This window comes from Pleurodeles waltl, chromosome 2_1 (assembly GCF_031143425.1).
Source record: "Pleurodeles waltl isolate 20211129_DDA chromosome 2_1, aPleWal1.hap1.20221129, whole genome shotgun sequence".
In the NCBI taxonomy this organism is placed as follows: domain Eukaryota; kingdom Metazoa; phylum Chordata; class Amphibia; order Caudata; family Salamandridae; genus Pleurodeles; species Pleurodeles waltl.
The window spans coordinates 668353296-668840882 of NC_090438.1; the positions used below are offsets into that span (position 1 = coordinate 668353296).

The 487587-nt window shown below is 44.7% G+C and overlaps 3 protein-coding genes and 1 long non-coding RNA gene across 4 annotated transcripts; 3 read left to right on the top strand and 1 right to left on the bottom strand.

Annotated features, from left to right (window-relative positions):
• The first annotated feature begins 25000 nt into the window (after positions 1-25000).
• On the top strand, positions 25001-39712 carry LOC138267417 (thread biopolymer filament subunit gamma-like). Its single transcript, XM_069216343.1, has 9 exons — positions 25001-25782; positions 30229-30289; positions 30600-30695; positions 31563-31739; positions 33856-33981; positions 34865-35085; positions 36534-36580; positions 38309-38347; positions 39486-39712. Exons 1-9 carry the CDS (start codon positions 25067-25069, stop codon positions 39503-39505), a joined length of 1503 nt encoding a protein of 500 aa, XP_069072444.1. The 5' UTR covers positions 25001-25066; the 3' UTR covers positions 39506-39712.
• A 125308-nt stretch (positions 39713-165020) lies between these two features.
• Positions 165021-205316, top strand: LOC138267423 (thread biopolymer filament subunit gamma-like). Its single transcript, XM_069216357.1, has 10 exons — positions 165021-165921; positions 174334-174394; positions 176628-176723; positions 177637-177813; positions 183292-183417; positions 190268-190488; positions 192109-192155; positions 193097-193129; positions 201177-201212; positions 205076-205316. Exons 1-10 carry the CDS (start codon positions 165101-165103, stop codon positions 205093-205095), a joined length of 1638 nt encoding a protein of 545 aa, XP_069072458.1. The 5' UTR covers positions 165021-165100; the 3' UTR covers positions 205096-205316.
• On the bottom strand, positions 201218-476293 carry LOC138267432 (uncharacterized). The gene is made up of 4 exons (XR_011199801.1): positions 476116-476293; positions 347805-347851; positions 325441-325493; positions 201218-201817 (listed from the first exon to the last, which is right to left on the bottom strand). It is a non-coding gene; the product is annotated as an uncharacterized lncRNA (long non-coding RNA).
• CCR9 (C-C motif chemokine receptor 9) lies at positions 428548-454424 on the top strand. Its single transcript, XM_069218840.1, has 3 exons — positions 428548-428579; positions 446901-446980; positions 453403-454424. The coding sequence occupies exons 1-3, from the start codon at positions 428548-428550 to the stop codon at positions 454422-454424; spliced, it is 1134 nt and encodes a 377-aa protein (XP_069074941.1).
• Positions 476294-487587: the final 11294 nt, after the last annotated feature.

Consider the following 487587-nt stretch of genomic DNA (forward strand, 5'->3'; position numbering starts at 1 on the left):
AGCTCATGGTGGGTACAGGCTGGGGAGGAGCCTTGTGCCATTCTGGGGTGTAGAGCCGAGATGGGACCCAGTGTGAAGGTCCAGACTGATCCTGGGAAGAGTGGTGTCAGACTAGGTAGGAGTCTGGAGCTCCTGTAAACTGAACAGCTCCTGCAGTCCTCCATGAGAGGCTAGCAAACCCATGGCTTTCACCTGGGAGCCTGGTCGTCGCAGGCCAGGGCTCAAGGCACCAGACAGAAACACCTTTCCTACCCAGGCCTACATGGCATCAGACCGGGGAGAAGGTTGCTGCCCCCTGTAGGCTGAACAGCTTCCGTAATCCCCATGAGAGGCAGGCAAAGCCATGGTTTTCACCTGGGAAGCCCGTCCCTACATCCCAGAGCTTTTGACACTGGGCAGTGTTATGTTCCCTTCCCAGACCAGGGTGGCTTTGGACTGGGACGGAGTCTGGGGCTCCTATGGGCTGAACAGCTCCCGTATTTCCTGTGAAATGGTATGTCATAAGTGACAGGACTTAGGGCCTGATTTAGAGTGTTGGAGAGGAGTTACTCAGTCATAATAGATCCTGTCCCCCAAAATCTAAATCCCATAGGATGTACTCGGATTTAGATTTCGGTGGACAGGATATCCGCCACTGCTGTGACGGAGTAAACCTTTCACCAAGCTCTCAATCAGGCCCATATTTTGAATATGTCCCCTCCAAAAGTGATCCCCGTTATGTGTGAATATGCTTTAATAATTATACCCAATGGCTCCACTCCTATAGTAAATATCAGGGATGGGAGAGACAGTCCATGCCCAATCTGCCGAAACAGGGGACAGCTTTCCAACCTGCTCATATTAAGATCTAAACCTAGGGCTCAATCCTTATAGCCAGAATCCGCCCCAATATCTTGGGCCTCAACCCCACCTCTTGGAGAATGACCTTGAGACAGATTTAACTCACATAGTTAAATGCTTTCTAAGAATCTAGATCTATCAATAGCTTTCACATATTGCCCCTTCTTGCCTTCACCCATATGCCATGTTATCCCTTCCATTACCCCTCCTCTGTCTTCACCTAATAAAGCTTATAAGGTCTGATCCCTGAGGAAGCTTACTAGGTCTGACTCTATCCATAAGGGCATCAGCCTGTTGGCTGATCTTCTTGAAGACTTTAGTACCTGAATTCAAGAGAGAGATGGACCTGAATGATGAATATTCTTTCGTTTCCTTATCTTGCTTTGTGATTAAAGCAATATGGGCTTTTTGCATGAATTGGGCCCTACCGTTTCCCCTTCACAAATATGTTGAAGAGATCTACCATGTGCACCTATATGCTGAATGATCAAGTTGTAAAAGCTCACCATGAACCCTTTTGAGTCCGACATCTTTTTTTTCAGGGACCCATGATCTTGAGTGCCTTAGAGCTGGGAGCCTCCGGTGCTTCTGTAAGATCAGAATAAATGCTTTGACTTCCTCTGGATCCTTTTGTCCACGTTAATAGGTTTAATGAAAAAAAGTATTTAAAGCTGTTTTGTTTTTTATACTCTCTAAGAGCTTATCCCCTATTGGATTCCTGAGTCAACCAGTATGCACTTCATCTCTGTGTATTTGTAGATGCCTGGCCAGCATGTTTCCTATTTTGTTCCAACTTGCATATACCACTTGACAGTGAGAAATTTGGGAAGAGTGTAATTTATTTAAATTCTCTAAGGTTTTTATCTCTCCCATCAATTTGCTGTGTTAGTCAGTTACCCCTTGCATGCCTGAAACAATTGCTATTGCCAGTTCCCTTATTGTTGTATTGAACATGTCCTAGCATACCTATGCAGAGGAATCCCCTTCTTTGTTTATTTAGAGATAGTCAATGTCTTTAGCTAGTTCTGCCTTGTTAGTAGTGTCCCTATGCAGACTCATGTTTAGTCCCCACGTCCCAACCTGTGTTATCTTTTCTTTGAGTTATCCATGTTGTATCTATATGAATATGGTCATAGAGAGAGAAGTTTGTAACGTTAGCCTTTTCCAGAATATGGGTTGATGCCTATGTCATGAAGATCTAGCCTATTTAAGAGTATAATGTATGCTCATGCGAGTAAAAGGTATAGTTCCTCTCCTCAGGGTGAATGGCGCTGGTGTGTCCTCCATTTTCCCCTCAGGTTTTTGGATGTGGCCCCTGTAACTGTGTTACCTAGGCCTACTGGATCCAATTCAGGGTCCCACACCATGGTCATGCCCCCTCCCCAGGATCACCGCATATCTGCTTGTGATCCTCCAGTAATACTTTCAGAAATGTATCCTGACCTTATTTGAGGAATGTATATGATGAGTTGAATACTCAGGAGCCTTCATTTTGGATCCCTCTTTACTTTGTCCCCGCCACCAAATCATGTTTGCACAGAATTGCTACACCAGCTACCTTCCTGGGAGCAGATTCCCAGAACTGTAGTGAGTATGTTGTGTGTCTCATGCAGAACTGATCTCTATGCCTCAGGTGGGCTTCATGGTGGAAGATGATATGTGAATCTTGAGCCCCATTTCAGGAAACCCATGCCCTTTGTTAAGGGAATTATGTCTTGTCACATTAAAGATATGAGTTAGAATTAGAATGTTTATGTTGCCCTCTTTAAAACTTGCATCAGTACCTTTCGTTAGTAAGTGAGCCTTGCCCCAGACTTGGGGGGAAGAGACAAGGAGAGTGGAAGGAGAAGGGGAAATATGGCTGATATGAGTTGTGCATGGAAGAACAGTCCCCACTACAAAGACTGTCACTGCAGAAGACTGAACTGATCTATTGGTCTCAATCTAGTTGGTTGCTATGTCTGTATAAGATATGATCCTCTTTGCGTTGATCAGCCGTGACCTTGCTCATGGTGAGTCACAGCATATGCAGATAGTTAGGACACATGGGTTCTCTGAATTCTCCCACCAAGAATTTCAGACATGGTCTCCACATATTGTTGAATTCTGGTAGTCGGTACTCCAGTGAAGCAGTACGTTTCTCCATTACAAAGTTTGTGCAGCCAGTCAGCATGTTTTGGTGTCTCATCTTTACCCCATTTAGACATTATGACTTGTTTAGCCACATATACGGCAGGTGCCATGGCCCTTCCCCTGTCGGATCATAGCAGAAACATCAGTGAATTTGGAAGTCCCAGTAAGATATAGCAGAGGAGGCAGGGAATCTATTTATCAAAGATGCCATTGATGTCCTTCATCACTTCTTCATAATAACTTTTAAGTTTGGGACTTTGTCAGAGAAGATGAGTCAGTGTGCATGGGCTTCCACAGTTATGTCAATATCCTTCAGAGGTGCCTGACTTCCATTTCGCCATCCTGGCAGGTGTCAAATGTCAGTAGTGAGTTATTTTAAGCATTTCCTCTCTCCTGGATGCACTGAAGGAAGAGAAATAGGTCCTGTAGAGTATGTTGACCATTCTTTAGGGGCAAAGGGGTGCCACTTTTCTACCTCCCATCTCCTTTGGGCCAGGAACTTGCTGAAGTCAGATTTGAGGCTGAGTAACCCAGACTTAATGTAGCTGTATCTCCATTGCTCCTGGGAGGGAACACCTTAGCTGGATTGCACTTGGTTAAAGTCCATGCGGTCATTTCGGTCATAGAGTTCACAGATTCTTTTGCAATTGTCCTCTTGCCAGAAGAGGTATTTTGAGCCTGTCACTGCAGGCAGAACATTGGGATTGCCAGTGAGTGGTGTGAATGGAGAAGGGTGCGAGGACAGGCCTTTAGAGGCAGTGATTCTGTTGCAAGCTTCTACTGTTGCATGTACCCCGATTGAGATATAGACATCTGGGGACCGGTATTTTCAAGTGAGCCAAGGGATTTTCCAGATGTGAAACCGTGCTATGGTCCCTTTAATAAAGCACCAGTGCTTTTCAGTAAGGGGCCTGTCTCATTCTAACATATATTGCAGTTGGGGTCCGAGATGGTAGTTGGTGAGGTGAGGTATGCCCAGGCCCTCCTCTGCCACTGAGAGGTGAGCCCTCATCCAAGCCATGTATGGTTTCTGGGCCCTCCTAGACGAATGCCTTGATCATCTGTTGCAGTTTGCCTACAGGGTGGGGCCTCAGTGCGAGAGTCTACATGACATATAGGACTTTGGGAAGGAGTGTCATTTTCAATGCTGCTGTCCTGCCAAAAAAGGCCTCTGGACTTTAAAGTCGGTAAATCTGACTGGGCTGTGGTGACCAAGTCTCCACAGTTGATCTTCACCGTTTTCTCTGGTGAGGGGCACATTTCTAGCTCTTAGTATTGCACCCAGTGGCCCACCCACAGCAAGGGAAAGAGGCGCTCCACATGGGCCTTATCTTTTTGTGGTGCAGTGAGGTTTAAAATTTCTGAACATTGACTTTAAAGCAAGAAATTCTGCAGAATGCTTCCAAGTCTTTCAAGAGAGCTGGTATGGAGTAATTGGGCTGGGAGAGGGTTACTATGATGTTTTCTGTGTAAAGGGCCAATTCATGCTCCTGGTGACCTAAGGTGATTCCAGAGATGGGGTTGTCCCTGTGACAGGGCACGAGGAATGGGGGCGGACCTCCCATACCCCGGGGGCACTGCTCAGGCAGCCACAGGGGAGTTACAGCCCGTACCTCAGGACGGCATCCAAATGCCGTGGGAAGAAACTGAAATACCTGGGAGACGCCGGTAAGAGATAGAAAATGACAGGGAGGAGGACGCACGACGACGAGGAGGAGGACGAAGGAACCCAGAGCATGGACGGCGAAACCAAGGAGAAGAAGCCAGAAAACGGGTGATGCACAACACCGAGGAGGAAACTACCTCGAGACGACCGAGAGGGAGAGCGACATATGCAGAACCTGGCCATGTTCCAAGAGGAGTGAGGCCCATCCAGGTATGTGAACCAAACCGGGGAAGGGTATGTAATTAGTAGCGGGGAGGGAAAAGAAGATCACAGAAGCGGGGAGGACTGTTTTGGCACCACAGAGACATGTACCTTACAGAGCTGTCGTACGTGAGTTAACGCACGAGGCCGGAGGGACAGAGCTAGTCTGTCTTCTATGTTTAGACGCCTCATGACGCCACGACCAATCTGTAACGAGGACGGTCGTGACGTCAGGGGGCGGCGCGGCGGAAAGGCAGAGGCGCGAAGAAAGCGCGGTGTTGCGGCCGGCCGGCTGCTCGTGGGCCTTATTTCTTGTGGCAAGAATAAAAGATATTAACATGAAATCTGCCTCCTTCGCATCCTTCATACTTGCCACTACAAATGGCGACGAGGGTCACAGCTTCTACCAAGGCCCACGAGTGTAGCCCACCTTACCTGGTGTTTCGGGAGGCCAGTGGAAAGCGCTGATATCTCTTCACTGGGACTACGTGCAACCCCTAAGGCGCTGATGCTGCGGTCTCCACACGATTGACTTTGACGACTCCTACCGTTCTGCGCAGCCCAGTAGCCTCCCGCTTTCCGGCCATGTCGCAGACAGGTCATATCTGCGTACCTCCTCTCTTCCTGGACTCTCCCGGTAAGCCATGCATGAAGTGGAAAGGATGGCTGCGCGCATTTGAGAACTATATTATCTCAATTGATGGTCAGGGGTATAGCCCTGAACGGAAAAAGTCTTTGCTATTCGGACTGTTGGGGAAGGCTGGACAAGAGGTTTTCGATAGCCTGCCGGTATATGTGAATCCCCATGGAGCCACAGCTCCGCTGAATGAGTACCAGGAGGCTGTGCGGCGGCTTGAGCTGCAGTATGCAGAGGAGTGCAACATCATGGTGGGGCGCCATAAATTCGCACTGCGGAAACAAGAGGAAGGAGAGACTATCGAGGAATATATTGCATGTCTACGTGTCCTAGCTCAAGATTGTGAATTTGCAGTGATGACTGATACGTACATTAGAGACCAGGTGGTGTTCTACTGCCATTCAAAGAAAGTGCAGGAACGTTTGCTTTCATGCAGGAATCCTTCGCTGAAGGACGTAATTGCCATTGCAAAGGCAGTGGAACGCTCCATGGTATCTTCCAAGGAACTGGCGAACACTAGTCAGGCTTCAAATGTGTTCTATGTACAGGACAGCCGTAAACATGTGCCCGGAAATTCAGAAAGGGCAGCGAGTGATAGAGGGGGAGGCAGGAGGCAGCTCGTCTGTTATAGATGTGGGTCAAAAGATCACTTAGCGGATAGCAGGGCCTGCCCTGCCGTGCACAAAAGCTGTTCTAAATGCAGGAAGTTGGGCCACTTTGCGGCAGTATGCAAAGCAAAAAAATATAATACGGGCATGAAAGTGAGCTCGGTAAGCGAGAATGATACTGATGCGGATGCGGACATGGTGTTGTCCATTGATGGTGAGGACGGTAGAGTGAAGGGTCCCATTGGCTCCGTCATGATTGGTGTGATAAAATTGCCATTTACGGCTGATTCTGGTTCCCCCCTTACCCTGATCTCTGATAGGACATTTGATTCGAAGTGGCAAGATGTACGACTGCACGAGACGGATGTGAGTCCAAAGGCCTTCGGGGAACACGACATAGTGATGAAAGGTTACTTCTGGGACTCCCTCACCTTTCGAGGGCGCACTGTGAGAACAAAGATATATGTGGCTGAAAATGGGAGGAGCCTTGTAGGATGGAAGGACCTGGCGAAGCTAGGTGTGATGCTAGTCCCTGGGGCGGAAGATCCCATAGTTCTGAGAGATAACTGGGTCAATTATGTGCAGCCTGATGATTTACATGATGGATTAGCTGAGGTCCTCGAAATGTTTGACTCCGTTTTTGAAAACAAGGTAGGGTGCGTAAGAGGATTTGTGCATGCTATACGGCTAAAAAAGGGTGCCCTACCCATAAAACACAAAGTCAGAACAATTCCTCTTTCAGTAAGGGGGGAGCTTAAGGCTGTTCTTGATAAGCTGAAAAGGGAAGGAGTAATAGAGGAAGCAGGTGCATCAGAATGGGTGTCCGCAATCGTGGTGTCCAAGAAGAAGAGGACAGGGGACATTCGGTTGTGTGTAGACCTGCGATCACTGAACAGAAATATCCTGGTGAACTGCCATCCACTGCCCAACATTCAGGAGATATTGTCGGCCACAGCAGGATCGAAGTTTTTCACCCTGATAGACCTGAAGTCTGCATACCACCAAGTATGTCTCACGGAGGAATCCAAGGAACTTACCACCTTTATTACCCCGTTTGGAGCATACAGGTACATCCGTCTTCCATTCGGCCTTGCATCGGCCTCGGGCGTCTTTCAAAAGCTAATGGACCTCCTCTTCTGCGATATGAAGGGGGTTGAAGCATTTCAGGACGACATTCTGATACACACGGAAGACGAGAAGGGGCACTTAGAACTGCTGCGCAGAGTGTGGGAGGTGCTACAAAAAAGGGGGATGACAGTCTCCAAAGACAAGTGCAAATTCATGAAAAACAAGATAGAATACTTAGGGCACGTGCTTACCCCAAATGGCATCGCGCCGAAAGATGATTTAGTGAGGGCCATACGAGATGCCCCTTGCCCAGGAGACAAAGACACCTTGCGATCGTTCCTGGGACTCAGCGAATACTATTCCAAGTTCATGCAAGGATACGCAACCACTGTGGAGCCTCTAAGGAAACTGCTACGGAAGAACGAAAAGTATACGTGGACACAAGAACAAAGCGCTGCCTTCGAATCCGTCAAGCAGGCAATCGCCGCGGCCCCAGTATTACGACCGTACAACAAGGACCTCCGGAATGTAATCACGGTTGACGCCAGTGCCAAGGGAATCGGTGCAGTATTTTGCCAATTCCAAGGGAAGAAGGAGAACACTGTTGCATTCATATCGCGGTCATTGAGCGAAGCAGAGAAGCACTACAGCACCATCGAGCGGGAGACGCTCGCGTGCGTCTGGGCCGTGGAGAAACTGAGAAAATATTTGTGGGGCAGGGAGTTCGAATTAGTCACCGACCACAAACCCTTGATATACATGATGGACGGTGAAGGACGTGGCAATGGCAAAGCCAGCTCTAGGCTCCTACGTCTACTGTCTAAGTTGCAAGAATATCACTTCACCGTCAGACACATCAAAGGGGGCCTCAACTGCAGGGCGGATTGCCTATCTCGCATACCGATCCCGGACGAGGAGAATGATTCCCTGGACGACACGGAGTGCGTTGTGGCAATGGTTGACGCAACAGCCATGTGCGAGGGATCCATATCAGAGGAAGAATGGTTGACGGCTCAGGAGAAGGACGGGACTATGCGGAGGGTGATGGACCACATGAAGGCTCATTGGCCCCCTATCCGGAACTTGCACGGGGCACTCAGAAGTTTCCAACAGATTAGTCCCGAACTCACCATCGAAGGCGGCTTTGTGAAGAGACACGAGCTGTTTGTACCTCCGGAAAGCTTAAGAGACAAGCTAATCAGGATTGCCCATAAAGGCCACCCGGGCAATACCGCTACAAAGAATCTCCTCAAGCAGTACTACTGGTGGCCAGGGATGTGCAGCGATGTCAGCAGATTCATTGATCGGTGTGGACCGTGCTTAAGGGCCGATAAGCACTGGAAGACGACAAAAGGAGAGTTGCAGCTGGTGGACATACCTGCCGGCCCGTGGAACAAGATTGCCATTGATTTTGCGGGCCCATTTACAAGGCTACCTGACGAGTGTAGACATCTCATCGTCCTTACGGATTACTTCTCCAAATGGATTCACTACAAGTTCGTCAGGGAAGTTACCACTGAACGAGTGATCAAGGCATTGACGAAAATTTTCGCGATTGAGGGACAGCCGAAGATCATGGTGTCGGACAACGGCACCCAGTTAGTGTCCAGGCGGATGACGGATTTTCTGTCCAGGTTGGGGATTAAGCAAGAGAAAACCCCGCTGTACAGCCCGAAGAGCAATGGGCAGGTTGAGGGTATGAATAGATTCCTCAAAGAGGGCGTGCAACAGGCGATCGCTTCCAACATGAATGTGAAAGCGTTTCTGGCGGACAAGGTGAACACTTTCCACAACACGCCCAGTGAGGTTACTGGACACACTCCGTTTTATTTGATGAGAGGGAGAAGATGCATGAGTGAGCTTACCCCCAAATTAAATAAGTGGTATGACATGAACCGGGAAATTGAGGCAGAATCTGATGAGAGATTGAGAGTCAAAGCAAGAATAGTGGCCAAACAGGAAAACAATAAGAGGTACGCTGACATGGTGAATAGAGCCAAAACTAAAAATATAGCGCAAGGGGATTGGGTATTGGTGAAGAAACCCAACAGGGTGATGAAGGGGGAGTCTGTGTTTCAAACCCCGGTGCGTGTGCAAGGAGTGACAAGAGGGGCAGTCTGCCTGGAAGGAGCGGGGTGGCGGAGCAAGGACGACATAGTTAGGCTCAAGGCTGGGCAAGAGAAAATCATCATGAAAGATGTCCGTGTGCATGGGGCCGAAGGCACGGATGATGTTGATGAGTGGCAAACTCACGAAGCCAGGGATGTAGTCATTGATGAGGAGGAATGTGTGAATACGCCTTCCAGGCCAGGAATAAGTGGACAGGCGAGTGCGGAGCGATGCGAGAAGGCATGGCGTGGCTTGACGGCTGCCTCAGGACAGAATGGCTGCAGGCCCGAATCTGTGGAGAGCGACAGTCACAATGTAATGGGGTCAAGCCTAGAGGATGCGTGCGCCGTCAAGGCGAATTCACTTCAGTATGTTACTCCGAGCAGGCCAATTAGGCGTATCCGAGCACCCAAGAGGTTCGAAGATTTTGTTATGAGGTGAAGTTCCTTAAGTTTCTTGTTCTGTTGAAAAGGGAGATGTCGTACGTGAGTTAACGCACGAGGCCGGAGGGACAGAGCTAGTCTGTCTTCTATGTTTAGACGCCTCATGACGCCACGACCAATCTGCAACGAGGACGGTCGTGACGTCAGGGGGCGGCGCGGCGGAAAGGCAGAGGCGCGAAGAAAGCGCGGTGTTGCGGCCGGCCGGCTGCTCGTGGGCCTTATTTCTTGTGGCAAGAATAAAAGATATTAACATGAAATCTGCCTCCTTCGTATCCTTCATACTTGCCACTACAAGAGCACTAAACAATAAAGGAAAATGAAAACCCAAGATGACGGGAAACGGGTGGTGCACTGTTTGAAAAGAAATTTTGATAATAGAAAAGGAGAAAAAACAAAAAGGGAACACTGATTATACAGAGCAACAGTACTAACAGAAAAGGAAGTAAAGGAAGTAAAACTAGGAATTAACCAAGGCACTAATCACTAAAGAAAAGGGGCACAGAGAAGGACACAGGAAATCATAAGAAAAAGAAATAGTCTGAAAGAGAAGAAATAGAAACAAGATTTCCCCTATACTTACGTATTAAATAGGGCTTCTCTCCCTCTCCTGGTGTGGATGACCTTGTAGTGCCCTGGAATTCCTCAACCTGAAACAAAAGGAGAAGATATATGAAGAACTTATAAGAAGGAAAAGAAGGAAACATCCTAAAGACGTACAGTCAGAGTAGAGAAGAATTTAAAGAGAAATTAATTAAAGAAGAAAATAAAAAGTCTTAAACAAGTGTTCTGTCTACTAACTTGCAGAACCATTTTACTTACCTGTCACAGTCCCCCAGTAACCTTTCTGCCATTGTCTACATGTAGAGAAGAAGAAGAATGGCCACAGAGGGCATCCCAGTCGTGTACCCCTGGCTATCTCAAAATCCTGCTATATGATGTCATTGACTGACACTCAAGCATTGTATAGGGTATAGTTGTACCAAAACCATGTTCTAAATCATGTGACTAGCCTAATCTTGTCCAGTGTTTTTTGGCAAAACAACAAGTGAATTCGGTCAAATGCTTTTTCTTTGTCGATCAACATTAGGAGTGTCAGAGACACCTTGGGCCATATTTATACTTTTTGACGCAAAACTGCGCTAACGCAGTTATGCGTCCAAAAAATTAGCGCCGGCTAACGCCATTCTGAAGCGCCATGCGGGCGCCGTATTTATTCAATGACGTTAGCCGGCATTAGCCGCCGGCGCTGCCTGGTGTGCGTGAAAAAAAACGACGTACACCAGGCAGCGCCGGCGTAGGGGGAAAATGGAGTATGGGCGTCCAAAAATGGTGCAAGTCAGGCTGAGGCAAAAAAATCGCCTCAACCCGATTTGCACCATTTTTTTACGACGCCCAACCCCCATTGAAATGACTCCTGTCTTAGCAAAGACAGGAGTCATGCCCCCTTGCCCAATGGCCATGCCCAGGGGACTTATGTCCCCTGGGCATGGTCATTGGGCATAGTGGCATGTAGGGGGGCACAAATCAGGCCCCCCTATGCCACAAACATTTTTTAAAAAAAATACTTACCTGAACTTACCTTAATTTCCCTGGGGTGGGTCCCTCCATCCTTGGGTGTCCTCCTGGGGTGGGCAAGGGTGGCAGGGGGTGTCCCTGGGGGCAGAGGAGGGCACCTCTGGGCTCATTCTGAGCCCACAGGTCCCTTAACGCCTGCCCTGACCCAGGCGTTAAAATCCGGCGCTAATGCAGGTTTTTTAGACCCGCCCACTCCCGGGCGTCATTTTTGCCCGGGAGTATAAATACGACGCATATGCATCGGAGTCATTTTTTAAGACGGGAACGCCTACCTTACATATCATTAACGCAAGGAAGGTGTTCACGCAAAAAAATGACGCTAACTCCATGAACTTTGGCGCTAGACGTGTCTAACGCCAAAGTATAAATATGGAGTTAGTTTTGCGTCGAATTTGCGTCTAAAAAAACGACGCAAATTTGGCGCAAACGGAGTATAAATATGCCCCCTTGTCTTTTAGATGTAACAGTTGTTTTGTATTTTTACTACAGTTTTCTCTGGTACAAACCCTGTCTGATCTGGGTCTTTGAGGCCTTGCATGTATGGGTTAAGACTGTTAGCTAGTACGCTGGGACAAGCTTAGCGTCTAAATTTAGAAAGGATATTGGTCGATAGGAGGAGCACAAAGTGGGGTCTTTTTCTGGTTTAGGGATCACTGTATTCATAGCTTCAACAAAGTGTGCCTGTATCCTCCAATGGGTTATAAACATGAGTGAAAATGAGGGCCTGCTGTGGGCTAAATAGGGTGAACCCATCAAGTCCAGGAACCTTGCTGGGTTGGACTTTACTCAGCTATCCACTTCAAGAGTGTTTGTTACTTGTGCAAGTAATCACATGGTAAAGGCCACAGAGAGGTAGACATTCATCTCCCTCAGGTCCATCTCTTCTGCCACATACAGGTTTGCATAGAAGTGTTTGTGTGATACCCATTCCAGTGTGGGTTCTGTGGCCATCCGCTGTCATAATCTCTATAATTCTACTTTTATTGATTTGGCCTTTGGTTTACATGCATGTAGTTTTGCATCTTTGGTGCCCCCTGCTTAGTACCTTTGTTTAGTGTGATGAGTGTGTACTCTGCTCTGCCAAAGTCTAGGGCTTTGAGCTCATTCTTGGTGAATGTCAATTGCCTCTGCACTTTGAGGGTGCCACAGCATTTGTGGGCCTCTTCTAATGCTCAAACTTCTTCCCCTCCAATTCCAATTGTTTCGCTGTTCTAACTTTGTTGAGTCATGCAGAGATAGATAGTATGATCCTCCTGACCACTACCTTGCATTTACCATAAAAGGGAAGTGGATGTGCCAGGTGCATCTTGCTGTCTTGTACATAATGCGGAACCATCTTTGAAGATGGTATCATATGTTCGAAGTTTATTGTTGAGTTTCCACAACCCACTTGGTGTGGGTAACTCAGAGGTTCAGAGGGAGATCAAAATGTGGATGTGGTGTGACAGCACTGATATGCCTATTTCAATCTGACTAGTAGCAGCTGGAATTCCAGAAGATATCAGGAAGGAGCCCAGCCTGGCATTTACCTGATGTGAGGCACAGAAGAATGTATACACCCTAGAGGTGGGATAGTGAGAACACCAGATATCGGTCAGGCCTATGTCATTCAGCCATCTCAGTCCCTCGGTCAGGAATGCCTTGGTTTGCCCTGTTCTTTGAGCTGGCCGGTCCAGTATTGAGTTTGGGACAAGTTTAAAGTCCCCCCACCCATTAAGATTTCTTTATCTGCAGGGGAGATCACTAAGCTGAGGAGATCACTAGGATGAAGGCTTTGGTGCTGAAGTTTTCTTGGTGTTCATTAGATGTGTGGCTAGAGTGAAGGTGTATGTGTTTGGGGATATCTATAGTGAAAGAAGTCTCCCCTGTATCTCCACTTGAGTCTGGAGAACATGCCCTTAAAAATTGCTAGCTGTTAAAATAGCCACTCCTGCCTTTTTGCTTGGTCCTGAGGAAAAGTATTGCTTATCGAGCCAATAATACTGCATCCTTCCCCAATCCTTCTTAAAGACGTTTCTCTTGAAAGAGAAAGATATTGCTGTTGAGCCTTACAGCATAGACAGTGTTGCTAATCATTTTGTGAGGATGTTTAGGCCTCTGTATTTTAACCATAGGATTGGGACTGAGAAGATGCAACAACTATCTGTGGCATTAAAGTGTGAGTAGACTCCAGGTATGATAAGCTAACAATATACTTTGTGGCGAGTTGTATGCCAGGAGGATGAACATTGAATGGGGTTAAATAATGAACTGGGGACAGAACATTCAACTCAACTACCCCCTCCATGGGATACCAATTACAAGGGGGTCATGTCAACAGACATAATGGTGAGGTGATTTCTATGCAGGGTATGGGCTCTCTTCAACACCTGACTCAGTTGTATAAAGTAGCATGTCACCAGTCTTGGCATGTTGTAGGGCTAACTTCTCTGAGGAAGGAGCAGTGGGGTGCTGGCAGAGGGAGAGACTCCCTTTTAGGAGGACCACAGAACCCTGCACATGTAAGATCTGGCAGTGTTCCTTTCATTGTGTGGGGTCTTGGTTTTGAAGTTGAATGAGCAGCGCTGAATGCTCCAAGCAACTTTCATCCAAGTGTTTGAAGGCATTTTTCTTGGTGGGTTGCCATGTCCATGTGCCATATTTCTTAAGTAAAACTGATTTGTGGGTGTGAACAGTTGAACAAGTGTTCTCATGGGGATCTCTGAAACCCACCATGCTCTGGGCATCTTCCATAATGCATATTGTGAATATTTATTTGTCTCTTTGTCCCACACAAATGTCAGGTGGAAGTGGTGGCCTCATTTATATTTAGCTCCTTTCTCCTGTAGGAAGGTGGTGGCTGCCTTAAGGGGGCATCTGTTAAGGCAGCAGATCGGCAACAGATCTTGGTATGGCCACACCTTTGTGCCTTTAAGTAGGATCGTGCCCTTGTTCCTTGCTGCGGTCTTTTCTGTCAACAATAGTGAATATTGGTCAGTATGTCTTTCTCTGTGCCCAGATGGCTGGAGGTCTTCCTCACTCTATGCATGCAGTAGAATAATGTTTGTGTCAGCCAAGTGTAGGAGTAATTGCTTGAAGACGTGAGTGACATGGTGTAGGAAAGTAGTCTCTTTCTTTTTTTTTTAACCAATTTTTTATTATTTTCATTAAGTTTGAGTACACACACAGTTGAGTTCCGACAGCGTCAATAATACAGTTACGGAGCATAGGACACAATCCATTGCTGGACAACCAGTGTTCAGTGTTACATTACAATAAAACATCGTGGTAGGCCCACCATTCCCACCCAGATTTTATCATGTTTTTCCAGCCACCCTTGAGCTGCATAGATTGTTTTATCTTGATGCGCACATCCATAAACCCCGACCTCCATCCCACCAACGAAGAAGCTCCGGGAAGCCTCCACCTGCGAGCAATATATCTCTTGTTGCATGCAACTCCTAAAAATATACGGTCAGCACAGAGGCCCCCAAATTCCTCCAATAGCCCCAGTAATGCAACCTTGGGGCTTAAATCTATAGGACACCCCCAGGATCTCTGCTGTTTCCTTGCCAACCCTCTCCCAAAAGGGTCGTATTTGGGGACAACTCCAAGTCTCATGGAGGAAGTCTCCCCCCAGGGGACCTCATCTAGCACAGGTGGACCCCGCTCCGCCGGACATCTTCGACATTATTGCAGTGGTCAAGTAAGATGCATGGAGGTAGTTAAATTGCACCATTCTCAGCCTAGCTGAGATGGGTAGTTTCCTGGGGGGCCAAAAGTGCCTCCCGCTAGTAGTCTTCATACCGCTCCCCCACCCCGTGCGCCCACTTCTGTCGCAGGTGGTCAAACCCATTTGGGGCATTCGTAAGTAGAGATTTATGAACTTGGGACACTGCTTTCCTCCCCAGGCTCCCAGTTAACATTTTCGCCTCAAGCAGCCTGTAGTCAGGGAGCTGGGTATTTACTGAAATGTGGGCACCTAAGGCATGGCGCAGCTGCATGGATTCGGAAGAACTGTGTCTGGTGTAGACCATACTGTTCTCTTATGTCCTGGAATGACATAAGGTTACCCCCGTGTACATGTCTCCTAAGTAAGTAAGCCCTATTAAGCCCTTTAATGCAGTGAGTTGGTGCAGCCAGTCTCCATGCCACAGTGGGGTCTTTCGAGTAAAACGCTGATCCCATTTTATGAGTTTTAGGGCTGCCCTCCAGCAGCCCACTGCTACCCAGGTGCACGATGCAGTCTGGCCAGGAATCCTGCCACCATAATTCATATCCAGTAGGCCTCCAAAGCCCATGTCTTGGATCTCAAGTCGATACACCGGGTCATCCCAACCTCCCGGAAACCAATTGTTTATGGGCACCACCTGGGCGGCTAAATAGTAGAAATATAATTCTGGGACTCCCATATCCTCGTTGTGCCACCCTCCGTTCCAAATGAAGTTGGTAAATTTTGATATGAGAGTTCGGAACCATGTCCTTGGTATTCGGTAAGGGTAATTCGTGAGGGCATACAGGTATCGGGGGTGTCACATCATTTTGAGGAGGACAGTGCGCCCAAAAAGGTTTAAGGGGAGGTCCTTCCAATGCTGCAGGTCCCTGTCCAGATGTGCTGACAAGTCCCTAAAATTTAGTACCCACGCTAAGTCAGGCAAAAGAGAAACATAGACTCCCAAATATTTAAACATGTTTCTCTGCACTTGGAATTGGGGACACCACTCTCGACCCTCCCCATCCCCCTTGACATCTACCAGTGTAGAATTTTGGGCATTGACCCAGAGCCCAGACACCTCCCCATACCGCTCCAGTAGTTCTACGCATCTGGGCCCCAACGTGGGCTGATCGCTAAGAAGCACAAAGACGTCATCCGCATACAGTGCCACTTTGTCCTCCACTCAATCTTCCCATCTTCAGCCCCACATCAGAGGATCGCTCCGCAGCAAGCATGCTAGGGGCTCAATTAGTAGCGCAAAGAGCAGCGGGGATAAGGGACAACCCTGGCATGGTCCCCGTTAAATTGGAAATGTCTGGGAGAAAACCCCATTTACCCAAACCTGGGCCATGGGGTGTTGATACAGGAGACGGATCATCCCTCAGCCCAATACGTGCCAGGATTACCTCCATGTATTATCATGAGATTGTGTCGAATGCCTTACAAAAATCTATGAGGAGAAGGGCCAGGGGACCACTGGAGCAGGAGCCATGAGATAAAGCCACCGGACTCGCCGGATACAATGACGCCTGCTCCTGCCAGTCATAAAGCCACATTGATCCAGATGAATGAGGTGGGTCAGCGCACGCGTAATACGTAGAGTCAGTACTTTGGCATATATTTTTACATATCAGCATTAATGAGGGAGATTGGCCGATATGACGCACAATGGTATGGAGCCTGCCCCTCCTTGGGCAGGACCATGATGGTGGCGCAGTCCAGTTCAGTGGGAAAAGCCCCCTTCGACAGAGCCTCACCATAAAAATTCAGGAGATGAGGTACCAACAATGAACGTCATCTTTTTAGCACTCTATTGGGTACCCGTCCGACCCAGCAGTTCTACCTCCACTAAGCTCCAAAATGGCGGCAGCAACATTCTCTTCTTTCAATGGCTGGTCTAAGTCATGGGCAAGAGTAGATAGGATAGTTGGTATCTGAAGGTCCCAAGCCATGGAACCCTCCTCCACCAGGCACGGGAGGGAGTCTTTAGCATACAAGGCCTGGTAGTAGGCCGCGAAGGCCTGGGCAATCACTACCAACACCACCTCTGTATCTCGTATGGCAGGGACTACTCTAGCTGCTGGTCCACGCGTTGCCAACCAATAGAGCAGTTTGCCTGACTTATCGCCCATCTCTTACACTCTCCTAGTCGACACCTGCCAACATTGTTTGGCCTCCTCAAGAGATATTTGGCGTAGTTCTGACCGCTCCAGGACCACTGGTGCATCCGAGTGAGTAGCTCAACCCTCCAGCTCCAATATCTTAGCCTCGAGTTGTTCACATTGGGCCCTCGGCATTGCTCCTGCCCACGAATATAGCTTTTGATAGCTTTTGATAGCACCCCTCATTGTTGGCTTGCAGGCTGCTCACACCGTCGCCTCCGAGGCCACCAAGCCCACATTGCATTGAAAGAAAGCCTCAATTTGCCCCTCTACAAAACTGGCACACTCTGGGGACTTCAGATGCCAAGCATTGAGCCTCCAGATTGGTCAATGTGTCTGATACACAACACCCCAATCCGCAATCAGTGGGGTGTGATCGGATATGCCCCTAGGAAGGATTCAAACAGACCTCCGACTCATTGTGTCTGTTGCCGGAACCCACACAAGGTCAATTTGGGTCTCGGTGTGATGGGCAGCCTACCGATGGGTGTAGGCATGCTCACGTGGGTGCTACACACGCATACATCGCAAAGCCCCCACAAGTCCACCCAGCTCTTAAGGCTCGTCGAGTGGATACGTCGGGTGGAGCTGGGCTCCGTTGAAACATCACAAAGCAGATCTGGCACTGCGTTAAAGTCACCCCCTACCAGTGTGAAGCCGGCCGGAAGTAACACCAACATGCTTCCAATCGCTGCACAGGTAGCCTGCAACAGATGTGGGGGAATGTAACAGGATACCAAACTATACTGCTTGGCCTCCATCTGACCGTTTACTCATATATATGTTCCCAATGGGTCCCCTTGAACCTTAGTAACGGTAAAAGGTAATGACTTATGAAGCAGCAGAGCCACTCCCCAGGACCCTCGCATAAACCCCGAATGGTAGACCCTTTCATATCCAAAGCGCCCCAAAAAGGAGCAGCGAGTTCCCAGTAGGTGCGTCTCCTGCAGTAGGACAACCTCTGGGGCATGTCTCTTGATGTATCTAAGTACCTCTGTCTGTTCAATGTGGTCTAGGAGCCCAATAACATTGTGTGCAAGAGTATCAGTATCTGGCCCACAGGGCATCCCAACAGGCAAAGGACGGCATGCGGAGCGGTGGACTGTGCAACCAGATGCTAGCACTCCATCACCCAGTCTGTGGCTGTGTTGGAGGGCATAATTGTGTGGATCAGCTGTGGTGCACAAAACCTGCACGTAATATTAACTACTGCACTAACAAAAACAATGCCCCTCCCCTCAACTCCTCCTCACCCCACACTTCTACTCAAGAAGCATCTGTCGCCCCCTCAAACATCCTAACCTAAAGGAACTTGTGGAGGTGTTAGGCAATCTACATCTGGATACCCCCCCGCTCATGTACGGATAATCCACCTGACAGCTTAATGACAGTAGTACTAAACATGTAATGAGAGGCAGCACCCCACATTTACAGCCCCACTCTCAAACATAAATGCAAGCATGTTCCCCAGCCCCTCATGTTGGGGAGGACCCTATACCACTGCACGTCTAGCCAAACATACTACAGTACTTGTTACAGTGGTATCACATTTCCATAGTTCGAGGCTGCATCCCAACTCCAGTCAAAGAGGACACCCATGAGTTGAAGATGGCCGGAATGTCCGACAGAGAAGAGTCACGGATTTCCACTTGCAGCGGATCTAGTCACGGGGCTGGCCTCAACGAGGCATCTCTTCCGCCACCATGCCGGGGGCAACTCGGTTTGGACCTCGGCAGGCGCTTGCGAGCCTCCATGCTAGGCCTTAGCGGCCGCGCACCACCACCTTTCGTGAGATCCGGTACCAAACCACTCCTGGGATGCACCTCCCTCTGCTCCGTCACCCACTCCCATGCCTGCTGCGGCATTTCAAAGATCAAGGAAGAAGCACTATAGATCACCTTCAACTTAGCTGGAAAGAGGAGCATATAGTATATGTTCAGTGCCTGTAGTTTCTGATTAACTACCTCATATGATCACCTGCGTTGTTGCACAGCACAAGTATAGTCTGGAAAAATCAGAATTTTGGAATTAGAATAGAATATTTTTTAATTAGAATAGCGTTTCTCCCCTTGGGAGTGAGCCTCCCACAGAATAGTATCATGGTCTCTCTAGTTGAGGAGTCGGACCACCACTGGCCAGGCTGCCTGGTGAGCGCCTGATGTGCCCTTTCGACCACAAAAGCAACTCAAGAGCTTGCCCTCGGGTACCCATGATCGAAAACAGGTCTCCGTAGGCTCTTCCATTCTGCCTCCTGTTATTTCCTCCGGCAGCCCCACCAGGCAAAAATTGTTTCTCCACAACCGAGTCTCAGCGTCCTTGGCCCTCTCCTCCAGGTCAGCCACCTTTAAGGTGAGTTGAGAAACCTGTGTCTGAAGCGCGGTCACTTCATCCTCTACTGTAGAAATTCTAATCTCAGTCTCAGTCACCCTTTCAGCCATATGCCGCAAATACTGACGCACCAGGGAGAAGCATTGCATGTCTGGTGGGGGAGGGGTCCAATACCCCTCCTCCGCCACACCCGATGTCTGGCCGGTGCTGGAGTCCTTGGGTGCTGTGTACTGATCTATTTTTGTTTGTGCCGCCTTAGTCTGGGGGAGTTTGTCCCGACCCATTTCTGGGATCCTCTGCTCAACCATTCCCCCTCTCAAAAAGAACTGTCTCTCTTCGGAGCAGGGCCAGGGACTCGGGAGGCCGAGGGCTGCGCCATCACTCAGTTCAGCAGCCCTCCCACACCAGTCCACAGCATATCCCCCTTGGATCAGGGGGCCCCAAAGTAGACTTGTCTCATCTTAGAAATTGATGAGTGCAGGACCATGGCAGGAGAAACTTCCGTGGACACACGGGCAGTGCGCCAAATATCCCCAGTTGGATTGGCTTGAGGCCCAGTCCGGCTCCATCCCAAGCTCCATGATGGCACCCTACAATAGGAGCCTGGCCTCACCTCACCACCGGTCTGAAATGCTACCTCCCCCTTCATTCACCTGTCGATGGGGCCCTCATCCCTCAAGTCCTCCTCTGGGCCCCAGACCTCCTCATCAAGTGAGTCACCGCCCCAGTTGCCACCGGGTCACGGCCCACCTCGGGGCCTCATCAGTGCTTGTCCTCCTGGCACTCCAGCTCCGTCCGCTGGCCATCCTTGTGCGTCGGTCCGACCTGTCCTCAAGGCTGCGATATCCAAGCAGCCAAACCAAGGCCCACCAGGCTGGCGCTGGACTTGTCTCCACCCATGTGCTCTTGCAGTGTCTCTGACTAGCCACTAACCTCGGCAGGCCCCACCCCGTCACCCTGGGTTGCCCCCACCCGTTAATCCAGGTGGGGACGATCCGCTGTCAGGCAGGATCATTTGACACTGAGGAGGAGCAGGAGCTCCGTCAGATTGCGACCGCCATGATGGCTCGCTTGGCCACGCCCTCCCAAGTAGCCTCTTTCTAGCTTGGTTACCCCCATTTTTGGACTGTTGTCAGTGTGTTTGACTGTGTCTACTGGGATCCTGCTAATCCGGACCCCAGTAGTTATGCTCTCTCCCTTAAATTTTGGTTGTTGCATACTGGAAACCCCGTATTTCACCCACAGTTGGCATTCTGGTGCCCCCTTATAAGTCCCTAGTATATGGTGCCTAGGTACCCAGGGCATTAGGGTTCCAGGGGATCCCTATGGGCTGCATCATATCTTTCTGCCACCTATAGGGAGCCCATGCAAAGGGTTCTGCAGGACTGCTATTGTAGTCTGCGTGAAATGGTGCATGCACCTTTCCACTGCCATTTACACTGCACCCGGTCACTTATAAGTCACCCCTATAGCAGGCCCTCCAGCCGTGATGACAGGGTGCAAAGTACCTGTTCTTCCACAGGTCTTCAGGTCCAGAAATCCACTGTTGGTGTCTTGCAGTCTCTTCTGGTTCTTGCATAATCTTCTTTCTTGTGTTTCTTTGTGTTCTGGGAAAGTTACTGGGTTTCCCTCCTGCTTTCCTGGGCTATGGGGTGGGTTTTAGGACTTACCTTTTGTGTTTTCTAGTACTCCCAGCACCCCTTTACACACTACACTTGCCTAGGTGAGAAACCGACATTTGCATTCTACTTTCTTAGTATATGGTTTGTGTTGCCCAAGGCCCATTTCTATCTATTGTAATTTTCACTAATTGCACTGTTGTCTACTTGTTTTTATGCACATTTCTGCATACTAGTGTATAAAATTTGTGCAGTACTTGCCTCCTAAGGGAATATAGACTCTATGTTATTTTTGCCATTTGTGTCACCAAAATAAAGTGCCTTTATTTTTGTAACACTGAGTATTTTCTTTCATGTGTGTGAGTACTGGGTGACTACATTGGTGTTGCATGAGCTTTGTATGACTCCTGGATAAGTCTTGGCTGCTCGGCTACAGATACCTTTAGAGAGCCTGGCTTCTAGACACTGCCTACATTTCACTAATAAGGGATAACTGGACCTGGTATAAGGTGTAAGTACCTTAGGTACCCACTACAAACCATGCCAGCCTCCTACACATAGCCCCCTATGTCACCTTTCTCCTTATTATGAGGGGCCCCTTTTTTTCTGAGCAATGTGATCTGTTTTCTAGGTCTTCAAGGTGAGTTTGAGCCGGGAGAACATGCCCTTAAAAGTTGATACCTGTTAGGAGTTCATGTCTGTAGTTGTGAAGTTGTTCTTCTTTAGTATTGCTGCTACTCTCCAGTTTGGCTATTCATTGGCCAATCTTTGCTATGTCTCTCTCAATGTCTTCAATATTTGAAGCCAAGTCATCTCTTACTGTAGCTAAGTCCTCCATTAATTTGATGAACAGAGCAGAAAGGATCTGATGATTGGCACATCTGTCACCACCTGTTCCCTGCTGAGTGTTGGGATGTCTTGCGTTGGCTGGTCCACAAGAGCTGTGTCCCGCAAAAGTTCGGGATTTTTGGAGGTTGCTTTAGCTAACATTTCTTAATGTGTGGGTCCTTTCCTAGATCTGTGTGCCATCATCTTGTAAATATACACTGCGTTATTCTTCACAGTATCTATTTACTATGTGACAGACAAGGGAGGGCAGGCATTGTTCCTGTGTGCAACTGGGATTCAGCAGGTCACTGGGTGGAAGGGCTGCTACATTGGTCAAGGTTTTCTACAGCCCTCTTGGTTGATCAGTGTCTCTTGTGTGGGACATCTGCTGGGCCAGTCGTAGACATCCTTCGAATAGCTACAGCCTGGGCCCAGAGTTAGGGGTTGTTGGTGGGGTGCCACTCCCTGTATGCAATGTTCTATGCAGGGTCAGGTGTTGCTGTGACCCCTAATGTCCTCCACTTGGTGCTGTAGTCTCAGTGTTCTCTCTTCAAGGTGAGTGTAGGCCTGGATTGCTCCAGGTTTCCGAGGAAAGTGGCAGAGTCCCCTCGTATACCACCTGTTGCCCAGTGGTGTGCTTACTGCTGCTCGATTTATCACCATGCCCGCTGGGCCTAAGAGGTGTCTGCTGCGGGTGCGCTGATGATTTTTAATGGGCCCTTAATCTGACTTCGGGTCCCAAGATCCAGGCTTTGGGCCAAGTAGTGTCATTGTCTGCATACTCCCCCAGGCTCACCCGCTGATATCTACCATCTTGTGGGCCTTGGTTCTCCACGCCACTCTGGTGCACATTATATTAGGCAGCGATTTTGTGGCCTATGGAGGGACTGAGCTTACGCTCCACGGGTGATGTGGCCCCTTGCAGTACTCATGAGTTGTCGCCAGACCACTCCCCACACGGTATCCATAGCAACTGCCATCTTAGGGCCAGATGTAGCAAATTGGCAATTTGCGACTTGCAAATTGCGAGTTCCTGCGACTCGCAATTTGCAAGTCGCAAATTGCTATGCAGTACGGTGTCTCAGACACCGACTGCGACTCGCTATGGGGTCGCAATGACCCACCTCATGAATATTCATGAGGTGGGTCGCAAATTGCGGCCCCATAGCGAGTATAGGCACTCGCTAACATGGAGGCCTGCTAACGTCAGCAGACCTCCATGTTCGTGACCTGCTTTTAAATAAAGCAGTTTTTTTTTTTAAGTGTAGCCCGTTTTCCTTACAGGAAAACGAGCTGCACTTAAAAAAAAAACGAAACCTTTTGTTTCGGTATTTTTTCAGGGCAGGGAGTGGTCCCTTGGATCACTCCCTGCCCTGAAAAAATATTTTTGGGTCCAGTCACAAACTGGAAGGGGTCCCATGGGGACCCCTTCCAATTTGCGAGTGGGTTACCATCCACTTGAAGTGGATGGTAACTGCGATGCCATTTGCGACCGCGTACGCGGTCGCAAATGGTATTGCATCCCACTGCGACTCGCAAATAGGAAGGGAACACCACTTCCTATTTGCGAGTCGGAAATGCATATTGCGAGTCGGTAACTACTCGCAATATGCATTTCTGCATGGCAAACCCACGTTTGCGACTCGCAAACGGCGATTTTCGCCGTTTGCGAGTCGCAAATGGTTTGCTACATCTGGCCCTTAGAGTCGTCCCCGTGATCCGCACATCAGGTCCGACTGCTTTCTGCTGAGTAAGGTGCCCCTGAAGGCGAGTGAGCATTCTCCCTTTTCTAGGGACGTCCTCCAGCTCAGGGAGATCTCGTGCAGTGAGTCCGAGACTGGTTGCTATCGGACAGCAGAGCAGTACAGACGAACTCCTGCTCAGCTGTCATCTTGGTCACATTCCCGAATCTGTGGTTAACCCGAGGACCAATATACAATCATAAAATAAAAACACAAAAAGGATTTGCCTCAAATAACTACTTAAAGGTTACTTGTTATCACAGTACATCAGAATCGCATGCTGCCCTCTGGACACACAAGCCACTGTAAAAGAACTAATACATGCACTACATGTTCACAAAATGCATTACTAGGCTTTAATTATTTTCAATGTTATTTAGCCAACTTTAAATGCATATTTATGTATTTATAAATAATATGTACAAAAGTCATTCAGATCTTTTAATCCAAGGATTTGGAATTCCCTACCACCTGAGGTGCGATCACACCCATCAGCCCACTTTTTCAGAAAAGAAGTGAAATAGATGTTAAGATCCTAATGAATAGATTACTCTCATAATGAATAGATTAATCTCATAATTTCTAGGTGAGCGTGTCTCCTGAGTGCTATGAGCACCACAATGACAATATTATCCATACATCCTTCCCAGGAGAGTACCACTCAATCTCTGCACCCCAGGTACATAGGTTAGTACTTCCTCTGAAGTCTCAGAAAACCACCCTGAAGATTCTATCCGGTGGCCTATTACATGCAACATCTTACTTGAGTTTGTTTCTTTTGATGCATGTTTTTGTGTATCTGGTTTGTGTATCATACTTATGTACAGCGCTCTGATATCCTTGGCTCATGTTGGTGATGTATAAAACAGTCTAAATGAATACTTGAAAATGCTCAGCAGGCTTCTTCTAAAGTCAGAAATATTTCCTAAATCAAAAATACTTTCATATACATTCAACCTTAACACAGCGAAAGTTTGCGAAGTGTTGTTTGATTTACTAAACTAAACAATACATTTTGATACAAGGGCTCTGTGGTCAATTTTCAGCTTCAGGGAAGGCCCGTGTTTAAACCTGCACTTTTATGGTTTTTGCAAATATTACTTCAAATATTCATACTTTTATTCATTCGCCAGTCACTGAGGAGGAATTCTGACAGTCCATCATTTTTGATACGCTCAATATGTCTTGAAGAATGGACTGCTTAAGGGTAGACGCTTGTCAGGGATGATGGATTGGAAAAAAACAGATTCTTGTTCTTCAGTGTGAAGGTTTGACCTCGGAGAGGAAGGCGTGTCTCTCTCGAGAAAAGTATAAATTACTAGAGAGCTAGGGTTTTGGTGCCTTCAGTCCTGACTGTCTACAGCCACCCCATTCTTGCCTCGCAAAGTTAGCATTTAGTTTGCAGCCGCGGCCATGTCACTCTCCAGCCAGAGCTTTGCAGCTAGCTCCCAGAAGTCCTTCTCCTATGGAGCTGGGGGTGGAGCTGCTGGTGGCTATGGAGGCGGAGCTGGGCTTAGCCTTGCCTCTAGTATGTCAGGCCTATCATTAGGAGGAGGAGGAGGTGCAGGGTATTCTCTGGGGGCTGCAGGTGGGTTTGGAGGTGGTGGGTTTGGAGGTGGCCTTGGAGGTGGTTTTGGTGCAGGGGCTGGGTTTGGTGCAGGGGCTGGGTTTGGCGGAGGCGCTGGATTTGGTGGAGGCGCCGGGTTTGGAGGAGGGGCAGGATTTGGAGCAGGGGCGAGCCCTGCGTTTGCAATGGGACGTGCCCTGATGTCAACTGGCCTGAGCCAGGGCTCAGCTCAGGGTTTTGGGGGGAGCTTTGCACCACGTGTGCTCAGTTTGCCATCAAGTGCATCTCTAAAGCAGACCCTGTCGGGGCTGAATGACCGTTTCCACAGCTATGTGGAGAAGGTGAAGCAACTGCAAATAGAGAACAGGACCTTACAGGCTCAACTAGACAGCTTGACAGGGGGAGCCCCGGTCTCTGCCGGAGGTGACCCCTCATCCCCCGTCAACTACGAAGCCCAGTTAACCGATTTGAGAACCAACGTGGAGAACATCACCTTAGAGAACATCAGGCATGAAATTGAGCTGGATAACATCAGGGGAGCTGCGGAAGAACTCAAGGCTAAGTATGAAACTTTAACTATATTAATCTAAAGTATAATTCCTCACGCATTGTTGATCAAAGTGAAGGTGAATAGAAATCACGTTTTATTTATATTTCAAGCTATAGTTGATGTATTCTTGTATACACACACATATGCAGATGTACTTGCGCACACATATATTACAATTCCATGCATGTGTGGAATAGCAAGCAATGCCAGAGTCAAAGAAAAAGGACAAAATCCATTGGACAACATCCTCGTGGTGATCTACTGGCAATCTCAAAGCAAAATACCACCCCTAAGTTGAATGTTCAATAAGAGGATCAAGGCAGTGGTAGAGGGTGTAGGGACGCATGTTCTCACTGAGTTGCCTCCCACATTTTTACCTCAATTACTTCAAGGAAAACTGAAAGCAAGGGTGTGTGTGGTGTGTTGTTGCTAATGTGGCATGTTACCTTGTTTTTTACTTCTCAGTATCTTGTGCAGCATCTTTTTTAATTAATCACATCATGAGATTTGCTATTCCCAAAGGGTCATATTAGAGAAAAACGCACGACAATGTCAGCTTGTGATCGTTGAGGGTTTTTGAGAGTTGTCTGACTGTGGTTGACTCATATTTTTTGTTTAAATATACTGGAGTGAAAAAAACAGACTCTTCTCAGTGAAAACGTGCATATTCAGAGTTTGGGTATATAGGGTGTTGAGGGCGAAATCTCTCTATACAGATAGACAGCGGACTGGCTAGTGTGTATTTAACTGTAAGGTTTCCCTTTCCTGCATAATTCAGGGTGTGCTAAGGTTTTGGACAGCGAAAAGTTGGACTACTTTAACACATTAATTTAACGGATATAGGGCCAGATGTACAAAACAATTTTGCCCATTCTGTGTCTATGGGAAAATGTGCTCGTACATATGGCCCATAGTTCGGCACAGTTAAGACTATCGTTTTATGTGTTGTGATCTGCACCCGTTGTAAACATAAAGCCTATCGAAAAATTCGTTTCTTCCACTTAATTCGTTTAATTTTTTAAGTGACTGACAGTAAGCAGAGTTTTGCAGTGGAAAGTTTCTTTATGGTCCTTTAAGTTTCTTTCTGTTTTTATGGATACTTTGTGAGCTATGCGCGTGTTCCTCTGAATGTACATTTGGTGGGGAATGTATATACCTTTTTGATCTGAATTTATTAGAACGAGTGTGCATTCCTTTGAACTCAGTTCCGTGCAGTGCTCGAAGTGTATAGGTACTGACTGCCAGATACTAAGGCCCATATTTATACTTTTTGGCACAAACCTGCGCTAACGCCGGTTTGCGCCAAAAAGTATGGCGTCGGCTAGCGCCATTCCTAGACGCCGGCCGGGCACCATATTTATGGAATGGTGCTGGCCGGCGCTAAGGCCCTGTTGGGCCGGGGGAGCCTAGGGGGAACCAGGGCGTGTGCGCCAAATTATGGCGCCACACTGTTTAGAGGCTAAAAAATTGCCTCTAGGCAGTGTAGCGCCATTTTCTGGTGCACAAGCCCCATGGACATGGCTCCTGTCTTAGTAAAGACAGAAGCCATGTCCACCAGCCCAATGGACATTGGGGCCAGCGAAGTGCAGGGGGCCCCAAGTCAGGGCCCACGAGCAGCGTTGGACAAAAAAAAAATACTCACCCGGACTTACCTTCGGATGGGTCCCCCATCTGTAGGTGACCTTCTTGTGTGGGTAGGGGTGTGTGGGGGTTTCCCTGGGGACAGGGAAGGGCACCTGTGGGCAATTTCCATGGTCTCCCACCATGGAAATCTGCCTACAGGTCCCCTAACGCCTGCCCATACCCAGGCATTAAATAATAGCGCTAAGCAGGCTTAGCGCCATTATTTAAGGCCCTCCACCTTCCGTGCGTAATTTTTGCATGGGAGGATAAATAAGGAGCTAGGGCCTTTGAGGCATTCTTTGCCCAGGAACGCCTACCTCGCATCTCATGGACGCAAGGTAGTTTTCCGCAGGGAAAAATGACGTTAACTCCAATATTTTGGTGCTAGACATGTTTAGCGCCAAAATATAAATATGGAGTAAAGTTTGCACCAGATTTGCATAAAAAAATGACGCAAATCCAACACAAACAGAGTATAAGTATGCCCCTAAATACCTGTTCTTTAAATTGAGAGAGCGAGAAGGTGATCTTCTCAGTTCTCCTGTGCAGTACTTTTAATGGGGTAGTGCCAACCAGCACTTCCCAACAGTAAAAAGGTACTCTGGGACAGTGAGCGCGGGTACCTATAGCACTGGTGCCATGCAGTCTGGACAGGCAGCAGGGTATGGTTCATGTGTTCTTTGTCACACAAATGCACATGCCATTATATCATGTCATAGCAGCTGAACATGCATGCGTTCCTCGTGACTCTGTTGGCTCTGTGAACTCGTGCTGTCCACATTCGTAGTGAAGATGGGTGTTTGATTTAGGCACATCCGAATAATAGATACACGTAAATCTAGGGTAAACCGACTTTGGCCAGATCATTTCTCCCCGAATTTTAAACGGGCCCCTGACTTCGCGGTGTGTGTCAAACTTGGTGACATTTTATGTTAACAGTTTCGAGCTATTTACCACTTACCATTCAGTGGCAAATTCTACGTTTAAAAAATGCTAAAAACTGACTTCAGAAAATACGAAATCCCTGGCAACGTCCACCACACTTCCCTTTAGTAAGTACTCGTGATTTCTGAGAGTGAGAAAGAGAGAGAGGGAATGGCATCCGGGGCAGACGGATACACAGCGAGAGAGAGAATGGAAGAGTGGAGGCAGCATGTGGGAGGAGAGAGACCAATCGAGAGAGAGATGACTAGAGTAGGGAAGAGAGAGATAGATGAGAGAGATAGGTGGTAAGAAGGAGAAGAAAGAGAGAGAGAAAGGGCTCAAGAGAGAGGAGGAGAGAGCGAGCGAAAGAGATGGGAGTATCAATCAGCCATTGTAAATCACAGCGATGCGCTCCCTGGCCTGCTCCACATTACAAATTAGTAAAACTAAAATATTCTGAACTATGTCTTGCTTTTCAGATGATATGATATAAAACGTCATCAGATCGTTTACCTGTAATGGCCAGGCCCAGTCGTAAATTTGCCAGAAGGTTTACATTCAAATCTACCAACATGTAGACTGCAACATTTACTGTAGTTCAGCATTTCACAAATTCAGAGCGTGTCAGGCCCTAACATCGTGGCTCGTCCAATGAAATTAACGTTTTAAAATGGACAACCAATAAGAAATCCACAAGCACGTGTGCAAAGTTCCAGCCAAGATTACTGTTTTGCTGAGACTCACTTGCGTTTGCCAGAGAGAGAAAGGAAGCCCTAGTTTATGGAGACGTCTGCAAAATGAGGGAGGCTCGGCACCTACAAGTGGAGCTAGTACCGAATGGCACCCACACGACTAATTGGACACCAGTGTCATGGCATGGATGATCAGTGCAGTAAGGTCTTGTTTATGCAACAAAATATAGTCCAGGTAGTAGATACCTTTAAAAAAGTATGTGGTAACTTATCATTTAGGGTCTTGAGTGCCGAATCAAGCGACAAGGGTGTGAATCTGGGCTCTTAATAACTTTTTTGATGATCCTGCTAGATTGAGAATGTCCACAGAGGATCTTCTTCAGGGTTATTGTTTTTGAGTCTCTTTTTTACATTCATGCTCCAGCCATGGGCCCCATTCTTTAGGTGAAGCGTGTTAGTATATCACTCTGCTGTGTGAGAAATAGAACTACGCCTTCTTCTAAACTCCCCTCAAACAGATTATAGTCCTACACCTTCCTTGGTTTTGTGATTTCATGTCGGCCACCTGGGGTAAGACCGTCAACACAGTCACAGTATCTCAGCATGTCTACTCGCAACACATGAGTTTAGATAGTGTGAGAACACAGCATCCATCTTTTAACAGCCCATGCTCCAGTGTTTGAGTACATACCTTTCTAATTTGGATATGTCGCACTAGTGTCCCACACTGTTCTGTATGATGAATCCTACTGTGGGAAGGTCCTCTCCCCCAACCTGAGACCACCACATTATACATCCCTTTTTCTCCAATAGGTCCTCTGTTCCCTGCTGCTCATGTCCTTATATAAAGGTTACTGTCAGCACGCCTGCAGTTCACCCAAGTCAATGTTGAGTGTGTTGTTTGAGTTGTTTGAGTGATTTCTCCATAGTTAAGACTTTTCTAAAACACAGATATAGTAGTAGTCCACTAGTTAAGAAATCCACATAAAATGGCCATAGTTTTCTACTCTTCTGCTCAGCACTGATATTTTGAGGTGGGAAGTAATACTCGAGTGTCCATGAAACCTACTGTGTTCGGTTATCACTCACTCTGTCAGTCTAAATAATATAAATTATCCTAAACTTTGGAACCTTGTTGGGTCTTGAATGCTGGCTTCTCTTGTATTTTTCTCTCTCTTTCTCCCTCTGTGAAACATACTCAAATGCGTTTTTTCTCCAGGTATGACTTTGAATTGGGGGTGAAGTTTCAGCTGGAGACTGACATTTCAGCCATGAAAAGGGTAAGCCTATTTCGTTTACCTCTGAGATCCTGCAAAGCATTAGGTTGGGGACAGCAGGGACCCTCTACTTCCTTGCTATTCTTGTTGACTGAAGAGCTGAGGGTACCTCCCCCTCTCCTATTGTGTTATGAGATGGACTTCCCATGTGTCTGGATGCTCTGGAAATACCAAAAGCTGGATCTGTTTCTGAGTTAACTTGCTTCTCCAGGTGACTGTAGGTTAGAGGTCAATGAGGGAACTAGCTATTATAGGGAAGACCTAATTAAATTCTCTGAAATGGTCAATATCAACACATCTGTTCATGTTGCAGGATATCGAAATTGCATCCGAAATTCGCACTGACCTGGAGCAGAGATACACCACAGCCCTTGACGAGTTAGACTACGTGAAGAAGACACAGGAAGAGGTAATTGAGACCCACACACATTGTGCTTGGTGGAATGAGGAAATGCTAACATGTGACCTGGATTTAGAGAAAACAGTCACCTATTATACTTGCCTGAGTGGGGATTAGTTTCAATTACAGGCAAACGTGTTTGTCACTTTAAAGTGCTACAAATTGATAGATTTTGAATAATTTGTTGGCAGACATTTAGGAAATCAATAGAATGATATCTAGAGCAATTATTAAGAAGAGAGACAGATTTATTGATAGACCGTTCTTTGATAGAGCTAAATAGGACACTGACCAACCTTATAAAAATACAGTGTAAACATGTCTGGATGGATGGACGGACAGACAGACGGACTGACCGACTAGAATAGACTTGAATAGACACCTTCACATCTCAATTGTTACATAGTAGAGAGAATTACCGAAAACTGAACCACAGATAGGTTTATGGTTATTAAGCATGCATAGGTTGAATCTAGATTTATTTTAATGTTGAAAGCACTTGACAACTGTTGGTCTCAGTATGTCATTTATTTATCGTGAAATGTTTTTTGACATTGCTTTCCCGTATAACGTGCACTTTTTTGATGGAATCGTTACTGAGAATAGATAGGAAGATCAGGCTCGCCACTATTACGATGGCTACAAGGATTGGCTTTCACACCAACAAATATTGTGACAAGGGTGGCCGGAAACCTAGTGTGCCTTTGAGGGTCTGAGAAAATATTTTGTTGCAATTTGAAAAATTACTGCAAGATTTCGTCTACGAAAGTTCTATAACATGCTATGTTTTCCTGTGAGAAATACAGGACATGGGTGAATGTCCTTGGTATTTTTCATTCTCAATGTAACCATTCCCCAATGGGTTTCTTCTCTTAGGAGGTCAGCAGCCTTCAGACGCAACTTGGTACCACAGTTGGTAAATCCGTTTCTCTCATCGAAGTTGATGCTGTCAGGTCCTTCGACATCATGAAAGCCTTAAAAGAAATGAGAGGCACATACGAAAAGTCTGTTCAGCAACACAAAGAAGATGCACAAAGATTCTTTGAAGCAAAGGTAAGCCGATGGAACATCTACATATTGTCCACCCTCTTTTACCATGAAGCGTCAGGCATAGCAGTGCAGCAACTCATTTAAAGTACTGAAGAAGGTGATGCCAAGAGTATGCAGGAGTTGAGGAGATCATTGGATGAAGGATCTGTTTCTCCAAAATGTTTGACTACATACGTTTGTGCCAGTTGGTTCTAGTTTTTTAATTATATTACTGGTGATGAAATCTGTTCTGACAGATTTTTATAAATGGCACAGTTTGTGCAGGTACTAAGCATAAAAGGGAAGAGGCATTCCTATGTTGCGCTGATAAGCGTAAGTAAATCGGGGAGATGCACATAGGGTATCTTTAAACTAGATGCATAAGAGCGTGACTTAAATATATGCAGAGAAAGTCAAAATACCAAGTGACTAGAATTATAATTGGAGAATGCGGAAGGGATCAACAAAGGACTACAAGTGAACAAACATAAACGCATGATTATACCAAAATGATAATAAGAAAATGCAGAAGTGGGCAAGGGTTAGAAAAACTGTTATCATGAGTACAGCTGTTTAATAATGCCCCTGTCCACCCACAGGACCCATGTGGTGGACCACTACAGTGACCTGTGTGAGTATCTGGGTAATAAGTAGGTAGACCTAACCACACCAAGGTGTGTATTTAGTGCTGTACAGAGGCTCTTCCTCAGGCAGGCCTCATACTCACCAGAACACCATCAGACTGCCACCATTGCTGCAGACGTGCTAGCCCTTAATTACAGGCGAAGCAGGGTTGTAGTCACTTACCTGGCAGAGACTCTGAGTACCTAGGGAATACCCATGATTCACCTTTGTATGCATGCCACTACTACAAAAAGCAAGGTGGTCATTATTAGTGAATAACATTTTACATGGCGTCTACAGAATGTATATTGGTTTCTTTGATCAATTATAGTTCTATATTTTCAGTGCATTGAGATATATTTTTGTTGCTAGGCATGCATAATAAAAGGCTATAATAATGAGATAATATGATCAATGAAGGTACTTTACAGTTGACCTCCTTCACATACTACGCAACACAGACCAGCTTTTTCTTGCCTCAGAATCCCACCAGCTATACCTTATAGTTTAGACTTACATTATTATAAATTCAAAATCCCTGATTCTAAGTAGAACCCAAGTGAAAAATGTCCCATGGATAGAACATTTTCAAATGTCCCCATTTTTGGAGAAGACCTGCTCTGGTCTGCACATGTTTCACTGCCTTAATTTCCCCTAAAAGAAATAAATATCCATCCACCTCTACTCCTTGCCACCTTCTTGAACAAACGCTTGAACAAATACAGAACTTCATGTGTAGTAGTGGTGAGAGAGGCGTTGCTTGCATGTTCATGATTGTATAGAAACCACGGGTGCATTGAGCATCCGAGCCATGGAAAATGTTGTTGATGTTTCTTTTCACAAGTGTAGCAATTGAAACGTTTTATGACATGGGAAAACGTTCCCAGTCACCAAACAACTTTGGTGCCTTTTCACAAAGCCGTCTTGGATCACATAAAACTTACTTCTGCACCGCTTTTTACGTACTTCTAAATAACTTTTTGAATTTGGCCCAAAACATTGAAAATGTGAATATAATTGGAATATTCCTGTACTATTCGTGCAAATAGAAGGAACCAAGCCCTCCTTGCGCTTTTGCCAATAGGTAGATGGACATTTTGGTGACGATTCACAGACGCATGTAAGAGTACATAAAAGAGAACAACAGGAGTAAGTGTTTATGTACTCCAAAATGTCTTTGCGAACTGACCCCAAATCTACAATATTTAACAAGGCCTCCTCAATATTTTCTTTCTTCTCAGATTCTCTGAATTTGTGAACATTTTCAATTTATTTATATCTTCGTATGATTATCCTGGTTTATGTATTTTACTGAGGCTGACAGCACAAGGGCGAGTTAATACAGCCAAAGTGAAATGCTCCTGGGTAAGGGAAGTGTGGCAACCCCTGCAGGGACACCCAAGACAGCAACCTATTGTTACCCTGCCCTAGAATAAATCCGGCTGCCTTGCTCAGATGTCACCATTGTCCTGTGAGAGGAAAATCAGACCACACCATTCAATTCTCTACTTTTCAGATGGCAGACATTCAAAGCGAGTCTTCGAAAAACACAGAGGTAATATCCGAGGTGAAAGGTGAAATATCAGCAACAAAGAAAGAACTCCAGTCTCTAACCATGGAGCTACAGACACTCCTGTCGGTGGTAAGTAGGCCAGACTCTGTAGGCCATCTGCAATGCCTTGGACTTGTGTGTTGTGGTTTGGAGCCATACCAACTCAGTACTTCCTTGTGGATGTGTCTGGCTGAAAGGTGAATTAATTACTGACCCTGGCAAAAATGGAAAGATTGTATTATTTAGAATGAATTTTGAAACCATTTTTTTCGGGATACCCACAGGAGAAAAAAAATCATAGCATCTAAGTTTTCATACTGTTCAAATATGGGTCATTTTTATAGTGAGTTGCTATCTTGAAAGTCAAGCATGGCTTTCACCTTTATGGGCCTAATAGACCAACGGTGGATACCCTAGTTATACACTATGCTATTTGACTATCTGTGCTCGGAGGACTTCTGTTGTTAAAGTTTGCTTCGGCCTCCAGCATCCTCTTTCCTATTTCTTCAACCATTACTTTCTTTCTTTATTCCAACATCTTGAATTGCACTTTTTATTCTCTTTCCATTTCCATCTCCTTATTCCCATTACTATTGTTTTCTTTTGTATTTTGTATTTGTATTTATAAAGTGCATTCTGGCCAAGGCATTGAAGCGCTTAGAAGGGGAAGTGAGGTGCCGAAGAGCAAAGGAGAATTCAAAGGAGATTAACGCAGAAAGAGCCAGGTTTTAACTAGCCTCCTAAAGGCCAGAATGTTTTGTTCCTCCCTAAAAAACAAAGGGAGTGAATTCCAGCATTTGGCTGCAGCCACCGTAAATGCTTTATCACCCCATTTAGCTTTGTAGGTGCGGGGGACCTGAATGCGGAATGCTCCTTTTCTTCCTATTTTTTCCTTCTTTTATTATTTTCCCTAGATGTTTTCTTGTTTTGATATCTCTTATGTTCTTTGTATGCACCACTTTCTATTTCACAGAATTACGCATTAGAAAACAGACTGGGAGAGGCATCAGCTAGTGTCAGCATAGGGATGGCGGAGACCCACGCCCAGATTGCTAGCTATGAAGCCGCCATCGAATCTGGCAAAGTGGAACTTCACAAAGTCATCATGAATTACCAAGAGCTGCTTGACATCAAACAAGCCTTGGATGTGGAGATCGCCACATACAGAAAGCTTTTAGAAGGAGAAGACTTGAAGTAAGTAGCCAGCCTAACCATTTTCTTATCTACCCATTATACAATGATCTCCCCAAATGTGTTAATTGTTCAAAATGTAAACACCAAGATAGTGTCTGCCTGTAAAGTGTGTGATGGTCCTGTTGTGTACTCTAAATGGGCATTGGCTCTAGATAGTCCCTTTGTCCTTCAGAAACAAAAAGGTCACAGGACGTCTAGAAACCATCTACAACTCAAACCTTTGGTTATAAAGAGTTTTGGTCCATCAACGATGAATATGCTGTTGGTTGTTATCTGGCCTCAGCCATTCAGTCCTCATTTGAGGATATTGACCATGTGTACAGAGCCACCACCTGAACTGTCTCTTGGCGTATTAATAATAGGTGTCCCTGTCTCTCACCTAAAAGGTGCTCATACTCGTATCCTTCCGGTATAGTAGAAGAGTTGGATTGCCCCTGCTGGGATTTTTAACATTATGAAGAAGTCTTTCCAACTCTGTGGGTTCAACTTTCTTTAAGTCAACCTTGGTTAAAAAGGGAGGTAAGCTGTCTGTGCGTAACACATACTATGTGGGGCTTGGGTCATGAAAATACAGGATTTCCTCAATATTATTTTCTGAAGAAAATGGAAGGAAGCCATATCCCTTTTCTTAACTGGGGAGTTGTGGTAACAGTTACTTGTCTGTAATTTTTTTGACCTCACCCTCCCGATAAGAGGCCATTAAGTAGATACGTAAAATCCAACCACAAGTATTGAAAAAATAAGGCCCATATTTATACTTTTTTAAGCGCCGCATTTGTGCCACTTTTTGACGCAAAATCAGCGCAAACGTACAAAATACAATTGGATTTTGTAAGTTTGCGCCGATTTTGTGTCAAAAAATGGCGTAAATGCGGTGCTAAAATGTATAGATATGGGCCTAATTTTGTAGGTAAATCAAAAGTGATGCATTTTGGCTGAAATACAGACCTTTTTGACTTAGATGTGGATTTTTTCATGGCAGACACATTTGTCTGAAAATAAGTCCTAAACTTTTTCTTTTTGTTCAGCCCTCCACGCACGAGTTCACCCCTGCCCTCCCTCTCACCCCATTGCACAACCTACTCTGTACCGATTCAACCTGACCTGTCGTGGTTGAGGTACCGTTCATTTTTTTAAATACGTTTGGCCTCCCTTTCTTGCATGAAGTATCAAATAATATATTCATTTATAGTTCTGTGACACCAAGTTTCTTATTATGAAGTCAAGTCTTCTTGTATGGCTGAGACCTGTTCCGAAGTGTTTTGCTAATCAATTAGGATCTTAAGCTTGCTCTGCGTAGACTAACAGCAAACCATGCAGAAAAGTCATCGGGAGAACACATATACATACTGTATTTGTGTCACGTGTGTCAAAATTGAAATGTCATGTGTACATGGTCACTATGATATGGCAAAGAAACTCAGTATGTATTGCATCCTCTTTTGCAGATTCCCCGAACTAGAGGCACTTTCAGGCGGCTGTTACACATACACCTGTAAGTTAAGAACGATGTTGTTTAAAAGTCTGTATGTAAAATATGACAGCACCTAATAAATCATAGAATAAATCAGCCTGCTCGAGGCAAGAATGTTGTTATCAATTACCAGTGCTTAATTTGTAAAAGAATGAGTGCCTGTGCCCGAAGCTCCACTTAAAAGCCTGCTACCGGTGCTATTAAATCTTGACACGCTGAATACCAGAGCTGCTTAGTCTTGAATCCACCTCATGCCTCTTTAATCCACCACCAGACACTTCCTGCCCCTTTATCTCCTCTTGCAGGTTCTTGCTTTCTCGCTTTGTTACGCTTTTTTCCATCTGTCTCTTCCTCCACCTTTCCCTTGTGTGTGTTTTTCCCACTCTTGCTGTCGGTAAATGTCTGATGAGGAAAAATAAGTTCCGGTCCCAAAAACTGAGCACTAGTGGACCCAAACTGGCAACCACCAGCTCAAATTAAGCACACCAATTACTAGTTAATTAAGAGCACAGGAGACCACGCTTAACAAATGCAAACCCGTATTGGTGGAAAGTGGAACGAACTAGAATATTCCTACTGTAAAAGGTCTGCAGACAGCACTACCTGTATTCCGCTAAAGTTACCCCCATGTTTCCACGGATGAGGACAGTTTATAAAATAGAAGACAGACTAAGTAAAACACATTATTACAAAAGGTCCAAAATATCATGTGCGTCATTGGGAAATCCAGGACTGGTTAAAACATTATCAGTTAAGAATAGCATTTTCATTTTTTATAGTATTCTCCTGAAACTTATTGGTCAGTTGGATGTAACGTAGTACATAACAGACCAACACAATAAATGTTAAATATTGCCCAAATCAATACATATTTGAAGTATATGAATAAAGGTGTGAAGTTGGTCCTCACTGGGAATATTTAGATTTCATATTTAAATCATTACATTTTCGACAAAGACCTTCAAGTATTTATGTAGAGGCGTTTGCTTTACCATTATTAAACATTTAGGTTACAAAGAAGTTTAAGTAGCATCTTTTATATAATTCAGCATTCCACTTCGAAAGAGTAAGGGCAATTGAGGCAAGTGGGCAGATGGTGGATTGCTCCGGTTTGTTGGTGAGATACCTCTGGCTAGAGTTCATTGATTGATGTGCGCTGTTGTTTTCAATGAGTAAGGGGCATGATTTAAAGTTTGGTGGATGGCCACTCCATCACAAGGTTGACGATATCCCATCCTCCTTATTACAAGTGCTGTACACCCTAATGCACATATAATAAGGCGGACAGAATGTCTGTCACGTTTGTGACAAGTATCTGTACGCCAAACTCTAAATCAGGCCCTTAACTGGACGTTTTTGACTGTATTCCTGAGTAAATTGGATGTTTCCTGCTTAATTAACCGACTATAAATTGTGGATGCTTCAGATTATATTTTTTGAGAAGTAAACTACATATACCTATAGGACTGCTATGTTATTGGGAGAAAGTAAAATTTTCATATAATAGATAAAACCTTCTAGAAGAAAGCGACCTGATTTCTGCATGGGAGGGAGACCTTGATTTCTGAATCGACAAACCAAAGAAGACATTTCCCTGAAACTGTTCAGAACATCAGAACCTTGCCAACTATAAGTTTGGTTCTTTTTCAATGTAATTTCAGTGCCTAAAATGTTCACCCTTAGCATTTGACTGTAACATACAGTAATGTATCTAACCTCAATTTACCTCTTACACGGTTTCTATTTCAGCTGAACGAGGATTTGAGAAGAAAAGCGACAGTAGTTCAGGTGAGGATGCAAATGTCTCAGTCCTTTTTAATGTTCCAACGGAAGGACTTTAAAAAGGGTTGACACCAAAAATAGTAAATAGACAGACTTGTATAATCTAAAATCCTACTGTGGTCTGACAAATTTGCAGCAGTTAACCTACTGTTCAGTGGAATACCTACAATTTTACATCATTTATAATTCATTTTTTATATATTGCTTGAAGATAGAGTTAGTTTAAGTGATGTTACATGATAGCAAATGGAAACGCTTAACAAATTAGTTGTCACATTAAACTCCAGGCACTACTTGCATTCCGTTGTAGTTGCTGATTTGTTGAGTAATACTTGCCACTTCAGAGCCTAAGTAGCAAGGAGTGTCATATGGAAAGATTTCTAAGGATCAGAAAGATCTATCAGATAAATTCTTGGGTGTAATGATGACATATCCTTGATATTTCCATCATGATGAGCAAATCACGTGATCTGAGGGCCAAAATCTTAGATCCTGTTTCATAGAATCAGAACGCTCATTTATGCATACCTCAGTACCATAAAAAATCCCCCATCACAGATGTCAGCAGTATTAGGTTTACAGGTAGAGCTGCTAAAGGGGGTCCTACGAGGGGGTGTTTTTTCAAAATGCACTGAGCACCCCTAAATGTGTGTATTTGCCAACATTAACAAACACTTTGCAGCTATCACTGAAAAGAGCAGAAAGAGACGGGATATTTTCCCAGAGGAGAACACAGTAAAACAAAAATACACGTGCAAATGCACAATTGCAAGATTTACCTGCATGTGAGCATTTCCCAGCCATACACATGGTGAAGGGAATATGCAAGGGCATTTTATTCAACTTGCATAGTTTTTCATGCATTCTTCAGGGGATTATTTTTCCCATTTCCTGTATAATTATGCAAAACCATAGGTGGCCGTCTACAAGCAGTGTTTGCAGATAGGGTGCGTTGTGTCAAACAAAAACGTGTAATTGCGTCAGACACACAGGGTTATGGGTGTGGATATCAAACAGCAAGGGTAAGTGCCGTTGGAGTTTAAGATTGAAGTTTACACACTTGAAAGCTCTATCTTCGCCTTTTTAGAAATTCATATTGGTGACATCGCACTATACCTCACTAAAATACATATTTCTTGTTTAGCTTCTATAGATGAGAAGTAAAAGAGCACCGCCGCCATCTTGTGCTGGAGCATGCCTACGTCACGCCATGACTGACTGTCGAGTTTTCAAGAAGCTGCCTGCCATCTTATTCTCCTTTTATTTACTGTTCCCACATGAGCTTTTCTACTGAAAGTGTGATAAATATTTGCCTGCCTTTTGAAGGACCTCTCTCTTCCTGCAGCAATAAAAGACTACTGTGCATTTGTACCAGGCGTTCCATGTTTTGGTCTCTTTGAAGTTCAATCTTGTCCTGTATCTTAAAAGAAAAGTAGATGTTTATAATAACGTTTTCTACACACCTTGCCTATCGTACCAGCCCAGCCAGTACTTCAGATTCAACCCCAGACAAGTTCCTGTGATCCAGTTTCTCCAGCCTCCTGTCAGGTCTCTGTCAATAAGGCCTGAAAAGGCTTTCTGTAGAAGTGGAAAAACTCCAGAAACCACCACAATTCCCCAATAAAGTTGTAATCCTCTTTATTTTTATTTTAAACATTTTAATTGAATTATATGTCAGTACAATAGCAAACGAAAATGCAGTCCACTTGCAAAGAAGAATATATCACACGTGAGATTGGTCATGAAAAACAAGTGTACTCGTGATAAAAAAAATCACCAGCGAAACAGATTGCAGGGTGGTTAAGGGACGTGGTACGCAAGGTTGTAAAAAGGACAAAACATGATCGTAGACATCCCTAGATGGACTAGAGTATGACCCCCATGTTGACGTGTTATCTGAAAACAAGCCCACAAAAGAAGTGCACATATCCAACAACAAGTGCAATAAACCCAGCAAGGAAAATTGAAAGACAAAAGGAGCCAACGAAAGAGCGGAAGGAGTAGAGGCAAAGAGAGAAGGAGAAGAAGAGGGGGATATGTTGTATAAAGTTAGCAGGACTGTCAGAGCCATATGACTAGCCTGTGCCAGTGCCCACAGACACCCACTATGTAATCTGTAGATGTGCTGTATACCATTTTTGTTATAATATCACATAAGGTGGTTTGCTTTATCAAAAGAGTCCCAGAAGCGTCTAGAGCTGGAGGTAGTGTGAAGTCTTGTGTACATTATATTATCTGCACTTGTAAAAGAACAAAGCACTTTCCACCACTTTTTGAAGGGCACCACGGAAGTTGATTTCTGCTCCATTAGGCCGACCTCGGAGCCCACCATTAGTAGTAAGTCCAGCAGCAATGCGTTCTGCTCAGTAAGGTCTAGTATGGGTGAATGTGCTGCTAGTCCCAAGGCAACTGCCAAGAAGTCACTCGAATGGTTTCCCAAAGATATTGTGAATCAGGGATTGAATTCTTCCCCATAACGTTTGTGCATTTTACAGGAAATTAGCATGTGGTCCAGGGTACCGATGCCATCCTTGCATCTCCAAGAAACGTCCGATTTGGACAGCTCTAACCCATGTAGCCTGGCAGGTGTCCAGTAGGTTTTATTTGTAGACCATAACTAGTGTCTGCTAAGGTAGGGGTAATATTTGCTGTGAAAGGGAAAAAACATTATTTTCTCCATATTGCATCTGAGAAGGGCGTAATATGTGGAGCTTGGGTGCAAGTGGCCCATTTCTTTTCCAGGTCTCTCAACACAGATTTTGGTTGTCTCAAGTAATTTGTACATGTGACACAGTGACCAATCTTATGAAAGCATAGCAAGCAGCCCAGGAAGTTCAGGTGAGGGGGCTAGGCTAGCTTCCCAACTATGCTCTTTAATTTCACAAAATTGTAGAATTCAATTTTCGGTAGGCCGGATTTCTTGTGCAGCCTAAACAAAGGGATAGGGTGAAGTCGCGTCCCCAGGTCTCCTATGGTATTTATGCTCTTACTTACCCATAGTTCCCAATACGTTGTTTTCCCCTCTATCTTCATCTTGTGATTATGCCTTAGAGAGGCCTGTACTGAACCAGATATTCTCCTACATAGCAGCTTGTCTATCCATAATAAATCAGTTATAGTGTCCAACATTAGGGACTTTGAGTACTGCTACATTATGGATAGATAGAGCAGAAGTAAGGGGTAACGGGTGTACTAGTCAAGCCTCAATCTGCAGCCATGGCTTGGTGCCATCTTGGTGCATCTTCCTGCATCCTGCACCACCAGGTGACTTGTGATTCCAAGAAGGCCTCCTGGTATCTTGGGCAGTCAGGGAGCACAAGGTCCCCTTTCATCTTGTTTAATTTCAGAGTATTCAAGGAGATTTTGACCCTCTTACCTTCCCACAGAAATTCAGAGATTTGTTCGTCCATGTTTTAAAAAAATGAGGAAGTGTGTGCAATAGGTAACATACTAGAAAGAAAGTTGACCAATGAGGCTCTCAGCATTTTGACCGTCTCAGACTGCCACCACTAAATAACATGTTTGGGGTACAATGCATTCAGTAGAATTTTTATTTTGGACACTTTCTGGTTTTCATTAATGGTAAGTGAACTTTTCACATTTTACCAAAACAGATACTCAAGTGTTTAAGGGAGTCTGATTGCAGTTTCAAGCCAGAGTCACCAAACACTGACATAGAGAAGAGGGCATTTAGTGGGAAGACCTCGGTCCTGTCCCCACTGAGACAGTAACCTAAGACCAATGAGTATCTCTCTATCATGTGCATAATATGGGGGATGGACAGATCGGGTTCCTCAGTAAATAACAGGACATCACCGGCAGCAATCAGCTGCCAACCGGAGCTGAAATGGAAGATACCCTTAATGTTATGATTATGTCTGAATGTCGAGAGCTTCGGTTCAAAAACCAACAGAAAGAGTAGCAGCAAAACATGGCAATCCAGTTGCATGCTCTGAGATAGTGGAACGTACTGGGAGAGGTGACCATTAACCCTAACCTTTGCAATAGAGTTTGAGTAGAAAGCCATAGCCATGCAAATAAAATTCTCCCCTAAATCATACTTACATAGTGTTGCGTGGAGAAAGGACCATGAAACCTTACCATAGGCCTTTTCCGCATTGAGCACAAATGTGGTTGTCAGGGATTTAATGAGCTTCGTTTTTTCGAGTGCAGGGCCTCTCTACCCTTTAGAAATACAGACTGTGAGGGAGAAATACATTTTAGTATGACTGTCTCCAGTTTGCGTGTGATAATTTTAGCATGTATCTTGCAATCAAGGTGGATTACCAATATGGGTCTGTAATTTGTAATATCCAGATGATCCTTTACCTCCTTTAGGATGACCACTATTGTGGCCTCAGTTGCTGTGCCTGAGATAGACTCAGATTCCGCATATTGAAGGAAGTCAGTCCTCAGGGAGTCTGCAACCATACCCATGAATGGGCAACCGTCCGGACCCAGTGCTTTCCTGCTCTAAGGCTGCAGATAGCATTCAAGATCTCTCACTCTTAAATGGCTGCATTAAGACTGAGTTGATCTTCCTGGTTCACATGCAGGGGAACACATAAGTCTAAATATTTATTACATATGTTCATGAGGTCTGCTCTGTTGGAGTTATATAGGTTGGAGTAGAATGTTTTAAACTCATCTAAAATGCTCTGGGTAGAAGAGTCCACATTCACAAATGTATTCCTTATTGCAGGTATAAAAGATTTGTTCTTAGTATATTTCAAATAATAAGCCAGTGTTTTTCCAACTCTGTTTCTACTGCACACTTTCCAAACTACAGAGATTTCGATTTACTTCTGTGCCCTTTAGTGAATATTTTGTTGATTTCGTATGCAGTTTTGTCAGAGCTGCCGAGTCTTTGTATGTCTGAGTTTACTATCTAACATTTGTATATCTACTTCTAGACTTGTTAATTGTTGGATAAATTTTTATTTTTGACTGATATTAGATTTATCAAAGCCCTCTAATGGTAGCCTTGAATGCATCCCATCTAATGGTAGCAGAGGTGTCCTCAACATTATTTTGTTTCAAGAAATGGCCGGTCACTAAAGCAATTCCTTCTCTGTTATCATCATCGTCATGGAGATCACCATTAATGCGCCATTGTCTGGGGGAGGACAGGGGTCACTGGAGTCTAGGCCTAAAGATATGCAGGCATGGTCTGAGATTAATATTGTTTCCAATTTGGGAATTAAGGACATAGAACGCAATTGTGTACTAACCATAATCATGGAGAAAGAGTGGTGTGGTAGGGAGTAAAAGCGTAGTTGCAATCAGATTGTAATTTTCGCAGCATGTTCTCATTTATTCATGCGATCTATTACCCAGGAATTTGAGTGTCAATATCCTGTCTAGGGACCCATCCATTCATAGGTTAAAATCCCACCTGGGTATCACTTCTAAGTTATCGGGCAGTTCTAATATTTGCTTGTCAAGCTCTTTCCAGAATTCTACTGAGTAGACGTTTGGGGCATAACTATTTTAAATAAAGAATTCCCAGTTTTTTTCCTAGCTCTGGTGATAATCCATCTACCCTGATGGTCGTATGAGTGAGACAGCACCATAATTTCAGATGTTTTAGAAATTATGGTAAAGGCCTCATTTTTCTTCTATATTGCTGGGGAGAGCCCAATTTCCACCTCCCACGGGCAATAGAATTTAGCATCCCTAATGGAGTCAAGGTGTGTTTCTTGATGATTTCCCCTTTGAACTTATGACAGTAATTTGCCATCGTTTTCGTTTGGCAGGGTAGTTCAGGCCTTTGGTGTTTAGTGAAATACTTTTAATGGCGGGAGACATCATGGGTCTGTACAGAATCCTCTTTATTTTTACCAAAAGCTGACATTGAGGAATACCTCTGCCCCCATAATTAGACAGCAAAGATATTTCAAGTCAAACCTTAGATCTCCCATTTCCTAGAAGTGATTGTATCGGCAGCGTCTACTCCAAAGAAACCCAACACAATTCAATGGAGACTATGGCTCAGGGGGTTTAGAAGCATGTCACTGCCAGTCCTGGAACATTAAATTCACATTTTTCGTTCTTTAAAATAAAACCATTGCTTTCCAAATGTGCTAATTACAGGCTTTAGTAGAAATAAAACCTTTTTATAGTGTTCACTTGTGCAACCCCTCCAAAAAATCTGTAAATTACATACGTGACATGTATAAAACAGATGTCTCTGCCTTTCAGCGATCTTAAGAAGTAAAAATAGTTACAAAGGTATGCCATTTTGCAAGCAATTGTTTTGCATCAAAAGTGACCCCGAAGCAACATACAATGGAGTGACGTCTATGTGGATGCCAAAATGTTAGTCTCAGTTCGTTACTGTGTGTTAGCCGCCAGGTATGCATTGGATACCCAGATGTGGTTTATCTTTGTCAGACAAGCTATCAGTGAGCTGACTATGAAACCATTGACGAGCATCTCGCAGTTGAAGTAACATTTCAATTATGAAATGAGCTAAAAAGGCTGTTTCTTTGATTGAAAAGGGTTGAAACTCCTCCCATTTAAGAAGATCTATGGCTCCACAGGATCACTCTTTAGGGGACATGCAGCGAGAGGATGGTAGCTTATGGTTGGCAGGCCAGGTAGGCGTGAATGGTGAGGTACAAGTCTCTGAACCACATACATATTAGATCATACAGCCCTGACAATGTGTGACCACGGTTCATGTCAACACATTGTACCTGCGAAGTATAGGTTCCTACGGATCCTGCCCTCTTGAGGCCATATACTGTGCCTTATTCACTCTCCAACTCCAGACTCTTTCTTCCTAGAGGGCTGGATTTTGGGCTGCTGTACAACTACTTGGTTTGAGAGGAACACCTCCCAATCAGCTAGGTGCAGGCAAATCCCCATGTCAGGTAGGGCTGTCATCTTGTGGCCATGAGTCTATATCAGAGCCATTTTCTGCCAACCATGGACGAGGTCTCACATCACTAAAAAAAGGATGTTTTTTGATTGGCCTAGAGTCCAGGTACAAAAATTCACTCTTCGCACACAGGCCTTAAAGTGTCATATATTTGACGCTGTCACCTGTCTTCAGACATGCTATCCTAACACATGTATAAAACCATTAACACTTTTTCCTGGGATGAAAACCTCATTGGCCCTACTTTCCTTAGGATACTGTATCCATTTTACCTAGGATGGCATTTTGAGTCTCCTCTTCGCCCTGGAACTTTCCCCCCTGTTTCCGTAATACATGTCTTTCTCTCCCTAAAGACATCATTAACAGCAGTGACAGAGGCACCTTGTCACAAATTGACATCCTTATCAAACATAAACCAAACATTTCATTTAGCATCACTGTATTCAGTCACGCAGAGTCACCGAGTTACAATACAAGAAGCTTCCTGCGCTGTTAGTACATGTTCACTGCTTTGGTGCAAGCAAACTAGGCCCTGTGAGGGCAGACTACGGAGTATCTAATTTCTAGTCTGTGCTACAGTTCTTTTGATTCCCAGTAAGCAGTCCAGCGCGGGTGGTTGCATGTTTTAAAGAGGAAGAGAAAGACAGGAAAACAGTGAGTGATAAAGGGAGAAAGCAAGGATAGAAAATCTTCCAAGCGTGAAATAATTAGGACGTGTAAGTTGGCGGAAGAAAGAGGCATAAGGTGGGATCAAATCTTGGTGGCTTTGGTGTTTGGAACCTTTGGCATTCAGCAGTCCTAATAAAAACTTTGGGCCCATGCACTTATATTTTAGAAGCAAAAAAAGAAACCCAAAGAGGCCGAATAGTACTTTGGTTTGATCTTACCTTAAGATGCAAAGTAGCGCTTGAACAGAACAAAAAAGTTATGCTGAGTTGTTCTTCCTTCTCTAATTACAATAAGACCTCATGTTTCATACCTCTGGCTCTAGCTGAAGTGTTCGCCTAACCATATATAAGTCAATGTATACATTTGTTAATTAACTTTTTTGAAGTTATTGACCTCTAGAAGACGTGCCTGAGCGTGGAGCTCTTCCCTCTCATATGCCATTAACTTTTACTGGAGCTTGCACAAAGTGAGCTGCTGTACCAGCTTTTCCCTCTCTAAGGGAATCCTTAGTCCCTACTAGGTGATGATCTGCCTTGCCCACTTCACTAGTGCCTCACCGCGCTTATTATTAGTGCTCAAGGAAGGTAGATGTGTGCAAGTGGCCTTGATACCTATGCTACATAGGATTAAATGGCAAACCCTGGCAGCCTCTCATTACGAGGGTGGTTCTAGCAAAGCATGAGAGCGCTAACAGAGGTCGGTCACTGTCAACAGGTTTTCTGAATAAGACATTTTACTGAGGACCGAGTGCTATACTTTACTGGATAGCGACAAGATGTTTACATTTCTGTAATGGAGGGAGGGTTTGTTCATGGTTTACCAACACTATTTATTAGGACCACTCTGCATGTGTAGTGAGAGATGTAAGAGGCCATTCTGGGAGAACTATCCTGGTATTTTTATTAGGTACTACCCCATTCCAAATACTATTATCCTTAGACCTACCACCACCACAGACACCTATCAGAATGTCATTTACTATTCTGTGCTTCATCTGCAGCTCTATAGGAACAAGTACAGAAGAACTGTATCTGTGTCTAGTTTGTCAGCAATACCAAACAGAAAATGTATCAAAATGTTTATTTGATATTATTATTAGTATTATTTAATGTGTGCACTAGTATTTGTGAAACAGTTTATACCACTTGCTACACTCACACCATCTTCAAAACCAGCTTATTACAAGTCCTAATGTTGAGCACTCTCATCTATCTGACTGACAAGCTTACCAACTCCTATGGCTCCCTTCAAACTGCAGCTAGCCACCATGAGACTTGAAACAAAGTGCAAAAATGAAAAAAGGCAACAGGCCTTCTCCATATATGACCCAGGATTTGGAACAACATTTCCTTCTCCGTAAGACCCTCCTAAACCCTGCTCCAATTTAGGAAAGAGTTGAAGACATTGCTTTTAAAGCGTATCACATCAAGGTACAGTAAGGGTCCACTTCCATTCTCAGAACCCAACTACTCCCTCAATCACTTGCTAACTGCAACTTTATGTTTGACCATGAGCAGCGCTCTGTAGCTTTTTGGCTAGGTTCACAGGAATTTCACTCACCTCACCTCCTATAGACCCATGGCCATACTGGGAGCTGATTATAAGATACTTGGTAAGATCCTTGTGGAACGAGATCTACATGTGCCACCCGTATTAGTCCATGTCGACCAGAACGGATTCTTCCTGGGCCGCAACACGTCCAATAACATCTTTCACATCATGGCTCATATGTAATTGAGCTATCCGCAGGCGGCATGCTTCATATTGGACCTTGAGGCAGCCTTTGATTCCTTGTACTGGGATTACCTTTTGACATTCTGTGAGCAGCTACTAGCTTACACAAAACTTTAATACACAAACCCAACTTCCCAGGTGTGCGTGGGCCACCTGATCTCACCCCCTTTCCCAATCGGTCGTGGGACGTGTCAGGGCTGCCCCTCTCCCCAATACTATTTCCATCATCATGGAGCCACTGGCCCCATGACTTCGCTCAGAGGCTCGACAATGGGGTATCCCCCTCAACACGACCACCCTCGCTGTATCACTCTATACAGACAACATGCAATTATACCTTTGCGATGCATCAGTAGATGTGACTTTAATTTGAGCAACCTTCCGGGATGTTGAGGACGTGGCCGGTCTCCTAGTGATTTGAGTGAAATCATGCATCTTCCCATTCTGCTGCGATGCATTGCCATGGGACATCTACCTAGGTGGAATGCCATTAATGTGGACGATGCTGGTGGTCCGCTAACTGGGGATCAGGTTGTAACACTCTCAGCGAGTTCTGTTTGAAGATAACCTACAGCGGGCTTTCACTGCCCTCAAGTCCCAAATATGATTCTGGCAGTGGCTACCACTTGCCTTAACGGGGCAAAATGATTGTCCTTCCTCGGCTATTGTATTACTTTATCAATGTCCTGTATTCCCCCACTGATGGTTCTTCTGAGACTTAGACCAGGTGCTGAGGGAAGAGATAGTGGGAGTCGATGAGTAGCCCTCAACAAGCTTTAACTCACAGTGGGTCAGGGACGCCTAGGAGCACAATCCTTTGAACTAACACCTCGTGGCACAGCTCTAGTGGTTGTCCTGGTGGGTGGTAGGCGCAAATCTGTACAAGACGAGCGTGGGGGAAGGTCTGCTTCCCCAACCCATAACACACCAATTTCTCCACCCTTCCATCATGATGCCCCTCCATGTGTGGGTTGCTGGGAACTTCCTGGTCTGGATCACCCAATTGACAAAACAGGTACTTCCCTACTCTGCCGCAATCCCCCTCCAGCATTTTTCGGGACCCTTGGGGCACTTCAGAGCAGAACAGCTGACGTTGTGGCACGATCACTCCCTGGGCACGGCGCGAAGTCTCTTTCATGATGCCCAGCTTCTTACATTCGACCAACTACGCCACAATCACATTTCCCAGGGCCAGTTCCTTCTGTATAGACACCTACTGGTAGCACTCCAGTCACAATGGGGTTTGACAGATTACAAAACACCTACCCATATGGTGATATACACACATGATACATTATAGGGGGGAGGGCGTCATCTCATATATGGCTAAACCTGGTAGGTACCCCCACACCTAATAGACACCCTTCCAAAACCCCTCTCCCCGCTCTTTGGACTGAATTGCACCGACAGATGAAACGCTCAGGTAACTGCTCCCTTACCCAACCCCCAGCCCCTTTGTGCCCTCCAGTCCACATATTTAACTCAGCATCAATCCACCACTTTCTCTTGTGCTTCCCCCGTTACCTCCTTCACCCCAAATTTCTCCCTAGTTTCCTCTTCTCACCCATAGGTTCCACTTATCTCCCTCTACCAGATCCATTCCGCCTTAGCTTGGCCTCCAAGCCAACTAAGTTTGGCTGCTATCCAAAATAAGCACACACAGCAACTCGCTCTATTACATATAGCTCAAGTCCAGCCATTGTGTCCTCATTTTGTTTATGTTAATCGCCTTCCCTACTATGTTTGTCAGTTTATAATCTCATTATCTTGTAACGGCGTTGTAATGCTCTATATATACTTTAACACTGCTGAAACAAGACTGTCAGTCGTTGTTTGCTCCTCCTTTAATTACGTTGTACCCACAAGTGTTGTAAAACATAAAACCTCAATATATGTATTTTTTTAAATACATATAACCAGCTCTAAGCATGTGACCATACGTGTGAGGGATAACTGCCAGAAACAATTCTGATAGATCACAGATCCAAATGCTACACAATATACAAATGGAAAGATGACAAGAAGACAAGGAATGCATAAAAAATGTATTGATTCATATGGAACTTAATCACTCAACACAGAGGAATACAGTGAAGAAACCCACTGAAAATCGGAAAAGTGCTCTGACTAGATAAAATGCTTGGAAACATAGAAGAACACCAAACGTATCTTGAAAGTAGAACTGTACTCAAGTAAGTCACTTGGCTTGGTGTGGTACAAATCCATGTAGTAATTTTTGAGAAAGTACCATTAGAAAGATTTCTAGGGTGGGCTTGAAATTCTTGAGAGAAGTTAGAGATATCTTCACAGTTGATTTTTTTTTTTTATTTGCCTATTACTTAAGCACACTTTGATGAATTTGCACAGAATATGGCAGAATGTTAGAAAAGTTTAGCTTGCTTTTGGTATTTTTAACCCTTTCGCTGCTATGCTCCCCAATCCTGCGTGCTAAACCTTTTTTGGGCTATTTGGGGTAGTTCGCACTTAGGGGTCCATAACTTTTTGTCCACATAAGCTATCCATGCCAAAATTGTGTTCTTTTTTCTAGCACTCTGATGATTTTAAGGGTACCCAAGGTTTGTGGATTCTCCTGGAGGGGCCTAAGAAACTAGACAAAATATTTCTAAATTATAGTTTTTGGGGGGAAAAATATGAAAAAAGTGCTCTGGATAAAAGTGTCTGTTTTTGTTTCATAAACATGGCATCAATGAATGATGTGCTAAAGTTACCATCTTCCCAGCTTTCAGGAACATTTTGAATCCCAAAAAATATTTTTTTACCACAGATTTGGCATTTTTCAAAGAGGTAGCCCATTTTTCCACTTTTTAGTGCTTTCAACCTACATCCAGTTTGTGGTGCAAACCAGTGTGAAATCCAAGGGTGATCGAGGATAGCTATGTATTCTGAAATGTAGACAAAGGGGGTCATTCTGACCTCGGCGGTAAAAGGCGCTTACCGCCGGCCAGAAGACCGCCATAACACCGCCGCGGCCGCGGTAAACCGCCACGGTCATTCTGACCTGCAACTGTCAAACCGCCAAAAACCTGACATCCACAAAAGTCCGCCACACCAAAGGTCAGCGAAAAAATGGCGATGACCAAACCTCCACCGTCACGCCAACAGAAATACGCCCATACCATTCCGACCCACAAATCCCTGCAGTGGTCTTTCAAACGCGGTATTCCATTGGCGGTACACACCGCCGCGGGCAAAATACACACACACATAGAAAACACAGCCACATTGGTCAGTGTGAAATACACACACCTGATACACCTACTAACACCACTCCCACACACCCAACACAATATAAAACACACACCCAAATCCCCCACATGCCCCTACGACCCGGAATCATTGACGAAGGCTAGAGGCAGAGCACAGAATAGACAATCCCACAACACAGAGGCACACAACACCATCACCCACACAGAATCCACGCACCAAACACCACACACCACCACACGCACCACACTCATCACCACAAACGCCACCCCACACCTCAACCACACCACCCCATGGCACCCCAAAGACACCCCAGGTTCAGTGACGCCGAACTCAGGGTCATGGTGGAGGAAATAGTCTGTGTAGAGCCCCAGCTCTTCGGGGCACAGGTGCAGCACACCACAATTGCCAGGAAGATGGAGCTATGGCAAAGGATAGTGGACAGGGTTAACGCGGTGGGACAGCATCCACGCAATCGGGAGGACATCAGGAAGAGATGGAACGACCTACGGAGGAAGGTGCGTTCCATGGTATCAAGGCACAACATTGCGGTGCAGAAGACTGGCGGCGGACCCCCACCTACTCCCCCAGAATTTACCGCGTGGGAGGAGGAAGTCTTGCACATCCTGCATCCTGAGGGCCTCGCAGGAGTAGGCGGAGGAATGGACTCTGGTAAGGCAAATCTTCACTACTGCTTCCCACCCCCACCCCACCTGCATGCCAAATCATACCCCCACCCTCACCCCCTCCCCCATCACACCAACCCTTAGCAAAAGGCTCACCATCACAACCCACCCATCCCAACACCAAGCCCTGCATGCGACCACAAAGCATGGACACCCATCACCAAAGCATGGCCACTGCACACACACATCACCCCCACAAGCCACCCTCACAAAAGCCCCCACAAGGAAATGCCTGCACTTGGGTACACGGACACCCACCCATCACACGAAATGCCACACACAGAAGCAATAACCATACCTTTATACCCCTGCAGGACCCGAACGCCACCTCACCGCCACGGAGGGTCCCGAGATGTCCATCCCACCCCCAGAAGAGGCCCCCAGCGATGACAGCAGCTCTGTCTCCCTGGAGCCAGATGACCAGCCCGGCCCATCGGGGACCTCTGGACAGTCGGTTCCCCACAGACAGCCACAGGCTACACCAGACCCAACCCCTCTGGGAACACCAGCACAGCTCCCACCCAGCGGGCCCATGCCTCTGTCTCCAGGACACGTCAATCAGCGGTGTGTCCACCACTACAGGGCACCCAGGTTGACCCACCACCCCAACAACAACAGGGACCTGGGGGCAGTGGTAGTGGGCACACCGTCCAGGGGACAGAGGCCCAGGAACACAGGGGAACTGGGAGGGCTGCTGTGCGACAGGGGGGGACAGGCCCGGGGAACCCACTCTCCAAGAGGCCCTCTCCACCATCATGGGAGCATACCACCGCTCCCAGGAGACGATGGCGACGGTACTGGCCCGGTTCCAGGAGATCCAGGAACTGCAGGAGGAACGGTACATGGGGTTCAGGGAGGAACTGAGGAACATCGGTTCCGCAATGGGGACCATCGTCCTGGCCCTTACCCAGATCGTCACCACATTGCGGGACCATGTGGCACCCCAAAGGGCCCCTGTCACTAGCCCAGGCCAGGAACAGCCTACCACCTCTGCCGGCGCTAGTGGACAGGAGGCCCCCACACAACGACGGGCCACCAGAACCCCACCTCCTGCAGAAGAAGAACCACCCCGCAAGCGGAACCTGAGATCTCACAAGAAGACAGAGTAGGATTGCAAGACCCCCGCCAGCCTAAGATACCCCCTGATGTCATCCCACTGCCCCACATTGTCACCCTGTCCAAATTTGAACTGCCCCTGCTCCATCCTTCCCCAGGCATATGGACAATGCACCTGTGCGACTGAGAACTGGACTCTGCCATGGACATTACTCCACCCCCACCCATCACCGTTTCCCAATCATGTACCTATATGTAGCACTTAAAATAAATCACTTATTCCACCAAAAAAACCAGGAGTCTGCTTGTATTTTCAACAAATGTATTACACATAACGGTGCAATAATGTCCAGTTACTTTGTGATGACAACATACCAATCTCAATAAGCTTTAGTCCATGGGCAAACAAAGCTGATGTCAGGCAGTGGGTCATACAGCTCTGAAAAGGGAAGGGAAAGTCACAAATCAGTTACCAGGAACTGGGGGGAAACACAGACAGTGGAGACGCATGAGGCCTTCAGTAAATGTAAAATGGGGTGGCTGATTCTTACCTGGGTGCTACTGAAAGTATTGTCGTATGACTGTCTCCCTGTTGTCCGTGTTGTCCCCGTCGTCTTCCTCCTCTTCACTCTCCACAGGCTCCACAGCTGCTACAACACCACCATCTGGACCATCCTCCTGCAGAAAAGGCACCTGGCGTCGCAATGCAAGATTGTGAAGCATCCAGCAGGCCACGATGATCTGGCACACCTTCTTTTTTGAGTACATGAGGGATCCCCCTGTCATATGCAGGCACCTAAACCTGGCCTTCAGGACCCCGAAGGTCCTTTCTATGATCCTCCTAGTTCGCCCATGGGCCTCATTGTACCGTTCCTCTGCCCTGGTCCGGGGATTCCTCACTGGGGTCAGTAGCCACGACAGGTTGGGGTAACCAGAGTCACCTATTAGCCACATACGGTGTCTCTGTAGCTGTTCCATCACATAAGGTATGCTGCTATTTCGCATGACATACGCGTCATGCACTGACCCAGGGAACTTGGCATTTACATGGGAGATGTACTGGTCAGCCAAACAGACCACCTGGACATTCATCGAATGATAACTTTTTCTGTTTCGGTACACCTGCTCACTTCCACTGGGGGGAACCAAAGCCACATGGGTCCCATCAATGGCACCAATGATGTTGGGGATATGTCCAAGGGCATAGAAATCACCCTTCACTGTAGCCAATTCGCCCACCTCAGGGAATATAATGTAGCTCCGCATGTATTTCATCAGGGCAGACAACACTCTGGACAAAACCTTAGAAAACATAGGCTGAGACATCCCAGATGATATGGCCACTGTTGTCTGAAAAGACCCACTTGCCAAAAAATGGAGTACTGACAGAACCTGCACCAGAGGGGGAATCCCTGTGGGTTGGCGGATGGGGGACATCAGGTCTGGCTCCAGCTGGGCACATAGTTCATGTATGGTTGCTCTGTCAAGCCGGTATGTAAATATGATATGTCGTTCTTCCATTGTCGACAGGTCCACCAGCGGCCGGTACACGGGAGGATTCATCCTTCTCCTTGCAAGTCCCAGCGGACGGTGCCTAGGAAGGACAACATGGAGCACAGAGTCAAGCAACCCACAGGTTCGTTCACACAGCTTGCACAGTACACAAATTGCTATGCATTGAATGGCTTGTATGAGTGGCAATGCAAGGCCTAGGCCTGTGTGACGCAGTAGAAATCATGCCATGTGGGCCCTTGAAATGGCGGCTGCCTGACCTGTGAAGTGTGACAGTGGGATGTGAGGTCACTGCGCTGGCGTGGCACACCGTGGCGGTAGGCGGGCGAAGACCGCGGCGCAAAGCAGCATTGGTTAACATTGAACCCTATGGCTCTCAGGAGCCAATGACGATGTGCGCCGGCGGTTGCGGTATGCACCGCCGCGGGCGTGACCGCCATTTTCTATCTGCTTAATCACTCGAGACCTGATCATCCACAGGAGAGGACCTATACTACAAGTGCTGCTGTGACCTCTGTCTGGGAGATACAATGGCTGCTGCAACTGGGGAAAGGGCCCCTGCCTTCACTTCTGAAGAATTGGAGAAACTTGTTGATGGGGTCCTCCCCCAGTATGCGCTACTCTACGGTCCTCCAGACAAACAGGTTAGTACACAGGGTGCACGTTGAATGGGCTATGCCTGTGTTGAGTGGGGTGTATGTAAGATGGTGGGGAGGGGAGCGAATGAGGAGTGCAACGCACGAAAGATGAGAGCATGTGCCACATGGCAAGGTTGGGGAGGGGGGGGGCCACTCACATTGACCAGGCAGAAAACTGATGCGCTTTCTTTTACCACCCTGTACATGTCACATAGGTCAGCGCCCATCAGAAGATCGACATTTGGCGTGCCATCGCCCAGGACGTCCGGGCCCAGGGGGTCCACAACAGACGGGGCACCCACTGCCGAAAGAGGTGGGAGGACATCCGCTGCGGGACCAGAAAGACCGCCGAGTCTCTGCTGGGGATGGCCTCCCAACGTAGGAGGGGTGCCAGCCGCCAATTGACCACCCTGATGTCCTGGATCCTGGCGGTGGCCTACCCCGATTTGGATGGGCGCGTGAGGACATCACAGCAGACACAAGGGGGTGAGTATCAGCACATTCTGCTATCTTTGCGCGCAGGGAAGGTGTCTGGGTGGGGGAGGAGGGCTGTGGTTATCTCCAGGCCAGGGCGCATTCTGTAGGCTAGGCCCCTCCGTTAGACACGGCCCTGTGCCCCCGCCCCCCACCTCTGTAGGATGCCAAGTACAGCTATCCATGGTCCGGCCTCACCCATGTGTGCATTTGTTGTCCATAGACCCGTAGGACTAGTCTTAATAACTGAGTGGTGTACCCCCATTGTGCGGCCTAGTTCAGGGGGCTTCTGTGTCTGTCCTCTCCGACAACGGTGTTGCCAATGCATGCACTCAACCTGTCTTCATTTCTCCCCCCCCCCCCATTTTCTTTGTCTTCCTGTTCATGTGTGCATTAGCATCATCTGGCGGAGGAGAAGTGGCATTGGAGCACGAGGGAGCTGCATCTCACATGGCCCCGGAGGGCCATACGACAGACTCCGAGTACACCAGTGAGACGGAGGGCGAGTGGAGCTCCACAACGGGGACCCGTGGAGACGTCAGCGACACCGACACGTCCTCGGAAGGGAGCTCCCTAGCGGTGGCGGCAACATCCGTGCCCACCGCCACAATAGGTACAGCCGCCACCCGGCGCACCAGCCCCGCCCTCCCAGCAGCCCCTCAGCCGTCACTCCGTGCCCGCTCGCCCAGGAAGGCGGGCATCTCCTTCGCCCCAGGCACCTCAGGCCCTGCCCCAGTTACCCCTGCTGCCCTCAGTGAGGAGGTCATTGACCTCCTCAGGACACTCATTGTTGGGCAGTCTACCCTCTTGAATGCCATCCAGGGTGTAGAAAGGGAGGTGCATCGGAGCAATGCATACCTGGAGGGCATTCATTCGGGTCAGGCTGCCCATCAGCGATCGTTCAACGCTCTGGCCTCAGCACTGACGGCAGCCATTGTCCCTGTCTCCAGCCTCCCTCTTCTGACTCCCTCCACCCAGTCCCAGTCTCCTGTTCCTCTGCCTATCCCATCCACACCATCAGACCAGCCTGCACACACCTCTACACCCAAGGGCAGCTCATCCAGACATAAGCACCACAGATCCCACAAGCATTCACACAAGCAACACCCAGACGCAGACATGCCAACAGTCCCTACCACCTCTGTGTCCCCCACCTCCTCATCTCCCCCCTCCCTCCCTGTTACGTCTCCACTCACACCTGCATGCACACCACCATCAGCCAGTACTTCCATCACCAGCATACCCTCCATTACAGTCCGCACACGTGCAGTCACCACCCCCACTGCCATTTACACATCCCCTGTGTCCTCTCCCAGTGTGTTTGTCACCCCCTCTTCCAAAGCACACAAACGCAGGCAGCCACCCACCCAACAGCCATCCACCTCACGACAGCCTCCGTCACAAGCACCTGCACCCAAAGACAGCACACTTGACTCTCCTACAACCACATCCTCTTCCTCCACTCCCAAACCCACTACACCTACCCGTCCCTGTCCTCCCCAAGTCCTTTTCCTTTCCAACCTTGAACTCGTTCCAATCACTGACCCACCCCCTCCATCTGGTAAGACCAAAAAAAGCACCTCAGCCACCACCAGCCCTGCATCTACTGTGACCAGGGCTATTGGAGTCCACCAGATCCTAGAGCAGGAACATTGGCCAGCAGCAAGGGGACAGCCAGCCCCCCCCGGGAAGAGGACAAGGAAGAAAAAGGCCCGGCGCGACAAGCCTGAGACGGCTGCCACCAAGGACAGTAGACTTGCCCCGTCACCTGCCACATCATCCAAGGGAGGCAAGGGCCACAGAGCTCCAGCGAAGGAGGGCAAGGGCAGCAGGGCGGAGAAGTCAGGCAGCAGGCGAGCTGCCCAGGAGGTACCCACCAGCCCCATCCCGGGTGTGACGGACGACACCCACGGGCCCAGGACTCCATCACAGGAGGGCGCCGCGACCGCAAGTTCGGATGGGGAATGAGCGTGAAGTCTTGCCCAGGTCTGGCTCCCTAGACACACAGGACAAGCACCGCTGAATAGGTCCTCGCCGGGAGGAGCACCGCTGAACGGGCCCTGCCGGGCCAAGAACCGCTGAACAGGGTCCCACCGGGAGGAGCACCGCTGAACAGGCCCCGCCGGGCCAAGAACCGCTGAACGGGCCCCGCCGGGCCAAGAACCGCTGAACGGGCCCCGCTGGGCCAAGAACCGCTGAACAGGGCCCTGCCGGGAGGAGCACCGCTGGACAGGCCCCGCCGGGCCAAGAACCGCTGAACAGAACCCCACCGGGAGGAGCACCGCTGAACGGGCCCCGCCGTCTCAAGCACCGCTCCGCTGGGCCCTTCATCTCAAGCACCGCTCCGCTGGGCCCTTCATCTCAAGCACCGCTCCGCTGGGCCCTTCCTGTCAAGCACCGCTCCGCTGGGCCCCGCCGTCTCAAGCACCGCTCCGCTGGGCCCTTCCTGTCAAGCACCGCTCCGCTGGGCCCCGCCGTCTCAAGCACCGCTCCGCTGGGCCCTTCATCTCAAGCACCGCTCCGCTCTGCCCTTCATCTCAAGCACCGCTCCGCTGGGCCCTTCATCTCAAGCACGCTCCGCTGGGCCCTTCATCTAAAGCACCGCTCCGCTGGGCCCTTCATCTCAAGTACCGCTCCGTTGGGCCCTTCCTGTCAAGCACCGCTCCGCTGGGCCCCGCCGTCTCAAGCACCGCTCCGCTGGGCCCTTCATCTCAAGCACTGCTCCGCTGGGCCCCGCCGTCTCAAGCACCGCTCCGCTGGGCCCTTCCTGTCAAGCACCGCTCCGCTAGGCCCTTCATCTCAAGCACCGCTCCGCTGGGCCCCGCCGTCTCAAGAACCACTCCGCTGGGCCCTTCATCTCAAGCACCGCTCCGCTGGGCCCTTCCTGTCAAGCACCGCTCTGCTGGGCCCCGCCGTCTCAAGCACCGTTCCGCTGGGCCCTTCATCTCAAGCACCGCTCCGCTGGGCCCTTCCTGTCAAGCACCGCTCCGCTGGGCCCCGCCGTCTCAAGCACCGCTCCGCTGGGCCCTTCATCTCAAGCACCGCTCCGCTGGGCCCTTCATCTCAAGCACCGCTCCGCTGGGCCCCGCCGTCTCAAGCACCGCTCCGCTGGGCCCTTCCTGTCAAGCACCGCTCCGCTGGGCCCTTCATCTCAAGCACCGCTCCGCTGGGCCCTTATTCTCAAGCACCGCTCCGCTGGGCCCTTCCTGTCAAGCACCGCTCTGCTGGGCCCCGCCGTCTCAAGCACCGCTCCGCTGGGCCCTTCATCTCAAGCACCGCTCCGCTGGGCCCTTCCTGTCAAGCACCGCTCCGCTGGGCCCCGCCGTCTCAAGCACCGCTCCGCTGGGCCCTTCATCTCAAGCACCGCTCCGCTGGGCCCTTTCTGTCAAGCACTGCTCCTCTGGGCCCTTCATCTCAAGCACTGCTCCGCTGGGCCCTTCCTGTCAAGCACCGCTGGCCCATTGACAGTGCCGGTTCAGTGTCGAGCAGGGCTTCAGGGAGCACTCGGGCACCATGCCTCCTCCAATCACAGTGGAGTCGGTAATCCATCTGATGGACTGTGGCTTTGCACCCCCCAGGATGGGACAGTGGGCATGGAGGCCCCTCGTGGATCTGGCGTCGTGGACTCATGTGGCTGAGGTGCCCCCCCTTCCCTTCCCCCTGAGGTGCCTGTAGTTTTATCATCTGATGCCCCTGCAGTGTTCTCTCCAATGGTATCTGGTCTCCTGTGTGGGCTTTGCCCATGTGTTCAAGCACCGCTCCGCTGGGCCCTTTATCTCAAGCACCGCTCCGCTCGGCCCTTCATCTCAAGCACCGCTCCGCTGGGCCCTTCATCTCAAGCACCGCTCCGCTGGGCCCTTCATCTCAAGCACCGCTCTGCTGGGCCCTTCCTGTCAAGCACCGCTCCGCTGGGCCCCGCCGTCTCAAGCACCGCTCCGCTGGGCCCTTCCTGTCAAGCACCGCTCCGCTGGGCCCCGCCGTCTCAAGCACCGCTCCGCTGGGCCCTTCATCTCAAGCACCGCTCCGCTCTGCCCTTCATCTCAAGCACCGCTCCGCTGGGCCCTTCATCTCAAGCACCGCTCCGCTGGGCCCTTCATCTCAAGCACCGCTCCGCTGGGCCCTTCCTGTCAAGCACCACTCTGCTGGGCCCCGCCGTATCAAGCACCGCTCCGCTGGGCCCTTCATCTCAAGCACTGCTCCGCTGGGCCCTTCCTGTCAAGCACCGCTCTGCTGGGCCCCGCCGTCTCAAGCACCGCTCCGCTGGGCCCTTCATCTCAAGCACTGCTCCGCTGGGCCCTTCATCTCAAGCACCGCTCCGCTGGGCCCCGCCGTCTCAAGCACCGCTCCGCTGGGCCCTTCCTGTCAAGCACCGCTCCGCTGGGCCCTTCATCTCAAGCACCGCTCCGCTGGGCCCCGCCGTCTCAAGCACCGCTCCGCTGGGCCCTTCATCTCAAGCACCGCTCCGCTGGGCCCTAACTGTCAAGCACCGCTCCGCTGGGCCCTTCATCTCAAGTACCGCTCAGGCTGGGCCCTTCCTGTCAAGCACCGCTCCGCTGGGCCCTTCATCTCAAGCACCGCTCCGCTGGGCCCTTCCTGTCAAGCACCGCTCCGCTGGGCCCCGCCGTCTCAAGCACCGCTCCGCTGGGCCCTTCATCTCAAGCACCGCTCCGCTGGGCCCTTCTTGTCAAGCACCGCTCCGCTGGGCCCTTCATCTCAAGCACCGCTCCGCTGGGCCCTTCATCTCAAGCACCGCTGGCCCATTGACAGTGCCGGTTCAGTGTCGAGCAGGGCTTCAGGGAGCACTCGGGGCACCATGCCTCCTCCAATCACAGTGGAGTCGGTAATCCATCTGATGGACTGTGGCTTTGCACCCCCCAGGATGGGACAGTGGGCATGGAGGCCCCTCGTGGATCTGGCGTCGTGGACTCATGTAGCTGAGGTGCCCCCCCCTTCGCTTCCCCCTGAGGTGCCTGTAGTTTTATCATCTGATGCCCCTGCAGTGTTCTCTCCAATGGTATCTGGTCTCCTGTGTGGGCTTTGCCCATGTGTTCAAGCACTGCTCCGCTGGGCCCTTCATCTCAAGCACCGCTCCGCTCGGCCCTTCATCTCATGCACCGCTCTGCTGGGCCCTTCATCTCAAGCACCGCTCCGCTGGGCCCTTCATCTCAAGCACCGCTCCGCTGGGCCCTTCCTGTCAAGCACCGCTCCGCTGGGCCCCGCCGTCTCAAGCACCGCTTCGCTGGGCCCTTCATCTCAAGCACCGCTCCGCTGGGCCCCGCCGTCTCAAGCACCGCTCCACTGGGCCCTTCCTGTCAAGCACCGCTCCGCTGGGCCCTTCATCTCAAGCACCGCTCCGCTGGGCCCCGCCGTCTCAAGCACCGCTCCGCTGGGCCCTTCATCTCAAGCACCGCTCCGCTGGGCCCTTCCTGTCAAGCACCACTCCGCTGGGCCCCGCCGTCTCAAGCACCGCTCCGCTGGGCCCTTCATCTCAAGCACCACTCCGCTGGGCCCTTCCTGTCAAGCACCGCTCCGCTGGGCCCCGCCGTCTCAAGCACCGCTCCGCTGGGCCCTTCATCTCAAGCACTGCTCCGCTGGGCCCTTCATCTCAAGCACCGCTCCGCTGGGCCCCGCCGTCTCAAGCACCGCTCCGCTGGGCCCTTCCTGTCAAGCACCGCTCCGCTGGGCCCTTCATCTCAAGCACCACTCCGCTGGGCCCCGCCGTCTCAAGCACCGCTCCGCTGGGCCCTTCATCTCAAGCACCGCTCCGCTGGGCCCTTCCTGTCAAGCACCGCTCCGCTGGGCCCTTCATCTCAAGCACCGCTCCGCTGGGCCCTTCCTGTCAAGCACCGCTCCGCTGGGCCCTTCATCTCAAGCACCGCTCCGCTGGGCCCCGCCGTCTCAAGCACCGCTCCGCTGGGCCCTTCCTGTCAAGCACCGCTGGCCCATTGACAGTGCCGGTTCAGTGTCGAGCAGGGCTTCAGGGAGCACTCGGGGCACCATGCCTCCTCCAATCACAGTGGAGTCGGTAATCCATCTGATGGACTGTGGCTTTGCACCCCCCAGGATGGGACAGTGGGCATGGAGGCCCCTCGTGGATCTGGCGTCGTGGACTCACGTGGCTGAGGTGCCCCCCCTTCGCTTCTCCCTGAGGTGCCTGTAGTTTTATCATCTGATGCCCCTGCAGTGTTCTCTCCAATGGTATCTGGTCTCCTGTGTGGGCTTTGCCCATGTGTTTGTGCACATTGGCCCACGGACTATGGAACTTTGACGGAATGTGCAGGACTTTTTGCCTATGGATATCTTGTTGACTATCTTCATTCCTTATTTTTGTATCTTTTATATGGCAGATTTGCCATTCCTTCTATGGAGCTATTTATACATATATTTTTTCTAACATTTAAATTGTGTCTTTGCATTATTCCGGGGGGTTTGTGTGGTGTCACTCTGACTTGTTGCTCGGCAATGGGGTGTAGGTATTTGTGGTGGGGGGGTGGGTGTATGGCGCATGTGTGTCCCCGTAATCTTTTCTCCTCCCCCTCCCCTGTGTCGTAGGTGCAGTACTCACCGTTGTCGTCTGCGCCGGCGTTCGTACTCCTGGTAGATGAGCAGGTAGACAAGAGCTGGTAGGATGTGTAATTCGGGCTCCATGCTGTCCTCCTTCCTCGTGGAGTGTGTATAGGTGAGCGTTTTCCCGTTCGTAGTCTGTTTCCGCCGTGTTTTTATCGGCGGGGCTCCTGCCCCGGAAAAGGTGGCGGATTGGTGAGTTGTGATAGGGTGGGCGGTACATTGTCTGCCGCCTGCCTGTTGGCGGTGACCGCTGCGCTGTTTGTCGGTCCCGCCGTGGCGGTCGGAGTGTTAATGTGGCGGCCTGTGTTGGCGGTTCCCGCCAGAGTTAGAATACCATTTTTTTGACCGCCGGCCTGTTTGCGGGTTGGCCGCCGCTTTATCACCGACCGCCAGGGTCAGAATGACCCCCAAAATTCCAAATTCATCAATGGGCCATATCTGTCAATCTGTCACAACGACCGATTTACAAAGCAATGTCCGATTATGTCATCTGGGCCTTTTTGGTTGTGGAGATATGTAGGGTTTGTAGTTTCTTGGAGAACCCAAGGCACCCAGAGCCAAAAACTGAGTTGCACCGTACAATGGTTTTTCATTGTGTACTAAGTATAGACCAATTAATGTGGTGAAATATGTAAAATAAACAGTAGGTATTAAGGTAACCTATGTATTTCTGAAATGGACACAAGATATGGAGTTTAGGAGCAGTGGTTATTTGTACATCTCTGAATTTTTGGTTATCCGTACAAGCGTATGATTTAGAGGGTATTTTTCAAAACGTCTTCTTTCTTACACTCTGGCTTGCATTTGGAAGGCACAAATGCAGGTAAATGCAATTGGTAATGGTAAATATCCTACTATTCTATGCTCCTATATGCTTCTGATAAAAATGGTACCTCACTTGTGCCTACAGACCGTGACAGGAAACAGCCCAAAATGCAACATTGGTACATGACATTTTTCCACCCAAAACTGACCCTTTTTTTGCAAAGTGGGTAGCTGTGGATTTTGGGCCATAGCTCAGCCGGCAACTCGGGAAACCTAGGAAACCTGTAGATTTTTTAAAACTAGACATCAGTGGGAATCCAGGATGGGGTGACTTGCATTGCTCTCACCACGTAGTTTTACCCAGAACCCCTTGCAAACATCACACTTTGACTGAAAAAACTAATTTTCCTCACATTTCTGTGATGGAAAGCTCTGGAATCTGAGGGGAGCAACAAACTTCCTTCCACCCAGCATTCTCCTAATTTTTCTGATCAAAATGATACCTCACTTGTGTGGGTAGGCCTAGTACCAGTGACAGGAAACGGCTAGAAACGCAACATGCATAGATCGAATTTTTCCACTCAATACTGACCCCCTTTTTTTTTTTTTAGCAAAGTAGGGATTTACTTACAATTGTAAATATTTTAATAAATGTTCAAGTAATACATAATTGAACAAATATTTGAAATTAATGTACCCATCTAAAGTACAGTTATGGTTACAACACACATGGAATATTATGTTTAAAAAATCATGATTTCACTAGAAAGAAATCACAGGTTAAGTAAAGTTATGATTACATTACATAATATTTTTGAAGTTACATTTTGAAAAACTTCTGGAATTCACTGAAAAAATAGTTAAAGTGAAGTTATGGTTAGAACACACACACTTTTTTGTTTGTGCCATTCTCTGCCCTGATCACCTGCATGGATTGGTTCTGTCTGAGGTGCTTACTGCCTCCCTTTTAGTTGCTTCATTGGTTGCCTCAGTTGTGGGGATGGCTGGCAATGGCAGACAAGCTCTGGTGGGGACTATACTACACAAGCTTCAAAATGGACCCTGACACCTCAGCCCCATCTGCCTCCCCCGCAAACATTTGAGTCATCAACAGCAGGCAAGAAATAGCCTACATAGCCAGCACAGTCAACATTGGGGGTGCAGTCTTGCTATTCTTGCGCTATCATTTGCACTACGACCAGCAAGGGAGAAACCCTAATTGAGTATACTACAAAATAAACAAAGGTCAAGGCAAGCAAGACTTTATCTTCAAACTCTGCAGGCTCCACAAATCCTATGAATGTCTTCTCCTCCGATACAAAAGACTGATGTAATCTGGAAAAAACATTTAGTTTACCTACTGCACCAGCAAATTGCACTTTGATGGTCTCTCTGAGTGAGGCACCAGTTGAAGTAAGGGATGGCAGTGTCTCTCCACAGCCACAACAGAACAGGCAGTCTGCCCCCAAGCCCAATAAGGCTGCACATGTAAACAAGTTAACCATACAAAATCAGCACACTGCTAATGATAAAGACTATGACATGATTGATTGTAATGTTGGCTGCACAAGCAAGGTAACCATTGACAACACATTAGCGCTCCTTTGAGAAGAAGCACCGCAGACATCCCATGCTTTTTTGCAAACAGACCTGAGTTCCATGTCACACGATAATGGTAATCCTACTTATTCCTTCTTGCTCTGTGGGGGTAACTGGCTATGGGTTTCCTAATCTCTCTGAAGTTCTGTCACAGCCACAACTGAGGGCAAACATAATCTACACATGTTATCAACACTTGAGAGCACAGAATCCAGCTATTGGCACATAGGAGTCAATTTATCTTTCTAAGAAGTCTCAGATTTGAGCTCTGAGGCAGATTTAGGCCTATATTTATACTTTTTAGCACCGCATTTGCGTCGTTTTCCGACGCAAAATCAGCGCAAACTTACAAATACAATTGTATTTTGTACGTTTGCGCCGATTTTGCATCAGAAAACAACGCAAATGCGGCGTTAAAAAAGTATAAATATGGGCCTTAGAGTCAGAGATGCATAAAGCTGCTATGTCACACCTTAGAGATTTCATTAAATCATGGAGCGACGTGATGGAGAATCTAATGCCTGAAACTGAGGAAAATAATCAACATGGGAAAAAAAGCTCATGGGACCATAGATCAAACATCTTACAACAGTTATGCTGTGGGACATACGGCTCATTATCTCACTCCCACTCCTAAGCTATCTATAACTTGGCATCCCGTAACTAACTTTATCAAAGGCTAAAAGCCCTCATGGTACCATGTGGTCTCAAGATCATAATACCAGCAACAATCCAGAGAACCATCGTTAATGGCAATTTTTGAGTTAATGTGTGCTCACAGAGAGGAGCATAAAAAGGATGCTGCTGGCATATTAGTACTGAACTGAAAAACTCAAGCAGCTGTGCGCAAAATCTCAAAATAAGTGTCTTCATCTGGAGAGCGATTATATAAAATGGCGGAACCAACAGACAAACTTGAAGAGACTTCCTCTGTCATAAGGAAGCAAATGGATGATCAACAGAAACAGCCACAGGTCCTGTTTAATAATGTGGAAATAACTCAATAATTTCCATGTCCTCAGGTTGACGGAAGGGGCAAAAGGGTGACAATACCATGGGGCTTATAGTAAAAGACTTTGAGAGAGCTTTTCCTTATCTTCAAGAATGGGACATGGATTGTCAAGGCCAGCGAGCACATCACTTCCCCTTTCATAGGTCCAAAGTTGAGAGCAAGAATGTACATCCTAGCGCTTTCTTGTGCATATCGGGAACTTTATTCTGCACCAATTACTATACCAAGCTACACAATCAATAAGACCTGTTGGGGATGGCATACATGCATTTTTCATCAGATCTGTCTTCTGACATCATACCATTAAATGCCACTGGCAATTCAAACAAATGAATCCTAAATTCCAAAATTTAGGAGCACATACTTATCTTCAGGAGCTGACAAGCCTTAAAATGACATATACATGTCAAACATATATGTGCACTTCAGCTGAGTTGGCAGAGAAATTGCTGGAACAATTGCACAGGAATCGCTTATCTGTTAGTGATTAATTATTCAGAAAGTATTTTATTATCAGCTTTAGTACCTTTATTTTTACAGCTGGGTAATTTAATAGAGAATAATCATCAAATACATTTCTCATGGAATTAAATATAACAGATATTTAGCAGTATTCCTAAAAAAGAATAAAGATCCGCTGAGCTGTGGGTTACAGTTGTCTATCTCATTAATCAATATATATAAAAAAAAACGTAGCCAATCAAATTTCCACATAGACAGTTAAGTGGGTTGATCACATGCAACTGGCTACATACAAGAGACATCACGTTACATACAAATATGGCAGTTCAACGTTTTGTAATTGCATCAGTCAGGGCATATCTGCCTAGATGATCCAGTTTTGATGCAGAAAAGGCATTTGACAAGTTCCCTTCGCAGTTCTAAGCTATTGTATTCAAGAGAAGAATACAAGTTTTATATAAAGATTTCACTCCAAAGGTTCCATGAGCTCCCTGTCTGAAAAACTCTCAATTATGAAGGCGTGCCGGCAGATTTTGCCTATCTTTTCTCAACTGCTTATACTCTATTTAGAACCCTACATAAAAACGCTATACCTTCATTCACCTCAGTGGTACCAAACGCAAAATTGGAGCACATACAAATGATGTTGCAATCTTCACCTCCTGATCCCATTACAGAAATGGCCACAATATAACATAAGGGAAAGAGATTTGGAACATTATCTGGGTATTCACTTAACACTAACAAGAGCCACATTTTATATAATAATACATGATCTATTGATGATAGCCGATATATAACACCAGCCACATATTTGGGGATTCAAATATGTATTAATATTACAAAAGTATTCATAAACAATTTTGGAAAACATTAGATGTACGGATGCAGAGCCTAATAGAATTACTTTTGGGATCCAAGGGTGCTGCAATGTCAATAAAATGCTTATTCTCTCAAAATCTTTATGTCGTGTTCATGTAGTCCTTTTCTTTCTCAAAAACAAGCATATGGTCTCAATTTTTCTGGCAGTTCAAGAAACCCACCGAAGCAATCACTCAAGTACAACAACTTTTATTCAAGGGTAGCTGGGCTCTCACATGTATAAAACTCTTCTACCTGCCATGTTTTTCAAAATTATATTTCCAGGTTACTGGATTAGCGTCAATCATATGGTGACTCAGGGATCTGTATAGTGATCTATCTCCAGCTCCAGAATGTTTGGAACCTGGGGATTTAAAAAAATCAAGATACAAAACATCTATATATTATCAGATCTTTACAGCTATTTCAACCAAATTACAGCTCCCAAAACTCAATCCTTACAAATCTGTATGATATAATTATAACGGTGTGGGGAGTGGTATAGTATAGTTAAAAAACATAATGCACAATTTGTCACAAGTTAGATCATATTGCAAAAAAACATATTATACAATTTGTCAGAAATTGTATATTATGCTTTTGGCAATATGATCTAATGGAATTTGTGTCAAAAGATTTTCTTTCACCAAACAAGAAGAATAAATGTTAATTCAGGCTACGAGGTATTTATTACCTTGTTGGTTGTGTTAAATACTATTCCACTCCCCACACCTTTATAATTATGTTAATAATTTTTCCGACCGGAGGGGAAACTGGTCTAGTGGGTGGAATACGCAGGGCCAGTTGTTCAGTGATCCCCAAATTTAACCAGTAATATCTTTATGGTATACTGCATCTTTCCCAAGTTTTTCCCATGATGCCCTTGTCCAAGCCTAGGCTCACTTAAAATTACAAACCTTAGGACAGTTATATGAAGGACAAATACTTTATTCTTTTGGCACATTAGATACAATATATTCTATTCAGTACAATATTTTTAAGCATCTACAAATGAGAGGGACTACTTCGAAGGCTAATCCATATTTAGTCTAGAATCAATTCCATATATCAAATGTCTAGCCTCCTCTAAATATAAGGCAATTATTTGAAGAAACTATTGTCTGTGCAAAGAGAAACAGCCTCATGATATACAACAATTGACTAACCAATGGTCTCTAACACTTGCTGATTGAGTTGATAACATATCTATGGAACAGACTATCAGTCGAAGCCATTAATTCTTAAATATTTCTCGACTTAAAGTCCATCACCATAAATTTATGCAAGATATATCTTATACCCTAAAAAGGTTGTTCTTGTGGCATTCTGGTCTGATTCCACATATTTCTGTTGTTTGTTTGAAGAGGCTGTCACCTTACACATCACTGTTCAATATTATTTAATTGAAGGATAGTGACCTTTGGGTATTAAAGTTTGTCATACTCCTAAAAAAGTATTTATCTTCTCTAACCTAGTTCCATACAGGCTTGCCAGAATAGTTTTGTAGCTATAATATTTGCTGGATTTCAAATTGAAAAATTATGGCTTCAAAAAACTCACCAACTAGGCGAGAATGGTGGGATCAATTTAACGACCTATGTGGTATAGCACTCTTAGTAATAAAACATGACGGGGCCCAGCCGCATCTGAAAACCACCTGGGAACCACTAATCTCTTTTTAAGATATATTTTACTGATGAATATCCTTTTGCCGAATTTATTGATGTACTATGAATATAATTGATTAATGACCTACTTCTCATAATATTTAGTAACACCATGTTAATTCTATATTGTATGCATTTCTGGCCTTTTGTCTTTTTCAGCTTCAAAAAAGTGAAGTTATAGTTTATTATACATAAAGATTATTATAATCATTATTAAAAATTCCAACAAATTCATAGAAAACCTCATAGTTAAAGTGAAGTTATGGTTGCAAAACAAAGCCTAAAATACACTGAAATTCACCACTTGTCGTTAGATAAACTAACTACAACTTGCACTCCCATCATACACTCTCTATGCCCTCTAGTATGACATCTTTTATGATATACTATAATGACATTAAATGTTGGTTTACAGGTTAGACGTAACACTAACATTGATGTGCATTAACATGGAAAAATGAAATACATCAAAAGGTGCGTGAATGTCATTTAAATGCAAAGTGGACACTCAAAAAGCATTAATCTTTACCTTGAAGGATAAAACTGCTGAATACAAACAGGCATTGGCAAAACCAGTCATTCCGGCCTTTCACATGGCTACAGTAACCGCAAGTAATTACTAGATGGCCTTTCCGAGGCAGAAACAACTGTATGAAGTCTTTAACAAGACTGCAGCCCTTTGAAACTTTATTAGATGTACCACTCAAGTCAACAGCAACTGCTTAATAAGTTTGCCACAACGTTGCAATAACACATTGTTACTCATGTTGATGCAACTGCTTAAAATGTCCTTTACAAAGTTGAGATTGTGTGGCTTCAACATAAAGATGTACATATCAATTTTTGCTATGCTAATAAAGCTTTGATATTCTTTCTTGGAAGTGCAGTTCTGCAAGTCGTTACTAGATGTTCCTCACAAGTCATATGCAAAGGCATTTATATTATTTTGTGAAGGTGTAGTTACACAATTCCTTTTGGGTGTCCCTCACAAGTCAAGTGCAAAAGTACTGAACCTCTTACATGAAGCTGCAGTTCCACTAGCCATAACTAGGTATCCCTATAGGGTCAGATGCAAAGACATTCAAATTCATACACAAAGCTGTCGTTTCACTAGTCTTTACTAGGTGTCGTTCACAAGTAAAATTAAAAAACATTGATAGTCTTTCATTAAGGTGCAATTCCACAAGTCTTTACTAGGTGTCCCCCACTAGTGAAATGCAAAAGCATTGAAATTCTTTAATTGAGCAACAGTTCCACATGTCTTTACTAGATGTCCCTCTAAAAGTCAAATGCAAAAGCTTTGAATTTCTTACTTGAAACGGCTGTTCTGGTTCAAGTCAAATGCAAATGCATTGATATTCTTTTGTGAAGGTGCAGCTCCACTAGTCATTACTAAGTGTCCCTCCAAATTGAAATGGAAATCCATTGTAATCCTTTCATGAAGCAGTTACACAAGTCCTTAATATGTGTCCCCCCCTTGTCAAATGCAAAAGCATTAAAATATTTTCATAAAGTTGCAGTTCCACTTGTTGTTAATAAAGGTCCAGCTCAAGTCAAACACAACTGCTTTAAATGACTTCTTCCAAGTTGATGGGGTGCGCCTTTGGCATATAAATTTGCATGCAGACCTTTGCTATTTTAAACAGTTGTGCTTGTTTTCCATAAGAATAATCATTTGCCCAAGCTGGTGCATAAAAATGAGTCCAAATTACAGATTTTAATAAATGTTATGATTTTTTTAAATGCTTGTGATCGCACTCTAGTATTTATAGGAATTTATATTCACTAGTAAGTATAACACAATTACTTAGCGTATTTTAGTTGTTTATGTGTGTGTGACAGGAAGGGGCAAGTGGTGTCTGTGCAGCATGTTAAGCTTCCTCTAGGGGTCAGTGGTGTAGGAGAAAGTGGTGTGATTTGATTTGAGATGTTTTCTGCATACTGACAGAGCTTGTGCAACACCCCAGTTGTGTAGACACTTCTCCACAAGCAGTTATTAGAGGTCTCTCTCAAGTCAGGTACAAGTGGATGAAATGTCAATCACAATGATGTGAGGGTGGGGCATCAACCCAAAAGTCTGCATAAACACTCTGGCTACCCTAATGACGTGCTAATTTTCAGTAGGATAAATAAATACACCAAAGCTGGTTCATAGTGAGGAATGAACATTGTAACTTACAATAAATGTCTTAAGAGTTATGAAAATAGTAGATATAACCCTATTCCACATATGTACTATAAGCCATTGGGAAGTGCAATTGTCTAATAATTACTATTTTTTGGGAACTATTTTTTAGGTGTTTATGTACATGTGCAAGAGCAAAATGCAGTCACTCAAAGTGAAAACATCCAATGACTGACATGGGCTGTTCTGTTGATCTATAACGTTTGCTGGGGTAAGAGGGAGTATAATTTGAGTGACAAGTCAATATACCAATGGTGAAAGAGTGTTGATTGGGAGCCCCTATATATGTATCTATGTTTTGTGTGATTATTTGTAAAACATGAGGCTGCAAAACAACTAAAGCTGTCTTTAGGCAGATCTAAAAACAGAGGTTGTAAGTTTGCCTATTATTTAAAAGGAAGTTTCCACTAATATCTGGGTGTGAAGTGGGTAATCCTATTAGAAGCAAGTCACTGCATTCAGGAATATTGAAAGCGTGTGTGTTCATTGGAAGTTTAAATGTGGTGAAGTTTGTTCCTACCAGTAAGCTTGTGAGAACATCATTGTAAAGGGTTCGATGATTCAACAAATTATAAACTGCTGGCATTTGTGCTGCCTATGTGAGTAACCAAATATGGCGTGGGTATGCTAGATGTGCCTTTCGTGCTTGTCTGCCGCAGGACTCAAGATTCACCTCTTAGGTAAGGCTCATCAAGGCTCAACCCTTTCAGGATGCCTCGCCTCTCATTCAGCAGGAAAGCTTCTGTTTATAAGACAGGTCCTCCTCTGTAACACAAAGACATGCTAAAAATTATGAAATTGAATGCTGCCACAGCAATGGCCAGTGTTTTTCAATCATACAAGCTTTTCTATCTATCATGGCATTGCTGTTCATCAGTGGCCCCATGTCTACAACTGCCACCTTGAGCCAGACCAGTGGATTACGAGGCTTGGAGTTTCACTTAAGTCATCAGAATCACAAGATCTGCACTGTTCAGTATACAGAGTGTTGTTAGCTAGAAAGAAATGCACAGTGAAAGTGTCACACATGGCAAAACATGTGAGCCATGTGTTTTGTTTTTTATAGAGCTCACGGCTACTCGACCGAGTGTCCCGGCGCTAAAGTCAAGCCCATGGTCAGAAACAGAGAGATCATAGAATGCCTGCTTAAACATCCAGGTTTTTGAGCTCCGTTTGAAGGCGCCTTCATCTTTAATGGAATGTTAATGGAGGGGAGAAGCATTCCAACTCAAAGGGGCTAAAACAGAGAAGTTTTGGGCAAAGCAGACAAAAGTGCATCTGAGGAGTGCAGAACTCTAGAGGGGGCAAGGTGGCTTAATCTATTGACCATATAACTGGGTATCATTTTATAGAAAGCTCTATGATTTAGCACCAGGCCCTTAAAATGGAATCTTTGATGGATTAGCAACCAGTGCAAATCCCTGAGATGTACTTTAATATGATCATGTTTTTGAAGATTTAATAGTAGACAGGTTGTAGCATTCTGTACCAGCTGAAGTCTCTTGAGTTGATACAGAGGAAGACTGTAAAACAATGCACTTGCATTGTCCAGTCTTGAGATTATAGCTGCATAAATGACCATTTTTCAGCACTGTGCCAATTTTTTTAAAATTATTATTTACAGACCCCAACAAACTCCTGCCATGCTTCCCACCTGGGATCTAAAGGAGAGTTAATTATCAAACTTTACACCCAAATTACAGACCACCATAACTGGGGAAGTAGAAGGGGGATAGAGCTGGGCCAAAAATTGCCAATCCAGGTGGGAGAAAGAGAGACAAAGACTACAACTTCGGTCTTGCTTGTGCTACATTGGATTACTCTGGTCCTTCCACTGAAATACTGAAGAGACAGGCCACAAAATGTCCCAAGACATTTGAAGAGTTTCTATCCCAAGTTGGAAGTATTTTGTGTGTTTGTTGGCCACCTAAACCCCGAATGACTCCACTAATGCTTCCAAAGGGGTCATGTAGATGTCAAGTAATGTAGGGCTCAAAGCAGAACCAAACAGGACTTCAAATCTAAGAGTTTTTAGGTCCCAGACAAAGGATGGCATCCAGACTGACTGGTTTCTACTAGATAGTAATGATTTGAACCATGCCAGAGCGAGCCCTACAATCCCGATGTTACTCAGTCGCTGAAACAGGATAGGATGGGAGACAGTATCAAGTGCAGTTGACTGACCTAGGAGTAAATGGGCTTCTCCTGGTCCACTTTTAGACTGATGATATTGCCAACTTCAACCAGTGCTGTTTCTAAGCTGGACCCAGGGTGAAAGCCCAGCTGAGATGCATGTTGTTTGGTGTCCAAATAACTGGACAGCTGGATGTGAATCCATTTCTCCAAACATTTTGGAGAATGCTGGCAGAAGGGAGATAGGTCTATAATTGGCCTAGATGGACTTGTCAGCTGTGGGCTTTTTCAGAAGAGCTAGATGCCTAGCTTGGCACAGTTGCCTGAAGTAGTCATGAAAATATGGACTTAAGTTCACAGCTATTTCCTGCATGCATGCTGTAGTCTGGTTCATTATAGACAAATCATCATGCTCCTCCATGAGCAGGGAGACTCATGTGTGTCCAAACTCACCTACAAACTGAAAAGAGTGCAAAAACAATGGCACACACTATAATATGGACACATTCAGCACAGCCTCTCAGGACCCAAACCCTCATAGTCAAACCCGTGTCATTTGGTATGTTATTGATTTTACTGGAGGTTGGCACTATGGTTGAAATGGAACATAAGGCAAAGAGAGTTGAAGGGAAGGAAGGAACCATATGAGGAAGGGGCGCACAGCCACTGTGACTTAAAGGGGCACAAGAAGACACCAGTGTGGGATACTGGAGATGGGGGCCATGTGTGGATGAAGAGAAAGTTGATCATTGAAGGGTAAGTGTCTGGGACAGTGTTTTATCTATCCATTGGGATAAGGGCAGAGGTGGACGGCAGAGTGTTCTTTGTGAGCCACTCACCTGAATTTGCCAATCCCAGTAAGGACTAGCATGACCACGATGAAGAGTACATTGCCCTCTTGCAAGTCCTCAAGGGATAGGTGGTTTTGGGAGGAGGAAAAGAGAAAACACCAGCTTCTGCTTCATGGACTGCAGAATCAGACTGCTGGACCCTGGACTCCGTGTCGTGTTGGGCGTCAGGACTTCTGATTTCTCAAAGTACTGGGTTCTTGGTTTGCAGGATTCAGGGGTTTCTATAAGGATGAAGAAGTCCCTTCCTCTTTTTACAATATTTTTAGCATCTCTGAAGCAATTTCCAAACTCAAAAACAATCAACTTGACTAAAGGGCTTCATTGTATACTGGCGTAATCTCTTGCCAATAATAGTTTTGATAAACTTGCTCTATTTCCAATCATCTAATTCTCTGGGGAGCACTCGTTACAGGAAATACGTCTTTCCCTAATGACTGTTTAGAGGTATCTTGAATTCCCGCTCAAATTATAAATCACGCTCGTTCTTATGGTCATAAACTAATTTAAAGGCAGAGCTCTGTTTTGTTCCATTTAAGCGATTAATCTTTCTTTACCTTGAAATTATATTACTTGCTTGAAAATTTCAGAAGAACCCAAACTGGGTTTTTTCACTTTTCTTATTTCTTGGACTCTGGAAGGAGCCCACTGGAGGGTGAAGATCGCCGGAACTCGAATCAAGACTGTCTGGAGGATGAAAAATGCTGGAATGCTGCTGGAAGCTGGTTGGAGAATGAGGAACACTGAAAGTAAACTGGAACTGGTCTTGCACTGGAACTCCACTGGAGTCAGGCTGGAGGACAAGGACAATGGCTTGACTTTAAACAGGTGAGCAGAGCAAAAGGTATGAAGCAAAGCAAGACCTCAGACTCATAAACATCCTTAAATAATCAAATGTGCACATGTGCCTTTTAGCAGTTGATTGCTTGTTAAGGAAATGAGCAATTATCCTCCTGACACATGTTCAATACAGATCACATTGTGAAGAACACATGTTTTGGCAGTTACAGCTGGCACAAGTTTAGCAGGTGGGATACAATGTGCATAATCAACAAGCATTGGTTATAATAAATGAGACATTTAACAAGCATTGGTTATTGCAAACTTGATATTTAAGGATGTAATGAATATTCCCAAATAAGTCTGAATGTTGCAAGCAACAGCATCTTACTGTAATTGAGCTCTTGGATGTGTTAGTGTACCCAGAACACATGGCTGAGGTGGATGACTAAAGATGCCATTTTGGTGAATTGTGGTAGAAATCATTGGCTGGTGAGTGTGGTTAGGAAGAGGCTAGTAGTGGGGGCAGGGAGAGAGTGAGACTGAGCAGTGTGAGGACAAAGGATTGTGAGGCTGTGGGTGGAATAAAAGTTTTGTATAATGGGTGGTGTGGTAACTAGTGGTTGGCAGTGAGGATAAAATGGGATGTGCAACAGAGGGAGAAATTTGAAGGAAAGTTGAGGGGGTCATATGAAGATGGGCAGCTTGAGTAGAAGTAGGAATTAGGTATATAGGAAGATATATCATTGTGGTATCACAGAGGGCAGGGGCATGAAGATTACAAGTAAATAATTGAACCATTACCTCCTCACCTTTGTCTTCCTCACTCAGGTCATAAAATGATGATGATTTACCAAGCTTAATAAAAGTGTGCTGACAATTAATGCTACACAAAACAATTAATAAGATAATCCACAATTAGGTCATCACAGACTTCAATACAAAGGACCCAAACTTACCTTCAGACAAATCAAGTTTATACATTAATGCCTTACAACCATCAGATGTGTAGTTGAAGTTGCTGATAGACATTGCCTGGTTAGAAGCACCACCCAGCTCAGCCCAAGAAGTTGAAACCACTCTAATCAAGTGACCTTGAATGAGAGAAGGCACCATTTTGCCAAAGGATTTGAGCAATGGCCTGGCTGACCCAACTACATATGGTCAGTGATGTTGCTTTTACCCCTTTTGGCTGAACATAGGAAATAAAAAAAAGCTGAAATTCCTTAGTGAGTTCTAGGTAAATTGTTAAAGCCCTCTTAGTATCTATGAATGATGGAACTTCAGATTCCAAGTCTTCAAACACAGGAAGGACAATTCCTTGTGTCAAACGAAAATGAGAAGAGAACCATAGGGGCACGTTTTGGGTCAAACTTCAAAATGACTTCAAAAAATTTCAAATAGGGAGAGGAAGCTTCCAAAGCCCCTGACTAACCTACTCTCTTGGCTAATGTGATTGCTTCTAAAAAAGCAGTTTTGGTAGAAAGCCATGCCATTTCTACTTGTTCTTAAGGAATACAAGGATATTGTTAAAGACTTCTTGGAACAAGAGAAAGGCCCCAAGAAGGCACCGAGTGTAAATTACTTGCCTCAATGGGGGTACCTAGACTCCAGTAATGATTAAATGGTGGTCCACATAAGTCAAGAGGTTGAGAACACTGCACTACCTGATTCAAACCCCTCCTCCTTGTGCCACCTTGGTAATAGAAGTGTCAATTTGTGGCCTGAATTTTGGTTCACACAAAGACACTCTATTCCTTCAAGTGAGGTCCAAAAGCCTGCAGTACCCTCCACACCACTGACAACTCCTTCTCAGGAAGAAAGGGGTTATGGAGAAATGAGGGGCACTGTTGGGGATTGGTAGTGAGGTAACCCGTGGAGAAGGAGCTCATTGGTGGGCGCCAAAAAGACTGTTGCACCAGGCGCCACCAGCGCTAAAGCCATTCCTAGTTACTCTAATAGGATGAGTGTCAACTTGTATAGCCACAACCCTCCAACTCCATGTGCCCCAGAGTGGCTTCCATACCCACATATTGGCATCTGTGGTCAACTGGAATGGAGTTGGATACTTCAATGGGGCCCTTTCTGACAAAGTGTTCTCTACCGACCACCAATCCAACTTCAGCGATATGTCAAGAGACACAAGGATCATGAGTTCGTAATCCCTTGTGGCTGGGGATCACCAGGCTAGAATATGATTCAACACAGGAATCAAATGAGATTGAGCCCAACAGACATCTGCATTCATAGCTGTTAATAGTCCCTGAACTCTCAGCCAGACCTGTGCTGTAGCATAAGGAAGGGTCAGGCACTGGGATATGCTGTTTTGAATTGCTACAGTTCTACCTTGAGGTAGGAATACACAACCCAAGAAAGTGTTGATCTGAGGTCCAATAAATGACTCCTCCCTAGAAGGCGGACAGCTTGATCTCTGGTAATTGATTATGAAGCCCAGTACGTGCAAGACTCTGGTGATCAATTTGACATTCTCTTGAACCTTAAAAAGAGAGGGAACAGAAAGCAATCAATCATCAAGGTAATAGAATATTGTAACCCCACATAATTAAAGCTGTGCATCAACAGAAGATAGTACCTTGGTGAAGACCATCTGGAATGTGGCCAATTCAAAAGGCACAGCTTGAAACTAATAATGTTGGTTCTTCACAGCAAATCAAAGAGACTGCTGACTAGACGTGATTTGGGACATGAAAGTATGTGTCCTGAATATCTAGAGCATGGGTACTCGCAAACATTTTCCCAGGGGCCAAAAAGTTTGGTCTTTGATGTACCCAGGGGCCGCATTGATGCCAGGGCAGTGGCAGTTGGTTATGGTGCCTGGGGGCATTGGTGCCAAGGTAGGTGTAGGAGAAGCAATATATATATTGCTTCTCCTACACCTACCTTGGCACCAATGCCCCCAGGCACCCTATATATATATATGTATAAACACTGGGAAACCAGAAAACCTGGAATTAATCCCGGCTTCTCCACTTTTCCAAATTGTGTGATTCTAGGCAATTGCTTAACTTCACTTTCCCTCCTTTTTCTGCATTATCACATATAAGACCTCGAAATATATGATTTCATGGTATGTGCTGCACAAAACCTACTTCTATGTTTGATTTAATAAACTATAATGTTGTTCATATATGATAGAAACCCAGGCCACCCATAAAGTGCACATAACAAGTGACATCCCTCTTTAATTTTACTATTGGTGGTGTTCTCAGGGTAAGGGGAAGAATTAATGATTCCAAATTTATGCTTGAAAACTATCACTTTTACATGAGTACATCTCAATGTACTGATATAACAAATTGTACTAGGGTGAAAAGGTTCTGTATGTTAACTAAATACATTTTAAAATTTTGAAGTGACTGACATAGTTTTACACTTATGCTGCAAGATGTCTTTAAAAATGAAGGCGTTTCTAAAGTTAAGTGCAGGAGCCCCCAGTCACTTCCTTTCTTTAACACCAATTAAGTTGAAATAAATAATTGTGTGTCTATTTAATATTTTTATTGTTAGTGCTGAGTCGAACAAACAGCTGCCCAGTGCTCCTGTTGCCCAGGGGGCCGCATGTTAAGATCAGAGGGGCCGCATGAGGCCCGCGGGCCGTACTTTGAGTATCCTAGATCTAGAGTGACTAAAGATTGTTCTCTGCCAGTAAAGGGTTGGTGGCTTATATAAAAATTATCCTGAATGTCTCTACAGAATCATATTTAGTCAGGCTTTTCAAAGTCAAGACAGGTCCTAGTACCAAAGTACAGGGTTGTCTAAAATCCTTTTCCCCTCCGATCCAATGGAACTGGCATGACAACCTTCTTTTCTACTAGGATTTGGATCCTCTAGCCGCATTGCCTGAGCTTTTGAGCATTCTCTTGGCCACACAGTAGTTTTGAAACAATGTTGAGGAGGCTCTCGGATGAATGGGGTTTGATATCTGATTTTCAGTATCTTGAGCACCCATTGGTCTGTGACAGAAACTTTCCAGTGATGTTAAAAGAGTCTTACCCTTTCCCCAAAATCCAGATAGTTATTTATGGGACTTGTTTTGGCTATTAGAGGTGCTAGGTTGGATTGTATTTGCAAATGTGGCCCTTCGACCACCGGCCTGACCACAAAAGAGCAAAGGACATTTATTATGGAAATACTGAGAAGGACACTGGAACATAAACTACTTCTTTCCAGACCTCAACTTGTACAGTCTCAGATCTTCTTTTCCTCTACTGCTTTAACTCAAGGTTACATGTAGAAACCATACAAGCCAGGATCGTGTTAACCTTGAGTGTTTGTGGAAAGTTCCATCAAAGCCTTTGATTAAATATCATTGGTTTGGAAATCAAGGAATAGAAGGTTTATCTGAGTTCTTCCTCACTTTAAATGAAATGTCCTTAATTACTTCTTGGAAAGGCAGGTACTCTGCATCATCACTGGTACACTAGGAGTAAAATCCCTCTTCGTGTAGGGTATTTTCTTCAAACCTCAATTTTTCTCCGATGTGGGTCAAGAGATCTCATCACTGGGCAAACATATTTGCCTTTTTGATCCTCCTCAGGATCATCATCCTCTTTAGAGTGCTTTGCTTTGGGATCAGCAAGTGCAGAGTCAACAGAAGTCTTTATAAGGGAAGGAAGATCTATGTGAGAGATCTGTAGCACCTCCTCCTCATCATCATTCTGCATCTCACTGTTATGTTGCTCAGGTAAGATGACGCATCCAAGAACACACAGACAAAGTCATTGTGTGGAAAGGCTACTTTTATGAAACAGTTGCCCAATTTTTAATACATAACCTTGGCGCTACACAGTACTTCCTAAACGTCAAAACTTGTCCCCACTATACATATTAATAACCACCCACCCTCTTCTCCCTCCCCCTCCCCTAAGTAACCCTTAACCAAACCAAAAACGGAATCACAACTCTCCTCACCCAAACTCCCTGCATCCAGCTATCGTGCATATACCAGCATTGCCTTTTTATTGCATTCAGAACCCCCACCTATGCTCGACTGGGTCCCAACATGACCAACATTTCTTGCAGTAACTTTAAACTGTTTAACCAACCACCACCAGAAAAACCTTCAGAGTTTTTCTGTGCCCACTGCGCCCTGTCCCTTAGGGTAAGTACTTCACATCCAAAGTGGCAGGTGTAATAGTCCTGCCAAAACATTTCTCACCTGCATCAAATACAACTCCCCCAAAAACCAACAGGCACACCCTCTCAACCCTAAAAAAAGTCAACAGTTTCACATTTTATGTCTGCATGCTCCAGAAAAACAATTCATTCAGACTTGCAAAATGTTTTGAGCTCCCTGTTCCCCTTCCGTCCTGCCCTATCAATGGCACCTGGTTTGACCTTCCCTCTCCATAGTCTTCTCTGTAAAAACTCTGTCCATACTATGGTGGTACAAGCCCATAAACTCTTGATCTCTAGAAAATCAGCCTTGATACTCTTCAGGAGTGCTAATACCTTCAGCTGTACCAAATGTAGGAGTAACAAATCTGGGCAGGGCCACTCCTTCATCACCAAGTTTAACTTGGGCAGCAACTCAAACCACTTGGATGACTGCCTTGTCAAACCACTTCAGCTGCACAGCTATATCCTGAAATCCAAGCTGCTTTCCACCTCTCCTAGTTTCTGCTCTCTGGTCCACCCTTTTGATGAAGGAATGCCCACATATACCCACCTCAAGTAGTGCTGGTAGAAATCTGACCTTCAACTACCCACATGACCTAGGAATCCTAAACCGGTACCACCCTGCCTGCCAGTCTCACATCCTCCCATCTGATCCCAATCTTGGCTTTTGAATCAACCACCTTGATGACCCTAAAAGCCCCACAAAACAACCACACCATTATCACTGAAAACCACACCTTGTGGGCATCCATGAATATCACCCGTTTCAAAATGAAGAGCATCATTAGCCACCTCACTCTGTCACCATTGCCCTGATTCCTTGCTCATCCCTCCAAAATCCACCTACCTATTGCCTCTGCTGATGGTTAAACCCCAATAGCAGCTTCCCTCAGAAGACTACTCTTGCCAACTTACTTGCTATGGTGACTGCCAACAAACCCTTCACAATCAAAGACATGATAAATTGTAGCATCTCATTTCTTCTGGACACTCCTGTCTCAACGCTGCTCCATCTCACCGCCCCAAATAAAAACAAAATCCTTATATGCTAGCCTGCACTCTCCGTGGTTAGACTCAGAGAGGGAACAGAGGATAAGCTGTATCACCTGATCTTGACCACTGACAACAAGTGAACCTGTATCCCCGTCTTCCTTTCCTCAGCCCAGTGTGCAAGCCCACGGAACCTCCTCCACTGGAAACAAGAAACAGCATCAGCAGTTTCACTGTGCAACCTTGCAATGTGTCAGGCTTTAAAAGTCACATTTGCTCGCAGGTATTCCAGCACAAAATTTGCAGCAACTGCCAGACTTTAGGATCTCTTGCTGATTGCTTATAGACAATGCTCACCACAGTCAAAATGTCTACATTGAACAGAATGATTTTGTTTGCAAAATGGCACCCCCAGAGACAAACTGCCACCACATATGGAAAAACTCCAGGAAGACTATGCTCTTCTCCCATTCTTTCAACCCTCTGGCAACTCCTCTGCACACCACCGGTCCTGCCAAAAGATTCCAAAACTGTGCTCCTTGGCTGAGAGCAGCTTCAATGACACTGCTTCCCACACCAGGGATGGTTATCTCATTTAAATCACTCAAAAACACCCTCAAAACTCACAAATCCTCCTTCACTTCTGCCTTTAGGAACACCCTGTGGTGCTGAAGTGATGCCTCTGCCAACGCCATGCCCAAACGTCACAAAACTTCCTGCCACCTGCCCCCTGCAACTCCTGGTAGGCAAAATTAAGATGGCCTAGGAGTAACAGAATGACTTTCACCTGAACCTTAGACTTCACCAACACCCTACGCACAAGTTCAAACACTTCTGCTTTTTGTCCTCAGGAAGTCTAATCTCCATGCTTGTGGAGTCCAGCTCAGTGCTTAGGAAAGTAAACGCCTCCACTGATACCACAGTCTTCACTTTTGCCAAAGGGGCCCCAACATCCTGCATCAACTCTTGAAACATCAACAACCTGTCCTGACATTCCTGGGACACTGGGGAACCAACTAGAAAAAAATCTTCCCCTTAGTGTGTTATGACCTCTTTCCCCACAGCATGAGTAAACAACTTCTGCAAAAAGGAACTAAAACTTCAAACAATTAGCAAGGAATTGAAAAACCCATATGCAATGACTTGTCCACAAAAAAGACCTGCAAACTGCATGCCCAACAACTCTTAGTCAGGAGGGTGACCATGAAACAAGAGAAAAGCAGATTTAACATCACATTTTGCTATCAAGGTACCAGGGCATTACTTATTAACCAAATTCATGGCTGTTTCCACAGTGGCATAGTGTACATGCCTCTGGGAAGAATTAATGGACTGACAGGCCCTCCCACCAAGACAAGTGTTGGATCAAGCGGAACTCACCTGGCTCCTTCCTTGGGACCACCCGGATCAGGTATACCCTAAGATTGTCTAATGGCCAGCCCTCAAATGGCCCCTCTATTCGCCCTTCTCATACCTCCTTTAAAAGTTTGCTCGAGACCAATTACAATGTCTATAATACTGAAAAGCTCTCCCTATGGTTAGCATCAATGTGCCCAGGACACACCTCATGAGGAGCTGCCCACCAATTGCTTCCATGCAACGTATCCTTCAAATCTCCCCTTCTTCAACTATCTTCATCCTCAACATTGTTCAACATCAGATCCTCCTCACATTCAGCAACTACCCGTCCCCCACACCAGGCACTTCACCATTACCCACACCATCATCTCCAAATTGTGCATCATTCATTTCTTGATAGGAATCCTGTTCAAGCAATGAGGATCCAGATCTCCATCCTTGCTGCTACGGTACTTGGTCCAATGCAGTTCCAGAGCCACCCACAAAGACCCAAGCTCTGTGTTAGACCTGGCATCTCTTGGTGTGTCTCCCCTGTCTTTTTGCCTTCTGACCTCCTGTTTTTATGGAGTATTGGACTCTGTTTTTGCTGGTTTATTGCCTCTGTGCACTTTACCACTACTAATCAGTGCTAAAGTGCAAGTGCTCCCTATATAAATTCTACTCTTGATTGGTTCATCCATGATTGACTTATTTGGTTTACTGGTAAGTCCCTAGTAAAGTGCACTAGAGGTGCCCAGGGCCTGTAAATCAAATGCTTCTAGTGGGCCTGCAGCACTGATTGTGCCACCCACATGAGTAGCCTTGTAGCCATGGCTCAGAACTGCAACTTCAGTGTCTGTGCGTGCAGTTTTAAACTGCCAGTTTGACTTGGCAAGTGTATCCACTTGCCAAGTCTAAACCTTCTCTTTTTATACACGTAAGGCAGGTCCTAGGTAGTACCATGGGCAGGGTGCAATATATGTTAAAGGTGAGACATGTACTGATGTGTTTTACATGTCCTAAGAGTGAAATAATGCCAAATTCAGTTTTCACTGTGCAAGGCCTATCTCTCTGGTAGGTTAACATGGGGGCTGCCTTTAAATATTATTAAAGTACAGATTCCCTTTGAGAGCAGATAGAAATTTCTCTGAACTCTCAAATTAAAAATACATTGTTTAGTGAAGTTGGTTTTTAGATTGTTAGTTTGAAATGCCACTTTTAGAAAGTGGGCATTCTCTTGCTTAAACAATTCTGTGACTCTGCCTGTTTGTGGATTCCCCATCTGGGTCAGTTTGACAGTTGGGCTATTGTGAATTCCCTCTAGACATTGATACAAAGGGAGATGGGGTGTAGCCTGCATATCCTGATGAGCCATCTGAGCTAAAGTGGAGGGAGAAGTGGTCACTCACACCTGAAAGGGCTGTGCCTGCCCTCAGACAATACAGTCTTTAACCCCCTGGTGTGTGTCTGGGGCCTCGCCTGGACAAGGAAGAATCTTGCAAACAACTCAGACTTTCCTTTGAAGTTTGCCAACTTCAATGGCAGAAAAGGGTATACGTATTGGACCCAAAACCCCAGACTTTTAGAATCTTTCTGGAATCAAGAGGAATCTCTGCCAAGGAGAAGAGCTGAAGAGCTGGAGGAGGAGTAATGTCCCTTTGCTGTGTTGCTTTGCTGGATTGGCCTGCAGTTGCTGGTTCTGCCTAAAAAGAGAGAAAAGGGTTAAACTTTGCTATGTATCCTGCTTCAGAAAGTTCTCCAAGGGCTTGGAGTAGAGCTTGCCTCCTGTTGGAAGTCTCAGGGACATCAAAGACTTTAGTTTCATCTTCCAACAGCACTGAAAACTGTGTTTTGTGCTGTTCAAGGAGAAAAACCACTGTGACGCCATCACGATGCTGCTGGCCTGCACTGTGACCTGCCGACACTGCATGGAGCTGCACTGCCCCATTTCGCACTGCGACCCTGGTCTCACTGATACTGTCATCGGATGACTTCACTGATCCTCTGCTTGCACTGCGACCTGTGGGCTCCGCACTGCGGCATCGCCTTGCTCACACCGCTGCCTGGGCATCCCCGACGCCGCTGCTCCTGCTGACACCGGCGCTGCTGCCTGCACCGTGGCTGATGAACACTGCTCATGAGGCACACAAAGCAACCTGCCATCCCACACCGCAGCCCCAGCCCACTGATGCCAACACCATCGACTCCAGTGTCGTCAACAGATGTCCCTGTCTGCACTGTGACCCGTTGATGCTGCACGGAGCCTGTACCGCACTGCCGACTTGGGCCTACTGATTTTTTTTTTCATAAATCTGTTTATTGACATTGTTAAACTTTACATTGTTTCATATTTTGGCATTGGCTTCAGGTTAGTATATTCTGATGTGTGTTGCTTACATCATTAAGAAATATTTAGTACATTGGCGACACATTAATGCAGTGTATTTTACAGCGTATCTTTGTAGTTGTTTAAGTGTTTATCACAACCACTGTGTTGCTTTTGGTTTTCACCCTGTATGGCCTTTATTTTCTAGTGTGTTGTGCTCTTGTTGTTCTGTTCTGTGGGTGCAGCTTAAATGGTCATTAGTATGCCTAGCGTCTGTTAGGTCGGCACAAAGTTTGGTGGCACTCATTAGTATAACATTGTTTCATTCACAAATGTTCAGTTATGGCGCTTTTGTTAAGAAAACAGACACTATGAATTTTATGTAGGTTAACATTTGAATAAAAAAACTAAAGAAAAGAACAACAATAACATTTGCCGGGGTCAGACAGTTATGCAGTCATTTCGGACGTGACTGTTTCCATGTCGGGGTGGGAGTCGATTACAACAGATCGGTTTACCAGTAGAGGGGCTGAGTCAGTTGTCGGGTCCAGTGTGTGTAGTTTTCCCGCCCCATGGTGCCATTGTGTGTCTAATCAGTTTCCGCATTCAGTCCCCTTATTTGGGGCATTTTCTCGGCCACTGACACACGTCCGTGTTGGTCCAGTCCCACCTCTACTGGGTGTGCTTCTATGTTACTCAGCTGCAGTAAGAGCTCTTCCCAGCAGGTAGAGATCGGGAATTGTCCCAGCCCTAGGATTTTCTCTCGTCTCAGTGCTGAGCCCTCTGCTCTCGCCCACACCTCGAGCGAGCGCTAGTCTTTTTGCCACAATGATTCCTAGGTCTGTAAAGCACAACTCTGCTCTGCGTTGTTTGCTTCTGGGGAACAGTCCTAGGATACATACCTCCCATGTGAAGGGTATCTGTTGTGTTATGCAGTTAGATAAGTTGTCAATCACTACCCTCCAGTAGGTAACCAAGCCAGGACATGACCACACCATGTGCAACAGGTCCGCCCCAAACTCGCGGCATCGGGGACAGGCCGCGTCTCACCGGTTAAAGTATCTATTCATGTGGGCAGGTGTGAGATGGGCTCTGTGCACTATATAGTATTGGATTAGGCAGAATCGGGAGTTACGTGGTATGTTAAGGTGGCCTGAGAGAGCAGACCTCCATCATGCTGTCGAGGTCGAGATCGAGTCGCCCATGTCTAACTCCCATGCCGCGCTCAGTGCATCGTTTTCAGGGGCGACCTGGTTTCTGAAGGCGTCCGCCAGCGGGCTAACTTGATGTTGGCCACGGCCCACCACCTGTAGGTACTGGACCAGCAAGTGGGTAGGCAGAGCTGTTGTCATGTCTCCCCACCTGGACCCCAGTGTCTTCACCAGGGAGAAGTATAAAATAAATTAGCCAGGTGGAAGACTCTGGGGCCCCTTGGGGTGCCCGATAGCGCTAGGGCGGGTGCAAAAGGGATCATCGATCTTGTGAGGTAGGGCGATCTGAGGAAACATTTATGGGCTATTCTGAGGTACAGCTGCCGTGGGGTTTGTGTGCGTGTGAGCGGGTGGAATAAATGCTGTATCTGCTGGAGCGCCCATGGGTCTTCCTCCGATGCTGTGTCTGCAAGTTGTATGCCGGCCAACCAGCTGGATATCCACTGAAGCTGGGCTGCCAGATAATAGTGTTCCATGTTGGGGACCGCTAGTCTGCCCTTATCAGGCGGAAAGTACAGCTTCTTTAGGGCAACTCTGCAGTGGCCGCCATTCCAAATAAACTCCCTCAGTTCCATCTCCAGTGCCCTGAAGAATCTGGGAGGAACGTAGTATGGGAGATTGGATAAGAAATATAGGAGCCGTGGGAGAACCACCATTTTTAGGAGTGCTATCCTGCCTGCCACAGATAGTGGCAGCATCTTCCAAAACGCCATTTGGGACCTGACTGAGGACACCGCTTTTACAAGGTTACCCTCGAATGTATCCTCCTCGCTGTGGTAGACTCAGATGCCCAGAAATCTGAATGTGTTTGGTTGCCATGGGACAGGACTCCCGGCTAGGCTAAGTCCCGGATCCGAGAGGTCTGGGTCAAATGGAAAGAGGCATGACTTAGACGAGATAACCTTGAGGCCGGATATCGTTGCAAAGTGTTGCAGGAGCGAACCGGCCACTGGTGGGATCTGCGTAATATCTCTGAAATATAGAAAGAGGTCATCGGCATACAGTGACACTATGTGTAAGTCTTCTCCTAGAGGGATTCCCCAGTAAATTCCCTCCCTGCACAGGGCAGCTGCCAGGGGCTCCATAGCAAGCGAAAATAATAGTGGCGAGAGAGGGCAGCCCTGTCTCGTGCCTCTGCACACCTGGATTGGTTCCGATATTTCTGGTGCTAGGCTCACCCGGATCAGTGGCCTGGTGTATAATAGTTTCACTAGACCAGTAAAGATGGCCCCATGCTGAATTGTTGCAGCACCTTGAACAGGTAGGGCCATTCCAGGGAGTCAACGGCTTTTTCTAGATCAAGGACAAGGCAGCCCGCCCGCTGCCAATCACGCCTCGCATATTGCATAAACCGGAATAGTCTTCTGATATTGTGGGAGGTGTCTCTGGCTGGTACAAACCCGTTTTGGTCTGGGTGCATTAGATCTGGCACGCTTGGCGTAAGGCGCGTTGCCAATACCTTGGCTAATATTTTATAATCAGTGTTTAGCATTGCCAGGGGCCTATATGAGCCCATGTCCACTGGGTCCCTCCAAAGTTTGGGAAGGGAGACCAGTAGCGCCTCTCTCTGTGTGGCCGATAAGTGGCCCTCCTGTTCAGCCGTCTCGTATACCTGAATTAGCTTGGGTGCCAGCTGTATTGCAAAGGCTTTATAAAAGTCAACTGGTAGCCCGTCTGGGCCCGGCGTTTTGCCGGATGTAAGTTCCCGGATGCTAGATTTGATCTCCTCGAAGTCGAGAGGTGCTTCGAGCGTCTCAATCTGGTCGTCCTCTAAGTGTGGGAGCTTCACTCCAGCAAGAAATTCAGCGCTGGAGTCACACCCGGGGATTGGCCTTAAGGCGTAGAGTGCCTCATAGTGTCTCGTAAATTCAGCCTGTATCTCTGCAGGTGTATATACCAGTCCCCCTGTCTGTGAGCGAATTTCCATTATCGGCTTCCTCTCGCAATCCCGACGTATCAGCCAGGCCAAGAGTTTGCCTGCTTTATCCGCTGATGCATGAGTTCTCGCTGAGTGTGCTGTGTAATTTAGACATCTCAGACGCTCTAGTAGTGACAGGTGTTCTGCGCGTATTGCAGGCAGTCTCGACCTTTCAGTTTGGTTATTTGCGATTTCTTCTTCTGGCCACAGCAGGGCCCGCTCTACCCGGGTCCGGTCGCGTTCAACAGAGGGGCGCATGCTACACTGAGCCCCCAGGCAGTGTCCCCAGATGAAAACTTTTAATGTATCCCATTCTATCAATCCTGAGGTAGCCGTGCCCTCGTTTTGCTCAAAGAATTCTGGGATTACAGCACTGAGTGACGCTCTAAAAGTAGCATCTTCTAGTAGTTCCGGCCTCAGTCTCCACATGGGGACAGCCGAGCGCGGTGGTCCCCAGCATAAGTGCGCTATCAGTGGGTCATGATCCGAGTGTGTGCGCCCCAGGTATTCCGAGTTCACCACCACCGGGGCAAAGCCTGCAGTACAAAGTATATGGTCTAGGCGCACGTGTAGGGAGTGCGGGGCAGAGTAGAAGGAGTATACTCTGTCCTCTCTATGTCGCTGCTGCCACACATCCACCAAGTGCCATTGTTGGGTCCAGTCTACCAGCGATGCAGCTACCACGGGTGATGTGGGCAACGGGGAAAAGGAGCGGTCCAGTTTCACGTCGAGTACGCTGTTGAAATCTCCCCCCAGTAGCCACGGAAGGGCGCTCCAGCCCGACAGATGGTGTGATAAATTATGTAGGAAAGTAGTCTGGTCTGTGTTTGGGGCATATATAGAACCCAATACAACCATGTGACCTGCCAGCCTTCCCCTGACAAGCACAAATCTACCCTGTGGGTCTACAACCTGCTCCTCTGCCGCAAAGGGAGTGCCTGCTCTGATCCAAATCAGCGCGCCTCTGGCGTATGCTGAGTGACCTGTCGCGTATAATTGCCCTCTCCAGCGTTGGCGCAGTTGGGGAATCTCAGAACTTATTAGGTGCGTCTCCTGTAAAAATGCTAATTGGATTGAATGCCTTTTAAGGTAGGAGTAAATAGCTTATCACCTCTTGGTGGTATGAATGCCTCTTACATTCCAGGTAATTGCTGTGTATGTGGCCATATCGTGGGTGTTGGGTCTTTTTCAATTCCACCCAACCAGTCTCTCCATGTAGCCTCACCCGTCAGTCTTCCGTTCCCAACTATTATTCAGAGGGTTAGTGGGTGTCCGCTGGCAAGAACAAATCGTAACTAATGCCATCAGAGCAGTTAGACAACGGGTCACCGCCAAAACACTACAACAAAAACAACAACGTGCGATCGCACAGCTATACATTGTGTGCCTCCACTGGTAGGAGCGTGGGAGTAGGTCAAACATATATGGGGGTAGTTTAGTCTTAAACCAATTTGTTCGGCTGTGTTGGATAACTGAGTGGATAGAGGGGAGTATGGGGGGGTCTCTTTGTATTTAATCACCAAGAAGCACAGTGCGCGGGGTCAGGCGCCACACCTGTCAGTGTGCACATGACTCCGAGGAGTCCGACGCGCATGTTTCACAGCCAGCCCTATTATTTGCTCGTCTCTTGGGGCACATCCGCGTAAATGTCTCTAGTTGGGTATTTCCTGCGGTATATAGTTCCTTTACATTGTTCAGGGTTCCTTTAGAAGAGTTCATCTGCGGTGGCCGGCGTCACAGGGGGCCCCTCGGTAAGGCCCAGCTCCGATAAACGATCCGGTGTGAGAGGATGGTCGCTGGTCAACTGTGAGAATTCTGTGTCCGAGCCTGGGGGGGGATGCACCCATCGCTGCTGCAGTGTGGATCGCTTCCCTTCTCTCTTGAATTAGCTGTTCCAGGTCTGGGGCGCATTTTGTTGCTTCTGCGTGAGTTGTGGCTCTTCTCCGGTCTCTTTTATTTAGACTGAGCTTGGCTCGGCCCAGCTCGTTCCGGCGGACAGTAGACAGTCCCGACGACTCAAGCCACTACCAAGCAGCCTCAGGTGTGGGGAAGAAGTGCGTTTTGTTTTCCACCACAACTCGTAGCTTGGCAGGGAACAGCGAAGAATAAGTTAGGCCAAGTGATTGTAGCTTGCGTTTCAGAGGGAGGTAGGAGGCTCGGTCTCTTTGCACCGCTAAGGTATAGTCTGGGAATAGCAAGATCTGCAAAACATCTATCCTGGGCAGTGGCGCAGCCCTTACCGTTTGTAATATAGTATCTCTGTCTACGTAGTGGAGGAGGCGGAATTCAAGGGCACGCTCCACGGAGAAGAAGGGGGTAAGTACTCCATCCGGTACCAGCCCCCGCAGCCAACTCTCCGAGTAGGCCGTCGGGTCTTGGCCTTCTGTGCCTTCCGTCAGGTTCATTACGTGGATTTTGTTTCTTCTGGAGCGGCCCTCCTCGTCTTCCGCTCGGCGTTCCAGCTCCGCCACCCTGGCCTGTATGTCTTCCATTCCTGTTTTTAGCTGGGCGGTCGCAGGTGTTAGGTCCTTTACTGTGGCTTCGATCTCATTGGTTTTGTCCGTTAGTTTGCGGTGGTCTGCCTGTGTAGCAGGATATGGTCACTCGCCACCTTGTCTATCTTAGCTTCTAGCGACGTGAAGGCACGTTCCAGTGAGAACTAGCAGCTCGCATCTGCCATGTTTGGTGGCTTGGCCACGCCCCCCCGCCGACTTGGGCCTACTGATGACAGTGCTTCAGCATCGACGACCCCGCTGCCTGGACAGTGACGGCTCATTTCCCACTTCACACCTCAGACCTGGTCCCACCGATGCCGCTAGATGCCGTCACCGAGCTGCTGCCTGCACTGTGACTTGTGGGCACCGCATGTCACATCATCCTGCTTCGAACCACAGCCCTGATGCCATCCATGCCAGAGCTCCTGACTTCATCAGCCCGGAGTGCGATCCGCAACATGTGTGACTTCAAGGGTCCGATGAGCCCTCCACCGACTCCAGAACCGACACTGCAACGTCAGTGATGCTGCTTTCCGGAGCTCACTGCAAGGATCACGACGTCCTACAAATCCAAAGGTACTATTTGCAGGTCTTACCGACACCGTAGCTGGCCTTTGCCCCCACTGCCAGCCTGAACTGTTGGTTTTGTTGATCATGACGACGTAATAGCCCCAGGTGGAGATATCGACTTCAAGGAAATTCTTGCAAAATTCATATATTCATTACTGTATGTTGGATATTTTTTGTTTTGGTCTTGTTTTACACAGAGAAATATTGGCTATTTTTCTAAAACTGGTGTGGTGTCCTTTTATAGTGTTTTCACTGTATTATTGTGTGTTATGTGCAAATGCTTTACACATTCCTTCTGAGATAAGCCTGAGTGCTCGTGCCAAGCGACCAAGGAGATGAGCAGGGGTTATCTGAGCGGGTATCTCCCTTATCCTGAATGGAGTGAGGGTCCCTACTTGGACAGGGTGCAAACGGACTGCCAACTAGAGACCCTATTTCTAACACTCTGTCTTCAGGCCGGGGCCAACGGGTAGCATTAGACCCTCCTGACTGTCCTGATGCTGCCATCAATGGACCCCATGACTCACCCACCTGGCTGGTGCTAAACTATTCCTGACTTACCTGCCTTACCTCAATATGGAACGTCTCAGGCAGCAATACCCACTTCCAGCCCTCCCCCCACAGTCCTCCTCACACCCACCCCAACTGGCTGGAAACACTACTTGATCCACTGATCTCCCCTGCCTGATCCCTGGCACTAGGCTCAGCTCCCCCACCTGCCATCAGATGGTAAAATTCCCCCCTACCAGGGAATGCTCCAAAGCTCCATCCCTGCCCCGGTACAAGAAAATCCCTATCATTCTCAGCGAGCACTTGCACTCGTGGCTGGCCCTGCTGATTAATGTGCTCCCCTGCCCCTCCTTGCTCATTAGTGTGAGCTGCCTCCACAGCCTAGACAAGTCCAAAGGCAGGCCCTGATCCTCATTGGCTCTACCCCCCACATTGCAAGCCCCCCACCCTCTGCCCGAGAGGCATCACCGCTCTCTCTGGGCTGCCGTCTGGCACTGTGGTTCTTCCAGGTATGCTCTCCGGCACCCCCACCTCAGACAGTACACACTGCCTTTCATGTGGCACACCTGATCTCAGTCTCGCTCTGCCACTAATGTGCTGGACGTGCTCACTCCCCACCTCTGGCCCCACTGACTGGATCTCTTCACTGCTCTCCTTCGAGAGTGCCCCTGTGCCTCTCACTGCCCCGCTAGCCGCAACCACGCTTATTAGCACATCCCCCCCCAGGTGGGCTGCCGGACTTGGACAGCCTTTTGTTCTCTACGATGGTAGCGCTGCAAGGCATATCGGCCCGGGAAGGCCGACCAGCCACACTTAGCCCTACCACACGTCCTGTTAGCCCTTCCACCAATGCCAAACACTTCTGGTTAGATTTTGGGGGGAGGGGAGCAGGCTAAAACCACCGCTGCTACTCCCCCAACTCCTCTGAGGCCTAACAGTAGGGTTACCCACACCTGTTGCGTGACCCACAGCTGCAACAGAAGATCAGCCCTGCCCGTCTGTCCCAGTTTGAGCAGGGTCTCCACTACCCACTTATTTAAAGCAGCTACCATGCCTGGACTGCACTCCTAACTACACAAACGAGGAAAAATGTGAACAAGAGAAAACTGTCCCAGCCCAGCCAGTGTGCCAGGTAGATATAAGATATAGATATAGATAGAGATAGAGATAGATAGATACAATTGATACCTATACTCACATGTGCGTAAACATTATCCCCAAACAATCCCACATATATGCCCACTGGCATTCATCTTCTTCCCCTGCTCTCGGACCCGACTACCTTGCCAAAGATACCAGGGAGCTACCACATTCTGCCCCCCCCAAAAAAAACAGCATTTTCATGAGCCTTATTGCCCTCCATATTGAAAACAGGGAAGCGGTGCACAAAGGTATAGTCCTTCTACTTTTATAGTTACTCAGCCACTAACTCCCACAATTCATGAGAGCTCACTGCCAAGCATCAGTGCCACCTCCTGATGGGATGTTGGGGTGTTAGGGTTTTTGGGTGGGTAGTACAGTCCCGAGATAGGTAGAGACAAGATTGGTTAGAAAAAGCTAGAGGTTGGGGTTAGAGTGCAGCAAAGGAAGGTATTGAGCTATTGAGGGTAATTAGATGTTGCATGTTGGCACAAGCAGGGAACATTTTTTTAGAAGCAGCAGGGAAAGTATTAAAGAAAGCCTCTCGGTTATGGAGCCTTTGGGTTGAGTGCCCAAAGTAGGAGGGTAGTGGAGGCACTGTTGACATTGACGGCGAAGGGCCAGTCTGACCTTTCACTGCAAGGGATGTTGGCCAGGCCTGGGAACCGCAGCGGCCGAGGCTGCAACGCATGCCGGTGGGCAGAGTGGTGTCAGCCATAATAGCCTGCTCACCGCCCAAGGGCAAACTGAAGTGTAATCAGGAGGCCCAGGTAAGCGTTGGACAAGCTGAGAGTGCAGACCGCCCCAGCGGGTCGGCCCTCTGTGGCAAAGAGGTTCAGTGGGCGGTGTCCACTGTTCAAAAGTGCACAAGAATGAAGGCAGGCTGTGGAGGCTCTGCAGCGCTTTCAGAGCCACCTGGGAAAATGTCAGTGTTTCTGCGACAGACTTACCAGGCTCCTTGTTGAGGTCTTCTGGTGCCATGGGAGAGGTGGCAGGGAGTGGCGGCAGGCTTTTGGATAAGCTTGGGCACAGCATGGTGGCATCACTCGATGCCTGCATGGCTCTGGAAGGCTGATAATAAGACAGTGTATGGAGGGTCCTAGTGGGGCCTGGCCAGATGGGACAGGTAGAAGACATCGACGAACTCTTGGACAGAGTGCATGTGCAGCAGGGAGAGCTTAGTACAACTCAACAACCCTGCTCTTAAGTCAGAGCACGTGCCTACAGGGCTAGCTTTGGGACGGCGAGGGACCAAAATGTTGGTTTTGGGGGAAGGCTTATAGTGGCCTCCCCACATCAGACAGAGCTCTGCGATGGACTATTAAGAAAGTAACATGGTGATGGTGGTATTGGCAATGGTGAATTACAGAGCAAGAATGCAGATGTTCATAAGAATGTGGATGTTGGCATGGATGAGGAGGAAGAGTTGGAAGAGGGTGAGCTGAGGGAGGCTGCTGAAGACACAGCATGGTGATTTGCGCCCAATGATCCGTGTCATGCATGCCTGGTGAGATGATGATGGTGCACCAATTATTGTTTTGCTGGCCATGACAAAGAAAACAAGTACAAAAGAATCTGCATTTCAAACCGAGAGGGGAACGACTGTGGGCCAAGGTAAGACAGGCATGTTGGGTCCAAAGGAAGGAAGCAGGGATCAGGTTGGTGAAAGGGAAATATGTATAAAATCAAGAGACAGGTGAAGAAGCCAGGAACACGACGATCGGGAACGAGACCAAAGGGGCAGGGTCACAGGCTGGGCAAGGAAGAAAGGGACAAAAAAAAAAGTAAAGAGGTCAGACATAAGGCCCTTCCATAAATGGGCATCACAAAACCATTAGGGGCCAATCTTACCTTTGCCACAAAGGAGGGAATTTGGAAAGGTGAGCACATCGGAATGTTCTAATTGCTGCATAAAGAAGTGAGTTTGAAAGAAGGGTCTAAAGAGGAGGAATATGAGTTGTCCAAGCGCCCCATAGTGCGACTTAACATTAAGAATTGGACGGCTGCCTTTTTAATATATGCAGGTGTATATAGTGAGAAATTTCCAGTATGATGTGTGGCCTTGCAAGGCATGGATTATCTTTGGTGGTTGGGCATGGGTCAGGTATGACGAAAAATTTAGAGCAAGGGTAGTGGACAATGCAGATGGTGTTTGATAACAAGCTGTTTATGTAAACAGTGATGCCAGCGAGACCAGTCTCGAAGACATACACAGCAAGTAGTTAGCGTGGGATTGACAAGCCCTTCCATGACCATCCCACCACAGGAGAGTGGGGTCAAGCAGAAGAGGACAGGCAAACGCATTAGGGACATACAGGGCATTTAACAAGGGAACATGCAACAGGGATTGTTGCTGTTTCTGACACAAATGTTCTCAATAAAGAGCGAGATATCCCATTCTGCAATGTGGCTCTCAGAAAGGGAACTGTCAAGAGGGTGCCCAAGGGGGCCAGTGACAGAACAACAGTGAAGATCAGTGGCAGAATAACAATGCGCCCACACAACATGGGAAATTACTTGTATGCCAGTTAAACTCAATCGTTTGAAGTATTGGATGCATTACTGTGCATTACTGTGTAATAACGGATAAAGGACACCTGTTACAAGATTTCAAGACTTGTTGCAAGACATAGGAGTTCCCTTAGCCCAAGAAAAAACATGTGGACTGGTTGGTGGTTTTGACCTTCCTGGGAGTGGAACTGGATTTGGTGACAATGGAAGTGAGGTTGCCTGAGGATAAGAGAGTGACATTGTTGAGACTGTTGAATGAGATGCTGGCAAAAGACAAAGCAAAAGTAAAGGACATTCAGGTGTTTCTGGAGCACCTCAATTTTGCTTGCAGAGCAGTCAAGGCAGGGTGAAGATTTAGTTGCAGATTGAGTTTGACCTTGTCTGGGCCTTTGCTTCCACATCATAGAGTCAGGCGGAAGGCAGGAGTGAAGGAAGATTTGAGGGTCTGGCAAATCATTTTGCAGAACTTCAAGGGAATATCAATGGAAGGCCTAAGTGAAGAAGTAGAGTGGTCTCTGGAAATGTTTTCTGATGCAGCTGGCGGGACAGGTTTTGGAATTGTTTGGCAAGGACATTGCTGAGTGGAGGAAATGCCTGTCCAGTGAAGGAACGGAGGTTGCAGCATTGTATTTCTGGAATTCTTTCCATTGGCTGTTGCAGTCTGTGTTTGGGGCCATGACTTTTTCAACAAGAAAGTGTCTTTTCAGGTGGATAATTTGTCAGTGGTCAGTAGACAGTCAGCAAGGGATCTGCAGGTTCTAAAGCTTTTAAGATCTTTTGTGTTGGAATGTTTGCAGCTGAATATAGCCTTTAGGGAATGCCACATTGCAGGAGTAGACAATAGCATTGTCAATGCCCTTTCTCATTCGCAGTGGCAGAGAATCCATGGGCTTGCATCTAGGGCCGATGCAGAGAAGACACCGATGTGAGGGTACCTCTGGACTGTTGGAGAGAAAGGCTTATGCAGCTGCTCAAGGGTTTCTTGTCTGATACTACATGGCGTGCATACAATCAGGCCTGGAATTAGTTCAGAGAGACAGAAGCTCGGAGGAGGAAACTGGAGGAAGGAGAGCATTTACATAGAGTGGATGTGGTGGAATTCATTATAATTATGATTGAAAAAAGGTTTGTTGTTTGTGACGATTGCGGGTAAGCTGGCAGGTTTGGACTTTTTTGGGAAACTGTATTGGGGTTATGAATCATCAGCAGATGAGTTTGGGAGGAGATTATTAGAAAGTTGGGCCAAAGAGCAGGGTCTGCATAAATGCGTGAGAAATCCGGTGACACTACAGTTGAAACAATTGACTGGAGTGTTGCCGCAAATCTGTCATGGTGTGAAAGAGAGTACTTTGTTTTTGGTGGTGATGGTGTGGCTGTTTTTGGGGTGTTTCATGTCGGTGAAGTGATTGGGACCAACAAGAATGGTGTCATTCAAGGGAAGGATGTTCTTATGTTGCAGAATGAGGCATAGGTGTGGATGCCATGGTGAAAGACAGATCAGAAAGGCAGAGGGATGTGTGTGATGCTTAAGAGATACCTTAACAAGGCAGTATGTCTGGTGCGGTGGTGGCAAAACTACACGGATAGGGCATCTCCAGTGGGTTCACTTTTTCATCATGCATCTGGGGAGGGAGTGTCACAGTCTCAGGTTTTAGGGATGCTGTAGAAGGTATAGACACCCCTTTTTGTGGTTTGGAATGGCAGCTGAAGCAGAGATATGGGGTTGGCAAGGACAGGAGATTCAAAAGATGGGAAGGTGGAAATTATAGTATTACAAATGTTAAATGAGAGCAGGCTTTGTTTGGTAAAGATTTTTTTTAATGTGCATTCTCTGTTTGTTATCGGTTGCTTGGCAGGGCCGCCGCCTGAGTATATTGAGGCCTGGATTTGCAGGCATTCCTTTGTGAAGTAGGCAGAAAGTCAAGCTGATTCTGCGAAGCACGGCAGACAACTGGGTTTCAATGATTTGATATTTGAGTTGAAATGGTTTGGGAAAGGTGAGATCCACTGGAAAGAATTGTTGCCCAGGTTGGATGAGTTACAAATAAACTTTCATTGTCGTGATGTAGAGGTATTGCATTTGCGTGAGAATGATTTGGTACAGATGAAGGGCTTAGCCCTTATGCAATGTGTCAAGCAGGACTTGAGTGACATTAGGAGGATATGGTCAGTCATGACATTGGTCTGGACAGTGTTTTTACCAATGAGAATGTACGAGGATGGTTGTTATAGGACCAGACTGCGTGGGTTTTCCTTATATTAAAAGGTTTGATTTATTTGGTTGAATAGAAATCAGTCTTATATGAAACGTTTTTATGGCTGATAGATCGTTGCGTCTTCTCCCTCTTGATGACAGCTTGCGTCTTCTTCCTCTTTCTCTTTTCTCTCTCTCAGGACCTCGCGGGAAGTGTGTGGGGAAAAAGAATATAGTACGGGTAAGTGTGGGATAGAGGTTTTTCTGGTTTTCTTCCCTCTCTTTCTTTCCCTAAGTATCTTTCTCTTGTCTTTTTCCTTTTATTTCTTTCCCTTATTCTTCTCTGGTTCTCTTGTTCTGTTCCTGTCCTTGTTGTTCTTTCTTCCTTTCTTATTGTTTTCTTCTTTTCCCTTTTCTCTGTTCTCTGACTTCATATATATCAGTATATCTTGCCTTGCTGTCTTTTCTCTTCCTCGCTCTCCCGTCTGTCTTCCTTTCGTCTCAGTGTGCCCGTTTCATGCCCACCCTTTTGTTTTTCCTTCCTCCCAGTGTTTCCCGTGTCGTTCCCTTTTGTTGCCCCTTTCCTCCCTCCTTTCCGCACCTCCTGCCTCCTGCCCGGTTTCCCTTGTCCCTCACCCTGTACCTGGAGAGGCCACGCTTCTCCTGAAGCGTGGCGACTTTTCCGTTCGGCTTCCCGGGGTCAGCGGTCGTCTTCCAGGGTTTCTGCCGGTCCCGATCCCGGCAGCGTTTCGTTCCTCCACGAGGCAGCATCTTCGTTGGTTGTCTCGGCGTCTTCTCTCTCCACAAGCTCCGGTGTCTCCCAGCTCCTATTCCCGGTGTCGCACTCCTGAAGGGAAGGAAGCTGTCTTTTAAAACCCATCAACTCCCACGGTTGAGAGAGGCAGCCAATGTCAGCGCTGTAATCCTGGACTAGCTCCGGTGCAACAAAGCAGAGTCAGCACAAGTCGGGGAAGTGTGTGGGTCGGAGTGTAAAGACCCATCACAAACACTCCCCCAAGAGAGCGTCTGCCGATGGCTCTCAGGCATGGGATGACGAGAGAGAAAATCGGCATTGACCAGGGTCCGACCAGGGGAGTGAAGCACCTGGAAAGAGAAAGGTTGCAGAGAAAGGAACCATCGCAGGACTCTAGGGTTGGTATCTTTATGATGAGCGAGCCAGGTGAGAGGAGCATGATCGGTCACGAGAGTAAAGGAGAAGCCACTGAGATAATATCGGAGGGACTCAATGGCCCACTTAATAGCCAGACACTCTTTCTCAATAGTCGGATAGTGCAGTTCTCGGGGAAGTAGCTTTCTACTGATGTAGAGGACGGGACGGATAGAACCATCAGGCTGTGGTTGTGACAATACAGCCCCTAACCCCACTCCGGAAGCGTCAGTCTGTAAACAGAAGGGTTTATTGAAGTCAGGACAACATAAAACGGGGTCCGTAGAAAGGGCATGTTTGAGTTGGAGAAAGCTACGCATACAGGCCCCTGACAAAGCAGAAAAGGTTTTTGGGGATGTATTTTTCAGGAGGTTAGTAAGGGGTTCAGCAATGGTAGAAAACCCGGGTATAAATCGTCGGTAGTACCCGACGAGGCCTAAAAAGGCACGAACGTCTTTTTTCGATGAGGGAACCGGTATATGTTGTATAGCCTCCACTTTCTCAATTTGGGGATGGACATGCCCCTGTCCTAAGATGTATCCCAGATATCGTATAGTCATGCACCCCAGTTTGCATTTCTCTGGATTGGCGGTCAGGTGGGCTTCTCGTAATGCCTGTAAGACTGCGGCTAGGTGTTGGAGGTGGTCAGACCATGTTTCACTAAATATGACAATGTCATCTAAGTATGCAGATGCATACTGGAAATGGGGCCGTAAGGCCACATCCATTAATCTCTGAAAGGTGGCGGGAGCTCCATGTAACCCAAAGGGTAGTACGGTAAATTGATATAACCCGGAAGGTGCTGCAAAGGCGGTTTTCTCTCGGTCTGTTTTGGCCAAAGGAATCTGCCAATACCCCTTGGTTAGATCTAGGGTGGACATAAATTTGGCATGACCTATCCTCTCTAATAATTCGTCTATCTGTGGCATAGGATATGCATCAAAATAAGTGAGCTCGTTGACTCTTCGGTAGTCTACACAAACCCTGGTAGTCCCATCTGGCTTGGGTTCCAATACCACCGGAGAGCACCAGGGACTATTGGAAGGTTCAATAATACCTGTTCGTAACATGTTTTGCACTTCTTGTTCCATAACTGCTTTCTTAGCCTCGGGGATTCTGTATGGCCTTTGTCTTGCAATTGCCTCACTTTTTGTGCGGATGTTATGTTCAGTTAAAGTAGTGTGGCCAGGTTGTTGGGAAAAAACATCGGTATAGGATTGAACCATCTGAGCGAGGGTTTTTTTATACTGGTTTAATAGGTTGGCGTTGATCTGGGGTGAGTCTACCTCTGGGTTCCGTGAGGGACCAAAAGAGGGAAATGGAATGTCGTCCCTATGATCGGTTGTGATATACAGGAGTTTCTGTGTATCTTCTGTCTACTGCCATTTTCTTAACAGATTGATGTGATAAATCTGACCTCGATGGGGTCTGTGTTGAAGGGCTAATCTATATGTTGTGGGGTTGATCCGTTCAAGTACTTCATAGGGTCCTTGCCATCGGGCCTGCAATTTATTTTCGCTGCTGAGGAGGAGGACCAGTGCCTTGTCCCCAACCTCAAGAGTACGAAGTATACTTCTAGAATCATGGTATTTCTTTTGTCTTTCCTGAGCTTCTCGTAGGTTATCATGTGCCCTATCCCAAACTGACTGTAAATTCTCTTTAAATTCTTTCGTGTATGTCAGAAGTTCCTTAGTTTCCTCCTCTGTCTCTTCCCATTGTTCTACTAACATGTCCAGGAGACTACGAGGGGTTCGTCCAAACAATAGCTCATAGGGACTATGTCCAAGGGAGGATTGTGAGTGAGTACGAATTGCGTATAGCACAAGGGGCAACTTTTTCTCCCAATCCTTTCCATCCTCCGCAACACTTTTCCTAAGCAACGACTTAATAGTTCGATTATAACGTTCCACCAGACCATCGGTTTCGGGGTGGTATACGGAGGTTCTAATTTGCTTTATTCCCAATACTTTACATACCTCACCCATAAGTCGGGACATAAATGGGGTACCTTGATCAGTCAGGATCTCTTTAGGGAACCCGACCCGTGAAAAGAACTCAATCATAGCCTGAGCAACTACCTTGGTGTGCATACTCGGGAGGGGTATCGCCTCAGGGTATCGAGTGGCATAGTCAACTAGTACTAGGATATATTGCCTACCCCGAGTGGAAGGAATGAGGGGACTGTGGCAGGTCGAACAGTATGAAGACCACTGAAGCGTTATTTTGTTAGTGGTAAGTGGTTTATTTTTAGTTATATGGGAAGTAGGATATGTTAACAAAACTACAAGTGTTATTGTCTTTCTCAGTCGTTCTGTTCTTCTTCCGTATCTTTTCCCAGGTTCCTGTTTTTATGTTCGTGCTTCTTGTTTTACAGGTGACCCATCTTGCTTGCTCGCTCGTCGGAATCCATGGTGATGCCGGAAACAGAAGGGAAAACGCTAAGGTAAGTATTGGGTTATAATTGGGGCTCTCCCCTCTCTCTTATCTCTGGACTGGGAAGCGGTAAACACAAAGGGAGGGGGTTGGTGCCGGTGAGGAGTTTTTAGGGAATAGTGTGACCACATCTATTCTTAGTGCAGGAATAAGTGACACTGGTGTGATAATTATAGTGCCCTTCCTTCTACCTCCCTGTCCAACCCTCCTCTATAACCCCTCCCCAGTCCCCTTTCCTCCAATTTCCCTTCTTTTTGTCCAAAAGGACCGTACCTTGTTTAGCCACGACCCTCCAGGGTCGTGGCTGGCTTTGTAGTGGTCCTCCTGCTGGTCCCCTTCTCCCAGGCTCTGGTGTTCTTCTTCTCTCTCTCCCTCCTCCTGGTCCTCGTCTGCTTCTCTCCTCCTGTTCCTTCGTTCCTCCTCACTCTCCTCCTGTCTCGCGGTCTCCGTGTTCCTGTCGCTCTCCTTCTCTCCCAGCGCGTTTCCCTTTTGTTGTCCTCCAGCCCGGGAAACTGACTTTGTTTCCCGGGCAACGCCGTCCCGCCTGCCTCGTTCGCGCCGCGTCTCCCCGGCAACGGGAAGACGCGGAAATGACGTATCGGCCTCGTCCGATACGTCATCCGACTCGCTTGTAGCCGGGATCGCCCGACTACACACCTCTCCCCATGAAAGGTCCTGCTCGAGGACCGTAGCAGAGTCAGGGAAGCGAGATAAATAGTCAGCTGGGGCCTGTTGGTGGCCTGGGATGTGACGGACCTGAAATGAAAATGGTTGCAGTTCAAGGAACCATCGTAAAATCCGAGCATTGGTATCCTTATGGGCAGACAACCACGTGAGGGGAGCATGATCCGTAAAGAGGATAAAAGGTCGGCCTAGAAGGTAATATTGTAATGTATCCACGGCCCATTTTATGGCCAGACATTCTTTTTCAATGGTCGGATAGTGTTGTTCCCGGGGAAACAGTTTCCTACTGACGTATACTACCGGGTGATCCCTACCTTCCCCGTCAGGTTGGGCCAAAACTCCCCCTAAACCCACATCCGAGGCATCAGTATAGAGATGAAAAGGTTTCGAAAAATCCGGGCACCGGAGTATTGGGTCTTTGGTCAGGTAGGACTTTAGTTGTTCAAAGCTGTTTTCCTGTTGATCCGAAAAGGGTGCTAGTCTATTAGGATGGGATTTAGACAGAAGGTCCGTGAGAGGGGCGGCCAATGTAGAATAATCTGGTATGAATCTTCTATAGTAGCCTACCAACCCTAGGAAGGAGCGTAACTCTTTCTTTGTTGTCGGTTTAGGTGCATTGAGAATGGCCTCTACTTTTTTTGTTTGAGGTTTTAGGCTCCCTTGACTAATTTTGTAGCCCAAGTAGGATATGTCGGGTGTTCCTATGACGCACTTTTTAGGATTGGCAGTTAATCCAGCGGTGATAAGAGTGTGGAAAACCTGGTGTAAATGTTTTAGATGATCGTTCCAGGTTTCACTAAAAATCACTACATCGTCTAGGTAGGCTGCTGCAAAAGACTGAAAGGGGTTTAAGAGTTTATCCATTAACCGTTGGAATGTAGCTGGTGCTCCATGGAGACCAAATGGTAGCACCGTGAACTGATAAAGACCTGACGGAGTGGCAAACGCTGTTTTCTCTTTATCCTCTGTGGCTAAGGGAATCTGCCAATACCCTTTCGTCAAATCTAAAGTAGACATATATTTGGCTTTTCCTAGCTTCTCTAATACGTCATCAACTCTGGGTATAGGATATGTGTCAAACATGGAGTTTTCGTTAAGCTTCCTGAAATCAATACAGAATCTAATAGTACCATCGGGTTTTGGCACCAAAACAACCGGGGAGCACCAGGGACTATTTGATGGTTCAATCACACCTTGTTCTAACATTTTCTGTATTTCAGCCTCCATAATCTGTTTCCTCGCCTCCGGAATACGATACGGCCGTAACCTCACAATTTTCCCTGGGGTAGTTCTTATTTTATGGGTTATCAAGGTGGTTTTACCCGGTAATGCTGAAAAAAAATTCCGGAAGTGTTCTAGTAAGCTGTATACCTGTTCCTTCTCTGATCTGGTTAAGGTCTCATTTACTGCGGGTAGACCTTCCCCAGTGCTGTGTTCGGTTGGACAGAACTCAATACTTAACTTGTTATTCGGATATAGGAATCCTGCCAACACTCTGGCAGTGTTCGAGTTGTCTGGTTCTTCCCATTTTTAAGGAGATTTATGTGATAAATCTGTGATTTCTGGGGAGTGTTCGATAGTTCAACCAGGTAGGTAACCGGAGACACTGCTCTTATTATCTTATAGGGACCCTGCCATTTGGCGATTAGTTTTTGTTCTGAGGATGGACGCATTATTAAAACCTGATCTCCTGGTTGTAAAACCCTTAACTTACTCCCTCGATCATAATATTGTTTTTTAATGTTTTGAGCTTGTTCCATATTCTCTTTGACCGCATCCCATAGACCTTGTAACTGAGACCTTAAATTGTGGGCATATTCTAGAAGGGGCCTTCCCCCTTCTTCTGCCTCTTCCTCCCATGTTTCAATGGCCATGTCAAGAAGAGATCTCGGCTGTCTTCCGAACACAAGCTCAAATGGGCTGTGGCCTGTAGAGGACTGTTCATGTGTTCGAATAGCGTATAATACTAAGGGTAATTTTTTGATCCCAGTCTCTCCCTGACTCTTCCATCAATTTTTTCAGTAAGGTTTTTATTGTTCGGTTATATCGTTCCACTAGTCCATCTGTCTGGGGATGATATACCGACGTACGGATTTGGGAAATACCTAAGGTCTTACATATTTGCTTCATGAAGGTAGACATAAAAGGAGTTCCCTGGCCGGTGAGTATTTCATGCGGGAACCCAACTCGAGAAAAAATGTTTATCATTGCTTGGGCCACTGTTTTGGTTGTCATACTTTTTAAGGGAACGGCCTCAGGGTATTGTGTGGCATAGTCAACCATGACTAGGATATACGTGTGACCCTTTGTGGATGGTACTACAGGCCCAATCAGATCCATTCCTATCTTACTGAATGGGATGTCTATGATGGGTAGGGGCATCAGAGGTGCTTTCTTAGGTCTACCGGGTTCAGTGAGTTGGCACCTGGGACATTGGGAACAATATTTACGTATGTGGGCAAACACTCCTGGCCAATAGAACCGTCTAAGGAGATATTCTTCTGTTTTTTCCCTCCCATAATGACCCCCACCGGGTTGACAATGTGCCATCGTTAGGACCTGATTTCTATAATGATCGGGTACCACCAATTGTTGTTTATGTTCCCCGGTACCAGTAGTGGTTATCCGGTATAAGAGATTTTTCTTAATGAGGAAGTAGGGACCCACCTCTTCGGTTTCTTCTTCTCTAGCCGACTTCCAGGCGTGGGCGAGAGAGGGATCTTCTCTTTGTTGATGGGGAAAGCTGACAGGGACTTCATGGGTTTCTGCAATAATGCCTGTGCTCGGTCCTGATCTCTCTTTTCCCAAGTAATTCAATTTTTCTACTCGTTTCTCTCTGCGTGATAACTTCCTACGGATTGTGGGGCTTTCTATACTGCTATCAGAAAAAGGAGCGTCTCTCCACCAATCCTGTATTAGTTTGGGTTGTCGAACATAATCCAGTATTTCTTGGAAATGTTCATAATCAGTTCCGATGATACACTCCTCAATCAGATCGGTCATTATACCCATCGGTAGGACATCCCGGTGTTTTCCCCATTCTACTGTGATGTCATATAAAGGGTATTGCTCTTTGTCTCCGTGTATGCAACATATATTCACCCATTGCTCTGTTCCTTTATCTACTATGGTTACTAAGTCTTTTCTCACCACCGACTGGCTACACCCTGAATCAATAAGGGCCCATACTGTTTTCCCGTTGACTTTCAGAGTCTGTTTAAACTTCTGATTACCTCTTCCGGTACACAATACCCGTCGCCTAGTAACTCCGATTTCCATTGGCTCACTACTATCCTGTTTTCTGGGGCACATTCGGGCAATGTGGCCCCATTCCCCACAGCTGTAACATTGTGGTCCGGCTATCGGTGGAGGATCCGGCAATCGGTGAGGAACTGGTTCCTCCGAAAGGTTTCTTGGCATGATTTTAGGATTGGAAGGCCCTGGCTTTAGGCTGGGTCGGGTTGATATACTTCTTACATCGGTGGAGCGATGATAAGCACATGCTAGGTCAATTGCCATGTCAGTAGTCACCTTTGGATGTTGACGGATCCAGTGCCTTGTGGTGGTAGGCAGGGACTCTAAATATTGTTCAAGGACAATTGTTTGGATCACGTCCTCTGTACTATTTCCGGAAGAGCCCAACCATTTTAAGGCCAAATCCTTTACCCTATAATAAAAGGTTCGGGGATCTTCATTCGGTCCCCATTTGATTTTCCTAAATTTAACCCTATAGTATTCCGTGTCATGTCCCACACGTTCTAAGATACTAGTCTTTATCTCTTGGTATGGCGTGGTTCCACCCGGGTTTGCTGCTTGATAAGCTGCTTGTAATATCCCGGTAAGTAAGGGGGCGACATACTAACCCCATCTATCCTCAGGCCATTGAGCGGATGACGCCACTCTCTCAAAATTAGTAAAAAAGGCTTCGGGGTCTTCTCCATCTTGATATTTCTGTAACACGGAACTGGGAACATTGGGGTGAACTTTACTACTAGCAATAGTCTCAGTCAATTTTTTCATGGCCGTCTCATGGACCAGTTGATTATTCGCAAGGGTGGTCGCCTGACTTTTCAAAGCCGACTGTAATGCTTCCCTGTCCTCTTTAGCTTCTCGCTGGTGTGCTTCCCACACCAGCTGTAGATGGCGTTGGCCCTCGGCCAATTGCTTTATCATATCCTCCAACGAGGGTTTGTCACTCATTGTTATACTGTTCGATTACTGCAAGGAGGCCGCACAGGTCGTGGTCCCACTTCTGACACCACTGTGGCAGGTCGAACAGTATGAAGACCACTGAAGCGTTATTTTGTTAGTGGTAAGTGGTTTATTTTTAGTTATATGGGAAGTAGGATATGTTAACAAAACTACAAGTGTTATTGTCTTTCTCAGTCGTTCTGTTCTTCTTCCGTATCTTTTCCCAGGTTCCTGTTTTTATGTTCGTGCTTCTTGTTTTACAGGTGACCCATCTTGCTTGCTCGCTCGTCGGAATCCATGGTGATGCCGGAAACAGAAGGGAAAATGCTAAGGTAAGTATTGGGTTATAATTGGGGCTCTCCCCTCTCTCTTATCTCTGGACTGGGAAGCGGTAAACACAAAGGGAGGGGGTTGGTGCCGGTGAGGAGTTTTAAGGGAATAGTGTGACCACATCTATTCTTAGTGCAGGAATAAGTGACACTGGTGTGATAATTATAGTGCCCTTCCTTCTACCTACCTGTCCAACCCTCCTCTATAACCCCTCCCCAGTCCCCTTTCCTCCAATTTCCCTTCTTTTTGTCCAAAAGGACCGTACCTTGTTAAGCCACGACCCTCCAGGGTCGTGGCTGGCTTTGTAGTGGTCCTCCTGCTGGTCCCCTTCTCCCAGGCTCTGGTGTTCTTCTTCTCTCTCTCCCTCCTCCTGGTCCTCGTCTGCTTCTCTCCTCCTGTTCCTTCGTTCCTCCTCGCTCTCCTCCTGTCTCGCGGTCTCCGTGTTCCTGTCGCTCTCCTTCTCTCCCAGCGCGTCTCCCTTTTGTTGTCCTCCAGCCCGGGAAACTGACTTCGTTTCCCGGGCAACGCCGTCCCGCCTGCCTCGTTCGCGCCGCGTCTCCCCGTCAACGGGAAGACGCGGAAATGACGTATCGGCCTCGTCCGATACGTCATCCGACTCGCCTGTAGCCGGGATCGCCCGGCTACAGGGACCAACAATGTCCATTCCCACCCGAGAAAATGGGGTTTCTATAATAGGGAGGGGTTGTAACGGGGCTGGGGGTTGGGAGACTGGATTATACAGTTGGCATTTTTGACAACTTTGACAGAACTTGCGTATTTCCCCATATATACCGGGCCAGTAAAACCGTTTAAGGATCGCCTCCTCAGTCTTATCCCGTCCGAGATGTCCTTCTCCTGCTCCCCCATGTGCTACCTGCAGTACTTGTATTCAATGGCTGTGCGGAACTACCAATTGTGTGAGTTGTCACCTGCCTGGGGTTTCCTATACAACAGATCATTATGAATGAGAAATGAGGGTCCTGCTCCTGTACTCTCGTCACTAAGTGCTTTTTCCCACGCATTTTTCAGCGTAGGATCCTCTCTCTGACTTTGTCTAAAGTCACTCGCTACGGTATATACCTTTCGCGTGACTTCTGCTTCTTCTTTGTTCCCACAGTTCTCTTCCCAGTGTAAATGTCTCTGATTTCTTTTTTGTCTTCTACTCAGGTGAGTTTTGAGGGGACGAGTGTCGGCCATCTCCGGATCTTGCGGTATTTCGTCCCACCATTTCCTCATGGTGTGTTCCTCCCCAGCTTTGTTCAATAATTGTGTAAAGGCCGTGTAATCAGTCCCAATGATAATGTCTTCTTCGAGATGTGAAAACACCCCAACCCTGAGGGGTTCTTCCTCACCCCTCCACTGAAATGTAATCATAGCGACGGGGTAATATGATTGGTCTCCATGGCGCAGGCGATTAACACATGGGCCTGGGACACGGTTTGTTTTGGGCTCACCAGATCTTGTCTTATCACACTCTGACTGCAGCCCGAATCCACCAGAGCCACTCTCTCCTGCCCGTTCAAAAGGATAGGTAAAGTATATGTGGGTTTGGCCTCCCCAGCCCACAATACCCTTCCTTTAGTAACTCCGATTTCCATTGGTTCCTCTACATCCTTCTTTTGTGGACAGAACCGTGCAATATGACCCCATTCCGAACAATGATAACATTGCGGTCCATTTGTGGGATATGAGGCCGGATTTGGATGGGGTGTGCGGCTACGTTCTGGTTCGTGAGAAACCGGAGGGCGAGGCGGTAGTCCCTTCCCCGGTCCTGAGCGCATAGCAGCTGGTATGGGGTTCCTGCTGGTAGTGGCTTTAAATTCGGGACTCCTGTGACAAGCACATGCCAATTCAATGGCTGTTTCATTGTTTAGCCCGAGATGTTGGCGAACCCAGTTTCTTGTGGAAGAGGGCAGGGCATCCAGGAATTGTTCCAGTACTACGACATCGAACATCTCTTCCCTGGTTCTCTCTGTGGGTCGTAGCCATCGCCCTGCAGCGCGTTGAACCCGATAATACAAGGTACGAGGGTTCTCCGGTACCAGCCATTTCATGTGTCTGAACTTATGTCGGTAACTTTCACTATCTAGGCCCACTCTTTCCAGTATAGTCTTTTTTATGTCTTTATGCAGTAAGTCACCTGTAGGGTTTATTGCCTGATAAGTCGCCTGTAATTGTCCTGTTAATAGGGGAGCAATATATTGACCCCATTTATCTTCGGGCCAATTGGCGGAGCTAGCTACCCTCTCAAAATTCAGGAAGATATTTTTGGAGTACATTGCTGGGCATGTTAGGGTGTACCTTCGTGTGTGCGATGGTTTCTGTTAACTTACTTATGGCAGTTTCGTGGACAAGTTGATTGTTAGCCATAATTGTGGCCTGACTCTTAAGCGCGGTTTGCAGTGCATCTCTCTCCTCCTTGGCCTCTTTCATTTATTGCTCCCACATCAACTGAAGATGCTGTTGCCCCTCTGCAAGTTGTGCGAAAACATCAGCCATAGTTGGTTTGTCCTCCATATCCCACCGCTGCCACCACTTTGTACGAAGATGGTTGTTATAGAGACCAGACTGCGCGGGTTTTCCTTATATTAAAAGGTTTGATTTATTTGGTTGAATATAAATCAGTCTTATATGAAAAGTTTTTATGGCTGATAGATTGTTGCGTCTTCTCCCTCTTGATGACAGCTCGCGTCTTCTTCCTCTTTCTCTTTTCTCTCTCTCAAGACCTCGCGGGAAGCGTGTGGGGAAAAAAAATATAGTACGGGTAAGTGTGGGATAGAGGTTTTTCTGGTTTTCTTCCCTCTCTTTCTTTCCCTAAGTATCTTTCTCTTGTATTTTTCCTTTTATTTCTTTCCCCTATTCTTCTCTGGTTCTCTTGTTCTGTTCCTGTCCTTGTTGTTCTTTCTTCCTTTCTTATTGTTTTCTTCTTTTTCCTTTTCTCTGTTCTCTGACTTCATATATATCAGTATATCTCTCCTTGCTGTCTTTTCTCTTCCTCGCTCTCCCGTTTGTCTTCCTTTCGTCTCAGTGTGCCCGTTTCGTGCCCACCCTTCTTTTGTTTTTCCTTCCTCCCAGTGTTTCCTGTGTCGTTCCCTTTTGTTGCCCCTTTCCTCCCTCCTTTCCGCACCTCCCGCCTCCCGCCCGGTTTCCCTTGTCCCTCACCCCGTACCTGGAGAGGCCACACTTCTCCTGAAGCGTGGCGGCTTTTACGTTCGGCTTCCCGGGGTCAGCTGTTGTCTTCCAGGGTTTCTGCCGGTCCCGATCCCGGCAGCGTTTCGTTCCTCCGCGAGGCAGCGTCTTCGTTGGTTGTCTCGGCGTCTTCTCTCTCCACAAGCTCCGGTGTCTCCCAGCTCCTATTCCCGGTGTCGCACTCCTGAAGGGAAGGAAGCTGTCTTTTAAAACCCCTCAACTCCCGCGGTTGTGAGAGGCAGCCAATGTCAGCGCTGTGATCCTGGACTAGCTCCGGTGCAACAAAGGCAGAGTCAGCACAAGTCGGGGAAGTGTGTGGGTCGGAGTGTAAAGACCCATCACAGAGAAGTTGAAGGGGCGTCAGGAAGCCTGGGCAATTGACAGAGCCCAAAAAAATTTACCTACAACAAAAAGAGGTTCAACAGAGAAAAGGGTGTGTTTGTGTTGAAACACAGTGGTATTAGGTTTGAAGAAAGTCCATTTTTTAGAGATGTCGGGTGGATTTGTCTGGGCTGAGCATGGATCTGTATTTGTTACAGATGTCCAATTTGTTGAGGGATCCAGCTTAAGGTGTTGGGGGGCAGAAAAACTCTTGAGGGCTTTTTCTGGTGGCGGGTAATTTCAACTGTTAGGAAGTTATTTACTGAAAGTTGGGCATGTTTACACATTTCAGAGATACAGTGGAGGGGAGGGACAATTTGAAAGGTTACAGGAAGTTAAGCTTTTGGATGACATTGAACAGTTTGATCAGTGAATTTTGTTGTGAGCAGAGATTGGAGAGGTATGACTGGCAAGGGAATTTGGAGAGGTTTTACATTGCATCAGAAAGGCCTGGTTTGTATAGACTGTATGGCTAGATGCCAAGGTTTGTATAATTTAAAGTTGCATCTGCCTCATTAAAGCAGCCTTTCCTAGACTAATTCTGTCTCTTGGGTTTTAATAAGTGCCGTCTCACTTGATGTCCAATCCGCACGTAATCGTGCGGGCCAGAAACACCACTGTGCAGTTTCCAAATGGCCAAACCCTTATGCCGGAGAGATACTCCTCATCCCAACCCTGCACATGGACGGGGAGTGAATCAGCGACCAACAGCTGTAGATTATAGCTCCAAACATGGAATCGCATGAAAAAATAGAGGAAGTGATAGATGGGAGGAGTATTTACATTAATAATAGAGAAAGTTATACTTTAAGTACCTTGGGCCTGATTACAACTTTGGAGGACGGTGTTAATCCGTCCCAAATGTGACGGATATACTACCTACCGTATTACGAGTTCCATAGGATGTAATGGACTTGTAATACGGTAGGTGGTATATCCGTCACATTTGGGACGGATTAACACCATCCTCCAAAGTTGCAATCAGGCCCCTTGGGTCTTAGACCATGGTGAAAAGTCCTGTAGGAGGCAGGATCGCCTCAATAAGTTATGACTTGAATGAGTAGGACATAGATGAAGGGGTAATGCCCTCTGCCAGAAGGGAAGAACAGCATTCTAATTGTTACCATTTGAATACAGCAGAACAACTAATATGTTGGTTATCGTGCCCCATATTGAGTGAAAAAGCAACAATTATCTTAGGTAACTAGAGAACGTCCACTATTTCAGGGTACTACAACCCCTGTATAAGGCATATACAATGAAAGATTAATGCTAAACAAATTATTGGTGTAATTTTCAAGATGGAGGAACTAACATGTGAGGTGCTATGGTACCATTTTTAATTCCCTGTGGAGCGGCAAACTCTTTTTCTGGTGTCAGCATCCCAGGATCGTTTACATATTTGTTCCTTTGTGTGGTTTGCTGATGGGGCATTTCTCTGTAAGGTTGGGTAACTAGTGTTGTCTTCTTTTTCACATGTAAATGCCCAAGCACCATTCTGGTGTTTACAAATGAAGCTTTCAAGGCACAGATAGTATGATTAATTTGACAATCAATACAGCATGACGATAGTCCTCCTTCAACAGTCTGAGAGCCACAGCAAAGTTCTTGTCTGTTTCTAAGTTGGTTTGTGACACATTCACCATTCATGCACAGTCCAGTATGGCTGTCCGGAGTACAAGTTCTGTGCAGCAACTGCAGGTTGATCATGTAAGAGGTGTTAGACTGAAAGAAAAAACATAAAAAGTTTTTTTGTTTTTTAAAGTGAGCATGTGGGGCGCAACAACATGAGGTAGGGAGTGGGAAAACAAACGAGGAAGCACACAGAGGGTGTTGGTGGGGGGAGGCAAGGGGAAGAAGCACTTGAGTGAGTGCAACAAGGCGGAAGGCGGCCCTCATCCATCAAACATCATCCCTACTTCTCATCCTTCATCCCTGCTCCTCATCCTTCATCCCTGCTTCTCATCCCTACTATTCATCCATCATCCCTACTTCTCATCCAGCATCCCAATTCCTCTTCCATCATCCCTACTTCTCTTCCACCTATCCTACTTCTCATCCCTGCTCTTCATCCCTACTTCTCATCCATCATCCCTATTTCTCTTCAATCATCCCTGTTTCTCATCATTACTTCTCACCCATCATCTTTACTCCTCATCCATCATCCCTACTTCTCATCTGTAGGAAGTTGGCTTTGTATATCTCAAAGTGAGGGATAGTGTGCACAGAGTCCAAGGGTTCCCCTTAGAGGTTGATAGCGGCAACATTAGATAATACTAATGCTCTATTTTGTGGTTGTGTGGTCGAGCAGTAGGCTTATCAGAAGGTAGTGTTAAGCATTTGTTGTACACACACAGGCAATAAATGAGAACACACACTCAAAGACTTAACTCTGGGTCAATAGGTTTTTATATAGAAAAATATAATTTTCTTAATTTATTTTAGAACCACAAGATTCAGAATTTAGGTAAGTACATAAATTGTAAGGTACTTCACACAGGTAAGTATGGAACCTTGAATTAAAACAGTAATGTACACAGTTTTGGCAAAAATGGCAATAAGATATTTTAAAAGTGGACACTGCAAACATCAACAATTCCTGGGGAAGGTAAGTATTGGTTAGTTTCTCAAGTAAGTAAAGCACTTACAAGTTCAGTCTCCTGGGCATAGGTAGTCCACCGCTGGGGGTTCAAGTTGACCCCAAACACCCAACACCACATCTCAGGGCCGGTCAGGTGCAGAGGTCAAAGTAGGGCCCAAATAACATAGGCGCCTATAGAGAACAAGGGTGCTCTGGTTTCAGTCTACTAAGTGCCTGCGTCCTCGGGAAGCAGACCAGGGTGGGTTTTGTAGAGCACTGTGGAGGTCCCAAACAAGCACACAAAATACACCCTCAGCGGCACAGGGGTGACCGGGTGCAGTGTGTGAACAAGGCGTCAGGTTTTGTATTGAAGTCAATCGAGGGACCCGGGTCACTGTGGCGATGCAGGCAGGGCACAGGGGTCTTCTTGGGCCAGCCGCCAAGTGGACTAGGATAAGGGCCGCCTGCTGGTCACTCCTGCACTGGTGGTTGGTTCCTCTCGGTCCTGGGAGCTGCGGGTGCAGTGCCTCCTCCAGGCATTGGGTTCCTTTGTTACCGGGCAGTCACGGTTAGGGGAGCCTCTGGATCCTCTCTGTAGGAGTCGCTGTAGGGGTGCAGGGAGGTCAACTCAGGGTGTCCACATCGGTGGAGTCGCCTGGTGGTCCTCTCTGCGGTGTTGGTTCTTCTGGACATGAGCCGGGGGCATCGGTGCATAGTCTGAAGACGCACGCTTCCGGAGTGAGGCTGGAGACTTCTTTAGTGATGGTTTCTTTGTTGTAGTTTTAGACAGAGCCACTGTCCTCTGGAGTTTCTTGGTCCTTTAGATGCAGGCCAGTCCTCTGATTCCTCAGAGGTCACTGGTCCCGCTGAATGCATCGCTGTGTAGGTTCTCTGAGTGTGGAGACAGGCCGGTAGGGCTGGGGCCAACTCAGTTGTCGTCTCCGTCATCTCTGCAGGGCTTTCAGTTCAGCAGTCCTTCTTTTTTCAGGTTGCTCGAATCTGGTTTCCTGGGTTCAGGGTCGCCCCTAAATACTCAATTTAGGGGTGTGTTTAGGTCTTGGGGGAGTAGCCAATAGCTACTGTCCTTGAGGGTGGCTACACCCTCTTTGTGCCTCCTCCCTGTGGGGAGGGGGGCACATCCCTAATCCTATTGGGGGGAATCCTCCAAAACAAGATGGAGGATTTCCTAAGGCAGGGGTCACCTCAGCTCAGGACACCTTAGGGGCTGTGCCGACTGGTGGGTGACTCCTCCTTGTTTTTCTCATTATCTCCTCTGGACTTGCCGCCAGAAGTGGAGGATGTGCCCGGCGGGGCGGGCGTCTCCACTAGCAGGAGTGCCCTGGGGCATTGTAACACGAAGCCTGAGCCTTTGAGGCTCAATGCTAGGTGTTACAGTTCCTGCAGGGGTGAGGTGTGAAGCACCTTCACCAGTGCAAGGTTCTGGCCCCAGAGAGCACTAAGGCTCTCACCCCAGAGGGTCAGAAAGGTGTCTCAGTGGCAGGCTGGCACAGACCAGTCAGTACTGCACTGAAGGATTGGGTAAAATACAGGGGGCATTTCTAAGATGCCCTCTGTGTGCATTTTGTAATAAATCCAGCACTGGCATCAGTGTGGGTTTATTATTCTGAGAAGTTTGATACCAAACTTCCCAGTGTTCAGTGTAGCCATCATGGCACTGTGGAGTTTGTTTTGACAAACTCCCAGACCATATACTTAATATGGCCACACTGTACTTACAATGTCTAAGAATAGACCCTCACCTGTGGTATAGTGCACCCTGCCTTAGAGCTTTAAGTCCTGCTAGAGGGGTGACTTATCTGTGGCACAGGCAGTATTTTGTGTGCATGGCATCCTGAGGGGAATGCCATGTCGACTTTGCCTTTTTCTCCCCAGTAACACACACAGTCTGCAATGGCAGTGTGCATATTTTAGGTGAGGGGTCCCTTAGGGTGGCACAACACATGCTGCAGCCCTTAGGGACCTGCCCTGGTCACAGGGCCCTTGGTACCACTGGTACCTTTTACAAGTGACTTATCTGTGTGCCAGGGATGTGCCAATTGTGGAAACAATGGTACATTTTTAGTGAAAGAACACTGGGGCTTCGGCCTGGTTAGCAGGGTTCCAGCACAGTTCTTAGTCAAGTCAGCATCAATATCAGGCAAAAAGTGGGGCTAACTGCAACTGGGAGCCATTTTCCTACATCATCCATCATACATCATCCCTACATCTCAACCAACATCCTTTCTTCTCTTCCATTATCCCTACTTCTCATCAATACATCTCTTCCATCATCCGTACTTCTCTTCCATCAATCCTAATTCTCATCTCTCATACCTGCTCTTCATCCCTACTTCGCTTCCATCATCCCTACTACTCTTCCATCATTCCTACTTCTCGTCCTTCATCCCTGCTCCTCATCCATACTTTTCATCTATCTCCCATCATTCCTACTTCTCATACCTTATCCATCATCCCCACTCCTCTTCCACCATCCCTACTCCTCATTCCTCATTACTCAGCCATACCAACACATTTTCAGTTTTGTCAAACACACATTCACACTGATTGGTTGGTAACAACCAATCAGAGTTGTGAGAGAGGTCTGCATTCTATTTCACTGAAAAACAGCCTTCTCGTTGAATGTGCTGGGTGAAGACAGAGGAGAGGAAGTGCAACTGTGTGTTTGTTTCCAGTGAATTCAAGGCTGTACAAAATTTCATTTTATTTAGCTATGTGGTTTTCTGTTTACACAGGCCTCTGCAGATAGCTCTGCTGGTTTGGGAAATACAAGGAGCCGACAGCTTGGGCCACTAAATCAGCTCTTGGAGAAAGGGTATGCATTTCATTTACAGTTCAACCTAAAACCAGTGTAAACAGAAAAACAGTTAAAGAAAATAAAATGAAAAGTGGCTACCACTTCATAGCACTTTAGTTTTTTTTCAATTTGAAAACTGTATGGTTTATACAGAATAGTGTATATGCTTGCATGACTTGTTTCAGAAGCCATGCTCTACTGTGACAAATTGTTGCCCCTGGTTTCACTGGATTACTGCAGTCAGTAGCTTTCTTGCCACTGCCTAGTTGATGAGTTTACGCCTCCTAAGAATTTCCACTTTGCTCCATCAGAATAACAGACCATGTTTTCAGACGGGGGCTTTTGTTACAGATCATTTTCATCATGTGCCTACAGGAGCCAGCCCAGTCTGGTCAAAGGAAGTAAAAACCCTACTTACCTGTTTCTGCAGTGGGTTGGTTAATTTGGTTATTTCATCCTCAAACAATGACCCAGGTGACAAGTGTTGTTTCTACACATATTTCTCCTGACCAGGTTAATACTTTCCCTTTGTTACAGTAACAAGGTGCACTCACTCAGTTTGTCGCATACCACCTTGCTGAGCAGCACCGAAAGAGGCAGCAAGACGATGCCTCCCAGTTTTTTATGGATTAGAAGGGATGTGATTGGTGGAAAGGAGATGTCACATTAATAATGTTCTTGGGATTTGTGTTCTTTTGTTTGACGTCTCATTGGCGCTGTTTATGTCAGTAAAGAAAAAGAAGTAAAATATGAGCCTTCGGCCCTGACATAAAATCAGGGGTCACTGGTTGGATTTACATGACTGTAGTATGAGAGGCACAACAGCAGCTGGGAAGACCAGCAGTCTGTAGGCTTCGATGGCTGAGAGTTGCCACATGAATCTTGCTATTGAGAGAGACCTGTCATCTCAGGATCCTCTAATAATATAGCCAGTTAAGGTGCACAGGATGTGTATCCCCGGCTGCACCATCATAGCAGCAACAGTGGGGAGCCAGATTTATCATACTTTGACGCAGTGCAACGCAGCAAGACAACTTGCCACACTGCTTCAAATTGAGAGGGCAGGAATGCACCATATTTACTATAATATGGCTTGTTCCGCCTCTCTCCTTGTGCAGGGCACTATGTGCTGCCTAGCATCAACACAGCCACCCTTGTGCCATGGTGCAAGGGTGCCTACATCACAGGCTGGATTGTTTTTGTGCAGGAAGGGAAGCTTTCTACACAAAAATAATACTTATAGGCTTTTTCCTTTTTCTAAGTGTGCTGCAGAATTCTGCATGCTTAGAAAAACGAAACAACGAGGAGAAATAAAGGCATTTCTCCTCGTTGTGCCTCCCCTGGGGAGCCATAGCATTTTGACACATTCCCAGGTTTACTGTTCTTTGAAAATCTGGGAATGCATCAAAGTCCATGGGTGGATGCATTGGAACAACCACATTCCACCCATGGAATGCCTTACCAGGGCAGAGTAACATAAGGCAGTGACTTGTGCTGCCTTGTGTTACTCCAGAGTTACTAAGGAATGCAGGGTGGTTGAAGGTTGCCTTGTGTTGCTTGGTAAATCTGCCGAAGGTATTGTGATGCCCTTGTAACACCATGCGTGACGCAAAGGCAATGCAATACAATGATAAATTTGTCCCCTAGTGTCTTCCTGTCTGGTTGTTTGTTGGTATGGAGAAAGCAGGGGCCCTCTGAGTTATTGTTTAGGTTTGGGTCAGCAGGGTGACTGTAATCCATCAAGACAACCTCCAAGGATATGCACCTTATGCTGCCCACTAGGGGGAGAACACCATTCTTGAGACCACTCTTATAGTGTGGACAGACTCCCCAGATCCTGAATCTTCCTGGAAAATACCTGATGAAATCAGAGGATCAGCTGATTCCACAACCCACTGTGAACAGACAGCTTGTCCATTCCATGATCGTTTCTAAGCCTTAGGTGTCTATTGAGGGGAGGTCAGGGTGGGGTGCCTAGCTGGCCAAGGGGGCCTCCACAAAGCCAGGATCTCAGCACTGAAATAGATGGACTCTGGGTCCATAGAATGGACTGTGACAGTTACCACATTACGTCTTTCTCTCAAGTTGGATTAGCAGGCCCCAGTTTCTTTTGCAGCTGTTAATGTAGAGAAATCCTAGCTATATTTTAGACTGAATAGTGGATTTCACACACTAGGTCGATGAACCGAACCAAATTTGTTTTGAAAGGATGTCATTCAGAATACATCATAAACATCACAAATAACATATGGAGATTAGTTCAACCTCCATTACCACACTAGTTTATTAAGAAGTTATTAATTTATTTCCCTATATTAACAATGCTAAAGTCACAAAAATAATTCTCAAACACAAATGATACATATAGGGAAACAACAAAGGCTGATTCAAACGCCAGATATATCCGAGTTTAATCAACGCAAAAAGAAAAATTATCTCAATGGTTGTAACACAAAACCATAGCAATAGAATCTCAGCAGGAGAAATTGAATACATCTGAATAATGTTAAGACGAGTAAAATATCAAGGACAAATAATGAGCATGTGAGTACGCCTTCCTCACTAGCCACTAATTAGTATTGGCATGTTGGGCTTCATGTAAAAAGTTTAGTAACACAAAAATTACTAATTAGGAAACATCTAGCTAGAGTGCTATCACAAATATGCAGCTGTAAGTAAGCAATTGCAGCTGGTACCTGAAAAACAAAGGACAAATAACAATTCACATTTATACATCCACAAAATACTACAGTAATCAGCTACAACATCAAGTTCGCCAGTGGGAGAGGAACATCAGACACCAATCATCAGGATAGGAACAGAATAAGGACAGGGGTAATGGTTTAGAATTTTGGGCTATAAGATACACTAAACCATTTAAGTATTAAGGCCCATATTTATACTTTTTTGACGCAAAACTGCGCTAACGCAGTTTTGCGCCAAAAAAATTAGCGCCGGCTAACGCCATTCTGAAGCACCATGCGGGCGCCGTATTTATTGAATGGCGTTAGCCGGCGTTAGCCGACCGGCGCTGCCAGGTGTGCGTGAAAAAAAAACGACGTACACCAGGCAGCGCCGGCGTAGGGAAAAATGGCGTTTGGGCGTCCCAAAATGGGGCAAGTCAGGCTGAGGCAAAAAAATCGTCTTAACCCGATTTGCGCCATTTTTTTGGGGCGCCCAGACGCCATTAACATGACTCCTGTCTTAGCAAAGACAGGAGTCATGCCCCCTTGCCCAATGGCCATGCCCAGGTGACTTATGTCCCCTGGGCATGGTCATTGAGCATAGTGGCATGTAGGGGGGCACAAATCAGGCCCCCCTATGCCACAAAAAAAAATTAAAAAAATACTTACCACAACTTACCTTTTCTTCCCTGGGATGGGTCCCTCCATCCTTGGGTGTCCTCCTGGGGTGGGCAAGGGTGGCAGGGGGTGTCCCTGGGGGCAGGGGAGGGCACCTCTGGGCTCATTCTGAGCCCACAGGTCCCTTAACACCTGCCCTGACCCAGGCGTTAAAAAGAGGCGCAAATGCGGGGTTTTTTGCCCCGCCCACTCCCGGGCGTCATTTTTGCCCGGGAGTATAAATACCACGCACATGCCTGGGAGTCATTTTTTAAGACGGGAACGCCTACCTTGCATCTCATTAACGCAAGGAAGGTGTTCACGCCAAAAAATGACGCTAACTCCATGAACTTTGGCGCTAGACGCGTCTAACGCCAAAGTATAAATATGGAGTTAGTTTTGCGTCGAATTTGCATCGAAAAAAACGACGCAAATTCGGCGCAAACGGAGTATAAATATGCCCCTAAGTACTTCATAAAGCAATAGAATCTCTAGTTCTCAGGATACACGAGAATCCCAAAGAAGAATTACTTGAAGAATGACCCCGAACAATGGTGACTGAACATTAAATTAAACTTGTTAAATTAAAATGATTGGATAAAGCATGAGGTGAGAAAGTTATGACCAATCAGAACATTAACTGATATCAAAATTATACAATTAGTTTACTCCAAGCTCTTCTATTTGCTGTTATTCCATTGACAAAATCTAAACTAATTCATTTTATGTTCTAGACTGCCTCTTCTTCCACCTCATCAGTGGACCCTTTGTTTTCACTCCACTGAAAATATGAAGTCACAGGAAGAACAATGACAAAATATGTTACTTCATCATCTCTTTAACCTCGAAGAATGACATAAAAATTTGAAACATATCTTTAAACAATGAAGTCAGTCAAGCTACGGAACACGCTAAAAACATTTTATACAGCTTGCATTACACAATGACCTTGCATCTTCTACTTCAGTCACTAAATGCACATTTATTTCGACTTTTTGTTTTAGTTAAGAAACACACTCTCTTGTAAAGACAGAATAATTTCATCAGCTTAAGTTATCATGAACAAAACATAGGCTTTACATAAGGTAGTGGCCATTCAGTTAGTCACCTTTTTATAAACATAATATTATTATCTAATTAATTCACACATTAATTTGTAAGTATAATTACGTAAAGACTTAGGCCCTCATTACAACCCTGGCGGTTGGTGTCAAAGTAGCAGAAATACCACCAACAGGCCGGCGGTAATTTCTGCCAAGCTATGACCACAGCGGTGTTATCTCCGATAGACAGCCAATGTACCACACCGACCGCCAGGGCGGAAACAACATGGTGGGGGGAGGCTCATGCCCATCCCCTGCAACCTCGGGCGGCTACTCACTAGAGGTGGTGGTGGTGATGCTGCTGGTGGGGGGAGGCTCCTGCCCAGTCCCTGCAACCTGGGAGGCCTGCTCATTGGGGGTGGTAGTGGTTGTACAGCTTGTGGGGGGAGGCTCCTGCCCATCCCCTGCAACCTCGGATGGCTGCAGAACCATGGTTGTTGGTGGGGGCTCCATCACAGTTCCTGCCCTAGGACCTTTGCTCTTCCTGCCTGCAGGCTCCTTTCCCTTCTTGGCAGCAGCTTGGGCAGGCTCCTTTCCCTTCTTGCCAGTAGCTTGGGCAGGCCCCTTTCCCTTCTTGGCAGCAGCTTGGGCAGGCCCCTTTCCCTTCCTGGCAGCAGCTTGGGCAGGCTCCTTTCCCTTCTTGGCAGCAGCTTAGGCAGGCTCCTTTCCCTTCTTGGCAGCAGCTTGGGCAGTCTCCTTCACCCTCAGGACATGTGCCCTGGATCCTTTTCCATCATGAGTGGGTGTGGTGACAACTGGGCCCGTGTCTGGGTGGCTGAGGTGCTTTGGCTGGTTCTTCCCACCCTGGTCAGACATGCAGGACGGTTGGTGGTAGGAAAGAGGTCAATGGTGGATAGGAACAGTTTTTTAGGGACATTGGGGTGGGAAGAGGGAGAAGGTTTGGGAGTGAAGGAAGAGGGAGCAGTTGGAGGTGTCTGTCTGCTGATTTGGGGTGCAGATGCAGGGGCTTGATGCTGTTGTGAGCTGGATGGCTGTTGGGTGTCTGAGTGCTTGCATTTGTGTACCTTAGGAGGTGGGGGACAGACACAGTGGGAAAGGACACAGGGGACGTGTGCATGGCTGTTGTGGAGGTGTTCTGCTTGGTGTGGTGGTGATGCTGGTAGTGGATGATGATGTAGTGCATGCAGGTGTGAGTGTGAACGTAACTGGGAGGCAGGTAGAGGAGGAGGAGGAGGGGGAGACAGTGGGAATAGTGGATGTTGGTATGTCTGCATCTGGATGGTGTTTGTGTGAGTGCCTGTTGGATGAAGGGTTTTGATTGTGTTTGCCTGTACCACTCCTGTGTGTTGTATTGTGTGCATGCTCATCTGCCTGTGTGCTTGGAATGGGTTGGGGTTGAGGAGAATGGGACTGGGAAGTGGAAGTTGGAGGGGTGGGGTAGAAACAGGGACAATGGCTGCCGTCATAGAGGAGGCCAGAGCCTGGATCAATTTGTGTTGGGCCGCCAATCCAGTGTGAATGCCCTCCAGGAATGCATTGGTCTGTTGCATCTGGGCTGCCAGTCCCTGGATGGCATTCACAATGGTTGACTGCCCTATAGAGATGGATCTCAGGAGGTCAATAGTCTGCTCACTCAGGGCAGCAGGGCAACTTGTTGACTTGACAGTGCCACATTCACAGAGCTGTGTGCCTAATTGGAGCCTGACCTGATATCTGCTATCCGTCACCCCACTGGGATCCCCCCTTTGTGCAAGTTCTATCAGTGCTCCATTTCCTGGCAACTGGTTCATTCCAAGTGACAGTGGGCTTGGCAGCAGGCATGTCACAGCCAATGTTTTCCAACATGCTGACCACTCTTGTCTGCCCTGATTAAACACATGTGCAGCTACATTGTTTTCCCCCAGGTTGAAGATTTGGCCACAGTGAAGGCTGAGTTCTATGCAATGGGACATGTCCCAACATAATTGGTGTGATTGATGGAACACATATTGGATTTGTCCCCCCCATCAAAATGAACAGGTGTTCAGAAATCGTAAGAGTTTTCACTCTATTAAAATATACAGATGGTGTGCTTGGCGGACCAGTACATGTCCCACGTCAATACTAAGTATCCTGGGTCGGTGCATGATTCCTTTGTCCTGAGGAATAGCAGCATCCCAAATGGGATGGCCCAACTTCAGAGGCACAGGGTGTGGCTAATAGATGAGCCCCAGGCCCCCTCAGTATATGTTGGTGTATGGGTATGGTGTGGGCCATATAGGATAGTGTGTGGCTAAATGTTGTCCCTCAATATTGCAGGTGACTCTGGTTACCGACACCTCTCATGGCTGCTGACCCTTGTGAGGAATGAAAGGACAAGGGCAGAAGAACTTTATAATGTGGCACATGGGTGAACCAGTAGGATAATAGAATGGACCTTTGGAGCCTGAAGGCAAGGCTCAGGTGCCTCCATATAACAGGTGGATGCCTATGCTACTCACCCAAGAAGATCTGCCAGATAATAGTGCATGCTGCATGTTGCACAACCTTGCCCTGAGTCACCATGTGCCTTTTCTGTGGGAGGAGGAGGCTGGAGATGCCCGTGTGCCAGCAGTGGACCCTGTGGACAGTGAGGATGAGGAGGCAGAGGATGAAAATGAGGACAACAGAACATCAATCATCAGACAGTACTTCCAATGACACATAGGTAAGACAGTGTTACTTCACATTTCAATTAATTTTTTTGAAATTTCTGTGGCACTGGCATGCTGTTATTACCCACTTCTGTGCCCACTTACTGTACTCTTTGGCAATTCATTTTACAGATGTTGGTGACCTCACTAATGCTCCTGGTGTGATCACTGCAGCCAGCTACAGGTCATACACCTATGCTCATCTTCTGTACAGTTGAATTGCAATGTCTGTACCTGTTGAAATGAATACATACTTTAAAGATTTGACATGCTCCAAAATTCTTTTTTTTTCCAAGGGTGTATATTGGAGTGCTAAAATATGGAGGGGTAAGTGCAATGGGATGGGGTGATGATGGAGGAAAGTCCAGTCTATTGTTCACATCTATTTGTAGCACAGGTGCATTGTCCAAGGGGACATAGGAAAGGGAGCAATGACAGTTCAAGGTTGACAGGGTGACAGAGTGGGACACAAGGGTGACAATCAGGAGAGTCTCATTTCCTGGCGGGGGTCTTGGTAAGTGTCTCTGGCTTCCGTCTGGATCACAGGGAACATTTGCGGGGTGGTTCACCTTATGCAGGGGGAGGAGTGCTTGTGGCCTGTTGGTCCTGTGGCGGGGCCTCCTGGCCACTCGCTGCAGAGGAGGTGGAGGGCTGGTCAATTGACTGGCTAGTGGTAGGGGCCCGCTGCTGTGCTGTTGCTTCCCTCATGATATTGGCCATGTCTGCCAGCACCCCTGCTATGGAGATCAAGGTGGTGTTAGTGGCCTGCAAGTCCTCCCTGATCCCCTGATACTGTCCCTGCTGCAGCCGCCTGTTCTCCTGCACGTTGTCAAGGATCTGGCCTATCGTGTCCTGGGAATGTTGGTAGGCTCCCAGGATCTCAGAGAGTGCCTCCTGGAGAGTCTGTTCCCTGGTCCTGTCCTCCCCCTGGCGCACAACGGTCCTCCCAGTGTCCCTGTTGGCCTGTGTCTCTGTCCCCTGAATGGTGTGCCCACTGCCACCGACCCCAGGTCCCTGATTGTCTTGGGTTTGAGCTGTGGCCTGGGGTCCCTGTATAGGTGGGCACAGTGCTGATTGACGTGTCCTGGGGACAGAGGTGTGGGTACAATGGGTGGGTGCTGTGGTGTTGGATACTGATGGAGGAGGCTCTGTGGTGGACTGTGAGTGGGCCTGGGTGACCGGCTATCCAGTAGTCCCTGACAGGCCAGGTTGTTTGTCCAGATCCAGAAGTCCAGAGTTACTCTCATCACTGGGGGCATCTTCTGTTGGGGGACTTGTTTGTCGTGGCACCTCCTCTCTGCTGAGATTGGCTGGGGCACCTGTGCGGATGCAAGTGATGTATTATGCTTCATGTCTGTGACATATTGTACAACCCTGACTTCCCTTCTATGGTTGCTGTTGCCCTGCCACCTTTTGCTTGTGTAAGGTGATGTATTTCTTGATTGTTAGTTCCCTATGCTGTGCATGCTTTGGTAATGGGTGTCCATGCAGGGCCAAGAGGTCTGTCCATGCATTGGTATGGCATGCAGGGCTTGGCATTGTGGTTAGTCATATGTGTAGGTGCAGTGTATGGGATGGAGTGGAGTGATGGGAGTGAGGGTGAGGGCGAGGGTGTGAGATGACATGCAGGTATGGGGGGTGATAAGTGTTAAATGTTGACTTACCAGTGTCCAGTCCTCCGGCTACTCCGGTGAGTCCCTCAGGATGCAGACTTGCCAAGACTTGCTCCTCCCATGCTGTGAGCTGTGGGGGATGAGATGGGGATCCACCGCCAGTCCTCTGTGTGGCAAGCTGATGCCTTGCTGCTATGGAACGAACCTTCCCCAGGAGGTCGTTCCATCTCTTCCTGATGATGTCCATTGTTCTTGGGTGCTGTCCCATGGCATTCACCCTGTCCACAGTTCTCTGCAATAGCTCCATCTTCCTGCTGTACCTGTGCTCCAAACAGCTGTGGCTCTACCCTGACAATTTCCTCCACCATGACTCTTAACTCCTCATCAGTGAAACGGGGGTGCCTTGGTGGGGACATCGGTGTTGTGTGGTGTGTGTTGGTGAGAGTGTGTTGAGTAATGTGGTGGGGTATGTGATGTGGGGTGCATGAGGGATATATGGGTGTAAGTGGTGTGTGTGTCTAGTTGTCTCTGTGCTGTTCGTGTCAATCTCCTGGCAGTAATTGTTGTTTATAAAGGGTTTGTTGGTACTGTGGTGGGGTGTTTTATAGTGCTACGGGTGTGTGTATGAATGTCAGGTGTGTGTTTTTCATACTGGCCAATGTAGTGTTGTTTTGTATGTGGTTTTCCATTCTGAGTGTGGCGGTATGTACTGCCAATGGTTTATCGCCATTGAATGTCCGCCGCGGTGAATCGTGGGTCATAATGTGGTGGGTGTTGTTTTGTTGGCGTAACGGTATGGGTGTCGGGACCGCCACTTTATCACTGAACTTTGGGCTGGCGAATTTGTGTATGTGACTGTATTCTATCAGATTGGTGTGTGTGTGTCAAAATATGGCAAATGGATATTTGCCACCGTGGCGGTATGTTTGCGGTCGTCAGCACGGCGGTAAGCGGGATTTACAGCCAATGTCATAATGAGGGTCAACATTTCAAAAATCTTCAACTTTCAACTTCCACAACTTCAATCTTCAATCCCTCCTACTTTTTTTTTTTAAGTTCATTCACACTATCAGGTTTCTCCTTGTCAAAACTTAGCAAATATTTGTAAAAACTAGCAGTTTGTCAAGTCAGGTTATCAAAGTCTATTTAGGTACGACCTTATCAAAGTCTTTTCATTTACTTTCTCAGAAACTCAGCATCATTTTTCCCTTTTCTCTTCACGTGCCAAAATATAAACTCGGAATGTCTCTATCAAAACAAAAATTCAAAAACTCTTCTTGCCATTCATTTGTAGTAACATATGCCCATTCCGGAAGAGAGTATTTCCAATTTGCAGTTCTTTTTCTTTTCACTCTTTACTACTATCTTCTTCTTTGCTGAGATCTTATCCTTCATTTAAATCATTTTCTTCTTGTATTGCTGGAACCACATTTATCTTCCCTGTTTCTGAGCTCTTCTCTGGCCAATTGTCACCTTTCAAAGGCCTTCTTGTTAAAACTCTTTTCAAAATCGAACTCAAACTCTTCTCCTTCGATGTTCCCGCAACTGGTTCAGGAGGAGTCAAACCCACTTGGCTTGGATCTGTCTCAACTCCCTTTCCATTGGGGTCAGTCACTTGTTCAGTCTAGTTTGTCAGACCACCTGCTTCTGAGGACACCATCCTCTGAGCAGTGTTCTCTCGACCGGTACTCTTTCTTGTTTTCCTTGGATCGGTTCTTTTACCACTCCATTCATGGATAATTCACCCTCCTCTTCCAGGATATTCTCCGTTTCATTTAACACAGGAGTAGGTAAATCAATTGGAATGCCTCCAGGTACAACTTTCAGTTCCTCTCTTTCTCTTTCTTGTCCTGGAATACGCTTATCTGCAGGTAATCTCAACAGATCTTCTTCATGCTCTGTTGGATTGTTAACCTTCCAAGTGTGCACCCAGTTCGGAAGACCTGCACACTTCACAGCTGTTGTTATTAATATCACCTGGTAGGGTATTTTCCACCTTGGCTCCAAGCACGACTTCCTCACATGCGTACGAATGATGACCCACTCACCAGCTTTCAGGTTGTGTCCTTGACCTGGATATTGTTGAAGTGTGGTTGCTTCCACCTTATGAGAAAAAGATTGAACCACATCTGCTAGGCCTTTGCAATAGTCTAAGAGCATTTGCAGGTACTGCTGGTAGTCTCATGGCTCTACCCATGAGGATCTCATGGAGTGACAATTCTGTTTTCTTGTCAGTAGTACTTCTCATTGACATTAGAAATAATGGTTCAAAAGCATCTGGCCATTTCAAGTTTGTGGATCCACACATCTTTGCCAGTCTGGACTTTAGAGTTCCATTCATCTGTGCCACGAGTCCTGAAGCTTCTGGGCGGTAACTACAATGGAGTTTCTGCTCAATTTTATCACTTCATTGTTGAAGTGTCTTCCTCTATGTGATTCCAAAGAGACCGGGAAACCGAAACGTGGAATTAACTCTCTAAGCAGTAATTTAGCTACTGTGAGACCATCATTTCTCCTTGTAGGGTAAGCCTCAGTCCAGTGACTGAAAATGCACACAATCACCAACACATAAATCAAATCAGGACATGCAGGCATTTCAATGAAATCCATTTGCATTCTGCTGAATAGTCCTCCTGCCATGCCAGTGCGTCCCATATTAACAACTGTCCCTTTACCAACATTTATCTGTTGGCTGACAATGCATCTATGGCAAACTGGTTCGGCAACCTGTCTACATTTCAGATTAAACAAGTGTTGCTTAAAACTCCGAACCATTGCATCTCTCCCTGTGTGTGCTTGACCATGGTAGTATCTAGCCATTTGAGTCAGTAGACTGTTTGGCAAAACTACCTTCCCCCTTGCTGTCACCCAGACATCATCTTCCCTCTGGACACAATTAAGTTTGATCCAATCCCTGCGTTCTTCTTTAGAAACATTGTCTTGTAGAGATTTCAGCTCTTCCAAAGTTTCTATAATTTGCATAGCAAAATTCCTATACACTTCATCATTTTCAGGTAACAATTCCCAATGTCTTTTGAAAGATATGCCATTCACGGGGCAAAATTTTGCAACATGATCTGCATTTGCATTTCCCAATGACATGTAATCTTATGACCTCTGATGTGCACTGCATTTCACCACAGCAATTTTCTCTGGCTTCTGAACTGCTTGTAACAACTCATTAATTTTCTCACCATTCCTCACTGGTAAACCCGAAAAAGTTAGGAAACCTCTCTGTGATCATATCTGGCCAAAGTCATGCAGAATGCCAAATCCATATTGACTATCTGTATAGATGGTCACTTTCATCTGACTCAAAATTTGGCATGCTCTAGTAAGAGTCACCAATTCTGCTACTTGTGCAGAACACACTCCCCGAAGCCATGATGCTTCCAGTATGCCAGTAATAATATATACTGCATATCCTGCTCTCGAAGTACCCACATAATCTCCTTAGCAGGAACAATCAACAAAGATAATTTGATCATTGTCTTCCAGGCAGGTGTCTCTAATGTCTGCTCTGGGTTTTGTGCATAACTCTGTAATCTCCAAACAATCATGGTCAGTATCATCCAGTTTATCTGAACCAACATTTTCAACCGGAAGTAAAGTTGCTCGGTTAAGCACTGTACATCTCTTGATCGTCACATTAGGTGTCCCTAAGATTGCAGTCTCATATCTGGCCAGTCTAGCACTGGTCAGATACTGTGGGGGTCATTACAACCCTGGAGGTCGGTGTTAAACCGGCGGTAAGACCGCCAACAGGCTGGCGGTCTTATTTTGTGGAATCATGACCATGGCGGCTACCGCCATGGTCATCCACCGGTTCTCCGTTCCGCCCATCAGGGTGGAGACGACCGCTGGGCTGGAGACCTGGGTCTCCAGTCCGGCGGCCGTCACAATACCGCTGCCGGTATTTTGACCCGGCTTACCGCCGTGGATTTCCAGCGGTAGGAACCGCCATGAAATCCATGGCGGTAAGCACTATCAGTGCCAGGTAATTCCTTCCCTGGCACTGATAGGGGTCTCCCCCACCCCCACCCCGACTCCCTCCCCTACACACCCCACCACCCCTGCCACACCCCAAAGGTGGCAAGGCCCCCCTCCCCACCCCGACCCCGACATTACCTTAAACATACACACCTGAAACGCACACAGGCACCACCAACACACATACACGCGCACACACCGACATACATGCCAACAACCACACACACAGTCAGACACATACACCCACATCCAAACATACACGCACACATCCATACAGACATACCCACAGACATACACGCACTCATTCCCAAAACACGCAACACCCCGCAAGCATACACGCACTCACACCCCCCCCACATACACAGACGCACACCCCCATGCACCCACACAACACACAGCACCCCGCCCCACCCCCCTCCCCTAACGGACAATCGACTTACCTGTTCCGTCGATCTGCCGGGAGGGGACGGGAGCCATGGGGCAGCTCCGCCGACACCACTCCGCCAACAGAACACCACTGCGCAGAATCACAGGACGTGATTAGCTGGGCGGTGTTCTGTTGGTGTGGTGGTGGAGGTGGAGCAACCTCCACTTCCCTGCCGCCCGCAAGTATGGCTGTTGGCGGCTCTCCGTCGGAAAAACGACGGAGGGCAGCCAACGGTCATAATACACCGAGCGGCAAACCGCCACTACTGCCGGTCTTCCGCACGGCAGTCCCTCAGCAGTCTTGTTAAAAGACCGCCGAGGTTGTAATGACCCCCTGTGTCTTTGAACAGGTCAACAGAATTTCTATTGAATGGGACACCATCAGAGTAAGAGGGTTTCCCAGTGCAATATTCTCACTTTGAGCAATACTCTGCTCTACTACTGCAATGGTCCACAAGCATCCTGGTAAAGCTGCTGTGACCGGATCCAAAGTAGCTGAAGAATATGCTACTGGGTGATTGACACCACCATGTGTATGAGTCAGGACAGAGAAAGAACATGCATCACGTTCAAGACAAAACAACAGAAAACGTTTAGTATAATCAGGTATACCTAAAGCTCGAGCTTGACACAAACTCTCTTTCAGTTCAGTGAATGCTCTCATACACTTTGCATCCATTATTATACGATCAGAAACATCTTTATGAGTCAATCTCGGTAAGGGCCTAGAAATAACTGATAAATTTGGAATCTACTGGCGACAATAACCAACCATTCCCAGAAACATCCTTACATCTTTTTGTGTACTTGGTACTTTCATCTGCAAGATTGTCGCAACTCTCTCTCTCTAAATTCTCCTAGTTCCTTTCTCAATCAGATGACCCAAATATTTCACCTCTTTCTGACAATACTACAATTTAGTAGGGGACAGTTTATGACCATTGTCTCCCAGGAACTTCAACAATGCAATCATATCATATTTACATCCTTCTTTTTTCTTCAATGCAGTTAGTAAATAACCTTTGTATTGCACCCATGTCGATTGGTAAGGCATCACCAATGACTCTAGATTTTTTTTCAAGATCTGGTTGAAAATAGATGGTGACTCTGAAAACCACTGTGGAATTCTACACCAATAGTAGACTTTGCCCAAAAATGTAAAACAAAAGAGATATCTACTGTCCTCATGAAGAGGCACAGAGAAAAATGCTTGACACAGGTCTAACACAGTAACCCACTCAGCATCACATGGAATATGAAACATAATCACAGCTGGATTTTTCACAATTGGTCACTTGATCAATGTCATTTATTTTCCTCAGATCCTGTACAAGATGAATATTCCCACATGTTTATTTCAAGCCCATTATTGGCGAATTACACAGGCTACTCAACACCTCTCTCAAGATTCCTTTGTCTGCAAACTCTTCTACCACAGGTCTTACACCTTTGATTGCCTCAATTGTCATTGGATATTGTGGAGTCTGAGGGAACACCACATTCGGCTTTGCTGCATCTCTTACTAGTTCTACTCCTTTGATCAACCCAATATCCTTTCGTGAAAGATCCCAAACCCTAGACTTAACAGTCTTTTGAAAATCAACTGGAAGATCTTTTATTTCAAAAACTGGAAAGAAATTAATCAAATGTGCTTCTTTAAGCTCTGGCTCATCAAAACTAATCAAAGGAAATTCCCCAAAAACAGACTCATTGTTGACAGTAAGTGTTGAGTCTTCATCATCACTGTTTGTCTGAATCTAAATTCCCTTATCTGTACAAGTAATTCAACATCTTGTTTTACACAACAGATGTCTGCCCAGGAGTGACACAGGACTTGAGTTAAAAACCACAAACTTATGTAAACCCTTACAATTATCAATTTTAACAATAACTGGTTCTGTCATAGGATTTGTCAAATGTTTGTTTGCAACTCCCACAATCTGAACTGTCCTCCCTGACAGAGTTAAATCTGGAACTTCTACAGATCTCACTGTTGAGCGTGTAGCTCCAGTAGCAACCAGAAAAGAAACTTCGTGACCATGCATTTTTCCCTTAACATAAGGACCTTTCTGATCCACTTCTAATGATGTAGCCATCACATACTCCTCCTCATCTGAACTATCAGTCAGCCATACATCATTAATTTCATTCTCACTATGTAAAGGAAATTGATTTACTGTTTTGTCACTCTGATTCGATTTCTGATTTGTGACCACCTGAGAAAGCATTACCTGTTGCTGATCCATAGGACTCAGCAGCACCTGTAATTGTCTAGGTATTTGAATTTGTTGTGCAGGCACCATCTGCACTTGTGACTGTAACTGCTGTACCTGGGGCATTTGTTCTTGTTGTATCTGCGGTTGTACATTTTGCACTTTCTGCATTGGCAATGAATTTGACCTTTCATTCTTGGCCCTCTCATGCTCTGATAAGCATTGATGCCATTTGTCTGTTGAACAACACCCACTTGATTCAACATTCCAATTGCCCGCAAACATGGTAAGGTAACATTCTTTTTCCCTGTGCTCCCCTTGCATCATCACAGAACTCAAATCCACACTTCGATTAACAATTGGAAGTGCCATTCCACCACGTCCTCTACCTCTGCTTTGATTCTGAAACATACCATTTCACTGTGGCCGCTGCTGAAAATTCCCTTTCATCCCTATCAGTGCAGCTTTAATCTGCATCACCAACGCTTTCTCCTTCAACTTTCTCTGTTTCAATTCGATCTCATCACTACAGTATTTTGCATACTCTAACACCTCATCAATTAGTTTTGCTTGCAAACAAATCAAATGACTCTTAATCATCTGGCCAGTCTCTGGTCTCAATCCTTCAACAACCTTGAACACAATAGGAATCATGTATTTCGGCTAAATTGTTTCTGCACCACTGTAATGTTTAAATTCTTTTAACAATCTTTCAAAGTACGCATGGATCGACTCTTTCCCTTCCTGAGCTGTTCTATGTATGCATTGCCAATCAATGTTCTTCAGCAAAATTCTCGTCTTCAGGAACTCAATGACTTTATAGTAATATTTCATTATTTCAGGAGATGGTGCACCTGTTTTCTGATCACGTTGCAGTTCACTTTCAGGTCAATCTACACTCCTTTTACACTCAGTCCCAAATCTGCTGGAACAACAATCTCAAACAGAGTATTCAAGTCTTCCCACAGACATTTTGCAAGTTTCACAAACCTGTCTGTCTGCTGATACCATTCCACTGGTTTCTCTCTCAACCTGGGGTAATCATTTGGAAAACTCAAAATATCACTACTGCTCCAAGGTACATGTACAAAATTCCCTTCTGGAGTTTCTCTCATCGGCAACATCTTCACTGGTTCTCTTCTCTGTGTTATAGCTATGAGAGGAGTATCTAGATCTTTCTTCAGCCTTTCTCTTTTCTTGACCCATCTGCCTTCCCATTTTTACAATGCTCTCCAAATTTTTCTCTCTCAAGTAATTCCCTAAGTTGTGTTTTGATCCCTGGAGACCTCATGTGTTCAAACTCTTCTGTGTCAAAATTTAATCTATGCCTTCTCTTCAGGTTCTTCATTTTTGTAAGATCTATTTCATATTTGTCTGCTAAATCCTGTACTTACTGATGTACTTCCGCTGCTCCCTCTGTAATTAACTTACACAAATATCTCAACTGGGCTTCAGTATATGATTCAAGTCTATTTTCTCCCATTGTCCCTCCAAGAAGCTCACCCGCTTCCATTGATTATATTGTTTTGTTTATAACTTCATCTCCCTTATTTTGATCCTCTAGAACTTTTGAAACACTCAACTCTTCTAACCATTTTGTTATTTCCTGTGCAGTCAGACCCTTCAATTAAACCTTATCAGGCTGAACACTCTGTAATTGCTGCTGCATTGGACTCACACATTGGGGAGTCAATCATCTCCTCTCCTGGCCACTGCATGATCCAATTATTTCAGAATTTCTAACAGGAGAAAGATCTATTAAATGCCTTGACTTGTTTAGGGTCTGCCCCACAGATGACATTAACCTGATATTTCCATGCTGACTTTGAACTCCTTGGTTCACTACACCCCTGTTGCCCTGGAAATACAATGGCATAGGTGGGCCAAATTTAATTGGTACTAAAATTGCATCTACATTTGGAGGCTGCATTATTCCCATATTCTGTACTTGTGGTAACAATATATCGAAGTAGGCTCTTTCTGAATCGATCTTGTGGATCCTGACTCGAAGATAACACTAAATTAGTAGTCGTCTTCACAATCGGAACACCTGGATAAATCTCAAGAATATTTATCTCTGGTATTTGCATATTGTGTGTCGACTGATTAAAGCTACTCTGCATCAGTATTTGCCCAAAAGGACTATCCTGTCCTGAGCTCTGTTAATTCTGTCCTAGTGAACTCTGATTCATGTTAGGATTAACCTCTACAGAACTATCAGTTGTGTGGTGATCACCCTGAACTGAACTCTGTGACAGTACAGCTGGTATCGGTGCAGTAGGACTTATACCACGACTACCAGAACCTTCTTGAGCCACATATGGTGGTGGACGATTTCTCAAAATCTGTGTAATAAACTCATCATCGACCGATTCATCATCATTAAACAAAACCCTTTTAGTCCCTTTTGATGTCTGCTCTTCGACTGCTGAAGAACTCTTTTTAGTTTTCTTTGAAACCTTATTCATCCCATTTTCAGTGTCCTCTGTCATTACTGGAGATAATCAAACACCTTGTAGTGTATTGAGTCTCCATTGTCTCTGCTCATTGTCCCATCAAGCATCTGCCAGTGACTTTTCTGCCCTTCTTATTCTCCTCTCAAATTTTAAAGACTGTTGCTGTCTAGCTACTAGCTCCCAGATCGTTAAAGCCTCGAACTGAGCAGGTTTCAGTGGAGGTCTTGGACCACACATCTTGTGTCTCAAATTCTCCAAAATCCTGAAATTAAACGTACCATTTTCAGGAAAAGCTAAACAACCTTTCTTTTTCGTAATCCTATTCCAGTGTTTCAACCAAAGACATGCTCCGGTACCTTTCTCCTCAATTACGACATACGCCAGAGTAGCTTCTGACAGAAATTTCTCCTTCCCTTGCCGGAATATACTCATCTCCTCTAAGAGCACTTTTAAAAGCTTTGAGAAACCTCATTTTCTACAAAATCAATAAAACAAAACAAAAATCAGGAAGTGAATACAATCCCACAATCCTCTTTGACACCCTTCTTGTCCAATCGCATTACATGGTTGTCCACCAATCAGTGCGCGACCCATCTTGCTAACTAACCTATCCAGCATAGCACAAAACTGACGTCACACTCACACACAGCGGCTGACAAAGTCTTGCGGCTTGTCCTCCTAGAATTGAAACACTCAAACTAAAATGCAAAAATTGATCGCAATCACTTCTTTAAACCATAAGAAAACAAATTTGCCTATTTACTATAGGTAGGGTAACACAATCGCTTCAGGAACCTTCTAAATTTCACTGTCAGCTTTCGCTTTTGCAGCTATTATTTTTCACAGTTCACCAGATTCGCAAGCAAAATTCGACCTGCAAATTTCACCCTCAACTGATCAATGGAGACAGTCCTGGTGCACATAGAACTCGCCAAATTTCAGCCGAAAATTTTAAACACTCAACTTAACTCGCAAACTCAAATTACCAACCACATTCGATTGGTCTACTAAATAGACAAATTACAACATAAACCAAGTGTCTCACTACACTTTTCAATATACTCCGGAGTCTTAGACCATTTTACCAACAACCACGTGGACAATTTTTCCGAGCACCAAGTGGCACACACATGTGAAGTTTGCCAACTTCCCTACTCACATACTTCAGAGAACGCCAACTCTCTTTTTAACACTATTTTCTCTTCTGGTGTATGCCAAATCCCCTAAAACCCACAAACATCTCAATCAACTGCAAATTAGCTGAAGCTATGCAAGCACCTATTCTACTCATTCAACCTAACAACAGAACACTAAGAACACTCCCTACCAACCCAGGAAACCTCCAAGGACCGGGGAAAGTCACTTTAGGCATATAGCAACTCATTTTTATCAAATTTGAACAACATCTTTAAAGATGAGTAAACAAAACACACTAATTAATTTGCCCAAAATATGATGCAAGCAATGACTTCATCCTAAAAATACATAACCAAACTCAGCTACCAAAACTGTTAATGCTGAGAAATCCTAGCTATATTTTAGACTGAATAGTGGATTTCACACACTAGGTTGTTGAACCGAACCAAATTTATTTTGAGAGGATGTAATTCAGAATACATCATAAACATCACAAATAACATGCGTAGATTAGTTCATTAACCTCAATAACCACACCAGTTTATTAAGAAGTTAATAATTTATGTCCCTATATTAACAATGCTAAAGTCACAAAAATAATTTTCAAACACAAATGATACATATAGAGAAACAACAAAGGCCAGATATATCTGAGTTTAATCAACTCAAAAAGACAAATTATCTCAATGGTTATAACACAAAACCATAGCAATAGAATCTGAGCAAGAGAAATTGAATACATGTGAATAATGTTAAGATAAAGAAAATATCAAAGACAAATCATGAGCACGTGAGTACGCCTCCCTCACTAACCACTAATTAGCATTGACATGTTGGGCTTCAGGTAAAAAGTTTAGTCAAACAAATTTAGAAAACATCTAGCTAGGGTCCTATCAAAAATATGCAGCAGTAAATAAGCAATTACAGGTGGTACCTGAAAAACAAAAGACAAATAACAATTCACATTTATACATTGCCACAATACTACAGTAATCATCAACAACGTCTACTTTGTCAGTGGAACAACAACATCAGACACCAATCATCAGGATAGGAACAGAATAAGGACAGGGGTAATGGTTTAGAATTTTGGACTATAAGATACAATAAACTGTTTAAGTATTAAGTACTTCATAAAGCAATAGAATCTGTAGGTCTCTGGATACATGAGAATCCCAAAGAAGAATCACTCGAAGAATAACCCCAGACAATGGTGACTGAACATTAAATTAAACTTAAATTAAAATGATTGGATAAAGCATGAGGTGAGAAAGTTATGACCAATCAAAACATTAACTGATATCACAATTATACAATCAGCTTATTCCAAGCTCTTCTATTTGCTGTTATTCCATTGACGAAATCTAAACTAACACATTTTATGTTCTAGACTTCCTCTTCTTCCGCCTCATCTATGGACCCTTTGTTTCCTCTCCACCGAAAATACGAAGTCACAGGAAGAACGATTACAAAATATGTTACTTCATCATTTCTTTACCCTCAAAGAAAGACGTACAAGTTAGAAACATATCATTAAATAATGAAGGTCAGTCAAGTGATGGAACACCTTAGAAGCATTTTAGACAGCTTGCATTACAGAATGACCTTGCATCTGCTTCTACTTCAGTCCAGCAGAGGCTAATAAACATAGTTTTATTTCTACTTTTTGTTTTAGTTAAGAAACACATTCTCTTGTAAAGATAGAATAATTTCATCAGCTTAAGTTTGCATGAACAAAATGTAGGCCTTACATAATATGAAAGCCATTCAGTTAGTCACATTTTCGTAAACATAATATTATTAGCTAATTAATTCACACATTAATCTGTAAGTATAATTACGTAAAGACTCAATATTTTATCAGTAAAATCCCTGCTTCCACACAGCCAAAAGTGTTGGGAAACCCAGTGATCCATAAAGCTCTGTAGGGCAGACCCCAGTTCTGCCAGCCTGCCCAAAATCGGAAGCACAGAGATAACACTGTCCAAACATGCAGGTGGGCAATCACTGAAAAGCTCAGCAGTACTGATAGGAGATAACCTTAACACCAGCAGTCATCGGCATGTCCGGGCACACCAGTGGACAAAAGTGCTGACTTAGAATGACAGATTACAGTAAATAGCTCATCCATAAAGTTTTTTAATGAAATAACGCATAATTCAAATAATTTAGCTGGAGAACAGTTTGGACACGTATGTATTTACATTTTATGTGGCGGCTGATGTTTCCTAGCTCGCAGACTCAGACGTGCCCAAACACACAACCAGTCTGATGGTTTTACCGTTGATCAAGTTAAAGCGCATTTGTTAATTCGTAATGCAAGCTACAATAATTTGCATTAGCTAGCCGATGTGCTGCAAAAATGTACAACGAAATGTATAAAGAACACCATTGCTGGGTTAACAGATATTTTTCACTTACAGTAAAAAAGCCACGTAGCATTTAATAATAACTTCGTAGAATTTCCTAATGCCGCATATACGTCCCATTACCGAAGAAACTTAAAGCTGGAATGTTCAGAACAGTTCTCTTTCATAAAATATGTCTTGGACAGTTATTTAGAAAGCATATATCTGTTTTTGCTATGTATAGATTTCACACTGGAAGCTTTGAAGGTTCAGGCGTTTTAGACAATAGCTGTATTGACAGGTGAAATGCAATTGACTCTACCCGGTGCCCTGAAACTGATCCTCGTGTGATTGTTTTAAGTTTGGCAAACATACTTTTGGCACTCTTTTTCAGTATACACTGTGCATATTGGTGTTGATTTGAATTGTGTACCCTTCGAGTAAGCATGTAATTGCTACTGGAGTGTACATTTCTTATAATGGTGTTAATAGGGCTCCAGTCTCTACAAATTGAGGCCATTATTCAACCTAAATTGACTGCATTCTAAGGTCATTAATTTATGGTGCTGAACTGTAATCTATGGCTGCTAGTACTGTACACTGGATCCCAGGATCTCTGACCCTCACAGCATCATGGGAGTACCAACCCACCACCAGGCACTGCATCATAGTGTCTCTCTCCAGGTGCATGAATTTCAAAGAACATTAATTGACCAAATAATGCACTTTATCTTAAGGACATATATTAAACACACTGCCTCCCATCAGTGGGACATGCGCCCACCTTGCTGCACTGGATCCTATGCCCTCTGATTCATCACAGTGCATTACAACACTGTCGAACCAAAAAGGTCACAAGCAAGGTCATTATGACAGTCAATTCACTGCGGAATACTTGTTTGGTATGGCAGCATTTAACTACATCTAGGATTCACCCATCCAGTCCTTTTTTGGGGTTCCATCACGGGCCACGGAATCAAAAGAAAAAAAAAACACTGGCTCTTCAAGCTAGCCCATCTGGACATAAACATGTGATGTGGTATAGCCCTAAAACTTCAAATATAATTAATTCATTGGACTGCATGTGTTTCTGCATGATGCTATTGAATAGTTTTCACTAAAATGATATTGAATTTCTAGAAGGAAATGTCTTAAAAGTTACATGTGAATGTGGAAAACGTAACATGTAGTTCCCCATTATATTTACTGAAATGTATTAACAATGTTATTTCATTTTAAGTCTACTGTAGCATAACAACTGACAAACCTTATTAATGATGAATTTATCATTTTAAATGTTATATGTGCTCTACTTAGCATAACTGAATGAGCCATTTTAATTCACTTTAGTTAGCTTATGTGAGACCTGCAAGGCCCTATTTCACAAAAAGTGTGAAAATGTTTAGTCATTCTTATTAACATGTCATTACTTCAAGATCTCGTTCCCATAGAATGTTAGCTTGGAAAGAGATGTCCTATTATTTTAGGTAAAGGGAGTCTAAGAAAGAAACCTTGAACCCAGTACATTGAGGAACTATGGACATGGATTATATACAAATGTTTCAAATTGTACAGGAGAGGAAGATGGATGCCTTTTCCATGCTGGTAGTAGGAATCTTCCTAATGTTTCAAATGACTGTTGTATGATGGACTATAATTGGACAGCTAAAACGTCCGATTGGTGTGATGTGATGGATTGACAAATCATTGTGCATTTTGGACTTTAATTTACCATTCCTAACCGGATTATAGGCACATGACACAACCACAAAAACCAACACAAATACACACTAAGCTATACAAACACACACACAACTATACACATCACAACAGCATCCGCCACACAACAATGCTCACCGGAATGTGTTAGAGAGCAACACAACATACTCAACAACATTGATCTCACATGCAATGACGCACATACAGATACAACCACATCACCCACTCCACTCTCTCCACTTCAACCTGCCAATCCATACAAAGACAGACACACACATATACGTACTGACTCACATACACAACAGATAGCACTAACCTACCCGTATAGGTCCCCTTGCAATGCGCACACATGGACACCGACATCCAGTGTGAGTGTACTGTTATTGTGGAGCCAGCATTCATTTGGCAACAAACGATGACACCACTATTGTGCATGTGTGATATGCGTGTTGTGCCAGTTTGTCCCCAGCCATGTGTGACACCATCGTAATTTTTTTTTAAAATGACTGTGACATGCATATGCCTGCAGTGGTCCTGACCACCCGTGTACTGTACACTCAACATACCCTAGCAATGCAGCATCCCTACCTTCAACTCCAGCGAAGGGGGGGTTGTGTTTTCTCCGTGGTCCGTGGCAGCAGTGATGGCGGGTGTTGTCCAGTCGTGTTCAGTCGAAGACAAGGGTGGAATGGGGAAAAAATTTGATTTTCCCCCAGTTTCCCCCCCAATCCGCCACCTCAGACATTAAGGTTGGACCACCACTTTTTTCTTGGTGGGAAGGCACGTCCAACTCTGTATGGTGGGAGCGTGGCTGGGGTCTGGCCAGCATCCACTTTTTCCCTCCCGCCATCGACGTGGGCGGTGTTTCTTGGCAGATATGGTGGTTTGAATGCAGGCTTTCATCTATGGGACCTCCAACATTTGGTACCATCACGGCTGCAGACAGGTTGTTCCTCACGGCGGTGGACAGGTTTTCAGTCGAATAGTCGATGGCAGGACCATTACCGCCAAGATCTAAATCAGACACTTAGATTTTTCTTTTGACCCATAAGAAATCTCTTGTCTAAGTGTCTGACCCGCTGACGCTTTTCTTTTTTTACTCACTTTTTGCCCACTTTGGTTAGCTTTATCCTGCCCCAGGTGTCGTTTTTCCAAATTCTCTGTCCTTTATATTGTTTTTGCTTTTTGTCCCCATGTCTTTTAGCCCAGCACTGGGGGAAATTGGACTTTCTACCTTTAAGGGATCCCCACTTGTTTAGTAAAATAATTGGATAATTGAGATTTACTGCAAATACTTAGAAGAACTGGTCAACATTTAGTATCAAAACATCAGGTTCTGGTATTAATTTTTTGTATCGCCTTAACAGAACTCTTAGGGGGTCATTCCAATTGGCCGCTCCGTGGTCAAAAGACCGCGGAGGCCATTCAGACTTTCCCGCTGGGCCGGCGGGCGCCCGCCAAGGGAGCGCCCGCCAGACCAGCAGGAAAGGCCCTGCAACACAGAAGCCGTCTCCGAATGGAGCCGGCGGTGTTGCAGGGGTGCGACGGGTGCAGTTGCACCAGTGAAAATCATGCTGGGGCCCTGTTAGGGGGCCCCTGCACTGCCCATGCCAGCCATTGGCATGCCAGCCAGTGGCATGGGCAGTGCAGGGGCCCCCAGGGGCCCCACGACACCCGTTCCCGCCATCCTGTCTCTGGCGGTGAAAACCGCCAGAAACAGGCTGGCGGGAAGGGGGTCGGAATCCCCATGGCGGCGCTGCTTGCAGCGCCGCCATGGAGGATTCTCCCAGCCGGGGCTAATCCGGCGGGAAACCGCCGGACCCGACTGGGCGACCGCGGCTTTATAGCCGCGGTCGGAATTCCACATGAAGCACCGCCAGCCTGTTGGCGGTGCTTCCGTGGACAGCCACCCTGGCGGTCTATGACCACCAGGGTTGGAATGAGGCCCTTAGTCTGTTGGATGTTAGTTGATTGTTGGTTGGTCTCTAGGCTTGGAAATCCAATGGCAGTCTTGTACCTTTATAGCTTTGTCTTGACAATTGTCTATATTAACTTGAGTCTAAGCTTGTAATAAACCACTTTAATTTTATTCCTAACTTGGGTTTTCCTTGTGTGGCCACATTGGTGATACTGTAAATTTAAATGGCTGATTTTGATTCTAATGTTGATCTTGACTGTACCCCTTCTGTAGGGGAAAAGACCCATTTACCTCTTTTAGGGCACACCTCAGATGCTCCACCGACTGTAGTACAATACTGTTGAAAATGTCAGTCCAGAACTGAAGCCATCTATTGAGAAAGTGTGAATAATTCTAATCATATAATTTGGATTTGATCTCTGAACAACTGTGCTGTATTGATGAGCAGATGTGAACTGTAGGGTATTGGATTCATATATCACTCTAAAACCTATTTTAAATTAAATATTAAATAAGTATTGTTAGACCAGTTCACCTTAGGGTGGTCTTCCTCAACACCTTTTGCCTCCCTTCTCCATTTTTGCTGATCTCGTTGTTGCTGGGCCTAGGACTCTGTACACTTTACCACTGCTAACCAGTGCTACAATGTTAGTGCTCCCTCCTTAAAACTAGTGCTTAATTTGTAAAAAAGCAAATGTCAGGACTTTTGTCCAGAAGCCACTGCAGCTTACACCACCCATTGCCCCTGTCAGCGCTGCCAAAGACAGTACCAACTCAGCTACTATCCATCACACTCCTACAAGTGTGACAATTCACACTATCTCAGGCCCCCAAAGCTATAAGAATTGTTACACCAGCAAGTATTAGTCATTTAAAAAATATATTAGGGCATATTTAAGGAAAGTGGCTCTGCATCTAGTGCAGCGCCACTTTCCTTGCGCCCCTTAGCACCCCCTACCACCACCACTATCAAATATACGGTGCACCATGGCGCAAATTGGGGGGCGAGAGTGTCATTTTTCATGATGCTATTGATGTACTCTGCAGGAGTAGCACCAAAATACTGATGCTACTCCTGCAGAGTACATAGGGGCCCATTATAAATAACGGAAGCCCCCTTTTTACGCCTGTTCTGAGCAGGCATCAAAAGTGCCGTAAAAAAATGACTCAAGGAAATCTGTTTGACTTCCTTGCACCACCTAACTGGGAAACACCTCCTTTTCATACATTATGCCTGGCACAGGCATAATGTAGAGCAAAGGATTACAAAGTGGCACAATGCATGCACTGCGCTACTTTGTAAATATGGCACAAGGAATTTGGCCTCGTTCATCCACATTAGCGTCAAAAACTATGACGCTAATGTTGAGCAAAGTGGCGCAAGGGGCTTATAAATATGCCCCATTGAATTACTAAACAAATACTGTGTGCTCATTTCTGAATTACACAAACAGCAACACCATGTGGCAGACTTTCATTAGTGCTTGTGCTGGAGCACCGGAAACCACAGTACCTGCTCAAAACATGGTAACATTGGTTTATCCCCAAATTGGCATATTTAATTTACTTATAAGTCCCTAGTAAAATGGTACCGGAAAGTGCCCGCAGCCTGTAAATAAAATATGCTACTTGTGCGCCTGCAACACTTATTGTGCCACCCACTTAAGTAGCCCTTTAAACATATCTCAGGTCTGCCATGGCAGCCTGTGTGTGCAGTTGTAAAATACGATGTGTTTCAGGTAAAACAAATCCCAGACCCAAATCGTACTTTTTAATATCTATATGTCACCCCTACGGTGGGCCCTAAACCGCCTCAGGGCAGGATGCAATTTATTTAAAAGGTAGGACATGTAGTTTTCAATTGTACATGAGCTGGTAGTGAAAAACTCCTAAATTTGTTTTGCACTACTGCAAGGCCTACCTCTCCCATAGGATAACATCGGAGTTACCTTACTACGTTTAATAAACTGTAATTTCCAAATGGGAGCAGGTGACCAATACATGTTGGCTGTCTTTAGAATAGTAATGAAAAATCCTCTTTTATGGTAAAGTTGGATTTTCAATTATGACTTTGCAAATGCCACCTTTCAAAAGCTGGCATTTTCCTACCGTAGCCATTTAGTGCTTGTAGCCTACCTTTGGGTCACATGACTGGTTGTAGCTGACAGTTGAGCTTTGTGTAGTCCTCCTAGACAGCTACACAAAATAGAGAGCCTAGGTGGGCCTTAGGAGTGCTCAACGTAAACCACATCAAACTTCACTTCAAGAGGTCCGAAGTTACCATGCTCCTGGTGACAGCCAAAGGGTTGGAATAGGAGAGTGAGCTTTTCCCTGACCTCCTGTCTGCTCAAGAGCACAATGGGTCAGTAGAGGGTGTCAACCTCTCCCCTACTCTGATCCCAGAACAGTAGAATGGCTTTTGCCAGTTGCTGGAGCAGATTTCCTCTGTGCTTTGCCTCACTCCAGGGCTTACACATTTGTAAACCAGTAACATAGACAGTGGAGACAGTCCACCTGTTAAAAATAACATTTACAGCCTGTCAGACAAGGTGAGGGCCAGTAACAAGGAGGAGGTCTAGAAGCTGCTGATGTTAGGGCTGATTGAGCCCTCCAACAGTCCATGGTCCAGTTCTATGGTGCTGCTACCCAAGGCTGCTGTACCGGGCATCACCACAGAAGTTAGTTCAGTGGGGACTACAGGGGACTGAATTACATCACGAAGACTGATGTACACCCTGTCCCTGGGCTGAAGAGATCATCGACTGGCTGGGCGCTACCAAGTTCCTCAGTACCTTTGATCTTACATCAATGCCCTGCAGATTACTCTGACTGAGGGGGCAAAAGAGAGGTCTGCATTATCAACGTAAAGGGCCCATTTCCAGTTTAGGGTGATACCCTGTGGCTTAAATAATACCCCTGCCAACTTTCAGAGGTTAATCACCAGGGTCCAAGCTGGAAAGGAGGCATTCTGTGCGACCTATTTAGATGGCATACCTACCTTTAGTTCCAGCTGGGAGGTGCACCAGTACCACTTCCAGGAGGTGCTTCAGGCCCTGCAGCAGCCTGACTATCAAGGCCAGTAGGTGCCAGATTGGGCAGAGTTCTGTGATGTATCTGGGCCACATGGTGAGCGGAGGCGAGGTGTAGCCCCTTCAGACCAAGATTGAGACTATCCTAGCCTGGCAATCCCGTAAAATACAAGTTGAGGTGAGGGCCTTCCTAAGCCTCACAGGATAATATAGTAGGTGTGTTAAGGGATATGGGACCATTATTGCCCCTTTAATAGAACTGGCTTTAAAGAAGCAGCCCAGAAAGTTGATCTGGTTCTTGCCTGCCAAAAAGCCTTTGCTGTCCTTAAAGAAGCCATGTGTATATCACTGGTACTCAAGGCTCCTGCCTTCTCTAAGCAATTTGTTGTGCAGACCGATGCATCACAGCATGGCATAGGGACTATCTAAGCACAGTTAAACGAGGAAGGCCTAGACCAACTAGCAGCCTTATAGCAGGAGGTTACATCCTCATGAACAAAGGTGGAGTGTGATTGAAAGGGAGGCCTTTGCTGTGGTCTGGGCACTGAAGAAGCTAAGACAATACCTTTTTAGGACTCACTTTCAGGTTCAGCCAGAATACAGGCACCTCAGACGGCTCATGCGAATGAGGGCTGAAAATCCTAAACTGTTGTGGTAGTCCATCTCCCTACAGGGAATGAACTTTATGGCATAACACTGTCCTGGGTATTGAGAACTCCTAAGGGGTTGTTTAGTTCTCCCTGCTTTCAGCTGGGGAGGGCACATGTTAGACCCGTCAGCCCTAGGGTGGTCTTTCCCCACACCTTTTGCCTTCCTTCTCCATTTTCGCTGATCTCATTTTTGCTGACCTTACGACTCTGCACATTTTACCACTGCTTGCCAGTTGTAAAGTGCATGTGCTCCCTCCTTAAATGTGGTAACACTGGCTTATTCCCAATTGGCATATTTAGTTTGCTTATAAGTCTCTAGTAAAGTGTTACCACATGTACCCAGGGCCTGTATATTAAGTGCTACTAGTGGGATGCAGCGCTTATTGTGCCACCCACTTAAGTAGCTCTTTAGACATGTCTCAGGCCTGCCATTGCAGCCTGTGTGTGCATTTTGAAACTGCCATGTCTACCAGACATAATGAACCTTTTGCCAGACCCAAATCTTCCTTTTTAAACCTCTACATCACCCCTTGGGTAGGCCCTAACCAGCCCACAGGGCAGGATGTAATGTATTTAAAATGTATTACATGTAATTTTGAGTTTTACATGTCTGTAAACAACTCTTACATTTGTTTTTCACTACATCAAGGCCTACATCTTCCATAGAATACGATTGGAGTTACCTTATTACATTTAATAAGCTGTAATTTCCAAATGGGAGCAGGTGGCTAGTTCATGTTTGGTTTCTTTGGAATAGTAAAGAAAAATGCTTTCTTTTGGTAAAGGTGAATTTTAAATTACAGTTTTGAAAAATGCCACTTTTAGAAAGTTGGAATTTTCCTGCCTTAGCCATTTAGTGCCTGGAGCCTACCTCTTGTTACATGGCTAGGTGAAGCTGACAGCTGAGCTTTGTGTATTCCTCCTAGACAGCCACACACAATAGAGAGCTTAGGTATAGCTGAATGGGGCATCACTGGCAGAATGGAAGGGCAGAGCTGGGCACAGCCCTACTTACACTTGAATCAGCTGTGTCCTCCTATACACAAAGGGCTGCATACCCCTTGTAGTTAGTCTGGAACCAGTACAGGGAAGGCAAAGATGCCTGGGGACTTCAAAGGGAAACTTCTAGGAGCTTCTCCCACTTCAAAAGCAGAAATGGGTATAAATATTGGACCTCAGACACTAGTTGTTCAGTAAACTTCAAGACCTGTGGAAACGCTGTCAGGAAGAAAGACTGCTGTGCTGCTGAAAGGACTGACAATTTACTGGACTGCTGCCCTGCTGGATTACTGCCTTGCTGGACTGCTGCCTGGCTCTGCTGAATTGCTGCCTGCTGCCCTCTTGCCTTGGTGAGAAGGACTGGGCCTGCAACTCTTGAGCCTAGAACCCCAAAGTGACTCCAAGGGCTAGTTGGCTGGCCTCCTGACTAGAGCCTGAGAGACAGAAGGCTCCAGCACCCTTGAAGCCAGCACATGGACTCTGCGAACTCTGAGTCCTACCTCACCAAGTGGTACCACGTCCAGACTTGGACCCTTGGAAGTGGGCCTGAAAGCTCTCTGCCAGCCCATCTGTGAATCCAGCAGAACTGATGAATTTCCTCTGCTCCGCGGCCCAACCTGTAGAAGAACCAATGCATCACCTCTGCTGCAAGAGTTCTCCTGACACAAAAACTCTGCATCAACCTTGCAGCTCGCATCAGAATCTGCCTGTGTGGTGTTTTCCTGATGCAGACCCTCGCATCTCAAATCTCTCTATAACGCAGGTTCTTGCATTGCCGTCTTGCAGTTCTTTGGAATCAATGTATCGCCTTGAATGTATGACGCATCCTCGACACCAGACTTTGCATTGCAAGCCCTCATCCACAAGATCCTTGACAATGATAAATGACCTCGCATTGCCGTTCCATAGCGCTTCTGAGTCGACGCCACACCTCAGCTGTGTGAAGCATACTCGTAGCAGGAACTCACAATGCTTCACAAACAGGACTTAAGGTATTCTCATTCAGCAAGCCAGACTGGATCCTTGTGGCTGACCAGCGCTTTATTGCAGTCAGCCTAAACTTGCGATTTTGTCCTGATCTGGCAGGACCAGAAATCCACAAATGGTTCTTTGTGCTTTTTGCTATTTTTACTGAAATCGTAAAACCTGCAGATCTTTGGTTGTACTGACTGGATTTTTGTCATTTTATGTATTACAAATTACTCTAATCTGTTGTGAGTTCCTTTTGAGGTGTATTTTCACTGTGTTACTATTTGAAGTATTGAACAAATACTTTACATTTTGCCTCTGAATTAAGCCTGACTGCTCTACACAAAGTTACTCAAAAGTTGAGCACAGGTTTATTTAGGGTTTACCTATGACTTCACCTTGACAAGGATTGTGGTTCCTGCTTGAGTAGGGTTTTACCCCTCTCAGCCAGTAACCTAATTTTCTACAAGTATCCAATGATTTAACATTTTAATTCTCTTAATCGTTTAAAATGACAACTATTCTATGCTACTTCATTCTGAATTTAACCTTACCTGACATGCATTTGTTAGAGCTTTTACCAAATGTGCAATTTAGAGTGATTAATGATTTTTGAATACTAGTGATTTTTACAATGAATATAGTTGTAACCAATGAATTGATAATGTTATACTTTAAGCAATTTTTTGAAGGTTTAGAAATGTGTTTATCTACGTAGTTTATTTATGGCACATTTCTGTGAGAGACCATTTTATTAAAATGGATGCTGTTTGTTGTTCTGTTCATCTTGCTATTGCTCAGTACCCCTCCCAATCAACATCCCCCTGCATGTCTTCCCTCCTCACAGTTTTTGTGGACCACAGAACACTGTGGCACAATTGGTTATTTTCCCTTATAGAACATGTATTGTGAATTAATCTTTCTTCATGTTCCCAATGTAACTTTCTGAAGGACCCCTTCTGCTGGAAGATCCGATTCAGACTTACTGGCACACTAATAATATGTATGATTATTTGTTTGATTATACATCTCCAGACTGTGCTGTTACTGTGGAAGCTAATGGAAGATTTCCTCCACCGTAGAAAATAGGTTAGCGTTATAGTAATTTTTGCGCCGATCATCATTCTGATTTGTCTAATACGTTTTACCAGTAGTTATGCCATGCTGAATTTGCAGTTTTTGCTTATCACCTGTGTATATAATGTGCATAAATGCCCTTGGTTTTGAGGGTGAGAGAATTTTCATTTTCTTCACAGGACAGTGTCTATTTAGCCAGAGCCTTTCCTTTTTATCAAGGGACGCTGTTCAGTCCACTTATGATATTTGTTGTTTATTGGGATTTAGAATAATCCTGATTTCAGAAATTGTGCTCTGAATCTTAGTCTTTGTTGCATGTATTTTCCATTTTCTCTGTAATACCTATTTTGAGATTATATATTAAAACCCTTTAGTTCTTCATCGATCTAGAACTCAGTTATTGAGTGGTCCCAGTCACTATTTCTATTACTCTGGTAAGTTGATTTTGTGGGCCTGATGTTTAGGAGCATGGGGACTCTTATCAGTAGATCAAGGGTTCCAGAACTGAACTGCTGAAGGAAAATCTTGGCACTATGAAAATATTGGGGGGGGGCAGTAAAATATTGGGGTTCTGCTCCCACACATTCACAGTTCATTTTCATTCATACTCTTTTTTTATCTTTATATTGCACTAAGTTAGCCAAACCTCTGCTCATAACACATTCCTAGTAATTGTTCCTTGGTTTAAATGGAACCATATTCAGTGGTAAATCTTGGTTACTTGACACCTAAACAGTATATGCACAATGTCTACTCTGAAATTCAAGTTTCAGCTTCTTATAATAGTCACACTCTGTTCATCATGTCTTATTCTTTTTATGTGTTTTGCTGGCTATTTCAAAGTGGCTACCTCTGTGAGTTTTAGAATCATTATTTTATCTTCAATTTAATTAGAAATGCATAGAACAATATAAAATATGTGATAAACATAGTTTTTGAGTTACCTCGTCTATCTTTATATTAAAAAGTTTTCAAATAAAATCTATTTTTATCATTATTATCTCTTTGCAATGTATTTTCCTTTCACATATCAGAGACTAATAAACTAATTTCAACAATATACTCTTGTTAAATATCAATTTTTTAAAGTAATAGTCAATTTATGTATATTAACTTCCTTTGTATTGGAGCTTTCTCTTTAACTTCAGTTTGCTTAGATTTTACTCTTCATAATATTTACAGACCAATTGTTCTCATAACAGAAAATATGTTTGTAAACATATTTTTGGATGGATAATTGAAAACTCCAACAAATTTGGTTTTATAGAAAAAATATCTAGGTAATCTTGTTTTTCTTGTGAAACATTCATTTCTTTCAATTCTTTCACTTTCAATATGACTTTTGTCACTTTCCTGTTTGAAAGTCTAAAAAGGTGAGTTCCAAAATGGCTCTTTTTTATAATAACGAACATTTATAACAGAATTTAGGGCGTAAAAATGGTGCAAAGGAATCTATGAGATTCTTTTGCACCATTTCTATCAGCATGCTAAGTGCAGGCATTAAAATGAGGCTCCCACTGATTACAATGGGCCTCTGGGTGCTTTGCAGGATTAGCATCATTATTTTTTACGCCAATCCTGCAAAGTTCCAGATTAGCGTAAAAAAATTATATCCCTAGTCACCCTAACTACTGCCATGGTGTGCCGTATTTTAAATACGACGCTGCCATGGTGGCATGCGGGAGGGCGCAAAAAAAGTGGTGCTGCACTAGGTGCAGTGCCACTTTTCATAAATCTGCCCCTAAGAGGGCTTCAGTTTCTCTCTGTTCTGACTTTCCGGGAGCTCCATGCCCAAGCCATGAGGGCCATGTCCAGTACCTGCAAAGTTGCAGAAGGTGTGATTTGTTAAAAAGTGTAAACTTTGGCCATTGGAGTTATTCTTCATGCCCATGGAGCTGCTGCCACCTTTTCCCGAAAAGCTCTGCTTCCTTGCCTTTAGTGTACTCTTGCCTGCATTGATGTGCCTTTTCATTCAATAGCTAACACTGCTTCTGATGTTGTGCCTGTGCAGACCTGAACTGCTCATTCTTCCAATGAGCAGAAATTTCCTCCTATAGTTTACAGCATAAATACGAGGCAAACTTACAATAGAGTAGCAAGGCTACATCATCGCAAGAAAGGGACTCTTTGCACTCCAAGTTGGAAATAAAAGAGTTCTAATTGGGGTGCAGCAGGCTCCTTAGACCCCTGATTAAGGCACCACCTCACCTACTGCACTAATGGTAGCTACAGTTCTCCAAATTCATGACATCTGTCCCTTTCTCCTCCCTAACTTCATCCCCAACGCATCTTTGCCCTCTGTTCATCCTCATCTTTCTATCCTTTCCTCTGTCCCTCTTCCTAGTGATCCTTATCCTTACTTTCTTTTACCTCGCTCCTCTTAAGCCCTCCTCTCTCTTCTCCGCCTTTCGTATCCTCCAGTTCTTCCATATCATCTCTCTTCTCTCGCCCAACGTCCTTAATCTACGAGTTCTATTTCTTTCCTTCCATTCTCTATCTTGAATTTGCTTATTTCACTGTCTTCCACTTCCTTCCACCTGCTCGTTCCCTACCTTTCTCATTTCTTGAACCATTATCTTCTTCCCGATCACCTTTTGCACGGCCTTTTCACCTTCTCCCTGTCTGTTACCTTTTTTGTCTCCTTTCTACCCTTCACCCTTTCCTTTTATTCCCTTCCTCTCTAATCTCAGTTTCCCCCGTCCTCTCTCCCAAGCCCTTCCACATCTCCCCCATACAAGAGTAAACAGAGAGGCTCTATGTGTATATCATTCAGAACCTGTGACTTCTAATCTTACTTCAACTGGTAGGTGGCACACTAGCCTCCATCACCTCGGTACCCTGGTGCCACTTCACTGGCAGCAACACTGATAGCTACATTACTGCAAACTAAAAGTGTATCATTCTGGCAATGGACATCCCCAGCCCTGCTTCCTGTTCTGTTCTTTGTTTTCGTCTGTCCGGGAATACATATGGTTTGCCACCATCTGAGCTTCTAGGATGTTCATTGCACTTATGGGTAGGTTCAAGCCTTCCCAAGCTCCTCTCTGAACAGGGAAAGAATGACCCAGTCAGATTGGCTGGTCCTTTGAATTTGTATGGTTTCACCAGACTCTGTTTGGCAGCGGCTATCTGCACAACGTTCCAGTTTGGCAATGTAAGCTGGCTCTTTCTTATAGCTCACTGAATATTGTTTGTGCTAAGTACCTAGGTGGAGGCTGTTGCTGAAGATGCATGCCAGAGTATGAGACTGGCACACTGCCCACATCCTTCTAGGACCAAGCATAAGGCCCAGATTATGCTTGGCTTGCTACCCCTGTTGCTGCTTCTGCCATGTCTGGAAACCTTCAGCCAGGGGTGGCTCCTTCGCTATGGCAAAGAAACGTCGACCCACTTGCTGAGCCAGAAGCAGAAAAATAAAATGATAGTTTTCTATAATTTTATTTTTCTGCTTCTGGCACAGCAATGCAGGGAGGGACACGGCTGGGCCACGGGAGGTGTGAGGTGGAGGAGGGGAGAGTGCACCTAAGTGTGCATGTGTGTTTGGCCGGCTGTCTGAGGCCAGCCAAACACACATGCACACTTAGGTTTATCCAGCTCAGCTGTATACACAGATGGGCTGGAGAAACAGCAGAGACCCCAGGCCTGTGTTCGAGTGACAGTGACTGCTGCTCAGACCAAACCTGACACTGCTTACATGCTAAGTTTAGCATGTAAGCAGTGCCAGGATTGCTGGGACATCACATCAGTGAAAGAGGATGGATTAACAAGGCTGTGTCATCCCTGAATGTAAGTTTAATTTCTTTTATTTTAATTTTTTATCTTATCCCCTTGTGTCTTCCCGCCCCTTGTGATTTGCGGCAACCGCCGCCGCTTCAGCCAGCTTAAAAGCCCTGCTGAAGTGATGAAGAGCTTGAGCCTCCTCTAGTTCTCCAAAGGAGTCAAAGACCGGCTGCTAAAGAATCTATCTCGATGACTTCAGACATTCACAAGGATTTGGTAAGCCCACGAACCCTGCCTCAGGAATAGAGGTAAGCTGACTGAGGCACTGACTGCTACAAATGTAGGTGGAAGGATGGTGATTCTGTATGCAATCACAACTCCCTCTGCTCAGATGCATTTTCATTATCTCTTTGACCTGCTTTGTGACCAGTGGCACATCTTTGCCGACTGCCTACTGAAGGCTGTGCACAGAGAGGAAAATTATGCCTACATCACTCTCTTAGGTAGCATGTTGCTGGATGGTGTGGTCAGCGCCTGTAGGACTTTGGGAATTTTTGAATCGATGTGATTACAAAATGCCACTGACTATAAATACTTTTGTTTGTAATGTGCAATTTTGCACACTGTTGGGTCTTCTTAATTATTGCTGTTTTTCTTTTGTAGTAGTGGAGAGAGGGGATGGAATGTTCTTGAGACTAGTGATTTAGTAAGGATGTTGGGGGAAGATGGGAGCCCTACTTGTCGCTGGAGTCTCTGTCTTCATGGTCGTCCTGTAGATACAGATCTTAACAAGAAGCTACTTACTTGAGCACAGTCAACTTATTTTTACACACCAAGGTTAGTGAGCAGAAACTTTGAAGAGGCACACCTTGACTACCTTTCATATCACAGTCACTGCAATGTCAATGTTTCAAGAAAACGCCAGTAGCTGTGTAAGGTGATTTGTTACAAAAAAAATACTTCTCAGTAATTCCAATCTGTGTAGAAACTCGTTTCGGGACACATTCAGTGACACAAACCGTTTAGTGTAAAAGGCCATTTATTTAGGACAGGATTGTAACATTATACATAGCCTTAAACTTTCAACAAAACCCAACTTAGGAACCCCACCTTTTTACATTTCCTTGCTCATACTTTTTACTCATTCCAGCACTTTTCACTTCCAGTCCCCCACACATTCCCCTTTTTCCTTTCATGCCCTACCGGCTTCGTGCATCTCCTGCACTCTGATCTTTCACCTGCTTCTTTTTCCCCTGGAAGGGTGACCAGGCCTGCACCTGACTCTCCACCCTACCCCATCTACTGCCAACAGCACAGACCCTATTGACGTTTTGCTGCCCCACTACAAACACTACTGCAACATGACATCCTTACACCCTTTTCTTGAGCCACATCTTCTCACCCCACAAATCACCAACCAGCAGCCTAGGATCCGTAAGGTAATAAGCATTTCCCAATTCAGACAGGTGCAAACCATCCGCCATGAAAAGCGCTTCATCCTGCTCTGTGATGTCCTCATGCTTTAAAACCTTGATATCATGAGCCCAACAGAAAACCCTCATAGCCTGATTAAGCTTCCTTTAAGCCCGTTCCATGGCACCCTGTTTGATAGTCCCTCTCCATGTTCGTCGAGGCACAAACTCAGTCCAAACCAAGCATGTGCTATGTAACTTCTGCTTGAGCAGCTCCAAGTCTCGCTGCACATGTTGCAGTGGTGTGAGCCCTGACAGTTTCACAAGATCATTTCTCCCCAGATGAATTAATAACAGGTCAGGACAACCCCAATTCGGCAAACTAGAAGTTATGAAGGGAAGTGAATTACCCCACCTCATGCCACTTTTACCCCACCAAAAAACTTAATGCTGGTTACCAGGCAGTCCCATTGCCCATCTGTAAATCTGCTTCTCTGCAAATTTTGCCGCCCAGTGGATAAATGAATGCCCGACCAGCCAAGTGACCATTTTGCCCTCTGTGGACCGGACACACAACCTGCAAAGAAAACAAACTGTAATATTGGCCTTACAAACTTTCCCAGACCACAAACCCCAAACATTTTTCCTGTGCTGCAGCTAGCATCCTCAAAATGGTAGTACCACCCTCAAGGCCTAATGTAACGCTCACAGCATCTAGATTTCCATCTCCCAATTCTCCTGGTCTTTTCCCATTCCAAACCCAAATGTGCTGCAGCTGTAGCTGCCCCAATTCAGACTGAATGCGTGCCAAAATCAAGAGCTTGGCGAACCGCCAGCCGCAATGACATCCTTAACACTTGCAAAAGCTGGAAAGCCATAAGCACCAGACTCGTGCGTAAAAACCCCCGCCCTCCAAAGACCCGCGCACACTCCGAAAACTCATCCATTCTGAAACCTGACATTGCTACTGTGAACGAGACAGGGAATCTGCAATCTCGTTGTATACCCCAGGTATGTGTGCAGCTTTGAAAACAACATTCTAGGACAAGTATCTAAGCATGAAATGCCACAATAAACGCAGCACCCCGAGATCTTTTGCTTTCTGCCTGTTCACTAGTTCTACAACTGTCATGTTGCCAACATGAAAATCCACAGTCCTGTTCTCAAGCTCATGTCCCCATACAACCAATGCCACCAGAAGTGGAAAAAAATCCAGAAAAGCAATGATCCTGCCTTGCTGTAACCATTGTCTTGGCCATGTCTCTGCACACCATTTCCTGTCCCAAAAAAGACTAAAACCTGGGCTCCTGCTGCATCAGAGAATATCTGCACCTAACATACTGTGTCTTCTTCACAGAAGAACATGGACACACCATTGAACTGTGTCAAAAAGGTTTCCCATACCCTGATGTACTCTCTCAAACATACTGACACACGTATCCTGTGGTGTGGAAGAACAACCCTGGACATAGCTAGCCCTATCCGCCTACAAAAAGTTCTGCCCCCCCGAACCACCCTGCAAGCGAAATTGAGGTAACCCAACAGCTTCTGCGCTGTTCGGAGGTCAATCCTGTGCAATAACCATATGCACCCCAAAAACTCCAACATCTCTGCCACTTTAGCAGCTGGTAGTCTTGCGATTAAGGTGTCTGCATCCAGTTCGATGCTCAAAAAAGTCAGTACACAATGCGGTCCTTCAGTTTTTTAGGGTGCCAAAATTACCCCCACCTGTTGAGACAATCTCTGAAAGGAAACAAGGGCCCTCCCACAAGCCCCAAATCCTGCTGGTCCTACAAAAAGGAAATCATCTAAATAATGAGTCACTGCACAATGCCCACTTATTTTGACAAAAATCCACTGTAAGAAGGTACTGAATGCTTCGAAAAGCACACAAGACATGGCACATCCCATCGGGAGAACTCAGTCAACATAGATTGCCCCACCAAATTCAAAATCCTCCAGGTGTATCGGCAGCAGTATGAAAGCTGATTGGATGTCGCATTTTGACAACTCCGCTCCCTTGCCACACCCCAGAACCAGTTGATGACATCGTCCACCGATGCGTACCCCACCTTAGTGTCTTCTGGTGCAATAAAATTGTTCACCGACGCACCCTTCGGCCATGACAAATGATGTATCAGGCGAAACTCACCTGGCACCTTTTTTGGGCCCATGCTCAACGGGGAGATCATAAGGTCCTGACTTAGCCACTCGTAAAAGGGGCCCACAATTCTTCCCAAGGACACTTCTTTAGCTAAGTTATCCCTCACCACATGTGGCATATCTCTCGCAGACTGCAAATTGTCTGCCCATCTCCTCATTCTCAGGCCCTTGTAACTTACACGAAAACCTCTAAAACCCCACTCTAACTTGCAAGCCATGGCCCTATCTGTGTACTTGTACAGCCAGGGTAGAAGAGCCTCCAGCCTAATTGGCGTAGGAGCCCTTTGGTGCAGGAGTGCCTTGCATGCCTTTTCCCTTGGATGCTCTCCATTGCTCGGCTAGGCTAGAGAGTGAGAAACATTGAGTGACCGGGTGACAACCTCCCCATTTCGAGCAGTCATGTTTGCAGGGCTTCCTGGAACAAAAACCTTTATTGAAGTTCCAGCAGGCTCCTGTCGTGGGTACTGGGGCCCGTTGACCCACACCTGCCCCTTCCTGGGTGGGACGGGCCTGAAACAGCTTGTATACCACTGGCAAGCCACTTTGCGGTGTGTGTAGACGCTGTGGACTGTGACAACGCCATCCACTGCATCCACAATTCAGGATCTACATCCCCCCATGGCTTCTCAGGATTGACACTCACTCTTGCCCTAAACTCCTCATCGTAGCACAACCAAGCGAAGCCCGCAAAATGCATCTGGGCCTTCCGTATAATGTCCATGTATTTGAATAACACTATGGCCCTATCTGGGAACTGTTCACAATATATACTCACAAATATCAAAAACGCCAAGGTCCAATTATCCATAGTTATTGGTATCCGCGGCCTGCGAGCCAGCTCCCACTCTTCCTCCTTAGAACCCTCCTCGACATACTCATGTTTCCATATCTGTGCCTTCATTTTGTCCACTACATGGGAGCCCAGTGGCTTTGCCAAACCCAAATAAGGAAGCCTCTTCTTGTGTCCCCCCTCTTCCTTGTCCTTAGACCCTGTAGCCTCCCCGGTTGCCTTATCCCCATACTCGCTCACAACTGCCGCACCTGCGCCCTTAGCCTCTGCACGGTCACCTTCTTGCATGACCCAGTCCGCAGGTGTGTCATGACACGAAAAATCTCCTACTTCAATAAACTTATGTGTGCTAGCCCCACCGGGGCCTGAACAGTTCCTCCACACATACCACCATTCGCCCTTACCTTTGCCTCGTGTCGCCAAAGGCCACGATCCCTTCTTTGCCCCATGACCACGTGCCAGCCTGTGCAGCACCTCTTGTGGTTCACCACCGACCTTGCGTTCCTGAAAGATAGAAGCAGCCTTTTTCTACCACTCACCTCTGCCTCACGAATCACCCCATCCTCCCACTCATCCATCTCTCCATCATAATCAAGCTCTACTACATCCTCCTCATTCATCTCCCACTTGCTGTCATCACCACCAGTCATCAGCACATTGTTCAACGAATCCTCTGCATGACCCCATGGCGCACACCATCTCTGCGATGACCCCGATTCTGCGTCGTAGAGAAGGCAGCCGAGGACCCCTCTAGTGCTTCCGACCAATGTGCAGAGGCCGTGTTGCGCCCCGTTGGCATCACCTTCTTTCTGCCAGTCTCAACCACTGGCATTGACTCTCTGTGCCCTTCTTGGCCGTGTGCGCCACTCATGCTCATCGCGCCGCCAGACCCCCCGGCCGCACAAGCCTCTTGACCCCCTCCCCACCTCCACCTGTGGCACCCATACGCAGCTGCCCCACCCAGGTGTCTGGACCGGAGGTCCCATCCGGTCCACTATCTCTGATGTCCTCTTCAGTTGCCTGCCCCTTGCCCATGCCCCATCCCTGTCCCTGCACAACTGGGGCCACCTCTCTTCTGTCTCTGCCACTGTACGCCTCTGCTCCTGTATTCTGGCCTCTAAATCCCATGCATCTCCCATATCTGGCTTGCTCTGCCTGGGCCTACTCACCTCTGTGCCCTCTGGCCCTGCGCCAGGCACTCCCTCAGCCTGCCCTGCTTGCCCACTCCCTGCCTTAGGGGGCACAGTCCTTCCCACCCCTTCCTGTCCCCTGGTCTTGGCTGTCCCATCCCATGTCCTGCTGGCACTCTTGCCTTGTTTCTTAGAATGGGGCTCCCCTGCCTTACCCATATAGTGCCCACTTTTGGGCAACAAAAGGTCCAGGGGCATAAGGCTAGCACTAGGCACTGCTTCCTCCTGGGCCCCATTGTCCATCTCATCAAGGGTCAGTAGCTGTAGTTTGCCCTTCAAGGCCTTGCACACCCTCTCCCATGTGGGCCTCTCCCCCTTCACTCTCGACTGTCTCCCCCCATCCTGCCCTATCTCTAATTAAATCTGGGGCCCCAGGGGGGTGGAGGCGCTGCACGCCCACCTTCTGCTGTCTTCTTCTTTTTTGGGTGCTCTGAGGATGCACAAGCGCATCGGGCGCGTCATGCTGACCCAGGCCTGGTCCAAAATACCAGGCCTGAGCAAGTCGGCTCGGCCGGCTTCGCCTAGGACGTGAAACGCAACCCTAACTGCCTCTGCGTCTTGGCTAGTTGCCATGGCACCGAAGGCAAACTGAAACAAAGCCTCGCACTTGCCTGAAAGAAATCCCCCCAAAAAAACAGGGACCGGCCAACTTCCTGACCACGCGATGAGCAGCGCAGAAGAGGCCGGTCCCTCCTCTCACAGCCCTTGTAAACCCCCACCCCAGTCCCGCCCCCACTTACTTACCTCCAATCCTGCTGTCTTCTGTCACTTCCCTTCCCAAAAGTAACTGCGGAGAGACTAGACCGTGTCTCTCTCTCCGCGGGCCCCTCCATTGCGCTCGATTCAACATGACTTCTGCGAATTTACCACATGTCCAAGAATTTTCCGTATGCAGAATTTGAGAACCGAAAACGGACCTGTGCTGCCAATCCTGAGCATCCCCAAAGTTTAGAGCTTTCAGCTAGCATATGGAAAATGCGCCAAATAGCCAGATCTTGGTAAACAGACAAAGACGTGTTATGCCAGAGATAGAAAATCCACAATGCCTATGCTATTGAAGTCTGTGCCAAAAACGAGAGAGGGACACTGTGCCATGTACACTTAGAAAGACACAATACAATTTATATAAATGTATTTATTGCTTTCTGGGACTTTTGGTCTGGGGGAAGCTGACCCAGAGGTGACAGCAAAGTTTTAGGCAGATCTCCGTAGATTTGAACAGAGGAGAGAACTGATGTGGGGAAAATTGTAAAGAAACATATTAAGTTCCAGACTACAAAACTAAATATTTCAAGGTATAGGAACTGGGCAAGGGAAGGGAATATTAAAGTTAAGAATGAAGATTAAAATTGGGCAATGAACGGAGCCTATCACCTCACAATGCTGCCAGGGACTGAAAACTGCTCCTCAGAATGATCCTACTGGGAAGCAAACTGAACCACGACTCCTGAACAATGAAGTCTTGGACAACGAAAGCGGAGCAACACTTTCGTTAACCACGACTTCCTTGTTCGGTGCCTTAACCACGCATGTGCTGAACCACGCACATGCGTGGTTAAGGCACAGAAGAAGGGAGTCGGCTGAGGAGGAGGACGTGATCAGTTAAGTGGGGCTGGGACTGGGGCTGTTTTAGGTGAGGGGTGGGAGGTCGGATATTTTTAGTTTTAGGGGGTTGGGGGTCAGGGAGGTTTAGGTTTAGGTTTAGGGGTGGGGAGGGGGGTCGGGCATTTTTAGTGTTCGGGGTGGGGGGTCGGGTATTTTTAGTTTTAGGGGCGGGTGGGGGCTTGGGGTATTTTTAGTTTTTGGAGGTGGGGGGTCATGGTGGTTTAGGGGCATGGAGAGAGGAGGTCGGGACATTTTTAGTTTTAGGGGCAGGGGTGGATGGGTCAGGGTATTTTTTGTTTTAGGGGCAGGGGTGGGAGGTTGGGGCTATTTTTACTTTTTGGGGGTAGGGGTTGGGGTAGTTTAGGTTTTAGGGGGTGGGGGTTGTATTTGTTTTAGGTTTTAGGGGTGGGGGTGGGGGGGATGTGGTAATTTTAGGGGCGGGGTGGGGGTTTGGGGTGGTTTTAGGGTCAGGAGTGGGGGGTCGGGTGGTTTTAGGTTTTGGGGTGGGTGGGGGTTGGGGTGGTTTTAGGTGTTAGGGATGGGATGTAGGGGTGGGGTAGTTTAGGTTTTAGGGACGGGGTGGGGGTGGTTTTAGGTTTTGGGGCGGGTGGGGGTTGGGGTAGTTTATGTTTTAGGTGTGGGGTGGGGGTTGGGGTGGTTTTAGGGGTGGGGTGGGGTGGGGAGTTACGGTAATTTAGGGGCGGGGTGGGGGTCGCAGTAATTTTACTGGCAAGTGGGGGGTTGGGGTAGTTTTAGGGGCAGGGGTGGGGGATCAGGGGGATCAGTGTGTCGCATGCAGGAACCATGCATGCCGTTCACTAATGCCTTTACCAGGAATGCCTTTACAATGGAAAATCGTTGTTAAGGCATTCGTGGTAAAGGCATTAGTGGTATCAACGCGGTTGTTGTTCTGACATACATCCAACCCTACCTGCCTTCACCTGGAAGTAATCCCTCAAGCATGTCATTTTAGGGTATTTGCGGTTTTGTATTTGGAACTGTTCCATGAAGAAGAATTGAAGAATTATGACTGCTGCCAAAAAGAACGGAGTCCTTACAATCCTCATCGGACATAGGGGCATATTTATCATGGTTTTGCACCGCCCTTGTGCCAAGCAAGACAGCGTAACAGCTACACAAGAACTGAGTGAGACTTATAAAGCCACGCAAGTCCACCCTGCATACCCCTCAGTGACTTGATAAATCTGGAGTAACTCAAGGCAGTTCAACTCTCTTATCTCGTGGAATATTGCAGGATCATTTTCTATGTTCTCCAACCTGAATTGATCTGATTTTGTTTCTACTTAAGATATAATTTTCTGCCAAGAAACCTGGGCCCTGACTCAATGCCATCTGTTATAATTTAGTGTCTCAGCTTTACCGTCTTGATCCGGCAAGGCCAAAGGTGGCCTGGTAACGATGGTAGCAGTGAAACATACAAACCTGATTGGAAAGGAATTTGCTTGTCTGGTGAACCTGAGGGCAAAGAATAGGCACGAGGTTTTAATTTTGTGGGCAGGGACTTTCATTTATGGATGTGCACCGCTGCTGACCCTAGAATCTTTGGCGTAGAGGGAGAAGGCTTGCAAAACCTTAAGCACCTCATTTATGGCGAGGCCCTGAAGAGGCATATGATCTCATATGATTTGGCTTTTGCCTATGGCTATGGCTATGGGGTACTAGGAACTGTTATGTACCCACTTACAAGGATTTAGGATCCTGTAGCAATGTCGATTTCATATTGCTTTCTCTGGACCTTGTTACATTGATGAATGACTTCAAAGTAAGAGGTAGTTGCATCAGTAATCACAATCCCTTTGCTTTATCATTGACATTTTGCTTTGCTTCAGGAACCGCCCAGTCAGGGCACATGGCTGTCAAGTAGTCTATTAAAAAAGCATTAGAATTAGGTGGAAAACTGTACAAAGGGAGATGGATTGAGTGACTTAGGTGCTGCTGTTGATTTAAGTGAATCCATTGCTGTTAAATATATTATCTCAGCCATAGAGCAATGCCCAACGGGCCAAGCTCTGAGTCCAGATGGAAGCAGTATGGGCCCTTTTGGTCACCAACATTAACAAAACAGCAATCAAAGGCCCTCCTTCTAAGAAAGAGGTTGTAATGGTGCCCAACTTTAAGAAGGGGAGCCCGGATTCACCAGCCCTTCACCGCCAGATGTTGCGATCGGACAGCGCTGTTAAAATCCTAGGGAGAGTAATACTGCAAACATTTGAGAAATCGGCCTCCAAGAACAAAATTCTGTCTGAAGTCCAGTTTGGATTTCACCTTTGGTTGGGTACTGTTGAGCACAGCTTAAACTCACACTTGATTGTTTGGAAATATGTCAAGGCTAGGAGAGGGGCCATCCATTTGGCCTTTATGGACCTCTCCTGTGCCTTTGATATGGTCCGGCATTCCATGTTGTGGAACATCATGGAGGGGGTGGGTTTCCGAAAAGCCCTGATTGACCTACTGCACCACTTATATTGGCACACCTCGGCAAAAGTGCGGTTCAGGACAAAGTGAGAACTCACCCCAAATATTAATTCTGCTTTCGGGGTGAGCAAAGGTTGTGTCATTGCCTCATTATTTCTTGTTTACATTAATAAATTGTCCAATATTTTTTAACCAAGACAGTAAGGGGTTTGCCTCAAGTGGATAAGCATCCAACAACAGTGTTGCTATAAGCGGTTGATGTGGTGTTTATTGCAGAACAGCTAATGGCCTTCAAAAGCTTTTGGATGCCTCTAGCTCTTTTATGTCCGATATGGGGCTGCAGCTAAATACATCTAAAATAACACCCTTCCGTGTGGGCCCAAAAATACCAAAACAAAGACTATTATTTAGTGAAGGGACGGAAGTGGCAAAAGTCCAACACTTTACTTATCTCCGTATTCCTTTTGATGCTGTCTTAAAATTAGAAACATCTGTCTAATTTAAGGGTTCTCCAGTATCAAAAACCAGTGAATCTTTCACTTCTCTTCCAGATTAGAACATAGCCCCATAAAAGAGTGACTAGAAATTTTTAAAAGCCAGTGACTAACGATAGGCACTTAAGTACTTTGGTCTAGGGGTATCCTGGGGTCGCTCAGCTACAAAGAATAGGAACACATTTTTGTGATGCTTATTATCGACCATAACTTGTCTGTGCCACTCTGAGGATGGTCTCATTTTCATAGAAGACTTAATTAATTGAGCTGAGTCCCCTGGTATTATGGCTGATGGAGTAAACCAGAGACTGTACTAACCAGAGCAATCATTTCTGATTTCTTGATTTTGGACAATGTGGTTGCAATCCCCCGGTTAGCATACATCTAGAGGACAGAAATAACTTTAGGGGCTAAGGAGCTACTTTCAATCTATTAGGAACTGCACAAGCGATTTCGTAAAAAACCTATACCTTTCTTTTAGCCATGAAGCTCATATAAATGAGTCACAGAACCTGCAGACGTAGCATGTGCAAAGTATCTTAATTGTCTACAGCAGTGGTTCTCAACCTGAGATCCAGGGACCCCTGGGGATCCGTGAAGCGTTCTCAGGGGGTCTGCGACTGCTTAGAAAATGAAAGAATGTTAACAGATTATTAAAGTATATATAAAGGCACTAAATGTGCAATTGAAAATGTTAAAACATACTGTAAAGGTCAAGAAATTTGAAATTGGAAGCTAAAAATGTAATACGTATCCTCAGATTGATTTGTGGGAGCAGCATATTTGTTAGCAACTTCAATAAAATGTGTTAGCATTTGTGTATGTGTTTGACGAATGCTTGTTTGTGTATTTTTGTGTATTTTTTTGCTTTTCTAATCATTGACAATATTTAGGTCAGGGTCCCCGGTTTCCAGTATTGACTCAGTGGGGGTCCTCAGATTCCAATAATGATTCAGTGGGGGTCCCCGGGTTCCAGTAATGATAAAGTGGGGGTCCACAGAAGTCAAAAGGTTGGGAACCACTGGCCTACAGCATTGGTTCCCAACCTTTTGACTTCTGTGGACCCCTACTATATCATTACCGGAATCCGGGGACCCCACTGAGTCATTACTAGAACTCCCGCCTAAAAATTGTTATGATTTGAACCACAAAACAATACACAAAAAGTACAGAAACAGGCATTCACCAATCATATACACAAATGATAACACAGTTTATTTAATCTGCAAACAAATACAAATAAAAACATTATAAATTAAACGTTAATAGGAAGGATGGAGCTTTTCTAAATTCAATTGAAAATTTGCAATTGTACATTTAGCCTCTTTATCTATATACACTTTATTAATCGGTTAATATTATTTAATTTTCTAAGAAGTTGCGCCCCCCATGAGGAGACTTTGTGGACCGTCAGGTGTCCCAGACCACAGGTTGGGAACCACTGGCCTACGGTATCTATGCTTTACCTGATTGATATTAGTAATACTTACCATAGATACCTCCTTACCTGTTTTAGATTCAACATTGTACATTAGTATGTTGCATTTCCAACTCAGGGATCATGGTTCCAACTCAGTGTCCATTTTATAATGTCTCCATACAAAGTACTGTTCATTTTATTTTGTTTTGTTCTCTTTTTATTTCACATAGGATACATTTCTCAGTTCTTATCCTACATGAGACAGGTCATAGAAATTATGAAACAATCTGCACCCATCTACAGCAGTTAGACAGTACTAGAACTTGCCATATGGTTTTAAATTAAATAAGATGTGCCTTAAAATTAAGGAAGAAGAATGGAACAAGTGACTGCTGGTAATATGTCCGGTGTTAACACCTAGGTCCGCATTTTGAGTTTGGCGGGCAGCGGAGTCCACCCGCCAAACTCTTTAGTATGGAAAACCTCCACTCCGGTTTTCCATCTGCTGGCCCTATTACGAGTTTCCCGCTGGGCCAGCAGGAAACAGGCCACAACATTGACACCAGCTTGTAATCGAGCCGGCGGCAAATACAGGGAGTGCAGAATTATTAGGCAAATGAGTATTTTGACCACATCATCCTCTTTATGCATGTTGTCTTACTCCAAGCTGTATAGGCTCGAAAGCCTACTACCAATTAAGCATATTAGGTGATGTGCATCTCTGTAATGAGAAGGGGTGTGGTCTAATGACATCAACACCCTATATCAGGTGTGCATAATTATTAGGAAACTTCCTTTCCTTTGGCAAAATGGGTCAAAAGAAGGACTTGACAGGCTCAGAAAAGTCAAAAATAGTGAGATATCTTGCAGAGGGATGCAGCACTCTTAAAATTGCAAAGCTTCTGAAGCGTGATCATCGAACAATCAAGCGTTTCATTCAAAATAGTCAACAGGGTCGCAAGAAGCGTGTGGAAAAACCAAGGCGCAAAATAACTGCCCATGAACTGAGAAAAGTCAAGCGTGCAGCTGCCACGATGCCACTTGCCACCAGTTTGGCCATATTTCAGAGCTGCAACATCACTGGAGTGCCCAAAAGCACAAGGTGTGCAATACTCAGAGACATGGCCAAGGTAAGAAAGGCTGAAAGACAACCACCACTGAACAAGACACACAAGCTGAAACGTCAAGACTGGGCCAAGAAATATCTCAAGACTGATTTTCTAAGGTTTTATGCACTGATGAAATGAGAGTGAGTCTTGATGGGCCAGATGGATGGGCCCGTGGCTGGATTGGTAAAGGGCAGAGAGCTCCAGTCCGACTCAGACGCCAGCAAGGTGGAGGTGGAGTACTGGTTTGGGCTGGTATCATCAAAGATGAGCTTGTGGGGCCTTTTCGGGTTGAGGATGGAGTCAAGCTCAACTCCCAGTCCTACTGCCAGTTCCTGGTAGACACCTTCTTCAAGCAGTGGTACAGGAAGAAGTCTGCATCCTTCAAGAAAAACATGATTTTCATGCAGGACAATGCTCCATCACACGCGTCCAAGTACTCCACAGCGTGGCTGGCAAGAAAGGGTATAAAAGAAGGAAATCTAATGACATGGCCTCCTTGTTCACCTGATCTGAACCCCATTGAGAACCTGTGGTCCATCATCAAATGTGAGATTTACAAGGAGGGAAAACAGTACACCTCTCTGAACAGTGTCTGGGAGGCTGTGGTTGCTGCTGCACGCAATGTTGATGGTGAACAGATCAAAACACTGACAGAATCCATGGATGGCAGGCTTTTGAGTGTCCTTGCAAAGAAAGGTGGCTATATTGGTCACTGATTTGTTTTTGTTTTGTTTTTGAATGTCATAAATGTATATTTGTGAATGTTGAGATGTTATATTGGTTTCACTGGTAATAATAAATAATTGAAATGGGTATATATTTGTTTTTTGTTAAGTTGCCTAATAATTATGCACAGTAATAGTCACCTGCACACCACACACAGATATCCCCCTAACATAGCTAAAACTAAAAACAAACTAAAAACTACTTCCAAAAATATTCAGCTTTGATATTAATGAGTTTTTTGGGTTCATTGAGAACATGGTTGTTGTTCAATAATAAAATTAATCCTCAAAAAGACAACTTGCCTAATAATTCTGCACTCCCTGTAGTTGTGGTGTATCGGGTGAGACAGCACCTGTCACGCTTTTCACTACCTGTAATTCAGTAAAAAGCGAGACTGGGCTGTCCATGAGGGCCCCTGCACTGCCCATGCCTGGCACCCCGTCTCCACCATCTTAGCCGGTGGAGAGGGGACTTGTAATCCCCAGGGCTCTGGCAGATTAAGACCACTGGCACGTCCGCCAGCAGCAACCTGACAGTGCCGCCGGTCGGACCGTGGCGGCTCTGCCACAGTCAAAATGTGGAAGCCAGACCGCTGCTTTGGCGGCGGTCTAACCACCACCACGAGTCTGGCGGTCCCAGGACTGCCAGGCTCATAATACGGGCCCTAATGTACTGTGGCCTCTATATCCTTGTAAGGTCCTTACTTAACCGTAATAGCGTTTCTCCTTTTAACAAATTTCTGCCTAGTTTACATTATTTTTCCTCAATGCATATGGAAACATTGCACATTGTGTTTAATCTTTGTATGGGGTTACGCCAGGTGGAAATTCTATACTATTATCTTATAATGCTGGTAAAGGAGAATCAGGAAGTACCCGCTGACATTTTATATTGTTCTATGGAAACATAATTATTTTAACTGCTGTGTTGTGTTTTAAAACATTTTATTTATTAAGGTATTTTAAGACTGCAGTGAACTTTTTAAAATTCCAATTAATGTATCTATTATATTATTAAGAAATCTTGTATGACAATGTGCGCAAGTTTGTGGCTATCATTTATCAAATAAAGATGATTTGGCTGACTGAGTGACTGCCGCCATGTTGGATATGGCTGAATGCCACGTCATTTCTACCCCTGAACTGTTGTGCTGCCCACCTTGTCACTCTTCAGTCCCGCTGTAGAACACCCCTCCTTCCAAAATGAGGTGCATCATGCCCAGGACTCAGCTGCTCCTCCGCCAGGCTAGACTAGTGGGAAGGCGAAATCTGAGGTAACTGAGGCCCATATTTATACTTTTTTAGCGCCGCATTTGCGTAGTTTTTTAACGACGCAAATGCGGCGCTAAAAAAGTATAAATATGGGCCTGAATGTGTGAACTCTGACACTGCAGGTTAGCTCTCAATATGAGTAGGAAAACTGAGAATAGGGAGGAAAAACCATGACCTAGGAAAACACGCACAGAAAAGACCCTACCCTTTCCTTTGAGGTCTCTTATCAGTCTGACTGACACGCCTTGGACCTGATAAAGCCACACCGGGTGTTATTTGGAAAGGCCACAAAATAGACTTGCAGTAGTCGAGACTGTCGTATACTATCAAACGAGGCACCAAGTTACAGTAACTTCGGACAGATGCCCCTAGAAAACAGCAATATATTCTTCCAAATACACCTCATACTTTGTGTGCCTGAAGTCCCATTCCTCTGACATTCACTGACCCTTGAATTGAAATCATTTCACAAAAAGAAAGAACGTAGGTTCCATTTAAGTTGTTCGTGTGATTTTGTGCTTTACTAAAATGCTACTTATCAGGGAATCACTAAACTTTTCAGCTCCAGGGCACGGAATATTTCATGTTACTACAAACATGGTTTTCAGAAAACTTTGCCCCGAGAGCAATTATTTTATTTCACCAGTCACCGGCAATAAATTCCTGACAGATATCATTTCTGAATAATTTCATTTCTCGTGAAGCGTGGCTTGCTTTAGGGTAGACGCTTGGGAGGAATGATTGATAGAAAGATGCTTGTTCATCACGGTGAATGGCTGCCCTGTGAAAGGAAGGCGTGCCACAAAAGAGAGAAAAGTATAAATTGCTGAAGAGCTAGGTTATTGTGCCTTCAGTCTTGACTGCCTAGTGCCCGCCCACTCTTGTTGGCAAAGATAATTTGATAGTTTGCTGGCTTCCATTCACCCTCTGCCATGTCTATCTCCAGCTCTGCTTCCAGACAGGGAGTTTCATTTAGTTCTTCAGCGAGGTCTAGCTCTGGTGGGGGTGGATCGTGGGCTGTGGGTTCTCTGGGTGGTGGCGGGGGTGGTGGTGCCGGTGGACTTGTCTCTGGTATGTCAAGCTTGTCCTTAGGGGGTGGCTCATATTCTCTGGGGGTTGCAGGGGGGCTTGGAGGATCTGGTGGCAGCGGTGGCTTTGGCAGTGGATATGGAGGTGGTTATGGGTTCGGTGGAGGGGCTGGTTATGGTGGAGGATATGCGCTTGGTGTAGGGGCAGGATTGGGTGGAAGTGCTGGATTTGGTGTAGGGGCAGGATTGGGTGGTGGTGCTGGATTTGGTGGAGGAGCTGGATTTGGTGGAGGCGCTGGGTTTGGAGGAGGGGCTGGATTTGGAGCTGGACCGACTCCTGCGTTTGCAATGGGACGTGCCCTGATGTCAACTGGCCTGAGCCAGGGCTCTGCTCTAGGTTTTGGGGGGAGCTTTGCACCACGTGGGCTCAGTTTGCCATCAAGTGCATCTCTAAAGCAGACCCTGTCGGGGCTGAATGACCGTTTCCACAGCTATGTGGAGAAGGTGAAGCAACTGCAAATAGAGAACAGGACCCTGCAGGCCCACCTAGATAACTTGACAGGGGGAGCCCCGTTCTCTGCTGGAGGTGACCCCTCATCCCCTGTCAACTACGAAGCCCAGTTAACCGATTTGAGAACCAACGTGGAGAACATCACCTTAGAGAACATCAGGCATGAAATTGAGCTGGATAACATCAGGGGAGCAGCAGAAGAACTCAAGGCTAAGTATGAAACTTTGCATATACCATTTTAAAGAATAATCTCACAGTGCCTGCCTTTTTAAATAATAATGTCACACCACTTGTTGCTCACTTTAAAGCTATCGAAGAAGCACTCACATACACAATGGCTAACCATCTAATACGCCTTATACTGCCTTCAAAGTGCTTGGTGACTTCATAAACCACAGAATAAATGGCAAATGGTTTATTATTGTTATCATTAATTAACTTGAGGATCTGTTTGCAATTTGCACCCCTAAATTTGGTTTGTTGAATGCAAACTTGTAAAAATGTTGGCATGTACGGTGAGGGTGGATTAATCTAACCCAATCTAACAACTTCAAAATAGTTTTACCCTTTTTCATTTCTTTTTAGTAAAACAGTAGTATTCCTACTTTAAAATACAAACCAAACAAAATTAAGTGCACTCGGATAAAGTCAGGCATCAATTTCACAGGAAGCCTTACCTCATGGGTCTAAACCCCCTACATATTTCTCCCTTTTTTTATCACGCTTTCTCCCAAAACATTCTTAAAGGAGGAGACCCCATCCTCCCACTTATTCTCACTTCTTTTCTCAGTACTACTTTTTCTTTCAATTTTGTTAAAAGTTCTACTTTAATTTGACTTGTTCATTCGCCAAGTTGTCCTTTCGTCAAATTAGGTTTGTCAGACTCAACTGATTTCTGTCTGCTTAACATGGAACCCAGTGCAGACGGGGAGAGTGTGTGTGTTCTTAAGCTTCAAAGAAATGCAGTTGCACTCCTTAGGGTTATTCTGTTGCACTCTCAGGGTAATTTAATATTACAGAAGGCACCACCGATGCTTCTGCCGCTTATCCTGCTATATCAGTTATGTGGTTGCAAAGTCACTGTCTGCACAATGAAAAGTTAAACGTTTGCTTAGGGGTGAACCTAGTGCTTAATTTGGAAAAGAATGAATGCTGGGGCCCACACATTTCTTAGAAGTCCAGCTTTGTCACTATCGAATGTCTGGATTGCCAGATACCTAGGCTGTGTAGTCTTGTTTCACCTCATATCTCTTTCATCGACCCACATTCTCTCCTTGACCCTTTATCTCACTCTTCCAAGTCCTTTTCACACTGCTTTCTCCCTTTGTCAGAGTATTTCTGCCTCTCTCTCTTCCTCCTTCTTACCCCCTTTGCAGCCTTTCTCTCACTTGTTCTAGGTCTAAATCTGATGAGTAAAAATAAATGTTGGTTCCCAAAAATTAGTGTTAGTTTGCCCACCTGCAATTTCTAGCTCAAATTAATCACTGAACTGGCCCATGCACATGAGAGAATACAGTTACCACAGGCTTGTGCAATGTTATAGGAAGATGGGCAAAAGGGCCATGGAGGCACAGGCTACAGATACACCTCCCAACAGGTGGAGAACAGTTAAGTGCCTGAGGGAATAATGGGTCATGGGGACCATCCAGTGACATTGCAGCACCGCTGGCGAGGTGCATCCAATGGCTAAGTGTCCTTTCGTCAAATTAGGTTTGTCAGACTCAACTGATTTCTGTCTGCTTAACATGGAACCCAGTGCAGACGGGGAGAGTGTGTGTGTTCTTAAGCTTCAAAGAAATGCAGTTGCACTCCTTAGGGTTATTCTGTTGCACTCTCAGGGTAATTTAATATTACAGAAGGCACCACCGATGCTTCTGCCGCTTATCCTGCTATATCAGTTATGTGGTTGCAAAGTCACTGTCTGCACAATGAAAAGTTAAACGTTTGCTTAGGGGTGAACCTAGTGCTTAATTTGGAAAAGAATGAATGCTGGGGCCCACACATTTCTTAGAAGTCCAGCTTTGTCACTATCGAATGTCTGGATTGCCAGATACCTAGGCTGTGTAGTCTTGTTTCACCTCATATCTCTTTCATCGACCCACATTCTCTCCTTGACCCTTTATCTCACTCTTCCAAGTCCTTTTCACACTGCTTTCTCCCTTTGTCAGAGTATTTCTGCCTCTCTCTCTTCCTCCTTCTTACCCCCTTTGCAGCCTTTCTCTCACTTGTTCTAGGTCTAAATCTGATGAGTAAAAATAAATGTTGGTTCCCAAAAATTAGTGTTAGTTTGCCCACCTGCAATTTCTAGCTCAAATTAATCACTGAACTGGCCCATGCACATGAGAGAATACAGTTACCACAGGCTTGTGCAATGTTATAGGAAGATGGGCAAAAGGGCCATGGAGGCACAGGCTACAGATACACCTCCCAACAGGTGGAGAACAGTTAAGTGCCTGAGGGAATAATGGGTCATGGGGACCATCCAGTGACATTGCAGCACCGCTGGCGAGGTGCATCCAATGGCTAAAACCTGTAGGGGAAGGTCCCTGATCCTGTCCAATGACGGGAAGCAGGAGCTACGCTTTCAGCATCTGCAAATGAGCAGCTGGTCCCAGAGGGATTACTAAGCACAGTGGGTGGGTGGGTGAGTGCATCCGTCCTGATGGCCTTGCAGGCGTCATATAAGTTCCAGGAGAGCTTCTTCAGGAAGGCATGGAGCAGTGGGCGATCCACTGCTTCGTGCTGATGTTCTTTGCTGGTGTGATGGCCCGAATACATTTGCTTATTCAGCAATATAGCATGATTACTGGATACAATGTTTATGTTTTTTTGTAAATGGGAGCAGTGTTGCAGTCTGCACCTGCCACAGCCAGCATAAGTGCATAATGGTGCAAACCAAGGCCATGCTATAACCTGCCGCTCAAGTTCAATGTTTGTGAGTTCCTGCACCCACACACCGTGGAAAACGGCCCAACCTCAAGCATAAAAAGGACAATTGAGGAGAGGTTTAGTGTTACTCATGCATCTCATGGTCTGCAAGGGACATGGGGCCAGATGTAGCAAAGGGTTTTACCCATTTTGTGTCTATGGGAAAATGTGTTCGTACATCTGGCCCAAGGTACTCAGCTCTTTACCATCTGTTGTGTCTTTGCACTTGCAGTTATAAACTGGAACGTGCCTTTATCTCACTTGTGTATTCAAATGCTAAATGTTTCAATTTGTTTGAACATGATGTGGGTATACACCTGGATTTACCAGGACAAATTTAGATTTTCTCATAAGAATGTAGGAAATGATTGTTAGATGTACGGCCCGGCTACTAAGGATTTTCCTCGGCTTAGTGCAATGTTTAAACTATCTGAAGCCAGGAAGGGCAGTGTTAAGACCTTGTCTTTACTGATCCCAGATGAAGAGGTATGTGCCGCAGGCCCACCTCTTTCCACCTTCTTCCCTTTCCCCAGCGCATCTAAGGGGACGCAAAGGGGAGGTCGGGGACACAGTGCTATCTGTCCCTTCCCGGTATTCTACCCAAAAGTATTGCAGGGCCAAAATATGGAGGTCTAAACATTGAGGTCGAAAATATTATTAAGGTAAATACATATAGATGAGTATAGGTTTATAGGTTTACTCGACTTAAACTTACATATATGTAACAATGTTTTTGCCCTCAGTATTCTGACATACATCCCTGCTTAGCTAAGGCCGGTAGAAGCCCATAGCAAGTAGGGCCTATATGGCTCTGTCAGTCTGAGAAACTGTCACACTTATCTCCTGAGGCAGTAGTGGGAAGGTGAGCCCTGCAGGCGGTGTGACAGTGTAGCATTTAGCCATTTTGCCATAAAAAAAGAGGGGGAAAGCTGAATGGGAGTAGTAGAAAGAGGGTCATTTGCCTGCACTTGAGGAGATTCTTAAGGGTAGGGAAAGGGGGTATTTTTTGGGGAAAGAGTTAGTACTTTGGGGGGGAGAGGGTTCCAGGATACACTCTGTGTCATATCGAAAAAGGAGCTGGGGGTAAAGGACCAGGTCATTTGGAGCACTGCCTTTGCATAGTGCATGTGTCATGTCATGCCTTGTGTTGTACTTGCACAGACTTTACACTTAACAAGGCTACTTCTTGATGCTTAAGCAATTCACAAAACGCCCCTTTCAGTACCGATAAGGTCCAGGGGGACATAGAATAAGGTGGTATTACTGGGATCATTTTTACAATTGCATAACAAACAGGTTTTCGTAGACAATTGTGTTTTTTCAAACCTATAAGTAGCATTTACAGTTTAGAATTTTGGCCACTAGTGCCGGACTACTGTGCATAAGAATACACAATTGGCAGTGGCGTAACGAAACTGGAGCACCCTCCCAAGAATGGAACATGGAGAGGCCCCCCCTTCGGACTCACTCAGGCCAGGTGCTGTGCTGAGGGGGCCCCTGGAGCTCAGCCCCTCCCTTCCACACTGCGGGACCTTTGTTACACCACTAACTATTGGTCACTACATTTCCTCAAAGAATCTTTTGGGGTGTATCCTCAAACCTCATGATAAAACCTTTTGGCTAATGCTGTTGTCTTACATTACTTACAATATGCCATGGCATTGAAAATAAATGTGGCCAAATAGTACGTTATTTAGAGTCATTGTACCAATAAATGTACATTATGTATTTATTACTACTGTGCAAAGGACACATTTTCATGTATTACCACAATTCAGGAAAACTGACACTTTTTAATCACTCAGAGATTGCATTTAACAAATGCTTTACACAGGGAAATAACTCTCCCGATAGTTAAGATGTTGCTTCGAAGTGATTTTAACGTATTACCAGGGGCGGCTCCTCCGCAATGGCAGGGGAGTGTCACCGCACTGGCTAAGAGCCAGCAGCATCAAAATAAAACAATGTATGAATATAATATTTTATTTCTGCTGCTGGCTCAGCCAACAGGTGCAAGGAGGGGCTGGGCTGGGCCACAGGAGGTGTGCACTAAGGCCCATATTTATACTCTTTTTGCGCGGCATTTTCATAATTTTTTGAAGCAAAAGCGGCACAAACTTACAAAATATGATTATATTTTGTACGTTTGTGCCGCTTTTGCATCAAAAAATGACGCAACTGCGGCTCAAAGAAAGTATAAATATGGGCTTAAGAGCGCATGTGTGCACTTAGGTTTCTCCAGCCCAGCTACTGCGAATACTGGGACACTAGAACAGGAAAAGAGCAAGCCGGCATGAGAGGATGGCAGCAGCTTCGGTGACGAACGGTAAGTTTTAAAAAAAATGTATCCCCCCCACCCCTCCCCTTGACACTTGCCGCAACCGCCGCTGCGTATTGCACACATTCAACCTTTTGCTTAATGATTTTGGTTAAACACTTTGATAAAAACAAGCACACATGAAAAATACCAAAGCGCATAAACTATGTAGTCAAATGCAGGAGTGTAATATGCTATTTATTTTCTTTATTGAGGCAGGGGCATCATGACTCTCTTGCAGCTTCACCTTTCATGAGTCAGGCCCCTCAACACACTCAAAAAATTTAATAAATAGTATAATAACTCTGCACCTCTTATGATAATTACATAAGACCGAATTCCAATGTTTTTGCTATTTCTATAAATGCCAAATAACTATTGTATGTCCACTCCCAATTGATTCTGCCTCTGCCTGCCAGGTGCCCGATCAAACAACACCTGAACGAACATCAGTGCTTTTTATATTGTTGCACCTTCCTCCAAATGCGCTCACACAAATGCATGCAGACATGCACACATGGCATGCTGGCTACCTCCGTGGGAACACCCGTTCTATGATCTGAATTTAGTCCCACTCAATGACATCTCTTATCACCCCTCACTCTAGCTCTTCTTGAGGACACCTCCTGGTGGTGTACATTACAGCAAGGAGGGCATGTTTTCTACCATTGGTTCTGAGTTACATTGACAATAACATAAGCTAACCAGCAGTCCTTCAGTTATTCTTCATATCTCTGACTTAAGAACTCCACAAACATAAGAGAATGATATGAGACACCATCTACAGTCATTTAATACAGGCGACGTCTGCTACTATAATGCCACTTAGCTTGCTTTTGCCTCTCTTACAGCCAAATGTACGAATTTCTGGTCACAAATCACTGATCACCCATTGCAACCAGTATTTTTACGACTACTCAGGAATTACTATGTACAAATAGGTTGGTTCTCAAAAATCTAAATTGTAGTGGATTGCTATCCAAACTGTCTTGTAAATATTATTGAGGTAGGTTGCTAATTATCATTGGAGTCCATCAAAGAGATGGTGGTCTGCTCCCAGCAGACCACCACATCTGTGATTTCTTTTAAAAATAGTATTTTTTTAATGAAGCCCATTTTCTTTAAAATAAACAGGACAGCATTCAAAGGGAAACGTTTATTTCTTATTTGTTTAAGAGATGGTAGTGGTCCCTTGGAACACTGCCCACTCTAACAACATTTTTCCCAATGGAACCCCTCCCCTAATGCAAATGCATTTCCACTTCCTTTGAGGTGTCCATTAAATAACAATGTTTTGCCACTGGATTCTGTTGCAAATCACTGATGTATTAGATTTGAATTTGGTATTTGGAAGAGGCAGCTACAACTCTCCCCTTCCAGATACCAAATTGATATCTATTTGCAGTCTCGTTTTAGGAGTCAGAAACAAATTTCAGACTCCTAAAATGGCATTAGTACATCTGTAAAAGCATTTTAGTTGTTTCAAATGCCAAATCAGAGTATTTTTTACCATAAAAAAAGCTTAGTACGTCAGGCCCAAAGTCCCTAGAATTGAGAAGATGGCATGTGCAATGTAGACCATGCCCCGTGCATAGTGAGAAAGGGCAAGTGCATGAACCCCTACCAACACAGCATAGCATTTATAGAGCTGCTAGCCTCCCACACACCACCTTCATTCTATTGAAAGGGGGAGAACATGCCAGGCAGGATTTGTATCACTACCTTGGAAGATAAAGGGGTCGGCAGATAGTACAAAACAATATTTTTAACAGGAAGAACTGCTATGGTGCCAGTGACTTGAGTCTAGAGCGTGACATCTTACATAAGGTACACTATTAATATTACAATCCTCCTAATGTACGCATATTCCAAGACATCTTGAACATAATTTCTCCGACTTAACTCCAGGGTTCTTGAACTGCTTCCCCGAGAAACGCTGTCTGATTCCCAACTTGATGGCCTTTTGAAGAGGTCAAAAACAAAATGTAGCTCTCAGGCAAAGAACTCTAACTGCACTATACCTGTATGTCTCCAAGCGTGCGAGGATTTAATACTGATCTTAAAGGATATGGCTGCACCATATCTTTAAGATTAGTATTAAATCCTGACATGCTGACATGTAGCAGGGGAAACCTGTGTGTTTTTTAATATCGTGCTTACCTGCAACTGAGGACTCTTCTTCAAATAAAGTTTCGATTATAGAGCCAGAGTTTCCAGTGAGTTCATTTTTGTCACTCTGTCGGTGTATGTTTTTGTTATTGTTATTCCGGTACTGTTTAGCATGCAAAGAGATGCAATGCAGTATTCAGGGTTTAATTTAAGAAAATATACTCACCGCCCCTTGATACCATTTATGGTGCTGCTGAATGGATACTGTCCAGCTAATCCTAGACACTAGGGGTCAAAGCCATGAACTAGGAATAAAGCTGAAAATAAAAACGCCCTGAAGGCACGTCAAGCAAGTCAAGCAAGTTCCCCATCCCAGGGACTCGGGAGTGCAGAGAAACCCGATCTGGTTCCGTTTGTCTATGTTACCATTTCGGTTATCTTTCTACTAAGATGAGTTTTCTACTAGGGGTTTTGACGCCTCTGGGTTAGGCAGGTGTTGGCATTCATACTCCTTTGGCAAAGAATCTAGGGGCAGATGTAGCAAAGGGTTTTACCCATTCTGTGTCTATGGGAAAATGTGTTCGTACATATGGCCCCTAATTCCTTAGCCAGCTGGGGAAACATTCTGTTTAGCAAGCAGGAGAACAACTGCTCCTTTTGTTTCCCAGACCCACAGTCTGCATCCATGCAAACCCCACTGTGTTTGTAACATTGTAACTTATTTCTGGCTACTGTGGCGAGATCACCCATTGGGTCTTAAAAAAATGAACCCTTCCACATTGAGAACCTTGGATAAACCAGCATGGAAACCTCACACCAACTGAGGGGCCAAAGTCGATGATGAGGACCACTGTAGGTTACATGTGGTTCATCCGTGTCTTAACCTTGCTGGGATTTGGAAGATACATTTTATGATAGTTCAAGCCATGGCAATGCCCTCAGCTCTGGCCAGGAAGATTCTGAATTTATTTTGTCCATTCCGCCTCAGCTGTTATCTGCTGTAGATGTTTATTCATTCATTCAAGAGATTACTCAGAGTGATTTTGGATTTTTTTCCACACACAAACAAGGTTAATTTAGTGGACAAATGTGCATGAAGTCTGTGGTGTGTGCTTAGGCTGCTTCCTCCAGTTTGTCTAAATGTGCAATCTGTTGTGAGTATTTTCCAATATCAGTATCTGGTTAGTGCTTAGCGTTCTGCCTTGTGCTGTTTCTGTGTTTCTCTCTCAAACATTCCCATGCAAAGCATATTCAAGTGTGTTATTTCTCTAGGTATGACTTTGAGTTGGGTGTGAAATTTCAACTGGAGACTGACATTGCAACCATGAAAAGGGTAAGTATGTTCCTTTTACCTCACAATTCCCAATCCACCTCTACATGAGAGACTTGCATTTAGTAGCAGAGCTCCTCTACTTCTCTTCTTGTGATATTTGGAGTGGTGGCATTTCTCATGTGTGGGAGGGATGCCCCATTGCTTTATGTAAATGTGACCTGGACATGCCAAAATATGCTCTGGGTTGTTGAGCTAATCCACCTCGCAGTGACTTATGTTCTTTATTGCACAATAGATTGTTGGGTTGGCAATTTATTGCTTGGTTTTGCTGAGTAGGTTCGTGTTTGGTGCTTTACGGTATAGACAGTAATGCTTTTCTTCCACTCCTCATACGGATGTAGGTTAGTGAGCCCAGTGGTGAGTGGATGTTTGTCAAAGAAGAGTCCTACAGAGCACACCTTATACACTGAGACAACTGATACACTTGGCACCTGCCGTCAGGATAATAAGTGTGCACATACAACACATATTTACTCACAAGCGTGCCTGCACACACAGAGACACAAAAATGCATACACCTGATCGCACAAACACAAAAAAACACACGCATGTGCACCCACCCACACACTATACCTTATATTCACAATCATTTTGTTGTTTAAACAGGAGGCCCGCAGTGTGTCATGGGCTGTAATACAAGCCATGAAATGGTTCAATCTTCTGGTTAAGTAGTGAGAAAACAATTATAATTGGGGTGCAGTGGTTCCCCTAAGCCCATGGGTCCAGGTGTCTATACCTGCTCCACAAGTGATAGCTGCGCTCTTGGAAGTTGTTCTGGAGTGTATAACTGACTGAGGACTGCACAGACCAAACTTTTTTCTTAAGGAAATAAGAAAACCAAATTTCGAGACAGATCGTTGTTACTGGTAGAACTGGCAAAATGTATTTTGAAAAAGGTTAGCTTGGTTTGTATTTTTGGGGACTTCTTGGTCTTTCAGATTCCCAAAAGCTGCTCAGAAATGTCCAGCTCAGAAGCTCTGTTAAGTATAATTAAAAAGCCAGGTCTGACTGTGGCAGAAAATAGGCCAAGACACCAAAATAAACGAGGCCAATATTTATGAACTGGGTGGTAAAAAGTGGCCCTTATTTGCAGATCCAGCAACTGGACTTTTTAAGACATTCTTTCTGAGTGGTCTCTGCGGGGTGACGTGTTTATCGTGTTGTGGGCAATGCGTGTGGTTATATTCTAGAAATGAGGCAGTGAAATTTACTGTGTTCCTTCCCAATCTAAAAGATAAAAAAATGGCAAATATCCGCGCTTTTACCCAGAGTGCAATTGGTCCATCCCCACTGCCTGCAATGGTAGAACAGCATCCACAGTCTGCACGGTGCTGCTTGCTACTGTCGCCTGGTCTTTATTTAAATATGTTTACACCACCAGTCCTGTACGGCCACAAAACCAGCAAACCACAAAACAGAACCAGCCCACGCACTGATCTGTCACACTGGCCCTTCTGACACTGCCAGGCTGCATTATTCGTTAGTCTGAGTCTGATAAGCTGTCAAACAAGAGCCACCAAAATAAATGACAGGGATTTACAGTGTGTTGTATACCTCTCTTTCTTACACTGAATTCAGAATATCCTAATAAAATGCTAAGCACACTACTTTGAGGAGAGGTCCAGGCCAATGAAGGGTGTCCTTATGTATAATGATAAGGGCATATCAGAGTTTCCCTTGCGCAACACGGTTTCCCACCTTAAATTCCCCAGTTCTCTTAAGCTATCATTCTAATGAAAGGGGAAATGCTGATGTGGTATTCTAGAGTCCGGAATTACCCATTTCTTGCAGTCTGTAATTCTGAGGTGCTGGAATACTGTAGTACTCAGTGTTGTACCCTGAGAAATGGAGTACCATCAGGGAATCAGTTTTCCTACACACAGTTTCCATAGTAATTCCCCTTTTCTGGTCCTTTTCCGCCCACACATTTTGAACATTTTTGGTGGTGGAATGTCTGGGGAAAGACATCAGGAGTTTCAGTTTTCCTGCTGAGTTTGTAATCCAGATGACGCCGATTACCAGCCGAATCCGGGTTACTCCCTGACCCCCGAATGACGAGTTAAGTACTAACCTCGGTAATATAAGTTACATTCGGCAAATGTATTTCACTCAGTAAGAGGAGAAAGCCAAAGACTTTGATGTAACTTAACTGAATTCTCTGGTTAATTGATGTCGTGACAATTAGATGAGCGCTTTGAAACACAGAATATTAATGTCCAGTTCCCTGTCGCAGGACATCGACATTGCATCAGAAATCCGAACAGACCTGGAGCAGAGATACACCGCTGCCCTCGACGAGCTGGACTATGTGAAGAAGGCGCAGGCAGAGGCAAGTGACAGTCGATGAACAAGCATTGGAAAAAGCAGTGATTCAAGTGTGGGCCACCAACCTTTTGGGTTCTTGCCGAGGCTCATTTTGCATTATCATTGTTTTTCCAAAACTTTACTATTTTGCCAAGCTGCCGGGCCGTTGTCAATTGCAAATGCTTATCTTTCTTTCTTAACTGACACACCAGATGATGCTGGATATCTTCAATACACCTGAAACTCAGTACCTCAATTTCTCAGCAAGAGTGGCATCGAGGCATGTTTTCCCTTGATAAAGCACAACATTTAGAGTGAGATCATTAATATTTTAAAGTTGACTGGTCAGGCTGAGCAGTGTGTCTCCAAGTAATGACGTTTGTTTGAAAAGGATTACTTGAAAAACCCGGCCAGGATTCATGTCTGAGGTTGAGGACCTTTGAAAACACTTAGGGGCTGATTCTCAGGTCCTGTTACGTGCGTGTGTCTTACTGTTGGAAAGACCTGGGTAACTCACTTCTTTGTCAGGAGTACGACACAATTATTGTCAGAAATAGCTCTGTAAATTTGGCTTAGTGTAACAATTTAAAAAACACGACTGCTGAGTTTTGTATTGGTTGCAACCGGTCACTGCTAGCTGGTAGTGTTTCTTTTTGGACGTACAAGCAGGAAGGTCATCTCATCTGTACTGAGAGTTGGATTTTAGAGTAGGTACAGAATTGATTTATACATAAGGCAGTTCACTTTTTAAACAAAACAGAAAAATGATCATCTTGATTATTGCTTGAAGTCTTATATATTGTTTCAGCTGCGACTAGGGCGTAATTGCGAGAATTTTAAAAATGATGCGATTAATCCCCTGTAAAGCATTATTGGTATTATTTTTGGTTATTTGTTGTTTGCAGTGGAATCGTCTCAAATTGATTTTCTTCTCCTAGGAGGTCAGCAGTCTTCAGACACAACTGGGTACCACATCTGATAAATCTGTCTCCTTGATTGAAGTTGATGCTGTCAGATCATTCAATCTCACAAAAGCATTAAATGAAATGAGGAGCACATATGAAAAATCTGTCCGTCAGCATAAAGAGGATGCACAAAGGTTCTTTGAGTCTAAGGTAAGCGTGTGAGATTTCTAGCAGCCATATCCTACTTATGTTTGAAGTGTTTTGTGTAGCACTGAAGAGAACAAACTGGGATACTAGAGTTTGTGGAGATGTCAAGAGTTAAAGAGGGTACACAGGAGATGAGAAAAGATCTGGAGGGTGTCCAATCTTGCCAAAACATTTTGTAAATACATAGATACAGAAATATTCCTTTTTGTGAACTAATAAATAATGTAAACTTTTTGGCAGTGAAGTCTCTATGTGTTTGGAAGGTAAGCAATTTGTGTTGGTAAGCTATGGGGTTAGCTGCCAACGTTTTGGCACAGTCAACGCCTATTTTGTTCTTTCATGGTGTTTGTAAAACTTTTTTGTTGGAGTGGGGGATGCCAGCCTGTCACCAATACATATAACAAAAATTGGCTAAAAGCAATGTTTTTGTCTCAAAAACATGCATTGCCCTAGTTATCTCTGGCATTAAGGGGATTTCCTTCAGAAAACTACTCAAGATTTGGCTCTTCGAGCAGTAGCAGCACCCTCCCTTCCTCCCCCCCCGCGCCTTGAAACTCTCACGGGTATGTAGCGCGCTTTACAAATTGAGTGATTGTTTGAGGATGTTATGAGTGAGTAATCAATTATGTCTTTTGAGATGTCATCAGGGATGTCATCAATGATGTCAATTAATATGCGATGAACAATGTAATGTGTGAGGTTATAAGCAGCGGACAGTGATAGCACATCATGTGTAGATCAATAAACTATAACTTGTGAATTTTAGTGGTTTGTGCCCATGTCAGGAATGTGGGTAGTGTATTTTACTAAACTACAGGGAATCGTCCATAGGGCCAGAAAGAAAGTGCCTTTTCTGTGACAATTGTATACCAGTCACCTCCTGTCTTAAAATTGTGGGTCATGTGAAGTATTTAGGAGGGTAATGTGTTTAAGTTGAATAGTAAATTGTCACATGTGGAGGGTGTTGACTTCCTTGAAGTCCACAAACCCTGTAGGATGATGTCACAGTAACTGTATGATGTCCCTAGAGATGCCATCAGTGACGTAATTTGAGATGTCCTCAGTGATGTCATCAATGAGAACATTTAATATGTAATGAGTGATGTATTATGTGAGGTGATTTATTCATTTTTTTTTTTATCATAGTCAGCAAACTCTCCTGCTATGCAGGAGTCTTGCACAGAGGAAAATTGGCTACAGTGCCTGGCCTCCAGCGAGGCCATGTGCCCATTCTGCCACCACCAACCAATCCCACTCCCCCACTGGCCACAGCCAAAGGCCATGCACAGCGGAGGGCAGGCCCAGCGGCCAACCCATTGCAGTAGACAAAATCAGCCACAGATGGCTAACCACCCTCTGTGCACAGCCTTCAACATAGTGTAGTAGGGATTTGGCTGCAGGCCTGACCTCAAGCTCCACCCCCTTGTTACAGTGGTATTGTGTAAGCTTCCCCGAGGAACCTGGCACAGCGTGGCTGTGCCATTGGGAAGACGCTTGAGCGGCGGTACCCATGCACATGAGGCTGGGTCATGCAGGAGTACTATAGTACCCGCAGCACAAACATTTTAAAAAATATGTTTTGGGTCTGGGAAGCAGGCCCTCTTCATCACCCTCACATGTATCAGGCATTCAGGTTGTCCCTACCGTGAACCCTTATATCTTATTTTTCTTTTACATTTCTGAGACACATGGAAAAAGCCCCTGAGTCACGTAATGGCAGAGCAACATTTTTCTCTGGTTTGCGGCCCATCAACCAGGTTGCTCAGTACCATGGAACCGGTCCTGTGGTACCAAAAGGACTAACAGGAGAAAAAACTTCATATGTAAATCAGCAGGCTCTATTTTGTAAATGTGCAGTACCATGGGACCTTCATGTGATCCACTGTCCAGATAAACCTATTTTTTTAACCCCTTCAAGCCTTTTCAAACATGGAATTTCTCAGGAATGATTGAATGGATTTACACCAAATCATTAAAAAAACATGCTTTCTGAGTAAAGTTCTAACTTTCTGCCAAGGTTGGAGTAATTCTCTTCAGCCATTTTTTTGTATAGGAGAGCAAAGTTTCCCATGGAAATTAATCCAGGAAATCAATATTTTGGACCTGCTCTTGTTCTTGGTCCCTTCTTGATAAATCATTGAGAAGGGCTCCAGGAAGAAGCTGAGGTGGGAGATGTTTTTTTTAAAAGTTTCATACAGGTTTGTCAAATGGAGCTAATGTAATTAGCAAAACAAAAAACTCTCTTCCTATGGAAAATATGAACTAATTGTAACTACACACTAGCGACTGTCACTGACCACCACTGTGTAATATAATTTTGGTAATATTAAATATCCTTGACTAACATCAGAGCTCAGAAGAGATCAGTGAGGCCTCCCCCGCTTCAAACGTGGTTTTGGGCATGTCACCGGCTCCTTCAATCCTGGTATGATCCTGCTACAAATGGTTCAACTATAAGACGTATGCGGTTCCACTAAATTCTGCAGATCTCTCAAACATAGTGCTTTACGGAAAATTCCTATTCCTCATTCTTCGATTCTAGAATGGCAAACTTTTCCCTCACAAACAGGATTTTCCAATAAAGAAATTTTGTCAGCAGGCTGAAATTTCCATTTTTGCAAAAGTAGCAGAGGGGGAGTCTTCTGGGCTTATCTTTGTGGAACCTCCTGCAAGAGTTGGTGGACATTCACAAACTCCTAAGCTTTTAGATTTCCAACAATGATTTCAGGTAACTTCCCACCATGAAAAGAGATGCATATATACTTCTTTTAAGGTCATGAATGAGTAGATTTTCAGGGTGGCACTCCCAGGCAGATTGGGAGCCTGTGCCTGCCCTATCCAGCCCGGCAACACAATGCTAGGGAGGAGAGAGCACAGTGCGCATGTGTGTTTGGCCGGCCGGAGACAGCCTGCAAAACATACATGGGCAATGAGGGAGAGTGCTGTGCACTCCACCTCAGTGCTCATCACAGCCCGTGGCTCCGCCCCTTTTTCTACAAACCGATAATAAACATGGGCCCATATCTATACACGGTTTGCGCTGAATTTGCGCCATTTTTCTTTATGCTAATTCAGCGCAAATCTAACTCCATATTTATACTTTGGCGCTAGACATGTCCAGCGCCAAAGTTATGGAGTTAATGTCATTTTCTGGATGGGTAAACTTTCCTTGTGTCAATGAGATGCACGGTAGGCATTCCCGTCCAGAAAAGGACGATATGGCATTTGCGCCATAGTTATCCCCCTGTGCTAAAATCCAGCATGGGGATGGGGGCCTTAAATAATAAGTTTGCTTAGTGCCATTATTTAACACCTGGTTATGAGCAGGCATAAGGGGACCTGTAGGCATATTTCCATGGTCAGAGACAATTGACAGTGCCCACAGGTGCCTTCCCGGGCCCCAGAGACACCCCCACCGACTCCAGAGGGACACCACAGGATGGTGGGACCCATCCCAGGTAAGTCCCGATAAGTCTTTTTTATTTTTTCCCACTCTGGGGCCCTGACTTGGGGTCCCCTGCACGCCGCTGGCCGTGCACAGGGAAAATTTTTCCCCTGGGCATGGCCATTGGGGTGGTGGGCTTGGCTCCTTTCTTTACTAAGACAGGAGCCATGTCAATGGAGGCTGTGCGCCAGAAAATGGCGCATCACTGCTTACAGGCATTTTTCTGCCTCTAAACAGTGTAACGCCATAATTCGGTGCACAAGCTCCAGTTTCCTCTACGCCTTCCCCACCCTGTTAGCGTCCTTTCCAGGGACGCTAACAGGGAATTAGCACCGGCCAGCGCCATTCCATAAATTAGGTGGATGGCCGGGATCTTGGAATGGAACTAGCTGGCACTATACTTTTTCACGCAAAACTGCGCTAACGCAGTTTTGCATGAAAAAATATAAATCTGGCCCATAGTTTATTATCATTTTGAGGTAAAAGATTTGCAGCTGCTGGTGGGGGATGATCCTCCTCCGCCATAGCGGAGGAGATGCACCTGGTGGAAATACTGTTTGTATTTAAATTCATAATTAATACTATGACTGCTTGTGGAATTCTTTGAGAATTTCGAAAAAGTCATACACTTTCTCGAAACATAAAAGTAACCATGCATCTTTTTTGTCCTAAATGTGCGTGACTGAGGACCTATGTAACGTGGGTGCAAACAGTTATTGAACATTCACCAGATACTGGATGGAGTGTGTCTCCTTTGTGCCTTTGGCATTACCCACGGACTCTTTTCAGAAGTATGTTCAATTCTCTTTGCTTTTCTACCTTATTATTCTCCAACCTCAATTAATGTAAGTGCCCATACTATCAAGGCCAACTGAAATTTAAAAAAATGCTAAATGTAGCTGGGTCAGAATATGAAAATGAGGCATGCAGCAGTGCGCAGACTAGGAAGGAGAGATGGTTATAGTGCTCTGCTCTTGGAAAGAATCATCAAATGGAGGATTTAGCATCATAAGACGAAGGATTTTTCATTACCACTCAAATGCTAAATCAGTCCATAGAGTATGCATTTGTCTCAGCCTGAAGATGTACTCTTAAAAATCTGCATAATAAATTCTACATGGACATGTTTGTTTTCTTAAAACTTTAAAGAGACCAACCAGCGTAGAGAAAAACAATTATCTTTTGCCAATCCTAATCATCAGCTTTAGGCATTTCAGAATGCCCCCTGGTTTGGGGAGCTCTTCTCGGGCTCGCTTCTGATGTCATTCACCGGATAGGCCTTCAACCTATCCTGAGGATAAAGTGTTTTGGGAAACCTGGCAAACAATTTGGGGGTGCAAATAGAGTGTACATAGGGGAAGAAAAAAGTGTAGAGCCACCGGGTACTATAACGTTAAATAATAGTACACAATGCCCAGCTTATAATACAAGCAGGTGAAACATTTGGGCCCAGTGGATTTTATATGTGGGAAGGTTTGGGACAATCTAAATCCATAGGACAGCCCACTGGCTGAATTTTCTCCACCACAGAAATAGGATGTCGGCTGATAATCAACCAGAGAATTCTCCTCCGGTTTTAGCATGCCCTCCTTAAATTAATTTCGATTATCTCTCGAGAAATGGGAAGAACCGTGGAAATTCGCGTTTCTGCGCCGGTCTCAGCATATTATTCCCCATTTTCAGGCAATTTTTTTCTTTGTACGTTTCGTTATGTTTGAAGAGGTGAAATATCTGGGTAAAAAACAAGAAAGTTCTGGTTTACTGCGACCCTCCCTAACTCAGCCGGTAGTTCCTGCTATTGGCCGGAATTATATCAGATGCTGAAACAGAGTGAGTGGTGTGATGGGCGATGAGGGAAAATGTGAAAACATCTGGGTGGCGGCGAGGGAGCATTTGTTTCTCTAGTACTATGTACATAGTTTATTTAAACGTGAAAGTGACTGCCCATCAAGTTAAAAATACAAATATCACAGATAAAAATGCATGTCATATATGTGAAAAAAAAACAGATAACTCTTAGAGCTGTCCTTTTTTAGATGGCAGAAATTCACAGTGAGTCAGCAAAGAATACAGAAGCGATAACAGCAGTCAAAGTAGAAATAACAGCATCAACGAAAGAGATTCAGTCACTGAACATGGAACTACAATCACTCCTCTCTGTGGTAAGAAGGCGTTTGTGTCTTTTCCAGTATAAGCATAACACACATATTTGTATAGCAGCCTTTCACCCCATTAGGTCTAAGTTACTCAACACAGTGGTACTCAGTTTTTTGATCACGGAAGAATGAAGCGTTGAGTGGACGGGTCAGGATTCGAACCTAGAGCCAGAAATGCAAACACACATTTTTGGAGTGGCTGCATCAGTCTACTGAGCCAACAGATCCAAAAAACCTACTAACATACTCCTTCGAGGAAATGTTAGCACACAATGCTTATGCAATGATTTTGAAAAAAGGTTGATATATTATTCGTTTATATTAATTGTCAGTTAAATGAACATTTCAAACTTTGACAGAAGCAGAGATAGATGGAGACCCTATCTAGGGATGACACAGCTTCACCACCAGCTTCTTTAAAACGTTTGTGCATAGTCATATCTCTTTGTGCGTATTTGTCTAACTTCTGATTGTCAATAATCATCATGTTGGAATGTATAATAACTAATCCCAGACTGGATCTGATATGATCATGCGTCACATATTTGCAGTGAATGACCATCTCTCTTTCTCACGCTGAATAAATGTGAAAAGATATGCAGTGTGTGGGGGAGCATTGTTCCAGTGTGCGGCAGACAAGGGAAGTGAGGATAACATTGACAGAGAGTTGGGTTGCTCTCATGCCGGCTTCACGTAGGTACAGTTAGTGGAGGTGAATGGGTGGATCACAATTGCTCAATTACTGCCGTCAGATCATTCTAGCAGGCAGTCGCGGATGGTGACTGGGCAAAGTAGTGGGGGGGAGGGAGCAAAACAAAAATAAAAATATATATCTAAAAATTAAACTTACCTGGTCACCCCCGCAGCCGCACTCCAGGCACAGGCTCTCAGGCTGCCCTGCGGCCAATCATGATGCTGCTCAGAGCAACGTTGTGATTGGCTGGAGTGCCCTGGCTGGGTACTCCAATGCAGACTAAGAGCCTAGGCTCGCAGTCTTTAACTTGGCAACACAGTGCCGGGTTGGAGAGAGTCCTTGTGTGTATGTGTGTTTGGTCAGCTTGAGACGGCCAACCAAACATACATGCGCACCGAGGGGGAGTACTGTGCTCCATGGCCATGCCCCTTTAAAAATAAAATGATGATAAACACTGTTTATTATCGTTTTATTTCTAAAGGTCTGCAGCTCCTGCTGCTTGCGGGGTGGGGTTGCTGGAAGGGGGGTGACAATCCTCCACCATAGCTGAGGAGTCACACATGCTAGCAGGATCAGATGCCTTTTGGAAGTGGCAAACATGCTAATAAATTAGGGGTACCACATTCCAAAGATTTGACTTAACTTGACACCAAGGATTTCACTTTAAGTGTATGTCATGCAGAGTTTCTGGGGCATGAAACCAGGTATTGTGAGGTGCATGACACCAGGAATGTGGCAATAGCATGACACCAGAAATTTTGGAGGGGGGGAATGACACCTGAGATTTGTGATAGAGTTATGGTATAAGCACAAGGAGCTTGGTAAAGAAGAATCATAACATTAGGGTTTTGTGTGGAGGGCCCCCTCAAATGACATCCAGCATCAGGGGTCTGACTTGTGGCAACAGAGGTATAGTGATCATGGCAACAGAGATTTGGAAGGTTAGTGTTACAACAGGGATTTTGTATTGGTAGGGTGGATCTACAGTATTACGTCAAGGTTTACAGATGCTTTGCAACCTATATTTTAGGGCAGGATGACACCAGGTACTTCTTTAAAACATAGTTGACAGTTGACATTTTGCATTTAAACTTAGGGGCATATTTAAGAAAAGTGGCACTACACACAGTGCAGTGCCATTTTTCTTGCACCCTTTATAGCCCCCTTACTGCCATCATGCGTGCGCTGTATTTAAAATACAGCGCACCATGGTGCAGGGTAGGGGGCAATAGCATCATTTGTTTGCAGAGTACATAGGAACCCACTGTATTTAAAGGCATGCCCACTTTTAATGCTCTGAGCAGGCGTTAAAAGTGCTGAAAAAGTGCTGAAAAAAATGCATCATTTTTTGGGCCTCCCTATTGGGGAAATGCCTCCATTGCATGCATTATGCTTGATGAAGGCATAATGTAGGTCAAAGGGTTACAAAGTGGCACAATGCATGCATTGCGCTACTTTGTAAATATGGCGCAACGTTTTTAGCCTTCAAACACCACATTAGCACCAAAAATGACACTAATGTGGAGTTAGAATGGTGCTGTGCCCTCTTAAATCTGGGCCTTAGTCCCTTCTCTGTGCCTAATTTTCAAGTACAGTGTTGATTGTCCACTTATAAATGCTTTTTTTTATAACGATTCCAAGATGTAATTTGTACATGCTCTCATGCATGGAGACTACCTTCTGAAGCTTTTTTGTAAGTTTTGTAAAAAAACTCAAGATGGCCACAATGCATGTGCCGACACAATGGCTACCTTGTATAAAAAGCTATTGGCATGGCCAATACCCTGAAATCACTGACAATACTAATTGATTTTGCGAGTGCTTGTTTGTGATTGGGATGCTTTTCACATGTTTGTTTGCAGCAGTCCCAAAGACTAGTTCTTTATCATGGACACTCTGAGGAAAATGTTTGCTTTTCTCATATGTTACAGGCACAAACATAGTAGATTTATAAAAAATGTGCGTTATTCTCCTGTCATAAGGGTGAGGCTTTTATTTACCTGTTGTGAATGTGGGCAGGACTCAGAGGGAAGACGAACTACATAACATTGAAGGGTGGACAGCATCCTTTCATTAGAAAGGAAAGGTTTCATTCCCAGTTTACAATAACAGAGATTACAAAATATGTATCATAAGCTTTCTTCATTATTTTAGAAATGCTGCGTTAAGATCATGATAAGGCAGAGGTCTTCAAACTTTTTGATGCCGGGACCCCCTCTTAAAAAAAAATTAGGTGTAAGGACCCCCTTCTGATAAAAAGTTCTAGAACCTGGTACACCTCATCATCAACAACAATAATAAACGTCCCCATTTCCCACAGCTAATCGTTTTTACTGTGAGGAAATAATATTAAACAGTATTTAGCAAACCAAAGGTCAGTGAGTGTGGGGGTGTGGTCAAGGGTGTGGCTAAAAACAAAGGTACTCATTTATGAGGATTTGGCATAGGAGAGTGCCACAAGTCTTCTTGCTACACTGCCCCACGCCAATACAAAAGGGAAGCTATGCACCGTATTTATGAAATACAGTGCATTCCTGTCCTTTCCCCCCCGCTGGAGCACAATTGTTGCCTAGCGCCAATATAGGCAGGATTGTATTTGTGCAGGAAGGCGCACCTTCCAGAGCAAAAACAATCCAGAGAGGCATTGTACCACTTTCTATATGTGCAGCAGAATGCAACACACATGGAAAGAGGAAAAAACAATGAGAAATGAAAACATTTCTCCTCATTATGCCTCTCTGGGGAGGAGTAAGGTTTTGACACTGCTCCAGTTTACGTGATTTTGTAAATCTGGTGCAGCATCAAAATCCATGCGTGTTGCATGGGAACACCCACCACTACTCCCATGGAATGCCTCCTCGATGCAAAGTAAGGCAATGCAGCAGCTTGCGCTGCTTTGCCTTTCTCCATATCTACAACGCCATTCAAAGCCACTCATGAAGGCTTTGCGTCACCTCATATGTATGACTGAGAGGCCTGTGCCGCTGGAGCATCAAAAAAGGTGATGCTCCAGCAGCACAAGCCTCTCATATATAAACTCAAAATATTCTCTACGTTTGTTTTAGGTCTTTCACTGTCAGGTAGCTACATATAAAATAACAGCCAGCTTAAATGAAAAATAAATAAAAGAAAGTTGTTACTTATTGGTAAATGCACTGTAGTGCATTATGAAACCTCTGTTAGTTAATGCACTGCAGAGGTCTGCGTGTAAACAGAGAGCGACAGAACGAAATCTTGGTTAGTGCAGTTGAGAATAGTGACTTGTGTATTTTTAGTGCCATGAGGTCACAGACTGTGACAGAAAGCACTGTGAATATGTGAGGCATTATTTTATACTTGCATTACACACAGTATAAGATAGGCCACTACAAAAAGGTTTAAGACAAAACTGTGGTTCCAAAATGTAGATTTAAAAGCATATGCAATACTTTTTTTTTTTAATAGCTGTCCCTTCAACACCTCCAGGTGAAGTAAGCACTGTGGAAATACAATTACAATTAAAAGCAGGCACTTCACAGCCCAGTTGGTAACTCTTTGCACTACCCTCAAAAAGAATAAATATTTGTCGTCCCAAAGCTTTGAGTGATTCCATCATTTAAAGCTGCTCCCAAGCACCCTTTACATTTGCAGATGAGCTCATAGAGCACATTTGCATTTCATTCAGGAAGCAGTCGCCCTGGGAAGGCCTCAGCTGTCTGTGGGGCTTTCACAGCACAGGAGGCTCAAAGTTCAGCTGAGGCATTTTGAGGATCGGCTGGGTGACTGCGGGACCCCCTTTCCAGGACTCCACGGCCCCCCTGGGGGTCCCGACCCCCAGATTGAAGACCTCTGTGATAAGGGCTTAGGAATACACAATTTAAAATGATTTATGTCCTTCACTATAAATCTATGTCCTAACCATTGCAGACTGAAATTAAACACTATTTATAATATTTTCCTTCATGTATACTTTCTCTCAGTGGTGGGTGGCTGATGTGGGTATCGTGAGCCTGCCTTCCTTACTTTTCTATTACAAAAGATGCCAGTACGAGCCGGTGCATCCCTTAGCTTCAACCTGCCTTGTCACGCTGGCAAAGAAAGTCTCTTAAACAAACCAGCTGTTTGTGTGACATCATCAGACTGGCAAAGCCATACCATCGAGTGTTATTGATGACTCTCATAAGCAAAGTGAGCCTGGGGTGGGGAAGTCCATAATGCCAGGAACTAAAACTCAGTCACTGGACTTCTCTGTCTGAACCCCTCGCTTTTGCAACTCGTCACAAAGCGGGGTCAGTAAGCCTCTCTGGACGCCCCTATGATCTTTTTAAGTACGAAGTGCTCAGATAGGATAGACCTGTTTTTTTATGTGTGGAGTTCTCAGCCCCGACTACGGAGTCTCTGCAGTTGTAAACTTACAATTAACTTGTAGTTTCTGAATACCAAAGAGGAGTAAACTTAAATAAACGTGTAAATGTACCTGTGTGAATCAGGCTCATCAAATGCATTAGGCTATCACACAAAAGTTCAGGACTGAAAACACTGTTCTTAATGACCTGGGCAGAGGTGGTCACTCTAAGCAGCTTCTACCGCTCCACACGATCACATGAGGGGATTTATAAAAGGTCAACACAGAGTGCAAAGAGAGCATAGGTGAGGAAGACCGAGGGTGAAGGGATTACTTAATGACAAGCGACTCAGAAGTCGTCAGAGGAGTGAATGAAATACCACTTATGTGATAATGGGTGAGTTCACTGTGGAAGTGTATGGAAGAGCATACAGATGAGATTAGATTTGAGACTAAAAAAAGTACTGAAGTGTTAATATAAATGAAAGCAAAGAAGTAGTGGGGACCAAAGGAGAGAAGATGGAAATATATTTCCGTAGGGTAATTAGGGGTATGTGCTATGTTGCTTGCAAGGTTGGACAGGATTTATATTTGAATCATGCAGCACCATTCCTCTATGAGACAATGGGTATTTTTAACATGAGCATGGCCAGTATTTATTCTCAACAAAGGTGACAACCCTAGTTATTCACTCCATATGACTTTACTGAAAAAAGACTGCATCTTTTAATCCTTACTCCTTCTTTGGATCTTTGCTCTTTGTTGAGATAACTTTATTGGCTTAAACAGACAACTGAGGTACTTTAGGGGAATCTTTCATTTTAGGGGAAAAAGAGTAAAGGATATGCAATTACATATATTGTATATATGTGAATAGGATCCTGGCTTCCTCACTTGACCAAATTGTGTGATCTTTTATAAATTGCTTCATCTAATCGTGTCTCATTTTAATTGAGCATTAAATCTCACCTTGAATACATTCACTTCTAGTTGTGCAACTGTGGATGTTTCTCTGTTTTCTGCGCCTTATTGCTTCCACTGCCTAGTTTGAGGGGATCATTTTGAGAAATCTCATTTGAAGACTTTTTTCATTTTTGTGACACTTGCAAGCAAAAAAGAATATCAATGCATTTTTTGGACAATGTTGAAATTGGTAGACCTGTGATGCCACTATGTGTAACCTGTGTAATAATTAAGCCCTGACCCCTTAGGGCCAATCTGAAACTTGTTTTAGTCTGTCATCTGTCCTGGCACAAATATCAGCTGTAGCCTAATTGTGTAACATCATTAACATCACTAACACTTTGAGCAGCGCTGGCCCATCTGACCAGCTACCGTCATTTTCGATGTGCCAGAAAGAACTCATTTAAAAAAACATGGGAGATAGGCTTACCCTTAGCCTTCTTGCCTGGTGCTTGCACTCCTAAGGATGCAAGGTTTACATGAATTACTTTGAAAAGTTACTATGAACGTGATTGAGTTTTAGTTGATTTATAAAAGAAATTGGGGTACCATATTATCCCAACTTTTAAAAGAAATTCTCAAATGACAGACTTTCTTTATTATTTTTTCTTTGCTGATTTTTTTTTCCAACCTTGTTTGCTTGTTTTTGTCTGTATTATTTATTTATTGTTTTCCTCTCATCCTTGTTTATTATTTACCTCTTTTTTCTTTTGTACATTTTGTCTTTCTTCTTTCTTTTCTCCCTTCATTCTCCTGTCTTTTTTCAGTTCAATGTTTTCAGTGTCTCATTTTCTTTGTCTTCATCTACCCACATTCTCTCCTACTACATATTACCTTTCTAATTCTCTCTGCCTCTATGCATTTCCGTTCCACAGAACTACGCCTTAGAGAGCAGGCTGGCAGAGGCGTCAGCCAGTGTTAGCGTGGGGATAGCAGAGTCCCAGGCCCAAATTGCCAGCTACGAAGCTGCCATCGAATCTGGAAAAGTAGAGCTTCACAAAGTCATCATGAACTACCAGGAGCTGCTTGACATCAAACAGGCACTGGACGTGGAGATCTCCAACTACAGGAAGCTTTTGGAAGGAGGAGATCTGCAGTAAGTGGGCCAGTCTGACCTGTTTGCGTTTTTTCCATGCAGTATACACTTCCAATGGAGAGTGATGCCAAGCTGTCTAGGAAACATGGAATGTCACTTCAGCCCAAGTGTCCATCAGACGCTGACCTGTAAATTGCAACATTAAAATGGGCTTGTAAACCTTCACCCACTTTGTCATTTATCAATACTTAATTTGTGCTAGCGGTTTCAGATAGTGGGAACTGGCTCTCATTTTTAGAAACCAAGACTTGTTTTTCATCACACTTGCAAAAGCGAAAAAGAAGCAAGAGAAAATAGGAAAACAATGACGAGATTATAAAGCAGTGATTTAGAAAATACCTGCAAAAGAGAGAGGAAGAGACAGGAAGTGTAGGCATAAAGTAGAGGCAAATCCAGGCTTCTTAGGTATTTAGCCAACTTGCCATTTGGCAGCACCAGTATAAGGCTTTCCATGATAAACCTTGTGCCCCTGCACTTTTTTTAATTTACAAATCAAGCACTGCCCTTTAATTTCGCTCTAAGTTACAGCCTGGTTCGCTGATACCATAGTTGAGTGTCCACTGAGGACTGTTTGGCTTATTGTTGGGGAACTGATGGGGGGTATTTTTTGAAATATGGAGTTAGAATTCAGGTGTAAATGTAAAACAATATTTAGAAACATTAAAAAATGGCAATTCTCATCATACGTTTGGGTGAAAAATCGAGTGCAAAATTTTTTGCCATGTAAATTCCTAGGGCTATTACTAGGTACACATTCTTTCATTAAGCTGGAATATGCATGGTTCCTGTCAAACACTTATATCTGTACTAAGTCCTTAACTTTTTGTTCACCTCTCCAAGCACAAGGTTACCCTTACCCATTTTCTCCCCAATGCTCACTGCCCCGATTCAACCTGCAATGTGGTGGCTGAGGCACTGTATTTAATCTGTAAAAAAACACAATAAGGGCCGGGGAACTTGTCAGGAGACCACTGCATTTATCCTGCAAGCACTGCCAATGACACCACCGTGCTACTAACACAACTATTAACCATCACACTCCTACAAGTGCGACAATTCAGATTATTTCAGGCCACTAAAGCTATAAGAATGGCTTGGGCAGCAAGTAGTATTCATTTTTAATGTACATTGAATTAATTAACAACTTTTGTACTCATCTCTAAAATAAACAAACAGTGCCATCATGTGGCAGACCGTCATAAGTGCTGGTGTTGAAAATTAAGTGCCAGGGCTGCGCACCAAAAACCACCAACTCAAATTAAGCAATGGGTACAGTTAATTTTTGTGGTTTTCATCCCATGGATGTCGTTTCATTGACCTAGTCAATAAACTATTGACATGTTATATTTCTAATTAGATACATTTCTGTTGTAAAACGCAGAGGAGTTCTTTCTCATAACAATGAAATTTTGTTTTTAAAATATTTTTTTATCATTTAGATATTCTCTCGCGATTACTGTGCAAATACCAACTGCACATACCCATGACAATGCTAGCAAAGGAAATGCATGTTTGTAATGGGTCACATGTTAAAAAAACATTGTTAGATATGTAGGCTGTTTTAGGCCCATGTGATAAGAAAACACAATCAATAAGATCAATTTGCTCACTCTTTTACAGACTTCCTGAAGTTGAGGCACTATCAGGAGCCCGCTACAGCTTCACTTGTAAGTTAAAAGTTTCTTCAAAGTTTCCAGTGCACTTCATCAAATGTAAAATACATCAGATTGTAGAAGGAAAGTGGATTTTACCAGTTTCTACCCATTTCCCTGTTCCACATTACAGGTCTTAATAAGTGAGGTGTCTCGGAGATTCAGTTGGTCTAGTACCCTGCCAACAGATGTGTATTAAAAAAATAAGGACCACTTCCTAGGGCCTCTCTTTTTGGCGTGGGGCGGATACTTGCTTACAAGCTTTATGGCTATGCAAGGGTCTTACATGGCACCTTTTAGGTCTAGCTGCGGATAATATTCGCTGTATAGTCCACCAGAGCTCATTTCAATACAACAATATACAGAGAAGAGTTGTGGGTCACACCACTTTAGCCATTGGTTTGTTTGGGTAAACCTCGTTCACACATTGCTTCTTTGAGGTGTCTTTCATATTTTAGGTCAGCTACTGTATGAATGTGTACATGCTTTGTCTTTACATTTTAATAACCTCACTAAAAGTCATAAGCATGCAAGTTGGGAGGCTATCTTGGGTGTCTGTTTCCTGGCTGTAGACAGACCTCATCGAATGAGGATCTGACAAGAAAGTGTGGATTTCGGAATTATGCATAATACTGATAAATTACCTGGGAATGACTAAGAATTACCAAAGAGATGAACATGGAAAAAACATGCCTAAATGTTCCACTGTGTTCATGTACATGCGTCAGTGTGTATAATGATTTGAATCAGTGCAGACAAAGCTCCAAGCAGTACCACAAGTGCAACAGATGAGGTTTGAAGGACATTAGTGGAGGCTTCATAACATTTTAATTATGTCTGGTGTTTTATAAGTCGACTTCGCTTGGTATCGATCTATACACTGACATGGTATACTGAGTTTAAAAAATGTCTGTAATCACTCCTCAGAAATAACCATTATTCTGCTTTATTTTCAGCTGAAGGTGGATTTAAGAAACTCGACAGTTCATGTAAGCACCCCGGCTATTATAATGTTCCTCGTACAATGTCCTGAGAATGGAATGTATTGCTTCTATATGTTTTTTGTAAAATATTTGTAAAAATAGAATTTGGTAGATTTGTTCAGCATTCACACCTCTCCATCCCATCTACTTGCCACCTCCACAACCTTTTTCACTCTTTCTGTTTCATTCTCCTCATAAAATACAAATTCTCGCTCGTGCCTAAAGTATGGTAAGGTATAGTATGTCATGTTCATGATTACTTTTTGTCTGTGTCCATGTTACCGAAATGTTTTGCATATTCCTCTACAAATCGATAAGAAACTAACTCTGAACTATCGAGGATATCATTTATTGAATACTTGTTGAATTTCTCAAGTGTTTGGAAGCTTGAGAAAATATTTTGTTAAAAAGATGAAAATGAAACACCTTCTCTACTGTCTGAACTTATTGGAGGAGATTGCTCAATATTCACTGAAACATAAACAGTGACTACAACATTGAATGCCATTGGATCAGAGGCTCAATCATCCGCCATACTTCATCGAGTCCGAACACCACCAGACAGCAGGTAAGTTCATTAGTTTACAAGTCAACCTTCACAGCACTAGACTGTGTTAGGAGTTACAGATGTAAATATGCAAGTGCCGAGTTCTGGTGGTGGCACAGGGGATGGGTTTCCTGAATGTATGGTAACCCGCTGTCCCTGGGGATAAGCGAATATTTGGCCTGGGATGCTGTCAATTGGTGTAGAAGAGCAGCATCTCCACATGGCAACCACATCAACTATACCTTCCTTATCATCTGGCATCAGCAAAGGATATTTTAATGGTCATGATGATAACCAAGATGAGGCTATGTACCTCCGCCTTGGTGAATGCCACACGCCCACTATGATAAGCCCTAGACACACTTTACAGGGAGTAGTGGGTAAGCATGTGTTTGAACCTGCACCAAACCATCCACAAGAAGATATACCAGTACTTGCGGCACAGAGCAACCTTCTATATACACTGTGACCAGAAGTTCTATTGCAATAAGGCATCCGTTGGCAGCACCACTTGCAGAACCCCTACAATCTGTGCACTGTATGCCTATTAAATCTACCTCTCGTTATGAAGGAAGTGTGCTCGTTTAATACCGGCAGACAAAAAACATAACATGAGAGACAAGCACCAAACACAGAGGAGGACTTTGGAATTTTATTGTCCAGGATTTGCAACAGAAGACGTTGGCACTTACATTGGGTACGATTGAGTTGTAAGACACATATTGCCTTGCACCACTGTGAGTGCATACTCTTTGGGGGCTGCATGAAATGGCAAAATGAAGGAGCTTGGCAAGGACATGAAGGATGTGCCTGGCACAAACAGCTACCACAGAACTGCAAGATGTCCGAAGACATACAATGAATTGTGGATGCTAGTGGCTTGCACCATCACCATCCAAGGTGTACAATAATCAGAAAATCCATCACAGACTAATGTTCAAGCTCGTCCTGCCAAGTCTTTTGCGAGACATTAGAAATGTCAGTGTAAGAAAGGAGTAACTCTGCTAAGTCCTAAACTGTCAGAATTTTTGCAGTAGGAAATCATTTCACTTTATATATTTCTTCAAAAATCAAGATTTTAGGAGCAAATTGCATAATTCAAAATTACAAGTTTCATTTACGTAGCTTGAAAAGATATGATACACTTGCACAACCAATGAAGAAAGTGCTTGAATCAATCTGGGGCACTGGCAATCACTCACCTTGCTTTCTACTCCATCGTTCACCAGGGCTCTGTGAGTGCCAATGGTGAATAGCCACGAGTATACTTATACAGGTGAGCATATGCAGAGGTTTCCTTCGAGTGCCTTCAACGGTGGATTTCCATTTAAGCAGGTCTCCTTAACTTTTGCATCACTGTGCAAGCAGACACAGCTTCCATACAGCAAAAATGGGGCAAAGGCAGTACATTATTTGAGTCGGTGGTTGCCAGTTAGGGTCACCGGCAGAGACGTTTTAAGGCCTGGGCCAAGTGGGCTCTGGCCTAGGGCCCCAGCCTTGCAGTGGCACCCTGACAGAGCGATCTTTGATCTGCAGAGACAGACTCACCCTGATGACCTTGGATAATTGTTAAATAGATTGTTTTAAGTACCGTTTTACTTTAATTTATGTTTAATGTGGGTGACGTGTGAGACGCTATTACAGACATTATGCAGAGAAATGTTGTGTTTATGTTTCATGAAACATCCATAAAAAATGTTTCTTTCAGATCAACACAGGAGCTCACATATGAGAAATGGATGGGTGTCACAGAGATTATTTGCAATAATGTTATTGAGCTGCTGCTGTATTACAATATTGAAAACACACACCACCGCCCCTGAATATGAGATGTAACATACAGGGAGTGCAGAATTATTAGGCAAATGAGTATTTTGACCACATCATCCTCTTTATGCATGTTGTCTTACTCCAAGCTGTATAGGCTCGAAAGCCTACTACCAATTAAGCATATTAGGTGATGTGCATCTCTGTAATGAGAAGGGGTGTGGTCTAATGACATCAACACCCTATATCAGGTGTGCATAATTATTAGGCAACTTCCTTTCCTTTGGCAAAATGGGTCAAAAGAAGGACTTGACAGGCTCAGAAAAGTCAAAAATAGTGAGATATCTTGCAGAGGGATGCAGCACTCTTAAAATTGCAAAGCTTCTGAAGCGTGATCATCGAACAATCAAGCGTTTCATTCAAAATAGTCAACAGGGTCGCAAGAAGCGTGTGGAAAAACCAAGGCGCAAAATAACTGCCCATGAACTGAGAAAAGTCAAGCGTGCAGCTGCCACGATGCCACTTGCCACCAGTTTGGCCATATTTCAGAGCTGCAACATCACTGGAGTGCCCAAAAGCACAAGGTGTGCAATACTCAGAGACATGGCCAAGGTAAGAAAGGCTGAAAGACGACCACCACTGAACAAGACACACAAGCTGAAACGTCAAGACTGGGCCAATAAATATCTCAAGACTGATTTTTCTAAGGTTTTATGGACTGATGAAATGAGAGTGAGTCTTTATGGGCCAGATGGATGGGCCCGTGGCTGGATTGGTAAAGGGCAGAGAGCTCCAGTCCGACTCAGACGCCAGCAAGGTGGAGGTGGAGTACTGGTTTGGGCTGGTATCATCAAAGATGAGCTTGTGGGGCCTTTTCGGGTTGAGGATGGAGTCAAGCTCAACTCCCAGTCCTACTGCCAGTTCCTGGAAGACACCTTCTTCAAGCAGTGGTACAGGAAGAAGTCTGCATCCTTCAAGAAAAACATGATTTTCATGCAGGACAATGCTCCATCACACGCGTCCAAGTACTCCACAGCGTGGCTGGCAAGAAAGGGTATAAAAGAAGGAAATCTAATGACATGGCCTCCTTGTTCACCTGATCTGAACCCCATTCAGAACCTGTGGTCCATCATCAAATGTGAGATTTACAAGGAGGGAAAACAGTACACCTCTCTGAACAGTGTCTGGGAGGCTGTGGTTGCTGCTGCACGCAATGTTGATGGTGAACAGATCAAAACACTGACAGAATCCATGGATGGCAGGCTTTTGAGTGTCCTTGCAAAGAAAGGTGGCTATATTGGTCACTGATTTGTATTTGTTTTGTTTTTGAATGTCAGAAATGCATATTTGTGAATGTTGAGATGTTATATTGGTTTCACTGGTAATAATAAATAATTGAAATGGGTATATATTTTTTTTTTGTTAAGTTGCCTAATAATTATGCATAGTAATAGTCACCTGCACACACAGATATCCCCCTAACATAGCTAAAACTAAAAACAAACTAAAAACTACTTCCAAAAATATTCAGCTTTGATATTAATGAGTTTTTTGGGTTCATTGAGAACATGGTTGTTGTTCAAAAATAAAATTAATCCTCAAAAATACAACTTGCCTAATAATTCTGCACTCCCTGTACATTTAGAATTTGGATGAGTGTGTCTGTGCACTGTCAGTGATCTGTCCAAAGAGGGTGTGAAAGAGCTGAAATTGGATCATAAGTTCAAAGCTGTTTTGACAATCCCCCCAAATACGTTTGGCCCAGGGCTCCCAACATCCTTAAGATGTCCCTGAACACAAGCACTCATTTTTGGGGACTAGCACGTGCCTTTCCTCATCAGACATTTCCCTAGTGAAAGAGATGGAAGCACACACAAACAGGAAAGAGAGAGAAGGAGAAATAGGGAAACACCTTCACAAGAGGAGAAAGCAGGAACCTGCAATCTGCTAAAGTGAGATAAAGGGGCACAGAGTGTCTGATAGTCAATTAAAGAGGTCTGAAATGGTTTCCAGACTACGCAGACTTGGTGTTCCCTGCACTGATATTTAATAGAACTGGCGATGGACTTCTGAGCAGCTGTTTGGCCACCGGCACTTTAATTTACAAATTAAGCACTGGGCATATTGGATTCACATGTGAAACACTTTCTTAAAAAACAATGGGGTGGGGCTCTGGAGTTTCTCCTCTCATTATTTTCTGTTGTACATTTGCAACCATTCCTTTTTTTTCTAGAGACCCCAAGCAGATGGGTCTAAAAAGATAGCATGGTCATCAAAGTAGGTGACTGGCAGTGATCGTTGGTGTCATGTGTGTTTGTTAGCTAGACAAGGCCTTGAGCAGTACCAGTATCTGAAAAAAAGGTGTCAAGAGTACACAGGGTAGTATGTCATGCAGAGTAGCCAAAGGCGGATATGGAACAGGAGAATTATGCACAGAGCAAAAGATAAACACGAGGGGCAAGATTTACTAATATTTGAAGTGCAGCACAAAGTGGCAAGAAAACTTGCTGCACTGCACTTTGTTAAATGTAGAGAGCAGGAATGTATTTAATTACATATGGTGCACTCCTGCTCTCTCACTGTGCTGGCACACGTGTGGCTACCAAGGGCCAAAACAGGCACCCTTGCGCCATGGTGCAAGGATGCCTGCATTACAGGCAGGATTGTTTTTGAGCAGGAAGGGGGACTATAGTGTACAAAACAATCCTCTGATGCATTTTCCTCTTTCTATATGTGCAGCAGAATGCAGCACACTTAGAAAGAGCGAAATTAAGGAGAAATAAACATATTTCTCCTTCTTACACCTCACCTTGGAAGGCAAAGCATTTTGACACATTCTCAGGTTTACTACTGTTAGTAAACCTAGGATTGTGCCAAATAACATGGGTGGTTGCACGTGAAGCCCACACTTCATTGCTGGAATGCCTTCCCAATGCAAGGTAGTGACTTCCACTGCCTTGCTGTACTGCAGAGTTACTATGTCATGCAGAGTCATGAACGGTGGCTCTGTGTGCCATAGTAAATCTGACTTAAGGGCCTGAGTTGCCTTTCATCACCTTGAGTGACGCAACAGTGATGCACACCCTTTGTAAATCAAGGCTGAGGTCTCTTTGTGGTTTCTGCCTGCACCAAAAGCTTACCAGATGAATTCACCTGGGATATTTACATGTGTGGTGTTTGCTGTGGGATATTTCCTGTGGCAAATCCGCCTAAATGAGCAAGACGTAGTCCGAAATAGATCACCACATGGTGCAAAGCCACAATAAGTGGATGGATAGGTCCGATGTCCTTCCTCCTCACTGCTCCAAGATAGAAGACAAGATTATATGCGTCAGGTACAGATGTTGCAGGTGGTTAATAAGAACAACTTTGCTCAACATTTTACATTTTTGAAAGGCACCCTGGTGGCCTTGAGCTTTTCCACCCCACCAAGCAGCCCTAGAATGACGTCAAACTAATAATCCTGTCATAGATGCTGATATTGGTTTAGCAGTTTATTTGCTTCACTGTAACCTCTTCAGTGACGTATGCAACTATCTTTGCCCTTGCTGGCAACCTAGTGCCACAACCAAAATATTTTCTCTCAATTGTTGACATCTACTGACGGTCTTTTATATAATGAACCTCAGTCAACACAAGAATTTGAATATCTGGGGCCAAAGTTATCAAGGGCTTGCTTTGCCCTTGCAACATGCAAGGTGGTGCAAGGGCAACACAAGCCTTAAGTGAGATTTAGTGTGCCATGCAGAGCCTTGCAAGGCTCTATGTGGCATTGTAAATCTGGAGTAAGTCACTGCCTTGCATTACTCTGCCATGGGAAATCTTTCCATGGATGGCGCATGAGTCTTCCCACACATCCAACCATGGATTTTTTGGTGCATTCCCAGATTTAGTAAATCTGGTAATGCTTCAAAAAGGCATGCCACCCATGGGGCAGTGCAGTGAAGAGATATAACTTTATTTTGTTATAGTGTTTTCCTCTTTCTATGTGTGCTGCATTTTTCAGCACACATAGAAAGAGGAAACAGCCTCTAAGCATTATTTTGTGCAGAAAGGTGTCCCTGCACGAAAACAATCCTGCCTGTAAGTCAGGCACCTTTCCACAATGGTGCAAGGGTGCCCAGGCTGGTGCTAGGCTGCACTGTGTACATCAGCACAGGAAGAGTGCAGGAATACGCCATATTTGAGTACATATAGGACATTCCTGCCCTCTCCATGTGAGGCAGTGTAGCACAGCAAGGTCTTGCTGCATTGCGCTGTGGCACATCTTCATAAGTCTGACCACAGGTTCCTTAGCGAACCACCAAGCTGTCCTCTCTCAATGATATCCGGATTCACCTTCACTCCCAGCACATCACTTAATATTATTGAAGAGCTTTTGGGGATCGTCAGCTCCGATCACTAAGTCTAATGAAAACAAATATCTTTAAAATCAAAAATTGTGCAACTTCCTCCTACCAAAATAGAGTCACCATTTTTAGAAAATAAAAGTATAAAAAAGTATCCCTAACAAAAAGAACAACTAGAAAATCTTGCTGCCTGTCTCTTTTTGTCATTACCCTTCGCGTGTGCATGCACACATACACTCTCTCTCACTGGCCTTGTTCTCTCTCGCTATCGCTGTCTCTTTCTAAAGTATTCTCACCAAGAACATCTGAGCCAGGCTCACCGACCAGTACTCTAAAAAAAAGCCAGAAAGGAAGCAGGAATTTACAAGTGGATCCATGCACTCTCACGCCTGATTTGAGAATCTTCTTTCGATGACCTTCTTGTAATATACATTACACAGGCAAAGTTGTTCAATCGCACCTCAGTCTGCAAGAGACAGATTCTGGTGCTCACACCTACTCACAGTTATGGACAAATCCCTATAAATCTTCCTGTGCATTTCATGGGTACCAAAAATGTGCTCATTTGGAGGTTCTCTCAGCATAGTACCCTCACATAAGAGACATAATAAAATACAGGTCTACCTATCCGTGTTCTGACTGCAGAGAGAATGCAGAGATGTGGAGCTCGAAAAAGAGATGACTGAGTCCTGCAGCGCCTCAGGGTCTCAGTACTAGAGTGTTGTTCATGCTGACTTCAGCTTCATTACTCTGAAAGCTGTTTCAGCCCCACAGAAACAGAGACAGACCTGTCTTTGGCTTATCGTGGAGGTGAATCACCTTCTATTCATAATGGGACTGGCAGATCTAGACTATTATTACCTGAAGGGTGCTGGTACATTTGTGTTGGAACAGGGTTAATGCTGCTTTGCCTCCTATTGGGACGTCACGTTTGTAGCTAGGCATTCAGTGAGTTAGAGAACAAACATCCCACCGTTAGCTCCCAGATGTGATCCTTCCAGAGCATGGTCATGGTACGATGACGGGTCAGTGTAGAGAATTGTGGAAGTATACGCTGTTGCTTTGTTTATCATAACTGCTCAGGTAACAATTGGAATATTACAATTGCCCTCTACTATCTGACTCCTTCCATGACTGACAGTAGCACCACCCAACCAGGGCTGTAGAAGACAATGATATGGAATTTGAACGTTGTGTATCTGAGCAGATTTTCATTTAGAAACCACCCCAAGGTGTATTTGTGTGCGTTAAGGTTTCTCTGAGTACAACCTTTTTATGAGCAGATTTAGCATATGATAGATCTATATTCCTGTGCATCTATGACAACACACATTATCAGCAATGAGCAGCAGAAGAAGACGCAGACTGAGTGTTTTCCTTTGTCTTTCAGTTGACAGTGGATTTATTAAGAAACACGACCTCTCAGGTAAGTCTTCTGACTGTCTCAGCATGATTCCTGGTAAATAAAACTTAAGGGACTGATTAAGAATGTTGTGGTATTTGAAAATCCTATATCTACTGTAGGCAATGCTCAATCGGGAGGGGATTCCACATGCTCAATTTCCTTCATACTTGGAAGACTATGGTGGAGGGAATACAGTATTTTCCACTAAAGTTAGCATTTCCTCTAGAAATTGGAGGAATTTTCATTACCACCAATCTCCAAAGCTAAATTAGCAAAATAACGATTTGTATCCTGATCGGTAAAGGCAGATGTTTATATATTTGATAGAACCATAGAGTTGGAAAAGTGTAGTAAAGGCAGATGCTTGAAGATGTGATACAGCTGTAGAGTTGGTAAAAGACAGATGTTTAACCTATCACAGATCTCTCTACCTATTTCTTTCACACAACCTTGTGGTCTTTACAACCTAATTACCTGTATAGTCTATCATATATGCGACATATTACCAGAAGGGAACATGTAATATTAGTTAATTGGCCATCATGTGACCTTTGTGCCCAATCCTCAGGCAATTCTGGTTATTGTTCCTGCTTTGCTTCATGGTCTTCATGCACAATTGAAGTAATCTTTGAAGAAATATGGTATAAAATAAAAAAAAGAATTAGAAATTACACATAAACTGCCCTTATTAATTAAAATCAATGGCAATGTACAGTAAATAATTATATCAATAACTAATACACAAGAAATTATTAAATAATGACTAATAAACATATATAATATTACATTCCTTTAAAACATATCACATTCTTATTAAACCAGTTTCCATTAAATTGCAAATTTCTAAAGGTACAGGCTGTATGCATAAATCTGACAAAGCATGCAGTCATTACAGAATTACTTCCACTGAGGACAAATAAGGTAGCTAAATGATATGTCCTAAAACCGATATCAATATAAATAATAGTTTTAGAAATGTCTTCATAAAAGTGAAAAGTGGAGGGCAAATGCAAAGCAAATGTGGTAAAATGTAAGCTTACATAAAAGGCAGATGCCAGAATTGAGTCGATACACTCCACTGAGACTTGATTTCAGGAAAAAACAGCAATTAACTAATGTAAATGATTAGCAGCAATGGGCACTAGGCCTATTGATATCTGTTTCCCCATTCTCACCCCTCGGGGAAACATACTTCCCAACTTTACCAATCGATTAATAGCTTACTGGCATTAGAATTAAGGTAAATAATAGTAGTCAATGCCAGAATGCTCAATGGGTTATTTGGTGTTTGGCAGATCAGGTACGTTCCCCCAAAATTGGCAGATATTAGTTGTGCATGTTTAGAGTGTATAATGCCCTAAGGGCCTTATTACGAGTGAGGTGGACTGCTGCCAATGCGTCGGTCCGACCGCCACATTACTACCTTTGACATCAGACCGCCAGGGAACAGCCAGCTCTGCCAGGATCTTGAATCCTGGCGGTCTGGCGGTACCAGACGTCTTAATCCACCAGGGCAGTGCTGCAAGCAGCGCTGCCCTGGGAATTAAGACCTTGTTCTCTGCCAGTGAATTCATGGCGGTAGCACTACAATGAAAAGGCTGGTAGAGAACAGGTGCAGGGGTCCACATGGACTTGACAGGGCAGGGCAGGACCCCCCCCCAACCAGCATCATCACAATGTTCACTGTCTGCTTTAATATGCTGTGCAGACATTGAACATTGCAACGGTGCTGGTGCACCCTGCAGACTACATCATTGCAGCTGGCTGGATTACAAGCCGTAGACAATACTGTAGCCTGTTTCGCGCTAAGCCAGCGGGCGGAAACTTAGGATACCTAGCAGGAAACCCATAATAGCCCCGGTGGGGAGGTCGCCGCAAAGGTGGCGGCCACTCTGTCGGGAGTTTGGTGGACGGAGTTTTCCATCCACCAAACTCATAATGGGGCCCTACATGTTTTTAGTGGTTCACCCAATGTCAGCATTCCAAAGAAGGTGCTAATGTCACTTAAGGGTTCACACTGGAGATTTTCTAAAAATTTTGTATTCATCTACAAAATAAAGTAGGTGCTAAATCAACTTTAATGACATTTTCTTTAAAAAACTTAGGGTTCTGAGATTTAATTAGAAGCTCAGTGACAATTTGAAGGAAAGTCACAAGTTCCAGAAGTCTTGAAAGGATGTTTTTAAGGATTTTTTTAGGCAGCATACCTCATTGGAAGTAAGTCAAAGATACAGTTTGATTGGGTTTGTCGAAGCCCAAGTGTCTACACTAGCCGCCTTCTATTGAATGTGAATCATTTCCCTTTCCGTATGAAAAGCATTATTAAACAAGTGATTTTTTTTAGAATACATTGTGTGAGAGGGTGACCATGAATGAAAAAATAACATTTTATCTAAAGTATTATTTGTAGCATAGTGATCTATCCAAATAATGCTAATATCAACTTATGCCAATGTTTCAATTGGTGTTCTGTTTTAACAAGAAGAGGTAAACAGTTTAGATTGCACAATAATTATCACTGCTCACTATCACCTCCAGCTATTGTTGTGGTGGTATTAAATTTAGCTTTTGCATGTCCATGAGTGGCAGTTATCTAGATGCATGAATTGAGATACATTTGGTCTAAGAGTTGTCTGTGTAATTATTTAAAATATTTATGTATTGTTTTGAAAATTAACCTGCATGAATGCTAATATATGGTTGGTATGAACAAGCATTGTTCATTATTTGTTCAAAATACTAGTTTTGACATATTTAATCCTAATGATATTGGCCAGAGTCTCTCTACATACCTCAAACAGGTGGAGACACCAGCTAGTCTTGGTGGCTACTCTTTTGGATTTTGATTTTACCTGTCTTCTGACCTGACTGTTGATAACCAGCTTAACTTAGGAATCAGTATAAGAAGTGTACAATCATCTGGTGAACTGGGGAGAACATTTTATAGCGTTTATTACTGCCAAAGAAACACCCAGCCCCCCAGGTCGAAGTACTTTTCAGAGTCTGAGATTACAGTAAAAGATGGTGGATAATTGTTTGTGGCATACTGCAGTGTCATCGAGAAGTCAGTGTTAGTCGAGTCCTGCCGATTTGTGATAAAGCCCATTTATTTGAGTTTTTTAGATGGTGCATAATTATTTCCAGACTAGTCACAAGTACATCCACGAAAATTGCATAATCTATGTTCACCAATTTGAACCACCCAGTGCTGGATGTTTAATTAGTTTGGGAAAAACTATCAATGTTCCCTGTTTGTAAGTCTCTGGAGAAGCGCCACCTTCCAAATCATTTTAAACATTGTTTGAAAATATTTGTTTTAATAAAAGGAAAATACTTTTAATACTTCCATACTAAACTCATCTTGGGTTCCCACTGGGCAATGGCTTGACGATATTAATAATTTTTACATTTATGATGGAATAGTGAGATGCCAGTATGTTTCTTGCCTCTGAGCAGGGTTAAAGCTACTTTAAAAAAAAAAAAACTCTCATCCAATATGGAGAAGTTATCTTTCGAAATAATTTACATTTAATTTAGGGATTTTGTTCGAATTGTTCATCCAAATTAGCATGCTAGTCTTTATTCTTATTTTCGAAAATGTATTCTCATTGCTGTGTCTTATTTATAGTCCAGAACGTTTATTTATCAATTTCATCAATTTAGAGTTTTATTTTTTCCTATTATTCTCTTTCTTTTTCTAATTTCTCCAACTGAAGGTTGTATCCATGTGTGTTTTCACATTGTAAAGCTGTCATGGGCCAGTTTGGCTCTATTTAAATGAACACTTTAAACAATTAAATAGAAAACATTAGATGCTTCCGAGAATAAATGTGTTCTGGCGAGGCCATGCTACATTCACGTTTAATTAAATATTTCTTTTTTAGTCTCCTTAGAAGAATTTTAAGCATTCGTCATCATCAACCCGCCGTGCTAATAATTCTGAGTGACATAAATGGAGGAGTGGACAGCCTCAGTCTGCCAAGAAAACTACCTGCCATCTTAACATCAATCCTGTTTCAACATGTGCTTTGTGGTTTAAGGTGTAATGGAGCTCCAATTTTCTGTCTCATACTAATGACTCTTTCTCTTCATGCATTAATAAAAGAGAACAATGCATTTTCATAATTGGCGTCTCCTTTCTGGTTTTCTCAGGGCACGTTCCGGTCTTGTATCTCAGTTGTATGTATGGACCATTGCAGTTCTGGCGGGTTTTTACAAGCTAAAAAGTCAACAGGATCGGACTGACCTATAGGCAGTGCTTATTTTGAGCCAGTGCTTTCTGGTGCGGGGTGGGGAACATCAGCACTTATTTTTGAGGGCCGGCACTTATTCTTCTACCTCAAGCATTTACTGCAAGCAAAAGACAGACATGGAAAGGACGGAGGAAGAGAAAAACCGAAAAGTGTCACAAAGGGAGAAAGCAGAAAGCTGCAAGAGTGAGCTGAAGGGACAGGAAGTGGCTGTAAATGGATTAAAGAGGCCCGAGATGGCTTCAGGATTACGCTGCCTCAGTATTCTGTGCTCGCACATGTAATTGCAGCAGCCACGTGTTCCAGAGGAGAGCTTTGAACACCAGCACATTTTTATTTACAAACTAAGCACTGCCTATAGGGCAGTGTGTCAGTGTCAGAAGGGCTGCTCTGACAGGTGTGCTTGGGCGTTTTTAGGGTCGAGCCTGTGCTAGCATGTGCTTGTGCATGCTTATTGCTCGCAAGACACTGTAGTAGTTAGAAAAGGGCTCGGAGCCCAGTCCATGTCACGTCAGTGTCTTTCATTGGTTCGTGGGCTTCCCTTTTAAAATCTGCTTGCTTTCATTAGTGGAAGGCATGCATACGTCATGCCTTTTCCAGTGGTTAGCCGTCCTCAAGCGCAGCGACCAAGTACTGAAAACATACGAGGCTCGCTGTTTTCCGTCTGGTTTGTGGACTACTTTTTCTCTTTTTTCGCAGCACGATCTCGCTTGGCAGAAGTCGAGAACTTTGCATGACATCGACCCTGTTACATAGTTAATTGCACTTTTGCAGGTTAAGCTGATAACTGCACTTTTGCTGATAGGTTTCACTATGAGTGAACTGTAGCAGCGCGATGGTGCTCTTTTTTTCATTTAATGAGGCAAGAAAAGTCTGGTTGGGAGTTTACAACTGCTAATAGCTCTAACTAGGAGAAATGTGAGACCCGTTGCATTGCAAATGCTTGTTGGTCTGGTGGGCCGCTTTTCACTCAAGTTCTTTTTCAAAACAATTGCCTGTAGCAACCACACATGCATGCAGTCTCCCATACGTAGCAAAGCGCGTATACAGTTTGGTGTTACAAGTTCATAAGTGCCCCGATCTGCACATGTGGGCCACAATTTAAGCTTTCTGATTCGCTAATGACGGCCACTTTTTTTTGGTGCCAGGGCCAACCGTGAATTGTACATGCACTATGAATGTGAACATGCACATTATTAATATATATGTCTCTGTTCATAGCTAGTCCAAATCCTGCAGATAAAATGGTTGTTCACGGTGGCTCTAATGGACATTCTTAAAATTCCTTTTTTGAAATGCAGGATGTGGATGGACTTTGATCTCTGCATGTCTGTGACGATCCCTGCTTTCTGCAGGTAGCAAAAGAAAGCAGAAGCAGAGCCCGCCATACCAAATGATGGCAATTAAGTTGCAGTTATATGTACTTCAATGGGGTTAGGCATAAGGCCTATATTTATACTTTTTTAGTGCTGCATATGTGTCATTTTTTTACGCAAAAGCTGTGCAAAGTTACAAAATACAATTATATTTTGCAAATTTGCGCCCCTTTTGGAATTCTACTCAAATAGTGAGCAACCGCAGTTTCTATTCAACACAAATTCAGAAATGCCACTTACTGGTGCAGGCGTTTATTTGGAAAAAAGGCAAAAAATACAAACGGTCCAATAATAGCGAATTGAGATTACATCTGACGAGGCAATGCCACAATTTTCCCCACACAAATGTAGCCAGGTAAACCCTGGCAGATTTGGTGAGCTTTTCAGAATGGGGAACGGGAGGGGTGCGGTCTGGGGGCAAATGTCCTGTCTGCGTTATCCCCATTCTGAAATGTGGAAAGTGAAATGGGGAGGAACCGTATTTACTGGAAGTTGTATTCCATTTCCCACCCCTAAAAAAAACAAAAAACAGACCGTTAAATTAAGTCCTAGATTCAGCGAGGTATGTTCCTCAAATATCAGTGATGTAAAAATGACTTGCATTTTTTTCTTTGGTGATCTGGTTTATTGAATACGAAAACCTAATGTAGAATGCGCCTCAGGACATCCCCAACTGTACATGAGTTCCTTGGGACATTGAAAACCTGGCCCTTCGACTGAGAACGGGATCCTGCCAGCGCCTAGATTCCCTGGCGTGTGACAAGTCGCGCTCTACAAGTCAACTGATTGATTGGTAGATTGATTCTCTGTTCAGTTCGATTCGGCAAGAGGTTGTTCATCAGTGGAGATAGTTGTAATAGTTTGTTAATACAGACCCAAGCTTGTGGCTATTCAGAAACTGGACTTGTCAAAGGAAAGACAAATAGCCGCACCACCTGCAGAAACAAAACCCAAGGCCCAAAGCGAGGTTGGTGGGCTGTGGCGGTAAATCAGCAGAACCACATTGAAGACATTAGGCTGTATCATGCCGACATCTGTTCTGAGTTAGAAAAACAAGTTTTCTAAAAATAACGCCATTGTAGCACTCTTGATATGATTCAGCCCAGCCACATCCTCTATCTATTGGGACGGGAGGTGTACAAGCCAACACTGAGATCTTCAGAGCAAAACATCTGGCCAGGTGTGGTGAAACCCAATATGCAAACCTGACACATAGCATACGTGCATTATTTATGAGTGTGGCCATTAAAGAAACTGTGAAAGGGAAACAGCCTCTTTTTAAAAAAACTTTACAACAGTCCTTCCTAGAGGTTTCTCTTTTAAACCTGAAAAAGCAGCTAAAACTAAAATAAATATTTGTTTAAAAAACTATATTAAAAACAATATAGTAGAACAAATTATTATTTTTGTCATATCCTGCAAAAGGGAAGATCTAGGGCCAGGTTTATTTACATTTGTTGCAGCGCAGCACAGCAACTTTATCTATGTTTTGTCTACAGGAGAGAGCAGAACAGCGCCGTATCTGTTGGCGTGGTTTTTCTCTAGTGTGCAAGGGTGTGTGCATGATCACAATAAAAGGTTTTTGTACTGGATGTATGCCCTTCCAGGACAAAATACAATATCTAGACTTACTTTAAAACTTTTCTAATTTTGTATCTGTATTGTAAAGTACAGTCAGTGCACATGCAAAGTTCGAAAACCTTGGAGTAAAGAAAACGTTTCTCTAACATTACAAATGCCTCCACAAGGCATACATTTTGAGCGCAAATCCCTGCCTACCTCTTTTAGTAGAGAGGTCTTTGCATCAAAATTCATGGGTGGTTGATGGGTGTATGATAACACCCATATACCACCTATGGTATGGCCCTTAATGCAAAGCAGTGGAAAGTGACACACAACTCTGTTTTTCACTACCTTTGAGCTACTTTCCAAGTGTTGAAAGCAGGAGGTCAAATTGTGCATTTTACAGCCCGATTTTTCAACAAACCTGTGTAAAAACATAGATTGTGCATGCAGTTTTTAAGAAGCAATCATGAAATATGCCAATGCTTCACAGGTGGACAAAAAGCCTGCCTATCACCTTTGGAATTTAAAGATACTCCTCCGCCTCGTCCCAATACAAGTTTAAGAAATAGGTATGGCTGTGTATTTACAGCAACATTGTCCAATAAACCTGGTTATAAACCTCTAGATTTGTATAATCTCAGCTTGTAATGGCCTTCAACCAGTTTTACGCCTAACTACAGATAACTCTAGCTGTTTGCTAGAACTGTCTTTGTTTACTGTTGTAAAAATATACATAGGTATATATAGACAGGGCTCAAGAGGACTATTTCTCTTTTACTGTCATGCTTCACGCAGTTAGGTGACTATTCTGCTTTCTAAGGAGTGTTATACATGAGGGACAATGATTTTGTAATCAGCAGCAGGGCTCAGGGACTAATCAATGAACGCAGATGCCACCTAAAAAAGAAGGCTTCTCCTGCCAAGAGCAACATATTCTAAATGTTATGCAGAACAAAGTAGGGTTTCACCTATTAAACAAATGCCTATTTGAATTGTTATCTATGTAAGGATGTAAATGCACTATATGCGTGCCTGGTTTTATTTTTGAAGAGAATATTTATATACAAAAACACAATATCAAAAATACATACTATCCTTTTCTTGGAACTTTCAGCTGCACTATTGACGCATGTGAGGAATTGACAAAGCTCTCGTCAAGCAACAATCACAATCTCTTGCAAGGTGAGCTACAAAAAGTCACTAAATTAACATGTGCTTGGCCCAAAAAACAGTCAGGCTTAACTTATAGGAACTTTGTAAAGTATTTATGCAGCACACAAAAAGTAATAAAGCAAAAACACAACACAACAAAAATCCCAAACCAATTTAGAACAATAGAGTGCATTTTAATAATTTTTTTGACACCAAAACAACAAAAATCAAATCAGTAGAATCAAAAGTATGAATCTTTAAAATCTAAGGTTCAAATTGGTGCCTAAAAGATAAAAGCACCAACCACGGTCATCTGACCATGCACGACAAGGTCAAAGTCAAAATTTAAGACCAGCCGTGATGGAGCCTAGTTTGGATACACAAAGTGGATTGGGCCCGGTCAGTGCTAACCGTAGAACTTAGAACATTTTTGAAGAGAAAATGTCTGGAAGTTAGAAGTTCTGCAGGGCAAAGCTGCAGGAGTGTCTAAGGAGGAAGCATCATTGTCGGATGGATGTAGAGTGGAGCCAAGGTGAATGTTTTCACCTTAAAACCTAGTGCCTGATTTAGAGTTTAGCAGATGGGGTTACTCCGTCACAAACGTGATATCCCGTATAGCCCATGGAACTTGTAATACGGCGGATGGGCGGGATATCTGTCACGTTTGTGATGGAGTAACCCCTCTGTCAAACTCTAAATCAGTTCCTTAGGTGCTGAAACATCCAGTGGGATGAAGCAGAAGAATGTAGCGGGAGAAGCTGCAAAGTCAATTGGATCAGCGATGCACCTCAGGTGGATAGACGAGCAGGTTGGTCCCGCTCTCCTCCTGGTTTTCAGAGCACTTTTTGGCCAAATTTGTTAAGGTCCTCTATATTGGCAAATGGACATCTGGGTATCTTTAACACCACAACCAAGGGGCCAGGAGTGGATGGAGACCACTTGGGAATTCAGGACTCAGTCAGGCTGGGTCCAGGTGCTAGTTCAAGATATTAGAGCCTGTTATGGCCCTTAGGCTCTGAGCAAGAGGCCAGCAAACTAGCCTATGGAGTCATTTCAAGTAGTTCTGGGTGCAGATGTAGATGCACGGCTCAACAGCAGGACTGTCTTCTGATGGTTCAAGTCAGACTTCAGAGAGCAAAGCAGTCCGTTCAGGTACAGCAGCAGTCTGCCAGAGTGCATAGCAAGTCACAGCAGCATGCAGTCCTCTGGGAGTCCTTCCACAGGTTTAGTAGTAAACTAAAGAGTGGATCTGGAGGTCCTATTTTTAGACCATGGTGCCCTGATCCTACAAGGTGGGACAAGTTTCAAAGAACCTTTCTTTGAAGTTCCTGGAATTACCTGAATCCCCTGGCCTGGCTTCAGCTTCTGACTGGAAAGTTTTGAGGTGATCGGGGTCAGGGGGGTGGGGAGGCCGAGCAAAAGGGGGTCCCAAAACACATTTTCCCCATTCATTTTTCCATCAAGAATTTGAACAGTGATAACGCTGAAACTACTGGACGGAATTACACCAAATTTGACAGAAACGTAGGTCCTGGTCCAGTAAGCGATCTTTTTTATCTTTAGGTGTAAACACATTTAGTAGTTTTAGAGAAATTAAAGAAAATCCAAAATGTGTACATTTAGGGATACAAAGGATTTGTGACACCTTTGGATCTTGTACTGAGATCTGATTGGCTGTGAACACTTCAACAAGGAAGGGAAGTGTTGTCAGCCATCTTGGGACTTGACTAAAGCCAAGTCCCTCAAAAAAAGAATAAAAAATACAAAAGGGGCCAGAGTATGAACACCTTGACCCCTTAGCTCTGGTTCTGGGGCCGAAAAGGGACCCTCCCCCCCCAAGGGCTGAAAAGCATTTATTTTAAAATTTACAGCAAATTTGGAACGGGTTCGTGAATCTGTGGTAAAAATAAATAAAAAAACACAAGCTCGGGCTCCCGCACTTGTTTTTAAATAAGCCCCTGGGTGGGCCAGGACATTGGGGCACTTTTTTAGTTATGGGGGTGCTCCTGGCCCTCCCACGCCCGGGGACTACCACTTCGGGGCATAAATGCTTTTTTAATGTGGGGAGGCCCTATAGCCTCCCCCACAACCCCAGGGACCTGTGGGAGAAAAAAAACCCTCGTGGAGCCACTGATGGCCCTAGGGACCGCCATGGCCAGCTCCTGCTATGTCCCACCCCCAGGACAGTGCTGTTTTGCTATGGCTTAGCTGTAGCTTTGAAGCTGCAGCTAAGCCACAGCAAACATTCTGGTTTCAGAAAGCGGGAGATGTTAAACAGGTTGCACACCCTCAGATTCTCACACACCCACTCACAGACTCACTGACGCCCTTATGCACCCACTCACAGACCCGTGCACACACTGAGGCACCCACTAAAACAATGATGCACGCACACTCACACCCAGCAGATACTTTCACAGCCACTCTCAGCCCCAGATACGCTCTCTCACATCTATTCTGACACTCAGAGAGGCTGTGGCCAACTTCTGCCACAAACGGCCAAAGGGCTGTGCAGAGCATGGGGTTGGGTGGTTAGGGGCGTTGGCTGCAGGAACTGGCTGCAGGCCAGCCGTTGTGGACAACCCCTACTGCAGATAGGCGAATGCCGTGCACGGTGCAAGGTTGGGTGCTTATAGGGGGTTGGTCTCAGGGCCTGGCGCTCCGTGTGTGACAGTGGTTGGATTAACGTATAGTAATGAAAATTACTATATGTTAAAAAAACATAGAAAGTCACTGAAAAAACAGAGGTTACAGGGACGTTAAAGTTAGGAAATAGAATTAAAAAAACAGAGAAACTCACTTAAAAAACAAAGGTTACAGAGACGTTATAGTTAGGCTCACATTTTAAACTACGAAACCATAGAAATTCACCAGTTATAGTTAGCGTTACCTCAAGTAACTGTAACTCGTGCGCTAAGGTAACTATAACTCACGCCCCTGCCATGCACTGCTAATTAACCCACAAATTACGACACTCATAACATCTTTGATAAGATCATTGATAATATCAATGTGATATTTGCAGTAACATTTTGGATGAAAAAACTGTGCATGGCGGAGCAATTTTGAAAGAGGAAGGTGTCGGTGGGATCTCATTATCCTAATGAGGCTGCTAGGTTCAGGCTGCAGCATCAACTGAATTGAGGGGGACTGAGTCCAATCCCACACCATCTGACACACCATCTGACAACTGTCGGCCTAATCCATTTCCAGCCAGCTAACAGCGCCTCACACCTGTCCAAGAGCAGAGATGATTCGTGGCAACCGGGCGCATGACAAGATGACTTCTCAGGGAAATCGTGGTGTATCACATCTCATCCTTTTCTCTCAGTTACAGTAGTCTCACACATGCAAAGACAAACAGAGGCAGAAAATGGTTCAATAGGATTTATTGAAACAACTGTGTCTTAGATAAAATGGCATGAATTGCAATAATTAGAATGATGAAACATGCTAGAGGCAAAATGGTGACAAGAAAAGTGAAACATAGGAAAAGTCCCACCATGTCACTATGCATAATATTTGCGGATCCTACCTAAGCTATGTTAGAGACAGCATGATAAGTCCTAATCCGCCCTTCAGGACACCCTGGGAATACATCATCCCCTATACCTGAGCAAAAGAAGCCTGTTGTCTGCAGAGACACCATCCCTATATAGGCCAGGGAATAAGTAGTCTTAGCAAGCAATCAATCAGCATGTGGTTGTAGTCATCTGGCTGGATGTCCCTCTAACATGCATGGGACAGAGAAGTGTTTTTATAATAAAACAGCTGATGTTCTGAGAAAATGTCCCCAAGTAAGGATGTGTGTGTTTCTGTGAACATTGGAGATGCCATTTACTACTTGGTCCGGCAACCCTATCTCGCTGCAGCCTTGAGGAAAGCACAAAGTGACAAGAATGTCTTGCTAAGAAGCGCAGTGCTTTCTTAGATGAAAAAACAACTAGATAAAGAAAATAAAACATCACCACAATGTGACAGATTCTAAAACAATAAAAATAAAGCAGAATAAAATGTAACTATGCTAAAGGGCACAAACAGCAGGCTTAGATGCTAAAATAACGTGCCCAAAGACAGCGTTAAAATGTATATACAACAAAGTAGGTGTGCATCTTTGTATCAGCAACAAGTCATTTGCTATTCAAATGCTCTTGTTCCTAAGACCAAATCCAAACACTGTCTGACTCCTTCCTGACTCCTTGCTGGGGCACAGACACACATGTGTGCTACCAAACAAGGCCAAGCATTGTTTGGATTTTTTCTTACCCTCAGAAAAAATCTAAACAGCACATGGCTCCTCGTGTAAATCACCGGTACACATCTGTAACCCATCTAGGAACCCAGATGATGTTTGGATTTTTTCTTAACCTTAAAATAAAATCTAAACAACACCTGGCTCCAGAGCGAGACACAGACACACACACACACACATCTGTGCCCCTTCAAGGAACCTAAGTGCTGCTTGGAGTTGCTTTATCATCAGAAGAAATCCAAACACTGCTTATCTGCTTGTTAGGGAGCAGACACATACAAAGACACATCTACACTGTTCGAAATATTTTCTTATCTGTAAAAATCCAAACAGTGCATGTTTCCTAAGGGGGGCGTGTGCACAAACACACACATACATGCACAGTGTGTGTACGCACACACACACTTCTGCACCAGTGAGTAGCCCACACCAGCACTTACCACCTTATTGGGGCACAGAAAAACATGGCTGGATCTAGGATTGTCTTGCACAGAGGTAAACCTAACAACTGCAGTCAATTCTGAACACTAGACATGAGGCAGACTTCTAGGTGGTGTGACTTGTTTAGATACTTCCACTTTTTCTTAACCAGAATGCCTTCCAAATGTCAAGCATTAGATTAAAACATGAATTTCCTCACATTTCTGCTACAGGAGGTTTTAACGTTTGTAAAACTCCCACCATTCAGTGTTCTCAAGTTTCCAGCAATAAAAACAGTAACTCACCAGTAAATGAGCCTAATGTAACTGACAGGAACAGGCCAAATATCTGAAGTTAGTATATTGATAATTTTGTTTCCACATGGTCACAATTATGGCTTAATCCTATCCCGTGCAATAAGCTCACCCACACATGTGTGAGAACATTGGATGAATAGACATTTACCACCTTGCCCGAACTTAGATAGTTTTACTTGAAAACCTATGTTAAGATCTCTTACCACCAATGGGAGAAGTTATGTTGTCAATCAATAGATACACCATTAAATGGACATAGCTGCAAGAGAAATCAGAGATTCTATCCAAGATTGAAACAATGGTTATGCTTGAAACTGAGAACTTTCAACTGGCCACAACCATGGAAAAATGGCAGTGGTCAGAGATTGTAATGATTTGTTGTTCAGTACTATCAGAGAGTATTCGTACCAAGAAGTTAAAAAGATTTCAAGAAAAAATAAAAACTCCTCAGTGTCCTGGCATAACAAGTACTGCAGTAAAGCTAAAGACAACCTGGTAACTGTATTTAAACCAAACTCTAAAGAGTGTCTAAAAATTGCTAGGAAGATATATAAAATCACAGTAGCCAAGGCAAAAACAAATTGGGAAAATCCTCTCTAGAAGGACTTTTTTGCAGCCACAAAAAATCAAGACAACAAGGCGTTTGGGGAATTAGTAGCAATGGGATCTTCTAAAGCTGCATACAGCAGATGATATTTTATCCAGACACAGGGGTGGGTTGACCACTTTAGCTCTCTGTATAGTCAAGATGTTACCACTATTATGGCTGACTCTGTAGATATTTACCTACTGACAATGTTTAAAGATTCAATTTCTTTGATTATCTCAATGATAATCTTCAGGCCATTAAAAGTGTCACTCCAAGGAAAGATCCCTGGCCTGATAAAATACTGGGAGATCTTTATTTGGCACACCCAGAAATGTGGACCCACTATGTCAACTGTATCTCCAACTCTATCCTTCAGTGAGCTTAGCTGCCTAATACATGGAATGCAGCAGAAATAATCCCCCTATAAAAGAAGGCTCCCTGTGATTATTAAATAATTACCAGCTCATCAGTCCACTTTGAAAGCCTGCAGAAGTTGTTCTGTGGGCAGATACTGAACCAACTTCAGGACTGGATCGGGAGCAACAATATATTATCAACATTTTAGGCAGGGTTCCGGACAGGTACGAGCACCATTGATCAGGTCTTCCAGTTTTGTACTATCTACAGGAAGACCGTTTTGATCAGTAAGAGCTGCTTGTATGTGGCCTTTGTTGATCTATATCGGGCCTTTGACCTGATCCCTAGAGTGAAGGTATGGACTGCGCTGGATGAAATGGGTCTCCAAGCTAATTTGTTGTCCATAACAGTACAGCTTCCTTTGCATAATTTTGCACGAGTTAGTTGGGGAAAGGATGGCCATTTTACAAAGCACATGAAACTTTAGGGGGGGTCAGGCAGGGGTGTGCTTTGGCCACCACCCTTTCCCCCTCTATATCAATGGAGAAATAGACTTCTTGAACAGGGATGGGTACAACACACCCAAAATAAGATGACAGAGGGTTTCAACCCCCATGTTTGCAGACGACACCCTTCTTCTATCGGAGACCACATTTCGCTTGCAGCAGCTATCAAGCTATTTTTATTCATTCTGTCTAGGAAGAGGAACAGAGCTCAACAGATCAATGAACTGTAATGCTGCCAGAGCCCCAAAAGTAAGGTTATAAAGAGGAAATGTAGAGATTGAACAAGTCCAAAATTATGATTATCTGGGAATAAGACTAACCCAGAACTTGTCTTGGTCAACCCAAATCCAGAAAAGTCAAACAAGTCTCATACACTATTCTGCCACATAGTGAAAATGTATAAAAGTACACCCTCAAAAGAATTATCCTCTGCCCTCAAGATTAATAACGTTAAGGCTCAAGGGGCAGCAATTTATGGAGTAGAACTCCAGTTTAAAGCTTGCCTCTGATATTTTTTAAGTGTTTTATTTTTAATCTTGCTATATTTGCTCTGTTTGCATGCATATTCTTGTCTCTGGTAGTCCCCGCCAGTAAGAGCCAGGACTGCCATTTTTTGGTTGACACTCTAGTTGTCATGGGGAGGGACATAAATTTGATCAGGCTGGTGCAACCAGGCCGACCTTCTGGTGGGTCCTGCAAGAAGTAGGGGTTCCCAGTTACTTATGTGATATTTTTGTGAGGGTGCAAAGCAACAATTATGCGCAGGCTAGGTGTGGGCAGGCTGGTGAGTTGACAGAGCCATTCCTTGTAACCAGAGGGGTAAGGTAGGGGGGTGTACTTGCTGCAACGCTATTTTCACTCTATATTAATGGTCTTATTAATTTCTTAGACCAGCCCGATATTGATGTTCCAAAGTTGACGAACACGAGGATCCCTGCCCTCATGTTTGCCGACGACACTCTCCTCCTCTCTAAGTACCCCCGGGGCATCCCAAAACTTCTGCACCTCTTTGAGAAATTTTGTATTGAATGGGGTCTTGAAATTAATATGGGTAAAACCAAATATATGATACTGAACCCAGGTCATACAACCAGGGCAAACATGACCTTAGCAGGGAGCCGCTTGGACAGAGTATACACCTTCTCTTGCCTGGCATTATTTTATTTGAACATCTAGGTTGGCAGGCAAACATCACGTAATGCAGGCTAAAACGTGAGCAAGCTGTATGAAGCATAATCAGGATGTCGCATAGCTCTCAGTTTCACCCCATACAGTCGGTCCTGCAGGTATTCCTTCTTCAAGCCCTGGGGACAGCCATCTGTGGAGCACAGCGGTGGGGTAATTTGGGTGCTTCTGCCCTAGATTTAGTGGAAAATCGATTTATGCATTTATTGGTCAGCATTCCATTCAGTAATCCCCTGCTTCCCCTTAGATTAGATCTAGGGGTGTGATGGCTACCAGAAAAGATAGGTCTGTGGCCAATTCTTGATTGGAGGAGGATTTGGGCTATCCAAGAGCTCCAGTCCATTGTGAAGGCCTAGAAGAAATTCAGCCGTAAGGGCTCCTGTAATGTTCCCTGGATTACGTATGTGACAGCTACCTTGGGAATGATTGGGCTGGCCAGTCTACCGAATATGCCGGGAGAGGCAAGGCTGACTTCGAAGTTCAATACCAAATCAGCCTATTGGCAGCTTAGAGATTCTCCAATGCATTCCCAGGCAAGTCGAGGCACTTTGAGTGATGCTTTCTTTACAATTAAAGATGTGTTTAAAGAGAAGTCTTCCTGGATGAGATACAGCCCTCCTCAGCTAGGTGATTATTTTTTCTATTTCACTTTGGATCTTTACCTCTCTGCTTGTTCACTGCTAAGTGGACCAAATCTCAGAGAGTTGAAGACTGGTGGTGCCCGGCTTGTGCCGCCCCCAAAGAGACTTTAGCACACATGCTGTCTTTCTGTTCAGCCTACAAGAAGAGGAGGCACTGTTGGATAATTCCGCTATGTCAGAATCTGGAGATTAGAGATTTTAGAGTTGCATTAAGGATGCTTAAAACTGATACCAGCAAGCCATTAATTTTTGCACTTACCCATTATCTGTGGGCCATGTGGAGAATTAGGGCAAATATATGTTTTTCTACTGAGAACCAATCAGTGCTGCTAACCTAATGTGTGTGATATAATGATTGCATTTAGTATCATTTACTATAGCCCGATTGCTGATGATTAACAATTTCTTTTACTCTCCATATCCCCAAGCATATTGAACTACTGCAATTATATTATTAGTAATATAATGCATATAGGACTGTTTTATAGAAGTTGTTTTATTTTAGATTTTCAGCATTATGTTTATACTATTTATCTCTTGTGTCTTATTTATATTCTATTGTGCATTTTTATGTGCTTTTAAGGCCACCGAGCCGAAATAGAGGTTTTTGAAATGAGCTATTACCCAATGATCCTAGAGTTGCAATGGTACCTCAATTTTTATGCTCTTCGGATGCTGGGAATACTCTAATATCAGTAGGCTCGCTGCTCTACTGAAATATGGGCCTATTGATGTTATATCTCTTATGAACCACTCTGTGAAAATTAGCTATTACTAGAATCAGGTAATTGGGATGTACTATTTGTCACAGAAACATGCACTACCACCGAGTCGGCGATGGATCTAAATGCAGCCTGCTGAGTGGATATAAGGCCCTTCATAGACCTAGGCTGAGTAAAAAGGGAGGTGGAGTGGGCATCCTCTACCAGGAAAAGTGGGATTTTAATTCTATGACATTGGTTGATTTGGATGGTATAAGGGTGTTAGGCTTTAAATTAAAGACTATGAGGGGCTGCACCTTTGCATGTTGCAGACCCCCTAACTCCTCAATCTTGCATCTACACTCCTTTATAGAGATGCTCCCTAATCTGGCTCTTTCCCATACAAATATTTTATCTTGGGAGATTTTAATCTTTGGGTGGAAAGTGAATCTGATTCCCTGGGCAAGGAATTGTGGAGAGTGTGTGAGATTGCTGATCTTCAGCAACTGGTCTATGGCCCCACTCACCACGTGCGGGGCATACTCTTGATCTCATTTTCTCCACAGAGGGGTTAATTTCTCTGAATGAGGTGTCCTCTCTATGCTGGTCCGATTGTACTTCTATCGTTTAGTCTATCTGTGCAGAAACCCCTACCCCTGAAAAAGAAAGGCTAGGAAATTTGGTAGACCTACCAGAGTTTGGTATAAACTTTCTAAGCCTCCACAGGGAATGGGCTCTGTCCTGACTAAGTCACTCGATCTTAAGAACTCTATCAACACTAATTACGATATCCTCGAGGATGAAATTGTCACAATGCTCGATTAAGTGATTCCACTTACACAACAGAGACCGAGGACTCACCATTCTGCCCCATGGTAAAATGAGATTCCAAGAGCCATTAAACTATCCTCTAGGCAGTTAGAAAGGAAATGGGGCCGCTGTTATGTAGAACAGGATAGACTAGCGCTGAAGGATGTTCTGAACAACTATAAAAAGGAGATAAAAGAAGTAAAGGCTGAATTTTACACTAATTCAATTTTAGCAGCCTTTAACAGCGTGAAAAAAAATCTTTGAGATGTTCTGTGATTTGTCCAATTCCCATTGTATAAAACAAGACATAATTCCATCACATAAATTATGTGATGAATTGGCGGTTTTCTTTGAAAAGAAGATTAAAACATCTTTGAGGATATTGATGGTTCTTCCATGAAGGGACTGCCTTCCCTTCTTGAAGACACTTCTTGGGCGGCCGTCCCCAAGATGGAAAGACTGTTATGGAGACAGATTACAATCTGGACAGGAAATGTAACTGTAGAATAGACTGCTTCGATGCTATATCGGAAGAGACCTTTTTCAGTATAGCAATGTCCATCATGTTGGGATCACCACTGGATCCCTTTCCGGTGAGCCAATGGAAAGAATGGGCGGATGATTTACTGCATTCAATGCGGTTTCTTTGTAATCAACTCAGGACAGGTGCCTGGCAAATGGTCACAGTTACACCCGTTTGGAAAAATCCCGCAGCTGATCCAGCAGTATTCAGTAATTACACGCCCTTCCTTTTCCTGTGAAGATACTAGAACGCTATGTTAGCAGGACCATCTCCCAATGTCTGGAAATGTACTCATTACTGGAGGAAGAACAATTTAGGTTTAGGCCTTGTCATGGGACAGAGTCAGCCCTCTTGAGAGAGATGGATGAGATATGTGAACATTTGATGAGGATCGGTCCGTGGTACTGATTCTGCTGGATTTGCCAGCATCTTTTCACACAGTTCACCATAACACCCTAGTTGCCAGATTATGGCCCTTTGGTGTTGGAGGTACTGTGTTGGAATGGATAGAATCTTACTTGTGGGATCTCTGCCAGGTGGTGGTTTTGCATCCCATTCGCTCAGAATTTAGGCCCATCCAACAGGGATCCATCAAAGATCTGTGTTCAGTCCGTTTTTATTTAATATCTATCTGCAGCTGCTGATCTCTATGATCATAGCGCATAACATGTTAGTGATCAACTATACAGATGATACGCAGTTGATCCTATCTTTCAATTGGAATCAGCAGGTTATGATCTTTCTTTCAGGGATGAATGATTGATATTGTGAAATGGATACATCTAAATTCTCTTAAATTGAATGGTAATAAAACTAAGTTTCTTTATTGCTCAGCTAATAAGATTCAGCTGCCGCTATCCCAAAATCTATGGCCTCTCCCAACAAAAGTGGAAATGCAGCCTTTAGAAGCTGTGCACAACCTGGGGGATATCTTTGATGCTCAGCTCTCACTGGAAACACATGTGAACAGAGAGGCTGGTGTATGCTTTGCGCTATTTCGCGGCTTCAGGAAACTATTTTCAGTGTTGCCTCCTCATGCAAACTCTCTAACTGCACGTGGCGTCATATTTAGTCGGCTCAATTACTGCAATGCCATCCTCCTTGCAGCTCCTAATTTTTGATGAAGAGACTTCAAAGAGTGTAGACAGCTGATGCAAAACTAACACTGAATTTGCCTAGAAGAACATCTGCCTCCAATTCTCTGAGGAAAGTCCACTGGCTTCCGCTGCAACAGAAGATTCATTTTAGGTCTCTGTGCATTGTGTTTCGAGCTTTGTAGGGGACAGGACAGGTACTATGGCAGTGTAGGTTGATTCGATCTGTTCCCAAGAGGCACCTGCGATCTGCCTCTGCCAACCTTGCTCAGTTACAGAGATTCTGTAAAAATAGACATGGAGGGCGAGCCTTTCTGTTGCCCAACTATGGAACAGGCGCCCTGCCACCCTGAGGATGCATACAGATTTGCTTGGATTTAGGAAAGCCCTGAAAACCTGACTTTTCCTCAAATATTGACTTTAGGTGGTTTTACTCTGTTTTTCCTCATAGAGAGATGGCTTGTGTTAGCACCAGGATACCAGTTTTTGGTCACAGTGCATTCTATAAGTGCAATATAATAAGTTGGTGGGCATACTGACTGCAATCTACTATCAGTGACTGAGAATGGATTTTTGAGATCACTTCAAGCTCTGTCACAGAGTACCCCCATGATTCTTATATGTCGGTATTTGTCATACAAATTAAAATGAAGATATGTAATCAAAATTTGTTCTACTGTTATCACCTATGGACCACAAATGAATTGTCTGAAAATAGAGAGAGCAATAAGGACCTCCTAAAGTTACCTGGTAGTTCCAAAGCCCCTTAGCTATGTTTTATAATGTCAACTCTGTCAAAAATGGGTCTTGAAAGATTTTGCTTCTGCTCAGAGGAACTGGTGTGTAGGAGGCTGGCCTAGCTTATAGTGGGAACCTGATGGTACTTACACCTTGTGCCAGGTCCAGTTATCCCTTATTAGTAGATTAGTAGTGTTCTAGCAGCTTAGGCTGATAGAGGTAGCTATAGCAGAGCAGCTTAGGCTGAACTAGGAGACATTCAAAGCTCCTACTATACCACTTATATCATTGAGCACTATATCATAAGAAACACAATACCCAGAGTTACTAAAAATAATACTTTATTTTAGTGACAATGTGTCAGAAATATCTCAGAGGATATACTCCCTTAGGAGGTAAATAAAATACACAAAATATACACACAAACCAAAATCAGGTAAGTAAACAGTTAGAAAAGTAGTGCAAACACTGTAGAATACAGTAGGATGCAGTAGGCCTAGGGGCAATGCAAACCATATACTAAGAAAGTGGAATGCGAACCACTTAGGGACCCCAGGCCTAGTGTAGTGTGTAGAGGGTCACTGGGAGTGTAAGAAAACTCTAAGGGTGTCCAAGATACCCCACCCCAAGACCCTGAAAAGTAGGAGTAAAATTAACCTTCTTCCCCAGAAAGACAGTAAGGTCGAGATAGGGGATTCTGCAAAGGCAACAACTGACTGCAAAGCACTGAAGATGGATTCCTGGACCTGAGGACCTGTAAAGGAAGGGGACCAAGTCCAAGAGTCACACAAGTGTCCGGGGGGGCAGGAGCCCACTAAACCCCTGATGAAGGTGCAAAAGGGCTGCCTCCTGGTGGAAGAAGCTAAAGATTCTGCAACAACGGAAGGTGCCAGGAACTTCTCCTTTGGTCAGAAGATTTCCCACAGCATGCTGGAGGATGCAGAATTGTTTCCACGCCGAAAGACCACAAACAAGCCTTGCTAGCTGCAAGATTCACAGTTAAAGAAAATGGGTGCTGCCCGGGCCCCGGAATGACAAGGAGGTCGCCCCTTGGAGGAGGAGACAGTGGGGGTGCTCAGCAGCACAGAGAGCCCATGCAGAAGCAGGCAGAATCCACAGAAGCACTTGAACAGTCATTCAAAAAATCTGAACATGGCGGTCGTCTCAACACAACAAAAGAGGGTATCACGAAGTCGGTGGTCAACTCAGCGATTTGAGTAATGCAGGACAGAGTGTTTGGGACCTGGGCTATGCTGTGCACGAAGGATTCCTTTCAAAAGTGCACAGAAGCCCTAGCAGCTGAAGATCACATAGTAAACAGGATTACTGTCTGGCGTGGGGAGGCAAGGAATTAACCTCCACCAAATTCGGACAGAAGGACCACTGGACTGTCGGGGTCACTTGGATCCAGCTCCTTTGTTCCAGGGACCACGCTCGTCAAGATGAGAGGGGACCCAGAGGACTGGTGATGCAGAAGTTTGGTGCCTGCATTAGCAGGGGGAAGATTCCGTTGATCCACAGGTGATTTCTTCTTGGCTTCCAGTGCAGGGTGAAGGCAGACTCCAATAACCACACCTTCTGTCCTGGGTGGTACTGGGTCAGGACAGCTTTCTGATCATGCCATTGCTTTTGCAGCTCCTGGCTGGCCTGAAGGTTTTTACTGGCCTTTTTCATGTACTCAGCCATTCTTGATCTTGGGCCAAGTACATAGTCCACAATGTCCTGTTTAGGAGCTTTTAAAGGTTGTTCCCAACCCTCCTTAACAAGTGCAAGGGGACCTCTCACAGGGTGTCCAAAGAGGAGTTCAAAGGGGCTAAAGCCCACTCCTTTCTGGGGTACCTCCCTGTAAACAAAAAGGAGGCAAGGTAACAGGACATCCCATCTCCTTCTGAGTTTTTCAGGGAGTCCCATTATCATACTTTTGAGAGTTTTAATAAACCTCTCAACCAGACCATTTGTTTGTGGATGGTAAGGAGTAGTGAACTTTTATGTTACACCACACTCCTTCCACATAGCTTTGAGGTATGCAGACATGAAGTTACTATCTCTGTCTAACACCACTTCCTTAGGGAAGCCCACTCTGGAAAAGATCCCCAGGAGGGCCTTTGCCACTGCAGGAGCTGTAGTGGTCCTTAAGGGGGTTGCTTCAGGATACCTAGTGGCATGGTCCACTATCACAAGGATAAACCAATTGCCTGAAGCTGTTGGAGGTTCAAGGGGGCCAACTATGTCAACCCCTACCCTTTCAAAGGGCACCCCAATCAGAGGAAGTGGAATTAAGGGGGCCTTTGGTGTGCCACCAGTCTTGCCACTGGCTTGGCAGGTCACACAAGAGCGACAAAACTCTTTAGTGTTCTCTGATATATGAGGCCCGTGAAACAATGGAACAAGTCTGTCCCAAGTTTTACTCTGACCCAAATGTCCAGCCAAAGGAATGTCATGTGCCAAGGTAATAAGAAACTCCCTATACTGCAAAGGGATGACCAATCTTCTGGCAGCTCCAGGTTTAGTGTCCCTTGACTCAGTATACAGGAGGTTGTCTTCCCAATACACCTTATGGCTATCACTGACATCCCCATTCTACTCTTTGACAGCTTGCTGTCTCAAACCCTCTAGTGTGGAACAGGACTGCTGTGCTACACTCAGCTCTTCCCTAGCAGGCCCCCCTGCACCCAAAAGCTCAGCAGTGTCTGCCGCCAGCTCATCTGGTGTAGGTTCTGCACAGGGAGAGGATTCCTCTTCCTCAAAAGGGGAATCTTCTGGAGAGGGAGGGATAGTGGGCAAGGATTTACCCTTACTACCCCTAGCTTTTGGGAGCACTTGGTCCATTGTTCCAGGATCCAAATTCCCCTGACCTTTTTGCTTCTTGGTCTGATGCCATGTTAAAGCAAAAATATATGCCCAGGAATGCCCAGCATTGCTGCATGAGCCTCCAACTCTACTTCAGCCCAAGCTGATGTCTCCAAATCATTGCCTAGTAAGAAATCTTCAGGTAATTCAGTGGCTACCACAACTTTCTTTGGACCAGTAACCCCCCCACCCCCCAGTTGAGATACACAACAGCCATGGGGTGTCTAAGTGTGGTATTGTGAGCATCAGTCACTTGGGACTGCTGACCAAGTAGGTGTTGATCAGGGTGAACCAGTTTCTCTATAACCATAGTTACACTGGCTCCTGTGTCCCTGTAGGCCTCAACCTCAACACCATTTATTAGGGGTATTTGCTTGTACTTATCCATATTAAGGGGACAAGCAACCAAGGTGGCAAAGTCAATACCACCATCAGAGACTAAAACAGCCTCTATGGTCTCCCTAACAACACCAACCCCAACTACACTACCAATGGTGAGCCCAGCTACACCCTTTGTTTGGCTATTTGTAGTAGACTTCCCACCACCACTGCTATTACTAGGGGCACTAGAGGTTGCAGTTGGGGTTGTGGTAGTGGGAGCCTTGGTGTTTTTCTTTGGACAAGTGGCATCACTTGCCCAATGGCCTTTTACTTTACATAAATAACACCATGGCTTTTTTCTGATTGTGGGAAGAGGATTTGGACCCACCACCCACAGAGGATTTTTGTGGGCCTGATGAAGACTCAGAATGTTTTTTATCTTTGTCCTCACCCTTGTCAGAAGACTTACCATCCTTCTTCTTGCAATCCTTGTCACCCCCTGTATGAACTTTTCTATTCACTCTTGTTCTGACCCATATGTCTGCCTTCTTTCCCAATTCTTGGGGAGAGGTCAGATCTGAGTCTACCAAGTACTGGTGCAACAAATCAGACACACAATTGTTCAAAATATGCTCTCTCAGGATTAGATTATGCAGGCTTTTATAGTCAGTCACCTTACTGCCATGTAACCAACCCTCCAAGGCAAGGCCTTCAGTGAACAGTCTACAAAGTCTGTCCAGTTTTGAGAGGACTCTTTTCTGGTGTCTCTGAACTTAATCCTGTATTGTTCAGTGGTTAAGCCAAATCCATCCAAGAGTGCATCTTTCAAAACTTTGTAGTTAGTAGCATCACTTTCTCTGACAGTAAGGAGACTATCCCTACCCTTACCAGTGAAAGATAGCCACAAGACAGCAGCCCACTGCCTTTGAGGGACCAACTGTACCATACAGGCCCTCTCAAGTTCAGCAAACCACTTGTCAATGTCATACCCCTCCTTGTAAAGGGGACTATCTTATGCAGGTTTCTGGAATCCTGCTCTCTCACAGGATTGCTATCAAAAACACTGCTGCTGCCACCATGGGGAACTAACCACAACCTCTGCCTTTCCCTCTCTACATCCAGAGAGTCCCTGTCGAAAGCCAGCTGCTGCTGTTTTAGCTTCAACATGGCCTCTTCCAACCTCAGCTTTCTGAGTTCCCTTTCCATCAGGTTATCCTCAGGGTGGGAGGCTTGGGAATTCTGTGACACAGAAGAAATGTGTGAATTGGCAGAGTGAGACCTGTCCCTAACTGGCTGGACTCTAGTAACCTGGCCTTTAGGAGTGAAAGGTGCCCTTGTAGTGTGTGACCCCCTCCCACTACCAGTGTCACTAGATGGCCTGTTATCCAGCAGGTCCTTGGAAGAACCCTCCCCAGCATCCTCAGGGGACTCCTCTGAGTCTGGCTGGGTACCCCCTCCTCTACCTCCTGATCCTGGGATGGGCCAGACTGGTTCTGGTCACTTTCTAGGAGAAGGCTAAGGAGAAGATCTTTTGTTGGATTCTTTCCAATACTTATGCCTCTTTCAATGCAGAGACCCCTCAAACTTTTAAAGTTTAAACTACCATAAGTTGCCTGGACAACTGTGGGAGTAAGTTGTACTGCAGGTATGATTGTTAGAAAGGGTTCAGGACAGAGAGAATAAAGTTTAGAAACTTTTAGAGAAAAGAGAAAAACTTTTTTAAACTTTTCAAAACTTTTGAAATCTTTTCGAAAACGTTTTAGAAAGTTTAGAGAAGGAAAGTTAAACTGTTTAGGTTAATGGTGTATATTCTGAAGTATCTGGTATATGTTTGTCTTATGAAAAGCACCAATGACAAAGTGGTAAAGCAGTTACAAGTACGTATTCCACAGCTGCATCACCAATGTAGGAGGCTGGCCTGGCTTATAGTGGGTACCTGATGGTAGTTACACCTTGTACCGGGTCCAGTTATCCCTTATTAGTAGATTAGTAGTGTTGTAGCAGCTTAGGCTGATAGAGGTAGCTATAGCAGAGCAGCTTAGGCTGAACTAGGAGACATGCAAAGCTCCTACTATACCACTTATATAGCACTATATCATAAGAAACACAATACTCAGAGTTACTAAAAATAAAGGTACTTCATTTTAGTGACAATGTGTCAGAAATATCTCAGAGGATATACTCCCTTAGGAGGTAAGTAAAATACACAAAATATACACACAAACCAAAATCAGATAAGTAAACAGTTAAAAAAGTAATGCAAACCTTGTAGAATACATTAGGATGCAATAGGCCTAGGGACAACGCAAACCATATACTAAGAAAGTGGAATGCAAACCACTTAGGGACCCCAGGCCTAGTGTAGTGTGTAGAGGGTTGCTGGGAGTGTAAGAAAACACTAAAGGTGTCCAAGATACCCCACCCCAAGACCCTGAAAAGTAGGAGTAAATTTACCCTACTTCCCCAGAAAGACAGTAAGGTCGAGATAGGGGATTCTGCAAAGGCAACAACTGACTGCAAAGCACTGAAGATGGATTCCTGGACCTGAGGACCTGTAAAGGAAGGGGACCAAGTCCAAGAGTCACGCAAGTGTCCGGGGCTGCAGGAGCTCACTAAACTCCGGATGAAGGTGCAAAAGGGCTGCCTCCTGGTGGAAGAAACTAAAGATTCTGCAACAACGGAAGGTGCCAGGAACTTCTCCTTTGGTCAGAAGATTTCCCACGGCGTGCTGGAGGATGCAGAATTGTTTCCACGCCAAAAGACCTCAAACAAGCCTTGCTAGCTGCAAGATTCACAGTTAAAGAAAATGGGTGCTGCCCGGGCCCCGGAAAGACAAGGAGGTCACCCCTTGGAGGAGGAGACAGAGGGGGTGCTCAGCAGTACAGAGAGCCCATGCAGAAGCAGGCAGCATCCACAGAAGCACTTGAACAGGCATTCAAAAAATCTGAACATGGCGGTCGTCTCAACACAACAAAAGAGGGTACCACGAAGTCGGTGGTCAACTCAGCGATTTGAGTAATGGAGGACAGAGTGTTTGGGACCTGGGCTATGCTGTGCACGAAGGATTCCTTTCAAAAGTGCACAGAAGCCCTAGCAGCTGCAGATCACACAGTACACAGGATTACTGTCTGGCGTGGGGAGGCAAGGACTTACCTCCACCAAATTCAGACAGAAGGACCACTTGACTGTTGGGGTCACTTGGATCCAGCTCCTTTGTTCCAGGGACCATGCTCGTCAAGATGAGAGGGGACCCAGAGGACTGGTGATGCAGAAGTTTGGTGCCTGCGTTAGCAGGGGGAAGATTCAGTCGATCCACGGGTGATTTCTTCTTGGCTTCCAGTGCAGGGTGAAGGCAGACAGCCCTCAGAGCATGCACCACCAGAAAACAGTTGAGAAAGTCGGAAGGATTAGGCGCTACAATGTTGCTGGTAGTCGTCTTGCTACTTTGTTGCGGTTTTGCAGGCATCCTGGAGCGGTCAGCGGTCGATCATTGGCAGAAGTGGAAGAGAGAGATGCACAGGAACTCTGGTGAGCTCTTGCATTCGTTATCTGAAGAGAAACCCACAGGAGAGACCCTAAATAGCCCTCAGAGTAGGAATGGCCACCTAACCAGGTAAGCACCTATCAGGAGGGGTCTCCACTGTGCCCTCACACCTCTGCATTCAAGATGGCAGAGTTCTGGGACACACTGGAGGAGCTCTGGGCACCACCCTTAGGGTGGTGATGGACAGGAGAGTGGTCACTCCCCTTTCCTTTGTCCAGTTTCGTGCCAGAGCAGGGACTGGGGGATCCCTGAACCGGTGTAGACTGGATTATGCAAGGAGAGCACCATCTGTGCCCTTCAAAGCATTTCCAGAGGCTGGGGGAGGCTACTCCTCACCAGCCCTTAACACCTATTTCCAAAAGGAGAGGGTGTAACACCCTCTCTCAGAGGGAATCCTTTGTTCTGCCTTCCTGGGACTGGGCTGGCCAGAACCCAGGAGGGCAGAAACCTGTCAGAGGGTTGGCAGCAGCGGTAGCTGCAGAGAAAACCCCAGCGAGCTAGTTTGGCAGTACCCGGGGTCCATGCTGGAGCCCCGGGGATGCATGGGATTGGCACCCCAATACCAGATTTGGCATGGGGGACAATTCCATGATCTTAGACATGTTACATGGCCATATTCAGAGCTACCATTGTGAAGCTACATATAGTTATTGACCTATATGCAGTTCACACGTGTAATGGTCTCCCCCCACTCACAAAGTCCGGGGTAATTGCCCTGAACAATGTGGGGGCACCTTGGCTAGTGCCAGGGTGCCCTCACACTTGGTAACTTGGCACCTAACCTTCACTAGGTGATGGTTAGACATATAGGGGACTTGTAAGTTACTTAAGTGCAGTGTAAAATGGCTGTGAAATAACGTGGACGTTATTTCACTCAGGCTGCAGTGGTAGTGCTGTGTAAGAATTGTCGGAGCTCCCTATGGGTGGCAAAAGAAATGCTGCAGCCCATAGGGATCGCCTGGAACCCCAATACCCTGGTTACCTAGGTACCATATACTAGGGAATTATAAGGGTGTTCCAGTGTGCCAATTAGAATTGGTGAAAATGGTCACTAGCCTGCAGTGACAATTCTAAAAGCAGAGAGAGCATAAACACTGAGGTTCTGGTTAGCGGAGCCTCAGTGATACAGTGAGGCACCACACAGGGAACACATATAGGCCACAAACTATGAGCACTGGGGTCCTGGATAGCAGGATCCCAGTGACACATACAAAAAAACTGACCCACGAGTAAAAATGGGGGTAACATGCCAGGCAAGATGGTACTTTCCTACATGGTGTCAACTTCAGGGAAGTTTTTAAGGATATCTAATGGAATTCTCTCCATGGAGAAATTGTATTAAATTGCAAGAGATGGGCTCTGGTCCAAAACTTTCAGACATTCAAATCTGCCGCCAAATATATGGCCTTTATGGACTTTGGTTCACTTCCCCTCAAAAAACGTTTTTTGCAATTCAGATATAGCAGCCTGAACACTTTATCAGTTTGCAAAAAATGGTCTTGTCTGGTGGATTCTACCTTGAACCAATGTAAAACCCATACATGTCTGGTATCCCTATGCTCAAGAGACTGACAAGTTCAAAACTGCCAGACAAGTCTTAGCAGCTACATGTGCCTGCATATAAAAAGAATTAAAAGAATTCCCAAGTTTTCTGAATAAATACTACACATCTGACAAATGTCATATTAAGCATGCTTTCCTGGCCATTCAGTCAAGGAGAGGGAGTTATGTTCACGGGCACACTGAACCCATAGGAAACCCATACCTATAAGGCACCCCCACCCACAGGAAACCAAGAGGAACAAAGATGGCTGGTCAAGCCTTGGCAGAAATATGTTGCTGTGTGAGGGAAATTGTTAAATATCTAACAAACACCATAATTAGAGTGTCCTACTAACCAGACAATAAGGTCAACAGAGGATTGGCTTGCACAAATAGATTCCTTACATCATACACAAATACATATTTCTGTATTTTCCATAGAGTTCTGAGTTTGATATCTGTCATCAAATGAATAGTACACCATAAAAAAGTGATTCTGCCACAACTTCAAGATAAGCAGTATAAGATAATTGACCATGCAGACTACAGTCCCTAAGGAAACCTACACTCTTCTGGTATTGATAGATTCCAGTCTCTCAGGGCAACATTTCCTTTGTTAGCATTCTGGGATTCTGTCCATTTGAGAAATGCAACAAAATATTGAGTACAATTGTTAAAAAAGTGAAAATATCCCCACATTACACCTTATATCTTTAGGCTACAATGAGGTATTGATGTGGGGGTTGCACATATGAACAGCTCTGAAAAAGCCAAAAAAAAACATGTAGCTTGTATGTCTTCACATAAAAATGGAAGAGTTACATCTACTTGAACAACAGAAAGCCATGTGTTTTAAAAATCAAATCTGGAACCTAGGAGTGCAAGCACCCCAGCAGTATAGGAGTTACTAAATACTTTTCTTATACTTCTTGTTCTGCTTTTATTGTTGAAAGCCAGCTTTCCAAAATGACTTAAGTGCTTGTTTTGGATAGAGTAAGACTCAGGCTAGCTTTCCTGCAGAAACTGGATTATTGAAGGGGGTGAAAATCCACTTGAAATAATAGCCACAATAACTATCATTGGATCAGGAAAAGCCTTTGAGCAGGAGCTGTGCAGCTCTGTGGGGCTCTGTGTTGGATTCAGTGGAACCTTCAGTTAAGCAGGGGGAAGTAGGCTCTGACTTCAGCCAAGAATCCAGGACTTTGATGATAGCCCGTGGGGGTCAGGGCTCACTCCCACAGTGACCACCATAGAGGACCAGGTCAAGGCTAGTTGGGCATGGTCAGCTAGAAAGCAGGAATGGCTTCTTGAACTTGTTGTATTCCTGTAGTTCACACTGTCCCTTGGAGTCACATCTGGGGTCCTGTGTTCAAGACAAGCAGGTCCAGTCATTCTTCAGGCTTCAGGCAGCAGGGCAGGCCTTCTCCTAAGTCTTTCTAGAACCAGCAGTGTTTTGATGAGGTTCTGGGATTGCCACTTTTATGCACAAGGCCAGCCTGTGGGTGAGGACCACCAGTTTGACTAACCCTAAAATGGGTTTGTTGGATAGCTATTTTAGCCATATTTTAGACATGTTATTTTAGCAAACTAGGTCTGCAGTTGTGCACTTTAGCCCAGTTCCATTTTATTCAGCATCACTTTATTTTTCTAGCAATAGCCACATTTGTGGTTTTGTTTTATTTCTCTCTATTTTGCTGACATCCATGACTCTTTCGCTGACTCATCTGCCTATACTGCAACAGAACTGTGAAGAGCATGTAAGCTGATACTTTGGCTTAAAATCAACTATTTCAGTCTTCCATGGAACTACCTATGGTTCTTTTTAACTGCACTTGCTTTTGTCCTTTGGATTGGGTTTGTCATTGTTTTCGTTTTACTTATACATGGGCATTACCTTCCTGAATGCTCTACAGTTGAACTGGTGGATGAGGTCTTAAAACCACATCTTTCATCACACAAATTCTGCAGAGACTTGTCCTTAGTGAACATTTCTGCCAAATTAATTGCTGATGGGATTGTTTGGGATAAAGTATTATTTGAAATATGTGGCCTGACAGAGGTTATTCAAATTTTGTATGTATTCAGACTTTCTACAAACAATGTAATTACACCCGGAGTAGTTTCTGATGATTGGGATGTGAAATAAGTTGATTCTATGATGTCTGATTTACAGCATTATGCAGTATTTGAAAATGAAGGTGTGTATCATTCCAAAGAAAATTATGGAAATATGTTCTGTTATAATTATTATGGACATCAATTCTTTCACAGAGCAAATACCCCAAAGACTATTTTTAATTATATCCAGTGGGAACACTGTCCGACTCCACCAGTGGAGAGTTCAAAAACGCATACTGAAAAGTTTGCATATTTTTCTGGGCACAATGTTAAAAATGCTGAGTCATATTATTTCAAATTGCCAGTGATGGAAAGTCAACATATTCTATTGACACACAAAATTGATTTATTCTGATTCCTTTGTTTTCCGGTTGGCTATAGAAGGCTATGATTACTGGTTGAAGTAGTTAGACTTGAAAAGTGTGTAGGGAACTAAACATTGGCAAATAAGGGGAAAGGAAGCTTTATTTAGAGCATGCCTTATACCTGTTCAAATTATATTTTTAAATGAAACAGTACAACAGAGAAGCTATTTAGGCTAGCAAAAATTAAGGAATTGAATGCGCCCAGTATTCCTACACCTGCAAAATTTTACAAATACATACAAAAATATAGAAATGCATCTGAAAATCAGCTCAATGAATGGGTCTAGAGTGGAACATTTAACATGTCACTTTCATGTCCAGGTGGGTGGTTATTGTGGCCAGTGGACACCAATTGGTGCCATAAACGGTTTGTAAACTCCACCGGGGGTTTTAGAACAAATAGTCCGGGACACTCACTATGTGTCCTCAAAACACTGGGGTACAGTGACAACATATAGTGTAGGAAAATTATGTCAGCAATGGTTGAAAAGTTCCTCACTAGATGCTGTTAAAGTACACCTCAGTCTCCTATCTAATAAAACAGATTTATAAGATTTTCTGTTAGGCTACAGAAGACAATGGAGAAAACGCTTCTTATATGCAGTATACAATAAAATGTGGAAACTTTCCCAAAAAGAAGCGGCTACCTGGTTAAGACAAATTGATCAGGAAAATATACAGAAATCATTAGCCGTTGTAGATAATGGGATTAACACATTGTCTGACCGGATATACACTTTACATAACATTGTATCCTCTGCAATAGATAAACTACCGAGTGACATGTCATCTTTATACTATGGACAGAGTCAGCTAAGGTCCATTATGCAGTTAGGTTGGACACTACAAACACTGAAAGCAGGTCGAGTTCCCTGGCAACACGTTAGCACAAGGGACATTTTTTAAACATTTAATTTATTGCAACAACAACAAATAATGGCTAAGAAGGAAGCAACTTACGACATGCTAAACATCGAGAAATTAGAAAAGTTGCCTTTTACTGTGGCTGAAATACCATTTGCTGAATGGCTAATACACAGGGTTATAAATCTGCCTATTTCAACACTTCAATTCACATCCTGTTTGAAATACATTCCAGTAGGCAGATATAAAAGGCTGGGACATAGTTATATACACGAGGTGTGGGAGCTTCCCTTTTCGTCCAAATGTTTCAACGGCATAAAAGAGGTCTTTCTTATCGGTAGTGAATGTGAGACTTCTGTGAGCCATTTAATGGTTTGTAAACAGCTGTCCTTGCACATGGCATGTAATGCCTCAGCAGCAAATTTGGCTTGTTATCTGAAGGCCGTTCCAGTCCCCTTGATTAGACCTGCATTCCAGGTGCTCTCAAATGGCAGCTATGTGTTCCTTAACAGTGAGAGCTGTTGTGGTATGCGTCCCAGAATGTTGTTTCAGTTTCCCAAATTGTTACATGTTGCGGGAATGTCCTCTTTCCCCCTATGCAACAAAGAGGAGTAGCAGACATATGGCCTCATATTGCTACTTCTTATGTGAATTTTGACAAGTTGAGCAGACTAAAGGCTTTATTGTTTCAAAAACATGTGGCACTTACATCTGCATGCAGGGCCTATGCGCTTCAGGTTGGGAGGTCATCAGCAGGGATTCAGTACCTTTTAAGTACAAATTTTCCTACACTTTGGTGATCTCTTGGAATGAATATTAAAGGCGAATATTCAACGCATCCAGTACTACCTGCACATTTCTTTAAGGCTGTTGGTTCTGGTTTCATTCGCACCTTCTCATCTATATTTGGCTTAATACCTTCAGCCATGCACTCAATATTTTCAAGTATTTTCAGGGGATTTCCGATTACTTTGGCTATAATAGGTGGCATTTTGCTGGTGCTACTTTTTCTGTACAATAGCTGTTCCTTCACAGCAAGGAGGACTGAAAGCGCTTCCAACAGCGCAACTGTGTCATGAACGCATGATGCAGTATTTCGGAGCACCACTCCTGGAACCATTGGAGTGTGACTGGTCCATGTCATTCCAACCGGTTTTGGATTGTGTGCAGCCCATGTTTCGATGCCTTTGGTGCCTTTTTTGAATGTGCACTGAAAGTCTGTCTTTCTACGCAGTGCGTACTTTCATTGGACGCTGATCTGTTGATGTTCTCATGAGGGCTCATTATCAGACATGTGCTTTGAGAATGCGTTTGCTATGGGAAGCTGTCTGTGAGTTGCCCTTTGTGGATACTGTGACTCTTAACTCAACATTGGGCACAGCATGGAATGCTGCTGCCTCAGCTGGAGCTCGGGCTTTGGAACACGAGTGCTCTATAGTGATCCTTGGAAATTATTTGGTTTTTCTACCACCTGCCGAAGTAGAACATTTTCTGGCTTCAATTGTCCCGGATATAATTGGGGACTTTCAAAATGACCCTGACCCTTGAATTTGGCTTTTTTTGGTACCACTATTGCATTTTTAAATTGTCCTTTTTATTCCTGCTCAAGTGTCTTTTCAGTTGTCACTATTGACATTTATGTTTATATGCTTTTATTGCTAAGATTTTATTAGGCCTTATTTTAGTTTAAGCTTTTAAATTACCTTTGAACCGGAAAGGGAAGGGTGTTGTATAGCTATTTTAGCCATATTATAGACACATTACTTTAGAAAACTAGACCTGCCCTTGTGCACTTTAGCCCACTTACATTTTATTCAGCATTGCTATATTTTTCTAGCAATAGCCACATTTGCGCTGTTGTTTTATTTCTCTCTATCTAATTGTTCTTTCGCCCTTGGAAAGCCTTACGTTCTCAGCAGGACATTCATTTCACTTTGTGCTTTCTTCAAGGCTACAGTCATGTAGGGTTGCTGGCAAAAGTGGTACGCTGTGTCTCCAACATTCACAGAAACGGACACCCTCGTACGTGGGGACCATTTCTTGGAACGTCGACTGTTTTACTATATAAAACAATCATTTGTCCAATACACGTTAGAGGGAGATTCCAGCTAGATGACCATGACTGCATGTTGATCGCTGATTGCCTCACTACAGCTGCTTGCTTAGACTGCTGAACCCCTGGCCTACATGGGGACGGTGTCTTTCTAAACTACAGGCTGCCTTACTGAGGTATGAGGGATGATGTTTTCCCAGGGGGAACCCTGAAGGGCAGATTAGGCTTATTAAGCTTATTAGGCTCGAACATAGCATAACTAGGATAACTATATATTACTCCTAGTGACAGTAAGGTGGAACTGTTCTTCTGTTTCACTCTCCTTGTCACAATCTTGCTTTTATTGTGTTTTATCATCCTAGTTATTGCAATACATGCCATTTTATCTAAGATGCAGTTACTTCAACAAACCCTTACTGAACTATATTCTGCCTCTGTTGTCTTTGCCTGTGTGAGACTAGGGTAACCGAGAGGAAGGGATGAGATCTGATCAACCACGATTCCCTTTAGGAGTCTTTCATGTCATGCACCCACAATCATCCCTGCTCTTGGGTGGAGATGAGGCGCTGCTAGTTAGCCGGAACCCCCGGATTAAGCTGATAGGTGTCACATGGTGTGGAATTGTACTTAGTACCCCACAATCCAAGTGATTCTGCCGTCCAAATTCAGTAGCCTCATTAGGATAATGAGAACCTACATGATAAGTTCTGGTCAGTCCCTCAATTTCCTGTGAGTTTGGCTGTAGCCTGACTAATGAAACAAAGGGAGGGACAGGCTTGGGTCCAGGTTCTTCTTTCTGGTCAAGGGCAGGCCCCTTTGAAATTTAATCAGGGCAGGGACACAGCCATCCTTTCAAAGAAGGCCTTTATCTTCCCACACACAGGACTTTTGACCACTGACTGGGTTGAACAAACATCACACCACCGAAGAGCCATTGACAGTCAGATGACCGTGGACACTGGCAGAAAAGCACTTTTGGCTTATGCAAGAAAGTACCAACCTTCTAAAAGTATCATTTTTAAAATAGTAATGTAAAACTTGGTTTGACCACTAGGTTGGATTTTGAATTCACATTCCAATGAGTCCTTCAATCATTTTTGTAGCTAGCTCCACAATGAGGGTACGCACTATAAGGAGTTATTATAGAAACTAGTGTTTTTCTATGGGAGAGCCAGACTTGCTGCAGTGAAAACAATGACTTTGGTTTTTTTTTACTACCAAGACAAGTAAACATAAGTACACATGTCCTACTTTTTGAATACTGTGCATCCTGCCCTATGGGAATTTAGGGCTTACCTTAGGGGTGACTTACAAGTAGTAAAAAGGAAGGTTTAGGCCTAGCAAATGGTTTATTTTGCCAGGTTGAAATTACAGTTTACAACTGCACACATAGGCTTCAGGGGCAGGCCTGTAGACATATTTTACAGTGCCACTGTACTGGGTGGCATAATGAGTGCTGCAGCTCACTTGTAGCATTTAATTACAGGTCCTGTGTACGTTCCCTTAACTGCAGCTGAACAGTAAACAACTCAGCATACACTTAGATACTCGATCCATGAAAAGACATCAATCAGTAAAAATAGAGTGCAATACTTAAAAGGGGAGTTTGATCCTGTGGGCCTGGTAGGGTGATACTCTAGGGGTTATTTCACAACAATGGAAGAGAATGGTCCTCCACTGCACTATACCCAAGGTACCGCTTTTCAACTTTACCTATGAATGTCACTGCCCAAGCACCTCCCCTCAGCAAAAGCTGAAAACCAAATAAAATAACAGCCACTCAAGTGACAGCTGACAAGAAAGTGAAAGCCGGTAATGTGAGTAACAGGTATCAATATAAAAATATAGAACAATTACAAATGGCAGCAGAATTAAAATGTCCACAGAACAAAAGTTCCAGGATTACAGCCTATCTGCAAAAACTGAACATTATAGTTGTGAGTGATTTATTAATCTAAGTTCACCCTCATCTTAACTCAGTTGTTCCAACATGGCTACCAACATTACTCTAAAGGGTCCTGTCTTTATAACGCTTGCCCTACTTTACAACTACCCAGATCCAATGTGGCTAGCATGTTTATGCATATAAAGGCTGCTGTGTAGTCCCTTTCACTAGTACAATATAGCTTGCAAACATATTGAAGTTCATGGACTGAACGGATGGGGTGTTTTCATGATGGGCACTGGGTATATAATATTGTCTTTCAGTGCTGACAGGTTGTGTCTGTAGTCCACTTTCTCTTTATTTGACTTTCAGACCTATCTAAATATAGGTCATATAAACTTCTTATTGGGAGGGAAATCACCATAGGCACTCTTATTGTTGTCATAAGGTTGCTTCATTTGGGAGCAAGCTGGACGTAAAGCAACAACATCCTTCAGATGCTTGTTGCATTAACTAATATGCCCTAAGAACGGACTAACACACATTAACTAATCCATCTCCACACCCCTAAATGGTCCCTCCTCCTTAACTCCTTACTCTTTAACTGCAGCTTGACCATTTCCATCTTTATGCCTATCTCCTGCCCTTCTGGCCTTTATCCTGTCCACCTGTTTTTCAGCCTCACCAGCTTGCCTGCCTCTGGCCTCTGCCTGCCATCCTTTTGCTCCCTCATTCTCTTTTTGCTTTCCATAGTTCTGTTCGATGTCATCACTTATCCCGTCCTTAGCGTCTTCAAACCATTCACTCCCAGTTACTCCAAACTATTCCACCTCCTGTCCTCCCCTCTATGTCTCCCACCATACCCCAATCCTGCTGCCAGACTGTCTTTATGAGACAGGCAGGTTGTTGGTCTGCGTTCCTTTTGAAACAACTGGTTCTCCGGGGTGGTGATATCATTATTGCAGCTGCCTCGCCACTAGGTCACCGCACCAGTGCCTCCCCTCCCCAGTTTCCTTCCACCATTTCTCCATCAACCTTTTCACTTGTTCTAAATATTTGTTGCTGCTCAGGAATGATAAGTGAACCCAGTCATACTGGAAGACATATGGACAGTCATAGACCATGTAATTGTAATTCTATTTAAATATATTGCTTAGTACCTCTGATGAGGAGTCAAAGCGCTTTTTGGTGAGTAGCATGCTACTCCAGAACCCAAAAGGATTAGTGGTGGATTAGTATAGGTGAGTGTGAATACAGTATTAGTATAAGTACAGGGAAGCAGGATGTGAGTGGAGGAGGACATGACTCTGTTATTTGGATTGAATAGAATAATGGAGTTATATTTTAGCGAAGGATCCAGAAGTGTTAATTGGGAGATCATAGTACTAAGATTATGTTTGGGATGAGTAAAGGAGACATGGAGGATGGAAACGGTCTGTAGAAAGGGATTAGGGAAATCATAGTAGTAAAATGGGGTTTGGGGTGAGTTACTTAAAGACAAATGAGGGAGAATTTAGTAGGGTTGTTTGGGAGGTCACAGCAGTAAACTAAGGTTTGCGGTGAGCCAGGAGGGGTAGGAAGGGTTAAGGACAGAGTAAAGCTTTGGAGTGAGTATTTCTTTCCCTCTTTTACAGTAGGACTAAAGTAATAAATATATAGATACATAATTACATAGTAAGGGAATACGTGTGTAGGGAATATAATATATTGAGATTTAAGTCGTATTGTATAAACACAGACTTTTAAGAGTTGCAGTATTTGAAGTTAATCGATGTGTGTACTTCTATAACATTATTTTACCTTTCCTCAATATTTCAGTAGTGAAATGCCTGTTGATAAATAGTTAGGATAATATTTACCTATTGCGATAGATAAAATAAAAACAGAGACTCAAACAACTTATATAGAAATTATGCAATAACCTATGAACATGTTAAGCGTAGAAAAATATACACATATATAGATATCTACAAACACACACATACACAACACATATATACTCATACATACATCTACACATACATACATATATACACTTAACCATAAGTAAAAATATACATTTGTTAAAACAGGCATAAAGATTATGTATATATTTTAAGATAAAATAATATACCTATTTTTACAAAGAAATACACATATCTAGTTATATACATATAATTAAATTATAAATGTTTACATATACAGTGATATGCAGTCCTTTGCTGTTTGAGTATGGTGGTTTATGTAGGAAAGAGCCAACACTTGAGTAGTCTTTTGAAGATAACATAGTTATCCATGGATCTTATATTTGGGGGTAATGAATTCCATAATTTGGCCTCTTGAACGGAGAAAGATGTACCATTTATTGTCTTTTTCTTGTATGGTGGTGTTTTGAGGCGGGGTGCCAATCTTCAGTGAAGGTTTCTTTTTTAAATGAATTTTGTGATTTTATTCCTAATGAAAAGCAGTCCTGTTCCGTGGATTGCTTTGTGGGTAATAAAAATCAGCATGAAGGTGGAGCTTGTCCATGTGCTAGACTACTACCATTCCCTTTGCCTTCTCAAAACCTGCCACCTCCCTTTTCAGCTTTCTCCCAGCTCTGTGGATGGTGGCTGGCTTACACCCTACCCATACCCATACCATAGGTAGGGCCATAGGTCCCTCAGGTTTCTAAATCCTTTTTTACTGTCTTCAGAAGTTCTGTTCCCCTAGCTTGGACCAAATCATTTCCTCACAAATGTATGAATAACACATCCTGAAAGGACCACTTTCTTCTTAATTAGTAGAGCAGCACCACTGGTCCCCATCTTATGCCCCCTTTTCTAAAGCAAGTCACCAGAACTTCTTTTCTTTCTAGTGTCAACTGGGCATCTTTCTACTGATGCTTGTTGGAAATTGGGATATTGGTTGAGGTTCTTGTCGGGGTGAAGCACAAGCAAAACCCAAAGTAACCTGAGTGTAACCCTGTATTAGTATGGTGCAAAAGCAGTCAGGCTTAACTTAGAGTTAATGTGTAAGGTATTTATGCAGTAATTCAAACAATAATAAAGTGAAAACATTCCACACCAATTTAGAAAAATAGAGTAAAATGTAATAAATTATGTCAGACCAAAATAACAAAAATCCAATCAGTAGAACCGTAGATATGCAATTTGAAAGATATAAGTGAAAACAGTGTTTAGAACCACAAAGCATCAACTGTGGTTATCTGGTTGCGCTGGACCAGGATAAACTCACACGTTCAGGCCAACTGCAGTGGAGCATGGCCAGATACAGGGACCAAGTTAGGCCCTCTGAACAAAGTACCTTAAATCTTGGTTTGTGGAGTGTTGCTAGTTCCCGAGTAGAGGATGTGTTGTGCAGTGGTGATTCAGAAGAAGCTGTGAGGGAGCGATGCGGCATCCTGTGTAGGGTCGACGATGCTGTTGGCAAGGGGCTTGCAATGCAAAGTCTGGGGTTGAGAACATGTTGTGCAGCAGCAGTTCCAAAGAAGCTGTGGGGCTGTGATGTGCATTCCTGTGTTGTTGCTGAGGATGCAGTCAACAAGGGGCTTGCAATGTAAAGGCCTGCATCAAGGATACATTGCCAGTGGTGCTTCTTAGGAGACTAATGGCTGCAATGTGAGGTCTGGAATCGGGGATGCTTCCTTCTGCAGCGGTTCAAAATCGGAGTTGTGAGCAGATGCATTGTGCTGTATCAGTTCTGCCCACAAAACCACAGCTGGGCTGGCAGAGCACCTTCAGATCCGCTTCCAAGTGTCTAGGACTGGAGTGGCACACTTGGAGGGCTAGACTCAAAACAGGCAGAATCCAGATGCTAGATTCAAGATGGTTGGAGCCTTTTCTGTCCCAGAGGCTCTGATCAGGAGCCCAGCCAACTAACCCTTGGAATCACTCAAGTGGTCCTGGGTTCAAGATGAAGGTCCAGTCATTCTCACTCAGGCAGCAGGGCAGCAGAGCAGCAGTCCTTCTTGTCTTCCACTAGTCCAAAGGTGTACTGAAGAGTTGGGTCTGAGGGTCTATTATTTAAACTTGGTGCCTGCTTTGAAGTAGTGGAAGGTTGTGGAGCTGTCTAGAATTTTCTGCCTCACTACCCAGGCCCCAGCTTGTCTGGGGTCACAAAAGATTAGTGTCAAACACTTTGTGAGTGTGCTCAGGCAGAGCCTTTTTGAAGAGCATGTGTGGTAGGTGAGAGCTCCTCCCCCTTATCAAGTTAGAAAAGGCCCAACCTGCCAACACCTATTTCTCCTTTGTCTCACTGCCTGGAAGCAATATATAAATACCAACTAACAGCTACACCTAGTCATATGACCCAGGATACAGGCTGCAGGCACCAAATGATAGGGACAAGAAATTGATCTTCCAGACATCTGAATTTCATTCTTCATTTGGAGATCCTTGTTCTGGGCGGTAAGACAGTGGTTGGGCTGACCTCCCGACGCCATTATCAAGAACTCTCATGTTCTTGGGCCTAATTCTTTTAGGATTTGACAGAGTACTTTGCGCGTGTGAAATATGCGCTTGAGTGTTTGTGACATTTGCAGGGTGACTTGCAAATCGTCAAGACGCGCGATTCGTTTCATGATAATTTTATCTTGTTATTCATTGCACGCTACCATTTCTTGACAGTTGCATGGTGGCATAAGAATCGGCAAGACGCGCAATTCGTTTTATGGTGTTTTAACTTTGTTGTTCATTGCGTGCTACCATTTCTTGACATTTACATGGTGGCTTAAGAATCGGCAAAAGACGCACGGTTCGTTTTATTTTACTTTGATCTTGTTATTCATTGTGAGCTGTTATTTCTTGGCATTTACATTGAGGTTTACGAATCGGCAAGACGCGCGATACGTTTATTGATGATTTGACTTTGATATTCATTGCGTACTACCATTTCTTGGCTTTTTACATGGTGACACTCGAATCGGCAAAACGCACGACTCTCTCCTCGAGTTTAATTCATGTTGTTTATTGTATGCCACTATTCTAAGATATTTATCATGTAATATTCGAGTTGACAAGTTATGTGATTTGTTTTTCCTGAATCCATATTGTGTTATTCATGGTGCAGAATCCTTTTATGGTGTTTACTATATATATATGTATATATATATATAAATCTACAATATGCGCAATTTGCGTTGAAACATTTTAAGAGTACACAGAAGATCAGAGTGTCTAGATGCAATATTGTATGGTCCTAGTATGCATTCTCAAAAAAGGATTTATATGACTGGTTTAAAATTTAGTCAGAATGTTTTTCTGATTCTCATGTAAAGGAAAGTAGTTGAATAAGAACGTTTTCATTTAATCCATCTTGATTCCCTTACAGGTATCCGGCCATCTTGAAATGTATTCATTTTAAACTTAATTCTTAGATTGTTCATGTTTTCAGAATGACTATGCTTAGAATCATAGTCTCGTATTGATTTCAGGAGATAGAATTTTCATATTGTGTGTTCTAACCTTTTTCTTACTACAGGTCTCCTTCCCAGCTGTTCCTCGTCCCCTCTTGAACTCTCTTAGCCTCTGTGATTTATCTATCAGAGTCTTGGAGCTGTTCAGTGGTGGACGTGTTGGGAATGTGCGCAAACCCCGAGGATCTGGTGACTCTGACAAAAAGAGTGCATTCCAAAGCTCCTCTACCCTCAAATCACCGCTCTTTAAAGAACATTGCAGCATCCAAAGTACAGAGGTTCTGGAATAGTATTAATGTCACTGAGGTTAAGGTGTTGTGAAAAATCCAAGGATCACACTATGAGGCATGCCCATTCAGGAGGAGAGTGGCATGGCAGTGGTATGTAGCTGTTAATGCATTTTGAAGCACACCGTCACACACATATTACTAAAACATGGGCCCAGATTTAAGAGGGCCTAGCACCATCTAATGACATATTAGCTCCATTTTGTTACGCTAATATGGCGTTAAATGGCCAAAAACGCTGCATCATATTTACAAAGTGGCGCAATGCATGCATTGCATCATTTTTTAACCCCTTGTGCCACATAATGCCTGCGCCAGGCATAATGTATACAAGGGGGCGTTCCCGACACAAAGAAATCTAAGCTCAGAGCAGGCATTAAAAGGGGGCGCATCATTGTTTACAATGGGCCCCTATGTACTGTATAAGGTTAGCACCCAAATTTTGGCACTAATCCTGAACAGTATATCAATAGCATTAAAAATGTTCACGCTATTGCCCCCTACCCTGTACCATAGTGTGTCATATTTTAAATATGGCGCAGACATTGTGGTGTTAGGGGGGCGCTAAGGGGTGCAAAGAAAGTGGCACCGCACTGGGTGCAGTGCCACTTTTCCTAACTATGTCCCATGGTGTGTTAGCACACATTTATTTACAGACATCACATTTTACATTGAAATGGCCACCATATTTGAATAGATATACAGTTTTACTCATCAAGCTATACAGCACACAAATGATAGTCTGTGGAAATCGGATTTCACAACCATTTATCATTTTACCAAAGAAAGTGTTTTGATTCGTTTTGATCATATTCAAATGTATGTTTCCATCACCCTTCAAAAGTACAAAGAATGTGCTCCATTTGATCTTTCCTAACTGTGCTGACTCATTTTGTACAGATCATTTACAGTAGTCAGAGAAAAAAGGCAAACACCACTCTCCAATGTTAAAAGAAGAAGCAGCAGTTTGGCAGAAGACATACCCTGATATTTGACCTCTGTCTTTGTACGCATAGGAAATGAGAACGGATAAAAGCGATAATTAAAGGCATACTTATTGCTCACTTATTTTCTGATCACTAGCATGGTTATTCTGGGGTTGCTGCAGCAGCCTCCACATGCCAGGGGCAGCTCCTCCGTAATAGCGGAGGAGCATCGCCCCTCCCCCAGCTCAGTCAGTCAGTGCAAAATAAAATGATAATTGAAGCAATTTTATTATCATTTTATTTTTCATTGACTGACTGAGCCATGGAACCCAAGGCGGAGCCAGGCCAAGACCATGGCAGTGAGGAGGAGAGATGGTCACTCAAACTGTGCATGTCGGTTTGGCCAGCCATCTTAGGACAGTTATCCGACATGTGCACTTACATTTCTCCAACCCAGCTGTGTTGCACAGCGGGTAGAGAAATGGCACAGGCTCGCTGTGCCTGAGTGAGTGTCAGACCAGCCTGCTCAGGACAATCCCAGCACTTCCCTCGTGCTTGGTAAAGCATGAGCGCAGCATCTGGATTGGATGGGTAGCCTGTGCTTTGTGCCCCAGTGACTGACAGGAGGAGAGGAGCACCGAGGTGGCGGGCAGCGGGAGTAGGGGCAGCAGGTAAGTTGTTTTTGTTACTATTAATATTCCCCTAATGCCCCTCCCCCACCCCACGATTTTAGATTAGCTACTGCCACCACTGCCTCATGCTCACTTCCAGCACCTGTGACCTACTACCTGTTGAGTATTCAGCATGCTCCCTTCAGCATGTACATTGGGTTTTTAACAAGGAAAGTGGTGTTTTGAATCGGGGGTTCTGAATGGGTTGTAAAGAGAGGCTTCAATTATGTCTTTAAGAGCATGTCTGGATCAGGATTACAAAAGGATGTCGGAATTGTGCTTTGTAGAATGTGACCTGAGTAATGCTACTGTATGTGGGATTGGTGTGATACTTTGCAGACGTAGGGTTTTGCAGAGAGGGTCTGTACAGAGATTTGTAGAGTATGTCTGGTTCAGAGCTCTGTAGGTTTAGTCTGGGTGTGAAGTTGCAGTGTTCAGAAAAGGATGTTGTAAGGGTGGGTCAGGATGGTGCTTTGCAGAGGAGGTCTGGATGGAGCTTTGATGAAAGGACCTGGATGGGACTTTTGCCTGATTATTTCTCAATGTGCTGACAATTTAGTAAGGTTTCTTACACATCTTAATCTGAACTTTCCAAGGTTTGAAGGGATCCAGACCCCCAAACATTTTGCTCAGTGGGGACTTGGCATCGCAAATTTTGAAGACCTTGGCCATAAATTTATTTGGTTATGCTGCTTGAATAATAGAGACTAAAGGAGGTAATTCACAGTTGATTTTTGGCTTGTGTGCTATTTTGAGCAAGAAACTCTGTGGAATTTCTAATGCACAAGGGATGTTTCTGTACAACTTCCCCTAGCTCCTCATCTTACATACATGCTTTATGGTTCACACAAACCACTGCCTGCTCCGCATAGTTTATGATGGCCATGACCCGCAATGCATGGAAATAACCAGACAAATTTCCTTTCCCATCCCTTTATTGGGGTTGGAAATGGAAAATGCGTTTTGCATCATCCATCTTTGATTAACTATCGTCTTACAGGGAGATTGTGCAGTTTCTAATTCTATTTAATATTGCGAATTTTCTTCTTAATATTTGATTATTCATCTGTCATACTGAAAAGGCTGGCCGATGGCTAGAAATCGAGTCACCCTATATCTAGTATGAAGAATGCTAATTATCAACTCATGTAAAATTAATGTTAATTTGTTATTTTGTGATAGCAGATGTATTGTATTGCATTATTTGTACCATACCTCTGGTGAGGCCGCAAAGCACTCCAATTTATATCGGGTCCTGCACATTCTTTCAGAGGTGTATGATTAAAAGGGTTTTGGATGTAGAGTGACCTACATGGTAAGTATTGGATGGCATGTGTGAGATTAAAATACATGCCCCAAAAATGGTGCCGCATATGTCACAGAGCATACCTGTGAAGAGTTTGGACAGTGTGAGAGGCCACAAATGCAGAACTTTCTACAGATTTTGGCTCTGTGAAGAGGATGTTCCAACATTTTGAGTTTTTCTGAATGGAGACACAGTCATCTAATTGGGCAAGTCTTGAGTCCAAAGATCTAGTTTGGTGATAATAATGGAGTTTTTGGAGAAGAAAGACTGGGCCAAGTCAATCTGTGACTCCCACTCAGTGCCCCGTCAATATATCTCAATGTGCTATTGGGAACTTTTCTCCTCTGTTATTGGACTGTGAACCATTATAAGTCTCAGTTGTATTATCTACTGAGTATCCTATTGCCCTGACGTGTTCTAGGTTGTTTCTCTCTTTAATCAACACACAGCGCCAATGATTGTAACAAGTTATCAACTGTCACTAGAACCCATGTAGTGCTCTCTGGATGCCCATTCCATCTTCCCCCTCTTTAGTATATTCACGCATAAATAGCACTCTAATCCAATATTCTCATTTCTTGGCGAGTTACACACATTTCTAACATTGCTATAAAACATACACTTCTATCTACTTAGAGCCAGAGACCAGGGGTGATATGAGACCTCATTTAGAGGTTTAGGAGCAGTTTTGGGGCCACCTTTTAAATCCTCTTTAATTTCCATGGTATTAGCAGGGATGCAAGCTCTTAAATAGCAGGTGGGAAAAGGGTGCACAAATTGTTTTCTTTTGTGTTCAGATATTTCCTAATCTCTTGCTTTACATTACTCTCAGATGCCCATTCCATTCTACCAGACTTTTTCTCTTTTGTCCTTTAGGTGATTTCCTTTCTTGTGCCACTACAGTTATAGAAAACAGTCTAATGTTACCACTTTAAATTTCACTTAATTCTGTTTGTCCTTTCATTGCAAATTATAGGATATATTAGACAACGGTCTAGGAATTTGTATAGTGAATTGTTTTGTGATTGATTAAGAGAGTGAAGATGATGCAAGCCCATGGCACAGGAATGTGCTTACCTGTCTTACTTGTTAATACAATTTTTGATGCTGTCATTGGTCACCCACTGGCATTGTTAAAAACAAAGTGACCTTTGTACAGAGAACATTTGGAGCCAGGCATTTGTTGTGGTAACAGCAAGTACCTGTAATTGCAACAGTTATGCTGTCCACGCCTGTAACGCCCTTGGTTTCAAAGTAGAGCGTTGTGTTTTACTTCGCTCCTGATATTACTGTCATTTACTGCATGAAAGCAATTATCAGAAAGAAAAATAATCTGATCGAAATGAGTAAACACTGCGAAATCATTTTAAATAACTTGTATTATTGTTGCTAATTTTCACCGTATTTCCCAATGGTGAAACATGCAATTTGTTTCAAAGCAGAAAAGAAATATATAAAACAGCATTATCGTCACTTGTAACAAAAGACATATGCATGTGTGCAGCACCGTCCTGCTCCTGTTGTTACAAAATACCAACACACATTAAATTGATTTGAAAATAAGTAATTGTTTGGCTAGTTTGATCTAAGCACCATGTTATTGGCCTTGCTCTTTCATTTGACAAATGAGTACATTTCAGGGCTTGGAGTCTTTGTTTGCATCTAAACAATAAATTTAATTACCATAATTTATAAAGTTAAAGCCCAGGACCAGACACACAATGTTTGCCCTATATTTGGAAAACCAAGGTTTGTCATGTGTTAAATAAAAAATAAATTAAGGTATTAGATTATAGTGCTATTTGTGTAGATTATACGGAGGAGTGTGTCCGCCAACAGGTCAGGTTGGACAGTGACAACTAAGCACTCGACGAGTAGGAGCGCAGCGGCAGAATCACAACACGAAGGACACAGGGGTCATGGGCAGGGACGTCATTTTAGGGGTCGCCCCTTGCTTGCTTTTTGAGACCCCTGGCTTCAGAGGTGGCAAATTCAGTGCCAAGAACACAGTGGGAGCTCGTCCTGATGGACTTGTGTTGGGGCTCCGTGGCCTTTGTTTTCTGTCATTTTTTTTATTACATTAATAGTGAAAAATAAAATATTATTCACTATTAGTGTAATAAAAATATGAATATGCCCTTGCATAGCAGCTGAGGTAAGTAAAATGCTTTTAAATGTATGTTGTGTGCGTGCTTGCAGGTGGGAGTGTGTTTATGTGAGAGAGTGTATTAAGAGTGAATTTGTGTGTATGCATAAGCATGTGTCTGTGAACGAAAGTGGAAGTCAAAGGGCACGTGATGTCACTTCCGCCCCCCCTACGCATTTTGGTGAATTGACGCCCATGGTCACGGGCCGCTGAAAAGATAAATAATTTACTGCCTAACGTCATGTGCCTTTTCCTGTGTCCCAGCTCTCCTACAATCTAACTTACTCAGGAAGCCGGAATGCAGAACCTGTTCACTGACTCCCCTCTTATGCTGCACTCAAAACAAACAAATACACATAAAGCTCATGCACTACCCAAGATGTGCGGGGTTGGAGAAAGTCGGTAAAAACAAAAGTAAAATTACGCAAGAGATGTCTGCTACCGTCCGTGGGAGAAAAGAAGTGACTAAGTTTCCCTTATCCACCTCTGTACGGAAGTGTATTACCTTAACACTATAATACAACTTCAAATCCATCTCATGGGAAGGGTATGGGGAAATATTCAGGGGGGCATGAAGTTGAACTATTTATTCCATCTAATAGAACTTCAGATGAACCGATTGATGTCTCTTAAGTATCAGATTCGCTTCTCGAAAAGGGCCCTAGAGTATCTTCCTCCTATTTAACTGTGCCAGTGTTTAATAGTGATTCCAGTGCAGTAACAAGTGCCCCTGCAGCCCCCACGGTGTGTGTTTGTGGGGGGGGGGGGGCTCCCTCGGCCAGTGCTTTAAATGGAAAAATAGAAGTGCAGGTACTCTGTAATAGAGTACCTGCTTGTTTCTGAGAAGTGCCGGTACTCTCCAATTAAAAGTATTACGTTTTTCCTGAGATATGCCGGTACTCTCCCTCTCAAAATAAAAAAGTGCCGGTACTCAGTACCGGAGAGTACCGGCCCATTTAAAGCACTGCCCTCAGCACAATACACTGTGCACAGGTGGCAGTGGGAGGGTGCTGCCTCCAGGTACTTTGATGGGGGGGCGGGGGCAGCAAGTTTCGTTTAAGAAGTAACCAGCCATCCCAAGACCCGAATTCTAACTCTCAAGCTGGCCCTTCCCAAAATGAACTACATTTAGAGCAGAATGGGTTTGCTTCACCATCCATATCATCCTCATCTACTTAATCAATATTAGGTGTTATTGTGTTAATGTAGAAAACACTAGAAACCTTGGTTGGGGTGGATACTAATCGACAAAATCACACTGGGCATCTTAAAGGCATTTCTGCAGAAGTGGGGAAGGGAACACTTATCAACATTAATTAGGCCGGTGGCTCTAAATTCTGTGTTAGTTCACTCTCCAAGTAATGAAACTGTGAGGCAGAGTAGCAGGATGCATAGTCCTTCCCCACGTACTTTTAATTTTACTGGCAAAGAGTATATCTCCCAGCAACTGATGTTGGTAAAAATAAATTTTAGCCATGGCTGCTAAAAATTCTCTTCCTGCTATAATCTATTGCTTGATAAGATTTATAAGAAACTATTATCCAAAAAGAAGAAGCCAAGAAATCCTAGGAGAGTAACTTCGGGGCAAGGTACAAAAAAGACTTTAACCGAAATCAGAACAGTGAGTTCTCAACCTTAGAGTGTTAGATAAGCTTAGCCCAGTCAAATTCAACCTAAAAAGCCCAGTAGTGTATTGGCCATAAAAAAAGACTTTATAAACCAGCAAATACAAGGCTCCAAAAACTAGGAAAGGCTTGAGTACTGACACATAAAACCAAAAAAGCAATTAATAAGTGCAGGCAATATTCGTTCACATCTATAGCCCTTTGCATCAAAAGTCCCCAGGACAAGAGTTGTTGTTTGGAATAATTAGAAAAGGGAACAAGCATAGATACATGCATTAGGTTTCGTCTTTGGGATTAATATTAAGAGGTGTGGGAGCAGTTTATGAGTGCAATGAAAATGGCGTGAGTGCTCTCTGTGCTGGGTGAGTGGTGCATGAGTGTCTGACTGCCAGGTGAAAGAGCCTCAATTAATGGTGTTCAGTGCAGAATGAGAAGTGTGTTAGTGTACAGAGTGAGAGATGTTACCTTGTACAAGGTAAGAGGTGTGCAAGTATAGGGTAAGCCGTATGTCAACAGTATAAGAGCAGGATGAGCCTTTTGAGTTCAGGGTGACGGTTGTTGGTGGTGGGTTAGAGGAATGTGAGTGCTGGGTGAGAGGTATGTCAATGGTATGTGAGTGCATAGTCAGCACTGTGTGAGTGGTGGATGAGCAGTATCTGACTGCCAGTGTAGTGTCAGGGTGAATGTCAGGGTGACTGTGCAGAGTAAATGATAGGTGAGTGTGCAGGATGAGGGGTGACTGAGAGAAGGTGAAAGGTATGTAAGTGTTGTGCAGCAGTTGTGCACCAAGGCAGCCTCTTAGCATCTCTGAACGGATGAGCCACACAGGAGCCTGCCAGGAAAAGCCCTGAGAAACCATCTACTTGTCTCTGGATAAACTGCTATTTCAAGGCCAAGAAGATCCCGATTGGAGCAGGTATCAAAGAGACCAGACTCTGACAACCTCTTTGCCATGACTTCATGGTCAAAAGAGCAGACAAGAAATGTGACTATTGGTTGGCTGTTGGCTACCCTCTAAGGACTTCAATAAGTTTATGAAAAAGAAAGCACACTTGTGCAACGACTCTATAATCTCAGAGGGATGTCAACACATTTCATGCCTACCCCCTAAATTCCCTTAAATTCTGCGTGCCTTCGTGTGGCATGCTGGGCTTATTAATACAGATAAAAGACATTAAAATAATGTTTTGAGTGTTTCTCGTACATGCCTGGTTCTGGGACTGAGGGGACAGGATGCAGCATATATGTTCCTATACTTCTTACTCACCAGAAAGTATATTCTACAATCTACCTCTAGGAAGAGGGAAATGTCAGACGATGTCAAACTTGAATCAGGCTGACAAACCTCTTGCAGTTGCACAAGCAGTGAAAATAAACGGTGCCAACACAGTGTGTTGTCGCTCTCTTTTGTCAGCTCCCCAACCGGGAGGTTCAGAGACTCAATCACCTGGCCCCATAATCGCTTGTGAGAACAGTGCCAATAGTGGTAGGGCAGAGCTATTTAATACCTGTGTGCCTGAAGCATCCCAATACATTAATGGTTAGCATTGTTAATGAAATTGAATTGTTTATTCAAGTGGTGGGACTCGATGGAACAGGGCACACATCCTAACTAGAGTGGGTGCCTGCTTCGGCCCTTGTGGGATTTGTGAGTGCCGTTTCGATCCGAAACCAAACCAGATGAACACAGTACTTGTGCCTCGGGACATTGATAAGAGCAAACACATGAGGAACAAGCATTGGTAAATGCAAGAAAAAGTGGTACAGAACTATTCCTGCATTGCAGAACTAAACAGAAGAAAAGTAAGTGGCAGACACAGGAACCAATGAAAAGCAAGGAAAGCAAAGGGGCAGGATATAAGTCCCTTTTAAGATTTATATTAAACACAATAGATTTCACAAGCACAGCACAAGTGCTGTGCAGGCGAAACCTAAAAAGACTAAGAAATTGCATCCTCTAAATAGACCGGAGTTGCTTTCTCTTTTTAAACAAATTGCCATGTTAGCTTAAATCTCAACCAAGTATTTAGACCGCGTTGGTTTTTCAGACTGGGGATGAGGGTAGAGAATTAACAAAAGTAAATTTTATCCCTCCCTTGGGTGCAAATATAGTACTATGTGCCAAAGAGAACGTTTTATCATTAGGATTGAGTATCACTACTCCTCTGGAGGTGGAAAGTAAGGAGAGCCTTATAAGCCACAACTTGGCCTATCATTTGGACCTGACTGAGAAACAGAGAGAACATAGTTCATCCAAATCAGGTATTAAACTATCCTTCTGTGCTGCCAGTCACATGAGAAATGGTAACTTGGAGATTGTTTTTCCTAATGAAACAAATTACTATAGCCCAACTTCTAGATATGAAGCTTGTAATAGGTGTTCTCCACTCATGGGTCTTGAGGGTGAAAATGAATGGGCTGGCCTTATTGTTGATCATTAGAATACTGTGTTCTCTCCTAACCAAAAAAAAAGTTAGTTAAAATATTCATGGATATGACAGAATTAAAAACGCGGGTTACCTAGATGTATTATTGAAGGATGCACATATTGTTTTTTTTTTCAGGAAACTTGTCTACAAGAGAACATAAGTATAAATGGCTTTGTTGCCACCAATAGCCCAAGCATTAAATGTGGATGGGATTGCCTTTCAGCTGATCTTTTGACTCTACCATCCACCAAAATAATTAGCAGAATTGTGGGAAGGGTTCTGGAGATGGGAGAACTACAAATAACAGTAGTGGAATTGGGCGTAAGTAACAATGAAACCAAATTGTTTGTATTAATAAATACCTATATACATAAAGCAGAACTTCTAGGTATAGGGAAATGGCTGAATGGCCTTGATCCTGTACTCAATGACGTTTTGTAAACAGGTGACTTTAATGAGAAATTGTTCCTTGTAACTTCTGATGATCTGTTGCAAGATCTATTGGAGTTTATAGGGTAACGGTGGCAACCTTCCTAGTGGGTGTTGATTTGAATAAACCTGCGGTGTTGGGTAAAAACAGCCTGATCTGCTTGAACGTCCATTTTCTTGATGATATTCCCACTGTACAAACCTTTCAATCAGGTTTCCATGGTTATCCTATAGACTACAATTATGTATTTATTTGGCAATTGGCTTATTTTAAAGATGTTAAGGTATTGGACACTAAAGATAATGATCATTGGGCATTTGAAACACATTTGTGTTTTACAGAAACAAATGTATCTGAGAAAGTTCTTTCCCTGGTTATGAACTTTTCTCAAAGGTTCACCATTTGTCTTGCCCTTTTGCATCTTGAACATCTTGCAACTTAACAAGTTACTGAAAGTATCAATATTGGTTATGAAATATCAGAGGATGAAATAGCCTGGTATATGAATCATATGAGAAAATCATGATCGGTTGGGAATTGAAATAGAAGCAAAGGTTTCAGCTCGACCATGATTTGACCATTCTTGTAAAAAGTTAAAATCTGATTCGCGTGTGATACAGTGGAAATATAAACATTGCTCCCCTCATATTATCAAAGAAGTCTGTTGTTTAAAAACTAATTCTAAATTTTATAAAGCAAAATATTTTTTTTTTATAACGCTGAGCAGAAATGACTGAGTTGATCTTATCAGGTGATCAGAAGAAGTTCTGGAAAATAGTTACCAGTGTAAGTAAGGACAGCTCAGGATCATTGCCATGTAAGATTTTAGAAAATACATGGATGGCGTATTTTAAGGGTTCATATGGCTCTCCGGTCTACCAATTCTTCCACCAAATCTTTCAGCTGATGCCATCCCATATGACTGGGTTCTCTATGGGCAAACAGTTGTATCGGCAATCTTATCCTTGAAATGGAGCAGAGCTGTAGTTCCAGACAATGTCCCTGCTGTTATTATTAAATCTATCAGTGAATGGTGGGCAGATTTATTCTTGCATTTGTTTCAATGGATTGTTAAATCTGGCTGAATCCCTAATTCTTGGAAGGGCTCTGTAGTCAAACCAGTACTGGAGAATGGTGATGGAAGCCTGTCCTCTAATTACAGATTGACTAGTCTTTTGGATATTTCCTAAAATGATTTTTTAAAATCTTATCTTCCTTGAAAGAATGAGTGTTGGCAAATAACCATAACCTTCAGCCAACTGAATAAGGAGGATTCCGGGAAAGGCATTCTACCACTGACCTTTGTCCTTTCGGCTGTCATTAAGAAATCCCTAGAAGTGAAGCAGAGGCTATGCTGCTGTTTTGTTAACTTCCACACAGCCTTTGATACAGTGGCAATAGGGCGACTCTGGGAGAAGTGAAGAAGTGGGAAAATCCCCAGTGATATTCTGTTTTGTTTTCAGTCATTCCATCTGGAATGACTGTATAAAAAACTCGGCACAGATAGACTTGGACACTTTTGGGGAGTTATCTAGTAGAATCAGTATAATGGACGGCTTATGCCATGGCTGTGTGCTAGCACCTTCTTTTTCAGTGTTTATGTTTGATATTTGCCAGGAGTTTCAAAAACGACCCAGTCCTTCTCACCATAGATGGGGTCCCAGCATATCGCTTGATTCCTCTATGCAGACAATTTAATTTTATTGGGTTATGCAGCGATAGGCCTGCAGCAGAAACTTAATGTTCTATTACGATCTTGTAGGGAAACTTTTTAAAAAATAAATCTACAAAAGAGAAAGTTAATGATCTTTGGGGAAAAAGGTGATCAAACCAAAATGTTTCTTGGATGAAAAGTGAATTGAGTTGGTCATTATGTATACATATCTTGGGTTAGTGTTTTCAAATAACCTGAAATGGGCTGGCCACATGAAAATAACAAGGGAGAGAGCTCTGCTGCAAACAGAGGGCCTGATTTATACTTTTTTAGCACTGCATTTGTGACCTTTTTTGACGCAAAAGTGGCGCAGACGTACAAAATTCAATTATATTTTGTAACTTTGCACCGCTTTTGCATCAAAAAATTATACAAATGTCGTGCTTGGTCTTGTATGGAGCAGAGGTTTTGCAGTTAGAAACTGGGAATTCACGGGAGGCTGTAGAGAGTATAGTGTTAAAACGTATGTTAAGCTTTCTTAATAGTTCCATGATTCAAGTTATATGGCACGAATTTCATTTCAGATCTTGGTATACCGTGGTAGGCTCACGTCTCTTAAGCTTCTTTAATAAATTGTCCTTATGTAAAGAGGCATCAAAATCTCAAAATTAGGTTAGGAAGAGATTCTCGTGAGAGAAAAGAAATTGGCCACGGACCTTTTCAAAACATTAAATGAAATTAAAAAATGTCATTATACTTTTGGTACAATAAGTACATGGGCTCCATTCACTAATAAATTCACTCTGTGAGAATCCGCCTTTGAGGCCTCACAAGCAGTGGATATGGAAACCTTTAGAATGCTCACAGTTAACACTCTTGGTCAGGCAGAGGTTTTTCCCCACCTGACATATCTTCCAAATCCCAAAATGCACTTAGATCTACTTAAAATGTGGTTTGGTTGTAATCCAATTTTCTCTTGATCCAAATGGTACAATGAAATAAAGGATAATAATAGACTATGTAAATGTTTTTTTAATTAATTGTTCCATTTGCCATGTTCATATTGATTGTCATTAATATTTACTCACTCGTTAGAAAAAAAAGAAAATTTGTTCTTTTAAAATACACGATTACGTCAAGGTCTGAGGCAATTGCTATATTGGCGAATATGTATTTGTTTGAGGTTGCTGTCGGTATTGCATGTTTTTCAATGTTTATTGAACATCAAGGGTCAATATTTAATGATGTCATGTTAGGATGACGGCTTATGTGATTGTTATATGTTTTTGATTATGTTGATATTTATGTTTTATCGGCCTATGTCTTAATAAACGTATTAGTATTATTTACAAAGCAAAGACGGCAACCAACATTTGCCATTTTAAAATTCAGGCCTACATTTGCTCTACTAAATCTAAACCTAACTAAACACAATTTCCCTCTACAAATGACATAAGTATACATATGCATTGCTATCATGTTAATACAAAAACATTTAATATAAAAACTTTTATCAATCTTATGAAAAACATGGCAATCAAGTACACATGAATTAGCTGCACCATTCAGACCAAGTTAGTCTGTTTTTTCGGCCCTTCACTTGTATCCCACACTCCTGGGTTTTACGTACAAAAACAGTGCAATGTTAGGAAACAATATAGCCTGTTCTGTATGTAATATTAAAAGTACATATAGAAGCTATGCTTTTCATTTCGCTTAGCAGCGGAACGGCCCAGCCCTTGCCAGCATGACTGGCAGGCCCAGTCAGTAAGTTCATGGAAGTGCTTAAGAGGGACTAACAACAGTGACTCTTCAGCGCCGCATAGGTGCATTCTGGATCATCACGTCAAGGGAACATCGGGGACACATCAATTGACTGAGGTTCCTCCTGAAGTAACATGAGTATTCATTGACGTATTTCCCTGCGATAACTGATATGGCTGATGATGGTGGGAAGGTGTGTAAGATAATGCTGGACTTCAGGAAAGTGAGTGACAGCTCACTATGTCTATCCCTTAGGAGGTGGCTATTTCTGATAACTCTGCCTTTACTGGGGACATGAGGCTCTGATCAATTGACCCTTGCTCTAAGCCGCAGCATCATGTCTGACCGACTCTCATCAGGGAGAAGATGCATGGTAGGTGTGCCTGTGCATGATTCTAGCCTTAAAAGGAAAAAACTCGAAGAGAGAAACATGCACAAGGGTGCATCAGTTCTTTAATTGAAGGCAACAGCCTAAGGGTAAGTGTAATATGTATTTAACTTTTTCCTCACAATAGAGCCAAAGGATTTGACTTCTGAGCCAAAGCATTATATGGAGTAAACCCTTTTACTAAAATAGTATAAATACTCCCATTCCCCGAGCAAATGGGTGGGTTAACTTAAGGGCCCAAACATTGCTGGAAACAGAAACATATGCAGTTATTTTCAAATTACCTTGATTCTTCATGATGTAGGACTGTACTTTCCACAAGCACTTTATTTAGCTCATATCCTAAATGTCCCATATGGACATAAAACTGCCATGAAATTTCCAAACCTTCTGCTCGTGCCTTGCTCCACCTCTACAGCCCCTACCAAACTCCATCCACCCGCCTTCTTTCACCCGCTCCTCACATGTATCTGCATACATCCAGTATAACTGCATCTGCCCTCTGTGGTACTATTCTTCACTGTGGCAGTTCATCAGTGAGCTATATCAATCTAAGCACTTACTGCTGTTTCCATTCTTAAAGACAAGAAATACTAAATTCCGACCGCAGGATAACTTCTGTGAACATGAACTCTGCAACACAACTGTAACTAAGTTTTATAGCTGGCATAATGGCTCAATGATAGAACATTGTCACTAAAACAAGCTGTGTGCATCAGGATGCAAGTTCTGTCCGAATTTTTCCAAATGATTTAACAGGGCACTCGAGTCATACTTGTATTGCACCAGTGTCAATTGGTATGGCAATTCCAATTACTCCAAATTCTTTTTCAAAATCTGATTGAACAAAGACAGTGACTCCTTGTACCCTTGAGGAAGACTGCACCAGCTGTAGACTCTGTTTAGGAATTTGAAACTAAGAAAGAAGCTGACTATCCTCATGAAGAAACATCACAAAACAAAATAAAATGACGGACAGAGTGTTGAAACTTTTTAAACACACACCCCCAGTCACAGATCTGGGTCTTATCCATTGTTATTTTGCTTGCCACGGGTGATGGTGCACCTGTAACTCTATCTCTTTCCGTTTCACTCGTCGGCCAATCTACTGCTCTCTTGCATTCAACCCACAAATCAGCTTGCACTACTATCTCCAGCAGAGTATTCAGGTCTTCCCAAAGACATTTCAAAAGCTTCACAAATCTATCTGTTTGCTGACACCATTCAACCGGTTTTTCCCTTAACTTTGGATAATCATTTGTGGATGACTGAATATCACTTCTGTGCCAAGGAACATGAAGATATTATCCTCCTGGAATTTCCCTCCTTGTAAAATTTTTATTGGACCCCTTTCTTTCTGAACACTTTCAGATCCTTCTTGTGAATCTCTTTTCCATTTATCCTTATTCTTTGCTCATCTGCCTTCCCGCTTTTCTAATTGTCCCCAGATCTAAGCACTCTGCAATAGTTCTTTAAGATGCGCTTTCATCCCAGCTGATCTCATATGTTCAAAATCCTTTGCTTCAAAATTTAACATATAACTCCTTTTCCAATGCTTTGTTTTCTCAATTTCTATGTCATGCTTCTCTGCCAAATCTGCCAATTTCTGATGTATCTTACCCACTTCTCTCGTGATTCTCGGACCCACGTATCTCAGCTCTTCTTCAGTATAGGATTCTAACCTATTCACTCCCATTGATCCCTCAACCAGTTCAGTCATTTCCGTAGCCAGCCTTACACGATCAGTCTGCTCTTCACTCTTGGGCGTGTTTCGTGGGGTGTTCAGACAATCTAACCACTCATTTAACTGCTGTGCTGTCAGTCCCTGTAATGAAACATTACTTGTGTTTGGTAATGGCACCTGTTGTACCACTGCACCTGGAGTTTGCGGTGTCAAAAGCTTCAAGCTCTGACTTACACTTGGGCCATTTACGGCATCTGGAAGTGAAAGAAGGGGACTAAGGTCCATTAAAGGCCTAGATCAATCAAAGGTCTGACCTATAGATGAAACCACCTGCACATGCTCTCTCACTCTCCTCACAAGGCTTTGTGACATTTCACCCTGTTCTCCTGCAATCGGCTTTTTCTGTGCAAATAATGGTACCGTTGGACCAACAGTAGTTGGCAATGATATTGCATCTGGTGCCTCTCTGACACCCACATTTTGTGGAAGGGCTACTACCATGCTCTGGTTCATCACTGGTGTTACATCAGACTGTGTCTCTGTCATTGGTGTAAACTTCGGTAAACCCTGTGGCTGAGCCTGAGGCATCAACATTGGAGTCGGCTCAGTCTGAACTAGTATCGGCCTCGGAAGCGCTTGCCCGGTGTGTACCACTAAGTTCGAGGTTTTCTCTAGAATCGGTATCTCTAGATACATTCTCTCTGCTGGTGGCGGGTGCATCTGTGCTTGGACCACCGATATAGTTACTGCATTAGGAGTACTCTCCACTACTACTTGTACCTGTCCATTATCTGCTTGCACTGGTCCTGCTGTCCCCCACACTTGAACTGGGGCAGTTGGAGCAGTACTATTACTTGGAACCCCCTCATGCACTGTATATGGCGGAGGTTGGTCTCTCAACACCTGAGTAATAAGATCCTCAACATCTGAATCTTCTTCTTCTACGTAGGTCTTTTTCTTCTTCTTACTCCCTGATGAACTCTTGTCACTCTTGCTAGTTTCCTCTTTCCCTTCTGACTCATCTTCCTCTGTGATAGTAGAAACAGCTTAACATCCTGCAATGTCTCTGTTCTCCACCTTTTCTGTTCCCAATCCCATCTTGCCTCTGCTAGAGACTTCTCTACCTTCATTATTCTTCTCTGGAATTTTATTTCTTGCTGCTGGCTCACTACGAGCTCCCAAACCGCTAATGCCTCAAACTGTGCTAGTCTTGGAAGAGGCTTTGTCTCATATGGGGCCATATTTATACTTTTTGACGCAAAACTGCGCTAACGCAGTTTTGCGCCAAAAAAATTAGCGCCGGCTAACGCCATTCTGAAGCGCCATGCGGGCGCCGTATTTATTGAATGGCGTTAGCCGGCGTTAGCCGACCGGCGCTGCCTGGTGTGCGTGAAAAAAAAACACGTACACCAGGCAGCGCCGGCGTAGGGAAAAATGGCGTTTGGGCGTCCAAAAATGGGGCAAGTCAGGCTGAGGCAAAAAAATCGTCTTAACCCGATTTGCACCATTTTTTTTGGGCGCCCAGACGCCATTAACATGACTCCTGTCTTAGCAAAGACAGGAGTCATGCCCCCTTGCCCAATGACCATGCCCAGGGGACTTATGTCCCCTGGGCATGGTCATTGGGCATAGTGGCATGTAGGGGGGCACAAATCAGGCCCCCCTATGTCACAAAAAAAATACTTACCTGGACTTACCTTAATGTCCCTGGGGTGGGTCCCTCCAGCCTTGGGTGTCCTCCTGGGGTGGGCAAGGGTGGCAGGGGGTGTCCCTGGGGGCAGGGGAGGGCACCTCTGGGCTCATTCTGAGCCCACAGGTCCCTTAACGCCTGCCCTGACCCAGGCGCTAAAATCCGGCGCAAATGCGGGTTTTTTAGACCCGCCCACTCCCGGGCGTCATTTTTGCCCGGGAGTATAAATCCGACGCATATGCATCGGAGTCATTTTTTAAGACGGGAACGCCTACCTTGCATCTCATTAACTCAAGGAAGGTGTTCACGCAAAAAAATGACGCTAATTCCATGAACTTTGGCGCTAGACGCGTCTAACGCCAAAGTATAAATATGGAGTTAGTTTTGCGTCGAATTTGCGTCAAAAAAAACAACGCAAATTCGGCGCAAACGGAGTATAAATATGCCCCTAAATGTTCCATGCTCTGGAAATGCTAAAGCTCCCTGTTTCTCGGTCTATTTGCAACACTGCTTTACCCAAAGACATGGCGCAACACCTCGCTCCTCCATCACAATATAAGCCGGAGAATGTTCCGGTGCGGTCGACTCCCTCACTGTTGCCTTAATGTATGTGTCACCCTTCATGGCACTCCTAAATGCTTTGAAAAACTTAATCTTTCTCTGTTGTATTTATTCAATTCAATAAGAAAATGACTTTTACTCCCAGGATTCCCTTCACCCACCTTCTCAACCAATTGTCTCTCATGGACAGCTGCCAATCCGCTCGCAACTCTTCTTACTAACCAACCTATCCCAGTGCGGCTCACCCTAAAGTCACACACTGCGGCTGACAAAGTCTTGCGACTCGTCCTCCTAATCTCTGACTCACACAAAACTAATGCAAATTATTGCGAGCACTAACCAAAACCCAATAACAAAAAACAAACCTGCTGGTTTACTACAGGAAGGTACACAATCACTTCAGAGACCGTAAGGATTTTCACTGATGGCCCTTTTCACTCATGCAGCTATTTCTCTTTCTTAGTCTCCCACATTCGCAAGCAAAATTCGACCTGCAAATTTTACTCTCAACTGATCAATCAGTCTGTCCTGGTGCACATAGGACTCGCCAAATCTCAGTAGAAAGTTTCTCTTACTCTCTTGTCACACACACCGACTTGTTGACCATGCCCGATCAACCTACTAAACCAGACAGATTACAACATATAACCAAGTGTCTCCTACACTTGTCAATATACTCAGAGTCTTAGACCACGCAGGGTCCGTCCATCACCAACAACCATGCGGACAATTTTTTAGCACAAAGTGCCACACACATATGAAGTTCGATGACTTCCCTACTCTTGTACTCCGGAGTACGCACACTCCTCCTAAATCTCAGCTGGAGTACGCAGACTCCCTACATCCCTCGCATATGTCACAATTCACCTGCGATTTGCATAAGCATTTGCAAGCGCAATCTAATATTTTCACACTATCACTAAAATGCCGAGAACATACTCAACTCTACTTGCAGGATCCAGGAACTGGGAAAGTCATTTCTGGGCTTAAGGGGACATCATCTTTGCAACAATTGCCATTTCAGAAAAAAAAAAAAATATCTCATAAAAAAGTATAACTAACCCTAATTCAAATTGCCACCATAACCATCGGTCACCACATAACTAGTTCTCCACGGAAACTAACCATCCTCTGCTATCAAAATCTGCTAGTGCGCCCAGTCCTTCATAAGTAAACTTATAAGGGGACCCGTATAGGTTGATGAACCTTTTGATTCGCATGGAGTATCCTAGTTACGGTATAACCAAAGTTCATCAATAATCAAAACAATAACCATTTGCAAAACACTAATCAGCAGTTAATAACATAACACCATGATGTTCAGTCATGAATAACCACAACTCAATATACGTTTTATAAATTTTATTTCCCTATTAGTTACAATACTAAGTCATGGGGTTAATTCAAACTTTATTCAAAGCAAATTCATATTAATTCATTAGAAGTCCCCAAAAACATAATCTAATCAAAACTTGCACCACAGTACATTCTAAAGCAGTAGCATAAGTCAATAACTGAATAAAAAGCAAATACGTCAACATGAGTAGCAGAGTTCAGCAAAGTAGTCCATCAATCATTTGTCACTATAGTTGTCAATGTCTAGAATAGGAACCTCACCTAACTCAGATTAGCATCTGCATGTGAGACGTCATGTGAAAACAGTTTCAGAACATAAATTTGGAAAAAACATCTAGCTAAGAGAAAAACTATAAAACAGCACAGTTGGTACCTAGAAAGAAAAGGCACAAAAGTTAATTCAGTCACATTGTCATAGGTACCCATCCACGATATGGATCAGCAACAAAGTCAGTCTTCGTCTTCAGGTCATCAATCGATCAGCATCTCATCAGGCTCTCAAGAGCATGAGCTCAATGACAGAATCTCAAATCGCCTTGGCGTTTCTCTCTCTCTGGACATCCGCCTAACACCTCTCATCTGTTCTGAAGTCTTCCCCCTTTGTCACAGCATTATATCTAAGTCTCCCAGACTATCCCCCAATTCCTGATTGGTCAACTAATCACCAGTTATGACTCGGTCCAACTATCTTAATTTTCCCAATCTATGAAGTCTAATATTGCACAGTTTTCAGGATGTCGACTGGTTCACTGTACAATGTCCTCATCATCCGGCTCGTCAGGTATCGAAAATGTTGCATCTTCTTCTCCAGTCAGTGTCTCCATAGTTCAAGTCCTGGGAAAGTACATCCAGTATGCTTTACACTAGTTTCAATGCAAACTCTTATTCAGTCATCTCCTGTTCGTGGTTTACACATAGGATTTTTACTGAGCAGATTTTATTAACCAACAAGCGGTTCACGGTCAGTCCAGCACAATAGCTTTTTGTACATTACGTGTTAATATTCGACTTCTGCACAAGGCCTGGCAAACTAGACCACAACTTTGGCTAAGTTAGCTCTACAATATAATGCAAAACATATGTTATGTATCTCAATATGACATACTACTACATTATTCAATATGTTTTCTATAATTCATACAGGTTATTCATTTTATTAGCACATTTGTGAATCTTGGTGATCTCTCTCCGAGAACACATTTTCAAATGTGCACATTATTTTTCTACATAAATTACTCAAACTACTTAAACATTAATTAATAATTTCTAATTAGTATATACGAGTTATCACTAGTGACACCTGTTATTTTTTTACAGTAGAAATATGGTATGAAGTGGTACATATAAAAATATTATTATGGTTTACCTAAAATAAACTTGATGCAAACTGGAACTAGAATGCGTGGATCGATTTTACAAGTTAATATTATGATTCCCTATTGTGCATAACATTTGACTGCACAACACCGTGCAGTACCTCCATTCTTTTGATAACATTATACAGCATTTCTTTTAAGACCTAAGTTTAAAAAAGTGGTTCATGTAATGGTGTTAAAAGGATGATTTTTGGTGTGAATCGCTTTCTCACATTGTGGGCAATTTTGAAACGTCCTTCTTATACTGACGTATTAATATTCAGGTCTGCCGGATTTATTTGTGTGGGTTGGGAGGAAAAAGGTTTGGGTGGCCCCAGTTTGGCATTCACTTCAGAAATAGAATAATAATGTTCTCTGGGAAAGAGAAAAGAGCGTGTTTGTTGCCACATAGTAGTGAGATCACATGAGCTGCCTATATATATAAATTCATTCAGTAGCAGCAGCACAGGCTCATAGATTTGGGGTGACAGGTGAAAATCCTGTGTTGCTCTATCCCTATGTTGACCTTTTTAATACTGAAGCACCCTTTAATAGCCATAGTGCAAGGGTGTCTGCATTGAGGGGATAGATTGTTTATGTGCAGGATGGTGTCCCTTCATGCACATAAACAATCTATAATGGTTATTTGGCACTTTTATGTGTGCTGGAAAAAGCAGCACACATAGAAGTACCAAAACGGCATTTTTAATGATTGTTTATGTGCAGGAAGGTGTCCCTTCCTGCACGTAAACAATCGTCCATAACATTTTGCTTCTTCCGTGTGTGCTGCAGAATGCAGCCCACATAGAGAAAGCAAAACATTAGGAGGAATAAAAGCATTCCTGCTAGTTTTGCCACGCTAACGCCACCCCTGGGGTGGTGTTAGTTTTGGTGCTGCCTCAGGTTTACGACAACTCGTAAATCTGAGGCAGCGTCAAAAGCAATGGGTGTTGCGGTGAACGTCCACTGCAACACTCATTGCACGCCCCTCTAACACAAAAAACTGTGTTGTAGGGGCCAATATTTACAAGGAGGCGTAACACCACTAAAAAGGGGTGTTACACCTCCTTGTATATATGGAGCAGTGCTTAGCGCCACTGGAGCGTCATGAAAAATTACACTCTGTTGGCGCTAGGGGCTCTCAAATATGCCCCTCAGTGTTCTTTGTATACGCCTTAATATTTGACTTCAGAAGCATATAAAATCTTATTTATTTTGGAATAGGATATTGACTTTTGATTTAATGAAGTGTTTTCAAATTTGAACTGCAAAGATTTCCACAGATTTCCACAATAACCTAAATGCTTTAATGTGCCATATGATGTTATACTTTTTGTTACAGATGATGTCCTGAGTGTGACCCTGATACCCGATTATGATTTAACCTGTAAATGGCGTACTGTATTTATGTAACTATTTGTATCAAAATATCGCAGTTAAGTAGGGTGATGTGAACTTGTTTGCAAATGGTGGTAGCTTAGGTAGTCATTCGTGTTTCCCCTTATTTCTTAATTTCTTTCCATATTATTGGCTGGAGTGTTCCACCACCTAACCAGGGCACATATTCATGTTTTAGCATTATTGTTTTTGATCTTTAAGTGCTGAAAAAATTCTGAGTGTGGTGCTAGTGTTCTTAGTCATCAATGTGACAGTGGTCATTGGACCATTATCAGGTAGATTGTTACTATGTAACTAGTGTGTGATGGGATAAGGAGATGAGGTGAAACGGTGGATCCAGTATTGATGGCTGCAATGCATTCAGGATTACAATGATTCAAAATGATCATTGGGTAGCTTTTTTTCATGAAAGAACTGCTGCTGTTGTAGTAGCGTTGCTCATAGTGGAGTACACCTGCACTTTTTTTCATGACACAACCACCCTGGCAAAGTGATGTGTGTAGCAAGGCTTCTATGTATTTGTTTTATGTTACAAACAATACAGGTCTGATTGTACGCTGCTATGATCACTATTTGTCCAGTTGAAATGCTAGAGTGTGGTGCAAAGCTGAGCCTAGGAAACAGACTAAGGGCCTGATTTGGAACTCAGCGGAAGGGTTACTCTGTCACAACGGTGACGGATATCCTGTCTGCTGAAATCTAAATCCTATTATATCCTTTGGGCTTTCGATTTCAGCAGACAGGATATCAGTCATTGCTGTGACAGAGTAACCCATCCGCCGAGTTCTAAATCAGGCCCTAACTCATCTTTCATGCAGCTATATACATGAATCCCATGTTTTTCTTAAACTCACACTAACAAAACATAAAAAGAAATTTCCATTCCAGAGGTGTGGCTGCCGAGCCTAAGTTGAGGGATGCTTGAGCCTGTTGCTCCGCGTTGGCCCTTACCTCATCCTTTACCATCTGAAACTCTGCACACCCTAGGGGGTGACGACTGCCCCGGAGTGCTGCTGCCCCCAAAAGAGCCCCAAAGGGACTGAGGCCATGGCCAGAGGGCCTTTAATGTGGTGGACCCCCCTGGCCCTGAAAATGGCAGCTGCAGGCTGAAAACTGTGCTCGCCTCCGGACTGACCTGCTGACCGGGCTTGATGTGCTATGCCCGACTGCCCCTGGGTTGTGGGCCTCTGAATGCCGCCTGGGAGGCATGGATGAGGATAGATTTGCAGAGAAGAGCGGGGCGATGGCGGCAACTGACTGCTGCTGTCTGTCATGCTTGGGTCTGGATTGTGACCTGGTGCTGATTGAGAGCCCTCTGCGACTGCAGTGTTCCTGTGATGGGGACGCTGTGTCCTGACAGCTGCCCTTGCAGCCGGTGAGTGAACGTGGGGCCCCCCGTGGAGGGCTGACTGCTGGCCCAGAGAAGGACGGGTTCTCCCTTGAGGGGCCTGACCCCCTTGAGACCTGGACATGGAAGGGACAGAGAGGGAGTCTCAAGTCCTAGCCTGGGGTTGGTGTGATTGCTATGGAGTGGCGAGGACCGGGGCCTGGGTCCACACATTCCTATAGCTTGCTTTCTCATTGGGGGTAAGGGCTCAGGCCTGTGACGGGGCCCAGAGGTGGCAAGCTCTTGGGGAAGTGCCAGGAGACTGTTGTGGCCCTAACCACTGTTCTTCCGGTCTCCTGGCAATCACAATACCACCTGCCCATTGCTCCCGGATTGAGCCTTCCTGCTGGGGTGACTGGGTGTTGGCTGTGCTAGTCTGACTCTCTGAGGGCCACACCGGCCTACCCATTGGTCTGGTACACTGGGGAACAGACTGCATTGCGCTGCATTGGGGTCTGACCTTGTCAACTATCCCGTGTGCCTACTGCCCCACGCTTCAGCCGGGTCACCCATATGGCCCTGGACTTTTGGGGGTCACCTGGCACACTCACCTCTTCCCCCTTCCTGGTCTTCCTGATTTGCCCTCTGACTTGTGTGAGGGCCCTTGCCTTGGGAAACATTGGAGCCTCCTGCTGTGATTTTGAGGGCCTGTCTACTCAGTCTTCAACCATGGAAAAATCAAACGCCAGGCAGACGGGAGTACCACCAGGCGTGGGGACCCATTCCCAGTCCTCAGCTATGGATTTGATAGACCCTAGGTCCTCTCAAGACCCAATACATGCGCAACTAGAAATAATTGCTGACACCAAGTCTACGCTTCAACAGGACATTGGCTCAGTCTCGGTAAGTTGGGCCTACTTCAAACAGATCACCACAAGCTAGGGGACAGGGTTAAAGAAGTGGAGGCCTCAGTTGCAAATCTGGTGCCAGATCACCAGAAACTGATGCTCCAGGTGAAAGAGCTGACTGACTTGTTTGTGCCCTAGAGCATAGAGCCGAAGATGCCGAGGGTCACTATTGACGTAATAACATCAGGTTGGTGAACCTGCCTGAAGGAGTTGAAGGGAATGATATGGTGGCATTTCTTGTGTGCTGGCTCTAGACCGGTGTTGCTCCAAAGGGCCTGACCACCTTCTTTGCCCTGGGACATGCTCATGGGGTGTTGACATGCCTCCTGGTGCCAGGTTGCCCTCTCTGCCCGTAGTGGCACGCTTGTTGCTCTATAGAGATAGGGAAACAATCCCACAGCAGGCTCCCTCTGGTGGACCCTTCATGGTGGAAAATGGCAGGGTCTCGGTGTTCTCAGACTTCACAGTGGCAGTACAGGTCAGACATGCCTCTTTCCTGAAGGTCAAGAAGGTGCTCTGCAACGAGGGTCTGCAATACTCCCTGATCTTCCCTGGCAGAATTCGTATAATCTTGGATGGGGCCACATATCTCTGTGATGATCCCGGTGCGACTTCAGACTGGCTAGAGATCTATCAGTTTGGTTCAGCTCCCCAGAGGAGGGGACCTGTCCCCTCAAGATCCCCGGCATAGGGTGAGAAGAATACCCCAGGGGGCCCCCCGCAATGGACCGGCGAAGAGATCGACCCCCTCCAAGACCGAGTAAGAATGGTCAGCGGCTCTTCAGGCCATGGCTGAAATTACGACCTCCAAATCCAGCATCCTTTCAGCCCCTAAATTGCTTTATCTGACTCTGCATCATCTCGAGCAGGCTGCCTAGTCATGCTTGTAGTAACGCCAGGATCCATGGATGAACTAGTTTGATCTACAAGTCTGCATTCTCTTAGATCTGGGGACCCTGAGTGGAGGCCTGCCTCACCTTACTCTACTCTACATTAGGGTTACATCCCCTGCTGACTGTCAAGCACTAACCTGTTCATCCCCCGGAGACACAATGCTGACCCAAATTGCTTGTTCCCAACTCCACCTAGACGTAGCATGCCTCCCACTTACTTGGACATGATCGGCACGGGAACATTCTGGGGGCAAAGGGGATGGATAAGAGAGAGAAACACAGACATCGCCTGGGAGGATCAGGATGGCTTGCAGGGTGGTCAAGGCAGAGTAGATATCTTCTATGATGAAATAAACATTTAGGGGGTCATTACGAGCTTACCGCCTGCCGAAATCATTCCCCCCACTTCACCGCCAGTGCGGTGAAGCCCCCAGTGACCCTATTATGATTTTCCCGCTGGGTCGGTGGGCGGAAACAGTGTTTCTGCCCTCCGGCCCAGCAGGAAACATGGCCTTTACATTGACGTCGGCTCCTAATGAAGTGGTGCCAATGTGGTGGCGTGGCGAGTGCAACAGCACCCGTTGCGCATTTCACTGTCCGTAATTCGGGCAGTGACATGCACGACAGGGCTGTGCATGTGGGCCCCTGCACTGCCAATGCCAAGCGCATGGGCAGTGCAGGGGCCCCCATAGGGGCCCGAGTCACCCATTCCACCAGCCTTTTCCTGGCAGTGTAAACCGCCAAGAAAAAGTTGGCGTAATGGGACTCATAGTCCCCCGTTCAGCGCTGCTTGCAGCGTTGCCCTGTCGGATTTGAAATGCCGAGACCACCAGGCTTCCTGGTGGTGGCAGCCTGCAGGTGTTTCCACCGCAGCATCTCCGCTAGGGTCATAATATGGTGGGCAGACCGCCACTACCACGGCAGCCCACCTGCCATCCGTGAGTCTGGCGGTCCATTGACCGCCAGATTCATAATGAGGGCCTTAGTCAAATAACACTTTTCATGTAACAATATACTAAAACTACTCTTTGCCAATCCCCACAAACTAGGTGTACCTGTCTGGGTCCCCTTTCCCGCTTTTGATGGCTCTCACCTCTCTCTAGGGATCTTCAAGAAACAGAATGGAACCTGCAACCAGACATAATATTTAGTCTTCTATACTATCTATATGTATTCCCACCTTGTTCCCAAGTCAATGTGGCCCCACTGGAAGACCTACCTAAAGTGCTCCAGATTTCAGTGTACATCTTGCTCATTGGGTCTTGATGAGACTTTCTAACACACAGTCACACTCACAATTATAGTCATATAACAGGTGATAAAGAATGAAAATCAGTTCTTAAGTATTTCGATTCTCAAATATTCAGGGATTAATCTGCGCAGCGTGTTAATATTGGAAAGAACACAGTTAAGTGTTTTAACCACACTGAGAGCATAGGGTTACTATACTAAAGTTCATTTTCATATGTAATTGGTGTCATCACTGTTACATCACAGTGACAATTGAACATGGAAATAAAGGACCTTTGATTCAAGTTTTGATTCAAGTTTTGAAACTAGCATGTGCCGTGCACTGAGTGTTCTTTATCATAGGCAATGATTAGTATCACAAAAATGTTACATAAAACTCAACTATAACAAACATGTTCATAGTACATTGTTAAAATAACAATTGTCCAACACATGCTCAATTCTGTACTGTCATTACAAGCTAACAACAACAATCATTATTATTCATCAGATACCAAGTATTCATTTAACCAAAGACATTGATAACATGCCCTTCTAGTGCGAGCTGCCCGTCTGAGCATCCGGCAATCAACTACCAAAGGTAACCGGTAAGAAGCCTTTCAAGCATGTGCAGCGCATTTCTGTCTTTTATTATGCTACTCTTCTTGATCTCTTCTTTTCTAGGATTGGCATCTGTGACTCTGGGCTGTGGAATAGCCGATCCAGGAACAAGCAGTGGAAGAGCAGAGAATTCCACTCTGTATCTGAAGACCTCTGACAGCAAGCAATCACCTCAAGACTGGTGTGGCTTTAAATATCTGCTGCACCTGGCCGCACCCAGTCTGAGTCATAAGGCTGCTATACCTGGCCACACCCAGTCTTAGTCATGAGGATGCCACAAGCTCAGGCAACAAGTTGACATGTTCCCCATATTTCTTATCAAGTTCTAAAACAAGCATTGGCCCAAGTAAACATTTCTCAAAGGCAACAACAATCATTCGCCCATGCAAGGGCAGGTAATTTGCTTAGGGGCACACTTTACTAAACACCAGATGTGGGTTCTGGAGCATGTTTGGGTTTGCAGACCTGACACTGATAGCAGTTTAGTATCGGACTCTCTATTCAACCACAGTTACAACACAAACATCTGGTCGATGGGCTCAGCCACTACGCAACACAGCGTACACAGATACCTAAGGAGACGGGGAGTGCAGGTGGCCATGTTCTAGAAGAAACATCTTACACAGATTGAGGTTGATTGCTTGCAAAGCAGATGGCAAGGCCAGTTGTTTGCTACCTCCTGCTCTGCTTTTGCTTGGAGGGGCTGATATTGATCAGGGTGGGGCCACCCTTTGAATCCATAGACACCTCCATAGATAGAGAAGGCCACTACATGATTATCAAGGGGATTTTTCTGGGCAAGGACATCACTCTGGGATGTATTTTACCCCCGAATCAGGACCAAGTAGCTTTTCTCCAGTTCCTTTCAACCTTATTGGCACAACTGATATCAGACAACCTCCTTCTTGGAAGTGACTTTAACTGCATTACTGACATACTGCTTGACTGCTCTACCTCCCCCCCTTGCCAGGCACTCCTACTTACAGGATTGCGGATGACTTTCTAGAATGGATGGGACACTGGAATCTGGCTGATGCCTAGAGGGCCTAACATGGGGACATTGAAATGCATGCTCCCCATTCACAGCATAATAACACAATAAACTATAAGAGGTATCTTTACATGATTTGGAATATTGCAAAGGGCGAATACAGCGATGCTGTTAGATGACTATTTCTAAGTTAGATTTTAGACTAAAAGAATAGAGATGTTTGACGAAATATGATTAAAGCATTAAGGCATTACCTTCCCTGATTTGTGTAATAACTGCTGAGTTGTTTATGATATTTTTTGAGTCAGTCTAATGCACATGATTGTAGATGAAAAGTGTACAACAAATAATGATATAGTGTAATATATCAACCCTTACGTGTGCATACTGATTTTGGGGTATGGAGGTAGGACTCTCTACATACCACCTGCAGCTGAGAGATTCTTTGTTAGGTTTGTCTAACTCCTAACATTCCCACCTACCAAAACATAACTTAGTAGGGCCGGTGGAGAGACATCTGTTGAATCTAAAAAAAAATTAGGGGTAGGGGATGTACTGGATATAACCCCATTACTTGGGGGTAACCCAACATAAGGGAAGTAGTACTTTTGGCACACAATGCCTCTCCCTGCTTCTGGTAAACACTCAATCAAGGAAAGCCCCATGTCGTCCTCCCATTGGTGTTGACTTTAATCTCTTCCACAGAACCACTCGATGGTGTCAGACTGTATGCTGAGGCGGCATTGATGTGGTCCTATTTAATTTGAACCACACTAAAATATACAGGAGCTAGCTGTCAAATGGGAGCAAATAACTTCTCCAATCCTGTATATTCAATTTATTACAGTACATGTAGCTAGGTTAATGCAAAAGAAAAACAGTGCTAGACTGGCTACTCACACCACACATCGAAGAATTAAGGATCAATCCATCTCTGCATAACTGTGGTAAGGTATTTAATTGAAATGATGCAGCGATGCCATTGGCATTTCTATGGTGGTAGCCAACCCCAAATCCAGCTAGGGAGCAATAGAGTGATGTTCAGTGCAATGTGGCAGTTTGATGAACTACGTGAGGCAGTGCAGGAGGGGAGCCGCACCAGCCGTAACTTTCTAAGAAATGATTGGAGCGGTGGACCATTGCATATATATATATATTTTTCAAAATGTCTATTTACGTACAATGCCCTCTAAAAGGCAATACCATTCTTCTTCTTTGAGCTGCAAAATCTCCCTCTTGAGAATTCATGTTGCAAACATTCTGTAAATTGCATCTAAAATACACAGAAACCAAAAGATCTAGTGGGTCACAAGCTGCAAAAGAGATTTTTAAAAACATTGTATATAAACACCTAAATGTGACTCTTCAAGATGATTTGCTGAACACCCCGCCAAGCCAATTTAATTCCAAGTAAATGACACTTCGTGTGCGAGGAAACATGCACTGCATACAAACAAACTCTAAATACTTTGCTGGCAAATCAGGTTATCAATAAAATGATTCCCCGCATTCACTGACTTTCTTAAGTTTTGTAGTTTCACATTTATTAAAAACAAATATGAGCAAAGATTTCCTATGTACCCACAATAAGACAGAGAACAGGTACATCTATTCTGGGTTTCTGAATAATCAAGTGTATTATTGTGACAGTGGTTCTGCTTTATTTCCTTATTTGTAATTATTTGTTGTTTCAATTACCATACTTGTTTTCATTCTACTTCCATTCCGTTTAAACCTGCTTTCCTAGAAGACATTGTTTTGCTTAGATTTGTTTTTTGTTGGCTTCCGTTTATAATCACTGGCACCTGCAAACCTTTTTAATTGAATCTACCCAATAAAACTGCAAAATGGATAACACACAAATGCAGGAAGAAACTATCTCGTTCAGTGGACTAGATGAGATGTTTTAGGCATGTTTTTAGATGTGAAATGTTTCTGTGAATTTATTGGTTACATTAATTAAAGATTCTTTGAGAATTCATTAGCCATCAGACTTAGGAGATTTACATTTCACAGAGCGCAAAAGACTCTGTATAAGGGAAAAATACACTAATGGCAATTGATCTGTAAGTACATCTTCGAGTGGGTCCTGCTCTGTTCGACACCATCCATTCACAGCCACGTACAACTACAGGGGTGGGCAAATCCAGGGAGAGTTCTATCACTTGCAGTGCGATTATCCTATGCAAATTAGGAATGGACCACAGCCCATGGCCCATGCCCGTTTACAGTGCATGGACAAAGTTGTGCGACATCCTATCAATATGTAAAGTTTAGAAAACACAGTGGTGAATTGTAATGGGGGCGAATGACACAAATATCGATTCCAGAATATTGTGTGACATGAAAAATGTGTCAAAAAATAGCATCACTACAAATATATTGTGGGCTAGGACATCGAAGGTAAGAATTAATTTTAATATATTTATATTGCAGTTAAGAATATTGTTGTCTTTAGCATCGTTAGCTTAATATAGTTTTATTAAATATTCTTTTTAATTAATTAATTATATATATATATATTAGTATATTCAATTTAGGTGTTAGGTTTATTAGTGTAATTGTTATTTTCCTTAAATCTAGTTTGTAATTTTAAATGTACATTTTTTTTAAGTTTAATTAGCAATTTCTAAATAAGTAGCGAGTTGTCGGGTTTGCAGGAAAACAGGGTGGAACTTAATTTGTAATTTATTCATTTTTATTAATTCATTTATAATTGTAAGCTAAATATTGAATTGCTTATTATTTAATGGTTTAGTTTTTGTTTTATTTATTTAAGTTGAATTTGTTAATTTTAATGTATGTTGTATTTTTTATAATTTAATCAGTACTCTATTTTAGCAGTGGGTTGTTGGGTTTGTATGGGAGTAGGGTGGGAAGTTCTTTGAACTGATTTTTTTTAAATTATGTTTTTAATGCAATTTAGAAATGTATGATAATTATGTGAACTTGTTAATGATTACTGATTGTTTACATTTTCATTTTATATGCAATTTGTTTTTGAAAATTGTATTTGATAGTATTTCTAAACTGTATTTTATTTGTATTATTTTTTATCTATTTTTGTACAATTTTTATTTTACGGTTGTTTTATAGATTATTTACATTTTTCATAGTGTCTTTTTTTAGTAGTTTGGAAGGAAGTGAATTTCATTTAAATTAATTTTAATATTGAATGTATTTACCAATATATTTTGTTATATATGTATATATATATATATATATGTATATATATATATATATATATATCTCAAAACAAACAAAGCGGCTCAGTTAATGGCACCGCGCTCCAAACACCGGTGTTCAAACCAAGGGCAAGCCGAACCCTCAATTGTAAATAACAAAGCAACGTTCGGTTGAGCACCCCACCAAGAATAGTGATTTAATTATTTATTGACTGTGAAAAAAGGAAAGAACAACGCGTTTCGACCAATTCGGTCTTTGTCAAGTTCAAAATTCACGATTCCATTAACACCCTATTTATAGCTAATTGCAATGTTACCAAAGTGATGCAAGCTGGGACTTGTAGTGTTACACAGGACAAGAAGAAAAAAAGGAAGAGAAAAACAAACAGAAAATAGTGCCCATCTATAATCACCTACAAACTTGTATCAACAGAAGTCATATACGTTTTTATACATAATATTTGTCACAAATTTAATTCTATTAAGTAGTGAATAATTCTTCTATCACATCCATATCTGCAAACAAATACATAGTTCCTCATCATATATTCAGATAGATTTTGTTACAAATTTAAAGGTCCAATATTTTCACTCATTATCCACACTAATTTATCATTGCTTAAAACGTTCACATATAAGCCTAAATCCAATGAGATTAAATTAAATTACATATTATTGCATGCTTTGCCCTGTTTGTTTAAACATAGTGTGAAATGTACAGAAATAATTAACCCCAATAGCCAATCCATCAAAATTACCAAATATTTTTCAAAATTTCAAAATTTCATTGATGCATATTCATAAATGCACATAAAGTTTCTCATCGTATTTCATTCCATGAGGGACCCTCGTTCGCATTTGGATTATATACCTGGACTCCAACTATCGAAACTTTTTAATTCGGTCACCTCCTCTTTCCTGGTCTGGGATGTGATCTATTCCATAATATCTTAAACTTCTCCAATCACTCGATGTATGTGTCTGCATATGTTTTGCTGTAGCATAAGTCATATCTTTATTGGTTATTGCTCTGATATGTTCTAATATTCTTTTCTTGAGTATGCAAATGGTACTACCAATATATTTAAGACCACAGTGGCATTCAATAATGTAAATTACAAATTTGGTATTGCAAGTGATTCTGTGTTTGATTTTCTTCACTTGCCCATTTACAAATAGAATATTCTTCATAGATTGACCTATTTTACACGCTTTACAGCTATTACACTTAAAAAAAACCTTTTGTTCCACTTCCAGCCAGTTTGAATCTTTGTTAAGAGTGAAGTGACTTCTAACCACCAAATCTCTAATACTAGGTGTTTTTCTAAATGAGAACTGGGGCTTAGAACCAACCAAGGGCCCCAAATCCTGATCCTTCTCAATTATTTTCCAATGTTTCTCAATTATATTCCTTATACATCCACTTTCTTTTGTATAACTCATAATCATTCTGACTGGTTCATTCAGATTAGATTCTCTTTTCTTAAATAGAATTTCCTCTAGTTTTTTTGATTTAATCAAAATCATATTTTTCTTTAACATGTTTTCATTATATCCTCGGTTCCTGAATCTTTCATAAGTTTCTAAACATTTTATAGATAACTCTTTATCATTAGAACAAATTCTCCTCATTCTAAGAAATTCTCCCATGGGTATACTCCTCATCAAAGATTTAGGATGGAAACTATGTCCATGTAGCACACTATTGCAAGCTGTTTCTTTGCGATATACTGTTGTTTCTATTTTATTATTCTCAATATAGATGGTAATATCTAAAAAGTTAATCGATATTGTGCTTGTTTCACATGTAAATTTTAAGCCTACCTGATTGTTAGTGAGGATGGTAAAATATTCCATAAATTCTACTTAGGACCCATTCCAAATAATGAAGAGATCATCAATGAAGCGGACCCACAATAGTGGTACTTTCTCAACATATTGATCATTCATTCTAGCCCATGCTATTTCTCTTTCCCACCAACCCATTACTAAGTTCGCATAATTTGGGGAAAGAGAAATGCCCATGGCTGTACCACATAATTGATGAAAAATTTCGTGATTAAACATGAAAATATTGTTCTTTAAACACATGTCAATCATGGATAGCAACATGTTCGAGTGTCCTAATTCGGAAATATTCAGTTGTTTTAAAAAATATTGTACTGCTTTTAATCCCACTTCATCATTAATAGATGTATAGAGGGAGACTGCATCTATTGTGACCAATAAATACTCTCCCTGCCAATCAGTATCCAACAGAATTTTTAGTAAATCTCCTGAGTCCTTAATATATGAACTCAAGGTTCTAACCGTAGGGGCTAGATAAATATCAACGTAGTCCGACAATCTTTCAAATAATGAATCACATGCCGATACAATTGGTCTTCCTGGTGGTGATATTGCTGATTTACGAATCTTTGGTAGAAAGTAAATTGTCGGTAAGGTTGGATTTTCTTTTTTCAAGTAAATATATTCCTCACGATTCAATAATCCTTGTTGAAACCATTCATCCAATTTAGAATGTAGATGTGCAGTCATCCCTTTTAAAGGATTTTTTGTCAGTTTTTTGTAATCATGTGGATTATTCAATTGCCTATAGGCTTCTTTCATATAGTCAGATGTATTGAGAATCACTATGTTTCCTCCCTTGTCTGCCGATTTTATTACTATCTGATTATTTAGCATCAAATTCCTCAAGGCTAAACGTTCCTTTTTTGTCAGGTTTTCCAAATGACTGGTTTGTCTTTTGTTGCACAGCCGTTCTATGTCCTCCAGCACCAATTCCGAAACTAAATCCACTTTGTTACCGGGCGACAGTATTGGACAGAACTTCGATTTCTCTTTTAATCCAGAAGGTTTATGAGCTTTTGTATCGATATCTAGTTGCTGTAAAATATCCTTTTCTGTATACATCTCGTCCTGTAAATTATGAGATAAATCAAACAAAGTTTTTAGATCAGAGGCTTGATCAATCCTTAATTGGATTTCTTCCGGTTCTTCAATGATCTGATTAATCATACTGGATGTTACCTTTTTCGTTTGCTGTGCATGAAATTTAAGTAATTTAAATTTTTCTCACGACTTTGTAAATGTCAATTCGAGTATCCACGTAATCAAAATGAATCTCAGGACAGAATGACAGACCTTTATTCAACATGTTAATTTCCGTGTCAGTTAATTGGTAATTCGAGAGATTCACTACTAAATTTGGTGTAATAGTTATTTCTTCTGGCTTCGCAGGGGATATTGTCTGATTTCTGCCTCTTTTGGCTCTCCTTGTTTTTCTCTTGTTGATCCTGTTTGGTTTCGCCTGAACCCCAAACCACGACCCCTTCTCCTGCCCCTTCCTCTTGATAACTTTTGGTCCAAATAAAGCACCTGCATTTCCTCTAAAAAAGTAGTATTACCATTCACCGACCCTTCTCCTTCACTTGATTCTACTTCTGATTCAATTGAAGTTTCTTCACCATTGCGATTCAATAATGATTTATTATATCTCGACTCTTGTTTCAAATGTTCAAATCTTTTCGCAAAAGTATACACTCTGCCAAATTTATAATCCCTTTCATCCCTTAAATATTTATTTATTTTTCTCTCTTGAATTTCATCCTCATAATTATTAAGAGGTTTCTCCATCGTTTATCGTAAAAGGCTCTGTTCACTTTTATCCTCATAGCTCAACCGAACGTTGCTTTGATATATATATATATATATATATATATATATATTCATCTATCATCTTGTTTTTTTAATTTAATGTTTTTAATGATGTTATATTGCTAGTTGTTGTAATGTTTTTAACTAAATAGTTATCAGTTGGAACTGTATATATATATATATATATATATATATATATATATATACCCCCTCTGAAGTCCAACACTTTTCCTACTGGTGCTTAAACTGGAATCGGAATAGTAAGGGGCATCCTTAACATTAAATGATGCAGGGTAGCAAGTTATCTTGCTGCGCCATAGGGCAAAGGAAAGGAATGCGCTGTACTTAACATTGTACAGTGCATTTCTGGCTTTTCCTTGCACTGGTGCACAATGTGTTGCTGAACGCCAACGCAAGCACCCCATGCACCATGGTGGAAGGGTGCCTGTGTTGCAGAAAGGATTGCTTTGTGCAGCAAGGTGCCTGATAGGCATTTTCCTCTTTCTGTGTGCACTGAAGAATGCAGAACACATTGAAAGAGGAAGTAACAAGGAGACATAGAGATATTGCTCCTTGTTACACCTCACCTGGGGAGGTGTACAATTTTGACACATTCCTATATGTACCAGTAATGGCAAATCTGGGAATGCCCCAAATTCCATGGGTGGATGTGTGGGAACACCCAAGCTCCACCTATAGAATGCTTCCCAGGGCAGAGTAATGCAATGCAGCGATTTGTGCTGCATTGTATTACTCTAGATTTATCTAGTCTGGCAAGGCCACACAAGGTGACCTTGAGTGGCTTGGTAAATCTAACTTGAAAGTTGTGTTGCTTTTGCACCCTGTTGCTAGTGTCAGCGCAGGTGTTTTAATTAAAACTTATGAATTAATGTTTATGTATTTTGAATAATGAATTTATGTAGAAAATGCATAACGTAGAAAAATAATGCACACATTTGAAAATGTGACCTAGAAGAATGGCCACCAGTGTTCACAAAATGTACTAATTAATGATTAATACTTATGAAATATTGAAAATGTACTAGATTAATGTAGTAATATATCATATTAAGGGTTATGAAGTGTGTCTTGGCCTAGTCTTGCCAGGCATCATGCCGAAGCTGTATTTCTATGCGATTAAAAATGCTGACCAAATGAATTAAACTGTGAAATGTCCATTGTCTTGTTAAAAGTGCTTGACAGAAGCTTTTCGTGAGAACCAACTGCAAGGAGATGATGTTCCTGCTAGTGTAACAACTTATGTGTAATGTGTGTGAGGTGTACTATCCCAGGACGAGAACAATGAAGATACTGACTGACTGGAGCTGAAGATGCAACAATATTGTTACCTGATGAGCCGGATGATGAGGACATCGTAACGTCAACCAATCAACTAAATGTGAATAGAGAAATATTAGAATTCATAGATTTGGTATAGAAATATTATTGGATAAAGTAGAAACGTACGATTAACTGACCAATCGGAATTTAGGGGATAGTTTAGGTGACTTTGATATAACAACGCGACAGAGGACAATTGTTCAGATTTAGCCAGGAGATCTAGAGTGACTTTGAAAGAAGAAGAGATTTTAGGAGAGATTTGAGATACATTCGGACATTGGGCTCATATTTTCCGACTAAGAGCCTGATGTTTGCTGATCGACTGATGATCTGAGGATGAAGACTGATTCTGCTTTGCTGACCCATACGAAGGATAGGTAGATATAATGAAATGTGACTGTTACGCATTTTATGCCTTTTCTTTCTAGGTGCCAACTGCGCTGTTTTGACAGATCCATAGTTAGATGTTTTTCCAAATTTGCGTCTCTAAATTGTTTCGCATGAAGCCCAACATGATAATGCTAATCTGGTGTTAGTTAAGGGCCCTCACAAATGACTGACAGTTACAGGGACTAATGATTGATGAATTACCTTGCTGAATTTCATGTATGCTATATCTTTGTCTCAGCTGACTCTGCTATTGATTTGCACAGTAGCTCTGGAATGTGTTGTGGTTCAAGCTTTGATTAGATTGCATTTCTTCCGCGGTTTTGGACAACCAATAATTGTTTTTATATGTGTTTCATTTGATTATGAGATTGATCTACAAGACTTTATCATTGTTACTATAAGGGAAATAAACTTACTAATCTTTTATTAAAGGTGTGGTTATTAGTGGCTGAAAGGTCATGGTGCGTGAAAATTACTGACTCCATTGATTATTGATTTTATTGATTACTGATTGTTGATTATGGTGTTTTGATTATTGATTATGTCCTGGAGCTATGGTAAGAACTTCTCAATTACAAGTCAAAAAGTTCATCGACCTATTCGCATCCCCTTGTAAGATTACTTATTAAGGTCTGACACACTAACAGTTGTGGTAGCAGACTGATGGTTTGTCTCTTTAAGAGCTTGCCGTAAGTGTCCGGTATAGAGTGATAACAGAGACGGTAAGAGACCAATGGTTCATCTCCTTAGGAGCCTACCATAGACATGCAGTATACAGTGATTGCTGTTCTCAGAGATGGTAGCAGCTCTGAAGCTGCTCCTTTTGAGAGTCATTTTTTAGTGAGATTTGGATTTTGTTTTTCAATAATGACAATTGGAGAGAAAATGATGTCCCCTTAAGCCTAGAAATGACTTTCCCAGATCCTGTATCCTGCTAGTGGTTGTTTAAGTATGTTCCCGGCGTTCTAGTGATAGAGTGAGTGAAATAGGTTGCGCTTGCACAGCTTATGCAAATCGCAGATGAATTGTGAGGTTTGCAAGGATTCTTAGGGAGTTTGCGTACTCCAAATTAAGTTTTAGTAGGAGTGTGCATACTCTGCAGTGTGAGATTAGGGAAGTGGTCGAACAACAAATGTGTGTGGCGCTTTGTGCTAAAAAATTGTCCATGTGGTTGTAAATGTATGGACCCTGCATGGTCTAAGACTCTGGAGTATATTGAAAAGTGTATGAGACACTTGGTTATATGTTGTAATTTGTCTGGTTTAGTAGGTTGACCGGGCATGGTCAACAAGTCAGTGTATGAGTTAAAGTGGGCGAGAGGAAATTTCTACTCAGATTTGGCGTGTCCTATGTGCACCAGGACAGACCCATTGATCAGTTGAGAGTAAAATTTGCGGGTTGAATTTTGCTTGCGAATCTGGGAGACCGAGAAAGAGGAATAGCTGCATGCGCAAAAAGAGCGCTCAGTGAAAATCTGTAAGGTTTCTGAAGTGACTGTGTTACCTTTCCTCTAGCAAACCAGCAGATATGTTTTTACGTTTTTTTTATTTTTATTAGTGCTCGCAATATTTTGCATTAGTTGTGTGTGAATCAAAGTTTAGGAAGACGAGCCGCAAGACTTTGTCAGCCACAGTACATGTGTATGTGACGTCATTGGAGCTGCGCGGGGATAGGTTGGCTAGTGAGAATGGTCGTGCACGGATTGGCAGCAGGTCATGAGAGGCAATTGGTTGAGAACCTAGATGAAAGCAATCTTGGGATTAAAAGTCATTTCCTGATTTGATTTTGAATAAACAAAGTAGAAAAGATGAAGTTTTTCAAAGCATTGAGAAGTGCCCTAACGGGAGATACGTACATTACAGTGAGTGCAGGAGAGCCTACACCGCCGAAAGGTACACCGGCTTATATTGTAATGGGAGAGAAAGGTGTCATGCCATGTCTTTGGCTACAGCAATGGTGCAAGTTGACGGAGAAAAATGGGAACTTAGCGTTTCCTGAAAATGAGACGTTCAATTTGAGAATTTTGGAGCAATTGCGTATGGCGCTTTATGAATCAAAGCCCCTTCCGACACCCGCACAGTTTGAAGCATTAGCAGTTTGGGGGCTGGTAGCTAGATAGCAACAGCAATTAAAATTTGAGAGAAGAATGGGAAGGGCAGAAAAGAATTTAACAAAGGCTAAATGGGATTGGGAGCAGAAGAGATGGAGATCAGAGACTTTGCAGGGAATTAAGTTGTTCCCACTATTACACAAGAGGATGAGAAGGAAGGAAAGAAAGCGACTAGGAAGACTAATAGAAGTCTGTCCGAACGTAAGGGACCTAAAAAGTCTTCAACAGTGGAGGAGGAATTAGATAATGAAAAGTTCATTACACAGATATTGAGAGACCGACCACCACCATATACAGTACACAAGAGTGGTCCGAGTACTAGTGCTGATCCGACAGCCCCGACACAGGTAACAGGGACAGTGAGTCCACTACAGGCTAATGCTAACCTGACACAGAACGTGGAGCAAAGTGGTTCTAATGTGCCGACTACTCCTGTGGTGCAGACACAGATGCAGCCGCCACAGATACAGATAATTTATTCTGATGTGCCCATTTTAGAGACAACTTCGAACTTAGTGGTGCCCACGGAGCAGGTGGTTCCGAGACCAATACTGGTTCAGACTGAGCCGACTCCGATTTTGTTGCCCCAAGTGCAGCCGCAGGTAATGCCGAGATTTATGCCAATGACAGGGACACAGTCAGACTTGACTCCGATGATGAATCATGGTATGTGAGTTACTTTCCCACAGAGTGTAGGTGCCAGAGAAGCCCCGGATGCAATATCGCTGCTGATTACTGTTGGTCCAGCAGTACCATTATTTGCACAAAAGAAACTGACTGTGGGTGAACAGGGAGCAATGGCCCAGAGTTTAATGAGGGGAGGACACAATGAACAAGTTCAGGTAGACTCTTCCATGGGAAGACTTTTGACGAATCAAGATCATTGTTAGATCTTAGTCTACTTGTTGCACTCCCAGATGCCTCAACTGGACCAAATGCAGGTTACATTCTGAAATTATTGACACCGCAGACTCTGAATGCAGTGGCACAGCAGGTGCCCCTGGTCCAAGCGAGTAACATTTTGTTACAGGGACTGACAGCCCAGCAGTTAACTGAATGGTTGGACAAGCTGAATACCCCACAGAATGCCCCTAAAGGAGAGGAGTACTTCAATTGTGTCAAACTAGGCATGGAAGCGGGTGAACTCATTAAGGGAACGATGGGGGTGAATACGTTAGAATCCTACACAGAGGCAGAGTTGAGATACTTGTACACAAAGATTACGAGAGAGGTGAGCCGGGTGCATCAGAAATGAGCAGATTTGGCAGAGAAACACGGCATAGAAATTGAGAAAACTAAACATTTGAAGAGAAGTTACAGACTAGATTTTGAGGCAAAGGATTTTGAACACATGAGGTCGGCCGGAATGAAGGCACACCTTAAAGAATTATGGCAGTGTGCTCAGGTCTGTGGAGCATTAGACAAATGGGAAGGCAGATGGGTAAAGAAAAGAGAGAAGAAGAAAAGACATAGGCCTTCATTCTGACCCTGGTGGTCCTAAACCGCCAGGGCCACGGGCAACGGAAGCACCGCCAACAGGCTGGCGGTGCTTCAGTGCCCATTCTGACCGCAGCTGTAAAGCCGTGGTCAGAAAAGGGGATCCGGCGGTTTCCCGCCGGATTTCCCCTGGGACAGAGAATCCTCCATGGGGGCGCTGCTTGCAGCGCCGCCATGGGGATTCCGACCCCCTTCCCGCCATCCTGTTCCTGGCGGTAAAACCCGCCAGGGACAGGATGGCGGGAACGGGTGTCGTGGGGCCCCTGGGCAGTGCAGGGGCCCCCTAACAGGGCCCCACAAAGATTTTCACTGTCTGCTATGCAGACAGTGAAAATCGCGACGGGTGCTACTGCACCCGTCGCACCCCTGCAACTCCGCCGGCTCCATTCGGAGCCGGCTTCCTCGTTGCAGGGGTTTCCCGCTGGGCCGGCGGGCGATCTTCTGTCGATCGCCCGCCGGCCCAGCGGGAAAGTCAAAATGACCCCCGCGGACTATTGACCGCGGTGCGGTCTTTCGGCGGTTTCCGCCCGCCGGGTGCCGCCCGCCGCCCGCCGGGTGCCGCCCGCCGGGCTCAGAATGAGCCCCATACTCTGGAATTGACTGAGAACACACAGCAGGACAAAGATCCAGTAAAGATATTACCAATGAGGTAGATTCCAGGGGGAAATTTTGTTCATGTCCCCTGGAGCAGAGGTGACATTCTATCATTAACAAATGATTATCTAAAATTGAGAGAGAAGCCAGTAGAGTGGTATCAGCAGACAAACAGCTTTGTGAAACTTGCAAAGTGTTTGTGGAAGGACTTGAACACATTACTGGAAATAGTGGTTCCAGCTGACTTGTGAGTCGAGTGTAAGAGGAGTGTAGACTGGCTAACAAGTAAGCCAGAGAGAGACAAGAATACAGGTGCACTGTCTCCTGTGGTAATGAAATATTACTATAAGGTGATTAAATTCCTGAAATCGAGAATTTCGCCCTAAAATATTGATTGGCAGAGGATTGACAGGACAGTGCAGGAAGCAAAGGAGTGGATACATGCGTACTACGAGAGATTGTTGCAGGCATTCAAGCAGTATAGTAGTACAGAAAAAATTGAGCCGAAAGACTTGCTATATTTTGTGTTCAGATTTGTGGAAGGATTGAAGCCTGAAATTGGCCAGATGATTAAGAGTCATTTGATTTGCTGGCAAGCAAAGCCGATTGTTGGGGTCTTGCAGTATGCAAAATACTGTTGGTGACGATATTGAGTTGAAGCAGAAAAAGTTGAAAGAGAAAGCAATGGTGATGCAAATTAAAGCAGCTCAGTCAGGAGTGCAAGGAAATTTTGTGCAGCAGATGCCGCAGCAGCAGGGACATGTCATGTTTCAGCCCCAGATGAGAGGTAGAGGTCGTGGAGGTAATATGTATCGTTGTCCAGACTTGAATACTGTAGTGGTTCAGAATGATATGCAGGGATGGAAGAAGCTATTGCTGTGTCACAATTTGTGGAGCCTTGGGACATTGGAAGCAGGAGTGTCCGATGATGTTGCAGGTAGGAATTGTTCATCAGAGTAATGAGATCAATTCATTTCAAAATGTTAGAGGACCGCGACTAAGGGGTCCCAATCCAAATTTTCTGAATAATGTCAATCAAGTGCAGAATTTTCAGTCCATGCAACAGATGCAAATTCCCTGTGCACAAATGTCACAGTTGCAGCAGATGCAGCAGCAGGTTCCCATGGTACCTAGACAGCAAATGCAGATACTGCAAGCCCCGATGGAGCAGCAACAGATGATGCTTTCTCAACAGGTCACAGGTCAGAGTCAAGACAGACGTAGTAACACAGTGCACCAATTCCCGTTACACAGTGAGGATGGAATAAATGATGAATGGACGAGTGGTAGTTCAGATGAGGAGCCATGTGTGCTTGTGACTTCTTTAGAAGTAGATCAGAGAGGACCCTATGTGAGGAGAAAGGTTATGGGTCACAGAGTTTCATTCTTGGTGGATATGGGAGCTACACACTCTACAGTGAGAAGTGCAGAGATTCCAAATTTGCCCCTTTCAGGTAGAACAGTTCAGGTTGTGGGGGTAGCAAACCAATATCTGACAAACCAGATAACAGATCCAGTTCAAGTTGAGATTGGCAATTTTCAGGGATGGCATAAATTTGTAGTCTGCGATTCAAGTCTGGTATTCCTACTGGGAAGATACTTGCTGTGTAAAACAAAATGTTCAATTGCTCAAATGACGTAATTGAGATACAGACAAATAGCGATGATGAGGAAGACTATTCCCCAGAAATAGCGTGTGAAAATACAAATGAGGAATACCCATTAATTGAGTTTGTCCCGATGTTCACAGTGAAAGAGCTCCATCCTGATTTGCAGGGATCAGTACAAGAAAACATGTGGGATTTGACTGGAAAGGAAGTCGGTCTGATCAAAGGGGTGGAGCCACTCAGGGTTACCATAAAGCCGAATGCAGTTTTCTCTCAACTCCCACAGTACAACATGACACAAGATTTCCTGATGAAAGTGGCTCAGATAATTGCAGGTTTTGTGAAGTGGGGGGTTCTAAAAGAAGTGTTGAGCAGTCCATGTAATTCACTGATAATGGGTTTGAAGAAGCCCTGGGGAAAGGTTCGGATTTTCAGGATTTGAGAAAAATAAATGAGATTGTGTTCAAATGTTGTCGCGTAGTGCTCAATCCAGCTGTGATACTATTCCAGATTCCATGTGATGCAGAGTGGTTTGCGGTCATTGATTTGTCACAAGCGTTCTTTTCTGTGCCTCTTCAGGAGGATAGACAATTTCTCTTTTGTTTCAAAATCCTGGATCGAGTCTATTGCTGGTGCAGACTTCCTCAAGGGTATAGAGTGACCTTCCCTATTCAACCAGATCTTGAAAAAGAATTTGGAGCCGTTGGAATTACCTTTCGAGTCGGCTTTGGTACAGTACATTGATGACTTATTGAGTGCATCCAAAACAAAGGACGAGTGCAAGTAGGATACAATTGCCCTGTTGAACATTTGGGAAAGAATGGCCATAAAGTGTCACCAATGAAATTGAAGTACTGCCAGAAAGTAGTGAAGTATCTGAGACACCAGATTGAGAAAGGGTCAAGGAAGATATCCAAAGAAATGATTACATCGATACTGCAGATAAGTCCCCCAACCAGAGAGATGTGAGGATGCTCCTGGGAATGGTGGGCTATTGTCGCCAATGGATCACAAATGTTTCAGTCATTTCAAGACAATTACAGAAGCTGACTTGTAGGGAAGTTACAGATCCCATGGTGCTAGACCAGGATGAAATGAGAGCATTCACTGAATTGAGAGAGAGTTTGTGCAGAGCTCCATCATTGGGTATACCTGATTAAACAAAGCCTTTAACATTGTTTTGTCATGAGTATGATGCATGTTCACTGTCTGTCTTGACCCAAGTCCATGGAGGCGCTCATCGCCCAGTAGCATATTATTCAGCTACTTTGGACCCAGTTGCAGCAGCCTTACCAGGTTGTTTGCATGCAGTTGTTCAAAGTCTTTCAGTGTGAAGTCGTGGTGATGGGATATCCCCTGACTGTAATGGTACTTCACTCTAATTAAGATTTTACTGACAAGGACGAAAACCCAATACTTGACTAGTGCTAGATTGACTAGGTACAATACAAGTATTTTGAGGTCACCGAATGTGACACTGAAAAGATGTAGAGTGCTGAACACGGCAACCTTACTTCCAAGTGAAAATGTTGAAATAGAGAAGGAGGAAGATGTTGAACATGATTGTCTCGAAGTAACTGAGTTATGCACAAAACCGAGACCTGACATTAGAGATACTCGATTGGAAGCAAATGACCAAATTATTTTTGTTGATGCTTCTTGTCTGAGAGACAATACAGGGACACTGAGAGCAGGATATGCTGTGTGCGAGATTACAGGTACTTTGGAAGCTTCTTGGCTTCGAGGAGTGTATTCTGCCCAGGTAGCAGAATTGGTCACCCTTACTAGAGTGTGCCATGTCTCTGCTCAATTGAGGGTTATTATCTATATGGATAGCAAATATGGATTCAGAATAGTTCAATATTTTGGTCAATTGTGGTCACAGAGAAGTTTCCTGACCTCTTCTGGTTCACCAGTGAGAAATGGTGAGAGAATAAAAGAGCTGTTATATGCAATACAATTGCCTGAAAAGATTGCTGTGGTGAAATGCAGTGCACATCTGAAGGAGAAGGACTATGGGGCATATTTATACTCTGTTTGCGCCGCATGTGCGTCAAAATTTTTGACGCACATTCGGCGCAAACACTGCCCCATATTTATACTTTGACGTCCGACGCAGCGGGCGTCAAAGTTCCACCATGTGCGCCATTTTTTAGAAGGGTGAACCAGCCTTGCGTTAATTATATGCAAGGTAGGCGTTCCCTTCTAAAAAATGACTTTAAGGCCTGTGCCCCATATTTATACTGTGACGTCATTTTGACGCACAGGAGGGTGCAGGCCTTAAAAAACGGCGCCCAGCCTGATGGGCGCCGTTTTTTAACGCCTGGGTCAGGGCAGGCGTTAAGGGACCTGTGGGCTCGGAAGGAGCCCAGAGGTGCCCTCCCATGCCCCCAGGGACACCCCCTGCCACCCTTGCCCACCCCAGGAGGACGCCCAAGGATGGAGGGACCCATCCCAGGGAACTTAAGGTAAGTTCAGGTAAGTATTATTATTATTTTTTTTTTGTGGCATAGGGGGGCCTGATTTGTGCCCCCCTACATGCCACTATGCCCAATGACCATGCCCAGGGGACATAAGTCCCCTGGGCATGGCCATTGGGCAAGGGGGCATGACTCCTGTCTGTGCTAAGACAGGAGTCATTTCAATGGGGGTTGGGCGTCGAAAAAAATGGCGCAAATCAGGTTGAGGCGAAAATTTTGCCTCAGACCTGACTTGCCCCATTTTTTTACGCCCAAGCTCCATTTTCCCCTACGCCGGCGCTGCCTGGTGTGAGTCATTTTTTTTGACGCACACCAGTCAGCTCCGCCGGCTAACATCATTCAATAAATAAGGCGCTCGCATGGCGCTTTGGAATGGAGTTAGCCGGCGTTAAAATTTTGGACGCACAACTGCGTTGGCGCAGTTGTGCGTCAAAAAGTATAAATATGGCCCTATGTGTCATTGGGAAATGGATATGCGGATCAAGTCATCAGGTTTTGCCCATTGAACTGTATATCGTTCAAGGACAAGTGGGAACTGTTGCCTGAAGAAGACACAACATGTACAAGTTATGCATTGAAAGTAATTGACACCTTGGAAGAGTTAAAATCTTTGCAGAATAGTGTTGACAAAGAGTAAAAACGTCCATGGAGCAAATTGAAATGTGTTCAGACAAGATGAGTTGTGGGTTTCTGAGGAGGGTCAATTGGTTTTGCCCTATAGTCTGTTGCCTCAAATGGCAAGGTACTATCATGGTCAGGCCCATATTGGAAGGGATGCCATGGTTCGTCTGTTCAAAATTGATTGGTTCAACCCCAAGTTTAGACAAGTTGCTGAGGCAGTTTGCCAGCGTTGTATTATTTGCCAGAGGTTAAATGTGGGGAAAGGGCCAGTGCTTAACCTGAGCCACATTGGAAGAGCAGGAGGTCAATTCAGCAGAATGCAAATGGATTTTATTGAGATGCTTGTGTGTGGAGGTTTGATATATGTGTTGGTGATTGTTTGCATCTTTAGTCACTGGATTGAAGCGTACCCTACACGAAGAAATGATAGCCTCGCTGTAGAGAAACTGCTGCTCAGGGAAATGATTCTGCGTTTCGGGTTTCCAATCTCTTTAGAATCAGAGAGGGGAAGTCACTTCAATAACAAAATGATTACATTCCTGTGTGCAACATTGACCATTGAGCAGAAGCTGCATTGTAGTTACCGCCCTTAAGCATCAGGACTAGTGGAGCAGATGAATGGTTTGCCAAATGTGTGCAGCTACAAATTTGAAATGGCCTGATGCATTGCCTTTAGTGTTGATGTCAATGAGAAACACACCTGACAGGAAAACAGGACTGTTGCCTCATGAGATTCTCATGGGCAGAGCAATGAGATTACCAGCTCTGTCAGCAAATGTACTTGTCAACATTACAGATGATATGGTGTTGGATTACTGCAAGGGTCTGGCTGATGTAGTCTGCTCTTTTTCTCAGCAGGTGGAGGCCACCACACTGCCACCGATCCATGACCCAGGGCACAACCTGAGAGCTGGAGACTGGGTTGTCGTCCGAAAGCACGTGAGAAAGATGTGTTAGGAGCCTCATTGGAAGGGGCCATACTAAGTGGTCCTAAAGACTACTACAGCTGTGAAGTGTGCTGGGATTCTGAACTGGATTCACGCAAGTCACACGAAGAAAGTGGCATGTCCACTGGATCATGAAGAAGCATTGTTGAGAGTACCAACAACAGTGCGACAAGACTCAGAGCCGGAAGGAGAATAAAGAGGAACTGAGACCGGATCTGAGCTTGTTGAGGATGGTTCAGTCACTCCTGTGACAGACAAGGTGGATACCTCCAGGAGAGTATGTGATAGCCTATCTCAACTGAAGCAGCAGGAGAGCCTAGTCAGAGGAGGGCTTTCCCAGAAGCAGACAATTCTGAGAGACAAACAGAGTAATTGCTAGATCCAGAAGGGGAAGGTGTTGAGGTGGATCAAAGTCAAAGTGGTCTGACTCCTCCTGAACCGGTTGCAGGTCCTTCAAGAGAAAACACCACAGAGCAAGAAAAGGGTTCCAGTTCAGTCTTGAAAAGGATACTGACAGAAGGTCCACTGAAAGGAGATAAGTGGCCGAAATCGCAAGTGGAGAAAAGGAAAGAGGTGGTTGTCAAACCAACAATTGAGGAAGAAGTAGATACTACGAGGAAAGAATATCTAAGTGAAGGAGAGTTGAATAGTGATCGAAAGTTCAAGAGAAAGAGAATAGCAACTCGAAGATACGCAGGTCCTGGAAGGGCGTATGCAACTACAAATGAATGGCAGCAGAGTTTATGTCTTTTTGTTTTGATAGAGAAGTTCCAAGTCAATGTTTTGAGGTGACGTGAAGAACATTGATGAACTGAAATGCTGAAACAATCTGAGAGAAAATATTTTTGAGAAAGAGACTATTGAAAGTAACCGGAAAAGACATTGATAACCCGATTTGACTTTATGAAACCTGATTTTTACAAAGCTGCTAACCGATTTCGACAAGGAAGAGGGTTCCTGAAACGGAAACTAAACTGTTGAAAGAAGAGTTGTCTATTTTTGATTTTTGCTGCAAATTTTCTAAATTCCTCCAGCTTTCTGATTCTTTACAGATCAGTCGAGGAAGGAGTTTGTCTCTAACCTATGGGATAAGTGTAGTCTGTTACTAACAAGGTTTTATAACCAGGAGTATATTTAATACTTCTATTCTAATCATGATCTTGTGTTTTCGTGTGTTCCTATAATTAGATATTTGAGTAAAGTAGTAGTAGAGTAGCTAAGGATAATGATATAGCATTAGTTAGAGGATTATTTGAACCTACATTGACGTTTGGCACAGCATACACACATAAAAATAACCTGAAATGCTTGCATACACCTTTAGAGAAGAGCTTCTTAGATTACACTGACGACAGAAGAAAGGAGTTAAAGGAGAAATTAGAAAAAGGCTTAGAGAAAAGGACAATGCTGACAGTGCAATTAAAACGCAGGGGAAATTAGCTTTAGATGCACTACACGTAGGGAAGCTTTGTATATGTAGGCCTAAATTGCGCACTGACACTTTATTTGTGGGTACGAGTGAATGCAGGCATGTGTTTTTGTTTCAGAGTAAATGGACATTTATGTTGAATGGGCAGGACCCTGCAATTCCAGGGATTTATTATATTTGTGGGCTTAATTCTTATTACCGTCTTCCAAGAGGATGGTATGGGACATGTTATTTGGGGATCATTTTCCCAAAGATTTATCAGATGGAGGTTTTGAAAAAGTTTCCAAAAGTGGCTGAATTACAGCATAAGAGACAGCGGAGGGAGTCCTCTTCTGCAATAGCAGGACACATATTTGGTGCGGCGATTCCTTCAGTGGGAGTCATTCTGAATTCGATTAAGATTTGAAAATTGTCTACTGTTGTGGATAACGGGCTGACAAATGTTTCAGGGGCTATACTCCTGATAGATACTGAATTGGTTATGGATAGAGCTATGACTCTTCAAATCGTCTTGCTTTAGACATTCTTTTAGTGAAGGATGGCAGAGTCTGTAAAATGATTAACTCTAGGCATTGTTGTTTGTTTTTACTTGATAATAGTAAAGAGATAAGAGACTTACTTACTAACCTGACTAATGCAGGTGCTGATTCAAAGGAATTGAAAGAACCAGGTGTTTGGGAAAAAGTTGGCAGAGGGTTTGCTTCAGTGGGAAATTGGTTCAGCAACATTTGGAATGGGGTTCTATTGAAAATATTACTGGGAATATTAATTGTTATGGTTTGTCTGATTGGTATGTGGGCATTATGCAAATTGTGCAACAGAATTCAATTGAAAAGGTCTAAGAATAATAAGAGGAGGGAAGAAAAGTAAAGGGAAAATGTACAGGGAAAATTCAAGGGGTAGACAAAATTATGAAGAAATTGAATTGTAAAAGTTTGTGGGTGGTAATTAGTGTGATGACACATTTAGTCATCAGAGGAGGGATTGTTAGCGCGGGTGTTTTAATTAAAATTTATTAATGAATGTTTATGTATTTTGAATAATGAGTTTATGTGGAAAATGAATAACGTAGAAAAATAATGCACACATTTGAAAATGTGACCTTGAAGAATGGCCACCAGTGTTCACGAAATGTACTAATTAATGATTAAATTAATACTTATGAAATATTGAAAATGTACTAGATTAATGAAGTAATATGTCATATTAAGGGTTCTGAAGTGTGCTCTAGCTTTATTAATTGTGGGCCCTAACTTAGCGAGTGTCTTGGCCTAGGCTTGCAAGGCCTCATGCAGAAGCTGTATTTCTTAGTGTTAATAAAAATGCTGACTGAATGAATTAAACTGTGAAATGTTCATTGTCTTGTTAAAAGTGCTTAACAAAAGCTTTTTGTGAGAACCAACTGCAAGGAGATGATGTTCCTGCTAGTGTAACAACTTATGTGTAATGTGTGTGAGATGTACTTTCCCGGGACCAGAACAATGAAGATACTGACTGGAGCTGAAAATGCAACATTATCATTATCTGATGAGCCGGATGATGAGGACATTGTAAAGTGAACAAATCAACTGCATGTGAATAGAGAAACATTAGAATTTATAGATTTGGTATAGAAATATTATTGGATAAAGTATAAACGTACAATTAACTGACCAACAGGGAATTAGGTGATAGTTTAGGTGACTTTGATATAACAACGCGACAGAGGAGAATTATTCAGATTTAGCCAGGAGATCTAGAGTGTCTTTGAGAGAAGAACAGATTTTAGGAGAGATTCGAGATTCATTCTGACACTGGGCTCATATTTTCTGACTGAGAGCCTGATGTTTGCTAATCGACTGATGACCTGAGGACGAAGACTGATTCTGCTTTGCTGACCAATACAGAGAATAGGTAGATATAATTAAACAATCAATCTCTAAAGATATTAGATCTTTGTCAAAGCCATTCTAAATACAGGTTCTCAGTCTCTCTCATTAATCTATCTGTGAATAGAAAGGGTCATTGCATATTTTGTTGGCCAGTTCTCTATTTAGATAATTATTTGTTACATATTTGTGTAGTTAATGTATATCAGTGTTCCCCGTGTGGAGCTTCTTTGTCAATAAGACCTCCTTATGTAGACATTGAGAACTCCTTATCAGATTTCAGATAACTTAGGGGGTCATTCTGACCCTGGCGGTAAAATCCGCCAGGGCCAACGACCGCGGGAGCACCGCCAACAGGCTGGGGGTGCTCCCATGGGCATTCTGACCGCGGCGGTACAGCCGCGGTCAGAAACGGAAAACCGGCGGTGTACCGCCGGTTTCCCGCTGCCTTGGGGAATCTGCGCCGCCATGGGGATTCCCACCCCCATTACCGCCATCCTGTTCATGGCGGTCGTGGCCGCCAGGAACAGGATGGTGGTAAGGGGTGTTGTGGGGCCCCTGGGGGCCCCTGCAGTGCCCATGCCAACGGCATGGGCACTGCAGGGGCCCCCGTAACAGGGCCCCACAAAGATTTTCAGTGTCTGCCATGCAGACACTGAAAATCGCGACGGGTGCAACTGCACCCGTCGCACCCCTTCCACTCCGCCGGCTCCATTCGGAGCCGGCATCCTCATGGAAGGGTGTTTCCCGCTGGGCTGGCGGGTGGCCTTCTGGCGGTCGCCCGCCAGCCCAGCGGGAAACCCAGAATTCCCGCGGCGGTCTTTTGACCGCGCAGCGGTATTCTGGCGGTTCCAGCCAGGCCGGCGGCTTCCGCCGCCGGCCGGGGTCAGAATGACCCCCTTAGTCTTGAACTATGGTCAGGTTATTTGATATATCCATTACACAAAGATGATAACAAAATGTGGAAAAAATGTAAAGCAGAAAATTCTTAATATTGATTCAATTACTTGCATGTCTGACTTAATTATACATTCGACTATAAAGAGCCTTGGGAGATCCAGTTAGCCTTGTGTCATTTTCAAATAGCAAGCACTATGAAAAAGGAGCAAATATACAAAGGTTATTCCCATAATATAATTCAGTACAATTTTAGGGGGCAATTACTATTTCAAATGTGCACGCCGTTCTTCTCTGCAAATTAAACCTTATGGATGTTTGGTTTCTAATGAGATGATGAATTTGGATACTAATTTTTACAGTGTTTTACTCCTATGGTTGCTTAGTCACATGTATAATGCCAAAGTACTTGACCAATTCCACTTTACTATCATGTTCCAAAAAATGGTGTTTCGCCACTCATTATGTGAAATCATTGTTGGCAATCACTCTTTTGTATTAAAAAAAAACCCTTTTTTTTATTTGCGCTCTTGTGCACTCTATGTATCTTTTTCCTCAGGAGTAGTCATAAAAGTATTGCTTTTATAGCTACATGTCTGGTAAGGGGTGGGAAATTATTTGCAGGTTTTGCTATTGCTATAAGCCTTGCATTTTTTGGAAGGAAAAACATCTTTGTTTTTCTGTCTCAATGAAGCACTGCTTTTGTTTGTACTCATGTTTTTCAAACAAAGAAAGTTTATTGAGTTTTGCAATGGTGTTTTAATAACAGTTACACAAATAAGGGATAAGTAGTCTATGCAATCATCCATGTTGCTATATCCTAACTCCTGTAACTCAATGCCCTCTCTACCCCATGCCACAATCCCCATAATGACAGTTATGAATCAAGTATAGTGCAATGATGTGTTCTGGTTCTCTGCAGATCTTATCATGTAATAGCATGGTCATGTCATGGCAGAGGCCACCGGTGGTGCGTCCATGGCATTGCGGATGCGCTGGTCAGCGGTGGAGTTTAGGCAATTGGTGAGGCCTCAGGGGTGCTCTCCAAAGGTGGTTGGCCAGTGACCTTCAGGCAATCTACCTGCTGCTCCCAGGTCCTAACTAAGACATAAGATCACCTGCCCATCCTAGCTTCCTGCATCAACACCACCCCTTCGTGTCCCGTCCATCTTTCAAAATAATTTTTCCAGCAACGGATTTTTGGACCCCTGGGGGTTTTCCATTTTCTATTTATCTCTCTCTTTGCTAAGACATATGCCAGATCTTGAAATGTGCTTGTGGCTTTATTCTTGGAGGTATGTGGGAACCAGTGTACGAGGCAATGCCCAGGGGTACAGGGAATTTCCTGTGATGTAACATCAGCCAGTAATGTGGTCACCTCTTCCCAACAGTCAGTCAGGGTTGGGCACCGAGGCTCCCAGGGGTTGGAGTCTAGGCCCACTGGTGGTTTTCAATCTGCCGTCATTGGGAATAATTGTGATTTCCGCCAATTGACCTGTCGGCTCGATTTAGAGCCAAAGCTCTGGCTCCTCTCAGGTCTGTTGAAGGATTCCAGAGGAACATCAGCAGATCACCTACATAGAGGGCTATATGGTGGGAAGCATCCACATGTGTTAGACCTTGGTACCAGTGAACAGTCTGTGCATGGCTGGCCAGCGATTCCATGGCCAGCACAAACAACAAGGGTGAGAGGGGGAACTCCTGCCTCTTCCCCCTTTCCACTCTATATGTTTCAGAAATCCTACAACCCGTTCACACTCACGCTCTAGGATCTGTATAAGGTAGCTTTGCCATGCTAGGAAGCCATTGGCCAGCCATAAGTGTTCCATCACTCCATATTTCCACTGTAGGCTGTCAACAGCTTTCTCGATATCTACTGCTAATATGGCAGTCATTTCTTTTCCTTGAATGTCAGCCTCGATTAAGGTGAGGGGTTACATGATATTCTAGGCCGTGTTGCACCTCAGTATGAATCCTGCCTGGTCAGGATGAGCCATGCGGGTCACAAAAGGCAGTAGCCTGTTAGCCAGGATTTGACTAAGGATTTTATAGTCAATATTAAGCATCAATAAAGATCGGTATGGTTTACTGTCATGTGCCAGTCTACTGGGTTTCAGCACCGGGACTATCAATGCTTCCCTACTTGTTTCAGGCAAGCATCCCCGGTCCCTGGCCGCTTTATATAGTTCTACAAGTTTAGGAGCCAACTCGTCTAAATATATAGCATAACATTTGATGAGTAAGCCGTCTGTACCGGACATTTTCCCTCTAGCTGAACCCTTTATGGCCGCGCTAATTTCAGGTAACTCAATGTCCCCACCTAGTGCCTCTATTTCCTCTCTGGTAAAGGTTGCTGTTGTTAGTAGTTCTAAAAAGGATTGTATGTTACTGGAGTAGAGAGTAGTATAATAGCTATGAAAGTTTTGATTGATCTCCTCTTGCCTGTATAACCCTCGTCCCACAAGGTTAATTTCCACTATTGGCGAACCCCTTTCTGTTGGGTTCGCTAGCCTTGCTAGTAGAGTTCCTGATTTATCTCTTTCAGCATGTGCCCTTCCCATATAGTTTTTTAAATCAAAGCAGCAGAGCCTCTCTATGTGATCCGCTACTCGCACTTTTGCTTCGAGCACCGCAGCTCAGGATGGCCTGGTCATTTTCTTTCAATGTCCCTTAGCTTGCGTTCTTCCTCTGTGACCTTGCTTATCAGTGTACACTAAATTCCCATAGATTCAGCTATACATCTACCCAGAGTCAGTATTTTATAGGCATATCATAGAATCTGGGGGGGAGGGAGCAGTGTCTGCATTCTCCATAAAATATAGTCAGCTGTGGTCCCCTATCGTCTTGCGATGAGTTGAGTCTTCAAGTGGCCCAGGTTTCAGTCACCAGGTCGGTATGCAGAGTCCAGTGCATTCCCAATGTAGGTATAGTAGGACAGGATTGTGATCAGAAATTGTCCTTGAGAGGTATTCCACAGTGTGTAGCTGACTATGTACTTCTGGAGTACAAAGAATTGTGTCTAGCATCCGTGCAGATTGGAGAAAAAAGAATAGTCTTGTATTTGCGGCGAGAGGTGGAGCCATGAGTCAAATAGTCCCCATCAGGTTTGCCAGCCTGTGTGAGCGTGGGCTATGTGGTGGACTGGGGATTCCTGAAGTGGGGGTTGTGATCTGTCGATGTTGGAGTCTGTGACACAATTATTGTTCCCTCCCATCAGTACAGAATGGAGTAGATAAGGGGTCAGTGATCCTGATAGTGTAGCTGGGAATGTTCCTTGGTCTTTATTTGGTGCATTTGGTGCATAAGGGCTATGTTTCAGCCTTCCAGTTGGCCTTCAGGGTCTATGACTTCCCCAGTGTTTTGGAAAGGGACTCCTGCCCTAACGCAGATGAGGGTTCCACGAGCATAAGCAGAGAAGGTAGTATAAAATATCTGGCCTCTCCATCGTTTCGGTAAAGCTGCACCCTCTTTGCAGTCATGTGTGTTTCCTGCAGCATTGCTATGTGGGTCCCTCTTCGTTGCAAGTATGAGAACACTTTGTAACATTTCAACACTGTGTGCATACCCTTAATATTCCATGGTATGATCTTGTTATTGAAAGAATCCACCATCTGTCTCGTCTTCAATTCTGCTCCCACCCACAGCACCATGTGTCACACACACTGTCCATTTCTCCCCGTGCACACCACGACTGCACTATCCTTCGGGTGATGTTGCATTATAACCCTAGTTTAACAAACAAACCACAGTTAATCCAACTCCCACTCCCCAGGACAAGTAGGCAACGACCCCCATCCAAACTGTAAGTCAGACTGATAACGCTTGTGGAGTCCCACAGGCTGAACAAAGTAATGTTTGTGGCTGTGCAAGGGTATCTCCCACCAGGCAGGATGAGGCAGGATATGCGAGGAAACCTTACCTGGTACCCTCCATCAGGCATCAGCTACAGTTATGTTCATATGATATCATCTGAGGTCCCTGGCGTTATTGCCAGCAGTTCAATGCTTGGGATCGTTGAAGAGCTGGATTCTCCATTGGGCTCTGTGTCCTTCACGCCTTTGCCATTCTCAGGGGACATGGGGCTCGTCCGTCCTCAACTTAACAATGCCACCGCCACCATCACCTTCTGCCTTTCCTGTTGCACTTCCACAGCTGATGGTGCAGCAGTATTGCGGCGGGACAATTTTGTTTGAGGCGATCACCTTGCTGTCTATGTTCAGGGTCAGCTTGTGGTTGCGGGCCTAGCCAGCCCCATATTTCCTGAGGTGTCCGAAAGAAAAGTGCACCTTCCTTCGCCACCACCCGCAGTCTGGCTGGGAATAGTATCGCTTAGGAGATGCAAATAGTTCTAAATTTGTTCTTTACTTCCAGGAAGGTGACCCGTTATTGTTGCACTTCTCTTGGGAAGTCAAGGAAGATACGGACTGTTCGGTTTTGGACTGTCAGTTCTCTCCTTTTTCTGGCCTGGCCAAGGATATGGTCTCAGTCCTTATAATATAGCAAAATGGGCCACCACGGGGCATGGGGGAGCTCCCAGTTTAGCCAGTACCGTGTGTGCCCTTTCAAGGGGTAAAACGGAGATAGCCTCTCGGGCGCCACCTCTGCGGAAATCCAGTCCTCAACTAATGAAAGCATATCATTGTGCTTGACTTTTTCAGGTAGGCCTACTACTCATATATTATGTCAGTGGAATCTGTTCTCAGCATCTTCCCCGTGAGCTTCCAGTATCTGCACTTTCTGCTCTAATGTGGTCAGGCGATCATCAGCGGAGGAGAATGTTGGTGGTATTTCAGCTAGGTCCCTTTCTGCTGAGGTGACTTGCTCCGCAAGTCATCTCTGATCTTCTCACAGTATTCGCATGTCTGTTGCTAGGGTGCCAATTTTAGTTTCTAGTGCCTCGCGAGAGCCTATTATAGCTTGCCATTTATCTTGGAGTGTTGGGCCCATAAATGATCCCCCCGTTGATGCCAGAGTGCTGGCCTCTTGATCAGGTTCTCCTCATTCGCCCGCCTGGAATATGAGGTCCGTGCCCGGTTCCCTCCGTCTGCTGGCAATGTGCAAGTATCTCTAGGGCTCCACAGTCTACCTTGTTCGCCAGGAGGTTCCTGTGGCTGGGATTGTCCGCAGTGCAGAGCTCCCAGCACAACTCACACCTGTATTAGGAGCCTGTTCTCAATGCCACTGTATTGGAGTTAGACAGTATTGGTAGGGGGTTATCACTGACTGACTTATAGCAGTGAATGGGGGGATATATGCTGTCCTTTGACATATATGATATGGGGCGATGTAGATTAAGTGCACCTGTGTTGCTCCGGGGGCTTAGGTAACTTTTATTTTGGAGCCCCTTTATGTCTGTGGCCCTCCATGGTGACTCTGCAGTGGTGCCGGTGGTCGATCTATGCTGTGCCACTATGTCCACAGATGGAGACTGCCCCCTCCCTGGGCAGTCATCTCTAACTCGCAGGGAGACTTGTGGTGCCTCCTAATCTGGGGTCCGGTGCCAGTGGCTCAGAGCCGTGGCCGTGACCTTGGGGTATAGTGCGACTGTCTCTGGAGGTATAATATGGCAGGGCCAGAGGGACCAGCTCATTAGTTGGGCACTCAGCGTGATGTTGGAGTATGAGGTGCTGGTCTGGTTGATGAGGAGGCGTGTCGCTGCCCACCAGGTGCTCCCCACGGCAGCAGCTCTGCCCGCAGCCCCCCACCCGGGCCCTGCACACACCGCTGTCTGGAGGCACAATCCATCAGCAGGTCCAGCGGAGGGAGGTATGAGGCATCTACCCACCCTGAGGCCACCCCACAGTAGGACGAGGTGGCCTCGCAGGGGAAACTAGCACGGCAAGTAGGCTGTGGCTCGCCAAGAGGCAGTGACCACAATCTTGTTTGCCTCTCCTTGCGGCTCCCTCGGCGGATGGGGGTGTTCCAATCTTCCTCACCGGCGCCTGTCACTCTCCTGTTGGGGTACGCTGCTCCCCTTGGAGGTGGTTATCGATTTTGTGTCCTCCTCATGGGGTAGTGTAGCAGGATGGAGCCAGATGGGGGATACCGAAGCAGGAGCTCTCTTCTCCTGCTACTTGCGCCATTAGCACCAAGCCACGCCCCCTTTTTTGGAAGCATATGTACACCTTGGTGCATTCTTTTTCAAAGTAACCACTGTTTGAAATGAGGAACTTAACTTACAATATACAGGAACAAAAAGACAGACACAAAATAAAATTCTTGGACATAGAAATAAAAGTGATTGTTCAATCTTTGCAAACAAGACTCCATCAGAAAATAACAGCTTTTTACATGGTGATAGTTTGCATCCCAGTAGACTAAAGGACATCATACCTTATGGTGAACTAATTAGAATACAAATACATTACATTATGGAAAATGACTTTGAAAAACAACATACCCAGTGGTACATGCATGGAAGTAAAGCCCAAAGTGGTTTCCCTAAAGTTGCTTCTTAAATTAGCCATACTAGTTCTGAAAAGTGAACACTTTTTTTCAGGTCAGCTTCTGCCTGCAAATAAAAGAGTTAGCTTTGAGCTATTCCTTTGACCTGCAGCTGATAACTTTATATATGGCTGAGTACGAAGCAAAATATCTTTAAAAACTATGGTGGTCATTACAACCCTGGCGGACAGTGTTAAAGTGGCGGTAAGACCGGCAACAGGCCGGCGGTAAAAAAATAGGAATTACGACCGTGGCGGAAACCGCCAACAAAGACAGCCACTTTAACACTCCGACCGCCACCGCGGTACAAACAGTGCAGCGGTCACCGCCAACAGACAGGCGGGAGACAATGTACCGCCCACACTATTATGACAGGCCAATCCGCCACCTTTTCCGGGGCGGATTCACCGCGGATAAAAACACGGCAGAAATAGGAATTTCGAAGGGAAAACGCTCACCTCTACACACTCCATGAGGAACGAGGACACCATGGAACCAGAACTCCAAATTCTACCTGCTATAGCCTTCCTGCTCCTCTACCAGGAGCACGAACGCCGGCGGCGAAGACCACGCTGAGTACTGCACCTACGACACAGGGGAGGGGGGAGGGAAAAAACAGGACACACACACGCAACACCCCCACCCTCACCCACTACAACACACACACTAATGCATATCAATACATCACAGTTACAAAGACCAAGAAAATGAGTGTAACCATTGGAATATATTACAAACAAGTAGGCAGAAATATATATATATACACCATGTACAAAATATATACCAGGCATAGTAGTCCAGGTACTGCACAAAGAAAGTCTGTGGAACACTGGGACCACACGGTATGGGCGAGGCCCACACAAGATCCCCGACCATGACGGAGAGAACACTGCAGGGGCATCAGACAGTAAGAAAACAGGCACCTCAGGGGGAGGGAAGGGGGGCACCTCAGCCGCTTGAGTGCACAATGCCACATGCCCACTGTTCCATCCTGGGGAGTGCAAAGCCACAGTCTCTCAAGTCTCACAAGTGGGTGGGTTGCCCACTGTTCAATCCTGGGGAGTGCAAAGCCACAGTCTCTCAAGTCTCTACAGTGGGTGGCTTGCCCACTGTTCAATCCTGGGGAGTGCAAAGCCACAGTCTCTCAAGTCTCTACAGTGGGTGGTTTGCCCACTGTTCAATCCTGGGGAGTGCAAAGCCACAGTCTCTCAAGTCTCTACAGTGGGTGGTTTGCCCACTGTTCAATCCTGGGGAGTGCAAAGCCACAGTCTCTCAAGTCTCTACAGTGGGTGGTTTGCCCACTGTTCAATCCTGGGGAGTGCAAAGCCACAGTCTCTCAAGTCTCTACAGTGGGTGGGTTGGCCACTGTTCAATCCTGGGGAGTGCAAAGCCACAGTCTCTCAAGTCTCTACAGTGGGTGGGTTGGCCACTGTTCAATCCTGGGGAGTGCAAAGCCACAGTCTCTCAAGTGGATAACAGTCTCCACTGGTTCTGGAGGGGGACTTGTGCCCAGAGTGCTTTATCCTGTGAAGGACAGAGGTAGTGGATGCATCTCTCCACTGGTTCTGGAGGGGTACTGGTGCCCAGAGTGCATCACTCACCCCGTGACGGACCCAGTTGCGTCAGTGCCCCTGCCGCTCATGGGCTAGCAGTGCTTGAGTTGGCGGTGCCCTGTTCAGCGGGGCTTGAGTTGGCGGTGCCCTGTTCAGCGGGGCTTGAGTTGGCGGTGCCCTGTTCAGCGGTGCTTGAGTTGGCGGTGCCCTGTTCAGTGGTGCTTGAGTTGGCGATGCCCTGTTCAGCGGGGCTTGAGTTGGCGGTGCCCTGTTCAGCGGTGCTTGAGTTGACGGTGCCCTGTTCAGCGGGGCTTGTGCTGGCGGTCCTTCGTGGCCCAGCGGGGCTTTTGCTGGCGGTCCTTCTTGGCCCAGCGGGGTTTTTGCTGGCGGTTATTCATGGCCCAGCGGGGCTTTTGCTGGCAGTCCTTCATGGCCCAGCGGGGCTTTTGCTGGCGGTCCTTCATGGCCCAGCGGGGCTGGTGCTGGCGGTGGCCTCCTGGGCAGCTGTGCTGGGGCTGGCGGTGGCCTCCTGGGCAGCTGGGCTAAGGCTGGGGGTGGCCTCCTGGGCAGCTGGGCTGGGGCTGGCGGTGGGCTCCTGGGCAGCTGTGCTGGGGCTGGCGGTGGCCTCCTGGGCAGCTGTGCTGGGGCTGGCGGTGGCCTCTTCGGCAGCTGGGCTGGGGCTTGCGGTGGCCTCCTGGGCAGCTGGGCTGGGGCTGGCGGTGGCCTCTTGGGCAGCTGTGCTGGGGCAGGCGGTGGCCTCCTGGGCAGCTGTGCTGGGGCTGGCGGTGGCCTCCTGGGCAGCTGTGCTTTGGCTGGCGGTGGCCTCCTGGGCAGCTGGGCTGGGGCTGGCGGTGGCCTCCTGCGCAGCGGGGATGATGGCGGTCTTCTCAGCCGTGTAGCTCTTCCCAGACTTGCCGGGTTTCTTGTGGCCCTTCCCCACCTTGGAAGGTGTCACAGCTGACTCCACACTCCCAACGGAACCCCTGGGAGCGGCTTTGGTGGATGGAGTCTTCCCCCTCTCCCGCCGGGCACTGGCCAACTTCTGATGCTTCACAGGTGGGGGACTGTCTGTGCTGTGGCTCCGGTGCCACACTGGCTGTCCTGGTGGCCGGTGCACTCCACATACCGGTGACTACAGGCACCACTAGTCCCGGAGATGTTTTGGCTGAGGTGCTACTTCGGGACCTATGAGATGGACGGGGTGGGGGAAGTGTGGGAAAAAGGTCAAGGGTGGACAGGAAAAGTTTTTGGGACACACTGGGACAGGTAGCTGGAGGTGGGTTTGGGAGTGGAGGAAGAGGTGGTGGCAGTAGGAGGTGTACGTTTGGTGACTTTGGGTGAAGGTGCATGCGCTGGAGACTGTCGTGAGGTGGATGGCTGTTGGGTGGTGTGTGCCTGCGTTTGTGTATCTTGGGAGGGGGCGTCACAGACACTGGGAGAGGACACAGGGGACATGTGAATGGTAGTGGGGGTGGTGACTGAACGTGAGCGGGGTGTGCTGGTGGGTGTGCTGGTGAGGGACGTAGTGTCTGTAGAGGTAGTGCATGCAGGTGTGAGTGTAGACGAGACTGGGAGGGAGGAGGGAGACGACGAGGAGGGGGACACAGTGGAAGCAGTGGATGTTAGTGTGTCTGCATGTGTGTGTTGCTTGCGTGAGTGCCTGTGGGATGTGTGTTGCTTATGTTTGCCTGAGCTTCCCTTGTGTGTTGAGGTGTGTGCAGGCTGGTTTGATGGTGTGCTTGGGATAGGCAGAGGTACAGGGGATTGGGTCTGGGTGGAAGAAGTTTGAGAGGGGAGGCTAGAGACGGGGACAATGGCTGCCATCAGTGCTGAGGGCAGAGTTTGAAAAGCTTGGTGAAGGGCCACCTGACCAGAATGAATGCCCTCCAGGAATGCATTAGTTTGTTGCAACTGCCTTCCTACACCCTGGATGGCATTCAAAATGGTGGACTGCCCAACAGTGAGGGACCTGAGGAGGTCAATGGCCTCCTCACTGAGGGCAGCATGGGTGACTGGGGCAGGGCCTGAGGTGCCTGGGGCAAAGGTGATGCCCACCCTCCTGGGTGAGCAGGCACGGGCCGAAGGCTGAGGGGAAGCTGGGAGGGCGGTGCTGGTAGGGGGGGTGGCGGCTGTACCTGTAGATGCGGGGAGCACAGATGTTGCCGCCACCACAAGGGAGCTCCCATCAGAGGACGAGTCCGTGTCGCTGGTGTCAGCTCCTGTCCCCGCCGTGGAGCTCCCCTCGCCCTCCGTCCCACTGGTGAATTCCGAGTCCGTAGTCTCGCCCTCCAGGGCCATGTGGGATGCAGCTCCCTCCTGCTCCGGTGCCACTGCTCCTCCGCCTGATGATGCTAATGCACACAAGAACAGGGAGACCACAAAAAGGGGGGGGGACGACAGAAGAAAGACATGTTGAGTGCATGGATTACCGCTAACGTTGGCGGACACGACAGACACAGAAGCCCCCTGCACTACGCCGAGCTCTTGGGCTCCAGTGTTCAATTCCTGGGAAAAACGCCTACAAGGCTATGGATGACATCTGCACACATAGATGACACAGGGGCATGAAAAGCTGTACTTGGCACTCTACAGACGTGGGCTGGGGTGCCTCATGGCCTGCCTTATGGAGGGGCCTTGCCTATGGAACTCGCCCGGGCCTAGGGAAACCCACAGTGATCCTCCCCCACCCAGACAACTCCACTGCGTGCAAAGTCAGCAGAATGAGAGTGTACTCACCCCTTTGTGTCTGCTGTGATGCCCTCAAGCTCCCATCCAACTCCGGGTATGCCACCACCAGGATCCGGAACATCAGGGGGGTCATGGTGCAACGGGCACCCCTCCCACATTGGGAGGCCATCCCCAGCTGACCCTCCGCCGTCTTCTTGCTCCAGCGGCGAATGTCCTCCCATCTTTTCCAGCAGTGGGTGCCCCGTCTGTGGTAGACCCCCTGGGTCCGGACGTCCTTGGCGATGGCACGCCAAATATCTTTCTTCTGGTGGGCGCTGACCTACATGAAATGTACAGGGGAAGAAGAGAAGTCATTACCAACTGCACCGTCAAAGTGATTGGCCCCCATCCCTACCCTTGCCATGTGGCACATGCATTCACCGTCTTTCATGCATGCAGCACTCTGCCCACTTCCTTCTTACATCCAGCCCTCTCCACACAGGCATAGCCCATACAACATGCTCCCTGTGTACTTACCTGTTTGTCTGGAGGACCGTGGAGTAGCGTGTACTGGGGGAGGACCCCATCCACAAGCTTCTCCAACTCCTCCGATGTGAAGGCAGGGGCCCTTTCCCCAGACGCACGAGCCATTGTCTCTTCCAGACCGAGGTCACAGCAGCACTTGCAGTGTAGGTCCTCTCCTGTCGAAGATCAGGTATGGAGTGATTGAATAGATAGAAAATGGCGGTCACGTCCACGGCGGTGCGTACCGTCACCGCCGGCGTATATCGCCATTGGCTCCTGGGACCCATAGGGTCCAATGTTAACCAATGCAGCATTGCACCACGGTCTTCGACCGCCTACCGCAATGGTGTACAACGCCAGCGCAGTTACCACACAACCCATTGTCCCACTTTAGAGGTCAGACAGCCGCCATTTCAGGGGCCCACATGGCTTCATTTTCAACTGCATCACACATACCTAGGCCTAGATTCACCACACATACAGGCCACCTTTTGTGTATGATTGGTGTTCTGGGTAAACTGTGGGTACGTACCTCTGAGTTGTTTGACTCTGTGCTCGCTGTTGTCCTTCATAGGCACCGTCCGCTGGGACATGTGAGGAGATGGCTGCATCCTCCGGTGTACCGACCGTTGGTGGACCTGTCGACAATGGAGGAGTGACATTTGATAATCACCTACAGGCTTGACCGTGCCACAATCCAGGAACTATGTACCCAGTTGGAGCCAGACCTGATGTCAGTAATCCACCATCCCACAGGAATCCCCCCTCAAGTGCAGGTGCTGTCAGTGCTCCATTTCCTTGCAAGTGGGTAATTTCAAACAACTGTGGCCATGGCATCAGGGATGTCCCAGCCTATGTTTTCCACCGTATTGTCCAGAGTGTTGTCTGCCCTTCTGAAACACATGCGGAGCTACATCGTTTTCCCTCAGATGGAGGATTTGCCTACAGTGAAAGGTGATTTCTATGCCCTGGGACATATCCCCAACATCATAGGTGTTATTTATAGGACCTATGTGGCTTTGGTCCCCCCCCACAGGAGTGAACAGGTGTACAGAAACCGGAAGAGTTATCATTCTATGAATGTACATGTGGTACTTTTGGCAGACCAGTACATCTCCCATGTGAATGCCTTGTTCCCTGGCTCAGTGCATGACGCCTACATCCTGCGGAATAGCAGCATCCCTTATGTGATGGGTCAACTCCAGAGGCACCGTGTGTGGCTATTAGGTGAGCACCTGGAAGCTAGTCAGTGGGAATGGTTATCTGGGTCTGGGGTTATCCCTCCAGGTTAGTGTGTGTCTAACAGTTGCCCCTCGCCATTTGCAGGTGACTCTGGTTACCCCAACCTGTCATGGCTACCGACCCCAGTGAGGAATCCCAGGACAAGGGCAGAGGAATGCTACAATGAGGCCCATGGGCGAACTAAGAGGGTGATCGAGTGGACCTTCTGCCTCCTGAAGGCCAGGTTCAGGTGCCTCCATATGATAGGTGGATCCCTATTCTACTCACCAAAGAAGGTGTGCCAGATCATCGTGGCCTGCTGTATGCTTCACAACTTGGCTTTGCGACGCCAGGTGCCTTTTCTGCAGGAGGATGGTCCAGATGGCAGTGTTGTTGCAGCAGTGGAGCCTGTGGACAGTGATGAGGAGTAAGCAGAGGAAGAAGATATGCACAACAGGGACTCAGTGATCCTGCAATAGTTCCAGTGAGACACAGGTAGAAATACAAACCTGCCTACTACATGTACTTTGACACTACTACCTCTCTCCTGTCTGTCATTTTCACCCAGTGTATGCTCACTGAGTTGTCACTTTCCCTTACGATTTCACAGATGTGGGTCCCACTGTGTGACATCTGCTTAGATTCCTCATGGACTAGAGCTGTGTGACACAGGTATGTTGACATTAGTATTTAAAAAAAAAATTGTCACTGTAATTGCTAATACACTATTTCGAAATCACAGACAGACTCCAGATCATTTTGTGCTTTAGGTGTGTTTATTTAAATGCTCAATATTGGAGGGGGTAGTGAAATGGTGAGGGGTGATGGTGGAGGAATGTCCATGGCAGAGTCCAGTCTATTAGTCTCACAGGGGCATTGCCCATATGGGCAAAGGAAGTGGAGTTGGGGCAGTTTAATTATGGACAGGGTGACAAAGTGGGACAGTAGGATGACAATCAGGGTCGTCTCATTTCTTGGCGGGGGTCTTGACTTCGTTCTCTGTCTTTGTTTTGGATCTCAGGGACCGTTTGCGGGGTGGTTCTCTGTCTGCAGGGGGTGGGGTGCTGGTGTGGTGGTCCTGTGGCAGGGCGTCCTGTCCACTAGCGCTGGCGGAGGTGGTGGGCAGTTCATCGTCCATGCTAGTGTCAGGGGCTCCTTGTAGTGCCACAGTGTCCCTCCTGGTGTTGAGTAGTTCCTTCAGCACCCCTATGATGGTGCCCAGGGTGGAGCTGATGGTTCTGAGTTCCTCCCTGAAGCCCATATACTGTTCCTCCTGCATGCGCTGGGTCTCCTGAAACTTGGCCAGTACCGTTGCCATCGTCTCCTGGGAGTGGTGGTAGGCTCCCATGATGGAGGAGAGGGCCTCGTGGAGAGTGGGTTCCCTTGGCCTGTCTGCCCCCTGTCGCACAGCAGCCCTCCCAGTTCCCCTGTGTTCCTGGGCCTCCGTCCCCTCGACTGTGTGCCCACTACCACTGACTCCAGGTCCCTGTTGTTGTTGGGGTGGTGGGTTATCCTGGGTTCCCTGTAGTGGTGGACACACAGCTGATTGACGGGTCCTGGGGACAGAGGTATGGGCCCACTGGGTGGGTGCTGTGCTGGTGTTTCCAGAGGGGGGAAGGTCTGTGGTGGCCTGTGCCTGTGTGAGGGGAACGGACTGTCCAGAGGTCCCCGATGGTCCGGGCTGGTCATCTAGATCCAGTTGGACAGAGGTGCTGTCATCACTGTGGGCCTCTTCTGTTGGTGGTGTGGACATGTGTGTACCCTCCTGTCCGGTGACGTTGGGTAGGGGTCCTGCAGGGGTATAAAAGGATGTTTATTAAATCTGTGTGTGTAATGGTGTGCAATGGGTGGGTGACCGTGTACCCCAGTGCTAGCATTCCTGTGTGGGAGCTTGTGTGATGATGGTTTGGAGGGTGTATGGGTATGTGCAGTGGGCATGCTTTGGTGATGGCTGTCCATGCTTTGTTGTTGCATGCAGGGCTTGGTGTTGGAATGTGTGGTTTGTGATGTTGGGACATATGTGAGGAGTTGGGGTGCTGGGTGTGAGGGTGGGGTTATGTGATAACATGCAGGTAGGGTGGGGGATGTAATAGTAAAGCTTTGTCTTACCGGAGTCCATTCCTCCACCTACTCCTGCGAGGCCCTCAGGATGCAGAATCGCCAAGACCTGCTCCTCCCATGTTGTTAGTTGTGGGGGAGGAGGTGGGAGTCCGCCGCCAGTCCGCTGAACCGCCAGGTGGTGTCTTGAGACCACGGAATGCACCTTCCCCCGTAGGTCGTTCCACCTCTTCCTGATGTCCTCCCGATTTCTTGGGTGTTGTCCCACTGCGTTGACCCTTTCCACTATTCTTCGCCATAGCTCCATCTTCCTAGCTATGGAGGTGTGCTGCACCTGTGATCCGAATAGCTGTGGCTCTACCCGGACGATTTCCTCCACCATGACCCTGAGCTCCTCCTCAGAGAACCTGGGGTGTCTTTGCCGTGCCATGGGGTGGTGTAGGTGATGTGTTGGGGTGGAGTGTGTGGTGATAAGTGTGGTGATATGTAGTGGTGTGTTGTGTGAGGTGCGTGGAAGTTGTGTGGGTGATGGTGTTGTGTGCCTGTGGATGCTGTTGTTCTTGCTGGTGCTGTCTCTCTCTCTGGCCTTCATTCAGAATTTTTGGTCGTAGGGGTTTGTGGGTGATGTGGGTATGTGTTTTATATTGTAATGGGTGTGTGGGAGTGGTGTGTGTATGTGTATCAGGTGTGTGTAATTTGAATTGTCCAATGTGGCTGTGTTTTGTAAATGTGTGTGTATTTTGAGCGCGGCGGTGTGTACCGCCAATGGAATACCGCGGTTAAAAGACCGCCGCGTGGATTCGTGTGTCTTGATAGTGTGGACGTATTTCTGTTGGCGTGACAGTGGAGGTTTTGTTTTCGCCAGTTTATCACTGACCTTTGGTGTGGCGGACTTGTGTGGGTGTCTGACTTTTGGCGGATTCCGAGATGTGGGTCATAATAGCTGTGGCGGAATTCCGCGGCGGTGTGTTGACGGTCTTCTGCACGGCGGTAAGCGCCTTTTACCGCCAATGTTGTAATGACCACCAATATCTTTCACAGTGATATATCTACATTGCATAGACACATAAATAACGTTTTCTGCATTTGGGAGGGACCACAAGAGATTTTTTTATGTGATTGAACAGCCTTTCACTAGAGATTAGGGCCTTCATTATGACATTGGCAGTAATTCCCCCTTACTGCCGTGGTGACGGCCGCCAACACACGGTCGTGGAGGAGATCATCCATATTATGACACACACTAACAGACAGAGGCCCTCATTCTGACCTTGGCGGGCGGCGGAGGCCGCCCGCCAAAGTCCCGCCGTCAGGTTACCGTTCCGCGGTCGAAAGACCGCGGCGGTAATTCTGACTTTCCCGCTGGGCTGGCGGGCGGTCGCCTTCAGACCGCCAGCCAGCCCAGCGGGAAAGAGGCTTCCACGATGAAGCCGGCTCAGAATCGAGCCGGCGGAGTGGAAGCTGTGCGACGGGTGCAGTTGCACCCGTCGCGTATTTCACTGTCTGCGCAGCAGACAGTGAAATACATGTAGGGGCCCTCTTACGGGGGCCCCTGCAATGCCCATGCCAGTGGCATGGGCACTGCAGGGGCCCCCAGGGGCCCCGCGACCCCCCCTACCGCCATCCGGATCTCGGCGGTCCGACCGCCGGGATCTGGATGGCGGTAGGGGGGGTCGGAATCCCCGCGGCGGTGCAGCAAGCTGCGCCGCCGCGGAGGATTCAATGGGGCCGCGGTACCCTGGCGGGACCCCGCCAGTGGTGCCGGTCCGACCGCGGCTTTACCGCCGCGGTCGGAATCCCCATTGGAGCACCGCCGGCCTGTCGGCGGTGCTCCCGCGGTCCTCCGCCCTGGCGGTCAAAGACCGCCAGGGTCAGAATGACCACCAGAATACTGCCACAAACACAAATCCGCCAGCTCAAAGGTAAGTGGTAAAGTGTTGGTATGAACACCCACACCATCAACCCAACAAAACAACACCCTCCACATTATGGCCCACAAATCACAAAGGCGGACATTCAACGGTGGTAAGCCATTGGCGGTACACACAGGCGCATTCAGAATGGCCACCTAAAAACAATACACACAACATTGGCCAATACCAAAAACACACACCTGACACTAATACGCACGCCACACCCACCCACCCACAGCACTATAAAACACACACCCATATAAACCACAACCCTTTTCGAATGCAACAAATTGCCAAGAGACAGACACGCTAATCACAGACATAACTACACACACCCCTAACACCCAGCCATCCGTCATGCACCCCACACCCCACCACATCATTCAACACCCACTGCACAATACACACAACACCCATGTCCCCTCAAAGGGACACCCATTTTACTGATGAGGAGTTGCGGGTCATGGTTGTCAGGAATCCCCAAGGTGCCTCCTGAGTTAGCTGTCAGCATCCCCAGGCATTAGGGTTAAATCATATCTCTGTTCTTTGTTAAACCTTCATGTTTCTAAGTAAACAAAATGTGCTGTGTTACACAATTGGTTTTATCAATGCTTGTTTTACCAAAGCTTGTTTGCTAATGTGAGCAGGTGTAGACATGTGCTTCTAATTGGGTGTGGTGTGGACATGTGCTTCTAATTGGGTGTGGTGACTCATTCACATGTGGAAACTCAACTGCTTTCCTGATTGGCTATAAATAGCAGAGTGAAGCATGCCTCCCTGCTTGGCTTTGTTTTGCTTCTTGATCTCAGCATCTGATTTGGCAGTCCAGCCCCTGCTGGCATCCTCATATTCAGGACTTTTGAGGCAATTCTTTTCTTCGTTCCTGTACCAGCTGACACCAGGCATTCCTCTAGCACTCCGGAAAAGACTGCAGCTAAGTGACTAATATTCTCCAGGGAGTTTGTTCTTTGAGCGCCGCGCTTTCGTAGAACAGCTGGTGTATTTCAGACCTCGTATTTTGGCAGAGTGCTTATCTTAAAGAGACAAATGCAGAACATTATACATTATTATTGTAGTTACTTGCCTAAATGTGCTTCAGGAAATCTGCTTGAGCTCAAGTACTACAAAAAGTGACAGTGCAATTTTAAAAGGGCATTTACGTGACTTTTCTTTCTCTAATAGCATAACTCTTGGATTTAAATTGTGTCACTCATGCCTGTGTTTCAGGTTTGAGGAATTTGCTTTTGAAGGGTTTTTCACACACACAGTGAAACCAAACCAAACTGTGCCACCCTAATTGTTTAAAACCTGAGTGGACATTTGTATTACTTGTATTGTTTTTTTTTCCTTTTAGTTTAACCCTATGTATGCAGGAAAAGTATATGTGATATAATTAATGCCTTTGCTTGTCTTTCGTGTGCATGATAAGTGCAACCACAGTTCTAATTGTAGTGTGCAACAGAGAATCTCTGTGAAGCCAGCCCTAGTGTTGCAGTACTTATTGTTATGGTACTCAGTTTGGGTTTTTGGTAATGCAGTGTTAGTAATTGTGCCAACAGTTATTATTATCCGAGAAAAGTGCTGGAGCATCCCGGTGTTCTTCTACCGATCCTGTGCCCATATCAGAAAGAGAGATTCAGTTTCAAGGAAGTTGAGTGCACTGACTTTACTATCACTCTGTCAACAACAACCTGCCCCCGAAGATACAGGATGCCTGGCTGGACCAGCAAGATGTGGCAGTGTTTTGTCTCTTTCTCTTCCACTCCCCCTTTCCTTTTGGGACACCTGCCGGGGTTTCTGTGTCCACCAGGAACTGCCGAAAGGTGTTCGAGGAGGTTGGGGGGCATACCATCGCCCCTGCAGACATCCAGCTTTTCAGGTGAGTGTCCCGTCTCGACAATAGTGGAGGAAATAGTCAGGATAGAGCCACAGCTGTTTGGAGCACAGGTATGGCAAATATCCATTACAAGGGAGATGGAGCTATGGCGGAGAATTGTGGACTAGGTGAACTCCATGGGACAGCCTTCAAGAGCAAGGGACGTCATCAAGAAGAGGTGGAACGACCTACGGGGGAAGGTACGTTCCATGGCAGCAAGGCACCAACTCGCCATCCAGAGAACTGGAGGTGGACCCCCACCTCCTCCCTCACAGCTGACAGCATGGGAGGAGCAAATCTTGGCAATCCTGCATCCTGAGGGACTCACTGGAGTAGCCGGAGGAATGGACACTGGTGAGTCAATATGTATGACCTATCACCCCCCCATACCTGCCTGCCATCTCCACCCCTTCACCCTGACTCCCAACACTCTACTCCATCCCACACAGTACACCTAAACATATGACTAACCCCCAATGCCAAGCCCTGCATGCCATACCCACTGCATGGACAGCCCTCCCAGCCTTGCATGTACACCCACCACATATGTATGCACAGCATGGAGAACTAACAATCCCACAATCCATCACCATACACAAACAAAGGTGGCAGGGCAACAGGAACGATATAGGGGAAGCTAGAGATGTAGAATATGTCACAGACATGATGCATAATACATCACTTACATCCCCTCAGGTGCCCCAGCCAATCCCAGAGGCAAGGAGCTGCCACGTCTATCCAGTCCCCGAAAAAAAGATGCCCCCAATGATGACAGTAACTCTGGACATCTGGATCTTGATGAACTTCTTGGCCCATCAGGGACCACTGCTCAGTCGACCACCCCAGCCCACTACCAGTCCACCACAGAGCCTCCCCATCAGTATCCAACACAACAGCACCCACCCAACGTTCCCACACCTTTGTCCCCAGGACACGTCAATCAGCAGTGTGCCCACCTGTACAGGGACCCCAGCCCACACCTCACAGCCAAGACAATCAGGGTCCTGGTGTCGGTGGCAGTGGCAGTGGGCACACCATTCAGGGGACACAGGCAGAGGGTGACAGGGACACTGGGAGGACAGCTGTGCACCAGGGGGAGGACAGGCTCAGGGAACCGACTGTCCAGGAGGCACTTACTAATGTCCTGGGGGCCTACCAACAATCCCAGGACAAGATGAGCCAGATTCTTGACATCATGCAGGAGAACCAGCAGCTGAAGGAGGTACACCATCAGGAGAGCAGGAAAGATTTGCAGTCCCTCAACACCACCATGGTCTACATAGCATGGGTGCTGGCTGATATGGGCAACATAATGAGGGAATATACAGCAAACTAGCGGGCCCCTTCCACTAGCAAGTCAACTGAACAGCCCACCACATCTGCTGCAGCTAGTGGAAAGGAGGCCCTGCCACAGGACCCACAGGCCACCAGCACCCCTTCCCCTGCAAAAGGTGAACCACCCCACAAACGTTCCCTGCGACCCAGACAGATGCCAGAGACACTTGCCAAGACCAAGATCACCGCCAGGAAATGAGACCCTCCTGAATGTCCCCCTTGTGTCCCACTCTGTCACCTTGTCCATTTTTAACTGCCTTTGCTCCCCTTCCTATGGCCCCTTGGACAATGGACCTGTGCTAAAAACACACTGGACCAATGCCCTGGACTTACCTCTACCATCACCCCCATTCCATTGCACTATTCCATCTATAAATGTCACTACAATAAACACTCTTGAACACAACTTGAGTGATAGTGCTTTATGTGATGAAAATGTGCAATTATGCTAACAGTTACAGCTTGTGCAAATGAACTGAACTCTATGATAGCACACAAATGATGGGCTGTAGCTGTCTGTAGTCATCACATCAGTACAGAGTGGTTAAGACACCAACATCTGCAAAATGAGAAGGCATAGGTGACAGTCAGTTGAGATGCAAAGGAAGTGAATGTCATCCTGCTACAGCCACACTGAAAACATAAATAGTCAGAGGAATAGTCAGTTCCACTGTCTCACCAGTGTGTCATTGGAAGTACTGACGTATAACTGATGTTCTGTTGTCTATATCCTCATCCTCTGCCTCCTCATCCTTACTGTCCTCAGGGTCCACTGCTGTCACAGGGGCATTTCCAATCTCCTCCTCCTGCAGCTAAGACACATGTCCTATGAGAGCCAGGTTGTGCAACATGCAGCATACTACAACTATCTGGCATACCTTCTCAGGGAAGTAGCAGAGGGATCCACCTGTCAGGTGGAGGCATCTGAACCTGGCTTTCAGGAGGCCAAAGGTATGTTCTATGATGTGCCTGGTTCGCCCATGTGCATCATTATACCAATTCTCAGCCCCTGTCCTGGCATTCCTCACAGGGGTCAGGAGCCACGATAGGTTTAGGTAGCCAGAGCCACATGCAAGTATTGAGGGACAAACATTAGCCTTACACAATGGTATGAGGGATGACTCTTGAAAGCATACACTGGCATACATTGGGTGGGACTCTGGCTCACCTATTAGTCACACCCTGTGCCACTGTAGTTGTGCCAACACATTTGGGATGCTTCTTTCCTCAGGACGAAGGCGTCATGCACCGACCCAGAATACTAGGCAGTGAAGTGGGAGATGTACTGGTCTACCAGGCACACCATCTGTAAATTGGGTGGGTGGAAACTCTTCCGATTCCTGATCACCTGTTCATTGTAACGGGGGTGAGGGTAGGGGTGGAGAAGACAAACGGAATATGTGTTCCATCAATCGCCCCAATAATATTTGGTATATGTCCCATTGCATAGAATCCAGCCTTCACAGTGGCTAAATCTTCAACTTGGGGGAAAGCGATGTAGCTGCACATGTGTTTGACCAAGGCAGACAAAACCCTTGCCAGCACGATTGAGAAAATTGGCTGTGACATTCCTGCTGCCTAGCCCATTGTCACTTGAAAAGAACCAGGAAATTAAGCACAGATAGAACCTGCACAAGAGGGGGGATCCCAGTGGGATGACAGATGGCTGATATCAGATCAGGCTCCAATTGTGAACACAGCTCTGTGATTGTGGCCCTGTCAAGTCTATAGGTGAATATAATGTGCCTGTCCTCCAGTGCAGCCAAGTCCACAACGGGTCTGTACGTGGGGTCCTGTCTCCTCCTCCTATTCCTCGACAGTGGTAGGCATCTAAGGGACACAAGAGTGAGTAGGGTGTCACGAATGTAACAATGGAACCACCACCTCAGTGTACATAGAGCATGTATGTAATAAGACAATGTAAATGGCAATGTATGTGCAATTTACAGCAATGACGCAGTTACTAATTTCTGAATGTTGTCCACCCCCATAAAATGGCAACTGCCTGTCCTGTAAGTATAAACAGGTGGAAGTGAGGTAACTCTGCCAGCGTTGGGCATCATGGTGGAAGGCAATCTTGCACCGCCGTGCTATTCCTCATTGGCTGAAATGGAGCTCTATGGAGTACAATGTCCAATGGGGATCACCCGCAGCAGTGATGGTGTACACCGCTGCAGACTTGACCGCTATTTTCTGTCTAAAACCTTACTTGATTCCTGACTTTCCACAGGACAACACCTCCACTGCACGTGCTGCTGTGACCTGTGTCTGGATCCTGCCATGGCCCATGTGACCAGGGAAAGGGCCCCTGCCTTCTCTTCAGAGGAGTTAAAGCGTCTGATGGATGGGTTCCCACCACTGTATGGTCAGCTGTATAGGCCTCAAGACCAACAGATGAATACACCATGGGCACGATGGATGTGACAAGGTTGCATGGAGATGTGTGTGCTAGCAGCGTGTCATTTGGGTGTGGGGTATGTCTAGTGGTAGTGTACATGCAGGGCTCCGGGTGATGTGAGCCGATGGAAATGGCATTTGTTGGCCATATGTGTGACAGGCTGAATTGTATGGTTAATGGTGTCCTCCTGTATTACCTCTGCAGGTCAGTGCCCATCAGAAGAAGGGATTGTGGTGTGCCATTGCCAAGGATGTGCGGACCCTCGGGTCTATAGCAGGTGGAGCACCCACTGTAGGAAAAAGTGGAAAACCTGAGATGCTGGGCCTGGAAGACCACGGAGGCCCAGCTGTGGATGGCCTCCCAACGAGGGTGGGGTGCTCGTCGGAACCTGACCCCTCTGATGGCCCGCATACTGGCAGTGGCCGACCCAGAGCTGGATGGGGGCTTGAGGGTAGCACAGCAGCCACAAGAGGGTGAGTACAGTGGGCATGACAACAATTATTGTTAGGTGGCATGGGTTCCGGTGGTGGGTTTCAGTTGGTGGGTGCCCCTAAATGCCACCTCAGCCATTGCTGCATGATCCAGCTCAAGGTAAATGGGTGCATAGCAAAATCTAGTAACCTAGCTAGGTTGCATTCCATGTCAGACGGGGCTTAGTGGGTCCCAGGAGGGTTGAAGCTGGCTGTAGTTGGCTCTCATCTTGCTGTGGAACCTAGCCAATGGGATGACAGTGCGATACATAGTGCTCAATCCTGATCCCTTTGTGTGATGGTAATGTGTATGCCAACTGTGGTGTTGGTGCTGTAATTGACCCAGTGCTCCCTTTCTCTCCCCACCCTCTATTTTCTTCTGTCATCCTGTGCATGTGTGCATTAGCATCATCTGGCAGATGAGCAGGGGCACCGACGACTGGGGGAGCTGCATCCCACAGGACTTAGGAGGCAGAGTCCAGCGACACTGAGGGGACCAGTGGGACGGAGGGCGAGAAGAGCACCATGGTGGAGACAGGAGGGGACAACACTGACTCTGATTCCTCCTCTGATGGGAGCTCCCTGATGGTGATGAACACCTCTGGAACCATCCCAGCTACAGGTACAGCCGCCACCCCCGTACCAGCACTGCCCTCCCAGTAGCCCACACCGAGTTGCCTGTGCCCGCTCACCCAGGAGGGTGGGCATCTCTTTCGCCCCAGACACCCCAGCCCTGCCCCAATGAGCCCTGCTGCCCTCAGTAAGGAGGCTATTGACCACCTGAGATCCATCTATGTAGGGCAGTCAACCATTGTGAATGCCATCCAGGGGCTGGCATCCTAGATGCAGCAATGTAATGCATACCTAGAGGACATCCACAGTGGGTTAGCGGCCATACAGAGATCGTTTCAGACTCTGGCCTCCACTCTGATGGCAGCCAGTGTCCCTGTTCCTCCCATCCCCCCTCCAACTACCACTTCCCAGTCTCCTCAACCCAAACCCATCCCAGGCACAGATACAGACAAGCATGCACACAAAACATAACAGAAGAGTAGCACAGTCAAACACAGGCAGCACACTTCAGGCCACAAGCACTCACACAAACAACAGACAGTTGCACACACAACCACATCCACTGCCTCCACTGTCTCCCCCCTCCTCCTTCCTCACAGTCACATCTACTCTCACACCTGGATGCACTGTGTAACAGCCACCACCACCATCACCATACCAAGCATCACACATACCTCACTTGCAGTCACCTCCACAACATCCATCCATGAGCCCCCTTTGTCTTCTCCCACCCTGTCTGCCCCCCCTCTTAAGGGACACAAATGCACACACTCAGACACCCAACAGTCATCCACCTCACACATGCACACTGTCCATGCACCTGCACCCAAGTCCAGCAGACATACACCTCCGATGCCACTCCCTCAACCTCCACTATGATCCCTCCTCACACATCCTGCGCCAACGTCCCTAAGAAGCTTTTCCTTGTCCAACTTGACCTCTTCCCTTCCCCTCCACCCCCGTCTGCCCGTAAGAGGAGGGTCCTAACAACGCAGCACAACACCTCAGCCAAACAGTCTGCCACTGCTCCCATCAAATCATCAGCAGCTGGCACAAAGGGGCCCCAGAGTGTGACACCTGCCACTTCTACTGAGAGCACACCTCCGGCTCAGAAAGGGAGGACAAGGGTGGTGAAAAGCAAGGGACAGGAGATGGGTACAGTGAAGGCAACTCTTAGTCCTGGAGGCAAAGACAAAAGTGACATGTCAAAGGCCAAGGGAACCCGTCACAAGAGGAGACACATGGATCCCTCTCCACCACCAAAGATTACCAAATATTCCCCTCCACCAGCAAAGAAAGGGAAGGCTCCCACTCAACCACCAATCAAAGGAAAGGTTCCCACTCAACCACCAATGAAAGGGAAGGTTCCCACTCAACCACCAATGAAAGGCAAGCGGGCCACTCAACCACCAATTAAAGGCAAGAGGCCCACTCCACCAGCAGTGGGCAAGGAGCCCCCACCTCCAGCTGAGGCACAGGAGCTCCCACCTCCAGCACAGGCACAGCAGCCCCCACCTCCAGCACAGGCACATGAGCCCCCACCTCCAGCACAAGCACAGAAGCCCTCACCTCCAACTGAGGCACTGGAGCACCCACCTCCAGCACAGGCACAGCAGCCCTCTCCTCCAGCTGAAGCACAGGAGCCCCCACCTCCAGCTGAGGCACAGAAGCCCCCACCTCCAGCAAAGGGCATGTAGGCCGACATCCAGGGACTGTTGCACAAGGAGCCCCCTCCAGAACCAGTGGGCAAGTTCCCCACTTCAGAGACTGTGGCCTTGCACTCCCCAACAAAGACAAATGGGCATGGAGCCCCCTCCAGAAGCAGTAGGCAAGTTCCCCACTGGAGAGACTGTGGCCTTACACTCACCCACAAAGACACATGGGCATGGAGCCCCTCCAGAACCAGTGGACACGTTTCACACTTGAGCTGAGGTGCCCCCCCCCTTCCACCTGAGGTGCCTGCCCGTTTCCAACATGATGCCCCTGAACAGTGGATTCCGGATTGTGTCAGGAGTCAAATTGGGCCTTGGATTGTGCCCTGTGGCCATGTGGCCCTTTTGTACTTTGTACTGGCCATTGGCCCATTCTGGACATTGCCGCCTGCATTTGTATGCGAATGGACAATATGGTGGCTGTTGGCATAAAATTTCTGTGTTAGTTGATAATCATTGTGGTCCATGTTTCATTTTAACGGGTGTCCTGTGACATTGGTTTAACTCTGCAGCTGGTTCTGTGTATGGTGTGTGTGTGAATGGTGTGTGTTGTGCGTGTGTGTCACTCTCCTTTTCTTCCCTCCCTTCCTTGTGTGCCAGGTGGTTGTACTCACCGTCATCATCTTCATCGGCGTTGGTGTCCCCGGAGGGCCATGGCATAGAAGAGCATCGGGAAGACTTGAAGTTCCGGTTCAATGGTGGCGGTGGAGCCCTCTGTGTACTTGTTGGTGAGTCTTTCGTTTTCTGTGTTCTGTTTCTGCCAGGCTTTTGATGGCATTGGTACCTTCCCGGAAATCCTGGTGGTTTGCTATGTCATAATATGGTGGGCGGTACCTTGTCTTCTGCCTGGCTGTTGATGGCTACCACCGTGGTCAGTGGTGTTAACGCCCTGACGGTTTGTGTGGTACATTGGCTGTCTATGGGTGCGATCACCGCAATGGTCATAATTTGGCAATAATTACCGCCAGCCTGTTGGCGGTATTACCGCAACTTTAACAGTCACCGCCAATGTCATAATGACCACCATAATTCTTAGTAAGTACAAGCACGAGCAGAATCAAACTTTGGACACCTGTCATACAAGAACATCTAATAGCATCATTGTACCCCAAAATTGTTTATAAAAACAGTCCCAGCAGTTACCAAAGTGCTCACTCCATGATCCTCAAAAAAAAGTTACCTTGTATATAGTACCTTCTATTAGAACATTTTGCATGAAAAAGGAAGATAAGAACAAATTTAGACCCATTGATAAAGAAACTGAGCAAGAGGAGATGGAATGATACTCCTAGAAGTGCGAAGAAAACAGCATGGAACACCCCTAAGAAAGAACAAACTACTGATAAGAAAAAAAAAACATGTTGGTTACAACATTCATCCTCAGCCGGAATGACGTCAAAATATTAACAACAAGTATTAGCACACTTTAGAAAGTGTGTATTGTCCTTGGAGAAAACTAAAGTTTCCCTAAAAAGAATAGAAATTTATAAGAAGAACTTATAAGGGCATACATTCCTACAACCCAACAGAAATGTTCCTTTTAGCAATGGACACCATTGATGTGCTTGCTACTGCAGTGTGTCAGCAAACTATAAGTGGGGACACATACACCATGAAGAAATTAATGAAGATTTTTCAGTACACATTCACAAATTGTCACACACAGAATAAAATCTGTCTACTTACCTTCCTTAATAAGGTCATTTGATGCACAACAAGGGGATGTTCAACAGCCAAGAACACCATGGCTAATCAAGTGGTTTCTTGACCAGTGTTCACATTCAGTGCAGCTGTGTGTGACTTGCAGGCCCTTATTTAATGAAGATTGCACTGGTACTGTGTACCATAACACAATTTAGCACTGCACCAAGGCTTTTAAATCATTAGTAAAATTACTTTGAGTCTGATTACCAACGGAAAACTACCCATTTATGTAAGTTGACACTTTTTCAGTATTCGCAAAACTGCATTTTAATATTAAATTTACAAGTGTGGAAACTTTGCAGTAGGGGCTGAGAACTCTGCACATAAAAAGATAGACCTGCCCAAGATTTGCATAATGGCTGCCAAAATCTCAAGTAAATGGAGATATTGGAAGGACTATTGCTCAAGAACCTTTAAGCCTACTAAGCACAACTATTAAGACATAAAAAAAGAGACTCTTACTTACTCATGGGACAGTGAGAAGTTCCAACAGTTCACCTGGGGATGGAATTTCATTCCCCAGACTGATCACGAGCCATTGGAACATATTCATTTGGTGGGATAAGCAAATGAAGTGTTCTTCAAACTTGATGAGGTTATTGGAATATATTAATGAGGTACAAATATATGTACGCTATGAGTGGACCAAAATTGCTAGTCCTGATTACCTATCCAGGTTGCCTTTACAAGTTGAGGATTTTATAGAACATAATGAGTGAGGTTTTTGCATATTGGCAAGCACTGATGTTGGGGATTATACCAGCAAGAATGTTTGTAAAGCTGGCTGATGATGTAATATTGTTGAAGTTGCTAAATTTGTGAAGCTGGGTTGGCTGAGGGAAAATTCTCTCACAGCAACATTGCAGACTTTTAGTAAAATCAATGATGCCATTTCACTAGATGATGGTATGCTGTGTAGGGACACGAAAAATAAAATAATGAACCCCACACACTGGGAAAAAATCTCAAGGTGTGGGGGCCATTAGTTTTTTGTTTTTCAAAAACAAACTCCTGCTGCTGATGGTACTGTTTTGCTACACTGACAAGAACTGCAGGGCTGTTGAGAACTCTAAATTTTGTTGTCTGAAGTACCTCAGAATGGCAGAGGTATTGCCCTCTTCCCACCTGACAAAGTAAACCATGTCTGTCAAACTATAAATCAAGACCTTAGACAAACCTTTTGGTGGCCGGCCACGAACACGGAAGCAGACTTACTAGTGCTGAGTTATAATGTATGTAGTGAGGGCAATAAATCGCTCAGGGTGCATGAAGCAACTTTGAAGTCTATGAACTGTTCTAGTACTGCTTGGCTGCTTGGTAGACATTGGGCATGGACTTTATGGTGCACTTCAGTAAGTTAATTAAAGAATTCTGCTACCTCATTTCTGTTACTGATCACTGTTCTAAGTGGTTTGAAGGTAGATTTAAAGGGACATCTGCAACAGACATTGTAGTATAATTCCTTGAGGATGTATTTACTAAAAGGGGTTTCACAGCTGTACTTGTGACTGATAATGCTGTTTGAGGTTCAATTTACCTCAGCTAGTGTGAGAACGTTTTTGAACAGTACTGCCATTAAACCCAATAGAACATCCTTACATTATCCTGTAGGTCATGAGAGTGCACAAGTCAATCAAAAACAGGTTGTGAGTACAGTGGTGTGTCCTCGATGCACCACATACTTTGAATCGTTTTCCAATTGCTGAAGTGATTGGTGGCAGCACATTTGTTGTTCCTCATCGCAGGATGCACAACATGGTGAATTTTTGCCTGGTGACATTTTTTATTCTTACCAATCGCAGAAGAAGAAGAAATGTGTTAACCGGAGACTATGTGGCTACGCACTTAAGAGGGATGATGTGTAGTGATGTCACACAATGTATGTTGAGAGCCTCTGGTGCTATGTGCTGTGTGTTCCATGAAGTTATTATAAATGAACGAATGATGACAGTTGAAGCAGTTGTGTGACGCATTCCTCTGGCAGCCACATCATCTTTGTGAAATATACATTTATTAATTCTGTCCTTATTTGTAGGAAGTTGGCTCTGTATATACTATCTCAAAGTGAGAGATAGTGTGCACAGAGTCCAAGGGTTCCCCTTAGAGGTTGATAGTGGCAAAATTAGATAATTCTAATGCTCTATTTTGTGGTAGTGTGGTTGAGCAGTAGGCTTATCAAAGGGTAGTGTTAAGCATTTGTTGTACACACACAGGCAATAAATGAAGAACACACACTCAAATACTTAAATCCAGGCCAATAGTTTTTATATAGAAAATGTATTTTCTTAATTTATTTTAGAACCACAAGATTCAAGATTTGAATTAAATACATAAAATGCAAGGTACTCCATATAGGTAAGTAAGGAACTTTGAATTAGAGCAGTAACATACACAGTATTAGTTAAAATGGCAATAAGCTATTTTAAAAGTGGACACAGTGCGAAAATCAACAATTCCTGGGGAGGTAAGTATTGGTTAATTTTTCAGGTAAGTAAGGCACGTACAAGTTCAGTTTCCTGGGCATAGGCAGCCCACCACTGGAGGTTCACGGCAAACCCAAAGTCACTGCACCAGCAACACAGGGCCGGTCAGGTTGAGAGGTCAAAGGAGGGCCCAAAACACATAGGCCCCTATGGAAAACAGGGGTGCTCCGGTTCCAGTCTGCCAACAGGTAAGTATCTGCGTCTTCGAAGGGTAGACTGGAGGGGGTTGTACAGCACTAGGGGGGACACAAACAGGCACACAAAACACACTCTCAGTGGCACAGGGGCGGCCGGGTGCAGTGTGCTTAGCAGGCATCGGGTTTTCAATAGAAGTCAATGGAGGGGCCCGGGGGTCACTCTAGCGGTACAAGCAGGGCACAGAGGGGCTTCTCGGGCCAGCCACTGACTGGGCTAGGCAGAGAGTCGCCTGATGGTCACTCCTGCACTGTAGTTCGGTTCCTTTCGGTCCTGGGGCTGCGGGTGCAGTGCTTGGTCCAGGTGTAGGGTTCTTTGTCCCAGGCAGTTGCGGTCACGGGGAGCCTCTGGATTCTCTCTGCATGCGTCGCTGTGGAGGTGCAGGGGGGTCGTCTCAGGTTACTCACGAGGTCGCAGTCGCCTGGGAGTCCTCTCTGCAGTGTTGGTTGTCTGGAGCTCGAGCCAGGGGCGTCGGGTGCAGAGTGTGAAGTCTCACACTTCCGGCGGGAAGAGTGAGTTCTTTGGAAGTTGTTAAAAAGTTGCAAAGTTGTTGCTGTTTTTCAACAGTGCTGCTGTTCTCAGGAGTTTCTTGGTCCTTCGGTTCAGGGCAGTCCTCTGAGGCTTTCAAGGTCGCTGGTACCTGTCGGATGCGTCGCTGTGCAGGTTGTTTGAGTCTGGAGACAAGCCGGTAGGGCTGGGGCCAAGTCAGTTGTCGTCTCCGTCATCTTTGCAGGGCTTTCAGGTCAGCAGTCCGTCTTCTTATTGTAGGTTGCAGGAATCTGATCTCCTGGGTTCTGGGTTGCCCCTAAATACTAGATTTAGAGGTGTTTAGGTCAGGAGGGCAGTAGCCAATGGCTACTGTCCTGGAGGGTGGCTGCACCCTCTTTGTGCCTCCTCCCTGAGGGGAGGGGGGCACATCCCTAATCCTATTGGGGGAATCTTCCAAACTCAAGATGGAGGGTTTCTCAAGACAGGGGTCACCTCAGCTCAGGGCACCTTAGGGGCAGTCCTGACTGGTGGGCAACTCCTCCTTGTTTTTCTCATTATCCTCTCCTGCCTTGCTGCCAAAAGTGGGGGCGGTGGCCGGAGGGGCGGGCATCTCCACTAGCTGGGATGCCCTGGGGTGCTGTAGCAAAAGGCATGAGCCTTTGAGGCTCACTGCCAGGTGTTACAGTTCCTGCAGGGGGAGGTGAGAAGCAGGCTTTGTTTCTGTCCTCAGAAAGCACAAAGGCTCTCACCCCAGGGGGCAGAAACTCATCTCAGTAGCAGGCTGGCACTGACCATTGGGTAAATTACAGGAGGCATCTTCTAATATGCCCTCTGTGTGCATTTTGTAATAAATCCAACATTGGCACAGTGTGGGTTTATTATTCTGAGAAGTTTGATACCAAACTTCCCAGTATTCAGTGTAGCCATTATGGAGCGGTGGAGTTTGTTTTGACAAACTCTCAGACCATATACTTAATATGGCCACACTGTACTTACAATGTCTAAGAATGGACTTAGACACTGTAGGTGCATATTGCTCCTGCAGCTATGCCCTCACCTGTGGTATAGGGCACCCTGCCTTAGGGCTGTAAGGCCTGCTAGAGAGGTGACTTACCCATGCCACAGGCAGTATTTTGTGGGAATGGCATCCTGAGGGGGATGCCATGTCGACTTTGCCTTTTTCTCCTCACCAACACACACAATCTGCTATGGCAGTGTGCATATGTTAGGTGAGGGGTCCCTTGGACTCTGTGCAGCCCTTAGGGACCTTCCCTGGTCACAGGGCCCCCTGGTAACACTGGTACCTTTTACAAGGGACTTATCTGTGTGCCAGGGATGTGTCAATTGTGGAACAATGGTACATTTTTAGTGAAAGAACACTGGTGCTGGGGCCTGGTTAGCAGGCTCACAGCACACTTCTCAGTCAAGCCAGCATCAATACCAGGCAAAAAGTGGGGGGTAACTGAAACAGGGGCCCATTTTCCTACATTATTTCAGCTATCCTCCCCACCAATGACAAGAGCAAATTAGCTCACAGCAAATTGAGAGTAAGCCCTGCAAACCTTCCAATGTGAGAATTGACGGTTTCTGTGTCACTTTGTGTAATCACTATGCTCAGATATTTCAAGCTTTTTACCATAGCTCCAGGTCAGAAAGTTCAGACTTTTTCCAGTGTATCTCCTGCCTCTGGGAAACACCTTTGATTTAGATCAGTTTGCGTAAGTGCCAGACATGTTGATGTTCTCATCCAACACATCCAACATAAGAGGGACTGCCATAACTGGACCCGTCAGCTACACAAGTGTTATCAGTGGCATAAAGCACTAATGTGCACAATGTTTCTTTCCTTACACTCCAGTTTGCCATCTCCCTTCGCTAATAACAAGATAAGGCCTTGATTGCCAATCCAAAAACAGTTGGGACAAAGAACCCCCCTTCCAACCTCCACTCTACTCCACTTCCATAATATGTGAAATCACTATCCCTGTCCAGACACCTTTATCTAGCTCATAAAATATATAAAGTATGGGACTCTAGCACATGAAATTAAAATTAAGGAATCAGCATCATTCTTCTTTTTTTATGTGAAGGGGGCCCACTACATATTCCCCACATTTCCATAAAAAGTTGTACATGGCCAAGTCGACACAGGTTTGACACAGTACCTCTTTGGGGAACAAAGCCAGATTAGTAGTGAGGTACCAATTCTGATACCACATTATTCAACCAGATGTATCTTCACTCAAAATTTTAACATCCATATTTATCATGCATTATGGCCTCTCTGACCCTACATTTTTGTGGTCATTATCTGGTTTAAGACTCATCACTAAGCCAGCCTCCCTCACAGATTCAAGCAGCAGCAGTTCTCCAAAGTCCCTGTGAGAACGTATGGAACCTTCCGGGAACCCCAATTACTCCTTAGTCAAAATTACATCTAGTTCTTCTCAAAAGGCAGCCAGTACTTTTGTCATGCAATCATCTAAATGAATCTGCAGTAGGGGCCAACAGGTTTGAATTCAAATGTATTGGCTTGTCTGGTCTACTCCACCATTGCCACTTAAGAAGACTGGGACCCAAAATGTCAATCTCTCTCATGTTATTGTCTCTTTTCTAAGAACCCCCTTGTCATGAAACATGGCTCCTGCTTTTTCTCTTATCCACTCTTAGCCCCGGATGCTGGGACATACCCGCCAAGATGAGGCAAGTGCTCTCTTACCAACCTGCATTGTGTCCCTGGTCTACTAGAACCTAGTCTGCAATACTGCAACAGAATTTCGGGATCGTGCCAGAGGAAGCAGCTATCAAGGGTATAGTATTTTTTTTACCACATTATTTCTTATTTAACCACACCCATGGCGTGGTCCTGTGCTTGGCTTTCCTCCCGCTTGAGATAGGAAGCTGTTGATTCTGCACTGCTATCGAGAATCATCAAAGGGCAAGAATACTCGCTTACATGTTGTTTCTGTGGTTTCTGCTTCCGAGTCAGTAAAACCCCGATACTAGTATCTACAAGAATAAAGATAAATAAAGAAATGTTAATGATTTAACAAGGCAATGTGCAAATTGCACATAGCAATCAAACATTACAGATTTTTTTAAATAAATTATTTTATTTCCAGCAGCAGATAAATACGTTCATAAAAACAATACATCTTGCACTAGCTTAAAAGAAGATGAATTCATGATGTGGACAAATTACATAACCTACTAAATATCCAAAGCTAACAATCAAATAGACAGTTTTCCAATTTCAATGAAGTACATTCTAAAGCGAAATCCACTTATCCTGCGCTCCTAAAGTGCAATACATTAAATACGTTTTACAAAAAAAAAACATACTTCCTATCCTTCCCATTCATTTTACTTGAAAACACTCTCTGACACGTATAATATTAATCATTGAAATACATTGTTACTTTTAGTTGTGAAATAAAAGGCATGCTTCCAGATAAAAAAAAAAACTTTATTCCCTCCCCATCTACTTTGCGTACAGATAGTCTGTGGAATATACATTATTTATCTTTTCAATCCATGACGGGGAGTTTTGGTAGTTCACCCGATTTCAAAAGAGCAGTTATTACTAAACGTGCTAGTATCATTGTTATAAACCACCAACTGGGTAACTGAGCTGTGCTGATTCCTAAATGCTTGTATCAACCCAGGAGAAATGTATTCAGGTCTATAGCATAATCCACCTGGGGGGGAGGGAGCCCACATGCACCTCAAAACACTTTTAGGCGATCACATCCCCAAAATACGCGGATTCAACTACCAGATTCCAAACATCTGGGACATTGCTGTGGAACGCTGGAATTCCATGTATCCATTAATAGAGGAGTATAGTACACCATCCACTGAGCATAAAGTTGCATTCTTTGAATAGTAAGGCCCCACAGCGTTCTGGAACTGAGATGGTAAGCTTCCAAACACTCCTCTTGAGATAAATTTACGTTGTTTTCTTTTACACATTTCTTTTGAATAGCTTGAAGCTGATCTTTATAATTGTTTCCTTCAAACTACAGCTAATATACCCAATTGAATAAAATAAAACATGTACTAATGCCCTAGTTGATTTAATTTGCAGTGGTTGATGTTTGTGGAGTAGAGAGGCAATCTGTAAATAAGCCAAATAATTTTAGATCGAAGCTGCAGGGACCATAGCTTGCACCACTTCTGAAGTGCTCAGAACATCATTTATCAACCAATCTTCAACTTTCCCTAAGTTGTACTTCTCCCATCTAGACGCTTCTTTTCTCAATTCATCGGGGCACAAACGTTTAATACGGGTTTCTGCGTGAATATTTGGAACCTGAAACCGTTGAAACATTTGTTTCTGTTTAGATTTGAATGATTCAAGAGTACTGTATCTTATCACTTTTGGATTCTTAACTGTGGGAAGTGTAGGATCTGGGTGGGGAAAAATTCCTTCACACATAGCCACTAGACACAAAGTTTGAAATCTCCTGCAAATATAACAATTGTAGTACCAATGTGGAAGGGATAACCCTCCTTCCTGAGCAGGCAAAATCAAATTCCTAAAACATATTCTAGGGTTGTACTTATTCCAAATAAAAGTACTGATAAGTGCTTTTAGAGTTTGAAAAGAATTATTATGTAACACGCATGGACTCTATGTAAAAAATAAATTTAAAAGAGGCAAGATCTGCATTTTTACCAATGCTACTTTCCCAATAATAGAAGTATCTCCGTTTTAGATATGTTCATCCAATACCCAGGTAGCTGTGAGAACCTTTTAAGTATTTCAAACAAATCATAAAACACCGTCTTCCCAGGTGAGAAGAATAGCCAAATCATCTGCATAAAGTTTAAGTTTTGATGCTCCCAGGGTCGCTTCCATCACACTGCCACTCTCTCTCGAAAGGCAGGCAAGGGGCTCAATTAACAAGGCAAAAAGAGATGTTGAAAGAAGACACCTCTCCCTTGTACCTCTGGTGATCTAAATGGGGCCCAAGATTCTACTTTCAAAGTTACTGCTGCAGACGAACCCTCATAAATTGAAGCTATACACTTTGTGAGCTGATTTAGAAATCCTGTTGCTTCCATCACTTTAAATAAATACTTCCAGCTCTCGAGATCAAAAGCTTTTTCTACATAAATGAACAGAATTGTGGCTGGTATCTTTCTTTGAGTGAAATAGTAAATCACTTCAACTGAATAATTGGATATTGTAATACAATTGGCTTCCTTGAAAATGCCAGTCTGATCTGTACCAGTCAGTGGCAGATTGACCTCTGCTTCTCTTAATACTAAGATTATCATAAAATATTATAGTCTACATTCAGCAACATAATAGGATGTAAATAATGTATGTAAATCTTTTTTTTTTAAAGCAGGTGATGACCCCCTCCCCCAGGAAATGAAGGGGAAACAGCACCTCCAGCCAATACATTATTAAATATATCCACCCTAACGGTTCTCAATTCCTGAAGTAACATTTAGTATCATTCTGATTGAAACCCATCCTCGCCCACAGCCTTGCATCTAAGCAATGCTTTGACCACTCCCTCAAATTCATGTAGATTTATAGGACTAAGAAGATTTTGTGTGGCTTTGCTTGTCAACTTTGGGAGCCCACTTCTAGCCAGGAAGTTTATAATTGTTTTCCAAGAGCTGCTCTGATGTAAAAATATTCACAAAGTGCTATTAAAATACTTCTTCTATTTGAAGTGCTTCATTCAGCAGAGTGTCCTTAGACTGATCCCTGATTTTTTCACCAATATTTTTTAATTGTCATATTCTGGACCTCCAGGCTAACAGTTGCCTGCTTATCTCCCCGCTTCATATAGCTGTTGCCCAAATGTCTACTGTTAAGAATCTGCTTCACGTTCAGAAATCGCTGCAGCTCTTGTTTAGCTGTCTATCTTGCCACATGTTAATGTGAGCGATCTACCTGAGAGAGCTTTAATTCATCCTGGACAAAGGTCTCCATTAATTTCCTGGGTTTCTTGTTCCTCAATCTATCAGAATTAGCTGGGAAAGCGGTTATCTCTCCCTGTATAGTTGAATTAAATGCTTTTCAAATATTTACTATAGAAGAAGATGAACAGCCTTTTTCGCCTCTTCATCTGTTTGATGAAGGACGCTTTCCGCATGCCAAGCTCTATTTGAGAACCAACTATAAGTCTCATCCGGCTTATCAGAGAGGGCCACATCTAAACTAATTGCTGCATGATCAGATAGAGAATTTAGGATAATTGAGGAGGTAATGTACATAATATCTTGTGTAATAAGAAAAAATATATATTTTCTTGAGGCAGAACAATAGTGAGAAGAAAATAAAGTATATCACCTACACAATGGATTGGCAGCAGGCCAGGGATCTATGAAACTGTGCTCCTCCTTAATCTTAAGCATTTCTCTGGCAACCTTAGGTTAAGTTGTGGGACCAGTCATTTGCTTATATCTGTTACTTGAACAAAATTAAAGTCTCCACTTATAGTTATTCTTCTAGGGTGGTCCACCAACTGAAGCGATAAAATCGTATAGTGGCCAAGGATCATCCTGAGTTGACCCATAAAATGAAACTAATGACTACCTAACCCAGTTCATTTGGACCTCTGCCACGACTCATCTTCCTGACTGGTTAAACACCACCTTCTCTATTCTGCCCACAAACTTTCTGCCAGCTGAAATTGCCACTCCCATAACAGCTGCTGATAAGAAGGAATTGAAAAGGGTCCCAGTTTATTGATTGTATCTTTGACTTCTTTATGTGGGTCTCCTGTATTGAGGAAATGTTACATTCTGCTCCACAGGCCAGTCAATAGCTGTTCTACACTTCCGTGGATTGTTTATCCAATTTACATTCACGGACACAACCTTACAATTCAGAACAAGTACAGGTTCAAATAGACTCTTTGAAGGAAGCAAAGTTTGTGCACACCTCAGAAAATGTACATGATCCATGCGTTTTACTTGGTTGGGCTAAATTAACAGAAACCTTCAGGAAACCATTTTGTTCCCCCCTAAGTGATTGCCGGAGTCCCTCTCTGGAGTTGCCTTACACCTTCACCATTCCCCTCCCCAGCTTCCCTTGAAACAAAATGGGGACATTTATTATGTCAGCATCCACCAAGGAGACTGGGGGTATTGAAGGAATGGGGTCGCTATCAGTGAGTAACAATACACCAATAATGAACTCCCAGTTGGGTCAAAATACTGAGAGTACTGTAAAGCTGGCCCTGGGAAACCAAATTCTGGAAATATTAACAACATGGAAATACAGGAAAGTCGAGACGGAGCTGGCAGAGACATTAAGCCTGAAAAAGTAGATCACAAGGAGGTTACTACTTACATGGATAGGTTTAGTTCCTTGTGGGTAGGGGCCAGTGGGTCCAGCAAACTCTATGTGAGGGGTGAAGTTGCACTCTCTTCAACAGTACTGAATCTGGGTTACTCTCATGTGAACTTTGAAGCTTGGCGAAAGTTTCCCCAATCTTCAGGATGGCAAATAAAGCAGCCATAAATACAGAGTCAGCTTGTTACTGAAGCGATGCAAAGGTGAACAGAGTGAGGTAAGAGGAGCTCAGTTGGGATCCAAACAAAGCGTTCTGGGATCGAACCCAGTACATTTAAACCATCAGAATTATATGAATCAGCCTGACTGTGCACTAAATCCAGAATGGAACATTAACAAACATACCCCAGTGAGATGAATATTGCAGGTACGAAAACTTAGGGGGTCATTCTGACCCCCGCGGGCGGCGGTCGCCGCCCGCCTGGAGGGAGCTGCCATATGGCCGCTCAGGAGGCCATTCTGGCTTTCCCGCTGGGCTGGCGGGCGACCGCCAGAAGGCCGCCCGCCAGCCCAGCGGGAAACCCCTCCCCACGAGGAAGCCGGCTCCGAATGGAGCCGGCGGAGTGGGTATGTGCGACGGGTGCAGTGGCACCCGTCGCGTATTTCAGTGTCTGCAAAGCAGACACTGAAATACAAAGTGGGGCCCTCTTACGGGGGCCCCTGCAGTGCCCATGACATTGGCATGGGCACTGCAGGGGCCCCCAGGGGCCCCACAACACTCCATACCGCCATCCTGTTCCTGGCGGGCGACCCGCCAGGAACAGGATGGCGGTATGGGGTGTCAGAATCCCCATGGCGGCGCAGCAAGCTGCGCCGCCATGGAGGATTCTGCAGGACAGCGGAAAACCGGCGGGAGACCGCCGGTTTTCCTGTTCTGACTGTGGCTGAACCGCCGTGGTCAGAATGTCCTGAGGAGCACCGCCAGCCTGTTGGCGGTGCTCCCGCATCCCCGGCGGTCCTTGACCGCCGGGGTCAGAATGACCCCCTTAATCTTTACAGATGACAGTTGTTGGCTGAAATGCAGGAAATAAAGGCAAGCACAAATTTGCTGTCCCAAACATTTGGTAACTGGGTGGTGGAAATAGAAAATAAATTCGAGATCTTTGGGGAAGAAATTGAGAAAATGTCAACAAGAATTTCGGACATTTAGGAGAGTCAGAGTGAAATGCTGAAAAACAAATTCTACTCTTAAAAAGGAGCTCTGCAGAGTGAAACAGCAATTTGAGTAACTAGAAAACAGCTCAAGCAGGACTAATCTTAGATTTGTGGTTAAACATTAGAGGAAGGACTCGAAGGCCGCTTCACATGTCGACTTTATGGATGACCTGATTTGCACTCACGTAGTGCGAGAGAGTACAGAAGACTTGACAATAATTCGAGCGCACTGAACGCCGTTTCTAGAATATGTGAACATCACTCGCTCTCACATAATGTTGGTGACTTCAGGAAACGCGAGAAGAGGATTACTGGCATGAATATGCAAAAGTCATTGGTAATTTAAGGTGTTTTCAGTACGCAGGTGAGAGAGCGTAGTTTAAATATTACATATATTAGACGTGAAATGCTTATATCAATGATTAATAATGCTGCATAGAAAACGACAATAATTAGAGTAATGCTTAAACATGCATCTGAAATTCAACTATAATGTGTGTGGTCACAATTATATACGTGAGCTAATAATGATAAGTAAAACTGTTCATGCTATAATTTATATTAACATTTACGATATTGCATGGTATTAAAATCTCATAGGCCTTAAGTTAGCGTGAGCTGTGGATTTAGCTGCCTAGCTCTCATATTAAAGCATTTTTGTCTGTTTTTCAGTGTGCTGACTCGCAAAGGGCCATGACCCTGCATTTGTTCTTTTCCTTCGTTTTATGTAACAAACACTATTCCGTTCTCATCCGCATGCTAGCTGCCTTAGTATGAGTTTTATACAAATTTTGAAACAAAAGTAGATTAAAGAAATGTACAAGGACATTTGACCATAGACAAAGGAACTCATGACCCGAGAAACGTGCCAAGCGGTGATGAAACCCCCCCGGATGTTCCACCTCCGAAGACGTCAATTATGAAGACCAATCAAAGTGTTATAAATTATCGTGGGATGACAATTGGGATTACCTCATGTATAATTTGATAGGTTAAAGATAGTGGGGTGTAGTGAATATCCAACAGAATTTTGGGGGGAGGTATTACGAAAAAGGGATAAAAACTCATGTCACAGAAGGGACGTTAGAGCTAGGTAGGGAATGCTATTGATTTTATCCAGAAACTCTGTCACTCTGTTTAGTGACTTTGAGACGTAATAAATTATCCTCACCCTTATACTGCCCTTTACGCTTCTCCTCCTTATGAGGGAAGTGTCCCCTGTCCTTAGACGAGGTTAGACTGATGGCGATTCGACTGATGTCCTGAAGACGAAGACTGATCCTGTGTGCTGACCTAATCCTCGGAGGGTAATTATGACAATGCGATTTATAATTTGTCTGTTTGCTTTTCCTTTCTAGGTACCAACTGATTATTTTTATAGAGGCCATAGCTAGATATTTTCTAAATTGGTGTTCTAAATTATTTTGCATGAAGCCCAACATGCTGATGCTAATTGGTGGTTAGGATAGGTAATCTCTCTGACTGACGATTATATACAAAAGACTGACGTTGCGCTATGCTGAACTGAGACTTACGTGATATTATTTGTGTTCTGATCTATGTTCACGCCGTGCTATGTTCTTATGTTTATGATTCTTGCATTTATGAAATCTTATCACAGTTGCCATATTGTGACTTTACTTTTATGCTTCTTGGTTTTGAGATTGACACTTTTGCTAGTAGATTGTAATCAATAGGGAATAAAATTCATAAAATTCTACCAAAGGGTGTGGTTATTCATGGCTGAAAGGTCATGGTTGCGTCGACAATTTGATTAATGTCTATAACCAAGGTAAAGTGTATTGTGGTGGTGAATATTAATGACATTATTGATATATTGCTTGACATATTGATTAGCTATCTCGTCCTACGGTGTCTCACCACTGGGTCACAAGATTCATTGGCCTAAAACGAGTCCTAATGTGTATAAAATTGACATAAAGGGACTCGTTATCAGTTCTGGTAGCAGAGCGACGGTTTGGCCCTTGGGGGCCCTAGGACGGGGAATTATTGTTTAATTTGTTTTTCTGTGATAATGCAAATTGGAGGTATGATGGGTTTCTAAGTTCACCATGACTTACCCGGGATCTCGGAGCCTGCCTAAGTGAGTTGGGAATGTTCTCGGCGCCATAATGTATGTGGTTTAGGGTTTTGCGCTTGCTTAGCTTATGCCTTTTTGCAGGTGATTGTGAAATCTGTGTGTATTTAGGCCAAGTATGTGTTATTTAGTAGGAGTGGGCATACTCCACAGTATGAGAGTAGGGAAGTCGGCGTACTTCATGTGAGTGTGGCGCTTAATGCTCAAAATTATCCACGTGGTTGGTTGTTATGTATGGACCTGTCGAGGTCTAAGACTCCGGAGTATGTCAACAAGTGTAGGAGACACTTGGGTTTATGTTGTAATCTGTGCGGTTTAATAGGTCAATCGGGCGTGGTTGACAAGTCGAGTTTGAGTCAAAATGTATGTGTGAAACCTTCGATGGAGATTTGGTAAGTTCTAAAGTGCACTAGGCTGAACCATTGACAAGTCGAGAGTAGAATTTGCGGGTCAAATTCTGCTTGCGTATGCAGGAACTGATAAGGAGAGAGTAGCGGCCGAGGCTTCAAGTGAAATCTCTGTAAAGTTCTGAAGCGAATGTGTTACCCTTCCTGTAGTAAACCGGCAGATTTGTATTGTCATTTAAGATGCTCCCAATAATTGCATTAGTTTGTGTGGGTTCGTGTGGGTTCAGTGAGGAGCGGACGAGCCGCAAGACTTTGTCAGCTGCAGTGTGTGTGACGTCAGTGGTGCCGTGCTGAGATAGGTCAGTTGTCGAGAGGGGTCGCGCATGGATTGGCTGCCGTCCATGAGAGGCAAAAGGTTGAGAAAGGTGGGTGAAGAGTGTCCTGGGAACTAAGTCACTTCTGATTAAATACAAAACAAGAGAAAATCGCAAAAATGAATTTTGTTAAAGCATTCAAGAACGCTCTGAAGGGAGACACATATATTATAGCCTACAGCCTACACCACCTGAAGGTACTCCAGCTTATATAGTCATGGAAGAAAAAGGTGTTGCTCCATGTTTATGGATGAAACAGTGGCGCAAACTAACAGAGAAGGAGGCATGTTTAGCGTTTCCGGAATACGGAACGCTTAATACGAGGATTCTTGCAAGATTGAGGTGGATGTTAAGTGAACAGAAACCACCTCCAAGACCAGCTCAGTATGAGGCGTTAGCGGTTTGGAATCTAATGGCTCTTAAACAGAGACAAGAAAAGTTTCAGAGAAGACTGAGAAGGGCAGAAAAATCTTATGCAGATGCTAGGTGGGATGATGAGAGCAAAATGTGGAGAAGGGGAATTGTTGATGGATTAAAATTATTCCCAGCAATAACACAGGGAGAAGAAACGCAGGGAAAGAAAGCCACCTGTAAAACAGATAAAGACTCAGGCAAATCTAAAGAGAATAAAAAACCATGGGAAGAGGAAGATGATTCAGACGATGAGGAGTTTATGGACAGGTTGTTGCATGATCGCCCACCACCTTACGCGGTGAGCGACAGTGTTCCAAGCACTAGCACAGACCCTGGGAACCAGACGCAGAACGAGGGAGTTGCTGATACGGTACAGACTAGTGATACGGCTTTGATACAGAATGGTGTCAGTGTACCCACTGCTCCAGACATACCGATACAGTTGCAACCTCCACCGCAGATACAGAGAATCTACCCAGACGTTCCAGTACTTGAGACTACTACAAATCTGATAGTGTTGCCAGACCCGATATACACGAAACCAAAGTTAATACAGATTGAGTCAACTCCGAAATTACTATCCCAACCACAGCCACAACTGGTACCAGGGTATAACCCAGTAGCTGGTCCGTCATTAGTACCTGCTACAGGTACTTTGGAACAGACTTATGAAGTTGCTGCTCCATGGAGTTTGGGTCCAGGTCAGACACCTGCTGCCATATCATTGCCAATTACTGTTGGTCCACCAGTGCCATTGTATGCGCAAGGCAAACCTGGTGTATGTGATCAGGGAGTGATGACTCAAGATGTAGTAAGAGGAGGGTCTATGGGAACCCCCCAGATAATGGCCCCAGGAGAACAAGCGGCTGAACAGCCGAGGTCTTTAATGGACCTTAGTCCAGTGGGAGCACCCATCGAAGCGATGCGTCAAGCAGGATTAGGAGTTTTAACTCCACAGACAATGAGTAAAAACACCTCACATTCACCAATGATACATGCAGGGAACATCTCATTGCAGGGTTTCACAGTCCAACAGCTAAACGAATGGCTAGAAAAGACTTATACTTCCCAAAAGGCTGCAGTAGTTACAGTCGAACCAGAAAAGGAAAAACAAGACAAATACCTGAACTTTGTGAGACTAGGGGCAGAAGCTGCTGAATTAGTGGAAGGTACGATGGGAGTAAATAGATTGGAGTCATACACGGAAGCAGAATTGAGATTTCTGTGCCCTAAAATTGCCAAAGAAGTAGGCAAGGTGCATCAGAGATTAGCAAACCTGGCAGATAAATACAATATTGATATTGGAAACACTAAACACCTGAAAAGAAGTTACAGATTAGATTTTGACTCAAAAGATTTTGAGCACATGAGGTCTGCGGGAATGAAGGCGCATTTAAAGGAATTGTTACAAAGCGCACAGATTTGGGGTGCACTGGAGAAATGGGAAGGCCAATGGGCAAAGAAAAGAGATAAAGGAAAGGGTGACAGTCCAGGGTCGAATCAAGCTAAGGCCTCACCCGATCTGGAATCAGTAAAAATATTACCTATGAGAGAGACAGCTGGTGGTGTTTTAGTCCATGTACCATGGACTAGGGGAGACATCCTATCTTTTACTAACGATTATCCCAGATTGAGAGAAAAAAATGATCGAATGGTATCAGCAAACAGATAGGTTTGTGAAACTTGCGAAGTGTCTCTGGGAAGACTTGAATACCTTGTTTGAGATCATTGTTCCGCCTGATTTGTGGCTCTAATGCAAGAGAGAGGTAGATTGGCCAACGAAGGAACCGGCAAGGGATAAGGGACAGGGGCACCCTCTGAAGAGGTGATGAAGTATTATCATAAGGTGATTGAGTTTTTGAAACAAAAGGTGTCGCCGAAAGTGACTGATTGGCAGAAAATTGATCGGACCTCTCAAGAGGTTAAGGAATCAATACATGCTTACTATGAAAGATTGTTAAAGGCATTTAAACACTACAGCGGTACTGAGACCATTGAACCGAAAGACATGAATCACCATGTGTTTAGATTCGTCAAAGGGTTGAGACCAGAAGTTAGCCAGATGATTAAGAATCATTTGATTTGTTGGCAAGCAAAGCCGATTGATGAAGTGTTGCAGTATGCGAAATACTGTAGTGATGAGATTGAATTGAAGCAAAAGAAACTGAAAGAGAAAGTGATGGTGATACAGATAAGGGCTGCACAGGCAGGAATACAGGGAAACGGAGTTCAACAGATGATACAGCAACAACCGCAAATGAATGGTGTGTTTCAGACCCAGTCGAGGGGTCGAGGTCGAGGGTTTGTGAATCGTGGTCCAGACTTGAATACTGTTGTGGTTCAAAATGACGTACAAGGGGTGAAAAAGATGTCACCATGTCACGCGTGCGGGGGTGTGGGGCTTTGGAAACGGGAGTGCCCGAATATGGTGCAGGATGGTGTTGTTCAGCAAAGTGCAAATGTCGGTACATTACAAAATGTACGGGCCCGAAAATGAGACATCAAAACCCAAATTTCCAGAACAATTTAGTACAAATGCAAGGGACACAGCCCATGCAACAGATACAAATGCCATGTTTTCAGTCAGTGCAAATGTAACCAGTACAACAGCAGATTCCTATGGTACCTAGACAGCAAATGCAATTACCGATGGCTCCGATGGGACAGTAACAGGTGATGCTTCCTCAACAGGTCACAGGTCAGGTAACAAATCAAAATAATACAGTACAACAGTTCCCATTACGAGGAGAAAATGGAATGAATGAGGAATGGTCAGACAATAGCTCAGACAGTGAGGAATGCAGGCTTGCAGCATCCTTACAGGTGGATCAGAGAGGCCCATATGTGGAAGGAAAGGTGATGGGTTACAAGGTCTCGTTCCTGGTTGACACAGGAGCCACACGCTCCACAGTTAGAAGTGCAGAGGTTCCAAGATTGCCTCTTTCAGGGCGTACCATAAGAGTGGTTGGAGTAGCAAATCAGTATCTGACAAACCTGATTACAGATCCAGTACAGGTTGAGATCGGCAACTTCCAGGGGGTACATAGGTTTGTAGTCTGTGATTCGAGTCCGGTAACCTTACTGGGAAGGGACTTACTGTGCAAGACAAAATGTTCAATTACCTGTTCCAATGATGGAATTGAAGTGCAGACAAATAGTGACGATGAAGGAGACGAAGGTCAATTTTTAGAAGAAGAAACAGGAACAACTAACGAAGATTACCCTTTGATTACTCTGTTCCCGATGCATACCTTGATTGATTTACCTGTCGAATTACAGGGAACGGTAACAGAAAAGGTATGGGACCTGACCGGAAAGGAAGTAGGACTAATAAAAGGGGTAGAACCAGTTAAAGTCCAGATAAAGCCAAATGCGGTGTTCCCTCAGGTGCCACAATATCATATGACACAAGACGTTCTCATCGAAGTGTCACAAATAATTGCAGATTTTCTCAGGCAGGGCGTCCTGAAAGAAGTTTCAGGGGCAGACACTTCGACAATGAGGTGATTAAACTACTGTGTGCCGCACTTAACATCGAACAAAAACTGCATTGTAGCTACTGCCCCGAAGCATCAGGACTAGTAGAACAAATGAACGGTACTTTGAAATCGAGAATGGCAAAAATGTGCGCAGCTACTAATATGAAATAGCCAGATGCATTACCTTTAGTGCTGATGTCAATGCGAAACACCCCAGACAAGAAAACAGGATTATCCCCCCATGAAATCCTCATGGGTAGAGCTATGAGATTACCAGCAGTACCTGCAAATGTGCTAGTCAATATTACAGATGATATGGTGTTGGATTACTGCAAGGGTTTGGCTGATGTGATTCACTCTTTCTCTCACCAGGTGGAAGCTAAAACATTGCCACCGATTGGCGATTCAGGCCACTCTCTACAAGCTGGTGACTGGGTGGTTGTCAAGAAGCACGTGAGAAAGTCGTGTCTAGAACCACGTTGGAAAGGGCCATATCAAGTAATCTTGACAGCTACTACCTCTGTAAAATGTGCCGGAGTTCCCAATTGGATACATGCCAGTCACACAAAAAGGGTAACGTGTCCTGTTGAAGATGAACTTGAAGTTACCGGAACAATAGCCTCAGGAAGAGGAGTGTCAGGGCCAGAAAACAGTCAAGAAGAAACCAAGACTGTCAGAGAGCCCACTGAGAACAGCCTCGTCCCTCAAGCAGCTAATGAGTTCGAGAGAGGTGACAGAGTGCCTATCTCAGAAGAGGCGGCAGGAGAACTAAATCAAGGAGAGGTTCTCCCAGAAGTAGACAAATACGGGTTAGAACTTGAACCCGGTACAGACCCAGAAGAAGAAGAAGAAGAAGACGGAGAAATAGTAGAGAGAAATCAGAGCGAGCCAGAGCTTTCTGAGCCAGCTGCAGGTCCATCAAGTAAGAATGCCATATCACAAGGAGGAGGGTGCTGTCCAGCGTCCTGAAAAGACACATCAAAAGAAGACGCATAAGGGTGATAACTGGCCAGATAAACCACTCTTCAAGATAAAAGACGTAGCAAGAGACACAATAATAGAGGAGAACGACACATCCCGAGTGGAAGACTTAAGTGAAGGAGAACAACAGGGTGAACGAAGGCTGTAAAGAAAAAGAGTCGCAAACAGAAGATACACAGGTCCTGAATGGGCGTATGCTACAACATCTGAATGGCAACAAGAATTCCTAGCATTCTGTTTTGATCGAGAAGTACCAGGCCAATACTACGGTACCTGAACGGATCCGAGGAAAGCTTGGTTAAAAATTGAAAATTTGAAAACTGATAGAGAGACTTTATAACTTATCAAAAGTGACACTAGAACCGGATTGACTTTTAAGAAACCTGATTATGACAAGCTGCTAATCTGATTTGACAAAAGGGGTCCTGGAGCGAGTGAAGACGCTGTAAATACACGGGGAAAGCAAGAGAGTTTTAAACCATCCTCTAGTTGATTGTTATTTTGCTATCTGATTCTATACAGACATGGCTTATAATAGAAGTAGTAGCAAGAAAAGTAAAGTGTGTGGTTGGCTAGGACTTATAATAGGTGTTGTGTGTGCAATAATAATTGTGGGAGTGATTGTGGGAATGCCATGGATAGAGAAAGAGACCATTAATGCTACTTCAAAACCTGAAACTACAACACTAACACCGTGGGAGAGATTTGAACAGGATGCAAGACACATGCATGAGGGAACTAATTCAAAAGGGGAACTTTCTACTAATGTCTTCTATCGCTTGCTAAATGAGTATGTGGAAACCATGGATGCGAAAGATTGTTATGTATGCACTAAGATTCCTTCATCTGTGCAGGAGCGAGTTACTTATCATAGCCTCCCTCTTACTTATGGGATTAGTTGCAGCTTGCTACTAACAAGGTTCTATAACCAAGAGCATGTGCAATAATTTTATTCAAACTTGGATGTTGTGTTTTCCTTTGTGCCTGTGATTGAATTCTTAAATAAGTTAGCTAAGGAACATGATATAAAAATAGTTAGAGGATTCTTTGAGCCAACGCTTACATTCGGAACTGCTTATGCACATCACAATAATTTGACTTGCTTATTATCACCTGTTGAGAAAAGTTTCTTAGATCATACTGATGATAGACGCAAAGCATTGAAAGAGAGATTAGAAAAAGGGTTAGAAAAACGCACGCACGCAAATGATTATGCTTATACTGCAATCAAGACACAAGGCAAATTACCTATAGATGCATCACATGTAGGTAGGCTTTGTATATATAGGCCAAAATCTGAGCAAGACAATTTGTTTGTGGGAACGAGTGAATGAAGACATGTGTTTTTGTTTCAGAGTAAATGGACATTTATGTTGAATGGACAGGATCCAGTGATCCCAGGGATTTATTACATCTGTGGGCTGAATGCTTATTACCGTCTCCCTAAGGGATGGTATGGGACATGTTATTTGGGAATAGTATTCCCAAAGATTTACCAGATTGATGACTTAAAACAAATACCTAAAACGTCTGAATTACAACATCCTAGACAAAAACGAGAATCAGTGGCGGCTGTCATTGGTGATATATTCGGAGCTATAATCCCTTCAGTGGGGGTTATCTTGAATTCTATGAAAATTCAAAAGTTGTCTACTGTTGTGGATAACATGCTGACAAATTTCACAGGGGCTATACTCCTGATGGATACTGAACTTGCTGCAGAAAAAGCTATGACTCTTCAAAATCGGCTTGCTTTAGACATTCTTTTAGCAAAGAGTGGAGGGGTCTGCAAGATGCTTAACGAGCGTCATTGTTGCTCGTTCATTCCGGATAACAGTAAAAAGATTAGAAGTATGCTTACTAACCTTACTAGAGATAGTACAGATTTGAAGGATTTGAAAGAACTTGGTGTCTGGGAGAAATTTGGAAAGGGAATTGCCAGAGTTGGGAGCTGGTTTACCAACATTTGGAATGGGGTACTTGCAAAAATATGAATGGGTCTATTAATTGTTCTGGTCTGTCTATTGGGATTGTGGGGGGCATGTAACATTTATGACAAAATTAAGAAAAATTGGACTAAAAGAACCAGAAGAAACGAAGAAAGTGAAAGAGAGAAAATGTTCAATGAAATCTGGGAAAGTTCACATAAAGGGCAAGATGTTGAAATGCGCATTATGCGCAAGGTGAAAAATTTAAAGTGAAAGGCCAAGGGAAAGTTTGGTGTGATGACGAGCGTCATCAGAGGAGGGACTGAGAGAGCGTAGTTTAAATATTACATATATTAGACGTGAAATGCTTATATCAATGATTAATAATGCTGCATGGAAAACTACAATAATTAGAGTAATGCTTAAACATGCATCTGAAATTCAACTATAATGTGTGTGGTCACAATTATATACGTGAGCTAATAATGATAAGTAAAACTGTTCATGCAATAATTTATATTAACATTTACGATATCGCATTGTATTAAAATCTCATAGGCTTTAAGTTAGCGTGAGCTGTGGATTTAGCTGCCTAGCTCTCTTATTGAAGCATTTTTCTCTGTTTTTCAGTGTGCTGACTCGCTAAGGGCCATGACCCTGCATTTGTTCTTTTCCTTCTTTTTTTGTAACAAACCCTATTCTGTTCTCATCCGCATGCTAGCTGCCTTAGTATGAGTTTTATACAAATTTTGAAACAAAAGTAGATTAAAGAAATGTACAAGGATATTTGACCATGGACAAAGGAACTCATGACCCGAGAAACGTGCCAAGCGGTGATGAAAACCCCCCGGATGTGCCACCTCCGAAGACGTCAATTATGAAGACCAATCAAAGTGGGTGACAATTGGGATTACCTAATGTATAATTTGATAGGTTAAAGATAGTGGGGTGTAGTGAATGTCCAATAGAATTTTGGGGGAAGGTATTATGAAAAAGGGATAAAAACTCATGTCACAGAAGGGACGTTAGAACTAGGTAGGGAATGCTATCGATTTTATCTAGAAACTCTGTCACTCTGTTTGGTGACTTTGAGACTTAATAAATTATCCTCACCCTTATACTGCCCTTTACGCTTCTCCTCCTTATCAGGGAAGTGTCCCCTGTCCTTAGACGTGGTTAGACTGATGGCGATTCGACTGATGTCCTGAAGACGAAGACTGATCCTGTGTGCTGACCTAATCCTTGGAGGGTAATTATGACAATGCGATTTATAATTTGTCTGTTTGCTTTTCCTTTCTAGGTACCAACTGCTTATTTTTATAGATGCCATAGCTAGATATTTTCTAAATTGGTGTTCTAAATTATTTTGCATGAAGCCCAACATGCTGATGCTAATTGGTGGTTAGGATAGGTAATCTCTCTGACTGACGATTATAGACAAAAGACTGACATTGCGCTATGCTGAACTGAGACTTACGTGATATTATTTGCATTCTGATCCATGTTCACGCCGTGCTATGTTCTTATGTTTATGATTCTTGCATTAATGAAATCTTATCACAGTTGCCATATTGTGACTTTACTTTTATGCTTCTTGGTTTTGAGATTGACACTTTTGCTAGTAGATTGTAATCAATAGGGAATAAAATTCATAAAATTCTACCAAAGGGTGTGGTTATTCATGGCTGAAAGGTCATGGTTGCGTCGACAATTTGATTAATGTCTATAACCAAGGTAAAGTGTATTGTGGTGGTGAATATTAATGACATTATTGATATATTGCTTGACATATTGATTAGCTATCTCGTCCTACGGTGTCTCACCACTGGGTCACAAGATTCATTGGCCTAAAACGAGTCCTAATGTGTATAAAATTGACATAAAGGGACACGTTATCACAGGTCTTCCGAAATGTGTCTAGACTTTTAAGAGAAAGAAGGAGTTTCAGCAAATGATTCCATTATTTCAGGCTGCTGAGGGGGCAAGCCAGGATTCTGCAGCCTAGCAACCTGAAAGTTTTGCTGAAGGAAACTTTAAAGGTGTTTAATGACATTGAAAAAGTACAAAATTACCTGTGTGAAATTCAGACTTAATATTTTGTTAGACCGAGTTTAAAAGGCTTAGGGCTTCAGAACTATAAGCATAACTGATCTGAAGAAACGAATGCAAGTGTTTTTACAGCCTGACTATTCCATATCCGAAGCTCTAAGGATACCAATGTATGAGGTAGAAGTGTGTGAGTGCATTGTTTTAGTCAGATAATCTTTTTTCACAGGACTGGTGCAGATTGAACAAGGGAGGATGAAAAAAGGGATGTAATGAGAAAGCGGATGTTTAAGGACTAATAAAGGAGGAGCGGTGGCATCAACAATCTGGGATTCCAACAAGGTGCAATTATAGCACAACATTACAGATATTTTCATTGTTGCGGCACTAGAGTTTGTTCAAGGCAAGACATATTGCAAGGTTCGCTAAACACCAATCCAGGCATTTTGACACCGCATTGAAATACAGGTTGCTGTACAGAGACATTTGATGACATTTGAGTGGACACAGAAGCAGGTGCTGTTCTGACACCAACACTTTTTCCATAGTTTGTGGAAATTTGTGCAAGGTGTGAGACTTTAAGTGCTCCGTCTAGTGATCACTCCATCTGGGCAAAGGTGCCACTAACGCTCTAGTTCAGATTAATAGACCCTGCCAAATACTCAGTAAGGTACTAACTGCGATCAGTCAGGTATTTTACAGTTTTTAATTAGCTATAATTGCTTGTCATTGTCTAAAACACCAATTGGGTTGTAGCAGCACTACAAGGGTGACCTATGAGAGAACTCTGTTATCTCATTGCCTTCTCTCATTTCCCAACTCCTCCTCTCCTTCTTCACCAACCTAATGTTAGGCATTATTCTATTGTGTTTGGGCATGTTGAACTGTGGGATACCTGGCGCGCTACACATCATCTCTGCAGCAGCTCACCAAGATGCAGATTAGAGTTTCTGACAGAAAGCCAGGCCCACAAACGTCTTGTTGCCAGGGAAACATGGATCTGGAAACAATCAACCTGTCCATGATAGATTTGCAAGCCATGGTGGATACCTTGATTTAGGATTTTCCCAGCACACATCCATGACTGATTCTTTGGCATCATTAACCCACCTTTCTCTGTTTGGTATCTTGCTTTGTATCTGTGGTTACTTTATCTTTGTATTGATATCTTGCTCTGTAGTTACTTTGTATTTTAAATACTTTGTATTTTCCATTCTGTTCCGTTAAGTTGCCCGCATTGCTACTGTGTTTTCACTGTTTGGCATCTTGTTTGTTTTGGTTGTTAATTTGCACCTGCATCAACCACAAATATTGTTTGTTGTGGTAGCCTGCATCTTTTTCTGTTACTTTGTTGCCATTTTTCCTTCACCCCCACCCACATTCCCGCCCACTTTCCTGTCAGCTTCCTGCCGCCTCATCCTCTGGGATCCCGCTTGCCATCACCCAGTGCTCCTCCCTCCCCCGAGGACCTACTTAATGAACGCCGCAGCGCTGCTGGGCAAGCATGCCCGTACCCATCCATGCCTAGACCCTGGCCCTACCACCACCCACTGATACACCGCTGAAGAGCTCCTTGCCCTAGATGCCACAACAGCAACTGCTGCACCACCTCCCCCTGAGCAACTGAAGGACCCATCACCTGCCGATGCTGCCACTTCTCCTGTAACACAGCAATGTCTAACCTCACAAATCCTTCACCACACCTGCCCAGAAGACCTAGAACAACCTGGAACTACTCCTGTGCTTTCTGCTCAATGCCTGATCCCTCTGCAAACATGCTATGAAAATTTGGGACACCATCACCACTCTCTCTCCTGACGTAGGCTTCATATCTGAAACCTGGCTCAGCTCCTCCTTAAACCCGACATCGTCACAGCAACACCCAATAGCTACAAGATGATACACCAAAACAGAACCAACAAACAGGGCGGAGGCATCACCATCATCTTCAAGGAAACCATCCGATGCATCATCACCATGATGACCCCACACCTCCTAAGGAGCGCCTTAACTTCCAACTACAGACTGATTCCAAGACAACATAAGAGGCACTCTTGTATATAGACCCCTGGGACCTCAACCGGCCTTCTGTAATGCCATCTCCAACCTTATCGCACTTCAAGTTATCGATTCCAATCACTACATCCTACTCGGTGACCCCAAATTCCACCTCGATGACCCCAACAACGCCAACTCTACAGCTCTCCTGGAGAACATGAATAACATCATCCTCACTCAGCTGGTCATCGAACCCACACACAAAGCTGGACACACACTCAACCCCATCTTCACCTTCAGTGACAGAGTCAAATTTAGCCATGTCACAGAATTCACTTGGTCAGACCACACCATTGTTCAGTTCACCATCTCTGCCGCACAGAATACGATCACCAGGCACCATAACTCCACCCACGGGAGCTGGAGCAAGGTAACAGAGACACAGTGGACTCAGGCCCTCAGCCCCACACAACCCGAAGCCTCATCAGACCTCGAAGAGGCCATCTAGAACTTCTCCACCTGGATCACCAAATGCAGCAACAGAGTTGCCTCGATGAAACCAGCAAGAACCAACAAAACCTCAAAACAGGCCAGCTTGTACACCCCAAAGATCAGAACCACCAAGGGCAACTGCTACTGACTCGAGAAACAATGGCGCTCCACCAGCAACCCCTCTGACACAGCCGCTCACAAAGCAGCCCTCAGCAATTACCACCTGGAAGCCATCAAGGAAGTAGCCCTCACTGCCCGCATCGATACGGCATCTAACCACAAGAAAGAACTATTCAAAATAGTCTAGGAATACTTCAACCCGGCAGCCACAGAGAACAAAATCTACCCTTCGCAAGAACTCTGCGATACCCTTTCAGACTATTTCCACAGTAAGATCACCACCATCTCCAGCAACTTCGACCCCCAACCCATAGTTCTTGACCTCAACAGCCTCAGCCAACCAATGCACACCAGCCATATGATCACCACATGAACCGGCTGACCATACAGACCACCATGACCATCATGTAGTCCACTCACTCAGGAGCATCCACCGACCCATACCGCCACCATTTATTTCAACCTGAGAATCAATCAAATCTGCCCTGAACTCACCACCATCCTTCACACCTCCATCACCTCTGCATTCCTCCAGAACAGATGGAAACAGGTAAAGATCAGACCCCTCTTAAAGAAACCCTCGCCAATCCCAGCGAACTCCCAAATTATTGACCGATCTCTCTGCTCCCTTACCCTGCCAAAGTACTCGAAAAGGTCATCAACCAACAGCTCATTGAATACCTGGAATAAACAACCTGCTTGACCCCTCCCAATCAGGACTCTGAGCCAACCACAGCACAGAAACTGCACTGATCACAGCCAAACGCACTTAGAAATTTCTAATGGCTCCCGATCCAGAAAAAATGCCACTTCAAAATCCTCATGCATGACTACAAGGCCTTACATGATCAAGGACCTGCTTACATCAACTACCGACTGAACTTCCATCAACCTGCCAGACACCTGTGCTCCTCCTCTCTAGCCCTCACGCACACACCTCCACATGTTGCAGCTGCAGCAGTGGCCGTTCCTTCTCTTAAATCACTGCCAAGACCTGGAATGACCTTCCCCTTAGAACAACACCCTCCCTTGCAGACTTCAGAAAGAAACTCAAAACCTGGGTTTTCAATAGAGACCTCACACCTCAGCACCCAGAAGCCCCAGGATGACAGTGCCACACTCTAACAATGCTGATTTATTGATTGATTGACCTTTCATGACTGACACATTATCAGCCATATCCGACATTACCGGCTGTTAGGCAGCAAAGTTGAGAAAATGGTTTTATGTTTAAAAGAGAAGAATAAGTATCTTCTTTCATACCTACAGCTTTAACAAATTAGTTATTGAAAGAAACTGGCCCAAGGATTATAGGTGGTCCTGATGAAGGTCTCTGTAAAGACTTCAGGAACATTTTGGATCAGACTAAACATTCTCCAGAAATCCTGTTAAAATTGAATTAACTTTGTAGTCAAGTTTGATCATAAGTAAGGTGAAAGAAAAAGGTGAAGAACTAAGGGGTACATGAAAGTGGTAGTGAAGCAAGCATTTTTGTTCAGCATCTGGTATGTCAACATGGGTTACCATACTTTTTAATAATGACTGAGATCCACAATCGATCGCCCATCAGTCCTTAACATATGAAGTGCAAACTAATGGACAGACAAAAAGAACAAGTAAATCAGTGAGGCAATATTTGCAAGGTTTATATATCTTTTTGAACAGCAGATTGGGTAGAGGCATTAGAACTTGCAGATGTTGAGTACTATTCCTTTAAGACTCACCAACAAATGTGTCTCAATTGTATTGGCTCACTGATTCTCACCCAAAATCAATTCCCCTAGAGATAGTGAAGGGGGGCAAGTGAGTACCATCTATTAAAGAACAAGATGCTCATCTACAAGGCTTCCTATGAAAGGCTAAACCACACTTGAAAGAGGCCAAAGACACATAACAGACAGGTGGATCAACAGAGTGCACCAGAAACTTTCAGTCAGCAGACCATGTGTGTTTATCCATAAACATCTGCTCTTCTAAGGTCCTAGAAATCTGGGACAATTCGCCATTAACTAAATGAGCTAAGTTACTATTACCTGATGATTTACCATCCGGTCTTTCTTGTCTCCTTGCTTAAGACATTTAATGAAAAAAGTAAACCTTAATCACTTCTACCATTTGTGTACACTGATGGTTGCCTCAAGTATGTGCTTGTCCAATTATTTACTGGCTAAATCCAGGGTGGCCATTTTAAGGGAGGTTAGGGAGGTATAACTGTCATAGCTTTTTGATCACTGGTCCCCTGTCTCCAATTTCACCACTGCTACTCAGGAAGTCTAGGAGCCCGCTTCTAGTCACTCCCATATAATTACTGCTTGCTCTTTCACCATGTTCATTCCTGGCACCTAATGATTGCACAGTCTCGCCAAGATCATACAAATGCTCCCTCATCAATCCATGTTGTGGGCTGAGGGTTTTCAGGATCCCAAGAGAACAAGCAGTCATTTTAGATGTGATTTTATTTAAACAGTACCCAGGACATGGTTATGTGATTAACTTTTCTCCCACTTGAGAGAAAAAGCTCCTGCTCCATTCGTATGAATCGTCTAATAGCAAGAATATGTAATTACCTGATATTCTGTGGTGAGTGTCTCCTCTACCAAGTACCTGGAAGTGCCTGCAAAAAAACATGATGAACTAAAGGTTAGGTAAATAACAAGGAAAAGTGCACTTGGCAATCAAACATTACAGATATTTCAATTGCAGTGGTGCTAGAGCACATTCTAGGCAAGTCACACAGCACAATTCAGAAAAAAAGAATACAGACATTTTAAATCAGCATTGAAGTGCTGCTTGCACAAACAGAGGCAGTTTTCTAAAGTTGAGGTGGACATAGATGCATACACCAGTAACACACCAACACTAAGAACTTCTTGGAAATCATCAATCATTGGAAAAACTGTGAAGCAACAGATGTTCATTCCAGAGATCACTTCATCTGGGCAAAACTTCCAAGTCCTTGTCAGTAGATCCTGCTAAGTGCTCAGTAATATTCTAACTGTGATCAATCAGGAATTCTGCAGAATATTGTGTAACTCATAAAATTATGATCTGTTGTCAAATAGATATAATTATCTGCTTGAAATTGACTTGGACACCAATTGAATTGCAGCAACAGCTCCATATTATTTCCTCTTTCATTCCACATTTTCTCCACTTCACCACCAGGGTTGACCACTACTCAGTTGTATTTGGCCCTGTCAACAGAGATGGTGACTGATGGGCTCCACGTATTCTCTGCTGCAGCTCATTTGTGCATGTTATAGACCTTCATAAGAGGGCTCTTAAATATCTTTGAAAACTACATTGTGGTCTCATGTACATGTTGTATCTGTCCCTTCCCACCAACTATCTACAGTATGGGATCACATCAATTATCCTTTGTAGCAGCAAGACTTGAATTTCCCCAGGCTAATCTCCCTCACTGTGGAGTTTCCACTGGTATGATATGTATGTTTATTTATTAAATGTGGCATGCAGTGCATGTAGCCAGCATTTCTGTTCCACAATACCCCCAGCGCGCACCTGCTACCTTTCAGTCTCCCTCACCTTACCCACGATTTACTCCACAACTACAGCAATAATCCTTTGCATTTGTTTTCTGACACCATACATTTCACCAATGGACATTCCCATCACCACCACATTCATACCTTTCCATTACATAGCACTAAAAATTATTTAGCATGTAGATAAACATGCATCCCTAAGGGTTGTAGGCAGGTTAAGGATTCTTGTGTGAGTACCAAAGTAGGTGAAGGAGAATGAAAGAAGCGAAAATCTCTTCGATATGGGGAGAGGGGAAAGGAGTAACTTGAAACTGGGAAGTGGTTCATGGCGAGTTAATCTAACTGGGGAGTACATTAGCTCAGAATTTGACAATGAGTAGTTATGAGATATAATAGTCAGGGTGCGTTCACTGTTATGAAAATAGGATTATATAGGGGGCTGAAGAGGCAGCAGTGGTAGTGTTCATGGGCATATGTTTTCAGAGTGTGTTCATGGGCATGGAGGGTATGTCAGACGTGGATGGTGTAGTCTCCAATGAACTGAGGTCCCTTGGAAGGAGAGGAAGGAAGTAGGTTAGGTAGGGGAAGGAGGGTCAGCATTAATGAGATCTTTGAGTTGCATGAGCATTGTGTCCCAGGCTGCTGCAATGGGGCATTTGTGGAGTCACCTGGCCTCTTCCCAGTTTAATGTGGAGCTATCTGCCTCCCCTCAGTGCAGTAACATTCAGTGCCATTGGTGTGTGGTCGCAGAGTTCTGTGTTCTCCACTGAAGAGTAAGCAGGAATTTCACAAGGACTAGTCCCAAATTAGCAAAGTGTGCTCAAATTGTTTGATTCATATCCCTGTGAAAGAGGCCAGAGCTGCTGCCCCCTATGAGACTAATGGGTTCAGTTCGGTGATTGTCCTGAGGATGGTAAGCAGTGTTCGCCAATGAGCGTTTATGACAGGGCATGTCCAAAGCTTTTGCTTTAATTCTGCTGCCTGGGTTTGGCATCTAGGGCATAAGAAGTTGGACGTTGGAAACATGCAGGTTAATCGGAGGGCGTAAGGTATGCTTTGTGGAGCACCATATATTGAAAGTGTTTAAAGCGTACATTACGGGAAATTGTTTGGGGGGATTCCAGTGCCTTGGACCATTCCTTGTCATGCATGATCTCCCCAGGTCATCCACCCAGCGTTTCTGGAGCCATGACAACGTTGGTCTACTGTGTTTTTCTATGTCTTTGTAAAGCTACATTATTAAGTGCCACCCCTACCCCATCACATAACATGTGGACCACTGCATGGATAGATGGTTCTTTGTCCAGTGGACCCCATAATGATCTGTAGGTTGCTATAAATTGACCATGCAACAAGAATTGTCGGGGGGGTTTCACAATCCTGTTGTAGTTGGTCAAATGTGAGGAGTTGTGCATTTTAGAAGAGGTCCCCTATTGTGTCAGTGGAGTGTTTGTGCGAGGTCGACAGATGGACAGCTGTTAAGGTGCCTAATGGTCCAGGAAGGCCCTGAAGGGGGGATCCTTGGACAGTAGGAAGGAACGTGTTTCATCAAGTGGGCAATTCTGGCCAAGCATTTCCTGTCTACTAAAAAATGAAGTGACCAGGAGCGTTGGTGATTAAGCATATGATGTAGGGTTGGTGGAATTGTTGGTAGGGAAGAGGGCCACTTCCTATACTGGTTTCATATAGATTCCGCCTGGCTAGCCGACGGGAAGCCCATTGTAATTGTGCCACGAGGTAGGAAGCTTCATAAGAAGGCGTGCCAAGCCAGCTACAGCCCACCCACAATTGTAGTTTGGTGAGGGCTACTCTTCTCCTGCAACCAAACCACAACAGGTCACCCAGCAAGTGGTTTAGTTCTAAGATAAATTAACTACCTGGTAATATGGGGACATTGGCAAAATAATAAAGGAGTCTGAAGAGAATTATCATTTTGAAAAGAGCTACTTGACCTGTGATGTGAGGGGTAGCCGATGACAGGAGCCCTTTTGGTCTTTGAGGAATGAAAAATGTCCTTTACCCTTTGTGAGAAACACAGCAGCGGCCTTCCATGGTTATATATGGCTGCCCAGTTGGACGACCTGTCGGGCATATCTTGACAAAGTGGAAAGTTGCAGAACTCTCCCCAATTCGTCTGAAAGCCAGCAACATGTGCGAAAGTTCTCTGAAATGGAGGTTAACTCTCATGAGGCATCTTGGACATAGACAATGCGCTTTACACATCGTCTGCATATAGCAAGATCGCATGTGTGGTCCCATTTTATGAGATGCCTCACCGCAGTCCCTTTTGATGAAGTTTGTGAAGTAAGGAATCCATTGTAATTGTGAAGAATATCAGGGAGAGAGAGCCACCCTGTAGTGTACAACAACTAATCAGAAATGGGGCCAATATAAGGCACCCTATGCATACTCTGGAGGTGGGGCCTATAAATAGGAGTTTCAGGGACTTATCCCCATAAGCCGAAAGGACCTCAAAGAGATAGTCCCAGGAGAGGGAATTAAAGGCTTTTTCTAAGTAAAAGATAAGGGCCACCGCTAGGGGATAACACAATGATGCTTGGTCCATAACATGGAGAAAACATCTAATGTTATTAGCCAATGTTAAAGCCATTTTGGTTCAGGGTGAACTAATGCAGGGAGTACCTGCTGATAACGGTCTGCTAAAATCGTACCTAATATTTTAGAATCTGTGCCTAATATGGCTACCTGTCTGTAAGAGGTGAGCTAGGTGGGGTCTCTATCTGTTTCCAGTAGGGAGTCAATGAGAGATTCCTGAAGGCAGTGGGGAGAGTGCCAGTGGTGAGGGCCTCATTAGAGAAAGCCAATAGTTGTGGGCCTAGATAGATAGAAAAACAATCATAGAATTCTACAGGGAGACCAACTATCCCAGAGGTTTTACTACAGGCTAGGTCATGTATTGCCTTCTTAACCTCCTCCAGTATTATTATTTTGTCTAGTTCTTCACGGGCCAATGCTATGATGGATAGATAAAGAAAGAGGGGGCAAGAAGTGCCTTATGGTGCCCCTGGAAGGCACTGGAGGGGCTGTATAGAGATGTGCATAGTAAACATAAAAGGCCTGGAGTATTGTGGTTTCTGTACACAGAAGGGATCCCCTATGGAGGGAACTCCATGATCAGAGGTACCTGTGTGTCCTGACAGACCAGCCATAAAAGAAATCCTCAGGACTTGTCTCCTGTTGCGTGAAGCCTGGCTGTGTACACTGTATAGTTAAAACAATGTAAACGCTCCAGGAGAGTGGCATGGTGGCCTTGGCTTCTATAAGGGCCTGCCGTGCTGTGGCATCTAGTAAGGGGCGGTTATCGAGTGACACCGCCTTGGCCTTTGCATCATGAAGAGCACCGGTCAATTGCCTATGGGCCCCAGTAATTTGTTGAAGGCAGACTCCCCATGTGACCACTTTAAAGACATCCCATTCAACTGCACGGGAACTGGCCTTGCTTTGATTAGTTTTGAAATATTGAGATATGTAAGTGAATTGTCTATCACAAAAAACCTGATAATCTAGCAAATCTTTTGAAAGATGACAGGTAGGGACTGGGGGGTGCACACCATTTAATATCCAGTATGTGGGCAGCTTGGTCTGATAAGACTCCACCTAAATAGTCTGTGTGTGTGAGATGTGCAATCAGGTCAGGAGTGCATAGAAAGCAGCCCAGGTGAACATATAAGTTGTGGGGGCCTGGATAGTGGGAGTATAGATGGTGATGAGGGTTATTAGATCTCCAAGCGTCCACAAGGGGCCACTGACCAACCCACTGGGAGAATTGCTTTGAGTGTTAGTGAGCAGAGTGTGAGGAGGAACAGGGACCTGAGACTAACTCCTTTAAGGCCGACGATATAGGCCATGATCAGGAGCTGCACGACATTCCAGTGTTTCAGGATGTCGAGAGGGTTGGACAGCCACACTGTAGTGTGGCACAGTGAGAGGAAGAGCAACAAGAAAGAAACTTCCAGAGACAAGCAAATGTTCCAAGGAAAAGGTAAGTTCCTTTATTGGGATCCACGGCAGGCACACACATCCAGTCAAGGATAAGCCAGGACAGCATGTGCCAACCAAAGACAAAGAGAACCTTAAGAAAAAAACATTCTGTAATGATGAAACAAAGCATAACAGTTAAGAGGAAAGAAGAGATGCACATTAAAATGTAAATTAAACATACACATTTCACATCATCTTCCCCCTTTAAAATAAAAAAACTAAAAAAAACTACATGACATAATCCTTAAATTTAGATGGAAATTTAACCAGTCTGTCACTGCATGTGCGTACACACTCTAGAACAGTGACATTAACTCTGTCACTACTGCAAAATTCTCCCGCGTCAGTAGTAGGACTAACCTGTAAGTCTGACCCACCATTCATAGCCTCACTATGTGTCAAATCATTAAAGAACACCGCATTAGAATTGTCATCAGATTTCCTTCCTAAATAAACATGTTTGAAAATTTCAGCTTGAGTATTCGTAATAGGTACAATGCTGTTCTAGTTCCACTAACCTTTTCCCTCCAATAAAACAGAATGTTTGGAAACTTGAAGTACTTTAGTCGGCAGAGAAAATTTGATCCCCCTTTATAATTTTTTTTTTTTTTTAATCAAAAGCCAATCATGTATATTAAGATTAAAGTTGTTAACTCTATGTCTTGCATCATAATCACTCTTCTGTGACAATTGCTTCATACAAACTCTGTTCCGTAACTCGTCTAAATTTACCTCTGTATCCCATATTTGTTACCGAACGTGTCAATCATCCAAGAAGGCTAAAGTTTAGATCTGGACTCCCTACTTCTGAGAAGAACAAAATGAGATACGCCCGTAGTAGAATGAGGTGTATTTAGGTATGCCCAGATCTTTTCTTTCAGAAAAATGTTCACATCAAAATTAACAGCCAGAGCAGTTTGCACCCTTCTTTCAAAATACGATTAGCCCTTTCCACTAAACCATTGGAAGCTGGACTGTACAAAGCTACGCATGAGTGCTTGATATCAACTTTTTTCATAAGCATGTCCATCTTCCTGGACACAAAATGCACCCCCTTATCCGTGACAATATTTGATCGAGGACCCTCCAATGCAAAGAGATTTGTCAAAAAAGAAACAACAGTCTCTGTCTTAGCACTCTCCACAAATGAATAGTAAATCCATTTTGAAAAATAATCCATGGCCACAATTAAGAATTTCATTCTCTTTGGTGATAAGTGAAATGGTCCTGAAAAATCTATGGCGATACTTTCCCAGGCTTTACCCAGAAAAGGTACAGTGCACAAAGGTTTAGTATTATTTTTCCAATGTTTGGCTGACACAATACAAAATGGGCAATTATTAATAAAATCTGTTACTTGTTTGTCCAAATTTGGCCACCAAAACTTTTCTTTCAATCTTCTGCAAGTTGCAGAAATACCAAGATGACCTTCATGTCACGCCTTCACCATCATATGTCTGAGTTCGGAAGGAGGAATACAAACTGAGCCTCTCATACAAATCCCATTTTCACAGGACAATTCTGGTGCCAACTGATGATAAGTTCCCATTTCACCATCATATTTTTTTTTTGTTGGGCCACCCTTGTTTGATGTAGTCTAAAACTTGAGATAGAGTCTCATCCTTAGACATTGCTAACTGCCAGTCCTGTTTGGTAAAAGTCCCCTCTGAAGCCGACACAACATCCAACACGTCTACCACACATTTAGTGTCATCATTTTCACTCATGCTTTGAGAATAGGGCAGCGGCAAGCATGAAAGACACTCTGCACAAATATTTTTACCACCCGCAACAGACTTCACTTCCAAATTGTACTCCTGAAATCTTGAAAGCAAATGAACCAATCTGGCAGATGCTTTGCCTAAACCATTTCCACTCATGAGAAACACAAGAGGTTTATGATCTGTGTAAATGGTGCATCATGTACCCCACATGTATGTTTTACATTTTTTAACTGCCCAAGCACACGCAAGAGCCTCCCTCTCTATGGTGCTATAATTGGCCTCAGCTACTGATAGAGCTCTAGATGCAAATGCTACAGTGTGCTCCTGTCCGTCAACCCACTGTCCAAAAACAGCTCCCAGACCCTTCAAGCTAGCATCCACAGTGATAAAGGATTGTGCCGAAGGCATGGAAGATTTCAAAGCTGGAGCAGACAACACAACTTGTTTGACAGAATTGAACGCACTGATAGCTTGCTCATCCCAGATAGATTTGGTTCCTTTTTTCAGTAAAGATCTAAGAGGCTGAACCATTAAGGCATAACCCTTTACAAACCTCGAATAGTATTCACAAAGGCCAAGAAAATAACGTAATTCATCCTTATTAGATGGCGAGGGAGCAGCTTTGATCCCCTCCAAATTGTTCTGCTTTGGTTTGATACCCTCAGCAGAAATAGAATGACCCAAATACTCGACACTATCAACTAAGAACTTGCATTTTTCTTTTTTGATGGTCATGCCAACCTCCTGAAGAATAGAAAAAACTTTGTTAAGCACCTCTTTATGCTGATCTATGTCCTGAGTATGTACTAAAATGTCATCTTGAAATGCGAAAACACTGCAAAAATGGCCAAATAATGAGTCCATCATTTTTTTAAAAACACTAGCCGCAGATGCTAGACCAAATGGCAACCTTAAATATTTAAAAGCACCATAGGGAGTAACAAAGGTAGTAAGCTCCTGTGAGGTTTCACTAAGACAAATCTGATGATAGGCAGAATGTAAATCTATATTAGAAAAGACCTTAGAGTTTCCCAGACATGAAATGAGTTCCTGGATGTGTGGAAGTGGGTGACAATCAACAAGAATGTTTTTATTAAGGGTTCTGAGGTCCACACATAACCGAAGATCACCATTTTTCTTCTTTGTCAAAACAATTGGTGAAACCCACTCAGATGAATCAGTAGGAGCTATAATTCTATCTTCCCCCAAGTCTACAAATGCCCCCTGATTGAAATGGGAACTGTCTCACTTTGTGCAAAACAGGAACTGCTCCCTCTTTAAGTTTGATATGATGCTCAAAACCCTTAACTGAACCTACACGGTCAGCAAACACACTGGGAAACTTAGAGAGGAAGAATTCCTTAAGATCACCAGTGATGATGGTATACAATTCAGGTTCCTCTGCTCCACATTCAGGTATGTCTCCTAAAACTATAGGAACATCACATCCAGGATGAAGAACAATACCTAATCTGGCCAAATCTTTCCATCCAACAATGTCCCTACCATTAACAACTACATACACTTTAGTTATAATGCTTTTCCCTAGCACCTCCAGATGAGCAGGAAAGAAACCCAACAAGTCTATATCATGATCCCTAAAGGCTCTCGGGCTAATGTGAGCTTTATGCAGTTCTTTGGATGCTGGCCAAAGCGTGTTATAGGTCTTGTCTGCTAATATTGTGACAGGTGCACCAGAATCAGCCATAACAGTAATTTCTTTAGAAACAATGACCGCTTGACAAAATTGTCCTTTAACTTTCTTCACAACATTCAAGTCATCGTGATCATCTATAGTCAATACAACAGTAGATAATCTGTTAGTACATTCCTGAGTCAAAACCTCTCCATTTTGAGTGTATACGTTATTAATTCTCACTTTCGCCCCGCCTTGCGGACGTTTGTTGCCACGTCCAAATTGCTTACAAACCACTTGAAAGTGACCAAACTTCTGACATTTGTTACACTTTTTGCCTAGTGCCAGACAAGACTGACTATTCCTAATATGGTTGCGTGAACCATAACGATAACAAAGTGTTTGTCCTTTGTTCTGCTTCCAGGACCTCTCTTTGATATAGCAGAGATCAGAGTCTTCACATACTTGGCTAACAGTAGTCTGCTCATTCTGTCCACAAACCACTTTAGACATAACAATGGACCTTTCAATAGCTTTTGCCATGTCAATGGCTTCATCCAAAGAGGGATTACGACATGCTAATAAATGTTCTTGAATCTTCTTGGAGTAACAATGAAAAACAAACTGATCTCTGATATGTAGATCCACATTCTTCCCTAACTCACACTTCGCAGCTAGCACACGCAGAGTAGCTAAATACTCATCCACAGACTCATCCACTGACTGTTTGCACATCGCAAAGTTAAACCTTTCCAAAAGTACATTTGATTCATCAGAAAATTGTTTTTTGATTCTCTCCTTACCCTCAATGTACACATTCCAGACAACATTGTCATCATTTGGCGGTAAAAAAACATGCTGTCCTGCAACTCCCAAATGATTAAACAGGAATGCCAATTTCCTGCTTGGAGAATAACTATTGGCATCAATAGTAACCAGATAATTTTCAAAACTTCTCACCCATTCACACCATTTTATTTCCGGTTTCCCAGCCTAGGTAAAAATGGTGGAGGTTGCACAACTGTGTTACTTGTCGCCATATCAAAACAATAAAACAAGCACAAAGAAAAACAACTTACACAGATACAAGATGAGTACTCATAAAAGAAAATTAGGTCCTATATAGATTAATAAACTTTTTCCCCCTCAGTGTCCCACAAAAAAACCCAAAATGAATGCAAATTTAAAGTCATAAAAGTTAAAAAAAAGATATATTGTTTTTCTCTCTCTCTTCCTGCTTCTGTTTCTTCCTCCTCTCCTCTTCTTCTTCGTTTTAGGTGAAACAACGTTTATTATGTTTTCCTTTCCACCTCCAGTTGAAAACAAAATAGCCATTTACTGCTCCAATAGGTTACAGAACAACAAGTGTAAATGTCCCTTGTTCCGGGTTTGTATAAATGATCTAGTACGATGTTTCCGGAAGTGACTTGCAGCGCCAGAACAACGAAAACATTTGTTGTCAAGCATCCACGCAACCGCTCATGTCGGCTGGCGTACAAACACTGACATGTCTTCCCGCTGACTGCCTGTTGCTAGGTGACACAGGCCAACTTCCAAGAGCCAACGCTGACGCAGGCAGATGCACGCGTACTTCCAAAGTGTGAGAAGCGCACGCAGCGTCTCCGGACGTGAGTACAGAGCATAAGCCTGTTCCTTCCCATGCGCACCTTCAAAGCGTGAGGGGCGTAATTACAAAGCACGAGCTATACTTCCCTCTTGCGCACAACTTGAAAGCGCAAGTTTGTCCGCACCCGTTAAAGGGCGAATTGCTACGCCAGCCAAACAGCAAAAGTACCTTGAACGTCACGGGCGAAAGTCCGTTTACTGAATTAAAGCCGCTTCCAAGATATCAAACTCTCCGATAGTTGTTAAAGTAATCTTCCGGCCGGTGGATCCGCACAACAAGGTTCCTCTTTTAAGGCCCCACTCCTGGTACCATAAAATGTAGTGTGGCACAGTGGGAGGAAGAGCAACAAGAAAGAAACTTCTAGAGGCAAGCAAACGTTCCAAGGAAAAGGTAAGTTCCTTTATTGGGATCCACGGCAGGCAGACACATCCAGTCAAGGATAAGCCAGGACAGCAAGTGCCAACCGAAGACAAAGAGAACCTTAAGAAATATTCTATAATGATGAAACAAAGAATATCAGTTAAGAGGAAAGAAAAGATGCACATTCAGATGTAAATTAAACATGCACATATCACACACACCCCCTGGGCCATCAAATGCAGAGGCAGGAGGAAAATTGGTGTTCATTGGGACAAAGCAGGAGAGAAGCCTATCCCTGATTGCCTGGATTTCACAAATTCAACTTCATACTTTCATTTTTTTGGCTTTTGCTCATGTGACTTAATAAAGTTTGGTTAAAAGGATAACTTGTGGGTCCTCATCACCCCTTAACTATGACATGGGGGCTTGAGGTAAAGGAGCGTGGGAGCGGACAAGGTAAATTTCAAGTATGTTATTATTATCTCCCCCAAGATCCAGGGAATTCCCACCCACCTGGACAGCAGTTTTAAGAGTGTGGCACAAAACAGTGGTTTCTCCGAATTGGGGGCATAAATGCAGCCGAAGAGAACATGGTCCCTGTCCAGTCGGCCCTCTATGAGCACATATTGCCCTTTCATTTTAACTACTTGTCTAGGACCTCAAATGGAATGCCTGGCCTGATCCAGAGTAATACTCGTCGGGCATATGCTGAATAGGACTTGCCATAAATTGTGTCTCTCCAGCGCTAGCTAAGCCTGATTTATGAGATGTGTCTATTGTAAGAAATTGGTGTGTGCTTGTTGCCTCTTGATGTATGTATATACCGAATATCGATGTCTTGGCATGTGTAGCCATCTGACATTTAACATCAAGAATCTAGTGCTCTGATACCTTGTTATGTCCTATAGCCACACAGAAGGTCAGCTAGTTGACCCTTAGAGGCCACATCCTTGGGTACAAAAGAGAGCAGGTCCAGTCCTTCAGGGCTCATCTCAGGTCACAGACAGCTGTTTTAGTCCTCTTCTGATCTTCAACAGGTCCAGAAAGTGTCCTGAGGATGCTAACTTGGGGTGCCACATTTATGCTAGGATCCAGTAGTAGGTGGGATGACTCCTTGGAAATTCCTAAACAATAGGGTTAAAGTTCTCGTGGGCAACTCTACCCACTTTTTCTGTAGTTCCTGCTTGCCTTACTGTAAGTCAGCTCAAAATGCCATGATATTTTCAAGATGGCAAAAGTCTTCGGCCTCACTAAACTTGGGCTCTGTGGGCTAGGAGTGCGTCTGGTGGTGTATTAGGGAAATTACTGATGTTCTCTCACCCTAAAATTCAGTTTAAAGCAGATATTGCACCCAGAACAAACCCATAGACAGAAGACTGGTAGGAAAATAGAAGGGTGCTAAAGCAACCAGACAGGGGATATATAAGAATGTTCTTGGTATCCTGTTCTCCCCTTTTCAACTGCACCAAAGAGTGACATGTGGCATAACAGATTTGTCATGCAGGATTTGATACAGTGGTGTCAAATGATGCCCAAAGCTCCTACCATACATATTCTGTTGAGCTCAGGGTAGTAATCTCTACTTAGGCATGTCAGCCTATTGTTTGCTAGTGGGGGAACATTTCAGATTCCTTTAACATCTATTCCTGGGCTTGAGCACAGGCTGGGAGTTGGCAGATGCCTATGCCAATTAACTTCCTGACAGTACAGGTAGGTAAAGAGTACCTTTCTAAAAGTTACTTTTCCTTAATATTTATTAAACATCTGATTTCACATTGAATTGAATTGCTAATAATTATTAAAAAGTAGTGCTTTAATTATTTTCCTAGCTGGACCCTTTTCCATTTACCTGTATCATTATTGTAATCAGTTCTCTGAGATTTCTGCATATGACAGCTAGACCTGCCACAGTGAAAATAGGTTTTCGGCCTTGTCATTTAGGGACACAGAAATATGAATTTTCTCCATGTCCTACTTTTAATTACTATCCACTCTACTCGATGAGCTACAATACTTACATGTGGGTGACTTACAAATATTCAAAAGGACGTTTTTTACCTGTCAAAAATGGTTGTTTAAAAAGGTTGCACTGCAGCTTTTACATTGCAGCAGCCACTCTACAAAGGCCCTGAAGCTATTTTTCCCTTGTCGCACTAGTGGATGGTGCAATAGCTGCCCCAGTCCTCAAGTGGTATTTAACTTTCTAGGTCATGGGTGTATTTCCCCATCATATACTATTGCCTTACAGGAAAGCCAAACATAGCCATCTGGGTTAAGCCAATTTAAATATGGTTAAAAGGAGAGCAGATGCACTTTGCTCCGGTTTGAAAGGGGTAAAGTTCACAGAGTTCTAAAGCCAGCAAAGCAGAAAAGACAAAAAATAGGGGGAGTGGGTGTGACTTACATTATTTCATTTCCCACAGTGAGGGACAGTATTTTTCCTAAATATTCCAGATTAGTGCACTAGTCAGAAAGATCCCTACTCACAAAGACAATCCTGTTTGCTACAAAACCCATAAGGCAGAGAGTAGAAGGAGAAGTCTATATCATCGGGGTGTTGTTCTCCCCACTCATCAACGGTACTGAGCTCCTGTACAATGTCCAAGATATGTGCCATTTGTCTATAAACAGGACCCATCTGTGGAGGTGACCTATCTTTCAAACCAGACATTACACATTTTAAGTATAATGCCAAAATAATTGGCTTGCCCAGCCATACTGACACCAACCTCAATGACCCCAGGAAGAAAGACATGTTTATAATGTTTGTGGCATGTACATTCACTAAGCCTTTTAGACCATCACTTATATACCCTACAGATCCTGTGACATCACCAATACTTCAAACGGGATCCAACAACTAATACAAATCACCCGACCCAATTAGAATAGAAGGAGTAAGATGATCAGTACAGGCAACCATACTATTGCCCACTTACGATCTGCTGCTTTATTGCATTTCTTGCAAAAATGCTACTCTACGGTTTATTGTTTCAGAACCAATAATGCCCTGTGTCTTTTAATATGATTATCAAGTCCTCTGATGCTTTGTGTACTCAATTTAAAATAGTAGTGATAGTGAAAGCTTCAGATTGGTAATTTCAACTGACGGTCACTGTGTAAGCCACATCCTTTCCTGAGTAAGCAGGGTTCCTCAGAATCTATAGCTAAGTTAATACTACCACTTCACCATTTCACCTGCAATTAGCACAAAAGAGTAGAATAGTAAAACAATATCTCTCGCCAGACATAGATGCTTGGACCAAAGACACAGCTGGTCATTTGGACTTCGGCGGTCTTTTACACAGATCGGCGAAGCCGCGGGAGCCAGAAGAGCATTGCTGGCGGTCTTCTGATCGCCATATTATGAGTACGCCATAATTTGGGTGGAAATCCTGCAGCAGTCGTGCTGGCAGTTGGCGGAGCAGAGGCAGTTCCACATCCGTCACTGCAGCGCCACAAGGCCACATACGTGCTGTAATACGGCGTGGCAGTGTCCTGATGACGGAGTGCTGCTGTCGGTGGAAGTGCCTGTTCCGGCTCCCTGGCGGATGACCTTCTCGCCGGACAAGGTAAATCGATCCCCCGACATGGGAGGGTTGGGAGGGTCGGGGTGTAGTGTATGCATGTGTGATTGTAAGTGTATATGCATGTGTGAATGTAAGAGTGTGTATGCATGTGTGATTTTTGAATTGAGTGTGTGTTAGTATTTTTGTGTGAATGTGTGTCTGTTAGTGTGAGTGAATGTGTGTATGTATGCCTATTGGTGAATGCGTGTACATGCGTGTTGGTGAATATATGTATGCGGGGTGCATGTTTGTGTGCGTGTATGCAGGGAGGGTGGTGCTGTCTTGGAAAGGGAATTGTGGGGAAGGAGGTGAAGTCTTGGAAGGGTGGGGGGAGGAGGTGCTGTCTTCGAAAGGCGGTGGGGAGGAGGTGCTGTCTTGGAAAGGCGGTGGGGAGGGTCACTGTTTTGGAAGAGGGGGTGGGGACAGTTGTCTGCCGGTGACAGGAAAGGAATTTCCTGTCACCGGCAGGAATTCTGCCAGGGTTTTCGTGGAGGTGCTACAGTCGCAGAAACCCTGGTGGACAGGTGACTTCTAATACTGCTGGGGGTCTTCAGTGGACAGCCAGCCCAGAGGTGCTGTTTTCTGGCCTGGCTGTCCTACCGCCCTGGCAGTACTACCGGAGATGTGGCAGTTTGGCAGGGGCCAAACCGCCAGACTCGTAATGTGGCAGTCTTCACCGCCGGCCCATCGGTGGTGATACAGCCACCGCTACACCACCAGTGTGAAATGAGGGCCACAGTCTTGTGAACAATGAAACACTCAGAGTCCCCACCTGCTCGTCCCCAGACAGAATGGGAAAGACACATGTCTTACCCTATGCCCAGCTATCTCCCCAAACTCATGCAGCAGTGGAACATGAAGGGGACAACCGCTTTGATATCGGACACATGCAACAACAAATCATCGGCATACAACGGTATTAAGTGTACAGTTCTGGCCACCTTAATGTCCCTCAAACAAGAAAGGAGAAGCAGGTTCCCCTTTCTAGTTTTCCATTGAATGTTGTGTGAGCTGAACACAATCCATTCAGATCCTGGCAGTGAGGTTGATATACCACAGGCGCACCCACGCCACCTATGTAGCCCCATTTTTACCATTACGGCTTCTAAGGATGCCCAACTAACTGTGTCAAATGCCTTTTTCAGGTCAACAGACATTATTCCCACCGAGCCTCTATCCTCCTGTAGGGGATCACGCAGAACCATGTACAAGAGGTATAGCTTAAGGAAGTTACTGTGCTGTTGAATGAAGCTGCACTGGTTGGAGCACGCACATGGCAAGAACTTTGTTTAAGATCTTAAAATCTATGTTCAGCATGGACAATGGCCGATAAGCCATGGTATGAGCCCCCTGTATGTTATTCTTAGGGAAGGGGATAGCCAGCACATCCCTGGTGGTAGCCAGCAGTTCCCATTTCTTCAGCGTCTTTTTTTTTTGTGTGTTGTAATTTTTTCATTATTGAGAATAACAATTAAGATACATTGTAACACAGCATCAATAAGCAAATAATTAAGCCATAAGGACAAAGGCTAACAAACAACGGTTCTTGCATAGTATGGTCCAAAGAACACAAGAAAATCGCCTGAGGTGAGACTACAGAGACTTAGCGTATGCATGATCATCGGAATAATCAAACGGTGATAAGGAAATAAAGAGAAAATAATACCAGAAGAAAATAACATGGATGGGGACGACCAGCGACAGTAAACGGAATGACCAATGCCAAGGGGAGGGGGGGAAATAAACAGGGGGGGCAGGTGGGGAATGCAGGCCTTGTAGAAGTCTGCTGGCAAAAGAGGGGGTCAGCCAACATAATTGGGCAACATTCCGGGGTGGGCCTATCTCCCATGATCCCTGAAACTCTGTGTGTCATCTCCTCCGTCGGTGAGGGTCGATATGGGCAAAGAGTCAATGCAACTGTCGCAAGCGTGATCCATCCTGCAGCAGAGGCTATTGGACAGGGGAGGCTCGGAGGCAGGAGAAGCAGCGCCGTGGCATTCGGGCAATTCTAAAAGTAAGAGTTATGAAGATATGTATGGGGGAAAGGTAAGACATCTAGGTCGTGCAGAGTTACTCGAGAAACTAATGGAAAAAAGAAAAGAGGAAGGGGGAAGAGGGAGGGAAGACTGAGGTGACAGAGAGAAACAGGAAGAGAGGGGGAAAAACAGGAGGGAGGGAAGGGGGGACTGGTGTCAAAAAAAGAGAAAAGGGTGAGAAGATAAAATTAAGGATAAATATAGGTGGGAGGAGTGGGGAGGGGAGGGAGGGTGAGGGAGGAGAGCGAGACCAGACAGACAAGTGCAGTGGCCCCAGGACAAGGGCAACAAAGAGGGACAGAGTGTAGAAAGGGAAAAGGAGAGGGGGACATGGGTGGAGGGGGAAGGGGAAGGGGGAGGTAGAAAGAGAGAATGGAAGGTGCGTGGAATTAACTGGAGGACGGTAATGGCGACAATGGTGTGGTCGAGGCATCAGTAAGCAAAAATGGCAGCCGGGTCCTGGAGGTTATAAATTAATCTCTCATGTGTAGCTATGCTAGTCATCGCCGCGATCCATTCCTCGGGCACAGGGGGAGTTGCAGATCTCCAGTGCCGTAGGATACATATTTTTGCAGTTTCCAGGGCTGTATGCAGAAGCCTTTTTTGCTGTCGCGATAAGGCCAGGAGGGAGGCCGTATCGTGCAGCATGAGCAGTGAGGGGGGTAAGGGAGTCGGAAGCAACATGGATTCCGTCTGGACATGTTCAACCGCTCTCCATAGAGGTTGTACCGACGGACAGTTACTGAGTACATGGATAAGTCACAGCGTGGATCTGCGCAGCGCCAGCATGACGCATGCGGAAGGAGGCCAGTCCTGTGTAGTTTCACTGGGGTCCAGTACGAATCGTGGAGTATCTTGAAGAGACAGAACTTTAAGCGAGCTTCGTGCGTACCTTTGTCCAGCGCTTCCACTGTGTTAACCCAGTCCTCCTCATCAAAGGTCTGCTGGGGGCGGGTTTGCCATTGCATACGCAGCTTATCCAGGACAGGTCGTGAAAATAGATGACCTATAAGGACTTCGTACAGGCCAGCCATTCCACCCTTGTGCTTCCACCATGTCACCAGGTAAGCTATTATAGGTGAGGGCTGCAGTCCCAGTCGGGCAATGTCGGGGTTTTGGGGCATGCAATGCTGGAGTTGCAAGTATCACCATTCCTGTGCAGGATGGAGGCGGAATTCCTCCCGCAGGCTGGCGAAAGGTCTGAGCCTACCATTCCCCAGCACCTGGTCTAGGCGCATGCTATCATTGTGCCACAAGGGAGCCTTGGCGTGGAGAAAGGGGTGGACCCCCAGAAGACGGTGGGCCCTCTGCCAAGCCACACCTGTCGCCTTCAGAATCGGATTCAGGTCACTAGAGGGCACGGAGGACATGCAATAAAGCCCGTTAAGGCCTCCCTTGTGGGAAAGCAATTATTTCTCTACGGATATCCATTGCGGCAACTCTGCGGGGTAGGACAGGGCGGCAGCCAGTGATGACAGGTGGAGGGCTAAGGCATAATGTTTCACAGAGGGGAGTCCATTCCGCCGTGTGACCTGCGTGCTATTCGTTTGGCCGATGCTAGACGGGGAGCATAGACCCCCACAGAAAAGACCTAATTGCGGCGTCCACCAATCTCAACGTGGAGAGGGGTATCTGGTGGGGCAGAAGGCCCAGTACGTATGTGAAGCGCGGTACTGTGACCATCCGCACCGCCTGTAGCCTGCTCAACATGGAATTGCCTAGTTGGTCCCATTTGTCAAAGTTAAGTCTCATGCATGCAATGCGGGGATCCAGGTTATCTGCCGTCATTCGTTCTAGGCCGCCGTTGATGAAGACCCCCAAGTATTTAAGGTGCTTCTGGGTCCAGTGGAATGGGAAGCCCAGGAGCACTGATTTTGTCGTTACCTGTGACAGGAGGAGGGCCTTGCACTTGTCCCAGTTTACCCGATAGCCAGAGAGGGGAGCAAAGTCATCAGTAATCTCCATAAGAGCAGGCGTTGAAAGGTCAAGGTCAGTTAGGGTGAGCAGGACATAATAGCGTACAGGTAAAGTTTAGAGGTGGTACCGCCCGGCAGAGGAAGGCCTGCTATCCTGGGGGACGCTTGGATGGTAGCCGCCAGCAGCTCCAGCGCCCAGGAAAAGAAGAGGGGAAAGAGGGCACCCCTGCCGTGTTCCTCTACAGATAGGAAAAGGATCCAAAAGAAAGCCCCCGCAGTTGACCCGTGCCGTAGGACGATCGTATAGCAGATGGACTTTGGAAATAAATCGGTCACCCAATCCGAACTTCACCAATGTTGCAAAGAGGTATGGCCATTCTATGCGGTCAAATGCCTTTTTGGCATCATGGGACAGTGCTAGGGCAGCCTCTGGCATGATCCGGGCCCCCCAAAGGGCATGACATAGGGTACGGAGATGGTTCCTTGAGCTGCGGCCTGGCATGAAACCGAGCTGCGTCTGGTGTATGTGAGACGGTATGACCTTACGCAGGCGATTCACCAGGATACTGGCCACTATCTTAATATCGCCATTCAGGAGGGATATGGGTCAGTAACTGCTGCAAAGGAGAGGGTCCCGACTGGGTTTTGGAATGACAGCAATTATGGTGGCGTTGGAGATCACACCCAGAGAGTTTGTCTGACATGCTTCATCCTGCGCCCCGTGTAGGACATCTAGCATGTCTTCCCCCACCCACTTGTAAAGGTCCACTGGGAATCTGTCTTCTCCGGGCGACTTGTGATATGGAAGACCGGAAATAACCTGACGGGTGATGTTCCCCCCCTCAGCAGCTCTCGGTCCTCGTCGGAAAGCGAGGGCAAGGCAACATTATTGAGAAAAGCCACTATCTGTGTAGGAGAGGACTGCGATTCCGGGGCGTAAAGGCAGCGGTAAAAGGTCACAAATGTATCCACTATCTCTTCTGAGTGTGTGAGTCTCCCCCTGAATGGGCTTTGATGGCTGGTATAGCTAGGGTCGCCTCTCTCTGGCGAAGCTGTGATAACAGCAAGCGGCCAGCCTTCTCCCCTTGTTCATAATGCCGACCTTGTAGGCATTGCAGCGCATATTCAGCCTGAGAAGTAAAGAGTTCGTTCAAAGCCATACCAGCTCCCTACGAGTGAGGAGGGAGGGGTGGGTTGTGTATTGTTGCGTCAAGCGTTTGATGTCAATTTCTAAGGTTGCTTGCTGCACCACCCTGTCCTTATTCGCCAGCGCGGCATCATGCATCATGTGGCCCAGTATTGTTGCCTTAGCCGCTGCACAGGTAACCCTCCTGGATGCCACAAATCCGAGGTTGTCCTGACGTAGGTGGATGCGTGTTTTTGTAGTTGCGCCTTCCCTTGAGGGGTTCGGTAGCGCTGGACAGCAAATGGCCATGGCTTATGGCCCGGGGACACCAGGCCCTACAGTATGACTAAAAGAATCGGGGAGTGGTCCAACAAACCCACACCCAATATGCAAGCATCCTGTGTGTGCGCCACAAGGCTATGTGAGATAAGAAAATAATCTAGTCAGGATTGGGTACTATGGACCGGGATAAGAAGATATATTCCCTGTCAGCCGGGTGTGTCAGTCTCCAGAAGTCCATCAACCGCTGTCCTGCATTACGTTAGACTGCAAGGCTCTGTCTCCGTTATTGGTGATGTCCAGAGGTCCTGTCCAGTATGGCATCTCTAGTCAGATTCCAGTCTCCACCAATAATGTACTGGGAATCTCCAATCTCCGTCAAGAGGCGGCTGATGCGGAGAAAAAATTGCCTCTTGGAGCCTATTGGGGCATAGACGGAGTCCACACATAATGAAGAGCCTCCTAGTTTCAATTTGGCAAACACATATCGTCCCTCCGGGTCGACCCATGATTTGATGACTGTGAAAGGTAGGCTTTTCTGCAGCAGTATCGCAACAACGTACTTCTGCAAAGCGCTACTCCTTTCGTCCTGCAGGGAAGGACTACAGGTGGACAGCACTGTCCCCACCCAATCCCTTCGCAGCTTGTCAGATTCGAGCCTGGTCAAGTGTGTCTCCTGGAGGAGAGCCACATCCGCCCGCTTGGTGTTGAGGTACAAGAGTATTTTCTTCCGTTTAATGAAATGGGTGAGACCAATAACGTTCCAAGAGACAACCTGCAGCGGGGTGGGTGAGGCGGGCGAGCATCCAGCCACGAGGAAAGGCTAGAGGAAGGGGCAAGGGCGGATGATGTAGAGGAGTGGGATAAAGAGACAGGGGAGAGGGGGAATTGGGGAGTACTATCTAATAAAAGACCGAAGGATTATGAGTGGGGGAGGGGAGCGTGGAGGGAGATAGAGGTAGAAAGGGACGAAATGTAAGGAGATACCAGGGGGAGGAGAAAAACAGGAGGGTGAGAGAGGGAAGGTAAAAATATAAAATATAAAGTGTAAAAGGAGGGTAGGAGGAGAGGGAAGGGGGAGAAGAAAGAAAGGAGGTGTGAGAGAGGAGTGATGAAAAGGGTGAGGCTAGGACAGGCAGAAAGCAGGAACAACAAGACAAAACTAATCCCGACTCGGGGAGAGAAGATAGCAGAGAGGAGAAGAGAAAAAAATATAAAAAATAAGGAAGGGGGAGAGACGGAAGAGAAGGGTTGAACAAAACAAGAGTCCCAGAGATCCCAAACTTTAACCTGCGGGTCTATACCCGGACCCAGTGAGTCCCAGTGCAAGGCACGGCCGGCAGGGCCATGGCCAGGGGAGGGGGCACAGCGCGGGACCGCCACTGCCCATTGACACGAACTTCCCAGGGCCCTGGAGCCAGAGTCCTCCAAAATGATGATATCCCCCAGCAGGGACCGGAATAACGCAGCGCAGCACAACAGGAAAGCGAGTCTGCCGAGGGACGCCGCGGTGGGAGCAGCAGACCTCCTCAAGGAGGGATGGGGGGAGAGGAAGGGGCAGCGGAGGCCGTTATTGTGTCAATATCACTGCATGTAGACAAGAGGGAGTGGGGGAGGGTGGGGAAGGAAGTGGACTGAAGTGCGAGCAGAGAAAAGAAAGGGGAGGCAGAGGTAAACAAAGCTTGACCCTATAGATAGCAGCACAAGAACCCCAAAAGGAGAATACGACAGTATTGAACATTCGGCCAATTAACATTATATTAGTAACTGTTAGATTAACTGTGGGGCTACCAGGTCCAGAAAGTATGCAATGTCCCACGTGCCATCAGTCCGAACAGGGGCTGGGCTGGATAGTCCTATGAGCCTATTCGGCACCCACATTATATCTGTTTTAAAGCATTGCTGTATGGGAATAACAAAAGAATAACAAAACACCCAATGTTATGCCGTAATATAGATTGGTACTCAGCCAGCCAGTGGGTCAGTGAGAGGTCAGCTGTCCCCAGGCCAGGGGAAGCCATGATCGCCAGGCTCTCGACTTCCTGTAGCCCAATAGGAAATAGTGAGTTCATGTGGGTTCCGCAGGGGGGGTCAAGGGGGATCGATACTTGTCTCTATCCGCCACCTGCGTGTGGAGCACCACCGCTTGCAGCACCTGCCCTCTGTCGTCGTGACTGTTTATGAGTCTCTCCAGGACCCGTCCCCTGGGGTGGGAGACAGGAGGGTGGCGGTCAGACCCTGACCCTCATGGGGCACAAGGTCCCCTTTCAGTTCCACCTGTCTGCCAGGGTCCCAGTCAGGGGTTTGGCAACCATTGTGTGAGAGCACGCCATTGTCCTTTGACATGTAAGTGTCAGGCCCTCCGCCCTCCTAGCCCAGAAAGACCCATTCAGTATGCAGATGTATGCAGGTGTGACTGAGCATCCTGTGTTTGGGGTTGTCTGAGTGACATGCACAAGGGAGCTGTCAACTAACCTAGCCAGATGTGGATTGTTAGGCACAGAAGGATTTTAAGTGCAGAGGAATGCTCACTTTCTAAAAGTGGCATTCCTAAAGTAGTCATATTAAATCCAACTTCACCAGTCAGCAGGATTTTGTATTACCATTCTGGCCATACTAAATATGACTTTGTTACTCCTTTCAGATCAGAATCTACCACTCAAACAGTATATGAGGGTAGCCCTAATGTTAGCCTAGGAAAGGAGCAGGTCTCACAGCAGTGTAAAACAAAGTTAGGAGTTTTACACTACCAGGACATATAAACTACACAGGTATATGTCCTGCCTTTTCCCTACATAGCATCCTGCCCTATGGGTTACCTAGGGCCTTACCTTAGGGGTGACTTATATGTAGAAAAATGGGAGTTTGAGGCTTGGCAAGTACTTTTAAGTGCCAAGTCGAATTGGCAGTGAAACTGCACACACAAGCCTTGCATTGGCAGGCCTGAGACATGGTTAGGGGGCTACTTATGTGGGTGGCACAATCAGTGCTGCAGGCCCACTAGTAGAGTTTAATCTACAGGCCCTGAGCATATGTAGTGCACTTTTACTAGGGACTCATAAGTAAATTAAATAAGCCAATTGGGTAAGAGCCAATGTCACCATGTTTTAAGGGAAAGAGCATATGCACTTTAGCACTGGTTAGCAGTGGTAAATTGTGCAGAGTCCTAAAACCAGCAAAAAAAGTGTCAAAAAGTGGAGAGAGGAAGGCAAAAAGTTGAGGGCGTCAGGTCTAACACTATTGGTTTATGAGTTCTGAAAATACACACATTTTAGTATCAAATACACACTTTTCTTTTTTAGTATACATATATTTATTCAACCTATAGATAGCTGGAGAGCTACCAGTTGCTCATGACCTACTCTTTGAAGACACCAGACATAACGCCTCCCTCAACCCCTAGACAAAACCAAGAACAGGGTGAGAAGTCTACCCAACAGGATACCACTGAAATCAAGATCAGACTATTAAACACAGAGCTCTGTTAATTTCAGACCCACCCATCTATCAGATTCATTCTAGAGGGCTGCTTAGCACCACGTCAAGGATGCGGTTCCCTAGCCTAGTCCTGAGTGTCAGTTAATCTGCAACCTGCCACACAGAGCTGGCCCTGCCTAGAGTTCAGACTGGCCCAGGTCCGGCAAAAGGAGGGGCCCCAATATCCAACCTCCAGTGCCTCTTGATGGCCTGAGATGTACTGCACATTGGCCCACACTTCACTTGTGTCCCAGAGCAGCTGCCCGGTGCAGGCCACTAGCACAAATGTTCTCCTGCTTAAGGTAATTCTGCCCGACTTTGTCATCCTCCACTTTTGCCTTTTTAGACTCAGCTGTTGCAGGTCCAGTAGAGCATGTCTTTGTGACTGCAGATGTTGTCATTTTTATCCTGGACTACATGCCCATCACCAGGAAGTCCAGGAGCACTTCAGAGTCGGAAGTCATGAAGAGTGAAGATGATATAAATAAGGCAGGCTAACAGCAGGATAATCCAAGAGTTGGTGTAGTCACAGGATTTCACACCACTCCAACATCTTGCTGCCCATGCAGGTCCCCTTGTTGAATTCTTGTCTAATGTTTCTGCAGCACCTGTCTGAGAAATACACAACCTCTTCAAACACGCTAATGATCTATGAGAAAACTGATGTCCACAAAAGCTGTCCAGTATTATGGCCCTCATTACAACCCTGGCGGTTGGTGATAAAGTGGCGGTAATACCACCAACAGGCTGGCAGTAACTACCACCAAATTATGAACATGGCGGTGAGAACTCAGATAGACAGCCACTTTACCACACCAACCGCCAGGGCGGATACAACAGCCACTATGGCGGTGGCCACCTATAGCCAGGCGGAAGTCAATGTTCTGCCCACCATATTAAGACACATCAATCTGCCACGTTTTCCGGGGTGGTACCAATGACATCAAAAGCCTGGCGGAAACACATCACAGAAGGGAAAGGATTCACCTTTGGAGACACAGGGAAGAACCACGCCGCCATGGAGCCTGAACTCCAAATATTCCCTATGATATTCTACGTCCTGCTCCACCACGAACACCAATGCCGGCGATGACGACCACGGTAAGTACAGCTACCTAGCACACAAGGGGAGGGGGGAGGAAAATGAGAGTGACACACACACACACAACACTCACACCCCCAACACCATACACACAATCAGCTGCAGTAATAAACATATTTACCCCGTGCCCCTGAGGAATAATGCAAGGACTACAGGAATGTGATAAAGTGACTGTAATAATAACAACACAATAGAAATATGAAAAGTCAATCTCATGCTATATACATATGTACTGTCCAAGGGACACTGCCCAGTCCTCATTCTGTGTGGGCCACAGGCCAAAGTCCAAAGCCCCACTTGTCACCTGCACCAACATGGAGAGAACACAGCAGGGGCATCAGTTGGAAAATAGGCAGGCACCTCAGGGGGATGGGGAATGGGGATGTGGCAGGCTACTTTAGGTACAGACGTGCTTTTCTCAGGCATTTCTACTCTCTTTTCTTTATTAGACTGACTGTGCTCTTAGTGTGCACCCCGTGCCCTTTTACCCCCTCCCCTCCCCAGCCTTCCCTTCGTGCCCGGTTTCCCTTCCTTGCTACCCTTTACTGTGCTTTATATCAGAGAGTCCTATAAAGGACCGTACCTTGCGGAGCCACGACCCTCCAGGGTCATGGCTGGGCTCTTTAGCGTTGGTTCTGGGGTTCTTTGGCACCGTCAAAGCTCGCTCCTCGGTTCCGGTATTCCGCTCCTTTTCTGGATCCAGCGACCTTGCTTCTTTAATCGGCGGCCTCTCCTTCGTTCTGTTCGCGTCTTCTGTCTCCCGGCGTTCCACCCCCTTTGGCGAGTCCGTCGTTTCTTTTCTTGGTCGGACCCGGAAGTCCGGGTCCGACGCATCCAACAGCGTTCCCATGTTGTCATGGGAATGCGCCCGTCGTCTCGAAAGGAGGGGCAATGGCCGCCAGCTTTGTGAATCGGTAGACGCGGTCGAAGAGACCTGTCTACAGGGGGGCACCTCAGTCGGCACATGGAACAAAACCACTGGTTCTGGAGGGCGCAACATGCCCCTTGCTTGGTCCTGGGGAGTGCAACACCAGAGTCTCTCAAGTGAGTGACTTGCCCACATGCTATGGAGGGGGCAACATGCCCTGTGCTTGGTCCTGGGGAGTGCAATGCCACAGTCTCTCAGGTGGGTGACTTGGCCACATGCTCTGGAGTGGGCAACATGCCCTGTGCCCTTGGTCCTGGGGAGAGCAAGGCCACAATCTCTCAAGTGGGTGACTTGCCCACATGCCCTGGAGGGGGTAACATGCCCTGTGCTTGGTCCTGGGGAGTGCAAAGCCACAGTCTCCCAGGTGGGTGTCTTGCCCACATGCTCTGGAGGGGGCATCATGCCCTGTGCTCTTGATCCTGGGGAGGCTGGGGTTGGTGGGTATCTTACCCATTGGTTGTGGAGGGGGCGTCACGCCCTGTGCTCTTGATCCTGGGGAGGCTGGGGTTGGTGGGTGTCTTACCCAGTGGTTCTGAAGGGGGCATCATGCCCTGTGGTCTTATCCTGGGGAGTGCAAGGTCACAGTCTCTCAGCTGGGTGTCATACCAACAGGATTTGCAGGGCGCAGGACTACATACCGTCTGCCGGCGGTGACGGCTGCTCAGTGGTGGTGCTGCTGCTGCTGGTGGTGGTGGAGTGGGGAGGCTCCAGCCCATCTCCTGCAGCCTCGGATGGCTGCCCACTGCTGGTGGTGCTGCTGCTGGTGGTAGGGGGAGGCTCAAGTCCATCCCCTGCAGCCTCCCGCTGCAGCCATGGACGGCTGCCCACTGCTGGTGTTGGCGCTGCTGGTGGTGGTGGTGGAGGGAGGCTCCAGCCCATCCCCTGCAGCCTCAGATGGCTGCACAGCCATGGTTGGTGGTGAGGGCTCCGTCTGAGTCCCTGCACCAGACCCCTTGTCCTTCCTGCCTGCTGGTGCAGGCCCCTTGCCCTTCCTGGCAGCACTTGAAGCAGGCTCCTTGCCCTTCCGGGCAGCAGCTTGGGCAGGCACACTTTCTTTGAGACTGGCTGGTGCCCTGGATCCTTTCCCACCACAAGTGGGTGTGGAGACTACTGGGCCCGTGGACTGGGTGGCTGAGGTGCTTGCCTGGGTTTCTGCCACCCTGGCCAGACGTGAAGGACAGGGGGAGGGTTAGGGAAGAGGCCAATGGTGGAGAGGAAAAGCTTCTTAAGGATATTGGGGTGGGAAGAGGGAGAAGGTTTGGGAGTGGAGGACGAGGGAGTGGTTGTAGGAGGTGTCTCTCTGCTGTACTTGGGTGCAGGTCCATGGGCTTGGTGCTGCTGTGAGGTGGATGGCATTGGGTGAGTGCTTGCGTTTGTGTACCTTGGGAGGGGGAGTGACAGTCACAGTAGGAGAGGACACAGGGGACATGGGCATGGCTGTTGTAGAGGTGTCTGCAAGTGAGGTGTGTGTACTCCTAGGTGTGGTGGTGGTGATGCTGGTAGTGGCTGAGGATGTAGAGCATGGAGGTGTGAGTGTAGACCCAACTGGGAAGAAGGTGGAGGAGGAGGGGGACACAGTGGAGGAAGTGGATGTTGGTATGTCTGCATCAGGATGGTGTTTGTGTGAGTGCCTGTGGGATGATGTGTGGTGCTTGTGTTTGCCTGTGTCACTCTTGTGTGTTGTCCTGTGTGCATGCTCGTCTGCCTGTGTACTTGGGATAGGTTGGGGTTGAGGGGAATGGGATTGGGAAGAGGAAGTTGAAGGGGAGAGGGAGAAACAGGGACAATGGCTGCCATCAGAGAGGAGGCCATAGCCTGGATTGATCTCTGTTGGGCCACCAAGCCAGTGTGAATGCCCTCCAGGTATGCATTTGTCTGTTGCATTTGGGCTACCAGCCCCTGGATGGCATTCACAATGGTTGACTGCCCAACAGAGATGGATCTCAGGAGGTCAATAGTCTCCTCACTCAGGGCAGCAGGGCTAACTGGGGCAGGGCCTGAGGTGCCTGGGGCGAAGGAGATGCCCACCCTCCTGGGTGAGCAGGCATGGGCAACTCGACGAGGGGCTGCTGGGAGGGCGGTGCTGGTACATGGGGTGGCGGATGTACCTGTAGCTGGGGTGGTCACAGAAGTGATCCCTCCAGTCTCCGCCGTGGTGCTCCCCTCGGCCTTCGTCCCACTGGTGCCCTCAGCGTCAGTGGACTCTGCCTCCTGGGTCCTGTGGGATGCAGCTCCCTCTGTCACCGGTGCCTCTGCTCCTCCGCCAGATGCTGCTAATGCACATAAGGACAGGATGACAAAACAAACACGCATTTGCAATGCAATGGGTCTCGCATTTCACCGAGTTAGAGCTTTTAGTGCTGTGAACTCCTAACCAAACTTTTCTTGCCACATTAAATCACAGTGAAATCACACTGTGAAATAAAGTGAAAAAGTAGTGCAGAAACCAGACGGAAAACATGGAGCCTCGTATGTTTTCAGTAGTTGACTGGTGCGGTCGAGGAGGGCTAAACACCAAAGGGCATGACATATGCATGCCTTTCACAAATGAAAGCAAGAGGATTTTAAAAGGGAAGCCCACAAACCAATGTAAGGGGCTGACGTGACATGGGCGTGGTTAGAAGCCCTGACAGAGATTACATCACGGGACAGAGCGCTTTGCTCTCGTCCCTAAAAAGGAGGAATCCTTTGGCTGGACCACTGAAGTACACCTGGATGGGCAGCAACATATAGATGTAGCTCACCTGTCACAGGTCTCCTAACAAAGGTACTCCGAACATGAAAGTACCGGCTCCAACAGAATGGTGAAAGGAAGAGCAGAGCAGCATACACCACTTTTAAACCCTAGAGTACACTTCCTCACCCACACTTACCTTCTACAACAGATTCACACTTAGTATAGAGTACCCGACAACAAGCCTGATTCATGCGGGGGACTCTTGATCTTTTACCCACAAATGGCTTTATTTTGGCTGTCTCCCACCTGAAATCTATTTTAATAGAAGTCAAGGTGGAAATACATAATCCCAATTGTTTTTTTTTAAACCTCACACTTCCACTTCTAAAATGTTGCCATGTATGCTACAGTGTGGTTAGAGAACAGTACAGAAAGAACAAATCATGCTTGACTGTCTGCCCTACAAAGGAAACCACCGTGTACAGCTTCCCTTGCAAGCGAGAGCCCAAAATGTACTCCATGTTAATACAATTCAAAGTCACTACTTTAAATACAATTCAAAGCAGCCCTTGCACCAAAAAAGAGGAAACAGGAGTTACGCTCCCTCCTTTTACAAAGTCACCAGGCACTCTTCTGTGAAATTAATCCTGCTGCCTTGACTTATAAGGCAACTAATCACAACAAAATAGTTCCAAGCGAGACAAAAAATGGGCTTGAGCCATGCTGCTCCGCCGGGGCACTCTGCAGAATAAAAACAAACCTCTGAAGCAAGTGCCTAAACAACTCCAGGTCCTGGGTTATTAAGATTTCCACATTCTCTGTGGTGCGAAAATCAATCTTTCGGAGCACGCCATTATCGGGACAGCTAATGTCAGAGAGGACAGAATAATTATTTAGAGAAGTCAAATTTATTTCTGGTGTACCCGTCTTATCTCCGTCTCTGGCTGCTATCTCTTGCTCTCACCCTCCCTCGCTGACTGCCTCTCAAGGTGGCCCGGGGAGCTCATTACAGCTGTAATTGAAAAGGACGGGGCACCAGACAATGGGATGGAGAGATGATAGGGGTGAAAGGCTGCATGAACGTTTGAATCGCCCCAGATCTCGGCTACTATCAGGAAAGCCAGGAAATATTCTGCATGCATTGCAGGGCCCTAACCTGCCCGAGGTTTATTAGCTTATACGCAAATTAAAAGACAAAAGAACGCAGCGCGATAACGCTGCCTGGAAAATAAACAGAAAAAGTAGTCGGGACACCATGATGAAAACATTCAGCCTTGCATGTTTTCAGTAGTTTACCGGTGCTGTGTAGGTGGGCTGAACACCAGAAAAGGCATGATGTCTGCATGCCTTTCACAAATGAATGCACGCAGATTTTAAAAGACAAGCCCATGAACCAATGTAAGTGACTGATGTGACATGGGTGTGGTTTGAACCCCAAAGAGACATTACAGAATGGGACGGAGCGCTTTGCGCTCGTCCATAAAATTGGGGGGAACAGACAAAGGACACACTTGGTCAATGGCTGCACCAACACCACCGTTGGCGTACACACCACCGTCACACACAAGGAACAGCCCTGCGCACTATGCAATGCACTACCTGTAATAATGCTAGCCACCAAGGCATGGGGGGCACATACCGCCAAATGCAGCACACCTTGGACCCACACCACCCTGACCAGTTGTGGATGCCTACAAGCTGGGTAGCAGGATTATCATTTCAGAAACCTGGCCACCATGGGACCTACTCTGCAATGTCAGGCCTGGCCTAGGGGCACCCACTGACACACATCCCCCACCCGGGTACCCCCCTATCATGCGTAAGTAGTGATGATGGGCACTGTACTCACCCCCTTGTGGCTGCTGTGATACCCTCAAGCGCCCATCCAGCTCTGGATAGGCTACCGCCAGTGTGCGGGCCATCAGGGGGGTCAGGATTCGATGGGCACCACTTCCTTGTTGGGAGGACGTCCCCAGCGGGCCCTCCGCCGTCTTCCATGCCCAGCGTCTCAGGTCCTCCCACCGTTTCCGACATTGGGTGCTCCGCCTGCTGTAGACCCCAGGGTCCGCATGGCCTTGGCGATGGCACGCCATATACCCTTCTTTTGATGGGCGCAGACCTGCAGAGAAATACACACAGGAAAAGGTGTCAGTCAGACCTTCCTGCATGTTACACTTATGGCCCACCAAACCCCTTCACATCGCCATTTGCACACACAGGGCCCAGCACACAAGCTGCATGCCACCCGGGGGACATCCACCCACCCCCCTACAAAAGGCCTTCACACACACCATTCTGTGCATTCATGCCACATGCATCGTGCACACAGTGTATTCACCTGTTCGTCTGGAGGCCCATACAGTAGTCTGTACTGGGGAAGGACCCATACACCAGTCGCTCCAACTCCACAGAGATGAAGGCAGGGGCCCTTTCCCCAGTCACACAAGCCGTGGTAGGTTCCAGACACAGGCCACAACAGCACATGCAGTGTAGGTCCTCTCCTGTTGAAGCTCCTGTTGAAGGTCAGGTAGCAAGTGAGTGATCATGGCGGTCACGTCCGCGGCAGTGCATACTGTCACCACTGGTGTACATCACCATTGGCCACTGTACCATTAGGGCCCAATATTATCCAATGAGAAGTTGCACAGCGGTTCACGACCGCCTCCCGCAACAGCGCAGAACGTCAGCGGAATTATCTCACTTCCACCTGTCCGTCCACACAGGACAGGCAAATGCCATTTCAGGGGGAGGGGGCAGGTGCTAGATAATAACTGCATCACAGTTCAAAATAGGACATACAGGACAAATACCACTTACCCATTACAAATTAACATCATGCATTGTACTGTTGTGGCTACAAAGTTCAGTTTGTGACCGGCTCCTCACTCTTTTGCCCCACTGGTGGACTTGGCAACAATGGAGGACAGGCACATTATCCTCACCTATAGACTTGACAGGGCCACAATCACGGAGCTGTGTGCCCAACTGGAGCCAGACCTGATATCTGCTACCCATCACCCCACTGGGATCCCTCCTCTTGTGAAAGTCCTATGTGTGCTCCTTTTCTTGGCAACTGGTTCTTTCCAAGTGACAGTCGGCTTGGCAGCAGGAATGTCACATCCAATTTTCTCAATAGTGCTGACAAGAGTGTTGTCTGCCCTGAGTAAACACATGTGTAGCTACATTGCTTTCGCCCAGGTTGAAGATTTGGCCACAGTGAAGGCTGACTTCTATTCAATGGGACATATCCCCAACATAATTGGGGCAATTGATGGAACACATATTGCATTTGTCTCCCCCCCGGCAAAATGAACAGGTGTTCAGAAATCGAAAGAGTTTTCACTCCATTAATGTGCAGATGGTGTGCTTGGTGGACCAGTCATGTCCCATGTCAATGCTAAGTATCTAGGGTATGTGCATGATGCCTTTATCCTGAGGAAAAACAGCATCCCAAATATGATGGCCCAACTACAGAGGTACTGGGTGTGCCTTATAGGTGAGCCCTGGTTCCTACCCAGTAGATGTTGGTGTATGGGTATGGTGTTGGCCATAAAGGATAGTGTGTGGCTAAATGTTGTCCCTCAATATTTGCAGGTGACTCGGGTTACCACAACCTATCATGGCTACTGACTCCTGTGAGGAATGCCAGGACAAGGCTAGAAGAATGTTACAATGAGGCACATGGGTGAACAAGAAGGATTATCAAACGTACCTTTGGCCTCCTGAAGGCCAGGTTCCGGTGCCTCCATCTAACAAGTGGATCCCTGTGCTACTCACCGAAGAAGGTCTGCCAGATAATCGTGTCATGCTGCATGTTGCACAACCTTGGCTTGAGATGCCATGTGCCTTTTCTGCAGGAGGAAGTGGCTGGAGATGGTCGTGTGGCAGCAGTGAACCTAGTGGACAGTGAGGATGAAGAGGCAGAGGATGAGGATGAGGACAACAGAACTGCAGTGATTGGACAATATTTCCAATGACACACAGGTAAGACAGTGGTACTTCACATTTCATTGTAATATTTTTGAATTATCTATGGCACTGGCATGCTGTTAATCCTCACTTCTATGCCCACTTACTGTACCCTTTGGCAACTCATTTTGCAGATGGTGTTGCCCCACTATCACTCCTGGTGTGATCACTGCAGCCAACTACAGGTCTTTACTATGTCAACATTACTGTACAGTTGAATTGCAATGTTTGAATCTCATTAAACAAATACATACTTAAAACATTTGACATACTCCGTACTTGTATTTTTTCAAAGTGTGTTTATTGAAGCTAAGAAGAAGAGGGGCAAGTGAATGGGATGGGAAGATGATGGAGAAAAGTCCAGGGTATTGTTCCAGTCTATTTGTAGCACAGGTGCATTGTCCAAGGGGACACAGGAAGGGGAGCAGTGGCAGTTCAAGGTGGACAGGGTGACAGAGTGGGACACAAGGGTGACAATCAGGAGAGTCTCATTTCCTGGGGGGTCTTGGCAATAGTCTCTGGCTTCTGCCTGGATCGCAGGGAACATTTGCGGGATGGTTCACCTTCTGCAGAAGGAAGGGTGCTGGTGGCCTGTTGGTTCTGGGAAGGCCTCCTGTCCACTAGCGGCAGCGGAAGGCTGTTCAGATGTCTGGCTAGTGGCTGGGGCCCGGTGTTGTGAGACTGCCTCCCTCATAATGTTGGCCATGTCTGCCAGCACCCCTGCAATGGAGACCACGGTGGTATGATGGCCTGCAAGTCCTCCCTGATCCTCTGGTACTGCCCCTCCTGCAGCCATCTGTTCTCCTGCACGTTGTCCAGGATCTGGCCCAGCGTATCCTGGGAATGTTGGTATGCTCCCAGGATCTCAGAGAGTGCCTCCTGGAGAGTCGGTTCCCTGGGCCTGTCCTCCCCCGGCGCACAGCACTCCTCCCAGTTTCCCTGTTGTCCTGTGCCTCTGTCCTCTGAACTGTGTGCCCACGTTCGCTGACCCCAGGTCCCTGATTGTCTTGGGTGTGAGGTGTGCCCTGGGGTTCCTGACTGATGTGTCCTGGGGACAGAGGTATGGGTATGCTGGGTGGGTGCTGTGGTGTTGTTTCCAGATGGGGGAGGCTCTGTGGTTGTCTGGGACTGTGCCTGGGTAACCGACTGTCCAGAGGCCCTTGATGGGCCTGGCTGGTCATCCAGATCCAGGTGACCAGAGTTGCTGTCATTACTGTGGGGGGACTGGATAGTGCTGGCACCTCTTCGTCGCTGACATTGTCTGGGGTACCTGTGGGGATGTAAAAGCAGTGTTATTGTTTCTGTGTGTGACATATTGTGCATCGGTGTGATGCCCTCTTTGTTTGTATTTGCCCTGGCATCTTTCACTTGTGTACATTGGGGTATGGTGGGATGATTAGTTCTCTCTAGTGTGCATGCTTTAGTGATAGGTGTTCATGCAGGTCTGTGAGTGGTGTCCATGCATTGGCATGGCATGCAGGGCTTGACATATGGATGAGTGAGATGTGATGGTGGGGGGTGGGAGGTGGTGGAGTGATGGGAGAGAAGGTGAGGGTGAAGGTGGGGTATGTGATGGCATGCAGGTAGGTGGGTTGATAGTAGTAGAGAGTTGACTTACCAGAGTTCAGGCCTCCTGCTATTCCAGCCAGGCCCTCAGGATGCATGATTGCCAAGACTTGCTCCTCCCATGTTGTTAGTTGTGGGGGAGCAGGTGGGGGACCACCACCGGTCCTCTGTACAGCGAGTTGGTGTCTTGCTGTAATGGAATGTACCTTACTCCGTAGGTCGTTCCACCTCTTCCTGATGTTGTACCTTGTTCTGTGGTGCTGTCTTACGGCATTGACCCTGTCCACGAACCTCCGCCATAGCTTCATCTTCCTAGCAATGGATATCTGCTGCACCTGTGCTCCAAATGGCTGTGGCTCTACCTGGATGATTTCCTCCATGGACCAGAAACATGAATCCTGGGACCAGTTTCAGGTTATCACCGTTTATCGGCCAGGCTAGCTTGAATCTGGTGGCATAGTAAGATTGGGACTCTTCAGGGGGCCCACAAGCATTAAGGGGGCTCAAGGCAAATTAATATATGGGAGACTCAGGAATCTCTCAATATATTCTGCAGTGAAGGGGTGTCATTATGTTTCGTTAAGTCACTGAGTAAAATCCTTCACTTGCTCAAACCACAACGTCAGTGATAACTTTAAAATCTTTTATCTGATTTTATTCTTGAGCCATGTATTACAAACTGGTCTAAAACTATTTTTTATGTCATAACTGTATTGTAAGTGTTGTTGAATGACACACCTAATGAAAAGCTCTCTGAAAGTTGGCCTTTTTGCTACAAAGATAAGTCTACTTATATCCTTAGAGGAAAAACCGGTAACCACCTGAGGGACTCCGTCATCAGATATGTGGGAGGCTAGAAGATTGCACCAAGACTGGCCTCTGTCTCTGCTACAACTGGAAGGATGCCTAGCGCGCATTACTTACTTTGTGTTTGAGTGTGGTGTTTTTCATATTAGAAGAGGGAACATGCCACTGTCCTTAGCCTTTAGCATCCTTCATACCTTGCACTTTTAGTTACGAGAAAGAAAAGATTGTATCATAAGGAATCTGTTTAAAATTGAGAAATGTCCAATCTTAGTGGGAAAAGGTACATGTTTTTGCAGGTAGGGTTCTTTGTGCAGGGGACCTGATAAAGGGGGGGCATTCTTTGACACTTTGGAGCACTGGTATTTACGAGGGTAGGTTAGGCATGTCATTTTAGTCCCCAGGCGCTAGCCAACTATTGGGCTGTTAAAAATGTGAGCGCCCAACACTCTTGCTCACTTACTGGTCACATTTCAGGAATGCTGTCTTCCCCCAAATGAGGCCAGAAACTACACAGCCAAAACTGCACAGCCCCACTGACAACAGCGAGAGGGTCACAATGCGACTATTGTACATCCTGTCAAGCCTATGGATTTCCCGGGAGAAACCACCCAAGTCCTGGGAGCACAGGATGGGAACCCTCCACTTCTTGCAGAGTGACTAGGTTTCCCAGATTTGCCAGATCAGTTCCAGTATTTCACCATCTGTCCCAGCAAATCTTTGTAACCATAGAACATGCCTTCGTTTTCAAAGAGGGTCGACTGTACATAAATGGAAGCCGTTTTCATGTGTTTTTTAGTGTAGAATTAGTTGGCAGTCCCTAGCAGAAATTAACGTAGTTAAACTAGGTGAAACTGTTTCGAAAAAATGTATGTAATTTCTGGCGGCGCCTTATGGTCAGCAATTTTTTTTTTTGGTCTGTATTATTAATTGAGTCTTTTCATGCAACATTGGAGTCCTTCTTCTATGTTTGTAGAATGTTCCAGTAATTGTTTTTCAAACATCTGGCTAGCATAACCCCAGGGCAAATCACCCTCTGATCATTTCACTTTCCCTTGCAGGGCTGGCTCTAGGGTGGTGCAACCCGTGCAGCCGCTCCTGGCGCTGACCGAGGGGGTAAGGGAGGTGGGGTTGATGTTTAGAAATAGCTTATTGGTTTAAAAGCACCTACTGTGGAGTTCCTTGTGTGTCCAGTTTTCAGGCAACATTAAAATGTCAAGACAACTTTGATGATTTATGTTCCTGCTTTAGAGAGATTGGAATTTTGTCTAGTGGCAGTTTCATCATAAAGTAGCACAGAAGATTAATGTGCCTGCTGCAAAGCATGTGTACCATCCAAATCTCCAAACTGTATTTTATTTGGATAGCACAGCAGGTTACTGCTTTTGTCACAGAGATCCTTTTGCTACTTGCAGTTCATAAGTTATAACCCTAATTTAGAAAAGTGATCTCAACCCAATCAGAAAACGTAATTGCATTGCAAATTTTGCAATTCTTGGGAGGGGTTCTACATAGGAGCTCTTGTAAGGGGACATTTGTTCAAGAAAATATAGCGCTCATCCTACATCTGCAATCCTTGTGGTCAAAGGACTGATGCTGGAATCAAAAGGCTGTGAATTTTACCCGACAGTCGATGAAGCCAATGTATTTTTGTCTCCTGTGGTGAGGTTAAAGCATGTACTGCAAGTAATGCCCTTTTCCTGTATTCTCCTATTCCTCAGGCCTGTCATATATATTGCATGTGCGTACATTCAGTCAGAACATTTAAGAGACCTCTGTATAAAAACAGCTCTTCCTCCTCTCTTTTTTATGGTACATGGACTGCAGCGCAACTGTGTGATGTAAAAGAATATTAACCACCACCGTGTCAGGTACTTGTGAGAAGTAGCATTCATTTTATGATCTGTGTTTAATGTAGATCCAAGGATGACGCGTTCACCGTGGTGAGTGAGTTTCTAACATTCGAAAAAAAACTTTCAAACAGCATAATCAAATCGGAATCTCAGAAAGGGCCTTTTTAGGTATGTTCCTGTTCCCAAGGCTGTCATATTTATTGTGTACATACATGATGATAGGATAGACGTATTTGCTTAACTGGGGCTTTGTGAACCTAATATGGGAATGTATCTTAGTTAAACTGGGGCAACGCAACATTACATTACCTTTACTGTCGTGGCAATTCCTCCCTTACTGTGTCATTGTCAATTGTGTGCTTAAGGGGGGCAGTGTGATGCTGGTTAGCAATCTGGAGAATGACAAGTTGCCACATAACGCACAAATTGATGTATGTAAGCAGCACCAGTGATAGGATGGAAACTTGAGAATTATACTATTAAAAATACCATGGAGTATTTGAGTATCACTCTAACATTACTGACATTGTCCTGAATAATTTTACATCAATGATCTATTCAGAAGTACTCTGCCTTTCACTGAAAGTAAGACCCTGGCATAAAACAATGACAATTATGATGGTATGATATGCTGCAAGGTATCATTATTCTGATTTTACCCATATCATTCACATATTACCTTACTATGTACTGCACCTGTGAACCTTTTATAGCATAAATTGTCTTCATTTAGCTCTCTGCTGCTTCCTTGAGATAGGCTTATGTTAAGTCTTATACAAACATACAATTTCGACATGGGCCAAACACTATGGCCCAGATTTATACTAGCTTTGCGATGAATTAGCGCACTTTTTTTTACACTAATTCAGCGTAAACTTAACTTCAAATTTATACTTTACCGCTAGACCCATCTAGCGCCAAAGTTCTGAAGTTAAAGTCACTTTTTGTTAGTGGGAAACTACCTTGCTTCAAAGAGATACAAGGTAGGCGTTCCCGGGCAAAAAAGGCCCAGGTGGCTTATTTATCCTCCCGTGCAAAAATGGTGCAAAGGAGGGAGCGGGCCTAAATTACGGCGCAAAGCTTGCTTAGGGTCAGGGCATGCATTAGGGGACCTGTGGGCCTAGTTCTATGGTGGAACACCATGGAACCATGGAATAAGTCCACAAGTGCCCTCCCCAGGTCCCAGGGATACCTCCAGCCACACCAGAGGGACACCAAGGGATGGGGGACCCCATGACAGGTAAGTATAGGTAAGTAGAGGTAAGTATTTTTGATTTTTTTTAAAGTGCCATTGGGGCCCTGAAATTGGCCCCATACATGGCTCTGAGTGCAATGGCCATGCCCAGGGGACCCTTGTCCCCTGTGCTGGCCATTGGGATGGTGGGCATGACTCCTGTCTTTTATAAGACAGGAATTATATGGTATGGTAGGTTTAGCTTCGAGAAAGGATGCTAGGCTGGTTAGAGTCATTTTTTTTTACTCTAACCAGCCTAACATTATTTTTTGGTGCAAAACCCCCTTCTCCCATACCGCCACTCCCACCCGGCTAACGTTATTTTCCATGACGTTAGCCCACCCTTTGTGCTGGATTGCGCCATTCCATAAATAAGATGCCTGGCCACCGTCTTGGAATGTTGCTAGCTGGCGGTAATCTTTTTCACGCAAAACTGCTTTAGCGCCGTTTTGCGTGAAAAAATATAAATAAGGGTCTATGTATCAAAAATATATTGGGTAGATTTGGAATATTTCTTTAATAAGGACCAATAGCACCACTTATATGTGCTTTATGACATGATTGATAGTTTAACAATGTTGTCAACACAGGTAAAGACCGTCTCCCACAATACGCATGAAAAAACGGTATTCAGCCACACATCTGGCAAATTAGAGGCCACTGATGATGTTTGGAGTCAATTTTGTTTCTTTGCTGGCAGGATTTCTGCAATAATTTTTCAAAGAATGTGAGTCACCTTTTCGACCAAGTTTGCTAAATATTAAACAAAAATAAAAGTGCTATTGAGGGGAAGTACTTTTTTAACTATTGTTTTTAGATAAATATTTAGAAATCACATTAATACATTACAATTATTTTACTATTTAATACAAGTAAAATTTGACTATTATATTATACAATTGTATTTTATTATTTCCATGTTAACACTAAATACTTTACATGATTTTGTATTCATAATATACAATAAAGTATGTATATATATATATATATATATATACACACATACATACATACATACATATATATATTTACAATATTACGTTTTATTAAGTTTCCAGATACTTTCCCATAAGCGGATCCCCATCTCAGCAGCAGAGAGCTCCACCAACAGCAGAAAAGTAACTAGAAGTGAGTTTACACATGTACGTTCTGTTGTAGGTGGCTCCACTCCACAACTGAGGGTGGAGACATGTACATGGACACCTATGTATAAATCACGACTCAGAAATGGTGAATAAAAAAAGTGGTGAGTTTCACCTAAGTGTATGACTCAATTTACATATGAGTAAATACAGACATGTACATTTACCTTTGTGAATCAGGTCCATATCAGTGAACATTGCATTTCTGGTGGAAAAGGAAATTACACAATTAAATTAAAGCAATATGTGTTCCCTCCCCCACCAAAATCGGGGCCTCAGTGCAATCATGCTCCTAAAGATGCATAATATTGTTTTGAATGCTAAAAATGCTCACCATCTGTCAACAATTACCAATAAAACGTTTCCAGGTTTGCCCATTCACTCAGTGACCTTTGATGAATGTTCATATTTGCACCATTACTTGTTAATACTCACTTCTTCGAGGAAGAATCGAAGTCATGCTTTGGAATGGAATGTTCCCAATGGATCAATTAGTACACACACTACTCAATCAGAAAGCAGTAGCCTGAGAAAAAATACCCACATGAGCTGCTTCAAAATTCGAATGGTACTTCTTTCTTCAGGCAATGGCTGAAGGGGGCAAAGAGGGCTCACCTGAAGTAGCTACTGCTTAAAGGGGCTCACTCTCTCTGTATATTTTTTCCTCTACAATTTCATGACACGATCTTTTAGCTTTCGTCAAACATAAGGCCCTGTTATGCTGAGCATGACTGCATCTTTATATCATCCATGGGTAGTTATTTATAATAAGAAATAAATGCTCACTAATTTGTACACAGAATTTTACCTTCTTAAAATCATTGAGTGAGGTTGTGTCATATGTATTGCCCAAGCAACCAGTTCTGCTACATTAAGTTTGCAAACATGTCAACATAAACACAACTTTTGCTAACATTACAATTAGTTATTTTCATATGGAATTTACAATGAGGGTCATTTAGGGTTGAGCAGAGAGGAGGATTTATTTAACTCATCACTGCTCCATTTCTGCCAAGCTTGCAGTTCCACCGCTCGCGTTTGAGCAGAGGGGAAGCCTGTGTTTACATCGGTAGAGCTTTAGCTGCATCCTCTGGTAGAAGCCCGTGACCTGGAATCCCATCTGCCACTGGGCAACTGTCTCACGCTTCTCCGACATGGGACTGCCATGCAAGACAAGACAGTCTGAAGAAGGTAAAACACGCAATGGACTCCAGGGAGAAATCTCTCTGTGAATTCAGATGTAGTTGTGAAAATGAATAGTTACACAAATAATTTAACAGGCACCTAAAACGTATTTTTTATTTCATTCTTTTATAACTCTTCACAGTGTAGGATGCCAGAGTGTTTTACATCACACACACAGAGACACTAAGAAGAAGACCTTCCCTAGCTCGTCAGAGTAGGATAGGGTCAGTTAGAGTAGTTGACCCCATTTGACTCTGTGAGGAGGCAGCATCACTGATTGATAGTCAACCCTGGGAACTTCAGGCTTATACCTGAAGTACCAGGTCTGAATCTACCAATGACATTCCCGCTCATCATCTGGGTGAAGGACCTCAGATAGTTTTGCTGGGCTGATGAGGTCACGCCCTGTGGGATGTGAAATCTTCAGTCTAGCAAAACGTAGCTCAGTCTACCAGGCGCATGCGCACAAGCACATTTAAAATGCCTGGCTGACTGATCTGAACATAATGAATGTTGGTTAGGCTGAGCAAAGGACACTCATCACACTTGCAAGACGAAAGAGGGGACCTACTTCCCTTAATGACAGGGCACGGCTGCTTGGTAGTAACGTCATTCAGCACGATCGTCACCAGCTTGAACCTCAGTGTCATGTCAGTAAACCAACAATACAACAGAGAAAAACATTTGCCCTTTACAAATCATTGGAGCGTTTGTAGTCCATGGTAATTTTTAGAACATTAATTTTTTGCAGGTAGCAAACTTCAAAATAAAACTAACCTATTGCATGAATGAGTGTCTCAACTCCTTCAAGGGGTCTGAATTTCATAACCTATATGCATCTGAGCTAAAGCAGATATGAAGATAACAGAAGAGGTTAGACATTTTACTTGAAAGAATATGTGAATCGCCTATAAAAACTACGATACTATATTGATAAAACAACTAGCATGAATGTGGACAAATTGTGAAATTAAAGGGTCTAGGAAAAGTGGCAGGAATCAAAAAATAGAAATAAAAACAAAGAGCAGGGAGCATGGGCCTGATGTGGAGGGAGAAGGAGGGACTGAGAGACCTTAAGAGAGAAGACACACATTGCTGTGCCTCGGTAAGCCAGCATCAGATAAGTCAATGTGCCTAGCTCACTACGTTTAGTGCAGAGACCCAAGTTCAAATCCCAGCCTTGCCATTCCCTGGAAAATCTAAAAATAATAATAGAGAAACTATGAGTTGTAAGGGAAGAAGAGAAACAATGGGACATGGCAAATAGAGGGAAGAGGCATTGACAAAGCCTGTGCAACATGTATTGGCTTTGCAAATGGTGCTTTTAGCCATGTTGCGCAGCAGCACAGCGGCATTGCAGCATGGCTGAAAGTTTTAAAAAATGCACTATTACATGGCCAACATTGACTGCTTTATAGTGCTTATTTTTACTTTCTCTCATATGCAAGACCTATTGGCTTTGCCAATGCTTGTTACATTTTAGTTCACCCTCCCCTTGATCTTTTTGATATTACTACTTGATGAGTTCAAGGCATCTGCTCTTCCTACCAATGTTTAAGTATCATGTTATGATTTACTTTACATTTGACGGACAGATCCACAGCCTTACATTTCAGATTAAAAGCTTCCATCTAGAGGAGCAAAGGCTAACAGCATTTTTTTTAAGATTATGAGGTTGTTAGCTACGTTGGAGACTGAGGTCTGTCTGGCATGTGCTGACTGATGAGAAGCAAGGAAATTAGAGTGAAGATGAAGTCAACCAGAGGTAAGTAATGGATCGGCTCTAAGCCCTCTTTAAGTTTTGTTTTGTTTTCAAAAGATCCAGCAAGTGCCAGTGCATGTGCTGTCCCAGGCGAGACTTAAAAAGATGTCCTCCCAGGAGGCAATGCTGATTGCAACAAGGCAGCCTACCCCACATCAGCTGTGTAAGAATATAACACAGCAACCAATCACAAACATGGTAAAATTGTCTGCTCATGGCTACGGACAAACACAGTAGAGAGAAAACTGCAACAAATCACAAGCACAGGATTGTAAGTTCACAGCATAGTCATTTTAGATGAAAGTGGCTGGCAAAATACAAGCAAGGCCACAGACAAAAAGGCATGTTCCTCTGCTCCCTGTTGGCTTGGAAAGACAAGAGAGACTTTTTGGTGGCAGAAAAGCCTCTGCTTGGCTGCCTGTGATGTGCTCAGTGCAGTGCCTGCGTGCCAACTGTTTCACCAGCGCCATCCCTCAGTCTACCAATAACCACTATAAAATGTAACCCAAAATGTAATTTGTAATGTCACCAAAGGTAAACTAGACAGCAGGGAAGGTTAGCAGTCTAGTCGATCTGCAAATTAACTGCTCAGATGGGGCTGGAAAAGGAAGTCAAGGGGTTGGAGAAAGGGACCAGAGGACAACGGGTGGCTCCTGAGTGTCATTGGGTCTCCCTCCGATGGAACTCCACATAACCCTCCTTAAATGAAGGGCTCATCAAAAAGGTGAAAGACACTTCAAAAGCAACTCACGAAAAGCGCTAAAGAATGGCTGAGGGAGGGTGCCCCATGGTTTTCATTCTGTATTGTTCATAACTCAGTAGTTAAGGTTCTTGAGAGCACCATATATACAGTGACGTACAGTGGCATTTTGTAGCAAGTCGTCATTCAGAAAGGAAACAATAGATGGGGTATTTCCCCAAGCTGATTTAGGAATTTACATAGGTGATAACAAAAGGTTTCCTCTCCTGATACTCAAACCTTACCCCCAAACCACTGATGAAGATCTCAGCTCATGTGAGTTATAGGTACGGTACAAACAGTGTAAATGAAATTTACATACATGAATGTGAGGGATTATTCACACATACTCATCAAGTTTATCCTTGTTTTTAAAAATACTCTCTTTTGCCAGTTGTGAAACTGAACATGTGTTTAATGAAAAAGTATGTAATGTATAATAGTTTAATCACAGGATGTGTCATGCTCTAAACATAAAGGGTTGGGAGTTGCCTTCTAGGTAAATAGTCACAATGCAACATGAGGACAGGTAATTACGAAATAAAGAACAGAGTGCCCTGTTTGACTATGTTATCATGAATTTTGAAAGATTACCAGAATTTCCAGTTAACAAAACATTCTTTTTTCTTCATCAAATACTCTGATATTTACATAAAATATATGCTCCACCCGGTCGAGAAACTAACAACAATGCGTCATGGGCGTGTGTGGTTTCGTTCATCCTACAGAAACCTCAACATAAACCCTGTCCTTTCTCATATACATTCCTTTAATATCGATTCAGTAATGCAGGCTTTGCTCTTTGCCCGTCTTCACCTGTCTCCTTCCTAAAGGTTGTTTGAAAACTCTTCAATAGACTCTTCCCATTGCACTTTTAGCCTTTACATGACACCAAACTAAACCTTGCTAAAATGTGCTAGAACGGTCTGTGGTGTGACAGAGGGTGACACTGATGCCAGCAGGTTGAGTGAGGGCGGGTAAGATGGGTTTAAGAGAACCAAAGTATGTTGATGGTACGAAGAGCGAGTCGAGGTGTTATTTTGACGGGTACATTAAGCCCCATGTCTCTAGAAGAGTCATAGATTTGACAATACAGTGTTCCGGTGTATCAAAGTCGCTATCCCTCTACTGAACCCTGGGGTAAGCCTTCTCTGCTTGCTATCACTACCTTTGGTAAGTCAGTTGTAGAAAGAAAGTAAAAATTACTGCAATGGAATGAAATAGAGTTTTAGCCCTCACTATCTCCTTAAGCCTTTAGGCTCTTATCTGTAAACATTAGGAGCGCTTAGAAACAGGCTGTTATGGTGGCAAGTGCTATAAAAACCCCTTGACAAAGACCCCCGCCCCCTAACAAGGTGTACAATTAACTGAGGCGGACAGAGAAAAACATCTAGGCCCGTATTTATACTTTTTTTAGCGCCGCATTTGCGCCGCTTTTTGACTCAAAATGGCGCAAACCTACAAAATACAATGGCATTTTGCAAGTTTGCGCCGTTTTTGTGTCAAAAAACGACGCAAACGCGGCGCAAAAAAAGTATAAATACGGGCCCTAATCTCCACTGCTAGACCTAGAGCAGCGGGAATGTTTTAGCAGTGGCACTATGATACATGATGTTTTATCCTTGCTTAACCGCTTTGTTAAAAATGTGCTAGTAATCTCTGTATTTAAAGTATCAGCAGGTTTCACATCACAGTGGCATTTCTTTGGTGAGAGTAACCCTTAAGTCTAATCTCCAGAACCACTCACACCCCAGTGATTGAGTGATAGGCAAGATGAAACTATGGAACCAGAAGGGATGTGCTTGTCAATCTTGCCCTTGCCTTGTGACAAATTGTGCACTCTTGGGTAATCACTCTCTGAAAATATTTCTCTGCTCCTTTTTTTTAACAGAGATAGGAAAAACTTAAATCAAAATAAAAATTGGTGGTAAGTATGGAACATGAAAACAGGACTGTAACCCAACAACCACTCAACTTTATCTATGCAGAGAAAACACTGAGTTTGATAGTCCACTCACTAAAATGTAATGTGAGAAAATTATGAATCATGAAACAAGGAATCCGCACTGTGGTGTTGGTACTCCTGGTTCCACTAATTGCTTGCTGATAGTCAAATGATATCCTTCCTATTCTTTGTCCCCTTAATTGCCATTATTTGATAGAAGTGGGTGAGCCACGGAAAGCTTGAGCCAATCTAGAGCCAGATGCCTGGCTCTGAATCAAATTGAGGTTCTCATAAATCTCCAAACCCAAAACAAGACAAACCTTCATGTGGCTTCTGTGTTTCACCTACGCTGTAACCACTTGCGCCAAGAATTAAAGACAGAGCATTACTATTTGATGTAAAACAAGAGAGATACCTAGATAGTGGCTGTTGAAAATGTCCCTTTTGTAGGGTTATCCCCAAACTCTTTTTTTGCTAAAAGAACAGATGATGGACAGAATGTGGAACAAATCAAACATTCACCCCAGTCAAAGATTTGGGTTTAACCCATCAGTTTTTTTGCTTGCCGTGCTTTTCCAGTTGTTCTCAGCCATATGCAAATCAGTCTTGACCCTGTTCCCCGTGGGAACAGTCCAGATTTTTTTATGCTGGCTTTAGGTTTCTGGGGCCAGATGTACCAAAGGATTTTACCCATTCTGTGTCTATGGGAAAAAGCTTTCGTACATATGGCCCCTGGGCACTTAACCACGGCTGACCAGTGCTAAAGTGCAAAGGCTGTTTAAATTGTATTGATAATTGATTTATCAATGATTGGCACCTTTGATTTATTAGTAAGTCCCTATTATAGTGCACCAGGTGTGCCCAGGGCCAGTAAACGAAATGCTACTAGTGGGCCTTCAGCACTGATAGTGCCAACCACATGAATTAGCCATGCAAACACGTCTCAGGCCTGCAAGTGCAGTGCCTGTGTGTGCAGTCAGTTTTAAACTGCCATGTTGGCCTGCAAGTGCACCCACCTGCCAGGTCCAAACCTTTCCTTTCATTACCTGTAAGTCACCCCTCAGGTAGGGCCAAGGCAGCCCTAGGGACTGGGTGCAGTGAGCTAAAAGGTAGATGTAGTGGTGTGTTTTACATGTCCTGATACTGAAATACTGCTAAATTCTGATGTCACTATTGCAAGGACTATCTCTCCCACAGGGTAACATGGGAATTTCCTTGAAATATCTTTTAAGTGTAATGTCCCATTGGGAGAAGATAGATATGTAGGGAGTTTGGGGTCTCTGAACTCACAATTTAAGAGCACATATTTTGAAGAAGTGGGTTTTTTAATTGTAAGTTTGAAAATTCCACTTTTAGAAAGTCGCATTTTATGGTTTATCCACTCTGTGCCTTTATCTGTTTGTGGAATAAACATCTGGGTTAGGATGACAGTTGTATTGTTTGTGAATTCACTGTAGGCAGTCACACAAAGGCGTTTTCAATTATATTACCGTGAGTGTGTGTTTACAAATACTTTACACCTTGCCTTTGAGATAAGCCTGACTGCTTGAGCCAAGCTACCAAGGGGGCAAGCAGGGGTTATTTTAGCTGTGTGACTCCCTTATGCTGACTAGAGTGAAGGTCCCTACTCGGACAGGGTGCAAACCACTGCCAGCTATAGCCCCCATTTCTAACACTGGCTGAATTACACAAAGTTAAACGAGAAAACCTGGCATCAGTTCTAACTTCTCAACTTGACCAAACTGGGTGATCCTAGTCAATTGTTTTAACAACATTTTCCTCCTTTTTCTTCATTATTAGATATGAGAGCAACTTAAAATACAAGTTCAAGATGTGCACTGTACGTAACAATCTTGCATGTTTGATTTAATAAAGTCTAATGTTGTTCCATGTATCATATGAACCCAGGCCACCCAGAGGGTGCACATAACAAATGACTTGCCTCTTGATTCACTAATGGCATTGTTGTCAGGGCAGGGGGAAGCATGAATGTTTCGAAGTATGTGCTTCAAAGCTATCATTTTGATACATGCCTCTCAATGCAGTCATATGATTTCATGTCATAGGGTGGAACAGTTCTGCATGTTTGAAATACACATTATTGAATTTTGAAGATACGTCATCATATTTTAACGTTTGGTGCACAATGTCCTTTAAAAAGAAGGTGCTCCTCAAGTTAGGTGGTGCAGGACACCTTTGTTCTTTCTTTTCCTTTCTTTTACCTCCGTAACATGTAAATTAATGTTGGCCGATTCAACATCTTTCTGAATGTTAGCGCTCGGTCAAGTAAACCGCAGCACTGAATAAACAGCTGTTCACCAGGAAACCTCATCTAAAGGTAAAAAGCACCACAAGTGGGCACAGGGCCTTACTTTGAGGACCCTGGTGCTAGAAATTGCTCGACAACCTTTTAATGGCCTTTTTTGGCTGCTTCACTATAGAAAGATCTGGACCAAAACCATCTTTCTCTGATACATAAACTAATTCTCCCAGTTGTTGCTGACACGTTGCCCTCATTCTCATCTGCAATCTGTGGGCAGAAAATCGTTTTTTCAGAACAAGACTTATTAGTCATTTTTAGACTGACTTTTAAACTCTTTAGGTCCATCCACGTTATGTTTGTTGTCCTCTGAAATAAAACTCTGGCCCGAGTGTGGAGGTGTTCATGGGCATTTTTCCATCCATAGGACTATCAAGATACCTACAAACTCGTATATTTGCTTTCACGAGTGTTTTGCAGGTCTATTTTCATTCTTGGAATTTACTCCTGCAAACAGCAGGAGTAAATCCATTTCCAGAGTGAGAATGCAATGAGAGACACTGTGTGTGTTAAATTAGATTCAATTGTCGAAGATCACACCAAGTTTTAAGACCTCTTTTGAAGGGATAGAGGTACGGCCCACTGCACTTACCAAGCCCAGTTGGGGAATTCAATAAGTGGAAGACGATCCCCAGCTCTGCCGTGTTTGTGACCCTTCATTTTACTTCATTGAAATGTGCATAGCAATTACTCGTTACTCTCTATATTAAGCACGCTATATAGAATTTACATTTGGGCAGCTGTGGCTCCTACAGTGCCGTAAAGAAATCCACAAAATGTTTTTTTGCCCCTAAAAAGGTTATCCCCAACTCCAGACAAAACGCAGCTAATTCAACCCGAAAAACTGTCAAAGTAGTGCGCAAGAAAACAAGTCGTGTTATTGCAGGCAAAGAGGGGCCACACATTTTCACTGCTTGCCTTAGCACATCCCCCCTCTCCCCTCATGTTTTTAGTCCCCCACCCTCCTTACAGGAAGCGCAGAGCGGTACATAACACCGACTTAGGGTAGTCACAAACTAGAGATAAAAGTCCACCACAACCAGTACCCAGGAGCGGCACGTCAGCGGTAGCGGTGCGCGAGGAATGACAGTCAGTAAACAAAAGAAGGCAGAAACAACACCTCAAAGGTACCACAAAAAGGTAAGAAACTTTATTAAAAAAACATCTCCTGGTGGGGTATTAAGGGCGAAAAGAAACACCCAGAATTTTCTGTTTTTGGTAATACAAAAATGTATCTAAAAGGCCCTGAAAAGTATGATTTGACAGAGCAAACTGGCGTTAAAATGTGGCGTGGATTTCGGCGTCGAAGCGGTACGGTTTCTGATAGCTTTCTTCAACGACGCAACAGAGACTGCGCCTAGAAGGTCAAACATTTACGCGTGCTCAACACCGACAGAGAATAAGCTCTTGCCCGTGAGAGTTAGTTTGAGTCAGCACTGTGACAAAGATATGCAAGAATGGATAGTGCACGAAAGGCACGAATTAAATAAATTATTAAACCCGAAGGCGGCAGTTCTACTTCAGAAGCATGCGCTTTCATGTTTTATTTCATTAGTTTTTTTGGGCGAAAGAATACTAACTCTAAGGGCCGTATTTATACTTTTTGACGCAAAACTGCGCTAACGCAGTTTTGCGTCAAAAAAATTAGCGCCGGCTAACGCCATTCTGAAGCGCCATGCGGGCGCCGTATTTATTGAATGGCGTTAGCCGGCGCAAGCAGACCGGCGCTGCCTGGTGTGCGCGAGAAAAACCACGTACACCAGGCAGCGCCGGCGTAGGGGGAAAATGGCGCATGGGCGTCTTAAAATGGGGCAAGTCAGGTTGCGTCGAAAAAATCATCGTAACCCGACTTGCGCCATTTATTTTCGACGCCCATCCCCCATCAACATGACTCCTATCATTGTAAAGATAGGAGTCATGCCCCCTTGCCCAATGGCCATGCCCAGGGGACTTCTGTCCCATGGGCATGGTCATTGGGCATAGTGGCATGTAGGGGGGCACAAATCAGGCCCCCCTATGCCACAAAAAAAAAAAAAAAAAAATACTTACCTGAACTTACCTTAATGTCCATGGGATGGGTCCCTCCGTCCTTGGGTGTCCTCCTGGGGTGGGCAAGGGTGGCAGGGGGGGTCCCTGGGGGCAGGGGAGGGCACTCTGGGCTCATTTTGACCCAGGCGTTAAAAAGCGGCGCAAATGCGCCGTTTTTGGCCACGCCCACTCCCGGGCGTCATTTTTGCCCGGGAGTATAAATACCACGTAAAGGCCTGGGAGTCATTTTTTAAGACGGGAACGCCTCCCTTGCATATCATTAACGCAAGGAAGGGGTTCACGCTAAAAAATGACGCACATTCCGGGAACTTTGGCGCTAGACGCGTCTAGCGCCAAAGTATAAATATGGCGTTAGTTTTGCGTCGAATTTGCGTCGAAAAAAACGACGCAAATTCGGCGCAACCAGAGTATAAATATGCCCCTAAGAATTTTAGTGCTCATGCAGAAGGCATTCTTCAGATTTGTGTATTAAATACTAAGTGAGGTAACAAGAATACAGTATAACATGCTTATTCAAGACATTTCTAACTGAAAGAAGTGTGATGAATCTTTCAGTCAAAGGGTTCCATACTTCGAGTGTAACAACCACGCAGCAGGAACCTTCAACGTAATCAGTCAATTCATCAAAAGCTTCCAGCACGGGTGGACAGTTGGATGTTGAAGCAAAGCTAAAGCATGCATCGTTTAGCACAAGATCTTACAGCTCACTTTTGAGTTTATGCGCAGCCATTGTAAATCACGCAAAGTTAGCACCATTGTCATCTGTTTCAGACCAGGAAACACCAGTTCATAGACATTTTTCAGTGATGTAAAAAATACAACAGGGCAGGGCAAATTTATTTACACAGTTTTTTAACTAAGGAGACCAATTTCAAATGTAGGTCCGTGTTTCAGAAAAAAAACATGATTTTTTATACAGAATTACGGGAAATTATAATGAAAAATCAGTTTGCTCTTTTCTGTAGTTCAAAAGCAATAAACAGAGTGCCAATGAATCTGTCTGTTTTATGCATTATTACGAATGTTCTTACTCTAAAAAGTGCTTTTCATCTATTACATTGTGAAATAGTATGATTGATTAAAGGAGTCGTTCAATAGTACAAACTTAGTAGAGAACATTAGACGAGGATTAGTAAAAATGGTTAGCATTCTTTATTTTGGTTATTTTACAAATTGGGGTTGAAGTGTGACGAAATAGTGACGTTGACGGGCGCTCCAGTGGTGTCGAAGTTACAAATTAAAGTTCACTTATGGGGCAGAACTGAAGCCTGGGATCTATACATTTTATTGCCTCGTTAATCGATCGCTCTCCTTACCTTTCAGCAGTGCTTAATTTGTAAATAGAAAAGTGCCGGTGCTCAGAGTTCTCCTCTGAAACACGCGGCTGCTGCAGTTAAATGTGTGAACACGGAATACTGAGGCAGCGTAATCCTGAAGCCATCTCGGGCCCCTTTAGTCCATTTAAAGCCAATCCCAGCGCTTCAGCTCACTCTTGCAGCGTTCTGCTTTCTCCCATTGTGACGCATTTTGGTTTTTCTCTTCCTCCGTCTTTCCCAGGTGTGTCTTTTGCTCGCAGCAAATGCTTGAGGCAGAAGACTAAGCCCCGGCCCTCAAAAATAAGTGCCAGTGCTCAGCACCGGAAACAACAAGCACAAATTAAGCACTGCCTTTCATTACAGTGTTCCATCGGCCTTAAATATCGATTATAAAACACCTAGGCAAATGTATTTTCCTCATAACATGCAAAGGTCAACTATGTTTGTTTAGAGTGTATAACTGTATTTTTACAAGTGGAAACGGTTGAATGTAGAAGTGGAAGGAATTCACAAAAGCTGACCTTTTAGTCTTAAATTGTTCTACATTAAGTAAGATTAACCATTGGAGTAAGTCCAATGGAAGGGACATGAAATGGGCATTTCAAAATGTGTCCGGTCTTTCATCTAAAGACGTGATTTTGTGGAGATTGACAAACATAGGGCCTCATTATGACCCTGGCGGACAGCGTTATTTTGGAGAAAGGTACTGCCAACAGGCTGGCGGTACCTTTCCTCAAAATATGACATTGGCAGTTTGGCTCAAGCCAAACTGACAATGTACCACTTCAACTGCTAGGCTGGAGACTTCGGTCTCCAGCCGGGCGGCCGTCACTAGGCCGCCCATGGCATTATGACCCCGCCCACCACCATGGTTTCATTGGTTTCTGTACCGCAACTGAAACCATGGTGGTAGGCACTTTCAGTGGCAGGGAATTCCTTGCCTGGCACTGAGAGGGGTCTCACCCACCTGAGCCCCTCCCCCTTCCCAGAGTCCTTCCCCTCCCTCTTCCCAACCCCACACATTTACACACATACACGCACATACATACACACCCATACACACACACATACACACAGTCACCCACGCATTCATACATTCATACACACTCGCAACACTCACAAACATACATCCAGGCACACTTGCAATCACACGACACAACATGCACATACGCTCACACTCACTCATGCACACACGTATTACACACACATGCACGCATTCATACACACTCACACACACCCCCACACCCCCTTACCTGCTTGCTGGGGGTCCTCCAGCAGGAGACGGGATGCGGCGCTGCTGCCAGCAGCAGCTTCCGCCAGCAGAATACCGCCAGGCCGTATCATTTGTCATGATACGGTCGGCGGCGATCTCCTGGTGTGGCGCTGCTGCTGGCAGCAGTGCCACCTTACCGCCATCTGCCGCCATGACCGTCACCAGAATTCTGCCACCCTTCTGGCGGAATCCCGGCTATGGTACTAATATGGTGGACGGTAGGTAGCCACGCCTATGGTCTTTTGGAGGCCGTCGCCATGGCGGTAGGCAGGATTTACTGCCAATGTTCTAATGAGGGCCTTAGTTCTCTAACCCATTCCCACTCTGTGAATGTTTGGAGATTTGCTCCAGTTAAGGGCTGGAGTAAATCACATTCAGTGTGGAAGGAAGAGTAGAATACCCTCAAACTTGGTGGGGTGTAACGGTGAAGGGGGTTCCCAAGAGTAAAACTGTTCCTATTGGGAAATATAAAAGTAAAATGTGCCATTATCAGGGGCGGTTTTACACAGTGTGGTTAGAGTCCAATTCTGCACTGGAGAAATAACTGAAATGCTAATATTTCTGGCTTGTATTTTATATGGCATGTTGTAACTGTTAGTTTTGTTGAGACCATTTTTGAAAAAGAAGAGTTTTATGTAGTTATACAATCTATCTGAATTGTAATATAAACGCATATGGATTTACAACATGGAAATGGAATGGAACTGTATAACTTTGAAGAGGAAAAGAACGTAGATTAAGGTGTATTTTTTTAAACTGTATATTCGCTTAGTTTGATAGCACAAATTTTAATGATTCAGTGGGACAATCTTAGTAGAGAACAGAAGAGAATTAGAAACAATATATTAACATTCTTCATTTTTGGTTATTTTTGAATTAGGCTTAAAGTGTGACGAAATGATGAAGTTGATACAGGTGCAGTTTAAAATGTTTAGTATTAATATTTTGGGGTCGAGAATATTTGTAAAAATTGTATGAAGTAAATGTAGCTTGTAAAGTGCACTATGAATGTTTGTTTGTAAAGTGTTATGTTTGGTGTCTGTTAGTTTGTAAAAGATGTTGTATAAATGTTAAAAGATTAGGATGTAATTATTATGTGTGGGTTGTGTTAGTTTATACACAGGTATGAATAATTGCAGGGATGCACCATTGCAAAATACTTTCAATTGCTTTTTTTCAAAACCTTCCCATCTGGACGGAGGTAACAAATTCACACTAAAGAGGCAGGGTAGGTATGGTAATATGTATATAGTATGTATGGAAGGATGGTAGGTTAGGTATGGAAGGTAGGTGTGGATAGATATGGTAGTTTAGGTATGATAAATTAAGCATGGTAGGTTAGCTATGGTACTTTGCTAGTGATGGTAAGGTTAAATATGGTAGGGTAGGTAAGTGTGGTAGGTTAGGCACAGTAGGTAGGTACGGTAAGCAGGTATACTTGATTGTTAAGGGATGCACAAATGTTGTAGGTATGTACAGAAGTTAGTACAGCAAAGTTGGTAGATAAATATGGTAGGTAATAGTAGGTAGTTAAGATATATCAGGTTAGGAATGCTAAGTTTGGATAGCTATAGTATGTATGGTAACTAGGATAGGTAGTGTAGGGCTTGGCCCTTTCTACAGGGGCATTCCCAGACTTTCTGCCTTCCTCCCCCTATTTTTTGCTGAATTAGTTTGTATTGGCCTTAGGACTCTGTGCTCTTTACCACTCCTAACTAGAGCTGATGTGTTTGTGCTCTAAACATGGTAACATTGGCTCATACCAAATTGTCATATTTAATATACATATAAGCCCCTAGTAAAGTGGCACTACCTGTGCCCAAGGCCTGTAAACTAAATGCTAGTAGTAGCGCCTGCAGCACTGAATATGCCACCCATCTAAGTAGCACTTTAAACATGCATGGGACCTGCAAAGCATTTCTCTTCCAATCACGTGGGGGAGGCTGAGAGAGGCTTCAAAGGGAAGGAAAGTTATTTCCTTCCCTTTGAAGTCTCTCTCTGCGTTTTGGCAGCCGGATTGAAAGCAATCCAGCTGTCAAAAAGCCCACTAGACACCAGGGATGTTGGTTTTAAAAAATGAAACTGGCATGAGGGAGCGACACCTTGGGCAAGGGTCGCTCCCAGGGGGGGCATTTTTTTAAAGGCCTTTTCTGCCCCCCCTGGGGGCAGATCAGCCTATTATTAGGCCGATCTGCCCCTAGGGGGGGGGGGGGGCAGAAACCTCTAGGCACCAGGGATAATGTTTTTTTGTTTTGTTTTGTTTTTGTTTTCTTTTTTCTTTTAGAGGTGGGGAGCGACCCCTTAGGCAAGGGTTGCTCCCATAAGGGGCGAATTATATTTAGGCCATTTCTGCCCCCCCACCCCCGGGGGCAGATTGGCCTATTTTTATGATGCCAATCTGCCCCCAAGGGGGATAGACACCACTAGACACCAGGGAGTTGTTTTTTTTTTGTTCGTGAATTTCACGGAAGGGTCAAGGGTCATTCCCCTGGGGGGCAAATTTATTTTAGGACATTTACCGATCTGGCAGAAACCACTAGGCACCGGGGATTTGTTGTTGTTGTTGTTGTTGTTGTTTTACAGATGGGGAGCGACCCCTTAGGCAAGGGTCGCTCCTCTGGAGGGGCAAATTGTATTTAGACCATTTCTGCCCCACTTGGGGGCAAATCGGCCGATTTTAGGTCAATCTGCCCCCAAGGGGGGCAGAAACCACTAGTCATGGGTATCTTTTTGTTTGCGCCGTCACGCAAGGGGAGCGACCCCGTAGGCAAGGGTCGCTCCCCGGGGGGGTTGGTGGGCAAATTTATTTTAGGTCATTTCTGCCCCCCCTGGGGCCGGCTGAGCTAGAGGCCAAAATCCACAGAAAGGCACTTTGCAAAAAACACCTCTGTTTTCTGTGAAAAAATGTGATGTGTCCACGTTGTGTTTTGGGCCATTTCCTTTCGTGGGCGCTAGGCCCACCCACACAAGTGAGGTACCATTTTTATTGGGAGACTTGGGGGAACGCTGGGTGGAAGGACATTTGTGGCTCCTCTCAGATTCCAGAACTTTCTGTCACCGAAATGAGATGAAAAAGTGTTTTTTTTGGCCAAATTTTGAGGTTTGCAAAGGATCCTGGGTAACAGAACCTGGTCAGAACCCCACAAGTCACCCCATCCTGGATTCCCCTGGGTGTCTAGTTTTCACAAATGTGCTGGTTTGCTAGGTTTCCCCAGGTGCCGGCTGAGCTAGAGGCCAAAATCCACAGGTAGGCACTGTTTTCTGTGAAAAAATGTGATGTGTCCACGTTGTGTTTTGGGGCATTTGCTGTCGCGGGCGCTAGGCCTACCCACACAAGTGAGGTATCATTTTTATCGGGAGACTTGGGGGAACGCTGGGCGGAAGGAAATTTGTGGCTCCTCTCAGATTCCAGAACTTTCTGTCACCGAAATGTGAGGAAAATGTGTTTTTTTTGCCAAATGTTGTGGTTTGCAAAGGATTCTGGGTAACAGAACCTGGTCAGAGCCCCACAAGTCACCCCATCTTGGATTCCCCTAGGTCTCTAGTTTTTAAAAATGCACAGGTTTGGTAGGTTTCCCTAGGTGCCGGCTGAGCTAGGGGCCAAAACCTACAGGTAGGCACTTTGCAAATAACACCTCTGTTTTCTGTCAAAAAAAGGGATGTGTCCACGTTGTGTTTTGGGCCATTTCCTTTCGTGGGCGCTAGGCCTACCCACACAAGTGAGGAACCATTTTTATTGGGAGACTTGGGGGAATGCTGGGTGGAAGGAAATTTGTGGATCCTCTCAGATTCCAGAACTTTCTGTCACCGTAATGTGAGGAAAATGTGTTTTTTTAGCCAAATTTTGAGGTTTGCAAAGGATTCTGGGTAACAGAACCTGGTCAGAGCCCCACAAGTCACCCCATCTTGGATACCCCTAGGTCTCTAGTTTTAAAAAATGCACAGGTTTGGTAGGTTTCCGTACGTGCCGGCTGAGCTAGAAGCCGAAATCTACAGGTAGGCACTTTGAAAAAAACACCTCTGTTTTCTGTCAAAAAATGGGATGTGTCCACGTTGTGTTTTGGGGCTAGGCCTACCCACACAAGTGAGGTATCATTTTTATGGGGAGACTTGGGGGAACATAGAATAGCAAAACAAGTGTTATTGCCCCTTGTCTTTCTCTACATTTTTTCCTTCCAAATATAAGAGAGTGTGTAAAAAAGACGTCTATTTGAGAAATGCCCTGTAATTCACATGCTAGTATGGGCACCCCATAATTCAGAGATGTGCAAATAACCACTGCTCCTCAACACCTTATCTTGTGCCCATGTTGGAAATACAAAGGTTTTCTTGATAGCTATTTTTTACTCTTTATATTTCAGCAAATTAATTTCTCTATACCCGGTATAGAATGAAAACCCACTGCAGGGTGCAGGTCATTTATTGGCTCTGGGTACCTAGAGTTCTTGATGAACCTACAAGCCCTATATATGCCCGCAACTAGAAGAGTCCAGCAGACGTAACGGTATATTGCTTTAAAAAATCTGACATTGCAGGAAAAAGTTACAGAGTAAAACGTCGAGAAAAAATGTTTTCACCTCAATTTCAATATTTTTTTTTCTCAGTTGTTATTTTCTGTAGGAAACCCTTGTAGGAGCTACACAAATAACACCTTGCTGAATTCAAAATTTTGTCTGCTTTTCAGAAATGTTTCAGTTTCTGGGATCCAGCATTGGTTTCACGCCCATTTCTGTCACTGACTGGAAGGAGGCTGAAAGCACCAAAAATCGTAGAAATGGGGTATGTCTCAGTAAAATGCCAAAATTGTGTTGAAAAATTGGGTTTTATGATTCAACTCTGCCTGTTCCTGAAATCTGGGAAGGTGGTGATTTTAGCAGCGCTAACCCTTTGTTGATGCCATTTTCAGGGAAAAAACCACAAGCCTTCTTCTGCAGCCCCTTTTTCCAATTTATTTGAAAAAAACGAAAATTTCACTGTATATTGGCTAATTTCTTGGCCGCCTTCTGGGGAACCCACAAAGTCTGGGTACCTCTAGAATCCCTAGGATTTTGGAAAAAAAGGACGCAAATTTGGCGTGGGTAGCTTATGTGAACAAAAAGTTATGAGGGCCTAAGCGCGAACTGCCCCAAATAGCCAAAAAAAAGGCTCGGCACAGGAGGGGGAAAAGGACTGGCAGCGAAGGGGTTAATTGCCTAATTTCACTACATATACATATATAGTGAAATTAGGCAATTAAACTTGATATATATATATATATATATATATATATATATATAAATATATATAGAGAGAGAGAGAGATTAAAATGATTTCCAAAATGCAAAAACCACTGAAATACACCAGATCACCAGATAGAGTTCAGTGAACTAAGAATAACTTGCCCACCTATCATGCACTGTTCATGACCTCACATATTAGATCACTTGTGAGATGTTAAATTACATCACTGGGTATGTGTGAACAAAAACACTGTTAAAATGACTAAGGTGGTCAACCAGTGATTCGGACTATGTGCTATGGGCTTTGTGAATGAGGAATAATACAACAATCTAAATAGCTAGTTGGACTTCTTTAAACTTGCTGTATGCTTTCAAAAGATTACAAGACATTAGATAGATCAGAAGAGAAGCACCTTTGATGGATGTATTTGTCTTTTTACTTGTATTTACACCAGGCACTTCTTTCGTGCTTATTAAGACTTTGTCAGAGAGAAATAGCTTTTTGTATAAAGCCATAGCTCTCTGACGAGCTCTAATAAGAGCTAAACACAGGTGTCAGGGGTTGCTTTCAATCATTCCAGCTTGGCTTGAATGGCATTTTACCAATCCAAAACTATAATACTGTGCCTGGAATGGTAAAATTATTTTCTTATTTTTCAGTTTTGCATGGATGGCACTTTGCTAATCCTATGCTTAAAACTCTGCAAGAAAAGCAGACATTTTTGGAATGTCAGTGGTCTTGTAGAATGTTTTATCATGGACGTCATTTAGGGGTCACAACTGAAAGAGGACAGTCCTCTCTTTTCATGTGGGGAGACTCTGCAGTCATAACGATATTACTTGTAAAATACCTCTGTGAATGGCAAACAATTGTAAAAGTACACTAAAGGGTAAGTTTACATTTCTGAATCAGGTACCTTGTTTTTATCTTGTCACATTTGCTCTGTGTTCCAAGACAGAGGTCAGATGTCAGCTTATGTCTTCGTACAATTTGCTGCTTATTTTATCCTGGAGGTTGGTGTTTACTTTTCCTTCTCTGACGTCAAAGTTAGAGGATTTTGTAAAATGAAATGTCTGACAATGATGTTGTACAAGTCTGAAATGAAAGGCTGTAGGGTGTCAGGTTAATTTCTAACAGACAGCTTTGAAAGGACTTGTCAATGAACTGTACAAATATTTCAAATGTGAGTTCAATAGTCAGAAAGGCACTTTTTGTAAGTTCATTTGATAAAAAAAGATTCTAATGTGATGAAAAAACTGAACACTTTACTTGGTGATGTGCAAATGATGAACATGTTTACTGAAACCCAATTTCCACATGTTAGTGTTCCTACTCTATATAGTTTTATCAGCAAACCTCATGGCAGTAGGAGAGTTTGTGGCCACTTCAAAGGAAAATTTGCTGTCTATAAATGACAGTATGCTATTACATCATACTTTAGTAATACATTTATTAAACATACGTTTTTAAACATGAACTAAGAAACATTCCTAGCCTCGCCATGATGCTCTTGGTGAATTAAGAGGCAAGTGAGGGGTCATGTGTGCCCTAAATGTGGGCTCAGTAGATCTTAACCTTTTGACTGCTGTAGACCCTCACTGACACATAGATTGGAACTCAGGGACCCATTTAGGATCATAATTGGAATTCGGGGAGCCCTAGCCTGAACAATTTCTAATTTGAATCTAAAAATCAATACACATATATACAAAAACAAGTGTACACCAAACAAGGGCTCAAGTATTGAAATATTTTCTTTTATTCACAAAAAATATGAAAATTTAAAAAAAAAATCAATTTTGCTTCTTTATTTGTATATACTTTATTAACTATAATTATTAGTTTTTATATTTAATTTTGTAAAACAGTCATGGACCGCAAGGATCCTTGGACCACCGGTTAAGAACCACTCAGCTAGGTTCTTATTATACATTGAGCAAAAGTTTAATCTATTAAATTAAACAAAAGAGTTTTTTGTACAGAAATGCTGAAGTCACATATTTGGAGGTGCTCTCATATGTGATAACAAAGGAATAGAGAACTGTGTAAAATAAAATATTTGCCAAGGGTCACTGCACAATTCAAGACCAGTTTACGGGTCAAGAACATTACAGTTAGTTTATTGAAGACGGTATACTTCCAGGTCTAGTAACTATTTTATAATTTTTCAAAGCCTGTGTTCGTGCTGTACTATGCAGCACACATCCAAAGATAGAAAAACAAAGAGAAATGATGGTGTAAGATTCTGGCACAAACTACTGTCTACCAATGTTTAATAGATAGGGCTTTTCATCAAATCTCACTGGTGGGTGCATGGAAACACTCATGCACCACCCATGGAAAGCCCCTTTGACCAAAATAATGCACAGCAGAGCATAGGGCAACTTTCTGTACTTTGGGATACTATCCAACGCAGATCCTGATTTGATGTAAGGTTATCAACGATGTCATTGAACATGTTGTGAGTGGTGTAAAATGTGAGGTAAAAAGCAGTGCATGGGAATCCCTTTTGTCTTGCCCAATCCCCTTGATGAATCACCACAAAACTTTGAATGAAAAAGATAAGGTGGATGAACTTTTGTTGGTAAATTTCCTCAAGATTTGGCAAATGGCACCAAAGTTATCAAGTTATCAGCAAATCAAAAATTAACTAACTATAACTACCCAGTGGCAACAAATATATCAATCTATCTTCAGGCATCTCAAACAAGTAGCTCTCCAGCTACCTATAAGTTGCTCTCCTATGTGCAGCCCAGCCTACTAAATTAGTTGCTATTGCTTGGATGAATTTTTTATGTACACCAAAGTTGAAACGTGTGTATTCAGGATGAAATTGTATCTATTTTCAGAGCTCATAAAATGATGGTTAGAGAAAAAAGGTTAAGTTATTTACAAAATATATCTATACTCCAAGCTGATAAAACATTTCTTGCACTACTACTGGCAACCCTGTCTGATTTACTGAGGTAATAACCGCTTGCAGTCTTGCATGGGGTGGGCACTAACATAATGTTGCCTATCAAAACTAATAATATTAGTAGCTTAGCATGATTTGTTTTAACATAAGTAGCTTTTATTACAGAAAAAATTGGAGACCCCTGATCTATATCTATGCATTTATCTCTCTCCCTCTCTCTCTCTCTCTCTCTCTCTCTCTCTCTCTCTCTCTCTCTCTCTCTCTCTCTCTCTCTCTCTCTATCCCTACTTCCCTCCCTCCGTCCACCCCCCCCCCACACTGGATTTGGGGATTAAATTAATTTGCAACTTTGTCACAGTGCCCTCAATTATTTTAAGTAATATCAAAGGACCGGCAGCTGTGCTGGCAGTATGCCAACTCCTCATGCAGGTTTCCGTTGTGGACCACAAGCACAAATTACTAAATATCATTTCTGAAATCTATACAGTGGGATAGTTTGAAATCCAGGCCAACTAAGCCGCAGCATAAAAGCAGTTCTGAATTAGGTCATACCAACCACATAACAGTGATACACTTACAAATCCTGACATGTATCAATGAACTGAAACGCATAATTGTGGTAATTCCCATTCCAGCCATAGAGGTTGTCACAAAGTCAAGCGTTCCTAAAGCCAAAGCCAAAGCCTTAAACTCACGATGTATACAGTGAGTCACCTCCTTAACAGCTACTAATTTTGACTATGTCTTTGACTCTACTTTGCAAACACAATAATTCCTCTAGTATGAACAAGAATACCCTGTGCCCAGTGAAGGTTTCCAACTTGATAATTATGATTACTTAATATATACTGATGGTTGAGCTCAGTCGATGGTTGGTACTAAACAACAATATTTGGCCGCATGTACTGCAGTTCGCTGTGTCATGAAAGATAAAGGGTTTCATTTGCAAAAAAACATTTGTACTGTTCAGCTGGCTGAATTGAAGGCCTTGATTCTGGAACTAGAGAATATGGATCCTAAATTCCCCACACTCATAGTATGTGATTCGTATTACTGTGACCAGTCTCATAATGAAAACTTAAATTATTGATACGTGAATGGATTCAGCGATTCTAAAGGAAATGCTATAAAGCATAAATTGCTTTGGGGAAAAGTGGTGCATCTTAAAGATTGCTTTCCACGGGCTCATGTAATTCATGCATTGAGTCATCAGCATGTTGGAGTACACACATGCTGCAGGGAATTCATGGACTGATTAAGCTGCTAAAGCATCAGTTGAGACTGATGTTGTTGCTGTGATTAGTCATTCATTCACCAGGGTGGATGATGACATCATGGCTGCTGTCACTGCTTCACATAGTGGCACTCCATTACCTAAAAAATATCAAGCAAAATACTCCTATCTGTTGAGTGCCCAAAACATTCATTTTGCTTACATTGTTTGGGTGGGTGCTCGAGCAATACCCAACCAGGACCACAGGCTAGAATTAATTATTGCTGCTCATGGGGAATTAGCATCAGCCCACGCAGGTGTGGCAGCTACAGTTTCTTTACTACAGAAACACTATTGGTGGCATAGTTTGTAGAAACAGACAACAAAATATGTCTTCAGTTGTGACATTTGGCAGAAAATTAAAAGGTCCACTGCAGATTACCCACCAAAGACACCCCTCTTAGTCTCAAACAAACCTCTACAATGTTTTTTTGCAAGTAGCTTTATTGAGTTTTATACTTTAGTTCAGTATAGCCATTGGATCATGTTACAGAAATCATATACAGTGGGAGGGAAGGTATACAGAACAACACAAGGAGTAGTAAGTTCAATCAATATGTTACTTATTTCCTTAGCATGGACCACTTTCACTAAAGGCTGTGTAGCCTCAGAATTTGTGCTGGGTTGCCTCTGGGTCCTGATTGGGCACCGAGGGAGGATGTGCCTGGTGAAGTGAGGTGGGGATGCTTCAAAGGATCTGTGGTAGTAGTCTAGATGTGGTAAGGGTGGTGAGGGTAGGCTGGCGACAGTGGACAGCAACAGTGTAGGAGGTGGGGGAACTCAACAATCTTTGCTTTTAGATATCTGTAGTGGCTAACGTGGGAGATAAACTCATGAAACTTTTCAGGAGGGGGAGGAAGTAGTGGTAAACTCTGGAACTGGGAGTGATAAAAGGGGGGAGTAAACTGTGAACTGAGGGCGAGCAATGTATAACTGTCAGGCTGGTTAAAGCACCTGATGATCGCGGGAATAAGGCTAGAAGACATATGAGCAGTAAAAGTGCCAAAGTGGCAAATTAGGCTCTTACTTTACGGTGTTTCCTGTGAGGGAATAATCCCAGTGCCATGGCTGCCCATGTTTTTTGTGTGTTGAGTTCTGTGACCGTGGCTAGGGCAGTGTGTATCTCTTTCTAGAAATGTGTTAGCCCTGGGCAGAACCAAAGCATGTGTTGGAGATCAGCTGTGGAATGAGACCAATGCAGGCATGTTAGGTATGCCACCTGAAATATTCTGTTTAGATGGCCGAGGGTTAGTGAGGCCAGGTGCTGAAGCATGTACCGGATGTTTTTGAAGCATACATTTCAGGATACTGTTTTGGGTGATTCTAAGACCCTAGCCCATTCTGAATCATGGGAAGCCCTCCCAATGTCATCCTCTCAACTCTGCCGAAGATGAGTCAGAAGATTGTCAACATGTACCCCAATTTCTTTTAGAACTTCATGATAAGATATCGCCCATGTCCCATGAGGTATAATGCATGTAGACCTTCGTGTGTGGGTGGTTCTTCTGTGAGGTGTCCCCATAAAGAGTGCATCAAGGCCAGGAGGCGCCTGTACATAAGAAATTGCCCATGGGGATGGCATAATCTTGTTGAAGTTGGTTGAATGCCTGGAGCTGTCCATCTTGAAAGAGTTCTCCTACTGTGTGAAACCCATGTGATTGCCATTTGATTAGCTGATCCACTGTGAAAAGGCCTGACATACTATAAAGTCTGGGGAGAGGAAGATTAGGGGTGCAGGACTGTGTCTTGCCGGCTCGGCGAAAGGTTCTGATGATGCACTTCCACGCTATCCAGCCAAATAATGACCAGGTGTGCTGCAGCTTGATGATGGGGTGTAGGAGCTGTCTAAGTATGAATGTGTGGAGCGGGCCAGCCTCAGTGGTGGTTTTGAATGTGTTCTCATCAGCCAGCCAGCAGGCTACCCATTGATGTTGGGCCCCTCAGTAATAAGATTCGAATGAGAGGGCCCCTAGACCTTGCTGAACCACTGGCAGTTGTAATTTTCAAAGAGTTACCCAATGCCTGCCGTCATTCCTGAACAAGTCTCCTAGTAGCTGATCTAAGTCACAAAAGAAGGTGCTTGTTGGGAAAATTGGTATGTTAACGAAGTAATACAGCAACCTAGGAAGGATTATCATTATGGACAGTGCAATTTGTCCGGTAAGGGCTAGGGGAAGTCTCTGTCAGAAGCACACTTAAGAGAGCAGGGTGGAGTATGCCCTTTTTAGATTGCCTTCAAATAGGTTGTCTTGGGAGTGATATAACCAAACTCCCAGGTAGCGCGGGGCTGTGGCCATTCTTATCGGGTCAACCATGCCAGCAAACTACCAGGTTTGTCACCTTGTGTATGGGTGAGGGCTGAACATTCCTTGAAGTTGTAAAAGCGGAGGTGTTCCACTAGGGCTTTCTGCCTCCTTTTAGCTTGGAGCAGGGCAATTCAGGCCACTGCATCACAAGGGGCCTGTTATCGAGGTCAGCGACTTCTCTGTCAGCCTCTTTGAGCATCCCCACTGTTAGACTTTTCATCCTTGGCGTGGTCTCACTTAACATTTTGCCTCTGTTCCCCAGGTTGTTGATGTGTGCTGGACTCTGATTTTGCTGTTTTTGTTACTCTGGGCACTTCACCACTGCTAACCAGTGCTAAATTGCAAGTGCTCCTTTACAAAATGTGTATGTAATTGGCTTATCCATGATTGACATATTTGATTCACTAGTAAGTCCCTAGTAAAGTGCACTAGAGGTACCAGGGCCTGTAAATCAAATGCTACTAGTGGGCCTGCAGCACTGGTTGTGCCACCCACATAAGTAGCTCTGTAATCATGTATAAGACCTGCCATTGCAGTGTCTGTGTGTGCAGTTTTAACTGTAAATTCGACTTGGCAAGTGTCCCCACTTTCTAGGCCTAAACCTTCCATTTTCTTACATGTAAGGCACCCCTAAGGTAGGCCCTAGGTAGACCCAAGGGCAGGGTGCAGTGTATGGTTGAGGTAAGACATATTGGCCCTCATCGTGCAAAACACCGCCAATACACTGCCACGGAATTCCGCCACAGCTATTGTGACCCACAACACGGAATCCGCCAAAATTCAGACACCCACACAAGCCCACCACACCAATGGTAAGTGCTAAACTGGCGAAAACAAAACCTCCACCGTCACGCCAACAGAAATACGCCCACACTATCATGACACATGAATCCACGCGGCGGTCTTTCAACCGCGGTATTCCATTGGCGGTACACACCGCCGCGTTCAAAATACACACACATATACAAAACACATCCACATTGAACAATTCCAAATACACACACCTGATCCACATACACACCACTCCCACACACCCATTACAATATAAAACACACCCCCACATCACCCACAAACCCCTACGACCACAATTAAAGAGAGAGGCCAGAGAGACACACCACAAACAACTACCAAGCATCCACAGGCACACAATACCATCACCCACATAACTTCCACGCACCTCACAAAACACACCACTAAATCTCACCCCACACATCACAAAATACACCACCCCACACATCACCCACACCACCCCATGGCACAGCAAAGACACCCCAGGTTCCCTGAGGAGGAGCTCAGGGTCATGGTGGAGGAAATCGTCCAGGTAAAGCCACAGCTATTCGGATTACAGGTGCAGCACACCTCCATAGCTAGGAAGATGAAGCTATGGTGAAGAATAGTGGACAGGGTTAACACAGTAGGACAGCATCCAAGAAATACGGATGACATCAGGAAGAGGTGGAACGACCTGCGGGGAAGGTGCGTTCCGTGGTCTCAAGATACCACCTTGCGGTTCAGCGGACTGGCGGCAGACCCCCACCTCCTCCCCCACAACTAACAACATGGGAGGAGTAGGTCTTGGCGATTCTGCATCCTGAGGGCCTCGCAGGAGTAGATGGAGAAATGGACTCTGGTAAGTCAAACCTTTACTATTACATCCCCCACCCTACCTGCATGCCATCACACACCCCCACCCTCACCCTCACCCCCATCACTCCTACTCCTCACAAATGTTCCACTATCATAACCCACCCATCCCAACACCAAGCCCTGCATGCAACAACAAAGCATGGACACCCATCATCAAAGCATGGTCACTGCACATACCCATACACCTCCCTAAACCACCATCACACAAGGTCCCACACAGGAATGCAAGCACTGGGGTACACGGCCACCAACCTATTGCACACCATGGCACACACAGATGTACTAAACATCCTTGTATACCCCTGCAGGACCCCTACCCAACGTCACCGGACCGGAGGGTCCACACATGTCCACACCACCAACAGAAGAGGACCACAGTGATGACAGCAGCTCTGTCCAACTGGATCTAGATGACCAGCCGGGCCCATCGGGGACCTCGGGATAGTCGGTTCCCCTCACACAGTCACAGGCCACTACAGAGCTTCCCCTCTCTGGAAACACTAGCACAGCACCCACCCAGCAGGCCCATACCTCTGTCCCCAGGACACATCAATCAGCAGTGTGTCCACCACTACAGGGAACCCAGGCTAACCCACCACCCCAACAACAACAGGGACCTGGGGGCAGTGGTAGTGGGCACACAGTCCAGATGACGGAGGCCCAGAAACACAGGGGAACTGGGAGGGCTGCTGTGCAACAGGGGGAGGACAGGCCAAGGGAACCCACTCTCCACGAAGCCCCCCAGAAGATGATAGCAACGGTACTGGCCAAGTTTCAGTAGACCCAGTGCCTGCAGGAGGAACAGTATTTGGGCTTCAGGGAGGAACTCAGAACCATCAATTCCACCCTGGGCACCATTGTAGGAGTGCTGAAGGAAGTACTCAACACCAGGAGGGACACTGTGGCACAACAAGGGGCCCCTGACACTAGCATGGACGATTAACTGCCCACCACCTCTGCCGGCGCTAGTGGACAGGAGGCACTGCCACAGGACCACCACACCAGCACCCCCCCTGCAGAGGGAGAACCACCCCACAAACGATCCCTGAGATCCAGGACAAAGACAGAGAACGATGCCAAGACCCCCGCCAAGAAATGAGACCACCCTGAATGTCATCTTTCTGTCCCACTTTGTCACTCTGTCCATCCTCAAACTGCCCCAGCTCCACTTCCTATGCCCATTTGGTCAATGCACCTGTGAGACTAATAGACTGGACTCTGCCATGGACATTCCTCCACCATCACCGCTCACCATTTTACAACCCCCTCCAATATTGAGGACTTAAATAAAGACCCTTGAAACACAAAACAATCTGGAGTCAGTCTGTGATTTCAAAATAGTGTATTAGCAATTACAGTGGAAAAATGCTCTTTCAATTGTAATGTCAACATACCTATGTCACACAGCTCTAGTCCATGAGGAAACAAAGCAGATGTCACACAGTGGGACCCACATCTGTGAAATCATAAGGGAAAGTGACAACTCAGTGACCATACACTGGGTGAAAACGACAGACAGTAGAGAGGTAGTAGTGTTAAAGTACATGTAGTAGGCAGGTCTGTATTCTTACTTGTGTCTCACTGGAAATATTGCAGGATCACCGAGTTCCTGTTGTTGATGTCCTCTTCTTCTGCTTACTCGTCTTCACTATCCACAGGCTCCATAGCTGCAACAACACCGCCATCTGGACCATCCTCCTGCAGAAAACGCACCTGTTGTCGCAAAGCTAAGTTGTGAAGCATACAGCAGGCCACGATGTTCTGGCACACCTTCTTTGGTGAGTAGAATAGGGATCCACCTGTCATATGGAGGCACCTGAACCTGGCCTTCAGGAGGCCGAAGGTCCGCTCTATAATCCGCCGAGTTCACCCATGGGCCTCATTGTAGTGTTCCTCTGCCCTTGTCCTGGGATTCCTCACTGGGGTCAGTAGCCAGGTTGGGGTAACCAGAGTCACCTGCAAATGGTGAGGGACAACTGTTAGACACACACCAACCTGTAGGGATATCCCCAGACCCAGACAACCATTCCCACTGACTTGCTTCCAGGTGCTCACCTAATAGCCACACACAGTGCCTCTGGAGTTGACCTATCACATAAGGGATGCTGCTATTCCGCAGGATGTAGGCGTCATGCACTGAGCCAGGGAACTTGGCATTAACATGGGAGATATAGTGGTCTGCCAAACACACCATCTGCACATTCATTGAATGATAACTCTTCCAAAGCCTCTTCCAAAGCCACATGGGTCCCATCCATGGCACCTATGATGTTGGGGATATGTCCCAGGGCATGGAAGTCTCCTTTCACTGTAGGCAAATCCTCCACCTGAGGGAAAACGATATAGCTCCGCATGTGTTTCAGCAGGGCAGACAACACTCTGGACAACACGTTGGAAAACACAGGCTGGGACATCCCTGATGCTATGGCCACTGTTGTTTGAAATGACCCACTTGCAAGGAAATGGAGTACTGACAGCACCTGTACTTGAGGGGGGATTCCTGTAGGATGGCGGATAGCTGACATCAGGTATGGCTCCAGGTGGGCACACAGTTCCTGGATTGTGGCACGGTCAAGCCTGTAGGCCATGTCCCAGGGATTGAACAGTGGAGGCCAAGTGCACGGCGTAGTGCAGGGGGGTTCTGTGTCTGTCGTGTCCGCCAACGGTAGCGGTAATGCATGCACTCAACATGTCTTTCTTCTGTCGCCCCCCCCCTTTTGTGGTCTCCCTGTTCTTGTGTGCATTAGCATCATCAGGTGGAGGAGCAGTGGCACCGGAGCAGGAGGGAGATGCATCCCACATGGCCCTGGAGGGCGAGACAATGGACTTGGAGTTCACTAGTGGGACGGAGGCCGAGGGGAGCTCCACGGTGGGGACAGGAGCTGATACCAGTGACACAGACTCGTCCTCTGATGGGAGCTCCCATGTGGTGGTGGCAACATCTGTGCCCCCCACATCTACAGGTACAGCCGCCACCCCCCCTACCAGCACCGCCCTCCCAGCAGCCCCTCAGCCTTTGCCCCGTGCCCGCTCACCCAGGAGGGTGGGCATCACCTTCGCCCCAGTCACCCCTGCTGCCCTCAGTGAGGAGGCCATTGACCTCCTCAGGTCCCTCACTGTTGGGCAGTCTACCATTTTGAATGCCATCCAGGGTGTAGAAAGGCAGTTGCAACAAACAAATGCATTCCTGGAGGGCATTCATTCTGATCAGGCGGCCCTTCAGCGAGCCTTTCAGACTCTGGCCTCAGTACTGATGGCAGCTATTGTCCCTGTCTCTAGCCTCCCCCCTCCAACTTCCTCCACCCAGACCCAATCCCCAGTACCTCAGCCTATCCCAAGCACACTTTCAGACCAGCATGCACACACGTCAACACACAAGGGAAGCTCAGGCAAACATAAGCACCACACATCCCACAGGCACTCACGCAAGCATCACACACATGCAGACACACCAACATCCACTGCCTCCACTGTGTCCCCCTCCTCCCTCCCAGTCTCGTCTGCACTCACACCTGCATGCACTACATCTACAGCCACTACTTCCATCACCAGCACACACACCACCACACCCCGCTCACGTGCAGTAACCACCCCCACTGCCATTCACACGTCCCCTGTGTCCTCTCTCAGTGTGTCTGTGACGCCACCTCCCAAGATACACAAACGCAGGCACACACCCACCCAACAGCCATCCACCTCACGACAGCCTCCAGCGCATAGACCTTCACCCAAAGTCACCAAACGAACACCTCCTACAACCACAACCTCTACCTCCACTCCCAAACCCCCTCCAGCTACCCATCCCAGTGTTTTCAAAAAACCTTTCAAGTCCAACCTTGACCTCTTTCCCACACCTCCCCCACCCCGTCCGTCTCCTAGGGTCCGACTCTCCAGGTCCCAACCTAGCATCTCAGCCACAACATCTCCGGGATCAGTAGTGCCTGTAGTCACCAGAATCTGGAGTGCACCGGCCACCAGGGCAGCCAGTGTGGCACGGAGCCACAGCACGGACAGTCCCCCACCTGTGAAGCATCAAAAGTTGGCCAGTTCCCGGCGGGAGAGGGGGAATACTCCTGCCACCAAAGATGCTCCCAGGGGTACAGGTGGGAGTGTGGAGTCAGCTGCGACACCTTCCAAGGTGGGGAAGGGCTAGAAGTTAGCAGGTCTGGGAAGAGCAGCACATTGGAGAAGACTGCCAGCATCCCCGCTGCCCAGGAGGCCACCGCCATCATCCCTGCTGCCCAGGAGGCCACCGCCAGGCCCTGCTGCACAAGAGGCCACGGCCATCATCCCCGCTGCCCAGGAGGCCACCGCCATCATCCCCGCTGCCCAAGAGGCCACCGCCATCATCCCCGCTGCCCAAGAGGCCACCGCCAGCACCTGCCCTGCTGCCCAAGAGGCCACAGCCACCAGCCCCGCTGGGCCAGAGAGGACCGCCGCAACAAGCACTGCTGAACAGGGCACCGCCGCCACAAGCACCACTGAACAGGGCACCGCCCCCACAAGCACAGCTGAACAGGGCACCGCTGCAACAAGCACCGCTGAACAGGGCAGCGCCGCCACATGCACCGCTGGCCCATGAGCGCCAAGGGCACTGACGCTACTGTGTCCGTCACAAGCAGGATGAAGCACTCTGGACACCAAGCCCCCTCCAGAACCAGTGGAGAAAGACATCCACTACCTCTGTCCTTGGCAGGATGAAGCACTCTGGGCACCAAGCCCCCTCCAGAACCAGTTAGAAAGACATCCACTACCTCTGTCCTTGGCATGATGAAGCACTCTGGGCACCAAGCCCCCTTCAGAACCAGTGGAGAAAGACATCCACTACCTCTGTCCTTAGCAGGATGAAGCACTCTGGGCACCAAGCCCCCTCCAGAAACAGTGGAGAAAGACATCCACTACCTCTGTCCTTGGCAGGATGAAGCACTCTGGGCACCAAGCCCCCTCCAGAACCAGTGGAGAAAGACATCCACTACCTCTGTCCTTGGCATGATGAAGCACTCTGGGCACCAGCCCCCTCCAGAACCAGTGGAGAAAGACATCCAGTTGGGAGACTGTGGTTTTGCACTCCCCAGGAGAAATCAGTGGGCAAACCACCCACTGTAGAGACTTGAGAGACTGTGGCTTTGCACTCCCCAGGATTGAACAGTGGGCATGTGACCCTGTCGTGGATTTGGCGTCGTGCACTCAACCAGCTGAGGTGCCCCCCCTTTCACTCCCCCTGAGGTGCCTGTTGTATTGCTATCTGATGCCCCTGCAGTGTTCTCTCCATCATGGTTGGGGATCTTGTGTGGGACTCGCCCATATCGTGTGGGCCCAGTGTTCCACGGACTTCAATGGAGCACTACCTGGACTACTATTCTTGGTGTATATTTTGTTTATAGTGTATATATGCATATTTTTGCGTACTGGATTTTAATATATTACAATGGTTACACTCATTTTCTTTGGTCTTTGCATTCTTCCGGGGGGGTTGGGGGTGTAACTGCAATGTATCATGCTGTATTAGTGTGTGTGTTGTCGTGGGTAAGGGTAGGGGTGTTGCATGTTGCATGTGTGTGTCCCTGTTTTTTCCCTTCCCCCCTCCCCCGTGTCATAGGTGCAGTACTCACCGTGGTCTTCGCCACCGGTGTTCGTGCTCCTGGTAGAGGAGAAAGAAGATAAGGGTTGGCAGGATCTGCAGCTCTGGTTCCATGGCGTCCTGGTTCCTCGTGGGGTGTGTAGAGGTGAGCGTTTTCCCTTCAAAGTCCAGTTTCCGCCGTGTTTTTGTCCGCGAAGAATCCGCCCCGGAAAAGGTGGCGGATTGGTAGGTGGTGATACTGTGGGCGGTACTTTGTCATCCGCCTATCTGTTGGCGGTGACCGCCAAGCTGTTTGTTTGCACCGCCGTGGCCAAGGTTGTAATGACCACCATAGTAATGTCTTTTATATATCCTGACAGTGAAATATTACTAAATTCGTTTTTTACAGTTGCAAGGCCTGTCCCTCTTATAGGTTAACATGGGGGCTACCTTTAAATCTGATTAAAGTGTAGATTCCCTTTGGGAGCAGATGGACATTTGGAGTTTGGAGTCTCCGAGCTCACAATTTAAAAATACATCTTTTAGTAAAGTTGATTTTAAGATTGTGTGTTTGAAAATGCCACTTTTAGAAAGTGAGCATTTTCTTGCTTATACCATTTCTGTGACTCTGCCTGCTTGTGGATTCCCTGTCTGGGTCAGTTTGACAGTTGGGCTGGATGCACACACTAGACAGTGACACAAAAGGAGCAGGGGTGTAGCCAGCATATCCTGATGAGCCATCTGTGCTAGGAGGGAGGGGAGGAGTGGTCACTTACACCTGAAAGGGCTGTGCTTGTCCTCACACAATTCAGTCTCCAACCACCTGGTGAGTGTTGGGGCCTGGCCTGGGCAAGGCAGGATTTCACATTCAAAAGAGACTTTTATACTGGGTATAAGAAGGGCACCTAAAACCACAGACTTTAGAAACACTTCTGGAAACAAGAGGAACCTCTGCCTGGAGAGCTAAAGAAGAAAAGCTGCCCTACCTGTGACTGTGCTTTGTAGAGCTATCCTGCAGTTGCTGCTTCTGCCAGAGTAAGAGGGCAAAGACTGGACTTTGTGTGCCTTCCATCTTGAGAAGAAATCTCCAGGGGCTTGATTTAGAGCTTGCCTCCTGTTCTTTGAAGTCTCAGGGACAGCAAAGACTTCTCTCTGCCTGGACCTGGAGTCTCTGGGGAGACTCCTACTCTGCCCTGTGGTACCCATCCAGTTCCTGGGACCCTAAAAGGAGAAGCTGGCAGCCTAAGAGGAGGAAATCCACGCACAGAGCGCCGTGAGGGGAAAAGATCAACACAACTCCGATATGCGACTGAAGAAACAAGGCACCGCCGTCTCTGTGGCTGAAAATGGACACTTGCCGGAAACGCAACAGAAGAATTGATGCACGGAGCTGGAGAAACGATACGCAGCATCGCTGACAGACACTTGGAGATCAAAATCTGCGCTGCATGTTTTTTTTTTAATCATCATGCGGCTGGATTTCCGACGCAAGTACCGCTGGGCGTGTAAAAACAACGCAAGGCCTGCCCGGACCCGAGAATGCTGACCGGATCGATGCATCGCTCTCCTGCAGAGAGAAGAAACGGCACGCCCCTACCCAATGAAAGGAGAAACGACGCAAGGTCCCGCTCGTGAGTGGAATTGACGCATCGCAAGCCCTTTTTCACGCACATTCGCCTGTGCTGGGTTATTTTTGACGCACCCAAGGTACATTTTCACGCTAACAGTATTAGTGCGTGTTTTAAACTACATAAAGGCTCTTTTTGCTTTTTAATTGATAACTTGACTTTTGTATTGTGAATTTTTGTCGTTTTGGTCTTGTTTTGTTTAGATAAATATTCTTTATTGTTCTAAACCTGTGTTGTGTCATTGTGTGATGTTTTCATTAAGTTACTGTGTGTGTTGGTACAAACACTTTATACCTAGCACTCTGAATTTAAGCCTACTGCTCTGCCAAGCTATCAAGGGGGTAAGCAGGGGTTAGCTGAGGGTGATTCTCTTTTACCCTGACTAGAATTAGGGTCCTTGCTTGAACAGGGGGTAACCTGACTGTCAACCAAAGACCCCATTTCTAACACCCACCAATTGATGCTGGATGCCCATTGTGTTTTAGATGCAGTGTCCATGAGTTACCACTTTAAAGGTGTCCCATTCTGTCCCTCTGGTCATGGCCGTTTCATGGTTGTCTGTGAAGTAATCTGTGATGTGGGTTAGGTGAGAGTCAGTGAATGCTAGGTCATCTAAGACTTCCTTAGGCAGCCTCCAGAGAGGCACTAGGGAATGGGAAGCCCTCCACTAAACCTAAAAGAGATTCACAGCATGATCGGAGAGGATCCTGCTCAGGTAGTCTGAAGTGGCTAGTCGGGAAAGTAGATTGGAGGAGCAGATGAACCTGTCTTCCCGAACATAGACGTTGTAGGGGGCAGAATAGTGGGAATAGAGGTGGATTTGTGGATTGTGGACCCTCCATGCAATGTGGAGCCTCCACTGGTCGACCCAGGCAAAGAATAAGTGGGTGAGTGGCAAGTTGGGGCGGAGGGAATGGGGAGATGAGACCTCAAGTGGGATGTCTCCCCCCAGTATCCACTGGATGCCTACCGATTGTGCTAGTACCTCTAATAAGGCAGTCCAGAATGATGCTTGATCTGTTTTAGGTGCATACATGCTGCCTAGGAGCACACATTCAACCCTCGGCAAGTGCGTATCTGCCCTCCCTGTCGATAGCAGTCATGTGCAGTTGGAATGGCGTGCCCAAGCAAAGCCAGATGAGGGTCCTTCTTTTGAATGCTGAATATGATGTGCCTATCACAGTGTTGCTCCAGGGGGATTGAAGGTGCTGGAGCTCTCCCTCCATGAGGTGAGTCTCCTGCAGAGAGTATATTTGTGCATTTTGGCACTTGAGGTATGCGTATGTGGAGTAGCGCTGCTGGGAAGAATGCATCCCCTTACATTGAGTATGAGGAACAGCACCTTGTGCGGTAAAGACATAGGGGCAGGTTTGAGTATAGAGGTGGGAAGTATAGAGGGTGGTGAGAGCCGAGAAGCCCATAGAGATGGCACGGATCACAGCTAGTGTTGAAGACACTGCCCTGTAAAGAAAAGTACTTAACAAAATTTCAAAACAGCAAGTACAAAACAACGGTAACTGTGGCCTGATACCATCAGTCTCACACCCTAACTGTAGTTGTATGAAACCATATTGAAAGTTGGGGTGGCGTGGGAGTTCTAGCATGTTCCAGATTTGTGTGAAGTTGTGGCCATTAGGCCAGCAATTGATAAGTGTCAATGGCTGAGCACCCAAGAAGAACCTAGTTGATATTGGGAGGTTGGATGTGGAGGGGTTGTTTCCCAGTCTCTACAAGGTGAAATGACAGCCTCCCAGTTTATCAGAAGTGTTAGCCTCTATATATCATCTGTTGTTCATGGAGTCACCACTGGGCCCATCTGGAGTTTCATCGGTATGTTATCACTGGGGGCCCCTTCTTGTCACTACCTGGGGCACTTGAGCTGGAGGGTGGGATGGTGAGGTCTGGCAGATTGCAAAGGCCACATCACGGCCTGATTGTTGGCTGTGGTATTGAGTTAGGAGACAGGGCCCTAGGCTTGGCCTCTGGGTGCCTGCACTGTGGCCCCCGCTGTGTCCTTCACAGGGCCTAGGCCATGGTCGAGCTGGCTGAGAAGGTTCTGGTCTTCATGTTCCTTCAAAATGAGTTTCTATCCAGTCCCAGGCTGAGGTGGGTTCTTTGAAGAAGTGCGCCCAGTTGCCGTGTAAAATTTTGAGCTTCGCTGTGAAAAGTAGAGAGTATTGGATAGCCATTTTTTTAACCAGGCCCAGAAGGATGCACAACTCCATTGGGTTTGTGCTTTGTAGTCCGAGAACATGGATACCCAGCTGTTCTTGCAGAGAAGGGGATTTGTGAGTCTGGCTGCATGAAGGATTGTATCTCTGTCATTATAATGTACTGCAAGGCGTGGTGGTGACCCCGTGGAGGGCCTGGGGGCCGGATCTCGGTGCACCCTCTCCATGGTGAAGTGAGAGGTTAGGGCATCGACGGGCGTGAAGAACTTCACCCAGGTCTCCAGGAAGTCTATCATTGTCTGGGAGCCTTCTGCTCCCTCCGAAAGGCCCACGACGTGGATGTTGTTATGCGGGCCCTGCCCTCTGTATCCGCGGCCCGCATTTCCAAGTGTTTCACTTGGTCAACAAGGTCTTGGGTAATTTGTTCTTGGGGTGTTAGCTGTGGAGTAAGGTCTGAGAGTTGGCACTCTGTGTCAGTTAACCGGGAAGTCAGTTTGCGCAGGTCTTCTCAAAGTAGACTGAACTCCAAGCATATTTCATCTATGTGTACCTCTACGGAAGATCGAGAGGATTCAATGGCTTAGAGGATGGCATCCAGCTTGTCAACTGAGACTTGCAGGGGCCTGGAGGTTCCCGGCTCATGTTTGGTATCTGCTCCTTGGTGGGATGCTGGTGAGTGAGGGCAGGAGTGTGATTTTGCAGATTTGTGTCTGCCCATGGCATGGTCTTGGTGCAAGCAGCTGGTGGGTATTCAGGCTGCTGCAGAAGAGGGTCTTTGGTGATGTCTGTGCAAGGGGGTAAAGGCCACAGGTGTGTCTGGTGCAATCAGCAAGCAAAGTACCCCCAGTTCAGGGTGGTAGAAACTTATTAATGGTGTGGGCGTGGCCCATGCCAGTCAGTGTTGGTTGGTAGTGGTACTGGGATAGTTGAATTTGAGCTGTGGGGTGGTTGGCCACACTGATTAATGTCTGTAGGGAGATGAGGGGGCTTTGGAACAGGACTAGCAGTCATTGGGCAGTGCGGAGCCACTGGTAACCTGCAGCTACCTCCTCCCCTCAGCTAAATCTCTTCAAGGGGGCCCCCATCCTCTCCCCCTTCCACAGAGAATTGCCTGCAAGCTTGCTCACTTGCGGCTGGTCGTCCCTCTGAGATATTTGTGCCAGTGACCACCAATGTGTAAATGCACCTGTTTTTCCTCTTGCCCTGCTATCAGTGTGTTCTACTGCTGAATGGGGGGAGGTTATGTGCTGGCCTCCTCCCATCACGAGTCCAGGCCCCTCTAAAGCGCTGCAACTCCTCACTTTGGGGTATGATCAACTGTCCTTAGCTTCGCCAATGTTTGTGTGGAGACACCCCTGGTAAGCAATGGCCACGTGCTGTGAATCGCTGTAGGCAGCCGGGCTCCCCACGTGACGTGGCCCAGGCAGTGGTCCATGGAGCAGCAGCAAGGAGGCCTACTGCCACGATCCCGTGCCTTGATCCCCTTGAGGTGGGGGGGCCTCCTGCCTCCGGTGTTATGTTCTCGAGCCCAGCTCGTGCTCAGCTGGGCGATGCTGCTCCGAGCAGTGCCATGAAAGTGCATGCAGCAGGTGTAGCCTGCCGTGACCCTCGAGCAGCGTCAGAGGTATGCGCACCCTGCACTGGGGCCCCAAATCTCCCTCAAAGCAGTGGGGAGGCTCTGAGGACCATGCTCTGCAGCACTGTGGCCCATGCTGCACAGTCTCTACTCACCTGGCTCAGGCGCAGCGGCGAAGCACTTCCACTCCTAGGGAAGGAGCGGTGTGTAAGGTCCATGAAGCTGGGTCGGATTGGTGTCCTCAGTCAGGGGATTTGTTAGGCACCTGCCGATTGTGCCTTCGGGCCAATGGTTTTCTGTGTGGGTTCCCACTGAAAGTAATTAGAGAGGGGTCCCCTGGGTGCCTGGGGAGACAGGCACTGCACAGTCTCTCCTCGCCCAGCCCAGACTCGGCGGCAAAGCACTCACACACCCGGGGAGGAGCAGCGTGCAGAGCCCACGAGGCCTGGCCAGATCGCTGTACTCAGTCGGGGGTTCTGTTAGGCACTTGACGATAGTGTCTTCGGACAATAGTTTTCTGCATGGATTCCCGCTGCAGGGGAATTAGAGAGGGCCTCCCTGCGCTCCCAGGTGACAGGATTCTGGGCAATTGTGGCAGCTTGGCGGTGGAGCTGGTTTACTTTGCATCCACCATCTTTGGCTTCTACGTCACGCCCCCCAAATCTCTACAATGTGTTTATTTGGATCATTGCAGACATCTGCACTCAAATGGAAAGTTCCAACTTATTCTATTGGTCATTGATACATGCTCTAGATTTCTATTGGTTTAGCCCTGGCATTTGGCTGACGCTCAAACTGTAATTAAAGAATTGCACATCTGGGATATATGCAGTAGCAGCATTTCACTTGGACCAGGGACCAGCGTTTGACTCTGAGGCTTACCGGGATCGAAGGGAACCCTGGGTGTTGCTGTGCATTATTTCTCCCATATCATCCTGAATTAAATTTGATAGTGGAAAGGAAGAATATGACTTGAAGCAGTACTTAACAGCTAGAGTATTAGGTCCAGGCTGTAGTTGGATCCATTACCTGTATGGAGTCCAGAGAGATTTAAATCATCTGCCTAGATGATCTTTGGGTGGCGGGACCCCAAATGAGGTCCTCTTTGGTGTCCAGATGTATATTACAGATCTTGATAACCCTGGCACAGTGGTGTCAGATATAACCTTTGACATCTATGACTATTTTGCTGACTTACAGGAACAATAGGTCTTCGAGATGAGCGCCAAAATGAAATTTTCAAACATTCTGCCACTGATGAAGTGGAGGAGGAACCAGCATCTTCTGAATGGATTCCTAAAGTTGGGGATCTAGTTCAGGATAAGATTACAAACAGAAAGGAATTCTGGACCGTCATACTGAGCACCGGTGACAGTCTTAGGCATTCAAGATACCAGAACTGTGATTTTGCCTTCACTTGCTGTTTGTAGAAACAAACGGTTTGTTTCCATTGATCTGATTAAGCTACATCATGTGGTAAATCCTACACAGTGGGTCACGGGGATCCTGGTTAGTTCTCTGCCTCTTCTCAATACCCAGCAGGAAATCCCTCTACAAGCATTAAGTAAACAATTGTTTCAATAAATGTTTGAAAAGCCATTTTCATATTTTTCTTGTGCTTACCTAGGGTATGCAGAGTCATAATGAAAGGGTAAAACTGTTTTAACTATTTCCTTGTGGATGAGTGATCAATTTCAGGGTTGCTGATACCACCTAATACACTGGTAAGGTTAGGGGTTCAGCACTGTGAGGTAAGGCAATATAACACACTAATACCATAACAGTTATTTGGGAGTTGATTATAGTTCAAACAGAAAGCATAATAATTCCCTTATACTGTTTAACGCTGTCACACTCACATAAGACAAAACTGCTACCAGGGATGTCCATCATTGAGACCTGTACTAGTCCACGGCAATAAACCATCCATCACAAACTGAACAGGCATGAAATAACTGCAATAAACCACCCATCACAAACTGAACAGGCATTAAATAACTGAAGAGGTCTACAATGTGTCGTTGGACAACTTAAAACTTTAATTTAGTTCACTACTGTGGATCCCAACTAGTTAATAATTGCCTTTTGACATCTCTTAATAGCAATCAGACAGTCAGTGCCAGCAGACATCTGATCCATGTCTTCCTTCATCCTACACATACTCATGACCATAAACTTAAAACAAAATATCTCAGAATGGACAACCCAGGCAGTAACCAGCTAATTTGTCTCTGAAAATAAGACATACAACAAGGGGACCTGCAGAGCTGCTCAAAACGGCCAGCTTACGGAAAACGATACTCTGGCCCTCATTACAACCCTGGCGGTCTTGGACCGCCAGGGCTGTTGTGGCGGATTTCACCACCAGCAGGCTAGCGGTGAAATCCCTAGTATTACGACCGCCGGGACCAGCGGTTTCCCGCCACATTGGTCCCGGCGGTTTTAATCTGCCAGGGCAGCGCTGCCCAGGGGATTATGAGTCCCCCTACCGCCAGCCTTTTCCTGTCGGTTTGAACCGGCAGGAAAAGGCTGGCGGTACGGGGAGTCGCGGGGCCCCTGCACTGCCCATGCCACTGGCATGCCACTGGCATGGGCAGTGCAGGGGCCCCCTGCCATGGCCCGTGCAGCTTTTCACTGTCTGCTATGCAGACAGTGAAAAGCGCGATGGGTGCAACTGCACTTGTCGCACAGCCGCAACACCGCCGGCTCCATTTGGAGCTGGCTCCTGTGTTGCAGCCGAGATCCCCGCTGGGAGGGCGGGCGGAAACCAGGTTTCCGCCCGCCGGCCCAGCTGGGATCTCCTGATGGCCGTGGTGGGAGTGCGGCCGCATTGGCGGCCGCACAGCGGTCAGATCTTGACGGGCGGCTTCAGCTGTACGCCAAGGGCCATTGTGCCCCTGTCTCTCACACATCCTTACCCATCACATTGCTGAGCGCTGCATTCCATAACACTATAACTGCATCTTGGGGGTTCTCACACATGACATGGAAACACTTTTCACACAGGATCAATACAAGGGCAGCACCCTTCCAACCACACACCCTACATAGTGTAGCATGCTACCTATTTAGATAAGTGTTTAACACCTAACGCAGGGGTAGCAATATAAAAATGTTGCAATACAATACATTTTGAATAAATCAGTACTAATCATGGTGATGAATCAGATAAGTACTTGTGGAACCCTGTTGTTATAGGTTCTAATTTCAGTAAGATTGACTTATTTCATTGTTGTGACATTGATAATTGAGATCCCCAGTATGATGAGTAAGAAAAGATATTTGCAACTATATCTCGATACGACTATTTAAGTAAAAATGTTTAAAGTATTTAAAAAAAATACAAAATTGTGCAAATTCCTATTACATGTGTATATATGTCTGATGTAAAAATAAATTAGCACTTTTCTTCAATGCAATTTAATTTTGCATCACTGTTCAACTGTCTGTGGCTAATTAATTACATTTCTATTATCTTAATCAACAGGCTGTCACAAAGACGATACCAAGTACTGAACAGAAATCACTCAGGCTGATATCATGGTAGGTGAATAATCCAACCAAGTGCCATATAAGTTTGATCTCACCATGTTGTTTTGTTCACTTTCACATTTGTGTATCTTTTTGATATCAGGGGACTTATGGGGTTCTCTACTAATTAGATGCAGCATACATCACAGTGTGATCGGGTGACAGAGAGCCACATGATGTGCATTTATAACCTTTTGGACTATACATTCCAAGTACATAATGCTAACAAGCATATGGAAAAGTATTCCAACTCTGTCAGTACAGTAAAATCATACTTCGTATAACAGAACAATACGCACTTTGGGATTTAACATTATCACTTCTTTAAAAGGCTGTACCTAGTTTCAGCAATCAAAAAAGTAGGAGCAGTAACTTTAGCTTCAATAATTCACCATAACCTTTTATGATTCCATCACATTTGGACTGACTGATACAATAAATTTCCTATTTCTTAAGCGTTTATGGTAAAGCCAACCTCGGCCGATCACACAACTCTATTTATTGTGTCATGACAGTGACTCTAGGACCTAACACATTAGGGCCCAGATTTAATATAATGTTGCATTGGGTTGGGTCACTTTTGTGGTGCAGCCCCAAAGCAAAATCCATTTTGGCATTAACTAATTCATGCAATTGGTGCTTTTCATACTTTAATGAATACAAAGTAATACATGGCAGCGTACAGCAGTGCCTTGTGTTACTTTGTGTCAGGTAGTCGTTACCAGGGTGGAGTGTAGGCATTCCTGTGCATCGAGCCATTTATTTTAGTGAAAACGCAGATTTCTAAATACTTGTAAACCTGGGTTTGCACCAAAATGGTGTGCGTATGTGAGAGAGTTGTAGTGAGAAGAAATATTTTTATTTCTCCTTGTTACTTCTTTCTATGTGTGATGCATAGTAAGAGGAAATTGGCCCTTAGGACTGTTTTTGTATTTCCTGCACAAAAACAATCCTCACTGTATTGGGCTAGGCAGCACACTGTGAGTCAGGATCCTTTGTGTGTGCTGTAGACAAGTGACCCAAGATACTGGCAGAAAGGCATAGTTGGTTGGGACACAAAAATGCCAACATCTTAACAGTAGCATTTTCGGAATTTTAACTTAAAATCCAATTTCATAATTGTGGCGGACCTTAAATTACAATTTATTTGAGTGCAAACAGCATATCTCTATCTGCTCACAACCTGAAGTTAGCATGTATTAAATGTAATAGGGTAACCTAGTGTTAGTCAGTGATAAAAATAGGCCTTACATCTGCTTTTTAGCTTTTTACTGTCCACTATTGGGGCATGTTTAAGTTGGTGCTGAGAGATGTTTAACAAAATTGGAGGACTTTGAACATTTAACGAGGTACAAAAATGTTGTTATTAAAGTAAAACCACACTAGTAAGATTTGAACTTCCCAGACCAATACAAATTCTTCTTCTGACTCTTCACTGTGGCATGTATTAAGGGCATGATTTAGAGTTTGAGGGCGGGTTACTCCATCACAATCGTAACGGATATCCCATCTGACTTATTACAAGTGCATTATAAGTAAGCCTCCTAATTATCTGTTTGTACTGATTTTTACAGATGAATACAGACAGAAACCCATCTATTTCCCTGCCTGTATTTATTAATAAATATGATAAGTAGGGAAAATAGGTTTTTTTTTGGACGATTTGCACTACTGTCAATCATGAGTGCCAGGAGAAAAGCTGTGCAGATTGACAGATAGATGAGTTAAAAAAATAAAAACATTTCCTAATGATGCTTACATAACTACAGTAGAACAGCTGTTTAAGCTGCTCTACACCGCAAATAGTTTCAAATGACCTTAATGCAATGTAAATAGGTAAAACTCATTGGGCACTAAACATGAGCAAAGATTTGTTGGTTAAATAAATGTGGAAATATACCTATGGTAGCTCCATTTTTTACAATAAGCATAAAATAAACATGGATAAATACAAATAAAATAGGCAACATAAAAATGAGTAAATACAGACAGAAATGTCCCAAAAATAAATAACAGAAAAACGGGAGCCCTAATAATAAGCTGCGAGACTCATTAGGCAGACAGGTTATCCGTCACATTTGTGAAGGAGTACCCATGCCCCAACATCTAACAGCCCTGAATTTGGGCCAGTGTGTATAAAAAATCTGAAAGAGCCACGTTGTCTAGCATCGTCCTGCTACCTCTGTTATCTTACCACGGTACCTGCCAGTAAACAGACCCTGTGCCCTTTCAGTTGGCATGGTTGGCACTGCGGTTGTGTGGTGAGGTTTCCTTTTCCTGTCTTCAAGTACTATGACTACTGAATTCTCAAGAAAGAAAAGGTAAACAAAAGCCTGCATCTACATATCGAACAGCATAAATGAACCAGCAGCTGGAAAATGCATCTGATAGGTAAGCGAGCGTTCTCGCTGCAAAAATGCCTGCCTCCATAGGAAGCGCCTTTCAAGTGGCACCTTGTTTTCAGAGAAGCGTTTAAGAGACAAAAGTATTTCCATTTAGTTTAGGCACCTGTCACTAACATGCAAAAGAGACAAACAATGCAAAATGTCGTGTTCTGTTTGGCGCATGGGGATGCCCCTACCAACATGAGCAGTGAAACACTTCTGCTGCATGGTGGTTGCTTCAGAGCCCTATGTCCATTAGGCTCATAATAGAGGTCAAAAGTGTTTGGGATTTCAAAACTAGATTTTCGAGGTGTATGAGTGTGAGGGGGACTTTAGGATAGATCATGGAATGTATCAGCAGTACATTTAGGCCAATTAAATGGGTCACATTCTTATGGTGTTTAAAGCCTACTTTACAACAGAGGTTTTTGGATCGCATGTCCTTGTGGCTTTTGGAATTAGTATTCAAGCTCTGCCTTTCTACACACTTTAGTCGAGTAACGTTTATCAAAATATTAAAGACCACTTAACAAGGCGAAACATAATTCAATTGCTCTAATAAATGCAACTGGTGTATTTGCAAGTATTTATTGAAGCAAATTATTTGATGTGCATTGATATCTGTATGCATGTCCAGAGTTTAGGTAGGAAGGAGGTATCTGGGTGAGCAATCCCAGGTGACTCCGAATCCTGCAATCTTGCTACATAGAAATGTTTTAGGAAAGTAAAAAAAAAAAAAAAAAAAAAAAAAAAAACATTGTCACCCACAGCTTTAACCTCATCCTCCAAGAATCAAGGACAAAGTATTAACCATCAGCCCCAGAAAAAATACTCACCTAATGTCTGAATTCCACAGCGTGAAACTGGGAAATATGGGATCAATCCCAGCTTCCCTGAGAGACAGTGTACTAGCTGAGCCCTGGAAATGTTTCCATGTAAATTATGTAACAAACCTCACATCAAATATGATAAAGTCTCTCAAAAATTCTAAAAAGTGTTATTACTTTAACATGTGGAAGCATTGACATTAATATGTTACATTATGCCACTGAACTGACAGGTTCTTATGAAATTGATAGTTTTTAAACATGACGACAATGCCATCAGTGAAATAAGAGGCAATCCAGTTGTCAAGTGCACCCTGCATGTGGCCCACAGTATTGAAGACAGAGCAACATTATAGTCTATTAAATCAAACTCAATATGTTATTGTAGAGCCAGGGTCGAACTGAGGTCAAAAACAGGCCCAAACGCCCTAGTAAAAGTAGCCCGCAATTGTGGATTGCATTCTTTTGCAAAACGTTTTTTGTTCAGTGTTAAGTTTTGGAGATATATGTAGTGAAAGAAGAACCTGGCACTTGCCAGTTTGATCAAGTGATGAACGTACACCTCACTGAGCTATCTCTTCAGCCTGCTGACAGTTTCATAACTGATAAGCCTGCAGGAGGAGAGAGCTCAAAATAGTGATATTTTAAGCAGCGATTGCACTTGAGCTATGGCCTAAGTGGGTGGGGTCTTTAAAATAGGTGTGGCCAAAGAAGTGTAGCTAGGAATCTTTCAAGGTAACCACGGGTGCAGCCTAAAACATAAGACCAAATCCTGTGCTCTCTGGGTGTGCTACCTAATTAGTACTTCAATGCCTCTGCATAAGTTCTATTAGTAATTCCAAATGCATCACATTAAGAACACATACACATAAAAGAATTCAGCCCATTTGACTTTACCAGTGCTTGTTAACACTGATTTTGATTCAGCATCGTGTAAATGAGAGCTCTTCTATTCATATCACTTCCTGCTGCAATCTCCCTCTCTGAGTTAGTTGCTTCCTTGCTTTTCTCTTCATACTTTCTGCTGAGATCTCTCCATCTGCATGTCTTGCACTTCATCTCCTACATTTTTTACCTTCTCCTTCTGCAAATATTTTATTTCGTCACTGCAACGTCTCAGTACCCTCTCTTACATACACACATACAGAAACACTGCATTTGCTTTTCCTTTGGCACTATGAATAATTTTAGAGCAGTACTTTTGTACCAACTTCATGCAATTTCACCTAAAATGATAATTACGTTGGGCAAACACATAACTATCACTCTGAGTGCTCGCATAGAGACCAAGAATTTGATGAGTGTAAAATGACCCACTGATAGGCTCTTTGAGAAACGATCTTGAAATATACTCGTTATCTTCACAGGGCAAAAACAACATATACCATAATATCAGGTCATCAAATGCAGCAGTTATGTCAGGGATAGAAAACACATGAATCACCAAAGCATCACCCTACTACCTAATCACCTGCGGTCGTACTAGGTTCAATACGGTAACTTGGAATCCAAAATGTAGGGCACAGAGACTCCAGCGCACCTACAACCATAATTACGGTCCTTAAGGGCTCAGCAGGAACAAGACTTCCATTGAGGATTCCCATCCCGTCCTGTCAACCTGATCCATAATGCCCCTAAAAGTCTGCCACCGGAAGGAGGGGACAAACACACACACTGCCCATGTTGGCAGGGAGACCTCGCCAGGTCCCCCCTGCGTGTGGCAGAACAACAAACAACCGCTCGGTCCGCACTGTGTGGCTGTCAACCTCTGCGGCTGTCTCCCAACCTACCTTGAACCGGCAGTGTACCTAGAGCCCTCCAGGGCCTCCCAAATTGCTGCCTTTGACAGCCAACCACAGGAGCCTCATGGTACCTCAATAGAGGTTTCCTTATCAATCTTCATCAGGGCACGCTGCCCTGCACCTGCGCTCCACAGGCTCCAGGAGGCCTCAGGGGGAGGACACACCCCTGGCTCTCTCCATTGGGGCTCTCTCCACTGTCCTAGGCCCCGGTGGTAAGAGCTCCTAGGAAACAGCTGAGCGGGGTGCAACCACCCTCAGTGTTCCGACACATGAAGTGGATGCCTGCTTGTGCCCCGGGGGCACTAAGTGGTGTGCTTCATCATCACTGCCAGCAACCTGCTTCACACACCCCGGGCACCAGATGGAGAAACACCTGCAGCTCAGTGAATGTAAGAATGCTCAGCCCACACCATGCGAGGCGTTCACCAGCGCTCCTCTGGCACTGTCCTACAGCCACAGGAGGTCTAGCAGAGAAAAAAAACCAAAGCGCTCAACATGTGCTTCAATAAAAATGACAGCATTCACCAGGCGCTATAATAGCAGGGCCAAGGGCAGTATTTGTATTTGAGTAATTCTATGCTGGCCTGTGCAAGATCACTGGGGGTACACAGAAACAAGGTACCAGCAGCAGGCCAGCACATCAGGGTCCTTGGGGTGAAGTGGCAGTCCTCTTGTGACCCAGTAGGACACAGGTCAGCACAACAAGCAGGTCAGTCCTAATGGCGGTTCCTCCTAGCAGCATAGGAGTTTCTTCCGGCAGTGTGCAGAACCAGCAACATCTGGTTACAAGTCCATGCAGTGTCTCAAAACATGGGGTACAGCCCTGTACTTATGCTCAGAAAATCTTTGATATAGGGGGAACTTCAAAAGAACTTTAGAAGGACACAACAACCCCTTTTAACCCCAGCCTTGGCTCCAGACATCAGTAGAAGGTACACAAGCTTTTTGTATGAAGACAGGACATAGCCTATATAAATGTAAGTATACCCCACCTCCCTCTCACCCAGCCCAGGAAGACCATTCAGTATGCAGATGTAGTCCTGTAACACTTCCACTCTCCCTGTGTGATGGCTGTCTGGAAAGTATGCACAAAGCCCAACTGTCACTCTACCCTAGACGTGGAATGTAGTCAAGCTGCAAAGCACAAGAGTCATAAGAACAGTGAAATGCCTGTTTTCTAAAAGTGGCATTGCCACAATAGTAAAAAAAAAAATCACCTACACCAATAAGCAGGATTACTACCACTCCTAACTTACCAAACATGCCCATGCTACTCCTCACAGATCAGGGATTACCATATAGATATATATAAGGGAATTCCTAATGCAAACCTATGAGAAGAGCAGCACTCACAGCAGGGAGAAACCAAATAGGCTGCTTGTCACTAGCAGGACATGCCACACAATGAAGGCACATGTCCTACCTTTTACCTACACAGCGTCTGCCCATAGGGCTACCTAGGGCCTATCTAAGGGGTTACCTATATGTAGTAAAAGGGGAGTTCCAGGCTTAGTTAGTAACTTTAGATGCCAAGTCATTGTGGCTGTAACCTGCGCACACAGGCCCTGCAGTGGCCAGCCTGAGACAGGTTTGAACAGCTGCTTCTGTGGGTGGCACAAGCTGCGCTGCGGGCCCACTATTTGCATTTAATTTACAGGATCTGGGTATAGGGGATACCACTGTACAATGGACTTACAGGTAAATTGACTGAACCAAACTGGTGTAAGCCAACCATACCATAAAAACAGGTGGAGGAAGACAAAAAGTTGGGAGATAACCCTGCAAAAAGGGCCAGGTCCAACTGGGCTGTGTAAATAGTGCCAGTAGAGACCTGTTGAGTGCCATCCAGCCTCTACCATACAATATATCCTACACTCAGCCAGAGGGCCAGGCGTGGCTCGATGGTATAAAGCAGAGCGATTGCTTGAGGTCACTCATTGTCACCAGTACAGTGTGTGTGCCTCCAGTCATTATAGTAGCTCTTACTTTGTGGTCTAAGCATGTGGACAGACACCACAAGACTTGGGAGAGACTTGTTTCTGCTTTTACTGTCAGGACCTTTCTCCCCTTCATGGAAATCCTTAAAGCTTGAATCAGCATTTGTATGCTAGAAACAGAGAGCTGCAATAGCGCACAAATTTAACAAAGGTAAAACATCTGACTTTGGGGAAAAATCAAGTCTCCCACCGAAACGGAGGGCAGAAAAACATAGAAAGGTGTGGTTTCAGCCCTCTTCCCGCAGGGGAAGAACAACAAAAAATGCAGGACATAGTCTGGCCAAACCACCTGGATAGGGCAGTAATGGACCAGCCCAGCAGGGCGGAGGCGTAGTAGAGACCCACCCGGCTATTTCTTTTGTTCACTTCCAAGGTCGCTCAGAACCCTCCCTCGACACTCCTCCCCCCCATACTCAGTGTGCTCACTCAGCGGAGGAGGGACAGGACACAAACCACATGCTGTTAATTTTTCCCGGAAGAGGAGGACCTGTGCATACAGACCAATAGACCCAATTCAGACAGGAGACCCCCGATTTTTAAAGCATAAAATGGCTTTATTTTGGCTGTCTCCCGCCTAAAAATAACTCTCTGTCATTAGAAGTCAATGGGAGAAATACAATCTCTCAATTATTTTTTTTAAATCTCCCACTTTCCTATTCTAAAACGTTGGCATGTATGCCTGTGATCCCCTACCCATTCCCTTTAGTGCAAGTCTCTAAGCCAGCCCTGTATTGCAATGGGCCTTTGGTGAAGGCGCAAACTTAAAAACTGCACAGTAATCGACCACCACTCTGCACAAAAATCTGGGCCACAATTGGCTCACATGCACCAGCTCTTTGCTCAGTGCCTGCCTGCCTGCCTTCCCAGCCCGACCCTGTGTACAGCTCGTATTCTCACACATCTGAAGGTGGTTTCATATTCAGTTATGCAGAAAAAGGAGGAAGGTAAATAAAATATTTGTCCTAAAGCCCACAATTTGGTTAAGTGGGGAATTCAGGATTGATGTCATGTTTTCTCGTTTCACTTCATACAGCCACTAAATCAGTATTTGTCTCTACCTTTTACTTCAGATTCTAATGGTTTGCTTTTAACTCTTTGGTCATGAGGGCAGAGCAATGGCGTAACGAAACTTCAGGTGTCCCCTCTGCACAATACATGGACCCCCCCTTCCAGACTCACGCAGGAGCTCTCAAGCCAGGGTACTATGCTGAGGAGGCCCCTGAAACTCGGGGCCCTCTGCACCGCAGGGGCAGGGGTGGCTTTGTTACGCCATTAATGCAAGCTCTGCTCGTTTTGGGCTTGACGTTACAGAAGAACCTCGAGCTCACTTCGAGTCTGGGATCTAGATCGAGATTCTAGTGGCTCACCCACCTCTACATTGAGGGAGCATGAATGTTTCTCTGTGCATGCTTAAAAACTCTCTCTTTTAATAAATGTTTCTCAATGCAGATATATAATCAGGAGTACTAAGGTAAAATGATATCTGTGTTGAAGAAATACTCGTCTTTTTTCAAGAAAATGTATCATGTTTTTACATTATATTTTTTGCATATTTTAAATGCCAAATAATTTCAAGGTTCGGCTCGTGCACGAGTTCCTAAAGCAAGCCAGTCAGGCCCTTGCCTCCTCTCCGGCTGGGCTCCCTCTGTTAATGTGTTGGCTCACGGTCACCCACCCTGGTCCGGTGCAATTAAAAATTAGGAGTTAGTAGCACGGCTGCATCAGGAAAAGGGAGAGGAAAGCCTTGTAATCACACCAGGACATGGGTGCCAGTGGCACTGTCGTGGGGGGCGACAGCTGTGGTGGTTAAATAGGGGAGCATTTCTTGGGAAGGAGACAGGCCACCCTGAGGCACAGGGAGGCATGACAACCATTCTACCCTATTCCACCCTGGACCCATGCAGTGCAAAGAGGCATCTGGGGCAGTGAGGTGCGGCAGAGGTGAAGTGGTGTACTTGGACATTCACTCTCTCCTGGTGGGTGGGTTGCTGTAATCCCACGGAAAAGCCAGAGGCAGCACGGAGGGACAAGAACGGAGCCAGTCTGACATTAGTGAACTATGGGCCTCACTTAGATGTCAGAGGTTGCGGGACAGCTGACAAAATGAGTTGATGTTCTGTGCCCTTTTCTTGCATTCCTAGCCTCATTTAGAGTGCCTTTGAGTGGAAATTGAGTCAGGGGAGCTGCACCATTTAGGGTCGCCTCTCTGACGCCATGCATGGCAGTTTTTATTCCTGCCTGGGGGCAGTGTTACAATTAAGGGCAGGACAAAATAACAATTATTCCCCATGTGCTAAGACAGTGGTTCCCAAACTTTTTTGATCCCCGGCTCCTTTGACCTATTGGCCGTGTTGGCCACGGCTCCCCGTTATGTTAATTTTTTTGGCGGGTGGGGGAACGTAATCCCAGCCTGTACCTGTACCTACACTATTTACCGTTTGTCTTCTTTATTCTCTCCTTCACGTTGCTGAAAACCATTTATTGGAAACAATTTTTGTTACAGGGATATTATTAATGGTACTTTGGCGCCCTCCGCTGGTCAGAATAATTAATGCAGGGTGTTTTTTTCCAATACCACGAGGAAAAGCTACCGATTCAAAGCACCTCCGAGTGGTTTCCAGACTGTGTGCGGCGCCCCTGGCTAGTTTTGACGGCGCACCAGGGAGCCGCGGCGCACAGTTTGGGAACCACTGTGCTAAGATAAAACTGCCAGTCTGTGAGGGACATTAGTTATTTTTTTCCCAAAGTAAGTGTTCTCAAGCATGGTTTTGTCCTCAGAAAAAAGAAATATAGTGGGTGAGACTCAGGGGACTAGAAAGCAGCAGACGAAATACCCAGGGAACGAGATTAATTCAAGTGTTCTTTCCACAGGAGGAGTGACAGTGAATTATAGGATACTCACTAAAACTGTGCTATGCCTCGGCCTGAGTCATCTTCACAACCACTCTTGAGAACCCTAAAGCCTGCATGCTGCCCAGTTTTTACTTACAAAGCCAACTTCACTGGTGCACAGAACTTAAGTCAGGGAAAGTGATCCGCTCCCTAAACAGAAGTGCAGAACATAGATGAGGAAGCCTTCCACAGAGACGTTTTAAGACGTGGGCAAAGTGGGCTCTGGCCCAGGGACCCAGCTTTTTGGGGTGCCCCTTGATAGAGCCAGCTCTGTTATGCAAAGTCTTGCCCCGATGACCGTGAATAATTCTTAAACAGATTGTTTAAAATACAGTTTTAATTTATCTTATTTTCAGTCGCAACTGGCGACTGGGAAAAGTGGCAGTGCTGGGGTGGGAGTGGGGAGAATAAAACAAAAATAAAATTTTAAAAAACCTAAACTTACCTGAACCTCACTGCCGCACCGCCACTCTCCACCGTACTCCAGGCACCCAGCCTGCCCAGTATCCCATCATGACGCTGGTCAAAACAGCGTTATGATTGTCTGGAACCCCCTGGCTGGGTGGTCCACACATATATGCGCACTGAGGGGAATGGTCTGTACACTCCCTTAGGTGCTTGACACCCCCATGACTGCGTCCTTTTAAAAATTGCTAGCGCATTGGACCTTAATAAGTAAACTTACAAGGGGACGCGTATAAATCGATGAACGTTTTGACTCGTTTAACATCTTCTTACCATAGCTCCACAACAGAATCAATAATCAATACACAATAATCAATAATCATTAGTCAAATCAATAATCAATGGAGTCAGAAATTGTCACACACCATGACTTTTCAGCCATGAATAACCACACCTTTGGTAAAAATTTAGTAAGTTTATTTCCCTTATACTAACAATCCTAACATCATGTAGATTAATCTCAATATCAAATCAAAATACCTATAATACTAAGATTGGTTAACCAAAAAGACGCAAGAAACACAACCCAATTAAAGCTTGAATCACAATACATTCTAAAGCATCAGTGCAAATCCTTAGCAAAGTAAACTTTAATAGGACAACATAATCCATAGAGTTCAGCAAACTAGTTAGTCAACCATTCGTCTCTGCAGTTTGTCAATCGTCATATAAATAACCTCAACTAATCCAGATTAGCATCAGCATGTGGGGCTTCATGCAAAACAATATAGAACGTGAATTTAGAAATATCTAGCTAAAGAAAACTAATAAAACAACACTGTTGGTACCCAGAAATAAAAGGCATAAAAATACAATTCAGTCACATTGTCATATCTACCTCTCCACGGTATGGGTCAGCAAACAGAATCAGTCTTCGTCCTCAGGTCATCAATTGATCAGCAACACATAATGCTCTCAGTAATGAGCCCAATGACAAAATCTCAAATCTCATCTAAGTCTCTTCTTCTCGACATCGGACTGCCTAAAAATCTCTTTCTAGTTTGAAGTCTTTTCCCTCTGTCACGTTGTTATATGAAAGTCACCCAAACTATTCCCTAATTCCCAATTGGTCAATTAATCTACGTTATTACTCTACCCATTAAATCTTGTATAGCAAATCTATGAATTCTAATATTTGATCCTTCACATGTCATTGGTTGGTCCGTTTTACGATGGTCTCATCATCCGGCTTGTCAGGTATTGAATTTGTTGCATCCTCTCCTTCAGTCAGTGTCTTCATTGTTCACGTTCTGGGAAAGAACCTCTAGCACACATTACACACAGTCCGATACATTTTAAGGACACTGTCTCCTGTTAGTCAGTTCTCATGGAAAGCTTCTGCTAAGCATTTTATTAAACAATGAACATTTCACAGTTAATTCACTCTGTCAGCATTTTCTATTAAACGCTAAGACTGCATGAGGTCTGGCAAAAACTAAGCCAAAACACTCGCTATGTTTAGGTCTACGATTAAAAAGCTAAAGCATACTTCATAAACCTTATTATGACATATTACTATATTAATCTAATACATTTTTAATATTTTGTAAGTATTAATCATGAAATAGTACAATTTGTAAACACTGGTGGCCATTCTTCGAGGTCACATTTTCAAACGTGTGCATTATTTTTCTGTTATTTCATTTTCTACAAAATTCATTATTCAAAATACATAAACACTCATTAATAATTTCGAATTAAGACATCTGCTTCAGCAATCCCTCCTCTGATGACTAAATGTGTCATCACACCAAATCCCCCCCCACAATTTTCTATTTCTTTGACATTTTGTCTTCTCCTTGAATTTTTCCTATAAATTATTTCCCTTTTTCTTTCTTCCCTCCTCTGATTATTTTTAGAACTTTTTGATTTAACTCTTTTGCATAATTTGCATAATCCCCATATTCCTAATAGACAACCCACGACAATTAGTATTCCCTGTATAATTTTCAGCAGCACCCCATTCCAAATACTACTAAGCCAATTTCCCACTGAAGCAAACCCTTTACCAACCTTTTCCCTAACACCTGGCTCTTTCAACTCCTTCAAATCACTACTTGCGTTAGTCAGATTAGTAAGTACGTCTCTTATCTCTTTACTATTGTTAGGTATGTAAGAACAGCAATGCCTAGAGTTAATCATTTTACAGACTCCACCATCCTTCACTGAAAAAATGTCTAAAGCAAGACGATTTTGAAGAGTCATAGCTCTATCCGCAGCTAATTCAGTATCTATCAGAAGTATGGCACCTGAAAAATTTGTCAGCATGTTATCCACAATAGTAGAAAACTTTCGAATCTTGATCGAATTTAGGATGACTCCCACTGAAGGAATCACTGCATCAAATATATCTTCCACTATCTCAGAAGAGGACTCCCTCCTCTGTCTCTTATAATGTAATTCTGTCATTTTTGGAAACTTTTTCAAATCCTCCCTCTGGTAAATCTTTGGGAATACTATCCCCAAATAACATGTCCCATACCATCCTCTTGGAAGACAGTAATAAGCATTAAGTACACAAATATAATACATCCCTCAGATCGCAGGGCCCTGCCCATTCAACATAAATGTCCATTTACTCTGAAACAACAACACATACCTACGTTCACTCGTACCCAGATATAAAGTGCCAGTGTGTGATTTAGGCTTATACATACAAAGTTTCCCTATGTGTAATGCATCTAAAGCTAGTTTCCCTTGCGTTTTAATTGCACTATAAGCATAATCATTCTTGTAAGTCCTTTTCTCTAAGCCTTTTTCTAATTTCTCTTTCAGCGCCTTTCTCCTGTCATCAGTATGATCTAAGAAGCTCTTCTCTAAAGGTGTAAGCAAGCATGTTGGGTTGTTCTTAGGTGCATATGCTGTACCAAATGTTAGTGTAGGCTGAAAGAATCCTCTAACTAGCACTATTTCATTATCCTTAGCTATTCTACTCAAATACCTAATAATAGGAACAAACGAAAACACAAGGTCATGATTGGAGTAGAAATACTGAATATACTCCTGGTTATGGAACCTTGTTAGTAACAGACTATAACTTATTCCATAGGCTAATGGAAGACTATGATAGGTGACTCCTTGCTCAACTGATGAAGGAATTTTGCATCCATCGTCTCAACATACTCACTCAACAAGTGATAGAAAACATTAGAAGAAAGCTTTCCTTGTGCATTAGTATAATCATGCAAATACGTCTCATCTAAATTAAACTTCTCTAAAGCCATTAGTGTAGTAGTCTCAAAAGCAGAAGTATGGTTGGCTCCTTTCGCATCAAGAACAGACATACCCACAATTAACACTATAAACAAAATCCCACACATAATTGCGAAACCAATGCTCATATATTTACAGTGCCTAGCATCCCTAACCTGCTTATCAAAATCAGCCATGATCTGCAAAGAATCAGAAAGCAGAAGTAACTTAAAAAACGTGCAGCAAAAATCAAAAATAGAAAATAGACAATTATCCTTTCAGTAGTTCAGTTTTGCTTCTAGGAACCCTTCTCCTTGTCAAAATAGGTAGGCAGCTTGTCAAATCAGGGTTTCAATGTCTTTCCCAGTTACTTTCAACAATCTCCTTCTCAAAAATATTTCTCAGATTGTTTCAACAGTTCAGTTCATGAACCTTCTTCAGGTCACCTCAAGATATTGACTTGGAACTTCCCTATCAAAACAAAAGGACATAAACTTTTGTTGCCATTCGTCTGTAGTTGCATACGCCCATTCAGGACCTGCGTATCTTCAACTTGCTATTCTCTTTCTTTTCAACTTTTGATCAACATTCAGCTCTCCTTCACTTAGTTCTTCTTTTGTTGTAGTATCTACTTCTTCCTCTATTGTTGGTTCAACAATCACCTCTTTCCTTTTCTCCACTTGCGAATTCGGCCTCTTATTTCCTTTTTGTGAACCTTCCGTCAATATTCTCTTCAGGACTGAACTTGAATCCTTTTCTTACTCTGTGGTGTTTTCTCTTGACAGACCTGCAACAGGTTCAGAAGGAGCCAGACCACTTTGATTTTGATCCAGCTCAACTCCTTCCCCTTCTTGGTATGGCACTTGCTCAGTTTGTCTCTCAGAATAGTCTGCTTCTGGGAGAGCTTCCTCTGTACTAGGCTCTCCTGCTGGTTCAATTGAGATAGGTTCCCTTAGTGGAGATCTCCACTTTTGTCCCTCACAGGGGTGAGGGAACCGTCCTCGAGGAGCTCAGGTTCAACTTCAGTTCCTCCTTGCTCCTTTTCCGGTGCTGTAATTTGTCTCACAGTTGTTGGTACTCTCACATACCACTTTCTTCGTGTGACTTGCGTGAATCCAATTCCGGATCCCAGCACACCTCACAGCTGTTGTAGTCGTTAGAACCACTTGATATGGACTCTTCCAACAAGGCTTCAAACACGTCATGCGCACATGTTTTCGGACAACAACCCAGTCACTGGCTCTCAGGTTATGCCCTGGATTGTGGATCGGTGGCAGTGTGGTGGCCTCCACCTGCTGAGAGAAAGAGCGGACTCCATCAGCCAGACCCTTGCAGTAATCCAACACCATATCATCTGTAATGTTCACAAGTGCATTTGCTTAACTGCTGGCAACCTCATTGCCCTACCCATGACGATCTCATGGGGCAACAATCCTGTCTTCCTATCAGGTGTATTCCTCATTGAAATCAACACCAAAGGCAATGCATCAGGCCATTTCAAATTCATAGCTGCACACATTTTTGCAATTCGTGACTTCAAGGTACCATTCATTTGCTCCACTAGTCCTGATGCTTCAGGGCGGTAACTACAATGCAACTTCTGCTCAATGTTCAATGCTGCACACAATAGCTTAATCACCTCATTATTGAAGTGAGTTCCCCTATCTGATTCTAAAGAGATCGGAAATCCGAAGCGCGGTATCAGTTCCCTAAGCAGCAATTTTGCTACAGAAAGGCTATAATTTCTCTGTGTAGGGTACGCTTCAATCCAATGACTAAAGATGCACACAATCATCAAACCACCACAAGCAGGCATCTCAATGAAATCCAATTGCATTCTGCTGAATGGACCTCCTGCTCTTCCAATGTGGCTCAAATTAACCACGGTCCCTTTCCCCGCATTTAATTTATGACAAATGGCACAACAATGACATACTGCTTTGGCTGCTTGCCTAAACTTTGGGTTAAACCAGTCAGTTTTGAACAGACGAACCATGGCATCCCTCCCACTGTGTGCCTGACCATGATAGTACCTTGCCATCTGGGACAACAGACAATTTGGCAAAACCATCTGACCCTCCTCAAATACCCACAACTCATCCTGTCTTTGAACACATTTCATTTTGCTCCATGACCGTTTCTCCTCCTTGTCGACATTACTCTGCAGAGTTTTTAACTCTTCTAATGTGTTAATCACTTTTAATACAAAGCTCGTACATGTAGTGTCTTCTTCAGGTAACAATTCCCACTTGTCTTTGAATGATATACAGTTCAATGTGCAAAACCTTGCAACTTGATCCGCATATCCATTACCCAGTGACACATAGTCCTGTGACTTTAGATGTGCACTGCATTTCACCACGGCAATTTCTTCAGGGAGTTGAATTGCATACAATAACTCCTTTATTCTCTCAACATTTCTCACTGGTGATCCAGTAGAGGACAGAAAACCTCTCTGTGACCACAATTGACCAAAATCGTGAACTATTCCAAATCTGTATTGGCTATCTGTATAGATAGTGACTCTCAATCAAGCAGAAACATGGCATGCCCTAGTAAGAGCGAAAAATTCCGCAACCTGAGCAGAATACACTCCTCGAAGCCAGGAAGCTTCTAAGGTACCAGTAATTGTGCACACAGCACATCCTGCTCTCAGTGTCCCTATGTTGTCTCTAAGACAAGAACCATCAACTAAAACAATTTGGTCATTTTCTTCAAATAGGGTATCTCTAATGTCAGGTCTCGTTTTTTTGCATAACTCAGTTACTTTGAGACAATCATGTTCCACATCTTCCTCCTTTTCGATTTCAGTAGTATCACTTGGAAGTAAAGTTGCTGGGTTCAGCACTGTAGATCTTTTCAGTGTCACATTTGGTGCACCCAAAATACTCGTCTCATACCTAGTCAACCTATCACCAGTCAAGTATTGGGTTTTCGTACTTGTCAACAAAATCTCAATCGAGTGAGGAACCATTACAGTCAGGGGATATCCCATCACTACTCCTTCACATCGTGAAAGAGTCTGACAAATTGCGGCAACTGCATGCAAACAACCTGGTAAGGCTGCTGCAACTGGGTCCAGGGTAGTTGAAAAAATACGCTACTGGGCTATGAGCACCTCCATGGACCTGAGTCAAGACAGACAATGAACATGCATCACGCTCAGTGCAAAACAATGTGAAAGGTTTTGTGTAGTCAGGCATACCCAACGCTGGAGCTCTGCACAAATGCTCTCTCAAATCAGTGAACGCCTTCATCTCATCCTAGTCTAGCACTATGGGATCTGTGACATCCTTATGAGTCAACTTCTGCAATGGTTTTGAAATCTCTGAAAAATTCGGAATCCATTGGTGACAATAGCCCACCATTCCCAAGAACATCCTGACATCTCTCTGTGAAGTCGGGGGGCTCATCTGCAGTATCATTGTAATCCTCTCTCTGGATATTTTCCTCAACCCCTTCTCAATCTGGTGACCCAAATACTTCACTACCTTCTGGCAGTAGTGCAATTTCAGCGGAGACACTTTAAGACCATACTTTCCCAAATGATTCAACAGGGCAATCGAGTCATACTTTCACTCGTCCCTTGTCTTAGATGCAATCAATAAATCATCAATGTACTGTACCAGAGTCGATTGGAAAGAAAATTTTAACGACTCCAAATTCTTTCTCAGGATCTAGTTAAACAAGGAAGGTGACTCTGTGTACCCTTGAGGAAGTCTACACCAGCAGTAGACTCGATCCAGGAATTTGAAACTAAAGATAAATTGACTATCCTCATACAGAGGCATAGAAAAGAATGCTTGTGACAAATCTACCACTGTGAACCACTCTGCAGCACATGGAATCTGGAACATTATTACAGCTGGATTGGGCACCATGGGACAACACTTGACCACAATATCATTTATTTTTCTCAAATCCTGAACAATTCGGACCTTCCCACATGGTTTCTTCAAACCCATTATTGGTGAATTACATCGACTGCTCAACACCTCCTTCAAAACTCCCTGATTCACAAAATCTGCAATTATCTGAGCCACTTTCATTAAGACATCTTGTGGCATATTGTACTGTGGAAGCTGCGGAAAAACTGCATTAGGCTTTAAGGTAACCTTAATTGGCTCCACACCCCTGATCAAACCCACTTCTTTCCCTGTCAAGTCCCACAGGTTCTCTTGCAGTGTTCCCTGCCAATCGGAATGAAGCTCTCTTACTGTGAACATCGGGAAAAACTCAGTCAAGGGGTACTCCTCAATTGTAGTTTCGCACTCTGTTTCTGAGCCTGGGTCTTCTTCATCATCACTATTTGTCTGGATCTCAATTCCATCATTTGAACAAGTAATAAAACACTTTGTTTTACATAACAAGGCCCTTTCCAGTAGGGATCCCGGACTCAAATCGCAGACCACAAACATATGCAGTCCTTGAAAATTGCCAATTTTAACTTGCCCTGGATCTGTAATCGGGTTCATCAAATACTGATTTGCTACCCCCACAACCTGAATTGTTCTTCCTGAAAGAGGCAAATTTGGGACCTCTGCACTTCTCACAGTAGAGCGTGTAGCTCCTGTGTCCACCTGAAATGAGACTCGGTGAACCAATCACCTTTCCTCTCACATAGGATCCCCTCTGATCTACCTCTAAAGAAGTCACAAGCACACATGCCTCCTCATCTGAACTGTCACTCATCCATTCACCATATCTTTCTTTCTCACTGTGTAATGGGAAATGGTACACTGCGTTACTACTTCTGTCTTGTCTCTGACCTGTGACCTGTTGAGAAAGCATCATCTGTTGCTGCACCATCTGGGCTTGAGGTATCTGCATTTGCTGTCTAGGTACCATAGGAACCTGCTGCTGCATCGGCTGCAATGTGACAAGTGTGCACAGGGCATTTGCACCTGCTGCAAGGGCTGGAAATTTTGCACTTGATTAACATTATTCTGAAAATTTGGATTAGGACCCCTTAACCTTGGTCCTCTCACATTCTGAAATGTGTTGACGTTGTTACCTTCCTGAACAACACCCTCTTGCACCATCATTGGACACTCCCACTTCCAGTGTCCCACGGCTCCACAAATGTGATATGGCAACAGCTTCTTCATTCCCTGCACATCATTCTGAATCACTACAGTTTTCAAATCCGGACCACGATTCATATTGCCTCCACGGCCTCTACCCCTCATCTGAGGTTGAAACATGACATTTCCCTGCTGCTGTGGTATCTGTTGCACAACATTTCCTTGCACTCCTGTTTAAGCTCCCTTAATCAGCATCACCATCTCTTTCAACTTTTTCTGCTTCAACTCAATTTCATCACTACATTATTTTGCATACTGCAACACCTCATCAATCGGTCTTTACTGCCAGCAAATTAAATGACTCTTAATCATCTGACATATCCCAGGTCTCAATCCTTCCACAAATCTGAACACAAAATGCAGCATGTCTTTCGGCTCAATTGCTTCCTTGCCACTGTACTCCTTGAATGCCTTCAACAATCCCTCATAGTACGCATGAATTGACTCTTTTACCTCTTGCACCGTCCTTTCAGTCCTCTGCCAATCAATGTTTTTGGGTGAAATCCTTGTCTTCAGGAACTCTCTCACATTATAGTAATATTTCATTACCTCAGGAGACGGTGCACCTGTACTCTTATCTCTCTCGGGTTCACTTGCTGCCCAATCCACAGCTCTCTTACATTCAACCCACAAATCAGCTGGAACCATTATCTCCAGTAAGGTGTTCAAGTCTTCCCACAAACACTTCATGAGCTTCACAAACCTGTCTGTCTGCTGATACTACTCTACTGGCTTCTCCCTTAATTTTGGATAATCATTCGTAAATGATAGAATATCACTCCTACTCAAAGGGACATGAACAAAATTTCCCCCTGGGATTTCTCTCATTGGTAAAATCTTTACCGGATCGTTGTCCTGTTGTACAATTTCAGTCACTTCTAGAGAATCTCTTTTCCTTTTTTTCTCTTTTTTTCACCCATATGCCTTCCCACTTCTCTAATGCTCTCCAAACCTGAGCACTCTGCAGAAATTCTTTAAGGTGCGCCTTCATTCCGGCTGACCTAATGTGTTCAAAATCCTTTGCTTCAAAATCTAATCTGTAACTTCTCTTCAAATGCTTCATTTTCTCAATTTCTATGCCATGCTTTTCTGCCAAATCTGCCAATCTCTGATGTACCTTGCCCACCTCTCTCGTATGCTTGGCCATAATTACCTTAACTCTGCCTCTATGTAGGATTCTAATCTATTCACTCCATTGTTCCCTCAACTAATTCACCTGCTTTCATGCTCAATCTGACACAGTTGATCTGCTCCTCACCCTTGGAAGCATTCTGTGGGGTATTCAGTTTGTCTAACCATTCAGTCAACTGCTGAGCTGTCAATTCTTGTAACAAAATGTTACTTGCATGCACCGGTGGCACCTGTTGTACCACTGCATTCTGTGTCTGCGTGTCAATAACTTCAAGTTCTGACCTGCACTACGTCCAGTCACGGTACCTGAAAGTGCAACAAGTGGACTGAGATCTAACAATGACCTCGATCCGTCAAGGGTCTGACCCATGGAAGAGACTACTTGAACTTGCTCATTTGGTCCTGCCTCATTAAACTCTGAGGCATCTCTCCCTGTTCACCCATGATTGGTTTCTTCTGCGCAAATAATGGTACCGCTGGACCAACAGTAATTACCAGCGATATTGCATCTGGGGCTGCTCTGGCACCTGTACACTGTGGGAAAGTAACTCCCATACTCTGATTCATTACCGGAGTCAAGTCTGATCGTGTCCTTGTCATTGGCGTGAATCTCTGCATCCCCCGCAGCTGCACTTGGGGCAACAATATCAGAGTTGGCTCAGTTTGAACCAAAAGTGGTCTTGGAACCACTTGCTCCATAGTTACAACCAAGTTCGAAGTCATCTCCAAAATGGGCACATCAGGATAAATTCTCTGAATCAGTGGCGGATGCATCTGTGGCTGAACTACTGGAGTAGTTAGAACATTAGGATTACCTTGCACCACACACTGTGTCTGGCTAGTATTAACTTGTACCAGACTCATTGTCCCCATTGCCTGTGTTATGGGGCTGTTGGATCAGCACTAGTACTCGGACCACTTTCATGCACTGCATACAGTGGTGGCCTGTCTCTCAATATCTGTGTAACAAGATCCTCAGCATCCGATTCTTCCTCCACTATGGAAGACTTTCTTGCTTCTTTACTCTCGGACGGACTCTTATTATTCCTTTTAGTTGCTTTCTTTACTCCTATCTCATCTCCCTGAGTAATTGTTGGAAACAATTTAACATCCTGCAATGTTACTGATCTCCACTTCTGTTCCCAATCCCATCTCACTTCTGCTAAAGACTTCTCTACTTTTCTTACTCTCCTCTCGAATTTTATTTGCTGTTGCTGTCCAGCTACCAGCTCCCAAACTGCTAATGCCTCAAACTGTTCTGGTCTCAGAAGGGGCTTCGATTCATATAGCGCCATCTGCAATTGCTCCAATATTCTCAAATTGAACGTCCCATTCTCAGGAAACACTAAGCTCCCATTTTTCTCTATTAACTTGCACCACTGCTTTAATCAAAGACATGGTGCAACACCTTGCTCCTCAATTACAATGTAAGCCGGTGTATTTTCCGGCAGTGTAGGCTCCCCTACATTTGCTCTAATGTATGTATCTCCCTGTAGGGCACTCTTCAGTGCCTTGAAAAACTTCATCTTTTCTATTTCTGTTTATTCAAAATCAAATCAGGAAATTACTTTTTCTCCCAAGATTCCTTTCACCCACATTCTCAACCAATTGCCTCTCACGGACGTATGCCAATCCGAACGCGACCTTTTTCACTCACCAACCTATCCCAGCACGGCTCCAATGACGTCACACGTGCCGTGGCTGACAAAGTCTTGCAGCTCGTCCTCCTAAACTTCGATCTACACAAAACTAATGCAAAATTTTGAGAGCACTAATCGAAAACCAAAAACAAATCTGCTGGTTTACTACAGGGAAGGTAACACAATCACTTCAGAAACCTTACGGATTTTCACTGATGGCCCTTTTACTCACGCAGTTATTCCTCTTTCTCGGTTCCCCAGATTCGCAAGCAAAATTCGACCCACAAATTTTACTCTCAACTGATCAATGGGTCTGTCCTGGTGCACATAGGAATCGCCAAATCTCAGTCAAAATTTCTCTCGCCCACTTAACTCGCACACTGCCTTGTTGACCATGCCAGATGAACCTACTAAACCAGACGGATTACAACATATAACCAAGTGCCTCACACACTTTTCAATATACTCTGGAGTCTTAGACCGTGAAGGGTCCGTGGACAATTTTTGAGCACAAAGCACCACACACATGTGAAGTTTGACAACTTCCCTACTCTCATACTGCGGAGTACGCACATCCTACTAAGAATTCATTTGGAGTACGCAAACTCCCTAAGGCCTCACATACGTCACTATTCACCTGTGATTTGCGTAAGCTGTACAAGAGCAACCTTTCTCTCTCACTCTATCACTAGAGCGCCAGGAATATACCCAACACTACCAGCAGGATCCAGGATCTGGAAAGTCATTTCTGGGCTTAAGGGAACATCATTTTCTCTCCAATTATCATTTTCAAAAAATAAAATCCAAATCTCAAGAATACTGGATTCCCAATGACTGCCAACACCTGTCATTTACAGAGACGAACCATCAATCTCTTTACCAAAATTGTTGACACCCTATACCGAACACTTATGGCAAGCTCTTAAAGAGGCAAACCATTGGTCCCTGTACCATAACTTTTAACACCTGTTACTCCATTCTGGACACCTTTGGCAAGCTCTCAAGACCTAACCATCACTCTGCTACCGTAACTGCTAGCGCGTCGGTCCTTAAAGAGTAAACTTACAAGGGGACGCGTATAGGTCGATGAACCTTTTGACTCGATTAAGATGTTCTTACCATAGCTCCAGAACAGAATCAATAATCAATACACAATAATCAATAATCATTAGTCAAATCAATAATCAATAATCAATGGAGTCAGAAATTGTCACACACCATGACTTTTCAGCCATGAATAAACACACCTTTAGTAAAAATGTAGTTAGTTTATTTCCCTTATATTAACAATGCTAAAATCATGTAGATTAATCTCAATATCATATCAAAATGCATATAATACTAAGATTGGTTAACCAAAAAGACGCAAGAAACACAACCTAATTAAAGCTTGAATCACAAAATATTCTAAAGCATCAGTGCAAATCCTTAGCAAAGTCAACTTTAATAGGGCGACCTAATCCATAGAGTTCAGCAAACTAGTTTGTCAACCATTCGTCTCTGCAATTTGTCAATCGTCATATAGATAACCTCAACTAATCCAGATTAGCATCAGCATGTGGGGCTTCATGCAAAACAATTTAGAACGTGAATTCAGAAATATCTAGCTAAGGAAAACTAATAAAACAGCGCAGTTGGTACCCAGAAATAAAAGGCACAAAAATACAATTCAGTCATATTGTCATATCCACCTATCCACGGTATGGGTCAGCAAACAGAATCAGTCTTCGTACTCAGGTCATCAATCGATCAGCAACACATCATGCTCTCAGTAGTGGGCCCAATGACAGAATCTCAAATCTCTTCTAAGTCTCTTCTTCTCGACATCGGGCTGCCTAAAATGCCTAAAAATCCCTCTCTAGTCTGAAGTCTTTTCCCTCTGCTGCCTTGTTATATCAAAGTCACCCAAACTATTCCCTAATTCCCAATTGGTCAATTAATCGTATGTTTTTGTATACCAAATCTATGAATTCTAATATTTCATCCTTCACAAGTCGTTGATTTGTCCGTTTTACGATGACCTCATCATCCGGCTTGTCAGGTATCAAATTTGTTGCATCTTCTTCTTCAGTCAGTTTCTTCATTGTTCGCATCCTGGGAAAGAACCACTAGCACACATTACACACAGTCCGATACATTATAAGGACCCTGTCTCCTGTTTGTCGGTTGTCATGGAAAGCTTCTGCTAAGCATTTTATTAAACAATGAACATTTCACAGTTAATTCACTCTGTCAGCATTTTCTATTAAACGCTAAGAAATACAGCTTCTGCATGAGGCCTGGCAAAACTAGGCCAAAATACTTGCTAAGTTAAGGTCTACAATTAATAAGCTAAAGCATACTTCATAACCCATAATATGACAGATTACTACATTAATCTAATACATTTTCAATATTTCGTAAGTATTAATCATTAATTAGTACAATTCGTAAATACTGTTGGCCATTCTTCGAGGTCACATTTTCAAACGTGTGCATTATTTTTCTATATTATTTCATTTTCTACAAAATTCATTATTCAAAATACATAAACACTCATGAATAATTTCTAATTAAGACATCTGCCTCAGCAAAATCAAATGATTGTTTATTATCGTTTTATTTTTAAAGGTTTGCAGCTCCTGATGCTGGCGAGGAGGAGCCGCCCCTTTTTATTTTTAATGTGGGTGAGGTGTGAGATTCCATTACAGACAGTTTGCAGAGAAATGTTGTGTTTATGTTAAATGTAATGTTAGACCTGACAGCCTTACAATGTCCATCCCCAAACTTTTTGCATGCCTCCCTCCACTTTTCTGACACTGTTTGTGCTGGTTTTAGGACTCTGCACACTTTACCACTGCTTACCAGTGCTAAAGTGCATATTCTCTCTTCCTAAACATGATAATATTGGTTTATTCCCTACTGGCATATTTGATTTACTTGTAAGTCCCTAGTAAAGTGCACTACATATGCCCAGGGCCTATAAATGAAATGCTACTAGTGGGCCTGCAGCACTGATTGTGCCATGCACAAAAGTAGCCCCTTAACCATGTCTCAGGCCTGCCACTGCAAGGCCTGTGTGTGCAGTTTCACGGCCACTTCGACTTGGCATGTAAAAGTACTTGCCAAGCCTTAAACTCCCTTTTGTCTACATATAAGTCACCCCTGACATAGGCCCTGGGTAGCCCATAGGGCAGGGTGCTATGTAGGTAAAACGCAGGACATGTACCTGTGTGTTTTACATGTCCTGGTCGTGAAAAACTCCTAAATTCGTTTTCCACTACTGTGAGGCCTGCTCCTTTCATGGGCTTGCATTAGGATTGCCCTCATATACTGTTTGAGTGGTATATTCTGATCAGAAAGGGGTAACCAGGTCTTATTTAGTATGGCCAGAATGGTAATAGAAAATCCTACTTATTGGTGAGGTTGGATTTTATATTACTATTTTAGAAATGCCACTTCCAGAAGGTGAGCATTTCTCTGCACTTAAAAACCATCTGTGCCTCACAGCCTGTCTCCGATCAATGTCTGGGCTGGGCTGGCTGACAGCTTCCTTGTGCATTTCACCCATACAGCCCCATCACAGGACATAAGTCCTGCACTTATCTGCATTCTGAATGGGTCATCCTTGGCTGGAAGGGTGGAGGACCTGACACTTACATTTTAAAGGCTAGTGGCCTGTCCTCACACAATCGACTGCCAAACACCTTACTGGGACCCTGGCAGACAGACCTCTACTGAAAGGGGAACTTGTGCACTTCAAAACCACTCTTTGAGGTCTCCCCTACTTCAAAGGCATTTTTTGGGTATATTAACTAGGTCTCTGACCCCACCAACTCAAACACTTCTGGACCTGAACCTGCAACCTGTCAAGAGGAACTGCCTGGCTGCCCAAAGGACTCATCTGGACTGCTTGGCTGAGAAGGACTACTGCCTTGCTGTTGCCTTGCTGCCTTTCTGGCATCTGACTTTGCTGGGAAGTGCTCTCCAAGGGCTCGGATTGAGCTTGCCTCTTGTTTTCTGAACTCTCAGGGCCAAAAAGATTTAAACTCTTCAAGAAACTCCTTGTGCGCCGAAAATCGACACACCTCCTGCTGGAAACGATACACAGCCTGCTTTGCGACAGAGAAATCGCCGCAGAGCAGCACCGGAATGGCGCAGCCTGACTTCCATAAGTGGAAATTCGATGCAGCACCTGCTTTTCAACGGAAACTTTGCTGCATCGCCTACTAGATCGACACAACCCCCGTGCCTGCTTCCAGCGCGTCCAGGATTTCCCTGCATCGTCTCTGGGCATCAAAAATATCCCCGCATTGCAGTGAGGAACCAAGGCTGCGTGCCAAAAAATTACACAGGCTCCTTGCAGCATGGAAAGAAATGACCAACATCTGTGCCGCATCCGAGAATCCGATGCACACCTTATTCTTCCACGCATCTCCTCCTCTGCGGTGTAGGTGCATGTTATTTTTGACACAAACCAGGTGCTTTGTGTAATCAAGAGACAACTGTTGATTTCTAAGATTTAAGACTTTTTAAACTTGGAAAAGTGATATTTCAACTTGTGCTTATTGGATCTTTGTTGTTTTAACCTTATTTTAATCAGATACATATCAACTATTTTTCTAATCCTGTGTGGTGTATGTTGTGTTTTCACTGTGTTACTGTATGATTTATTGGACAAAAACTTTACACATTGCCTTCTAAGTTAAGCCTGACTGCTCAGTGCCAAGCTACCAGAGGGTGGGCACAGGATAAGTTGGATTGTGTGTGACTTACCCTGACTAGGATTGTGGTCCCTACTGGGACAAGGATGTATACCTCTGCCAACTAGAGACCCCATGTATAACATGCAACATCTACTAAAAAGTTTCTTTTAGATCTCAACAGCAACTCACATACGAAAAATGAGAATGGGTTGCAAAGATTATTTGCAGTAATATTAGTAAAGTGCTGCTGTGTTACAAAATATTGAAATTACGTCACTATTTCTTAATAGTAGATGTAAACACATTTAGAATTTGGATGAGTGTGCCTGTGCACTGTCATAAATTCAAAGCTGTTCCGATCAGGGGCCCAGAAAATAGGTTTGGCCCAGGGCCTCCAAAAACCTTAAGATGTCCCTGGCCTTACACATCACAGCAGAGAATAAATCTTTTCTACCAAGGTTGCTGACTTGGTCCCAGACCAACAGACCTCTGTTTCTGTAAAAATATTTTGAATGATGGCCCCATTATTATCTCAGTGAAGTCACTACCGCTAGTGGACACATTTGATAAGATTCTATTTTTGATGCCGAGATTTTCTACACATTCTGTTTAAAAGTGCTTCTCAAAACGTTAAGGATTATTTTTATCTCAAGGAGACACCTTTGGTTATTTTGGACAATATTGTTTGATAATCCATTTGTAGACATGTGCATTGATGGATTATTAACTCTTCTCACACTGCTTACCCATACGACTTTTCTCTTAAAAGTCCAGGTTAGTAACAAACAGGGGCCATGCTACATTTATTTGCATAGCTCTACTGCTGTTTGATTTGCTGCATATTTGTATCTTTATGTCATCTCCACAGTCTTCCTAAGAATAGGTGTTCATCTAGCCAAAGGATTCTTTAATTTGCCACAGAAGGGATGCTCCGACCAGACTTGCATATGAAAAATAATTTTGGACACTATTCTTTCATCACACAAAATAAAAATCGAAGTTTGCCTTTTTCCCCATCATGCATCTAACCACGTATGTTTAATTGCAGGAAATTGGAGCTGGGAATGGATGGGACTATGATGACAGCAGCGAATATCCATCAACGGTATATATTGTTGGTGATACTGGCTCATACTGTGAAAAGAGTCACGTCAGGGAGTTTGCAAAATATTTTCTACCTCCAATATACTGGTCTGTCTTCCTGCTGGGCACCACTGGGAATCTCCTGGTCATTTTCATATATATGCACTATCGAAGGATTAAGACCATGACAGATGCCTACCTTTTGAACCTAGCTATTGCTGATCTGCTCTTCCTTGCTACACTTCCTTTCTGGGCAATCTCTGTTTCACATCAGTGGATTTTTCGGACTGCAATGTGCAAAGCTGTGAACAGCATATACACAATCAATGTGTACAGCTGCATGTTATTCTTAGCCTGCATTAGTGTGGACCGGTACATGGCCATTGTTCAAGCCACACGAGCCCTCAAAAATAAACATAAACAGCTCCTTTGTAGCAAAGTTGTTTGCATAAGTGTCTGGTTGTTGGCGATGGTATTGAGTCTTCCAGAGTTATTATACAGCGAAGAGGTACAGGGTGATGAAGCAAAGGTGTGTACCATGGCTTACCCCTCTAGCTTCAGCAGGCACATCAAAATCATTGTCCTTAGTTTGAAGCTTACTGTAGGCTTCTGTGTCCCTTTCCTGGTCATGTTCTTCTGCTACACTTTGATCGTCAAAACTCTACTGCAAGCCAGAAGTTTTCAGAAGCACAAGGCCCTGAAGGTCATCTTCACCATCATAACAGTCTTTGTTGTCTCACAGGTCCCATATAACAGTATTCTAATGATGCGAACTTTGGAGGCCGCCAGTGTCACACTCCGTGATTGTAAAACTACTGTGAACCTTGACATTGCCACCCAGATAACCCAAAGTCTTGCCTTCTTGCACAGCAGCCTAAATCCTCTGCTTTATGTCTTTGTTGGTGTGCAATTTAGACATGATCTCTTTAAAATCCTGAAGAAGTTTGGATGCATGAGTCGTAGCCAGTGGGCAAGATATGTGGGATCAGCGTGGAGCTCAAAGCGCACTTCTGAAATATTGGAAACAAAATCCTCAGGAACTTTTACCCTGTAGAAAAACCATGCAATGCATGAAGTGGTGGAAGGCAAGGGATGGAAACAGCCGCAGTCTGGGAACAGGACTTCAGAGTGAACAATGATATAGATGATACAATTTAAATGTAGAATGTTGGCCTACTTATTAATATCCCCAAGAGAAAATGTTAACCATGTCCCGATGATAGCTTTTCTATCCAGTAAGTTTTTTTTAAACATTTTGTGCATTTTATGAACATCCTAGGAAGAAATGTATTAGAGAACATTTACTGGCAATGGTCGTTGGCAAATTTAGACCAGCTTTTCCGAATCTTTTAATGTTGATCTCCCAATTAATCCTAATTAATCAACTTTAGAGTGACAAGATTCATTAGAGTAACACTTAAAGTAAGAGGTAGTTTAGGTTAAGGTACTAAGTCGCTGCCTTGATTATGTTTTTGCTTTTAAATGAAGTTGTTCTCCTTTTAGGGATTGTATGTTTTTAAAGATGTTATCCTGGCTGATCTGTGACATTTATGTAAAGATAACACAGGAAGCAATTCATGATTTAAGTTCTTTTATTTAGGCCCCGCCCAGGATGAAGCTCATAACATCTCATCCTCTATCCAACCTCGTCGTCATTCTCCTCTAATTGTCATCCTGGAACCCCACAGGATTCCAGAATGTAACAGGAGAAAGAACGGCAGAACAAGGCAGGCAATGTGACCAAAATATGTCACACGTCTCCCTCCTTAAAACAATATACAATTGAAATACATCAAACAAAATTAAGGCACTACTAAGTAAGATATAACACTTTAACATATTATCCTGGAAATAAATAACATCAAGTTTGTCATTTTTTAGGGCAGAGCGTGCAAACTTTCTGCCCCTGTTCTAATCTCTCTGTGGCCTTATAACCACGCCGATGTCACCCCCATCAGTTTCGTTGGTTCCTGGGCTTGCCTTTTAAAATTTGCGTGATTTAATTTGTGAAAAATGCATACAGCATGCCTTTTCTGGTGTTTAGCCCTCCTCAAGAACACTGGTAAAATACTGAAAACATACGAGGCTCCATGTTTTCTGCATGGCTTCTGGACTACCTTTTCTTCTTATTTCCTACTCAGAATAATCTTGCTGAGCAGTAGTCAAGCGCTTTGCATGACACTGACCTTGTTACATCGATACATTTGACTGGGAGTGAACTTCTGTTTCCTTTTGTGTGCTCCCTCACGCACATGCTCATGGCACGGCGCTTTAAATCAGTTTTGGTATGTAAAACTGTATTACTTTTCATTTGCAATTTATGTGGCAAGAAAAATCCGGTAAAGACTTTACAACGTTAACAGCTCGATGTCAAACAAACGCGAGACCCATTGTTTTGTGTATGTGACTATTTTAATGGCACAAGGCAACCATGACAATGAGAGGTGGAGCATTGCAGTAGTACATTAAATGATGTTCCATCTTTCTTGTACGGATGAGTACACGCGCCCTTCCATTAATTTGCTTAGTTCCCTGCTCGTCTTTCCTGAAAACATCAAATTCTAACACCACTCACTGGGGCACAGCAGTGTGACCGGGGATGCTGTATAAATATCTGAAGCAGATACATAATTAGGTCTGTATCTTGCACAGGAGCTTTTTCCCCCCTTTATTCCAGGACTAGGCCAGTTACATGCCCCACGTTCTGTCTGTCAATTTCGCCGTCAATAATTCATTTGTTGCGCATGGCTTAGTGAAAACCAGGCTCTAAGCCTGCTTATTCAGGGCTCTGACAGAGCAGTGAAAAACGAATTTCGACTTCCACACTCTGATGTATGAGAAGTGAAATAGGACTCAAAGACAGTGGTGCAATAGACAGTCATTTTCCACCTCCTGGCTTCAGCAGTTATCCTGGAGACTGCAGAGTGGCACCCAAATCCACATTCAAGGCTGTGAGTTAAATCTTGGCCACAGAAACGTGCTAACTCTAGCTTTTTCATTTAACTGCCCTTTCTTTTCTCACAGTAAACCCAACCTGTTCTTTTCTAAAATAAATCTAGCTCAACCTGGATGATCAGTTTTTTTTAATTGCTAAAGTGTTTTAAAGTAACACTCTGAGCAAGTCGTCTGTTTTTTCAATCCTGCACCTAGGGTATGCGTTAATAAAGGATGGAAGTAGCCTTATGGACACATTATTAGCTCATCGGTCATCAGGCTTGGTCATTTAGAAACAAGCATATACTCCTAAGTAGATGACACAATACATAATTTGACAGGGATAGGGTTAATAACACACTGAGTTCTTCCTTCCAAATGGCTGTGTGATGTGGCAAGTATCCCTGCTTACACAGGAGTACACCAAGGATGAGAAGCCCCGCTTTTTGCTAACCAGTTGGCAGTTATGGTTGCTTTCATGAGACACCTCCTACATTTTAGGTTGAGCGTGCAATCGCTTTTTGACCTGTTGTAAGTATTCTGTGGGCTTTCAACCACGCCCATCTCATGCCCATTACTTTCACTCAGTTGTGGGCTTGCCTTTCAAAAATCCCTTGATGTCATTGGTAATTACTTTACGCTTGCTCCGCCTTGGGGCACTTTTGTTACTTCCTTGCAGATTGACCCTGTTACATGGATTATTGATCAATTGATAATACACTTAAGCGTGGGCGTACTATTTTTTTCTTTTGTCTCTCCCCATTGTGCTCCATGACTGCCATGGCGCTCACCGCACGAACAGCACAGAACACCTCGAACTCCATTGCAGTATTCACATTGTTGACTCTGTTACCTAATCAGAGTAATTTCTTTTGTCTCTCCCCTTCACGCTCCAAAGCTTTCACATAAGCACTTGTAATTGATAAATGCCTTTTGCAAAAGACACAGAAACCCTCAAAGTGGCTCTCCCGACACAGCAGGAGAACCAATACTACATATTCACTGCACTCAGGAAACTCTCCCCATAATGCTTTGCAGACTATTACTTTTAGAAAACATTTTTGCTCACAACTCAGTCTGTGATGGTCCTAGAACAATGGGACCACCACCAAAACGTTCACGACAAAATGATCTTTCTGTCTACACAATCTCTGGGTCCCCACACTAGTTTAGTAGGGACACCAAAAGGAAAACCCCACCCACCATTCAGTGTGTTTAGGTTCTCTCATGCCTCGAACTTTTGTTTTACAGCTGGGAGAAGTTTGAGTTTTATGGGCCTTGTTTGTTATATTGTTGTAGTAGGCCTACTAGCTTTCAAAATGTGCCAAGCACTATGTTCTCTAGGGGCTAAATATATGGTTGCGCTGCATTAATTTCTGCCATTCTCTTTTCATGTGGTCATGCCCTTTAAGGACTAACTATATGGTTACATAACCACATTTCTTACAAGTGCTATTTTTATTGTGTTATCCGTTAGGGGCTGTTCTGAGCATTACAGTCAACATACTACAATATTCACAGGTACAAAAATGTGCCACATAATTCTTTGTAGGGCATTACTTTTACAAAACATTTTTGCTCATAACCCAGCCTGTGGTGATCCTAGAACAATCGGATCACCTTCGAAATGTTCACCACAATTTGTTCTTTCTGTCTACATCACCTCCACACTAGGTTAGTGGGGATCCCAAAAGGATAACCCATCTCACCATTCAGTGTCTTTTTAAGCACTGTCATACTTGAAACTTTTGTTTTACAGCTGGTAGTAGTGTGTGTTTTAAAGGCTTTGTTTGTAGTTTCATTGCAGTAGGCCTGCTAACCCTAAAAATGTGCAATGCGCTATGCCTTCTAAGGGGTAAATATATGGTTACAGTGCATTACTTTCTGACATTTTCTTTTCATGTGGTTATGCATTGTTGGGGCTAACTATATGGTTACATGACCATGTTTCTTACAAATTATATTTTCATTGTGCTGTCCTCTAGAGGATATTCTGAGCAGTACAGTCTAATGACAAAAGATTTTTGTGATAAAGGTTTTTATTGAGTTTACATGATAATTGTATGTGTTTTTTTATTAATCTCTCCTTATCGTAATTATTACCATGATTCAGGCCAACTTAACATTCTTATTACACTATGACTGATGGAACACTCTTGATATGTTTGGGTGACCTTTTTAGTTTATTTCTCTTGTTACTCCTCCGTGGCTGTCTTGTATCTTTTCTTGGTGAATTGTGTTAGCGAGCCAACAACTCTGATAGTGGGATGGTGAAAGTGGTAGTCTATTAGAATTAGCATGGTAGATTTAAATTAGGATGCTAAATGGCAACATTTTAATTTTTGGCTGCAGATAGAGGAAGAAGGTAAATGGAAGTGCTTTAGTTATATGCAGGGCCACTGGAATTATGTGGCAAGAAAACACAAAATTATGAGGAAGGGTTGACCAAGTTATGTGGCAAGAAAAGTCCAGTTATGAATTTCAACGCCAATAGCTTTAACTCCAGCAAAAACGAGACATATTGGATTGCAAATGCTTGATATCTTTTGCTTACATTACTTCCATCTTGCAATTGCACATAGGGTGTACATTCTAATTCTACTCATTCAGCTTGTACATATGTAACAGAATCATTACATTTCTTAGTCACCACCACTCTTCCACTCTTAGTTGATTTTCCTTTGCCTCCGCACTCTATCTTTGTTTTACCTTCCCTCTTGAAGAGTGTTTCCGGAACAAACTTGTAGAGGCCAAAATCTCTTTACCAACACTCCTTTCCCTGCGATGCTCAAGGCTCTCTCGCCACGTGTAAAGATAACACAGGAAGCAATTCAGAATTTAAGTCCTTTTATTTAGGTCTGGACCAGGATGCAGCTTATAACGTCTCCTCCATCCAGCCTCCTCGTCGTTCTCCTCCAACCATAATCCTGGAATCCCCCAGAAGAAAGAACGGCGGAACAGGCAGTCAGTATGACATAGAATTATGCAACACATGCCACAGTGTATGTATTGTGTATGCAATTGTAATATGATGTGATGAAAGGTTGTGGATTTAAGGACTTAGGATCATAATAAACTACTTTTCGTGACAGACAGATGCATCAGCACCTAATGTACATGAAGTACTGCTCCCATAATGCAACCAATACTCTTACTTTTTCAGGTATTTCAAGAGGCTTGGTTAAAGGGTTGCTAGTCATGGTGCTGGTCCTAAAAAATATAGCTGTATATTGCACTCATCCTGACAAAAAAAAAGAGAAAAGAGTCAGCAGAAAGGAAGGAGCTATGTCAGGGGTGTATAATGTATGTACAAGAGGGCCAGTTCCATTCTAGATTTCCATTCAAACCACTATATAAATATGCTCCAGCTACATTCATTGTGTGGGGATAGGCTGAAAATATGTCAGGGATCTACCCCACATGGACCTATGTTGGATATCTCCGATATGTTCAATCAAGACAGAAAATTGGCCTTTCAGATGATTTTTCAGTAGGAAGGACGCTCACCAGGTTGCTTTTGGCTATCAGGTATATTAATGATGCAAAAATAATGGGATGTGGGCTGACGTGAAAAAAAACACCAGGGTGTGTTTTATCACGCCTTATCTTTATCCAAATCACACATAATATGTTTGAATATATAGCTTAATTTCATATTTCCATTTATTTTTTTGTTACCTTTAGCATGTAGTGCGCCAGAGGTAATGCAACATTTGAAGTAAGGCGTGCTTGTGCTTCTGAAATGATCAGGAAAGAAGCGGACACTGTTGCTTTAAAAGTAACACCGCAAAGTAGTAGGAATTACTTATTTTAATAAAATAAGTAATTGAGAGGGGTTCTCACAGTCAAAATACAAATCCCAGCAGTAGTGGGAATAATGATAAGACATACAATCATAACTCTGTAAATTCATATTGGAATTTTATGTTAATCTGTACAAAACTAAATGCTACAAGTGCATCTCTGCCAAGCTACACACATCTATAAACCTCTGCCGCTGATAAGAACTTTACCTCTTTGCAGAAGCAAGTACTTTTACGAACTACTTCAGTGTGTTTTTGTATTTTGAAGTACCTTAATGGCGTCCCCGTATTAATATAACATAAATTCTACCTTGACGATCTCTTATTGTCACGCAATTTGTATTACAAATGTAAAACATCTAATAAAGTTCCATAACAATACACTGTTGTCTTTTTGCTTCAATGCAGCCAAACAATACGTGGCCTTCAACAAATATATTATAAAATAGAGTATAAATGTAAATGCATTCCATTTCTAAGTACGTGTTTAATATAACAAGCAGAATTGAGTGGAAGTCATTTCATCAAGTTTTGAAATATGTAAGTTAGCATTTCATTATTCTCCTTAATAGTAGTTATTGCGATTTATGCACTGCTGTGCTGAGAGCCATATCAACAACTTATAAAAGACTGTGCACATTGAAGAAGGTAAGAAGCAAAACTTGGGCTTCCGACGAGCATCTTCCTAAACATCACGCTCAGTGCATGGCTGAGCGTCCACACTGCCTAGATCACTGTGGCATTAGTATTACAAAACTGATTTCAAATAATGAATGCCATAGTGAGCCATTCCGGATTTGGCCTTGCGACCTACAGGTCATCATGCTTAATTTGTAAAACAATTAGTACCCGGGCCCTTGTCAGGAGGCCACTTTCATTTGCACCCCCCACTGCCGCTGTCAGCGCTGCAAATATAGTGCATACTGAATTAATAAACAACTGTTGCTGTGCTCGTCTCTAAATTAGACTAACAGCTCCACCATATGGAAGACTGTCATAAGTACCGGTGTTCATAATTAAGTGCTAGTACTGAGCCCTGGAAATCACCAAATCAAATTAAACACCGTGGGATACACAGTAAGCTGTCTGGAGAGCCAGGCGTAAAGGTGGGCAGAATGACTCTGGAATCCAGCATGGAATAAAGGATGTCAAACTTGGGCTCATTCTTCGATTACCAAAGGAGCGCCCTTACTTTCTGAAAAAGGTTGCAGACAAGCCTCACAACTGTCATTCCCAAGATGGTGGTTGCTCCATAGGATGTTGTTCAAGGTTTCCAATGTAAGATGAAGTAAAGTTTCTTCCTATGAAGAGAGTTTGTCTTAATGGAAGCAGTAATGAAGATGAGAAGACAAGTTGGCTGGTTTAGGGTAGACTTTATAAAAAGTAGAATAGTTATAGGAATGACAGACCCACCAGGAACAGACATTACAGCAAGCTCAGCCCTGCTCATTGTGGCTCACGTCACCCAAGAAACCCCTTATTGTTTATTGTCATTTTCACCCTCATGCTTTAATTTTGTCCCAGAGTTTTGCTTTTAGCAGTTTGATGTTTTTCTAGATTCTAAACCTGAAATTCTAGTTTGGCTCTTATCCTCCTTCCTAATTTTGGGAATAGTTTGGTGCCTTGGCAACTCCCTTGGTATTAATATCATATTCAAAAAAGAGCTACAGGATGGTCAAGGAGTATTTTTCCCATTTGTGGGGTTTTCTTCCAAACTGGGACAAATTCCAAGAAACTCCTAACACCTTTCTGTTCTGTGCAGGTTTGCACTGTGGCTACTGGAAGGAGTCACCCATTCCTCAATTAATCAAAAATGGGACTCAACATAACTTTTCACTATCTGGTCATTGACAACTGCTGTCATTTACCTGAAAAAGGTAGCTTCATAAAATAGTCGATCCCAGAACACATGCATAGGTTTTTCAATGTGGTCAAAATCACAAATCGTCCAAATCGGAGATTTCTGCCTAAGGGATTTCTATTGTTAATGACAATGGATATATTTGTCATTTTTTGTAAAATGGTCTCTGCCTGCAAGGGCAAGTATGATAAATACCACTTTCATCTACAGTGTGTATCAATGCTTTACAAGGTGCTTGCATATCTTATATTGTCTGAGTTTAAGCATGCCCACTTGGAAGCTCACACATTTCTCATCCATTCACAGGCACAGATTTTCCAGAACACATTTGGATCCCTAGGGACCACGAAATACATCATTATTGGATTTTATGAACTTGTTACCCAGATATGTTAATAAAGTTAACCTAAACTTTAATCTTGAAGTATGAGTAAACTTTTAAGATAGTGTTAACCAATTTCCTATTGCTGTAAACCCCTCCATGAGTCTAATAAGGTTATCAACTCCATTCTCTAGTGAGGTATAAGCAAACAATTATCAAGACCTGGTTGAAGATTATTTGGAAAGCATTCAATATGCAGTACATCGTTGTTTTGATTTAAAAGAAAGGCATTACTTTGCAACAGTGGTTAATTAAACTAAATGATTTAAAGCATTATTTCTGCTTCTCATGGAAAAACGAACACAATAGCTAAAACCCATGTGATTTAAAATGGCATATAAAACTGAAGAAATTCTGGTTTGTTTAGTTATTTTGTAACACACCATTTGATATCTATAGAAACGTCATAGTCATGTGCCAAGGTAAACCAACCGAAATTGGGGGCCAGATGTACTAACCTTTTTTGTGTTCACAGACGGGCTGAGTCACAGAATCAGCCTGTTTGCGACTACAAAAAGGCATTTTGCTAGGTAATGTGTAGTTTCTATTGGTCCCCTGAGCAGGATTTAAACCCATGCCCTGAAGGTGTTAGTAAGACCAAAGGCTAGCGCGTCTGCACCACTGAGCTATAGTTCCTGGCTACAAAAAGGCCTTTTGGTCTGTATGAAACCCAAAGTGCGATTCAGTAACATAAATCACAATTTGGGTTTATGACCAAATGCTGCCTGTTTTTAGCACATCTTTTCGAAGTACACCCTTTGAATGGTATGTACTAAATGTTTTGTGACATCAATCTGGTCGCAAAACAAATACTTTACCCACTACAAACATGTAGCGGTAACCCATTTGTAAATAAAAAGGTGACTCTTTGGGATCTCTTCACCCTTGTGAACGCATTAAAAATGTTTGTTTAATAGGAGGCAGTGATCCACAGGACCACTGCATTTTCCCACAAAATCAACAAAAAAAAGAAAGTTTTCTTTTTAATTGCAGTCCTGTTTCCTTTGAGGGAAAAAGGCTAAATTTTAAAAATATAGCTTTATTAAAAAGCAATCACTGACATGGAGGTCTCCTGACCCCAGCAGTTCGGCATCCTTGTGATAGCTGTGTTTCAATGTGGGTCACAATTTGCAACCTACCTCATTAATATTCATGAGTTAGATTGAATTGCGACCCACTACGATCAGTAATTTGTGAACTGACCTATTAGAACATAGGTCATTTCACAAAGTACCACACTAGTCGAAGCAACCAATACTTTGCGACCAGTTCTTATTACATCAGGCTCTTGGTTTTTAGAAAATAAATTAACACAAAGGTAAAATAGTAGTAATGAAAAGAAAGTAGGAGATTAATTACTTTTTACAGAAAAGACACAAACAGAAAATAGTGGCAAGATGAATAGTGGTATGATGCCTGTGTAAACAACTGAATAACATACTACATATATTTTATGACGAATGTGTCTAAAGATTAATCCTAACAATTCTGGCAAAAGGAGCTTCCACTTACCTCAGGGAACCCTGAGCTAGATGTTTTAAAGTCAGCAATGATTTTGCAAGGTTGACCACTGGAAAGCAATTAGAATCTGTAATGGTATAGGCGACTATTCATAGAAACAATGAATAAGAAATAAAGGAACACATAAAGATTAATAATTATATTTTTTCCTATTGATGACTTGAGCTATCAAGGGGTAGAAATGCCATTACTGACTGAGATAAAATGCTCAAATCCGAAACAACTCACCAAAAGGCTATAGACCATTCAGAACTCAGCAGCCAGAATCACTCTCAACCTCCTACTCTGCATTCACATCACACCACAACTTAAGGAGCTCCAGTGGTTCCTCATTAACAAACAAGAAATGTTGAACTTGGCCCACTGTATAGAGTCGCGCTCAAACTGTTTGGCTTTACCTCTCCTAATTTTGCTGAATTCATTTTTGTTGGCTATAGAACTCTGTGCATTTTACCACTGTTTAAGAGTGCTAAAATGCTTGTGCCCTCCCCTGTAAACATGTAAAAATTGGCTTACACCTGATTCGTATATTTAATGTACTCTACCATATACCCCGGAACTGCAAATTAAATGCTTCTAGTGGGCCTGCAGCACTTATTGTGCCACCCACTTAAGTAGCCCTTTAAAACATGCCCCAGTCCGGCCATTGCATCCTGAAGGCAGTTTTAAACTACAATTCTACTTGGCAATATAACCCCCTGGCGAAGCCTTAAACTCCCTCCCTTTTATTGTATATAAGTTACCTCTAAGATAGGTTCTATGTAGCCGACAGGGCAGGGTGCACTGCAATTAACAGATTTGACATGTACTTTTAAGCTTGTCCTGGCAGTGCAAAAACCCTAAATACATTTTCCACAACTGTGAGGCCTACTTCTCCAATAGGATAACATTGAGTTGCCTTAATACATTTAATATGTGCTAACATCTGATTGGGAACAGGTAAACCTTTCATGTTTGGTGTCTACAAAATTACAATTAAAAATCCACTTTAGTGGTAAAGTCTGATTTTAAATTACAATTTTGAAATGCCACTTGTAGTGGCATTTTAAGTTGGCATTTTCCCGCCTTAACTATTTTTGTCTGCAGCCTTTTACTTGATCACATGACTGGGTGTAGTTGGCAGTTGGACTTTGTTTATTCCTCCGAGACAGCCGCACAATAGAAAGATTAGGTGTGCCTGGATGGGCCATCAACTGACAGGATGCGGAGGCAGAGCTGGGCACAGCCCCACTTGTAACTGAATAGGTTGTGCTCTGCCTTCACCTAAAGAAACTTCTGCTGGCACATGGCATGTGCCAGAAACAGCTGGAGCTCAAAGCTAGGTAAACCCCAGAGTTCAGTTGCAATGGTGGCAGCATTACCCCTGTGTCTACTTGAGAAAAGAGAATCCACATCTTAGTGGATATGGTGGCTACCTTTGTTGTGGGAGATGAACTAGACAACTGGTTTGAGACCTACAAGATTGCCCTAGAGATGGACAAGGTCCCTGAGGAAGACTGGGGGACCAGACTTTTGAAGCACATTCCCAGTGAAGTGAGGGATGTCCTGTTAGCCCTAGGAAAATGGGATAGGATGAAGTGTCCCCAGACCAGGAAATATGGGCTCACCCAAGAGAGATAAAGGTGGAAGTTCACAGACAGTCAGAAGGTGCCCCAGCATACCTGGATGGATTGTGTGAATCATTTTGTAAAACACTGGATTGTTGGGTATAGGGCGGTAAAGTGAGTGAACATAAGGGGGTGCACAATCTAATTGCTAGAGAGCACATGCATAGTCTTTGTTTTACAGAGTTACGTCAAAACCCTGTGGAAAGTAAGTGCTCTAACCTAGGGAGCTTGCTAAGGAGGTAGACGGCTGGATCACCACCATGGTCCACAAGAACGTACCTTGGAGTGACCCCAAGAAATATGGTTCAGGTTTCTCCCAGCAGAGTGAGGGGGGGGGGTCAAGGGAGAAACAGACAAGTCCCAGAGCTAGGTCAGGGGAATGGTTTCCCATGCCCTTTCTGAAAAACAGGGAGGAGCTGCTGGTGTATGGTGGCCCAAGTGCCCTGTTTCCAACCTGGTGCTTTGCTTGTCCTCAGCTAGGACACAATCAAGGGAACTCTGTCTGTCCTAAAAAAACACACACTGGTGGGACCTCTACAGGGGTGGCCAAGATGGCCTCCGGAGTAAGTGGTTCCAAGAGGCATGAGGTAGACCATGCCCTAATCTTCTTTAGTTGGGAGTTGGGCCCAGAGAGTTGGAGTTGTCACTTCTATCAGGCAAAGATGAATGGGGTCCATGTCACTGCTCTGAGGGACACCGGGCCAACCAGATCATGGTAGTGGGAAGACTGTTTCCCCAGAGCAGTGCACAGCCCAGGTATGTAGGTTAACTCAGGCCCAGGGACAGAACATTTTCTGCCTCGTGACTCAGGTATCCATGGAGTGGGATGAGGAGGTGACCCCGAGTGGAGTCATAGTCAGACCCCAGAAGCCCATTAACTGTATTCCGGAGAATGAGTTGCCACCGGTGATGGAAGAGCTAGCAGGGGCGGGCGCCCTCAAAGCTCAGATATCTGGGTGCACTACTTCTAGACAGAAGGTACAGAGTCCCAGGTAGAGGGGAAGAGGGAAGAAGGACTCACCCTTGACCAGCCTCAGGGTACAGATCCTGGACTGAGTGGCCAGGCTCAAGATCACCCCTGACCTGGTGGGAAGGGGATTGGAAGTAGGGTGTCTAACACCCAGGGCTGTTGCTCCCACAACTCTGAGAACCCTCAGTGTCCAGAGAACCCTGGATGGTTTGGGGCCTGTCTCCTTACACTGACAGCTGTCAGTGGCCTCTCTTGGTTGCTATCCTTTGTGCAGCATTTTCCTTGGATTGGAGACAGAAGACTGATCCAAGGGGTGGAATGGGCCACATCCATTTGTTAGCCATTATCGCACTGTATGCCTACTGGGATGCATCTGTGAGCAGGTTAAGGTTGCTTAAATGGGGTATTCAGATCTGGTGGTTGAGCCTTCTTCCACATTACTCCTAAAGCATGGAACAACCTGACACTACACAAAAGAGCCTCCTCCTCACTCCTTGAATTCTGCAAGAAACTATGGACCTCCTTTTGGAGTAGTCCAACTAGGCCCTAAATGCCTAGACTCACACCTACTCAGCATCAAAATAATCTCCCTTGTAATAGCACATTCTACAAATCTGCATAACATTGTATTGTGGTATGAAGTTCCTCATCCTAGCCAAGTACTTCAAACCAGTGGCTGGAGCACTAGTTCTAGCTAAACATGATTATCGGATCCTCCTTCTGAATGGAATCCCAAAATGATACGTAGTTTATTTAAGAGCATCCCTCAATGCAGGTGCGTGTATCATTTCTGATCTAATTAGCCCAATTTTGCTATTTTTCAACTGGCTTTCCATTGAGTTGAGGAGCACCTTCAAACTTGTTTACATTGTTCATAACGCTTTTCTTATGGCTGTTCACCGTGTCTAACGTGCAGTGAAGCTGATCATCTCAGGTGTCTCACTTTTTTCTACAAATCCCAAACTCTCTTCTAGAAATTTCAGTCTTCAAGAGATCTAAAACTCTGATCAAGGAGTCCTTGAAGTGGACCTACAGTCAGGGGCTCCTTAAAACATAACAATATGAAGAACTTCTCCTTCAGCACCTTTAAGAAATCACTCAAAATACACCTCCACCTCCTGTGCCACTTCCACTCATGGCTGTCCGCATGCTGACCCGCTTGTATCCCCATTTCCTTTTATGGGCATCCAGAGATCCACTACAAAGACCTGTTTTTCTATGGCTGTGTTTTTGCTTTGCTATATCATATTACACTGTATTTCCAATTTCTAATTAGATTAACCCTCACATTCAACAATGTACAGAATCTCCCCTCTGCTATGTGGCTAACAAGATAACTGTAAAGCGTAATACTTTGCTGACAGGTGTGGGTTGCTCTGTACAAAACTATACACAAAGAAAATAGTGTAACAGAATTCAATTCATTGAACTTCTAACAATGAAATGGTAAGCCCCCCCCCCCTTTGGAGAGGCTGTTAGGGACTCTGGAGGCCAAAGAACTGCCAAGAATATCTTTCATCTGAGAGTTAGTGGCGAATCAAGCATGCTTTGGCTGATCACAGTTTCTTTATTTGCTAGGATTGAGAAAGAAGCCAGCTTTTGCAAGTACTCATGGTCTTTGTTACAGCAGGTGGTTCCATCTCTTATGGCATTTTGCACTGACCTTTGCACCAAGAGTCCTGGGTTCCAATCCCTGTTTTTGAATGTATCCTTTAATTCTGGTTACATTTCTTGTTGGCACAAGTGGAACAATTGTTAATGAGAAATGCCTAAACCTGCATAAGTTTCTCTGCAGCCCAATCACATTTCAACCGAACACTCCTTACCACATCATGATTTCTGTATACAAGTCTGATCCAGGCCTCAAGCACTGCTCTGTATTACATACAGTACACCATGCCCATACTGCACTAAGAATGTGTTCTATGCAATGATCTGCTGCTGCTTGAAAATAGATTTGCACTGTGCCCATTGTGTAAAGTAAAAATAAAAAAAAGAACCTATGTAAAGTGAAAAATAAACACGGAGGTAACCTTTCCATGCAAACAGTAGTTGAGTGAGGTGAGAACATTTCCATGTTGAAGACACGTGTTAGGAAATAAATGCTTGTGTTCACTGCATAAGAATTGCAAAGGAGCGCCCAGCTCCAAATAAATAACATCAGTAGCCTGTTTGCCATTTGTGAAAGCAGTGATCAGTGGCCGTGACACCCTGTTAAGTAGCTTTGCAAATATGCCATCCATTCATTCATGATCAATAGTTTATTGCCAGCACAAGCAAGACAACAAGCACGTGCCAAACCCATTCCCTACCACAAGTCACATTACAAATGTAGCAAATGAGATGTCACTGATTTTGTTTACTGTCACATTTTGTTAAGTTCTGTCAGGAATTTGGGGAGTAAATTTTGAGGACAAAACCCACCAATTTTGGGGAGAACTTTTGCATGTTAATTATTTGTAAATTTGAAGTACGAGGGTTAAAAGCCCCGACTCATGTAATCTCCGTCAGTTTGGAAAATACTTTAAAAACTTTGCTGATCAAATCAAGAGGTATACAATCTCCTTGCCCATATCAAGCGATTAAGCGCCCCGCACAGGGGTAGCAAGCACTATATAAACGGTGCAATACAATATGTCACGTGACCTTTCTCCCTGCATCGGAGAAACCACGGCACACCGAACTGGTTTAAATTTAAACTGTTTAACGAATATAAACTAATATTTTATTTTAAAGTATGAAGCAAGGAACATACCAAGCCCTCACATCTGCTGCAACTCTTATTTTAATCTTTTTGGGCCTTAATTTTTAACCGACGTCACAAACTAAGAAGTGCGTTTATTGTCTAAATAGTAGCACACTATTTGTAGTTTTAGCTGATGGTTGTAACTTGGTACAGTAGGTGTTCGCTTCGCAAAGATTTTAAGTAATCATGCAAAAAAGTTTTTTGCATCTAATTTCGCGCTGATTCGTAGAAACCATCAATTAGTGGACCGTTTCTCTGCACATTTTGAAAGTGTAACACAAAATGAGCGCAATGTCTACTTGCACTCCTGCTAAAATAGTGTAAAAATACTGGATTTGTGTTCAAATGATTTGCCTTCATTTGTTCTGACTTATGGAATCTCAGCTAACGAAACACTTTACATCAGAACTATGCACGGCTAAAGCAGAGAAAAGACACTGTAAGAGGATGGTAGCTAAATACTGTATCCCTGTGAAATGATGAAATCCTACAATGCGCTCATTATTAAAGCAGTACTAAGGAACTTAAATCGCCCTCCGTGATACAGGAGGGGACCTGGAGTACCCGAATGCGTTTTATTTTTATTACGCTGTTTTTAGTCGCTATTTTCTAGAGGGCAGATATTCCGCTGCAAAAACCCATTAACCTTTCTGTATTGCCGAAAGAAGCCACTCTTGTGACACGTGGAGAGCAGACATTCATTCACATGGCAAGCGACGGCATTTAGATGGCAAGTGATGGCATCATGGAAATGTCTGCATACTAAACACATAGTTATTATATCCTTATGTAAATGTATAGCGTCTGACAGGTTTTGTTGGGATTATAACATTCCTTATTAATTTGAACAAAATAGATTGGATAGCCTTCGGCTGGAGTAAATCAAAGGTATACGTTTTGAACAAAGAAAATAAACACAATTTGTCTTTGCCAGGGACATAAACAATATGACAAATTATCTCAAAATAGGTTACTTAAATTACGGCTATTTCAGTCACAATGCTGTGTGAAAAATATTATTAAAATTAAAAATGTATAAAGTATAATTGTACATACACGTGAAGCTTATCAGAGGAAACTATGTAATCGGTTATGCACGTCATGTATAAGGCGATATTTGAAAGATGTATAATATATGATTGAGATTCTTGTCAGATACAAGGGTTGCACGGTGCATAAAATAAATACTTTTTATTTTAAACTGTATATAATTCATAAGTGATATTCTGATCGAATAAAGTGCCAGCGTCATAAATTAGATATTCATAAAATAATGTAGTATTATATTGTATAGTCATAAATAAGTATAGAGATAAAGAGCATAGTCATACATGAGATATATCATTTACCGCATGCCCATAATAACTGAATTATAGACTTTATATATACGATCCTACAGTATGGCTTTGTCTGATACGAAGTTGTGACTGAATAATTGTGTACCAAATAGACAGAAATTATTTGTATAACATTTCTACGCAATGGTGTGTGTTCAATCATTACAGCATTTCGCCCATCCTGCCCCTCCCTTCTGTCACCAAATATACAAGTCTAACTTCGATGTGGAAGCAGGGCTAGCACTCCTACATAATTTGAAATTGTTGCCTTTTAGACTAGTACATATTCAATTAGCACTTTGATTAGCAATATATTTCGATCCGCTCCAAGCCTGCATCTGGTCCTTCATGCAGCCTTTGGTGAAGGTGGGTGATTTTTTCTAAAACTTCCTCTTTTCGCTTAGCTACCATTTTCTGGGTATGCATAAATAGCAGATTCGTTCATTTTTGTTAAACACATGCAGGATGGTTCATTTTTGTCACATCGCTTGCCAGTTATTTCTAACGAGTCTAACTGAAAGTCTGGGGATCTGTGTGAAATTAAAGTTGTTTAATGTAAGATTGCTATGATAAACTAAGGTATCTAGAAGTAGCTGAACCTGATAAATACTGGTGAAGCATTGTTGTTTTTTAATCTACTGTGTTCCACCTATACAATATGGGATCTATCCTAGAGAGGGGCCATATTATATAGATTGTGTAAGTATGTCTAGAAAATCTATTATGAATTGTGGATTGTTCGTAAGGAATATGTTCATTTTTAATGAGATACAGTTGGGAGTGATCTATGATGTTTTAGAAATTAATAATAAATGGTTATATATTTTTTCATGCATATACTCTCATTATTCTAGTGTTTATCAGACATATCTAACATGTTGGACTTGGCCCTCTCTGTAGGGTAATTCCCCTAAACCTTTTGCCTTCACCCTCCTGTTCTCTGAACCCATTTTTGTTGGATTTAGGATTCTGTGCACTTTACCACTGCTAACCAGTGCTAAAGTGCTTGTCCTCTCTCTCCTTTAAACATGGTAAAATTAGCTCACACCCAGTTGGCACAATTAATATACTTGCACAGCCCTAGTAAAGTGCTACTGCATGTATTCAGGGTTCTGACAGCCCAGCTGTGGTGCTCATTGGAACTGACGAGAAGAATCTTCGCAAAGACTTGCCTTACAGCTACCAGCCTCATCAGAAATCAATGCCGAGTAATGCAAAGCCTCGCCGCATAGGTGCCAGCTTAATCAGAACCAATGTAGAGCAAAGCAAAGACACATGTCACAAAGCCTTGCAAAGCAACGCTGTGCAGACTGGGCACTAAAGGCAAGGTACAATCTTCAGTGGGCCACACTTGCTCCTGCGTCTGGCCCACACTCCATCGCGGTCGGCCTGAATTTTTTACTTTGTCCCAGCCTGGCTCAACCAGGTCACCACAGTTGGTGCTTTGTGCTTTTAAGCATTATTTTTATGTACATCTTTAAAATTGCATAGCTCCAGTTCTACTGATTGTATTTTTGATTTTTTGGTCTCAAATAATTCATTGAATACATTTTTATTTTATGTTTCTAAATTGGTGTGGGAATTTATTTGTGTTGTGTTTTCTGTTTATTTCTGTTGTTGTGCTTCATAAATACTTTACAGATTGCCTCTCAATTAAGCCTGCCTGCTTTTGTGCCAAGCTATTAAAGGGTTAATCACAGGTTAATTGGGGGTTGCTTGTGTTTCAGGCTGACAGGAATTGAGGTTGCTGCCCCCTCAACCTGTAACCCAATTTTCTACAATCTTACATGCAAATAATGTAGTTTCTTTCTACAATTGTGCATCCTAAGATTGCATGCAATCTAAAATAAAACCTCTTCTGTTGTCCAATAAAAGTTCACCTTCACTTAAAACTTCTGATTGTTGACTCTCCTTTTTTTTTCAAACTAATCACCCATTAATTTCCATCCTCTGCATGCCTCCTGTCTCTGAGCACAGCCAACTCTAAGTCACACATGTGTTCGCCTTAATCCCTGTTTTTGTATTTCTGCAAACTGCCTGCATCTCATTACAAAGATCGCAACCACTCCCTTGAAAGGCATAATCCTGCAACATAACAATACCAAATCTCCTGTAGCTCATTTCTTAATATCTCCAGCCATTTGTATGAATTCATATGACCCCTCTCCCACTAAAGATCACACTCAACTCCTATTTATTTACCTCACCACAGAGAAACCGGTGTACATACATGGACTGGTTTTCTTTAGAACACTATACTAATGCGAAAACCAAACAATAACCACTAAAAACACTACCCATATGCTCCTGAGGAGCGTACTGGCAGGTATAAAGCATTTGATCAGCTTGTGGTGGCAGTGGCAGTAAGCACTATATAGATGCAACTACAGTCCAATAGAATATATAACCTTCCTGATCTGCACTATTACCATTGCACCCAGTAGCTAGGTAGTTGTTTGCAGTGTATACAGGCTACTGAATAATTTTGTTATGCTGCTTAACACTGTCACAACCACATAAGACATCTGCTGTGTGTTTTCTTCATCACCCCTTACTATACCAGCCCATAAACGAGCCGTGACCAACAGAACAGGCATAGAATAACTGAAGAGATCTGCCACATACTGCTGGCCCATCATAGGACTATAATCTATAACTGCAGGTACCCACAAGCTACATACTAAGACTTCTTCTTGACATCTCGCACTGAAAATCATATATGGGATGTTATTAAAAAAGTCCATCCCAGCAGATCACTCCACCATGCCTCACTCTAACTATGCCTGCTAAAGACCATAAACAAAATAGCTCAGAATTGACAACCCAGTGAAGTAACCAGCAAAGTGGGCTAAGTTCATAAGGAATACCATACGGGGATGAGCAGAGCTGTTTAAGCTGCTAACTTACAGAAAGTCACAAACTGCATGCCGCTCTTACATTTCATCTTCCATCACATTACTAAGTGCTGCATCCCATAACATGATAACCACACCTCAGTGGTCACCATGCATGACATATATATCCTTCCGACATGGAATCAGACCAAAGACAACGCACTGTCAACCTTACACAGGCTAGCATGCTATCCATGCACGTAAGCACTTCTGCGCCCCACATAGGAGTAGTAAGCACTTTATAAATGTTGCAACACAATACAATATACTGTCCCTATTAATTTTGCAGTTCTTAATTAGAGCTGTGGCTGCAGTTGGGGACCAGCACTTATTTTTCCTCATCACGCTGGCTGATGAAGGGTGATACCCTGAAACTGGTCCCAAGATGGTTGTTTCCAGTCCAGGGAGGACCTGGCTTGGCAGTTTGGGCTGAACTGTTTCCATGAGGAACAGGGTCAAGACTGATTTGCATATGGCTGGGTCCAAACTGGGGTGGCATGGTGAGCAAAAGAACAATGGATTAAACCCAGACCTGTGACTGGGGGTGAATGTTTGCATTGTTCAGCACTCCGCCTATCATCCTTCTGTGTTGCTAAAGTTGCCCTAAGTGGGGAGGGTATGCCCAGACGTGGGTCCCTTGCTCACTGTGCCACTGGATTCAAGCTAGCCTGGCTGATGAAGGGTGATACCCTGAAACCGGTCCCAGGATGCTTGTTTCCGGTCCAGGGAGGACCTGGCTTGGCAGTTCGGGCTGGACTGTTTCCATAAGGAACAGGGTCAATAATAATTTGCATATGGCTGGATCCAAACTGGGGTGGCATGGTGAGCAAAAGAACAATGGATTAAACCCAGATCTGTGACTGGGGAGTGTTTGCATTGTTCATTACTCCATCTATCATCCTTTTGTGTTGCTAAAGTTGCCCTAAGTGGGGAGGGTATGCCCAGACATGGGTCTCTTGCTCACTGTGCCACTGGATTCAAGCTAGCCTGGCTAATGAGGGTGATACCCTGAAACCGGCCCCAGGATGCTTGTTTCCTGTCCAGGGAGGACCTGGCTTGGCAGTTCAGGCTGGACTGTTCCATGAGGAACAGGGTCAAGACTGATTTGCTTATGGCTGGGTCCAAACTGGGGTGGCATGGTGAACAAAAGAACAATGGATTAAACCAAGATCTGTGACTGGGGGTGAGTGTTTGCATTGTTCAGCAATCCATCTATCATCCTTTTGTGTTGCTAAAGTTGCCCTATGTGGGAAGGGTATGCCCAGACGTGGGTCCCTTGCTCACTGTACCAATTGGATTCAAGCTAGCTTGGCTGATGAAGGGTGATACCCTGAAACCGGTCCCAGGATGCTTGTTTCCAGTCCATGGAGGACCTGGCTTGGCAGTTCGGGATGGACTCTTCCATGAGGAACAGGGTCAAGACTGATTTGCATATGGCTAGGTCCAAACTGGGGTGGCATGGTGAGCAAAAGAACAATGGATTAAACCCAGATCTGTGACTGGGTGTGAGTGTTTGCATTGTTCAGCACTCCGTCTATCATCCTTTTTTGTTGCTAAAGTTGTTTGCAGTGTATACAGGCTACTGAATAATTTTGTTATGCTGCTTAACACTGTCACAACCACATAAGACACCTGCTATATGTTTTCTTCATCACGCCTTACGATACCAGCCCATAAACGAGTCATGACCAACAGAATTGGCATAGAATAACTGAAGAGATCTGCCACATACTGCTGGCCCATCATAGGACTATGATCTATAACTGCAGGTACCCACAAGCTACATACTAAGATTTCTTCTTGACATCTCACACTGAAAATCATATATGGGATGTTATTAAAAAAAGTCCATCCCAGCAGATCGCTCCACCATGCCTCCCTCCAGCTATGCCTGCTAAAGACCATAAACAAAATAGCTCAGAATTGACAACCCAGTGAAGTAACCAGCAAAGTGGGCTAAGATCATAAGGAATACCATACGGGGATGAGCAGAGCTGTTTAAGCTGCTAACTTACAGAAAGTCACAAACTGCATGCCGCTCTTACATTTCATCTTCCATCACATTACTAAGTGCTGCATCCCATAACATGATAACCACACCTCAGTGGTCACCATGCATGACATATATATCCTTCCGACATGGAATCATACCAAAGACAACGCACTGTCAACCTCACACAGGCTAGCATGCTATCCATGCACGTAAGCACTTCTGCGCCCCACATAGGAGTAGTAAGCACTTTATAAATGTTGCAACACAATACAATATACTGCCCCTATTAATTTTACAGTTCTTAATTAGAGGTGTGGCTGCAGTTGGGGACCAGCATTTATTTTTCCTCATCAGACTTTGAATTGGAGCAAGAGACAGAAAAATGCAAAAGGGAAACGGGAGGAGGAAGAGAACGACATAAAAAAACAGTGACATCGAAATAAAGCAACGATGAAAAAGAACCTGAAAGCATGAGCTAAAGGGGCAGAGAGTGAGTGTCTGGTTGTAGGTGAAAGCGGAATGAGATGGAATCTGGACTACACGACTTGGTATTCAGCACCAGTGACATTTGATAGTGCTGGCTGCAGGCTTCTGGGCAAAACGTTGAACATCAGCACGTATTCTTTCACATATTAAGCTGTGGAATAATGAGATCGTTAATTGGTCTGTCGCAGTCTTGCCCTAACGACCTTCTTACCTCCGACACGATCATTCTTCCAACTCCTTCTCCATGCACGGGCCTCTGGAGGGCTCCTCGTGGTATCTGCCCTCCATAGACCTCTTATAAAAACCGACAACGCGGCATTCGTTGCTTGCACGGCCGTTCCAGAAATATTATTTTAAATGAACCACGGACAGTTATGACTGCCGTCCTACAGAACTGCCCGCTAAACTGCTATATTTCTCATCTCATTCTGTAATATGTGTCATTTTTTAACCCCCGCGGGGAAAGTATTTTTTAATGTCGTGGGAAAGGAGAGCAGACACACTTTCTGTCACGTAGGCTACTTCCAGTATCGACTTGCGGTTGGTCTGTGGTACTGAGATGAATGGTAACTGTTCACAGACATAGAAAATAGAAGCGGGCTGGTGTCACGCTTCTGAGTTGCGAAAGGTCGTGACTTTGTGACCTGTTCACATTGTTTCCTCCAAGCATCTACAAAGGGCAGAAGGTTATGTGGTTTTCACTAGTACCTTTGTGAGCGCGCAGCCCTCCTATTATATTCAAGTGCAGAAAACTGGCTATTTGTCCCGCAGTGTTTGAATAACGATTGTCTTAAGTAAACCAGTTTCAGCGACCGAGGCCCAGATATGCTAACGTTCCAAGCAGCCATCACCAAATTTTCCGCGTTGCGCGCGGGAGAAAACAGAGCACACAGCCAGATGTAAAAATAATGGTCTTGTGCTGGTGTTATCGCCTGCACTGGCTGTAAACTCGGCTTCCCTGTGCCACGCAGTACCTCACACTACCATGCTGTAGAGTTGGGAATTGTACTGTATTTATTATTTGTAGAGTGCACCTACGCCGAAGCCCCATGGCTCTAAGAGGCGATAGATAAAAGAGATACAACTGGGTACTGTATGTATGCCGTGCGCTGTAACCCACATTCAACGCACCCTAATTTAAAGAAATGAATACATTTACCAGGGGTGTAGCTTGATCAGCAGTATTGGGGGGGATGGGCGAGCTTCAGGTTTTCCAACAATGTAAATGTTAAGATACATTATACAACAAGCAGGGTGCCTGAGAGGGGCTTAAGATGCAGTGGAAAGGGAAAGAATTGCGGATTAGTAGGGGTACTAAGTGAGAGAAATCACAATATATTGTAAAACAAGCAACATTTTTAATGCCTTTCAAACCGACTGATGTATGATTTTTTCTCTGTGAATATAAAAAGTCCTGTTGAAATTGGACAGTAAGTTCACCACAGCCAACTGAAAGCACCTGTACCCAACTATTTCCCATAAAATACATTTATTAGAGAACTGTAACACCCCAAAAAACAAATCCCGCTGCCCCTCCCCCTCTGCACCTGATTGAAGTTGGTGTTAGCTTTTGACCCAAAGCTAGGTCAATCGTAAAAGACCCGGCTTTGCGTCACCTTCGAGTTTTCATGCAGATTTTCCTCAGTAGCTAAATCGTGATGCTATTGATGCAAACTGCAGCAAAGAAGCTTTTGTGCTGTAAAACAGCATCATCTTCTAAGCACAAAACACCATTTTAGCTGGATAGTAAGCAGCATGTGTCTGAGTTGTGATTGTGCCAGCACAAACCCTTAGTGAATCTGGCCCATAGTATCTAAAGTGTATAATTTAACCCAAATATTAACACACCCACACCCTTCACATTACCAAACCCTCTGTGATTTTCGCTGCCTCCCTCTGGACTCCGAGAGAACATTAAAGGCTCACAAACTCAGTCAGGGATCAGACCCTCATGACTTACAAAGCCAGTTCAACCATGAAACTCGTAGTATCTTCATAATCTGTGTTCTGCTTAAAAGATTTTAGAGCATTTTAAGTCTGTTTTTGGCATACAGTCCATTCCTCATTCGTTATCCTCCAAATCTAGTATGGACTTCTTATGTATGGCATTCTTAGAAAGCTGAGAGATATTCCTATGAACATCTCGACTAGCCTTAAAATAGTAACGATAATTAGATTTTTCCTATTTGACAGGGATTGGCCTCCTTCACCTTTATCTGCCAATAAAAGCAGGTTAGCAGTGATACTTTTGCAATGCTAGGGGTCAGTAGGGTAGGGCAAAGTGCCCACAACCCACGGGACTAATCTAAAACATTGCAACCAGCCTTAAAGTAGTAGGAGTTAGTTTGATTTTTCTTGATTGGCAGAGCTCAGCCTACTTTGCATTCTAATACCAATAAAGGCAGGTGTCGGGTCATATTTTCACATTAGTAAGGGTCCGCAGGATAGGCGCAATTGGCCATTAATCTGGAAGGCTAGCCTGAGACAAGGTGACCACCAATGAAGTAGTAGGAGAAGTTTGACGTTTCTCTTAATTGTGCCTGCAGGAACCAAGGTAATAGTTCTTGGATAAACAAGGAAGACCAGGCTACCTTGTCCCATGGCAACAAGCATTTGCAATGCAATGGGTCTTGCATTTGCTCAAGGTAGAGCTATAAGCATTGTAAACGCCTAACCAGACATTTTTTGCCTCATGAATTGAAAATGAAAAGTAAAACAGTTTCACATGAGTGCGTCGATTCAAAATGCCACGGCAACCATGAGCATCAGCGTGAAGAGACACACAAAAGGAAAAAAAGTTTGCTCGTAGTCAAACTTATCGTCAAAAGTGCAATTATTCATGTAACAGGGGCGATGGCCAAGGTGGTAACAAAACCTCCCCAAGGAGATACAAATGTAAAGCATTTAACAATGAAAGGCAAGCCCACGAACGAGTGGTTGTGATGGGCGTGAGGTGGGCGTTGTTAAAAGCACAGCTACATACCAACACACTGGAAAAGTAGCGCTTGCACACTGCTGTGCTCGACCTAAAAATGACCCACAGTATCCAGAAGACACTCGGAGAGGTTGAATTAGGAGTTGTCTAAAATAGGAATTGACACCTGTTAGCTACTGCTGTTATGGATCCAACGCCTCTTGCTAGAGGTAAGAGCAGAGTTTATGGGGAAAGCAGAAGAGTGGAAAGGGACTTGGTAGAGGAGATTGTAATAAAAGTGAACTTGTGGAGAAATATAAGAAAGCTGCTTTTTTCAGGCCTCACAGGTAAGAGAAGTGCTAAGTGAAGATTGAACAAAATGAAATGGCAGCTATCTTATGATGCAGGCAGAGCCATGTCATGATGCATGCACATCTATACGTCATCGCACTGGGCATCTCATTACGTTTTTTTTCTTTTGCTTTTTTGGTCATGGCTGCAGAGCATGGGTAAAAAAAATATTTTTGTTGATACTGAAAACATTGGCAAAAGTCATTGGCAAAGCCAATAGGTCTTCTTTAACAAGACCTATTTTCTTAGCCAGTGTTTGTTGTTGTTGAGCGTACTGATACATCATTTTGGGATTATGGTGACACTTTCAGTGGTGTAATGAAACTTAAGGGCCCCCCCTGCAAAGTACATGGAGGGACCCCGCCTCGGGATTCACTCAGGAGCTCTCAGGCCAGGGTACTGCGCTTAGGGTGCCCCCAGTAGCTGGGGCAGAGAGACTCCGCACTGCAGGGACCATTGTTACACCACAGGACACTTTATGCTCTCCAAACATGCATTTATAAAGGTCCTCTCTACCGTCATAAAAAGAGGTGTGAAACACAAGTCTGAATTTTCTATGAATGTAATCTGGATTGTCATTGAAAGTGATACTCCATCACCTTCTCCCCCTCCCACTGGACACACTCAAACTGTTTATAGGAGAAAGGATGGGTTTCACTATGGAGTGTTATTGTGCTCACAGGGGTCAAACTTGAGGGTTATTGATTCTAATGTATTCTTTTAATTTAGAAGGTAAGCCAGACTACCATGTTCCCTAAAACTCTTTTCATTTTCCACTGCTTCAGCTTAGAGTCTCTTGTCTCTCCTAGATCCGACATACCTCAACCTACCCCTGCTCGGCCACCTATCCCTTTGACCATGAAAAACCAGTCAACCAGGAGCTATCCCCTAGACCTTATTTAACTATGGATTTTGTATTCTTTCTTCTCCCCATTTGAAATGCAGGAGATGAACCCTTACAAATAGTAACAGATTTTAGGAAGTGTCATGTCCACACTAGCCCTGCTATACATTCCTCCTTTAGCGTTTAGGAGAGTGAGTGTCAGAATTCTTTTTAAGTAGTAATATCTCAGTGACATCGGAGATGCGCCTCATTCACAATAAATCATAAAGCTGCTCCGAAGAACCCTGACTTTCATAATATGTACTGTGTGCAGTGCTAGGAAGAGAATTTTAGCCATTCAATGTTTCCTAAGAGGTTTTTGTTTTCACCAGGAAAGGGAAATATAGGTGTGTCAGAACCCCTTTCAGAGGGCCACAGGGCGAGTAGGAGCTACTGGGCCCAATAGTGAGGATTGAGGCCTTTTACTCCTGATTTCCTGGGGCCCGACTTACTATGGGTCTTGAGCAACTGGGCCAAGTACTCCTTCAACACTTGACTCTCAGTAGTAGTGTGGGCCAAGCAGGACATAGCTCCTCAAGTGGAGAGGGAGATGCACGGGGTTGAAGATAGGCTCACAACTCAAAATATGTTCTATAGCAGCAATATGATTGACCAGTCAAATTCAAATTTTTATTAAAAAAGGAGTATTTAATTTCGAACACAAAGTCAAATGCAGCATGCACAAATAATGCATACAGTCCCCTGAGGGGTCTAGTGCTCGATAGGCAGATCCCGAAGTCCCACTTCCCTCTTATTAACAGTAGTGGTTATTCCACTATAGGTGACAATCAGGTTAAGCCCCACTAGTAGCCAGAGTCTCAGAAGTCCCACTCTGACAAAGTCAAAAGTGTTCTAGTGCCTGAAGCGCTAAGTGGCATAACAATTTCCCCCAGGGCCTTCTGGCCATGAAATCAGTCTTACCCACACTTGAAGATGGTATGCTACCAGAGTTCCTGGAAGTGCTTAACTCTTGGACGTTGCCAAGGACTGCAGCAGCTGCTGGCTCTGAGTAGCACTCACGGCTCTTCAGGGGCAGTGGCTGGGCATCCATGGTGCTTCTGCTAGTTAGATGGTAAGTTCCAATGATTCTCTCACAGGTGCAGGGAATGATTGCTCTGGTTCCAATTGTCAGTCGAGGCTCAGGCACACACAGGTCACAACAATTCCCGATAACAGCGGAACCAGGCAATGTCCCACTAACATATGGGGGCCAACAAACTTACTCTGCAGACAGGCTTGGGCCCAGTCAGCAGGGCATTAATGTAATCTTCATGGCGGCCCCCTCTGGCTATGTGCATCTGACTTCACTCCTCACACCGGCTACAGACTGATAGACACAGCAGTCATGCAATCTTCACGTGGCCCTCACTGGCATGTAGTGTCACCGACTTCACTCTGCACAGGGATGACAGCACTGTCGCCTCAGCAGTATGCAATCTTCGCAGTGGCCCTCTCTGGTATAGGGGGTCACCGACTTTCCTCCACGCATGGGCTATGGCCTGATGGGTCTGGCATTCATGCAATCTTCGTGGTAGCCCCCTCTAGCATTCTGGCTTGCTGATCTTACTCTGTACACAGGCGATGGCCCGATCACTGCAATCACCGTTAACGTCATGGCAGCCACCCTCTAGCATACTTAAGTACTGACCAGAATATGCACACAGACGATGACTTAACCGGTGCATCATGCGTCTTCTCACACCTCCCAACATAGACCCACTAGCCAGGATCCCCACTAGACCTCAATCCTGCCAAGTGTTCTCCTCTTCCTCAGAGGGCACACTGGTCTTGGCAAACAGCAACGCACTGTTGCTCCAAGCTCCAGGGGGAGGTGGTTGTTGAATTCCCTAGGTGGTGCACCCTCACACAGTTGGGAGACATTCAGACTTTAGCCCCCAGTCCTAGTCACAGGTTGAAGGCTTGCACTGCTTCTCCTCCTCGACATGGAGCCCGGCTGGGTGCTTGACAGAGGACAATTTCAGGGACTTTCAGCTCCTCTTCTTACAGTCTATTTCCAGACACCAAATTTGATTTACGGTTTCAGTCTTTTAAGTTTGTGTGTGGGGGGGTCTGCTTCCTTTTGAAGTTCCCACTTCTCTGTCCTCCAGAAAGCAGCCTGTCACAGCAGGAGCAACTCCAAATCCAATAGTTCCGACAACATAGGTCATGGGAGTGGCTAGAGGTTCACACCTGCATGTCAGCCACAGTGAAATGGGCATCAAACAATTACCCAAGGACTCCAGCCCTACTCTTTATTATTCTCTTATCAGTCCCATCTGCTTCCTGAGATGTGTCCAGGTCCCTTTCCAGTGACCTCTTTCTGAATCAAAGAGCTCCCTTTGAAGTGTACTGAACAGCATGGCTCTCCTTCCTCCAGTGTGTGGCCCACCCAGCTCTCATGAATGCAGCAATTTACAAATCTGTCTGGGGGAGTGTTCCTTACCTCTTCAAGCTCCTCAGGTCAGCCCTGGGCCTCTCATAATGGAACCCCGATTCTTCCATGTATTGTACCATTCACAGGCACACACACACACACACACACACATACACAGCACATATGTGCAACCACATGCCCGCTGCACTGTGCTACATACTACGGGATGTAGGTCAAGGGTGAGTTAAGCACACAGCAGCAGACCTTTACGTGAGTGATCCTGTAGGCCTCACTCCAGAAATACCTAGTTCACTCCTACTGATCACTACACAGAATGGGCAGGGATTCCTGATATTCTAGATTGCAGATGACCCAAAAGTTCCATCTGACATCTCTTTGTGTTAGAGGTGGCCCTGCAAAGCCACAAGGAAACATGGACATTTCTAGGATAATGTACATGGTTGTGCTGTTATCTGTTACTATTCTCTTATTAACCTGCCATGGCCCTGCCATCCTAGATAACTGAACAATGAAAGTTGTCAGTAAATTTCAGGGTTCAGCTGAGACAATGGGGGTTATTCCAACTTTGGAGGAAGTGGTAATCCGTCCCAAAAGTGACGGTAAAGTGACGGATATACCACCAGCCGTATTACGAGTCCATTATATCCTATGGAACTCGTAATACGGCTGGTGGTAAATCCGTCACATTTAGGACGGATTAACACCTCCTCCAAAGTTGGAATAACCCCCAATGTCTCCACTCAGGTATACATATTGGTCATAAGTGGTAACAATGTGCGCCTTAGGTATGCATACCTGCTTGTGTCAGTTCAGGAGGCAAGTGTACAAGCTGAGCAGGAGGAATTACAAATGTAGCTGTCTGAAGAGTATATCAGCAGCAGGGATGTTTTCAGACTGCATGCGACCCTTTGATTTATGTGGAGGAAAGATGTACTCTGCATTTATGCTGGAGAATATGCTTGGGCATATGTCCAATATGATTATGTATTGAAAGTAGGAGAATATATTTTTGTGCAATGGACACTTACTGGTCTACACCCTCCTTTGTAGACTTGGCCAGACACCCTAAAGTCTGGTCTTTGGATATTATGGACTGTTATTATTATTCCCAGTCTGATCTTCTCAGGAACCAGTTTATAACTGACTATGCTACTGAGGGCTCACTTTCGCTACTCTGACAGTGCACTTGACTGCTTTGTGGGCAGCTTTGAAGGAGAGCCCTTTGTCATGCCTCTATTCTATACTGGGCTTTATTCAATTTATTGTATTGGTTTATCCCAATATCTTGTTTTTGCTCTGAATGGATCTATTAGACCTGTCGGCCTTAGAGTTGTCTTCCCCCAAACCTTTTGCCTTTCCTCTCCATTTTTGCAGATCTCATGTTTACTGGCCTTAGGACTCTGTGCACTGTACCACTGCTAACCAGAGCTAACATTCATGTGCTCCCTCTTTGAAACATGGTAACATAGGCTTATCCCCAATTGTCATATTTAATTTACTTATAAATGCCTAGTAAAGTGGCGCTACAAGTGTCCATGGCATGTAAATTACATGATACAAGTGGGCCTGCAGCACTGATTGTGCCACTCACTTAAGCAGCCCTTTAAACATCTCTCAGGCCTGCTATTGCAGCCTGTGTGTGCAGTGTTAAAATGTCATATCCACCTGGCAAAATACACCTTTTGGCAAGTCCAAACATACCTGTTAATACATATGTCACCCTTAGGGTAGGCCTCGACAGCCCATAGGGAAGGGTGCAGTGTATATAAAAAGCAGGACATATACTTTTAAATTGACAACGGTTTGGGAGAATTTTGCCACCAACCTTATTAACGCAGTCGACGTAGGAAGCACAAGAAAGGGAGCACAATTGAGCCACCAAAAACGTTTATATCTTTCACAGCCTATACGGAGAAGGAAAGCAATCGTAGCTAAATTACTAAGGCAAATGCGAACACTCCCAGACAACGGACCACGATTGGCCGGCCAGTGAGAGCAGAGGAAACTATTAAAAAGCAAATTATGGTCTTTTAAAAAACTGCAGCAGGAGACGCCCTGGGCCAAACTACATTACACATCTAAGTCATCTGACCCTAAAAGATTCTGGAAAATCATCAACACAATGGACAAGGCACCAGTGGCAGCTAATAACGCAAACATTTCTGAGGAAGCTTGGGCACACCATCTAAAGTCACATCAAAAGGAATTGGACACCGAAATCGCTCCGCAATCCCAAGGGTTCTCGGAGAGCCAAGAACCCGAGGTTGCAGAAAGCTTAAAGATCTCAGTATCAGAATTAATAAATATCATTGGGAAGTCGCGAACAGATTGCGCCCCAGGGCCTAATGGTTTACCACAGGCCCTGTTTAAACAGGAAACAGAAAGATGGGCCAAATTCCTGACTGAGATGTTTAACTGCGTGCTCACAACGGGAATTGTCGCGGCAACATGGAGAGGCTCATAAATTCATCCCATCTACAAAGGAGGGAACGCAGCTTCCTCAAGCAACTACAGACTTATAGTTCTCCTATATATCGACCTTAAGTATTTTTCATCCTGTGTGTTAAAACATCTACAGTCTTGGGTTGCAGACAATAACATTTTGCCATTCAATCAAAGCGGTTTTACCAAACATCAACTGGCACTGGGATTCATTACAAATAGAGCAAAAGCTACCAGGACCCTTACCTACCTGTGTTTTGTTGACTTTAAAGCTGCATTCGATTGTGTTCCCCATGGTAAACTATGGGTAAAACTACAGCTTTGGGGACTTCCAGCTACTATTTTAAAAGCCATTTAATTAATTTATTCTGACACATGGGTAAAAGTAAAATTAGGGGGAGGCTCTCATTTATTTAGGGCAGTTAAACCAACAGCTGGTGTTAAACAAGGCTGCTTATTGGCCCCAACACTCTTTAACCTGTATATAGCGGATCTGTCTACAAAGCTAAACGAGGATCCATCCCACTCCCCCTCATTGGGCGGCCAGCAATTATCTAATATGTTATATGCAGATGACCTACTACTAATTAGTAACACCAGAGTAGGCATGCAGAAACTGCTAAATAAATTAGGAGAGTTTGCAAGGGTAAACGAGTTAGAAATCAATCACAAAAAATCCAAAATGATTACCCTCAATCGCAGGCCTACTGGCCAGTGTAAATGGCTCCTAAATGAAAAGACCCTGGAGGAAGTAATCTCCTACAGATATCTAGGAGTCGTGGTCGATGCCAGATGCAACTTTGCAGCTCAAAAAGAAGCAATAAAAAAACAGGGTACAGACCCTTGCTTACGCATTCTGCAAACTCACTAATTCAATTTGTGGTCACGCCTTGAGTCCCTTAACAGCCGTAATGAGAGCCAAACTATTGCCAACTCTCTCGTATGGGGCAGAAATAATGAGGGGTATGGAGGAAACTCTTTTGGAGAAGCTTTTGATAAAGACGTACAAGCGTGTCTTTTGGCTACCAAGGTATGCTCCCGCTGCCCAGGTCAGACTAGAATTCATGTTGGTTAAACAGTTGCTGGCTCGCCCGGCAGCCTTCGTCAAATGCTGTTACAAACTGATCCGTGCCCAAGAAGGGTCTCTAGTCAACCTAGTCTGGCATGAACTCACCCTGGAAAGAGGCAACGGAAACTACAAAAGGTATCTGGAAAGGAGAGCAAGCCTCTTGAATCTAGGTGGGGTTTGGGATCAGTCACTTTCCACGATGGCTTTTAACAAAGCAGTCAATGAGTCATGTAAACTGCTTAGTTGGTTAAAAGACAAAGAGGCTCTGACCGAAAGGTTGTATGGCTGGCTGACCCTTAAGTCGTATAAAACTCTAAAAGAATCTACACTCTTGGCTGCCCCCTACTCATGGAAAATTAAGCAATGCTTTTTAAGGCTTAGGCTGGGCGATGTCCCAACGCCAGACCTTCCAATCTGGAAGAAAGGGCCACAAGTGGGCACACAGGAGTGCTGCCTTTGTCATCTGGCGGTAGAAAACCTGATGCATGTGGTCTGCATTTGCCCGGCACTGGCTGAAGACAGAAAACGTTTATTGAAAAAATAAATAAACAGCCTAGGGATTAGATCTTGCAGACAAGCACTAATCGAAGCATTCAACCCACAAAACACCATATTGAATATTAGATTGGTTCAATTTTTGTAAATTTACTCCAGTAAAATAACGTCTGCTGAAAGAAGCCTGTGATAGGAAGGGCGTAAAGAGAGACATAATCCACCTACTTTGAGTAAAAACGACAAAGATAGGAAGGTATTTTGGTAATATTCACCATACTGCCAGACCACTATGAAGTACTGTATTAGAACCTGGAGTCAAGTAGGGATTATTTTTCCTTGTGAAATATTCTTTCTCTCAGTTATTTAAAATTTTTATGTAACTTATATGTTTTAATGTATGAGCACGGTTTTGTTAACTTTTTTTGTCAAAGGACTACTTTTATGGTTTTAATTAACTAATAAAATAAACAATCTCTCACTTTTAAATGTTATAGGTCATGGTAGCAAAAAATGCTTACATTTGTTTTTCACTACTGGAAGGCATATCTCTCCGAAAGGGTAATATTGGAGTTACCTTGTTACATTTACTAAGTTGTAATTTCCAAATGGAAGCAGATAACAAGTTCATGTTTGGTGTTTTTGGGTTGTAATGAAACATCCTTTCTTATGGTGAAGTCGGATTTTAAGTTACAATCTTGAAAATGGCACTCTTAGAAAGTTGCCATTTTCCTTCTTTTCATTCAGTGCCTGTAGCCTGTCTCTGTGTCACACGACTGGGAGAGGCTGGCACTTGGACTTTGTGTTTTACTCCTAGGCAGACACACAATTGAGAGCTTAGGTGTGCCTGGATGGGGCGTCACTGGCAGGAGGGGGGGGGGAGCTGTGCTCAGTTCTACTTTCACTTGAATAGGCTGTTTCCTGGCTCGACAAAAAGGGCTGCATACCCCCTGTAGATAATCTGGAGCAGGGCAGGGAAGGCAGGATGCTTGGGGACTTCAAAGGGAAATGTTAAGAAGCTTTTCCCCCACTTCAAAGGCACAACTAGGTATAAATATTAGCCCTCAGACACCAATTCTTCAGTACACTTATGGACCTATGGATACTCTGCCAGGAAGAAGGACTGCTGCGCTGCTG

Excerpts from the sequence above, each read along its gene's own strand:
- LOC138267417 (XM_069216343.1), top strand. The coding sequence starts at position 25,067 with ATGTCACTCTCCAGCCAGAGCTTTGCAGCTAGCTCCCAGAAGTCCTTC. Across the intron at positions 31,740-33,855 it reads AAAGATTCTTTGAAGCAAAG|ATGGCAGACATTCAAAGCGA; the intron begins GTAAGCCGATGG and ends TCTACTTTTCAG. Across the intron at positions 33,982-34,864 it reads TACAGACACTCCTGTCGGTG|AATTACGCATTAGAAAACAG; the intron begins GTAAGTAGGCCA and ends TCTATTTCACAG.
- LOC138267423 (XM_069216357.1), top strand. The coding sequence starts at position 165,101 with ATGTCTATCTCCAGCTCTGCTTCCAGACAGGGAGTTTCATTTAGTTCT. Across the intron at positions 176,724-177,636 it reads TGAAGAAGGCGCAGGCAGAG|GAGGTCAGCAGTCTTCAGAC; the intron begins GCAAGTGACAGT and ends TTCTTCTCCTAG. Across the intron at positions 192,156-193,096 it reads AGCCCGCTACAGCTTCACTT|CTGAAGGTGGATTTAAGAAA; the intron begins GTAAGTTAAAAG and ends CTTTATTTTCAG.
- CCR9 (XM_069218840.1), top strand. The coding sequence starts at position 428,548 with ATGAACCAGCAGCTGGAAAATGCATCTGATAG. Across the intron at positions 428,580-446,900 it reads CTGGAAAATGCATCTGATAG|TGGTGGCCTGTCTCTCAATA; the intron begins GTAAGCGAGCGT and ends CACTGCATACAG. Across the intron at positions 446,981-453,402 it reads TATGGAAGACTTTCTTGCTT|TTGGTGATACTGGCTCATAC; the intron begins CTTTACTCTCGG and ends CGGTATATATTG.